The sequence below is a fragment of the Lissotriton helveticus genome, chromosome 11 (assembly GCF_964261635.1).
Source record: "Lissotriton helveticus chromosome 11, aLisHel1.1, whole genome shotgun sequence".
Taxonomy (NCBI): domain Eukaryota; kingdom Metazoa; phylum Chordata; class Amphibia; order Caudata; family Salamandridae; genus Lissotriton; species Lissotriton helveticus.
Genome location: NC_136072.1, coordinates 416,284,035 through 416,860,750, shown reverse-complemented (window position 1 = coordinate 416,860,750; position 576,716 = coordinate 416,284,035). Strand labels below are relative to the sequence as shown.

The following is a 576,716-nucleotide window of genomic DNA, read 5'->3' as shown; positions in this document are numbered from 1 at the left end:
ACGTGGGCCTAAATTAAGCCGAAGGAGAAGGGCTCGGAGGTATGACCAACTCAGGGAGTCGAAGGCCCGATCCATGTCCGCCAGCAGTAGGGCCGCGGGGAAGCCCGCCGCTCGTGCCGCCTCCACCACTAGGTGAGCGCGTCGTATATTGTGTCTTGTCGCCCTGTGAGGCATGAAGCCCGCCTGGTCGGCATGGATCAGGTCCGTGATGTAAGGGAGAAGACGGTTCACCAACGCCTTAGCCAGTATTTTCGCTTCAAAGTTCAGTAAAGAGATTGGACGATAAGATTCCGGGCTGTCTTGGGGCCTTCCCGGTTTGCAGAAGACTACAATCTCGGCGTGTCGCCAGTCCGCCGGTAGCCTGCCGAGCTCCCGAGCCGCCTCCAGGGCCTTCTTGTAGCGCATCCCCAGTTGGAGATGAAACATCTTCATAAATTCGCAGGGGAACCCATTGGGCCCGGGGGCCTTGCCCGAGTTCAGTCCACCCAGAGCTTCTCCAAGCTCCTCTGCTGACAGCGGGAGGTCCAGTCGAGCTCGCGCCTCATCCGAGAGCGCCCGGGGTGGTAGATCCACGAGAAATCTGTCAATCTCTTCCGCTGGGAGGGAGTCTCGGGGGGCATACTGAGTCTCATAATATTGGGCAAACATCTGGGCCAGGACCTCAGGGGCCGAAATAGGGCCGCCCGCGGTATCCCGGAGACCCGGCAGGGGCTGGGCTTGATAGGTGTTTTGACACAACCTATATAGCATTGTGCTAGATTTGTCCCCCCATTGATAGATTCTGCTCTGCGTAGCGAGCCAAGTCTGCCTGGCCTCGTCCAACAATAGCGAGGTGTACGACCGCTGAAGGTGCAGGAGCTGGTCCACGGCCACTCCATTCTCCCCCATCAGGCATCTGGCCTCCTGGTTACGCACCCGATCAGCCGCCTCCTCCACTCCTAGCTTGCGTGCCCTACGATTCGCAGGGCACCACGCAATATCCACGCCCCGAAGGACAGGCTTGAGGGCCTCCCACATGGTCATGGCATCAATACTCGGGTCCTCGTTCTCTGACCAGTAATGCGATATAGCCTCCCTATGCGTGATTGATAATCGTCGCGCTGCAAGTGCCACACAGAAAGGCGCCAGCGAAACGGTTGCCGCTTCACACCGAGGCTCAACGTCAGTGCGATCGGGGAGTGGTCCGACAGGCCCCTCGGAAGTATGGAGGTGGAGGTAATTCTGCCTAGCCAGGGTTGCGGGACGAACAGGTAGTCCAAGCGTGAAAAGGATTTATGGACCGCAGAGACAAATGTATATGCACGGTCGCAGGCATGTTGATGGCGCCAAGTGTCGACCCATCCCATCCCCCGCACCATCCTACTCAACCTCGTGGTGGCATCCGACAATTGGCCGCCCCCAGGCTTACAGCGGTCCAGTCTCCCATCCATCACATCGTTCCAATCACCACCCACTACTGTCAGTACGTGCGGAACATTCGTCCATACATCGAACAGCCGTTCAATCAGGGCATCTTGGAGTGGGGGTGGAGCATACACACTACCGAAAACCACTGGCTCACTCCCCAGACTTCCTTTAACGAAGACATATCGACCATGCACATCCAGCCATTGTGTTTCATATGTGTATGAGACCCTACGATGTATAAGAATTGCAACTCCCCTGGACCCTCTTGTAAAGCCAGCATGGAACACCTGATCTTACCCGTATCTGCGTAGACTAAGAACCTTGGTACCTAAGAGGTGTGTCTCCTGAAGGAGCAATACATCCGCCCTTTCAGTCTTCCCCAGACGTAGAACTGCACTGCGTTTAATTTTGTCGAGCATCCCTCGCACATTCCAGCTCAATATTCGCATCGAGGCTAGCGGGGGGCTCGATCCCAGTTCTTCAGCCGCCATCAATCGTCCAGATTCCAAAATCATCAGACCACTGAGGCCAGACACACATGCTCAATCGCCTCCAGGTCCCCATGTACACCGTGCTAAAGCCCTCCCCAACTGCCCTCCCCACCATCCCCGGAACCCCCAAACCCCCGCTCCCTCCCCTGCAACCCTTCCCCAACCGCAAACCACACCAACAACCCCCCCTCCAGCCCCCCACCCCATACCTCAGCAACATTGAAGTACCTGTCGCGGTGCAGGCAATCTCAGCCCTCCAACGGGAGGCCCAAGACCCACCGCACCAATGGATCCCACCCAACTACCCACAAAGTGTCCAACTACTTCCCACCCAACTCGCGGGAATGAACTCCGGGAGTAGGCCCGCTCTCGCACGAGCGTCTCCCGACCAACCGTCCACCCCTGAATCAGGAATCAAGGAGTCAAACAGTACGTGGCATGTCCAAGAGGAGCAGCCCGCTCTCACCAGCAAGGCGTTTCATCAACCCAGCAATACCATAGCTAGCACCAGTGTAAACGTGGGGGTCTCAGGATTTCGAGGGAGAAGGTTCTGTTTCCTCCGGGGTTTCCGCTGTGTCATCACTTGGAGGTGGGCGCTTCTGGGAGCGCGACCTCCAGTTGCTCTTGCTGCGAGATCGTCTGGGCGGTCTCGGGGGTCTTTCGGCGGTCGACGAGTCCGAGCCCCTCCGAGGGGGGGTGTTCACCTTGACTCGTACTGACTCGTCCGTCCACTCGAACACTTCTTCCGGGGAGTTGAAAAACTGAGTGCGAGATTGGAAGACCACACGCAGGCGAGCCGGGAATAGTAGAGCATAAGGAATCTTGAGCTCACGCAGCCGTGCTTTTGCTGCGGTGAAGGACTGCCTCTGCTGCTGAACCAATTTTGTGTAATCCGGAAACACAAGGATCTTATGATTCTCAAACATCAACGGGTCCTGGGCGCGGGCCTGCCGTAAGATAACATCCCTATCATGATAGTTGAGCAGTTTGGCTATCACCGAGCGTGGGCGAGCCCCAGTGGGCGGTTTGGGGAGAAGCGCCCGATGTGCCCTCTCTACCACAAAACAGCGCGACAGGGAGTCCGGGGGGAGCCATCCCTCCAGCCATTGGGTCAGGAAGGCCTCCATATTTCCTTTCTCGCAGTCCTCCGGGAAGCCTACGAAGCGTAGGTTGTTCCTTCTGGCCCTCCCTTCCGCATCCTCCACCCGCAACGCCAGTCCCTTCTGAATCCCTTCCATGGCAGCAACCCTCCTTTTAAGATTCACCACGTCGTCCTCGACTTCAGTGATTCGGGATTCCGTTTCCGTGATACGCGCCACCGCATTGCGCAGATCCTGTCTGAGCAAGGTCACATCGGCTCCGACCGCTCCGATCTTCACGTCGAGCATGTCCCTCGATTGTGTGATCGCCGCCATCAATGCTGCATTGTCCGGCCCGGCGCCTTGGGGGCCTCCAGATGCCCCAGCACCCCCATTGGGCCCCGCAAACTTGTCCATCGGGCCCTGTTTAGGGGCATTTCCACTATTGCCCCCTCTCGTCATGACGCTGGTGTAGTGGTGACCCCAATCGTGGGGGATCGATGATCTAGGGGCACCCCGACTGGATGGGTGATCACGGGCGGTGAGTGTCACTGAGGCCGCCCAAGGATATTGTGGCCCCGTCGGCGTCCGAGCGCGGCGCGCCCCCGAAGGAACTGCTGGCCACCACCCCGCTAGGTGACGGGGAGGTGCTGCACCACGCTAGTAGACCACGCGGTCAATGAGGGGGCCCGCGCCGCGCTCTCCGGCGTCAGAGTTGAGCTGTCCCAAGGGGTCGCCGGCCGGTCCGGTGATCTATTATAGTCTGGGGGGGGGGGCGGCGTTCCTCGCCGCCCTCGCCCCTCACCGCGGTCCGAAGCGACCGCCGAGAGCACTCCACGTGGCAGGTGCCGGCAGAGTCTGGTGCCGGTGCCCGGTAAGGGCGCACTTCAAATGAGGGGAGGGGGGGGGGAACAGGCAGGAGAGCCGGCAGAGCGGCCGCCCTCCCACCAATTTGGCAGTACTGTGCCCCGCGGCTCGAGTCTGCCGCCGGAAGGGCCAGACACGTTCCCTCCCCCGTTAGGCTGCTCCTTACCCCCACCTCGACCTCCGTCCAGGCTCCGAACGCTCTCCACTCCAGCCGTCGTGTCTATCTCTGCCCCGGATGTCCGAGTGCCCGCAGGGTCGGTCCAGTCTTCTCCGCCGCTCCGCAGCACTTCCGGCCGGCGCCTCCCGGCTCTCCGCTACTTCCGGTCGGACCACACCGCAATGGAGGTCCCGGCTGCGGCGTCTGATGCAGGCCTCGCCTCCGGCCAGGCTTCCAGCTGCCGTATGTCACCGATTCCGGGCCGCCAGAATGCCAAAATCGCTGTCGAGGGGTCCCCTCAGGAGCCGCCCTATGCCACTCGAGTCTGGGTGCAGGTTGGTCAGGGCGACGCAGGATTTAGCAAGGATAATGAATCGGCGGGACGGAGCTCACTCAAGCTGCGTCCGCCATGATCGCCGGCTTAGCCACGCCCCTATATTTTTTATTTTTATTTTAATTCTGGTGGGTCATTTTCCCCCCTCCCCCCATAGGCCTGAGTTAAGGGTAGATTTATTCTGCTCACTTATGCTCTTTTTCTTTTTGATTTTTACAACAAGGTGCTCAATGCACTTTGGTGGGTAATGGGGGCTGCAACAATAAATGTTTCTGTGGCTGCCATCCAATAAGAGAACAGCAGTTTCCAATATCTGGTGCTGAATTTGTGCAATCAACAAAGGGACAAAAAGTTCTCTAATCCAATGAAGTGGTTTTATTTTTCAAAATGCAGTCGCAAATCTTTGGTGGATCTAAAAATCCGCAAAGGGTTCGCAAATTACTTGTCCAAATATCTCTAAAATGTAACCTCTTCATGCCCAACCTGAGCACTTTTTAAAACAAACATTTCTTGAAAATTACTAAAATGATTTAAACCAATCTAACAAAGACATCTGGTGTGTCACTTTTTGTGACGTTCCGTGGCGCAGGAGACTGTTTCATATTTACGAGGCAGCACTAAGCCATTTTTTTTGGCTTAATGCTGTCTTGTAAAGATTGTTCCCTTTATCGCAGTCTTCTGCATTAAAGGGGCATGCAATGAGTGTTGCTGGGTGCGTTCTTAGCAACATCCATGGCTTTTTGACACTGCCCCATATTTGAAAAAAATCGTAAATCTGAGGCAGTACCAAAACAATTATGATTCCCCAGGGGAGAAATAAGTGAGACACAACAATGAGAAATATCTTTATTTCTCTCGTTTTTCCTTTTTCTATGCATGCTGCATTCTGCAGCACACATAGAAAGAAGAAAAAGCCTCTTGTGATTGTTTATCTGCAGGAAGTTTCCCTTCCTCCACAAAAGCAATCTTCCCCGCAGCGCAGGCACCCTTGCACCATGGTGCAAAGGTGCCTGCATTGGTGCACAGCAGCCCATGGTGCAGCGGTGCAGAGAAAAAGGACAGGAATGCGCCGTATCGGATAGATACGGTGCATTCCCGCCCTTTTCTTTTGCCATAGGGCAGTGCAGCAGGAAGGCCTGCGGCGTTGCCCAATGGCAGCCGCGGCCCGTGGAGGGTGTTTCGGTGGGGCGGAGAGGCGGGGTGGGGGAGGGGCACGGTGGGGGGTGCTAAAAACCAGAGTATGGATAATTGAAGGTAAGTAAACAATTTAATTAATAAAACGAATTTCGTAGCGCGCCCTGCATCACATTTTGGTGCGCTACGAAATTTGTTTTATTTATTAAATTGTTTACTTACCTTCAATTATCCATACTCCGGTTTTTAGCAAGCCCCCGCCCTGCCCCTCCCCCATCCCGCCTCTCCGCCCCACCGAAACTCCCTCCGTGGCTGCCCAATGGTAAAGCCTCATAAATGAGGCCCACCATCCTTGAGTACAGTTCTTCCTTTGTGCCAATTTCTGTGTAATTCATTTCAGCCATTTTTTCTGTGTTGAAGAGCAAAGAACCCTAATGAAAATACAATGAAAAATGGCACTTTTGGAGACCCATCTGTTTCTTGGCCTACACTTGACGGATCTGCAAGAAACTTGCCATAAAGAAGCCTTAGTGGGTGTACGTTCTGTTGAAAAAGGTATGTGCAGATCTGGCAAATGGGTCCAAAGTTAGGAAGAAAACAAAAAATGCATTTTCTGTTAGATGTTTGGGGGCTTTTATCCCGAAAATGTGATGAGGTAAAAAAACACATCTCACATTGAATGACAACCCTCAAACCATTATGCAGTGCTTTCCCATTATCAAGGCTGCTAGTATTATTCAACATGGAGTACCAAATTATGTGGCATGGGTTTCTAAATTATGCTGAGAAATGCAAATTATACAGCACTTTCTCTGGAAATATTATTTTTGTCCATTTTAGCTAGAAACAAGAAGGTTTTTCTAAAGTTATGCGGCATAATATGGGTCAATTGAAGTAAAACTAGAATTGTGTGGTAAAAATTACATATATTTCATTGCATAAATCATCTGACCTTCACTGTTGTTCATTATTTTATCCACAAGTGCAAGGGAGTATGTCCTGACTCTACGGAGTGCTCTCATCGCACTGCGGGCTGACCGACTTGTCCCCGCAGGGGACCCTCTGAGAGGGCGGCCCCCTTAGTGCCCCAAGATGGCACGCAGGACAGCCCAGGGTCCAGGGTCACCCCTCCGGAAGGCGCGTCACGTCCGGCCGGGTGGGGCGGAAGTATATAAGGCTCCCCACCCCTTACTGGCAGTGGGCACAAAGTTATTGAGCTGCCAGTACAAGGCCCCCGGTCTGGCAGCGGAGTGTTGTGTTATGTATTCATTTGCAGTGTGGTGTGATTTATGTTTAATAAAACAAGTTTGCTACATCACATCTCTTTATTTGCCAGGAACAAAAGTCTGGGTGATGGGCCACGCGGGTGTCTCCAGATTGGCACAGTGGGCTGAAAGCAGGAAGTGGAAACATGGGTTTTGCAACACTGAGATCAGTTGGCTGGGATTCCCGGGCATGCGCTGGAATGGGTTGTTGGGCACGTTGCAGCGAGAACTGGAGAGGAGCTTCCCTCCGCCAGACGTGCTAGTCTTACACCTTGGCGGGGACGACCTACCGGCATTGGGCAAAAGGTTTCTGCTGAGGGACATGAAGGCGAACAGGTGCAAGATAAGCAGCATGTTAGGGACATGTGAACTGTGGTGGTCAGAGATCACGCCATGTCTGGTGTGGCATGGTGCACGATCGGGGAAAACTTTGGAGGTGACGCGCAGGAGAGTTAACTGCGCAATTCGTAAATTCACCAATCAGTTGGGTTTTGGCTTTATCAGACATGGGGAACTGCACGCCAAATCCACCAGATGCTTTGAGGATGAAGGAGTTCACCTTTCTAATGTGGGCATGGACTTGTTCCTCTTAGACCTTGAAGAAGCGTTAGGAGTAGCATGATGCAAATAAGAAAGTGTGCTCACGTGGGGGGCCCTGGTTGCGACGGTCGCCACACTCAGGGCTGTGGCGGAGTTACAGGATGATCCAGATGTGGAAAGGTACTCAGGAGTACCCTATTCAGGAGCACAAAGCGTGCTTAGGCCTAATATCCCCGGGAGATCTGTGCGGTGGACCCTGGGGTGCGATAGCTCCCCGTTATCCTACGGGCGGTTGGAAACCTGTACAACCGGGGGTCGCTTGAATGCTCCCGCCCCTCATAGGGGGGGTGTGAGCAAGAGGGTGGACCAATGGTTCACTGGATATGGGAGGGGCTATCCTCTCACCACGACTGCTAAGCACCGTCTGGCCAAGGCCGCGGTGCTACTTGGCCCATCAGGTGGTAAGCTGCGAGGGGCGGCTTGCCTTTGGATCATCTGTAAGAAAACCCTCCTTATTGGCATTGTGTATGCTAATAAACCTGCAGCAACGTTTTCCCATCAACAATTGTCTGGTCTGTTTATTTATGGGATATGCATGTTGCTGGGGGGCTGGTGTGTGGGCCGATATGGGCACTATGCGGGCTGACCGACTTGTCCCCGCAGGGGACCCTCATAAGTACGACTTTATATAAATAACTACGCAAAAGTCAGATGGGGACCCAGTGGCGAACTCACCAGAGCCATTCCAATAAAAAGGGGAGTAAGGCAGGGTTGTGTATTGGCACACACCCTCTTTTCGTTATATGTCAACGATGTTGTGCAATATCTCCAGGGATGTAAGCATGACTCATCTAAGTTCGGAGGGGTGCCAGTACTTGCCTTACTCTTCACAGCTATTTATTATCACAAACACCCAATGGTCTACAAAATCTTTTGGATTGTTTTGGTGCTTTCTGCCTGGGAAAAGGTCTATAAATGAACACAAACAAAACAAAATATATGGCCCTAAACCTGCATAAATCATTAAAAGAAAATATAGTCGGAAAGCAAAATCTGGAGTATGTGTTGAGCTTCAACTATCTGGGTATTACCCTTGATACCAAATGGTCATGGAAGCCACACAAGCTTTTTTTTATAGAATAAACTTTATTGGGTTTTGCAATGTTCAATACACTCCAATATTATTCACCGGTTAAACATTTAGTATCTGTCACGTGGTTTCTGCATGCTTAGAATTGTATCCCCCACGTTGGCCAATCAAAGACAATGCTCCACAGTATAGTGCGCATCCTTGCAAATCGTTGTGTTGACAATATGTATTTACAATAATTGAACTATAACCCATCAACTCCCCCCCCAACCTCACCCCTGGGCTCTGGCTACATATTTCCCAAAGAAACCATGTTCTCGTCCCTTTCCGAAATCATTATCAGGTCAGTATCTTAATTTGTGCAAAGGTCCCTTCCACATCCACTGTAGGACATCCATATATATCCTGAGCATGTCACTGATTACTGCGTGTGTGGACCATCGGGAATGTCATCCGGGTTATTACTTTTAAGGGCTTCTAGCATTACGTCCCTTTCTAGTGAAATTGGGTTCTTACAGAGTCCTCTAGCCTCCTCTCAATGCAAGGCTGCACTTTCGACCCCCGCCCATCTGATCAGTTCACTGTTTGTAGTGCCGGATATTTAGCTGATTTCCAGCGCATGGTAATATACCTTTTAGCCACCAACCACCCAAAAATCCAATAAGCGCAACTGAACTTTGTGTGTTTTCCTGCGTCTATGAAGGCCCAACAAGCACTCCAGCGCTGCGCCCCCTATGGAGAGATGTGTAGCTTCCTCAACTATACGTTTGACTCCACCCCAAAACTCCACAAGACGCGGGCACGCCCATAGCATATGGAGCAGGTCAGCCTCTGGCAATTTGCATCTGGGGCATTGGTGGGCAGCAGTTGGGTACATCTTCTGTAATCTACGTGGGGTCAGATAAGTTCTATGTATAATCATGCATTGTATGAACTTGAATTTTGCATTTCGAGGGATCCTCCTCGGGCGCTCCAAAATATCCGCCCATTCCTTGTCTGTGAAATTCCGGCCGATATCCACCACCCACTGCTACCGGAGAGTGTCAAGGGGGAGCCTCATATTTACCCGGATGCTTAAGTTTAACCACTTAATGAGGTGGCTCCCCTGTCCCATATAATATAGAGACTTAACTAGTTAATGCGTCTGGGGATCCTCCCGATTGGGGGACCATTGCATTTTAACATTATGTAGTAGGGCTGCACGTGTCACATATAGTTTGTTGGAAGCCCCGGTTTCCTGCTTAAAATTATCCTGGTCCATGAGCATCTCCCCACCGAAGAGTGCCCCAATCGTGTCCAACCCGGCCTTCAGCCATGGGCCGAGTGCTTGTTTTGTCAGCCCGGCGCTCGCCAATGGTATCCCCACTAGCAGGATATTGCCTGCATAAGGACCACAGCTGGATGTTTATTTTAGAGCTCTCTTCTAGCACTCTAGATCAGTTTGCAACAATGGTGGTAATGTCTGGGAAATTTTACTATGAGGCAACAGTAGAGTATGCAGCAGACCCTGCTCGAAGTGGCGCATAGGGTAGCCAATCTCCTGCAAGTTACGTCCCGCCGTCCTGTAGGACAGTCACTGCAACTGGCATGAGTAGTAATAAGCTCTAAAATCTGGTGCTCCCAGTCCACCCCCTCTGGTGTCTATTTGCAGTTTTTAAGGCTGATTTTGCGGCGGCCTGATCCCCAGATAAGATCCAGTAGGATAGTATACAGTGTACTAAAAATAGTCAGAGGTACCATCATCTGTAGATTTGTGAAATAATATAAAAGACGCAGGAGTACTACCTTTTTAGATATCGCTACTCGGCCCATGGAGGAGAGAGGCAGTGTGGTCCAGAAGGTCACCTGAGACCGTGTACCCCTAATAGCCTTGCTTAAGTTACCTTCCAACATGTCCACTTGGGAACGATATATGTTGATGCCCAGATATTTGGAGGTGTGTGAGGCTATCAATAGCTTTAGTCTCCCGAAGGTAACAGTATCCGGGTGTGGCTGATCATAAAAAAAGAAGGCGTTTGACTTAGATTCATTGATTGCTAAGCCGGAGATTCTTTCGAAATCGGCAAATATTCTCGTAATTGGGTCCAGCCCCCCCCAGTAGATCTGTCACATAAGTAATTAAATCATCTGCATATGCCGATACCAGATGAGTGGAGGTGCCTATGGGTATACCACACTGGGTGGCCTCCAGCCATAGCCAAAGTGCCAGTGGCGCCAGTGCTGGGGACAGGGAGCAGCCATGGCACGTGTCTCTGTGGACATGATTTTCTGGTGAGATATGTTTACCAGATCTGACCCTAGCCATTGGGGCATCGTATAATAAACGCACCCATTTTAGATATTCGGGGGGCAGGCCAAAACGTGCTATTGCTTTATACATATACTCACACAATAGCGTGTCGAACACTTGCCTTCTGTCTAGTGCAATGCAGCCCACTTGCTGGTGGCGAGTTAGGTCCGTTGACATTATATGGTGTAACCTACGTATGTATAGTGACATGTTCGTGCCGGTATAAATTCACATTGGTCAATGTGAATTAACCTGTTTAAGTATGGTTGGATTCGATTTCCCAGAATTTTACTTAAGATTTTGTATTCTGTGGATAATAGTGACAGGGGATGGTAGCCTGACATGTAAGTCGAGTCCCTTCCCGGTTTTGGCAACGATACCACCAGTGCCTGAACAGTGGTGTGGGGGAGGCGTCCCAACTCAAGTGACTTGTTATATACCTCCTCCAACTGAGGTACTAATATCTCAGAGTAAGCCTCATAAAACTCCACCGGTAGGCCATCTAGCCCCGGCACCTTATTGCGTGAAAGCCTCCGTATGTCAGCCTTAATTTCTATTCTAGTGATGGGTCCTGCCAATGTGTCCTGCATTTCCTCAGGGACCTGCGGGCATGGTAAATCTGTAAGAAAGTCATCAAAATAGGATCCATCTAGTGGCGGTGGTCTACTATATAATGTCTCATAATATGTGCTAAAGGCTTTGTTGATGTCATACTGCGTGTATACTACATTACCACCAGGTAGATTAATGTGGTTGATGATAGTAGTGGGGGGGGGGGGGAGGGAATTTCTTAATCATTTTACTAATAGAGTGCCCGATTTATCCATGTCTGAGTGTTTGATTTGAGTGTAGGAGCTGTAGTCGATCAGTCTGAGTGTTTCTAACGATTCTGCATGTTGAATGTTTGCCTCCTATAATAGAGGCTGCTTAGTGGGGTCATGCAACGCCTCTCGTTCAAGCTCTGTCATCTTGTCCTCAACTGCTTTCAGGTTTGGGAAGCCAGGATTCAAACCGCAACTCGTTTTTTCCCGGCACCTGAAAAGCTTCTAACAGACGTGCTATGAAGAGCCATTTAAAAAAGGTGAGCAAATTTAAATTTGCACCATTTTTGATACTTATGTAACAAGAAATCGAACACACATTCTCCCACATGTCCAGTGTCACCTTTCACACCCAAAAGGGTGAACAAAAGTTACTGTGTAAATAACGTCAGAAACTGTTCAAATTCGTTTACTTCGTATTTAGTCCTGGTGAAAAACTTTAGCCACTTTGCTCCATGTGATCATGCAAGCAGCAAAAATGAAGTCAAATGTATATGCTCTATTTACATGGCAGGTAATCCTCATGGAAGGTATGTCAATATGAACTTGTCTCTGAGAGAAACAGGACCATTCAGGAGACGAAGAATGCTGAAAACCCCCCACTGCTGAGTGTAAATGACTGCACCGTAAAACTTTACCTTAAGACAATGCTGGCTAATCGCAACAACCTTTTCTGCTAGGGGTCTGACATCCTTGGCATGGTATTCCCCTACATTTTTTCCTTCACTCTCCTGTTATAGCTGAACCTGTTTTTGTTGGCATTAGGACTCAGTACTTTACCCCTGCTAACCAGAGGAAAAGTGCTACCGCTCTGTCCCTTAAACATGGTAAAATTGGCCTACACCTGATTCAGTGGCATAGTTGGGGGGGGCACTCTTTTTGTGGGCAGCAGAGATGAGCAAGTCGGGTCTATCGAATACCACCATCCCCTCCGAGAACAAGTCTTCCATCGGATGCCAGCCCCCTCACTTACCTGCACTGGGCGGCAAAGTTAGGTGCCACCGCAGGTGGCAGTAGGTCTAGCTACGCCACTGACCTGATTGGTACATTTAATTTACTTATGCAGCCATAGTAAAGGGTACTGCATGTACCCAGGGCCTGTAAATTTAATGCTTCTAGTGGGCTGCAGCACTCCTTGTTCCACCCACTAAAGTAGCACTGTAAAACATGTCTTAGGGCTGCCACTGCAGCCTATAGGTGTAAAATCCGGTTTCTATAAAATCCAGAAATAAATTAGGTTGTAAAGAAGTTGGGTTTAATAAGAAGATAGAAAATCCCATCCATCAGGTCTGAGGAGTCAGGTGCAACTTACTCCAGCCTTCTTCAACATTCTATCTCCATGGTGAAGCTCCATGTAGTTACTCATAAGATAACAACTGAACTAGAGAGCATAAAACATATATCTAAGTACACTGAAGATTAAAGTATAGTTAACATTGTTACACATCTTCCTCCTATACAACAGAAAACATTAAAACAGATACAAAATATTGTTAAATAAATAACGTCATTACCTAATCATTAAGCTTTGCAGGCATCTAGATAATACTTAAGAAAATCACTTCATTACATAGTCATTAAACTTTGTAGGGATTTTGATGGTGCTGCTGGGTTTAATCTTCAAAGGAATACCACCAGTAGCACTAGAATGAGATATGACAGTATCTTTATCAACAAAAGAATTCATTATGACCACCACTCTATTCAGGTTCCAAATTCTTCCATCTTTTGTCTTTATGGCATTAGTGAAGACTTTAACAACCTTATGAATTTCTTTAAACATATCAGAAGATTTTCGTCCTATAGGTACTCTGATCATAACTAGATCACCTACACTTACTTGAGTTTTCTTAACCTTTTTAATATAATCAAATCTAGTCTTACGTTCATTGATCTTGTTTTCTTCTCTACGTCTCCATTTTTTAAAATACTTTACTATCTTGCTTTTTGCACAAGTTATTAACCCAGAACGGTGTGATGTATGTATTAGGTCGTCTACTTTTAAGTAAAACAAACGGTGTACAACCTGTTGTGCTATGAGGAGTAATTCTATACATTTCAACAATTGTCTTAACCCCTGCCTTCCAATCAACATTATTCTGTTTAGATAGAGAAATAGATTACTTGAGAACTCAAACAAAGCGTTCAACCATTCCGTTACTCTCTGGGTGGTATAAAGAACAGCATTTATGCCTGATGTAACATTTATCTAAGAAATCCTCCATTTCTCTAGATACAAATTGAACCCCGTTATCAGTGAGTAAATAACCGAGAAGTCCCTCTCTTGTGAACACTTCCTTTAAGAATTGTTTAACATTTTTAGAATCTATACCTCTGGTTATCTATATTTCTGGGCACCTACAAAATAAATCTATCAAGACAAAGATATATAAATCACCTTCATTGCATTTTACTGGACCTAAAATATCAAGAGCCAGCTCTTCCCAAGGCCCTTTAGGTCTTTCTCTTATGACCATGGGTTGTACTCTTGGTTTTAAACATTTCTCGCTCAAAGTGCAAGGAATGCACTCTCTAACTAGACGCTCAACCTTCATGTCATGCCTGCCCACCAATAATTTTGTCTTATGCTTTCCTTCGTTTTTGAAATCCCTTGATGAACCTGATGAGCCAAATCAATAAGTTCTTTACGAAAACACTTTGGTGGAATTAACCTCGTGCCTCTAAATATCAACCCATCTGACTTGGAAATATCATGCTTAACAATCCAATATTTTTGAGAAATACCTTGTTTCGTTTTCTGCCAACCATTTTGAACAAAAGAAGCTAACTCCAAAAGTTCCTGATCATTTTCACACTCTTCCCGCCAATTTTTCCTCTTTAATGCCTTCGTTCTCAACAACACACACCCACTCCAACTCTTCTATTTCATGCTGATCAGCTCCCTCTTCATGAGTTTTAACTAACCTGGATAGCGCATCAGCGGTGCAATTGCGTACACCTGGCAAGTACTACACTTTAAAATTGTATCCTTGAAGATCAATCACCCATCTAGAAATCCTGCTGGAGATTGCATCGATACCTTTTCTATTGAAGACCTCAACTAGCGGCTTATGATCCGTACGAATAGTAAACCTAGTGTTCCAAAGCAGGTTTTTTAATTTTTTCGTGGCCCAATGTACCACCAAAGCCTCCCTTTCAATTACCGAATATCGAACCTCAGCTCCTCTCAGACTTCTTGAAAGAGAATTACATTGGTTTCTCCTTTGCACTTTTGCTGTAACACTGCTCCTAACCCTTTCAGACTAGCATCTGTTATGAGAAAAGTTTTCCCTTCAGGATCGAAACTTCTAAGCTTGGGAGTATCATTAAGTAGACAAATTCATTCTCGCATTCTGAACTCCAAACAAAATCCACACCTTTACCAATGAGAGTTCGCATGTTAACACATTTTCCTGCAAACCCTTTAACAAACTTGCTGTAATACTCAGCCATTCCTAAAAATTTCATAAGATCTTCTTTACTTTTGGGTGAGGTCAACCTTTCAATAGATTCAATTAAATCACGTTTGGGCTCAACTCCTTTCCCTGAGATGGAGTGTCCAAGATAGTCAATCAAAGATCTTCTGAATTTGCACTTATCTATCCTAACAGTAAGGTTGTGAAGGTTAAATTTCTCCAAAACTTCTTTAAGCCTCTGATCATGTTCTTCATGATCCTTACCAAATATTAATACATCATCTTTGTAGATCTTAACAGTGGCGTCACTAGGGGGGTGCAGGGGGTGCGGACCGCACCGGGTGACACCAACACATGGGGTGACACCAATCTGCACTGCAGCCTCGAGTCTTCTCTCACCTTTACTGTCGCATAACACAGGCCCCCGCAGCCCACGAGTTGCGGGGGGGGCCCCAGCGCTCCAGGGCCCCCCTCCGCAGCCAGAACACACAATACATCAGTCTTGCTTGGATGTGACGGGTTACGTCACTTACGTGGTTACGCTCGCCATCGTTGCACCTCACACAGTCTCTTTTTAAATTAAATGGTGCCCGGCGCGCAGTTGTCTCCACGTCTGTGCCAGCTCTTCATCCTTAAGGTGGTACTGGGGGAGCTCTGGCCAACGCTAATTAATCATCCAGCCAGGGAGAGCAGCAGGGTAAGTGGGGCAGTCTATCGGATTTAAATTCATAATTTAATTGAGGTCAAAGTCACGGGCGGGGAGAACAAAAGTCCTGCGCTGGGACCAAGACAGATTCATAGCAATATCTGGCAGGGAATGAGATACGAGTATATTTATTGTGACAGATTGTTTTACGGCTGTGGCATAGGGCTCAGGACAGGGGGCCGCTAGCGCTCCTGGCTTGTTAGGGGCTTCTCGAAGAGCTCCACTGCACTTTTATTTGGCAGTCTGTCTGGGCAACTGTCTCGACTGAGAAATGGTGGGTAGACGGGGGTCACAGACTTGAATTGTGCGTCATGCCCCTGGCTGCTCTTTATAATGGGGAGAATAGGGTCGTTGGGGGTTACTTCAACAGGGGGAAGTAGGCCTCAGCACTGTGTGCTGGATGTCAGGGCGCCAGTGGAAGGAGCTACATGTGTTCGGTGGGAGGGCATGATTGTCTTGCTGGAGTAAATCTCAGAGCCGTCCACCCATTGTCCTTTTCTGTTAGGAAGTTAAGAAGTTCTCCGATGTATTTGCAGATGCTGTGTTTAGTGTGGGCGGTGTCCAACGAGTTGATTGCCACACATGAGGAAAATCTGCCCTATCCCCAGACCTGGGTTTAGGATTCTGTGTCTCTCTCTGTGTGCACTCCCTTCTCCACCAGCATTACCGCTACTTGTCTTGTCTAGCCTCACCTTCTGTATTCCGGATGTACCCCTGTCCAATTTTAATTATGCATGGACATGAAGAAAAAGAAACTAACTAAAAAGCCTCATGTTTTAAACTTTGCTTTGCCAGAGACTCGACCCCCACGAAGTTAAAGGCAAGGCCCCTTAATGAAGATTAAAAGTTACATTTATGTAAAGACAATTCAAAGGCAACATATTTTGTAGAATATTGTTTAATCAAACAGACCGTTCAGGTGGATTCCGTACATCACTTGTACAGTCCACATTCTATACGACTACTTTTCCTAAAACGCCCATGCTTGGAATGGAAGGCAGCCCTCTGCGTTTTTGTGGGGAGTCTGCCCGGGCAGGCGGGTTATTATGTAGTGGTGTTTAGCGCCAGGTATGTGCAGAAAAATGTAATTCCAGTTATTATGATAGGTAAAATGTCAACACTTTGTTAATTTCAATAGAAACATTCACTTAATGTCAATAACCATGGCCAGGCCTCCCTCTCCAGATTGTATTACTACCTCGGATGTAAATGCAGCGTTGTGTGCTTTTCAGATGCCTACGTTTCAAACATTGTAACTTTGAAGGTGCAGGGATTTTAATGTAATGTTGTTTTTTGTGTGTGATAGAATCACGAAAAGATGAAATCTTTAAATCGACCCAGACAAACATGTATGTTGGGTAGACAGGGCTTTACTAAAATGAAAGCAGAGCTGAGGAGATCTTGATTGATATGGAATGTATTTCTATATCCGAAGTGCATGGATCGATCAACACAGGCTGTTTTTTTCCTCTCCACTTCTTTACTTTCAGTATGATGGTGCCCTAGTTGCGGATGTGCAGGGAGTTTCCAGAGACGGAGCTCTTGTTATCGAGATATGCATAGGTGCTTGTTATGATGCAGCTGGTTTTGAAGATAGTGCTGACCTAAAAGTGGAGCCAGTGGGTTTCCTTCAGAATGTAGGCCACGCTTTGTTACCCATGGCCAGTGTCATCCAGGATCTTAAATGTGACCACAAGTATAAAGGAATGCCCAACGGTAATCCAAGAAACAAGAGAGACAAATGTTCATTATAAAATCACCCCTGATTGATCCAGCCAGGTGTTGATGGTCCACAGCATTCGTGCCCACTATAAAGGTAATATACCTGGGAGAAAGTTGGCTAGCCTGCAGTCCAGAACTGGTTATTGCCCCACATTTTCGCCTTACTACAGCTGTCAGAGAAAAATTGCATAATACTCTCTACCATCTATCCACTCACCTCCCAACCCACCAGTCTTCACCCAGCAGTGTCAGAGTTCAAGGAAGAGAAAACTTTCAAAATACTAGCACAGATACAAAATTCCAAGGCCACTGTAGAAGGACAATTGTCAAGGAATTCAGTAACTATGATAAAGTATGTAGAAATTAGGGGTTGGCGTAACTCACATTATTCTGTGTAGCGTAATCTTTCCGAATTACCTAAAAATTCAGCGAGATTACACAGAATCACATAAGTGTAATTTAGAATTTAGCACCATTTTCTTTAGGAACAAATACCCACTCACCTTCAAAATGCACGTGAGGATGCATTTTTCTCTAAAAATAGAACTAACTGCAACAGAACATTAATTACAATGTGAGCTACCATTTGAAAATGTGAAAGTGGAGAAAGATTTTCCCCCCAAAGGACTCAAGGCATTTAGCGCCAGTTTCTTAGCACAAAATGCACCATCACTTACAAAATGGATGCAAGGGGGTATTTTTCGCTACGAAAATAGCAATAAAAGCAACAGAACAAACTGCGGTGTAAGCAGCTGCTCACATTCTCTAAATGTGCTGTCACCTAAGGATCCCCCTAAATTACTCTTAATTCCGTAAATGGCGTAATCTAGTTATTTTTTTGTAATTTCTCCTTAAAAAGTGTTGCAGAATTTAAATTAGTCTGATTACTCCAGCATGATTGATAATATTCCCAGGCCTCGCAGAAATACCCAGTGTAAGTAATTCCCTATTTGATGCTTTTGAACTGTGTTTGGGTAGAGTTAATTGGTGCCAAGAAAACATTTGCACAGTAAAAACTCCACAATATGTGGCATTCATTTAAACACCATAGAAGCACTTAAAACATTGTCTTAACAAAGTACACCACTTTGAAATGTGCTTGCATGGTGCTGGTAGGTGGGCAGCTACACAGTAGGTGGCGAAAATCTCAGGGTGAACATGCAGCTGGTCTTTGGCCATTAGTAGCCATTGCAGTTGTCAATGGAAATAATTTCAGCTTGCTCTTCACTACAGTGCCACCTGTTGCTCGCACTCTTGTTTATAAAAACGCAGGGAAGACAGATGGAGTAAGAGAGAGAGGGAGACAGAGGGCGCTAGAGGGAGTAATACCGAGAGAGGGAGCTAGAGAGAGCAAGACAGAGAGAGAGGGAGATAAAGGGAGTAAGAGAGAGAGAGGGAGCTAGAGAGAGTAAGACAGAGAGAGAGAGGGAGCTAGAGGGAGTAAGACAGAGAGAGAGGGAGCTAGAGAGAGCAAGACAGAGAGAGAGGGAGCAGGAGGGAGTAAGACAGAGAGAGGGAGCTAGAGAGAGTAAGACAGAGAGAGAGAGGGAGCTAGAGGGAGTAAGACAGAGAGAGAGGGAGCTAGAGGGAGTAAAACAGAGAGAGAGAGGGAGCTAGACAGAGAGGGGGGGCTAGAGGGATTAAGATAGAGAGAGAGGGAGCTAGAGGGAGCAAGACAGAGGGAGAGGGAGCTAGAGGGAGTAAGAGAGAGAGAGAGGGAGCTAGACAGAGAGAGGGAGCTAGAGGGAGTAAAACAGAGAGAGAGAGGGAGCTAGAGGGAGTAAGACAGAGAGAGAGGGAGCTAGAGGGAGTAAGACAGAGAGAGGGAGACAGAGGGAGCAAGACAGAGAGAGAGGGAGCTAGACAGAGAGAGGGAGCTAGAGGGAGTAAGACAGAGAGAGTGAGCTAGAGGGCGCTAGACAGAGAGAGGGAGCTAGTGGGAGTAAGAGAGAGAGAGAGGGAGCTAGAGGGAGCAAGACAGAGTGAGAGGGAGCTATAGGGAGTGTTATATGTTAGCAGTCTAGTAGCTGGGTGGGAGGAGTTAGGTGGTCAGGGAAAGGAAGAGGCGGAGCAGGCACAGGATGAGGGCAGATAGAGTAGGGACAGGGAAGAAGCTGGAAGCATAGAATAAAGCTCTATACACTTAATGAGCCTGTGTCTGTGTAGTACTTGTAGCACGATGCTACAACTGGCGACGAGGGTGGGATAGCCAAGCCCACTGTGTGCAGAGCCCCACAAGAGCGCCCTGTCCCAGGCAGCCTCGGGAAGAAGAGAGTGCTGCCCAAGGAAGACGGAGTTGCTGCCTGGAAAAGAAACCAGCAGCAGGTGACCCTAGCTCTCCCCGCAGTTGAGAGGGACCCAAGAGGGAGCCGAAACACCGAGCGCTGACTCGCTCGAGGAAGAGACGCTGTTCGCGCCGAAGCGCGACTCACGCGTGAAGCGTGCAAAAGGGTGAGCGCTGTACGAGCAGAAGTCGGGAGCCCACCCAGACTCTGCCAAGCCCCAAAGGTGAAGGAAAAGTGCCTCAGGGTGGAGGACGTCGCCCCCACGAAGGTCTGCTGCCCCACGAAGGTCTGCTGCCGAGCGCTGTCGAGCGCGGTGAAATTTGAGCCCGAGTGAGGCCCGACGTCGGAAACCCTCACGCCCCATGCGTGAGGTTTGGCACGCTGTCGCTGAAAAAAAAAAGCGGGACCCTGCAAAGTAAGGCGGGAGCCCACCCCAACCTCACCTGATGGTCGCAGTGGCCGAAGAAGAGTGCATCCTGGCCTGGACTGCCCTAGAAGTTGACCACCCGTGAGTACTGAGTGAATAGGAGGTGACTGAATCTGGAGAAAGCCTCGTGTGTGCCTGCAGTGACGGCGGCCATCTTGAAGTCAGGCGATTTTCAGGACAAGACCCTTGGTTGTTGTCGGGCGGCCATCTTGAAGTCAGGCACCCGGCAAAAGAAACAAGCATTGTAAGAAAAAAACAAAAAAAACAAGCAAACAAGCATTGGCGCATGGAAACAAACAAGCATTGGCAAGAAGAAACATACGAACATTGAGAAGGACAAGCAAACAAACATTGGTGTACGCAAAAGAAACAAGCATTGTCAAGAGTAAATATACAAGCCTTGGCAAAAAGGAACAAACAAACATTGACAAGTAACCAACACAACACCACGCGGTCCCACGATGTCCACTTCACCGCGATGAAATGAGGTCGAGCCCCTCTTCGCAGGAGGATCACATTTGAGGGCCCCTGAGCCAATCGCCCTAACGACAGGTGGAAGCATGGGCCCCAAGTGGCAGGAATGGCTTGAAGACTTCGAGGACTACCTTGAAGGGTCCAAAGTGACCGTTGACAACGACAAGTTAATTGCTCTCCGGAATCTGGCTGGGCGTGAAATAAGCAAACTCATCAAGGATCTCCCTGATGCGGACTCCGGAACGTATGACAAAGTGCGTGACGCACTAAACAAGAGATTCCTCCACAAAAGGAACGTGGACTATGAGCGCCATGCCTTTCATCAGGCACGTCAAGGGAAAGACGAGACCATGAGCACGTTTATCACTCGGCTGCGGCGACTGTCGTGGCACTGCGACTTCGATAATTTTTCCACCGATGCTGCCATCAAGTCTCAGATCATAGAAGGGTGCCACTCTGAATCCCTCAGAAGACGACTGCTGAGGAAGCCGCAAGAACTGGACGACATTGAGGAGCTCACTCGCGTATACGATCAAGCTGAGGAGCATGCTGCCACCATTGAATCTGGGCGCAAAGTGAGCAATGAGCAAGCCTACCGAGTTCAAGACCGTGGTGGCGGGCGTAGACGCTCGAGGGACAATCGTTGGATATCACGACCGTCCTCTCGCTCGAGGCGATCAGACCACCGGAGGCGAGAAACCGGCCGGAGAGAGAAGAGGCCAGAGAGAACGAGGAGGTGCTACAGGTGTGGGTATGACTATCCTCACGTGGACGTCAGTCCTGCCATGGGCCAGCGGTGCAGGAAATGTGGTCGGACGAACCATTTCGAGGCCATGTGCGGCGAGTATAACAAGGAGAGGCGAAGCGGCACTGGGAGGTCATCTCGATCGAGCACCAGAAAGCACCACATCAGAGCCGTCCATGACAAAGACACGGGGTCCTCCAGCTCGACACACTCCAGCAGGGAGTCACACAAATCGCGATGGGAGCGCAGATCTCCGTCCCGAGACTCCAGGTCTTCGTCTCGAGACTCCGAGTACACGACCCACCGTGCCTACATGATCGCTGACCCAGATCAGCTGAAGAAGTATCCTCGGTTACACATCAAAGTGGGCAATCACGACACTAAATTTGTTATGGACAGCGGGGCTTCGCTGAACTACATCCCCGTTACGGAGTATGAGAGAATGCGCCCCAAGCCGGCCCTCACTCACGCACCTGTACGGGTCTTCACCTGGATGTCAAGGAAGCCGCTGCACTGTCTTGGCAAATTCCCGACTACACTTGCACATGACAATGTCACGATTGATCCCGTCATTCATGTCATCAAGGGCCCCGAAGCTGACTGTCTGCTGAGCCTGCCGACTGCGGAACGTCTCCGTCTGGTGGAGATCCTCTTCAAAGTCTGTGATGACCAGAACATCGTCGACCGTTTTCCTCGCCTTTTCATCGGGCTGGGGAAGCTGAAGAATCGTCAGATACACCTGCATATCAACAAACAGATCAGGCGTGTTGCTCAGCACCCCCGGCGTGTTCCTTTCCACCTCCAAAAGGCTGTCGAAGAAGAGATCAATAACCTCCTGTCTGCCGACATCATTGAACGCACAGACGGCCCGACCCCATGGGTTTCGCCAGTGGTCGTCGTACCGAAAAAGGGCACCACCAGCAAAGTAAGACTCTGTGTCGACATGCGAGTTCCCAACACCGCGATAGAACGTGAACGCCATCCAGGGCCACTTCTATGTGACATGATCTCGGCTCTGAACGGGGCCACGGTATTCTCTAAACTGGACCTCAACAAGGGCTACCACCAGCTGGAGCTGGATGCCCAATCACGCCCCATCACAACTTTTGCCACACACCTAGGACTTTTCAGGTATAAGAGGCTAAGCTTTGGTGTGTCTTCAGCTGCCGAAATTTTCCAAGAGGCTATTCGACAGATCATCCAAAATATCCCCAATACGCTCAATTACAGCGACGACATCCTCGTGTATGGCTCCGACACCCGTGAGCATGACATAGCACTCAACCGTGTCTGTCATGCCCTGATTGATGCGAACTTGACCTTGAACAAGGATGAATGCTAATTTCATCAATCAACGTTAAAGTTCTTTGGGCACATCTTCTCAGGAGCGGGAATGAAACCTGACCCGGAAAAAGTGGCATCCCTGAACAACGCCAAGTGTCCCCAGGACGTCAGCGATCTACGATCATTCCTGGGAATGGCCAGCTACTGCGCCCGGTACATCCGGGATTACGCGACCATCAGCCACCCGCTCTGCACCTTGACAAAGCAAGGGCAACCCTTTGAATGGACTCCTCAGTGTGAGCAAGCATTCACTGAAATCAAGCGGGCTGTGGAGTCCGGCGATAACCTTTCCTATTTCAACCCCAGACGCATGACTGAAGTCGCAGTCGATGCCAGCCCTGTAGGGTTGGGGGCCATTCTGGCGCAATATGACCATGACTCTGACTAGAGACGGATAGTTGCCTATGCCAGCCGCAGCCTGTCTGATCCCGAGAAGGCGTACTCTCAGCCCGAGAAGGAGAGCCTTGCAGTGGTCTGGGCATGTGAACACTTTCATGTCTTCCTCTACGGCAAGCACTTTACCCTGATCACTGATCACCAGGCGCTAGTCACCATCTACGGTACCCTCAATCTAAAATGCCCCCCAGAATTGAGAGGTGGGGCTTGAGGCTTCAGGAGTATACTTTCACGATCGTACACAAGCCGGGAAAGTCTGAAAACCCGGCAGACTACATGTCTCGGCATCCGCCTGCATCATCCAACTCCCATCCTTCAATTGCAGAGGAATATATCCACTTCGTGGCTGACCAGGCGCTACCTCCTGCCATTCCAATGGATGCAATCCGGGACGCCACCGTGCAGGATGCCGTCCTACAAAAGGTACTCCGCAAGATTCGAACCAACAGGTGGAGGCATGACCCTCAGGATGAGGACAGTGAGCGGGACACCAAGCAGGAGCTACAAGCCTTCCGGCACGTCCATGACGAACTGTCAGTGACCTCAGACGGAATCATACTGCGAGGACAGCGAATTGTGATCCCCAGCAATCTACAGCAAGGTGTCATCGATCTTGCCCATGAAGGCCACCGGGGAGTTGTGTCCACTAAGCGAGCACTCAGGGAACGTGTGTGGTTTCCCCTGCTTGACCAAATGGTGGAGTCCACCCTGAAAGACTGCCACCCGTGCCAACTGACAAGCAGAGGTGATCCCCCAGCCCCATTGCAAATGACCCCATTACCGGCTGGAGTTTGGCAAGAAATTGCCGTGGACTTCTATGGACCATTATCTTCCGGCAAGTATGTGATCGTCATAGTTGACGAGTACTCACGTTTCCCATTTGCACAGTTCGTGCCCTCCACGGGTGCCACCAGTACTCTCAAGGTGCTGGATGAACTATTTGCAACCTGGGGAGTTCCTAGAGAAGTGAAGACGGACAATGGTCCCCCCTTCAATGGACATGAGTTTGATGCATATGCCCGACACTTGGATTTCCACCATAGGAAAGTCACACCCCTCTGGCCACAAGCAAACGGCACTGTTGAACGCTTCATGGCCACGATCAAGAAAACATTTCAGCAGGCCTGTGCCGAAAAGAAGGACCTACAGATCGCCCTGAACGAGGTCCTCAGAGCCTACAGGACAACTCCCCACTCGACCACCGGCAAGTGTCCTGCCACGCTGATGTTAGGTCGCCCCATGAGGAACCGAATTCCAACCTGGGATGGAGCCCTACGTGCTATATCACCCACCCCCAACCATTGAGAGATGGCGGACACGGATAAGCGTAACAAGGACAAGATGAAGTTGTATGCAGACGCCAAGCGAAGAGCAAGATCTCCCTCTGTACACGAAGGAGACTACGTACTAGTGAAACAAGACCAACAGAAGAAAACGGACTGTCGGTTCCGCGATGAACCACTACTGGTCACTCGGCAGAAGGGCACTATGCTGACAGCGGAGTCTGACCGCTGCAAAGTTACGAGGAACGTGTCCCACTTTAAGAAGTGCTCCCGAGACACGACCGGATTGTTGTTTGATCACACTGCATCACTAGATCCTGAGACCTCTGAACGGGACGCTTTAGAGGATCCGGGCCAATTGGATGCACCTCAGACTGAAGAGTACTCTGACGAGGCGAACGCACGGCCACGTCGCAATGTCCAGCGACCAAAGAGACTCATTGAAGAGATATGATTGAACATGTCGTTAATTTTGTTAAGAAAGGGGGAGATGTTATATGTTAGCAGTCTAGTAGCTGGGTGGGAGGAGTTAGGTGGTCAGGGAAAGGAAGAGGCGGAGCAGGCACAGGATGAGGGCAGATAGAGTAGGGACAGGGAAGAAGCTGGAAGCATAGAATAAAGCTCTATACACTTAATGAGCCTGTGTCTGTGTAGTACTTGTAGCACGATGCTACAGGGAGTAAGACAGAGAGAGAGAGCTAGAGGGAGCAAGGCAGAGAGAGAGGGGGCTAGAGGGAGTAAGAGAGAGAGAGGGAGCTAGAGGGAGTAAGAGAGAGGGGGCTAGAGGGAGTAAGACAGAGAGAGAGGAAGCTAGAGGGAGTAAGACAGAGAGAGGGAGCTAGAGGGAGCAAGACAGAGAGAGAGAGGGAGATAGAGGGAGTAAAACAGAGAGAGGGAGCTAGAGGGAGTAAGAGAGAGAGAGGGAGCTAGAGGGAGTAAGAGAGAGAGTGGGAGCTAGAGGGAGTAAGAGAGAGAGAGTGGGAGCTAGAGGGAGTAAGACAGAGAAAGGGAGTTAGAGGGAGTAAGACAGAGAGAGAGGGAGCTAGAGGGAGTAAGACAGAGAGATGGAGCTAGAAGGAGTAAGAGAGGGCGCTAGAGGGAGCAAGACAGAGAGAGGGAGCTAGAGGGAGTAAGACAGAGGGAGAGGGAGCTAGAGGGAGTAAGACAGAGTGAGAGGGAGCTAGAGGGAGTAAGACAGAGAGAGAGGGAACCAGAGGGAGCTAGAGGGAGTAAGACAGAGAGAGGGAGCTAGAGTGAACTAGACAGAGAGAGGGAGCTAGAGGGAGTAAGTCAGTACCTAGCGCCGTACATTTCCGACAGAGGTGGTCCATGCGGTAAGTCGTGAGGGGGTGACACCATGAGTTACCCGCACCGGGTGACACCAACCCCAGTGACGCCACTGGATCTTAACCCCTTTTTGATTTTTTAAAACCTTCTCTAAGGCTCTCTGAAAAACAGAGGCCGCTGAGACCAAACCGAAAGGTAACAGTTTAAATCTGAATGTACCAAAAGGCATTATAAAAGATGTATATTCTCTTGACTCTTCCTCAAGCTTAATTTGATGGTACGCCAACTTTAAATCGACCGTCGAGAATACATTAGCCCCTTCCAAAAACATCAACATCTCCGAAATCTTAGGAAGAGGATATTTATCCACAACAACCTGTTTATTTAACTCCCTGAGGTCAATGCAGAGATGGGGAGATCCGGCAGATTTCATTGAGTTCCCTCGACTTCTTCAATTATCTCATCTAGCTTTTCTAATTGTTGTTTCATTTTTTCCCTTACAGAAAGTGGAACCCCTCTCACCTCACTTGTATATGGTATAGCACTAGAAATCAACTTGAACTTATGGGTGTAGCTCCTTAAGCATCCTAACTCTTCACTAAATACTTAGGGAAATTATTTCTTAAGATCTAAAGTAAACTTATCACTATAACTGTGAGAATCAACTTCATAGACAGTAAAGTTCTCCTTCAAATAATAGGTGGATCACTATTGAGATCCAACATTACCCTCAATTCTCCTTGATGTATCCAACTCAATATACTGTCTCCTTTATGAAAAACATATATTTTTCCAGAGAGATATCTTCCTTTATATTCAATCAGACCAATGAAGTACCCCATGAGTCTTATTGGTTCCCCACCATAGGCGTAAGGATTGATATCAGCCTTCAAGAGTTTGACTCTGTCTTTCATGAAATGTAAGATTTTTTTTAGATATGATAGTAATCTTAGCCCTTGAATCAAACAGAACTCTGGTACCACAATGTTCTCCAAGTATTTCATCAAAGGGGCCTTTCTTTTTATCACTCGAAATTTGTGAAACGATTTGCCCACAGTCACAATCAGAGTCTGATGTACCCTCATTAACTTCACTTTTACATACCATGTTAACCTTTTTTTTTAAAAACTCTTTGCCTTGCAAGAGGAAGTAAAGTGACCTACTCTTTTACAAATGCTACACTTTGCCTTCAAAGCAGGACACTTTTTGTCATTTACAAAATGATTAGGGTTACCGCATCTAAAACATTTAAAATGTGACTCTGATTTCTTAATCAAACCTTTCCCTACATCAACTTTATTATCTTTTTTTCACTTTTCGCCTTCACATTCACTCTTCCTTTCGTATGTAATTTTACCTCTTGTATACTCTCATTTTTACTTTCATGTTTGGAGATGACTTCGACACACTTAAGTTAAGTGTTCAATTTGTTTAGCAATGTTTACAACTTCATCAAGTGAAGGTTCATCCTTTTGCCAAATGTCATCTCGCACTTTCTGTATGTTGCAACCCAACATAAATTGGTCTCTTATTCTTTCCTCTATGAGTGAACCAAATTTGCAAGAAGACCCTAACTTCCTGAGTGTCGTAATGTAATTTTCTACTGACTCACCATCATTTTGACTGCGCCTCCCAAAATGGTAGCGTTCAAGAATAGTGGCAGTGCTAACTTTTGGGAGATAGTGTCTATCCAATTTCAAAATACAGATCTCACATTCATTTAAAGATGAGTCTTCTATATCAGGTAAGTGGTCAAAGACCTCTTAACCTTCTGACCCTAGACAGTGCAATAAAAGTGCAGTCCTTCACTCAGCACTCAAATTCGTCCCACACACTTTAGCGTACCGCTCGAATACCTTCTTCCATTTCTGCCACTTGATAGGCGGATCTCCAGGATCAGAAAGAAAGAAAGGCGGGGTAGCTACATTCTGCATAATGAGGGAAAAGTCTTGGTAATACAAATGATATAAATACCTCCTTACCACTTGTGCTTATTATGACTTATACCACATAAACCTACTGAGAGCTAGGTTCATATTATATGGGCTACATGAAAAGCAGACTTTTAACTTTCAAAAGATGTCCAAGGATAATTCCTCAATTAAAAATACATATAAAGTAATAGGAAATAAATATTTAACGCTTAAAAGATGTTCAAGTATTATTCCTAAGAGCAGACTAGTTGATGTAATAAAAATACTGTAGATATATCAATCATTCAACCTTCGGTGCAGATTGAAATAAACACTCACCAGATGATGGTTCATATGGTTCGAGAATGTGTAAGAAAAGAGTACTAACTTAAACATTAAACAAAATGATATAATTAAAATTTCATAAAACTCGTTATTTGAATATAAAAGTAACGAAGTTGACACTCCGATGTTGAACTGGTGCTCCGATGTGAAAATCAAAATGGCCGGCACATTACGAGATGTAGCGTAACGTGATGAAGTCTTAAAAGTATGGTGCCTTGGAGGTTCAGCATATCGCCATTGTCTAACCCAGGGTGGTGTGGAGTGGAAAAACGATGGATTTGGGCCCAGATCTTTGGACTGGGGTGAATGTGTGACATTGATCCACATTCTGTCCATCATTGTTGTGTTTGCAGTTACCGCTCTAAGTGTACTGGGGATGCTCAGACGTGAGTCCCAGGCACTGCACACCACTGGAATCAAGCTAGCCGGGCTGAAGAGAGGTGTTACCTCGAAACCGGGCCGGTCCTCTGATTCTTGTTTCCGTTCTGGGAAGGACATGGCTTTTGTAGTTCGGACTGGACTGTTCCCATGGGACACAGGGTCAGCGCTGATTTGCATATCGCCATTGTCTAACCCAGGGTGGTGTGGAGTGGAAAAACGATGGATTTGGGCCCAGATCTTTGGACTGGGGTGAATGTGTGACATTGATCCACATTCTGTCCATCATTGTTGTGTTTGCAGTTGGAGGTTCAAACTTCACCTCTCCTCACGTCGAAGCTTGCGTTCTCTTCCGGCAGAGGAATCCGTGATGACGTGAGCACACATCCTCCAACACGAGATGCTGGGTGATCGGTTCTGCAGGGAGTTCAGAAGCCTCGCGGTAAGTTTACTTTCAAATTACAAGCACGAGGGAGCTTCGAGGGAGTTTCTCGTATGTTGGAAATAACAACAAAGTTTACCTTGAAAATAAAGATGAGGTCTACCAACCACCAAAATGACGATGAAGTCCCACTATACGAATGAACAAATTACTGCAGGTTTTTTTGCTTCACAGAGACCATTTTCTATCTGTGATTAAACTTTTAAAGTCTCTCTTTAAAAAAAAAACAGTTTCCTCAAAGTCCAATAACCGTGAGGTTACAACATAGAAGAGAAAGTCTAAAAAATGTCACGTTAGAGACTTACTTTATGGTAGACTCCTAGGAAGATATAAAGTCATAACCGCAAATAACCGCCATTTGTCTTTAAAGGAATCAGTTACCCCTCACTTTGTGAGCACTTTACTGATAAGCGACGCTCCCAACAAAATGTTCAGGGTGACAATAGTTCACATCGAGATCTCCCAGCCTCAAAATATAATGGAAGGTGGAGGGCGAGATATGTGGCGAAAACTATTAATTCCTTATGGATATTAAGACAATTATATAGACAATCATATGTCAGTAACACTCACAGATTTCGGGAATTCACAGGATCCTGCTTGTGAATAGAAAAGGTCAATAAAAATATCATCTGCAGCAAATCTTGAAAATGATGTTGAGAGTTTCTTCTCTTGTAATTTTCTTTTTTTGAAATAGATCCAACTTGTTAAAATATGGTGTATTCCATCCTCGTTGCCAGGGTAAAATCCGGTTTCAATAAAATCCAGAAATCAATTAGGTTGTAAAGAAGTAGGGTTTAATGAGAAGATAGAAAATCCCATCCATCAGGTCTGAGCAGTCATGTGTAACTGACTCCAGCCTTCTTCAACATTCTATCTCCATGGTTAAGCTCCATGGAGTTACTCATAAGATAACAACTGAACTAGAGAGCATAAAACATATATCTAAGTGTACAGGGTCACATGACTGTGAATGGCTCTCCTATGGTGTGTTGTGTATTCCATCCAGACAAAAGGGCACTGGAGCAGAATGGTTTCTCTACTGAGTAGGATGTCCTGTGTGTTTGTACTCAGCCCTCCCTGATCTTCAAAGGGTAGCCTCTGGGTTATGCCCACCCTGTCCTGACTTCTAAGGGCTGCTTGCCCTGCCACTGACAAATACGGCTCACGTCCAGGGGTGCCTGTCTGCCGTCTGTTACCCTAGACAGTTAGGAGCTAAACCCAGGAAAGGGAGAAGGTTAGACAAAGGGGTCATTCCTACCCACAGGCTGGTACTGGATATACCAATAGCACCGAATTAATCAAAAGAAAAAAGGACACTCTTTTCTTTTGATTAATTGAATACTTATTTTGGGAAATAAATTGGACACAATCATTTCCTTTTCCCCCCAGTTGATTAATTACTATACCAATAGCACCTTCAGAACCTCCCATTAGAACACTCCTGGACCTGTGGAAGATTCAGAAGATGGACTGGACCCGTTTGCCTTGAACGCAGACTCCCCAGAACTAGTTGATGGACCTCCTGTTTGAGCTACAGGTACACACTAGACTCTTCCAGAGACAACCCTGCAACTGCCCAACCGACCAGCACCAACTGGATCTGCCTGAGCCCCCCTACTGCAGTAATACACCGCAAGAGGAGCACTCCTCCCCCCAAGGTCTTGGACGTTTGGCTCGCATCTGAGTGTACTCCTCCTGAATTAAAGCTGAAAATCAAGCGGTTTGGACTTCTTGTGACTGCAAAGCAGAATCTTCGCATCAAACAATAAATTGTGCACTATGTTTGCCAACGTGAATCTCAAGCGACCACTGCTCTTTGCGCTAGCCATGACAGTCCACATCAGCATCAACAGTCTACGTCAACTGCCAACGCAAACTCTAACGATAACTGGCTATTCACACCACAACAGTGATCGCCCGTGTCGCCCGTTCTGCTCCTCGCGGTCTCGCTAATGCGAAACCACCTGCAGCTCTCCACTTGTACTCAAGAAGGTAAACTCTTCAGTATGATGAACATTGTCCCTGTATCCGACCTGATTTCCATCGCTGTTGGTCTGAATATGTGGCTTGACCCCAGTAAAGTGTGACCAGATAGTTGCGAGTGGCGCCCTTTTGTGCTATTTTCACCTACAACTTTAAAAATTCATTTTTCTGGTTCTACGGATTGGATTTTTGTCACTTTGGGGTTATTTTATTTATTAAAATGTACTCTATTTTGTAAATTAGTTTGAGATTTTTCTTGTGTTGTGTTTTCACTTTTTTAATGTTTGAGTCTTGCATAAATACTTTATACATTGCTTCTATGTTAAGCCTGACTGCTTTAATGCCTGGCTACCAGAGGGTTGAGCGCAGGTTTATTTAGTGACTTTTGTGGTTAACCTTGAAAAGGATTGGGTTTATGTGAGTAGGGCTTCCACCCCTCTTACTAATAGTCCAATTTTGACTGAATCATTTGTATATATTGCATTGATTTTTTATGCGACTCAAAATATTTCTTAAAAATACTAATCAACTATATTAAAATGTCTAAAAAGACAAAGCTGTTAAATGCATGTTCCAAAGTGTACCGTCTCCTGAAGCTTTTTGGCGCTAAGCAACTTAACCTTAATTTTCCCTAGCAACCAAGAGGACCGCTGAATTAAAGAGTCAGGTTTTTAAATGGCGTCTGAAAGAGGCCAGATTATGGTCAGAATGCAGTGCTAGAGGAAGCTTGTTTCACTGTCTAGCATCCACAACAGAAAATGAACAATCACCAAAAGAAACAGTACATGCTGTAGAAACATCAAGACCTAACAAGTTAGAAGATCTAGGTTTTGAGAGGCTTGCTTTGGAAGAACAAGTTACTTACCTTCGGTAACAATGTATCTGGAAGAGATATATGTTAGTTGCACATTCCTTATCTTAGAATTTCTCCCAGGAGTCAATCTGGATCCGGAGATTTTTTCTTCAGCAGTTAGGTGACTTTGGTTGGATCCGTGTCCGTCGCCGGCATCATAGGCGCCGGCATGACGTTGTAGGACATACATAGATGCCGCCCATGCAAGCTGATGTCAGTTCCTAACACTACTTGCCATACCAGAAGCACAGAGCCATGACCACTGACCACTGGTTCGTCAAAACTAGGGCCCTTTAAGGAAGTCCCTATCCCTAGAAATCAGTTTGCAGAGTGGGGAGGATGGGTGGGGCAGTAAGGAATCTATATCTACAATGTGTCTCTTCCAGATACATTGTTACAGAAGGTAAGTAACTTATTTATCTAACAGTTAGTTGTTGATTCCTTACCTTAGAATAGAAACCCCAGCAATACTATCCCTGTAGGAGGGTCTGCAAACCAAAATCATACCAAAACATCCTAGAGGACGGAACGGGCAAAGTACCCATCACTATGTACTTGCCTGTCCAGGCAGTAGTGTCTGGTAAATGTGTGCGGTGATGCCCATGTTGCTGCCTGACAGATGTCAAGGACAGGAACTCCACATGCTAATGTCGTGGTTGCCACTGTTGCTCTGGTGGAAAGAGCACGCAACCCAACAGGAGGGTCCTTCTTCGTCAAAGCATAGCATATTTTGATGCAATGGATAACCCATCGGGAGATGGTCCTTTTTTGAACAGCCCGACCTTTCTTGGCACCCCCATAGCGAATGAAGAGTTGATCATCCACCTGACGTCTTTTGTGCAATCAAGATAAAAAGACAATGCATGTTTTGAGTCCAGACGGTGGAGTCTCTCCTCCTCCTTGGAGGGATGCAGGGGTGGATAAAAGGTGAGCAGAGTGATAGATTGTTCCGCATGAAAGGACGTGATGACCGTAGCAAGGAATAAAGGCTTGGTCCGAAGCACTACTTTATCCGAAAAGACAGGCAGATAGGAAAGGAGGCTTAGAAGATAAAGCCCGCAGCTAACCTACCCTGTGAGCAGAGGTGATGGCAACAAGAAAGGCAGTTTTGAGAGTCAGCAACTTGAAGCAACAGTTATGAAGAGGCTCGAAGAAAGCACATATAAGAAAGGTTAGAACCAGATTTAAGTCCCACTGGAGACTTAGAAAAAGAGATGGAGGGAATAGATGAGTAAGGCCCTTAAGGAATCTGTTATGGATAGGCGATTTGAATAAAAATGACTGATCTGGCAGCCTAAGAAAAGCAGAGATGGCTGCAAGATATCCTTTAAGAGTGCCCAAGGCAGAACCTTATCGGGCCAAATAAAGTACATAGAAGAGAACTTCTGAAAGAGGAGCAGAAAGAGGATCAACAGCCTTTGCTGTGCACCATGTCACAAATTTGTTCCATCTACACGCGCATACCAATTTCGTGGAGGGATGCCTGGCTGCCAAGATAGCATCACAGACTTTGGGCAGAAGGTCGAAAGCTGTCAACTGCTGCTGCTCAATCTCCACGCAAGGAGGTGGAAACTGGAAAGCTTCAGGTGAAGAACCCTCCCCTGTTGCTGCAGAACAAGTTACTTACCTTCGGTAACGCTTTTTCTGGTAGATACAGTATCTGCCTGTGGATTCCTCACCTTGTGAATATCCCCCTGCGTCAGCAACATTCGGAAAACTCTTTTGTAGCATGCCGGCATGGACGACGTCACTGGAGCACGGCATCGCGCCCGACTCCGGCGGACGTCACCGACTCCTTATAAGGCCTACGTCGGCGTGATGACTTCAGTTCCGCCCTTTTTTCCGTGCCTTCGAGGCACCCAGACGGACCAATGACAGTAGATATACATACATACAGTGTACATAGTACATACAACTCAAAACTGCACACATAGTGCGTAGCAAAGGTATGAAAAACCCAATATATATATACAAATATAAATATATATATATACATAAAAATACATAAACTCAGGTATAGCAGAGTGGACAACGGGGAGGTGGGTGGTTCAGTGAGGAATCCCCAGGCAGATACTGTATCTACCAGAAAAAGCGTTACCAAAGGTAAGTTACTTGTTCTTTTGATAGATACATCTGCCAGTGGATTCCTCACCTTGTGAATAGAGTCCCACAGCAGTCCCCACTCCCGGAGGAGGGTGTCCACTCTCCTATACCAGAAAATCCTGGAGGACAGAGCGCGCAAAGTGGCCGTCCCTCCTCACCTCAGTATCCAAGCAGTAATGCTTTGCGAACGTGTGGAGGGAGGCCCAAGTCGCGGCCCTGCAAATATCCCCAACAGGTACACCCCTAGACAAAGCAGAAGTAGCAGACTTTGCTCTAGTAGAGTGAGCTCTTATACCCTCAGGAGGGTCCTTACCCGCCAGGGAGTAGCAGATCTTGATGCATAATATTATCCATCTTGAAAGAGTGCGCTTGTGCACGGATATTCCTTTCCTGCAACCAGCAAATCCAACGAACAGCTGGTCATCCAACCTGAACTCCTTTGTTCTGTCCAGGTAGAAGCTCACTGCCCTCTTAGGGTCCAAGCGGTGAAGTCTCTCCTCCTCCTTGGAAGGGAGAGGGGAAGGATAGAAGGTAGGGAGGGTAACGGACTGCCCCAGATGGAAAGGAGTTACCACCTTAGGCAGAAAAGCAGCCCTGGTCCTGAGAACCATTCTATCAGCATGAATGGTCAAGAACAGGGGCTTGGAGCTAAGAGCTTGAAGCTCGCTTACCCTCCTTGCCGAGGTAATTGCAACCAGGAAGACCGTTTTGAAAGACAAAAGTCTCAAAGGACATGAGTGTAGAGGTTCAAAAGGAGAACCCATGAAGAATGTAAGAACAAGTTTCAAGCCCCAGTGAGGCACAATAAAAGGCGTAGGAGGAAATTTATTGGTAAGGCCCTTAATGAAACGTAATACAATCGGAGATTTAAACAAAGAGGGCTGTTCTGGCAAACAAAGGAAAGCAGATATGGCCGACAAATAACCTTTGATAGTTGCCACCGCAAAACCCTGCTGGGCCAAGGAAAGAGCAAATTGAAGAATATTGGACAAACGAGCCCTTAAAGGGTCAATGGACTTCTCCCCACACCAAGCAACAAATTTAGACCACCTATAAGAATAGATGGACTTGGTGGAATGACGCCTGGCTGATAAGATGACATCCACCACATCGTGAGGGAGAGAAAAAGAACTCAGGTTGCCCCGTTCAATCTCCTGGCATGAAGGTGTAAGGAGGTGGGGGTGTAGAACCTGCCCCTCCATCTGGGAAAGGAGGTCTGCCCTGTGAGGGAGACGGAGCGGCGAGCACAAGGAGAGGTGGAGAAGATCTGTGTACCATACACTTCTTGGCCAATCCGGGGCGATCAATATAACTTGGGCCCGGTCTTGGCGAATCTTCCTCAGAACCCGAGGAATCAAGGATATGGGAGGAAACACGTAAAGGAGTTGTGAGTCCCAACTCAACTGAAACGCGTCTCCCAGAGCTCCTTGCATCGGACACTGGAGACTGCAGAACGACGGGCAGTGAGCATTCTCGCGACTGGCAAACAGGTCCACCTGAGGAGTTCCCCACGTCCGAAAGACGTGACGAACCACCTCCGGGTGAAGCCTCCACTCGTGGTCGGCTGAGAACTGCCGACTGAGACTGTCTGCACATACGTTCAGAACCCCGGCCAGATGATTTGCCATTAGACAAAACTGATGGTCCTGAACCCAGGACCAGAGACGCAGAGCCTCTCTGCAGAGACACCGCGACCCCACTCCTCCCTGCTTGTTGACATACCACATCGCGGTTGTGTTGTCCGTCAGGACCTGAACCGACCGACCGCGAAGGGAAGGGAGGAAGGCCTTGAGTGCCAAACGTATGGCCCGCAATTCCAGAAGATTGATGTGAAGCAACCTTTCCTCTGGAGACCAAAGACCCTTGATCTCCAGGTCCCCCAGATGAGCACCCCACCCCAGAGTGGATGCATCCGTTATCACTGTGGCCACCGATGGAGGCAGTTGGAAAGGCTTTCATTGAGACAGATTGCCTTCCACGCCCCACCAAGACAGATCCGCTGCAGTTTCTCTGGAGATCCTCACTGACTCCCTGAGATCTTGGTTGTGCTGATACCACTGCCTGCGGAGGCACCACTGGAGTGCCCTCATGTGCCAGCATGCATGGTCGACAAACAGAATGCAAGAAACCATCAGACCGAGCAGAAGTAGGACCTTCAGGACTGAAACAACCGCTCCATTGTGAAATAAAGGTATCATTTCCAGTATGTCGCGAATCCTTTGAAGAGGAGGGAATGCACGACACACAGTAGTGTCCAGTACCGCACCTATGAACAGGTTGCGCTGGGAGGGCACCAGGTGAGATTTGGGTACATTTATTGAAAAACCCAACCTGTGCAACAACTGAGTTGTCTCTTGCAAATGATGGAGCACCTTCTCCGGCGACTCTGCTTTGATCAGCCAGTCGTCCAGATAGGGGAACAGCGGTATCCCCAATCTTCTGAGATGTGCTGCCACCACAGCCATCACCTTGGTGAAGACTCGAGGCGCAGTAGTAAGTCCAAATGGAAGTACCGCAAACTGGTAGTGTTGCGAACCCACCGTAAAACTGAGATACTTCCTGTGAGACTTCAGGATCGGAATGTGAAAATATGCATCCTGCAAGTCGATTGATACCATCCAGTCCTCTTCCAGCAGCGCTTGAAGGACTTGCGCAAGGGTGAGCATCTTGAACCTCTCCTGTTTGAGATAGAGGTTCAAAACCCTGAGGTCCAGGATTGGACGAAGTCTGCCATCCTTCTTGGGAATCAGGAAATACCGGGAGTAGCACCCCTGACCCCTCTCCGGCTCCGGAACCACCTCTATTGCACCCTTTCTGAAAGAGCCAGGACTTCTTCCTGCAAGAGAAGCAGGTGGTCCTCCGAACAATAACCTTGGCAAGGAGGGTAATTGGGGGGAAATTCCCGAAAGAGAAGAGCATACCCATTCTCTACGAGATTGAGAACCCAAAGATCTGATGTAACCGATTCCCTATCTCGTAGAAAATAGGTAAGCCGGCCCCCTACAGGACCCGCATGATCCAGAATGGTGGATCTAGGGCTGCTCTGCTGTTGTAGGTGGGGGGTGGGTATTAGAGGGGGAAGTTGCGGAGGAGGAGGCTTGACGACCTCGGGCACAACCCCTTTGTTTACCTCTGTAGGACTTGTACAAAGGATTCTGCTGTTGTTGCTGCTGTTGGTTCTGCCTATAAGCACGAAAAGTAGACCTTCCAAAACCCCTGAATTACCTGACAGAAGAGCCTCTTGCCTGTAAGCCCAAAGACCTTGCAGTCGCCCTGCTATCTTTAAACCTTTCTAGGGCAGCATTAGCCTTCTTCCCAAAAAGGCCAGTGCCATCAAAAGGCAAATCCATCAGAGCAGCCTGGACATCAGATGAAAATTCAGACGATTTTAACCATGCGGCCCTTCTAGGGGCGACTGATGATCCCATTATTCTAGCCACAGAGTCCGCCGTGTCCATGCCACTCTGAATCACCTGGCGAGCTGCAGCCTGCGTGTCAGAGACAACCTCATTGAAATTTTTCCTATCCTCCTCCGGAAGCTTAGATGATAACTGCTTTACCGAGTCCATCAAAGCATGCACTTATCTGCCCAGCAGACAAGTAGCATTCGTCGATTTCAAAACCATGCTACTTGACGAGAACACTTTATTGGCATTCTGATCCAATTTTTTCGAGTCCTTATCCCATGGAACTTGGGGAAAAACACCAGCCGACCTCTTTGAACAAGCCGCCTGAACAACCAGACTTTCCGGCGAAGGATGGGAGGTTAAGAACTCAGGATCACCAGGCGCCACCCTATAGCGTCTCGCCACAGTCCTAGACACCACAGGAGCAGTCAGAGGCTTTTTTCCAGACTTCCATTATCGGTTCAGTAAGTGCCTCAGTGAACGGGAGAGTCGGCTCAACAACAGAAGAAGGTGAATGAAGAACCTCAGTAAGGATGTTAGACTTAAACTCCACAGAAGGCAAAGTCACGTTCAGCAGTTCTGCAGCCTTTTTAATCACAACGTAGTATGGAGCCACATCCTTAGAGGGTGCAACAGAAACTGCAGGCAACCCCCACTCTGGAGAAAATTCCAAACCACTTGCACTATGCAGATCCTCAAAATAATCCTCCTGATCCGGAAGTTCTCCTTCCTCCACTTCTGGATCCTCATACTCCTTCTCTTCCAAGAGACGCTGTGCCTTACGCCTCGACCACTCCAAACGGACCGAAGTCGTCAGATCCGGTAACGACTCCGACGGAGCCGGGGCCGGCGTCGAGAGAGGAGCTGAAACAGCCTGAGGACGGGAAGCTGGAACAGGTGTCGAATCCCGATTCCGATCCCGAGGTCGCTCCGGAGCCGGCGAAGCCGTGCGCAGAGTCGATGACCTCGGCGGCGCCGAACCAACCCATGGTGGATATGGCGTCGGTAAAAATGGCAGAAAAGGCACCGGGGCGTATGCTTGAGGGATGCCCAAATTGTAAGATAATGGACCCATGGGACCAGCCGGTGCACCAGTGGGGTACATTTCCCTGGCATACACGCCATACATTGCATTTAGGAAATGCGAGGGGTCCTGTCCAGGACCAGGAAACGGAGGGTATGAACCCACTGGCTGCCCCAGAGGAGGCTGCTTCTGAACCGTTCCTTCTTGACCCTCCTGATCTTCTGGGTGATGCACCGGAGTCGCCGGAGCCCGAGGATCTTCAACGTCATCCTCCTCATGCGCAGAAGTCTGACACGGATCCAGAGTCGGATCCGGTCCCGGATCCGGCCCTCGGGAATGAAAAGGCGAGGCCTCACCTTCAGGTTCACGAGACGGTGATGGAGACATGAAGTCCTTATGATGTCTACGAGATGAAGACCTCTTCTTCGAATCCGACTCCCTGCCGTAATGATGCCTCAAGCTATGCTTCTTCCTCTTATGTTTTTTCTTCGAGGATCCCGAAGCATGCCCAGAAGCTGACTTCGACGCCGACTCCGACCGGGACCTCGACCTCGATCTCGATCTCGTCTTTGAGCTCGATTTCGACTTCAGCTTCGACCTCGAGCGTCTGGATCTTGACCTCGAAGACCTCTTGGCATCCTTTCCTTGTACCTTGGCTAGGAGTTTAGCCTCTTGTTCCCGCAGAGCCTTCGGGTTCATTTTAGAACAGGAACGACAGCCTCCGACATTGTGGTCCGAGCCCAGACACCACAAGCAATCAGCATGCGGATCGGTTATGGACATCATCCTGGCACACGATCCGCACTGCTTAAACCCTGTCTTCTTCGACGACATCTTTGGCGAAAGACAGTGGCTCGAGAAAGATACAATAACAGAGAAATAGCAACAAAGTTACTATCCACAACACTAGAGATCCCAAAAAACCGTTAGCGTCGACGACGCAGAAAAGAGGGAACTGATGTCATCACGCCGACGTAGGCCTAATAAGGAGTCGGTGACGTCAGCCGGAGTCGCGCGCGATGCCGTGCTCCTGTGACGTCATCCACGCCGGCGTGCTACAAAAGAGTTTTCCGAATGTTGCTGACGCAGGGGGATATTCACAAGGTGTGGAATCCACTGGCAGATGTATCTATCAGAAACAGAAGATCCTCCCGTAGGGGCAGTCTGATCGGAGGATCGATGGCCATATTCAGAAGGTCCGGGTACCAGACTCTTCGTGCCCAGTCCAGAGCTACAAGAATGGCTTGAGCCCAGTTGCGCTTGATCTTATTGAGCACTCTGGGGAGAAATTGTACAGGTGGAAAGGTGTACAGGAGGCCGAAACTCGAAAAGCGTCACCGAGCGAGTGCCGTTTTGGAAACTCCAACTCACAAATACACTCTCTTCAGAAGCCAACAGATCTAACCAAGGCTTTAACCACTGCTGAAAGATACCTTGCACCACCTACGGATGGAGATGCCATTCATAATCGACTAGGCACCGACGGCTGAGGTGATCTGTCATGGCATTCAGGGAGCCATGTCTAGAGGTGGAGCGCCTCCTGACAAAGAGTCCACAACCCAAACCTTGTTTGGTGCAGTACCACATGGCAGTGGTATTGTTGGTGAACACATGCACCACTTTCCCTCTGAGAGAGGGAAGGAATGCTTTCAGTGCCAGTTTGATCACCCAGGGCTCCAAAAGGTTGATATGGAGGTCGGACTCCGCCATAAACCAGACGCCTCTGATCTCTGCCTCTCCCAAGTGGCCGACCCATCCGTCATCACTGTTAGATCTGCTTGTGAGAGTGATCTGCCTAGGACCCGATCTTGGTTCGTGAGCCACCACTGCAGTTGGTGCGCAGTTCTCTCTGAGATCTGGTTGTGGTCGGAATGATTCTCCTAATGCTGCACCCTCTGGAACTTCAGGTCCCATTGTAGAGCCCGCAAACGCCACCTGGCATGATCCACTAGCTGGATGCAGGAGGTCATGAGGCCGTGCAGCCTCAGAGTAATTCCCACCGAAATCCGGGCTAGAGAAAGAAATATCGGTATCATAGCCCAAATATCCCAGGCTCACCGCTCAGGAGGATAGACCCGAAACTGCACTGTGTCCAGAACCGCCCCAGTGAAAGGGAGCATCTGAGAGGGAGTGAGGTGTGACTTCAGCACGTTGATAGTGAACCCAAGCGAATGCAGGAGGTCCGTTGTAATCTGGAGGTGGGAGATGACAGCCTGGGGTGAGCCCGCCTTCAACAGCCAGTCGTCGAGATAGGGGAAGACTGGAACCCCTGATCTGCGCACATGAGCTGCGACCACCACCATCACCTTTATGAACACTTGAGGGACATTGGTAAGGCTAAAGAAGAGCATGGTGAACTCAAAGTGCTCATGGCCCACCGTGAACCGCAGGACGGAGATATGAAAATAAGCATCCTGTAAGTCTAAAGCCTCCATCCAGTCTCCTGGGTCCAGTGCAGATGGAAGTTGGGCTAGGGTGAGCACTTAGAACTTTTCCTTCCAGAGGAAGAAGTTGAGGGCCCGGAGGTCTAAGATAGGATGCCGGCCGGCCTTCTTGGGTACCAGAAAGTAGCAGGAATAACAACCATAACCTACTTCTGGCACAGGGACCCTCTCTATAGCTCCCTTGGTCAAGAGAGCTGATACTTACTGAAGGAGACGTGCTAAATACTCCTCTGTCATGCGAGTGTAAGAAGGTGGCATGGAGGGAGGAGTAGTCTTGAAGGGGAGCAGTAGCCCTTTTGGACTATTTGCAGAATCTACCTGCTTGACATGATGGACTGCCAGTGGAGGAGATGATGGCTGATCCTGTCTCCAACTGGCCATAGATGGACCTGAATCGTCTGACTATGAAAGTTTAGAGGCTGCGGAAAGGGGGGAAAGGGTGGCCTGGCCCGCCCACTGGCTCCCTGACCTGCGAGGACGCTGTGTACCACATCTACGGCCACACAGAGGCTAGATAGTTTGCGTGACTCTGTGGCTGGGCTGGACAGGGCATAGATGGGCACTGCGTCCGTAGCCACAAAAGGGACAAAAGGCAGACCGAGATGGACGTGAGGAATATGCGAGGACCAATGATCTGGCTGTAGCTTGAGATTTCTTGAAGGGCTCAAGAACTGAGTCTGCCTCGTCACCGAAAAGGAGAGTGCCATCAAAGGGCATGTCCGTCAAAGAAGACTGGACTTCTCCTGAGAAGCCAGAAGTCCTCATCCAGGCATAGCGTTTAACAGCTACTGACGTAGCAATTGTACTGCCCAGTGAGTCGGTGGTATCTAGTCCACATCGTATGGTGAATTTGGCTGCATCCCTGCCCGTCTGCCACTGCTTGAGAGAGAATGGCCCGGGCCTCCTCCGGGCACTGAAGCAGCACCTGCAGGACCGTATCCCAGACAGTATGGGTGTAGCGGACCAAGAGGCATGCTGTATTCACCTGTAGGAAGGTGGAATCTGACTATATGGTTACCCCCACTTTTTGCCTGGTGTTTTGCTGGTTTTCGACTTAGTTGGACTGGGATCCTGCTATTCAGGGCACCAGTCTATCTGCTTTCTCTATAAAAATGGATTCCATGTACTTTAGGTACATACCAGATTGGCTGCTGGGTCACCTTTGTGAGTCCCTGTATATGGTACCTTAGGTACCCAGGGCATAGGTACCCCAGGGGCCTACCAGGGGCTAAAGCATGTATTATGCCACCCTGGGAAGCCTTCCAAAATGGCACCACAGGTCTGCGCTTGCAGCCTAGGCAAGGTGGTGTAAGCACCCCTTCCCTAGGTATAGTATTCCTATATCTACCCTTACATATAGACACATATTAACCTATACTTCACCTCTATGGCAGGCCTTGACAATCCTGAAGGCAGAGTGCTTGGTTTTGTGTGAGAGGGTGCCCTAGCATGAGCTGCAGCTTTCGGAAATATCTGCTTATAGCTGTTCTATGATATAGCCATACCATATACTCTTAAGTGCTTTATAATCTTCGCGGTTAATGCTTTGATTTGGCTTTATCAAAACATGTCGTGTTTGGTGTCAAATACTTTGGAATACTACCCCCCCCCCCCCCGCCAGTTCTGGCGGCGGGGGTAGCATTCCACCCTTCTAGAGGGAAAATACATGTACACACTGGTATACACGGTTAAAGTTAAACAGAGCCCCAGCATCACAAAATGGATGCTGCTGCAGCAGACACGAGTCTGCTCTCCTGCTGCTGGATGAAACTCCGGCAGGGGAGGCTTGGACAATAGGTTTCCTGTCCAGGGAGGTGCTGGCACCTCCCCAGACAGGCTTTAGTGTATTGGGACAGGGTGGGTTGCATTCAGTGAATGCTTTTCAGACACTGCCTGGGGCACACAAGGTGCTCCATGCATTTCCTAGTTCAAACCGGTTGCTGGAGCACTCTGCCCCAGCTCTGGCGCGAAACTGGACAAAGGGGAAGGGGTGTAACCACCCCCTCCCCAGGTCATCCTATAGGTGGGACCCTAGTGTTAGTCCAACCCCTAAACTTACTATAAGAATAGGAACCCAGTCCCTAGGATTTTAGATTACCCTGGACGAAACTCTGCAACATATATCTTGGACCTTCGACATTCCATATTGACTGAAAGACTGAATAAATCTCCCTTGTGGTCAAGGAGTGACCACCCTGACCAAACAGGCACCAAAAGCATCATTGCCGGCTGCATTTTTGAAGCTCCCGCCGGATTCCGAAGAATCTGTGACACAGGACATGGACTTCCAGACATCTCTGAAGGTATCCCGAGATCCCAGCAAAGCTGAGACCCGTAGCTGACAAGAGAGACGTGGGACCGGAACTCCTGGATATCCTGCATTTTTGCAACTGCACTTACTTCCCGAGGTATCCCGAAGCTGTGCATTGGGGTATTTGAAGCCCCTGCCCGAGCACCTTTTGCACTAAAGTACAGAGGCCAGCACTCCACGAGTGACCCGTGAGTCCCCTTCTTCACCGCAGCTCAAGGCTCCTTCATGGCTCCTAGTCCGGTGGCTAGTGAGCCCCCACGAAGGCCAATCCTTTGTTTCTTTGAGCTTTCCTGGTTGCTCCAAACGTGCTCTGACTCTCCTCGAAAGGAGGAGTCCTTCAGACCTTGCTGGTCTGAACCGAAGCCAATATTGTCATCTTGTGTGGGTTGCTGTTGCCAAGGCTTGTTGGGTGCAATCCGGATTCCGACGCTGCAGCACTCGACATCCTTTGTGGGACAACTCTAATCCAGCTCCTGGTCATTGTTGACGCCTCCTGGTCCTCGTGGCTGAAAAGTCAAGCTTCACCTCTTTCACCTGAAAACACCCGACATCGGTTGGCATCTTCCTGTCGCCATCCTGGTCACTGGCTAGTGACCCAGACTCTGTCCCCTCTGCTTTCAGGTTCTCCACATCTCCGATCCACCCGGACAATTTTCTTCTGGACGCCTGCAGCATTTCTTCGCATCTCTCCATTAGAGTCGACGACGAAACCCGACACCAAAAGACACCTATGCACCCGGATTCCCTGGGTGAGGTAACACGAGTACTCCGGTGCTCCCGTCGGGCTTGACTCTCGAAGTGTTCTAGTCTAAAAGGGTACCATCGTAGTTCACCTCTAAGCGCCCTTATTCTTTAAAATTGTAACTTGTTCATTCTCCATAGAAAGCCAATGGTGATTCGCGGTTGTGTTTAGACACTGCAAGCGTCCCCCGTGGGTCTCCTGCGTCCCTACCTTGGGTGGTTCCTGGTTGCTCCAGCGGTTTTATAGGGCCCTAGGCCTGGTTTCTAACCCTCCCTTGGTTCTTATACCACTATTATATGGTTTGTGAGGTCCCTAGGGCATAACGTATACTGTGCAACTTATCGTATGCTAATTAAGTTCCTTGTATTGTACTTTTACCTCTGCCCTCATAAAGAGTCCAGAGGGGTTGTGTTTAGAATAAATACATATATATTTGATATATACCTTGTGTGGTGTACTTTCATTTGATCATTCAAGAGATTATATACTGGTAAAACAACTTGCTTAACTCGCCTCTAAGTCTTAGCCTGAAGGCTGCTCTCCACAGCTACCACTAGGATAGCTTTCTATAAGGTTGACTTTAAACCTACCATCAATAAGGGTCGTTTGGACTGGTGCAGTGTGCCCACTAGAATAGTGGACATCATATGCCAGGCCAACTTCTTACATCACCGACCACAATGCTCAGCTGGAGGAAGAGAACATTTTCTTCCCAAAATGGTCCAGCTTCTTGGATTCGCTATTTGGGGGAGCAATAGGGAATGTGCCATTTGAAGAAGAGGCATGGACTACCCAGCTTTCAGGGGAGGGGTGTTTGGTGAGGAACGCTGGGTCACCCGGAGCGCAGCAGTGGGCAATTGTCCTATCCACAGGAGCCCCTGTGCTGGGCTTGGACCAAGTGCCCGGAAAGACGTCCATGAGGGCTTCGCTGAACGGCAAAAGGGGTTCAGAAGAGGAAGCCGCAGGCTGAAGCACCTCTGTCAGGAGGTTAGACCTAGGGAGCTCGAGGTGGAGGACCTCGGCTGCCCTACTTACCACCACAGCATAGGAAGCTCCCTTCGCTGGGACATCCTCGATGCACCAGGAGCCTACCACTGGAAAGAGACGCCAGCAAAAAGTCAAAAAAAGTTAGCCAAAAAGTGGATCGGGATAGCTCTCTCCAGATCTGCGCTAGGCTGGTGCAGAAAAAGAAAGAACTGACAGTGCGCATGAGGTCCTGCAATGTCATTCCAGCACCCAAGAAGCCAATGGACGTAGAGCCAACAGACGGTATCTAACGACGCGCAGGGGTACTGCTGAAGAAAAAAGCTCTGGATCCCGACTGACACCTTGGGTACATTCTAAAGTAAGGAATCTATAACTAATTAACTATCAGATTGAATTTTATTGCGACAAAAGTGCTTTGTGAATGATGGCCAGTGATATTAAGATGGTCAAGGATTTGACAATCAGCCAATGGAAGAATCTTAAAACCGGAGGTAACATGAGAGTATCTGAACATGTTCATTAAGAGGCGGGCAGTGGTCTTCTTAATACGTTGAAAGCACTGTAGAAGATTTCGAGAAGCTTCAAGAAAAATAGTACTGTTTTAGACCATATCTAGATTAGATCAGCAGATTTACCACCGGAATATTAAAATTAGGAGGAATATAGGGGCAAGATCTTTTATAAGCTTTACAGATGGAAGCAACCGCATTGAGCAACTTTGGCTACAAGAGGTTCTAATACCAAAATAGTTTGACCTTTTGTTTATTTTTTATGGACAAAGCATTCACAAAAACCACTAAATGTAGAATTATTTTGACCAGAGTGGGAGGCCAAAATTTCAGGCAACCTGGAAGTTTGCTAACTAGAGGGATTTGGAGAAACCATTAAAACCTCAGCCTTTGCAGGGTTGAGCTACAAGAAATTAGAGGGCAGTCACTAACATAGTGTGGACAGTGCAGAGCTCACCTAAAGAAAATTTGGCCCAGTTGAGTATAGTCTACCTCAACATGAGATGGTCAAAATTAACTTGGTGTTATTAGCATAAAAGTAAAATCTAGCACCACACTGCTGCAGAAGTGAGGCAGGTGGGCTTTAAATTAAGACTAACAGAGACAGTGTAGAACACTGAGAAATATGACAGCCAAGAGGCTTTAAACAGAGACAAGGAACATCAAAGGTAAGAGGTTTTGAGCCTGAAAAGAACAGATACATGACTACTAGTTGAGATCTATTGGTAACAGAAAACAGGAGCATATTTAGAGTTTAGGGCGCAGGATACTATGTTAATATGACAGATATCCCATCCACTGTATTTCTTATGCCATTAGATATAATGCACTTGTAATACAGTGGAAGGACACTGAAAGACAGTTCCTCTGAATCCAGCTACTGCAAGTGTAGACAATTGACATTGTAGACTATAGTGTTAAATGGTGCAGAAATATCTAAACCAGAACCTAGTGCTAACCTGATCGATCGACAGAAGTATCTGGGGTAAGAATTTTAAATAATATAAAGATATCAAAAACTACCCATAGATAAATTTAGCTATAAAAACGCCTGAGACTAACCTGATATGGTTACAGAAACCCTAATAGTCATCTCAAAGTAATATCTCACTGGTTATATAATCAGTTATCTATCGTGATAATGAAGTTTAGAGATTTAAATGAATATACATGGGATAGAAATTGAAATATGATCCACAACAGCCAACGACCTTAGCGAAATGCCTTAGAAAATTTCAGAAATGTAGCCGATAGATTGTAAATGTAGTGCACAAATAACTGTAAACATAAATTTGTAACAGAGTTATCCATACATTTTGTTCTTTTTTAGAAAAGTCGAGTGGTTCTCCAGAAGAAGGCGTGAATACGCCGAAACGCGCGTAGAGACTGATCGTTAACACCACTTGTTTGAATTGTTGTATTGTTAAATATCTTTTTTTTTTTAAAAACTGTGTATATAAACCGACAAGATTGCCATTTTGAAATATGATCGTTTGGATAAATAATTTCTAATACAATCTTTTTTATTATGTTTGAACCTTGATTGAATAAATTTTATATTTTTAATAAATGAATTATAAATATCAATTTGTTGTCTATTGTCAGTACATGTATTTGAAGTGCACTACATGAGGGTTATTTGTGGAAGGCTACAAGTATTTGTGTCACTATAGCAATTATTATCCATATAGGACCTATTAGTTGCCTAGGATATGTTATTTTTACAAAAAAGCAGAAATATCTAAAAGCATCAGCAACCCAGCATCCCCTCAATCAACAAGTTTCCTCAAATCATCAAAGAAGGAGCACGTTATTGCGAGAGAGGTGCAGGAACCACAAGCTCCAGCGCTACCTGCACTGTAACACGCCATGCCTGAGCACCCGGTGGCGCGTTTTTTCAGCCGTTTCGTGCCCCCGTTGAGCGTGATGCTCGCGGGTCACGCCCAGGCGGGCCCGTCTTAGCCCGGAAGAGGCTGGGCTGGGCCACCCCTCTTGCATCTGGGCAACTGATTTATGGAGATAGTATATTGTTGCCTGCTTATAACAGTCTGATATGTGCAGGGACACTGTAGGAAGGGGGGACGAGCATTCCAGATACTTCTGAAAACGTATTCAGCTTTCTTAGCTTGTATTCGCAGAGGAAGAAGGTTGTACCAGATATTGGTCTGTATTACCAAATGAGGAATAGACACTTGAAAAGTACTGTGTATAACATCCTATTGCCGGACATTTATTTCATCTTTGACTCTATACTGACTGCCCTAAGAACATTGCACATTATATATTGTTCCTAGACTGTTCTCAGATTGCAGAGTTGGTTCCAGCTTGCATTGGTCATAGTAATTGTGTACCCGATCTATTACTGTATAATATTTCATACTACAACTGATATGTTCTCTTCTGATCTAGTCGGATATAGTACTTTTGAGAGGTAAAAATGGCTAAACGTAAGGCACCAGTTCAACCCTCAGTAATCCATATCCCATGCACAACTATTGACTCATACCTAGTACGAGCAGTTAGCGCAATTACTGAAGAAATAGACAGGACAGAACGTCGCCTTTCATTGGGACCAGGCGCAGTGGTGGGAGGGCCAGTTAGCGATGGTAATGGGTCAGTACCATTAGGGAATGTGTAATTGGAGGGAGTACATCACCTTGGGGTCCCTCAAAATACTTCAGAATTAGAGCCCAATGTACAATCTGACCTCCCATTTACACATACATCCGATGGACCCCCGATGCCAAAAAGGAAGAGAGGGTGTAAGAAGACCAAAGTAATGGTTGGAGGTATAAAAGGTAAGAAGGGTCCCAATCAGAGGCCCATAGAAATAGCCAGTAAGAGTATAACTTATTCAGACACCTCCCTGAATATGTAATCAGCTGAAATAATACCGATCCGCGCATAACTTGACAAAGTGTCCTTTGAAATGGATAAGATTAATTTTTATATAGGAACACCAATAGCAATAATGGGAAGGCGGGGGGGGGGGGGAGGGGGGTGCAACCGGAGACTATATATACTTTCTTGGGTACCTTTATACAGCAGACCCCGAGAAACCCCCCTTGTGACCGGGTCAAAAAGAAACCCATGACACCTTAAGGAATAGAGTGGTACATTGGCTTCATAAGAACTGTGGATACCCGGTGGCAGGAGCTGACCAGATAATATTTACGCGAAGAGTGAGCTGGATCGCCCTTTACGGAAGAATCTTAAAGGAGATTGTATAACTATTAACGTTAGAAATCCTAGCTGGGCAAGAAATACCATAGTTAGGGCAATTCCACCGATTCAGTTGGAACAGAATGTGTCATTACAGCCCCTTGGCTTCTTTTATAGGCATCTAAGGCCGACCCAATACATGGATGGCGGGACTGGTAGCTTACGTATAACCCCAGACTTAGAAACCCAACCTTGTTACGTTTTGCCCGTCTCAAATAAATACCAAGCTCTGAGCACCCTGCAGGAAACTGATTGACGTGAACTTGACCATTCCTTTAGAGTTAAGATCATAATCCCTAAGGATGGGAAAGTCAATCATGTTGGGGCGAATTTAGATGTTACAACCTTACCCTACAAAGATCTGGGTAGTGACCCACCATATGCCGAGAGCACCATCTTAGCCTCTATTAATCAATGTGAGGATCGTGAGAGTGAGTTTATTACTGGTAACCCAGGGCTTGAAATAGATACTGGATATAAAATTGCAACTTGGAATATTGCTGGTTTTATTAGTAAACAGGACTCCCTAGGATGGTATGACTTTATTAATGAACTTGACATGATTGGTTTACAAGAAACATGGTGTACCAACCCTTTTTATATTGAAGAGTTCTCTTCATATTGGTTACAGCCAATACCATCTCATGCTGGAAGAGTGATAGGGGGGCGGCTGATCCTTGTTTCAAATAAGTTACTGGTAACTGTAAAGAGAGTTGTCACAGTTGGAGTGCATATTAAAATAATGTGGTTGCTTTCTAAAGGAAGCAGGGATGTGGTTGTGGTCAAATATTATAATAATGTGTTTGATTCAACCAGTAATAAGATTATTCTAGAGCTGACTAAGGGGCTAGATACCCTATTAAGTTTCAATAATAACAACATTGCACTTATTTGGGTCGAGATTTTAACATTCAAATATAGCCGAACCCAGTTGTTAACTAAAATTATTAAAATTAACACTATAATTGATGGGATATTGACCGTTCCCTAACAGGAAAAAAACATAGGTAATGTAGAGGGTGGCTTGATCATATATACACACAAGCCCTAATCAATTAAAACAGGCCTTACACTGCCAACCAAGAGACAATGCCCTGATTAAAAACCTATGGTTTAATTACAAAACTGCCCTTGGGGCTAGGAAAAAGGAACTACAGGAGTCAGCATTGAGGTACTGGGTTTTTAGGAACCGGTACCGAACCGGTAACCCAGCGGTGCCAGGGGATCAACACACCAAAGACCTCGGGTTCTCCTGAGTCAGACCCACAGAAACTTCAGAGTCTTCCAGGTGAAGTCAAAGATTAGTTTATTGGCTGCACCCAAGGTGACAGGGTCCTAGAAGTACAATACCAGTATATTCAGGAGACTGCACACTTTCACAAAGTTAGGCTTCTCTTCTTATACCCAACATTTACCCTTTGGCGAAACATTCCTTGAGTGCGCGGCATTTCATTTATGGTTACTGATTACAAAAAGAAAAGCAGAGTCATGATGACATGTACATATTTCACGTCGTGCTGCCCATAACAAATCATCCGGCAAGGCCCAACATTTCATCAGATATCGCTGGACCCCTAATAAAAATGGTCACCTCCCCACCATAAAATAAGTGAGGAGAAAGGAGTGAAGAAAGATGTGAGCGAGATATGGCAGGTGTGCGTGCTGAAATGGCTTTATGGCCGGTTGGGCCTAGATACTATCTTGCTTGGCCACTGGGAGGGAACTGACCTAACGAGCTCGGCCTGGGGCAATGGTTCTAACTTGTACTGGGGTCAGGAAGAAGTCGATTAAGGAGTACGTGTCCTTGTGGAATCAAATTCGACTGGATTAAGGCCTATGTAGAGGGCAACGTGCAACTAAGGGTTCAGAAGGTAAACGACGATTTCGAGGTGAAATTGTCACTCGAATATACTGAAAATACATGTGCTTGATGTACTCGTCATTTCCGGTCTTTTGATACCAAATTCGTCCTATTTCGACGAAGTTTTTATTCTCGAGTCCGGTACTATTACGGATCCATATTTTTCAGAACCACAGACCCTCCTTTTGCCCTTACATAGGCAATTAATCTATCCTCATGTTAATCTGAGTCCAGATCTATATTCCTAAAGTCATTGAGGTGTTGCTGCAACATCATTCTAGTGCTGAGTTCGTGTCTTGACACAGGCTTCCTTACACATGATGTAGCACAGAGGCCACATATTGCAGGAGCACACTGTATGCATAGACAGAACAGGAAAAGAATGGCTAAGACCATCCCAATGACCATCAGAATTTTCCATCCCCAGGCAGATATCAGCCCCCAGAACCATCCCATTAATGACCAATCTCCTTTATCCACATGAATAGATTCGGAAATCTTATGTAGTTTGGAGATGGCCCTGTATACTGTTGGAGCATTATCTGGAATAAAAATGCAACAACTGGACTGGATCAATTTGCATCCAAAGCGACCCGGTTCTGAAGGGTCATCAGTCGATCCGACTGGAGCTCAGCAGTCAGGTTACTAAGGGCACCGGCAGTCTCAATCACGGTGGATTCAACTACCCTCGTCAATTGCCTTATGTTTCTGCTGTTAACCATGGCTCCCCAGAACGGCAGAATACCCATTGCGAAGTCACCAAATTCTTGACCCGCAGTGTCTTCTTTACTCAAAACACCTCTAACTACCCTTGTCCGATAGTAATCCGCCGCTGCTGTGTAGGTGGGGGGTAACAGGAATGAAACAAAACATGAGCCCGAGAAGTCAGGGGGCAACCATGTATAGGCTCTATCGTGGCAGATGAAATAAGTACCCTTTGCGGCTAAAAAGGCAGGGGAAGTCTGAGATCCAAAAACATACGTTTCTGTGCAGACACTCTTCCCTAGCTGAGCCCTGGGATTCCTACCAATACCTTGCTGACACAGGTGACCTTGATGGGGTACGATCCAGATAGGGGACGATCTCTTGGCTTGCTGTTTCTCACTTAATGTAGTGCCATATCCGGTCACATTCCAACCTACATATGCAAGTATCTCATCGTCCGGGGTATCTTCGTAAGAAGTCACTTCCTTGATCATGTCAACTATACCCTTCACTAGGGCGCTAGTCTTGAGGTTGTCTTTTACAGAACGTAGGGGTTGGATTTCTCGTGCATATATGAACATTGTCCTATATGCCCATACTGACCCATTGTGACTAAATGGCAGGACCAAATAGGGGATACCTCTATCCGTGGTGTGGGGCATGAGACCACACACCCAACAGTTGGTTGTGTTCATTACAAGTTGGTGTTGGTGTAATAGCTGAACGAAGGAGTTATTAATGAACTCTAATCTCCTATTTGATTCGTGGTCAGGCAAAGAGTGGAAAGAATGAGAGGAAACAGTAGGGGGAGGTATGGGCGATGTAGTAGGCGTGAATGTCATATGAGAAGAGAATAAAACATAGCTTATCAAAAACACCATTACGCTAAATATCATAAAAATACACATCATTATAAAAACTTTCTTTCTTATTGTTTTCAAAAGTCTCTGCTTAAAGTTCATTTGTTTGGCAGTTCTCTCCACATCAGGAAACTCCATCCTCTCTAAGGTGCTGCCCGCGGCGGTAGGTTGTTTCTGCTAAAGGATGCTTCCGTCAGTCTAGGGTGGCTCCCTTCGACCAACTGGAACCAGCAACCTATTGTTGTCAGCTGCACCCAAAAGTCTTTAGTCAACCGCGACCCTAGCAGCGGAACCCGGATGGCGGTTCGAAAAAAACAAAAATAAGCAAGTTACCTAGATGGGAGAATCTGCATTTTCAAAATAGCATTTTGGAAGGAAAAAAACTTATTATTTTATTAGTCCACAGGTTTTTCTCTCGGATCAAAAAATAGATCACTTTTACTTTAGTCTGCTTTTCTCGGTCGCAGATTATAGCGTCTTTTCCCGGGTGCTGTCTGGTCCGGAAATAGTAGCTCAGGTTCCACAGAGTTCAATTGTTCTGATGGCGGCGTAGTTTCTTGAAAAATGTTCTTACTGTCACAATCGCGTTTAGCTTCTTTTACGCGTTCATCAGTTGTGCGCTTTGAGTCAGTGCCTCCTGTCCGGACCCACTGGTCATGTGGCAGAGGGAAAGGTATTTTCTTACAGTGGATCCCGTGGACCCAATTGGCCTTCCCCTCCACTTTAACAGTCGACCTTGTAGACAGGAGGACGAGGTGAGGTCCGGTCCATCTGGGCTGGTCGTTTCTTGTCCTCTGGAAATTCTTGACCAGAACCCAGGAGCCAGGGTCAATGGAGTGACCCGGTGTCTCGGAAACCGGAGGCAAGGTGTTGTGGACCTGTTGATATAAAACACGCAATTTAGCCGTCAATTCATACAGATAGTCGAGCAAAATGGGGTGTTGCAGCTCGCTAAACTTCGTGGGCCTAGGCACTCCCCATATGTTGGCTGGCCGACCAAAGACTATTTCATAGGGGCTGAGTTTCATTCGCGAATGCACAGTCATTCTGGTGGATAGGAGTGCTAAGGGTAGAGCGTCGGGCCATTTAAGACCCGTGCTCGCTTGGATTTTGGCCAATTTAAGTTTAAGCGTGCCATTGTAACATTCCACTAATCCAGCTGATTGGGGGTGATTTGCAGCGTGGAACTTCTGACTAATGCCTAGCCCTTCACACACTCGTTTCATCACACAACCCACAAATTCACTTCCGTTGTCCGACCAGACCATTCTAGGCATTCCGAACCTGGGGAAGAACTCTTTCACAAGGGCTTTCGCTGTGGACAAGGCAGTATTGTCCCTTAGGGGATAGGCTTTTACCCACCTTGAGAAGGCGCAAACAACCACGAGCACATATTTTAAGTTGTTGCACCTCTCCATGTGTATGAAATCTAGCTGCAAAACCTCGAACGGATACGTAGGAGGTGCAAAGTGACCAGCTGGAGTTGGGGTTCCCCTACCAGGATTGTGTTTCAGACATACCATGCAATTCTTGACAACATTCTCTGCACACTTGGGAATCCCTGAATTCTTCCACACTGGGGCCAACAACTCGCAAATCCCTTTTGCGCTGATATGGGCCATCCCATGAGCCATTGTAACCACTGCAGGCACATATGCATCGGGTAACAACCATCTTTGTTGCTCTGTCGATTCAATCCAACAACCATTTACATCCATTCTCCCTGTACTTTCTTTCCACATGCTTAACTCTTTCTCCGTGGCCTCAGCTTGGATGGACTTCACACTTTCTATTGTGTCTTCACATATTCCAACATCACCAGTCCATCTTTCTGGGCTCGCAACATACATTCTGCTCATCACATTCTTTGCCGTTTCTTTAGCAGTTTCGTCAGCAAATGCATTTCCACGACCAACATCATCGATCACTTTCTTGTGTGCACTACATTTTACAACTGCTACTTTCCGGGGCAACGTCAGTGATTCAAGAAGCTCATTCCCCAACTGACCGTGCTGAATCTTAGCTCCATGCGAAGTCAGGAACCCACGTTCTCTCCACAATCGACCAAAACTGTGAGCCACTCCAAAAGCATACTGACTGTCGGTATAGACAGTCACTTTCATTCCTTTTGATAACACACATGCTCTCGTTAACGCCACGAGTTCGGCGGCTTGAGCCGAACCATGTGGTATTCGCGCAGTTTCAACGATTGTGTGCAGAGTTGTGACAGCATATGCTGTAGTCACATTACCATTTGGGAGTTTAAAGCATGAACCATCCACCCATAATGTACCATCACATTCGGCGAGAGGAGTATCGGATAGATCAACTCTCCCTTTGGTCTCCTCCTCCGTTCTGAGGAAACAATCGTGCTGTTCTGAAGCATCCGATTCCTCAGCAATAGGTAACAATGTGGCTATGTTCAGAGTACTGCATCTTTTGATGTGCACATGGCTCGCTAGTAGCGTCAATTCATAACTGGACAGTCGAGCACTAGTCAAGTGCTGTGTCTTAGTCCTATTTAACAATGTATCTACTGCATGCGGGACCATCACAATTAGTGTATTATTCATTACTAGACCTGCAGACTGTCGAATAGAAACAGCTGCTGCTGCTGTGGCCCTTAGACAACTTGGCAATGCTCGTGCTACCGGATCCAAAGTTGACGAAAAATAGGCGCATGGCCGTTGTCTATCTCCGTATAACTGAGTCAGCACAGACAATGCACAACCCTCCTTCTCGTGGACATATAATGTGAAAGGTTTACTGTAGTTGGGGTTACCTAACACAGGGGCCGAACATAATGCTGTGCGTAATTCGAGAAAGCTTTTCTGACACTCATCGGACCAAGGAATGGGATTGGGTGTATTTGTACACGTTAGTGCCAATAAAGGTTTGGCTAATAACGAAAAATTTGGAATCCACTGTCTACAGTACGATGTAATGCCCAAGAAAGCGCGTACTTCTCTCTGCGTTCTTGGCACATTTAATTTTGCTATTGCCTGAATTCTTTCTGGGGTCAGTTTCCTTCCCTCCTTCGATAAGAGATGACCTAAGTAGGTCACTTCTTGTCGACAATATTGAAGCTTGGAAAGTGACACCTTGTGATGTAGATCACATAGATGACGCAGTAGTGCCAACGTGGCCATTTTACATATTTTCTCAGTATCCGCGGCTATGAGCAAATCGTCCACGTACTGTACTAGAGTGGAACCTTCGGGCAAAACCATTGCGTCAAGCTGACTTTTCAGAGCTTGACTGTATATTGAGGGGCTTTCACAGTAGCCTTGAGGAGCGCGTTTAAAACGGAAACTGCGACCACCTAAACTAAAGGAAAAAATATCCCTGCTTTCCTCAGCAATCGGGATACTGAAGAAAGCATTCTTCAGGTCAATCACCGAAAACCAGGATGCGGATGCTGGAATCATAGTCAATAATGTTGTAATGTCGGGGACAACTGGGAATTGTGGCACCACTATCTTATTTACTTCCCTAAGATCAATCACAAATCTATACACAGGTGGCTGAGAAGGGTCAGATCGTTTTAAAACAGGCAGAACAGGACTATTGCAAACATTGCCTCGTGTTTCCTCGATTACGTCTTTCTCAATCAACTCGTAAACAATCGCTAGCAAAGCTTTTTCACCCTCATTGGATATTCTGTATTGGGGAATTCGTGGCATTTTGACATTCGACTTCAATGTTACAACATATGGTGGAATTTCTAGAAGACCTACATCATTCGGACCAGTAGCCCAAACAATATCTGGTAGAAGTGCCAATTCTGCTGGAAGCGTATTTCTCGACAAATACATGGGAGAAACCACTTTCTTACCTAAAGTCAGTTGTACTCCTGAGGGAGAGCAGTACAAAGTCGCATACAATCTTTTTAGCAAATCTAATCCTAGCAAATTTTCACCACAACCTGTTGTCAAAATAAGGGGTGCTTCGAATTCACAAGGACCAACAGAAAGAGATAAAGGGTCAGAAATCGGATTTCTAACCGGGGCGCCAGAAAAACCTACGGAAACGTTCATTTCGCCAGACAAAGGTGCGCCAGGGAGTTTGGAGTGCATAATAGAACTCTTTGTAGCACCAGTATCCAACAGAAAAGGTTCTGACACACCCGATGTAATCACCTCAACGTAAGGTCCACTCTGATCTACTGGAACTGAAACAACTCCCTCTCTTCGTCTAAGGCTGTCCTAGCAATCGTTATTCTCCCACTGCTCATTTTCTGTGTAATACTCATCGACGTAGTATTGAGCTGTCCTGTCAGATACGTTATTTTGCTGGTCAAACCTGTTCATAGAGTTTTGTGGTGGAAGGGGACGTGTGTCTTGAGGGGTGTTTCCACGCCCTCTACCTCTAGGCGCTTGCTGACTACCGCGACCTCGTACACCAGAAAACTCATTTGTACGTTGCGGCAGGGCAGGACAGTCATATTTGTAATGACCTTCTTGTTTGCAGTATAAACACTGGTTGGGACCTACGCGGTTTTGATGGTAATCGAATCTCTGCAAATTTCTTTGCGGCTGCTGAAAAGTGTTCCGGTAGTGATTCGGACCATTATTATTTTTGTTACCACCACCACGTGGAGGATATGCTTGCTGTAGCAAAACCTTTGTTTTGAGTTCTCTAGTTTTCTTCTCTACTTTATCTTTCTCATCCTTGTCTCTATTCTCGTAGTACTGTGCGGTAGCTAATATCTGGGCTGAAGATGATACTGCCCAAGAGCTTTCTGAATCTTTTAATTTTCTACACAAGTCTGGAAGCAGATTGTGCACAAATTTATCGACGAACAATCTCTGACCACCTTCTGTGGTCATATCTTGACCGCTGTGATCAATGAATGTTTCTTCAAATCTGGTGAAGAAACCTGACACAGTTTCTTCTTTCTTTTGCTTGCATGCAGATAACTTATCCCAATTTACACGTATCGCAGGCATTATTGTCTTCATGTAATCTACTATCCTACCAGGTAGTTCCGCTATCAGGGGCTCAGGTTTCGCACCACCAACTTGTCGTGCATCTGCAACAGTAATATTAGCCCACGTGTCACCTAATTCCTGGTCATGATCTTCATGACGAATTTTTCCCCATAAAGGCTGTGGAACGACGTTCCCGAATAACATATCGATATCGGCTAAATTCATAATACATGACCCAGCAGTTTGCGACAATTCTTTATAGTACCCTGCAGGATTTTTACGCGGATCTGGTAGTGTTTGTTTGAGTGCTAAAACTTCTGCTCGCTTCCATGGAACATGTACCCATACTCGGTGAAAGTGGGGCAGGACAGGTGGGACAGCTGTCGCGTCACCCTCTCTCCACTGTGGGGGAACTTCTCTCATAGGGTATTGTCGTGCCTTTTTCCTACTAGATGCACTAGATTCCGATGGTGACCCAGAACTACTTCCCTTACTTCGATGTGATAATAGCATTTCAACTGCTTCTTCCACATCGGGACCTACAATCATACCCAGACTAAACTTAAACCTTATACGACACATCTCTTGTGGGAGGCAATCCTGGTCATTGTCTTCTAAATCTTCGCAAAGAAAAACACACATCTGTTCGAACACATATCTCTGTGTCGCTGTTTCCCATTGATGGAAAACTTCCATGACAGACTGTTAATCATATTTTGCAGTGTCCATGACCCATTTCCGAGCTAAATTATTCAGGGAATCTCTCTCTTGATAATCGGGCAGTTGACTTCGCAACTGTCTTCTTCCTATGTTAGGGGTCGTAGCAGGCGACCCGAAAAGTGGTAAAAGAAGATTAGTAACAGTACTGGCCATTTTCTGCCGAAGGGAAGGTGAAACGGAAGAACAAACAGATGAAAGAACGGGGTGAGGTAAAGCGGATGCAGAGATGGCAGAAGAGGTATGAGGAAGAATAGATGTGGTACTAGGCAAAATCATAGAAGGGGCATTTGTAGAAAGTACAGTAGGCAAGATCGTAGAAAACACAGGAGAAACAGAAGTGGTCGGTGGGCCTGGAGGAGGCTGCACCGAAGAAGTAGGAGCCAGCTGAAGAACAGCTGGTGGGTGCTGTGGAAAAGCCAGAGGCGCAGCTTGTGCAACTAAAGGTTGCGGGGGTGCTGTAGCATTCTGCGCATAGGGCGGTGGCGAAGTTAACAATTGCGACATTAACTGGTCTTTTTCACGCTCTTTTGCTTTCCCTTGCTGAAGAGACGGCAAAACTGGATAGCACTTATCTATTGCCATTTTACGTTGCCTGTGCAGTTGTTCATTTATCTGCTCTTCCTCATTATCTTTAAACTGCACGGCAGCTTGCATTACTGAAAGTCCTTCTTCTCTCTTATTTTTCTTAGCTAATTTAATTTCTTTTTGTTTGGCTTCTTTGCGCCATATGCGGAAAGAGTCAAACATCGCCGGCCGGGCTTTCTTTTTAAATAGTTTAACTTCAAGGTTGTCTAAGATTTCAGAATCAAAGCTACCATATTGGGGCCATTTTAGAACACCATCTTTCCTAGTATATTTAATCCATACCTCGTTGTAAACGATGGGGCCTACCCCATGTTTAGCGTACAGCTCGTAAGTCGGAGTTCCAACTGGAGGAACCGGACATGAGTCCTCCAATCGGGAGTCCCTATTATTATTACCGAGACAAAACCAAGTCCCGAGTTTAAGACTAGGCATCCTTTCTCTCTAGTCTAGTTCCAAAAACTTCAAAGGAGTTATCGATTACGATATTGCTCGTGAAAACACGAGTCCTTCGGTTATGGTACTTGCAAGAACCAATAAAAACCTTTATGTATCTCTAAGATATCACAAAGTAAGTCCAACTAAGGACTAGGAGACGCTCCACTTATACTTAACTGAAAATTATCGATGGCTTCACCAGAAGACTCGTCTCAGCGTTTCGCTCTACCGAAAATGTCAAGGGTCCAACATCAGGGCGATAGCCAGGGCAGCAGTCCTTGTAGCCGTCGGGAAGCGGGGAACCTCGTAGTAAAGACCTTCGGACCACGTCGACATGCAGGGGTCGATGAGGTGGTGGGCCCTCCTCCGGAATTTTCACACGAAGCTCCTCACGATCTTCAGGCTTGATTGGTACCACTGGAATCGCTCCAACGCTGGGCGCCAAATGAGGTACTGGGTTTTTAGGAACCGGTACCGAACCGGTAACCCAGCGGTGCCAGGGGATCAACACACCAAAGACCTCGGGTTCTCCTGAGTCAGACCCACAGAAACTTCAGAGTCTTCCAGGTGAAGTCAAAGATTAGTTTATTGGCTGCAACCAAGTTGCCTATGTAGAGGGCAACGTGCAACTAAGGGTTCAGAAGGTAAACGACGATTTCGAGGTGAAATTGTCACTCGAATATACTGAAAATACATGTGCTTGATGTACTCGTCATTTCCGGTCTTTTGATACCAAATTCGTCCTATTTCGACGAAGTTTTTATTCTCGAGTCCGGTACTATTACGGATCCATATTTTTCAGAACCACAGCATGGGACAAGTTATCCATAGTAGCAGATACTGCTAATGACAAACTGTTTTGGGAAATACCATTTTTAAAGTGCGATTCATTCCCCGAGTTGCTATCCCACGTTACATGTGAAGCTTGGGTATCTCATTCTAATCCACCAGATTACAAATTATGTAGGACATTAAGTATTACACAGAGTAACCGGCCCATCCTACCATTAAATATTACAACTGAAGAGGTACAGAGGGGATTGAAGGGATGTAAGGGGGGTGAAACCCCGTGACCAGATGGGGTCCCAGTAGATGCTTATAAAGCTGCAATAGACTTACTCACTAGGGTATTCAATACAGCTGTGACAGAGCATATCCCTCCTTCGTGGGTCCAATCCGTTATCATTTCTATTTTTAAAAAAAGCAAAAAACTACTGCCCCGTATCGCTCTTCGATTCCTCAGTTAAGGTGATGAGCAAAGTCCTTCTAGTGAGATTAGAAGAGTGTGCAAATGAAAAGGAGATATTCTCCCCTGCAAAATATGGTTTTAGGAAAGGGGTAGGGACCATAGAGCAATGTATTATTTTGGAATTATTAATAGGCAAATATACATACGCCAAAGAAGGGAGATTGTACTTATGCTTTTCAGACCTTAGCAGTGCATTCGATTTTGTTGACCACTCAATTATTTAGGCAACTTTGCTTAATCTTGGCACACCTAAACCAATTATTTGTTTCCTTGCGAGGTGGGGCGAATGCACACCAATTTTTTATGTGAAACGAGGCATTCGCCATGGCTGTGTTCTCGCCCCACTCCTTTTTTCACTGTTTATTAATGAGGTGGACAAAGATTGCAACTGGTTCAAGCTGATGCCCCACAAATCTCTGGTAGATCTATACCACTGCTACTATATGCAGATGATGCTGTATTGATTTCTAGGACCCCGGTACGATTACAGCGATTGACAATTTCAGGGATTTTATTGACACAAGGAAACTGTTAATCAACATAACAAAAACATATACTATGGTATGCAGACCTAAATTAAAGAAATGCTAAACCTTTTATATTGATAATACCCCTGTAGATACTGTTAACACTTTTTGCTACCTGGGAGTAACTTTTTCAGGTAGTGGGAATAGGTCACATGAATTAATCAATGTCTGATCTAAGATCAATAAGAGTGCATAAGGGGTTTTTCAGATTTGCGTAAAAAATTAGGCAACTGCCCAATTAAGGAATTGCTAGCAATATACAAGGCCAGATCTATTGCCATTGCCCTATATGGTGCAGGGGTGTGGGGCCATAATTGTAGCCAGGTATTGCAGCTAGAAGAAAATTCCTTTTTGAAACGTCTTTTAAGTTTACCCTCCTTGGCGTCTACTGAAGTAATACACCAGGAAGTAAGATTACAGTACCTAGCAGATTTGGTTGCCCTGCGACCGTTGTTGTTATGGAGGTTCATTTGTGCTAAAGATTAAACTAATTTTACCCTATCTATTATTAAGGACTGTCTACTTCTGGATTAAAAAAATTGTATTCCCTGGTTAAGAAATATCAGTAATACATATAGTAAACTGTTTAATTTAATAATCCAATTGAACCCTGTGCAGGTGATTAGCTTAACTAAACAGGTAATTGAGGATGCCTTTACGAATTATAAAACAGAAACTCGTATGAGCATGGTAGGCAAACAATCAACTTTTATATTCTACCAATCAATGTAATCTAGGATGGGATTTCAAAATTATTTGAATCGGGAGTCAAAGCCAACACATCGCTTTGTATTGATCAGACTGAGACTAGGAATAGTACACCATCAAGTCGCTTGCCCTTTAATGAAATCGTGCCCCCCCAGACTTTATCCCCTGCCCTTGTGATGGGCAGTCTAAGCAAAAGCACAGTTCATTTTATGCTTTTTTTGTGATATTTTTGGCATTACTATTTAAAACCACTATTTTTAAAACATAATGTGAGAACGCAGAAAGCTGCAATGGAATGACTTGCTGACCTTAATGATCATGGGGTATGTCTTAACGTTGCACCATTTATACTAAAAGCTATAAATGTAAGAAAAAGCATTGTTCGCTGATAAATAATTAATATGTACTTGATATGGAATGTCCTTTGAAATGGCTGTTAAAACCTCTTTTAAACAATTGTTTTTTAACCTTGTAATTGCTTTTATGGTTGTACACGCCCAATAAATCTCATATTGAATTGAATTGATTACTTGTTGAGATCTGTTGGTAACAGAAGACAGGAGCATATTTAAATTTTAGCGCACAGGATACGTCAAAATATGACAATTATCACATCCACTATATTTCCTGCTAGAATGCACTTGTGATACAGTGGAAGGACACTGAAAGACAGTTTCTCTGAATCCAGCTACTGCAGGTGTAGTCAATAAGACATTGTAGACTATAGTGTTAAATGGTGCAGTCTAAAAGCATCTGCAACCCAGAATCTCCTCAATCAACAAGTTTCCTCAAATCATCTGGGAAGGATAAAATGATCCGTTAAGTATTTTGCCCAGTTTAGTCATAAATCTGATTTATTAACCTATGTATGATTATGATTAAAATGGAATATTGAGCATTCAAATAGTAGTCTTACTCCCTCTAGTGCTCCTTAAACAACACACAGCTTGCAGGATTCTTTATCATAGGGTCTCTGCTGCATAACGGAGCAATGCTACCACATATTCATGTGGTCACTGGGATACCAAAGCAGGCAAGGGCAGGCCTAATCTTAGTCATATATCATGTCCAGGAGGGTAACCTTGGCCTGTTAGATGCCCTTTCCCAGGCCAGTGTTGCCACAGACGCTAACGAGAGCCCTACCAAATAAACCCCTATTCAAGAGGTGAAGATTGTTTATGTGTCACCAGAAAGACATATTAAAGTTGTAGGAGGATAGGCTGAAAGAATGTTAATGAGACCACCTTTCTACATTAGTTTCAGAAGATGATCTACCCTTCATGCATTTTACATCAACATGGTTCTGTGCAAAATTAAGGTCTCAAAGTTAAAGCACATTCGTAAGGACAAGTAGTTAGTGTAACCTAGAAGTTTTATTGTAAGCTGTTTATGGTGTACTGTGTTATGGTGATGTTTTTAAAAGATACAGGAAAGGCCAAGATGCCCAAGGGAACAGTCCGGTGTGGGTCTCTGTGAAATTACCTCAGAATGTATAATATTTTACCACTGGTTTGTTCTCTTGGATCTGGAGATGCAATTTAATAGCCATGTCTCTCCGATCCTGGGTCTGCTACCTACAAGCTCGAGTTATTTAAACGTGTGCCCTATGTTAAACTCCTAATAAAAGTGGGAGTAATGAAATACTATACTACATATCTTGGTGGAAAAAACATATCCGCCTAAATTAAACTTGGAAACATACTTGGTAAGAGAGAAAAGGAAATGGAGAGGGTTGTGATCCAGGGAAGAACACATCATTCCATAAAAATCTGTTAACGTAGTGCAGTAATTCAACAGAATGTTAAAGAAACTTTTCATTTTGGCTGGTTTATTGGGGGTAGATGTATCAACATACCCCTTTGCGATTTCTAAATAGCGATTTTTAAGGAATCTCTATTTAGAAATCGCAAAAGGGGATGTATGTAAGAAATCGCTATTTTTTAGCGATTTCTTAATCTTCCTTATTTGCGAATTCGCAATTTGCGAATTCGCAATTAAGGAATAATTTCCCATTCGGCCCATAGGAATAATTGTGAAATTAATCTCAATTTGCGATTCGCAATTTGCTAATCGCAAATTGAGAATCATTTCAAGGGTGCAGGGGTGTCTCAGGGACACCCTGCTTCACCCCTGAAATGTACATGTGTGTGCATATGGCGCACATACATGCCCTATGGGCATATGTGTGCGTCACATGCCACCTTCAAAAATGCCAAATTGTGCATTTTTTAAAGAATTCGCAAATTACCATCAACTACAAGTTCGTGGTACCTTGCGATTTCTTAACCAAAATTCGCAATTCAAAAATGCTACATACATAGCATTTAAGGAATCGCAAAATTGCGATTCCTTAAATGCTATGGCAAAATAAGGAATCGCAAATTTTTGCAATTCCTTAATTTGCGAATTTTTGATGCATGCCAAAACATGCAAATAGACCGTTTGCGATTCGCAAAGGCCGGAATTCTGCGAATTTCGGCCTTTGTGATTCGCAAAAGGCTTGAGTCATCTAGGCCTTGGTTTCCGCGTCAATTATGAGATTGGGATAAGGGACGAGCATTCTTCGTGACTTCCAAGTCTTCAGTATAATTGACGATAACACTAACCTAAGGCCTTGTAGGACAGTGTTATTTTCTGAGAACTTCTGTATCATGCATCATTTATTTAGTGACGTCTCCATTTAAAAAAAAATCTATAGCGGATACATTTGGTCTGGTGGTTTCACAGAATGATTTTCCCATAATACCACCTCTTGTACCATCCATTGCTATGCCTAATTCAAGTTCATCCGTGTCCACCTGTTAAAGGGCTCTTTTTTGTACGTCTTATTTTCTCAGTGGGGTCTTTGTCAAAAGGCTCATCAATAAATGCTTCGTGTTCATCTACCATCTTACTCTGCTAGTCCTCATTACACTTACCAACAGCTTGTTAGTGGTCTGAGTAACCTGAGAGGGTACAAGTCCCTCTCCCTCGATAGGCTTCAGACGGGTAACAGAAAAGTAGACAACTTGAGAAAATAAGCAACATACTGGCCTGAAGTAAGCATAAGCATAATTGTTCCAGGCCAATAACAAAGACACCCACAAACGAGTAGTGCCATTGTAATTCGTAAAATACATTTCTAAATTTACTGCATCCGTATTAAAATCAACCAGTGGACATGCACTCGCACAGAAAACAATGGAGGGCGCAAAATAAAGTAATACCTCATAGGAGTCAATGTTAAATTATATATGACACACCATCCAAAACAAATGTTTAAACAATTTTTTAAATGTAAAAGTATTTACATCTTTTTTTTTGGGGCTGGGGGCGGGTGTTATTTAGCGCAAATCAGACCCAAAGGTATCATAGAGTTTTACATGAGCACACATGTGTTACAGAGGGACAAGTTCATTTTTTTTGTTAGGCACTGGGTTATTACGAGACTTGCCCAGAATTAAAGGATGTGGAGCGTCCCTGCCGAGACTGAAACCTGGTTCCACAGCTTCGAGGTCGGGTGCTCTAGCTGTTAGACCACATCCTCACCCAATTAAATATATAATTTTCACTGGGTTTACCTCAAGTGAAAAAACTAGGATGGGTAATTTTGTTTTTATTACTGCTTAAAATATAATATTTATATAGTAAATGAATAAACGTACAATATTTTAGAATTTAAAACAAATTAAATTTGAGAGGTTAATGTGTTGTAACTTTATCTTATCAGTTCTAGGTTAATAATTATTTTACATTTATACTCATTATCTTCATTATGTTTCCCTATACTTTTCTATCGGGAGATTTTCGTCCCAGTGGTGGGGATCTCTATCAGCAGAAGGAAAGTTATTAATACTAACTTGACATGTGTATATTGTTTGGTGAGGGTGCAGTGGAGATATCCACGTTTACACCCTGGTGTAAATCTTCACTTGTAAATGGTGAATATCAAAAAGAAGTGGAGCCTTACAACTAGGGGCCACATTACGATGTCGGAAGGAATACGATGTCGATCGGAATGCTTTCCGACCGACATCGTAATGAGGCCCCTAGTTGGAGAATAGGCTCCCATCGAAGTCAACGGGAGTCCGACCGAACAGTGTTCGGAAACATCATAATCGGTCTGACTCCCCGAACACGAGTCGGTCGTAAACATAGGTTCTGACACGGTTTAGGAAATTCCGAATGCCGCTCGGAGCCTTTCCGTCTGACATCGTAATCAGCCCCTAGGTGTAGGAGTAGATCTACATGTTGTAGGAGCAAATTACACAGTAATGAAAAAAACTGTTTTTTTTCCTTCCTGTGTCATTCTTATATTTGGATCCCCCATCGAGTCCGTCCACGTTGTTGTTTATTTATTTATTAAATCTAGGGAGAAGGACGTTCCCCTTATCCTGTCTCTCTCTTTGATGTCACTTGTAGGAGTAAGTTAACATTTGTGAATCAAGCCCAAATTGGTTACTTATTCATCCACCCAGAAAGTACTTTGGGCCTCACAGGGGGTAACAAAGTGCTATATATACGTTAAAACTATGAAATTCAGTAGAATGGAAACACAGAGATAAGCAGGTGACAGTACCGTACGTTGAATGAGGAGCATCAGCAAAACTTTGAATAGAGGTGCCACCAGGAAAGCACCAGCAACGTGAAAGTAAGATAAAATATTACTATGTATTTTACAGGATACTCAGGGCATGCGGTATGCTTTGCATATTAGTAAATATTATCATGACACCTCTGTTCAGTGAAGATTCAAGCTGATGTAGGAGTTTAGAGGTTACCTATTATGGATAAAAAAAAAAAATCAAATGTAGAATAGAAACGAGTTGGAGAAGCAAATCCCAATGAGCTTAATTGACATTTCAAGTATGGTAACAAATGCAGCAACCAGCACTACACGCGGAAATACAGTTAAAGTGATTACTCCTGCTCATGTAATTAAGAATAATTGTGTGGGGGAAATACTACTGCAAGAGCACATTTAGTGAGTGCAGCCGCTTGTGCATCGATGTTCGTGTTCTGTTGTAATTTAGCTCTATTTCTTAGCTCCCAATGCCTCCTCACGTCCATTTTTGACACAAGTGTGCATTTTGCACCAAGGAAATAGCAGTAATACCAGGAGTTAGTTGGGGGGAAATCCCAACCCAAGAGCATATTCTGCGAGAAAAAGTGGCTTCATGTTCTGTTGCATTTATCACGATTTCTTAGCACAGAATTCATCTTTGCGTTTATTTTGGACCCAAGGGGGCATTTTTGCACTAAGCAATCATGCTAAACGCAGTTACTCTTCTCACGTAATTCAGCATAATTTTACATACTTCTGGGGTAATTCTGCGTAATTACACTATACAGAATTATGCAAATTACACCCCCCCTCCCTAGTCTCATAAACCAACACACTCATGCCCAAAAACAATATATACCAGAGGCCTGGTGCACTTGAAGGGAAGAACCATAGCTCCACTCCCATTCTACCACCGCAATTCTCAAATGTGGTCCTTGAAATTGAAGGCGAAGACGGTCAATTGCACAGAAACATGTTAGATATAGTGGAGTCCTCCCGTAGGTTCTATAAGACCCTATATAAGACTCATAGAACCCAGCCGACAGATTTTACCCCCTTCTTTGAGGATACCGCGATTGCCTGGCTGGGAGGCAGGCAGCTGGAGTTTCTCCTCGAACATCACGAGGATGAAGAAATTATATCAGCCATCATGCAATTACAATCTGGTAAAGTGCCGGGAAATTCTGTAAAACATTTTGTCACTTACTTATCCCAGTGCTGAGGCATGTCTACGAGGAGGCCCGTGAAACAGGCATACTCCCCCCAACTATGCAGGAGGCACGTATTGTTTCCCTGCCTAAGCCTGGTAAGTCACCCATGCACTGCGACTCCTACCAACCCCTTTCCTTAATCAACGTTGATACCAAAATGTTGGCTAAATTAATCGCTAACCGCATAATCCCCCTTATGACCTCCCTAGTACTTCCCCACCAATCAGGTTTTGTACCCACCACAGGCACGTCTCACAACCTACGCACCTTATTCGCGATAACCCTTGACATTGACCCGGACATGAATGCCGCAGCAATTTTCTTAGACACAACCAAGTTGTTCGATTCCTTAGAATGGGATTATCTCGCCTTTGTTTTGCAGCGCATGGGGTTCCACGCTCCCTTCCTAGCCTGAATCAGTTTATTGTACACTGGGTTACAAACTAGAGTCATGTTTAATGGAGTCCAGTCGTCTCCCTTTACGATAGCTCGGGGCACCCAGCAGGGGTGCCCCCTCTCCTCTCGCCTCACCTTTTCGCCGTAGCGGTCAAACCCCTTGCGGCCAAGGTTAGACAACACTTTCGGGACTATGCATTGATCTACCCGGAGAGGCAGATACTCATCTCCCTGTATGCGGATGATCTCACACTATACCTGCGGGCAATGTTCCCTCTAATTTTGTTCCTCTGTGTGCGGCAGTGTAGGGTCTCTGTGCGCTGCAGCCATGGCTATGTGTGACAAGAACAAGACCGCGCATGTGTGCAGCGCCAAATATCACTCCAACTTTTGCTTAAAAATCTGAAAAGATGGTGCATTTCCACACATACAGTGCCACGTTAAGGGTCTTAAGGCAGATTTGCAATTTAGATACACCAGCCATGACATTAATTGATTACACAGGTGTGATAGTTTGTCACCTTTCCCTTGTAGGGTTAAACCGGAATTATCAGTCAGTTAATTGAAGTATCACAATGTATGCGTCTTTATTCACGTTTAGCAGTCTTAAACAGTTTGAGTGTCTCACAATAGTACTTGGGAAAAGAACTACATAGGCTAGGTACACAGTCCTTTAGTGGAAGGTTGTCTTCGACTTCTCCAGTTTTCCTCCTCCCATACTGCAGCCAGGACCGGTGCTTCCCAAAAAGCAAACAGAAACAAAGGGACACTGCTGTTACTCACAGTCTGCTCCACTTATGGCTCTATTATGTGCTCCCCGTCACCAACAAACCTGGGGTCACCGAGGTTAGTGTAATATAGTCAAAAGTTGGAGGAAGGGTAAGGGAAGTGAGGGTTTTGGGTATGTATCAACACTCACTCATAATATAGTGCTCTATTTGCGCCACAGGCCCCACAATCCCTTTCCCGCCAACCTCCTCCTCCACCCTTCTCTCCACGTCACTTGCCTGGGGCTACAGTCCCCTTGGACCGTAGCAGTGGGTATCTCGGCGCCCTGTTGCTTTGAGGGACTGCCGGATACGAGCGCAGTGGTTGTTGGGGAATCCTCCCTTGGGTCCGTTGCGCCGCTCCCTCCGCTCCTACCGCCGGTGTCTCCCGGGTCTTGGGCCCGCTCACTTGTCCTGCGTTCTCCGTCCTCTTCCTCTTTCCGCTTCCCTCCTTCTCTTCTCTCAATCACCCGAGTCCGTCCACCTGTTCCAACCGTCATCTCCCTCGTCCTCCTTTGGTGAGGTTGTCTCCTCCTCCTCTCGGGCAACTAGACTGCTCAACTTCCCCTGATAGGGTGTCCAGCCGGGCGCCATCTTGGAAACCACGGCTTCCTTGGTCGTAGACCATTCTCTATCACAACAGGCAAGTACATTTCAGGTTTACAAAAGCACAAGACTCCAAAGGTGGTGCCATCATAAGATTTTACTAAAGATTCTTAACTGGAGCACTGTTCATTGGGTGGGTAAATGTTGAGAGCCTATACAATATCACATATACAGAATAAGTTGTGGAATGGAATCTTTTTGCTGTAGCCTGCAGCGTTCATCTTCATTTGGCAATTTCAACTATTGCCAAATACTGCAGGAAACAGAGCTTAATTTGTAAAACAATAAGTGCCACTGCTCAAAGCTTAGCTCAGAAGATGTGCATTGTTTTCTGTCTGTGGCCCTGGATGATAGTTTGTTGACGAAAAATATGTAATGGTCCTCAGGGTGCAGTAATGATGGAATCCGCAATGGTTCAATGAACTCTGGTGCCCCAGAGTTGTCTCTTAGAAGGTCTGGAAGGAGAGCTATCCCACCTGCTTACGTAGGGGAGTATTTAAGATAGATATACTCTTTACATATTAAAAAACATGCAACACAAAACCTTTTTCGCATTTATCTTTTCCCACATGCGTGTGTGTGTGTGTATATATTTATATATATATATATATACGGCTTGATTATTTTTTCCATTTTGGAATATGTATATTATATATACCGCAATCAGAATAGGGTAACTGCCCATCTGTGGGCTCTATGTCATTCACATATATGGTGATGATTTTGTCTTAACAACCGCAGTTAACACTGTAAGATGGCCGCCCCTATTTTGTCTGTGGTATGAGTCCCTTTTCTTTGTTGATGTCCCGAATGTGGGTTTGGCAAAATGATGTTTAAAAACATGTCGACACTAAACGCAGTGTAACACACACTGATGAAGGCAGTACGCCGAAACGCGTCTGTGTGTGCCTCTCCGCTGAATAAAATCTAGCGTGTTGGCAACATTTCGCCCTCCGAGTGCTGTTTTATCCTTTCCTTGGAGTTTTGGGAGGATTTGGAGCGTCATATGTGGTGGCGTCCACGAGCCGCCGACAGCACCCGTCACTGAGTGAGCGGCCGCTTTTCGTGGGAAAGGAGCGTTGTGAAAGTTGTAAGGCTGCGCACCGCCGTATCCGAAAATGGGGACTGAAACTGACCGGAGTACGGAGTACGGAGGAATACACTAGGCGGACGCCGAGGGTTTCCCGAGGAAGACGTCTCCGGGTGAGAAAAACTTTTGAAACTTTTGAGATAACTTATCCCCATTCCTGTATGACAGAGACGTTCGGAATATTTCGGCAAGACGACAGAAGGGCGGAAGTTGAACACGCTAACAATTGCGGAGGGGCCACACGAGTTGCATGAGTCCGCGATAGACACAGTAAGAGCTCAATATTGTGCAGGACAAGTGCTAATCAGACATGTTTTCGGATGCAGAACGGCAGGCGGCAGCCAAGGGCATGTTTAAGCGGCAAGAGAAAATGCCTACGACAACAACAATGCCGATAGCGGAAACGCCCAACAATCCACTTCTAATCACTCTGACTAAACTAGAGAGACTCCATGAAAGGGAGATCCGTAAATGGTGGGAGGCGACTAGCCTCACCAACTACATTGAGGAAGAGAGGGTACAGCGTGGTTTGAGGGTCCATACAGTGCCCTCATACGAGAACCCGGACCACAGCTACTGACAGACTGGTTTGAACATACCGCACAATACTGCGAGGGGACATTAAAAATACTGATCAAGTATGCTTGGAGCGATAGAGAACGAGCATTGGCAGAGATCGCTTCAATTATTACCGAACTGGATAGCGAAACGGAACCTAGCCTGATAACTACAATTGGGCAGATGAAAGAACAAATGAAAGCCCGGCTAGTGAAATATGAAGCCAAAATCAGACTTCGCAAACAGGAGAAATATGAGAGGGACGCAAATGATTACCACACTGGACGCGTACTCACATATGCAAAGAAATTTGACGCTCCACGCAAAGCCCTGCAGAAAACTAGAAGTGACGGTGCTGGAGTAACGAATGCAACTGGGGAAGTGACATCTGAATCGGACATCACTGAGAATGAATCCGAGGAGAACCAATCAGACCCGGATGAACGAAGGGGTAACAAAGGATCGAAGGGAATGGAGAGGAATAAAAGAATCCCTTTTCAAGAGGAATTCGAAGTGATAAAGAAATCCTGGCTCCGGGGGGGAAAGAACAAACCACCGGATACAGCCACTCCAGGAACAAGAAAAGAAGGAGAACAAGAAGGGCAGGTGGGGGCGGGAAGAGGCAGAGGCGGCACGGGGCCATCCCGCTGGTCGAAACGGAACCGTACCAACAAGAAATAATGCCACCCGCCAGCGATAACGCCAACACCCCCGACACCCCCAACATCAGAAAGGATCAAACCAATCTAACAGTGGTTAACTTAACATGCAGAGAGCTTACGACTGATGAAGAACAAGTCCTAAGCCTTGGACTAACATTTTGTCCTACCAATGAGTTGGAATATACCCAAACCAAAATAGACTTGTTCCGCTTCACACGTAAGTTAAAATTACATAAATATTTTAAATCACGACCGCATCTACAAGATAAGGGGAATAAAGGCTCCAGGATCACTGCTACTGATGCTTTAAGCATCAGAGATCTACATGCAATAGAGACACTGGATAACCTAGAATTAGAACAGACACAGGACCTTGCCCAATTGGATATGGCGCAAAGAGCCGAAATGCAAGGGATAGAACAAGAGAGGGACGCTAGGGGATTCAAGCCAGTGTCAATCTTTGTTCCTCAATCCCCTTGGAATGCAGTTGATGCATTTTCGGAAGCTATGAGCAATGATCTATTAAAATATCGGAAAGCGGACCACCATGATCTCGACTACAATATCACGGAACAACAAAAGTATGCACTGAAGACCCTAATGGCAGACACGAATATTATTGTGAAACCCTCAGATAAGGGCGGGAATGTGGTTTTAATGACACAGGACTATTATAAGCAGGAAGCTCTGAGGCAACTCTCAGATGAGAAGTTTTATAATAAATGTACCAATGAGACCTACCAACAAAGTATCCGAGACTACGATACATTGATCACAAAATGGTACGACCTCCAGATGCTCAATAAGGACGAACATTTGTTCTTACAAACCAACTGCCCCATGACTCCTACATTCTACCACCTCGCGAAACTACATAAGCATCGTAACTGCCCACCCGGTCGTCCAATTATTTCCTCTATTGGGAGCCTAACAGAGAATATGTCTCGCTTTGTTGACAACACCTTGTTTCCTCTGGTAGCAACTATGGAATCCTATGTGCGAGACACAAAAGACTTCTTGATGAAGATACAGAACCTTGTGTGGGAACCAGGATACCTGTTGATGGTACTAGATATCACTAGTTTATATACTAGAATAGAACATCAACATGGACTGGAAGCTGTTAAGCATGCACTGGGACAACGTCAGTTGCGTTTTGCAAGACATAATATTATGATTCTTGAATTCGTATACTTTTGTTTAACCCACAATATTTTCCTATTCGAGGATCAACTGTATATTCAGAGGTCTGGGACGGCGATGGGCACCTGCTTTGCCCCCAGCTATGCGAACTTGTTCGTAGGTTGGTGGGAGGAGCAGGTGCCCAGGAGCCGTGCAGTTGGAGGAAAAGAGGGCAAGGTCATATGCTGGCATCGTTATATCGATGACCTGTTCCTTGTATGGAGTGGCGATTGGGATACAGCACACGAATATATTAATGTGCTAAATAGAAATAAGGTTAATCTACATTTTTCGGGAACAGTGAGTCCGGTGGCAGCGGACTACCTGGACCTGAAGGGATTTGTAGAAGAGGGACACCTGCACACACGCCTATTCAGAAAAGAAACTGCTGGCAATTCTACACTCTTTGCCAGCAGTAGCCACCCTCCCCAACTGATCAAAAGTATCCCCTATGGGGAACTACTTAGGCTTCGCAGAAACTGCTCTAGAGAGGCTGACTTCGAAGCGGCTGCTTCGGAGTGCGTATCCCGGTTTAAGATCAGGGGATACGGGGAAAAATTACTAAGTAACACCCTCAATAGAGTAAGGAAAATTGAAAGACACACCCTTTTGACTACTAATCCTGAACGGGGTAGATACAGAGGGGATACGGGTAACAACACAGGAAAATTCAGAGTAATAACTCCCTATTCATCAGGGGCCGAAAATCTAAGAAAGATGCTAAAAAAGAATTGGCACATTCTCCTAACGGACAATGTACTTAAAGAAGACCTACCGACCCATCCTCTCCTAACTTTCAGTAAAGCTAGATCAATAGGCGACATGCTAGTGACCAGCCACTTTGAGAAATTGCCTCAGAGAATTAACACCTTGAGGGACCAAAAAGGTTTTTACCCTTGCGGCCGCTGCAAAGCTTGCGCTGGTAGCAAACGGGTCCTTTCGTACATCATAGCTGACACAGGTAGAAAAATGAACATCAACAAATTCATCACCTGCAGCACGCAGTATGCCGTCTATTGTCTACAGTGCCCATGTGGCTTACGCTACATTGGGAGCACGATCAAGGAGCTCAAGCTGAGAATACTTGAGCACCTAAGAGCCATTGACAAAGTGGACCAGGCTTATCCTGTGGCTCGCCACTTTGCGGAGACCCATAAGCAGGACCGCAGTAAACTCCAATACTTCGGTCTGGACATTGTGCCTCCCAATATACGTGGTGGTGATCGTCTACGTAGGTTAAGGAGATTAGAATCAAGATACATCGTAGATCTTTCAACAAAATTTCCGAAAGGTCTAAATAGTGGGGAGGAGATGGCCTTTCACCTGGGTAAATAAATTAACCCTAATACCCAATAATAACAAGAAGATCCAAGATGTCATATCAGTCTGATAAAGTTGTGATAAGACCTATCTGATTGACACTGGATCTGCAATAAAGAGGCCTTACATTAGCATATGAGATAGTAAAAGTCTGTCAGATGAAGAATAGTGCTACGTGTGTATATATATTGTTGAGTTCTCAGTGAGAGAGATGTTGTCCATGTTTTATTATATGATGACACCTTGAGATCAAAAATCTGCAACGGGATTATATGATATATAAAAGTCCCTTTACTAACAATGTGTCTTTGAAGATATGGCAATTCGATGTAGATAACTGTGATTTGTGTGTATCTATATCATCTGAAAGAAAGCCACTAGAAATTGGAATTATCAAACCTCATTGATATGAACTGAAATATGATGCATTATTTTTAAGTGATTTGTTCAAGTGATTGTTGGATGACTACTTTTTCACAGAGATGAACTATGATATCTATAACTATAGATAATTTTTTCTGTATTTTGTCAAATTGTACTACCTGCAGCCACGCATATAGCATCCAGCCTTATGAACCCTCTAATTTTATTTATAAGTAACTTCTAATAGAATGTTATCGAACTTGAAGTCTTATAATTTGATGGACTGTATCGATTTATTTGATAAGGGACATTAGCCGATCCACGGCTTGATTATTTTTTCCATTTTGGAATATGTATATTATATATACCGCAATCAGAATAGGGTAACTGCCCATCTGTGGGCTCTATGTCATTCACATATATGGTGATGATTTTGTCTTAACAACCGCAGTTAACACTGTAAGATGGCCGCCCCTATTTTGTCTGTGGTATGAGTCCCTTTTCTTTGTTGATGTCCCGAATGTGGGTTTGGCAAAATGATGTTTAAAAACATGTCGACACTAAACGCAGTGTAACACACACTGACGAAGGCAGTACGCCGAAACGCGTCTGTGTGTGCCTCTCCGCTGAATAAAATCTAGCATGTTGGCAACATTTCGCCCTCCGAGTGCTGTTTTATCCTTTCCTTGGAGTTTTGGGAGGATTTGGAGCGTCATATATATATATATATATATATATATATATATATATATATATATATATATATCCCGAGCACTCGAACCACATCCAACTGCCGCACACGGCGGCTTTGGTGAGGAAAGAGACGCAGACCTCGTAGTTTTCTGGGCAATGTTCTTTCTTTATTCAAAAAGACCCCACACACAACGCGTTTCGAGCTCTGAAGCCCTTGATCACGTGTATCCTAGTGAAAACGCCATTTACCATTTTAAAGTGCAAGCAACCACACCCATTGCAGGACATCACAAATCACATGATGGTATGTATAACATTCCACATAGCATTAGGGGGTAAGAAAATAGCACCGTTTGATAACATCTATGTATCATAAGACAAGTCAGTGCTAGATATTATATGTTATAAATTACAATCTATACAAAAATATATCGTATTTTTTTAAAACACTTTTTTTTTACCATTTCATAAAAAAAGGTATTTCTTTAAATATATTACATTTTGTACATTGATTGGATTTTTTGTAAAAATCACATCTTATTGGACAAATCCAATTGCCCCCTGCAATTTCTAGATCAGGCAGTCTATAATGAAAAAATAACTGGATAAATCCATGTTGCCAACATGTGCTGAACGAGACATCCTATATACCTGATTTTTGTGCAAAAACCTATTTTTACATATATTTTTCTGTTTTTTATAAAAAAGTGCAAACTAAGGGACCGATTAGGATGGCGGACGGACTTGCGTCCGTCCGCCATCCCAGAGGTGGAGGGACCGTCCGCATGGGCTGCGGCGGTCCCTCCGTGCAAATTAGGATGTGACCGCCACCCTGGCGGTCACATCCTGTATTTTTATCATTGCGGCGGGTGCTGCTTGAAGCAGCACCCGCCGCAATGATAAAAAAGTAAGTTGTGCATTTGCATGCACAAAGCAGCAGGCACCTCGCGGTGCCTGCCGCTTTGTGCAGGCAAATGCAGGGGGGTACCATAGGTACCCCCGATGTGCACCCCCCACCCCCCCCTTCACCGCTGGGGGCCCGCAACGGGCCCCCAAACACAATTCCGTATGCCTTTACACGGCGGAAATGCCACCGTGTAAAGGCATCTTTCCGCTGTCATCCTAATATGGCTGGCGGTGTCTGATAGACACCGCCAGCCATGTTAATGCTTTTCCGCCGCGGGCGGAATCCGCCCGCGGCGGATTAGCGGCGGACAGATAGTAAGACCCACCAGCCATCCTAATATGGCGGTGGGTCTTGCAAGGCTCCCCGGCGGATTTCCCGCATCCTCCGGGCCGGCGGTGGCTTCCGCCGGCCCGGTGGATGCGGGAAATCCACAATCGTAATGAGGCCCTAAGTGCGCACTGTGCCATATGGTGCATATATAAATATAAAGTGCCAAAGATAGATGATATATAAAAAGATTGAGATCTGTCATTGTAATTCTCAAAGTATTGGTGTCCCCTTCTCATTCTGAAGGTCCAAAACGGACTCCCTAATTATTCGGACTACCAGTATCAAAAAGAGGAAATTCATGACTCTACTAAAAACCACAAAAACCAATTAAAATCAGATCAAAAGAGGAAAAAGAGAACTGCCTAAATTTCTGCTAGGCAGAAATCATACAAATAATCCGAGCCAATCCACATCTCTACATAAATATGTCATAATACAGAATACATGAAAAGAATACATGAAAAATCACAGGAACCCTACGCCAACTCATCCTACTTGTTCTTATAAAAAATGGCGCATGTCTTCAGTCGTATTTGAACCATTGGGCCATTTGCAATCAAACTCCAAGATATATTTCGTTTCTAACTGCCGGAGTAGACGTTCTCTGTTGCCACCCCTTCTTTGTTTGGCCACAGAGTCCACAACATAGTATGAAAGGCAGTTAATATCGTTAGTATGAGTTTTTGTTTTAAATGTCTGGCCACAGAATATGTCACATCACTGTGGAGAATGGCCCTTATGTGCTGCAAGATCCTGACGTGCACCTGTAGCTTTGTACTACCAACGTAGTTAAGTCCACAGGTGCACGTCAGGACATATACAGCACATTCAGTCTTACAATTAAACGTTCCTGTGATTTTTTATGAGTGGTGCTGAATGGAGTAGAATATGTGGACATATTTCGTCCAAATTTACAAGCTCGACAGGTGGAACACTTTTTGAACCCATTCATAGGTTGTAGCCAGGTGGTGACCTTCTTTATTTCTGGCGAAACCCTATCTAAAACCGAGCCCATAGTGCTGCTTCTCCTAAAGGTAATGATAGGTTTGTTCGCTACCCTATCTTGGAGAACATTATCTGAAAGCACCATTGGCCAATGTTTGTTAATTATGGCCCTCACTTGCCGCTCCTCCCTATTATAGGTCGTAATAAGTCTGGGAGTATTAATGACTTTGTAGGCAGCAATGGTGTCAGGGACCCTTGGTATATCAATTTCGGTTTCAAAAAGACTCACTCTAGATCTGGTCGCAGCTTTGTCCATTGCCTCTTTCAGAATCCAATCTGTATACCCCCTAGCTTTTAGTCTGTCCATTAGTTCATCTTGACAAGCCTTAAATTCATCTTCATTGCTGCATATACGTTTCAACCTAAGAATTTCTCCGTAGGGAATGCTAGCGATGAGATGCTTAGGATGGGAGCTGGTGGTGTGTAGGGTGATATTGCCAGAAGTAGGTTTTCTATACAGAGTGCTTTCAATTTTGTTGTTATTGACATACTGCCGTACATCTAAAAACTCTATTTTGCTCTTATGGATATGGGAAGTGAACTTTAAATTAAAGATGTTGTGATTAATCTTACTTACGAAGCTCAATGCCTCCTCTTCACTCCCTCTACACACGATGAACACATCATCAATGTATCTCAGATATGTTGTAATATGTGCCTTAAACTCTGCCTGATATGTGGTTTTGAGGACCCGCTCCTCCCACCAGCCCACATGCAAGCATGCGTAACTGGGGGAGAAGCAGCCCCCCATCGCCACCCCTCTCACCTGTCTGTACATGTCTTTATCGAACAGGAAGTAATTATTATATAGGCACCAATGAATGAGTTCCAAGACCACTTTTTTGTGTTCATACAATGTACTGGGTCTGGTTTCCAAAAAATGTTTGACCGAATTAATGCCTTGCTGGTGATCTATACTCGTATATAAAGCTTCTATATCGAGGGTGATTAAGATACGTTCATTAGACCATTCAAGCTTTTCTACTTTTTGTAGGAAATCGCCAGTGTCCTTAACATAGCTTGGCAACTCCCTTACCAAGCTCTGTAGGAAAAAGTCTATATACTGCCCTACTTGTTCTCCTAGACTATTAATGGCCGAAATAATCGGTCTTCCCGGTATGGGGGAAACATTTTTATGGATTTTAGGTATAAGGTACAAAATCGGTAGTACCGGGAACTCATTACACATGAATTTGTGTTCCTTCATAGAGATAAGACCCTTTCTTTTCCAAGATGTCAGCTGTTTATACAATACATTTATCGCTTTTTCATACTCTTTAACATTAGATTTTACATAACAATTCACATCACCTAACTGCCTTTGGGCTTCTGCTATGTAATCCTTTCTAGGCCACAAAACAAGATTTCCTCCCTTATCGGATTTCTTGATAACCACATCCTGATTTTTCTCAAGTTTCGCCACCAAATCACAGTATGCCCGATTTAAAAAAAAAAGATTTCTATCCTTTCTGTTTTTATGCACATTATGTTTTAATCTTTTTAAATCATTAATTACCATGTCATGAAACACGTCTATACTGTCCTTGGGCATGAGAGGAGATTTGGACTTAAAGGGGCTGATCCCAGCCGATTATTGGATGTGATTAATTTTCCTTAATCTTTCCTGTGTCGCCACATCGACATTTGTGTCTAGACTAGAAAATTAGTCGCCTTCATCAGTTAAGTCATGAACCAACAGTAAATTTGGAATGTCAAAAGCAGCAAGACCTGGTATATTTCCTTCATCCTGAGCGTCATTAGCATCACCCGAGTCTTTGAATGATTTAAGCGCAAAGTAGTTTTTAAGTTTAAATTCCTTTTATAACAATACACGTCTATCCTAGTTCGTGCATTATTGAAACTATCACCTGGGCAGTGGTTGAGACCCAAGGCAAGCAGTTGTTCTACTGCCTTAGTGAGTGTGATGGTTGATAGATTCACCACACTATTGTCCCTTATCACCGCTTTCTCTGTTGCCAAGGAGTTTTCTTTTTCGTATTTTTGTTTGCCTCTTTTGCGCTGTTCACATTGCCTTTTTGTTTGCCGACACTTGTTGCTTGACTCTGCCGAGGCCGAAGGGTTTGCAGTCTGGCCTCTACTAAAAAATCCAATTCTTGTCCTACATTGATGGAATCCGCAATGGTTCAGTGGACTCTGGTGCCCTAGAGTTGTCTCTTAGAAGGTCTGGAAGGAAAGCTATCCCACCTGCTTACGTAAGGGAGTATTTAAGATAGATATACTCTTTACATATTAAGAAACATGCAACCCAAAACCTTTTTCACATTTATCTTTTCCCACGTGTGTGTGTGTGTGTGTGTATATATATATATATATATATATATATATATATATAGATATATATATATTTGTATTATAAGTTCTGTTGTGGTTAGAGTTAATAAGGAAGGTGGGTGGTTGGCATTTTATATGCTTATGTTTGTTTAAATCTGCTGAGTGAAGGTAACCATGAATATGGAATGAGGCTATGTCATCTAGAATGCCTAGGGGGTTGTGACACAACCAAGGGATACTGAGCATATTATAACAATTTTGAACCCATCAGGTTCCACATGCATGTCTTCCTTGCAGAACTGATCAAGAATAAAAGTGCCCAAAGATATTACCCATCTGATTAAAGTATTTTTACTATTTGGATCCTATGCTCTGATCTCTTCCCCATACTATTCAATGTTTATAGGATTCCTCTTGCCCCCTGTCAAAGTCCATAGCTCTTAATAGGTCAAGTAACTTTATACATCTGCAGTAATGCCTGGATACACAGAAAGTAGGTATTGCATAACCATGAACCATCTGTCTTAATACCAGTAAGACCTAAACCTTATTTCCAGTCATGAAGCAAAGCAGTTTGAATGTTGTCCAGTTGAATTCAATGATACACCTCCGCCTACTCAAACACTTAAACCGCTGGAAGTTTTAGGTGATGCATCCTTGTTAATTGACAAGAATATCTCCACCCTTTTTCAAAAGTAGTCTCCTCAGTGAGGACATCTCATTTACTCTTGTTAATGTGTGTGGACCGTTTCTGACCCCCTTCCTTAATTTTTGCTCTTGCCTTCAAATTAAACCTAGCATGGCGAAGCAAGGCTTTAGTTAGCGGCTTAGACCATAGCGGCAGGTTTTAAGACTATATCTTATCTGCTGTGAGCTTAGCCATGTTGCGGTAAAGAATGCTGCTGTGATGTCCTTCTGTGCCATTGGGACAAATTGGCATAGAGTTATAAAAAGTTTTGTCTTGATATGTAATGAAAGAAGAAGTTGGAAATAGTGTTTGTAGGTGTCACAAAGTTGTTGCAGAAAATTCCTGATCTGAACAGGACGGGAACGGACAGAGTAGCGTTTGTGGAACAGCTAACTGCTATAAATGGATGCTCCTTTCTTCATTTGAGGAAGGGCTGGAAGATGGAAACAAACACTGAACGTTTCCGTTCCTATTCTGATGAATATTAGGCTCAAAACTGTCCCGACAAGTATTGATTCCCCAGTGAACAAAATCCTCTGTACAGGAAACATACCATATTTTGGATTCTTCGATAGTGCAGAGATACCTAAAGGTTTGCCAGGGGAATAAAGATTAAAAATCAATGTCAGATCCCAGTTTCCCTTCATTCTTGGATCTGGCAATGAAAGTAAAAACAAAGAGTTAAGGGTATGTAGGGAAATTATGGCCCTAAGACCCTATTGCCAACATGTTTCTGTCCCTTGCTGCCCCATAAAGGGTGCTTGGACTTTCATCAGAGAATTTCCCTATACTATTCCACGATAAGGGCAAGTAGCTGCTCCTTATATGAACGAGACCTTTGTCGTCAGTATTCACTCCGTCTGTAAAGGGAAAAAAAGACAAAGGAAAACAAAACAAAATACAACCTTTGTTGTATCTGGATGTACAACTGCATAAAAATAGTACGCATTTGTGCTCATACCACCATGTTCCAACAATTATTGTAGGTGAAACCAAAGGGAATATGCACATGACTATAGCATATTCTCGCAGACATACACCACATACTCTGTAGCGTGTAAATTCAATGGTGGCAGTCATGTACCGCATCCTAATCTCATGTACTCATTGGTGCGTGGTTTGTTTAGATCGGTCATGATTGTAAAGAGATTGCAATACATATGGTCTGTGGTCCAACATTTAAAAATGTAAAGGTAGCTGGTTGCGACTCCTTTTGTTTCCATGCTTGCAATCTTGCCTGGTCGCGTCTCCTGCACTAGCAATCAGCATGACTCTTTCAGCAGATTGACAGTTCATAATCTGGACCAAATATTCTGATTGAAAACAGTCTTCCTGCACAGTCTTGTGGAACCTGCAGTTTTGTGACAAGTTTTCCCAATTTTCCCTCGTGTAAAGCACTGCAATAATCAAAATTAGTGCAAATAACACTTTGCCTCTGAACATGTAAATCGCTTTCAGGTAGGAAGTGGAACATCTCGCAAAGATATTTTGGATGAAACTTCTAGAAAAATCCCTGTCTTGGCTCGAGCATCAAAATCAAGGCAGTGAACAAGAACAGTTCCTATACCTCCTACACTTTTGGCATAGTATGATGTGAAACCAGAGCGCGGGTGCGGCTTTGCTTCAACAGAGTAAGTGCTCTGGTGATTCTGTCTGATCTGTAGTAAAACACAGTCCGACTATGCATTGCCATCTTGAAACGGTAATAGTGCTCATTTAGTGCAATGCAGAAAACTGTGGAAGTAACGCTAGATTGTCTTTGGTGTAAGTTTACCAACTGGTTCTCTTAATTTTTCAATAACAGGCTTGCCAAGTATCACGCATCAGGCGTGATGCTAATGCATTTCAGGGTGGTGTTACCACATCACCGCACTGAAATGCGTTGTCACGCATCTTTGCCACTGGCCGCATGGCCGCCCACTTAACGCCAGGTGCTAGCGCGCGCCGGCGCTGACAGCTGTGTGTGCACCTCGGGCCATAGCAGACTTCACTCCCTGGCGGCAGCAGCAGCTCAACATTTAAAGATTCTCTCTGCCTCTCACAGAGTCACAGACTCAGTGCTTACTACAGTGTTCCTAACAATCTGCTCTGCTGCCTGAAATTCCGGCCTCATGTCCTCCTGGAACAGGAAGTGAGGTCGGTGACCATCAGAAACGCACCGGCCGGGAACTTGTCAGTGAATTTTGAAATAATACAGCCTGCAGCTGGGCTGGCTGTGGGTATTTGCTTCAGTCAGCCTTCTCTGACTCGATCCCACATAAACAGTGCTATCTCTGTATATCTGGAAACTAGCGGTGAATAGGGGGTCTTAGAAATCATCCCTTTTTCTAATGCTGTAAAATCAGATTGTGTTCCTATGCAGATTTTGTCTCTATATTGTCTCATGTGTAGGTTTTACATCTACTTTGTGTTCTTACACTGTGTTACTTCCTTCTTTGTTTCCTGGTCTCATTCTAAAATTCTCGTGCTCCCTGTTGCTTTTTTATGGCCATTATATTTCCTCATTGGGTTCCCTGACATAATTTGGTTCTACGTTGGCCTCCATAGCTTTTTAACTTTCATGTTGTGTTCCCCGACACCTTGCACTCTCATTCTATATTGTATTGCCTGACACCATTTTACCTATGTAGCACTAGCACTAATCAATGCCATTTTGCTAGTGCTCCCTGGTGCCAGTCTTCCTGTGGTTCTGAAAATTCTGGACTCGTGTAATCATTCTGAACTCGAGAATTAAACTTCATCGAAACATGACGAATTTGGTATCAAAAGACCGAGAATGACGAGCACACCATGTATAAATATTTTCAGCATATTCGAGTAACGATTTCACCTCGAAATCGTCATTTGTGTTCTGAACCCTTGGCTTCCATTTATGTGTTGCCCTTTACATAGGCCTTAATCCAGCTGAATTCAATTCCACAAGGACACATACTCCTTAATCGACTTTCCTATGACCTGTGCAAGTTGGAACCATTGCCCCAGGCCGAACTTGTTAGGTCAGTTCCCCTCCCAGTGGCCGAACAAGATAGCATCAAGGCTCAACAAGCCATAAAACCATTTCAGCGCGCACACCTGCCGTATCTTGCTCCCATCTGTCTCTACTCTTTTTGCTTCACTTACTTTATGGTGGGGAGGTGCCTGTTTTATTGGGGGTCCACCGATATTTGATGAAATGTTGGGCCTTGCCGGGTGATTTGTTGTGGGCAGCACGACGTGAAAAATGTACATGTCATCATGACTCTGCTTTTCCTTTGCAACGAAGAACTGTAAATGATATACTGCAAATTCGAAGAATGTTTGCCTGAAGCTGAATATTCTGTATAAAGAGAGAAGCCTGACTTTGTAAATTCGAGCAGTCTCCTGAGAATATACTTCCCCGTGTGTTGTACTTCTAGGACGCTTGTTACCTTGGTTGCAGCCAATAAAATCGATCCTTGACTTCACCTAGAAGACTCTGAGTTTCTGTGGTCTGAATCAGGAAGAACCCGAGGTCTCTGGGTGTACCCTGACACCGCTGGGTTGCAGGTTCTGTGCCGGTTCTTAAAAACCCAGTACCTCAGCTGGCGCCCAACGTTTGGGGCGATTCCAGTGGTACCAGCCCAGCCAGAGGTTTGTGAGGAGCTTCGTGTGAAAATTCCGGAGGATGGCCAACCATCTCATCGACCCCTGCATGTCGACGTGGTCCGAAGGTCTATGCTGCAAGGTTCCCCGCTTCCCAACGGCTACGAAGGACTGCTGCCCTGGCTATCGCCCTGATTTGGACCCTTGAAGTTTGGTAGAGCGAAACACTAAGACGAGTCTTCTGGTGACGTCATCGATATCTCAGTTAAGTATAAGTGGAGCGTCTCCCAGTCCTTAGTTGGTCTTAGTCTTGGGTATCCTTTGGGATAATTGTTGGTACTTGCAAGCACCAAAACCGAAGGACTCGTGTATTCACGAGAAATATCGTAATCGATAATCCTTTGAAGTTTGGAACTAGACTAGAGAGCGAAGATGCCTAGTCTTAGACTTGGAAATTTGTTTTGTCTTGGTTGTAATAATAGGGACTCCCGATTGGAGGACTCATGTCCGGTTCCTCCGGTTGGAACTCCAACTTACGAGTTATACGTGAAACATGGGGTAGGCCCCATCACATACAATGAAGTGTGGATCAAATACACCAGAAAAGATGGTGTTTTAAAATGGCCCCAATATGGTAGCTTTGATACCGAAATCTTAGATAACCTTGAAGTTAAACTGTTCAAAAAGAAAGCCCGGCCGGCGATGTTCGACTCTTTCCGCCTATGGCGTAAAGAAGCCAAACAAAAGGAAATCAAATTAGCTAAGAAAAATAAGAGAGAAGGGGGACTTTCAGTAATGCAAGCTGCTATGCAGTTTAAAGACAATGAAGAAGAGCAGATGAGTGAGCAGTTGCACAGGCAACGTAAAATGGCAGCAGATAAATGCTATCCAGTTTTGCCGTCTCTTCAGCAAGAGGCAGCAAAAGAGCGTGAAAAAGAACCATTAATGTCGCATTTATTAAGTTTGCCACCCCCCTATGCGCAAAATGCCACGGCACCCCCGCAATCTTTAGTTGTACAACCTGTGCCGCCTGTTCCTCCGCAGCACCTACCAGCTGTTCTCCAGCTGACTCCTGTCTCTATGGTGCAGCCTCCTCCAGGCACACCGACTACATCCGCTTCACCTGTACTTTCTACTTCTACTAATGCTCCCTCTACGATTTTGCCTAGTGCTCCTTCTATTTCTCCTGATGCCTCCTCTGCTATTGTCTCTGCCCCTGCCCTGTCTCACCCCGTTTTTCCACCCGTTCTTCCTTCAGTTTCACCTTCCATTCGGCAGAAAATGGCCAGCACTGTCACTAACCTTTTCTCACCTCTTTTCGGGTCGCCTACTACGACCCCTAACATGGGACGCAGACAGTTGCGAAGTCGACTGCCTAACTATCAAGAGAGAGACTCGCTGAATCGTTTAGCACGGAAATGGGTTATGGACACTGTAAAATATGATGTAGAGTCGGTCATGGAAGTCTTCCATCAATGGGAAGCACCGACGCAGAGATATGTTTTCGAACAGACGTGTGTTTTCCTTTGTGAGGATTTGGAAGACAATGATCTGGAATGCAACCCGCAAGAGTTGTGTCGTGTACGGTTTAAATTTGGCGAAGGCATGATTGTAGGTACTGATGTGGAGAAGGCGGTTGAAATATTGTTATCATATCGGAGTAAGGGGAGCAGTTCTGGGTCACAATCTGAGCCTGGTGCATCTAGTAGGAAAAAGGCGCGACAATACCCGATGAGAGAAGTTCCCCCACAATGGAGAGAGGGTGACACAACTGCTAACCCACCTATTCTGCCACACTTTCAGCGTGTATGGGTACATGTCCCATGGAAGCGAGCTGAAGTTTTAGCACTCAAACAGACATTACCTGATCCGCGTAAAAATCCTGCAGGGTATTACATAGAATTGTCACAGACTGCTGGGTCATGTATAATGAATTTAGCCGATATCGATATGCTATTTGGGAATGTTGTTCCACAGCCTTTATGGGGTAAAATTCGTCATACAGACCATGATCAGGAGTTAGGTGACTCATGGGCTAATATTGCTGCTGCAGATGCCCGACAAGTTGGTGGTGCTAAGCCTGAGCCTTTGATAGCAGAACTCCCTGGTAAAATAGTTGATTATATGAAAACGATAATGCCTGCAATACGTGTAAATTGGGATAAGTTGTCTGCATGCAAGCAGAAGAAAGAAGAAACTGTCTCAGATTTCTTCACCAGGTTTGAAGAAACATTTGTCGACCACAGCGGTCAAGATATGACCACAGAAGGTGGTCAGAGATTGTTTGTCGATAAATTCGTGCACAATCTGCTTCCAGAATTGTGTAAAAAGTTAAAGGATTCAGAAAGTTCTTGGGCAGTCTCATCTTCAGCCCAGATATTGGCTACTGCACAATATTACGAAAATAGGGACAAGGACTAGAAAGATAGAGCAGAAAAGAAAACTAAGGAGCTGAAAACGAAGGTTTTGCTACAGCAAGCATATCCGCCACGTGGTGGCGGTAATCAAAATAATAATGGTCAGAATAACTATCAGAACAATTTCCAGCAGCCTCAACAGTATCAGAGGAACTCGCAAAGAATCGAGTACACTCAGCCACGTGTCCCTGTAGGTCCCAACCAGTGTTCATATTGCAAAGAAGAGGGTCATTTCAAGTATAGTTGTCCTATTTTGTTATAACGTGCAAATGGTGCTTCTGGTGTAAGAGGTCGTGGTGTTCCGCAAGCGCCTAGAGGTAGAGGACGTGGAAACGTCCCCCAGAACACACGTCCCCTACCACCACAAAATTCTATGAATAGGTTTGATCAGCAGAACAACACATCTGACAGAACAGCTCAATACTATGTTGATGATTACTATACAGAAGATGACTATTTGGAGGGTAATGACTGCTAGGACAGCCATAGACAAAGAGAGGGAGTTGTTTCAGTTCCAGTAGATCAGAGTGGACCATACGTTGAGGTGATTACATCAGGTGTGTCAGAACCTTTTCTGTTGGATACTGGTGCTACAAAGAGTTCTATTATGCACTCCAAACTCCCTGGCGCACCTTTGTCTGGCGAAACGAACGTTTCTGTAGGTTTTTCTGGCGCCCCAGTTAGAAATCCAATTTCTGACCCTTTGTCTCTTTCTGTTGGTCCTTGTGAATTCGAAGCACCCCTTATTCTGACAACAGGTTGTGGCGAAAACTTGCTAGGATTGGATTTGCTAAAACGATTGTATGCAACTTTGTACTGTTCTCCTTCAGGAGTACAACTTACTTTAGGTAAGAAAGTGGTTTCTCCCATGTATTTGTCAAGGGACAAACTTCCAGCAGAATTGTCGTTTCTTCCAGATATCCTTTGGGCCGCTGGTCCTAATGATGTGGGTCTTTTAAAAATACCACCATATGTTGTAACATTGAAAGCCAATGTTCAAATGCCACGAATTCCCCAATATAGAATATCTAGTGAGGGTGAAAAAGCGTTGCTAGCGATCGTTTACGAATTGATTGAAAAGGATGTGATTGAAGAAACACGAGCCAACGTTTGCAATAGTCCTGTTCTGCCTGTTTTAAAACGATCTGACCCTTCTCAGCCACCTGTGTACAGGTTCGTGATTGACCTTAGAGAGGTAAATAAAATAGTTGTGCCACAATTCCCAGTTGTCCCCGACATTACCACATTATTGACTATGATCCCAGCATCTGCCTCTTGGTTTTCGGTGATTGACCTGAAGAATGCTTTCTTCAGCATCCCGATTGCTGAGGAGAGCAGAGATATTTTTTCCTTCAGTTTAGGAGGTCGCAGCTTCCGCTTTAAACGCCCTACTCAGGGCTACTGTGAAAGTCCATCAATATACAGTCAAGCTCTAAAAACACAGCTTGATACGATTGTTTTACCTAAAGGTGCTACCCTTGTGCAGTATGTGGATGATTTGCTCATTGCTGCAGGTACTGAGGAAATCTGTAAAAAGGCCACGCTGTCATTATTGCGCCATCTGTGTGATTTGCATCATAAGGTGTCACTTTCCAAACTGCAATATTGCCGACAAGAAGTGACCTACCTAGGTCACCTCTTATCGAAGGAGGGAAGGAAACTGACCCCAGAAAGAATTCAGGCAATAGCGAAATTGAATGTGCCATGAACACAGAGAGAAGTGTGTGCTTTCTTGGGCATTACATCGTACTGTAGACAGTGGATTCCAAACTTTTCGTTATTGGCCAAACCCTTGGTGGCATTAACGTGTAAAAATACACCCAATCCCATTCCTTGGTCTGAAGAGTGTCAGAAAAGTTTTCTCGAATTGCGCACAGCATTATGTTCGGCTCCTGTGTCAGGTACCCCCAACTACAGTAAGCCTTTCACATTGTATGTCCACGAGAAAGAGGACTGTGCATTGTCTGTATTGACTCAGTTGTTTGGAGGTAGACAGCGTCCATGTGCCTATTTTTCGTCGACTTTGGATCTGGTAGCTAAAGCATTGCCAAGTTTTTTAAGAGCCACAGCAGCAGCAGCTGTTTCTATTCGACATTCTGCTGGTCTAGTAATGAATAATACACTAGTCGTGATGGTCCCACATGCAGTAGACACGTTGTTAAATAGAACCAAGACACAGCACTTAACTAGTGCTCGATTGTCCAGTTACGAATTAACACTATTAGCGAGTCATGTGCACATAAAAAGGTGCAGTACCTTAAACCTAGCTAGGCTGTTGCCAATTGTAGAGGAATTAGATGCTTCAGAACAGCACGATTGTTTTCTTAGAACAGAGGAAGAGACGAAAGGGAGAGTAGATCTATCCGATACTCCTCTTGCTGAATGTGATGGTACATTATGGGTGGATGGTTTATGCTTCAAGTTCCCGAGTGGTGACACGACTGCAGCATATGCTGTCACGACTTTGCATACAATTGTTGAGGCTGCACGTGTACCACATAATTCAGCTCAGGCAGCAGAATTAGTTGCACTCACGAGAGCATGTGTGTTGTCTAGAGGAATGAAAGTGACTATCTACACTGATAGTCAGTATGCATTTGGAGTGGCTCACAGTTTTGGGCGATTGTGGAGAGAACGTGGGTTCCTGACTTCGCATGGAGCTAAGATTCAGCATGGTCAGTTGGTGAATGAGCTTCTTGAATCACTGACCTTGCCTCTGCAAATGGCGATTGTGAAATGTAGTGCTCACAAGAAGGTGACTGATGATGTTGGTCGTGGAAATGCATTTGCTGATGAGATCGCGAAAGAAACGGCAAAGAATGTAATGAGCCGAATGTATGTTGCAGGCCCTGCAGGATGGACTGGTGATGTTGGAATGTGTGAAGACACGATAGAGAGTGTGAAGTCCATCCAAGCTGAGGCCACAGAGAAAGAGTTGAGCACGTGGAGAGAAAGTACGGGTAGAATGGATGCAAATGGTGGTTGGATTGAGTTGACAGAGCATCAGAGATGGTTGTTACCCGATGCATACGTGCTTGCAGTGGTTACGATGGCTCATGGAATGGCTCATATCGGCGTGAAAGGGATTTGCGAGTTGTTGGCTCCGGTATGGCAAAATTCAGGGATTCCCAAGTGTGCAGAGAATGTAGTTAAGAATTGCATGGTATATTTGAAACACAATCCTGGTAGGGGAACCCCAACTCCAGCTGGTCATTTTGCACCTCCTACGTATCCGTTCGAGGTTTTGCAGCTAGATTTCATCCACATGGAGAGGTGCAACAACTTAAAATACGTACTCGTTGTTGTTTGTGCTTTCTCAAGATGGGTAGAAGCCTATCCCCTAAAAGACAATACTGCCTTGCCCACAGCAAAAGCCCTTGTGAAAGAGTACTTCCCCAGGTTTGGAATGCCTAGAATGGTCTGGTCTGATAATGGAAGTGAATTTGTGGGTCGTGTGATGAAGAGAGTGTGTGAAGGGCTAGGTATCGGGCAGAAGTTCCATGCTGCAAATCACCCCCAATCAGCTGGATTAGTAGAATGCTACAACGGCACTTTAAAACTTAAACTGGCCAAAATCCAAGCGAGCACAGGTCTTAAATGGCCTGACGCTCTACCCTTAGCACTCCTGTCCGCCAGAATGACTGTGCATTCACGAGTGAAACTCAGCCCTTACGAGATCGTTTTTGGCCGGCCAGCCAACATATGGGGAGTGCCTAGACCCACTAAGTTCAGCGAGCTTGAACACCCTATTTTGCTTGATTATCTGTATGAATTGACGGCTAAATTGCGTGTTTTGCATCAACAGGTTCACGACACCCTGCCTCCGGTCTCTGAGACTCCAGGACATCGGATTGACCCTGGATCCTGGGTCTTGGTCAGGAATTTTCAGAGAACGAAAAACGACCAGCCCAGGTGGACCGGACCGCACCTCGTCCTTCTTTCCACAAGATCGGCCGTTCGGGTGGATGGGAAGGCCAACTGGGTCCACGGGATCCATTGTAAGAAAGTCCCTTTTCCTCTACCTTATGACCAGTGGGTCCAGAAGGGTGTCGCTGACCCAGAACCTGATACCGTGCCACATGTCATACCTTTCAGTGGTGCACGGGTAAAAAGAACTGACTCTGAACGAGAAAATGAGAACATTTCACACGAAGCCGTGCCACCATCTAAGCGATTGAACACTACAGAGCCTGACCTTTTGTTCCAGGATCAAACAATACCTGGAAGACAGCGATATAATTTGAGACCGAGAAAAACGAACTAATAAAAGCGATTTTTTTTTGCAATTCGAGACCAAGATCCATGGACTAATAAACAGATATTTCTTTTTCCTCCCAAGTACTATTTTTGAAAGTTCAGCTCTCCCATCTAAGAAACTTGCTCATTTTTGTTTTTCGAACCGCCATCCGGGTTCCGCTGCTAGGGCCGCGGTTGATTAAAGTCTTTGGGGTGCAGCTGACGACGTTAGGTCGGTAGTTCTGGTTGGTCGAAGGGAGTTGCCCTAGACTGACAGAAGCATCCCTTAGCAGAGGCAACCTCCCACCGCGGGCAGCACTTTAGAGAGGATGGAGTTTCCCGATGTGGAGAGACCTGCTAAACGAACGAACTTTAAGCACAAATTATGTAACGTGATGACAAATAATTTTTTTATAATATTGTGTATTTGTATGTTATTCAGCATGATGATATTCTTAATAAGTTATGTTTTATTCTCTTTTCGTGTCACATTTGCACCCACTGCATCACCCATACCTCCTCCTACTGTTTCCTCTCATTCTTTCCACCCTCTTCCGGACCATGAATCCAATAGGAGATTGGAGTTCATTAATAACTCCTTTGTTCAGCTCTTGCATCAACACCAACTTGTAATGAACACAACCAACTGTTGGGTGTGCGGTCTTATGCCTCACACAACGGATAAAGGTATCCCTTATCTAGTCCTGCCATTTAGTCACAATGGTTCTGTATGGGCATATAGGACAATGTTCATATATGCCCACGAAATCTACCCCCTACGTTCTGTAACAGACAATCCTAGGAAAAGTGCTCTAGTCAAGGGTATAGTAGACATGATTAAGGAAGGTATTTCTTATGAGACTATCCCGAGAGATGAGACACTAGTCTACATAGGATGGAACATGACTGGATATGGAGCTACTCTAAGTGAGAAACAGCAAGCTAAGGGATCTTCCCCGATTTGGATTGTACCCCATCAGGGTCATCTGTGTCTGCAAGGTAATGGCACGAATCCCAGGGCTCAGTTAGGGAAGAGTGTCTGCACTGAAACGTATGTTTTTGGATCTCAGACTTCCCCTGCGTTTTTAGCAGCTAAGGGTACCTATTTCATCTGCCACGATATAGCCTATACATGGTTGCCCCCTGACTTTTAGTGCTCATGTTTTGTTTCCTTCCTGTTGCCTCCCACCTACACAGCAGCGGCAGACTACCACAGGACAAGGATAGTTAGAGGTGTTTTGAGTGAAGAAGACACTGCAGGCCAAGAATTTGGGTACTTTGCAAAGGGTTTTCTGCCGTTATGGGGATCCATGGCTAACAGCAGGAACATAAGGCAATTGACAAGGGTAGTTGAGTCCACCGTGACAGAAACTACTGGTGCCCTTAGTAACTTGACTGCTGAGCTTCAGTCGGACCGACTTATGACCCTTCAGAACAGGGTCGCTTTAGATGTCATACTTGCAGACCGAGGTGGGGTATGCAGATTGATCCAATCTAGTTGCTGTATCTTCATCCCTGATAACGCTCCAACGGTGTACCAGGCCATCTCCAAACTACATAAGATTTCCGAATCTATTCATGTGGATAAAGGAGATTGGTCGTTAATGGGATGGTTCTGGGAACTGATATCCGCCTGGGGATGGAAAATTCTAATGGTCATTGGAATGGTCTTAGCCATTCTTTTCCTGTTCTGTCTGTGCATACAGTGTGCTCCTGCAATATGTGGCCTCTGTGTTACATCATGTGTAAGGAAGCCTGTATCAAGAGATGAACTGAGTACTAGAATGATGTTACAGCAACATCTCAATGACTTTAGGAATATAGATCTGGACACAGATTAACAGGAGGATAGATTAATTGCCTATGTAAGGGCAAAAGGAGGGTTTGTGGTTCTGAAAATTCTGGACTCGTGTAATCATTCTGAACTCAAGAATTAAACTTCATCGAAACATGACGAATTGGGTATCAAAAGACCGAGAATGACGAGCACACCATGTATAAATATTTTCAGCATATTCGAGTAACGATTTCACCTCGAAATCGTCATTTGTGTTCTGAACCCTTGGCTTCCATTTATGTGTTGCCCTTTACATAGGCCTTAATCCAGCTGAATTCAATTCCAAAAGGACACATACTCCTTAATCGACTTTCCTATGACCTGTGCAAGTTGGAACCATTGCCCCAGGCCGAACTCGTTAGGTCAGTTCCCCTCCCAGTGGCCGAACAAGATAGCATCAAGGCTCAACAAGCCATAAAACCATTTCAGCGTGCACACCTGCCGTATCTTGCTCCCATCTGTCTCTACTCTTTTTGCTTCACTTACTTTATGGTGGGGAGGTGCCTGTTTTATTGGGGGTCCACCGATATCTGATGAAATGTTGGGCCTTGCCGGGTGATTTGTTGTGGGCAGCACAACGTGAAAAATGTACATGTCATCATGACTCTGCTTTTCCTTTGTAACGAAGAACTGTAAATGATATACTGCAAATTCGAAGAATGTTTGCCTGAAGCTGAATATTCTGTATAAAGAGAGAAGCCTGACTTTGTAAATTCGAGCAGTCTCCTGAGAATATACTTCCCCGTGTGTTGTACTTCTAGGACACTTGTTACCTTGGTTGCAGCCAATAAAATCGATCCTTGACTTCACCTAGAAGACTCTGAGTTTCTGTGCTCTGAATCAGGAAGAGTCCGAGGTCTCTGGGTGTACCCTGACACCGCTGGGTTGCCGGTTCTGTGCCGGTTCTTAAAAACCCAGTACCTCATTCCTCCACTGTGTTCCCTGAAGCCATTGTCTTGGATGTTATGAGACATCTTGCTCAACCCTTGTGTCCCTGACCCCACTGGGCTTAATAATGGTGCTTCCTCTTTTGCTTTCACGCTCCATTTTCTGACAGGGAGCCTGGAGGCCCTGATACATAAAGGGCCTCCCACTCGTGGTGGTGGCCTCGCAGTCGTGGGGGAGTTTATGCAGTCAGGGCAGAATCTTCGCATTTGCAACTCCCCCACAACAGCGGGGTACCACTCCGAGTTCAGAGGCCCTTTGTGAATGAGGCCTCATGTGTTCTACCTCTAGCTACAATGTAGTCCCTGACACAATTAGTGTAATTTCTGATATTTATATGTTTCCCTCGTCTAAATTGCTTGATTTTGCTTGCGAGAAAAAGTCACTCATAGTCGTTGAGATGTCACTCATAATTTCACTGAAATTATAAAATGTCACATTTAGCAATTTGAAACCTTGGCCGCTATTCAATAAGTAAACATGTGTTTGATGCTGGGAGCCAAGGCACGAAACAAAACTATGGCTGCGCTCTGTTTACCTGTTTGAACTTTAACTTTCACACTTTAGTCCTCTGTATGTTTCGGGAGCGGAGAACGGTGTATCAGGAAAAGGCAGGCTGAATGTGATTCGTTGCTGATTTCGATTATGCAGATTTTTAAAGCAGTGAGTCACCTAGGATCTACTGAGAATGCCTTATTCCGAAGAATGGGTCTGTCTGTGCATCTTTAGATTTTTATTTAGTGGTGTTATACAACCATATGTTTTTGTTGGAGTTGATGATGCTGAACCTTTTCTTACTGTACATAAGAAGGGTTTTTACTTTTTCTGTCCGTGTCTTAACTGATGAAGTGTGATCGTGGTCTTCGTCAACCACGAGTAAGTGTTGACATGTTCCCTTCCAAGGGGGAAGCGAGAGTACAGTGTTGCTTTAATGCAGCTGTTGTTAACTATTGATGACAGTTCGTCTCTCCCTTACAGGAGAGCTGTAGAAAGGGAACACAAAGAATCACAAGCAGTTCCACAGTTGGGCACAATAAAAAAAAGCAAAGTGTTAAACACGACGTGTTTAGCACTCTGCATTCCTCATCTTAAAGTGCACACCTGCGTGGCTGATTGTGACCCTTTAAATTATAATTCATGTTAATTGCAGCGCCCATGTGCGCTGCAATTAACACGAATACTAACTCAAAGGACCACAATCAGTCCCGCAGCTGATGAGGAAACTGCAGTTTTTCGCGCCGCTCACATTTTAATGGTGATGGATTAAACCCAGATCTTTTGACTGGGTGTGAGTGTTTGATTGGTTCAGATGCTCCGTCCATCACCACCCCCTTTTGTACCACATTTTAAAAGCGGCGGTGCGAACTGTGTCGCGGGAGTGTGCGTTAAATACAGCACAGTGCGCACTTAGGGTGACTTCTCTGCGCGCGTACTCATGCGCACAGGTTATTGGGAACAGTGCCTGCGGGACCCCGCCATCAGCCTCAATCTCAATCTCATTCTCCGTCTCCTCATCTTCTTCGGCCACCTCTCTGGGGTTACTATAAATTGGGGGAAATCGCAGATATACCCTTTGACAGATTCCACTCCGCGATTCGGCACTGACTACCCACTGACGTGGACTGCAGACACAATCACATACCTTGGCATTATCATATCCCGCAGCAGAGATGAGATGATAAGCTCCAACTATGGCCGGGCACTAACAGACAAAGGGGCAGATTTACAAGCCCCTTGCCCCTCTTTTACACCGCCGTTACATCACGTTTGTGACGCAGCGGCGGCGCAAAAGATGCGCCATGCTGCGGGGTATTTACAACGTGACGCATCTGGGAGATACGTCATGTTGTAAAGCCCTGCGCCAGAAGGAGGCGTTCCTGCGCAGGAACACCTCCTACAAGTGGCTGAGTGAAATCTACAAGATTTCACTCAGTCACTTTGAGCCATGCAGAGCCCATGCTGAGTCAAAACCCTGCGCCTGCTTGAAGCAGGCGTAAGGATTGATGCAGCATTGTAAGATAGGGCCCCCCAGAGCATTGCTGGACGCAACTCCAGCAATGCGCCGCCTTTACGGCACAGATGCGTCACGCGGAAGCGTGGCACACAATAACTGGCGCATCCCTGCTGATATGCAGGGATGCACCAGTTATTGTAAATCTGCCCCTCAGTCTCCAAATGGGTTGCGATGCCCATTTCCATGGCTGCCAGGTTATCCCTGCTACCCAAACTGCTTTACCTTTTCATCAACATCCCACAAGCCCCCAGCCGCCATTTTTTAAAAAGCATTAAAACTCAGTTGATTCGTCTGGCATGGCATGGGGTGGCAAACAACCCAGACTAACCTGGGACGTCCTCACGCGACCTTTCGCTGCCGGAGGATTTGAACTCCCTGACTTGGAGCTCTATTTCGCATGTGCCGAGGCGCACTTCGCAGCTTATTGGATGCACCCTCCCTTACATGCCTCACCTAGCTATAGAACATGGGTACATGGCCCCCATGACGGCGTACCTCAGCACCCCGGCAGTCCCCAGACACCTAGCCATCATCACAGTACAATGTACCACCAGCGCCTGGCGAGAACTGGCACGCAGAATCCAATGCCCCCTGCTCTACTCGGCCTTGGCACCTTTACAGGGGCGCCATGATCTCCCAGTCACACAGGAGGGAGGCTGCCACCTGATGTTGCGTATACTTGCCTACCTCACCTGGAGTCAGCTGTACACACGTGGGAAGTTTCTCACAAGCGAGGAATTTTCGGCAACACCTCCCCCACCTCCCTGGAAAGATTCTATTATGAGCGGCTTAGGCAGGATAAGTGGTCTCTTACCCCCAGCTTCTCACTTGAACCTCCCATTATGCTCCCTTTACACGTTCTCTTGCAACAGACTGGTCCCGCGCATGTAGTGTCCCTGCTCTATCGCACCACCCAGAAGGACCAGGAGACTTTCCCCACCCCAACCAAGGGCAGATGGGAACAATGGTCTTTCTGCTGCCGCTAGACTGGCAAAATCTCACCCAAAAGCAGATTACGCCTCATACATTACAAATATATTCACTGATTATACTATACACCGGCTCGCCTTCACAGGTTACACTTGCGCGACAACTACAGGTGCGATAGATGCGGAGCAGCGGGCGTGAACTTCGCCCATTAGGCCTGGTGCTGTCCCCCTGTCCAGGACTATTGGAGGGAGGTCCTCCAGGCTCTTGAGGAAATGATAGGTACACACATGCCCACCGACCCCCTCACCGCTCTTCTGGGTTATACAGAACCATTGCCTGCCAAGATACGGAAATACAGCTCCTTGGCCCTCCTCCTAGCTAAACGGCGGATCGCCTGCAGGTGGGGTAGAGGTCGTGCCCCCAAGTTCAAGGACTGGCTGTCTGATCTCATATTGTCAGGAGCAACTAAGCACCTACGCCAAACTCTTACCACCCTCCTCCTGTCCGCAAGACATTTGGGACCCTCCAGGCATACCTCCTGGAACATACCTCCAATGCGGACGTTGACCCCGACCCTCGCCAGGAGGGGGAGGCCACACGGGACGTAAGTGGAATTGAATGTTGGGGACCTTCTAACAGACTTGGGCTTGATTGCTAGAGTTCTGTCAGGGGATTTAGACTGTACTTGGTATGCGGATGCAATTGAGTAGCGAGGCTTTTATATTGTGGAACATGAGACTTGGGATGTAGCAGACATACAGTGAAGATGTCATTGTGTTCGACTGGTTTAATTGTTGGATGGCAAATGTTCAAGACCTGTATTTGATGCCAACCATAACATCCGCCCACTTGACGCGGCCGGCCCAATGCGGTTGTAGGCGGCTTGCTGTGCTCCTTCTCCCAACTGAAACAACTATAACATATGTCATTCCACAGTGCCGGCTCGCTGAGTTGTAGGCACTACGCTGTGTCAGAACTGAGTAGTGTCAATAAAAGTCTTTAAAAAAAATAGCTGCACTCCCATTCTGATGATGTTAAGTAATAGACCTGTTCTGCAGACTGTGGCAACCAGCCTCCTATGCAGCCTAGAATTCCATTATGAGCAACAACAGGAATCCTGATTTTAGATATGAACGAGGTCATCAAGGAAGGCAAGCGCCTGTCACTGTAGGTTCATGATTGAAGAAAGAGGTGCTGCGCGCACCTTGATAAGGCAGTTGGTTCGCTTATAAAGTGCAACGGTGGTGAATATGTCACATGTGAACTCACCAGTGGGTCAATCATCAAAAGTAATAGAGCTCTCAAGTATCCCAGGTCCATGCATGAGTAACTCATCCTGTCCAGTTCTTTCGTTTGCATCCTAGTACTTCTTGTCCTGACTTTAGAATGTGTTAAGCAGGATAACATATTTCAGTATCCAAAGCAAAAACATAGGCAGGATGAGCAACTCATGCATGGACCTGGTATAAGGGGGTCACGAGCAGTACCAATAAGGCAACGGCCCTTCTCAGGTCACAGCGCTGCACATGGTGATGGCCCTGCTCTCGTCACAGTGTGACACAGAGGAGGGTTACTCTTCTGCGTGGCACCCACCTGGCACACGGGGTCGCAACAGTGAATATGGGTAGACAGCCCAATCGGTGCCGCGTCCCCGAAGAACCTGAATCCACACTTCACTCACAGTATTCCCACTGAAGTTTGCACGGTCTGCTGGTCTTGGATCAGGCAGAAGCTGGTCCTTTGTGCTCCAGGAGAACATTCATGATTCTCTTGGCATGGGAGACTGACAAACCCTTAGTCCCCAGTCCTGGACACAAAAGGCAGAACTCATGCTGAGCTTCTCCACTCTGATGTACAACTTCAGATGTACAATTTGGATGTCTCATGCTTGCATTTTTATAATTTATTTACAAACAGAAATGTGATTTAGAGTCAAATCAAAATCAAATCAAATCCTGCTCCGTATAGAGCTACTGAGGAGCATTTGGCATGATAGATCTGGAGCAGTTCACGTGCCGGACGCTGGCCTAAATTCCGGGCAAACGTTGTCAGGGCCGTTACTGTTCTCAGGAAGGATAGTTTTCTACTTTCAATAGCTGGTCGCCAGTTTTGGTTATTGTCAATCAAAATTCCCAGATAGGGGTATGTTTTTGTGCAATCTAACTTGGTGTTGTTTATATATATACACTTTGTATGACTGGTAGCTTTCCCAACATGCATAATAAAGGTTTTCTTATTATTAACCTTTAGGTCTAGGCTATCCATAAATTGGCAGTATCTGTTGACCAGCAGTTGTAGTTGACATGGGGTCCGCGCCATTATGACTGCATCGTCTGCATAAAGCAAAGCTGGAATAGGACGGCGGCCAATCATGGGGAGGTCCTGACTGCCCTCTAGCATTGCCACCTCCAAACCATTTGTGTACAGGTTAAAGAGGAAGGGAGCCAGCACACAACCCTGTCTGACTCCCCTCACCACGTCAAAAGACCTGGTTAACTCCCCCCCATGCCATAGCGGACTTTAGCTGATGCTCCTGAGTAAAGGTCTTGCAGGAAGCGGATTAGAGGGGGGTCTACGCCTATTTTAATGAGGATGTTCCACAGCTTACAGTGAGACACGCAGTTGAACGCTGCAGACAAATCAACGTATGCCAGATGGAGTTTACCCTTTTTCGCCCCCACGTATTTGCCCGCTAGTAGGGACAGGTTTAATGCTTGTTCTACCGTCCCCATACCCTCACGAAATCTATACTGTAGGTCTGACAGTATTTGATTTTCAGCTGCCCAGCTCTGAAGTTTTTGGAGGACTATCCGCCCTGCTACCTTGCCCGTTGCATCTAATAAAGAAATGGGACGATAACAGGCTGGGTCGTTTCGATCCCCTTTCTTGAAAATAGGAAGAAGGATTGAGGATTTCCATGTAGTGATTGGGCCTGTTACGTTAACTGCTTCAAAGACCCTAGTCAGGATAGGGGACCATAAATCCAAATTGTGTCTGAATATATCAAGAGGAACCCCGTCAGGGCCAGGGGCTTTCCCACATTTTGATAGTTTTAGTGCGGTCACTACCTCCTCGTGGGAGAAACTGAGGTTGCTTCCATCTCGGGGTACCGCTGGCACCTGTGTGGGTGCGGCTGTTCCCCAAAAATAGCTGAAAAATGGGTGACCCACGCGCCCTCATCTACTGCCACCTTGATTCTCGGGTTCAAATTAGGATTTGTTAGAAAGGGAGTTTTAACTGTACGCCAGAATATGGTTGAGTCTTTTGCAAGGCAGCTTTTGTGCAGTGTCTCCCATAAGGTTTTCTTAATCTCCAGCTTGCAACACTTTAGGGACTGATTATACTCCCTTCTAAGACGGACTATTTCTGGTTTGTTTCTAATGGTGCAATGGAGGGCCTTCTTTAAACACGAATAGGCTCTCCTGGTAGCAGCATTGAACCACCCCTTTTTTGATTTCTTGGTTCCCTTAGATTTACTTAGTAGTTCATCATTAATTGTTTTAGTAATGAGCAGAAAACTATCTATGATTTTATCGGGGGAGGGATCGGCATTGAGGCATGATTCTATTTGAGGTAGAGTGCGACTAAGAGTTCTGCCTGTGATTGCAACGGGGTCCACGGTTTCCCACTTTATGGTAAAACCATTTAATTTGCCCATGCTCAGTGCATCTTGGGTTAGTAGGGAGGGTGAGTCAGCCAGTTTACGGGAGTCAGGGACTATGATAGTCATGGAGTTTGGAAAATGGTCACTGATTGGGTTTGTGCCCGTCAGAAAGCTTTCTATTTGGGCTGTCAAAACTTGAGAGACTAGGATGAAGTCAATCAGGGAAGAAAGACCTCTTCCACTGAACGTTGGAGAGAATGGTACTGGGGGAACAACAAGCTCATTTGCAAACCCGAGTTCCAAAGTTACTAGGATTTCCATTAAACGGAGGCCTTACCTTGAATGCGGAAAGTGAGTTAGATTTAGACCCCCCTCATCCACCCAGCCACATTTTATGGAGCCACTGTCCTTGCAGAGACTAACATTAAAATCCCCACCCCAGATAAGGTTAAATTGTTTGTTCCCTGTTTTTACCCGTTCTGACAAAGGGAAACGGAATATTTCTTCCAGGACAGGGAGTATGTCTACAATCCGAAGGTTGTTATAGAAATTAACTACATAGTAGACCGCTTTTAAATTTAGTGTAAGTTTTAATATTTGAAAATTTGGCGCACTCACTGCGGCTTGTATGCTAATGATAGCGAGGTCGTTAGCAATATAAGTTGCTAAACCGCCTTTTGATCTACCAGAGATGGAGGGTTGGGCAGGACAATTAAATGTTTTATACCCTTGGAGGTGGATTTGGGTAGTGGACCATGTTTCCTGAAAGCACAGGATATTATGTTTGCGGATTTCAGATAACCAAGAGGGTAAATCTACCTTAGATCTGAGGCCTGCCAAATTCCAAAATATCATAGAGAGATGCGTAGACTTCTGGTTTACGCGACCCACAGCCTCACCAGAGCTAGCCAAACCTGCTGCTTCGACGGCTGGAGCGATACCTAAGGATTTTTCCATTATTTCACACTGCAGGGGTAGTAAAGAAGCCTCTATAGTGGACGTGGGGGATAAGTTAGAGCTGACATTTACGTTTGGTGGTAATTTATGACAGACCGGTGCCCTAAAGGTGGACGTAGATTTTACGGAGACCAACTTTGCATTTAGAGGCTTGGATTTAGTAAACCCCTCCAGAGGGCGGATAAAGGTTAGGTCAGATGGAGGCAGTCATTCGTTTTCATCAAGACCGGACAAGCAGTCAAAAGGATTGTGCGTGGGAACGGTCCAACCACCCGATGAACTATGTTGCTGGAACCAGTCCGGAGGCGGTACCTGCGACCAGCTGGGACGTTGGGGGTAGATAGGGAAGGCGGAGTTTACCAGACAGGGTCTCGATACGGGGACGTACGGTTGAGGAATTGAGGTATCCGTGTTGGGATACCATTTGGAGATCCCTAATGGTTCCCCCACCAAGGCCTTCGGGTAAAAGTAGCTGAGTTCTCTAACCCTAATACTACCCTCATTTCCACCCGTGTACCAATCCTTAATGAAGCTAGCTGTCCTATGGTCTCTGAAATTTATAATAACTATGTCACCAGAGATTGTTTTGGGTCTCTTCCACAACCATCCTGCTCGTCGAACGTGGAGAATTACTCCATTTAGATTAGGAGGTAAGGGCCTATGGGTACGCAACCAGTACATAGTCTTGTTCTTTAAAGTTTGATAATTTGTAGAAGTGCCGTCAGATATTTCGGGGACCCCGGTTAGCACTATAAGGTAGGGGTCCGCCTCTGGAGGAAGATTAATTTGCCTGCGCCTATCAGTGTTATGTCTTATCGCTGATGATGGGGGAATAGGATGGTCAACGGGTGATTTGGTGTTATGTTCAACCCTTTTGACGCATTTACTCACACTAGATTTTGAATTTCCGCCAGCAAGGGACTCTCTCGCTATTGTTTTGGAGTGTTCCCCTGTTGGTTTTGAGATTAGGGGTCTAGCAGGGTTAAGCTTTTGCTGAGTAATGGGTTTTAAAGCTGTCTGGGAAGTGGCTGTAGAAGATGGTACAGGCTTTATTGCCGGGATTAATTGATCTTTAAGTACAAGTTTATTCTCTACCAGTATTTGCTCTATAGAACCCAGTTGTGTAGCTATTTGCTTAAGTCTCTCGACTACGGGAAGTAACAGTGACTTAAATAGAGCTTCCAGTGGGCCCATATTATCGGCGCTAACTAAGTTGAATGGTTTAGGAGTGGGGGACATTGCAGTGACGGGAATTGAAGGTATGTGTGTGGCAGTACTAATTTTCTTTCCAAAGCTAAGATGGGTGTTCCTGCTCTTGTTGGTCTGAGGAGGCTGATTACTTAAACCCTTTCTCCTTCGCTTTTTTGGTGGCTGACCTTGAATTTGAGGGGCATTGAAGGTTGGTTTTGGAATTTGAATAGGCTCTGCCAGAGGTGGAGATATTTCAAGTAAAGAGTCAGATACAATGTTTTGAGTGGTACCTGGTTGCGGAGATGAGATGTTGGGCAGGATCTGTACATCGGAGTTAGCATTAGAGATTACGGGGAGTTATTGGGGCGCTTATGGATCTATCATTGGAGTCTGGCAAGGGGGAAGTTATGTCCCGGAAAAGAAGTGGAATACTCTCATTTAGGGGTACCTCATGCTCCTCACGTTCATGTATCATGACTGGTGAGGGTGGGGGCGAAACAGCGAGTTGTATACTTTCAAGGGAAGATCGCCTTGGTCTTGTATAGTTCCACAGAGCGGAGTCTCGCAGAGCGTCGCTCAGAGAGAGCAAGTTCTCTATCAACTGCTGATGACGAGCGGATGACAAAATTATCAAGCGTACCTCGTTTTTCACCACCTGAGGTTGATGGTTTGTCTTTTGTGGTTGACATCCTCAGTAGCTATCCGTGGGAATGAAAGGGGGGGGTGGCCCAGCCCAGACTCCTCAGGCCACGGAGGGCCGCAGAGGGCCCGCCCTTTGCCCGGGCTTCGCCCTGCGCTCCCGCGAGCGTCCCGCGGGCCGGAGATGACAAGCTGCTAATATCCGGTAGGTGGGGGCGGGGCTGTGCGCGCTGCTGACTTTCGGGACTACGAGTCCCACGCGCAGATGTCCACACGCCGCTCTCTCCTACTCAGGGCTCCCCAGGTCCGTTCGCCCGCTGCTCCAAAGTGACAGGGTCAGAGTTCACCAATGGCGCTGCGTCTCCCGCGGAGCGGGAGGCGCGAGGTTGTTTTCAAGTACCCGGTAGGTAGGGGCGGGGCTGTGCGCGCTGCTGACTTTCGGGACTAAGAGTCCCACGCGCAGATGTCCACACACCGCTCTCTCCTACTCAGGGCTCCCCAGGTCTGTTCGCCCGCTGCTCCAAAGTGACAGGGTCAGAGTTCACCAATGGCGCTGCGTCTCCCGCGGAGCGGGAGGCGCAAGGTTGTTTTCAAGTACCCGGTAGGTGGGGGCGGGGCTGTGCGCGCTGCTGACTTTCGGGACTACGAGTCCCACGCGCAGATCTCCACACGCCGCTCTCTCCTACTCAGGGCTCCCCAGGTCCGTTCGCCCGCTGCTCCAAAGTGACAGGGTCAGAGTTCACCAATGGCGCTGCGTCTCCCGCGTAGCGGGAGAACGAGGTTGTTTTCAAGTACCCGGTAGGTGGGGGCGGGGCTGTGCGCGCTGCTGACTTTCGGGACTACGAGTCCCACGCGCAGATGTCCACACGCCACTCTCTCCTACTCAGGGCTCCCCAGGTCCGTTCGCCCGCTGCTCCAAAGTGACAGGGTCAGAGTTCACCAATGGCGCTGCGTCTCCCCTGATTTAGAGTCTGTTTTTGAAGTTTTTGTTCCAAGAGTCGACTTCTTTGAAGTTCCCAATCTTCGGATGTGCTCAACCACCAGAACCACAGCCCCATGCCCTATTCTCATGCTATTGGAGCATGGTTTAAAAAGACTTTCTTTCATGGACAGTGACTGTATCTAAAATACTGAAAAGTTTGGATTGGGACTTATTTTCAATCTGAATTATTTTCTTTGCATTGTTCTATCATTATCTTATTTTGGGTCTGTTTTCATAAAATACTGGCAACAATTGACAACGCTAAACACAGGCTTCTGGTGCATTAATGCCAACACTAAGGGTTCAATTCACAAAGGTAAACTTAGAGAACTACACATCAGAATAACAAGTAACTACATATATTTGCGAAAAATGAATTGCACCACAAACTTTAATTCAAACCACATAATAGCTGCCCACATGCAAGACTGTTTCTTCCAACCTCATTCGACAATGTAGACTGCTCCCTGTGTCACCTGAATACTCCTTGCCCTACCAGCTTGCTCCTTGGAAAAATGCTGCCCATCTTGAGGAGGAAGGAAATGTTGCTTACCTGTAATCCTAGTCCTCTTTCAGGGATAGCCTCATTAAAGTCATAAGAACTGAATAGTCCCTCCAACACGTGGGGACCACAGAGCACTTATAAAATACATGTATGTGAACATACATCAATCTAAAAAAATTACTGTCATAACAACTGCCTATAAACAGGATAAGAAGTCCACATTTTATTTTTATTTAAAAAAGAAATACAAAATGTTATATAGGTCACTATAAAGTATAAGTGAACATAGCAAATCTTACACAAACCTTTCTTTTAAAGGAAAAATAAATGAAGGATAGTATTTGCCAATAGCCTGCAAGACATACATGCAGCTAATAGAGCTGGTACTGTGCCTTTATGAACCTCACAGTACCCTCAGTATCCCATCATGTCCCACAGTTGACAGTTAGGTAAGGTCATTGTTAAGGGACAATGGAGGCACCTGTGTTACAACCTAACAAGGACTGTAGTATTGTCCAGGGAGAAGGGAGATTTGCTTATGACTGATTAGGATACCCATAAAAGAACTAGAATTACAGATAAGTAACTTTTCCTTCTCTTCCAGGGGTTCCTCATCAATAGTCATGAGCAATGAATAGAATAGCAAGCCCATCCCTCAGAGAGCAGACAAGAACCAAAGACAATCTAATCTGAACATACTATAATGTCTAGCTAATGTATGGATAGACCTCCAGGTTGCAGCTTTAGAAATCTCTGCAGCTTGTACATTTCTAAGAAGGGCTATAGTAGCCACTTTACCTAGAGTAGAATTAACTTTTGGCCTACCAGTTAAGGTTTTTTTCGCTAACTGATATACTAAAATACTACCTTGATATGAATTGTTTTGCAGGAGGTAACCCAGTTCTGATCCATAATTTATGAAAAGCCTATCTGAATTTCTTATGTCTCTAATTTTGATAGAATTTCAACATCAAGAGAGTGGAGAGATCTCGCCGTCAAAGTTGAAGGATTTGGAAAAAAAGTAGGCAAAGAAATATTGTGATTAATGTGGAAATCAGAGACTACTTTAGGGAGAAAACCAGGATGAGCTCTGTTACTGTGAAATACTGTATGTGGTTTGTTTGAACATTTGGCTTGGATTTCCCATTTCCCCTTTGCTACAGGAGCCCGGTGGGGGGATAATAAAAGTGTTAATGTTCATATGAGAATGTTACATAGTGAGTTCTGGGACAGAGGGATTGATTTCCATTGTTGGGTGCTCTCCTTAGTCCTGCCATGGGTCATGTGATACTTGGAATGTCTGGGGTCTTCGCACGCCTTCCCGTAGATATGCAGCATACTCTTATTTAAAAAGCTACAATGTGCATATAGCCCTACTGCAAGACACCCTGAAATGCACTAGGGGTTACCGGATTACAGCGTAAGTGGAGAGGTAAAATATATGCCACAGATTACTCTCTGTTCGCCAGAGGAACCCTTATCTGGATGTGCTCTGGGGCCCCCTTTATGTAGACGAGGTCCTCAAAGATAAGAAGGGCAGATATGTGTTGGTGTGGGGAAAACTGGATGGTTGTCATGTACTGTTGGGAAATGTGTATGATTCGAATGTGGATCAGGGCCAGTTTCTTGGTCAGCTGTCTCTTGCTTTGGGAGATGGTGTGAGATTCGTTGGTTGTTGGGTAGGGATTTTAAACGTGTCTTAGATGGGGGGGTTGACAGATCTTTTTCTCCACTCAGGTCCACGGCCGCCACAACCAATTCTGTGGCATTGAATGACTGGGCATGGGGATGGGGTCTTGTCGACGTTTGGAGACATCTCCTCCCAGGGGAGAGGGAATATTCCTTTTTCTCGGTGCCTCACAACTTCCACGTTAGGTTGGATAGATTTTTTGGGTCCACCTTCCTCTTCCCTTATATCTCAAACTCGGAGTATTGGAGGGGCACACACTCCGACCATAATCCTTACTGTGCTGTGTTAGCCTTGGAAGTTGGGATTCAGAGTGTCCCCATGTGGAGGCTGCAGTCAACCATGCTTGAAAATTCGGTATTTCGGGAGGCGCGTAGGTGAGGTGATAGAGGACTATTTTGAACTTAATGAGGGGACTGTCTCCTCTGCGCTGGCGGCTATGAAGGTTACCCTGAGAGGGAAATGCTGGGGACGGGGCTGTGGGTTGCAACAAAGAGTAGCCTTGGATCTGCTTGAGGTGGAAAAAAGCTTGTTGTCATTGGAATCTAGGGCTGCGGTGGATGCTACGGGACTGGTCGACTTAACGGAAGCGTGGAAGAAACACGCAGAGCTCCTTAAAAGGCAGCGCTGCCTTAATTTTGAAGCACACTCCGCATCATTCAATGCCAAAGCTGATCGCTCTGGGCCCTCTCTTGCTTGGCTGATTCAACAGGAGCAACCTGGTAGGCGGATTACGGCTCTTCATTCCTTAGATGGAAAGCTTCGGTTCACGCAGTTAGAAATTTATGGTGAGTGGTCAACACATTTCACGAACCTGTATAAAGCGGGTTCACAGACCTCGGAAGGGGCGATTCAGCAATTCCTGGGGAGACTCCAATTTCCGGTCCTGTCACCGGAGCAGCAAATGGACCTGGATGCCCACTAACGCTTGATAAAGTGCGAGGTAAGATGAGGGCCTTGCCCTCTAGAAAAGTTTCTGGCCCCGACAGCCTTCCCCACAAATTTTATAAAACCTATGCGGACCCCCTGAGCCCCAAGTTACTCCGGGTATATACGGAGGCGCTCGTATCCTTTGCTCTCCCTGCCTCGATGATGGAGGCTATGCTGATACACTTCCCAATCCAGGCAGAGACCCTACTTCCGTGGGGGTGTATCGCCCTTTGAAATGGAGACTATAAGATACTGGCGGGTATCCTGGCTACTAGATTGGCACTGTTAGTTCCACAACTGGTCCACCAAGACCAGAATTGATTTGTGCTGGCTCGTAATACATCGCTTAATATACGACGATTGTTCAGGGTGATGAGTTGTGCTACCATGGATTGGCCGGCGGCCGGCTGTGTCGTGTTGGACCTGGAAAAGGCCTTCGACACAGTCGAGTGGTCCTTCATGTTTGCTGTGCTTCACCGATATGGATTTAGACCCTATATTTTAAGGTTTATTAGGCTGTTGTACGGGGCTCCTGCGGTTCGGTTGCAGTCTCTTTTCTCTGAGCCCCTTTTGATAGCACGAGGGACTCGCCAGGGGTGTCCCCTCTCTCCCTTGATCTTCGCTCTGGTGATTGAGCCATTAGATATGGCTCTATGCGCCTCTGCGCCAGGCTGGGGGATACGCCTTGGAGATGGCATACATGCCATTTCGCTTTATGCAGATGACATCTTGCTGTATGTACAGGATATCAAAGCGATTTAACAAGTCATTCTGGCTATGGTAAAATCCTTTGCATCACTGTCTGGGTTGGGGGTGCACTGGGGCAAATCTTGTCTATACTATTTTAATACTATTATGGAGGACCCGGGATGGACAGTGAACGAGACAGTGGTGCACTGGCAACGGGTGGTGTTCAGATATCTGGGTGCCCATATCTACCACAACACACAACACCTTATGGATGGCAATATCACGAGGGCGGTCACAGCACGTAAGTCTCAAATTGTATTAAGATGCTGAACCTTTCAGTAAAAGGTAGGGCTGGTGGAATTACACTTATCAGACTTGGCAGAGCACGACCCTTTTTATTCTCTAGATAGGATCCTCTATCTCTTCCACCCTTGAAACAAAATGGATGAGCCTCTCCCTTTACTGATATTGATAGCGCAGAAGTGTTTCCGTAGGGCACTTTGTCTCACCAGACGTGTCATACCGTATGCACCTGGTGTGCCCATATTAGGTATGCCAATTGTGCCGGATGAGATCGGAGTACAGATCTCGTATTTTGGATAGAAGCTGGTGTAACCACTCTAGGAGACTTATATAGAGAGGGATCATTGCGGCTGTTTCTTGATATCACGAACAAAGATGGTGTGTCCTTGGGCCAATTTCTGAGCCATGCCTCCTGGACAGCTGCGATGAGATGTTGGTGGGGAGATGTAACGCAAGAACCTCCGACACATGTCCTTGTGCAATACGTGCATGTTATGGGCACAGGCCACCATATGGTGAAGTGGTTTGCGGAAACGATAAGGAAGCGTACGCTGGTAGAGGCAACGCCTCTGAGAGACAGGTAGGACGCAGATCGGGGAGGCCAAATTCGAAGAAGGAATGGTCCACGGTCCTGGAAAGCCCCAAACAAGTTTCCAGAAACGCTGATTTCCGGTTAATGCAATTTTATATTGTTCATATGGCTTATCTCTCCCCGGACAAGATAAATCATTACTTTCATAGACAGGATGTGTGCTGCTCGTGTTGTAAGATGGTGAATGCAGATATTTTACATATGCTCTGGTCTTGCCCTGCAGATTTATTGGGAAAAGGTGCTGGAAGCATTAGCCACCTGTACAGATTGGGAGGTGCAGAGAACATGGGAGACGTGTGCCACTGGCTTGTTTCTAAGAAACAAAAAATACAAAGCATCCACCAGGTTTCTTGATCTGGGCTTTATTGTGGCCAAGCGATTGATTACTCATAGGTGGAGGAACCCCCTCAGACGAAAGCCTGGTTTCTCTCCATGCTCAATTGGGTGAAAGCTGAAGCGTTCTCTCTGATACGGGAGGATATGCTGGGTTTGCGCTAATTCCTCATCTCCACTGAATGGAATACTATGCTGTGTGCGTTGCAGGGGTTGTTAATGCTGGATGATCCATTGGATGTTTCCTTTCTTGATAGGTTGCGGGGTAGGACTGAGGGGACCCATAACCCTGCATTGTACATTACTGTGTAGACTGGGAACTCTGTCCCTCCCATTTGATGATCATTTCTTCCAGCAGTCTGATTGTGTACCCATAGGGTAGTCGATAGGATCGTGTTTTATGATGCCGGAGAATATAGTTTCCCTCCCTCCCTTACTGTGGCTATTACTTCCCTTCCCTGAGGGAGGAAAACGCTCGCATTTGTCTTTAATAAAGGAAATTCCTCACTGTTTTTACTTGTTTCTTAACTGCACTGTCAATTCACTTTGGGCACTTCCCCTCTCAGAAATCCTCACCTAAACCCCGCGCTGCGGATTTTAGCGCTGCCGTGGGCAGAGGAAATCTTCGGCGCCATTTCGCGCCAAACTATTCGCCACGCCCACTCTAGAGAGGCCACGCCCACTCCGTCCCAAACCCTATAAAGCCGCGCTGATCTAATAGCCGCGCACTAGGACTCTGCTACTCCTGAGGCACTGCCGGGAGGAAAACGCTCGCATTTGTCTTTAAAAAAGGAAATTACTCACTGTTTTTACTTGTTTCTTAACTGCACTGTCAATTCACTCTGGGCACTTCCCCTCTCAGAAATCCTCACCTAAACCCCGCGCTGCCGTGGGCAGAGGAAATCTTCGGTGCCATTTCGCGCCAAACTATTGGCCACGCCCACTCTAGAGAGGCCACGCCCACTCCGTCCCAAACCCTATAAAGCCGCGCTGATCTAATAGCCGCGCACTAGGACTCTGCTACTCCTGAGGCACAGCCGGGAGGAAAACGCTCGCATTTGTCTTTAAAAAAGGAAATTACTCACTGTTTTTACTTGTTTCTTAACTGCACTGTCAATTCACTTTGGGCACTTCCCCTCTCAGAGATCCTCACCTAAACCCCGCGCTGCGGATTTTAGCGCTGCCGTGGGCAGAGGAAATCTTCGGCGCCATTTCGCGCCAAACTACTGGCCACGCCCACTCTAGAGAAGCCACGCCCCCCATACCCCTCATCAAATGTGCATCCCCCGGACGCGCAGCGGGCGCGCCGAATGTGCGCGAAGGCGCGCCAAAGATAAGCCCGTCTGCGCCCGTCCGCGACCGACCGGGGCACGGGGCACGTCACACTGCCCACATTACCCAATACTCATCTGCTGACCTGCTTGACCTGCATGCCCCCTGGCCCTTAGCCCCGATTGCTCGCCTGCAGCTCGAGCATCTGGGCCTGGGACATGCCCGTAATAACTTTCCTGAGCTTGAGGCCTGCATGGCATCTACCCCTCTTCAATCCATTCCGCACTCCCTTTCCCGTCCATCACCCCCCAGTCTCGAGCTTAAAGTGAGCTACCTCAACACACGCTCACTTGCAAAACATCAGACGGAAATTTACCACCTTCTAGAGACCGACAGTCCCGAAATACTGTTTTTAACTGAAACCTGGCTGCACGACGGATCCTCCCCCGACATCTTGGCTGCCATCCCGCCTGGCTTCTATATTCTCCAAGCCAATAGGGCTTACGGCAAACCCGGAGGGGGAGTGGCAGCCATCATCAAGCTTCCTATTAGATTTTCCATCCTCTCCGTACCGTGTATTCCTCAGGTCGACTGCCTAGCACTTAGATTGGAATCCTCAGTGTCACCCCTTACTTGTCTCTTAGTCTACTGCCCTCCTCAGCCCATGCCCGACTTTCCGTCTACGTTTGGAGATCTTTTATCCCAGGTAGTTATTAACAACTCAAAAATTCTGGTCCTTGGAGATTTTAACTACTGGCCCCAGGATGAGAAGGAAAGCGCCTGTTCTGCGGCCTTCTCCGACCTGCTAAGCAGTCTGAACTGCTGCCAACATGTTAACACAGCCACGCACTCGAAAGGCCACACATTGGACCAGGTCTGGACCTCCAACTTAGAAATCTCGTCCCCCCTCATACTGCCCTGTGTCTGGTCTGACCACTTCCTTATTTCCTTCTCACTCAAAACCCTTACCTGCCCCAGCAGGCCTCTGGAAACCAATTTCTTGGCCCGAAACTGGAACAAAGCCGACATTTCCCAATTCATCGACCTACTCAGTACCTCTCTTCCCCCGGAATCCGACTCAATAGACACTCAAGCCTCTAACTTGAGCCTGTCAGCAACGTGGTTGCCCCCCTCAAACGGGTTAAAACCAGACGCCCCCATGACGCTCAGATATGGTTCACCGAGGACCTTAAAGTCTCTAAACTCGGACTCAGACAAGCCGAGCGCCGCTGGCGCAAAAACTATGCCCCCGAAGCTAGGCTAGAGTTCTTAACCCTTAACCCTACTCAAAGGGTACAAGTCCTCCATTGCCCTAGCCAAAACCATGTACTTCTCAAACAAAATTGTGGAGTCAGCTAACAAAACTAAAAACATCTTCTCGATTGTGGAGGAGCTATCTCACCCCGACAGGGTCTCCATCAAACCCCTCCCTTCCCAGGGACTCTGTGACTCTCTCAATCACTTTTTCGTGGAGAAGATCGCAAAAATCAAAAACAGCATCTCGGCGCTGCCTCTATTGACTCCTCTGGGTCCCCCACTAATCTCCACGCTGACCCTCTTAGCCCCCACTTTCTCACGCAGATTCCCCTAATTTTGGAGGCGGATTTTCCCGCTCTCCTAAGCAAAGTTACCACAGGATCTCCTACCGACTGCTGTCCCCCCAAGATCCTACGCGAGGCTTTTACTGCCTGTCCTGCTCCCCCGTTGGCACTTCTAAACAACTCCCTCACTTTCGGCCTAGTCCCTAGTACTTTTAAGACAGCAGAGGTAGTACCCATCTTAAAAAAAACAACAGCGGATCCCACGGTCATGAGCAACTTTCGCCCCATCTCCCTCCTCCCCTACCTCGGTAAGGTGCTCGAGACCCATGTCACTAACATCCTGAGCTCGTTTGTTGAGCAGTCCCATTTTTTTGACTCCCAACAGGCCGGGTTCAGACCCGCCCACTCCACAGAGATGGTCATACTCTCTGTTATGGAAGAACTGCGGAGGGGAGCCGACTCTAACACCAGCCAGGCTCTGGTGCTCCTGGATCTGTCGGCCGCCTTTGACACGGTCGACCACACCATCTTGGTCGACCGTGTCAGGCAGGCTGGGATAGGGGGTACTGCCCTTGACTGGGTCCGTTCGTTCCTTACCGGCCGCCAACAAGCGGTTCGGCTATCCCAGTTTTCCGCGGACAGGGTAGGGCTGACCTGCGGCGTGCCACAAGGCTCCTCCCTGTCCCCACTCCTCTTCAACCTATACCTCACCCCTCTGATCAGTTCCCTCCGAGATAAGAATGTCACCGCGTTTAATTACGCGGACGACATCCAGCTAGTCTTTAACATCGACTCCTCGGACCAGTCAGACTTCCAAGCCACCCTTTGCCACATCAGCAACTGGATGGGGCAAATCACTTGAAACTTAACCCCGACAAGACCGAACTGGTTCTTGTCGGAGGGCCCTCCAATCCTTGGAACTCCAACTTCTGGCCCGCTAGCTTGGGCCTTCCCCCTCGGCCAAAAGTCTGGGGGTTATCATCAGTAAAGATCTTTCGATGAAACCCCAGATAAAGGCCACTGTCTCCTCCTGTTTCTTCCAACTTCGCAAAATCCGAAAAATCGCACGTTTTCTCACCACCGAAGCCCTCACCTTGGCCCTTTTGGCATTAGTCGTCTCCAGAATTGACTACGCCAACTCCCTGTACGTAGGCATTCCTGACTACCAACTCAAACGTTTGCAGCTTGTGCAGAACCAGGCAGCCCGCCTCATTTTCCATCAACCAAGGCACCACCATATCCGCCCTCTGCTAAAATCCCTGCACTGGCTCCCGGCTGCTGAACGCTGCAAATTCAAGTTAGGCTGCCTTGTTTTTAAATCTCTGGCTGGCCTAGGCCCCACGTTCATCTCCTCTCCCATTCATCCTTATGTCCCCTCCCGTAATCTGCGCTCGGCTCACCTGGCTCTTCGCAAAGTCCCCAGAGTCAAGCGTAAGAAATGGGGCGGCTTAAGATTCTCGTTTCTAGCTCCATCTCTCTGGAACGCCTTCCCCTTGGACATAAGGTCGGCTTCGCTCTACACCCTCTTCAGATCCTTCTTCAAGACCCACTTATTTCGTTCTGCGTACAATTAAACTAAAAAATATCCTTCTCTCTTCAGATCTCTTTCTCTGCCGCTTCGTCCTGCCCCTTGCCTCTGCCTTCTTCTCCCTCACACCGCCCAGGCAGCTGTTTCCTGTCCTTTTGCCTCAGCGCCAAGAAACTGTATAGTGTATGTTGCGCTTTATAAATGCCTTTCACATCACATCACATCACATCACACCTGATAGTTATTTCCATGTTTGGTGTTTCCATAAAAATGTTTGACACTATATATAACTATGTGACATGGCGGAGTGAAGCCATACGAAAAGTGATTATGTAATTTGTTGTATGTTGCATAGTTGCAGTAACGACGCACAATAATGTGATTCTAGTTTTTCAGTTGGAGGGTGGTGGTGATATGGCCGACGAGATATGCTAAAAGTTATTACCAATTTTGTGTTTGCTCATTGATGCAACCACGCTGCTACGTTGTTGACTTAATACCAGGACTTTATGAGTATCTGTTGTCTCTGTATGGTGCTGGCACAGATGTTGTACTGTTCCAAAACCATGTATACAAAATTAACATTTTTTAATACACAGATCAAACAAAAAAATATGTACGTGATACTTCTAAGGCCCTGACATCTGATACCCTTCTAAAAGACACTAAACATAAAAGAGTGGCCAACTTCCACGTCAATTCCCTCACCTCCAAATATTTATTGCCTGACCAATTCCTAAACAACCGTAACACTAAACGTACATCTCATAGTGTTTAATACTTTGCATAAGGTGATCTCTTCAAACAAATCCTCTTCAATTCCCTGCAAACCAGTGGACTTTCTCCTACCAAAACAATGCACCAACAAATGCCATGCTGCTATCGCTGACCTGTAGCAATTGACCGTCCTGTCAGACATTCCCTTCTCAAGCAGGTCAATGAAAAAATGTGTTACCTCTATGTCATTTTCTTCCACAGGATCCAAATCCCTTTCCACGCACCAACAAAGCCACACTTTCCATGCTCGCCTATATATTTCTTCTTGGTCCCAGGAGCCCATGACTCATTGAGTAATTTTTAAGCTGATTCCGAAAGCCATGAGCTTCTCCCGGTAGGCTGATAGCCTACACACTAGTAGGTTGTGAAAACCAGACTCCACCAAAGGATGTTCCTCCCTCTCTACGCCTAATAACATTCTTTTGAGGGACCTTATCAAATATGGCCATTTTACTGCCAGTCTATCAATGATTGGAACCAAGGTTGAGTCTTCCAAAATGGAGTTATCAGGACCAACTGACATCTCAGTATCCTTACATGAAGCAACACTCTCTGAATCATCAAAAAGGTGTGGGGGGGGGGCGGAGCATAACCCCTCCCGCCCCTTCAATCCTGAAAAAAAGCATTTATCGCCTCTTCCCCCTGGAATTGGTCTCCAACTCACATATTTTGACAACTGAAAAGTCGGTCTGGAAGCATACAGATCCACTTCCAATGGACCCATCAACATGTTCTGAAAAACATCATCTCTCGACTTCCAGTTGCTGAAATCCCCCACATTCCTGGAGTTCCAATCCGCTACCATAGTCTCCTTTCCAGGTAAATATTTGGCCTTTAGATCCATCATGTGTTCCAAACAAAACCTCCACATTTCCTTCGCCAGTCTCTTTGAACTGCTTCCTCCTAACCTGTTTATGTAAGTAACTGCAGTCACATTGTCCATCTTTAAAAGCAGTGAGTTGGCCCTCAAACTCCTCCTGAAACACTGAATGGCCAACAAACCTGCCTACAACTCCAGGCAATTTATATGTTTCTCTATTTCCTTCATTGACCATAATCCTCCTGTCTCCTGTGCCAAACATGAGGCTCTCCAGCCATAACTGCTTGCATCGGTCTCCAATACAAACACTGGTTTTGTGCCAATTATCGCGCTTCCATTCCAAGCCTCCAAATTCTCCTTCCCCGCAGTAACTCTTCCTTCGTATCCACGTTTAGACGAACCATGTCTCCATACCATTAACCCTTTGCCAGCCCAGAAGTCTTTAACGGCTGAAGGGCCCTGTATTGCAAAGGACCCAGAAACATTTTTTGAATCGATGAAGACTAGAGACCTATTACACGTGCTAACTCCTTCAACTATACTGAATCCTTTCTTGACATAGATCAGACTTCTTGTCCTAGCTTCCTTACCTTTGTTTCTGGTAATCGTAATTGACTTGACACAGTGTCCACAAAAAACCTAGACACTCCATCGACTGAGACGATACCATTACTGTCTTGTCCATGTTTATGACAAACCATAGACCTGAAGTCCATTTAACGCTATCTCCAATTCCTTCTGCAGTTCCTGCAAATCCAGAATCATCATCAGTATATCGTCCAGATAAACTATCATTCTTTCTCTCAAAAAACGTACACTGAACGCATCACTTTCTTGAAGCACCATGGAGCCGCTGACAGTCCGAAAGGAAGAGCTTCGAATAGATACAACTGATTTTCCACCTTAATTGCAAATAAAGCTGACTTGCCTGTGCTATCGGCACAGCGAAATAAGCACCCTTCAGATCTATTTTCACCAACCAATCTAAATTCCTTAACAAATCCCTTAAGATATGTACTCCTTCCATCTTGAAGTGTCGATACATTATGTACCGATTCAAACACCGCAAAATTATCACAGGCCTCTAGCCCTTGCCTTAATTACAAAACCACTTTCGTCCTCCGTTACTTTTCGATTGCGTTCTTCTCTAACATTTTACTCATCTCTAACTGAACTACAATTTCGAAATTGGCTCCACCAGTTCCTATGGTTCCGAATCGAACTCTACTCGATAACCCTCTATTGTCTGCAACAGACATGTATCTTTTGTTATTGTCTTCCACTGATCCTTAAAAAGCCTCAACCTTCCTCCTATTCTTCAAGGAATAAAATCAGAATTGATCCTCGTACTCACCTCGTCTTTAACTCTGATTGGGTAGATGACCCCTTCCTCGATTGCCTCTTCTTGCTTGGTTTCTGCTACTCTGCGGGTAAAACTGTCCACCATTAGGGTTTCACCTATATGCGCCCATAGCCTTGGTAAGAAGCATTTTGGAACGGCCCTGAAACCTGCCAGGTCAGTGTGGTGCCCTCTCCTATCATAAAAACGACAGTTTGAGCTGGGGGGCGCCGGATCCCCCAGTCCTGGAGGAATGGAGGAGAGGGCTTGATCTCTACATGGCAGCCGAAAGGGTAACTTATAAGGCCAGGGGATGTCCCAAAAAATTCCGCAGAGTTTGGTCAAAGTGGAGGCACTACCATGGGCTGGATGGGGGGCTGTGAGGGTGGGCTTCCCTTGATGGGCGTGGGATGGGCTACCAGGATGAATGGGACACTGACACTGAGAGGGTGTCAATCACTACTGTACTAATGGACTGTCATAGGATACCTGAGATTTGTGACCCAGAACTATGAAGTGCGTCTCTGGCGGGGGGGGGAGTGGGTGGGAAAGTGTGGCTGCTGCAGTGTTTTTGTATGTAATCTGATGGAAGAAAAGAACCTGTGTTTTACTGTTCATGGGGGGAGGGGTTCAGCAAAAGAGAAAAATGCAGAGGCTCGGAATGCCCCTTGAATGCTCAGAACTGTATATTGGATACGCCAACTGCACTCTACCAAAACTTGCCGCCTAACCTCCGGGGTGTGGGCTAAATGGCCGTGTATCCATCTGCTGATAGTGAGATGCGCTATTAGTGGCTCTTGTTTGAAGTATCTGAGTGTTTGTCACTGAATCACTGTGAATCTGCAATACATTTTTTTTTTTTTTTATTAAAACGATTTTGAAAAATCCAGTTGCATGGAAAACTGCGCTTTATCTAGACTGGAAAAGGTCTTCACATACTTAGTCAGAGATTAAACCAGGCCATCACTGAATAAAAGACCCTTAGCATCCTCAGAGGACTCTCCTTCCCAACTCACTTAATTTAGGATTAATTTTCATCCACAAGGTTTTTCGCCTTTCAGCCAACAAACTCACATTTGTGTTACTCAGAAAACATATTGCCCTCTGGCACCATCCTCGTAAGTGCCTTTCAGGTAGGCTTCTTCCACTGAATCAAAAATCTCTGCTAAAGGGCCTAGGACATCCAAAATCTTGTCCTGACAAATTTCAAAAGATTTCTCTAATCCCTTTCTGGGACCCTTTCCCATCTTAAACATGAATGTGATTAAATCAGGATCCAGAATAGGTGTTAGTTACCTTCTCTTCAATGATGGGCCTAGAACATTCTGCTCTGATTATATTCCGCTGTTTTTCTAAGGATCTGCACAACTTTGCCTCTATATACTCCGCAACATGATCTATGGGCCACCAGTCTTTGCCCCTGAGATGTCTTATCTCTGAAGGGTCAAACAATTTGCCTGCAAAAGGTCCATCACAGTTAATGTATCTTTATTTTTAGTCTTACTGCCCACCTCACTCTCTTCATTCAAACCGTCTTTGTACTCTAAATCTAGTACATATTTTCTAAATCCTCGCTAGAAACATCTCTCCTCAATTCTGATTCATCTCCAAATTCTTCTCCTCTTTCAGTGTTATACGGACCCCCTTGCGTGTCGCTTCGGACACTTACTCTATTTTTGGATGAAATATCCAAGGTCCTCGTCTTCCTGAGACACTTTCCCCAAGGACCTTTGTTCGTGTCTTCATCATACGACACTGAGAAAAATACCTCATCGACTACTGAACGTAATCTTTTCCCAAAAACTTGCTTTAATGTCTCCTGTATTGCCTCACACACCATCTTAACATTTCTTCTCTCTTCTTTTGCTCATCCTTATTCACTGCCAGTATAAATATGTCTATATATTTTTTTTAATCTTTTCCAAAGTCCTAAAAGATAATGTAACGCTATGTGTCAACCCACAAGTTTTAAACTTCTCTCCTCCAAAAATCAAGTTTTTACATCAAAATGTTAATCTCCACAGGAAAACGGTACTCGTGAGATCGCACCAGACAACTGACTGCGCACTGAAGTGCTTTGTTGCAGTGGATAGTCCCACACCTATCACTCATAAAAATAAATCCAACCGTATGCCAACTCCTTAGTGGAAGGCCTCGCTATGTAATAATGATGGGCCTCTAAACACTTCAAACGTTAATGGGCAAATTCCTATAGAAAACAGCCCCAAACTACACAACACTGATTGAATACATACACAACACAGTCAATGTCTAAGATGTCTTTCAACCCCACCACACTGCTGCGCGCGAAGCGGCCCAGCGCCCGCACTGGAGCGATACCAACGATTTTCTATGCTCAAGCCCGGAAGCCCATTCCCCGCACTCTCGAAAAGAGTAAGGAAACAGAAATTTAAAACATTACTTACTGCTTCCCCTTTACATAGATAATCTCCATAATAAGATTTACATGAAACTTTCTACTATGAAAAATGAAACATAATATATAAAATCAAACTAAACCATTATAAACATTCTTCTATCCACTCAAAACCAAAACATTCCCATAAAGTGGGCAAAATCACTCATATAAAGCCATAACCTCAGTCACATCCTAATCAAACTCCCTTTATCATCTATATACGAATCTGCTCAGAAGCTGCAAACAAAAGAGGAAGAAGATGGAGGACAAACAGTTTATGTTGGGATTGAACATTCTCTTCACTTTGTGATGTTATAAGGTTCTTTTTTAGAAGCTTTCAATGGTTTGCTGATCAGCAGAAGTTAATAAAAGTTCATGCATAATGCTAGCCTCCTGTCTTGATATAAAATCCCCACCTTCAGATTTTTCGACTAGGTCCACCATGAAAGAGACTGGAGTGCAGAATACAATAGAGTTCATTTCTGTTAACGGTTCGAAGACTGCTTCCACTGATCCTCCAGACACTGTTGCAGTGGTCTCAAGTGTAGTCTGGCACGGGGAACTATGAAAATGCAAGATGCCATTGACCCCAGCAGGGATGACATCTGTCAAGCTGAAGGATGAGGAGTTTGCAACAGAGTGAGACACTTCAGATGATAGATGACAGTCTCTCCTCTGAAGGCTACACTTTTGCAGATTGGGTATCCAGAATAGTTCCCTGACAGTATATCTTTTGGACTGGATTTACTACAGATTTGTTTATGTTGACCTGAAGACCTAGTCATGAGAACATGTCCCGACATATTTGGAAAAGCTTTAGAGTGGTTTCTGAGGATGAACCCTTTATTGGCCAGCGGTCTAGATAGGGGTAGACTAATATATTTTGCTTTCTTAGAAAAAGGTCCTGGAATCAGACTTTTGCGCAAATGGTAGAACTGTGAACTGAATATGCTTGGAGCCTACTAAGAATCAGGAATTTACGATGTTTCTGAATGATCGGTATGTGGAAGTAGGCCTCTTGAAGATATATAGCACACATCCAGTCTCCTTTTTGTAGCTGGGGATATATTTGGTGTAGGGCAAGCAGCCTGAACTTTTCTTTTTGTATAGATTTTTTGAGATTTCTTAAGTCTAATATGGGTCTGAATTCTTGTTTTGGGTCCTTTCTTCTGAATCAGACAATATGGGGGTAAACTCCCAAACCTATCTGATAGTGTGGAATCTCCTCCACGGCGTTCTTCTGCAGCAATGTGTTGACTTCCTTTTGCAACCGATCTATCTGATAGACTGATGGTTTGGTTGGTGGTATTGAAGGAGGAGGAGGGAATCTGAAGCGTAGTGAATATCCATCCTGCACAATATTCAAGACCTATTTGTCTTTGGTAATTAGGAGACATAGTTGGACTTGGACATAGTTGCTTACACTTCTACTGGAGTAGATGACAGAACAGGAGGAAATCATTGGCTTTCTGGAGGTTTTCCTGTAGACGCAGTTTGTAGATGCTGGATACCTCCTCTCGCTCTGGAAGATTTCCTGTGGTGGATTGGAAGTCCTGATGCTGTGTTGGTGCAAACAATGAGGGGTTTGAACTGTCTGTAGGAAGTAACACCTGTCATAAGGCCTGTATCACCTTCTGAACTCCTTCCTCTTTTCCAATCCAACTGATTTAAAAGTGTCCATTTCAAACATAATTCTTTTTTTTTTAAACAAAATTCAATCCCTTTTTACAAGTATTCAACCAGAGATTTTCTATACAGCTTTCGGTATAAGGAATACTGTGATACACATAATTGAAAGGGGACATTGACATCAGACATGACACATCTTACAATTGATTCATCATCTATCCCGCGCGTTCATATCCTTCCCCTGCCCCCTGTTAGGGCCTATACTTCTCCCACGGGCTCCAGATATTTTCCCACTTCTTTGGGCATCCCCAGCTCTCGTATACCACTTTTTCTGCCAGTCCATGTCTACTTTCCAATCCGAGAGCTTCAGTAGGTTCTGTGCCCCCCACAACGATGCAACATTTTGTTTAGCCACCCCGAGGCCAGCATGAGGCTGGTTTTGGTGTGCATGTGCCACCTGTCTTCCCCCATGACCCCCAGGAAGTGCCAGCATGCATCTGGTAGAATTTGGAAGCCCAGCCCTTTCGACATCACCTCGTCACCCCAAATAATGTGGAAATATTTACCCAGCTCCCCATATCCCCTAGCACATTGGTTTGTTTCAGCTATACCTATTTTGTGTTGGATCGTTCGGGGAGAGCATGATCGATGCAAAATTCTGAATTGGATAAGTCGGAATCTTGCCTGTATAGCGATCCCTCTGGGGCTTTGGATTGCTTCCTGCCAGTCATCGTCTTCCAGAAATCCCAAATCAGCCTCCCACGCTGACCTTAACGGCCCATAGAGTCGGGGAGATTGTTCATTATTTTTCTATATGTGTGGGAGATCGCTTTTTCAGGGATTGGGTCTAACAGCAGTCAGTTTCCAGCGGGGAGTGTTCAGGTAGTGACTCCCCTTCCCGGATGTGGCATCTTAGAGCATGCTTTAGCTGCAGGTATCGGAACTGCTCTCTGTCTGTCAGTTGATATTCTGTTTGTGGAGTTCCTTAAAGGTGATCACATTGCTGTTTCGCCACACATCTCTGAGAGTATCTATGTCAATACGGCTCCATCTACAAAAACCCTGCAGCCGACCCACCTTGCCAAGCATCGCCGCTATCCCATAGTGGGGTATGCCGGGTCAATCTGTCCTCCCAACCCAGTGATTTGGTGGCAGCATGCCATGCTCGTACCACAGCATGTGTGTGGGCCGGGAGCGACTTCCCCCTGCCTCCACAATACAGCGCCATCAAATGCCCACCGGCTCCTGTTACCTGGTGATCTACCCGGTAGGCCGGTTCAGGGAGGGGTGCAAAGACCCAGCCACTAATATTAATGAGTTGGGCCGCTAAGTAGTAATTCCGGATGTCTGGGATCACAAATCCACCCTCATATACCCCCACTGCTGTTTGCGGAGCGCTATGCGTGTTCTACCTCCCTCCCATAGTAGGTTGCGCTGTTCCCCTCCAATAGCCCGAAAAAAGGTGTCTGGGATCCTATATGGAGTATTTTTCAAAGAATAGAGTAGGTGTGGGAGGGCCATAATTTTGAATAACACTGCCCTATTCAGACTTCATTCTTGACATATCATCCCCATGTGAGTCGAATAATGTTGAGCCTCAGAATGGCAAATTAGCAATCCTCCGTTGCACTTCTGGTTTTTGGCCAGTCAACCTCAACCAAGAGTTGCTTTTAGTGGAGATGCCATGACAGTACACGTGTTGCCAAGTCTAACTTATCTGTCGCTGCCACCAAAGATTTGATTCAAAAATAGCACTAATTTATTAAGGACTTCTTGGAAGTCTCTTCTATCTTTCTTGGGGAGTTTGTCAGAGTGATTTTGAAATAAGTGCCACGGGGAACGATCATATCTACCCAAGAGAGCTATTGCACTTGCTGCCTTCATGATTGTTGCAGATTTTCTGCACATTTTTCTACCCAAGGAGTCTATTCTTTTGCTCTCTAACTAGTGGTGGTGGTAGAAGCAACCATGTGTGAAATTTTTAACTGCAGCTACAATCACCAAAGCCAGTGTAGGATCTTGCATTAAAAAAAGACGACCTTGAGCCGGTACTTTGTACTTTTTTTAAAGTCTGGAAGGAATGGACTTAATTGATGAAGGCATCAGGTATAGCCGCACTGCTGGCTCTACAAAACCTGGGTCCAAAGGCAGTAGAGGTCTAGAAGAAGTTCTTTGGCGTAAAGTCTCAAAGATGACTGAAGTCGAAGCAGTCATGGAGGGCATTTTGAGGTTACATTTTGTAGCCGCTCTTACTAACACATCATTAAAAGTGGAGAGATTGTCTGTCTGGAGACACTCTAGCTGGCGGAGTATCTGTTGGGGTTAAAGAGTAATTTCCTTATAGAAGACTGTGAGGTAGTTGAAGGCAAATATCTCCAATGGTGAGATTGAGTCCTTGCCAATCTTCTACCCGATTGTCTTGAGTGAAAAAGGCAGATCTTGCAAGAGATGGTATTCTAAGATTAATTCTAGATCTAGTAGAGCGAGAATGTTTTCTCCTTGGTGATCTCGGTTTTCTTAGGGGGATGGACTGACTGACTGGTGACGTAGCAGATGCGGCCAATCCTAACAGCCTTGGAGATGAGACGGCCCCAGGAGACTGCAAGATAGAACCGACTAACTCCAGCGTGTTCCTAGAACGCAAAAATGTTCGCGAAAAAACCAAATCAGGAGTACCCTTTTCCACTTAAGTCTTGCAACCGTCTTGGTGCAAAGTGGGCTGATGGAGATCTAGATTTCACAAAGGTTGGTCTTGACAGTGACTGAGATTGATGTGACGTTGACAATGGATGCTTCAACATCGACCTTGGTGATGTTTTCGATGTCGACGGAGGGGAGACTATTACAACAGTAGTGGTCTTGCAGTCGACAGAAGGGTTTTGGATTTAGATACTTGCCTTGACGTGGACCGACTGTGGTCCCTTCACATCAAAATGGGCCTCGACGTCTACTTCAAAGGAGTACCTGTTGATGGCAGCAGATTATTCAATGTTACAGTCTTCAATGTCATACTCCTCAACATCAATCAGTAATGACATCTTTCCTCTCGACGCCTTCTCTCCTTGGATCTACCTCTAGGGGAGTCCTTGGAGTGGGAGGAAAGCGCTCTGGTGGAAGACTGACCTTCACCACGGCTGAATGTGGAACCAGCATTCTTCTCCTGCTGTTTCTCATATAGCCCATGCAGTGTGATTTTTTTCTCTGTCTCTCAATATTCTTCGGAAGAGGTTTATTTACAGTGTCTTCATGAACTAGGATGGTGATCTTCAGTTGATACAGACCCTATGTGGATCTTTTTGAGTCATCTTTCCACAGGTATGGCACAACCAAAGACATTCTGACAGAAAAAAACACCTCTTTCAGTCGTAAAAAGGTTGTTAAATTACTCTAATCCTAAATGGACGTTGAGAAAAAAAAGTTTAAATAAAGCTTATCTTTGGATATTTGCCAAAAAGGCAGAGCTCAGTGTCCCAGGATCCTGTTTCAAAGAGCCGGAAAAATCAACTGGTTTTGCCGTAACCAAGGGGGCATGATGGGATACTGGGAGTACTGTGAGGCTCTTAAAGGCATAGTACGAGTTGTATTAGCTGAATGTATTTCTTTCAGCCTATTGGCTAATTCTGTCAATTTATTTTTCCTTTTAGAGCATGGTTTGTGAGAGATTTACCATGAACACTTTATAGTGACCTATTTACAGTAAAATGCTTCTTTTTTTAAATTAAATTAAAATTTGGACTTCTTAGCAAGTTTATAATAAGCAATTGTCGAGTGTAAATATATCTTTAGATTGATGTATGCATACATTCATGTATTTTATAATTGGGTGGTTCTATTCTGTGCTTACGACTATTGACGAGGATCCCCTGGAAGAGAAGTGTACTTTCACAGGGGAGGAGACTAAAACCATTGTTGTACTTGTAGTCCACAACTACAAAAAAATACATGGGCTACCCGCTTGTTTAACAAGTGCAACTCAGAAAGCAGCCTCATGGCAGCAGTTGGCAAATGGAGTCACCGGATTAGGGGTAAGACATCCAGACTGCAACATTAAGAAAAGGTGGCGGGATAGGTGAAGGAGACATTCACTAGGATAAGGGTGCCAAGAGCTCTTCCTGGTGGACAAACTGGAACTCATCTCACCCAACTCGAGAGGACTTCCTCTCTACTATGCACCCCCCACCTGCTACATGGGGTGTCTGTGACCAATGACTGTATTGTGAAGCCAGCTAATAAATTAAGCCTAAAGTTCCATTCAGTATGCAAATATGTGTATGTTCTCATTAGCAATTGTAACTATGGAAGGCACTCCATGTTTGTGCTATGACTCGAAGTCGTTTTAACTCTTAGGTATTTCTTTTTCTCAAACACACTACAAGTACGGGAACTCTATGTAAATCTAACTCAAAGTACTATACATTTTTAGTAAAGGTTGAAAATCCACTACATGTGATTTGAGATATGAATTATAAATGGCTTATGGGTTTTATCTTGTTTGTGTTTCCACATCATCTTCATCATATGTTGTACTTATGTTCATATACAGAAGCATCAATTGCTGTGTTTGTCTGCAATCTGCTATATCTAATTTCTATATACAGCCAGAGTTAATCCATATGTTGGGGCAGAAGCCCTTGTACCTGTAGGAGGTTGCAGTCATGGGCGAGGTTAACCACAACCACCTGCAAGAACTGGTACATAAATATGCTCACAGGAAGTGTGTGCAATGTGGTACTGTAATTTATACAGTCATTACATACTTTTTGTCACATCCATTCCTTGGTTTTCTATATAAAAATGTAAGTAGTATTTTTGGATTTGACATTGTAAATGTTGAATTTCATCAGAAATGCACCCATATGCTTAAAGGCCCTGTGATGTTGGCCAAGGCCATATTTGCAGGCAAGAGTGACTTTTCCCCTCGTACTGATGTCACAACTGGTCAGGCACCACACAGCAGGCAGATGGTAGAAACTCGTCAGCTCATTTACATATATCTTCAAAAAAGACTAATTGTCAGATTTAAAGGAGGACATGTTAACTGTACATGGCTTTGCAAACATCACTGTTGTCACTCATCTCAATATGCCCAAATATGGTTTATAAGATTAAAAGCCTTCATAACCGGTTATTTAATGTGAGTGTATGACTCAACATTTCCAATCAATGCAAAACCAATGAACACAATAATTCATAATGTTTCCTCTAAGGAAGAGTGGTTCCAACTATTTAGAAAGTGGTTTTGATCAACATACATTTTGTTTTAACACATAAGCAATTTCTTCACAAGTATGTATTTGTCTGCTTCATTACAACTGCTGCCAGGACCAAGTCAGTCCTCAACAGCACCAACATGAACACATCTCGGCTATCAGGAGATGTACTGGCAGCAGCAATTAGACCTACTACAATCTGTTCATTACGTAAATGTGCCAATATGTGTAGGTAACTATTATATTGCACAGCGTTCACAAAAACGAACTCTTAGAGAAATTAGCTTGACAGATGATGCAACTTGTTCTAAGCATGTAATGGTGGTGTGTGATTTTCCCAATATTTACAGTGATGTCCAAGCTTTGTTCTTCATGTTCATTTATTATTAATATGGACAATTAATAAAAGTGAAACTTCGTTTTGAAACTGCTGGGTCAAGGGACTCCTCATCCATCCAAGACTTGAGGAGCCAGGTTCAGCAGCTGACCTCACGAGGGATATCTAAACCACGAAGATCTTCGGCTGGAGTTGGTGAGTGAGTTTGCATTTCACGTTTGTTTATCACATCACTGCTAAACTCAGAGCTATTATATGCTGGGTTTCACAATCCACGTATATTGGGTAGGGTTCCCCTCCCTTGGTGGACTGAGCCACCAGTATTTAAACAGTGAAAACGTCAGTTTCGCTTAGATACTACACTAATCGCCTGAGGCTTGAGCCGGGCGGTCGTCTTTTTTACTGCTAACAGCATTTTAAAAACTTTTGTCATTTGCCCTGTGTGTCCTTTCCTCCCCTGTACCAGCGCGGTGATTTTCGCTTCGCGTGGCGCCTCACCGATTTGAGGGTGAAGGCATTGTTTAAAACTGTGATTTTACAACAATCTGCACAAATACTTTGGGCACCTACTTTATTCTGTACTACCTCCCCCTAGAGTGTCGGGCTGACACTAGGGCTGGTCCAGTTGGGTCCCGGGCAGAGTGACGGCGGCGGCCATCTTGGGTAGGGTTCCCCTCCCTTGGTGGACTGAGCCACCAGTATTTAAACAGTGAAAACGTCAGTTTTTTTTTTTTTTGGGTGTAAGAAGTTTATTGCACATTTCATAGTACTTATAGACATGTTATCGCCTACAACCTCATCAGGCCGGCCATGTTGTTGTATCAGTATCAAAGTAATTGTTCATGTACACAGCCCATCAGCCGACATCCATGGGCTCGGCGGCGTTATATCAAATGTTGACTCAGTACTTAGAGTAGTGCTTATGCATACAGTTATTACGCTTGTCATTTTACTCTTCTCCTTTTTCGTTTTTTGTTCACTCTTTAAACAGTCGAACCAAACACATAAAACTTTAAAGAAAACCTATACCCCTGTGTCACAGCATCCTTCCCCCCCCTTCAATACGATATTTCTACATTACATTTCACTGATCTTGTTGTATACCATGCTATAAGTTATCAACAGTTTCTACCGACTCGTGTTCTAATAAATAGGTGCGTAAATACATCCAATAATCTCTAGGACGTGATCTGGCTGGCAACTCTTCCTCATAAGTGACTAGCATATCTCGACAATATGTTAAATCTTCCAGCCAGTGTTTAGCCTTCGGTCCCATTTTGTTATTCCAATGCATTGATACCCTGCGCCTGGCCATCAACAGTGCTACCACGCAGAATTTACGCCTTTGCGCTCTCAGCTGTGGAATAATGCCTAACAAGCACATCTTGGCCTCGCATTGCAGTGACGCCCCAAGCATTCCACTAAGGGCTTGCATCACTTCCTCCCAAAAGTCTGCCACCCGGCGACAATTCCACGCCAGATGTAGGAAGTCAGCATTCTCCCGCCCACACCTTACGCAGCGTGCGTCATCCCGTAGGCCATATCTGAATAACCTCAGCGGGGTATAGTACATTTGGTGTAGATACTTGTAGTGAATGATCCTCAGATTCCCATTGGGCGTCAGCATACCCGTAAGTAGGCATGCCGTTAACCATTCGTCATCTGTTAGTTGTGTGTCTAGTGCAGTATTCCATTTATCCCTCGCTTTCTCGATGGTCCCTCCCACCTCTCACTGTAAGCTGGTGTACAATTTCGATACCATATGGGAAGCCGAGGGAGTGGTGAGTACTAACTGCAGAGGCGCCAGAGTCTCAGGTTCATTCGGATAGTTCGGGAAATGTTCTTTCATCGCCCTCTGCACCCTGTAGTAGGTGAAGCTAAACAATAGTGTCGGGTTAGTGACATAGTCCAGTTTATCTAGTGTCTGAAAGATCCCATCTTTGTATAAGTCGCCTAATTTATCTATCCCAGCGCATTTTAGCAGATACATGCCAACCTTCTCCTGCGTGACTGAGAGTGCTGGATGGTGCGCTAGTGGAAGCGCAGGTGCATAAAGCGGCAAGCAGTTTGCAGCCTTTCCCATCAGTCTCCACGCTTCTGTGGTAGTGTTTACCGGGTTAATATCATGTTCGTGTAGCCTAGGCCTTTTGTGTGTTAATATACTTGTTAGTGGAATCGGGTCTGCATCACCCGCTTCTACCGCTACATGCGTCAGGAATGGTATTTCGTGGTACCAGTAATGCGCGAATTGCGCTTGAGCGCACAGGTAATAAAGATAAAAATCTGGGACCTTGAAACCTCCCTGAGCAAACGGCAGTGTCATAGTGTGCAAATCAAGCCTGGCCTGTTTTCCCGCCCAGAGTAGGTTAAGCACCAATTTTGTGATGTTGCGGAAGACCTCTGCAGATGATTTTATTGGGATATTATTAAATAAATATAGGAACTTGGGTAGCAGTACCATTTTGACTATTGCTACTCTATCCGCCAGAGATAGCGGCAGTTTATTCCATCTGGCAACTTTTTCTTCTAAGGACAATTGTTTTACCATAATTAGTACGTATGACCAGTTCCGGGTCTCTATGGAACCACACCCCTAGATACTTGGTCGGTTCGTCAGACCACTCCAGTGGGTAGTCCAGTGTCGTGGGGTGCGTGCTGTCTGTCAACGCTAATACTAGGGATTTAGACCAATTTATCTGCAACCCCGAGTGCTGGCCGAATTTGATATATTCTCTTAACAAGGGATTTAGGTGTTGTTCCGGATTTTTAACATACAACACCATATCATCCGCATAAAGGGAGATGTGTATGGGCCGTGTTGGTAGTTGTATTGCCGAATAATGATGGTGTTGACGTATTTTGCATGCCAGCGGTTCCAGCACCAACGCAAATAATAATGGCGAAAGTGGGCACCCCTGTCTGGTACCCCTACAGATTTGAATGGGTTCTGAGACATATTTGTTAATTCTTATTCGCGCTGTTAGGTTCGTGTATAACATTGTAATCCACCCCAGAAAAATGCCTGGGAAACCCATTCGTATCAGCACCGCGTGTAGAAATGGCCAATCTATGGTGTCGAACGCTTTGGCTGCGTCCAGCAGCACCGCCACAGCTTTAATTTCTGGCGCCAAATAGTGGGCTAGCGCGAATAGCGTTCGTGTGTTGTGCATGGTGGATCTATCCGGTATGAACCCGGATTGGTCCGGTCGTATTAACATGGGCATCAGTGGTTTAAGTCTATCTGCCAATAAGCTTGCTATTATTTTCGTGTCAACATTGATGAGTGAGAGAGGGCGATAAGAATCACATTTATCCTCCTCTTTCCCAGGTTTCAACAACGCAATAAGCATTGCCTCCCGCATTGATGCCGGTAGTGTCTGCGCCTCATGTGCCGCTCCATACAATCACACTAAATGTGGGGCTAGCAAGTCCGCAAATTGTTTATAAAATTCCGCCACGAACCCATCTGGCCCTGGTGCCTTGCCATTTGGTAGTCTTTTAATAGTGTCTGTGACTTCTTCAACAGTGATAGGGCGAGCTAGGTATTCTCAGTGTCCATCTGCCAGCCACGCAATTTCTACGTCTGCCATATATGACAATAAGTCCTCTCGTGGTATCGAGGGGCGTGCCTCATACAGTGCACCATATGTGTCCATAAATTCCTTCTTTATTCCCGCAATGTCCCTGGTGACATTTCCCTCCCGGGTTCGTATAGCCGTGATATTTTGGGGTGTGCGACCTGAGCAAATCTTATCCGCTAGTGCTTTACCTGGTCTGCCTCCCTCCCCATACATTCTAGCGTTTTTTACGTTTGGATACATATTTAAGCTCGTCTGCTGCAAACTGGCGGTGTTCCACTAGTAATGCTTGTATGTCTCCCAATAATTTAGTGTCTCCTGTTTGTGTGTATCTCTGTTCTAATTTGTGCATCTCGGTCTCACGTGTTTGCAGTTGTCGTCGAATGTCTTTCAATATGCCTGTGGAGGTACTTATGCTTACCCCGCGTATCGTGGCTTTAAATGCCTCCCACAACAGACAAGGATCGTCCGTCGTGGGGCCATTCAGCTCGAAGTATTCTACCATTGCTGTGTGTATGGTTTCTACATATAGGGTGTCTTGCAACGCCGCAGCATTAAATCTCCAAGTGAATGGTGGCGGCTCATAGTGCGGGATAGTCATCTCAACCAACACCGGGCTATGATCCGATAATGTTCTAGGCAGGTGTTTTATAGTAGTGGCCCATGTTGTCACTTCATGCGTTCCCAGCCAATAGTCCAGTCTGGACCAGCTGTTGTGCACAGCGTTTATATGTGTCGCCACTTTCGGCTCCGGATGCCGAACCCTCCACATATCTGCCATGTTCAGGTCGTCTATGGCATCCTGTATCATCGCTCTTGCTCTGACATGTGGTTCTAGTGTGCCTGGGGTCCTATCTAGTCCGTCCCGTAGTGCTACATTAAAATCCCCCCCCACAGCACGTGTTCTACCTGAAGGTCTGTAATGGTGTCCCATATTTTCCTAAAGAAACCCGGATCATCTATATTTGGGCCATATGTGTTTACTAAAGCCATCCGCCGCTGCCGCACGGTACCCACCACTACAACATATCTGCCTTCTCGATCAGTGTGTGCGTCGTCTATCTTGAAGTGTATCCCTTTACGAACTAGGATGCTAACCCCTCTGGAGTATGATGAGTAATTCGAGTTGGTAACAGATTCTGCCCATCTTGCCCCCAGATTAGATGCATTGTTGGTTGCTATGTGCGTTTCTTGCAGAAAGGCTACGTCAATATGTAATCTGTCGAAGTACGCAAACATTTGTCAGATTTTTTTGGGGTTACCCAGGCCCCTTACATTCCACGTGATGAACGTTAAATCGTGTGATCTAGTCATGTTGGTGTTATCGGTTGACGCCCTGATATGCCGGTGGCCACCCTCATGCGCCGAGTGTCAGTATCTTGTCTCATCGCTAGATGCAAAAGGTTGAGGTCGAAATGCAGTATAATAGTCAGTACTATGTGTTTCAGAAATGAGGAGGTCGCCATGCTTCTCAGACACAGTGGTTGGATTCTAACTACTCCCAGTCCCCCCGTCCACCCCCCTCCCACTTCAGCTCCCAAACTATGCCAAAGCCTTCCCTTGATAACAGTCAAAACAATTGCAGAACTGGTATTGGGGCGCACCCTCTCGGGTGTGGCACCAGGTACACACATCTCCATCCACATAGTGGATGGGGACAGGAGGTAGCGGTCTAGTCAATACATCGCATATGTGTCCTTTTTACCTCATCTCACCCATCTCTCAAATGACCTTTACCCTATAATTCAACACCTTCATACCATTATTGTGATTGTCTTGCTTCAGCAGTCCAATTCGCTTACTGATAGGTGTGCTAGACTGTCTTTATCAGTGCGACCAGTGGGACCTTGCAGCATTTGTCAACTGTACATCTCTGTTCGTTAAGTCCGAGCCCATTTAGCCCTTACTCCACTAATTTCAGAATACTTTACCTAGGTTGGTGTCACCCAGTACATCGCAATCTGGATCCTTCCTCCCTCCACCCAGATATCTCATGCATGCTCAATGTACTCACTGCGAGTTGCACCACCTCCAGCTCAGATAGTGGGCGCGGTCATAAATGTACTGCAAGGGGGTTCCCCCTTACCGTGCGGTGTCTGGACTCAAGTACTGACCATTGTCCCCTTATGTCCAAAATGTGTGTCCGCACAAGCGCCAATCTGCAGCATCCAATTGCGAAGCTGTACTTCGTCCTGTCTCACATATCAGTACTTAGTGCGTTCTCTCGAAGCTTCATTCGACATCGCTAGTCTGCTCATCCCGGTCTTGTGATTTCCTCCGTTTCCCCATTCTCTTGATGTATTCCTGCGCCACCTGTACCGTTGGGAGCACAACCGGTTTACCCGCATTCGTGATTTTGAGCTTTGCCGGGTGTAGCATTGCGTACTCCAATCCTAGATCTCGCAATTTTTTCTTAACCGGGGCGTATTCCTTACGTGCCATCTGCACTGCCATAGTGTGGTCTGGGTAAAATTCCAGTGTATTTCCGTGATGAGTGATTTTGCCCATTTCTCTGGCTAATCTGAGGACAGTGTCTCGGTCCCTGTAATTTAGTAAGCGGGCTATAATCATGCGCGGGGCCGCCCCTGGCTTAGGTGTCGGCGCCAATGAACGGTGGGCCCTTTCGACTAGGAACACACTTGACAGTTTTTCGGCGCCAAAGATCTCCTTCAGCAACGTCTTGATGTAGGTCTCCATTTTGCCCGTGTTGGTGGATTCCGGCAGGCCAGAAATTCGTACATTATTGCGCCTAGATCTCGCTTCCTGGTCCTCCACCTTGGCTCGAAGGGTCTCAAACGTTTTATCAAATCCGCCGCATGTTTTCAGCGCGTTCCTGGAGTCGTCTTCCACTTTAGCGATTCTCTGCTCCGCTTCCACTAATCGTCCATCATGTTTTTCTATCTTGGCCGCCATACTGTCTACACGTTGCACCACATTATCAAGCTTACCATTCATCTCCTGGAGACTTTGCTGGATAGCTCTCAGGACTGCCTCCATGCCTGGACTTTCAGTCGTGTCCTGTCCTTCTTCTAGATCCGGGGTAGTCGCAGTGTTCTTGGTCTGCTTCTTAGTTTCAAACGGTAACTTGGACTGCTGTTTATCCGGTTTACCCATATCACCTGAGCCAACTGAAGGACTATGCCTTAACGGGCTCACTGCTGTCTGGGCGCCCGTAGTGGATTGGTTGCGGCGGGCTGGTGGCCTTGACCCCGTTTGTGCAGCAGATCTACTAATCAGGTGGAGACTTGTTTCGCGTGCCCCTTCGTGCTGAGTCTTCTGGCAAAGAATAATGGCAGCTTCAGTCCAGGCAATTATTTCTGGTGTTTCTGTAGGGCAGTAGCGCCTGCTTGCAGATGCGTGTTCAGCGTAGTGCTGTTTTGTCCCCGCTTTGTCTTATTGTCAGGGTGCCTTAATTGCCGCTTAGGTGTAGGGCCTTCTGATCATGAAGAATGCAGCTGGTTTGTAGTGTGGCAGCGTTCGTTCTGTGAATCGTCGTCTTCCCGGCGCTGCTGATGTGCTCCGTGGTGTAGTGCGTTTGCAGTAGAAGTCTCGACGTTCTAGTTGTCTCCAGGGACACATCACGCACTCTCAGCTACATCTCCGGCCGATCCTCCGTCTAGCGCTGCTACTCAAGCGTATGTTCATGCCATGTGAGCTATTTACCTCCCACAATTTGCTGCACTCCTCTTTCCCCTGTTCTCCGGTCCTCCGGTGTTTAGTTCTCTCCTGTGTTGTGCGGGCCTACATGCGCTGCGTACGCCTCACCCGCTGTGTCCGCTGTGCGTTCCAGCGCTTCCGCCATTTTGCGTCCACTGGAACGCAAGTCTGTTTTCGGCGTTCTCCCTGCTCCCCCGAGTCCACAAGCAGCGGGCTTACTTGTATGCCAGGGGGGCGCCTCGGCAGTTCGCACAACAGGGCAGGATGTTGCAGTTGAAGGCTGTCAGTCACCAGATTCCGTGGCAGCTACGAACGTCGGGTGTGGCCATTTTGTAGCTCCGCTCGCCTTCGCCGCGATTTTCGCCGATATCTTCGTCTGGCAACAGAAATTCGTCCCTCCACCACGCAGTTAACACGTGTGATGCATTCCGACGGTCATTTCGATCATTTTTTCGAAGTTTACTTTGCTCAATGGGGGTCATAGGCCGCTATTTAACTCCCGTCCGGCGGAGCTGACTCTCTCAGCCAGCCATTCCGCAGTGCGCCCTCTAGCGCCCCCCGTGAAATCGTCAGTTTCGCTTAGATACTACACTAATCGCCTGAGGCTTGAGCCGGGCGGTCGTCTTTTTTACTGCTAACAGCATTTTAAAAACTTTTGTCATTTGCCCTGTGTGTCCTTTCCTCCCCTGTACCAGCGCGCTGATTTTCGCGTCGCGTGGCGCCTCACCGATTTGAGGGTGAAGGCATTGTTTAAAACTGTGATTTTACAACAATCTGCACAAATACTTTGGGCACCTACTTTATTCTGTACTACCTCCCCCTAGAGTGTCGGGCTGACACTAGGGCTGGTCCAGTTGGGTCCCGGGCAGAGTGACGGCGGCGGCCATCTTGGGTAGGGTTCCCCTCCCTTGGTGGACTGAGCCACCAGTATTTAAACAGTGAAAACGTCAGTTTCGCTTAGATACTACACTAATCGCCTGAGGCTTGAGCCGGGCGGTCGTCTTTTTTACTGCTAACAGCATTTTAAAAACTTTTGTCATTTGCCCTGTGTGTCCTTTCCTCCCCTGTACCAGCGCGCTGATTTTCGCGTCGCGTGGCGCCTCACCGATTTGAGGGTGAAGGCATTGTTTAAAACTGTGATTTTACAACAATCTGCACAAATACTTCGGGCACCTACTTTATTCTGTACTACCTCCCCCTAGAGTGTCGGGCTGACACTAGGGCTGGTCCAGTTGGGTCCCGGGCAGAGTGACGGCGGCGGCCATCTTGGGTAGGGTTCCCCTCCCTTGATGAACTGAGCCACCAGTATTTAAACAATCGGCCATGACTCCGCGCAGCGGACGCGTTCAGCGGGCGCGCCGGATTCGCGCCAGAGTCAAGCCAGAGTCCAGCCCGTCTGCGCCCGTCCGCGACAGACCGGTGCAGGGGGCGGGCTCCCCTGATAGGTTGGTACCATCTAGGCTGTCTCTATCCTATACCCAGGTAGAGTTACTACGACTACGTCCACGTATGTCCACTACATGTGCCCACGCACTTCAAGCAGATATTTTGCCGCCGAAGTGCGGAACATGTCAGCAGGCTCTCCCATCCCTTAGGAGAACCATAAAAGACATTCCTAAAGTGAACATGGCCTTAGTAAACTGTAGGTCGTTAAGAAAGCATAGGGTCGAAATACACGATCTATTAATTGCAGAGAACCTTGACGTCCTTTACCTCACTGAAACATGGATGGACGAGGAATCGTCTCCAGAGGCACTTGAGTCCACTCCTCCTGGGTACTGTCTACTTCGCCTTGACAGACACAAACGAAGAGGGGGGGGGGGGGGCTCGCCCTCATGTACAAAGCTGAGCTTGAATGCACTCTAGTGAAGGCTATTTTACCTAATAGTGAAAGTGGCCTATTCACTATCACTATAGGACCGAGAGATGTTATTCACGGGCTGCTGGTGTACAGGCCGCCGGGGGCGGCAGGACAGTTTGGCAACCAGCTTCTAGAGTGTGTCACGCAAGCGGCTCTCCGCTACAAACAATTCATTATTCTAGGAGACCTTAATCTCCATTTTAATGACATGACGTGCAGGGAAGTACAGGATGTGACTGCCGCTTTAACATCTTTAGGCCTCAATCTCAAATCTACTGCCCCTTCTCATCAACAGGGTAACCTTCTTGACCCCATTTTCGCTAACTGGGAGGGTATTAATGTATCCACTCCGGTGAGAATAATCTGGTCAGACCATTTTATCATCCCGTTTACAATAGATAAAACTCTTTCAGTTGATTTACCTTCAAAACCTCCATCTGAGAAACGTAGAAAATGGAATAAATTTAATCCAGAAGGTTTTAGATGTGCTCTTCTAAAAAATCCCCCTTCCCAAAGTAACTCCCTGGAGGAAGCCTGGAACAAATACGAAGCATGGGTGACTGCTGCACTTGATGAGATAGCCCCTTGGACCACTCAGCCACCTGCTAGGCACTCGAAAACTGCCCCGTGGTTCTCAGTTACACTCAAATTGGTCAGGTCGAGATGTAAAAACCTAGAACGCAAATGGAGAGCACAGTATAACTCTGAAGACAAACTGCATTATAAAAGGGAACTCAACACTTATAAAAAATTGTTGAGAACAGAAAAAAGCAGCTATCTTAAAAACAGAATCGATTCAGCCAAGAACCAAACTAGAGAGCTATTCACCATCTATAGAGGGCTTACAGTTCCTACCAGGCTGAATGCGCAAGACACCTATTCAGAAGAGCTGTGCGACTCTATAGCAGACTTCTTCATACATAAATTGACAAAATTCATGCCACCTTTCCAAAGAATGTAACCCAACCGACGAACCAGGCAGAAGGCAGTAACACCTCTACAGAAATCCCCTGTCTCTCTTCTTTTGTCACACCTGAAAAACATGATCTAGTAAGCATTGCCAATAGCATTCAATCTGGCTCACCTAGCGATGTCTGTCCTCCTGCTCGCTTTAAAGGACTACTGGAGACTACAATAATAGATCAGATTAGTCTCATGATGTCACTCTCCTTCCATGAATGCAAGGTACTAGACGTGTGGAAGACTGCCCAGGTTATCCCTCTAAAAAAAAAAACCCAACATTCACATTACACAGTTTCAAAATCTCCGCCCCATCTCGCTTCTCCCTTTCTGTGCTAAAATCGTGGAGAAGGTGGTGAATAAACAGCTCATGAGCTACTTGGAACAACATTCTCTCCTGCACTCATCTCAATCAGGTTTTAGAGCGGGTCACTCCACAGAATCAGCCCTTCTTTTTTCCACTGAAGGCTTGAGGAGAATAGTGGATGAGGGAGAGACAGCAGCGTTGGTTTTATTAGACCTTAGTGCAGCTTTTGACACCGTGCTGCACCCAACGCTGCTGTCTCGGCTGGCGGACATTGGAGTGAAGGGACGTGCCCTGGCTTGGGTGGAGTCTTTCCTGACTAACAGGAGTTTTCAAATACACTGCCCCCCCTTTAAATCCTCGTGCAGAAATGTAGGCCATGGGGTTCCTCAGGGCTCGAGTTTGAGCCCTACTTTATTTAACATTTATATGGCACCCCTGGCCCCCATAGTCGAGAGTTTTGGAGTAGGCATTGTTAGCTACGCCGACGACACCCAACTGCTGCTTAAACTTACTCCAGAGTGCAGAGAAGAGGCCAGTAATTTCTCGAGTTGCCTTACATCGGTAGCAGCATGGATGGACCATAACTGCCTTCGCCTTAATGGCGACAAAACTGAGCTGCTGGTAGTAGGGAAATCAGTTTCTGCATGGTCACACTTGTGGTGGCCCAAAGAACTGGGTAGTCCCCCCAGTCCGGGGGAATCGGTGCGCAATCTGGGCATCACTATGGACTCTAATCTCTCCTACAAAACCCACGTGAATAAAGTTACTACCAAGTGCTTCGGCATATTGAAGGTCCTTCGTAAAATTCTGGACCTCCTACCCATAAACTCGAGAAAGACCATTGTCCACTCCTTGGTAACCCCCCACCTTGACTTTGGAAATGTTCTGTTGCTAGGTTTGAGCCAAAAAGGACTACATCAACTTCAATGTGCACAGAATGCCGCAGCTCGCCTAGTACTCAAACTTCCCCGCAAAGCATCGGGTAAATCTGCCTTATTCAAACTTCACTGGCTCCCGATAAGAGAGCGTATCAAATTTAAGTCCCTTTGCTACGCTCATCGCATAGCGCAAGGCAAAGGCCCTGCCTATCTTCAAAATCTACTGACGATACACCGCCCTACTAGAGAGCTTAGATCTGCTGGCAGAATGATTTTTAAACTTCCAAAAATTACTAAAGCCAGTATGGGCGGACGCTCATTTAGATTTTTAGCGGCTAAATACTGGAACGAGCTCCCGCTTGGTCTCCAGATGGAGCCTTCCGAGAGTATGTTTCGAAGAAAGCTCAAAACTCTTCTCTTCCCTCAGGCCTAATCTATGTGCCTCTTCTGTTTTCTTATTGCCCTCCCCAGTTCTGTCCTCTTAGCTTTCTGTGTAGTGTCTAGCGCGGGGACACTCTGTTTTTGAGTAACCAGGCGCTTAATAAATGGTTTTAATAATAATAATAATGTGTAACTGAAAACAGAGCTGAAGATGTATTGAAATAATCTATAGTGTTGTATATGTAAACTAATATGTTATATACTTCATCTGTTGCAATCTCCGTCTTACAGGTACTGGGGACAATGAGTCGCTGACGAATATGAACCATCTACCAGTGGAGGGCCGCGGGAAATCCGAGGAGAGAATCCGATCCTCCTCCAAACAGCAATATCTGCAGCCAGCACTGCACAACAAGAGGAGGAGGACAGTGAGCAGGAGGAAATGGATGAAACGGAAGGCATCGTTGGCCCACGGCTCAAAAGACGGAAGACTGCTTCATATCCAATCAGCATTGTACCTCATAATTCCCTTCTGTAGATTGCCAGTCCCTAGCAGTCAGACAACCAGCCACAGAGTCCACCAACTTCCACACAACCATCAACTTTTCACATCCAAGGTCGATGTGTAGGTTCTCCAACACACTCTTCCCATGAACGTGTATCCCAGGCCTACTCTCAAACATCTGGAGAGAACTCCAAAAGAGTGAGAAATAGGTATCCCCCTAAGCAAGAATCTTCTCCACACAGCTTCCCACGTGCCACCCTTCCCCATGCTGGTCGACCGTGATGATGGTCATATCGAAGGGGGACAGCAGATGCTCATGTTGGCCATTGGGAGGAGGAATTCTTTCAATAGCAGACCAATACGCGGCAGGCTATTTGGAACTAGGGACTACTTTGGCTGACATTTCAGACTCACTACCAGGACTCCATACGATGTCTGACAGGCAGAACCATGCCTTGGACAATGCTGTGAAATGTTACCAAGATATGTTGAGGATGTACTAAGACCAAGCAAATTATTTAGGGAAGAGGGTGCAAGACACCATGCCTTGGCTATTAAGATGATGGAGGGCATGTTGAAAATGTTCCTAAGTCTACCTTTATGGCCAACACATGGAAAAGAACATGCACAGCCACCTGCTGGATCTGGTGGCTTACGGGAAGAATCCACCCATAGTAGGGGCCTGTGCTCAACCTCATGGTCACAAGTTCACATCTCAGAGGGTCCACTCAGCCTTTCATCCTTCTTCGGTAAAAAAAAAAAAAGAGTAACATTGAGATGGGTTACAATAAACATCTGTTATTCAGCTCCAAGATACGCTTCTGGGTGAACGTGTGCTTTACAAAAACACATTATGTTATGCACCCAAACCTGTACAGCCACTTGCACCCAAACCTGTACAGCCACCTCCCCAATCTGTACATCCACCACCTCCCCAATCTGTACATGCACCACCACCACCCCAACCAGTACAGCTTCCCCCAGCCACATCAGGACAGCTACCTGCCCTATCACAGGAGCAAACTGATCCACCTGCACAGGCAGCTGCCACACATGCATGCACGCAGCACCACCCAGAATACTCATTCACAAAAAACCCCACCCCCACTTTACAAAATCATAAGAGATATCTCCATGAGTAGTGCAAATATGTTTTTTCACTCAACATATGTATATCAATAAATATATGTGCACCTATCACAACTTCTGCCCTGAGTTGACTTTGATGTCTTTTTAAACAATGACTCGGGTTGCAGAACATATTTCTCTATATAATTGTTTTTTAGTACAACATGTCAACCTCTAGGACCATCTGCGTTACAAGGCAGCGATTTGAAAGCATAAGCTGAACACCTACAGATTTACAATTAACCACATCTTACGTAGCACACATTATTGCTAATTAATGACCGGGAGGTTTGGTGAAAATATAATTTATGTAAGTATTAAAAAAAAAACAAATAACTGGAATATCAACTAAAGCTGCAAGAACACTATCAGGTGGAATGGGAGAAAGTAAGACAAATGAAGTCTTCAGGCAGAATGGGCAAAGGAAATAATATGTGGTTGGGCAACATAATGAAAACATGTCAGGAAGCGTCAGTGGAACCGGTCTATATACAACGGGTAAAACAAAATAGTCCACATTCAAAATGTTGTCCAAGCAAAAGTGTCCACAGTCAACTTAAAGAACAATGTCCGCCCCAAGCCACATGTTGGTTGCAAGCAGTGTCCAGGCTTGGGGAACACAGTCACTGGCCATCCTGAATCTCGCCTGTCTCAATTATGTGAAAATCCTCCTCACGTGAGGACACACTTTGGCTGGCCAGTGCAGGACCAGGTACCCATGGAGCGAGACAACACAAGGTGTAGCAGGGGTAACCGGGATGGCTGACGAACTGTGAGACACAACAACAGTAGTGTTGCTGAACTCAAGTTGATGATGGAGGCATTGATTGAATCAAGCTGCCTAGACTGTCTCAGAGCATCCGTAACTAGGCCCTTATGTTCTGGAAGCCCTGAGAGAACAGAGTCTTGGCATCCTCAATAGCCACCATCACCCGCTGGAGTGCAGTCACAGACATACATAGAAGAGATTTTGGCTCACAGGAGGGATGTAGGTGTTGGGGGCAGATGTCTCCATCGACTTTTGATTTTCTTGGCGGCCACTTGGATGGGAAGTAGTGGCCAGGGTGCAATTGAAAGCCCTGATGGAATGGGGCCTCAGGAGTTAGGGAGGGGAAGGTGGCAGGCCCTGATGTTGTTGGGACCTGCTCTGCAGACATCATTGCAAATGGTTCATCTTGTGGGCCAGAAGGAAAACCAACGTCTTCCTCTCCCTAGCTGATGGGGTCTCTTTCAATTTCCCCCCCCTCCAGCCTCCTCATCTTATATCCGGATTCTTTTTTCTAATCGTCTTGTCAGTCTCTGAGTGGGTGAACTACCCTTGCTGGGAGATTATTTTTCCTCCTCCTCGCTGGTGGTGTCGAGAGGATATGCCCGGCTACAAGCCGAGGATGTACTGATCTGCCCCTGGTGATGTCCTTTGGCCAGCCTGGACCACCGAAAAATGCAAATGAACAATTATGTAGGTGTTGAACACTTAAGGCACAAAGTTAAAAATGTGATAAAGCAATTACTGATATTGTTGCACCTTAACCAAAGTAAGCAAATAGGCGATTTGGCTTTCGCATGAATAACTATTTCACATATTGCAGAGTTTGACAGACATGTTCAGTATTGCCTGCAGTATTTTCAAAGATAAACTTTCATTTTGATGTAAGTTGAGTTTTTCATCATTATTCCCAAAATTCTATTCAATAGTGAATTAATCTCCGCACGGACTATACAGTCGGGCGGAGATCACCACACACAAAGGTGTATCCAGTCCAGGTCTATCAATTTGCGTGAGGACTTCTCTGCCCCGACAGCACAGTCTCTGCAGTCAAATTTGCTATCAGCTCTCCTCTTTTGAATAGCAAAGAAAAACACTCCTTAAACTAAAGTGTAATTTAACCTATGTGAATCAGGCCCTCAGAGATAATTCTACAAAAGTCTGGTATTAAAATATATTCTGCCCATTGGAAAGTCAGAATCTGCACATGGGTAAAGCCACTGTTCCCATTAGAAGAATGCTATGTTTGTGCAGCGCATTGCAACTCATATGTGCTTATAAAGCACTGCTCGATAGTTCTCTGGTATTCTTACAGTTTAAGGTGCTTCCCTTAGATGATGAGGTCTTACCTATGATAAGGCCTAGAATAACATGTCCCTAACAAATATATGGCTGTGTTAATGATACATCCCCTCACAGGACGATCGGACTATGGAATAGCTCTTGATCCCCAGTTCTCTCCTTATATACTCCCCCGGAATTGGGAATACTGTTACACTGATTGTGGTCTGGGAGGGTAAGGTGCATTGTTTTTCTCCAATTTGCCATACTTTGTAAGGGAGGGATTGATACTATTTTACACAGTCCGGCCTACGCTTCTTATGGGTTGATTTTCTTCTGATGTTTTGATGTGCAGCTTGGACTGTGATATTATTTTGCTGCTTCTCTTACTGAGACATATGCCATCAATTTGTTTGACCTTTGTTTCTGCTTTACGTTCAATAAACAGACTTTGCAATAAAGTACTGCTACATATGTTTTTGACAATGACATACACGACACATTAGATATGTAAGTAACACATGGAGGTAGAAAATGTACACAAGGTCAGCCTTGACTATTTCAAGCAACAAATAGTAGTTATGAGAACCACCACAAACATAAAGCAGGCGTGATACAACATAGTAACATTACAATATGTCATATTAGCAATGAACAGTGACAAGTCACATAATCACCATAGAATTAACTTTTTATAAGGTTGTTGGTTCAGTAGTCATGAGACTCCACGTGCAGTGTATCTCAGACATGTATTTGTGATGCACATCTAGCCATTTGTGTTCTGAAAACTACAAGTCCCAGGATTTCTTGAAAAAACTGTTAGTAATGATCTACTGATGCACAGACCGTATACATTTTGCAGCCATCACTCCGGTTAAGGTAAGGTGACAAACACCACATGACAGGACATCTCATTCACATCAAACTTCATAACAAATACAGTTCATGCACTTACCATCTCTCTGCTGCTCAAACTCCTCCAGCTGAACATGGAGGGTTGGTCAGTTTTCTGGAAGACCCTCCTGCACAGAGGGGTCATGCGGGGCTGCTGTAAATGGGGTCCGCCCAGCGTTTTCTGCACATTTTTCCCTGCCGGTTGTACACCCCGCTGCAGTGCATGGCAATGTCCTGCCAGAAATGGGCATGTAGTACATTGCTCAACTGCGTTTCAGGGCCCTATAAAGCGGATGGTACTTAGCAAGCACCCTCTTACTAATGATCTTTAATTCGCTCTCGGGGAAGCGGGCGGGGAGAGGTGCCTTCTCATATAGACCCTCAGCCATGTTGGGAGCCTGACAGATGAACAGAGCAGCAGAATGGAGGAACAGGCTTCTCTGAGGTGAGGATGGGATAGAATGATCTAAAAACTGCTGACTTCAGCTTCCTGTAAATCATTTCCTGTTTGTCATTTCTGCCCAAGTCCGTAAAAGGGGAGGAGACTCCATGCAAGGGGCGGGTCATGTATTAGGTTTGAGTATGGCTCATTTGGTATGGCTCTGGACTTGTAACTAACATGTATGCTATGCATATTGGAGCTGTATGGTGAGTGAGTACTTACCCAGAAACCACATGTTCCCACATTTGGCCGCTAACAATCAGTGTGCAATAGGTGATCTGCAGAAATTTTACAGAAATACTGACAGACAACAATCTATTTCCTGTCTGCATTAATTTTTTTAAGTGGAAATATAGAGAAAATTGTGCTTCTTGTGAGTGACTCACCTTGTCGCCCTTCATGATTTTCCACACCAACTGATAAGAAGATAGACCTCATGTGGATTTAAAAACAGGATGAGATTCCCTTAAATACAGGCATATGTTAGCAAAATGGGGCGATAATCAATATCAGTATACACGTTTTTCCGTGGAGGCGAGGCATCATCTTCCCTGAGAAACTTTCCTTTAGAACTGAATGAGCACTTTGGATAGGTTTTTATTTTCCACTTATCAAAGTAGCAATGAGAAACAATCCTCTCAAGAGCGTTATTGTAGCTTTGATGGGTTGTGGGCTTAATCAGATGGACAATGACAGTAACAAGCTCTTAATGTGGTTTCATCTGATAAAATAAATGCATTATTTGGATCCATGACTGGCACTGAAGTTGTGTTTCCCCCCCAAAAAAAACTTTGATTTTTACGACTAACTGTATAAAGAACCAAGATAAAGTCTCCTACCCAGAACAAAATAACAGGGCCCCAATACCCCAGATTATGCAACAGATTAGTGACATACGAGTCTTGATTCGGATTAGTGGCTTCGACATTTAAGAAATTATAGGGCCATCCCTGTTAGTTTCCCTCCAGATATACCTACTCTTGTCTCTATCCTTAATCATGCGTACTACTTAATCTGAGAAGTCTTTGTGCAAAGCAATCATAACCCCCGTCCATACTATTTAAAAAGACAAAGAACTGTGTGAGGTAGAGTCTATGCCTCATCCATAGTGTGTCTGTGATTCTCAAATGGGCAAACTACGTCCGGGCAAGCTTCAAGTACTACTCACCATACCCGGTGTCATTTACTTGGGAGTTCAGACCATTTACATTCCAGGTTATCAATTTTGCCATCTTGCTAGGGAAGTGTGTTTGCATGGGAGTGCAGTTCATACTGAGCATCTACAGGCTTGCCAGCTTAAGACAACTGAACACAATGAAATCCCCTGCGAAAGGTCAAACATATCAAACGTCCTTTCAACTCCCTCCCAAACACACCACCTCCCTTCCCCTCAAATCCTTGTCGAGCTTCAACCATTCGCTCACCCAAATAGGAGAGCAGAAACATCTCCTGCACGAAGAGTCGCGCTGCAGCCTACTAATCTCCCCTTGCCCTCCCATGCCCCAGAGAAGTTCAACAAGTCAAATTATCAAGAGTAATTTGTAGCCCACATACGTGGGGGCCTCCCTTTGAGCAGATGGATCGAACGTCTCACGTCATTTCAAAACAACTTAAGTACAACCTACTTAAATATATACCATCTGGATCTCCTTACAGAGGGTACAGAAACGGCAAGAAGTAGCTAAACAGTCATGATGTGTCTGCAGGCCTCTACCTCAATCTTGCAGGAAGGATCTCTCATCCCATGGGGGTCATATTACTTGTGGGCTGCTAGGCATGATGTTGCAGGTTTCTCCCACCTGTCCTTAGGTCTAACTGGTCATTCCTTTCTCTCCATCGGTGACTCTGGGCTCTCTCGCGAGGGCCCCAAGGTCTCCTGGGCCTTCTCCGGACTGCGTATTACATGAGCTAAGAATTCAATTGAAACCATAGAGCAAATGGGAAGTATTGAATCTGTCGCCGTTACTGGTGCTAAGGTACATCTCTTATTCAGTATGACTCGAGAGAGATCATGGTATCTCTCGATGTGTTCTTGGAAAACAAGTTGGTCAACGTTTTTAGACTCTCTTGTACTTCAGCTCCAAACAGCCCAATTTAGCAATGATATCCCTGTGAGAAGTTGGCCTGGTATATGATGTCCACTATTCTAGTGGGCACCCTGCACCAGTCCAAATAACCCTTATGGTGATGGTTGTAAAGTCAACCTTATAGACCAGCTATCCTAGTGGTAGCATGGACAAAGCAGTCTTAGGCTAAAACTTCAGAGAGCATGTGAAGCCAGCTGTTTTACCATATATAATCCCTTGAATACCAAATTAAAGGACACTACACAAGGTATATATCAGATATATATGTATTTATTACTAACACAACACCTCTGCACTCTTTATGAGGTCAGAGTTCGAGATACAGCACAAATCACTCAATAAGCATACTATAAGTTGCACAAATACAATTCTGCCCTAGGGGCCTCACGAACCATATACTAAGTAAGTGGTCTAAGAACCACTTCAGGAAAAGTGAGTAGGTCTAGGGCCTAGGAAATCGCTGGGGCTACACGGAACAACCAAGGGATTGGAAGTAGGAGGTCCACGGGAAGCTTGTGCAGTGTCTAAACACACACGCTGGTTGCCATAGAGTTTCAATGGGAACGTAAAGGTTACAAAGTAGTAGATTTTGGACACTTCCGGATGGACTACGGGAAAACCCTGTTAAACTAGGACACTTGGATAGTTAATACTCACGGGAGCACCGGAGTACTCGAGTTACCTCACCCAGGGAGGCCGGGTGCATAGGTGTTCTTTCGTGTCGGGTTTCGTCACGGTTTCCTATGGAGAGCTGCAAGAAAGTGCTGCAGGCGACCAGGAGAAAAGTGTCCAGGTGGATCGGAGTCGAGAAGAACCTGAAAGCAGAGGGGACAGAGTCTGGGTCACTAGCCAGTGACCAGGAAGGAACCAGGCGATTTTGAGATGCAATCAGATGAAGAGGTGAAGCTGGTCTCTGCAGCTACGAGGACCAGGAGGCGTCGACGGCGACCAGGAGCTGGAGTCGAGCTGTCCCACGACGGATCTAGCTGTTGGCGATGTCGGTATCCGGATTGGACCCAACAACCCTTGGCAAATGCAATCCACACAGGATGGGAAGATTGGCTTCAGTTCAGACCAGCAAGGTCTGGGGAGCTTCTCCTTCGCAGGGAAGCTGGAGCAAGCCCGGAGCAACCAGGCAAGCAGTGTAGTTTCACAAAGATGTTTTCAGAGGGCTTACTAGCCAACAGGCTAGCAACCGCGAAGACGCGTCAAGCTGAAATGCAGGCGCAGGCCCCACGCGGCACTCGTGGAGTGTAGAGGGCTGAACTTCGGTACAAATGCTGCTCAGGTCTGGGGCTTCTCAAACCCCAATGCACAATTTCGAGGGTACCTCAGAAGCTGCACAGGCAGCAAAAAGCAGGTAGTCCAGGATGTCCGGTCCCACGTCTCTCATGTCCGCCACGGGTCTCAGCTTTGCTGTGGATGTGGGACAGAGTCAGAGAAGTCTGGAAGTTCAGTTCCTGCGTCGCTAAGTCTTCGGGTTCCGGCGGGAGCGTCGACAAAGCAAACCGGCAAGTTACTGATGGTGCCTGTTTGCACAGGGTGGTCACTACTTGATCACAAGGGAGATGTCTTCAGTCTTCCAGTCGATATGGAACGTCGAAGTCCAAGAGTTTCGTTTCAGAGTTTCTTTCCAGGATAATCTAATGTCTCTAGACACAGCTGCTAACTTTATACCAAACTAAGGGGCTGGATTACCTGCTAGGTCCCTCCTATGGGTGGAACCTGGGAAGGGGGTGGTTACACCCCTTTCCCTTTGTCCAGTTTCGCGCCAGAGTTGGGGCTGGAGTGCCCCAGCACCTGGTTTGAACCGGGCTATGCATGGAGCACCTTGTGTGCCCCAGGCAGTGTCTCATTTTGCAGCCCTCCCTGCCCCAATACACTAAAAGCCTGTCTGGGCAGGTGCTAGCACCTCCCAAGGCAGGAAACCTATTGTCCAGGCCTCCCCTGCCGGAGTCTCGTCCAGCAGCAGGAGGTCAGCTCTGTTTAACGTTAACCGGGTAAGCAGTAACCAACATGTCTTCTCCCTCTAGAAGGGTGGAATGCTACTCCCGCCGCCAGAATTGGCGGGGGGGGGGTAGTATTCCAAAGCGTATGAAACCTTACACGACATGTTTTGATAAAGCCAAACCAAAGTTAGCATTAACCGCGAGGATTATAATGCACTCAAGAGTATATGGTATGGCTATATCATAGAACAGCTATAAGGACATGGTTCCGAAAGCTGCAAAGGGGCTCAGCTCATGCCAGAGACCCTCTCACATAAAACCAAGCACTCTGCCTTCAGGATTGTCAGCCATTGCGCTACCCTTGATGGAACTCATCACGTCCTGCTCGGAGACCCCAGTGCGGACCCGAAGGCATTGCACTGCATAATTCTTGTAGCTGCCCCCCCTCCACCAAGCTTCCCTAGTGGAATCTCCGTCCCGCCACTGTGCGCAGGTCGCTGAACATTTGCGTATTACGACTAACGGAAGACTTGTCTCACCGCTAACCACCCTAAGACAGCCACCATATGGTACTCCTAACTACCCAAAGGCTTTTTAAATTCGCTCAGGCAAAAGCATCAATAGTAGTCCTGAAGATGATCCCAGTTTATTGTTGGAGATAGGGATCGAAACGTTGCGTCGACTGTTTTAATAGTACTGCACTTGTCAATTCTATAACATGTGTTGCAGTTACTGTTGGTTTGAGCTTACGCAAGATTACATTGTACTGTAAGCCACCCCTTGCTCCAATTTTTGTTTGCCTGTTAATTGCTTCCCCTTGTATTGTCTTTTTTGTTGACTTGGTACAGGCTTGTGCCTTGTTATTTGTGTTTTCACGTATCTGTAAATTCCTGATATCTCTTGGCAATAAATATTCCCCTGTCCGGCTGGACTTGGGACAAAAAGAGACATAGTCCTTATTTAAGCCTATGTTTATCAATCATAACTATATTGAAAAAGTTTAGGACCTGTGTTCTTTACAAATTCAGTCAATACCCGAGGTCCTTAACTACCTAGACGGGTCCCCTTGTTATTTTACACTTCTTCAGGATTGTCAAGGCCTGCCATAGGAGTGATATATAGGTATATATGTGTCTATATATAAGGGTAGATATAGGAATACTATATCTAAGCAAGGGGTGATTACACGACCATGCCCAAGCTGAGTGATCAACCTGTGGTGTCAGTTTGGATGGCCAGCAAGGGCTGGCATAATACATGCTGCAGCCCCTGGTAGGCCTTGGATGCACCTATGCCCTGGGTACGTATGGTACACTATACAGGGGCTCACAAAGGTGAACCAATCCCAATTAGGTATGTACCTAAAGTACATGGAGTACATTTTACAGAGAGGAGATAGCCTGGGGCCCTGAATAGGAGGATGCCAGGCCAACTAAGTCAAAAACCAGCTAAACACTAGGCAAAAAGTTGGGGTAACCATATAGTCAGATATCCACCTTCCTACAATCCCTCAGTCTGGAGTTTGGGCAGGCCTTGGCACCCCAACTCTTTGTGCAAGGACCATCGGGATCTCTCTAAGGGAATATTGAATCATGCCATCAGTCTCCTCATTTTCCACTACAAGTCGTCCTCCTTGCTACTAATTTCTTGCAGTTTCTCGAGCACTTCGCTTTTCGTCACAATGTCCTCCTCGTTGGTCGCCACTCTCACCCGGCAACAGGATCTCTTTTGTACCTCTGAAAGGCCGGAGGCAAAGTCAGCCTTTAATGCTTGAATTTGCGTAGCAGGCTATTTTATCGTGGAGGTCCACTAAACCAGCCTGGAAGTCCTCTTACATGATTGGAGGTCCGCACTCCCCCTTTTTGGGAGCCATCATAGGGTCATAACACTACTGACTTGCAGGGTGGAATGAAACTGCGTTCTTACAAACAATATGCCCCCAGCAATCGAAGAGTGCTGTTTTAGCTGCTTGGACATGGGCGGACACAATAGAGGAAATTGTCCAGAGGGCCAGGCGAGAGGCACGGAAATGGTGTTTTAACTATTCACTGCCATCACTGGGAAAGGCGTGTGCAACCCTTCTAGTGCCATAGAGAGAAGGGCTCACAGAGGGAAATCGGGCCCTGTGTCATGTCCACATACAATTCCCCATAGATTAGAATTGGGATCCAGGGGCCCAATTTGCTCTGTTGTGTGGCTCTAAGGGCTCGGACTTCATGCCAGGTGGTAACTGTGCATAATATCAGGCCCGAGAGTGCGGATTGCCTGACAAGCAACCAGGGAGCAGGCAAAAGTGGGTTTCAAGCTGCTTGTCTGACGCTACGAAGACAGCACTGTTTTCTTCGGCTGGGCGCATTACCCTAGTGCCGGCCTTATTTCCATCTCACCTTGTGCAGAGAAGGCACAAAGTGGCGGCTGCAACTCTGCATCACTGTGGAGCCGATTCCAGGAACTTTGCGGTGCCTCAGTGATCTGGAGTGCTCACTCTGGGGGCTCCAGGGATCAGATCATTTCAGCCTCACTGTACCAAATCGGATGTGAATTAGAGCGGCAGCGGGGGAGTGGTCACTGAGGTCCCGGCCAGGAGCTCATCAGCTAGAAGCCATACTCGTCCGGCTGCAGGTCACACCTTAGCCACTGAAGTTTTGCTGTAGGTTGGGGCAATCTGAAATTCAACACTGTAAAAGTTACATTTTGAGGAAGCTTTCACATCAGAGGTCTTTCTCATCCAGGCTAAAGAATGGTTTCAGCAAGCCACTGTTAAATTTAAGAAACGTTTATTTTAAAGTGATTCAAAGAAACTCCAACCATACTGGAAGAGAGTTCAATCTTAAATAAAAACTATTAAATTCAATACTTTTTGTATGAAACTTCGCTGCAAAATCTCTATTTTAATTAATCATAACTGATGAATAGATCTTTGATCCCAGGAGGAAAATAGCTTCAATATGCTACAAAGAAAGCAAGCACAGGAACAGTCCACGTAAATATGCATTTGCAGAAGGAGCTTTTTTTTAAGTGCTAATGTAATATTTTTGGGCCAGTCATGTTCGTTACCAATTCTGTCTATTTCAAATATGCATTCACGTTAATTGTCCCATTTTATAACTTTTCTTCTAGAAAATAGAACTGGGACAACACGGTTGTTGCAGTCACTGCAGAGATGTCACTCCGCTTTCGTAGTGCTCAGTATTTCTGTTAATTTCACTTCCATCGTTTCTACAAAGGGATGTTGGCATGCTTCTTCCAAGGATTTGATTGCTGTTTACTGGCAAGCACCTCCAGGTCACGGCAAATGCGTATTCGAGTTGTAGACGGTTGGATTATGTCATCAACAAATCCTGCGAAGATAACAGCATAAACGGATTTAGTTTTAAAGACACCTCCAAGGATTTCAACTACTTGATCTATGAATTAGTTATGCTAAACCATAACTATACCTGGGAGAAGATTCTAATGGTTAAGAAGGACAGTGGCTTAAACTTACCATGCCACTTATATTGCGTTTCAAACCAAACAATAAGTTTCTTTAGGGAAAGAGTACAGGATTAATAAAAAGAAAAAAACAATGGAACCATATACAGTATGCCAACAAAACACTGTGAACCTAGATTAATTAAAATAATACAAGGATGTATCCAATACTATAGCTGAAGAGTAAAAATACAAACTTTGTGGGCTATTCAGCTTGTACAAAACAAACCAAAATCTACAACCTTAAAACGGGTCAAAATAATATAAAAAAGTAAGACAGCATATAGGGTAGATTAAAAAAGGGTACAGTACAATATTCTCTCAAACAAACTATGGTGACCAGCATAAACTTTTAGCTGAAACACATTGTGAATGTTTTCTTTTTGGTGGATTCATTTGCATTAGCACTAATTCTCAGGAGCTAACTCATTGCAAAAATTAGTGACTTGCCCTCCTGATGAAGGCAGTCTCAGGATGCAAGTTAATCAGCTACACAGTGGTGGTTTTCCCAGCAAACAGTCTACATTTACACTTAATTTGAACACGTCAGCTATCATAGAACTTTGTAGCGAGGGCCCTGAATGAAGTTCTTGCCGCAAGGGGCTGAAGACCGCCACACGATAAGACTAACTAGCTTAACAAATGTTACTTCACACAAACTCAGGAATGAAGTGACACCTAGAAGTAGCCCACTCTTGAAGCGTCGAAACTGGATTCCGTGGCGGAGCAATTCCACAGGTATTCACCATTGGTACTTACAAAACTTGGGAAAAACATTTAAATTAATATGTGACACAGCCTTCATTTGTCGTGCCTAGACTAACAAACCTCAGGGTACAAATCTGATCTATCCAGGTTAACTGTTTCAGGATTTCTCAGAGAAATATCGCAAGTTATAAGTAACCTAAAATATCCTTATATAGGAGTGCTCATTGCAAAACAAATGCTGCTTCAAGCAAATGTATCGAACAAGGGAGGCCCGGAGGCTTTCCTGCATTTATCCAGCAGCTTCTCTCAATTAGCAAACACAGGGCTAAATTAACGATGAAGGAAATATCGCCACCAATGATCCACAACTTTGTTCTTTTTTGAAGCACAGAGGATCAAAGCTATTTTCCAAATTTCTAGGATTTTTCAGGCAATGAAAACCTAGAATTCAAGACCAAATTCTGTTCAAAACAGAATGACTCGTGCCAAGGAACAAAACAAATATTTTCCTGTACCAGAGTGGGCACACATATAAGGCACAACAGGGCCTCTATTACATATACTGTGGCGACTGAGGTGTGTTAATTTCTGCACTACAGGTAGCGGTAATCCCAGGACATGGAATTACCATAGGATTACAAGTCATACTATATGAAGCTGTTATGGAATGATAAACATTGCAAATCTGTGTTTTCTCATCAATTTCTGTGCGTCATTCCTGATTTCCAGGCTATTTTCTGGGGACAACTTCATCCAGGTAGGACCTGTATAATTTGTCCTCTGAAACACCAGTGGTAATACTGCATGTGATAGTGCTTTAGAAGCCAATTTGGGCGGAAACTCCGTTTTCATGTGACATCATTACTCTGGGGTTACTTTTAATGTGGGCCCATATGTGCTAAGTCTCTCTAGGGACAGTACCAAAACACTCATTTCCCGGGTTAATTTCCATAGGAAATTTTGAGAAGCAAAGTCAAAACGGAATTTGCCAGGCTTTGTTCGAAAGCATGCGTTTCATTATTTCGCGTAAATCCGTACAACCAAGAAGGGGTTAAGAAGATGGTAATATCTGGAATGTTAGTGTCCATGATGTAGCACAGCAGCTAGAGTGGCCGACTCAGGAGTTGGGGATACAGGTTCGAGTCTCAGCTCAACATCCTGTGATTCTGAGCAAATCACGTAATCTCCCTGTGCCCGTGGACAGTGACTGGATACCCTCACTGGTGATAAGACGCGCTATATAAATCTACGAATTAGACATGCTTTTAGCGATTTAAAAGGGGCTAGTCAGTCCTGATTGACTGGCCACAAATTAAACAAAACTTTGTTGCAGCCATTACAGGACTCAGAGACATGGTCCATGCATTCTGAAAAGGACTTAATCCATACCCAGACATATTAAAAACATAATAGCTAACCAATTCATGGTTTGAGATGTACATCAATGTGTCCAGCAATTAACTTAGAATGATTAAATTGCCCAACTAAGCAGAACAATAAATATCTGTATTACCATAGGCATACTTGTTTATGAAACATTAATGCTTTTATAGATTCAACATTTTCTCTTTAAGTATAGGCCCTGGTTTTAAATCCAGGTTGGAGTTTGCGCCGATGCACGTTTCGGTGAAGCTCCGATGTGGGTCACCTTCTTCAGGGCGCTAGATGGTGGGCAGGAAAGATGGTAGCACCCTTACAGGTCAATAATGGATACCTGGCTTCCTTGGAGAGTTTTACTGGCCACTTCCTCCTGCGTCTTTTCATTCCGGTTGGCGTCTCAACAGTGACTGGAGCCCCATAACAGAGATTCTTATTTTCCAGCCCTGGCAGCCGTACGACCCTAGTGCCTGTCCCACATTCTTAACAGTAAAGAAATCTCTGAAGGAACCTAACCTAAAAACTCCAGAAAAGAAGGGCTTCCAGCACCCCCTTCTCATTAAAACCAAAATTAATAATCCATTCATTGCAAAGTCTGGAATAGCAAATCAAGTATCATGGTAGATAAACATCATAGTCTATCCTTGAAACAAATATATTTTAGCCAAAATGACCATCCAAAGGTTCACAATGTATATTGCCCGTTGAAACGGAAGATAACAATTAGCAGAAATGAAGCTGCCAACATAACTGAACAATTATGTCCAGATCTACACCACTGTGTTCCACGCATACATATATAAATCCGAATTCAAACTTACAGAGAAGAGAGATGCAATTACATCTCACAATCATTTTTTTTTTAAATAGCAGAATCATAACTCAGCACGTGCAATCACATATGCAACACACTTATGTATCCTTTGTATATACACATACACATGGATAAAAAGAACTGAAAAACCAGCCCCAAAGTATCTTACAATTAGGGCTCCCGGTTTTCCATTTAAACAGCTATCTACATATCATTACAGATGAAAAACAATTTTTCCTTTGTCTGTATTTATATTTAGAAGCTGTAAAATACTAGCAAACTTTGCGCGCTGCCATGCTACAGCCGAGTTAACTTGCCACGCCCCTCAGCTGCAGGGCCTTAGGGTTTGTGATTTGCTGGAGATTTCTTCCAATTAGGCTCTTTTTTGACCTGCTGCCGTACCCCTGAGCCAATCGTTGGATCCAGGCGTCACTGTGTGGATGTGTCAACAGTTATACGGCTCGCCTTCACACCTTTTGCCCTTTATTTTTGGGGGTCACCCCATACTTCCTCCTATTCTTTTACCTTCACAGTGTCAACCCCGATTGCAGAAAGAGCCTCCCTGTCGCCATTTTTGTTGCTGCCCCAGCCCTTCTCTAGCCATCTCCGGGACGTTGCCACTCGAGTGAGCTCTGCCCCAGCCCGCCGCCATTTCAAGGCAAAGGTAAGTGTATTTTCCCGACCTATGTACTAGTTGGGGACAGATGAATGATTGCTTTACAGTCTACTCTTACTCGCAGGGGCTGGAGTGTTTGCATGTTTATGGCCGGGTTGCTCTTGCAGTGCAGTGTAGTGCACTGTGATGTAATCTTATGTAATTGGTGCGGAAAGGTAAAGCGCTCAAATACCTCTGTGCCGAGTTTGCGCTTTATAAATCTGCAACAACATGTGGCTGAAAGAACAATCCGTCCACAAACTCGGCAAACACTCCAGCCACTGCATCTTCAAAGTCGAGCAAAGATTGATGGCAAGTTCACAGTCTACTCGCAGGGGCTGTAGTGTTTGCCGAGTATATCTTGAAGTGCAGTACACCGTGTACTGTCACTTAATCTCCCTGTAACAACTAAAAATGAATATGTCCTTGTGTTACCTAATTGGTGCACATGCTTTTTAGGTCTTGCGACCTATCAATGCGCGCAAGCGCATTGAGCGGAGCGAGAATTCAAGTGCTCAAAAAGCTCGTCAAACCAAGGGCTTTTTGCTGCGGTTTTCTTTGAGTTCACGTGAATCACGCGAACAAACAAGCACGCGCATCAGCCTCCCTCCCTCTCCCAGCACACAGCCTTACTTGTATTTCTCCTCCCCCTACAGGCTTCCCCTGCCAGCAGCATTTGCCATCACGGCCGCAGGCCGTGACTTCAAAGGGTTCCATTTGCTCCTGCCTCCCCGCCCACTGGTTCACACTTCACTGGTCTCACATCAAAGGCATCAGACTCCCACAGGCTTCCCTCCCTGCCCCCCCCCCACATCTAAACTGTGCAAGTTTTTTGGCAGCATGGATGATACAAATAAAGGTAGTGTCTCACACAGTCAAAATGAGAGAATCATGAGTGGACCCCATCTAGAAATTTAGTGAAAATAATGGCATTAACAGTACAGTTGGTTTGTGTGCTTGCTGCACTAAACTCAACAGAGGGAGAGACTAGTACCACAGATTACATTTTATAACATGACACAACGTAACAAAGCATGGCACTGCATACCAAAGTATAGCACTGTACAGCGACATATTATTACATTACACGGCATAACAAAGCATAGCTTAAAATAACACACTATAGTACTAGGTACCCACCACACTATTGCTCTAGCCTTAAAAAAATCTCTGTACGTCACCCCTCTCTTTCAATAAACCTCAGTGCACCACAGCACTTACCTCTCATAAACTCAACTTACAACCTCACTGCGAACCTAACTCTAGATCTCCAACTCTCAATCAGCTCTCTGCCCCTATCTTACCCTCAAATCTCCCTCTCCCTCTTACTCTGCATCAATCTCTCCCTCTTTCCCTCTCCTCTTTTCTCTCTACTTCTCATAACTTTCGAATTTTAATCCCACCGGCTCTATCTGCCTCGCTACTTTGGTTAAAAACAGCTGTCATTCTGTGCTTCACCTTTCTATTTATGCTATCTCATTATAACTCGCCTCTCTTACTAACTTATTTCTATATAGCCCTTGCCCCTCTGCTGGGCACCTTTCTTACTAGCCTACATTTAAAAATGCATGCCAGCCCTCTAAAAACAAGCATTAGCATAGCCAATAGGTCTCACATTTGGGACCTTATACGCTTTTAGCCATGCAACAGTAACGTTATTGCACCAAGGATATTGTGATGCACAACTAAATACTTATAAGGTCCCAAAAGCGAGACCTATTGGCTATGCCAATGCTTGTTTATTTACTTGTCTAGTGAAGAAGAGTGGAAAGAGAGCTGAGAAACTTCACAATTGTCATGAGGTTAGGGATGGACGGTAATAGAGGTTTGAAGGGCTGAGCCTCCTATCACTCATGCCCTTTTTAATACTTTGTGAAAAATTCTTTAGGAGGATTACGAAATCTACATCGGCACATTTAGCATAGTTAGGCTGAATTATACTGCTATTAAGACTTTTTTTCCCCACCCGGAGGGTGAGGGCAAAAATGGAGAGCCCTATAGGGACCAGTCTCAGCACCTGCTATTTAGAACTGCTGATGCTGAGCACCGGCAGGACCCAGCTCACTTAAAGCCCTGGAGGTAGGTGGATCCCCTCCTCTTGTGATACATTAAATGGGGCAGTAGTTGGTTGGGGGTGGGGGGGCGAGGTGCCTCAAAGGTACCCTTTTCGGCTGCTGCTCAAACAAATTGAATGTATTTAGTCTCCGACTCTTTTTTATTTTGCTTGTTGAGCCTATATTCCTCGTGCAGGCCAGGCCGGGCCACCTTATACAGGGGTCTCGTCGCTGCTAGAACCCTGGTTCCAAGCGCACCCCCAGTGGAAGTGTTGAGCCAGGAAGACAGCTTTCTGATTCCATGAACCAAGCCTAAAGCACAAGCACAAACAGGCCTCAAAGGAAGCAGCAGCAGAGCTAACCTGAGTGCACAACAGCAGCAGCTTATTTATATTACTGCAAATAATCACTGTGAACACCCTCCCTTTTTTACACTGGTGAGGTCTGTTTTGATCTAAAAGAAATATCTGTAATAGATTCTCACATCACCCATATTAAACAGAAATGAAAGCGGTGTGCATTGCCTATTTATGGTTTAATTCTTTTTATTCAACAATACAGGAAATAAGCATGCATCAAAATGGGCCAAACAGCGCCCACCGTAGATACTAATTGGTGCATTGATAGGACAAGAAACAACAAATAACTGATAAAAGAAAAAGGAAGAAAACACAGAGAGACCCCCCCGTCCATTTCTTCTACACAGCGCTGCACAGAGCGGAGTGTCATTCATAAAACTAGGCCAGCCTATGTGGAGGGGTCCGGTGCAGTTAGGCATAAGAGGCGCAAGTATCTAGGGCAAGATAGCTCCCGGAAATCTTGTGTAAGCAGAGCAAGGAACGGCTGCCAAAGATCGCTGAATGAGGAGCCTTTCCCGGCCAGGGTAAGAGAAATCTTTTCCATGCCCAACACATGCCACAATCGCTGATGCCACTATGTATGTGCAGGAATTTGAGGGGATTTCCAATGAATTAATATGTTCTGAATGGCTGTGCCTGGTGCTATGGCTATCTGCTTCCCTCGCCTAGATTTCAAAGGGTAGGTGAGCGGATTTGGTACCCCCAACAGGACAAATGTAAGAAGCCTAGGGAGTTCTGTGTCAAGGTACTTGTCAAAATCGTCAAGTATTTGCGTCCAGTAAGTCTGGAGATGTTCACATTCCCATAAAAGGTGAACCAGTGTGCCCCACCCTCTCCAACAGTCAGGACTCTGTGTAGCGTCAGCTTGGTGGAGTCTCTCTGGGGTATAGTACCAGTAATAAACAAGCTTGGTGAATGTTTCAGTAAGGCCTACATGTGTTGCTGTGTGTTGTGCCCTGTAGCATGCACCCTCCCACTCCTTGGGACTAAGACTATGTCTAAGATTCCTCTCCCATCGCGCGCGTCCCGCATGATAAGTGAGGGTATATCGGGACAAGAGCATCTTATACAGATCCGAGATCAGCTTCTTGTCCGAAGACCGTGTGATGAGTCACCGTTCATAGGGCGTGAGAAGCCTAGTCACCTGCGTTCAGTTACCAGACTGCATAGCCCAATGTCGCACCTGTAAGTAGTGCAGTCGTTCAGATTCTGGGAGGCCGTAATCAGCACTGAGTTGCGAGAAGGGGATAATGTCACCTTTATCAAATAAGAGGCCTAAGGCTCGGCATCCGGCCTCTCTCCACAACAGAAAGGACTGCGGGCCCATCCTGGGGCTAAAGTCAGGATTATCAAAAAGAGATGTGAGCGGGGAAGGGAAGGTCGTTAGGTCATGGCGCGTATTGGTCCGATCCCAAACTTTAAGGGTTGCACGTGTCACCTGTGAAGCGTATAAATTGGGTGGATGTTGGGATTTCCGGAGAAAGGAAATTTCCTTGAGACGTACCAGCGACTGCACAATCCTGAAAAAGCCAGTGTTTCTTGGATTAAGCTCGGCTCCATTCGACCAAGTGTCGAAATTGCGCAGCATTATAATAGAGCGTGAGATCCGGAATCCCAAGGCCCCCTTTGTGAGATGGGAAGAAGCTGACTAACCGTTTCGTTCTCTGCTTGCACCCTTGCCAAATAAAAAGAGAGTTCAGATTGCACCCTATGCAGTCAGCCTGTAGGGGGCTACAAGAGGAGTGTCTGAAAAAGGTACAACATTTTGGGGAGGATCGTCATCTTAATAGCTGCGATACGCCCCAGCCACAAGATCGGACAGTGTTTCCATCTCCGCAGCTTAGTGCAGATGTGTGTGTGGAGTTGGGAGTAATTAGCTGTCCTCATGGCCTGCAAGGTCGGGGCCAATTGTATACCTAAATAAGGGACAACAGACCACTGCAGGGGGTGCCCAGCCTGAAGATCCGCCCGCGCTTGAGGCGACAAGGAGAGATTCAGCGCTGTAGATTGTCAGGTTAACCTTAAACCCGGAGGCCCTCGCAAAGGTATCCAATTCCTCCAAAAAGGTCCCCAAAGAAATCTCAGGGTTCGCTAGGGTGACCAATACTTCATCCGCATATAGACTTATAGTGTGCGTGTGCCCTCCGAAGAGAATGCCAGTGACCAGAGGGTGGTCCCTGACTCTCTGCGCCATGGGTTCCATGTAGAGGGCAAAGAGCAAGGGCGACAAGGGGCGCCCCTGCCTCGTGCCTCTACTAATAGGGAATGGGGTGGACGTGTGACCGTTGGTCCGTATTGAAGCTGTGGGAAAACGGTAGCAGGTAAAAATGTGCGTCCGCATCTTGTGCCCCATGCCAAGGCGGACCATTGTCTGCTCGAGATAGGGCCAGTGGACCCGATCAAAGGCCTTCTCCGCATCTATGGTTAGGAGCATGTAATATCCAGGGATGCAGGAGGCCTTTTCTATGAGGTGTGTAACACGTTTAGTGTTGTCACTAGTCTGCCTCTGTGGAATGAATCCAGCCTGAAAGGGGTCCACAAGCCCCGGCATATAGGGGACAAGCCGGGTGGCCAATATTCTAGTATAGAGCTTCAGATCAATGTTCAAGCACGAGATAGGCCGATATGACCCACAGTTCGTTTTGTCCTTCCCCAGCTTAGGGATGACTGCTATCGCTCTCTCCAGAATGGAGGAGGGGATCGCTCCGGGTGTCGCAAAGGAATTGAAGAGCCGGGTAAGCGTTGAGCAAAACTGCTTATAAAAAACCGGGGTGTAGCTGTCGGGGCCAGGCTATTAGAAAACAAGTTACTTACCTGTAACTTTGGTTCCCCAGTATTGGTAACTTTCATTCCCCGTCGTCGGAATGGGAGCCTCGGTAGTATAAAAACCATAGAAACAAAAGAGAAAAATAGGCCTAGGCCTCATCTCATTTTGTATCCTATCACCCTCTTTTTGTAAAAGAGACCAAACTTCTGCCAGGACCAATCAGAAAAGCCTCACCCCATAGAACTTTCCTGAGAGAGCTCAGAGCCTCAGATTTTCGTAGCCGTTGTGCCAACCGCCACTATCTCTGTCAAAAGACTGAGCTTTCCCCGGGAAGGAGGGTGGGTGCATGGGAATCTATGAAAGTTACCAATACTGGGGAACCAAAGTTACAGGTAAGTAACTTGTTTTCTTGCCCCAGTATTGGAACTTTCATAGATTCCCATGCTTTGTATCAGAGTAGCTAGCAGTAAACCACCAAGAACACATTTTGTAGATACATGGCATCACATAACCATATCAGCAATACATATAGCATAGCAAAACAATAAACAAAATGTGCTTACCAGGATGGAGGGATCGTAGGGAAAGCTCACCTCTCAATGAAAAAGATTCCGCAGAACTGCTTGACCAACAGCCGCGTCGTCTCGTCCTGCAGACTCCAGGCAGTAGTGCTTCGTGAAGGTATGAGTACTGCTCCACGTTGCTGCCCTGCATATGTCCTTAATGGCGACGCCAGAGAAAAGAGCCACCGACGATGCCACAGACCTTGTGGAATGAGCACGGACTTTTCTGTCCAATGGCTTGCCCGCCTCCTGATGGCAGAATTGAATCGCACTGGAGATCCAGCGGGAAATGCCACTCTTTGTCAAAGGAAACCCCTTCCGTGGGGCGCTGAAGGACACAAACAACTGGGATGATTTCCGAAAGGTACGTGTGCGCTCTAAGTAGAATTTCAAGCATCTCTGAACGTCCAAAGAATGTAATGTGCGTTCCGCAGGGGTAGAAGGGCGCGGAAAGAAAGACTTCAAAATTAAGGGTTCATTCAAGTGGAACTCAGACGGCACCTTAGGAATAAACTTCGGATTGGTGCGAAGAATAAGAACATCCTTTTTGAATTGCAGGAATGGATGCATTATGGATAGGGCTTGAAGCTCACTAACTCTTCTCGCTGATGTTAGAGCTAAGAGGAGGGCAAGTTTCCAAGACAGGAACTTCAAGTCCGTCTTGTGCACAGGCTCAAATGGAGGTTTCATGAGTTGAGCCAGGACAAGATTGAGCTGCCAAACTGGTGGAGGAGGACGAACTGGAGGATACATCCGGAACAAGCCCTTTAAGAATTGTTTAACAATTCTAGAGGACCATAAGGAAGGACCTGAAGAACTGCGCCGAAACCTTGATATGGCTGCAAGATGTACCTTCACAGACGAATGCGCCAAGCCAGATTTAGCCAATGATAGTATATATGGCAACAGTTGATGAGGTAGAGATTTGTAAGGATGGAGACCTTGTTGTTGACACCATAGGCAGAACCTCTTCCATTTTGCTTTGTAAGTCTTATTGGTGCTCGGTGCTCGAGCCTGTGACAAAACTGCTCTACATTCCTGGGAGAGTTTTAGATGACGGAATTCTCTGTGTTCAGGAGCCACGCTGTCAAGTGTAGCGATTTCGGATCCGGATGGTAAACCTGTCCCTGACTCCTGGACAACAGGGACGGAATGGGTTGTAAGCGAATTGGAGGAGCTTGGGAGAGCCTCAGAAGTTCTTTGTACCAGAATTGTCTGGGCCATGCTGGAGCAATGAGAATCATTTTGCAGGGCTCTGCCTTCATTTTCCTGAGAACTCGAGGAATGAGGGGAATTGGAGGAAAAGCGTAAAAGAATGCGCTGTACCAGGCCATCGAAAGAGCATTCCCCAGGGATCCCTGATGGTGAACTTTGCTTGCGTAAAACCGGCATTTGGCGTTCACCGGAGAAGCAAACAGGTCGATGGATGGTGTCCCCCAAACCGAGAACACCCTCTCCAGAATGGACTGATTCAACTCCCACTCGTGAGTCACTTCTGTCTGTCGACTCAGGGCGTCCGCCTTGACATTGAGCGAGCCTGCCAGGTGTTCGGCTCTCAGAGTGATGCTGTGCAGAATCGCATAATCCCAGATCCTCTGAGCTTCTGTAGACAGAGTTTGCGACCTCGTACCCCCTTGCTTGTTGACGTAGTGCATGGCCGTCATGTTGTCCGTCCGGACCAGCACTGTATGGTTGCGAACTCTGGGGAGGAAAGCCTGCAACGCCAACCGAATGGCCGTCAGCTCCAGAAAATTGATATGGCACTGGCGCTGTTCTGGACTCCAGTGTCCACTGACTTGAAGCTCTCGGAGCACCGCTCCCCAGCCTCCCAAAGAGGCATCCGTGGTCATGATCAGGGGGGAAGGTGAAATCCTGAACGTCAGACCTTGCGCGACATTCTCCTGAAGTAGCCACCATTCGCCCGCCTTTCTCATTGCAGATGTCACCAATACCTTGTCGTTGAATGACCCCTCTGCCAGGCGCCACTGTTTGTCTAGTTCTTCTTGCAGAGGACGCATTCGCAGCCTGCAATGTGGTATCAATGGTATGCAGGATGACATCGACCCGAGAAGGGACTTGTATTGACGGACTGAAAGGCATTTCCTGTGGAACAGTTGCCGAGCTGATACCATCAACTTCTGTTGTCGCTCCTCCGAAGGACGAGCTGTACATTGCGTGGTGTCCAAAATGGCCCCCAGGAATTTTGCGGACCTGGAGGGTAGCAGAACTGACTTGTGTTCGTTCAGCTGAAGACCCAGGTGACGGAACAATTGGATGCAAGTTGAAACGGCTTGAGAAGTTTCCTTGAAAGATGGAGCCTTGACGAGCCAGTCGTCCAAGTAAGGAAAAACTTCCAGGGATTGTTTTCGAAGAAAAGCCGCTACTGGTGCTAACACTTTGGTGAACACCCTTGGTACCGACCGAAGGCCAAACGGAAGCACCTTGAATTGGAAATGGCTCTTGCCCACTGTGAAGCGCAGATATTGTCTGTGAGCTGGGTGTATAGGAATATGGAAATACGCATCTTCTAAATCCAGAGACGCCAAATAGTCGCCTGGATTCAAGAGAGGAAGAATTTCCTGGAGAGTGACCATCCTGAAGGAGAGCTTGATGAGATAAGTGTTGAGCTCCCAGAGGTCTAAAATGGGGCGCCAAGTCTCTGCCGTCTTCCGCACGAGGAAGAACCTGGAATAAAAACCTCTGCCCCTCTGAGAGAGAGGTACCGGTTCTTTCGCTCATTTGAGGAACAATTGATGGGCTTCGAGATGGAGTAGTCCCAGATGTCCTGTGCGGATGGTGCCCGGAGCTCTTGTTGGAGGAAGATCTTGGAATTCCAACGTATGGCCACCCTCTACAATATTCAGGACCCACTGGTCCGATGTTATAGATTTCCAGCTGTTCAGACAAAAGGATATCCTGCCCCCCACTGATGTGACTGGGAGGGGAGGAACAGTAGGTAAAGCCAGGAGGCCGCTATTGGCGCTTGGCGTTGACACGCCCTTGACGGTTCTGACGGCCTCGCGGAGGTTGGCGAGAGTAAGAAGCCGATTGTCCCTGCCGCTGATTTGAGTACTGGGTCTTAGAAGACTGCGAAGGTTGGGAGGAATATCTCTGTTGGGCGTTTCCTCTATACGAAGAGAATCCTCTGCCACGAGCGCCTTTAAAGGGGACCTTACGGTAGTTGAGTGATCCCAAGGACTTCGCCGTGTCCGTATCCTTTTTTATATTCTGCAGGGCATCATCCACATGCTTACCAAAAAGCATTTCCCCATCGAATGGAAGATCCAGGATTTTATTTTGGACCTCCTGACGAAACTAGGTGGCCCTTAACCAGCCCTGGAGACGTAGCACTGCTGACCCTGCTAAGGCTCGAAACACCGTGGAAGCAATGTCCATAGCACAGTCGATCACTTCTGCGGACGACTTCTCTCCCTCCATCAGCACTCTCTTGGCCTCATCCCTTGTGGAGTCTGCTAGTTGGTCCACGAAGGGTTCCATGTCGCACCACATCTGGTGGTCATATCTGCCTAGAATGGCGAGAGCATTTGCCGCTCTAACAAGCAAGCTGGCCATGGATGAAAATCTCTTCCCCAACGTTATCCAGACGTCTACCGTCCTTGTCCGGAGGAGTAGTCAAAGGTGTGGACGGGTTCTTGGACTTGCTTTGGGCGGCCTGTGAGATCACCGAATCAGGCTTCGGCTGGCCAAGAAGACCAGCAGGACTGCCTTCTGGAGCCTTATACTTCTTTTCCAGCCTGGGGAGAACCGGAATAACCGTGGCCGGGTTTTGCATAATTTTCATACCTTCCTCCCACACATGCTCAATGATGGGAATGGACTTGACAGATCTCCTGTATTGTTCCTTGAAGTCATAAAGGAAACATTCAGATTCTTCCCTGGTAATCGGCAGTCCAAACCTCTTCGCTGCCCTTTCCATCAGGTTATGAAAATCTCCTATATCAAAAGGAGGGGAGATAGAAGTATCTCGACCAGTGGCGCCGGATCCTGTAGCCCACTGTCACCTTGATCCAAGTCTGGGTCTTGCAATGGATCAATCAAGGGATCCACCTGTACCGCCTCGTCATCCGAAGAGGTATCCTGCTGAACAGCTTGAGCCGGTTCGTGATCCGGTGTCCGGGCACGGACCTTAGGCATCACTGGTGGTGGTGAGAGGGATAGACCCATAACTGGCTGCACTTGCGTCTGCACCTGAGGTGGAGGTTGCGCAGACTGCACTGAAGGTTCCGAAGGAAACCTGTTCCGATAGTCCTGCAGCATCATTTGTAGATCAGATATGAGAGAGGAGGGCATGGCCACCATATCCTGTCCTAAAGCAGGAGGGCGTCGCTCTTCCGGAACATAATGAGGCAACTGTTGGCCACCTGTATGTTCATAATACTCCTCAGTGTCCGTCTCCTGCAACTTTACATTTAAGTCTGAGGGACTATAGGCATCACCATAATTGCCACTCTCATACTCATCCTCCTCAGACTCATCATCCAGAAGCATTGTTGGTGGATGTGAAGAAACTCGTCGCGGAGACGTCATCTCCGGCGTAATTTTCATCTTCTGTAGTGGAAAATGCATTTTTTGACCCGTCGACGGTCTTGTCGACGGCGCCGTCGTCGATGGTGCAGCAGTCGTAGACGGTTTCGCCGATGGAGTCGTCGACGGCACAGTTGTCTTCGTCGACACAATTCTTACCGTCGACGGAATAATCGTCGACGTCTTCGTAGACGAACTCGTCGTCATCATCATCATCAGCGTTGACGTCGTCGTCGACGAGGCCGTCGACACCACTTTGCTCGTCGTCGTCAACGTGGAAGATGTCAGCGTCGACGGACCCGGAACCTAGAATGACGACGAAGTAGTCGACGTGGAGACCGCTACCGCCGACGAGCCCGTCGACGGAGCCAAGGAAACAGCGGGAAGTTTCACAGAAGCAATCGTCGTCGACGTACCTGGTGTTTTCGTCGTCGACGGACGCTGTTTTTTCTCCGGCCCGGATCCTGGAGTGACAGAAGAGTATTTGTCACTGGACTTCTCTTTTTTGGACAGAGGAGAAGAGATAGCAACCTCCTTCTTGTCCTTTAAGGCTGTAACCACTCCAGCAGCCTGTCCCTGCCTCTCCTTTTCACTTCCGTGAGGAGATTGAAGGGGACCAGCCCTCTCAGACCTTTCAGAGATCTTATGAGGGGCCTTAAGAGGGGGCTCAGATGTAGAAGAACCAGGGGGAGACCTACCCCTCTTCCTGGACCTGTGGGAGGATGCAAAAGATGTGGAATCCTCCTCATCCGATGAGAGCACCTCCTTCCGAGTCTTCATCTTTTGAAGCTGCTGTTAACTGTCGCCATATACGTGAGGCCCCGTGCGCTAATGCATCTGCTCCAGCTCTCGCATCTTCTGTGTCAGTTCCACCCTTTTCTTCTTACGGTCCGCATTGTCTGCGGAAGAGATGGCGGTGATTTCTCCCCTAATAACTGCCTTAAGGGCCTCCCATCGGGTAGAAAGAGCTTTGTCAGGACTATCATTGTGTAATAAATAGTCATCGAATGCACTCTGTATCTGGGCAACTGTGTTCAGGTGATGCAATAGAATGTCACGGAAGCGCCAATGTCTGGTCGGTCCCCGAATCTGTGGAAGGGCTAGTGTAATCGCCACTAGGGCGTGATCGGACAGGGCCACCAACAATAGGTCAGCCGAGAGAGTGACATCACGGAGAGCCTTCGAACCCAGAAAGTAGTCTAGTCTGGCATATGTTTTGTGTGCGTTAGAATAAAGTGAGAATTCTCGTGACCGAGGGTGATGCTGTCTCCACAGGTCTGTAAGAGCCTGGTCGTGTAGTCTGGTGAGCCCTGTAGGTGAGAGGGCGGCAACGTGGCTTGTGCGCTATGCCAATCTGTCTAAGTCATTGTCGAACACTAAGTTAAGATCTCTCACCTATCAGTATGTGACGCTCCTGGGTTGCCGTCGCTTCAGTGAGGGCCCATGTAAGAATAGTTCCTGACCCTCATTAGGTGCGTAGATAGACCCCACAATCAGAGTGTGTCCCCCTATGGTAAATTGGTAAGTGAGAAGTCTGCCCTTTATCTCAACCCTTTTCTACACCACCTTCCCCTGAAAAGTCCTTGAGACCAAAATAGCCACCCCTGCGGTCTTAGAGGGTTTGGAGGAAAAGAGTTGTGTCAGGTAGGCACGGGACCCAAGCCGGTGGCAATCCTTAGGGAGCAAGTGTGTCTCCGGATGGAGGCAAATATCCGCCCCTGTACTCTCCAGATAGGAAAGAAGTGCCCTGCGTTTAATGGGGTTATTGAGCCCTCTCACATTTAGAGTGAGAATCTTAACTGAGGATGGTGGCATCTAGATCCTAGAGATGGGGGTGTCGCCAATCATGAGCACCGGAGGAGCAGAAACCCGGGCAACGCCTACAAGGGACGACCCTCAACGCCAGCGCAACAAATTCCTGTCTGCAGGTAAGTGAACTCAACACACATTAATGCTGGCATTACACCTCACCAGGAAACAACCTAAACTTCATCCAGACCAAAAACAGTAAACTCTGTATACAAAGTCTCACAATTGGCGCAAGTAATATGTCTCTGTAAGAAATACTGCAAGTCATAGTAATGCACACTAGCTTCACCAAACTGCTTTGAATACATGTAAAAAGGTAATCTTCCTAATCAAAAGACATATCACTTGTAATGACCTCTTGAGCCTGCAGCCAATTGTTCACAGGAAAAGAGGAAAAAGAAAAAAACATACCTCAGGTATCCTTATACCACTTAAACTGTTAAAGACAGTATTATAAAAATAACATCAGCACCCTGCAGAAACACCAACTAGGCGTAGTCAAAAAAGGGAGATATCGAAGATGGCGGCGTGAGCAGACGTGTTGCTCTGTCACTCCCCCCGGCGGCCAGTTAATAGCACTGATTTCGGGTCTGTCGACCCCAGCTTTGAAGAGGTCCTGGCTAGTGGAGTGTTTGTTCGGCCCAGGTGAACATACAGTGGTGCCAGCGAGTTCGGTGCGGAGAGCGAGCTGGAAGCTGGGAGCTTGCCCCTCCCCCCCTGAAGCAGAGCGCGACGATCAGTCGTCTCCTGTCGGGCACAGGAGCCACCTGGGTGGTGAGCTGGTAGCCCGGGGACTGCAGCCTGGTGTGGAGGGTTCCTGCGGAGGTCCGGTGGTTCCCCTGAGACGCAGGTGGTCGGCTGCCACCCGGACTTAGGGGATCGGAGTATAGCCAGCCACAGCGAGGGAAGGCCGGTCCGCCATCTTGTGGAGCACAGACACGGCCTGCGGCGCTGTGCGCACGTTCGAGAGCCCGGCAGCGGTGCCTTGGCCCTCCCGTGTCCGTGCAGCGGGTGATTCGAGGCGGGCCCGCCGAGGTGCCTGGCGGGGGAGGAAACAGAGTTGGAGACCGAGGTACTGTGGCGCCAGGCGAACACCCGCCGCCCCCGCGGAAAGACTCCATCCAGAAAGGAAAATAAAAAAATCTTACCCTTACCGCTACAGAAGAGGCAGCTAATAAGGGAATCATCTGCAGCCAAGAGTTTGAATCAGGCCCACAACCGGCTACTCCTCATCTATGGTGTCCCAAGACACAAAGATACCCTAGACCCCGTCCCCCCACTGTGTCCCATTTTATCTACCATTGGGTCAGCAACACAATCCCTATCAATACATTTCTCAAGCCATTGGCATGTGCCTTACAGGCCTACGTCAAGGATACGACCATATGATGTTGAAGTTGGAAGGGATTCCATTTGACCCTCATAATGTGATACACGTCACCATGGATATCAAGGCCCTTTATACGAACATGCCAAAACAATAGGCGATGGAAGCATTAAGGACTATACTTGACAGACTATGTGTAAATGAACATCATGATTTTATCCTGCAATGCCTTGCCATTGTTCTTAGGGGAAAATGTATTTGAATTCGATGGGACACTACGAACAAACCAAAGTGGGAGTTGCCTGTATCCCCAGTGTGCCGAACCTCTATATGGGCATTTTAGAGGAGAACTATATATAATGAAGTAGCCCCATTTTATGAGAGCATACAACGATGGATCCAGATATATTGACGATCTATTCTTTCCCTGGAAAGGGGAGGAGGAAATAATTTAGGAATTTCTATCATGAATCAATCTCTGTGACCCCACATGAGATTCACTCCCAAGAAAGGCAAAGAGAAGGTAGAGTTTCTGGATATTTGGATATCACATCAGAATCAGCGAATTCCAGATTCCCTTTTCTTGAAGCATATTGTGGTACGATGAATCTTTGTTAAATTATAAAAATAAACGATATATGCAAAAATTAAGAACATCTTCACAATACAAGATTTTTGAGAATGTTTTATGACTAGTTGGAGTTATACCAAAGCAATTTGTGTGGAGTTGGCATTTTAGTTTTCTTGATATTGTTCTTTCCCCTGGTATTGCCTTTTCCGTATTCCGTGGTATCGGGGCCCTCTTCTGTTAAGTCCTAGTAGTGACTCAATACGGGTACACTGTGCCAGTACAGCGTATTGTGCCCAAGGTCAGTTGCTTCATTACCAAATTGTATACTTGCACCCGGACTTTTACTCAATGAAGACTTGGGTTCATCACGATCCATTGGTAAAGACCAGTTAGACGCATTATAACTGTCTGCCCAAGGTACTACAGTTTATCAACATTTAAAGAGTGGGGTTTAAGAGATCACCACCTGAGCCATTGTCATAATATCTGCCCTCAATATGCTCTGACAAATGTTGGATTGAAAGACAATGTTTAGGTAATTTGCTTCTGAGGTACCTTTTTTGAAGAGTCTTCTCATATGGTGCCGTTTCTACATGGTAACTAATAAAAATATCGAAGTAGTGGTAGAAGCTAGTCCTGAGCAGAGTCTTGGTGTCCTGGCGGTACTGGGTTTGCTAGTAAAAGAGAAAATTATCTTGGAGAAATCACCAGTCAAATTAATCACACTCCTCTGTATCATCTAGCAGAAGCTGCTCACTCTCAGTCTTTAAAGGACCCAAAAGACAATTGAATAAAATCAGTTTAATGAAGCATGGATAAAAAAAATTCAAAAAACACAGAACAGATCAAAATTCCTAGTTAAAACATTCTCATACAAAACATTGTAAACTAATTATAAAACATCACAAATAAGAGACAATATTCTGGAGAAACATTTGTCATTAAAAAACTGTTAATTTGAAGAAATCAGTAAGATAAAGTGCAAAATGTCACAAATTATTAATTGTTCCTCAAATTTAACAAAATCAAGGGGGCGTTGACGCGTTTCGGTAGGAAAACAATATAAGACCATCTTCTTTAGGACAATAGAATACATATCTCTCTAATTGATTATGCAGTGTTCACCAAAGTTCTATGGTTGTTGCTATAGGGGTAAATGACCCCTTCGACCTGGTCTGGTCATAAACATATAAAACTCCTATTCAATTGGTTGCTCCCAAAGATTTTTTGACAACGCCCCCTTGATTTTGTTAAATTTGAGGAACAATTAATGTGATATTTTGCACTTTCTCTTACCGATTTCTTTAAATTAACAGTTTTTTAATGACAAATGTTTATGTCTGCAATGTTGTCTCTCTTATTTGTGAGGTTTTATAATTAGTTTACAATATGTTTTCTATGAGAATGTTTTTAACTATATGAATTGTATCTATTGTTCTATTTTTTTTAATCTATGCTTCATTAAACAGATTTTATTCAATTGTTTTTTGGGTACTTTTAAGATTGAGAGTGAGAGGCTTCTGATAGATGATACAGTGGAGTGTGATTGATTTGACTGGTGATTTCTTGAAGAGAATTTTCTCTTTTACTATATTATTGCTTCAAGGAACCCTGCATTTCGGAGTAGTGAGGCCACTCTCCTTTTTATAGACAACAGGTACTGGGTTTTCCCAAAGTTGCTTCCTGCAGAAGTGGTGCAAGGCTGCCTGACGCGACCCCGCCCGAGCCCCAGAGGGAGAGGAGCACTGCTGTGGTGGGCTTAGCTAGGCTCCGCTCCGCCAGACCAGGTGTGAGACTGAGTGTTGGAGCGTTCCTGCCCCCGTCCCCTAAGACTCTTCAACCCAGCTCCCGAGACGGGCTTTTGCTTTGCAGTCGTTTTCGACCAGGCACCAAGCTCCTCGCCAAGCTTGCCTCTTTTTTCAATCTCCTTCCTCTCAGTGGAACGTGACATAACGTCCATGACTGGTTTATGCAGTCTCTTCAAAACATTAGTGGGAACAAATGCAGAAGGTATGATTCTAAGTACTGTATCTAAAAGAGTAATCAATTTGGATGGGACCTCAGCAATATGCCACCAGATTGCTCCTCTTTTACATGGAGTAAGAAGAATGTTAGTTAGGGATGTGTTGGGGTGGATACTATTGCAGATCTTTTGTTACTGAGTGCCAGAGAAGACAGTCTAACTAGGAATATTACTTAGTTGTGCTCTAATGTTGAGTTTTTATGTTTCTCTCACTAAGATTGAGTTGTTGGCATAGTCCAGAATGATGAACTACTGACGGTCTATGGTATTATCCTGAAGTTGGACAGAGATTACTGCACTCTTTAATAATGGTGGAAAGTATGCACCCCTCAAATGGACAATTACACTACTGATCATGTTCGCCACCGTTAGATTTTAATGAAAGATGCACACTGATTACTGACAATATCTGATATCTAAAACAATAAAAATAAGTTTTCAGAAAAAAGTGTAGAATGACAGTGAGATTGTAACTGACACCTAGTGTGCAAAATGCCTGAAAGTGAACCTATTAATTACATTCAGGTAGCAGGTCTACATGATGCCTTACGTTCTGGCTATTAAGTCAAATCCAGTTTTGGGGCATGTAATCTTAGAATGGTTTCTGATAGTTTGCTACCTGTTGACATCTTTGGATTTCTTTTCCAGTTGAACGCACATCAGTTTGTCATCTGCATACATGAGGTAGTCTTTTGCATGAGTACCCAGGTACGTGCACCAGTGGGACTGAGTATGTGATCAGCCAAAGAGTGGCTGTTGCTGAAATCATGGAATTGTTGCAGTAAGCATGCAGTATCACCAAGCAAGGTTTGACAAGATCGCTCTTTTAAATCCATAAAAATACCCCATCAAACAATTTAATTACAAATGTTGTTCAGTTGAATTCTGATTCACATACCACTATACCCACAGGCCTCAATAGAGGACACAGTTGGCAAAGGTAGAAAAGCTTTCAAATGGACTGGAAGACTTTACCTCTTACAGCAGCAGGAAAGGGGTTAGCAAACTTCTCCACATATTCTGCCTCTGCTTGAGCCTGGTTCTGCTTCCCTCTGAAAATTATTTGAACTGCTCCCTAAAATTCAAGACACAAATGGTGAATTAGCAATGGAAGATGGTCCAACATTATACAGCTGAAGAGGTTATCTGTCCAATAAACAAGTAACTCTTTATCCACAACCACATTTTGAGAATCCATTTGTGAAAATCATGTATGCTAACTTCATTATTAGATGATCAACCATTGAACATGCACCCACTGCAAATTTTCGTAAAGTGGTTTTCCCATTGAGGGGTAACTTGTCTATATATATTTTCCAGTGCAGAACTGATTTCAGAGCAAATGCATACTGGTTTATTTGTAGCAAACTAGAAGTTGCTACAAGAAGGTGTCTCCAATTTTGCAAGATAATTTTTGGGGAATGTTGAAAACAAAATCAGGATGCTATCTGTTTTAGGTAAACAGCACATACAAACAATTCTATACAATTTAGGAGGCACCTTTCAACTAAAAATAATGAGCATGTATCATAAGTAACGTTTTTTTCGTATCTTTTTCCTCCTTCTCTCAACTCCTCATATAATAAACAGAATGATCTGAGGATATCTTCTGAAATTCATTCATTCTTTATTTATTGATTGTAAAAAAAAAAATCAAACGTCTCAAGAATCCAGATGACCACAGTCCAAGAGACAACGTTTTCTCACATCTCAGATAAAACATGCCTAGCGGAAGACCACCTTTTGTACTTCACCAACACATTAACACATCATTTGTTTTCAGTCACTACCTATTTACAAACAGGAAATGTGATTCTGATAAACACTGTGCTAGCATGTATAAACGCCTGTCTGGACTGTGAGAGAGCTGTATCATTGGCCAGCCCAAATTTCAAGATAAAAAGTTAACCGAGAAAACAAGTAAATATCAGGAGATTATACATGCTGTGCCAGTATACACAAACCTCAATGGTGTACGCTAAAATAAACAGCTGTAGTACAGCCATTTTTCTAAAGGTAAAATTAAGCCAGATAATAAAACAATCCTAGAGGTAAAATATGTAAACTTCTCATCAATGTATTATCCTTACATCCGATGTACTCATATATTCTTAGTACTTCTCTTTTAAAACAAACTATGGGCCAGATGTATCAAGGCTTTTTGCATTCACAAACGGGCCGAATCACAGAATCAGCCCGTTTGCAAACGCAAAAAGGCCTTTTGCAATGTATGTAACTTTTTGCATTCGCAATATAGGTAATCGAATATTTTTGCAATTCCCTAAATTGCAAATGCATTTAGGGAATCGCAATTTGTGATTCCCTAAATGCAATGTATGTACCATTTGCTAAATGCCAATTTGCATTTAGGAATCGCAAATTACCATTAATTGCAAGTTGATGGTATTTTGCAAGTTGATGGTATTTTGCAAATCCCTCGAAAAATGCACAAAAGTGCATTTTTCAAAGTGCCATGTGGCGCTCACACGTACCCTTAGGGCATGTGTATGCGGCATATGTGCTCACTTACCTTTTTTGGGGCTACATCAGGGGGTCTTAGGCCCCCTAGCATCCTTGGATTTGCATTTGCAAATTGTGATTACCAATTTGGTAGTCAAAAATTGAGAATGCATTCCCATTCATTCCTATAGGCCCATAGGAATGAATGGGAATGCATTCCCTAATAGCGAATCACAATTTACTATTAGGGAATGTTAAGGAATCGCAAAATATTTTGCGATTCCTACATGCATTGCATTTTGCGATTACAAAATGGCGAATCAGTAAAATTCGCTATTTTAGCATCGCAAAAGCATTGCTCGATACATCTGGCCCTCACATGTCAAAGGGTAATAGACTTCAAAATGGATGTTCTCTACTGTGCTGATGTTGAAATGAAGAGCACATATTCAGAGTTATCAACAATGCCAAATGTTCTGAGAAATAGGAGGCCCTCATGATTTTTAGGTGCATAAATGCGAAGAATAAAATATTTAAGCTCACTTGTGAGTGATCCCTTTGCTCAAAGTTTTTATTTAGCTTTCAACCTTAGGTCTCTGTCTGGATAGCTGTGCTACTCCTTACTTGCGTTTGCGATGTTTCAACAACTTGACTTGGAGCAGTCTACTTGGAAAGCTTCATGTAATAACCAGCTAGGTGTAATGGGTTGTATGGAGCTACATCGTATGCTTTTACCATGCACGCCTTTACCATACATTTCTTTACAATGCATGCATTTACCACGCATCTGCCATTACCACACATGACTTTACCACGCAGGTAGGTATAAATAAGGTAAGTCAAATATACATTAAAAAAATAAAACATGCATCTATATTTTTTAATTGTTGTTTTGGGAGGGCACAAACTTTGCATTTATTTAAAAAAATGAATTTTAATTACTGTACTAATCAACCGTACCACTCTATGCCCCTACCCACCGCAAAACCCTAAATACTCTTACTCACCCCTAAACCCTTAAAATACCCTGTCCACCCAATACCCTTACCCACCCCATTACTCTAAATACCCTTTTCACCAAATTCCTTACTCATCCCTAAACCCTAAAAATACCCTTACAACCCAATACCCTTATCTACCCCTAAACCCTAAAAAACACCCTTACAACCCAATACTCATGCCCACCACTAAACCCTAAAAATACACTTACCGCCCACCCTAAAAATACCATGTACACCTAATACCCACCTCCAAACCCTAAAAATACCCTTATAAACCAATACCCTTACATTGCAATAAAACCTAAATATACCCTTACTACCCAATACCCTTACCCACACCATAAACCCTAAAAACACTTACAACCCAATACCAATACCCACCCCTAAACCCAATACCCGTATCCACCCCTAAACCCTAAAAATACCCTTCGCAATCAATACCCGTATCCACCCCTAAACCAAAGAAATACCCGTACCAATCAATACCCTTATCCACCCCTGTACTCCTACCCACCCAATATAAATCACTAAGTGTGTATACATACACACATATTTACATGAACTAGATTTACCAAGTGGGGTAAACTGATGTGGTGTAAAAAAACACCAACAAAAAGCATGCACAGTAAATGCAAGTGTGGTAAAAGCTGAGTGGTAAAGGCTGAGTGGTAAAGGCACTGTGTGGTTAATAGCGCATCGTAAAGGATGTTTCCCACTTCAATGGTCGTTTTGAATTCTGCAACGTGTTTTAGTCATTTGGGTTAAATTCCACACAAATTACATTTTGTTATGGATTAAGGTGATGAGATTGAAGATGTGCTGATTTGTGCTAATTGTACACATTTTCCTCGGCTTATTGTTGTAGCCTTGTAGACTGAATACAGATAACCGAAAATATGTAAGGGAAGAGCAAGTTCTCGAGAGTAGCATTTTCTGATGTTACCAGCGTTCTTTCTTTTTGTGAACACTAATGTTAATCCTTTGCCTCAGGAGAAGTCCCTGAAAATAGGGGCCAGCAAGATGGCCTTTCCAAGAGAATAAAAGAACAATGGCAAAAGGATGGATTAGGCATTTAATACACTTAAAGGAATGTTCATTCACGCTTTAATTTTATGCCATTCTTACACCTTTGAACAGTTTGTTGTACAGACTGATGTCGCGTAAGGGAGTGAGTGTCTGTGGAAACCTTCGAAATTCGGACTGCTCATAAGAAGTTACAATGTTTATGAAATATTCAATACAGAAATAGTTGTTTAGGCAGATGGGATTTTTTTGTTGTTGCAAAGTACCATTTAATCTCAACCTAAATTCCGAAGGAGTGAGTATAACAACTTGGTTCAGCACAGAAACAGACAGAGCAAAGTAATTGTGAAACAGGAGACATATTATATGCCTAAGGAGTGTGTGTATATACAAATGTTATTTACAAGACAGGACAAGAGGACAACTACAGGCGCAAGTGCAGGTGTAAGAGGATCTAGAAGGGGATTAGAAAGGTGGCTCGGAAATAAGAAAAGTTGCAATGAGCTGTAGAATTGCGAGTATCAATGTGTGTGGGTTAAATGAGGCCAACAAGAGAAACAAAGTGGCAGCATTGTTGGGTGTGCTGCACTTGGACTTAGTATGTTTACAAGAGACTCATGTGGAGGCGGCACAAGGATACCTTTTAGGGCAATTAGGGTTCGCTGTTTTAGCTAACTCGAAACAAGGCTCAAGGAATAGAGGGGTGGCGATCCTAGGGAAAACTAGGGATATGGTAGTAAACAAAAAACAGGAAGATGAGTGGGGGCGTTGGGTTATGTTGGATTTGACATTTAGGGGGGAGAAATTCACCTTGGTAACAGTGTATGGGTCAACACAAGATGATCCTGAGATATTTCAGTATTTAGATACGGAGTTGGCGAACTGGCCTGAGCCGATAGTGTTGTGGAGATCTGAACATACATGACTTTAGAAATCCTCTGTTGCAGTCAGGGACCCCCTTTTCAGGGAGAAAAAAAAGAACCTATAGGGTATTATGCGATCTGGTTAGTAATAACTCCTTGTTTGATCCTTGGTTAGAGCTATATCCAGCCATAGACGGTAGCACATTCTATTCTGCCCCACACAAAGTGATGGTTAGGTTGGATTATTTTTTAATTTCTGGGTCCCTCATAAATAAGATTGCGATAGAAAAACATCCCCGCTTAATCTCAGATCATAGCCCGTTGGTTTTAACTATCAAAATAGGTCAAGATAGGAGGGAAATTAGGGAGTGGACATTTGAAAGGGCTTTACTACAGGAGGAGGGGTATAAAGAGCGTATGGGATCCTGGATTAGAAACTACTGGGATATTAATAGGGGTACAGCTAGCTTGGGGATTGTTTGGGACGCCTTTAAGGCTGGGATAAGAGGGGAGACGCTGAGTTACGTGCTAGCTACAAGGGCAAAGGAAAAAAATATGATGACGGATTTGAATAGGAAACTGCTAGAGGCGGAGAGGGGACTGGGAGAAGCGATTCAACAACGGCAGCCTCTTGAGCCATGTTTATTGAGAATTGTGTCACTCAAGGCAGAAGCTACAGAGTATTGGTCAAGGAAGGTGGTGGGGAAATATCTGGCTAAAAAAGAGGGGATATATGAATTCAGTGAAAAAGTTGGGCATTTGTTGGCGGCACGTACTAGGCAGCGAGCGGCTGCAGCTGACATTTTGGAGAAGACAGATCAGCATGGAAATCGAATAGTAGGGGCTGACGGGATTCGGAAAATGTTTAGGCAGTTCTACGCATCCCTATATAAAGAAGACACGGAGGGGGATTCTCAGGAAGTAGAGAGTTATTTGAGGGGTGTGGGTGCAGTTGGTATCTCACCAGAAAGTAAGGAAGAGCTGGAGGAGCCATTTAAGAAAGAGGAGTTTATAGAGGCACTAAAACTTCTCCCTTCTGGTAAAGCCGCGGGTCCTGACCAGCTACCTGTGGAGTTTTATAAAGTATTTCATGACGTGTTGGGTATGGATATGTTTGAGGTCATGAGTAAGGCACAACTGGGGGAAGCAGTTCCCGATTCATGGGGGGGGGGGGGGGCGGACGTAGTGGTGATCCTCAAAAAAGGGAAAACCGCAAATCAACCAGGATCATACAGACCAATTACGCTAATGAACGCGGACGTGAAAATTTACTCTAAAATCTTAGCTAGAAGGTTGGCAGGAGTTATTGAAAAGCTAGTTGTTAACTCCCAACATGGGTTTATACCAGGCAAGGGGACTACTCAACATACGAGACAGGTAATAACATTTTTCGATGCAGCTGGTATCCCAGGAGACTCTATGGCAGCAATTTTTTTAGACGCTGAAAAAGCTTTTGATAGAGTCTCCTGGGATTACCTATGGGGGGTACTGAGGTGGAATGGCATTGGTAAGAAATACATTAAAGCAATGCAGACGCTCTATAAAAATCATACAGCTAGAATTAGGGTGTGTAGGGGGCACCCAGCAGGAATCAGTATTGAAAGAGGAACAAGGCAGGGTTGTCCATCGTCACCCCTTTTATTTGCTCTATACTTGGATCCCTTTCTGCGTCGCCTGGAATTGAATTATGGGATTCCTAGGATGAGCCTGAATGGATGTGAAGCCAAAACATTGGCATACGCGGACGACGTGGCTATTTTAACCCCCTATCCGGAGGAGGCGATGGTGAAAATAGAGAGGGAGGCAGAACTTTTGGGACGAGTCTCCGGCTATAGCTTAAACAAAGCTAAGACCCAAATAGTCTGCAATCGATATGTACAATATGGTGCAGATACAAGGATGGTAAAATCTGCAGTTTATCTGGGGGTGGAAATATCTGCGGATTTAGAAGTAGTAGTGCAGAATAATGTTGCTCCCTTATTGGTGAAGGTAAAATCGGATTTGGAACAGCTTAACAATTTACATTTGTCCTTGGTTGGGTGTACAAATGTAATAAAAATGCTTATACTCCCAAAATTTTTGTATTATTTTAGGCCAATTCCGCTATTTTTTGAGGCAAAATGGTTTTTGGCATTGGAAGGAATCCTCAATAAATTTATTTGGGCCCATGGCAAAACGCGGAGGGCATATCGATACATGACACTCCCCAGAGAAAGAGGTGGTTGGGGGGCACCCGATTTTAAATTGTACTATTGGTCTGCGGCTATTCAATGTATGCAAGGCTTACTAGGGGGGGAGAAGATCCAAGGGTAAGGGATTGGTCTTCTAGAATTTATAAGGCTGTACTTGGTGAAGAGGTGGAAAATTGCTTTATAGCTTGTGTAGAATATGGGCATCTTAAAAGGACTAGATACAAGACGGTGGAGGCAGGAGTTAAAATATGGACGGCATTTATGAAAAGAGTTGGATTAGGAAGGTTTAATCGATACACTAGGTTGTTTAAAAACAGGTCATTCCCAGATGAGGTGTTTGGGGACATAACAATGGAGAGATGGATGCAAAAGGGGGTAGTAAGTATTGGAGATCTTCGGGGGCTGGAGGGTTTAGTTACTTTTGTTGAATTGAGTACTAAGTTTGGGTTGAATAATAAGGACTTCTTTAAGTATCTGCAAATTAGAAGCTTTCTGGGGAATACGCAAGGTGGGTCGGTTGGGTACAATAAAGTCGAGATTATGGAAAAGATAAGAGTAGGGGGGATTGTTCAATAAGAAGCTTATACGCTAGTTTTGTGTGCGGTATGCAGGATGATATGGATAAATATAGCAAGAAGTGGGTAGAAAAACTAGAAGGGGATTTAGGATGGTTTCAGGACTCATTGGACTTAGGGCGCACAGTTCTTTGCTCAGCGTCTCTACAGTCGCAACACTACAAAACTATATATTCCCTATATTACACTCCAGCAAGGATAGCAAAGTGGGGAGGGACAGAAGGTACAACATGCCCGCGTTGTAATTCAGGAGATGCGGACATAATACATATGTTCGCGTTATGTCCACAGCTACACACATTATTACGAAACCTGGAACACTTCTTAGAGTTCTCATTAAAGATTAAGCTGGAACTTAAGCCAGTACATATACTTTTAGGAATTGTACCAGAAAAAGGGGAAGGGCATTACAAGTTTGTTTTCCTACCTATGGCAGTATATAGATTATGCATCGCTAGGGCATGGTTAGACCTCAATCCTCCTACACTACAAGTATGGTTGGGTAGTTTGTTGTCCTCATATAATCTGGAAAAGGCAATATATGCAAGGAAAGGCAGGAGGGGAAGGGAAAGAGGGTTGCGTATTTGGAAGCCAATAGCAGATTGGCGTAGTGGGATAGGATAGGATACATTTGAAGAACTAAAAACCTAGATGGGAATTCAGGGAACTGCTTTATGTTTACTGTTATCTGATGTTAAAATGTTTTCAAGTATGAATCACATAGGCTGTGTATGTACTACCTTTTTGTTTCTTCTTTACAAATGAATGGATTTAATATTACTTTGTACTTTGCTCCGTCAAATAATGTGCTGAGTTGTAAGAAAAAAAAAAATATATTAAAAAATAAATAAATAAAATAAACCTAAATTCCGGATTCAAATAAACTATTCGCAGATAGACTGCATTGTCGTTATCCAGAGTAATCGATTGCTTATGATCATTCTATACTTCCCTCTCACCACATTGCTGGAACTGTTCAGACTTTTTTTTAGAAAGAGTTAGTGACTCAAGAACAGATGGACCCTAAAGAGTTAGAGGACTTCATCTCAAGATTCCACTCATTGTATACAGATCTGTTTTTCAGTCAACAAGCTATTTTCATCACTAATTAAAGAATTACCGTTTCATGAATTGTACACGTGTCATGATTCTGCTATGTCTAGCCATTATAACAGAAGAATTCAATATTTTGTAAAACACTTTGCAAGGCAGAGGGAATTGCACAAGCTTTTTCGTCTGGTTCTCATGCTCCCATCAAATTGACAAACAGTATAAATTAATAAAAGTTTGAATCAGTATCTTTGCTGCTGTTGCAACAGCACTCAAGATGACTGGACTTCGTATTTACCAATTGCATAATTTGCTTATAGCAGTGAAACTAATAGTGCCACCAAGGTTTCACTATTTTTCCGCTTGCAAGGCTTTCCCAAGAGTTTTCCATTCTCCATCTTGGGTGGATCCTTTGGTTCCAAACAGCTACTCATTAGGTGAATCATTTACAGAAATAAAGAACATTGGTTTCATAAAACTTATGTCATTCTAAAATAAAAATGAAAGAACATGCTGACAAGTCAGGATAAAGTTCTTATCCATTTGCTCCTGGTGTTAAACTCTTAATATCTTTTCACTTTCTACCTAATTATAGATTGCCAGTCACGTTTTGACCATAATAATTTGGTCCATTTGTAAAAACTCATTAGATTAATACTGTTAGCTTTGTGTGTGAATTGAACCATACCTGAAAAATCGATGTTGTGTTCCTTACTTGAGAACTGAAACCATGTGTTTCTGATCCTTATCACTAGCTGCCTTCTGAACCACCACCAATTAAGGGGCACTTGGAACCAGAATGAGGTTCTAAAGAGATGTTCAGTTCATGCACCCTTGTGGGTAGGAGTTATTTTCCAGCAGCATCCCGATATGCTTAGAGCTTCAAGAAGGGGCATACTATAAGGTCTGCACAGGAGACTCATGAGAGGCAGCGGCCTGTTTGCAAGACTTCACATCTATGGAAGATGCGCTACGTTCCTAGTCTTCTCATTCAACACAAGGCATGGTGTCTTCTTTCATACTGCTCGGTCAGTGTTCGAATCTTCACAGCAGGTGCGAGGCCTGCTCCGCAGGTTGTGTCTGGGAAGATTACGTGCAAAGTATGGAAGATTGGAAAAGAGGTATTTGGCAATGACTTCTTCCATAGGCTTCCATGCTCCTGCCCTCCCACAGGCTAGTCGCAGGTGAGATGCCGACACATTAATAGGCCGACTCAGGACCTTCACTTTCTGCTGGGACCGTTGTAGCCAAAGTAGTGGCTGAAAAGGCAGAGGCAAGGGTATTGCACCGTGGGGGCTTGTTGCGGGGCTGCTCTTCGAGCACTGCAGGGCAATGCGTGGCTTTTGAATCGACTGGTCTCTCTTAACCCCCTATTGCCCAAGCTCGCTGGGCTGCTCTCCACCGTCAACGCGCTCAACTCACTCGGGGACCCCAGTGAGCAAGAGACATGAAGCGGGACGGTGGCCGGTGGGCTGGGACTGCAATTGGATTGACTGGGGCCCCAAGGTCTGGTTAGCATGGGTAAGGCTTTAAGGGCATCCATCCACCATTTCTTCCTCAGTCACTTTGAGCCCAGGGGCAGATCCAGAATCGGCACCGAGGACTAAATACTGCTAATTGTCGCACTGGGCGCTCTGGGGTACGTGCTGGAATATTGCAGTGTACTGGAGGATAGCATCAAGTATTGGCGTGCTCCTTCGCTTGGCTTACAGCTTGTGGGTGGTGGTCGCGGCTACCTGCTTAAGCCAGGGGATGAAGGTAAGTGTCTAGTTTACAGCTGTACATATAGCGATGCAGCAATACAGAACATATCCCGTAATCTGAAAGGTTGTTTGGAGTTACTACCCGGGTCCTCCTGTATTGCTTTGAACAGTTTCTTTTTATCTGCTTTTTTGAACTGTTGTGTGGCCAGGAGGTCGGTGCAGGGACTCGTAGTCCCAATGATCATTGCCTTGCTGTTAGCCCAGGAGGAGGGGCCTCATTAGCACTGGCGCGCCACCGCAGCGCATATAGCTCTACTACACCTCCTGCGACACCTGGAAGAGGCAAAGCTAACTCCCTTGGCTTGCCTTTGGATTGTCGCAGGTATTTGTAGCTCCAGTCTCAGTCTTATTGGCGTGGGGGTTCTTAACACTGCGCGTGCACTATGGGGAAAAGAAAGGCTGCCTCCGGCAATTCACTACCTGCCCCAGCACCTGCCGGAATTACAACCATCAATGGCATTCTGGCCCGGGTAGAAGGGATAGTATCTAACGAGATCAGGCTAGCTGAACGATGATTGTCAGTGATGGGGGAAGGGCCTCACTGCACAGAATAAGCCTTTGTCTGTTTATGATTCCCAGTTACACACACATGTAGAAGGGGGGCTTTACACTAGAAATCACTGTGATCTAAGGGTGAGAAAACACACCAGGATGTTAAAACTGCCCTCACACACAGATCTGTGTCATGCTTCATCACAGGGCTGCTAACAAACCCCCGTGCAGACCGACGCTGGAGGTGGAGCAATATGGGAGGGGAAGACAATACCACACATAGAGATTAAACAGTCTGGGATCACAAGTGAAACTGGTGCCGATTCAACAATTTAAAACAGACCACAGGAATTCCAGATGTAACTCAAATATTGGATTTCCTGACCAGAGTAACAGGTCATTAACAGACCAGTGGATGGTGGTAAGGTAGGCTATAATGAACCCCCTTACCCCCCCCCACTCTGCAAAACGTCGACATGTTTCAGCCGGCTACCGTAAATACTGCAGCTTTCATCAGGACTCACACGAGAAAGCTCCCATAGGTACTATACCTACCTCCTTATTCCATGGGTAGAGTGTAGACACACTCTACTTGCACGGCGGCGGGAGAGGCAATTAGTCCGACACAGCTCACCTTGACGAAAGTGGGACTATAGGGAGCTGTCCTCGCTCCCCCACCAGTTCAAGCTTTTATTTTAATAAACTCGGGTTCTCTCAGAGAGCAAGTTACTCTTCCATATTTTCTCTAAGCATTCTCTCAGACGTGTGTCTACACTCTACCCTAGGAATAAAGAGGTAGGGATAGTACCGGAGTCGAACGTTTGGGCGCCATATTTAAATAGAGTTTTCCACGCCATCTTGGCCGGCGCGCCAATTACCCCACTCATGGAGGGATCAGAAATAGTTGCCTTCCACAAGAAAGGCTTTAAATCCACCCAATTATCGGCCCATAAGGTTGATCGACACAGCCCCAAAAAATGTTAGTAAACAGATTCTAGCTAGCTTGAAATCTTGGATAGAAGACCTTAATATCTTACCCCAATTTCAAGCAGGCTTTTGCCCAAAAACGAGCACTGTAGGCCAAGTTTTCAGATTCCTAATGCTCAGATGGAATACTGTGGAGATTAATGGAGGCAGTCTTTATGTAGCCTTTGTGGACCTCAAGGCTGCATTTTATTTTATCCCCAGAAATAGACATTGGGTAGTCTTGAGGGACCTGGGCCTTTTAGTCACGATTACTTGAAATTACAGTGTGACTCCACACTAGGATCTATGCCCAAAATAGGGGGTCAAAATGGAGAAACAACGGACCGCATACCTATCAACAAGGGAGTTACACAGGGATACATTTTATCTCCAACTCTTTTGCTGCTCTTTATAAATAACTGTGTTGAGTTTCTGGTGGACTAAGAAAATGATGGTCTTGGGTGGCATAAAGATCCCTGCACTGCTGTTAGTACGTAAAATGGTCCCTATACGCATTGGGATTGCCTGACCTCTGGCTACGCCCAGTCAATTACCTCTTTTTCCGCAAAAAAAAGTAAAACTAGTCTTCTGGGATAGTGAATGGTCAAAACTTCTGCTATCCACAAGTCATTGCAAAGTGGCCGAGTACCTCATAAACCACAAGTATGAACCAAAGTTTGGAAAAGTTCTTGATGAGATTGACCCTCCATTTACTAGGTCATCTATATATATATATAAAAACGAATGTCTGTCGGTCTGTCTGTCTGTCCTTTATGCATTACACCACCATTCATCCAATCGCCATGAAACTTTGGGAAGTTGTTGAGTACACTTCCGCGAAGGTTTCTGGCATAAAAATGTTTTAAATATCGGGCCCCCAGGGCACTCAATCTTTCGAATACATATAAACCTTTACAGTTTGCGGTGTGACACGCTTTTGCAATGACCATCAACAAAGCACAAGGACAATAACTGCAAGTGTGTGGACTAGATTTGGAGTATCCATGCTTCTCACATGGACAACTGTATGTGGCCAGCTCACGAGTCGGAAAACCTTTTGATTTATTAGTGTACGCACCAGACGGAAAAACAAAAAGTATTGTGTATCCACAAGCACTCGAATAAATAAAAAGAATTAAAATGACACTTTGAAATGTTTTCCATAATAAAATGAATAAGTTTCAATAAAAATGACACAATGTAAATTGAATGTTATCATAACAAGTTTCCTTGAATTTCCTTTCTTCTGAGATCGCAGCAACGCGCGACGGGTAAGCTAGTTGTATATAAGATTTAGGATGGGTTCACTACAGCCAGCGCCCTTTTCTAGTAATTGGAGGTGTCGCCAAGAGGGCAGTGCACTCTGACCTGCTTGTATGGAAGTTGATGAAATGGATGACCATCTTCTTCATTTCTGGCCTAGATTCAAAACAACGAAGGTGCTGGATTGTGCCCCTGTGCAGATACTTGGGAACACACCACTAAAATCTGGCCTTGAGGATTTGTAGGTCCAGATACTGAGTCAGGCATTGTTTTTTCTGTTGCCAAATTCCTAGAATCGTCTTGGCCTATTCACTCTAAATTTGTACAACAGGTAGCAGCTGTTTCTGATGTGCATAAGAACTAATTAACTATCCGGATAAAGGTATTTGATAGTTTTGTCTTGTTAAATAGTTTATGCAATAGTGCTATTTAACAATGAACTGTTGCATGCCTATTGATTCATTACCAACAAAGAACCACTCTTGTTAGACAAATGGCTTAATCGCTTTTTAAAGCACATTTTTATGAACGTTTTTTAACTTTTTATGAAATTAATATTTTATATTTGATTACATTGCATTTTATATTCTTTTTTAAAAGTGGCACCAATTTTTGCATTAGGCTTGGAACCTGTAAAAACTCTGTGAATCGTGTTATCTGAAATTGCTGTTGCAAATTGGTATTTGAGCAATGTGTAGTATTTTTATATTTTCTACTACTTATATGGTGTTAGATCAAAATAAAGTATTCAAATTTGTATTGACATGAATATGTCATAACACAATAGTTCGAATATTTTTCATCACATTCAACACCCACTCTGAAGCCTTTTTGTCCCCTATTTTAGCTTAATTTTCCTGCTCTGGATTCCTTTTCTGGATTCTCAGATTTCGAAATTCTAATGCCTGGCTCTTAATCCACCCTGGTTCATGATTTGGTACCAAGCTTATCAACTTTTGGATCTTCCATCATTTCGATTACAAATCAACAAGATTGCCATGGAAGCTTTTTGCCCTTTTTGTTCTCACTGCTTAACTAGGATGCTCATCGGGAAGTCAAGAAGAATACTTGTGAGACCTCTGCAGCATCCAGTCCTTGATAGTAGACTGGAGCCCATCAAATGGTACAGGTTTTAAAAATAAAACATGTGGTAGGGGATAGTGGGCAGTGGGTTTGTAAATTTTTTAGGCTTTCCATTAACTCGATTCTCGCATCTGTATTTGCAGTGAGGATGTCGTCAATCTCTTCTTTTGTCACATGTTTTTTCAGTCCCACAGACATCTTTAGTAGGACGCTGGATCACAAGAATATTCCCCAATAGTGTGTAATCCATTCTTCTAGTGGTAGCTTGAATTCTGGAACCACTCCTGTGGATTTAGACTTTCTTGTATCATTTGCTAATGCACATGGGATCCTTTTTCATAGCCCCAATCTCCAATTAATATTCTCTAAAGTTCCACTATCCAGTTTTGTCTTGTCATTAAGGACCTTATAGTGCCCCATTATGTTTTGCACCACCTTTTTTGAGGTGAAAGATCGAGTGAGTTAGGTATTTTTTTTTATACTTGCACAATCCTCATCTAATCAGAATAGGTTTGGTTGTGTGTGCTTTTCCCAACAGTTTTCAAATTTCTCTCCCATGCCCTGTTCCCAACGGCCTTGTAGTTGTGCCACTAGCCCTTGGGTGTTATCATTAATGTCCTGTATATCATTGAGACTAGCTTCTTACGGATATGCCAGTCCAGCAGTTCTCTCTCATGGCGAGTCCTCCTGTGTTTCCTCTTCTCTGCCTAGACTCCCCTGAAGCGTGTGCCTCAGTTGCCCATACTTCAGGCACTGCATCGCTGACATCTGGCATTCCCTCCTTAAATCATCAAATGGGACTACACCGTTGGCGGCCCAGATGTTGGCGAGTGTTGAGAGGCCTATATTGTCCCAACCATGAAAGCCCCTCAGTGCCACCACTTCTCTCAATCTAGCACCTTCCCATAGTGGCTTTCGAGTCGCGAGACTCTTGTCCCACTAAATCTCTTTGCCGGTTTCGCCACACCGTCAGAACCATAGCTGTCGCCAGTCTCGCAAGGTGGCTCAACCTTCCACCAAACAATGCATGGACACAGCACTGAGTGCCTTACCCCATCTGTGGTATATAAATAAATAATACCGGATCTAGGTTTGACTAGGCATAGCAATAACAGATAGCTCAATAAATAAGAGTCAAGATTCGAGGTAGTAGGAGTTTGCAGGTTTATTACAGCATAAAGGACAGGAACAGGACAACCTGCATAGGAATAGGATGGCAGGGCCCGGCAGCTGCCGGGGCTGGATCTGGGATGAGCGCGCGCTAGCTTTTAATAACAATACACAAGCATATATAGTAAAACAGTTGCATTACAGTACATATGATAGGCGGAGCAGTGGGTGTGGTCAATAGCAGTCGCGAAAGATAAGGGTGAAAGTAGGTGTAACAAGAGGCGTATACATAGACATGTGATGTAAACGTAACAGAATATGTCATAAATGGGGCGGAAACATGGAGGGGGCTACCTAAGGAGCCGGGACCTCTAACCTAATGGTGCGCGCAAACTGGCAATGACGTGTTACTAGGAGAAGCTGGGGGCTACGAACTCTGTGCTAGGAGCAGAGACTGAAGTCTGGAGAGTCAGGGCGACATGTACCTAAGCAGTATCTAGTATCTGATGTTTAGAGAACATGTTGATAGAATCCAAAAGTTATCGGGGTAAAGGCTAACAGACTCTAAGACTGGAGCATGCATTATTCTACATGTAGTGCATGATGAAGAATATTAAATGACCATAAATACAGTATTTCTCTTACATGGAGACGTAGAGGCTAGACAATGACGGAAACTATTGATGCGGTTCAGTAGCTTTAGGAATGCAGAGAAGGAGGACTGGACTGATAACTAGAATCATAACATACTCTTGGCAGACTCAGAGGCAGAGCCAGGCTGAACCGGGCACTGTGAGGCAGGAAGTAAGTGAAGGGTCAGGAACACAGGTGGGGGCTGTATCGCTCCTCAGCGAGGCTCAGGAGACAGGAGCTGAATCTGGTGTCCGGGCCCTTTTGAGGCCTAGAAACGGGGACTTTACAATGAAATAGCGTGCACACTGAGAAACGTGGCAACGTAGCTTTACATAGGCCTGATATTCGTAGTATTCACGAGAACTGGAAACTGGCATACTAGAGAGAGACACAACTGTAATTGCGTCATTAATCGAACATGGGGAATATATATGCATATTAATCATGCACACATAACATATGATGGAGGACGCGTAGGGACACAGAACATGGCAGAATTTACTTTTCCACATTCCCTCCTTGTCACTACGTTTCCATCAGGAAACATCAATATTCATGATACCATCTATCATTTCATACAGTATCATTTGCTCGTCTCGAAATTTCTTGGAACGGGATTTAGAACGAGGCTTGGGACTAGGAATACAAGAGGTAGCACAAATGCCGCAAATCGCAGGGCCACATTGTATACAGAGGCAGCAGCTGAATATGATCGCAACTGCAATACCTAGGAAGGACAATACTTTCCATCCCCAGGCGGAAATTATATTCCAGAACCAACCGGACCATGTCCAGGTGCCTGGATCTTGGTGTAACAGATGGGCAATTTTATGGAGTCTGGTTATAGCTGAATAAACAGACGGCGCGTTATTAGGAATGAAAATGCAGCAACCAGATCCGATGACTCTACAGGCCCCGCCCCTATCGGCCAGTATGACGTCAAGGACGAGACGATTCTGCAAAACGACAAATCTCATAGCAGATTGCTCTTCGGTTAAGTTACCTAGAGCAGAGGCAGTCTCATTTACTACAGCTTCAAGGGTTCTGGTTAACCTACGGATTAGCTTACTGTTCTGAACAGGTCCTATAAAGAAGAAGAAACCTTTATTAAAATCTGTATACTGTTCTAGAGCAGTTTCAGTATAATCAACAATGGGGGACTCGATCTCCCTTCTATGTCTAATGTGTACTAGATGTGTGTTTCTATGATAATCAGATGGGGCTAGGAAAACTGGTGGCAGTAGGAAGGCAATGTAACAGGTTCCCTCCCAATCGAGGGGCAGACGAACATATGCGGTCTGACCACAAACAAAATAAGAATGACGTGAAGCTTTGAAAATAGATTTCCCACTGTCACTATACTTGACAATAGTAGTACAATCGCTGTGTCCTACATGTACGGAACCATAATTTCGGACACATAATTCGCCTTTGACTGGTAGTACTGAAATAGCAGGTAAGTCTGGAGTAGTATCAGACTGAACATTCAGGACCATAACATTCGAAGAATAATTACCTAAGTTGTAAACTTCATTCTCTAGATCTAACCCTGTTCTGTGGGGAAGACCTTGCTTGTCTGGGAAACATGTACTGTTAAGGAAAGACATATCTGTTGAGGATGACGTTAACGTGGACCATGCTCCACACGAACCATTATGTGAAAATGGATAAGGAAACAGTGGCAGAACTCCCTTCGGTGTCTGGAAAGGGGGGAGTCGACCACACACCCAACAATTAGTGGCATTGCTGGTCTGGTGTGAATAATGTAACATGCGGATAAAAGAATTGTTACGCATAGCGAGGCGGTAAGAGAGTTCATGAGGAGGCAGATCACTAAACGTGTGCTCTACTGTAACATTAGAAGACTTATTTACATGAGAAACTGGAAAATACAGATAAAATGCATAACTGGTGCAGGAAATCATAATGCTGAGAAACAAAACGAAACTTAGAAAAACGATACATCGGATTGAGTTTTGACTAACTCTCTCACTATGGGGGTCTATTTTATACATGTCAGAAACCGGTCTAACCGTTTCACCTAGGGGAGGACTTAGACAATCAAACTGGCTGACTTATTTTACTAGACCTTAACTTTTCTTATACTCCTGTTGCGGAGTTGTCTCTAACAGGGAGGGTGCAATATCATTGTCTTTTGCGGGACAGTCCTTAAGAATAGTACTTTGGCAGTCCTTTAAATCCTCGGAAATGTTCTTTGAAACTGGTTTCAATCCATAAAACTTTTTGATATGCGAAAGATGCACCCAGCCTTTGCGTCCCTCCAACTTCACGGCTGTACGGGTGGCCAGGAGGACCTGTCGGGGCTCCTTCCAGCGAGGCTCCAGCGGACTTGAACGATCAAAATTTCGCACTAGGACCATGGATCCGGAAACGATTTCATGCGGTGCCACCTCGGTATTGTCTGGAAATGCGGCGGCAACCTGTGAACGACAAGAGTTGAGGGCAGACATCAAGGAAGCTAGGTAATCTGTCAGCATATTACTTGAAACATCAGTAATACTTCGAGGTCTAGGTGTACCCCACATGTTAGGGGGGCGGCCGAATACGACCTCGTACGGGGACAGACCTGATCTGGAATGTGCGACCATGCGCATGTAGAACAGGGCAACTGGCAGAGCTATTAGCCAGTCCACACCTTTCTCTTGACAAACCTTTGCAATTCGAATTTTCAGGGTCTGATTATGTCTCTCTACAAGACCAGCTGCTTCAGGATGGCGTACACAATGGAACTTCCACTGGTACCCTAACAAAAGGGACACGTGTTTCATTAGCTCAGATGAGAATGGCTGGCCGTTATCAGAATATACGACTCTAGGGAGTCCATAACGGGGAAGAACTCACGAACCAACTGCTTGGCAGTAGTCGTGGCTGTGTAATCTGGGACTGGATATGCTTCTGTCCACCTGGACAAAGCGCATACAACTACAAGGACATACTTGAAACCTCGACATCGCTCCATCTGAATGTAATCCATCTGGAGGACTTCAAAAGGGTGGTCAGGAGGCTGGAATCCACCTTGTTCCACCGGGACACTTTTACCTGGATTAAACTGACAACATATCATACAGGTACGGACTTTCTGCTTGGCTGCAGCTCGTAAATGCTTGTTGAACCAAATGTTCTGGATACTGTCTAACATTGCTTTTTCCCCTAAATGTGCTGGACTATGTGTGGTATTGATAATGACTTGAACCATAGAGTCGGGGAGAAACCATGTGGCTTTACCCTTCGTTACCCATCCCTGATCTGTCTGGACCCCTCCTTGTTCGGACCATTTCTTGATTTCTTCAGGAGTAGCATGTAACTGTATATCTATGACATCTTGAGTAGGGTCCTTAACTGTCATACATGTAGTCGGATCTGGAGTATGTGTCTGTGTCGGATTAACTGGAATGTCTGGAGTCTGAGCTGTAAGCTTGGCTGTGCGATCCGCTAGATCGTTACCCTGGGAAATAATGTCAGTAACTTTCGTATGTGCTTTGCATTTCATGATAGCAATAGATGTCGGTAAGTGTATGGCATCTAACAGAGCTTGAATAAGGAGACCATGCTGAATCTTGGTTCCATGAGAAGTCATGAAACCTCTCTCCTGCCAGAGCACTCCAAAGTCGTGTACGACTCCAAATGCGTAACGTGAATCTGTGTAAATATTAACTTTCAGGTTCTTGGCGTGTATGCAGGCTTGAGTCAGAGCAACTAGCTCGGCTGCTTGAGCAGACAGGGTGTCAATACGGTGTGTTTCAATAACTTCAGTGTCGGTAGTCACTGCATACGCGGCTACTAGTTCTCCTGTACTTGTTCTCATGCATGAACCATCCACATAAAGTGTCAGGTCGGGATCTGGTAATGGAATATCTGTCAGATCTTGTCTTGGCTTAGTCATGATGTTAACTACTTCCACACAATCGTGTGTGGCAGGATTTGGATTAGCTGATGGTAACAGTGTAGCAGGATTTAGGACGTTGCAGCGTCTGATTTCTATGTGTGGCTGGAACAGTGTCAATTCATAACCTGTTAAACGTGCAATTGTCAAGTGCTGAGTTTGTGTTCGGTTTAAAAGAACTTCCACGGAGTGTGGAACTTGTACTGTCAGAGGGTGTCCTAAGACTATGGAATCACTTTGTCTGATAGCTAGTGCTGTGGCTGCAACTGACTTGAGGCACGCAGGCAGAGCCTGGGCTACAGGATCTAATGTGCTCGAAAAATAAGCACAAGGCTTGTATTGTCCTGCTTGATCTTGTGTGAGGACAGATAATGCTGTACCTTCACGTTCAGTGACGAAAAGTGTAAATGACTTACTGTAGTTCGGTGTTGCTAGAACTGGAGCTTGACATAAAGCTTTCTTTAACTCATTGAAACTAAGTGTATGTTCAGATGTCCAAGGGAGGACAGTCGATACGGCTGCCTCCTGTGTCGTTAACTGTATCAGTGGTTTAGCTAGAAATGCATACTAAGGAATCCATTGTCTGCAATAAGAAGTAAGGCCGATAAAAGCACGTACCTCCTTCTGGGTCTTGGGCTGAGGAAGACTCGCTATTAACTGGATACGGTCTGGTGTCAACTGCCTACCCCACTTGGACAGTAAGTGGCCTAAATAGATCACTTGCTGGACACAGAATTGAAGCTTAGAAGGGGACACCTTGTGCCCCATCTCGGCAAGAAAATACAAGACTGTAAGTGAGGCTTGCTCGCAGGCACGTTCAGAACGGGCTGTGATCAGTAGATCATCGACATACTGGAGCAGGGCAGTGTCAGTTGGCATGTGAATGTTGTCTAGTTGTCTCTTGAGTGCTTGACTGTAAATACTAGGACTTTCTGTGAAACCTTGAGGAGCGCGTGTGAACATATAGCTCCTTCCATTTAAACAAAATCCGAAAAGAAACTGGCTGTCTGGATGAATGGGGACACTGAAAAACGCGTTCTTGAGGTCTATGACCGTAAAAAATGTGGCTTCGGAATCAATGGCTGTCAATAGGGAAGAGATATCTGGGACAACTGGGTACTGGGGAATAATACATTTATTAAGTTCTCGAAGGTCAATCACTAATCGATATACTGGAGGTGCATTTGGGTCAGTACGTTTCATGACTGGAATGATCGGAGAATTACATACATTGGAGTCAGTTTCTACCACTACTCCTTGAGCCATAAGCTCGTCAATAATTTTGGATAAGGCTGCTACAGCCTCAGGTGGCAATCTGTACTGTCTGATTCGTGGTAACACTACACCTGGCTTAAGAGTCACACGATGGGGTGTTATTTGCATAAAGCCAACATCAGTTGGACCTTGCGCCCATAGATGCTGCGGAACATTAGACAATCTTGGATCAAAATCTCGTAATACATAGTGACCCTTGAAGTCACGTAGGAACAATCGTATTCCCTCTGGGGAACAGCATATAACTGCACCTAACTCTTTCAGTGTTTTAATGCCTAATAGATTTTCTGGACATGACTTAGTAACAGATCAGTAGTGCGGGACAATGGACCTACTTCTAGAGTAACTGGCTTTGATATTTCATTTACAATAGGCTTTCCTGAAAATCCAAGGGAAACATTTCTAGAGCCTGAGAGTGGAGCCCCTGGAACTTCGGCATGACTTATAGTGGTCCTACTTGCCCCTGTATCAATCAGAAACTTTCTGTCTTTCCCTAGTACTTGACTGTGAACATAGGGACCCTCTTGATCTACAGGTATCTCGATGAGAGGCAAGCCTACCTCCCTCTCTAGGCTGTTTCATGAATATGGCTGATACTCTGGATACTCGGACTGTGCATACTGGTACATCTGCTGTGTAACATGCTGTGTTGCAGCGATGGGCTGCGGTACAGTAACTGTCTGTTGTGCATTCTGTGGCTGAGGAGTCTGTGAAACTTGCTCTTGTCTGGGCGGACGTGGTCTTTCTTTAGTTTTACCGGTAGCTATGTTGTGTTTCAGAACTGCACACTCGTTTATAAAATGACCTGGCTGTTTACAATAATTGCAGTTCCCTTTAACGGGAGCTGCAGGATGACTGGCTTGATTCGGACCCCTCTTCTGACTGTCTTGTGGAACAGATTTTGCAACTAGTACTTTCATTTTCGTGTCTTTCATACGCTTTCTCTCGTGTTCTTGCTCTTCTCTGATTCTATTCTGGTGGTATTGAAGCATCTGTAACATCTGGGACGGGGTACTAGCTTGCCAGGTACTTTCGACTTTCAAAACTCGGTTCTTAACTTGTGGACTCGAATTCTCGACTAATTTAGTAACAAAAAGATGAGGGTATGACTCGCTGCTTGTCTTGAGGCCACTGTTTATGGTAAAACATTTTTCAAATCTAGAATAATAATCACTAGTATCTTCATCTTGTTTCTGTTTACAGGCTGAGATTGCATCCCAGTCTTCTTTTCTAGTAGCTAATAATCTGGGCAAAACTTGTATTAACAATTCTGGTAATTCTTTACATTTATCTCCAAGACCGGTACCTGGTACTCGTGCCTTGTCTTCAGCTTCTAGAACTGCCCAATCGATCTTTTTCTCTCCCACCTCCCATTCTTTTTCTTTGAGTTTCTCATATACCCCTGCGGGCAACAGGACTTTTAACATTTTAATAATATCTGGATACGTGTATTCTCCCATACGGAGCATGTCTTTTAATTCTCGGTGGAACCCTGCTGGATCTTTATCATGACAGGGAATTAATTTTTTCATCTCTAAGAGTTCCATCTTTGTGATCGGGGTGTAAACAAACACTCGTTGCATTTCACCACCCTCTGTCTTAACTGGATGCACTTCTCGTAACGGATTCTGTCTGTCTATGTAAAAGGGTTTACTTTCTGGGGGTGAGACATGAACAAAATGCGGGTTCAAAAACGTTTTATATTTGTGGCGCTGTTCTAGAATGACACTAATTAAATCGGTACCTAAACCTTTCCATTTATACTGGAGTAACTCGTTCAGGACATCGTGTAACGGACCTGGATCAGAATGTTGACCCTCATACAAAGTGATGAGGTGTTGGATCATATACATACCCACCAGTCGCTGCTCGGCTGGGGGCAATTTCAGAAACATTTGTGCCACTATTTTGTCTGGAAAAGTGGTAGAATCAGTAATCCATCGGACTGCTGATCGGACTAGTTCTTGTTCATGCATAGTACTTAACTCGCTATAACCGATTCGTGATTTCAGAATGTGATCGGTAGCTTGAAATACTTGTTCTAGAGAACCTTGTTCTGGTGCCGGATGATGGAAAGTTGACTTGTGTTCTAGGCGTAAATGGCGATCTGGAAATCTAGATTTTCCTACATACGCTATTCTGGCGGGATTCTCGTCCTCTACCTCTTCAGTAGAGTCATTTTCTTTCTCGCTTACTTGTGCTGCCTTACGTTGATCATGTAACCTTATTATTTCCTTACGAATTTTCTTGTACATACTCTCTATACTACCGATAGTTCTATGCTTACCGTCGGCTATATTATCACTCCACCTTGTCAGGGTTCTCATTTCGGCTTGATCTTTGGTCGGATAATCTTGTTCTCTTATTAGACAATTAATCAGAAACTTTAATATCATGAGCTGAATTTCAGCTTTCCTTTGAGACATGGCGTCACTAATACTTTCTGGATCATTCCCTGTACGGATGAAACGATATATTCTGTCTAGATCTTCTTTCATATCTGGTAGGGTGTCTAAAAACCCGAGCACCCGTCTCACACGTATGGAATATAAAATCATACTATCATCACCTGTGACTGGGTCATAGCGACATTCTGTAAGGACTCGTCGGATATCTGCAGCGGACTGATATTTGGGCGTACGCTGTGACGCACATTCATGTAACTCGGCCAACGTTTTACGTTGGTGCGGTGGCGGGGTACCAGGAGGACCTCCTCCTGCGGCCCCTAAACTGGAATCATCGACTGATGCTCTTCGTACTAGCGCGGCGGGAAATTGAAATGCGGGCTGAACTTGTATGGCGGGCTGAACCTGGGGGACCGTAGCAGGTACTGCAAGGGGTGCCCCGGTGTCTGGAGGAGCAGGAAGTGCCTGATTTACAGGGACTGGCGGAGCGGGATTTGCATATTCTGGGACCGTGTCGTCCAAATAGGACGAAATGAAAATATCAGCTGCGGTCGGTTTGTGACGTAGCTTGAGCGGAACTAATGGCGGCGGGAAATTACTGGATGCCTCCGGGGTCGCTTTTGGCAAGCCCTCGGCAAGAAGAGGATACATACCCTTAATGAGGGCGTTCCTCTGTCTGTCTGATTGTTCAGTTTTAACTCGTTCACCTATCTCGATTAATTCTTTTTCTTGGGCTCGTTCTAAGGATTCTCGACTTATTTCTGACTTTCTGATTTCTTTTTCGGTTCTTTTATGAGATTCTTTGCGCCATAACTCGATGGCATCTTTCTGTGAATGTCTGGCTTTCTTTTTCCATAATGCCTCTTCTACTCTCATGATGCACTCGGCATCCCACGTACCTGATACGGGCCATCTATACTTTTCCTCTAACTCTTTGGTATACTCTACCCATAAATCTAGATACAATATGGCGCTAATGCCATGCTTCTGATACATGAAATGACCTGGACTGTCCCTAGGCGGAACAGGAACTGCTGCTTCTAGCAGACCTTTTCTGGTTTTTAACTGACGCAGTTTTGAAAAGAGCGGCATGACTGAACTATAATCTGGACACAATACAATACACAATAAACACGATAATTACTTCACACTCATACCACGACATTAAAATACATGAAGAACATTGTGAATACTAGTTCGAACAGAATACCACCTGGAATACGGAAAACAGAATACATGAATTTTCTCGAGAACAGAACTGACTAGAACAGGAACTAGATGCACTGCTAAAACAGTACTAAACTTACCGGTCTCATAAAGAGACACGTCAGGACCCGCATCCACCGAAGTGGACACTTCGTTTGGGATCCGTGTACCACCAAACCCCACTGACAAGAGTCAATTAGATTGACCCTGTCTAGATACTCCCCAGCAACGGTACTCACCGGGCAGCAAGAACGGAAGGCCTCGGACTGGACTGGACTGCTTCGACGCCGGACGGACGAACTTCGGACTTCTGTTACGGGTGGGCCTCCGGATACCTCGGACCTTGGACTCTCGGCTTGGGCTCTGGTCGGGACTCGCCGCGTTCCTCCACCGCCTCGTCTGGATGCTGGACCGCCACCTCCGTCTCCTCCGTGGGCCTGAGGGATACTTGAAGCAGAAATATCTGCACGTGCACGGTATGGTTCCGTCACGGCTGCAGAGGGTCAGGGGGGGGGCACGCGTGGCTTCACCGGCGCGTGGGGAAAGGGCAAGACCTAATGGTGCGCGCAAACTGGCAATGACGTGTTACTAGGAGAAGCTGGGGGCTACGAACTCTGTGCTAGGAGCAGAGACTGAAGTCTGGAGAGTCAGGGCGACATGTACCTAAGCAGTATCTAGTATCTGATGTTTAGAGAACATGTTGATAGAATCCAAAAGTTATCGGGGTAAAGGCTAACAGACTCTAAGACTGGAGCATGCATTATTCTACATGTAGTGCATGATGAAGAATATTAAATGACCATAAATACAGTATTTCTCTTACATGGAGACGTAGAGGCTAGACAATGACGGAAACTATTGATGCGGTTCAGTAGCTTTAGGAATGCAGAGAAGGAGGACTGGACTGATAACTAGAATCATAACATACTCTTGGCAGACTCAGAGGCAGAGCCAGGCTGAACCGGGCACTGTGAGGCAGGAAGTAAGTGAAGGGTCAGGAACACAGGTGGGGGCTGTATCGCTCCTCAGCGAGGCTCAGGAGACAGGAGCCAGGAGCTGAATCTGGTGTCCGGGCCCTTTTGAGGCCTAGAAACGGGGACTTTACAATGAAATAGCGTGCACACTGAGAAACGTGGCAACGTAGCTTTACATAGGCCTGATATTCGTAGTATTCACGAGAACTGGAAACTGGCATACTAGAGAGAGACACAACTGTAATTGCGTCATTAATCGAACATGGGGAATATATATGCATATTAATCATGCACACATAACATATGATGGAGGACGCGTAGGGACACAGAACATGGCAGAATTTACTTTTCCACACATCTACCCATCGGGAAGGCCGGGTCCTCCCAGTTTGCATATGCCCAGTACTTTACCACACTGACCTGTGGGGCCTCGGAGTATCTTTTAACGTTCAGAAGTACTATGCCTCCCTCAAACTTGGAGCACTGTAGGGCCCCCTTTGCTATTAGGGTTTGGCCTCCTGCCCAGACTTGTGTACTCACTATGGAATCCACCTGGGGAAAGAAGGACTTAGGGATTCTATATGGGCTATTGTAGGAGATAAAGCAGCAGAGGGATAGACATCATCTTAAACATTGTTGCTTTGCTCAGTAGGAACAGTTGCAATGTGCTCCAATGTTTCACATCCCATTCAAGAGCCTGAATCAACGGCCCAAGGTTTTACTCACTTTTTTTTTTATTTACAATTCACAACCCTTTACTCCGATTCTTTTGCAAACAAAAAAACCTCTTAATACAAGTGTCACTACAAGCCAAGAAATTGATTTCCAAAACTTTTCTAGCATGGATATCTTCCTTAGAGTCACACACCTTGTCCAGCATCAATAGCAACTGCACCTATGCACTAATTATCATGTACTGTTGTTCGCAAACCACAGACAATCATTATCCTCAAACAGCACCATCCTACTCCCATTTCAAGCATTATAATGGAACTACTGTTCAAGACAAGTAACTTACTTCTCAAGCAAGGTTTTGAGGATTAAATAGCTTTTAGAGTTAAGTACCAAGCAGTAAACATACAAGGGATGGGAAATATGAAGAGTGTGCTTTTTATCCAAGTAGTTGTTTAAAGCAGGCTTTCCATGAACAAGCACGTCAAAAAGCAACATCCTACTGACTAGCGGCTTTACTGACTTCAGTAAGCGTAAAACGTTCCCTTTGGTACAGTGAAACCTCAAATGCCTGGAAGAAGCTCACTTTCTAGATGGGGTATTTATTTATTGCGAGCACTTACTTGAAGAGGCGCATTTGACAAGTTTTTGTGTAAGCCATAGATCAATGAGAAATGAAAACCAGACTAGTCATTCTGAATTTCTTTGACCGTATTACTGGATGGAACCTTGGATTTTTTTTTTAGAATGATGCATTTGCAAAGACAATTATTAAATCTCACCCATAAGGAAAGAACACTAGGGAAGAGATGGACCGGTTCAGGTGAAAGAATGAGTTTGGAAGATTAGAAAAGTCAACATCTCATCAACGGACAGAGCAGGTATCTCAGAAAAATCATTAACTTTTGGCAGGCATAAATGTAGCTCTCCATGGTAAAAATCTAAAGGAGCCATACTTGACCACAGTTAAGAAGCAGGCATCCATAAATTGAACAAAAGTCACATTAATTTCCTAAATCAGAGTTCTCTAACTGGGTCACACTTGAGTTTTGTTCCTTCCAAGAAATCACTAACACCATGAAGAAAAGGTATTTGTTTTTTATTTGACGATAAGACCTAATGGTTGACAAATGTACTGTGATGAGAGTAATGGAAAGATGAGCTTATCAGAGGGAGATGGCAGGTAGCATCAGTTTTGAGACACTATGTAATAGGGCTTTACAGCTCACTATTCATCAGATATAAATATATTTGACTCCTTGAAGAGCGACATATATTTATGGAAGTCGTTCTTCGTGAGATTTACTTGCTCATACTCTACAATTCCATCTACCAATAACCTGTTTCAGTAGTGCAGTTTGTGATTATGCAGCCCCCCCCCCTTATGAACTAGGAAGTGAAAAGTCCTGACTAGTAAGCTTTGCGTTAGGAAACTCAAAGAACAAAGAAGGCCTGAAAGTGTGAACATAAGAACAGGCTGGCAAATTTCTAAACGAGGTGAAATAGCCCTGCACTCAACATCCTAAATTAATATACTGTTTTGGGGAGCAGAGGTTTTGGAAGTAGAGTACAGACATTAATTGTATCTACTGTAAAAGCACTCATCCAGGAAACACTACTAACTTGGAGGTGAATCTTTGACATCTTGCATTTTTCACAGATTCAAGATGTCTCCAAGTTATTCCTTAAAACCCAAAATAATTGTTGAGTAACTTCCTGTTTAAGCTCCCAATAGGCGAAGTGCTAAAAGTGTCTGATGGGTGTTTCCCCAGTCACCTTCTCCTGGAAGATGTTGAGTCACCCAATCACCCTGCCAGGCACAACCTAAGCCATGTATTGGCCTTTGCTGAAGGAGTGCGAGTGTGTCGCATCTTCGTTTCAAAAGCAATACTGTGGATGTGTTGCCCATTTCTTTGCATAATTTTAAAAGACAGTTAGGAAATAATACTGAATAAATCCAATGAATGAGTTCAATGGGTTGCATCTTCCTTTGAGAGCACACATATAAATAAGGCTCAGACCCAAGAAATATCTTCCCTATACCTTTGGGCTAACTTGCAACTAGGGTAGAGTTCTACTAGTAAGTTCAGATTGGATGTTCCAGAGCCCAGTTAGGCAGGTGCTGGAGACCACTGAGCTCACTATTCTTATGCCTGTGTCACACAGTCATCCAGAAATTCCCCCTTAATCCTCCTCTTGGAGATAGTAAATCGCCTTAAGACAACATCATTCAAAGGCTAATCTTAATTATTCCAACTACCGTATGTCCTTCAGAAAACCCCAAATCATTTAGTCTCCTGATTGGATCAATTCCTCTCAATTAGATGCTGTTCTGATGTATGAACCAGGCCAGTTTGGGGGGGGGGGGGGGGGGGGGCGTGGCTTGGAGGCCGATGAGGAAAGCTGCGTGAGCGACGAGCTCCGCCAGCAAACCCGACATAATCCTGATTAAACAATGCATTGGACCCCCTGATGCCACCAAAAGATCGGAAAGCGGAGCATGCCTGTACTGGCACAGTTCTGCTGCAGTATTGAGCAAAATTAAAGAGCTTTTGGCGGTCTCCCGGCTTGGGATGACGGCGGGAGGCATCTACAAAATGGCGGCGATACGGAGACGAGAGGCCCAGAGCCTGCATTAAAAGGAGGCTGCCGCTTGCCGGAAGGGGAGACGATTGCTCGGTAAACCGGAAGATTGGGACGGCTGGGGCCCCACTGGTCACGAAATAGGAGCTGCGGCGGTGAGCTGAGCGGGCAGACTCGGCCCACGCTGGATGAGCCCAGAATAGAAACAGCCTGCAGCGACGGAGCACGGCAGCCGGCGCCGAGGGAGCGGAGATCACTACATCCCCTGGGACCGAACAGGAAAAGCGTGTCTTCGGTGCGCCTGCAATATACGACCTCGTACGGGGACAGACCTGATCTGGAATGTGCGACCATGCGCATGTAGAACAGGGCAACTGGCAGAGCTATTAGCCAGTCCACACCTTTCTCTTGACAAACCTTTGCAATTCGAATTTTCAGGGTCTGATTATGTCTCTCTACAAGACCAGCTGCTTCAGGATGGCGTACACAATGGAACTTCCACTGGTACCCTAACAAAAGGGACACGTGTTTCATTAGCTCAGATGAGAATGGCTGGCCGTTATCAGAATATACGACTCTAGGGAGTCCATAACGGGGAAGAACTCACGAACCAACTGCTTGGCAGTAGTCGTGGCTGTGTAATCTGGGACTGGATATGCTTCTGTCCACCTGGACAAAGCGCATACAACTACAAGGACATACTTGAAACCTCGACATCGCTCCATCTGAATGTAATCCATCTGGAGGACTTCAAAAGGGTGGTCAGGAGGCTGGAATCCACCTTGTTCCACCGGGACACTTTTACCTGGATTAAACTGACAACATATCATACAGGTACGGACTTTCTGCTTGGCTGCAGCTCGTAAATGCTTGTTGAACCAAATGTTCTGGATACTGTCTAACATTGCTTTTTCCCCTAAATGTGCTGGACTATGTGCGGTATTGATAATGACTTGAACCATAGAGTCGGGGAGAAACCATGTGGCTTTACCCTTCGTTACCCATCCCTGATCTGTCTGGACCCCTCCTTGTTCGGACCATTTCTTGATTTCTTCAGGAGTAGCATGTAACTGTATATCTATGACATCTTGAGTAGGGTCCTTAACTGTCATACATGTAGTCGGATCTGGAGTATGTGTCTGTGTCGGATTAACTGGAATGTCTGGAGTCTGAGCTGTAAGCTTGGCTGTGCGATCCGCTAGATCGTTACCCTGGGAAATAATGTCAGTAACTTTCGTATGTGCTTTGCATTTCATGATAGCAATAGATGTCGGTAAGTGTATGGCATCTAACAGAGCTTGAATAAGGAGACCATGCTGAATCTTGGTTCCATGAGAAGTCATGAAACCTCTCTCCTGCCAGAGCACTCCAAAGTCGTGTACGACTCCAAATGCGTAACGTGAATCTGTGTAAATATTAACTTTCAGGTTCTTGGCGTGTATGCAGGCTTGAGTCAGAGCAACTAGCTCGGCTGCTTGAGCAGACAGGGTGTCAATACGGTGTGTTTCAATAACTTCAGTGTCGGTAGTCACTGCATACGCGGCTACTAGTTCTCCTGTACTTGTTCTCATGCATGAACCATCCACATAAAGTGTCAGGTCGGGATCTGGTAATGGAATATCTGTCAGATCTTGTCTTGGCTTAGTCATGATGTTTATAGAAAGAAAGAGTTCTCCCAAATACTTAGAGGTCCAGAGGGGGGAGAGATAAACCAGGCACAGATAAACAAAACCTCAATAAGGACCTATATTTCTTTTTAGCATTGAGTCAATCTTATCATTTTTTTAAAACGATGCCAAAAGAGAGAACATGTAAATGATTATTTGAACAAGTTTATTAATATTTTTTCTTTTTTATAGACAAAAATTATTTTGACACATTTTCACAACTGAATTGATCATTATCATAACAAACATTAGAATTACTCAATTTACATGTGAGCTTTCTTAAGAGACATTAAGAGTGCCCTCTAATAGCAACTAATCTAATCTATCATACATACATCCTGATATGGCAATCATACTTTAATCTAGACCTAAAATGACATATATTTCTTCATATACATAAAAGATAAATGGATACTAAACAAGAAAGACAAATACATTTGGCAGTTGTGAGGTGTACTAAATGGAATACACAGAGAGTCCAAGATGGTATAGGTCATCTAGTTATGGTGGCATAAACTAGCTGTGGTCCAAGACAGTTGTTGTTAGGCCGACGTACGTTTCGGTAAGAAACCTTCCTCAGGGCCAAGGACAATATGGAGCAAACAATTTAACTACACAATATATTAAAAGAGTTTGAGGGCATCAAACTGATTTCTGAAAAATGAAAAAGTACAGCAAAAAACATTATTATTACTTTTACATATTCTGTTTCTTTTACATGACATATTCAAACTGTGGCATCATAAACCTAAAGTTTACTCCTAATGAATAGTTTACATCTGATAAAGCATAAGAATGGTGCATATTATATAAAGGGAAGATTCAGGACTTGATCTCTATTTCTGTTCACTGCTAAAAATTCATTCTTATGCTTTATCAGATGTAAACTATTCATTAGGAGTAATCACCAGCAAGGAGTAACAACTAGCTATGAGTAAATATTTGTTATTATTTAATGTAAAAACTTTAGGTTTATGATGCCACAGTTTGAATATGTCATGTAAAAGAAACAGAATATGTAAAAGTAATAATAATGTTTTTTGCTGTACTTTTTCATTTTTCAGAAATCAGTTTGATGCCCTCAAACTCTTTTAATATATTGTGTAGTTAAATTGTTTGCTCCATATTGTCCTTGGCCCTGAGGAAGGTTTCTTACCGAAACGTACGTCGGCCTAACAACAACTGTCTTGGACCACAGCTAGTTTATGCCACCATAACTAGATGACCTATACCATCTTGGACTCTCTGTGTATTCCATTTAGTACACCTCACAACTGCCAAATGTATTTGTCTTTCTTGTTTAGTATCCATTTATCTTTTATGTATATGAAGAAATATATGTCATTTTAGGTCTAGATTAAAGTATGATTGCCATATCAGGATGTATGTATGATAGATTAGATTAGTTGCTATTAGAGGGCACTCTTAATGTCTCTTAAGAAAGCTCACATGTAAATTGAGTAATTCTAATGTTTGTTATGATAATGATCAATTCAGTTGTGAAAATGTGTCAAAATAATTTTTGTCTATAAAAAAGAAAAAATATTAATAAACTTGTTCAAATAATCATTTACATGTTCTCTCTTTTGGCATCGTTTTAAAAAAATGATAAGATTGACTCAATGCTAAAAAGAAATATAGGTCCTTATTGAGGTTTTGGTTTATCTGTGCTTAGTCATGATGTTAACTACTTCCACACAATCGTGTGTGGCAGGATTTGGATTAGCTGATGGTAACAGTGTAGCAGGATTTAGGACGTTGCAGCGTCTGATTTCTATGTGTGGCTGGAACAGTGTCAATTCATAACCTGTTAAACGTGCAATTGTCAAGTGCTGAGTTTGTGTTCGGTTTAAAAGAACTTCCACGGAGTGTGGAACTTGTACTGTCAGAGAGTGTCCTAAGACTATGGAATCACTTTGTCTGATAGCTAGTGCTGTGGCTGCAACTGACTTGAGGCACGCAGGCAGAGCCTGGGCTACAGGATCTAATGTGCTCGAAAAATAAGCACAAGGCTTGTATTGTCCTGCTTGATCTTGTGTGAGGACAGATAATGCTGTACCTTCACGTTCAGTGACGAAAAGTGTAAATGACTTACTGTAGTTCGGTGTTGCTAGAACTGGAGCTTGACATAAAGCTTTCTTTAACTCATTGAAACTAAGTGTATGTTCAGATGTCCAAGGGAGGACAGTCGATACGGCTGCCTCCTGTGTCGTTAACTGTATCAGTGGTTTAGCTAGAAATGCATACTGAGGAATCCATTGTCTGCAATAAGAAGTAAGGCCGATAAAAGCACGTACCTCCTTCTGGGTCTTGGGCTGAGGAAGACTCGCTATTAACTGGATACGGTCTGGTGTCAACTGCCTACCCCACTTGGACAGTAAGTGGCCTAAATAGATCACTTGCTGGACACAGAATTGAAGCTTAGAAGGGGACACCTTGTGCCCCATCTCGGCAAGAAAATACAAGACTGTAAGTGAGGCTTGCTCGCAGGCACGTTCAGAACGGGCTGTGATCAGTAGATCATCGACATACTGGAGCAGGGCAGTGTCAGTTGGCATGTGAATGTTGTCTAGTTGTCTCTTGAGTGCTTGACTGTAAATACTAGGACTTTCTGTGAACCCTTGAGGAGCGCGTGTGAACATATAGCTCCTTCCATTTAAACAAAATCCGAAAAGAAACTGGCTGTCTGGATGAATGGGGACACTGAAAAACGCGTTCTTGAGGTCTATGACCGTAAAAAATGTGGCTTCGGAATCAATGGCTGTCAATAGGGAAGAGATATCTGGGACAACTGGGTACTGGGGAATAATACATTTATTAAGTTCTCGAAGGTCAATCACTAATCGATATACTGGAGGTGCATTTGGGTCAGTACGTTTCATGACTGGAATGATCGGAGAATTACATACATTGGAGTCAGTTTCTACCACTACTCCTTGAGCCATAAGCTCGTCAATAATTTTGGATAAGGCTGCTACAGCCTCAGGTGGCAATCTGTACTGTCTGATTCGTGGTAACACTACACCTGGCTTAAGAGTCACACGATGGGGTGTTATTTGCATAAAGCCAACATCAGTTGGACCTTGCGCCCATAGATGCTGCGGAACATTAGACAATCTTGGATCAAAATCTCGTAATACATAGTGACCCTTGAAGTCACGTAGGAACAATCGTATTCCCTCTGGGGAACAGCATATAACTGCACCTAACTCTTTCAGTGTTTTAATGCCTAATAGATTTTCTGGACATGACTTAGTAAGTAACAGATCAGTAGTGCGGGACAATGGACCTACTTCTAGAGTAACTGGCTTTGGTATTTCATTTACAATAGGCTTTCCTGAAAATCCAAGGGAAACATTTCTAGAGCCTGAGAGTGGAGCCCCTGGAACTTCGGCATGACTTATAGTGGTCCTACTTGCCCCTGTATCAATCAGAAACTTTCTGTCTTTCCCTAGTACTTGACTGTGAACATAGGGACCCTCTTGATCTACAGGTATCTCGATGAGAGGCAAGCCTACCTCCCTCTCTAGGCTGTTTCATGAATATGGCTGATACTCTGGATACTCGGACTGTGCATACTGGTACATCTGCTGTGTAACATGCTGTGTTGCAGCGATGGGCTGCGGTACAGTAACTGTCTGTTGTGCATTCTGTGGCTGAGGAGTCTGTGAAACTTGCTCTTGTCTAGGCGGACGTGGTCTTTCTTTAGTTTTACCGGTAGCTATGTTGTGTTTCAGAACTGCACACTCGTTTATAAAATGACCTGGCTGTTTACAATAATTGCAGTTCCCTTTAACGGGAGCTGCAGGATGACTGGCTTGATTCGGACCCCTCTTCTGACTGTCTTGTGGAACAGATTGTGCAACTAGTACTTTCATTTTCGTGTCTTTCATACGCTTTCTCTCGTGTTCTTGCTCTTCTCTGATTCTATTCTGGTGGTATTGAAGCATCTGTAACATCTGGGACGGGGTACTAGCTTGCCAGGTACTTTCGACTTTCAAAACTCGGTTCTTAACTTGTGGACTCGAATTCTCGACTAATTTAGTAACAAAAAGATGAGGGTATGACTCGCTGCTTGTCTTGAGGCCACTGTTTATGGTAAAACATTTTTCAAATCTAGAATAATAATCACTAGTATCTTCATCTTGTTTCTGTTTACAGGCTGAGATTGCATCCCAGTCTTCTTTTCTAGTAGCTAATAATCTGGGCAAAACTTGTATTAACAATTCTGGTAATTCTTTACATTTATCTCCAAGACCGGTACCTGGTACTCGTGCCTTGTCTTCAGCTTCTAGAACTGCCCAATCGATCTTTTTCTCTCCCACCTCCCATTCTTTTTCTTTGAGTTTCTCATATACCCCTGCGGGCAACAGGACTTTTAACATTTTAATAATATCTGGATACGTGTATTCTCCCATACGGAGCATGTCTTTTAATTCTCGGTGGAACCCTGCTGGATCTTTATCATGACAGGGAATTAATTTTTTCATCTCTAAGAGTTCCATCTTTGTGATCGGGGTGTAAACAAACACTCGTTGCATTTCACCACCCTCTGTCTTAACTGGATGCACTTCTCGTAACGGATTCTGTCTGTCTATGTAAAAGGGTTTACTTTCTGGGGGTGAGACATGAACAAAATGCGGGTTCAAAAACGTTTTATATTTGTGGCGCTGTTCTAGAATGACACTAATTAAATCGGTACCTAAACCTTTCCATTTATACTGGAGTAACTCGTTCAGGACATCGTGTAACGGACCTGGATCAGAATGTTGACCCTCATACAAAGTGATGAGGTGTTGGATCATATACATACCCACCAGTCGCTGCTCGGCTGGGGGCAATTTCAGAAACATTTGTGCCACTATTTTGTCTGGAAAAGTGGTAGAATCAGTAATCCATCGGACTGCTGATCGGACTAGTTCTTGTTCATGCATAGTACTTAACTCGCTATAACCGATTCGTGATTTCAGAATGTGATCGGTAGCTTGAAATACTTGTTCTAGAGAACCTTGTTCTGGTGCCGGATGATGGAAAGTTGACTTGTGTTCTAGGCGTAAATGGCGATCTGGAAATCTAGATTTTCCTACATACGCTATTCTGGCGGGATTCTCGTCCTCTACCTCTTCAGTAGAGTCATTTTCTTTCTCGCTTACTTGTGCTGCCTTACGTTGATCATGTAACCTTATTATTTCCTTACGAATTTTCTTGTACATACTCTCTATACTACCGATAGTTCTATGCTTACCGTCGGCTATATTATCACTCCACCTTGTCAGGGTTCTCATTTCGGCTTGATCTTTGGTCGGATAATCTTGTTCTCTTATTAGACAATTAATCAGAAACTTTAATATCATGAGCTGAATTTCAGCTTTCCTTTGAGACATGGCGTCACTAATACTTTCTGGATCATTCCCTGTACGGATGAAACGATATATTCTGTCTAGATCTTCTTTCATATCTGGTAGGGTGTCTAAAAACCCGAGCACCCGTCTCACACGTATGGAATATAAAATCATACTATCATCACCTGTGACTGGGTCATAGCGACATTCTGTAAGGACTCGTCGGATATCTGCAGCGGACTGATATTTGGGCGTACGCTGTGACGCACATTCATGTAACTCGGCCAACGTTTTACGTTGGTGCGGTGGCGGGGTACCAGGAGGACCTCCTCCTGCGGCCCCTAAACTGGAATCATCGACTGATGCTCTTCGTACTAGCGCGGCGGGAAATTGAAATGCGGGCTGAACTTGTATGGCGGGCTGAACCTGGGGGACCGTAGCAGGTACTGCAAGGGGTGCCCCGGTGTCTGGAGGAGCAGGAAGTGCCTGATTTACAGGGACTGGCGGAGCGGGATTTGCATATTCTGGGACCGTGTCGTCCAAATAGGACGAAATGAAAATATCAGCTGCGGTCGGTTTGTGACGTAGCTTGAGCGGAACTAATGGCGGCGGGAAATTACTGGATGCCTCCGGGGTCGCTTTTGGCAAGCCCTCGGCAAGAAGAGGATACATACCCTTAATGAGGGCGTTCCTCTGTCTGTCTGATTGTTCAGTTTTAACTCGTTCACCTATCTCGATTAATTCTTTTTCTTGGGCTCGTTCTAAGGATTCTCGACTTATTTCTGACTTTCTGATTTCTTTTTCGGTTCTTTTATGAGATTCTTTGCGCCATAACTCGATGGCATCTTTCTGTGAATGTCTGGCTTTCTTTTTCCATAATGCCTCTTCTACTCTCATGATGCACTCGGCATCCCACGTACCTGATACGGGCCATCTATACTTTTCCTCTAACTCTTTGGTATACTCTACCCATAAATCTAGATACAATATGGCGCTAATGCCATGCTTCTGATACATGAAATGACCTGGACTGTCCCTAGGCGGAACAGGAACTGCTGCTTCTAGCAGACCTTTTCTGGTTTTTAACTGACGCAGTTTTGAAAAGAGCGGCATGACTGAACTATAATCTGGACACAATACAATACACAATAAACACGATAATTACTTCACACTCATACCACGACATTAAAATACATGAAGAACATTGTGAATACTAGTTCGAACAGAATACCACCTGGAATACGGAAAACAGAATACATGAATTTTCTCGAGAACATAACTGACTAGAACAGGAACTAGATGCACTGCTAAAACAGTACTAAACTTACCGGTCTCATAAAGAGACACGTCAGGACCCGCATCCACCGAAGTGGACACTTCGTTTGGGATCCGTGTACCACCAAACCCCACTGACCAGAGTCAATTAGATTGACCCTGTCTAGATACTCCCCAGCAACGGTACTCACCGGGCAGCAAGAACGGAAGGCCTCGGACTGGACTGGACTGCTTCGACGCCGGACGGACGAACTTCGGACTTCTGTTACGGGTGGGCCTCCGGATACCTCGGACCTTGGACTCTCGGCTTGGGCTCTGGTCGGGACTCGCCGCGTTCCTCCACCGCCTCGTCTGGATGCTGGACCGCCACCTCCGTCTCCTCCGTGGGCCTGAGGGATACTTGAAGCAGAAATATCTGCACGTGCACGGTATGGTTCCGTCACGGCTGCAGAGGGTCAGGGGGGGGGCACGCGTGGCTTCACCGGCGCGTGGGGAAAGGGCAAGACCTAATGGTGCGCGCAAACTGGCAATGACGTGTTACTAGGAGAAGCTGGGGGCTACGAACTCTGTGCTAGGAGCAGAGACTGAAGTCTGGAGAGTCAGGGCGACATGTACCTAAGCAGTATCTAGTATCTGATGTTTAGAGAACATGTTGATAGAATCCAAAAGTTATCGGGGTAAAGGCTAACAGACTCTAAGACTGGAGCATGCATTATTCTACATGTAGTGCATGATGAAGAATATTAAATGACCATAAATACAGTATTTCTCTTACATGGAGACGTAGAGGCTAGACAATGACGGAAACTATTGATGCGGTTCAGTAGCTTTAGGAATGCAGAGAAGGAGGACTGGACTGATAACTAGAATCATAACATACTCTTGGCAGACTCAGAGGCAGAGCCAGGCTGAACCGGGCACTGTGAGGCAGGAAGTAAGTGAAGGGTCAGGAACACAGGTGGGGGCTGTATCGCTCCTCAGCGAGGCTCAGGAGACAGGAGCCAGGAGCTGAATCTGGTGTCCGGGCCCTTTTGAGGCCTAGAAACGGGGACTTTACAATGAAATAGCGTGCACACTGAGAAACGTGGCAACGTAGCTTTACATAGGCCTGATATTCGTAGTATTCACGAGAACTGGAAACTGGCATACTAGAGAGAGACACAACTGTAATTGCGTCATTAATCGAACATGGGGAATATATATGCATATTAATCATGCACACATAACATATGATGGAGGACGCGTAGGGACACAGAACATGGCAGAATTTACTTTTCCACACATCTACCCATCGGGAAGGCCGGGTCCTCCCAGTTTGCATATGCCCAGTACTTTACCACACTGACCTGTGGGGCCTCGGAGTATCTTTTAACGTTCAGAAGTACTATGCCTCCCTCAAACTTGGAGCACTGTAGGGCCCCCTTTGCTATTAGGGTTTGGCCTCCTGCCCAGACTTGTGTACTCACTATGGAATCCACCTGGGGAAAGAAGGACTTAGGGATTCTATATGGGCTATTGTAGGAGATAAAGCAGCAGAGGGATAGACATCATCTTAAACATTGTTGCTTTGCTCAGTAGGAACAGTTGCAATGTGCTCCAATGTTTCACATCCCATTCAAGAGCCTGAATCAACGGCCCAAGGTTTTACTCACTTTTTTTTTTATTTACAATTCACAACCCTTTACTCCGATTCTTTTGCAAACAAAAAAACCTCTTAATACAAGTGTCACTACAAGCCAAGAAATTGATTTCCAAAACTTTTCTAGCATGGATATCTTCCTTAGAGTCACACACCTTGTCCAGCATCAATAGCAACTGCACCTATGCACTAATTATCATGTACTGTTGTTCGCAAACCACAGACAATCATTATCCTCAAACAGCACCATCCTACTCCCATTTCAAGCATTATAATGGAACTACTGTTCAAGACAAGTAACTTACTTCTCAAGCAAGGTTTTGAGGATTAAATAGCTTTTAGAGTTAAGTACCAAGCAGTAAACATACAAGGGATGGGAAATATGAAGAGTGTGCTTTTTATCCAAGTAGTTGTTTAAAGCAGGCTTTCCATGAACAAGCACGTCAAAAAGCAACATCCTACTGACTAGCGGCTTTACTGACTTCAGTAAGCGTAAAACGTTCCCTTTGGTACAGTGAAACCTCAAATGCCTGGAAGAAGCTCACTTTCTAGATGGGGTATTTATTTATTGCGAGCACTTACTTGAAGAGGCGCATTTGACAAGTTTTTGTGTAAGCCATAGATCAATGAGAAATGAAAACCAGACTAGTCATTCTGAATTTCTTTGACCGTATTACTGGATGGAACCTTGGATTTTTTTTTTAGAATGATGCATTTGCAAAGACAATTATTAAATCTCACCCATAAGGAAAGAACACTAGGGAAGAGATGGACCGGTTCAGGTGAAAGAATGAGTTTGGAAGATTAGAAAAGTCAACATCTCATCAACGGACAGAGCAGGTATCTCAGAAAAATCATTAACTTTTGGCAGGCATAAATGTAGCTCTCCATGGTAAAAATCTAAAGGAGCCATACTTGACCACAGTTAAGAAGCAGGCATCCATAAATTGAACAAAAGTCACATTAATTTCCTAAATCAGAGTTCTCTAACTGGGTCACACTTGAGTTTTGTTCCTTCCAAGAAATCACTAACACCATGAAGAAAAGGTATTTGTTTTTTATTTGACGATAAGACCTAATGGTTGACAAATGTACTGTGATGAGAGTAATGGAAAGATGAGCTTATCAGAGGGAGATGGCAGGTAGCATCAGTTTTGAGACACTATGTAATAGGGCTTTACAGCTCACTATTCATCAGATATAAATATATTTGACTCCTTGAAGAGCGACATATATTTATGGAAGTCGTTCTTCGTGAGATTTACTTGCTCATACTCTACAATTCCATCTACCAATAACCTGTTTCAGTAGTGCAGTTTGTGATTATGCAGCCCCCCCCCCTTATGAACTAGGAAGTGAAAAGTCCTGACTAGTAAGCTTTGCGTTAGGAAACTCAAAGAACAAAGAAGGCCTGAAAGTGTGAACATAAGAACAGGCTGGCAAATTTCTAAACGAGGTGAAATAGCCCTGCACTCAACATCCTAAATTAATATACTGTTTTGGGGAGCAGAGGTTTTGGAAGTAGAGTACAGACATTAATTGTATCTACTGTAAAAGCACTCATCCAGGAAACACTACTAACTTGGAGGTGAATCTTTGACATCTTGCATTTTTCACAGATTCAAGATGTCTCCAAGTTATTCCTTAAAACCCAAAATAATTGTTGAGTAACTTCCTGTTTAAGCTCCCAATAGGCGAAGTGCTAAAAGTGTCTGATGGGTGTTTCCCCAGTCACCTTCTCCTGGAAGATGTTGAGTCACCCAATCACCCTGCCAGGCACAACCTAAGCCATGTATTGGCCTTTGCTGAAGGAGTGCGAGTGTGTCGCATCTTCGTTTCAAAAGCAATACTGTGGATGTGTTGCCCATTTCTTTGCATAATTTTAAAAGACAGTTAGGAAATAATACTGAATAAATCCAATGAATGAGTTCAATGGGTTGCATCTTCCTTTGAGAGCACACATATAAATAAGGCTCAGACCCAAGAAATATCTTCCCTATACCTTTGGGCTAACTTGCAACTAGGGTAGAGTTCTACTAGTAAGTTCAGATTGGATGTTCCAGAGCCCAGTTAGGCAGGTGCTGGAGACCACTGAGCTCACTATTCTTATGCCTGTGTCACACAGTCATCCAGAAATTCCCCCTTAATCCTCCTCTTGGAGATAGTAAATCGCCTTAAGACAACATCATTCAAAGGCTAATCTTAATTATTCCAACTACCGTATGTCCTTCAGAAAACCCCAAATCATTTAGTCTCCTGATTGGATCAATTCCTCTCAATTAGATGCTGTTCTGATGTATGAACCAGGCCAGTTTGGGGGGGGGGGGGGGGGGGGCGTGGCTTGGAGGCCGATGAGGAAAGCTGCGTGAGCGACGAGCTCCGCCAGCAAACCCGACATAATCCTGATTAAACAATGCATTGGACCCCCTGATGCCACCAAAAGATCGGAAAGCGGAGCATGCCTGTACTGGCACAGTTCTGCTGCAGTATTGAGCAAAATTAAAGAGCTTTTGGCGGTCTCCCGGCTTGGGATGACGGCGGGAGGCATCTACAAAATGGCGGCGATACGGAGACGAGAGGCCCAGAGCCTGCATTAAAAGGAGGCTGCCGCTTGCCGGAAGGGGAGACGATTGCTCGGTAAACCGGAAGATTGGGACGGCTGGGGCCCCACTGGTCACGAAATAGGAGCTGCGGCGGTGAGCTGAGCGGGCAGACTCGGCCCACGCTGGATGAGCCCAGAATAGAAACAGCCTGCAGCAACGGAGCACGGCAGCCGGCGCCGAGGGAGCGGAGATCACTACATCCCCTGGGACCGAACAGGAAAAGCGTGTCTTCGGTGCGCCTGCAATAGACGGACCGGAGGCACGGGAGGAATCCGACCTCACACTGGTGAGTGGGGCATGGCGAGACTTGGGGCCGCGGACTGCGGAGGTGGGCGCGGGACCCCGGGGACGCTACGTCGTGCAAGCCGCGGCATGGGAGTGAGCGCTTGCCCAGAAAAGTCTGTTGGCCCCCAGCGGGAGCCCTGAGCAGGGAAGGAGCCCGACAGCGGAGAGCCGGCGCCCAGTGAAACAGCGGCAGGAGGGCAGGACTGATAGGGACAAGTCCATGGAGGTGCGGTGCGATACGGCAGGCCCGGGGGGGGGAACGGCACTGAATGACTTGCCTCCCGCAAAGTGAAGCACTGCTACGGGCCGGAGCGGTTGGGGATTAACTAAGCTCATAGAGCTGACCGGGTGCCACTATTATCAGCGCCAAAGATACTGATCAGGACAGATGGAGCTTGGCCCAAGCTCAGAACAACGATGAGAGCTAGTCCCACTTGGGTTCCCAGGTAATGGTGCCTTATCATTTGTGCCTCTGCTGAGGGCTACGATACTGAGCCATTGAAGTTGGTACTGCACACAGAAACAACAGCAAGCAGGTGTGCGCTAAGATGGGTGGAGATGTTAGCTGCCCTCAGGTTGGGAAGATGACATGAATACAGCTGAGATATAGTGGTTCCCTAGACTAGACTTCTGCAACAAATGTGAGGGGAAACAACTACACGGTCGGACCCCCGGAACCGCGCGCAATAGCTCTGAAGACTGATCATTGTTGGGTGCGTGCGACTTGACCAAACCCCTAAAAGCTGATAGGGTGGACGCCGACGGACCTCAATATGGGGAAATTGAAAGGGAAGAAAGAAGGAGCGCAGCCGCTCTCGGACAGCAAGCCCCCTGGCCAGGCTGAACCAGACGCGCAGGAGGCACCTCGGGACCCTATCATGCAGCAGCAATTCGATAAAATCCTGGCAGCGATTGCAGATTCCAGCACTGCTCTTCAGCAAGATATCGCACAGGTGGCAACGGGCCTTGGCCTCCTAAGAGCAGACCACTCCAAGCTAGCAGACAGTGTGAAACTGGTGGAGGGGGCAATTCAGGACGCAGAACCAGCACAGAATGCACTAAAAGTCACAGTGACAAACGCCTTGGACCGTGTTGCGGCGTTGGTGAGGCGCGCTGAGGATGCCGAAAGTAGAAATTGGCGGAATAACATTCGCGTAGTGGGTCTGCCCGAAAAAGCGTAAGGATCGGACATGGTGCAGTACCTAGAGAACTGGTTGAAATCGGTGGTGGCCCCAGAGAGATTGTCATCCTTTTATACCTTGGAACGAGCGCACAGAGTACCAGCTAGACCGCCGCAGCAGGAGCGACCCCCACGACTGGTGGTAGCCTGCCTGTTGCACTTCCGAGACAGGGATCTGCTACTCCAAAAGGCGCGCACTGATGGCCCTTTCCACGTCGGAAATAGCAAGGTCAACCTATTCCTGGACTGTACTTTTGAGAGCCAACGGCGCCGCTCATCCTTCTTGTCAGTTAAAAAAGAGCTGAGGGAAGAGGGTCTTCAGTATTCCTTGCTGTTCCCAGATAAATTGAGAATAATCATAGATGGCAAGACCTGCTTCCATGAAACCCAGGAAGAAGCATGGATGTGGCTGGAATCCTATAGAGCTGGAAAGGATGATCAGGGATGAAGGACCCTAGACACCCCAGAAGGGCTTCAACAGCGCAAATCACAGAGACTCCGACAAAGGCGGTGAGGTCTGCGGAGGCCCTCAACATCGCAAACTGAGGTAGAGCCGCGGGGGTGCTGGAGGCAGTATCTGCTTTCTCAGGAGATCGGATGATGCAATCCCCGGAAGGCACGGACTCAGAGAAGGACAAAGAGCACTCCGAATCTGAGACCTCAGAAGCGGACAGCATACGGATGCCGCCGATCACGCCAGCAACAGCGGATGGGCTACTAGACTAATAAAGGTTGAACTCTGTGAGGCTCTTATGAAACTGCTGGGGATGGTGAGAGGGATTGTGGACACTGCTGCAGGGGTGGGATAATGTTGTTGGATGCTACGGGGGAGGGGGGACCCCTCCGTCTCAAATGTGCAGTGATAAGCTCGAACTGTTAGTTGATGCTCAATGAGACTAAAACTGGTGATTGGGGGAAAATGTATGGTGTATTCTTATTTCGGGTTTTCGGGGCGGGTATGAGTCCAGATTGTAAGCGGCATCCGTTGGCACTGAGCTCCCCTCGTTGCCCATAAGGCATGCCCTCAGTAACTGCTGGTGGGCTTAGATGTGTGCTAATTGTTGCAGTGGTTTGGATGGGGACTAGCTGTTTGGTTCTAGGTCCTGTTCTTGGGGGGGGGGGGGGGGGGGGGGGGGATGTTGGGTAGTTGGGAGAAAGGTTGGGTCAGGGGGTTCACCGGTGTGGTTACAGGGGGTACAAATTGAAATGCGGATGTTGCACTATAGTGATGGGGGCGATACCTGATTTACGTTGTATTACCTGGAATGTGAGGGGACTTCACACAATGACAAGGCGCCACAAGATCCATGCATACTTAGTCAGAAGAGGAATACACATAGCATTGCTTCAAGAAACTCACCTCACCAAGGCAGAGGGTATGGCTTTGCAACGGAGATGGAGAAGACAGGTATTCAGCACCGCATACTCTGCGTTTGCACAGGAGACATTGATCTGGATTAGGGCCGGGGTTCCTTTCCAGGTAACGAAACAGACAATAGACCCTGAAGGCAGATTTGTAGCAGTAGAAGGGAGACTTCGCGGTAGAGATATAGCGCTCTGTAGCATTTACGCACCAAATATTGACCAAGCGTGCTTCCTAGAATGTTTAGCTGGCACGTTAGCACATTACTTTACAGGCTCTGTAGTGAGGGGAGGGGATTTTAATTCCATAGCGGACGTATCACGAGATAGATCGCACCCCCCACTGGCGGACTCCCCTGTGCATAGACTAGCTAAATGCAGGCTGGAGTGGCAAAACAGATGGAACTTAGTGGACATGTGGCGCACACACCATCCACATGACCGGGACTACTCATACTCCTCTGCGATGCATGACCTGCATGTACCTTTTATGCTCCACATTAATAGTGGCATCCATAGTGCACACTGAATATCTCACCAGGGCAATGTCTGCCATCCCCACTTGGCGACTACGACCTGAAACATTAGATGACCCGATTTTTCAGAGGGAAGTAGATGAAGGGATTACACATTACTTTACAGAGAATGCTGACACGGCGTCCACAAGAGCAATGGAATGGGATTCCTTTAAAGTGGTAATACAGGGGCACTGCAATGGTAAACATGTAGGGGTGAGGAAGGCACTACTACAGGACGTAGACCGAGCCGAGGGTAGATTAAGAAAGGCGGAACTAGCAAGGCCTGGACATCCTGAAGTGCAGGCAGAGGTAGTTGCAGCTAAAGAAGAGGTGGCAGCAGAGATAGAGAGACTACGTTGCTTTGATCATAAAAGTACACTCTGAGGGGGATAAGGCGGGGACATTACTAGCTTGGTTGGCCAATCCGACGAAGCGGGGCACACCAATATTAGCACTAGAAGATGGAGATGGGGAAGCGGTGTTTACCCAACGTGAGATTTTAAACAGATTCTTGCAGTACTGTGAGGCATTGTATAGGAGCTCGTTGGTGGCTGGGGACTCAGAAATCGACCCCTTTCTGGGTGGGATTTTACTTCCAGAGTTAGAAGAGGAACAAGCGAAATGCTTGGGCCGTGAAATAACGATGGAGGAAATTAGGAGTGCTATCAAGCACATGGCCCGTAATAAAACACCGGGAGTAGACGGATTGCCTGTAGAGTTCTACTGGCAATATGTGGACTTATTGGCTCCGAGGTTGTTGGAGGTATATAGAATGGCGAAAGAACTAGGTCAACTCCCTGGATCAATGCGGGAAGCACTCGTAATCCCGCTATTAAAGCCTGGCCGCGAAGGAACAGATACAGCCTTCTATCGCCCGTTATCAATGCTGACTACTGATTACAAGATTTTGAGCACGATATTGGCAACTCGCCTCTTGCAGCACCTGACTGCTCTGATCCATGAGGATCAGGCTGGGTTTATCCCGACAAGGGACACAGCCTCTAATGTGCGGAGATTGGTGAGGATATTAGAAGAGGATCAACCGGGTGCACTGAAACCTATGGTGCTTTCAGTGAACATAGAGAAAGTCTTTGATAGTTTGGAATGGCTGTATTTGTATAAGACGCTAGGACGCTTTGGAGTAGGAGACGACTTCGTGACCTGGACAATGGTGCTATACACATCCGCAGTGGCTAGAGTGAAGGTGGGAGCATTGATATCACCCCAATACCGAGTGGCCCGTGGGACGAGACAGGGGTGTTGGTTCTCCCCCTTATTGTTTGCCCTAGCCATAGAACCACTGGCGGCAAGAACTAGATTGGGAGAGAGCTATGACGCCTGTTGTACAGGGGAGATCAGCAGTATATTTCGCTGAATGCTGACGATTTGTTGATGTTTCTGGAGGATGCAGGGAGTGCACTGGAGGGGGCGGCGAGCTTGCGGTCAGAATTCAGAGATATTTCAGGCCTACGGGTGAATTGGACCAAGACATGTCTGTTTCCGGCGAGGCCCGGGGAGCTACCACCCATCACATCTAGGGAAGTGCGGTGGGAACCGACCTGCCTAGCATACCTGGGTGTACATATCTATCATAGGGCCAATGATATGCTGGAAGGGAATGTGGGGAGATGCGTGATAACATTGAAGGGTAGCATGGTCTTTTGGGCTACTCTCCCGCTATCTGTAACGGGTCGGATAGCTCTATTAAAAATGGTGGCACTGCCTAGGCTGTTATAGTTTTTAGAACGTTGCCTGTCTGGATACCGTGCTCGATATTTAAATCATTGAAATCCTTGATTGTGGGGTTCCTATGGGGGTCTGATAGACGGAGAGTGGCCCAAGCGACACTGATAAGACCAAAGGCAGAGGGTGGCCTGGCAGTCCCCGATTTCAAACTGTACTATTTGGCGGCCCAGCTACAGGTATTGACGCAGGCAGTGGCGAGGGAATTTAAAGGCCCTGAGTACCTGAGAGGCAGGGGGATACCACGCCATATCATAACCTTCATAGTCATGCAACAAAAGCTGGACCTTAGGGATCACTCCATGGAGGAAAAGACTTAGAGACTGTGCTGGAATCGTTCACAGCGTAGGGCGGGAGTCGTACATCCCTATGCGCCCGAACTCCCGTTGGGGATGGCTACAGCGTTACCCCACAGAGACGATTGGACGTCTTTACAGGACTGGGAACAGGCAGGGATCCAGGTAATTGGGGATCTATATGAGGAAGGGGAACTGTTACCTTACCAAGCATTGCAAGCGAGGTACGATCTGCCTAAAGGAGGATTTTTAATAGACGCCGCGCTGGTCTATGCACTATGGGCACAGTGGAGAGAAGGGCTCACAGAACCTAAAACAACAAAGGCATGCCAATTTATAATGATAGCGGCTGGGACTTTAAAGGCGGTCACATGTCTGTATTCTAGAATGCTGAATGAAGGGTTGGCACCACCGGACACATTAAGGGTAAAATGGGAAGCGGGGATCAGGAAGCCCATACCGGAGACAGCATGGGAACAGATAATGCGTAGGGCTTGGAAAAGCACGAGGAACGCAAGATTTCAGCTGGTGCCTTTTATATATACTACACAGGGCATAGTTAACACCGGGTAGGATTAGGAAGTATTTTAAAGTGGAGGAGGCAGCGTGCCCCCGGTGCGCGGGCGAAGGGGTAGAGCTGGAACATATGTTTGGGAGTGCCCTAAATTATTGGTCTACTGGGAGGAAGTAGGAGAAACACTGAATAGGACCATTGAGCGACAATTAACTTTTGACATAGAAACATGCATACTGCACTAGTTCCCTCACACACCCAAGACCAAGGCGACAAGCAAATTCGTAGATATGGGGCTACTGCTAGAAGAGCGAAATAACGAGGCATTGGAAATCGAAAGACGGCCCTAATAGCAAGAGATGGAAGGCTGAGTTTTTAAAATGGGCAAGCAGTGAGTATCCTTAGATATCAGCAGGCGCGACGTCTAAATAATGAAAAGGAACTAGATTCCGCAAACACATGGGAGACATTGATACAATCTTTATCAGGTGGAAGAGTAGGAGAAGCGAACTGGGTGCCATAAAGTCCTCTTGCAACTACAGGTACATTGTGGGATGCTTTTAGTAGTAGCTTCATCACGACATGAGTCTGGAAAGGATGCTCACAGCAACACACACCAGTGGGGAGGGAGGGCGACATATTAGGGTTTGGGGGTAGTCTAGTATGAGATTTAAGACTGCAAAATTGAGATCTATAGTATAATTACGTATAAATCATCAATGTACTATTGTATTGCATCAATATACTACTGGATGGTCCATGTGTGATAAGTTGGGGGAGGAATATTGGGATGCTTGACATAAGATGATGGTGAATGGTTACGAATAGTGTAATTTGGACATATGAAACCAATAAAAATATGTTTTCAACAAAAAAAAAATTAACCAGGCTAGTTTGCCTATAAAAGACATCTCTAACTTTTACAGTATTTGAACAATCAGTTCTGCCAGCTGGATATTTTCCGATTTAGATGTACTCTGAATTAGTAGTGAATACGAGATACTGCGTATTACATTTGGCGTGCAAACAACCATGTGGGCAGGGATTGGTGTCACTACAACGCATGCTTTTACATCGCATGCCTTTACAACGCGTTTTTTACATCGCATACCATTACAACGCATAATGCTTTTAGGCGCTGGATAGTGAATTATTTAATTTACTATTCCAACTCCAGTCCCCGTGGATAGCAGGGAAGGTGTTGGATAGTATATTAAATACATTCCCTATCCTAGAGCGCCCCCCAGCGCATTGCGTTGTAATGGTTTGCGTTGTAATGGTTGCGATGTAATGGTAGTGCGTTGTAAAAAATTCGTTGTAAGTGATGTTCCCCGTGGGCAGGTATGTATCATTCACTTCAACTGCAGCAACATGCTGCGGACGGATGTTCTTCCACAATTGCCCCATTTGGCTCTATCTAACACTTGGCGGTCTCTGGAGTTAAATATGTTTAGAAGCGGAGAGAAAAAAAGTAAATCAAGTGGTGGAAGTACATAGATAAACTTAAAAATCAAATAGAAATGAAGCAGATTTTTCAGATTACGTCAACAAAAATGGTATGAGACCGTAGGTTTGTGAGGACAATTTAAAGTCAAAAGTCGTATCTTTTTCGTAAAGGGAACTTCACTGATGTCACCAAAGTCACCGAAAAGGATCTTCGTAAAACATGAATGTGAATCTTTCAAAATTAGAGTCCTTGTCGGAAGCCAAATTAATTTCCCTAACATTGCAATACTTGGCCTTCCGTTGTTAATTTTCTCAATTTTCTTTTGTTATTGCTCATTAACAGACGATAACCAATTGACAATGACGATATACGAGGTAAAAGCATTTAGTTACAAGTGCAGTAGAAACGATTCATCCCTCACTGCAATTTACAAATAGCCCTTCATGGAGGGATTTCATCCCAGAATGAAAGTTCGGCAGATGGGTAAAAGCAGAAACTATAGATATATCAATTAGAAGAGAAATTGCACATTTCAGCTTCTTTGCCTTGGAACAAAAGTTCAGAATAGTACAAATGTAACAGAATTTCTTTAACAAGACATTTTTAACCAAGTCACGTCTCAATCAATTCAGAGGTGTTTTGCTCGCTTGGATATTTGTGCGTAACAATTAGTCTATTGCTTGGAAAGAAGAATCCTTGTCTTTCACAGGTAGGTTGTTGGCGCCACATGCTGTTATTTGCACATTGTTCTGACAACTTTTCATTTAATATAGGATTATCATTTGAGGAGCCACGAAGTGGAGAGTAGATCTTACAGGAGAGCACAGAACAGTGGTCACAGACAGGGTGAAATTCTGCAGGGAAAGGCTTACCTTGGCACCCATGACAGCAACTTCAGCAGTGGGCCAGGCATAATTTGCATCACCACGCAAGTGTTTGGAGCTCATGACATCATAGGCACCTCCGTAGGCCTAGACCGCAAATTAAGATACACGGACTGTGATTGCTGAGCCTATACATGGCAGATCACATTCACAGGTCAAACAGAGTGCAATACACGATGTCACAAGGAACAACAGTACTAATAAACAAAGTTGTAAGGGTGTAAAGGAGAACATATATAAAATTCCCATAGTGCAGTTTCTAGCATATATAAAATACAATTCTCTAATGCATAAGAGGATGTTAATGTTAAGATACATAGAGCTATATTCAGGGGAACATTCCCTAATACGAAAAGTATTGATGAAAAACAGCTCTTCTAATTCCTCTTGACAGTTCTCTTCCTCCTCTGCCTAATGAACAAGTATAACGATGTATCTGTAAGCGACATAGCTTAGTTGTAGATTCCTTACCTTTAGAATTTCGCCCTGGCGACAGTCTGGATCCGGAGTTTTTTCTTTAGCAGTACCCCTGTGCGCAGGTAGGTGGCGTCTTGGTCGCCGGGATGACGTTGCTGTGCCTACTTAGATGCCGCCCATGCGCGCTGTCAGTTCCGACATGACTTTCCAATGCAGAGCCATGCAAGACACTGACCACTCGTACACCACAACAAGTGCTCTGAATGGGAGTTCCTATCCCTAGAAATCAGTTCACAGAGCGAGAGGATGGGTGGGGCAGTAAGGCATCTACAACTAACCTATGTCACTTACAGATACATCGCTGCCGAAGGAAAATAACTTGTTCATTTGAAAAAGACAGTTAGTTGTAGATTCCTTACCTTTAGAATGGATACCCCAGCAATTCCATCCCCGGTGGATGGGATACGAACCAAGTTCAGACAAGAAAGTCCTGGAGGAACGAACAGGCAAAATAGCCGTCCCTCGGGACTTGGCTGTCCAGGCAGTAATGTCTTGTAAACGTGTGCAGAGATGCCCATGTTGCCGCCTGGCAGATATCAAGGAGTGGGACTCCACGTACCAATGCAGTGGTCGCTGCTGTAGCCCTAGAAGAATGAGCACGCAACCCCACCGGAAGATCCTTCTTAGCTGAATCATAGCAGATCTTTATGCAAAGGACTACCCAGCGAGAGATGGTACGTTTTAGAACAGCCCATACTTTCTTGGCACCTACATATCCAATAGAGAGTTGATCATCCACTCTGAAATCTTTGGTGCGGTAAAGGTAGAATGACAGCGCACGTTTAGGGTCCAGACGGTGGAGTCTCTCTTCCTCCTTGGAAGGGTGCGGAGGTGAGAAAACGTGGGCAAGGTGATAGATTGTCCTACTTGAAATAGTGTAACCACTTTAGGAAGAAATGAAGGCCTCGTTCCAAGTACCACTTTGTCCGGAAGCACAAAGAAGAAAGGAGACTTGGAAGACAGAGCTTGAAGGTCACACCCTGCAAACAGAGATGATGTCCACAAGGAAGGCAGTTTTGAAAGTGAGGACCCTGCGATGACAGTTATGAAGAGGCTGGAAGGGAGCACATATAAGGTATGTGAGAACAAGATTCAAGTCCCACTGGGGCATTAAAAAAAGGAAATGGAAAAAACAGAGGAGTAATACCCTTAAAGAACCTATTAACAATAGGAGACTTGAACAAGGATGGCTGATCTGGCAGCTGGAGAAAAGCAGAGATAGCTGCAAGATAACCTTTGCGAGTGCCCAGAGCAGAGCCCTGCTGTGCCAAAGAAAGTATATACAAAAGGACCTCTGAAAAAGAGGGGCAAAAAGAGGATCCACAGCCTTTGCTGTGCACCATGCCACAAACTTGTTCCATCTACAGGCGTATACTGATTAAGTGGAGGGATGCCTGGCTGCCAAGATGACATTACAAACTTCCGGCGGAAGGTCAAAAGCTGACAACTGTCGCCGCTCAATCTCCATGCAAGAAGGTAGCGACTGGACAGGTTCGGATGGAGAACTGTCCCCTGCTGCTGCGACAGAAGATCCTCCTGAAGGGGCAGTCAGATCGGAGGATCAATGGCCATGCTCAGAAGCTAAGAGTACCAGACTCTTTGTGCCAAGTCCGGAGCCACAAGGATAACCTTGGCCCGGTCGCACTTGATCTTCTTGAGCACTCGGGGCAGAAGTGGCGTACAGAAGGCTGCAGTTCCACTTGCGGTGAAAAGAGTCGCTGAGCGAGTGCCGCCTTGGAAACTCCATCGTGCAATACTGCCAAAATTGCAGGTTCCTTTCGGTGGCAAACCGATCTAACCAAGGCTTTACCCACCACTGAAAGGGACCTTGCATCACCTCTGAATGAAGATGCCCTTCGTGATCAACCACACACCGATGGCTGAGTTTGTCCGCCCTGGCATTCAAAGAACCTGCCATGTGTTCAACCAACAGGATCATGCCCTGATGTTCCTGCCATGTCCAGAGGCGAAGAGCCTCCTGGCAAAGGGTCCACGACCCCACCCCGCTCTATTTGTTGCAGTACATGGCAGAGGTGTTGTCTGTGAACACCTGCACCACTTTTACTTTGAGAGAGGGAGGGAATGCTTTCAGGTTGATAAGGACCCCGGATTCCGCCGGAGACCAAACGTCTCTGATCTTTGCCTCTCCCAGATGGCCGCCCCATCCCAGGACTGACGCATCTGTCACCACTGTTAGATCTAGTTGGGGAAGGGAGAGGGATATATCTTGGACCCAACTTGGTTTGTTAGCCACCCCACCACTGCAGTTGTTGTGCAGTTCCCTCTGGGTCCTAAATATAATCAGAAAAATCCCCCTGATGCTGCGCCCACTGGAACTTCAGGTCCCACTGCAGAGCCCGCATATGCCATCTAGCAAGATCCACTAGCAGAATGCAGGAGGCCATGAGGCCCAGCAGCCTCAGAGCAATTCTCACCAAAATCCGGGATAGAGGCTTAAACATCGGTATCATAGCCCGAATATCCCGGACTCAGTGCTCAGGAGGATAGCCCAAAACTGCACTGTGTCCAGAACAGCTCAGATGAAAGGGAGCATCTGAGGGGGAATCAGGTGGAATTTCGGCATGTTTGTAGTGAACCCCAGCAAGTGCAGGTGGTCTGCCGTAGTCTGGAGGTGGGAGACGACAGCCTGGAGCGATCCCGCCTTCAACAACTAGTCCTCGAGATGGGGAAGACTGGAACCCCGAATCTGCACAGATGAGCTGCGACCACCGCTATCACCTTCGTAAACACACAAAGGGGCACTGTAAGGCCAAAGGGGAGCACTGTGAACTGAAAGTGCTTGTGGCCCATCGTGAACCGTAGATAGCGTTTGTGGGCTGGCAAGCCTGGAATATGGAAATAAGCGTCCTGCAAGTCCAACGCCACCATCTAGTCTCCGGGGTCGAGGGCAGACATGACCTGAGCCAACGTGAGCATTTTGAACTTCTCCTTCCAGAGGAAGCAGTTGAAGGCCCCGAGGTCTAGAATAGGATTCAGGCATTTGCCCTTCTTGGGCACCAGAAAGTAACGGGAATAGCAACCACAACCTACTTCTGGTGCAGGGACCCTCTCTATGGCTCCCTTGGCCAAGAGAGCTGAGGCTTCCTGGCAAAGTGCCAAATGATGCTCCGATATGAGTTCATAAGACGGTGACATGGAGGGAGTATTCGTCTCGAAGAGGAGGGAGTAGCCCGTTCTGAGGATTTGCAAAACCCACCTGTCTGACGTGATGGATTGCCAGTGGAGGAAGTGATGGCTAATCCTGCCTCCAACTGGCCGGTGATGGGCCTGGGCACCCCGGGAAACTGCAGGAGCCGGCCCTGGGTGGTGGCAGTACCCAGCGCCATGAAAGGGCTCCAGGATGGGGGGCCGCGCTGCCCCCCTCCCAAAATTGTTAAAGCCCCGGGGAAGTGGTGGTCCCCAGGGGCTCCGTAACGGACTACCAAATTTACATATTAGTGCCCCTGGGAAGTGGCGGTCCCCGGGGCGTGTGGGGGGGCTCTAGCCCCCCCACAGGTATTTATTTATTTAAAAAGAAGCCCCAGGGTGGCGGTCCCCGGGGCTGGGGGGGGGGCTGTGTGCCCCCGCGAATATTTCTAAAAAGCCTCGGGTGTGGCGGACCCCGTGGCTACAGTGGTCCCCGTGGGCCCCCACAAACATTTTTGGAGATGCCCCCGGGACTTGGCCCACCCGGGGGCTAATTAATAACAAAGCTCCCGCGCTTCGTTTTTTTTATTTTTGCGGCAGGAACTGGGGATCCTCCGCGCATTCCGAGATTTATAAAAAGTTATATTTTTTGGGGTTCCTGTGGGACCCCCCTAAGCAGGCCTAGGGTGTCCGGGTGATTCTACCCTGCTCCCTTTTCTTGTTTTGCGCCTTAGTTTTTCTGTTTTCTTGTGCCTCGGTTCTACCGAGGCACAAGATGGCTACCAACACTTCCTGGTTTGGAGTGTGGACAGCCAATTAGCATGAAGCTTGTGATCGGGAGGGTGCGCGGATCCTGTGCACCTCTATATATCGATATTTTTTAAATTTTGATTCTCTCAGCAACTACTGAACGGATTTACACCATTTAATAAAAAGAGTTCTTTCTGAACTAAGGGCTACCTTTTTGCCAAATTTGGTGTAATTCCGTTCAGCAGTACGGGCTGTACCTGTGTCTAAAGTTTCCTATGGAAAATAACATGGATAAAACACGTTTTGGGACCCCCTTTTTTCTCGGACCCCGCTTGCCGAATCACCCCGAAACTTTCAAGATAGGAGCGGACCGGAGCGACCCACGAGTTTTGAAAATTTTGCGAAGATTCGTCAAACGGCGCCAAAGTTATTGGGAATAGGATGTGGCGATTTTCCTCTGGTAACTAGGTTCTAACTATAACTACCTACTGGCGACCACCAGTAGGAGATTATATATATATATATATATATATATATATATATATCCGGAAAAATCCCTTCACGAGGAAAAGATCAGAGGCCACAGGGGAAAGCAGTGCAGGAACCCTTTATTTCAAACACCCCAGCAACGGCAGATGCATTTCGGCACACTCGCCTTCTTCAGTGCCCTGTGCTGTTAAGTATACGACCCCATAGCGCTCATCCTGTGTAAAATACTTGCTGGTGCTGTGTCCCCTCCCCCTAATGATGTCGTCACACCAATAGGAGCACATGTCAAATTCAATGGACTCCAAGTCCCAGCAGGCACTGTCCTGGCGCTGGGAGGCTGGTGGCGTGGGGAAGTGGGGTAACTGTAGGTTGCAGCCAGCTCCAGGTGAGGTGGGTCGAACGTAGGTCCATGAAACAGCGGGAATCTCCCTGAGTCCCCATAACTGCAGCAGCCCGTCCCTTCAGGTGAGTTCGTGTGTGAGGACAGATATATGTCTGCAGCGATTCCATCTATCCACGTAATACCTTGCCTTCTCATTTACAGCTTTGGGGATAAAAGGGATATTCAGGCTCTGAGGTCCTGTGACCTCAGCTCCTGCAGGCTTGCCTTCCACATGATGGCATCCTCACCTTCGTTTTACTATCTCACTATATTCACCCCTCTCGCTGGACGAGGACTCTTTCTGTATTTTTATTGTAGCCAAAATAGTGATCGAGCAGAGATTACATCAAACGATTATATTGATAAAAGAAATAAGGACAACTTCTGTGTAAACCACAGAGAACGTATGCAAAGTTTCACATTTTTGCAAATTGACATCAATATGAATTTTAGTTACTGCAGCGTAAAAGCATGCAGATGAAAAGATAGATGAGGTATTCTATGCATTAAATTGAGATGACTAATAATCATGAAATACTACTTTCACTCATTTATGTGTGTTAAAATAATGTAGGAGAAAAATCTCACGTTATGGATTTTATTGCTAATTGATTTGATTTTCATATAAAGAATATGAAATTAATTAGACTAAAAGAAATGTAATATGATTTAGTTTGGTTTCCATGCGAAAATTAACTATAATGTAATTTCATGTAATAATGTTTACGCCGAAAATGACAAAAGAAAAGTAGGTGCTACACAACTATATTTAGATGTGCTCTCATAAACCTTCTTTAGCATGAACTTCACATATGTATTAGTCGAATAACACAAACATTTATATGCATTTTATTATATGACTAATGTTGACACAAAGAAATTTGTACATTTTATTGATATGTATTAATTATGATTAGAATGAAATGTTTACGAGTGTATTTCTGTCATAGTTTGAATTCACATACTAGTTTCCTATTAATGTAAAAATCACAATTTAACATGATCTTGTATATTAGCCCAAATTTCATGTAGGCCTCATTTCCCATTCCAGTGAAGTTATGGACTGAACATTTTCAAAGCGTATGAGAATTTCTTGCAATATTGCAAGCTGTATTGAAGTGATAACTGTTTCTTTTGACATCTCTCGGACTGAATCGTGCACTTGCTTCAATTTTTGTAACACTATGGAACAGCTGACTGGGAAAGAGTCCTTTTCAACCTTTATGCATTCCTTTAAACGCACTATTGTTCAATGAGTCTTAGGCATGATCTAAGGAACTGCATAATTGATTCACCTAACATTTCCGGATTTGTGTTTTCTTTTTGCCACATCACCATCACTCTATTGCGGATTCACCAATGAAATGAATGGTCTGTCAGATTGAGGTGATGTTAAGGGGTGTCACCCCGGAACTGTTCCAGTATAACAGCTTCTTTGTCCTATTGCGCTACTGGTTTCTGAGACTTTGGGAACATGGGCTCGTTACTGCTGACAGTATCCTGATTGCAGATTGGACCCAGATTGAACCTTTCGGATGAAGGGGGTCATGTTGCTGGACTCTTGCTGTTACAGCCGCAAACTGAGACAGATCACTGTCTTGATGAACTTGACTGGCTACTTGGAGCCTTGCTGAACTCTCCTGTGAGTCTTTACTCAGGCTCTTCCTGGCTACCCATCTCTATCGAGATGTACGCTGTATGTGATAAGAATCTGCCTCGGCTGAGGACGTTTTCCTCAACTTATTCTCACTGGATCTCAGAGGCTTGGTATATTTCATGAAATTCTTTACTAATTAATTATTAGTGGTCTATGCCACTTTATTGAATGCAAATGTTCTTTACCCTTTAGATTATATAACCAAACTTTAATATTTATTCTGATTCTGCTGTTCTGTCTCATCATTAATTTAGAGTGAACATTAATTGGGTTATCAATGTATTGGGAAAGATTTATCTAGGAGTTGTTGAAATTGGGTTTAGATAAAGTTATCCTATTCCTGGTCCTCATTGGGTAACTGTCCATTCTCTGAATGTACAACCCCTTTCAGCACAGAGCAAGATCCGTCGGAGGACCAATGGAATACATGAGTAGCGTAAGATGAAAGTAAATTCAGTAAGGGTCCAGTAACCGATACAGCATCAGAGAAGCCAGCGCGTGAGCAGCGTTCTGAATGGGCTCCGATATTGCCCCAGAGAGGCCAAAGAGTGAATGTGTGGCTCCATTTGCTCCAGTTATCGAGCTCCCGGTAAATAAGTGGGGGGACGCCATCCACCTGCATGGTAACCCGACTCGAGCCCTGCTCTTGAGGCACAGACTAGCACAGTGGCATCGGGGGTGGGTGAGGCTAGATTTAGTGGAGCATGTATTGGAGTCAGCAGAGTCCCAAAGCTTAGAATAGCAGAAGGCAGGACATGCCTTTGATGGTGAGGTGGGAGTAGGGGTGGTATTTGGCAGGATGTGAACAATGGGCTCCACCCACATTTTGTGAGGTCAGAGCAAGTTAATGTTGCAAGGGGATGAGAAGGATTCCAGTAGGGAGCGGACAAACAAATCTTTATTTACCGACTTCATGGAGTGTAACGCTCTTTTAATTGCTTGGTGCAGTGAGTTCTCCCATGTGCCCGATCCCGCTTTGTTTGTTTTACTTGTGACTTTAGGTGGGAGGAGGGTCGCCTACAGGCTGCGTGAAGGGTAGGAAGGTGGGTGTAAAGTACTGGAGTCTGTTTTAAATTAAGGCATTAATATTATAATTCCTAATTTACCAGGCTGGTGGAAGTTGCATTTGATCGCAAGCTATGTTGCACCTTTTCCACCGAAGATCTACCTGGCCTTCAATTGTCGGACACTAAAAGTACTCTCTTTTTTTGTTCACCTAATCTTTATTTTAACCCATGCCACCATTCCTTTATGCAGACAAGTCCGTACTACACAATTTGAAATGCTCTTTACCGAAAGGTGCTGCTCACATACTCCTCACCCCCTCTCCCTTCCTCACTGAGAGCACCATTTGTGTAATGATTTTATAAATTACATTGATGATATGCAGATGACTGATAAGTAATTGTATGCAGTAACAAGTACAATGATTGCACCTGTACATGGAATACATACAATTCATCTTTGAATACTGCATACTCCACCCTCATTGCGCCAAGCATATATATTGTGAAATATAATTGTGGTGTGTATAAATATATACTAGAACAAAATAATTGTAAAGTATATCTACTCAACTCGTTACCATGGATTGGGCATCATTGGGTGAGCGTATTGTACCCATTGACATTCCTGGCTATCCAGACATAAATGTTTTCTATTTATAGGAGAGCTAAATGTTTTTAGATGAGGTGCAAAAATACATGCAAATATTTCTGGTGTCGTACAAGAGCACAGGAGTGCCGGTAACAGCCATGAGAGCAAATGAGGAAGGTGGTTGTGAAAAATATGGAACTGAAAAGCTAGTGAGAAAAGCTGGTGAAAACAAAAGAGAGTTCCTGTGGAGGTACGTTAGATCAAAAGTGGAGTGGAAACGAGACTGGAAGGAAGAGATAGGCAGTTAGGTCAAAGGCAGAGGAAGAAAGTGAAAATGATGGAAAGAGCGAAGAAGAAGTAAGACATTGAAAGGCGAAGGACAAATTAAAAGCAGGAATGAACTGGAAAAAATAGTGAAAATGGGTAAAGTGGAGATTGAGGGCAAAAAGAGACGAAAGAACACAAGAGAATAAACAATATCAGATGGGCTGCGAACATGGTGAGGAGGGAGGAGAGCAGAAAGCTGCAGGATATCTGGAAGCATGTGACAGTTTATTTGGCGAAATGTGGTATAAAATGTAAAATTGTATCCTCTATTTTAACATAGAATTTTGCAGGGGGGAGAACGCCTCCAATTCCTTCTTACAGTACTTGCTTGGGCTCCCTTGCTTCACTCATTCGGTCTGAGTAAATTCAGGCAGGTTTTAAAGCCTCACAGTTTAAAATTGTACCTGCCACTACTGCTGAAGATGTTATGCATTACTTGAAGTACATTTGGTCTTATTCTGACAATAAACATTTCCCACGTACTCCCACAAACCTACAGCAGCTGCAATGTTCTGTATCCTCCAGTGAAGTTACCATCATCTTGCCAAAAATAGAATTCTATGGCATATCACAGATATTTTCTACGTCTACTGTTCTATTAGTCTCAAGCCCATGTCTCAGCCATATCTCCTAATGCCTACTATCAACTAAATTATGTCTGCTGAAGGGAGAAGCAGCAGCACCAAAGTTATTTTCTGTGAGGATTCAGCTAATCCCACAGAGTAAATAATATTTCTGAACAGGTATTTGCAAAAATAGAGGAATAAAAGACTGTGAAATATTGTTTTTAACAATATGGCAGAGAAGAACTCTTGAAAACCCAGTAACAAGACAGGGTAAAATCACTTGGTCTCCAGCAAAATAACATCTTAATCTACACTCACCAAATCTAGAGCGACACAAGTCCTCATCCATGGTCGTTGACCCAATTAGAGTAGCAGATGCTATTAGGACTAGTTTATACATTTGCGGGCGATTCCACAGCGCTTCATACATGTATCTAAAATATAATATATACAATATTTATTGAATTCAAAGGCCACAAAAGGCACCACCCCTTCCACTTGCATCACCTTTCGTGTGATGACTGTGATCTTTGGCACCGTAGCTTCTGCGAAGGCAAAGAGGAGTTTTGCTCCATGTCGTATGATGCCCCCATATTCCTGTGCTGTGCCTAGAAAGAACAAATTAAATTACAAGGATAACTTAGCATTGTGACATGGCGGGTGAACATATTGCAGCACATACATTTGAATGGTTTCTTCGTTTCACTTAACAATTCTTCCTATTTGGCTAGTGCAAGGAATAGATGACGTGGATTACTTCCTTCATTTTGCAACTCGCAAAATCACAGGGTTCGCAAGTGCGAAACAGTGTTGTACCATGTATTAAACCCATTCTACAAACTGGTAAAGCCTGTACTTGACGACTTATTCCGAATCGTAAATATGAAATGTATCAATGATGTTTGATGGCAATCGCTAACCATTGAAAAGTTACAGTCTCCCCAAAGGACGTGGTGTCCCATTTACAAAAGGGAAGCTGCTGCTGTTGGCCACCTTCCCCTTTGGGAATTCTGCCGGGCAGCCTAGGAGGGGCAGAAAGGTTTATTCTGTATTATTTCCTCACTGTTCTTTAAACTGTACAAAGATCTGAATGGGAAACAGGTTCACCCACAAGGTTGTAAATTTAAAAAAAGATGTGATACACTCTCGCACCTTCTACAGAGCAGCGATGTACTGCAGGAGTAAAAGCTATTCTCAAATTGAGTTACAAGCAGAGCATCTCCAGGACCTAACTTAGCCCAACCCTAGAGTCAAAACCAGAACTGCTGTGAGAAATGAACTTCTGGAACGACAACTGTCCCGATCCGCGGAACAGATCACCCTTACCAAGGACTTTGTAGCATACACCAGTTCTACGATATCAGCAGCCATAGTTGTGCAGTCTACTAAAATGATGTGTTTCCTTGTACTTTGGATGCAGAAACATGCATAATCTTTTTTTTATTGATTCTACTGCTGCCTCATAGATGGACCATATTCACCTTAACAAGGTAGGAGTGTGTTTGTTAGCTAAAACACTCAATTCTGCACAGTAGGACTCACTACAAATAATACACCTTCCAATCAAACATGCAACCTGAGATCTGCAATCCTTCAAATTAGGCCACAGGATCAGAAGACCACACCAGTGGCAGCAGGGCGCTACACACATCACAAGTTCCTAAAGTGCGACATAATATATTTTTGGGATGGCTTCAAAGGCAGAATTTGCATCATCACAGAGGCCAATCAGCTAGTAAAAATGCTCCCATTAAAAAAAGCAAAATGTTTTGTGCTGCGGTGCTTTAGCTACAGATAGGAGCACCATTACCGATTGTTAGAGCTTAATATTTGCTCAAATATAATCTTGAACATTTGGAAGGTTTCCAGAATTCAAAAAATAAGCTATTGAAATAAGCTTTTAATATGAGAATATATCATATAGAAACAAGAATCAGGAACATGAGCATAAGTCTATGTTTACATCATTCGTGGAGCTCTATTGCTCACTCATATTTTTCTGTATACAACTTTATTCCTCCAACTCTTACCTTCTCTTACACGTCTTTACATCATAATGCTGTACAGAATACGCACAAGCAAATATTTCTTTTTGGCACAGTTAACAGTATTAACTGATCTCATCATTTCTACTTTTTACAACGTTATTTGAAATATTTTTTTATTTAATTGTAATTAATTTATTCTATACTGTATAACAATCCAAATAATTATATATAACCGAAACAAATCACAAAAATGCAGAAATAAATTAACATAGCGAATAAAGAAGAATTTTAAAAAAGAGAGTCAACAGAAAAGATAAACCGAGGATAAAGTTGAAAAGCGCAATATTTTACAATTTAAAACAACAGAGGGCAAAAAGTAATGCCAAAGTCAGTGTTTCAAAGAATGGAAACCTTAATATAAAAAATTAACACATTTAGAGAGGGGGCATATCCAGCTAGGGCTGTAGATGGCTTTTTTTTAGCTCCCGGCACCAGATCCATTCTCATGACTACTGAAACATCAGTGGGAACCAAATATGCTTGAAAATGGGGGCTTATGAGTGGCACCCAACTACAAAGTAACCGTGACTAGGAGGAATCAACCCTTAACATTCCCTCGCATTCTTATAATTAAAGGCGCCCACCTAAAAGTGTTTTTCACCACTGTCCGAGGGATAGGAGACTGATAATGGAGCTAGTAAAGACACCACGGGTGGTTCCCCCAGATTAGGGCAGAAGTAAGGCAGCACCACAGAGGAGTTACAGCATGCTCACGAGTAAGAGTGAAAGAAGGGCAACAAAGGCACTATCTGAGCTGGAGAGGAAGTGGATTTGTTAGTGGGAGACATCGAGTGGTAAAGGCGCTGGCAGCAGGACCAGCACTGACACCAGTGAAAAATGAGCAGGGACGGGAACACTTCTCCACACAGGCTGTGGCTTTAGACATAAGGTTCGAGACAACATCTAGTCCCCCTGTGGTCTCCTTCCTCTGTTGTAGCTTTAATTGCAGATCACTTAAAGAAATCAGTACAAGAATATTCAATTTTCTCATCAGGTCGAGTGAGGCATTCCCTCAAGAGGGAATATTATCAGAAGAAGTGGGCATCTAGGCTAAACAACAGGCCAGCAGTGCAACAAAGAAAGGGAAGAGGGTCTAGCAAAGATCTTTTACATCAAGAGAGACAAAAGAGGCTATGTAATCAGGAAATCACCCAATCACTTTTTTCCAGACCCTTAGGCATAGTAAAGGCCAGTACGCAGAAATGGTCTCTTCATCTCACTCAAAGTCCTCCTGCGTACTTTGGTTGACCCGATTCTCGAGGCCGAATATGGAAACTGTAGCACTGAGGAGATAGTTAATGAAACTCATTCACACAAATAACTTCAACCGAGCCAGAGTCTAAGCACGAGGATCGCCTGCTCTCAGTGCTTCAGCAGCCACCATAAACTTTCCATCAGAAACCTAAAGTAAACTGGAAAACTGTGGCTCAGGGCTTGGAATCTACAGGACTCCAAGACAAAGGTCATCCTAATTTGAGTGTGTCATTAGGAATATCGAGTGATCCTGTCCACAGAGCCTGGACATTTAAGAGTGATGAACAGAGATTTACTGGAGGGTGCCCACTCTAGCTGTGGCCAGCATTCCAGCCCTGGTGCCATTTTACTGTTGAAATAAGCACAGGTTTCAAAAGGTCAGTTTAGTTTCAATTAGATGACGATGCTTGGGCTGCAAGTCCTACTACAGCTGTTTAGAAGATTAATGGAACATGACATGGGTTGGAAAAGTCTGACCTGCAAGTCAGAACCCCTTTCAAAGGACCACGGGTCAGGCTGGCGTTACTGGACCAAACTGTGGTGGTTGAGGCCTTTCATCTCTGATGTCCTGGAGCCTACATTACTATGGGCTCTGAGCAACTGGGCAAGTATCCCCTCAGCCCCTGACTCTTAGTAGCGCAGATTAAGTTCAAGGCATCTCAGGGAGGAGGCAGGGAGAATAGAAGCTCAACTTAGAAACCATCCAGCAACTCCACTAATTGATTGTCCTGTCAAACACTTACTTTTATGGAGAAAAAAAAAGAGTTTATCTAGTAACCGAGTACAATTCAGCACACCAGAAACAATAATGCAGCACACTAGCGTTACCTGGGTCAGCGCTCGAGTTCCACTTTCCCTTCTAAGGATTGTGGTCATTCCCTATTTACGTGTGCTTAACATCCTAGTTACTGGACCTTGCGCCCTCCAGGTGATCTCCTTCCCGCCACAGGCTCCCCTGGTCTTGGGTCAGACAGAAGCTGGTGCTCCAGACGATTGTTCTTAATTCACCTGGGTGATGCCCCTCACCCACATGGGAGACTGGCAGACCCTCAGTCCCAAGTCCTGGTCACAACAAACCGAAATCGTGCTGCGCTTCTCTATGCTGATGTGCCTTCAGTTTGCTAATTTGAGAGGCTATAACTCACATTTTTTAAATCTGTTTCCACACAAAAATGTGACTAATGTCTCTTTCTTTGAAGTTCACGTTTTGGGGGTTGCCTAATTTGAAGTGTCTATTCCTCCTAATTACAGTCCATCACAGCAGTAGTGTATCAAAATTGGATAACCCCAAACGTAGGCCAAGGGAGTAACTAGATGATCACACCTGGACGTCAACCTCAGTGATATGTGCGTCAAAAGATTACAGTAGCCCCAACCCTAATCTTTCTGATTATATTATGAACCTATCTCCTTCCTGAAATGTTTCCAGGTTGCTTTGACATGTGACCTCTTTCGAAATCAAGGAGACATTTTAAAGAGTACTGAAGAGCCTGGCTCCTCATTCCTCTAGTGAGTCTCTCACCCAGCTTTCAGAATGCAGCAATCCCCAAATCTGTATGGGGGCTCCTTCACCTCCACATGGTCCTCCAGCAAGCCCTAGTGTTCCTAATAAGGGATGCTCTGGCCTTCATCCACTTTACCACTCACGCACACATGCATCCTTAGCGCTTCAAGCAAAAACACGTGTAGCCCTTTACTTACTGTACCACACCCGGGCCCACCTGCATACCACTGCGATGCCTATAAACACTCATGCGCTGCCTTCATTTACCGTTACACTCACCGGATCACGTAAGCACCAGCGAGATGCACATAAACATGCCTGCACAACCTCTGTATAGCACAGCACACAGGATGAAGTACATGCTATTGTGTTGCACTCAAACATGCATGGGCTGCCTCCCTGTACTGTACAACACACTGGGTCATGTACTTGCCATAGTGATGCATTCGAACATACACACACTCTCTCCCCACATCTATCCTGATGTAGGCCAATTGTTGAGCTGAGCAAACAGAAGCAGAACTTTCTATGAGTTAGCCAGTAGGTCCTACTCCCATGACACATGCCCCTGGCCAGATTACTTGATTACTCACTATAAAAATAGCATGCTGCTACCAACGCACTGGTGGCAATCCGCTTCTGGCAAGATAATTAGCTTCCCCACTACTATGAGGGTAGCGTGTGGGGCACCTCTTCCCTGTCTAGGCGAACAAGTTATTAACCTTCGGTAATACATTATCTGGTAGAGACAATATCTAGCTGCAGATTCCCTACTTATTTTCTCAGGCATCATACTGGATCTGCACACTTTTGCGTGAGCAGTATTCCTGCGTGCCGTTAGTTGGCTCCGTACAGTTCCACGCGTCGTCAGTGCCAGATGTGGTGTTGTAGTCACCTATATAGACACCACCCAGGAGCAGGACTCCAGTTACATTTCACAACTTTTCACGCTAGAAGCACAGAGCCATGAAGTTAACTGACTAGTATGCGTTCAAACTAGGGGCCTGAAAAGGGAGCCACCCTAGCCCTATAAATGTGTCCGCAGAGCGGAGCGGCATGGGTGGGTCAGTAAGGAATCTGCAACTAGATATTTTCTCTGCCAGATAATGTGCAAGTAACTTGTTCATCTGGTAGAGACTTCTAGAAGCAGATTCCTTACCTTTGAGTAGATAGCTAAGCCATAGCATCAGGTGGTGGGCTGCGTACAAATTGACTAAACTAAGAAGTCCTGCAGGATTGAGCGGGCGAAATGCCCATCCCTGTGGACCAGACTGTCCACGCAGTAGTGCTTGGCAAATGTGTGCAGGGATGCTCACGGTGCTGCCTGGCAGATGTCCAAGACTAGAACACCACAAGCCAAAGCTGTGGTCACAGTTGTTCCTCTGGTGGAATGGTCATGCAAGCCCTCAGGAGGCTGCTTTTAAAGCAGGGCGTAGAAGATCTTGATACAGAGAACGTCCCAGATCAAAATGGTTTGTTTCTGAACTGCCCAACCTTTTTTAGCTTCTACATAGCCCACGAAGAGTTCGTCATCCACTCGTTCCTCACCTTTAGAGAGATGGGGAGGAGCATAAAAGGTGGGCAGGGTGACAGATTATCCTAAAAGGGATGGGGCCACAACTTTAGGCAGGAAAAAAAGCCTGGGTGTGAAGCACCACCTTATCCAGGAATACCATAAGATAGGGAGGCTTGGATGATGAAGCCTGCAACTCACTCCCCCTCCTGGCAGATGTTATTGCCACTAGAAAGGCTGTCCTGATAGGAAGTAGCCAGTAGGAACACTTGTGAAGCGGCTCAAAGGGAGCACACGAGTTAAGTGAGAACCAAGTTCAGATTTCATTGAGGCATTGTGAAGGGGGAAGCACATGTGCAAGCCCTTTCAGGAACCTATTTACAATAGGGGACTTAAATTAAGAGGATTGGTCAGGCAGCCGGAGGAAAGCGGACAGAGCAGAGATATAACCCTTAAGAGTGCCCAGAACAGAGCCCTGCTGGGCAAGGGTAAGAACGAAGAGAAGGATATCAGAAAGAGGCAGAAAGAGGGCCAACAGACTTTTCTGTACAATATTTTACACATTTTTGCCAATGGCAGGCATACACACTTTGGCGGAAGGCTGCCTGACCGCCAAGATTACTTGGTAAACTTTGGGAGGAAGGTCAAAAACTATCAACTGTTGTTTCTCAATCTCCATGCAAGGAGGGGGAGAGTTGACAGGTTCGGGTGGAGGACCCTCCCCTGCTGTTGCGACAGAAGATCCTCCGAAAGGGGCAGCCTGATTGGAGGATCCATGCTCATTTTCAGAAGTTCGGATACCAATCTCTCCATTCCCAGTCCGGAGCCACAACCATGACTTGGGCCAGTTGTTCCTGATCTTTTTGAGAACTCTGGGCAGAAGTGGTATAGGCGGAAAGGTGTGTAGGAGGCCCGAGCTCCACTTGCGACAAAAAGCGTTGCAGAGCGATAGGCACCTTGGAAACTCCAATGTGCAGAACTGCTGACATTGCGCGTCCTCTTCGGAGGCAAACAGATCTAACCAAGAGTCTCCCCATTACTAAAAGAGACCTTGCACCACCTCATAGCAGAGACATAATTTGTGATCCGCCAATCACGGTTTGTTAGCCACCACTGCAAGTCCTATGCAGTTCAATCCAAGATCTGGACCAGATCATAGAGATTTCCCTGATGCTGCGCCAAATGGAACTTCAGGTTCAACTGAAGAGCCCCAATATACCATCAGACATGATTTACCTAAAGGATGCAGGAGGCCATGAGGCCCAGCAGCCTCAGTCATTCTTATCGAAATCCAGGATAGAGGCTTAAACATCGGAATCCTAACCTGAATATCAGAACCTGAATATCCTCAATGCTCGGGAGGATAACCCGAAACTACACAACTCCAATGAAGGGGAGCGTCTGAGAAGGAGTCCGGTCTAATTTCGGCACATTCATAGTGAATCCCAGAGAATGCAGGAGGTCCGCCATAGTCTGGAGATGGGAGGTGACTGTCTGGGGCGAGGCTGCCTTCATTAGTCAGTCGTCGAGGGAGGGAAAGACTGAAACCCTTAAACTGCACAGAAGAGCTTCTACCACCGCCATCACCTTGGTGAACACCCAAGGGGAGCTGGTAAGGTCAAAGGGAAGCATGGTGAACTGAAAGTGCTTGTGGCCTACCTTCAACTGCAGGTAACTCCCTTGAGCAGGCAAGATGAGGATGTGAAAATATACATTCTGAAAGTCCAACGCTACCAGCCAGTCTCCTTGGCCTAGGGCAGACAAGACCTGAGCAAAAGGTGAACATCTTGAATTTCTCCTTTTTGAGGAAGAGATTGACGGTTCGGAGGTCTAGACTAGGACGAAGACTCTTGTTCTTTCTGGTTATTAGAAAGTAGCGGGAAGGGGGCGTAGCCAGGCGCCAGCGAAGATGGGCGCCTAAACCGAGAGCTCCGCCGGAGCCGAGCCCTAAACCCCTCTAAATCCGCCCAAAATCCGACATGCGGTGCACCCCCTAGAATTGGAAAACCTAACCTGACCCAGCGGCACTAGAAATATAGATTTGGGGGCTCCCATCTGACCCAGACGCTGGGCAGCGGCAACGGCCTCTGCGGCCCGACTGCCAATTGGAAGCGGTGAACCAGGAGTCCGTCCCGTGATTCACGCAGGGACCCGGCTTCGAGGCCTGTGCGAGAGGCGGGGTGCGGGAGCCTTGCTCAGAGGTGGGGCTCCTTCTGACCTCGCAGAGCCAGGAGGTGGAGAAGACGACGGAGACCAGCACCCGCAGGCCTGAGGCGGTGCCGACGTAACCTGTAGCGGTGATGGGACCCCGCGGACAGAAAGATTGGAAAATCCACCTCCTGCCATTGTGAGCGCCTGCGGCAGCAGTGAGTTGTGCCGCAGTGACCGCGGCGGTGAGAGACTTGGCCGATCATCCTTTGATCCGGGCGGGAGGGGCACAGGACAGTGTTTGCTGCCCCTGGGGTGCCCAGAGGAGAGACTGCAGATGCGGAAGCAGGCCCGGCCCCGCAAGAGCCTCTACGATCATCCAAAGTGGGCGCCCTGGGACTGCCGCCTGCAGAAAGAGGGAGTAATCCCCCCCCCTCCCAAGGGGACGCGTGGAGCACACAGACGCCTGGAGCCCTAGGCCTGAATGCTGGAGGGCGACGACGGAGACTACTGCGGGACGGGCAACACATTGCCAGTAAGTGCTCTCCATTTAGCGGCTGAGGTGACGTCACTGGAGTGGGGCCTACAGACTGTTCAGGTACAACGTGCACGGGTGCCTCGCCGCGCCCTGGGTGAATAATCTATATTACAGTGGTCTTTAGGAGTGCAACACACGCCTTAGAGTAGGTGTGGGGGCCTGATGGATGGTCAAGGAGGACGGAATGGAGCGAAGCTGCTGAACGGTGAGACTGAGGGAGTGCTGTGAGTGGCGGCTATCAGTGGCAGTGAGAGGCCTCAAAATTATCTCCTGACTGGCGCTTCACCGGGGTTAAACGAGGCAAGCGGGGTCTGCTAGTGGGAGCGTAGGCCGCCATTATGAAGCCGAAGGGCACGGCTGCTGCGCAAACCAACAAACTTGATAAATATGCAGTCCCAGTGGGGAAATCGACAAAATGTCCAACGAGGTCAATCTACTCCGCTCAGATCTCGGCAAAACCTCTGCCAAGGCCAACGAGACTGACATACGGGTACTCCAGGCCTCCTCGAAGAAGCTAGAACAATGTGTGAACGAACTAGTGCATCAACACCGTCAAGTGGCCCTAAAGCTGGAGGATCAAGAAGGGAGGGCACGCCGGAACAACATTCGGGTGGTGGGTGTGCCGGAGGATACGGAGGGGCCTAGTAAGGACCTTTTCCTTGAATATTTGATCCTTAATCACCTGAAGCCTAAACGCCTCTCTAACATTTTTACCATTGAGCGTGCACATCGGGCGCCCATTCCTAAGCCCAAACCTCGAGCACCACCCAGGACAATCATTGCAAAAATCCTGAACTATAGAGATAGAGACGCTATTCTCCAGGCTGCTAGACAGAAGGGCGACCTGTACTATGAGAACGCCACAATCAGATTCTTTCCGGACTTCACGCTCCAGGTACAAAGTGAAAGGCGATCCTTTGATGGAGTGAAGGCGGTGCTACGTGCCAAAGGAATGAAAACATGATGTTTTTTCCTGCCAAACTCAAAGTTATCGCAGGGGGCAAAGCTATTTTCTTTGCGGCACCATCAGAGGTTCAAGACTGGCTGGTTAGGGAGTCAACGAGACCATCGAACAGAGGGGTGGGTGGCGAATGGAGAGAAGCGCGGGCCGCCTCGCCTGGGTCCATGGACGACAGATCGGATGTGGATAGAACAAGTCAATGGTCCTGGCGGTCAAGATCAGCTAGCCCCAAATGGGGTACTCTCCGGGACGTTCCAGGTCACTGATGGCGGACGCATTATCCGACACGGACCCCTTGGGACTGTAATGTAATGTATACTCTTTATTTATGATGCTGGGGGGCTTTTATCCTCTTGGGTACTTTGATATGCGGGGAGCGGTTGCCTAACTATGATATAGGAAGCGGGGCCGAGCCAGGAAGAGACTATGAACATTTTCTCTCCCCACTATGGCCTGGCGGCTGGCGACAATCTGAATGGAGCCCGAGCAACACTTTGAAAGTGGGGACTGAACCTTGGGGGACATTGCTCTGTTCTGAGGAGTGTACGCATGTTTAACGGGGCATTACGTTATGTTGGGGGAGGGGTGCGCAGCGGTTGGAGCTGGTGCCGGCGCATTTTCCCCTTTAAGTAGGTTTTTCGGGAGGGGGGAGGTTTCCCCACTCCTGGGTTGGGTTGGGAGAAAGGCGCTCTGCTAATTGGGGATGTGGGTAGTTTGGAGCCTACGGAGCAGGGAGGGGGGGGGGTCTCTAGTTCCAGGGGGGAGTGGGTTTGGTTGGGGCTGGGGGGGGAGTTTGAAGTGGTCACATCGGGGTATGCAGTGGTTTGAGACAGAGAAACAGGAATCGCAGAAATGTGGAAGCATTTTACTGTGCTGATGGCTATGAAGTGGGATAAAAGTCTTAAGGTACTTAGCTGGAATGTCAACGGCTGGGAGACAAACAAGAGAAGTATTGTGTTACAGTTTGTCAAGCGTCACCTCCCTGATGCGGTTCTCCTTCAGGAGACCCATCTGCTGGGTAACACATGTCACGCGCTAAATAGATGGGGGATAGTGCTCCACGCTGGCTTTGCATCCGGGTCCCGGGGGTGGGGATCCTCTTGCGCTGTAGCTTTCCATTTGTCATTGATCATAAGGACACGGATCCATTGGAGCGTTTTGCTGCCATCTCAGGGAAGTGGGAGGGATGTAGGCTCAACTTGGTAACGATATACATTCCACCGGGCCTCCAAACCCAGTCTTATCATGACCTTGGGAAATTGCTCCTTTCCCTCCCAGAGGGGCGGCTTCTAATGGAAGGGGACTTCAACGCTGTGGTTTCGGGCGAATTAGACAGACATCCGGCGAGGGACATAGCGACGGGGCACATGTGGCTTCCTAATCTCCTTGAGGCGTTTGGACTTCTCGATCATTGGCGCCTCCGACACCCGACACAGAAACAATACACCTTCTTTTCAGGTCCGCACCGCACTTTCTCACGCATAGATTATCTCCTAATACCGATGCATCAGGACACTACCCTGCGTGAAGTCACTCACATGGCAAGGGACATCTCGTATCAGTCCCCACTGTGGGCCCACATCACCATCAGGGACCGTAGGGAGGGGTGTGTGGCACCGATTAACGCCTGGTACCTCCGCAGCCAGGAGACGAAAAAGAAACTTTACCCTTTCAATAGACAACTACTTTGGGGAGAACGTAGGGACCGTGGAGTCGTCAGTAGTACTGTGGAAGGCTTTCAAGACAGTACTGAGGGGAGAAGCCCTCTCGGCAATCGCTGGACGCCGCAAAGAACGGGAAGCACAGATGGTAACTCTAGAAAGCGATCTTCTTGCCCTATAGGGTAGCACACATAGGGATGAGGACCCAGACACTATCCACCAAATGTAAATTAAAGCGGCAGAATATAAAACCTTGGCCACAGACGCGGCTAAGACCCTAGCAAGAGACAGGGAGGGCAGACTATACGACCAAGGGGACAAAGCGGGCAAATTTATAGCCTGGTTAGGCAAAAAGCAGCAGGCGCAGAAAGTGGTGGCCGAGTTGAGGGTCGAATCGGGGGAGGTCCTCACAGAACCCCGGGAGATAGTTAGGGAATTCTCGGAGCACTTTAAAAAGGTCTATACCAGAGGGTCGGAAGAGGACTCCACTGCCTTACTGGCCGACTTTAAGCTGCCCACCCTCTCAGATGAAGAACAGGATACTCTGGAGGCATCACTCACTACTGAGGAACTGGTCAAAGCCATCTGTGACCTTCGTCCGGGAAAAGCCCTAGGGCCGAATGGCCTTCCGATCAAGCTCTACAAGCTCAAGCCGACAGCCTCAGCCTGCACTTGAAACGCATGTTTGAAGAAAGTAGGGAGCAGGGCATACTACCAAGGGACCCGCGGATAGCCACTATCGTGGCCACCCCGAAGGAAGGGAAAGCGAAGGAGATGTGCACCGCTTACAGGCCAATATCGCTGTTAAATGCCGAGCCGAAACTCCTGGCAAAAGTGCTCGTTAACAGACTCAAGCCGGTCCTCAACACACTGGTACACCCGGACCAGCCGGGATTTATGCCCCATTGCAACACGGCGCTTAACTTGCGCCGCCTTCATGGGGTGCTGGGATGCGATCAAAGAAGATGCAGTTGTGGTGTCGTTGGATGCAGCAATGGCGTTCGACACGCTGGAGTGGCCCTACATGAAGGCAGTGCTCGGGAAACTGGGATTTGGACCGACCTTTATTAGCTGGGTGCACCTTCTCTATACCGACCCTCTGGTCCAGGTGGTAGTCAACAACAAAATCTCAGAGGTCTTCACGTTAGGAATGGGAACGAGACAGGGATGCCCCCTCTCTCCTCTGCTTTTTGCCCTGTCTCTGAAACCATTGGCTGCTTGGATACGACAAGACACCTTCCTACAGGGACTCAGATGGGCTGACGGATGGGATGACAGGATTTCGCTATATGCGGATGACATCCTTCTCTATTTCACAAAACCTAGTGGGTCCCTCACAGTGGCATTGGAGATTTTTACCAGCTTTGGGGAAAGTTTAGGCTACAGCATTAATTGGGGAAAGTCACTCCTGTACGTTCTACATGGGGCCCCCCTCTAATCCCGAGCACCTGCCCAATTAGGTTGGCTGAGGATGGGTTCACGTACCTGGGAATATTCATTTCCAAAGATAGGGCTATCCGGTAGGAGAAGAACCTCCTGCCACCTTTGCATTGACTAAAGAGAGACACTGCCACCTGGAAATAACTCCCACTGTCCTTACTATGCCGCGTGGCACTTTTCAAAATGATGGTGCTGCCAAGGTTGCTCTATGCCCTGCAAAACTATCCGGACTTAGTTCAGCAGAGATACTTTTCCGCCATCGAGGCCACACAGAGAGACCTCCTTTGGACTGGGATGCCCCGCATATCCTTACAGAAACTTACATTGGGATGGCTTGATGGGGGGATAGCGCTCCCGGACATCAGGAAGTACTACTGGGCGGCACATCTCTCGGCCATTAACCAAGGTACTTACTACACTGGGAATGATCCAGGTTATGGGATGGACAGATGGATCCTCCCGTGAGGTAACTTCGAGGCCGCACTTTATTCCAGGCCAGGCAGGTACCGGCTCAAGGGACCTACGAAGCTTTCGGTATAGCTGTGGCACGTCGTTCAACGAAAACTGGGATGGGCTGGTAAACTAACAATGGCTACTCCGCTGTGGGCCTCGGAAACGCTGGGCACACTGAGTCGCACGAAAGGTCTCCGCAATTGGGATCTGATTGGGATTTCTCAAATTAAAGACCTGTGGGTCCCGGACGGGGTTGTCTCCTTCGCATCGCTTCAGCGTACCCATGATCTGGCCCCAACTGAGCACTTTCGCTACATGCAGGTCAGGCACTCCCTTCAGGCCAATATTCCTCCGGGGACCCAACTCCCAGAGTCCTCCCCTCTGGAGGACAGGCTGCTGGACGGCCACCTTCCGGAGCGGGCTATCTTCCTTACATACAAAAAACTCATTAACCACACTCCTGATCCATTACTAGCACTTAGGTGGAAATGGGAGGCAGACGGACTAGAAATTGATGATGAGGAGTGGAGAGAGGCGCTTGCATCCCCCAAAGAAATTGCAATATCAGCCAAACTCACACTGATTCAACTGAAAATCCTTCACCGGGTATATGTATCTGGCACGAGGTTGATGCTTATGGGCCGAAGCAAAGATGGACTCTGCCGGAGAGGGTGCGGGGAGGTCGGCACTTTCTTCCATATTTTGTGGGAATGTCCTGTGCTGCAGAAATATTGGAAACTAGTGATTGCCTGTATGTGTGAGGTGTGGGGGGTGGAGCTGCGTCCGGAGGTTAAGAGATGCCTTCTGAACATCTGGGAGCCCACAGACCTGCCATCAAGGGGCAGGACATGGGTAACGTTGGGATAGGCCATTGCAAAAAGGAACATAGCAAGGTTGCGGGGGGCAGAAACACCTCCTACGCTCAAGTCATGGAAGAAGGACATGGACTCGTGTATGATCCAAGAGAAAACAGTATATGTGGCCCGGGGCTGTCCCCGGAAGTGGTTGGCGGTGTGGTCCAACTGGAATGAATTCCGTGGCAATTTATGTGAACCCCCTCGAACAACCCCCGTTGATGAGCTGATTACAATGTGACTCGTAGCTGAATTTGGCACCTTTCAGACATATACTGTGCAAGACAGACCTGTGTTTGATGTGTTTCTCTGATGATGACTATGTAACAATTGTATTCCCTGTATGTGATGACCACCTAATTTTGTTACTTTTGCTATAAAAAGATATTTTTTTTAAGTAAGTAAAGGGAATAACCACCACTGCCTACTTCTGATATTGGCACCCTTTCTATAGCGCCCTTGGCCAGGAGAGCTGCAACTTCCTCCCGAAGCAAGATAAGAAGATCTTCCGCCAGTCGTTCTTGAGATGGCGGTAAAGGGGGAGGGAAAGTTTGGGAAGGAAGAAGGAAGAGAGTAACTCCTCCGAATGACCTACAAGACCCATTTGTCAGATGTTATGGACTGCCAGTGGAGGAGAAGATGTTGGATTCTCCCTCCAACGAGGCACCCATGGTCTTGCAGAACCAAACTAGGTAGGCTTTGAGGCTGCTACAGAGAAGTTGGTGGTGGATGACTTCTGGCTACCATTCCCAAGTGATCGGAATTTATGGAGTCCACGTCCTCGCACAACTTGGGAAGCTTGCACATGACAGTGGATGGGCAATACTGGCACGGTTGAAAGCCCCTTCCATCGTCAAGAAAGGTAGTTTGGAGCGAGAGGTGTCTCTTAGAGGCCCAAATACTTGCCCATAGCCCACGAGCCCCTGAAGTGCTCCTGCGCAGTGATTTTGGAAAAGGGGGTGGTGATGGACAGAGTTTCTGAATGATGCAGAATACTCTTACCAAGTCAAGAGATCATGGTTTTAATCCATCACCGTTTTTTTAGCTCAATGCACCATCCCAGCTCAGAACCTGGCTATATGCAAATTAGTCTGTTCCTGTCCCAGTGCATGATGGGAACAGGACAAACCAAACTACCAAGCCAATTCTTATACTGGGAAGGAAACAAGCTTCCGGGGACCGGTTTCTGGCATCACAGCCTTCGTCAGCCCGGCTTGCTTGAATCCCGATGGTGCAATGAGCAAGGGACTCACGTCTGAGCATACCCTCCCACATATAGTGTGGATAAAAGCGATTTTGGAAAAGGGGGTGGTGATGGACAGAGTTTCTGAATTATGCAGAATACTCTTACCAAGTCAAGAGATCATGGTTTTAATCCATCACCGTTTTTTAGCTCAATGCACCATCCCAGCTCAGAACCTGGCTATATGCAAATTAGTCTGTTCCTGTCCCAGTGCATGATGGGAACAGGACAAACCAAACTACCAAGCCAATTCTTATACTGGGAAGGAAACAAGCTTCCGGGGACCGGTTTCTGGCATCACAGCCTTCGTCGGCCCGGCTTGCTTGAATCCCGATGGTGCTCCTGCGCAGTGTCTGCCTTCTCTCCAAAGAGACAACTCTCATCAAAGGGCATGTCCAAACGGTTGGCCTGAACATCCCCTGAAAAAACAGATGCTCTCAGCCAGGCGTGGTGCAGGTAAGGTCACCGTTGTCGAAATCGCTCTACCCAGCGGTCAGTTGTATCCAGACCACGTCAAATGGTGAACTTTGCTGCATCTCACCCATCTTTCACTGCTTGGGAGAGGGTGGCCTGGGTCTCCTATGGGACCGGTGACAGCACTTGTGCAACCCTTTCCATATGGTGTAGGAGAAATGTCTCAAAAGGCATGCAGTGTTCACTGACCGCAATGCTTGGCTGGCCTAAGAAAACATCTTCCAAAATGTGTTAAGACTCTTGGAATCCCTGTTTGGGCAAGGAACGCGCCAAGGGAAGTCGAGGCTTGGACTACCAAGCTCTCGGGGGTGGGGTGCTGTCTGAAGAAACTAGAATCACCCGGGGCACAGCGATGGCGGCATGCAGTTGTCCTGTTCACAAGAGCCCCTGTGTTAGGCTTGGACCAAGTTCCTAGAAGGGCATCAGTCAGTGCTTCGGTAAAGGGTAATAGGGTTTGGATGATAACGATTACCCATACGTAAGTTATAAGCTATTTTTTATTGTATTTATTTTGATCTCATTTAAAGAGATTGCGCCGTACTCTTTGAAGTAGTGGAATTTGATTTATGCAAACAATGGTGTTGTAGACAAGTGTCAATGCAGAACTAAGATATGCCTCTAATTTTTGCCTCATTCTGGCATGGGTCAAAAACACCAAATGGTTAAACATGGTATGCTTTACATAGTACGAGAGCACTCAAATCTTGTTTTTTTTAAATATGCACTGTAATGACAGAATTCTTAAACCCTTCAAAATCACTGATCATTTTCTTTGTTACACTGAACAGTTGGTCACTGCCGAACTGAGGTAGAATGCCTCGACCTGCATATCTTGTGTTTTGAAGTACCACTATTTCTCTATTCCAAATCTTTAATCTTTTCTCTGACCTCGCTCAACTCCCACAACCAGCTTTTATAAAGGTCACTTTCAATCACCCAGTCATATTCACTTTACAATTCCCCATTCCCCATTCTTAAAAACGAAGCCCTACTCCTTTCTCGGTCTTCCTCACATTGCCCATCTTCACTCCTTCAAAATTCGACCCCTAATCCCACCCTTCTACTCATTTTACCTCTTGCTTAAAGACAGCTTTTAGCTGTCTGCAATCAGAGGCCTTTTGTATTCAAAACTAACACTTACAATGGGCTTTGGGACAGCCCACTGCTTACCATTGGTTGTCTTTCTTCTCAATCTTCCTATCCACTGGGCTCTTCCTTTTACATCCCAGGCCTAGTCTGGCTTTTTTTCCCAATATATATTTTTTCCTCTCAAATGACCACTCACACGGCTCTTCCATCCAAGACATGCATGTATTTCCATTTATTTACTGTATTCAAATACTTTAAGACAAAATTCCTTAAAATAAATCGGTTTTGATAAAACTGCACCCAACAGCTCATCTTTTGCAAGAGTATTGCCAATTCCAAGAACCTAGAGCTGGTATTGCTGTATGTATGGATCTTCTATTCTACTAGGAAAAATAAACATTGGCACAGCCAATAGGCCTCGCCTACTCAAGATCTACTGGTTTTGGCAATGTTTTAGCCATGTTGTACATCAGCACAGTTCTTGTGCAGCATGGCTATAAGTGTTAAAAAAAGTGCAATATGCGGTCAACGTTGGCCGCTTTTATTTTTTTTACACTTTCAACCATGCTGCACAGCAGCCACACAGTAGTATAGCATGCCAAAAGAACACTGGCAAAGCCAAATAGCTCCATTTGGTGTTCTGTACAATCTGGCTAAACAACATTGACAAACTCAATGGGTCTTGCGTAGGTGGGACCCATTGGCTTTGCCAGTGCTTGTTCCATTACCTGACGCAACTAATACTAAGACTCAAAATGGAGAAGGAGTGGGTTGGAGGGGTAAGAAGGATGTGGCACTATGGCCAGAGTTGCGGACTTCAGAACTGGGGAACCATGTTTGAGTCTCGGCGTCAGATCAACATCCTGTGATTCTGGGCAAATCACTTCATTTCCCCAGCCTAAAAATAATAAATTATATGAACTTGTGTAATGTAACTGGTTCTCATGTTAAGTGCTCCAATACCTTCAGGTGGACTTCGGGCCGTATAAAAATGCACCAAAAAAAAGAAGAGATAGTACCTCAAGCACAGGTCGGGTAGCGGACAGACTCTAATTAAAGATAAATCAATCTGTTTTTGGTCCATGCTCCATACAAACAAAAGGAAGTGAAGCAAGAAGTGAGGTCTCACACGCGCTGCAAAATAGAAGTCAGCAAGGAAGAGTGATAATGAATGGGATGTAATGTGCGGACTAAAAGCTGCTTTTTAGTTTTTTTTAAAGACACAATAGATCTTCACCAAGCGGCAGTGTATGCTCGCTGGCTGCAGGTGGCACCTAACAAATTGCATTTCAAGAGATCCTCCTGCACTTTCTTTATCAACACTGGTTGTGGTAATGACTGAAGTATGCCGTGCCATGAGGTCATGTATCATTTCCCAACACAAAATGTACACTGCAGAAACGGGGCCCACTCTGGAGGTGACATTTCAGTTATTTGACAAACTATTTCATGTACTTTTAAGATAATCTCGGAGATTCAGATGGTTCTTTTTTGTTTTTTATAGAAAAGTGCACTATACACAGGGAAAAAAAGAAGTCTATCCGAAACCTACAAATTGGTCCAATATTTGAAAGACATTGGGTCTAAGTTATTTTGTGGTCACAATGGCTCGGATTCTCAAAATAGCTTTTGAATAAGTTAAAAAAGCAAATTACGGTTCGGTAACTCGTTACAAAAACGCAAAATAGGTTTGCGAATACAAACAGACTCGCAAATTGAAAGGGACATGTTTATGGAGTCCCTTCTAACTTGCTATTTCCTATAGTATGTATCAATTATCAATGGTTTGCGACAGCAATCGCGGTTGTAAATCCTTAATGGGTTACTAATACCTCAACATAATTGGTAACCCACTCGCAAACAGAAAGGGGTCCCTTAGGAACCTTTCCCTTTGTCAATGTAAAAACATATATATATATTTTATAAATGTTTTGAAAGCTTTTCCTTTTGTTTATGTAAACACAACCTACTTTACTTTAAGGAAAACAGGCTGTTTAAAAAACAAAAATTATTTATTTAAAAGCAATCAAAGACATGGTGGTCTTCTAACCCCAACATGCATATTAATGAGGTAGGTCAAACTACAACTCTCTAATGTTTGAACATATGTTGGTTACAAAAAAACAACGCCTTCGGTAAGTCGGTGCGCAACTTTCAACCACTTTTACCAAATCCATTGCACAAACATAAGACCCTTAAATTCCTCGACAGGTTCACACAGAGGCTGAGCTTCAGCCAGCTGCAGGTACTTAGCTGTAGATTCCTTGCTTTAGCAATGATACTTTTGTCAATAGTTTGAATCTGTTAGTGCTATTGGCACTACATAGCACATGCCACGGACATCTGTTGTATGCATTTGAAAGCGTACACACACTATATTTTATATATATATATATATATATATATATATATATATATATATATATATATATATATATATATATGCAAAATAGCAAGCAAAGAACTCAGAGTAGTTCCCAAATTTAGGTGGCGAGCAGCTCCTATATAGAGCACCCTTCAACACCAGCGGCACTCTGAATCTGCTCACCTCAAATGTCTGTTTTTCTAGCAAAGTTTTTAAGCATGGGTTTAGCACAGTGCCATCCACGCCGAGCTAGAAAGGGACAAATCCCTTTGCCATTTATACAGCAAAATCTTTAAGCATAGGATTAGCTAAGTGCTATCCATGCAGAGCTGTAAAATCACAAAAGCCTTTGACCACACCAGGCACAATATTACAGCTTTGGATTAGTAAAATACCATCCATGCCAACCTGGAATGCATATCGCAACTCCTGACGTGTTTCGCTCTCATTAGAGCTCTTCCGAGAGGTATAGCTTTCTCCAGACACAAGAGAGCACCCAATATAAGTCAAAACAATACCCTTTCAGGAACAGCCAAACAAACAGCTATTTACAAAGTTGCCTTTCATAGTATGCTTACATTTACAGCCAAATGTTTCTTTTTTAGCCTGCCTGGATTCCACAAAGGGGTTCCTGGCAGGTGCAAACTAATCAACAACCAACACATCCTAATCATCAGCATCTTGGGGTCTCTCTAGTTCTGGTATACAATCAGAACCAAAGAGATAGTGGAGTATTTGCTGGTGGGTGAAAAGTGGGTTATAGTCAAGTTGCATGATGATCGTTTGTGCTTTGTAGTAGCGCAAAATCAGTCAGGTTAGCACCAAAGTCATTTCAGGGTCTGGCATTGACACTGGGTCATCCTCCAGCACCTATGGTCTTGTCACCAGCGTCAGTGTACGAGGACCAGGGTAGGTTTTGAGGCCAGAGCAGAAGTATGTACTTGCATTAGTACAGGACCGGTAATAAGGTCCTAAAGGTGCAGGCCGCTCCAGAATGGAGTTGGCAGTGGTAACCAGACTGCAGGCTCCCCCGTAGTTCCATGGGGCTCGAAAGCATGCCAGAGGGAGTCGAAAGCACATCGAGAATTTGCAACATGGCCTCGTTGAAAGCCTTGTTTTGCTGCAGGCTGATGATGGCTCAGGAAGTCAAGGAACATCAGGACCAGCTGAGGAATCTGTGAGATGACCACCAAGGAGGACTACTGACAGCGACGCCCTCATATCCTTTCTTTGGAAAGTGGCTGGATGCGGTTGAGTCTTGCTCTGCTCTGCTCTGCTTTCTTATGCTTGCACTTGGACCATGTCTTACCGGAGAACATCAAGTGTGAAGTTGAGCGGTTGCAGGAACAGCCTAGGGACCAGAGCCCAGTCCGCAATAGAGACTTGGAGGGTGAGTGGGTCCTACTCAAAGGCCATGGTTTGTTCTGCATTTTCAGCTTTGCCTCCTGACCTTAAATTGCCTCCGGGTGCATTTCCCAAGCCTGGACACCAAAGAAATTCTTCATGCAGGTCTGCGGCAGAGATCTGCTTCATGCCGTCGCAATATAGCTTGAAACCTGTTTTGGCAGGGAACATTGTTTACTAGCACAGTGGTGAAACAATTTTCTAAGTCACTGGAAAACCAAAAAAGTTGGGAGTCGAGCTCCGGGTCTGCATCAGAAGGCATGGAATGCAAGGAACCAATGTCAGCACCCAGATGTAGGGCATATATGCTTTTCCGTCATTTTTAGGGAGGTGTGGAGTCAGCATAGAGCCACATAATACCACCTCACAAAATGCTAGACAACTGCTATGGAAAAGTTTGAGGTATCCAGTCTGGTCCCTGGGGAGTTCTTTACGGTGAGGAATCAGCATTTAGAAGAATCCATCAGAAGGTACTGCTAAACTAAACATCAGGGAAGTACAGACTAAGCACACCCAAACCTGGAGAAAACCTAGGTAGAATTGTCAGTTGTGGCATAAGAAATAGAATGAACAATTGGCAGAAAGATAAAAACGAAAAAAAAAATGAGATCCTTATGATAGGCAAAAAAACAGCTAGTCCTGGATTCAAGAAGCAGCGGGAAAGAGCCACATTGAAGGAGTTAGGCAAAGAATAATAAAATGAACCAGTGACAGCTGAAATGTAGAATGAATGCCAATTTCAGTGGCACACATTACAAATGAGAAAGAAAATCAGGCAAATATTAGGCATTTCACTGTTTCAGACATTACTGACCGGGCATTCTGCTCTGTTGCCTGATTGAGGGGATTGTGGACCAACAAGAGAGAAAAAGAAAAATTAATAATGAAAGACAGTATGAGCGCAAACTCAACTGTACAATATACATAAGACTCCAAAGTCCTGAACTATTGTTATAAAAAAAGAAAAACACGTTGATGATTCTCTCCAACCCCACCTACTCTGATCTCATACAAACGATCTCCTTTTCTAATGATGAGGCACAGCCATTTCTATCCATCAGCAATAATCTTTAGTCCTCTGTTAATGCATCACCCTTTCCACTCCTCATTAGCCAAAGTTAATGCCCCAAACTGTATGCTGTGGTAGGCCTATGCAAATTGTGAATGACGCCTAATAGCATAATGGATGTAGAGGGCTCACCAAAAGCACTCCTCTGTATGTATATATGCATGAATTTTAATTATGAAAGTTTATTATTACATGAGGCAGGGAAGACATTGAAGTGGGCTCCAAAGCAGACTTAACAATAGACTCAAAGGACACGGGTTTCATTCTACATACGTTCTACTACTGATCTAAGGAAGGGGGCACCAGTCCAGGAAGGATGCTACTTTTAACATACAGTGCCTTTCCTGGTCTTGTCTCTTTAGCCTCAGGCCGAGCTGAGGAGCAACAGCAGGGGGTCTTTTTGGCATTCATTCCCCAGAATCTTTCAAGGTCAAGCAAAGTGGGTGACCGAACCATTCTATGAATGGCAGATCTCAACATTAAGAGCAAAATATGTAAGATAAAAAAGAAACACTTCAATTAAGATCAAGCCAAGTATGTAAGGGCACTAGGATACTTGCCAGGGCTGTTTTCAACAACATTATCCGTCTTATGTGTTTGATGCTTTTTTGCACGCGAAAATCACTAACGAGTAAGATAATGCATTTAAATACATCAAGATCATGCTTCAAGTAAGCGTTTGCTTATCAAGATTCAAGTGGACAAATCTTGTTATCAAAATGGCTTATGCATTCACTAAAGAGTCCCTCTCAGATGTCAAGAACAAGTCACTGCAATGAAAAGTGCTTCCTAGGAAACTGAATAATACGCCTAACTGTCATTAGCCAGACAGTGGGAGGGAGATAATCCTGTGACCTCATCCAAGATGCCACTGCCTCTCTCGCAAAACGGCTGAATCTGGCTAGCCAAAAGCACCCAATCCCTCATGATGGCCGATTCAAAACCCACTCCCTTTGTATCTTTCATTCTCAACACGTTTTCTCGTTGAGCCAGACCTACACGTGAATGGAATGGTGCATGGGATTGCAGATATTATCAAGATTAGCAGCTGATCTAGTGGTGCCAAGGTTTAGTGGGAGAGGGCATTGGCTTGATACTGCCATGATTATACTTTAAGTTGGCCCAACAGGGTGCTAGTCAATGTCTGATTATTGAGAAAAACAGTGTGTGTAAGGCTTGCAAAGCCAGTGAAGATGGTACATATACTTTCTCAGAGTGAGGGTTATAAAGGTGACAAGATGCCCCATCACAATTGTTTTCCACAAGAAGCATCCTTGAATGATGCTAAACCTAGCCACATGATGGAGCTGGCTAACATATGTTCTCTATATGCTGAAAACTGATCCATGACTTATCTTGCTCAGTGAAGTTGCAGCATTTAATGCAACAACATTTCTGATCTTTGCAATGTTGTTGGTGGGTACCCTAAAGATATGCACAGGCTTCACAAAATAACACAAAAGTTGCCATTAATACAGTAATACATTTACTTGGTTTGGGGGGGAAATGTTATTACTATGTTGTACTATACAATTACCAAATTGTGCTGGAGTAAAAAGGGAAATAAAGCTAAGCCATTAGAGACATTCTTAGAGAAAGACTATATAATTCAGGTGCCCTACTACCCATAAGAAAGTGAAATCTAAACTCAAGTGCGTACATCAACGTATGTGTATATTTTGACGAAGCTACCACATTCTGCACCTTTTGGTCAACAGAGAACAACTAAGAATTCAGAGAAAGGATCTCATACTTGCAGACAGTTATGACACTCAAGTCCTGATGAACAAAGATTACAGTAGCAAAGAGAGGCCGCAAACTGCACACCAACTTTTTCGCAAATGCAATCTGATTTTTCGAACCGACCTAGGTAAAAATGGGTCAGTTCAAAAATACTGAATCGCAGGTGTGTTGCAGACTAATTAATGTTCACTAGGCAGATCACCATTTGTAACCTCCTGCAATTGGCTACATTCACAGGAATAATGGCCTGCGAGGGATAGCAGACCACCACGCATTTTTTTTTTATTTTTGTATTTTCTTTTTTTAAGTAGCCCGTATTCATTAAAGGGCTTGCACCCTACACCCTCCCTGAAGCTGCCACACTGATTCTCAAAGGGGAAGTGGTACACAGTGGACATCTTCTTCGCTGCGAATCAGTTGCCACCAGTGTGGGAGTAGATAATCGTAATGAGTTGTAACCAGGACTACAGTCGCACACCATTGGTACATAACTCACAATTTGAAAGGAATACCCTTAAAACACCCTTTCCAAATTATGATTTGGAATGGGTTTTTAAACCCATTTCGCAATTTGGAAAAAGATTTCTGAATCACAAAATAGAGTTAGATCATGAAAAAGTGAATTAGCGGTCGCAAACCCTGAAATTCAGGGTTTGCACCCACTTTGTACATCAGACCCCTCAGTTCCTGTAGATTGGGTAAAACAAGAAACCAAAAAAATACAGCTTTTGTGATTAAATACTAAATCTGTAGTAAGGATTTAAAGTCACAGGCATATGATGAAAGCAATCCACATTTTCCCCATTTAAAGGCCACTTGCCTCTGATTAGCTAAATACCTTGCTGTGAATATATTAAAATGCACCCAGAGAACCCGAAGCCCATCAAAATACAACAATAGATTTTGTAGCTCAACTAAAGTGGCATGAGACATTAATTAGCATATAATGGAAATATTGTCCTACCTGGCAAAAATCCTGGAACATCCACAAAGGTGATCAATGGAATGTTGAAAGCATCGCAGAACCTGACAAAACGGGCCCCTTTCACAGAAGAGTTAATATCCAGGCATCCTAGTGAACAAAACAATTTCCAAAACTTAACATTACAAACACAAGGTACAATCGCAACAAAGAACAGCTACCCATTTGAAATATGCACAGTTCGACCAGGATGAGAAAAGGAACCAGCCTTATGATTATGCGGCCCAAAGAGAATAGAAAGTATCTCAAAAAGATACCAAGTGCTGCCCATTGAAAACATGAACTGATTACACATAGTAAGGCACAGCACTTCAACAAGTAATAAAACAACTTTAAGGATCAGAAATCACCCACTGGCACAGGAAGTAGCACTTGAATCAAGCAATCTGCAATGATGCAAACATCTCCACTTCATGATGAATAGGTTCTATCGTGAACATATATTTATTTTGTTTATAAAACTGGGCTGCTTTCTTAAATAGATCAACAAATCCAAATGACATATACCTTGTTTTGTTCCCAATAATCACAGACCTATAATATAGGAAACCTAGTCATATTTTACTATTTACTGGAACGTGGATATGATTTCTATTGCTCATGAATTGGATAATGTGTATTAAGGCATGAAAGGATACGAAATACTGAGGAAGAAAATCATGAAGAAAGATATTTTGTCTGACCCCATTACGGGGCCATGCGGCAGGAGTCACTGGATCACAAGACGGAGTTGGGGATTTTTAACAAAGATGACCAGGGGTCTGATCGACTGTGGCACTGCAAACTACGCACTTTCCGCACTTGACTCAAAGATAAATGAGCAATCAAGCGCTTTTCAGGCAGGTAGTACGGGGCAGAGGCTCAGTACTCAAACAGTCGAACACCAGATAAACGGTACTGTCCAGCCCAGTGCGTTTCTTCATAATAAATTAAGTTTTAATTGCACACAAAACATAATACCACCATGGGAAATGTTAATCTGCTACATAGTTTTAAGACGGATGCTACTAGGTTCTAAACACAAATATTCTGGCGTAAATCTAGAAGAATGATGTAAGTAGCTTTCCAGATTCTGTGACCCATACATAGGCCAGTCGCACAAGTTACTACTTGTGTAACGATATATCTGTAAGAGACATTAGTTCGTGATAGATTCCTTACCTTAGAATATCCCCAGGCGTCAGACTGGATCCGGAAAGTTTGTCAGCAGTACCCCTGCGCGTCGGAAGGTGGCGTCGTGCGGCTCCGCGTCAGTCGCTGGCGAAGGCGCTGAGATGACTTCACGGAGACTACTTTAGGCGCCACCCATGTGCACGGACGTCCGTTCTGTGCACAACTTTCCGTACCAGGAACGCAGAGCCATGCAAGAAACTGACCACTGGTGCCATGAAACTAGGGCCCTGAAAGGGATGACCTGAACCCTAGAAATCAGTTCGCAGAACGGAGAGGACGCGTGGGGCGGTAAGGAATCTATCACTAACTAATGTCATCTGAAAGAGACACATTAGTGATAGATTCCTTACCTTAGAATAGATACCCCAGCAATACCAACCCCGGTGGAGGGTCTGCAAACAAGATTACACCAGAAAGTCACGGAGAACAGAACAGCCAAAGAAGCAGTCTCTCTGGACCGGACTGTCAAGGCAATAATGCTTTGTAAACGTGTGCAGCGAGGCCCACGTAGCTGCCCGACAAATGTCCTGCAAGGGAACGCCGCTTCCCAAGGCAGTAGTGGCTGCTGTTGCCCTGGTAGAATGGGCACGCAGCCCCACAGGAGACTTCTTAGCCAACGAGTAATATGCTTTGATGCACAGAACGACCCACCGAGAGATGGTTCGTTTGTGCATGGCCGGACCTTTTTTGGTGCCCACGACCCCAACAAAAAGTTGGTCCTCCGCCCTGAACTGTTGTGTGCGCTTCAGATAGAACGAGAGCGCACATTATGGGTCAAGACCGTGGAGCCTCTCTTCCTCTTTTGAAGGATGCGGAGGTGGAAAGAAGGTGGGCAAGGTGATGGTCTGCCAGATGTGGAAAGGCGTGACAACCTTTCGCAAGAAAGAAGGACGAGTCCTTAAAACCACCTTGTCCGGATGAACAGAAAGAAAAGGAGGTTTAGAAGAAAGAGCCTGAAGCTCACTCACTCTAGTGGCATATGCAATAGCTACCAGGAAAGCGGTCTAGAGAGTGAGAAGACGTAAGGGAGAGTTATGAAGGGCTCAAAGGGAGAGCACATCAGATAGGTCAAGATAAGATTTAATTCCCATTGAGGCATTATGAAAGGCACGGGAGGAAACGTGTGTGGTGCCTTTGAGGAAGCATTTAACAACCTGGGACTTAAAAAGAGAAGGCTGATCTGGAAGTCGTAGAAAGGGGGAGATGGCCGAAAGATAACCTTTTATAGTGCCCAGAGCAAAGCCCTGCTGGGCCAAAGAGAAAAGGAACAGAAGGACCTCTGAAAGAGGGGCAGAAAGGAGATCCACAGCCTTTGCTGTGCACCATGCCACAAATATGTTCCACCTGCAGGCGTATACCGTTTTAGTGGAGGGACGCATGGCTGCCAGAATGACATCACAGACTTCGGGAGGATGGTCGAAAGCTGCCAGCTGTCGCCGCTCAATCTCCACGCATGGAGGTGGAGGCTGGACAGGTTTGGGTGGAGGACCGTCCCCTGCTGCTGCGACAGAAGATCCTCCCGAAGAGGCAGTCGGATCGGGGGATCGGTCGTCATGCGGAGTAGCTCAGGATACCAGTATCTTCGTGCTCAATCTGGAGCCACAAGGATGACTTTGGCCCGACCAAATCTTCTTCACCACTCTGCGCAGAAGTGGTATAGGCAGAAAGGCCTACAAAAGACCGCAGCTCCACTTGCGACAGAAAGCGCCGTTGAGCGAGTACCGCCTTGGTAATTTCCAACACACAGAACTGATGACATTGCGCGTTCTCTAACCAAGGCTCTCCCCACTGCAGAAAGAGACCGTGCGCCACGTCAGAGTTCAGACGCCATTCGTGATCCATCATGCACCGACGGCTGAGTTTGTCCGCCCTGGGGTTCAGAGAACCTGCCAGGTGTTGAACCACCAAGGTGATGCCTTGATGTTCCAGCCATGTCCAGAGGCGTAGAGCCTCCTGACATAGGGTCCAAGACCCCACCCCGCCCTGTTTATTGCAGTACCACAAGGCGGTGGTGTTGTCCGTGAACACCTGCACTACACTTCCCCGGACAGAGGGAAGGAATGCTCTCAGTGCAAGTCGGATCGCCCAAAGCTCCAAAAGGTTGATAAGGAGCCGGGACACCGCTGGAGACCAGAAGCCTCTGATCTCTGCCTCTCCCAAGTGGCCTCCCCATCCCAGTAGGGACACATCCGTCACCACCGTGTGCTCCGGTTGTGGAAGGGAGAGGGATCTGCCATTGACACAATCGCGTGAGCCACCACTGCAATTGTCGTGCAGTGCCCTCCGAGATCTGGACGTGCTTGTTTCCGGTCTAGGGAAAACATGGCTTTGGCAGTTCGGGCTGGACTGTTCCCATGAGGCACAGGGTCAGACTGATTTGCATATGGCCATGTCTGAACTGGGGTGGCGGCGTGAGCTAAATAATGGTAATGGATTAAACCCAGATCAGTTGACTGGGGGTGAGTGTTTGATTTGCTCAAACGCTCCGTCCATCATCCCCTTTTGTATCGCTTTGTTCGCCCTAAGTTGGCAGGGTATGCTCAGACGTGAGTCCCTTGCTCACTTTGCCACTGGATTCAAGCTAGCCTGGTTGATGACGGCTGTAATGCCAGAAACCGGTCCCAGAATGCTTGTTTCCGGTCCAGGGAAGACATGGCTTTGGCAGTTCGGGCTGGACTGTTCCCATGAGGCACAGGGTTAGACTGATTTGTATATGGCCATGTCTGAACTGGGGTGGCGGAGTGAGCTAAAGAATGGTGATGGATTAACCCCAGATCAGTTGACTGGGGGTGAGTGTTTGATTTGCTCAAACGCTCCGTCCATCATACCTTTTGTATCGCTATCTGCCCATTACCAGGTAGAGCGAGCGCTCAGGGTTCCGGCACACAAGACACCTCCGGGGGCACCTCCCAGACCGGTGGAGATCCGCCTTATGAATTTCAGGGACTAGGAAACCATCATGAAAGCAGTCTGAGCTGCAGCACCACTACAATATGACAATACATATATTTTCCTAATCCCAGATTATACTGTGATGGTGCCGTGCCAGAGGGCATCCTCCTTGGTTGTCAAGACGCCTCTGACACAGGTGGGCCTCACCTACTCCCTTCTATTTACAGCAAAGCTCAAGGTGATAGCTAATCGGATCACTTATTCTTTTAAAGAACCTGCAGATGCACAAGACTGGGCGGAACAGTGCAGCCATGAGTCCTCCACCCCGGCCACCCCAACACACTGACCTGGCACTGAAAGGGAGAAGCAACAACAGAACCAAGAGGACACCAAACCGCGTGTGGAGGAGGCTCCCTCCCCGGGACAGGCACATGAACAGCAGCATCAGACACAGATGGTCATGACACACCTAGCCTCGGAGCGTCGCTCCCTCCTCATCCACTGCAGCTTACAGATGAATTGCAGTCAGAAACTAGTTCTGTGGTCTCGCGGAGTATAAATCCTTCAACAGCCCTACCAAATCTTACGCCACAAACTGCAGACCTGCTTGTTTGAACCCGCTATATTGAAGAAACATGAATATAGTGTCACATGAGATGTTCCAATCCACCTCTGTCTTCTGCGTGTCACCTAAATTTTCAAGGACACTGGCATATATTGAATCCTTAACTCCATGTCTTAGAAAAGTGTCGGACAGGCCTTGGGTCTCCTGGTCCCCTACTTGCTTTGTGTTTAGGGACTGAATCACGTCACTGGTCACCCGCCCCTCCCCTAATAGGCAACTTTCTTTTTCGCTGGCGGCCTCAATGAGACTCCGCTATTAAAGTTCCCAAATTATGGGTCTACTAATTCACTGTTTCGGTAACCGCCGTTCTTGTGCTTACCCTAGGAGGGGAGTTGGAGAATTAAGTTTTATTGTTTAGCAGGTCATACGCCATGCTATATATCTGCACTGGGGTGTGTACATACCCACACCGCTAGATAACCATGACGAAGCTACAGATAATCACATGGAACGTTCGAGTGATGAGGACAGCGTCTAAGCGACACCTGGTCCAACAGTACATACGGCGGTGAAATACATAGCATTCCTCCAGGGAACGCATGTAGTGGGTGGTGAAGATGTTCAACTCAATAAGCGGTGGCAGTGTTATAGCACCACCTAGTCTAGGTTTGCCAGAGGAGCACTCATTTGGATATGTCCCGCAGTTCCCTTCAAGTGCCTTGCCAAAGAAATAGACCCAGAGAGACAATACGTACTTGTGAAGGACAATCCTGATGGCCGCCTGATCCTGTTGAGTAGCATATATGTGCCGAATATGGCACAACAAGCCTTCTTAGCCTTTCTCACTGTTACCCTCATGAAATGGGAACATATCCCTTGGATCATCGGTGGAGACTTTAATAGCGTCCTTGACCCTGTTCTTGAAAGCTCCCACCCCCCATTACTTAATTTTTCTGTTGTGACAACTGTAGTGGGCCCTACTCCTATCACTCCCCGCCCCATGATCTACATGTTCTGCTGGACCATATTTTTTGTCATCCAACCACTCACTCACAGGTTACGCATGGGGAGTACCTTGGTCAAACTTTCTCTGACCATATCCCACTACAGCTACACCTCGACTGGCGCCTTCAACCAGCCGTGTTGGAGGACATTGTGTCCGGGACACGATCTGGTAGATGTTGTCTCGATACATAGCAAAGAACTGGACAATGCCACGTCTATACCTATAGAATGGGAGGCACTCTAAGTGGTGCTCCGTGGGCACTATAGCAACTCTGGGGTGGGGTTATAGGCGGATCTTCACAGGGAATTGACTGCACTTGAACTGTCCCTGGGCGCCCTGGAAGCAAAGTCCTGTGGAGCCCCTAAAAAACTAGCAGGCACTTGTGGATGCCAGAGAATGACATGCCTAACCAGTAGACCATCTGCGATGTTTAGATTTTAGGGCCTATCAGATGAAATGCGTTACTTACCTGTAACTGCAGTTATCCAGTATTGGTGTCTTTCATAGATTCACATGCCTGAATCATTCCCAGTCGTCGATACGGGAGTCTCCTGTACATAGAAAAGTAATGACCTATAGACATACATAGAGAATAGTAGGCCTAAAGGCCTCACCTTAGTAACATATCCATGTCCTCTTGTAAAAAGGACCGAACTCTAAACAAGAGCCAATCAGCTATCACCTCCCTCTAGAACCTTCCTGGCAGGAGCCTCAGTCCCTCAGATTTTCGTACGCACTAAGCTAAGTAGGCGTGACACTGCGAGAGTTAGGTGAGTCCTTCCAGGGAAGGCGGGAGGGTTGCATGTGAATCTATGAAAGACACAAATACTGGATAACTGCAGTTACAGGTAAGTAACGCATTTCTTATCCAGCATTATGGGTGTCTTTCATAGATCCACATGCCTGAATCAGAGTAGCAAGCAATGCAGAGTGCACATTTCTGATGGAACAGCATATACAAGTCCTTAGATAATACATATCATGCGAGCATGAACCATCATTAGACATCCACAATAAGTATTAGTAAAGAAATGTGCATACCAGAGTAGGGTGGAGGGACGGAGGAAGGCTCACCTTACTGAAATAGATGGCGTAACACTGCTTGTCCCACTGCTGCATCATTCATCAGCTCCGTATCCAGGCAGTAGTGCCTAGTGAAGGTATGCGGCGACTTCCATGTTGCCGCCCTGCAAATGCCAATGACTGGCGCCCCTGCAAAGAGAGCCATAGAAGTGGACATAGCTCTCGTGGAGTGCGCTCTCACTTTGGAATGCAATGGCTGTCCAGCTTGGTCATGACAGAAAGCAATGGCTGCAGAAATCCATCTGGAGATGCTCTACTTGGTAAGTGGTAGACCTTTCCTAGGTCTGCTGTAAGCTACGAATAGCTGGTTAGATTTCCTGAATGTTTTCGTTTTGTCAATGTAAAACTTCAAGCATTGTTTGAGATCCAAAGAATGCAGCGATCTTTCAGCTGCCGTGCTTGGGTTTGGAAAGAAGGAACGCAGAACCACAGGTTCATTTAGGTGGAAGTCCGACGGGACTTTTGGGATAAACCTAGGATTGGTTCTCAGGATTACTCTGTCGTTTTTAAAACTGTAGAAAAGGTTCCTGGATTGAAAACGCCTGTAGCTCACTGACCCTCCTTGCAGATGTGAGCGCCAGGAGGAGTGCTGTTTTCCACGAGACATACTTAAGGTCAGCTCTGTGTACTGGTTCGAACGGATGTTTCATGAGCTGGTTAAGAACCACATTGAGATGCCAGGTAGGTGGCAACACACTTACTGGCGGGAAAGATCTGTATAATCCTTTTAGAAATTGCTTAATCAACCGGCTTGACCAGAGAGATTGACTCGTTGAAGTTCTTTTATAACGAGATATTGCTGCTAAGTGTACTTTAATGGAGGAGTGGGCTAGGCCAGACTGTGCCAGATGTAATAGATAAGGTAAGATTTGCTCTGGTGAGGAGGAGAAAGGCCGAATGCTTTGATCTGCACATCCAAACACAAAAGCGCTTCTATTTCATGGAATACGTTTTGGTCGTGCTATCCGCCCTTGCTCTGGCAAGAATGACTCTACAGTCTTATGGAATATTCAGATTGTGGAACTCTCTGAACTCAGGAGCCCGGTAGCTAACCTGAGAGACTTCAGACCTGGAAGTTGAACTTGATTGTTGTTCATTGTGAGCAGAGATGGATACTGCCGCAGGTGGATCGGCGGCTCCAGGGATAGACGGTGGAGCTCTGTGAACTAATGTTGCCTCGGCCAAGTTGGGGCTATTAAAATTAGAGTACAAGGCTCCACCTAAATTTTCCTGAGGGCTCTGGGAAGCCTAGGGAATGGCGGAAAGGCGTACGCAAAGACGTTGCACCATGCGATGGAAAATGCATTCCCTAGAGACCCTGACTGGGGATGCCAACTTGCGAAGCGTGGGCATTTGGCGTTCATTCTCGTCGCAAATAGATCGATTTGCGGCGCGCCCCATCTGGAGAAGATCTGGTCGATAATTTGTTGATCTAGTTCCCACTCGTGTGACGATGTTTTCTGCCTGCTCAATGCGTCAGCGAGCACATTGTCCGCGCCTGGGACATATTCCGCCCTTAGGGTTACATTGTGGAGTATGAGACAATTCTAGACTTTTTTGCGACTCGCGAGAGAGTGTCAGCGAGCGTGTCCCTCCCTGTTTGTTGAGGTAGTGCATAGTCGTGGTGTTGTCTGTCCGGACGAGCACCAGGGAATGTTTGATTCTTGGCAGGAAAGCTTGAAGGGCCAGGAAGACCGCCCGCAATTCGAGCAGATTGATATGTAGTTTCTTCTCCATAGGAGACCACTACCCGCTTATCTGTAGCTCTTGCTGAAAAGCTCCCCAACCTTCCAAGGAGGCGCCTGTTGTGACAACATGAGGAGCAGCCGGAAGCAGGAATGACAAGCCTTGAGACAGGTTTTGAGATGACATCCACCATTGCAGGGCTCCGACCATCTGAGGATTCACTTTTATGTGGTCGTCGAATGACCCTATGCATTGGACCCACTGCTTCGGGAGCGCCTCCTGTAGATTCCTCATTCGTAGTCGACAGTGAGGAATCAGGAGGATACACGCTGACATCATCCCCAGGAGGGATTTGAAGAGGCGGACTGTCAAGACTTTCTTCGAGGCTACTATAGCAGCTAGTGCAAGGGGCTTGTTCATCCTCTCTCTGGATGGGAAAGCTTTTGCTGACCGTGTGTCCAGGGTTGCACCTAGGAAACTGATGCACTGAGAAGGTTGTAGGACCGATTTTTCCTGATTGAGGGTGAGACCCAAGCAATCGAAAAGCTTTAAACAGGCGTTGGAAGACCTGGACGCGTCTTCTAAGGATGGAGCCTTGACCAGCCAGTCATTCAGATACGGAAAGACTTGGTGATGGCACGGTCTGAGATATGCCGCCACCGGGGTACGACATTTCGCGGTGATTAACTACCATGCGGAAGTGTGGAATGGTGTTGCAGCGATAGCCTGTGCCTGGAACAGCTTGCTGGAACATTGGCAGCCTGAGGTTGGTATAATTCATAAAGAATACATCCCGAAATAGAAGTGTGTGCCAGAGACGACAGGGAAAGAATATGCGAAGTCCCAGCAAGTGGTACATTGTGGCACAATTTTAAGACGGAATCTTTCTCTAACGGCTACGCCCTACTGCATTTGGGTAGCCTTCCCACCCGGCAATAATTGAAAAACACGTACAAAGAAATAGGTATAGCATACTTGTTATGCTTTGACAAAAGCCCTAGTCCTGATGAGGTTCGCAAGTTAAGGGGCTGAAACGCGTCGACAATCTTGGATATGGACACCCTATGAATTAATATTCAAGGACAAGCAATAATCAGCAGTAGTTCAAAAGAATATGGATCAAATAAGGATCGCGCATAATTCTGCTGTGATGAGGTGTACCTGTTGAATTAGGAATGCTCCTTAGATAATAGACGATAGAGCATCCATTTAAGTAGTTTGGGCTATTAGAAATAATGAACAAATGTTCAACCTATTTTTCCAATGTTGTGTAGAAATTTGTATATGTGATTCTTTGTTTGTAAATAGTGTAATATAGATGTTTATACTATACAAAAGAAAGTAAAAAATGAAACACAAGATACTGTGAAAATACATTAAAGCTTCAAAAAAAGAAGACATATCCGGTGAATATAATTCATTTATTGAGGGAGCGGCGGGTAACAGACATATTTGAATTGTAGAGATTGCTTCTAAAATAAGAAATAGGATCGGATAGGTAATTTATAAACCTATTTGAGCGTTGTTTGAGATACAATTGGTCCCATAGCATCATATTTTTGTTTGTGCATGTCTTTCCCAGATGCTTGTTTGGGTTATATAGGGAAAACCCTTTCCTTTTTTAAGACTTGAGCCCGAAGGGCAGAACGCGAAACTGCAAGTGTCTGCCCGCTACTGCAAATCGCAAGTACCTTTTTGTGATTCCTGTGAATTGGGATATGGAAGTAAGCGTCCTGTATGTCTAGGGACGCCCTAAAATCCTGCTCTTACAGTAGTTGCAAGACCTCCTGGATCATTACCATGCGAAACGACTGCTTCTTAGGAATTTGTTGAGGGCCCGGAGGTCCAAGATTGGTCTCCACTTCTTGTCTTTTTTCTGGATCAAAAGAAGCAGGAATAAAACCCTTTTCCCTTCTGAGATGAAGGTACTCTCTCTATTGCTCCTTTCTGCAGCATAATCGAGATCTCTCATAGAAGCAGCCGTAGATTTTTGTTATTTCCGCTGTCCTTTACCTTGAAAGGACGACCTCCCAAAAGAGGATTGCTTGTTTTGCCGCTGTTGGTATTGCGGTCTACTCTGGCCTGAAGAGCAGGAAGACTTGTATTGATAATTTCCTCTGTAGGAAGACTGTCCTCTTCCTCGATTTCTACTAAAGGACTGGTTCTTATACTGAAGAGTGCCCAAAGCTCTCGCAGTGTCTGCTTCGTCAATTTTTTGTGCCAAATAGTAACTGGCTATCATATGGCATGTCCAAAATCTTTGCTTGCACCTCAGGACGGAAAGAGGTTGTCTTTAGCCATCCTTGGAGCCGCAAGACTGCTGCTCCAGCCAACTGGCGGAACCCTGTCATAGCGATATCCATCGCGCAGTCTATAGTTTCTGACGCCGATGCTTCACCATCTAGCAGAATCCTCTTTACTTCCTCTTTGGATGAATCTGGCAATTCCGACAGGTATGGGGCTATGTGTGCCCACAATTGCCTACTATAGCGTCCCAAGAGCGCTAGGGCGTTCGCGGCCTTTACAGTCATTGCCGACATTGAGGAAAACCTGTTTCCAATGTTGTCCACTCTTCTTACCTCCTTATCAGGAGGAAGCGACAAAGGGGCCGAAGGATTCCTGGAGGTCTTCTGGGCCGCCTGCGTCACCACGGAGTCCGGCTTAGAATGTCCTGTTAAACACGCCGGTGCTGTATCTGGCGCCCTATACTTCTTATCCAACGGAGGGATCACTGGTGATACAGAGGAGGGGTTCTGCATGACCTTTACCCCTTCTGACTATAGGTAATCGATAATTGGTATTGACCTTACTGCCTTTTTGAGAGGTTCTGTGAAGTCATACAAGAAGCAGACCTGTTCTTGAGAGACCATTGAGATCTTAAAACGTTAAGCAGCGCCCTCTCTACCACATTATAAGAGATTCCAGAATTGTCGGAATTTCCCTCGTCGACGAGCCCGTCGACGAGATCGGCGTCATAGACTATGCCGTCGTAGACGAGCAGTCATAGACGAGGCCGTCATAGGCGACGCCATAGACGATCCGTCGTAGACGAGGCCGTCGTAGAGGAGCAATCGTAGATGAGGCCATGGTAGACAAGGCCATGGTAGGCAAGGCCATGGTAGACAAGGCCATGGTAGACAAGGCCATGGTAGACAAGGCCATGGTAGACGAGGCCATGGTAGACGAGGCCATGGTAGACGAGGCCATGGTAGACGAGGCCATCGAAGACAAGGCCATGGTAGACGAGGCCATCGAAGACGAGGCCATCGAAGACGAGGCCATCGAAGACGAGGCCATCGAAGACGAGGCCATCGAAGACGAGGCCATCGAAGACTAGGCCATCGAAGACGAGGCCATTGTAGACTAGGCCATTGTAGACTAGGCCATCGTAGACTAGGCCATCGTAGACAGGCCGTCGTAGACGAGCAGTCAGACGAGGCAGTCGATGACGATGCCGTCGTAGATGAGCCATCGAAGACGAGCCCTCGTAGATGAGGCCATCGTAGACGAGGCCATCGTCGACACCATAGACAGGCCGTCGTAGACGAGCAGTCATAGACGAGGCCGTCGTCGACGACGCAGTCGTAGACGAGCCATCGTAGACAAGCCATCGTAGATGAGGCCATCGTAGACGAGGCCATCGTCGACGCCGTAAACAGGCCGTCATAGACGAGCAGTCAGACTAGGCCGTCGTCGTCGACGCGGTCGTCGACGAGCCGTCGTAGACGAGTCCATCGTGGACGAGCCATCGCGGACGAGCCGTCGTAGACGAGGCCATCGTAGACGAGGCCATCGTAGACGAGGCCATCGTAGACGAGGCCATCGTAGACGGGCCATCGTAGACGAGGCCATCGTAGACGAGGCCATCGTAGACGAAGAGGCTGTAATAGGCAATGACGATGGTTTCTTTGTCGACGATCCGGTTGACGATGTTGGCTTCTTAGTCTTTACCTCAGGAGGTATAGAAGACGCCTTCCTGAAGGGTCCTATGACCAGAGGAGGTGATTTTGACGGCTCAGAAGTCGTCTTTTTTACATGATTTTTCTCCAAAAGCAAGTCCTTTACTCTCCTTTTCCACAGAGTGAGGAGATTTTTAAGAACTGCGCCCAGAAGACCCATGAGTGGTCTTTTTGAGGACCTTCTCAGGACGTTCCCCTGAGGAATGAGTTTGAGGAGATTTTCTTCTCTTTTGAGATCTCCTAGATATTGAGGTCAACGCCTCATCACTGTCACTGGAGAAAATAAAAAACCTCCTTTCTGTTCCATAGTGCTCCTTACCAGACCTCTTTAAAGAATGTATTTGAAGATAATCCATAGTAGAAAGAATCCTTAACGACCAAGTTATTTAATCAAGTGAAGAAAACACAGAATCTGAGCAGAGCTCAGAGGAGACTCCCTTAGCACAACGTGCAGTAGAAAATCTGAGGGACTGAGGCTCCTGCCAGGAAGGTTCTAGAGGGAGGTGATAGCTGACTGGCTCTTGTTTAGAGTTCGGTCCTTTTTACAAAAGGACATGGATATGTTACTAAGGTGAGGCCTTTAGCCCTACTATTCTCTATGTATGTCTATAGGACATTACTTTTCTATGTACCGAAGACTCCTGTCTCGATGACGGGGAATTATTCAGGTATGTGAATCTATGAAAGACACCCATAATACTGGATAACAAGATGTATGCCGAGGGAGATAAATCTGGCCGGCTATTGGCTTGGCTTTTCCGCAGTTCAAGTCCATCCGTGCCAATTACCGTGATTTGCCAATTCCCCGACTTGCACCGTCACAAGTCGGTCAGATGTACATACTGCCTTTACAACTTATTATAGGTCACTATATGACCCCCGCCATTGATCGTGCTGTTAACATACAAGCCTTTTTTTTTTAAAGCCTCTTGTTGCCCACTGTCAATACATTATCCCCTCATTCAGAGTTTCGGATTTTCTCTTACTTCCTACGCTGACGACACCCAAATTGTTGTGTCCCTACTACCAGAAAACATGCATGAAATCACAACAAGGTTGCGGGAGTGTATCAAAGCGGTGGGAGATTGGATGTTTCAGAACTGCCTGAAGCTTAATTCTGGTAAAAAGAAGGTGGTTCTCTTTGGAAATGGCCCCACCTTTTTGACCCCTAGCTGTTGGCCAGATAAGATGGGACCCTTGCCGGTGCCAGTCAAAAAAGTCAAGAATCTGGGAATTGTGACTGATGATAAACTGAGTTTTAGGGACCGAATCAACCATGTTGTCTCCACTACCTCGTACATGCTTAAATCCTGCAGAAAAATCTTGCTCCTGCTGCCAAAGGAAGCACAACAAATAGTGGTCTTAGCCCTCATAATGTCTAAATTAGACTTTTGTAATAGTCTATATCCAACGGTCCATAAAGGGTTGATGAATAAGCTACAGATGTTGCAAAATGCGGCAGCTAGACTTATAACAGCTACACCAAAACATAAATCCATCTCAGCCAAAATAAAAGAACTGCACTGGCTTACTGTTAGTAAACGTACCCAATGTAAGTCCTTATGCCTAGTTTTTAAGGCTCTTCATGGCACTGGACCGGAATTTTTGCAACAACGCATTACCTGGTACTGGCCCAAGAGAGTACTACGATCCGCTGACCAAAAATTCGCCATGATCCCTCGAATAAAAAAGGCCAATTGGGGCGGAAGGAGTTTTACGTTTAATGCAGCAAAAACGTGGAACTCTCTACCGCTGAACATCAGAAACATTCCTAACCTCCTGCCTTTTAGAAAGGCCTTAAAACGTGGCTTTTCTCTGGTTAAATGGAGGTTTCCATGCTCAGGTCACTGTAGGTCTTCTCATAGCGCCAGGACACCTTCGGGTATCAGTATGCGCTTTATAAATACAAATGACATTAACATTAACCTGAGAGGATCTGCAGCTGCCCATAACAGAACTGGAGCTTAGAACAGCCATTCAGGGATCAGCTACATGTAAAAATCCTGGATTGGAAGGCCTTTCAGTTGAGTTCTATAAGGCATATGAAGACCTCATTGTCCCTAAATTACTGGACTTGCATTAAGGGGCTCTAGAGGAGGGAAGTCTCCCTTCAATTCTTCTTGAATCCCTTATAGTTTTGTTGCGAAAACCTTACAACGACCCGTTAAAAGTGACGTCTTACTGCCCTTTGTCCTTGCTGAGGACGGATTCTAAGATACTTACTAAGGTTATCGTAGGCCATCTTCTAGAACATATGCCCCAGCTAGTACATGCAGACCAGAGTGGTTTCATCACCAATCCCTCAGCCACCCTCAACATCCGTAGGTGCCATAGAGTGTGGAAGCTGGCGCCCGCCCACTGGTCGTATGCAGCTTGCCTAGTGATTGATTTGGAAAACGTTCCACACACTTCACTGGACCTAAGTGTTTGCAGCACTGTATAGGTTTGGCATCCCTGGAGGCTTACTGCGCCTCATCTTCCTCTCTTATACAGACCCCACAGCCTGTGTTAAAATAGGCCATCTGATATGTAGCCTTCTCCCGGTAGGTGTAGAGTGATCGGGGGTGAAAGGGAGTCATGCTTGGTGGAATCAGCTCCCTTAGCTGAGCCTCCTTTGGTACTGCCTTTGGAATTTCCCCTGTAACCACCCCTTGAGTAACCCAGTGTAGATTACGGTTGGTATTGCTGCTGCCTTTAGTGGGATGCGGGAGATTCAGCTGATGTGGTTTTACTACTGCCCTTTTACTGGGACCTATGAAAAGACCTTTGTGGTACAGGCGCCTTAAGACCCCCATCACCTTGGCTGTGTCAGTGTCCTTTTTTAGTTTCTCGAGTATCTGATTCACCTGTGGATTGAACAGATGTTCGCCATTCACAGGACGTCCAACAGATGCTGTTGGACTTCTGGCATAAAGCCAGAGACATGGAACCAAGTATGACCTGGATCAGGAAGCGGGTGTTAAAACATCTGGCTGCGTCATGAGTGCAGTGGATAGTTCTGTTGGAGGTAGTTTTGCTTTCAGCCACAAGCTCTTGACCAGACCGTTTGTTTTGTTCGGGGAGGTGTTGGAGAAGTTCCTCCTTTTTATGCAAGTGTGCCATACTGTAACTCACAAGCAACCAGACAGATTGCCAATTCACCAGTGTGTGGCAGATTGCACTGTCACTCTTTTGCCCATTGTTCGAACTTTTTGCCCTCCTTATCCAGAGGTTGAGTCCTGTGAATCTTGGCCACTGGCTTGCTTCAATGTGGGCTCAGGAGGAATGGACCACTACACAGTCCCCCCCCCCCCACCCCAGGGTTCCTGCCCTTGGCTACCAGCTTACTCTATGGGCTCTGATTATTGTAGAGTCCGCTAGCCCTCTACTGCAAGGCAGATGGGCACTAAACTAGTGCACCACCTCATTCTGTAGTTCTTGATATGAATCACTGCTGGGGGTGGGGGGAGCAGGGAGGGAACTTCCCTAAAACAACTACGTAAAGGGTTGCCTCTGGGGCAGATTAAGCACTTTCTCTGGCTTAATCGGATGCCCGGGAGGCTGACCACCCAGTCCGTAACCAAAAGAGGGGAGTAAGAAGCAGCACCATGAGACTCCATCCTGTTCCTTGGCTTAGGAGCAACCAGGACAGGATCTGTGTTTGCAACAACATGGTTTGATACAGGTCCCCCCCCCCCTGGCAAGAAGGTTCAAGTGGGCCCTGCTCCCAACTAGACCCACAACCCACCCTACCCTTATTCATTAGGGAAAGTATCTCTGCAACCCTCTCTTCAAATTGGGAAAGTCACACCAAAATTGGATCCAATTTTTTTTTTAACATGGACTCTAAATCTTTGAGTGATATATTCCTACTGGACGATCCACCACCTCCTTAGCTGTTAAGATAGTAGTAGACCAAATACCCAGCTTGGATTCAACAAGAGGCTAGGCAGTTTTCCATTTTCTCTTGCCCCTCGGGCTGACAACCGGTGTGGTGGGAGTTACCTTCACCCTTCCAAAATCGAGAGGAAGCCCCTCAAACCAGAATTTGTCGGTGACCTGTTGGGAGTACAAGGGACCTGTCCCTATCCAAAGAGAGTCTCCTTTCGACCAGCTTTATTTCCTTGGCTACAATCCCCACTGCCCGGTGGACAAAACCTTCTAAGGTATTGACATGAGGGGATGTTGAAGGGGGCGGAGTTTTAATAGGAGGACCTTTTTTCTGACCCATTTTTTTTTTTAGTGGCAATTCAAATACGATACAAGTTGACAAGCACATTGTTTACACCTATTGGAAAAAACAAGTGGAGCAGGTTACAGAGGAATATTGATCGCAATTAAGTACAGAAAAACCTTGAGTAGCGCATAACGTACACACAAGTACATAGCAAATGGCGTCTTATGTAAGACTCTCACTAAACAAAAAATTGTTTGGTTTACTGGTGCGGTTCCCGATTTGCTGAAGGTCAATCCAGGCTGCAGCCTACTCTTCTCCAGGTTATGATATATTCTGGTCCGCAGCTCTCAACCAGTTCAGAAATGGACCCCAAATGTCTCTTGGTCGAGAAGCCGCTGGCATTAACTCCCAAAAAGCAGTAAGGTGTTCCTGACAGAACATAGCCAACAGTCTGGGAACCCCTACAGGCAAATATTTTACGTATCCCAATAAGCCCATTGTTGCCCCGGGTGCTATTTGTATCATGAGCATCTCACTAATAGTATGGATAATCGCCTTCCAGTACGCTGCTATCGGGGGTCAGCTCCAGTCCAGATGCAAGAACGTGGCCTGGTCTGCATGACATCTCCCCCAGCACAGACAGTCTCAGCTACATTCTATTATGTTGTCAAGCTGGACGCTACAATCATTCCATTCCGGTTATGTGCCTTGGTGATTTATTAACAGTACGTCCTTGTTCTCTGCATACAATCTAACTAAAAAACAGATAGCTACGGCACAAAGGGGAGCAAAATATACAATGCTGCGTACTGAAAAACTGGACCAATTACCTTTCACTGTTGGCAGAGTCACCATCCACAGAATGGTTAATCTATGGCCATGTAACATTACCGGCCAAAACTTTTCAGTTTCAGTATTGCCTTGAAAAACAACAGGCAAGCAGATATGAAGCGATGGGGAAGGAATTCATCAAGGAATCTTGGGACTTTGCATACACATTTCGATGCAGAACTGGGGACATGGAAATGTTTCTAAACAGTACAAACTGCAAGAACTCTAAGTGGATCTCTCATATGCCAGGACATCATGCTTCATGGAGCCTGTAACGGTTCAGTAGCAAACTCATCCTGTCATTTGAAAGGGTCCCCAGCTGCTGTGATTAATCCGGTGTTCAAGTTGCTTTCAAATGGGAGTTACATGATGCTGAATGATCAAGGCTGTTGTGGGATGCTTCCGGCATCGCATATGTTGTCACTGTAACCTCCAGGGTTACTTGTTATAAGCAAGTATTGTTTCCACTGGCCCATACAGTCAGGGAGGCGCCGGTATGGCCTTCGTTGAATTTTTCCTTTATACGGTTTGATACTCTGATCCGAATGAAAGCCATGTTTTTACAGAAAACCGTGCCGTTATTCTCCGCCAAAAGACTTTTGACCTTCAGGTCGCGAGGTCCTCAGGTGACATACATACACTTTCACTAACAAACTGCCCTTTCCATTTCACAGAAATGGTACAACGTATCTTTAACATGTCTGATACAATGGGTATAGTACACCTATTTAAGACCATGGGTTCTGGACTGTTAAGCACCTTTCAGACAGTCATCGGAGTGATTCCAAACTTCATACTCTCCGTATTCGGAAGCATTTTTGGAGAACTTCCTCTGATCCTGTTCCTAATAGCAGGAATCCTGATTGTAATTTTTCTGCTACACAATGGACGTCCCAGTCACCAAGGCGATGGAAAAAACGCTCCTGGAGGGAGATACCGTGATCGAATGAATGAATGAATGGGCACTTATAAAGCGCGTGGCTACCCGGAGGTGTCCCAGCGCTGTGGACCAACATGGACGGAGACAGACTAGGGGAAACAACGGGGTCTTAAGTTGTTTTCTGAAGGTCTGGTGATTAGGGATCAGGCGTAAATAGAGTGGCAAGGAATTCCAGAGTTTGGAGGCATTATAGGAGAACAGTCGTCCGCCACTTCAGGCTCTTTTTATTCTGGGTACCTCGGCCAGACGCAAATTATCTGACCAAAGTTTTCTGTTAGCTTTATAAGGAAGGCTCAGGGCTGAGTTAATGGCGGGGCCTGTTCCTGACAGAGTTTTATGGGCAATGCACAGCGATTTAAATTTAATGCGCTCATGCATGGGGAGCCAGTGGAGGGAACGTATTGCCGGTTTGGCTGATTGTCTGTTGGAAGTGCTCGTCAGTAATCTGGCTGCGCTATTCTTGACCAAGTGGAGTTTAGCCATTACTGAGGAGGGGGAGCCAAGGTATAGTGCATTCCCGTAGTCCAGCCTGGAGAGTATTAGGGATTGTATCAATACCTTTTTTGCTGGTGGGGGAAGAAGAGGGAGGACTTTTCCGGCCATTCGGAGCAGGCCGAAACAAATTGCTGTTGTCTTCCTGGCCTGTGAGGGAAAATTCAACTCCTGGTCCAACCAAATACCCAGACTCTTGATTTCTGTCTTGGGGGTAGGGGGAGAACCCATGCTTGAAGGCCACATTGACTTGGGGTGGAAGCTGCTGTGCTTACCCAAGACCATAATCTCTTTTCCCATCGGTGAGCATGAGCTGTGAACTATCCATTAATTTTGAACTGTCTTATAAGGCAGGCATGGAGACTGTTGGTGTTATGTTCTGCCTGATTGAGTGCCACCACCAGTTGCGTGTCGTCCGTATAAGTCACTAGGCGGATTCCAAAGGGGGCTACTATGCCTGCCAAGGGGGCCATATAAACGTTAAAAAGGGTCGGGCTGAGCGAGGAGCCCTGCGGAACCCCACTTGTTAAGTTGATCGGTTCAGATATAACTTTCTCCTCAAACACCTGAAAGGTTCTTCCTTCTAAGAAGGAGCGCAGCCATTGAAGCACAGTGCCTGTGACTCCTATGTTGCTTAAACGGTTAATTAGGGTCACATGGTTCACTGTGTCGAACGCTGCGCTTAGGTCGAGGAGAATGATGCAGTGGAACCTCCTGAGTTGAGGATTTTTCTGCTTTTCCTTTACTACTGCCAACAGGGCAGTGTCCGTACTCTGACGAGGGCGGAACCCTGTCTGGGAGGAGTGACGCAGATTGTGTGTTTCAAGAAAACCTGAAAGGGTCTGGTTGTCAAACTTTTCTGTCACTTTACTTATCCCTGGAAGAAGAGATATTGGGCGGTAGTTTCCCAGTTCAGCTGGATCTAAGTTAGGTTTCTTAAGTAAAGCCTTGACCATGGCCTTTTTCTAGCGGGGGGGGACCAATCCTGTATTTAATGAAGTGTTAATCAGGTTCAGTATGTTAGGGGCTAGGGTGGCTACTGATTTTTTCAAGATATTGAGTGGAGCTGGGTTCCTTGGTGATCCGCTCTTGACGGAGTACAGCAAAGTGAGCAGACTTTCCAAGGGCATAGGGGGGAAAAGTCTTAAGAGTGGGTTTAGTGGTGCATGGATCTGAATTGATCTGCGTTTCCAGAGCTTCATCCTTCTGTGGTAGGGATTCAAGGATGGCTTGTACCTTGTGGTTAAAGAGTTTGCAAATTTTTTGCACCGTTGGCCAGAGGGATCTGGGGCAGTAGGAGGACGGTTGGTTTGAGTAATTTTTTAATAATGGTGAAAGTTTCTCGAGGCGAGTTCTGGGCTGATAGGATCTTTTCTTCATAGTAGGATGCTTGGGCTTTTTTTATGTCTGCTTTATATGTTTGGATAGCAGCACTGTATTCAGATTTTTTTGAGGGGAGGAATTCTTTTCTCCATTGCCTTTCCTTTATTTTGCACTGCTGTTTAAATGCATGCAACTCAGGGGAGAACCATTGGAGCGTTGGGAGGCCTTTCAGACTTTTGTATTCGGATTTTAGGGAGGACAGAGTCCAGCGATTGCTCTATCCAGTTTGAAAAATCTTCGTTTGCTATTGTTGGGCAGGGTTTAGCATTGGGTTTGGTTCTTTCTAGGGCTTGAATCCAATTCTCTAAGGGAAGTTTAGACCAGGGACGGTCAAAGGTCCAGGTAGGTTGGGGGGGAATGATTTGTGTGTTCATGACGTACAATGGAAAACAACACTCCCAGGCAATATACAACAAATTTACAATGTAGAAAAAGAGTTCAGAGACAAAACATTTAAAAAATCATAAGTTTTAATCATCTCAACGAATATATTTATACTTGAAAAACAGCAGTCAATTACTTTCATTAATACATATAAAATCATTACTAAAATCAACAATTTAATATTAGTGGCAATGGTTTCTTCTTGTGTGTTGATGACACCAGGAGAGGTTGATGGTCGGGGAACTTTTCCAGCAGAATGGAATGTGCACAGGAGCTTCCTAAAATTCTATTAAGCTGTTTGAGCTCTGCAAAGGAGTAATGATGTTGAAAAAAAGCAGGGTTTCTGGCCCCTGGGCCCGGTCTGGCGCAGACGGGCTTGCCTTTGGCACGCGCTGGCGCACCTGCAGAGCGTTACTCCAGATATGTGGCTTTTAATGGGCAGGTATCAGCTGCTAGAATGCCGACCTGCGGAGGTAGCGTAGGCTTCCTCACTTCCTGTGTTGCGGTACCTTCCCTCCACACAATCTGAACTTTCCGTGGTGGACCAGGGAAACGCAGTACACAGCGTGAAGGTAAGCAAGTGTTTAAAATAAGAGAGTCAAAAGACAGAATTTTAAAAAACTGTGTTGTTTTAAAAACAATGCAGGCGCAGTTCTCAGAGCCCTTTGTCAGGCGCTCCAGAGCATAAACCTTACGTTGAGGCTGTAGTCTTTTTCTCGCGTCCGCTGCGTGCTACTCCAGACTGGTGGCTTTTAAAGGGCTAGTATCAGCTGCTAGAATGCTGACCTGTGGAAGTAGTGTAGGCTTCCTCACTTCCTGTGTTGCGGTACCTTCACTCCACACAATCTGAACTTTCAGTGGTGGACCAGGGAAACGCAGTGCACAGCGTGAAGGTAAGCAAGTGTTTAAAATAAGAGAGTCAAAAGAGACAGAATTTAAAAAAACTGTGTTGTTTTAAAAACAATGCAGGCGCAGTTCTCAGAGCCCTTTGCCAGGCGCTCCAGAGCATAAACCTTACGCTGAGGTTGTAGTCTTTCTCGCGTCTGGGCACACCGTGCGTTCACGTACTGAGTGGGTCTTAGTTCCTGTAATTTAGACCAGTCTGGATCGACTGTATTCTGCCTGTCCTACGATGCCTGTTCTGCGGACAAGAATGCATGTTGGATCTTAGTCTAACATTTTCATCGGTTGCGCCTCTAGATGTGGATGCTTTACTGGACCCGATAACGGCCCATGTATGCTGTGTCCTCAGCATATTCCCACATTGATGTCTGCATTTTTAGAGCCACCACAGGAGGCTTCAGCTCCTGTTGGAACAGATACCGGCTCCTCTACAAACACTCAGGCCTTGGATGTCACACAAGCTTCCCCAGCATCGGCTGGGGTAATACAGAAGATCATCTCTGCTCGATTGACCTGATCTGAGAGGTGTTGCAGGGACCGTCGTCTGCGATGGCAAGCAACAGTGATATTTATTTATTTTTTTATTGTTATTGTGTCACTGTGTATTGTTGCCAGCATGACAGCATCAAATCTCCAAACTGAAGCGTTAATTGCCAGTTTCTTTCAATGACCATAATTTAGAACCGTCCCCCACTGATCACAATCAAGCTACCGGATTATATTTTTTCCATTTCAGAAATTACCAAGAAGTATGGATGGGGTCAGTCAAAAATTCCTTTGTTATTAATAAAAATGACTGTGAGCTTGTGGATAGTCAGCACATGGGGTTCACCAATGGTAAGCATAAGGGCATAGAAAGAGTTCTACCAGGATTGGATCAATAGACTCAAAGCCATTCAGAAACGTTTGGATTTCCTTATGGTTTAGTGTGAGTTGGGGGGGCTGTGCTATGCACTTTTACTCCTATGTTAGGGCTGAACCTGATGTGGTGGTTTTGCACAACTTTTTTTTTTGTTAACTGTATTTTTTTTAATTTTAAGGCAAACCCAGTCTATTATGAGAATAGTACAGGCACGCAGCTACTCATTTAGCATCCCAATTCCCTGGTTGCACCCAGGTACATTTGGTAGAACCATAAACTACAGTGGCCATGTATCATTCTACAGTAAAATAGTTGAAACTGTCAACAAGAATACTGAAAGCAAACATAGCAATATTGGTCAGTCAGTCAAAATACTTTATTCGATTTTAAGTAAAATCATAAAAAGACATACATTCCATACATATTAAAATACATTTTACAAAAGCTTTGTAAACAATACATAGAATACAAATGTTGAATTACATTAGATGTGCAGTAGATAAAAATTCAACACATAAGATAAAAAGTTTGGACTACGTAGGGTGTGCAGTCATTAGGTTATACTCGGTGGTGCGTTGCGTAATTTAATTCGAGATGCACTACTAAATAATTTGCCATCCAAAATATACTACGGATGTTACTCAATGACTGGAGATAAAGTAGTGCCGGTCTCACTTGTAGGAAATCCGCCTCCCTTAAAATTGGTAACAGGTAATATTGGTCAATTATCTATGAATCATGCAGGAGATGCCTGCGCCGCACTTAAGAATACAACACAAATTAACGCCCCCTCTTATCCCTTCATGGCGTATCACACATAGTAAACTGTATAGTAAAAGCTAGGTGTAGCCCTAAGAAGGCACATTACAGGTACACTGCAGTCAATATCAGGGAGTTCTGCTGCGTCAGAGGGCAAGAAAATCAGGAATTGCCCTGGTAGAGGTAGTCAATTAACGAAGACACCTGGGTCAGGGTGAAACAATCTAATCCCCTGCCGTGGGGGCCACCTCTTGATCAGTCTCCGGATTCTTCAGCAATATTACTAACGCTTCCCTAGCCCTTGCTGCCTCTAGAGCTTTCTCGCTATTTGCGCCGCGAGCCAGTTGTACTCTAACGGTGCCTTCTCTTTCTGCCCATTTAAGGGAGTCAGCCTTCCATCTTTGGAAACTTGGGCCCTTCTTGGATTTCTAATGCGCCGTAATGTCCCTTTTAGCCAAGAGAAGACCCAAGTTCCAGAACTTACTTGTGATCTTGTTCCTATAGGTATGGGGGAACCAGTGAAGTAAACAAAGGCCCATTGTGGGCTCCATGTCCCTCTCAGTGACGTCGCATAGCAGGGCAACCACCTCCTCCCAATATGTCCCAATCCGTGGGCAGGACCACAGCATGTGACGGAAATACGCACCCTCCACATTACATCGCGGGCACACTGCTGTAGCCGCGCAGAAGTATGTGTTAATTTTAGCCGGGTGAGGTACGCCCTGTAAAGAATAAAAAAAAATGCACCAGCTGAAAACAAGCATTTCTAGTGCTTTTCCAAGCCCGTTCAACTAGCTCAGCCCACGCCTTCTCAGGAATTTCTTCGCCTAGATCCTCTTCCCAATTTTGCCGCAGCTCTAACGGAGTTAGGGCTTCGCGTGTCTTGCGCCTGTAAAGGCAAGTAACAACCTTAAAGGTACCCGCCGCTAATACTACATACTGGCAGGCCATTTAAGGTTGTGGTTCAGACAACACTTCTTTCCAATTCTTTTCGATGGCCGTGACGAGAGCAGAATGGAACAAAACGTCCCCACGAGCTAGGTCATACCGGTCTCGGAGTATGCCGAAGGGAAGCAAGCAAGGTGTTATCCTCTAAGAGGTCCCCCATTACATCCAGCCCCTTCTCTTTCAAGCCAATCAATGCAGGCCAAGTGCACCCATGCATCAAAGCAGTGCACATGGCAATGAGGATCTCAGGGGCATACGGACGCTTGATCCGCGCTCTCCTCTGGCTCCTGTCCCAACAAAGCCGGAACGTACTCAATTCACTAAGGAGCACTTTAAGCCGCAACAGCAATTGAAAAATGATTCGAGAGAGCAGCTGTCCAGAGTCCAGCACCCCTCCCCGATCCTATAACCCTCTAAATTCCAGCGCTACTGCTTGGGTGAGCCACTGCAGTTGAGCCTCCAAGTAAGTCTCAAAGTCAGGGACCGCCAGCCCACCTTCAGACTTTGGCATCATTAGCGGTTTTAGCACCACCCTGCGTCTACCATCTGACCAGAGAAATCCGGAGATCATTGATTGGAGCGGTTTAAAGATAAACGCCAGTATCCAGACTGGGACAGTACGGAAATAGTACAGTAGTCTGGAGAGTGTCACCATCTTGAGGAGAGCCACTCGACCAGCCACCGAGAGGGGCAGGGTCCCCCAAAAGTCAATGATACTCTTAAAGCCGCCAATGGCGCGGCCCACATTACCCTCCAATAAGTCGGAATGCGTATGATAGATTTGGGTCCCCAAATAAGGCAAGATGGTACTCCAACTGCACTCCTTCAGTAACTGGCAGGCCATTTGCCAATGGGGCAGTTGGGAACAAGCAAGACTTTTCCCAATTCACCTTTTGTCCAGCAACAGTCCCAAGATCATGAAGCAATCGCTTTGCTCCAACGAGGGCGTTGGCTGTATTGGCTAAGAACATGAGTAGATCATCGGCGTAAAGGGCAATATAATAGATTTGACCATGTACACAGAGTCCCATGTAGCGTTGCCCAGTCCTGACCTGAGCCGCTAAAGGCTCCATAGCCAGGGCAAACGCAAGCAACAGTGATGTTGCGTCTCCCAGCCAGGACACAAACATTTGGCTCATTGTGTACTCGGAAAAATGTGGCCTTCTTCAAAACAACCAAAATTTTGAATGTTAAACAACTAACACTATTCTTCTTACTGAACAGCATGGCTTTCGGACACTCTTAGTAGTTTGAAGTGCATATGCAAAAAAAATTAGTAAGACTTATACCGTTTAAAATACAATTTTAGCATTTTAAAAAAACAAATAAATAACGCACTATTTTATGGACTAATTAGTTGTTTGCCTAGAATTACATTAAAATGTTAGTATGCCGTCCAGTCAGATGAGGAGTGGGTGTTATGTTTCATATACGTACCCCAATATAGGCTCAGGTAGTAACTAAAGCTTTCACCTGTATTTCCCCTGCCATTACACTACATAACAGTTCCTGTGACTGACCTTTTACCTAGTTACGGTACTGCTTACAGGACGTGGGCTTTTCCCTGAAAACTAGCCTCTTTCATTATGCATGAGGATTCTTGGAAACTTAGCAGGACTCCAGTCTCCTGCATAATAACTATGTATAAGGGTCATTCCTTCAGCCATCCTAAGTCAGACATGACACAGCAATTGTAGATCCCCTGAGGGTACCACTTTGGGTATATAAACACCATATCTTTGCTGAGGCAGGGAGAAAAAGGACTTCCATGCTGACACACTGACGCAAGATGTTGAGGTTCCTGCACACAGACACTCGAGCTCGCAGTGGTCTGACATCCCTCGCAGGGTGTTCATCTCGAGACCAAGACGGGGTCCCACAGTCTTTCACTTCAGGTAACGAGGTTGACTTTATCCTACAGGGATTCTTGGCTCTACACCTACATAAATGCTAGGTACACTTAGGTACATCTAGTTAGGGTCGCATCATAGGAGTACGCATTATTATTGTCATGTATTTTTATACCTGCCTGTATTCATTAATTTAGCACTATGGAAGAGATCGACCATCCTTTTACTCAGTTGGTGTTTATAATCATTTATATCTGTTTCTGTCTAATGGTTGTTTCAGCACACCTATTTTCCACTTGAATGATGCTGGTCAATAAATGCTTATTGAAAACGTCCCCACTGTGTATTCTGTGTATTTCTCTGAGACAAAGTGAGCACGAGTGACTGAGCGACAAGTACTGTGCTGTTTCCACAACCCGTGATGAGACAGTGGTCATGTTCGATAGTTGCCAAGAACTATTCTCTCCTTGGTAAGAGGAGTTTACAGTGGCACGGTGAGCTAGCTGGTATACAGGCGAACATACTCTGTGGGATTGTCTGGAATTAGTCTGGACACCAATCCCACAGTCTATGTTGTCTAAACGTGCAGATACTATATAGGTTTATAGGAACTACAAGACACCCTGAAGTGCTATTATCATGTTAGGGGACGCAGCACTTGGTGTGAAAGATGAAGGATTGTGAGAGACAGGCACACAGTGTACGGTTTACAGTAAAGTGGCAGCTTTGAGCAGCTCTACCAGTACCTGTACTGTTTTTCTTATGTTCATAGTCCCCTCCGCTTGATACCGCGCTGCCTGGGTTGTCAATTTCGAGACCTTTTGCTTATAGTTTATGGTCAGGACGAGGCATAGGTTAAAGTGAAACACGGAGCGATCAGCTGAGATGGACTTTATTAATATAATCCCTTATCGAATAGTCATTGTTGTGAATGTGAAATGGCCATGGAAATCTGCTTCACTGCAGACTTCATTGGTGAATTCACCCGATTACCAGATTATCTACGGGCTCAAATTTCACCAGGTTTGGTTTGGTGAACGGTGTCCTCAGAATGCCCCGATTGAGACAAAACGAAATTAACAGATTAATTACAATTCATAAGGAATATCAGGGCTAAATCGGCAATAGAGAAAAATCAGATTAAGGATATAAATAGGAGATTTTAGCAACTGGGTAAGCAATATTGATTTTAAAAAAATGTTGAAATAAATGTAAAAGTATGAACAATCAGCCTTCATGATAACCGAAGTAACCTATCAACCAAATAAAATACATATATATGTACATGCGTTTCTACGTAGATCAATCGTTACCTTGCTCGGGCTGCTGAACTAAACAACCAGTATAAAATCTATATACTTCCATAGGTTTCTAGTAAATGGCGGCATACCTATTCAACTGAATAGTTCTCGGACTAAACTCTTTAATCAGGAAAATGGCAATGTATACCACTGACGTCTGAAGCTGCACATACCGTCAGTCACTAAACCAGCCAAGACCCCGGAATGTCTTCAGTGAAAAGATACGAGATACCACTTATAAACTAAACAAACTACACACAGAGAAAGACACACGATTTGCGTGATAATAAATGCAAGAACACGCTTGTCCTGGGATACTTTTGGGCAACTCCATGGCAGGCCTCTCATTGGGTGCAAAGCCGCACACTTGATGAATTTGGTCTCTGACAAATTTGATGTATTTATTTTTAAGATGCGTGGCCGCTAAGAAGTGTTACATGCCATCGCAATTTACACTTGTGGAACGCTATGCCACATATGTGGTTAACACAGCGGTTTTATATATTGAATATATATTTTTTTAAACGTACATTCTATCATTTGAGGCAAATCTAAACTGCTGCTCATTTTCTTCCCTGCTCGAGCTCGACTGAAATGAGTAGCATCTCTGATTGGGGAAAACATTTGTATATCTGTAACTGAAAAAAAGGCATTACACTTTTGTTTCCTCGTAGAATATCTGTTTTTACTTCATTCAGGTCCCAATCGCGCATTCTCTGCACCACATCAGAATATCTTTTGCCTCTCATTAAGGCTTCAACAGGCCTATCCAAAGTTCATGGCGAGTAGGTTTCTGTGCAGACAATTTGATTTCAGAAGATCCCGCACTCCTGGGCCATTCTAATGCATGGAGTCCTGGCAGGCAGGAGAGTAACAAAGCACCCCGCGAGCCAAGGTCAATTTGCACGTGAGAGCACCGAGGAGCAGCGCGGAAGGGGTCTTAATTGCTTCGATCAAATGAAATGGGGATGCAATCTCTCCCCTCCTGCCAGGCCTCAGGCTTAAGAGAACAACCCCGCCTCCGACAGGAGACCCCTAAACAACGTTTCCTCTCTCAAATGCTGCCCTGTGTCGGAAGTGAACAAATCACATTATTATTTGAACCTTTTCATGTCCGGTTAGATCACTGCCGAATTATAGGGTGGTTCAATCACGCTGTGCCACGGCAAAAACAACTCAAGTTCATTCGTCTCTTTAGAACAACTGTGAAGCTTTCGGGCCAACCCTAGGCTGGGGTGGATTATGAATATCTTTATTTAAACCAGGGAGAGGATGTGGTGTTAATCCCCGATCTACTGACACTGAACTGGGGAACCAGGTTCCACTCTTGGCATCAGCTCAACAGTCTGTGATTCTGGGCAAATCACTTAATCTATCTATTCCTAAAAGAAAGAACTGTGAACTTGTGCTATTCTGGCTTTACTATTGCCACACTGCCTTTCTGGGGAGTAACTTGACACGTTCTCCTCCTTGTGCCCCTGCAGAAGTTTCACTCGATCGCCATTGTTATTGGTACCTTAAAGGCTTTGAATAGTCTCCATTGTGGCATAGCCCTTCACTGACCGCGCCGAACGGCCGCCCTGTGCCAGCTCTGGTTGCTTTGTCAGGCAGATCAGAAGAGCATTATGCAGAATTGTCACTTCTCATCTCCCTGGTCACTCAGGCTCCAGAGTCTGGTATCTCTGGGTCTCGCCCTGGTAGCGCGAACTAGACCGAACCGAATCAGGTATCAGAGCGCTTTACATATTTTTCCAGTTACGTTACATGAGGACACACTTTCATTTTTTTTTTTTTTTTTTTTAGGCACGGGGAGATTAAGTGATTTGCCCAGAACCACAGGAGGTTTTGGCGTCGTTACCGAGACTCGAACCCAGATCCCCAGGTCCGAGGTCGAGCGCCCTAGCCGTTAGGCCTCTCCCCTCTTTGAACGTTTAGTGAGTGGGCTGGGTGGGTAAACAGTATTTATTGGACTGTTTTCTAAAATGTGAGCGAGGCAACAAAGGCATCAGTGCTGCAAAGCAGAAGCATCTGCGGTGGAGAGAAAATATATACAGTCGGAACACACTTAAAGTAAGGCATGTAGCACACCCTGCCACTGGTGCTACTAAGTGCCAGAACTTTATCTGATCCCACAAAGGAGAGAAACTGGCTGGTGTTGTTTACTTATTCAGTGCAATTCATGATGGATACTTGAGTCCCACCACTTAAAAATGTCACCAGATGCTACTGCTGTGGAGGGTTTTCGTGCCAAAGTGATGTCGCTGAGCAAAGGAGTTTGACAGGGTTTGCCATCTTTAATCTGTGGACTGGGAGTGTGGGGTCTGCTCCCTTGCTGTTGCTTCATGTAGGGGCCTCGATTTTAGTGCTCTGCAGGTCTTTTTGCAGTATTCTACTCCCATGCACCACTGTTTTAATCGTGGTTCAGGCACAAGGAGAGGGCTGCGGTCTTCTGTCTCTTAGGCTCCCCGTGCAAATCAATGGGTAGGGACAGGTTCAATTTCACATCCTTGCTTTGAGACATAAGACCAAGCAGAACCACCACACAGGCTCTGGAAGCGAGCATCGTTCCCTCACTTACTGTCTCAGCTGGCTGAGCCATAACCAACTTCAGTCTCTGGACATTACCTCCAGAATATTGGTCCGGGAGTTCCAAAGTAGCACTGTGCCATTGCTGACGGACACCAATGTCTCTCCTCGTTTTCCCGATCTTTTCACTGGACAGCTATCCACTGGTTGGTTCTCCTTCTTTTCCACTTTTCTTGTGGCTATTTGTGTGCTAGTCTTTCCCTGGTTCCACAGGATTCTGACGGATTTATGCCCAGGTAGCCAGTGTGTAGAATCGGTGATGAATGACGGACACAATCAGATGAAGTCATATACGTGTTTATTCAAGCTCGTGAGTTGAAAGGGATGCAGCGACCTCAGCCGCAGCGACCTCAGCCACAGCGACAGCCACAACGGGTGACAGTTTCACTTGCCTCTGCGGCGCTCGCCTTGAAATCTTGGTCGTGGTGACATTCGAAGTGATGTCACCACGAGCAGTTCCATTACACGCGGTGCTGCCAGGGAGGGGGGGAGCAGGCGGGTGGGAGATACCACACATCCCCCTTCCCTACAGAATGAGACATCAGAATTAAAGCATCAAAAAACAAGGTATACAACAGGAAGTTACATTGTCACATATTGCTCCAAATGTCTGGGCGGTCTGGTCACTCTCCAGCTTGTCCTGCCAACCGGGTGAGGGACCGTCCCCTGTTCCCTGGGAGAGGGTCCCTTGCTCCCCACTGAATTGTTTTCACACCCTCCTTCCCTACAGGAATCCTGCCTAGGGGGGTGATACCTCACAACTCTACCCAGGTTCCAGATCTTTCCTTCCTGGGTCTTCACGGCATTCCTAAACAATTTTGTAATCTTAGTGGGCCTGCTGTATTCTGACCAACTTGCCCTGCCAGTGGGTGTTCTGATCTTAATGTCATCTCCTACTTTGAACCCAGCCTCTTGTGTAGAGTGGAGTCTATCAAACCTTTCTTTCCTCTCAACCATGGCTTCACTCTGTCCCTCTAGCCCCTTCGATTCTTTGGAGTGGTCTGACCATCCCTTGTGCCACCCCATCCAGCCTGGCGATAGTTTAGTGTTGGGTATTCTTGCTCGGAGCAACTCAAAAGGGGTGACGCCCGTTGTCTGGTGCGGGGTAAACCTGTACGCTTCTATCTGTTTCCATACTTCTTCCTTCCAGTTCAGGCCGCTGGTCTTTGCCAACTGAATGCTCTCCTTGAGAGTCTTGTTGAAACGCTCAACCATTCCATTGGTCTCAGGGTGGTACAAGGCACAACGTTTGTGTGTGATTCCCCTCTCTTCAAGGAAGTCTTTCATCTCTTTCGAACACAGTTGCACCCCATTGTCTGTGAGTAGACTGCTGGGTAGCCCCTCTCTAATGAACAATTCTTGAAGGAACTCAATGACGGTCTTCGTTGTGATTTCGCTTACTATCTTCACTTCCGGCCATCTAGAGTACAGATCCAGGAGCACCAGAATGTACGGTGTGCGCACTTCTCCCATCAGAGGGCCAACGATGTCTAACGCCAACTCCTCCCAAGGTCCTGATGGGGGGTGTCCAACACACCATGGGCGGTGTTAGTTGTTTCAACACTTAGTCGCTGACACTGCACGGGATGCAGTCTCTTACTTTCCTTTCAATGGCAAGGTCCACGCGCGGCCACCAGTAGTCTTCTCTCAATCTCTGTTTAGTCTTAGTGATGCCCAGGTGGCCATCATGAGCCATATCCACCAGATTTTCCCTCACCGCTGTAGGTGGTACCAACCTCGTCCCTCTGAACAAGCATTCGTCGACCACAGAAGTTCATCTTTGACGATCCAGAACGGCGGTAGAGCATCGTCCCGCTTATCTTCAAGTCTCCATCTGCTTTGTACCCTTCCGCACACAGTATCCGTGAGCTCGTCTGACTTTAGTGCTTCTTTCCATGTTTCTTCTCCTATGGCTCCCTGAATTATTGCACATACATTTTCTTTTTGGTAGTCTTCCACCTCTTCTTCCACTTTGTCTTTCGCTTCATTTCCATCATTTTCCATCACGAGTCGTGACAAACAGTCTGCAGCAAAATTTCGTGTTCCTGGGACATATTCAACACTGAATGTGTACTCTTGGAGGCTTACAACCCAACGTCCGATCCTGCTAGAGATCGCATCAAGACCCTTCTTGCCGAAAACCTCTACCAACGGCTTGTGGTCCGTCGGAAGAATGAACTTTGTTCCCCATAGGAAGTCCCTGAATTTGCTCATGGCCCAGAATACCGCCATGGCCTCCTTTTCGATCACAGAGTAGTTGCGCTCTGACTTCTGCAGTGATCTCGACGTGAAAGCTATCGTTTCCTCCCCGCCTGCTCCTAATTGGGTGAGGACCGCCCCTAGCCCTTTGGTACTTGTGTCGGTGGTGACTACAGTCACACGATTGGGTATGAAAGACTTGAGGCTGGGTGCTTCTGCGAGTGCATTCTTCACGTCTTCAAACTCTCTTTGGCACTCCTCACTCCAGCTGAACGCTGCATCCTTTTTCAGCAACTGTCGTATTGCAAATGTCCTTCCTGCAAAGTTCCGTACGAATTTGCTGTAAAATTCCAGCATTCCCATGAAGGACTTGATTTCGTCTTTGCTCTTCGGGGGCACCAAGTTCGTAATGGTGGTTTGGAGCTCTGCTTTCGGACGGATTCCCCCTGCTGTTACCTTATGTCCCCAAAAATCCAGTTCCTTGCAGCCAAACTTGCACTTTTCTCTTCTCACCGTTAGTCCTTGCGACCTAAACCTGGCCAGCACTTATCTCAACTTCCTGTTGTGTTCTTCGTTGTCTTTTGCGAATACCAGCACATCATCCTGGTAGCATAGGACGCTAGGGATCTCTCTCAAGATGTTGCCCATGAGTCTCTGGAACACGGCTGCAGCCGATACTAAGCCGAAAGGCATCCTCTTGAACTTGAATGCACCCATGGGCGTCACAAACGCCGTGAGTTCTTGAGACTCTTCATGTAGCTTGATCTGGAAATAAGCTGAGGTGAGATCAAGTGTTGAAAACACTTTTGCGCCCTCTAGCATGCTCATCATCTGAGTGATGTTGGGCGGTGGGAACCTGTCGACCACAACCTCTTTGTTCAAAGCTCGATGGTCAATGCACAAACGAACCGACCCATCCTTTTTCTGGGCTGCTACAATTGGCGCCAACCATTCCGTTGCCTCCACAGGTTCGATGACTCCAGCTTTGCACAGTTTCTCTAGTTCAATCTTCACAACTTCCTGGATAGCAATGGGTAGCTTCCTCACTTTGGCTACTACCGGCTTTGCGCTTTCTTTGTTTGATTTTGTGGCAGTAATTCTTCAAACATCCGAGTTCCTCTCTAAATACCTCTTTGAACTCGGTCACCAAGTTCTCCCTTGATTCTTGCACTTCTTGTATAAGGATTTGAGGATTCTTGTTGGGATTTAGATAGACCCCCAACTCTTTCTGTGCCTGCCAGCCCAGGATGTTTTCACCAACCGTAGACACAGACTTTGGACACTGCTGTTCTGTTCTTGTATTCTACTGTGTCCCAGAAGTAACCCTTCATGGAGATGGGGCGACCAGCATACCCCCCAGGCCTTACGTCCATCCTCATCAATCTAATCTTCCCCTTGGACACCCGCGAAAATTCCTTTGCGCTGATGATCGTTATTCTTGAACAAGAATCAAACAATGCCTCTACCTCAGTGCCTTTTACTTTAATGGTGTCTTTGGGACTGAAGACCTGACCTCCACCTACTTGCAAGACTATTTCGTCACACACTGTGTTTGTCCTGTCCTTACTCTGTTTGCTAAACCCCTGTCCACTCCTGCAGTACTGCCTGAAATGGCCTTTCCTACCACACTTGTTGCATGTGAATTTGAGAGCAGGGCACTCCTTGTCGTTGGCCATGTGTCCTTGCTTTCCGCATCTATAGCAGGTACCCTTGAATGACCATCCTGTCTTGCTCTCTTTCTGCTCTTTATATACCATCTTCTGACCTTTGACCACTGACACACCTTCACATTCCGTCACGACTTCGCTTACTTTGGGTTTGTCTACGCTTTCTTTTCCACCACTGTCCTGTTTGATTTCACTGACGCACTGTAGCATATGTTCCACCTGCTTAGCAACTATAAGGACTTCCCTCAGTGGGGGGGGGGGGGGGGGGTCATCTTTCAACCACAACTCCTCACGTACACGCTCCGTCCTACACGCCAACACAAACTGGTCCCTGATCCTCTCTTCACTTGCGCCCCCAAACTTACATGTCGCGGCTAGTTTGCGTAGATCAGACACAAAATCTTCTACAGATTCCCCTTCCTTCTGTACCCTCTTCCCAAAATGGTATCTCTCCATTATGGTGCTTGTCTTTGGAAGGAAGTGTAAATCTAATTTCTTTAGACTGATTTCCAACTCATTCAGACCTCTCGCCTCCTGCGCTCCTAGTTCTGGGAGGTGATCCAACACCTCTTCCCCCTCTGCCCCTAGGTAATATGACAACAGGGCTACTTTAATTTCTAACCCTAGATTGGGGCCACACACAGTAGCATAGTTCAAAAACACTTTTTTCCATTTTTTCCATTGTAGTGCAGGCTCCCCAGGGTTAGTCAGAAAGAAAGGTGGAGGTGTCACACTCTGCATAGTAATGCTATCCTCAGGGGTCCACCCAGAATCAGTGGAACGTAAATCCCTAGAAATACAACAGGGTAGGATTGCGAGCCAAATTATAATTCCATATAAAGCGCAAGAAGATTTACATGTAATATTCACAACAAAATGCCCTTTATCAAACAACCAACATTTTCACATTTACTGGTGGTTATGGACATTAAACTTTTGGTCCACTGGGTGGCACTGTGGCGCCAGTGTCAGCTCCTAATGAGGGGAAAGTGTACTTGAAGGATATACTGTTGTTTTCTCTTGTACAGGAACACCACACAGTCTCTCAGTCGTCCAATACGAATTAATTCCCCTCTGTCTTCAAGTCAGCTGAGGTGCGTCACGTAAGTCCCTTTCACAACCGATCAAAAGGCAAACAACTTCAAGGATTGGTCCACTCGTCGCGGGGAAGGTGCGATTAATTCTCAAGTCGCACTGTGATTCCGCTTCTTCCTGCCCTTTATTCCTCCGTACCAAAGATATTCTAAACGTATACTCTCACACGCGCCGCTCCCACGCCGTTCACTTCCATGACCACATTGCTCCTTCCACACTTTTAGGACTCGGCGAGAGTCCGTCTTTCCTCCCAAAGATGCGGGCAGCTTAAAACAGTCAACAGCCAAATGATTACGCCGCGACTCACCGTTGGTCTACTCCCTCCTCTGCGACCCACTACTGCCAACGACGCTCTGCCAAATCATCCACTTGCCGCTCTCCTTGGGTCACTACTATTCACTCCATTAATACTTCACGAAGTATGCACCACCTCTAGGCTGTTTTGCGAGTCACGGCTGATCTCCTCTTCGATCCGCGACCTCCTGCCGCCCAGTGACACGCCGCTGGTCCTCCTCTAAGATCGTGATTCTTTCTTCTGCCAATACTTTGTGATAAGACCTTATATTTACGCTTCGCTCCCTCTAGCGTCACGGCAATCTTCTTTCCTTCACATTACAAGCGTGTTGAGGTCGCTGTCCCTGGTTGACCCTCGTCGCCAGTGTAGAATCGGTGATGAATGACGGACACAATCAGATGAAGTCATATACGTGTTTATTCAAGCTCGTGAGTTGAAAGGGATTCAGCGACCTCAGCCAAAGCGACACCCACAACGGTGACAGCTTCACTTGCCTCCGCGGCGCTCGCCTTGGAATCTTGGTCGTGATGACATTCGAAGTGATGTCACAACGAGCAGTTCCATTACACGCGGTGGTGCCAGGGAGGGGGGGAGCAGGCGGGTGGGGGATACCACACAGTGCTTCCCTTTTAAGCTGCCATCTTGTGCGTGGCTCTGCCACTTCTCTCCATTTTTGCACACCGCTTGCTAGATCCTCAATGCATAAGGATGTAGACAAGGGAGATGAATGCTGAAGTGATGCATAGCTTACTTGCATGTAATCAGTATTTATATTTCTAGTGCTCGTCTCTGTCCACACGTGACCACTATGATGAGCATGCAAGCTTCTGTGTATGACCATCCTGTGCCATACAGAAACATGGGAATGGACCTTTCCAAGGGTTCCCAAACAAGAGTCCTTATTAACAAGAGTTGCTATCAAGAATGGGGTATTGGCTGCTACAATGTACATGCACGCAGAAATCACACAGTCATGTATGAAAAGGTGACGAGTATAGGAGTGGCGAGGGTAAACAAACGTGGCATAATATTCAACAAAAAGCAGCACAGATCTCAGAGAGATTACACAGTAAGTCACTGAATAAATCTGACAAATCCCTCTTGAATATATTACTGTGAAATGGTCCATAAAGTTTAAAAGTAAAAATATTTGTCTGCCTCTTAGATTTCTTCTACTGCTGCTGTTAAACAAAGAAAACTAAAAAAGGAAGCCAAATGAATCAATGATAAAAACAGCTAATTGAAATGGGAGGAATCAAGCCAATGCTCGCTTGCAGCTATAAAACACAATAAGTTTACTTAGTGACAACATGCACCAATGTTCCGCTTTAGAAAAACCCCATAAAAGTCCATTTCTAGTTATCCGAATAGTCTAAACAAATAAGGATTGAGAGAATTTGAAAACTGCTTTCATTAAGCAGAGAAGAATTCGAACTGAATTTTGTACTGGCGGATCTAACAACATAAAAGCACAACTGTTTTACAAATGACCAACGTCTAACTTCAAACCATGCAGAATTCTCAAAATGGGAGAAAGCACCTAAAACATAAAATTGTCTGAATAATCCAGAGATCAGTCAAATTCAGGATCTCTATAAAAAAATCAACCCTTTCAGATTACGCAGAGCTGAAGTACAAGCATTGTAAGTATGGCAAAATCAAATAAATAATTAATTTCTTTAAATTACAGCTGCAAAACATTATCAGTTTTATTTTATCTCAAAACAAAATACTATCTCAGTTTTGTTTTATCTCAGTACCTTGTTTTACTGAATATTCCAAGCTTGTTTAGGGTGAAAAAATGAGTACCATTTTGAGTGCTTAACCTCGGAGCTGAAATGTGGCAAAACAGTCATGTTGGTTGGGGCCAGAAAGAAAGTGGAGCTGTCCCAATAGAAAAGTTAATTTGAGATGGGCTTCAGGTTTGGAAGAAAATTGCTAGCAATTGTACCCTTCATCCAGGAGATGTGATCTACTGGCTAAGCTGCCAACTTTGAACCCAGGACTCTGGAAATGAATCAGTCCTTTGATACTGGATTGAAAATTAGGTGAGCTGGACAAATCATTTAAACTCTCTTGTGACAATTTACAGCTTCCCAGCTAAAATTAAGTTATAACACATAAGAAATATACCAATAGATTTCTTTAACTATTTAACTCTTCAAGCGTTGAAATAGGTGAAGCTGTTCCTACCTGATGCAACCTTGGGCTGGTTCCCAACAATGCCGACTGTTCTTCCATTCATCCTGGCAAAGCCAACAACTATGTTTTTTGCATAATTGGGCATGATTTCGAAGAAATCGCGATCATCGACAATCTAAATAGAAGGTGAACAATCAAAAATGATTGCATGATATCAGGCACATAACTTTCTTCCGGCCTTACAAAGACCCGAAAGACACATCTCTGTGTTTTTCCTCATGCCGCTCAAACCCATGAAAAATCTGGGCTTCATCATTGACCAGGACCTCACCAAGCAAGTCAACACTTTTGTTTACTAATGCTTCTTCAAACTCATGATGCTGGGTTTTCTTCATACCTTACAGAATACCAGCCTTGTACATAATCATTTACTCCGATCTCAACTATGATGAAGGTTTCTAATGGAGGCGTACAATTGGCAAACTCCAGTGTCTCCTACTGTCGCCACAGGAACAACTCCCCACCCTATATGGTCTCCACCTACTGCCTTTCACCAAATTTGTAAAATTCCAGTCAGCATGCACTGATCACTAAGTCCTTATTAAGGAGGCCTGGAATGCTGCATCTCAAAACAATCTTCCTAAAACCTTTATCTGATTTTCTCAGTCAACAACACTGCTGTGCACTCCCAAAAACAGAGAGAGGACCAAATGTAGCCAAGCAATCTTCATAGTTTATTCTAATCTGTGGAAGATTTTTCCTTTGTCGTTAGACAAAATGCTCAAATTCAAAACATCTCTACCAGATCGTGCTCCATTTCTAAGTCTCCGGAAGCCCTCAATCGTGTCCATTTCAAGATATACAACCATGTTTTAACATGGAATGTGCAAGGTGGAAAAATGTAAAGAAGTGGGAAAGCAGAAAGGAAGGTAGGCAACTGATAGATACAATTTTAAAAATGATGGGTAATGTCAAAATGCTTCCCCTCATAAACTACCTGCAAAACCCAAGCCCTTTTCAACCTTTCTTTTTGTCAATTACGCTAAAACTCATTGGTGTCCACTTTTTGTCAGAGTATTCTCTCCTCTGTGTAACAAGAGGGGTGGTGGGCAGTCTAAACACCCCTAAGGAAGATCAGACAAGCTTGGCACACCATGAAAGTACTAGAATTGTTAATGGATGTACCTTCATAACCGACTGTAAACCCTACACATTTTAAAGCAATTTATTTGGGAAATATGCTACAAAGTGTATAATGGCTCTCATTTTTAAAATGTAATCTTATTTTTAAAATGTTCTTGAGGGAATGCTCTCTGAGGGAAGCAGGACTTGCTTGCTTCGCCCACTCTGGGATAATCGGGTCAGACATCAAGGCACCATTTTCAAACGTCACCAGCCTCCACAGCAGAGTCTATTGGTTGGAGAAGATTGACAGAATTTCTGGAAATAGATTGCTCAGTTAGATCAAAAAGGCATTTGCCCGTCAGTGTAAGTTGAATAATCAGAGTACATGCAGACAGTTAATGTAAGCGCCCTTCCATATTCGAGACATAAATTCAACTTCCAGATGTTCAATTAGGGTTATTCAAATACGAACAACTTTTGTGAAAATGTTACTGAACAGACACCTTCCAAAAGGAAAATGCTACTTACCAGTATGCATCTGTTCTTGCCATGTAGAGCTGCAGAGTTACACACTGGGCATAGATCGCCACCTAGTGTTGGGTCCGGATGTTTGCAGTTTGTTGTCCTGAAAAGTTCTTTCGAAGTCACAAGATAGGTGACTCTTCCTTTGGACCACATTGCGCATGGGCATCGGCTCCATCCTCAGATTGTTTTGCGCCATTAGGGAAATGATGAGCTTTGCAAGAAAAGGAAGGATGTCCATGTAAGCTGTATCTAATTAAGATAATACTGGAACAGACAAGGGTAGCCGGGGAGGCGGGTGAGCGTGTGTAACTCTGCAGCTCTACATGCCAAGAACAAATGCATAATGGTAAGTAGCATTTCCGTTCGAGGCATATGAGCTGCAGATTACACACTGTGCATAGATATAGCAGTACCCACTCTTAGCGGCGACCACCCCTATCTGTTGCAGTAGTTTGAAATAATGTTTTGAGAACAGCCTGGCCCACATTAGCTTGTTGTTTGGTTTGCACATCTACACAATAGTGTTTTGTGAATGCGTTTGGTGTAGACCATGTAGCTGCTCTGCAGATGTCATCTAGGGGAACGTTCCCTAAAAATGCCATGAAGCCCCTATTTTCCTTGTAGAGTGGGCTTTAGGGGGAACAGATAACGTACGTTTAGCTTTGTGGTAACAAATCTGTATGAATTTGACAATCCATCTAGCTATCCCAGATTTTGAAATGGGATTACCCTTATGTGGTGGTGAGAAAGACACAAAAAGTTGTTTGGTCTTACATAAGGGTTGTGTTCTCTCGATGTAGTATAGCAATGCTCTTTTGACATCTAGGGTATGAAGAGCTCTTTTTGCTACCGTCTGTGGCTACGAGAAGAAAATGGGCAGATCCACAGATTGATTGAGGTGGCAGGGAGAAATGACTTTGGGCAGGAATTTTGGATTAGTACGGATAACGACCTTATTATGATGCATTTGCAAGAAGGGTTCTTGAATGGTTAGTGCTTGTGGTTCACTAACTCTCCGCAGAGAAGTAAAAGCTACTAGGAACGCAACCTTCCATGTTAAAAATTGTAGTTCACATTTATATAAGGGTTCGAAGGGAGGTCCTATTAGCTGTGTGAGAACAATGTTTAAATTCCACACAGGTGAAGGTGGTACTCTGGGAGGAATTATTCTCTTAAGGCCTTCCATAAAGGCTTTAATAGCAGGCCCTCTGAACAGAGATAAATGCTGTCTGTTTTGCAGATATGCTGCTATTTCAGCAAGATGCAGTCTAATAGACTTGTAGGCTAAGTTACATCTTTGGAGGTGCAGTAAGTATCCTATGATGTGTTGAATAGACATGTCTAGGGGATTAATATTGTTGTTGTGACAATATATTACAAAGCGTTTCCACTTAGCTGCATAACATGCTCTAGTGGTTGGACGTCTAGCTTCTTTTATGACATTCATGCAGTCTGGAGGAGGGTTAAGATATCCAAATTCTAGGATTTCAGGAGCCAGATCGCAAGGTTGAGCTGAGCTGGGTCCGGGTGCCTGATCTCTCCATGGTTTTGTGTTAAAAGGCGTGGAGACCGGTATAGTTTTTGGTGTGGTACTACAGACAGTTGTAGCAGTGTGGTGTACCACGGTTGTCTGGCCCACGTTGGAGCAACTAGGATGGGGGTCAGAGAATACTGCTGTAGTTTGCGTACTACTAGTGGCATGAGTGGTAGAGGTGGAAAAGCGTACGCACATTTTTTTGACCAGTTCATCCATATCGCATTGCCTTTGGACAGTGGGTGTGGATATCTGGCGGCGAAGCTTGTGCATTTGGCGTTTTCGTGGGTGGCAAAGAGGTCTATCTGAGGTTGTCCCCACTTCTGAAAGAATGGCTGAATAGCTTGCGGATGAAGTTCCCACTCGTGGATCTGTTGTGTCTGCCGACTTAACAAAACTGCTATGGTATTTTGTACCCCTGGGACATGCTGGGCTAAGAGGAATATGTTTTGAGGTATAGCCCAGCGCCATATGTTTTGTGCTAGATGAGAGCTGCAGGGAATGTGTTCTGCCCTGTTTCTGTATGTAATACATAGCTGTCATGTTGTCCGTGCAGACTAACACAGCTTTGTTTGATACTTGCTGTTGGAAAGCTTTCAGTGCTAGGAGTATAGCTAGTAACTCCAGATGATTGATGTGGAGTAACTTTTGTTGCGATGTCCACCTGCCTTGCATGGTGTGTTGCAGTAGGTGGGCCCCCAGCCGGAGAGCGATGCGTCCGTTGTCAAGATTATCTGAGGAACTGGCTCTAGGAACGGTCGCCCCTTGGAAAGGTTTTTGGTGTTCCACCACTGCAGAGAGCGATGAGTCCGACCGTGTACCAACACTAGGTCTGTTAATTGACCTTGAGCCTGGTTCCATTGACGTTATAGGCACTCTTGTAGAGGACGCATTTGAAGTCTTGCATGGGGGACTATGAAAATGCAATAGGCCATCATCCCTATGAGCTGCATGAACACTCGTGAAGGAAGGGAGTGTTGTGGCTGAAACTTTGTGAGAAGAGTTTGCATGCTGGCTATCCTTGCTGGAGTGGGATAAGCTAGCGCTGTTGAGGTGTTCATTGTGGCACCGAGGTACTGTTGTACTTTGGATGGTTGCAGATGAGACTTGGTGTGGTTTATTATGAACCCCAAGTTGTGGAGCAGTTGGATCGTGGTATGAGTGTGTTCCACACACTGGTTGTACGAGCTGGCTTTTATGAGCCAGTCGTCGAGGTACGGGAAGACGTGGATGTGCTGTCTTCATAAATGTGCTGCCACTACTGCTAGGCACTTGGAGAATACTCTTGGTGCTGTTGTGACTCCGAATGGGAGTACTTTGAATTGATAGTGCTGCCCGTCTATTACAAATCTGAGATACTTCCTGTGAACTTTGTGAATGGGAATGTGGAAGTATGCGTCCTTCAGATCTAGAGTAGCAAGGAAGTCGTTTTGTAACAGGAGAGGAATGACTTGTTGGAGTGTATGTATATGTTTAGCGGTCTGAGGTCTAGAATAGGCCTTAGAGAGCCATCCTAATTCGGGATGAGAAAGTATAGGGAGTAAACCCCCTTGTTTTGTTGGTGCAGAGGAACTGGTTCTATTGCACTTTTTTCTAGCAAAGATATTACTTCTTGATTCAACAGTGATAGATATTCTTGTGACATTGGACGCTGTTTGGGTGGTATGTTTGGGGGGGGGGGGGTAGATGTTTGTTCTAGACAGTAACCTGACTGAATAATTTGTCGCACCCACCTGTCTGATGTGATGTTGGTCCAGGCAGGAAGGAATTGTTGCAGTCTTCCCCCCACAGGAGTGGAATGTTGGGGGGAGGGTAGGAAAGTAATTTAGGGGTGGAGGCAGAGCGGGAGTTGTTGGTTTTGCCTCCGCCTTTGTTGTGGTTTCCCCTGTAACCCCCTCTCTGGTAGCCCCTAGTGAATGTGGATTGGCTAGGGATCTTGTAGGAAGTGGAGGGGCTTTCGGAGGAGTAGCCTCTTGCATTACCTCTATATGATGAGCGACAAAAAGAAAGTCTGGGAGCTTGCAGCTGCAAGGCTCCCATAGATTTTGCTGTGTCGGTGTCTTTTTTCATTTTCACTAAAGACACATCGACAATAGGGCCAAATAAATGTGTTTCATCAAATGGCTGATTGAGGATGGAATTTTGTACCTCAGGTTTAAAACCTGAAATACGTAGCCATGCATGTCTACGCAAAAGGGTACTGGTATTGATTGCCCTTAAGGCAGTATCTGCAGCATCTAGGGCACAACGAATGGAAGTATTAGTAATATTTTTACCTTCTTGTATGAGTTTATTGGCCCTATTTTTATACTTGTCTGGTAGATGCTGCATTATGGACTCCAGTTCATCATAATGTGCCCTGTCATATCTTGCCAACAACACTTGACTATTGGCAATGTGCCCTTTGTTGGCTGCCTGTGATGCCGTGCGCTTACCAGAGGCGTCAAGGAGTTTAGATTCCTTATCTGGTGGTGAGGCCTCACCTGATGTCTGAATTAGCACGTTTACGTGCATTGGATACTTTTAAGGAATCTAATGGTGCTGGACCTCTAATATAAACGGGATCTGTAGGGGCAGCTTTGTATTTTTTCTCAATGCGAGGGTTGAGGACCCGAGCCCTGTCAGGATCTTTAAATACCTCTGTTGCATGCTTAATGACCCCTTTAAGCATTGGCAAAATGGCAGTGGACCTTTTTGTATTATCAAAAGTGTCCAATAGGAAATCTTCCTCCACAGCATCGGTGTGCAAGTCAACCCCATGGTACTGGGCAGCCCTCTGGACTAGTAGGTTAAAACCTATAGTGTCCTCTGAGGGGGAAGGCCTGGAAGGATATACATCGTCTTGGTGGATGTAAGGCACATGAGGGGTGTTATAATCATCCCATGGATTAGGTGACTGAGGGGGACTATTGGTCCCTGCTGGGTCATGTGCACCCCCACCTGTTTCATCAGAGTCTATATCTACATCATCATCTGGATTAGTGGATGGTGTAGGCGAATGATGTGGTGGAGGAGGAACAGTATGGGGAGGTGGTGGAGAAGGGACCCTTAATGGAGAGGTTGCAATGTCTCTCTTCTTTGGAGGAGGAGGAGGAGGTGCAGGCGCCTCTAGGGGTCTCTTCGTGGAGCTAAGAGTTAGTTGGCCAGTCTTAGGATCCTTTACAAGAGTATTTTGAGCAGGATCTGGTGTAAAAAGCTCTTCTGTGTAGGGCAGGTGCTTCGGCGTCGAAGTTTTCGGTTCCGGAGGTTTTTTCGGCACCGACTCGGTAGCTGGTCTAGAGTCTTTTGGCTTAGAAGTATGACCTTTCGAAATGTCCTTTACTGGAACGTGTTTTTGCGGTTCCGGGTGTTTTTTAGGCTCCGAAGCATGCGAGTCGGGACCTTTAGGCGTTTTTTTACTCGGCTCCGAATGCGGTTTTGGCATCGATGAGCCGGTGCCAGTCTTCAGCGCCGAGTGCTTAAGTGTTGGAGCAGCGGTCGGCGTGGTTGAGGAAGATGGCTTCTTTTTCGGTGTCGGTATGGGATCGGCACCGGGAATAGGCGGACTCGAGCCCCAGCCGCCTGAAGGCTTAATAGGCTTCTTTGCCGAGCCCGAAGGCAGGGCGTGGGAAGCAGTCTCTCAGTGTGCACCCGGGCCCGAGGGGGAGGGTGTGACCGAAGCCTTTTTTGAAGGTGTCGAGGAAGGGTTGGGGTCGGTCTTACTTACGACCTGTTGAGCTGGAGTGATGTCCTCGACGACTGAGTCTTCGACATCAGAGGAGCTGGCACTTTCTTCGGCCCTTTGCTGTTCTGACACGTCGACGCCCTCTTCAAAGATGTCGTCGGGAATCGACGTTTTGAGCTAACCATTGTTCTGCGAGCTCGTCGGTCCCGAAATGTCTTTTTGGAGCGGAAAGAGGCACAAGCGGAACAGTCTTTGGCCTTGTGCTCCGGTGAGAGGCAAAAGTTGCACACCTCATGTAGATCGGTGTGTGGAAAGTTCGAACCACATTGAGGACACTTCTTGAATGGCGTCCTTTCCATGAGCCAGAGAGTAAGGCCTAGGTAGGCCCGGAGGCCTTCGTCGACTACCGGAATCGACGACTTCAAAGTGGTGAAGAATCGCGTCGATGTGGAGCGCGATCGAAACAATACAGTTGAACTGGGTGAGGATTGCGCGCCAAAGGAAATTCGGTTCCAAACCAGAGCGCAGGAAACACATCAGAGCCCGATGGCGGAAAAAAACAATCTGAGGATGGAGCCGATGCCCATGCGCAATGTGGTCCAAAGGAGGAGTCACCTAGCTCGTGACTTCCAAAGAACTTTCCAGGACAACAACAAATACACTGCTCTGTTCCTTCACACCCTGAAGAAGCCTGCAAGTGGAATCTTGCAACCACCATTACATTATTGTGGTTGAAGGTCATTTGACCAAGTTCTACTCTATGCAGTCAGCCTCTGGTGAGAACTTCAGGAGGGAGTATGTGTGGCATGAGTAGAGAGCGAGAAACACCTGAGAGGATGATTTAGGATTTCTCATCATGGAGTATTTTTCCATGAGCAGATTAAAGAATCAAACAAAGATACAGATTAACAGTGCTTTGAGGAGAGTGGGTACTCATTAGCCCCCACCCCATTCCAGCTTTCCAAATGCCTCTGCAATGCAGCTCTGCCACACCATGTGCCTTGCTACATGATGCCCTCAAATTTCCCCCAATGAATAACAACTTTACCGGATATTCAAGTTTTCGGCTGAAATATATTTGAAAATAGCCATAATGTAGGCCTTTGCCACCTTTGTCTACCTGCAGGCAATTTACACTCTTAATAGTGATGATATAAAGCTGAATGTGGGCGTACCAAGCAGCAGAGGAGATAGATGGATCGAAGGCCAAGCTTCTAGGCTTTCCGATAAACAAAACAAGGATCTAAAGTTTGAGGCCACATTAATATTCAAGGTCTCCTTTCATTTCTGGGTAGGCTGATTTCAAAAGAAGGAGAGTATTCTTAAAGGTTTTTTAAACAGTCTGACAAGAAGGTGAGACAATTGTGCAGTGGGGCCACCGGCCTGCATGGTCTTCCTGAACAATACAAAGACATCTGCAGGACTTTAAACAGAGACAGGAGTTGCACTGAGGGAGAGAGATGAAGCACTGAGCACAACAATGAGAGGCATGGCATAGGGAGGGTGAGATGGGAAACAATGCAATGCATTTGTATTTTATTCCTGAATGTAGCCAGACACTGTGGAGGATCATTGTAACTCGCTGGACGTTCCAGCACGAGGCATGATGGGACTAACCAGTTAATACGTGGTACTACTGGTGGTAGGGCATGGGAAGAGTGTGAAAGGGAGCCCAATGGGTATGCAGTGAAAAAAAAGACTGGTGGAAAAATTGTTCTATTGCTCAGGGATATTACACAGCTGCACATTATATACATTAGGACACACATTAACCACACATTTGCTTGTGTCTTGTTATTGAAATACTCTATGTACCTCGAGCCATTACATGCATAACCTCATATTTTGGTTTAGTGACTTTAGATGATTCACATGCTGGTCATTTAGGGAAAATCTTGAAAATATCTTTGAAAATGTGTCCTGTGATATGGTAGATACACACAATACCTCGTGTAATTTTACAAAAACAAATATTGGATAGATAGCCTTTCCTTGGCCAAGTAGAACTTTCCTGTACTCTATCCTCGTCATTAAGGAAGCTCAGACCTTTCTAGTAAATTCATAAAGTAAAGTCATACATGGCTTCAATATACACTGTCCAAATGTATTCAACACACTACTAAGATCAGTTATTTAGCAATTGCGCACGCCCAAGCAATTCAGTGTAAAATTATTCAGCAAGAAACATATGTACACACATATTCACACAAACACACACAGAAAGACAATCGAAATTCTAGTTCCAAACCAAACACACTTCACTGCTACCTGCAGTGACATTTTGTGGTAGCAAGAGTCTAGTGGCTGCCCAACGAGTGAAAGTTAGACTTACAGAATGAATGATGTCCAACATGTCGTAGGCTTTAGTAGACTCCATTGGAACAATTGTGTCCAGACCAGGGACAAGGCGATCACTAAGTGGAAAGATAAAATTAAAATTACACTCAACAGATCTGTGTTCAGCGTTAAAGACACAAAACATAAAAGATATTATCTGCCATTCCACAAGTTACAGATGGTAGAACACGACATGTCCGCACAGCGCTCCTCGAGGGCTATCTAAGCAACTACCGCATAAGGGGGTGGGTAATTCCCTCTAACAGGCAGTGGGTGGGTTGGGTCAGCGGGGTATCAGGGTGTATGTGGGGAGTCTAAGGTAAACAGTTTGTGTATTTCACAGTAAAGGGAAGGGGGTTTGTCATAGGAGTCAGAATAATTTGAAACGGTATACAGCATGAAACGTAGAGAGTAAGGTGGTTGTTAGTCAGAGATGGGGGCTAGGCTGTAATGTCGGATAGCTCAGCCTTTTAATGGCTAGTTTAAAATGAATGTGTTGGAGTGTGGCAGGTCTAAACCAGGCAAGGAAGCAACAACTAATTCGCGAGGAACTAGCAGCATACAAGCCACAAATTGTTGGGTTAACTGAAACACATTTGGCAATTAAAGATTGACATGTATTGAAGCAGTTGGAGTATGAGCCACTCGTATGCACTTCTCAAACAGTGTCTATACGGGGGGTTGCCATAATTAAAACTAGGAAATTAGTTGCTAGGACATTGCATACTGCTTCTGACAGCAGGGGCAGATGGGCTACAGCACAGCTCGTCATCAATGGGCAGACCTATACCATTTGTGTAATCTATGGCCCTAATTTGGACGACCCAGTGGTTTTTGATTATTTAAACTTGGAATTGTTGGATTGGGGGGAGACTTGACCCTAATGGGGGATTTTAAATGTAAATGTAAATGTGGGATTCTTGTAAAGCGCACTGTTACTCTACCCGAGTGTCCTGGCGCTGTAGACCGCTGGGGAACCAGTCCGGGTTTTCCCTGTGAGATGGTCCCTTTCTGGGTATCTCCAGGGTGAAACCAGGCATCCCCGGCGTCTGTGGGGGGCCGTTGTAGAGATGAGGCAAGCTTAATGCCCAGAGTTGCCGAGTGTGTTCCCTGGTTAGAGTAGGCACTGAGGCGAGAATTATCGAGTCCGTTGACCCTGGTCCAAGACCCTGCCTCGTCGGGAATTGAACCCTGGTCCCGGGCCGTTCTCTGCTTACAGGTCTGCCGCCTCTAACCAGTGAGCCACACCACTCCACTCCACTCCACTCCACTGCGATTGATTATTGTATAGACACTACTAATCTGGAAGCTAGTGTTCGGATGCCCAAAACACGTGCATCTGTTGTCGTGGAAATGATGAGACTGAACGGTCTTGTCGATGTATGGAGAGCTCTGTACCCCCGGCTACATGGTCATAGTTACTATTCTGCACCACATAGACAATATTCTTGTATCGATCTAATATTAGTACAAGGGCAGTTGCTTGAAGGGGCATCTATTGAGATCTGTCCTAAGGTAACCTTAGATCATAACCCTATCATATTTAATTAGCAGTCTAGGTCAGTGGAGGGAAGGGACGGTCGAAAACCATTTACATTTCCTCAAAAATTGGTTGCCAGCATGGAATGTCAGGCCTATATGAAGCAAAATAGGAGCTAACAGCTGTAGCAAGTTCAAATTCGGCAGGAGTGCTTTGATTTGGAAATAGATCATGCACTGGCAATTCTCTTAAGAGACCGGCAGCAGCAGTCACTATTCCTGAAACTAATTGAGAGACGACAAATGCTTAGCAGGGGGCTGAAGGAAAGGGTGGCTGCCATTTATCAGAAACACACGGCCTGCCAATACAGGTATGGAGAAATAGTGAGGCGCTTGCAGGCTTATCAGATTTCTGATAAAAAAACAAATACATTAGTCGGATTATAGGTGAAAGTGGTGTAGTTTACATGAATCCTCCAATCAAGCAACTATTTGCTATATTTTATCAAAAATTGTACCAGGGTTCTGACAGTAACAACTATCATGCTGCAGATAAGTACCTGCAGGAATGTGGTATGTCCCGACTCAATCTCCAGCAGCAACAGGTCGTGGACGGGGATATTAGTTTTGGTGAAGTTGAGCCAGCCATAAATGTATTACCTTCAGGGAAAGCAGCTGGTGAAGATTCAGTACCGCTGAAATTCTATACAAAACGTATAGATATTTTAGCACCAGAGTTGTATGACTTGGTAACTGCTATCAGTGATGGAGAGGCTGCTCCGCTACCATGGGGACGTACTAATATTGTTGTTGTTCTCAAAAAAGATAAGCCTCCTAAAGAACGGAGTTCTTATTGACCCATCTCCATGATAAATGTGGACGCAAAGGTTTTTTCTAAAATTCTTCTTTACGTCTCGCTCCAGTTATGCATAATGTGGTCTGAAAACAACAACACAGGTTCATCCCTGGCAGGGATACCACGGTACATATTAACACCATGATTGTGGCGTTTGATGTGGCCGGTAAAACTAAGGATAATATAGGTATGGTCATGCTGGATGCGGAGAAGGCCTTTGATCAGGTCATTTGGGGAGCACTTGGCAGATTATGGTTAAATGTGGAATAGGCAGTCGGTATATCACACTCGTACACAGGCTCTACAAGAACCTGGTCGCTAAGGTAACGATTGGCAGCCATTCGTCTTCCTCCTTTACAACAGGACGGACACATGGCAGGGTTGGCCACTCTCTCCCCTGCGGTTTGTCCTGTATATCGAACTTTATATAAGACACTTGATTCAGAGTAAGGGCATACAACCTGCTCGGTTGAATGGTATCGATTTGAAAATAATGCTTACGCTGATGATGTTGCTGTCTTTGCTAGCAACCCAAAGGATGCTGTGAATATAATATCTAAGGAGGCCAAACAATTTGGCTCCTTCTCCGGCTACAAGTTGAACCTTTCAAAGACACAGGTTATTTAAAATTTTAAGTCACACACCCCTGTGATAGGGGTGGTGGATACTGCTACGTATCTTGGCATTCGTCTGTGTAGCTGCGTCGAGAAGATTATCCCACTAAACTATTAATCTCTTCTGAAAAGAGTTGTAGTGTTCCGCTGAGCATCTTGGGTCAATGTAATATTGTGAAAATGAATATACTTCCGAAGTTTCTGTATTTGTTTCGCTCAATACCACTCAGAGTCCCAGACTCTTTATTCAAAATGACTGAACGGGGCAATTAGTAGTTCTATATAGGGCTATAGGAGACCTAGGCGTGCTATCCACTTCCTGCAGCTACCCGATACACAGGGTGGACTTAGACTACGAGATTTTAAATTATGTTTTGGGGCATCATTTACTGGCCGTACTTTAAGTTTATTGGTTGGAAACAAGGCTGGGCCAACTACATATGGGTATCAACTAGCACTGGGTAACAACTCTATGCACAAATTGATGGATCCCAACTACTTTAAGCGGGTAAGGTTCAAAGCAGTGAGGGATATAGTGCGAATCTGGCGAGAAATTTGTACAAGATTCTCTTTACCAACTGTACATTCGCTGATCTCGCTCTGGGGCAACCCTCTATTTCCCAATATATTTCACAACAACGTAGGGCAACTTTGGGGTAAGGCGGGCATAGTTAATTTGGAACAGCTGTTTGATAGACAAGGTTTTCGGGCATTTACTTCTCTACAGGTTACATTTGGGTTCTCGCAGTACCATTTTTTTCAAATATCCGCAGGTGAGGGACTATATTGTTAATGATCTTAAGTATAGGAATGACACAGCAACGACTGACCGTCTTTCTTGTTATTTTTCAGGACAAGAAGCAAAAATGGTCAGTATTAGTATAATATATCAGAAGTACTTGCTCTGTGTTCCTGACAATAGTACTCAACTTGCTTTAAAATGGAGCCAGTGCTTGATGACTGTAGTCACGCCTGCAGAATTAAAGGATGCATTAGCTATCCTAGATCAGTCAATTAGCTCGACCAGCCTCAAATTACAGCAACTTGACACAAAATCTGTATGTTATATTATACACCTAATCGCATTTCGAAATGGGGTGTGGCAGGGACTTCACAGCGCTCATACTGTCCCAAATGCAAGCTATATACAGCAGACGTAGTAAACATGTTTATTAACTGCCCTAAGCTTAAAGGTTATTTGGACAGCTTATGGACAGCTTATTCAAATTGATTATGATGCATATTGGGATTAAATCAACGCGATAAGGAAATCATGTTAGGTAATAAAGATGGATTGGCTCCCAGTCAGAGAATTAATTATGGTTATAATGGTTAGTGCCCGCCTCTGTGTCGCTAGGGCATGGATTGATCCTATACCTCCTAATGTGTCTGAATTTTGGACTACGCTTCGTCAAATCTATGAATATGAAGAACAAGTTACTTACCTTCGGTAACGATATATCTGTAAGAAACAGTAGTTAGTATTAGATTCCTTACCTTAGAATATCCCCAGGCGTCAGTCTGGATCCGGAAACTTTTGCGTAGCAGTACCCCTGCGCGTCGGTAGGCGTCGTCTGCAGGCGTCCCCTGCGGCTCCGCGTCGTCGGCGTCGTGCGCCGTGATGACGTCGCTGGAGTATATAGACGCCGCCTCCGCGCGCTGACGTCAGTTCTTTGCACACAGCTTTTCCGCGCCAGAACACGCAGAGCCATGTGAGAACCAACACTGGTGCCATTTGAAACTAGGGCCCTGAAAGGGATGTCCCTAACCCTAGGTATCAGTTCGCAGAACGGGGAGGATGGGCGGGGCGGTAAGGAATCTAATACTAACTACTGTTTCTTACAGATATATCGTTACCGAAGGTAAGTAACTTGTTCATCTGAAAGAAACAGGTTAGTATTAGATTCCTTACCTTAGAATAGATACCCCAGCAATACCAACCCCGGTGGTGGGTCTGCGAACCAATACAACCTACACCAGAAAGTCCTGGAGGACCGAACGGCCAAAGAAGCCATCCCTCCGGACTTGACTGTCCAGGCAGTAGTGCCTCGCAAAGGTGTGCAGCGAGGCCCACGTGGCCGCCTGGCAAATGTCCTGCAAAGGGACTCCCCGGCCCAGGGCAGTAGTAGCCGCCGTGGCCCGAGTGGAATGGGCCCTCAGCCCAACAGGAGGCTCCTTCCGAGCCAAAGAGTAGCATGCTTTGATGCACAGGACGACCCACCGAGAGATGGTCCGTTTCTGTACCGCCCTTCCCTTCTTCTCACCCACGTAGCCAACAAACAGTTGGTCATCCACCCGGAACTGGCGTGTGCGATCCATATAGAATGAAAGCGCACGTTTTGGGTCCAGACGATGGAGCCGCTCTTCATCCTTTGAAGGATGCGGAGGCGGGAAGAAGGAGGGCAAGGTGATGGACTGCCCAATGTGAAAAGCAGAGACTACCTTGGGCAGGAAAGAAGGTCTGGTCCGAAGAACCACCTTATCAGGATGAACAGACAAGAAAGGAGGTTGAACAGAAAGAGCCTGGAGCTCACTCACTCTCCTGGCAGAGGTGATGGCTACCAGGAAGGCCGTCTTTAAGGTGAGAAGACGGAGAGGACAGGAATGAAGGGGCTCAAAGGGAGCGCACATCAGGAAAGTCAAAACCAGGTTCAAGTCCCACTGAGGCATCACGAACGGAGCTGGAGGATACATGTGCGTGATGCCCTTTAAGAATCTTAACACAATAGGGGACTTGAACAAAGATGGCTGATCAGGTAGCCTCAAGAAGGCGGAAAGGGCAGAAAGATAGCCCTTGATAGTGCCCAGAGCAGAGCCCTGCTGGGCAAGGGAAAGGAGGAAGAGGAGAACCTCAGATAGAGGGGCAGAAAGGGGATCCACAGCCTTTGCTGTGCACCATGCCACAAATCTGTTCCACCGGCAGGCGTATACCGACTTTGTGGAGGGACGCCTGGCTGCCAGAATGACATCACAGACTTCAGGAGGCAAGTCAAATGGCCTCAACTGTCGCCGCTCAATCTCCACGCATGGAGGTGGAGACTGGACAGGTTCGGGTGGAGGACCGTCCCCTGCTGCTGCGACAGAAGGTCCTCCTGAAGGGGCAGGCGGATCGAGGGACCGACTGTCATGCTGAGTAGCTCGGGATACCAGTACCTTCGAGCCCAGTCCGGAGCCACAAGGATAACTTGGGCCCGGTCGCGCCTGATCTTCTTCAGCACTCTGGGCAGAAGTGGTATAGGCGGAAAGGCGTACAACAGACCGCAACTCCACTCGCGCCGAAAGGCGTCGCCGAGCGAGTGCCGTCTTGGAAACTCCAACGCGCAGAACTGATGACATTGCGCGTTCTCTTCTGTGGCGAATAGATCTAACCAAGGCTCTCCCCATTGCTGAAAGAGGCCTCTCGCCACATCCGAGTTCAGACGCCATTCGTGATCCACCGAGCACCGACGGCTGAGTTCGTCCGCCCTGGCGTTCAGAGAACCTGCCAGGTGTTGAACCGTCAGAGTCACGCCCTGACGTTCCAGCCATTGCCAGAGGCGCAGAGCCTCTTGGCAAAGGGTCCACGACCCCACACCGCCCTGTTTGTTGCAGTACCACATGGCGGTGGTGTTGTCCGTGAACACCTGCACTACACTCCCGTTGACAAAGGGGAGGAATGCCTTCAGTGCCAGGCGAATCGCCCGCAGCTCCAACATGTTGATATGGAGCCGGGACTCCGCCGGAGACCAGAGGCCTCTGATCTCCGCCTCTCCCAAGTGGCCACCCCAGCCTTGGAGGGACGCGTCCGTCACAACCACGTGCTCCGGCTGGGGAAGGGAGAGGGATCTGCCCCTGACCCAATCGCGGTCTGTAAGCCACCACTGCAACTGTCTCGCAGTGCCCTCCGAGATCAGGACATGGTCGGATAGGTTGCCCTGATGCTGGGCCCACTGAAACTTCAGGTCCCACTGCAGAGCCCGCATCCGCCATCTGGCGTGATGCACCAGAAGGATGCAGGAGGCCATCAGCCCCAGAAGCCGCAGCGTCAACCTGACCGAAACCCGGGATAACGGCTGAAAGATGGGAATCAGAGCCTGAATATCCCGGACCCGCCGTTCCGGGGGATAAACCCGAAACTGCGCCGAGTCGAGAACCGCTCCGATGAAAAGGAGCTTTTGAGAGGGACACAGGTGTGATTTCGGCACATTGATGGAAAACCCCAACTCGTGCAGGAGGTCTGCCGTCATCTGAAGGTGGTGGACGACTGTCTGGGGCGAGCCCGCCTTCAACAGCCAGTCGTCGAGGTAGGGGAAGACTGAAACCCCTAACCGGCGCAGATGAGCTGCGACCACCGCCATCACTTTCGTGAACACCCGTGGGGCGCTGGTAAGGCCGAATGGGAGCACGATAAACTGAAAATGCTCGTGGCCTACCGTGAACCGCAGGTAACGCCGGTGGGCCGGCAGGACGGGGATGTGAAAGTACGCATCCTGCAAGTCCAACGCTACCATCCAGTCTTGTGGGTCTAGAGCAGCCAAGACCTGAGCCAAAGTCAACATCTTGAACTTCTCCTTCCGGAGGAAGCCGTTGACGTTCCGTAGATCCAAGATAGGACGCAGGCCTCCCTTGTCCTTCTTGGGTACCAGAAAGTAGTGGGAGTAGCAACCACACCCTACTTCTGGCCCAGGAACGCGCTCGATGGCCCCCTTGGCCAAGAGGGCCGTAACTTCCTCCTGCAGAAGTGTCAAGTGGTCCCCCGACACACGGTGGTTCTGCGGTGGCATGGCTGGAGGAGTGGACTCGAAGGGGAGGGCATAGCCCCTTCGGACAAGCTGCAGCACCCACCTGTCCGATGTTATCGCGCGCCAGCGGGAGTGGTGATGGCGAACCCTGCCACCCACTGGCGTCACGTGAGCCCGAAAGCTCGGACTAGGAAGGCTTGGATGCCGCAGCGGAGGGAGGCGTGGACTGACCACGACGCTGGCCTCTACCGCCACCACGGCGGAAACCACGGGCGCCACCGCGCTGGGGAGCGCTCTGCGCCGCGTGGCTGGCAGCACGTGTGGGACCTCCTCTCCCTTGGCCACGAAAGGGCCGAAACGAACCCGTCTGCTGGCGCTGGGTCTGGGTCGAGAGACCCAAGGACTTGGCCGTGACCCTGGAGTCCTTGAAGCGCTCCAGCGCGTGGTCCGCTTTGTCACCAAATAGGCGACTGCCATCAAATGGCATGTCCATAAGCGTATTTTGGACGTCTGGTGAGAAGTTGGCAGATCTCAGCCAGGCATGGCGACGAATCGCCACCGTAGTGGACATGGCCCGTCCCAGTGAGTCCGTGGTGTCCAGACCACAACGGATCGAGTACCGCGCCGCATCCCGGCCTTCAACAAAGGCCCGGGTGAGCTTGTCCCGCACTTCCTGGGGGCATTGCGGCAAACACTCCTCGACCGTATCCCACAGGGAGTGGGTGTAGCGGCCCAAGAGGCACGCGGTGTTACAAGACCGCAGCCCAGCACTCAAAGAGGAAAACACTTTCTTTCCGAATTGGTCGTACCTCTTTGATTCCCGGTCGGGCGGAGCCGACGGAAATGCGGACTGCGAAGTGGAGGCCTGGATCACCAGACTCTCCGGGGAGGGATGGGTGGACAGGAAGGCAGGGTCGTCCGCGCAGGGACGGTGACGCCTGGCAACGTTCCGGTCAACCGGCGCACCAGAGGCGGGCCTGGACCAGGTGCCCAGAAGGACATCCGTCAGGGCCTCATTAAACGGCAGCAGAGGCTCCTGGGGGCATGACTGCGGTTTAAAAACTTCCGTCAGGATATTCGGTTTGACCTTCGCGACGGGGAGCTCAAGGTGTAAGGCCTTGGCAGCCCTCATCAGGACCACCGAATAGGCAGCACCCGCCTCGGACGCCACAGGGGACGGAGAGACAAACCCAGGGTTGGGCGACTCGTCCAGGCCACTGGCATCACCCAGATCACCTACCCAGTCCACATCGTACTGGCAGGCACGGGATAGAGGGTCCTCAGACCCCTCCCAACCCTCTCCATACTCCTCCTCGTCATACCCATATTCTGGGTCGACGATATAGACATCGGGGTCAACGGGCCCCATCGGCGTCGGGTCCGGCGTCGGCCGACGCCGGTCCGGCTCCGAGTCCGGAGTCGGGGAGGAAAGGGGGGTGGCGCCGCGCGGCGTCGGTGCCGGGGACCCGACGCCGGCCGGAGCCGACGGCGGAGTCGCTGCACCACGCGGGGGCGGTACCATGGGCTGGCCCACAGGAACCGACGCCGGAGAGGCCGGGAGACCAGCCGGCGACGAACCAGAGGGAACCAGCGGCGCCGGGGCCGGAGCCACCGGCGGCGCCGGGGCAGGAGCACCCGAACCGCTCGGGCCCCCAGACGGGACCGACGGGCCCGCAGGCGCCGAAGGCCCCGCCGGAGAAGACCTCGCCCTCATAGCAATGAGGAAGGCCTCGATCTCCTCACGCGACGCGCCTTCCCCAGGGACCGACAGGTGTGGGGTAGACTGCGTCGGCGACCCATGCGGGACCGCGGGGGTGGGGTCACCCGAGCCCCCGGCCGCAGCACGCGGGCGTCGGGGGGAGTCGGGGGTGCGATGGCGACGCCCCGACTTCTTGTGCTTACCTGACGAGCCGGAGGAATGGTGGCGACTCCCGGAGCGCCCATGGCGGCTCCGCGACCGCTCCCTCGACCGCTCCCTCGACCTCCGACCGGACCGGGACCGCTCTCGACGCGGGGCCGACAACCGGAGTTCGAGAAGCTTGCGGGACCGCTCCCGCCTAGCTTTTCCAGTCAAGGCCCGACAGTCGACGCAGGACTCCACGTCGTGGTCCGCGCCCAGACACCGGAGGCAGAGTCGATGGTGGTCGGTGACCGACATCATGCGGTCGCACTCGTCACAACTCTTGAAACCGGGCATCCTACCGGCACCGTAAAGATCAATCAGTTAACAAAAAACTTGGTCAAAAGACCGGAGTACTGCTCTTCGGATCTGCGCTAACTGGCGCGGAAAAAAGAAGAACTGACGTCAGCGCGCGGAGGCGGCGTCTATATACTCCAGCGACGTCATCACGGCGCACGACGCCGACGACGCGGAGCCGCAGGGGACGCCTGCAGACGACGCCTACCGACGCGCAGGGGTACTGCTACGCAAAAGTTTCCGGATCCAGACTGACGCCTGGGGATATTCTAAGGTAAGGAATCTAATACTAACCTGTTTCTTTCAGATATTGGTATTGCTAAAGCTCTGGGTCCACGCGCAGTTAAAAAAGTTGGAAAAATATGGTCTCATTGGCATTGGTCATAGCCGATTGATTGTTTTTATTCATTTTGGCCATCTCGGATTAATTTATAAATCAACCTTCAATTTTCTTGTGTATTATTATATGTCATCTTTTATATTAACTGGAGATATTCTGTGTATGTAAGTGCCAAACAGCAAACAGTCTTTCAACCATAAACTTCAATTGACCAACTTTTAGCAACATTCTTAAATGCTTCCTATTCCAGTGGGACCCACTTTTGCGTGGTCACCCCCAGTATTTTTTGTTTGGGACTAACCAGCTGGAAACCTTGAAACCTAACAGTGGGGGCACTGCTGCCAATTGCCCAGTGTATGTGCTCTGACCCCTGAAACATGTCTAAATTGCCTTAAAGCGGATTGGCACATTTAGCGTTCCTATGAGCCAGAGTACATGGTGCAGAAATACACCTATGGCCTGGAAAGTTAAATGCCACTCGTGGACTGCACCACCTGTGACATCCACTACAGTGGCAGTAAAAACATGGATAGCAGCAGCTCGAACCATGAAGCCCAGACTTGTCAAAACCACCCATTCAGGAAGGAAAACATGATGGCAGGAAGACCAGTTTGGTTGGACCTAGAAACCCAATTAACGTCAAAGGGGCCTGTCTTGTCACAAGCAAATGTCAAAGGACACATGGAAACCCCCAACTTTTGTCCCCACAGCCAGGCAAGCATCAAACCCAGTAGGAGGAGAACAAGCATGCCTCCCCCAACTGAAATGGTTTGAGTGACTGCAGAGGAGGGGGCTGCTCATTAATCTGGCCACACCTAGGAGTGGGCACAAGAAAAGTAGGGTTTCCCTATATTGGATTTTGAGAGTGAGGGGCAATGTGGGATTTATTGCAGTAGGGTAAACAGGAACTGCAGAAAAAGTGGGTAGGGGTGAACCTGACCCCTTTTATTCCATAGGTTAGGGAGTGCCCTGGAGTCACCCCACCCACTCGGGGGAGGGGGTGGGTGGGGGTTGCCCCGAGTGGGTGGGGGTTGGAGGTTCCGCCGAGCTCTTTGCCGGGGCCGGTTTAAGGCCGATTTTGGTACAGGGCCGATTTTGCACAAAACAGCCCTGTAACAAAAACGACTCCCCAGCAAAACCGGCCACCACCCGTGCGGCACCCGCTATGACCTGGGTGCCAGGCATTAAAGTAGCACCCGAAGACACTGCCGTAGAACTGCGGAAGATCAGAAGATGTTTGGATCTGCTGTCTGTGACCTGAGAGGTGCCTCAAAGGACTGGACCTACTCCCTCTTTTATCTAGGACAAAGAAGTGGGCTCCAAGGGTCAGTTGGCCGACTTCCAATGTGGCTAAAGGGACACAACAAGCTTCAAAAGTCATTTTTTCCAGAGTATTCAGCTGGCCAGTGGCAATTGGACCTTGCCTGGATATTGCTGGTGGACTCTGCCTGACACCAAGATTTTCTAAGTGCCCTCCTCTGAGGTCCTAAAGGCTTTAGAAGTGTACTACTGTGGTCGTCTGGGCACCAGAAAAAAGTCTGGAAACTGCGTCGGATTAAATTACAGCTTCTTCAAGGTCAAGGCTCCCATCATCTCGAAACATGATTAATCTCATTTTGGATTACCTAGCTTGTGATAAGGGTCCCCGTATTCGTTGGCTTAGGTATGCAACGTATTTGTGAGAGAAACTTGGCTGACCTAATATTTTCTCTTTGTCTGGTGATATTACCACGAGGGACAATAGCTGGTTAAAATCTAACTTTAGTGATCTCATAAAAAGGGAAGGGACCGAGCTGAGGAAGCCTGCTAACAGAGAGTACCTGTTGGCTCAAACCACCCTTGGTTTGGAGCCCTACCTGAATATGGTCCTGAAAGGCAGGAATAGGGTCCCCCTTACCAGGTTTAGGCGGGGCCAGATTAGATGTCACTTCTCATTCCCCCTAGGCCAGTTAGCACCAAAAGAAATGTTGGTCTGCCCTTGCGATGAGCGCTCATTGCAAACCTTTGTGCATTTTTTGTTTCTCTGTAGGTTTTATTGCAGCTTTAGCAGAACGTTTTTAATTCCACTTTTGAGGGGCGCCTCACATACTAGCCATATTCCAGCTCTTCCCTACTCCTGAGGTCTATTTTGGCGTGGCCACTTTTCTAAAACATTAATTACAGTACAAGCATTCTTTATTGTTTTCATTGGTAGCATTTGTTTTGCTAATCGTGTTGTAGCTTGGTACAGACACGGCTCATTCGCGAAGGGTTGCACTAGTCTACCTTTGTATTTTATATTTTTTAATGTCTTCATGTTGGTCAAGATGAGCTGCTGGACGGGGCAGACTTTGAATCTGGTTGTAGGTTTCCTTTCCCGGCTCAACACCTAGTACTTACACTGGTATTAAAACTATTGCATTGAGCTAACTTTTGATTTCCATGAATTTTATGGTCGTATTTTAATTATGTACTTAATGTTTTTATGTGTTTGTGCTTTTATGGTTTTTTAAATGAACCGAAATTTGATGATGACAAAGTCCATTCTGCAAAGGAAAATTTTCAGCGACAAATAGAACTTTAATGGGACCAACCTGATTCAAGTATCCAACCTTCGGTTCCACAGCAGCGGATACATTTCAGGAGAGGCCTGCTCAGGGAGAATGTTTCTTTCCAAAAAGTGTCAACGTTTTTTCCGAGTTAGGACGTGGTAACTTTTTAGAAACTTTTTTTAGGTTTCAATAACGAATAGCTTTAAAACCTACTACTAGCTTATTAGGTTTCAGGAATGGCTAGCATTAAGAGACTGTAAAAGGTTTTTAGAGCTCAGGAAGGGTAGCATAAAGAGGTAAGGGCATGCTGGCCACTAACAATGATGGCCGCCTGAGATTGAGCTTCGTTGTGATGGGGGTCCTGGGGAGAAAAACAAAGATAACCGGGATTCTGTGCTTCCCGCAACTGCTTGGTGTACATCCGCCCGAGCAAGGAATAAGCAGGGCTGCATAGAAATATTTAACACGCTCTGTTGAGTCTTCCGGCCTCATCGCAAGAGGTCTGACTTATGTCTTGAGGTAACGGACATTAACTGTCAGATGTAAGGAGCAAGTACATCAGCTGCCCGCTCTCCGCCCCTGGAACCTTTATCAGGCAAATCGGAAAAGATGGGAGAGCCTGACAATTATAATGACGGAAATGATGCCTCTTTCACGATCCAGACCATTTGCTCGAGGAGCAGCGTTCTTTGTTAGGCCTCACGGACGATTTCAGCACCGTGGACAGCTTTGTAAATATTTTAATTAACCACTAGGGGGAGCCAAAAGATAAACTAGTGTTCTCCTTCATTAAGAAACTTCAATTGGACAACAGTGGTTGCAAAAAAAAATCTATATTTTATTGACTTATGTGGTTGTTGAATTTAAAAAAAATTCTGACACTGCTGCACTTGAAACTTCACCCCACAATTGCTAGGACAGAATCCAGTGGTAGAAGCAAATTGTCTACCCCAAGGGCTAGAAAGAGATTCAACCATTAATTAAACCGCCATATGCATAACAGCCTCGCCACAATGACCAAGAATCTCCAACAGCTGAGTTGGTTTGCACACAAAAAAATAAAAAAATGATTGTCACACGGATCACCCTCATGGTGTGTAACTGATCCCCTGAAGGAGTGAGAGTTCAAGATCGGAGTACAGACTGCCCCTTTCATCACACAAGAGACCCGACACCACCTTTCTTGATATCCTCCTTACAGGATATAGGCTGCCTGGCACAATTAGTCCAACACCGCAACAGGACCCTGAAAGGTCTAGCAGGATCACTAGCAGTTGATACCGGAGGGGACGTTTTGGAATTCAGTGCTCACAGATTCTTTGCTCCTAGGCAACTGCTGGCTCGTGGTATTCATCAGCACATGATCAGCTCCTTTCCAGAAGGCCTGAGGTATTTCAGATAAGCCCTGGTATCCTAGTCCATCGCTAATCTGCGCCCTTTCAGACACGAGTGGGCTCAGCTGAAGAGACCTGCACTAAACTGACATCCCCTGAAGTCCCCCTACAAGGAGAGGGATACAGGCTGTCCACATTTGGTTATATCCATTGCCAGGTATGAACTTCTCGCCAGGCAAAGATGGTGTCTGGGAAATCAACAAGACAGCTGCTCATCACAGAGGTGGTCTTCCAAACTAAACCGCTGTCGCTTCCGCAAGGATCTTCAGAGACCAAAATGGACCTGATCCTCAAGGAGATAACTTTGGTGGGTCATAGACTGGAGACAATGGACGTGAAAATTACTGACTTCACTACTGAGACAAAGTCAATTCGTGCTGAGATCTCTGGTTTCCGTGACAAGGTGGAGAGTTTGGATTACCGCTTGCCCTCTCTTGAATCCAGGGTCGAGCTCCTGCCAGATAGAGGCCTGGAAATCCGTGCATTGTGCGCCAAAGTAATAGACCCTGAAGACCGAAGCAATAGGGATAATGTACACCTCTTTGGGATCCCTGAAAAAGCAGAAGGCACAGATGTTAGAGGCTTTCTTGGAGATGTTTTCCCACCCCTCCCAGGGACTGACTTTTCACCACAGCCTGAGAAACAAAGAGCGCATAGAATAAATCCGCAGCGAGCCTCAGTCTCATCTGGGCCAATACTTATTATTGCCTGCTTCCTCTGGCATGAGCAGGCCCACCAGATCCTGACTGTGGTTAGAGCCCATGGATCCTATGATTTTGATGGCCAAAAGATACAGGTGGCAGTAGACTTTTCAAATAAAACAAGTGATCAGAGAAGGATTTTTCTCTCCTTGTGATCACTTTCACAAGTGGGACATCAAATCTGGCCTCTTTGAACCGATACGCATGTGGATTACAATGGATGGAAAATCAAGGAACTACTTTGATCCAGGGGAGTTGCAGGACTTTTTAGATGGACTACATGGTGAGGCCAGGGACACTTCAAAATAACCACCTGATCTCCCTGCTGTGGAGGGGGACTCTATTGCCCAGATGAACCTTGAAACACATGGAAGGGAGCCCAACATCAAGAAAATAAATCATCGAATACAGTGCGTTAAGGAGAAGATACTAAAGGCAGTGGCGGAACACACACAGGACAGAGGGCAAGACAAGTCCCGATCACTACTTAAGCTGAATCAGTCTGATGGTTGATGCATTGAATGGAATACTGGTCTTGCAGAATGTTCCCAACCTGCAGACTGAGTATAGCAGACTGCATATTTGTCACTGGTGGGATCACCTTTCTCATTGTCTGTCTTAGATTCATTGTTTATTGTAGTTCATTATTAAATGTTTGATATCAGGGTATACCCATTGTTGGTCGGGCAAAAACAAACATTCATCTCCTTTTTATCCGCCCTTACCAAAGAATAACAAGCAAAGCCATGCTCCACTTGATTGCACTTTTCACGGATTAGAATACGAAGAACATCGCAAACGTAGCCCCCATCTTTTGTCCCTTTTTACTCCCTTTATCCCTCAAATGTACACTCCAAGAAATAATATCTCACATGGAACATTCTATCGCCTAGTGCTGAGGCACTGTATGTCCTATTTACCACCAATTGCCATTCGACTAAGCTCATAGACATTAGAACTAGTTTTGCTTCGTTTCTGCTCCATATCATTACTCACCCACTATGTGATCTTTTTAATTACCAACTTCCTGAACACTTTGTAGGTCTATCCTCCCATCACACTCGTTTATTTTGTTCTATATAACTTCCTGATAAAACGGCCTTTCAGGTGTAGACCCGCCGACTAAAGTTAATAGGATCCAGCAATATTACTGATTATATAATTGATTTCTGGTTAACAAAGTATTGTGTTTATTTGTGTATTGTTCTTTTCTTACACCACCCGAATTCTTCCTTTCCTCCTTTTGTTTTCATCTCTTCAGTTTTCAGTTAAACCACCTTTTCGGATCCTTTCTCTTGCACATTTTCTTTAATGCTTAACCCCTCTTCCTCCTTACTCTTATCAGCTCTACCTTTTCTAGACTTCTTACAGGATCTGTCTAACATTCCTGCACACTTAAAGCCCTCTGACTCCCCCTTTGAATCCTGTGATCTGCCAAAGCATGAAAACACACTTGCGCATTCTTTCCTGGAATTTCAATGGTCTTACACATTACATAAAGCGTAAAAAAGTGCTCTCCTATATCAACTCCAAACACGCCGACTTAGCTCTTCTCCAGGAGACACAAAATCAAATTTCAAAAGCTTTATTCGAATTGTGTAAACAAATTCATAAAAGCATACATAATAAAATCACAATTTAAAAAATCATATCATTTACACTCGTGATTAAAACACTAATTATGCTGTACAATTGAGAGTTATTAAAACATTTAAAAATACAGAGAGTACATTCAAACTATTTAAAAGGTTAAAACGAATACATTGGTACAAACTAGAGCTAATCAATTATAATGGACCTTCTCAGTCTAAGTATTGCTCTCAGGTACAGGGTTACAGTACTTATAGTATAGTGATCATCCAATGTCCTTAACTTGTTATATGCTTCTCTTGATTTTCTTAGACCCCAAGATAAGAAAAGAGGTCTCAGAATTTGCCGCCTCAGATGACTGTAGAGGGTGCAGAAAAGGGTACAGTGAATATTCGATTGAAATGACAGGTCATCACAGGGACAAATTCTTTTTTCTCTTGACCAATCATTACATCGAGGCAGAGTTACTAATCTATAAAAAGTTTCCAGACGGAAACATGTTAAAAGCCTACGGTAATAAAAAGGTTGGTCTAATACGAGATACAACTGAATGCCCCTGTGCAATGTGACGTCATCGTGGCTTATGACAGTTATCTTGGTCCTTTCTTCATTCCATCTTTTCATTTCCAGATGTTCTAATAGAGATTTTTTTATAAGACAGATCGTGAAACAAGCTCCATAGTAGTTGGGTTTGAAAAGTATTCAGGATGGCCTATTTCACATGCAAAATTTTTGATGTAGGTGAACCATTTAATATTTTTAGCCCCATCACAGGCCAAGCAGTCCTCTATAATAGTTCTATTAAAAGCTGTAGCAGGATTAGTCCAGACATTATGCCAGAGTAGAATCGGTGCCAGTTTTATAATGTCCGAGATGTAGTGCAGGGCAACTTCAGCATGCAGCACATATGTAGATGTGCTCATTGGGACGGCCAGTATGTATCGTAAGAATCTGTTCTTGATACATTGAATGGCCTCCACAGGCTGTGATCCCCATAAACCCGCCCCGTAGGTACCAGTTGAGACACATTTGGCTTTGAATATTTGCAGAAGCTCCCTTGCTGGCCTAGACCCTAGCCTTTTAGCAAAATTTGAGAGTGCACCCGTTGCTCTATTAAAAGCTAAAGCCCTCGCATTTACCGCGGGCTTCCATGTACCCGGTCTATCAAAGTGCACTCCCAGGTAGCAAAATATATCAGCTAGCTCCACACGCCTATCATCCAAGGTAATCGGACAAGGTGCTCTACATTTATTCGGTCCACATGACATGGTAAATGTCTTAGAAACATTTACATGTAGCCCCTACCCCTCATATAATGTGAAAAAGTCTGTACTGCCTTTTGGAGTCCCATCCTTGTCTGTGAGAGAATAGCCGCATCATCGGCATAGAGGAGAATTGGGATGTGTTTTCCTTTTACTACTGGGTAATCATAATATTGTTCTGTGAGAAAGGAACCCACATCGTTGATATATAAATTAAAAAGCAGGGGAGCGAGAATGCACCCCTGCCTTACTCCTCTATGAATAGGAAAAAAGTCTGAGCATTCCCCTCTTCTGCCATATCTTACGCGTGCACCAGCCCCGGAGTAAAGTTCTCTAATAAAGGTAAGTATCCTATTATCCAGCCCAATGTCCATTAGAGTTTGCCACAAAGTATCATGCCTTACGCAATCGAACGCAGAACTAAGGTCTACGAATGTTACATATAAATTATTTTTTTTGGCATGAATATATTTAGAAGTTATTAAAGAAAGATTTAAGCCTTGCTCTATTGTCCCTCTCCCTCTCCTGAACCCGTATTGTAGGGTGGATAAAACATCATGCTACTCTAACCAATCCTGTATACTGGCAAGAATGATCCTGCCCGCTATCTTCATGAGCCCATCTAAAAGCGAGATGGGCCGATAGCAGACAGGAGCATTCCTGTCCCCCTTTTTATATACAGGAACCAGGACTGCCTCCTGCCAGGTCCTAATAAAGCCAATTTTATTTGAGCAATTTAGTACTGTAGTAAGTATTGGCGCCCAGAGATCCGGGAGATTTCTAAAAACATCAATGGGAACACAATCTGGTCCAGGGGCTTTAGCCGCAGGACTTTCCCTTAGTGCTTTACAGACCTCCTCAATCTCAAATTGTATGTCTAATGGAAAGGGAGTACATGCTTTTTCTGATGCAATTCTTGAGTGAGTGGAGTCCTCTAGGGGGGCTGAAATGCTATAGAGGGCCTGGAAGTGATTCACCCATTCCTGTGCCGATATGGCATTATCTATCCGAGGGCCCTGACAATCTCGATAGAACGGTGCATTTACAGCCTTCCAGAAGGCAACATTATCCTTTAGCTCAGACGCTGCATGGAGAGCAGACCAAGCTTGGGATTTCAGCTCTTTCTTTCTGTTAGCCAAGGCAGTACGATACCTGCGCCTTGCCGATTGAATCTGTAGTCTGGTTGATGGAATAGAATGCAGGGCTTTTTTGAGAGCAGAGAGTGCCCTAGTGCAATTTGCATCAAACCACCCAGGGGAGCCCTTAAACACATTACGAGGGGTTGTCACCAGAACCTGTTTAATTCATGAACAGATTTTATTAAAAGATTTAAGCACAGAAGTTGAATCTTCTTCTGGTGACAAACAAGTATTAATTTCCTGTTTGGAGCTAGTAATCAAACTTTTTATAAAATTTTCTGGGATTACCCTCTCCCATTTAATGCAAAACCCGTTTTGTTGCCCAAGGATTGGATTCAAATCGTACTTTGATGAGTTATTTTGAGGTGGCTTATCCAGATCAAAGTTAAAAGTTACCGAAATAGGGTAATGGTCACTCACACCAGTAAGGACTGTCTCCCAGTTAGTAACCAAGGCAGCATAACTGGAAGAAAGGAGTGTAAAATCAATAATTGATTTTGCCCCTCTGCCATTGAAAGCGGGACTACATTTTTTCGGAGGGGTACAAACTTCATTAATGAAAGCTAAGGAGTAATCTCCCAGTATATTATTCAATAGGTCCCCTAATTTAGTATGAGAAAAATGGTTCAGCGCCCCTTGATTTTCATCCTCCAGACCACACACCCTGTAGGCTCCTTGGACATAGGGAGCAATTAAAATCTCCTACCCACATGAGGGCCATGTCTCCTGATAAGCTTTCTTCGATGTTACGAAGGGTAGCTGAACATTTTTTAATAACATTCTCTACTTGTGTTGTGGGAATATTGTTATAGAAGTTTACTATAACCAAATTTTTTTGAGAGCCCCAAGTTGAGATTAGAATTTGATAATAACTATTATCTGTAAAGCTTTTAAGAACGGTTGGGCCAGTGGTAATTGATAAATACAGGGACAAACCTCCCTTGTGTCTTCCTCTTCTGCTAGGTACAGCTGGGGTAAAAATTGTTTTATATCCCAGTAAATGGGATTCTTCAGTTGCCCATGTTTCCTGGAGGGCTATAATAGAATGGGTCATTGTTATCGATTGCCAACTGATATCATTAATTTTTGCAGCAAGACCCGCTACATTCCAGGTGATTATGCTACCAGGATTTTCAGTAATGGATGGTGATGATGGATCACTTAGCGGCACTGACATAAATTCAGTGCTACTTCTTTGAGGAGAGACGCCATTAGTATCCCTCATATTACTAGTAAGTTGGGTAGCAACTATTGATTGTTCACCTGTCAAGTGTGTTTGAGGCAAAGAATTTGCCTCACGGGGGTCACCCTGGGTGCGTCAATCTAAACCATCTAGTCCTGAAAGAGCGTGGTATCTGTTTACAACTGGAATTGGGTAGTTATAAGCCTCTTGTTGTCCCTCATATTGAAGTTTAACTTGATGTTGGGGTAATATCAGTGACCTGGGAAAAAAATAATTTTATTGCCGAATCTGTATGCCCAGATTTCCATTTTCCTGGTACCAATCATTTAGGCAGTTCATAACCCAGTGATCTTTAAAGTTAATTATTATTACGTCTCCACTAATGTCCTTCGGTCTCACACCCAGCCATTTTGTCCTTCTCACGTATAGTATCTCTCCGTTAATGTTTGGTGGAAGGGGTCTATTTGTTTTTAACCAATAGATGGCCTTATTTTTAAGGCTCCTGTAGTCCTCATATTGGCCTGGCAACAGTTCAGGAACCCCCCTCAGCACAGCAACGTAGGGAGCTGATTTAGGGGGAAGAATAATTGGGACGTTTGGGCGAGTTCTGTTTTCTACCCCCGTTTGGGAACTTAATTTGCTATTTCTGGGTATGGGAGTTTCCTTATTATTAAGCAGAATACCCTCTGTCCTATTATTATTTCTGCTATTAGGTAGACTATTAACAGGAACAGCCCTCGTGCTTTTAGCCCCATTATTTTGTTTTGGGCCCGATTGAGTTTGAAATGAAGATGGCAAATTATCGGTGACCACCTTGAGCTGTGATTGTTGCGGGGTATTTTTATTTTCGGAAGTACTATTAGGATTTGTTTGTCCTTTGGTTATTTTTATGTCGATCTTATGATTGTTTTCCTGGGGGGGGATGGTATAGTTACTTTCTTACATACTGAATTTTTGTTGGCCTGTTTTGTGAGTTCCCTGGTCCGTTCTACATTGATTTGTGTTGTGGATTCCAAGTCTCCTAGCTTATCTGTAATGATTTTTAATCTGTGTACCACGGGTAGTATTAGTGATTTAATTAGTTGCTCAAAGTTCCCAACCAATTCTTTAATTAAGGGGAATTGTAGTATTTCATTATTCAGCCCATTTGTCGCATTTGATGTGCGATCTTTCCCTAAGCTTTTGCCATTTGCTGCTATGGTATACGTTCTTTTCCTGGTCTTAGCACTTCTACCGTGGAAGATATCCACCCCGCGTTTCCTCTTTCTATGTGCACCCTGACTTTTTTGAGTTGTGGATGGGGATCTAGGTATTTGAGGATCCACCAAGGAAGTCTCCTCCGAGGAGATTTCTAGTGGTGTTTCCCTTTGCAGTGAATCTTTTGTAGATTCAAGCAAGATATCATGATCCCGCAGTTGAGGGGGGATACTAATGTCACCTTCATTATCTCGTCCATCCGCCCGTTCTAGAAAAGACCCATCCTCACTGATTATCCCCAGGGATGCACAATTATCATTGACCAGGGGGGGGGAGAAGCTGCGAAAATAGGCAGGAAAGATGGTTCCTTAGTAGTAACGTCCAAATGGGGTTGACTATGATGTACATGTGTTGCAGACGGCATGCCTGGGAGGGATATAAACGACAGAAGTAAGTACGAATCCTGAGTGCTGTTGGTTGTCCCAGATATATTAATTGGAAGGAGAGGGGGCAGTAACCCCGCAGGTAAGGAGAGGCGTCTCTCAGATGCTCAATAGCAATCGCCACTGCTCCAATAGTCTTTTGGAGCATACGGTCGATTGCTGTTAAGGAATGTGAGGTGGGCTTGGCTTGTTTTTTAGCTTTTAAAGTGGACATTGTAGTAGCTAATAGAATGCAAACAAGCAGTAAGTCCCAATGTTCACAAATATGAAGTTCTTACTATATACTGCAGAGTAGTCCCATGGTGGCCTTTAGTGCAGTCAAGGGCCTAGGGGGGTGGCCCAGCCCGGCCTCCTTTGGCCTCCGAACGGCCACAAAACGGCCCGCCCTTTTGAAGAAAATTGAATTTTGCCTTGTCATGTGTCCCTACGTATTCCCCATCATATGTTATATGTGCATGATTAATATGCATATTTACCCCCTTGACCGAATAAGGACGCAATTACAGTTGTGTCCAACGTTAGTATGTCAGTTATCTAGTCCCCCGTGAAAGCAACGTGAATTAGGCTTCTAGGCCTATGTTGCCAACGTCTTTACATTGTGCACGTTAAATCATCGAGTTGCACCCGTTTCTAGGCCTCACAGGGCCCGGACACCAGTTTCAAGCCTCAAGTCTCCTGAACCACTCCGAGGAGAGATGCAGCCCCGCCCGCATCCCTGACCCTTCACTTACTTCCTGCCAAGCAGCGCGGTGCCCGGCCTGGCCTGCCTGCCTGTCTGCCAAGAATATGTTATGCTTACAGTTATCAGTTCAGCTCCCCGGTTTCACATTCCTAGCTAACGAACCGCATAAACATCTTCATCTATAGTCTAGTCTTTCTGTCTCCATGCAAGAGAATTACTGAATTAATATCCATAGAAGATTCATAGCACCCGCAATACATGATGACATATATGCATGCACTAGCCTTAGTGACAAGTAGCCTTTGCCCTGATGACTTTTAGATTCAAGCAACATGTACTCCAAACACGAGATATCAGATATGCTATAGGTACAGGTCGTTCTGACATCCCAGACTTTAGTCTCCTCTTCTAGTGCTAGAAGTCAGAGCCACCAGCTCTCCTCAGTTACACGTCATGACCCGTTTGCGCGCACCAGTAGGTTAAAGGTTCCAGCTGCCCAGGTAGCCCCCTCCATGTATCCACCCACTTATGACACTTCTGTGACGTTTACATCACATGTCTCTGTGCACGCCCTGTGCACGCCTTCTTTTTACGCCCATATGTTCTTATCTTCCGTTTGTCACTTGTTACGCCTACTGTATTCAATGCAATTGTACTGTTTTACTATATATACTGTATGATGTTAATGTGATATTAGCTGTCCCTTTTTAGCGCGACTGTCATTCTTGTCCCTTCCTGAACCTTAGCAGGTGATGGAACCCGATGGTCCATTGGCTCGAGCCATCTGATTAAAGCCCGTATGACTCAGATACCACGGATTCTGCCTCTTATTTATTGAGCTATCCTTTTCAGTTAATGCATAGAAAAATAGTACCGGTAATTATTTATTTATTTACCACATAAATGGCGCCCGAACAGGGACGAGCCCCTTCCCCACGCGCCGGCGATGTAACGCAGGCCCCCTGACCCTTCTACAGCCGTGACGGACCCCTACTGTGCATGTGCAGATATTTCTGCTTCAAGTCTCCCTCAGGCCCACGGAGGAGACGGAGACTGCGGTCCGGCATCCAGACGAGGCGGTGAGGAAGGCGGATCGTTCCGACCAGAGCCCAAGCCGAGAGAGCAAGGTCCGAGGTATCCGGAGGCCCACCTGTTTCCGAAGCCCGATGCGCATGCGTAGTGCGTAGCAGTAACCAGACGTCGTAGCAGTCCAGTCCGAGGCCTTCAGTTTTGCTTCCCGGTGAGTACCGTTGCTGGGAACGTATCTAGACGGGTTCATTAAATTGTGCCCGGTCCGACGGGTTTGGGTACACAGATCCGGTCCGACGTGTTCACCTAGGTGGATACGGTATGACGTGTCTCTTTAGGAGACCGGTATGTTCTGTACTGTTTTAGCAGTGCATCCAGTAATTCTAGTAAGTCTGTTCTCTGGTATAGTTCCTCGAGAAGTTCCAGTATTATGTTTTCGATGTGTCGTGTTTTCAATGTATTAGGTAGCACCTGTTCGAACTGTTATTGTGTTCTTGATGTCGTGGTATGAGTGATTGTTTTGCTATTCATTACTGTGTTCATTGTGTATTGTGTTCAAGTTCAAGTACGTTCAAAGATGCCTCTGTTTTCTAAGTTACGTCAGATAAAAACCAGAAAAGCGTTACTCGAAGAATCAGTTCCTGTCCCTCCTAGGGACAGTCCTGGACATTTCATGTATCATAAGCATGGCTTAGATGCCATACTGTATCTAGACTTATGGGTGGACTACACCAAGGATCTCGAAGAGAAATATAGATGGCCTGTTTCAGGAACATGGGATGCCGAGTGCAGCATGAGAGTAGAGGAAGCATTATGGAAAAAGAAAGCCAGACAATCCCAGAAAGATGCCATAGAATTGTGGCGTAAAGAATCACATAAAAGAACAGAGAAGGAATTCAGAAAAGCAGAACTAAGTAGGGAATCCTCAGAAAAAGCCCAAGAAAGGGAATTACTAGAAGAAGGTGAACGAGTTAGAGCAGAACAGTCAGACAGACAAAGAAATGCCCTTATTAAAGGTATGTATCCTCTTCTCGCCGAGGGTTTGCCTAGGGCAACCCCGGAAACACCCCGTAATTTACCGCCACCATTAGTTCCGACTAAGCTACGTCATAAACCGACTGCAACCGAAATCTTTCTTTCTTCCTATTTAGACGGCACTGTCCCAGAATATGCTAATACGAATCCTACCCCGCCAGTTCAACCTCAGCACCCTGTTAATAATGTAATTACTGTACCTCCAGCCGTTGGTCCCGGGAATCCTGTTAATGTGCCAGTACCCCAGGACCAACCCACATTACGTACTCCTACTTTACCAGTCACATTACCAGCAGCCGCACATTCAGTATTAATTGACGATTCTAGTTCCGGAGGAGCAGGGGGAGGTATTCCTATCACCCCGCCTCAAACAAAACGACTGACGCTGAGAGATGCAGCGTTACAGCGCACGCCAAAGGTGACTACGTACGAAGCCCTCAAAAGGTTTCTTAATGAGTGCGGAACTGATTGTAGATATGATCCAGTGCCAGGCGAAGATCACATGATAGTATATTCCATACGTTTACGACGTGTTGCAAATTTTTTAGTTACCATACCAGGTATGGAAAAACATCTAGACAGAATATATCATTTTATCCGCACAGGGGAGAAACCAGAAAGTATTCACGAAGCTATGGCACACAGGAAAGTCGAGATTCAAGGCATGATTTTGCAATTTTTAATAAATTGTTTAATAAGAGAACAGGATCATCCTGCTAAAGATAAAGAAGAGATGAAAGTCCTGACCAGATGGAGTGACAATATAGCAGAAGGAAAACACAAGACACAAAATTGTATAGAAACCATGTACAGAAAGATTCGTAAAGAAATTATAGGCGTACACGAAAAAGAGGAAGCAATGAGAGTAGCCGAGAAAGAGAATGATTCTTCAGACGAAGATCTAGATAACGAGAACCCCACCAGAATAGCGTATGTAGGTAGGACGAGACCTTCTGATAGACACACACGCCTAGACTACAAGAAAGTTTTTTCTCCTCCCGTACCAGAACAGTGTTCTCTTGAACAATTATTCCAGGCTACAGATAAAGTTCTGAAATTACGAATAGGTTACAGTAAGCTCAGTACCATGCATGAACAAGACATAGCCCGATCAGCAGTTCGATGGATTAGTGATTCTACCACGTTTTCAGACGAAATAGTGGCTCAAATGTTTCTGAAACTGCCCCCAGACGAACAGCGACTATGTACATGATCCAGCACCTCATTACACTGTACGAGAGTCAGCATTCTGATCAAGGTCCTTTATATAATGTATTGAACGAGTTACTACTAAACAGATGGAAAGGTCTAGGTACCGATTTGATTAGTGTCATTTTAGAACAACGCCACAAACACAGAACGTTCCTGACTACACATTTTGTTCCTGTTCCACCCCCATTCTACATAGATAGACAGAATCCGTTGCGAGAAGTGCATCCTGTTAAAGGAACGGGGGGTGAGCTCGAACGAGTATTTGTTTACACCCCTATAACGAAAATAGAACTACTAGAAATGAAAAAGTTAGTGCCCTGTCACGATAAAGATCCAGCAGGGTTCCACCGTGAATTAAAAGATATGCTCCGTATGGGAGAATACACGTATCCTGATATCATTAAAATGTTAAAGGTCCTGTTGCCTGCGGGCATATATGAAAAACTCAAAGAAAAAGAATGGGAGGTGGGAGAGAAAAAGATTGATTGGACAGCGTTAGAGAACGAAGATAACACACGAGTTCCAGGTACTGGACTCGGGGATAAAGCCAAAGAGTTGCCAGAGTTGCTAATACAAGTCTTGCCAAGATTACTAGCCACGAAAAAGGAAGACTGGGATGCCATCTCAGCCTGTAAACAGAAACAAGACGAAGACACTAGTGATTTTTATTCCAGATTTGAGAAATGTTTCATTATCAATAGCGGTTTGAAAACAAGTAGTGAATCGTATCCACATCTCTTTGTTACCAAACTAGTTGAGAATTCTTTACCATAAGTTAAAAATCGAGTATTAAAGGTCGAGAGTACCTGGCAAGCTAATTATTTATTTATTTAAAATATTTATAAAGCGCAGCTGTCACCTGGCAGGTATCCTGGCGCTGGTAGCTACTCCTGGGAGTTTATTGCCGGGGGGGAATTGACTGTGGCAGGTCTATCTAAAGGGGTGAAGGAAAGAGCCATGTTTTGATTCGTTTCCTGAATGGGAGGAGGTGGGGGATTTGACGGATATCGACAGGCAGACTGTTCCACAACTTGGCTGCAGCTACTCTGAACGATCTTCCCCCCGTCCTGGCCTTCTTATATCTGGGCACTTTCACGAGGCAGGCAGTTGTGGACCTGAGTGTTCTGGTAGGGGTGTACCAAGAGAACAGACGTTGAAGAGGTCTAGGTCCTGTACCATGTAGTGCCTTAAAGACCAGGCAGAGGGCCTTGAAGGCAACACGTTGCTTCAAGGGCAGCCAATGCAACTCGGCCAGTGCAGCGGTGGCCGAGGATCTCCTGGTCCACCCAAGAGCCAGTTTGGCTGCTGCCGACTGAACTCGTTGGAGTCTGTCCAGTAGTGTCACAGGGGATTCAAGCAGCAGGGCATTACAGTAGTCGAGGCGACTAAGGATAGTACACCTGACTACTAGTGCTCTGGCGGAGGCAGGTAGCAAAGGCAAGACCTTGCGCAATGAGCGCATAAGGCCAGAGCAGGTAGAGACTGTCCTTGAAACCTGCGTTTCCATGCTCAGTTGGTGGTTAAGCATGACGCCCAGGTTACGAACAGTGGTGACGGGTGATGGGTTATTGGAGTTTTCCGGGGGCCAGAACTCAGCGGGCAGAGGGCGGGGTATACGACTCGCAGGACAAAACAGCACCTCGGTTTTCGAGGCGTTGAACTGAAGGGAGTTCTGATGCAACCAGCTCGCAGTGTCTCTTAGGCATTCATGGAAGGCTTGCAAGGAGATGGAATCTTCGCCTTCCCAAGAGAAGAGGAGCTGGGTATCGTCCGCATAGTTTACTGTGGTCATGTTATATGATTTAATTAACGTGACCAGTGGTTTCAAGTAAACATTGAAAAGAATCGGACTGATAGAGGAGCCCTGGGGAACACCGTGAGGGACAGGAAGAAAGACCGATTGAAAAGGGGGGAGGGATACGGCCTGTTTTCTTTCGCTGAGGTAGGAATGAAACCAGAGCAGGGCCGTGAAGTCGATCCCTGCCTCTCTCAAGCGCTCGAGCAGAATCCCGTGATTAACAGTATCGAATGCGGCAGACAGGTCTAATAAAATCAGGGCCACGGCTTGGCCCCTGTCTGCGCGCATTCGAAGCTCCTCCATGGCCGTGAGCACAGCAGTTTCAGTGCCATGGGCTGGGCGAAACCCAAATTGGAATTCGTCCAGAATGTGGTGCTGTTCGAGATGAGCTGAGAGGCATTTACTGACCCAACGTTCGAGCACTTTCACCGGGAAAGGTAGGAGTGATATGGGGCGGAAGTTGGATAAGCATTCTGGGTTTAACGTGGGTTTCTTTAGTAGTGGGGTGATAAGCGCTTGCTTCCAGAGGCGGGGAACGAAGCCGCAGCTGAGGGATTGATTACAAATCATCCGGAGAGTGTCAAATAGTTCGTGCCCACATGCTTTCCAGACTTTCGGAGGCAAAGGATCAAGGGGGGATCCCGAGGTGATGCCCTGTGCAATTTTTTCAAACTCGGTTTGAGAAATAAGGGGGAAGGCCAGTAGCCTATTCGTAGGAGGGCAGACTAGCCTCAAAGAGTCAGATTTGTTGGGGCTGCCTTTGGGAAGGGTAGGATAGGTGAGTGACGGGGACGTTACCAGATTGTTGATAATCGTCTCAATTTTGTCAGTGAAAAACTGGGCAATGTTATCACAGAGGGATTGAGATGGGGGAATGGGGTTTTTAACGCAGTCGGGATGTAGGATGTTGTCCAGGATCTGGAATATACTTTTTGGACTGTTGGCCGCGTTAGCTATTGTGGAGCAGTAGTAATTAGCTTTACTCTCTGCAATGGCAGATTTGTATTCACGGAGTGACTTTTTCCAGAGGATTTTATTGTTATTGCAGTATCCGTGTCTCCACTTTCTCTCAGCCTGTTTACAGGTTGATTTGAGGGTTTTCAGAGAGTCATTGTACCAGGGAGCGGGTGCTCTACCTTTAGGTTTACAGAGTTTGAGAGGGGCACCAGAGTCTGTGATGGAGGTGATTCTCGAGCTAAGGGATCTGTAGTTATCTTCCACCGAGCTGGTGGAGGAAATGCTTTCCTCCACCTCGAAGACTTTGGTGGAAATGCTAAGTTTTTCTAAAGCTTTCCAGTTCCGATAAGAAAATTGTGGTGGCGGGTAATTTTTAAGTTTACTTGTTGTGGCGTTATTGATGTACAGTTTGATGAGCGAGTGGTCTGTCCAGCTCATGGGTAGAATGTCGCCTACTTGGGTTAGACCCGGGGTCGAGAAGATAAGGTCGAGCCGGTTGCCTGCAGAGTGAGTGGGGTCCTTTATCAGTTGGTAAAGCCCCACACTATCACAGGACAGCACAAGGTTATCTAGACCTGTGTCTAGGTTGCCGTTTGGCCAAAGATTGAAGTCTCCTAGGAGTATAAGATTATTATGCGAGGTGGCCATGTTGGTGATAGTCGTGAGGAGAGCTTGCTGTTGCGAAAGAGAAAAGGCCCCAGGTGGACGATAGCAGATAATTACCGTGAAGGTGACTCCATGGTGGCAGTTTATAGTCAACCCAAAGAGCTCGATTCCGGGTACTGGATCTATGTCTAAGGTGTTCATTTGCCACGAGGCTCGGAAGATGACGCCAACTCCGCCACCGCGGCCTTTGGGTCTGGGGAGATGAAGAATATTAAAGTTTAGCGGGCAAGCAGCTGCTAAGTCGGTCTCACAGTTTGCATGTGTCCAAGTCTCGGTTAGGAAGAGTACATCCAGATGGTGTGAGTCTATAAGGAGATTGATTTCAGTGGCATGCTTTGGTAAAGATCTGACGTTCAAGAGGCCTCCTATAATTAGGTCTTTGTGGGTAAAGTCGGTTACAGGGGAAGCAGTTTCTTCAAAGATGAGCTTACCTTCGTGCGCATGCCCTCGGAGATTGAGCAGTGCATCCCGAGTATAGCAGGGGGAGAGTGGGCTGTGTAGGGCAGGAGTTGTGGCGCTAGGCGCGTCCTCGTCGCGGATGAGCGCAGACGAGCTTGCCTTAAGCGCGCCTTCGGCGCGCAATCGGCGAGCCCGCTGCGCTCGTCCGCTGCGCTTCCGGTGTTGACACATGGTTTATAATGGTCGCCAGTGACGTAGGAGGGGGCGTGTCCTGCAAGAGGTGGGCGTGGCTATCGTTCTCCCTCGGCGGTCAATGGCGCCAAGAACGAGTGTTTTTCCTTTCCCTGACAGCTAACAATCAGCTGCTGCGGAATAGGACAATGTGCAAATCAGGTATTATAAAATCAATACACAGGTACAAGTTTTAAAAACACAGTAAAAACGTCTCCCGGCTTTTCGCCTCAGGAGATAGCAGTCTAGTGGAGCAGCGCAAGTCAGCGCGCCCTATTTAACACAGCGGAGGGGGCGTGTCCAGCAAGAGGTGGGCGTGGCTATCGTTCTCCCTCGGCGGTCAATGGCGCCAAGAACGAGTGTTTTTCCTTTCCCTGACAGCTAACAATCAGCTGCTGCGGAATAGGACAATGTGCAAATCAGGTATTATAAAATCAATACACAGGTACAAGTTTTAAAAACACAGTAAAAACGTCTCCCGGCTTTTCGCCTCAGGAGATAGCAGTCTAGTGGAGCAGCGCGAGTCAGCGCGCCCTATTTAACACAGCGGAGGGGGCGTGTCCAGCAAGAGGTGGGCGTGGCTATCGTTCTCCCTCGGCGGTCAATGGCGCCAAGAACGAGTGTTTTCCTTTCCCTGACAGCTAACAATCAGCTGCTGCGGAATAGGACAATGTGCAAATCAGGTATTATAAAATCAATACACAGGTACAAGTTTTAAAAACACAGTAAAAACGTCTCCCGGCTTTTCGCCTCAGGAGATAGCAGTCTAGACCCCGTCCCAAATGCTACAGATGTTACAGTATCACCAGAATCGAATCAGAGAAGAGCAAGAACACGAAAGGAGACGTATGAAAGACACGAAAATGAAAGTTCTAGTTGCACAGTCTGTTCCAGCAGATGGTCAGAAGAGGGGTACGAATCAGACTAGTCATTCTGCAGCTCCCGTTAAAGGGACATGCAATTACTGTAAACAGCCAGGTCATTATATAAACGAATGTGCAGTTCTGAAACACAACATAGCTACAGGTAAGACGAAAGAGAGACCGCGTCCTCCTAGACAGGAACATGTTCCGCAAAATTCGCAGCCACCGCAGAACGCACAACAGACAGTTACAGTACCGCAGCCTATAGCTGCCACACAACACGTTACACAGCAGATGTACCAGTACGCACAGTCAGATTATCCAGAATATCAGCAGTATTCATGAAACAGCCTAGAGAGGGAGGTTGGCTTGCCTCTCATCGAAGTTCCTGTAGATCAAGAGGGTCCCTATGTACACAGTCAAGTATTAGGGAAAGACAGAAAATTTCTGATTGATACAGGGGCAAGTAGGACTACCATCAGTCATGACGAGGTTCCAGGGGCTCCACTCTCAGGCTCAAGAAATGTTTCCCTGGGATTTTCAGGAAAGCCAATTGTTAATGAAATATCGAAACCAGTTTCCCTAGAAGTTGGTCCATTGTCCCGAACCACAGACTTGTTACTTACGAAATCATGTCCTGAAAATGTACTTGGTATTAAAACATTGAAAGAGTTAGGTGCTGTTATATGCTGCTCTCCGGAAGGAGTGAGATTGTTTTTACGTGATTTTAAAGGTCATTATGTGTTACGAGATTTTGATCCTAGATTACTGAATGTACCACAGCATTTATGGGCGCACGGTCCAACTGATGTAGGTTGTATGCATATTACACCATATCGTGTCACTCTGAAGCAAGGTGTTGTATTACCAAGAATTCGACAGTACAAATTGCCACCTGAGGCTGTAGCAGCGTTATCGAAAATCATTGACGAGCTCATTGCTCAAGGAGTAGTTGTAGAAACTGACTCCAATGTATGTAATTCTCCTATCATTCCGATTCTTAAACGTACTGACCCAAGTGCACCTCCAGTTTATCGATTAGTGATTGACCTTCGAGAACTTAATAAATGTATCATACCCCAGTACCCAGTGGTTCCAGATATCTCTTCCCTATTGACTGCCATTGATTCTGAAGCTACGTTCTTTACGGTTATTGATCTCAAGAACGCTTTCTTTAGTGTCCCCATTCATCCAGACAGCCAGTTCCTTTTCGGATTCTGTTTAAATGGAAGAAGCTATAAATTCACACGTGCACCTGAAGGTTTTACAGAAAGTCCTAGTATTTACAGTCAAGCACTTAAAAGACAACTAGACAGTATTCACATGCCAACTGACACTGCCCTGCTCCAGTATGTCGATGATCTATTGATCACAGCCCGTACAGAACGTGACTGCGAACGTGCGTCACTGACAGTCTTGTATTTTCTGGCAGACATGGGGCACAAGGTGTCCCCTTCGAAACTGCAATTCTGTGTCCAGCAAGTGGTATACCTTGGACACTTGCTGTCCAAGAGGGGTAGACAGTTGACACCTGACCGTATCCAGTTAATTGCACATCTTCCACAGCCCAAGACACAGAAGGAGGTACGAGCTTTTATCGGCCTCACTTCTTACTGCAGACAATGGATCCCTCAGTATGCATATCTAGCCAAGCCACTGATACAATTGACAACACAGGAGGCAGCGACATCGACTGTCCTCCCTTGGACCCAGGAACATACACTTGTTTTCAATGAGTTAAAGAAAGCTTTATGTAATGCACCTGTGTTAGCGACACCAAACTACAGTAAGCCTTTTACACTTTTTGTCACTGAACGTGATGGTACAGCATTATCTGTTCTCACGCAAGATCAAGCAGGACAACACAAGCCTTGTGCTTATTTTTCTAGCACATTAGATCCAGTAGCCCAGGCTCTGCCTGCGTGCCTCAAGTCAGTTGCCGCCACAGCTCTAGCTATCAGACAAAGTGATTCCATAGTATTAGGACACTCCCTGACAGTACAAGTTCAACACTCTGTGGAAGTTCTTTTAAATCGAACACAGACTCAGCATTTGACAATTGGACGTTTAACAGGATATGAACTGACACTGTTTCAGCCACACATAGAAATCAGACGCTGCAACATTTTAAATCCTGCTACACTGTTACCCTCGATTACATCAAACCCTGCCACACATGACTGTGTGGAAGTTATTAACACCATGACGAAGCCAAGACAAGACTTGACGGACATTGCATTACCTGATCCAGACCTGACACTTTACGTGGATGGTTCATGTATGAGAACAAGTACAGGAGAATTAGTAGCCGCGTATGCAGTGACTACTGAAACTGAAGTTATAGAAACACATCGTATTGACACCCTGTCTGCTCAAGCAGCAGAGCTCATTGCTCTGACCCAAGCCTGCATACGAGCTAAGAACCTGAAAGTAAACATATATACAGATTCACGTTATGCATTCGGAGTCGTACACGACTTTTGAGTCCTCTGGCAAGAAAGAGGTTTCCTGACCTCTCATGGAGCCAAGATTCAGCATGGTCCCCTCATTCAAGCCCTTTTAGAAGCAATACATTTACCGACAGCCATAGCCATTATGAAGTGCAAAGCACACACGAAAGCCACTGACACCATTTCCCAAGGTAACGATCTAGCAGATCGAACAGCCAAGCTTACAGCTCAGACTCCAGACATTCCGGTTAACACGACAAAGACAGATGTTCCAGATCAGACGACTTGTATGACAGTTAAGGACCCTACACAAGATGTACTAGACATACAGACACATGCTACCGCAGACGAAATCAAGAAATGGTCTGAACAAGGAGGGGTCCAGACAGATCAGGGATGGTTGACGAAGGGAAAAGCCACATGGTTTCTCCCCGACTCCATGGTTCAAGTCATTATTAACACCGCACATAGTCCAGCACATTTAGGAGAAAAAGCTATGTTAGACAGCATCCAGAACCTCTGGTTTAACAAGCATTTACGAGCAGCAGCGAAGCAGAAAGTACGTACCTGCATGATCTGTTGTCAGTTCAATCCAGGAAAAGGTGTTCCGGTGGAACAAGGTGGATTCCATCCTCCTGACCACCCTTTTGAAGTCCTCCAGATGGATTATATTCAGATGGATCGATGCCGAGGTTTCAAGTATGTTCTCGTAGTTGTATGCGCTTTGTCCAGATGGACAGAAGCATATCCAGTCCCAGATTACACTGCCGCGACCACTGCCAGGCAGTTGGTTCGTGAGTTTTTCCCACGCTATGGTTTGCCCAGGGTCGTGTATTCAGACAACGGACAGCCATTCTCATCCGAACTCATGAAACAAGTATCACTTCTGTTAGGGTACCAGTGGAAGTTCCACTGTGTGCGACACCCCGAGGCAGCTGGCCTCGTCGAGAGACACAATCAGACTCTGAAAATACGTATTGCGAAGGTCTGTGCAGAGAAAGGTGTAGATTGGATGGTAGCCCTGCCGGTTGCCCTATTCTACATGAGAATGGTCGCCCACTCCCGATCAGGTCTGTCACCTTTTGAAGTAGTGTTTGGTCGTCCCCCAAACATGTGGGGTACACCTATGCCACGTAAAATCACCGATGTTGACAGTAATATGCTGACAGATTACCTAGCTTCCTTGATGTCTGCACTACTCTCTTGTCGTTCACAGATCGCGGCTGCCTTTCCAGACAACACCCAGGTGAAACCGCACGAGGTCGTTCCAGGCGACATAGTCCTCGTTAGGAATTTTGATCGTTCAAGCCCCCTGGAGCCCCGCTGGAAGGAGCCGAAACTTGTTCTGATGACCACAAGGACTGCCGTGAAGCTGGAAGGCAGAAAGGGCTGGCTACACTCCAGCCACATCAAGCGTTTCCATGGACTGCGTCCAAAGACTTTTTTCAAGGACTGCCCCGATACTGACTCTAAACTTCCCCTGTTAGAGAAAACTCTGCAGCAGGAGTATAAACTCAAGTTAAGGTCTAGCAAGTCAGACAGTTTAATTGTTTAAGTCCCTCTCGGGTGAAGCGGTTAGACAGGTTCCTGACATGTATGAGATAGACCCACATAGTGAGAGAGATAGACGAAACTCCAAGAAAATACGTTACTGTAAGAATCTGCGCAGCAGATGTGTTGTTACACTATTGTTTATGTTATTTCTGAGTCTTACAATCACATGCATAAGTTACGTTTTACATGTATTTTTTCCTCCTCTTGGTTCGCATGTACATCTTTCTTCTAAAGATACAGTAGAGCACACTTTTAGTGAACTACCCCCTCACGAGTTTTCCTATCGACTTGCAATGCGCAACAATACTTTTATTCGGATGTTACACTATTCACACCAGACCAGCAATGCCACTAATTGTTGGGTGTGTGGTCGACTCCCCCCTTACCAGACACCGAAGGGAGTTCTGCCACTCTTTCCCTATCCGTTTTCACACAATGGTTCGTGTGGAGCATGGTTTACGTTAACATCATCTATAGACGATAAGTCCCTTCTTAATAGAACATGTTTCCCAGACAAGGAAGGTCTTTCCCATAGGACAGGGTTAGATCTAGAAAATGAAGTATATGATCTAGGTAATTTTTCCTCCAACTTCATGGTTTTGAATGTTCAGTCCGAGACTACTCCAGATTTGCCTTCTATAACAGTTCTACCAGTGAAAGGCGAATTATGTGTTAGAAAGAATGGTTCAGTACATCTAGGACATAGTGATTGTACTACTATGGTCGAGTATAGTGACAGTGGGAAATCTACTTTCAAAGCCTCACGTCATTCATATTTTGTATGTGGTCAGACCGCATATGTACGTCTGCCCCTAGATTGGGATGGAACATGTTACATTGCCTTCCTACTGCCACCAGTTTTTCTAGCCCCATCCGATTATCATCGAAATACACATCTAGTACACGTCAGACGCGGGGGGACAACAGCAAAGGAGTTGTCGACCGGGGTTGTTGGCAAAAACCGCTACAGGGGGCAGAGTCGTGGCGGTTCCAAGGCGTTCCAGGTACGGGGACACAAAGAAAATGAGTCTCCAGGAGACACACCTTACCAAGCAAGACGCAGAGAAGTTTTGGTGGGATTGAGTGGGCAAAGAGATACATAGTTGTCCTCAGTGGCAGATGACTTACCAACCCTATGGAAATGTGGTGTATCCATCCTGATTCGGAAAACGTTATCCCACGTAATGCTTAAGAATTGGGTCGATACAGAGGGTTGCTATGTGATCGCCAAAATAAAGATTCAGAGTAAGGTTTTATGCATAGGTTCAGTGTAAACGCCCACGAGTCCGAAGTGTGCCTTCCTTAAACTCACACGAGTATTGATTTAAAAAATGTTTTATTGGTTGTTTCCAAATAAAGCAATACATACAATACTTCAAATGAAAGGACATAAGGAGTAGACATTTGAAGATAAATAAAATAGAGACAGTAAAAAAACAAATGCATTGAGTAATCAGGTGGGTGTGGCAGTATATCACCTTTTCATACACAAGTAGTGCTTGGCTTAGTGTCACGAAAGCCACTGAGGAGATTAACAATGTCGTGAAGTGTTTCTATATAATCAGCAAGGAGTACCATAGCTCAGGGTCCAGAACAACTTAGATATCGGTATGTATCTAATGATCTATAGTGTACTGCCATTAGCCTGGTGGAGCAAACACTAGTGAGAGTATTCCGTGGGGAGGATGGTTATTGTAATTGTAAAAACATTTATATAGCGCATGGCTACCCGGAGGCATCCCAGCGCTTACAGTGGCAACGAGAAGATGTTACTCAATTCAGATTGGAAAGAGAAACGTTTTTAGGGATCTATGGAAGGAAAGGTGGTTGGATTCTGTGCGGAGGTGAAGAGGGAGGGAGTCTAGCAGCGTTAAGTCAGAAGGATCGACCTCCGCTTCTTGCCTCTCTGATTCTGGGAATAGTGGCCAAGTTCTTAGTTTTGGAGCGGAGGGATCTATTAGGCTCATAAGGCTGAATGATGTCCTGAAGGATGATGGGCCCGGTTTTAAACATAGACTTATGAGCGATACACAAGGCCTTAAACTTAACTCTCTCCCGGACTGGCAGCCAGTGGAGTGATTTGAGGGCAGGTTTGGCCAAGTGATGGTTGGGAATGCCCACAAAAAGTCTTGCTGCCCAGTTTTGAATTGTCTGTAATTTAGAGATAGTGGCAGCAGGGGAGCCCAGGTAAAGGGCATTAGCATAGTCCAATCTGGATAACACCAGAGCTTGGACCATTATTTTTCTGGCCTGGAAAGGGAGGAGGAGAAGAACTTTCTGGATCATTTTAAGGATCCAGTAACATGAGGCAGATATCTTCTGGGCCTGGGATTTAAATGTAAGGTCATGGTCCAACCACACACCCAGACTCTTCAACTGAGTTTTAGGGGTGGGGAGTAGGACCATGGAAATAGGCCAGATTACGGTCAAGTCAAGGGGGGAGTGATTACCCCAAATCATGATTTCACTCTTTCCCCCATTCAATTTTAGGAAGGAATCGATCATCCATCTTGCAATTTCTTCCATGCATAGACAAAGGCAGGAGGAGGAGCTATCAGCTTTGTTGAGCCCAATCACCAATTGCGTGTAATCCGCAGAGGTGACTATGTGGACTTCCGAGGGTAAAACAGCCACCGCCAGAGTACCGGTATAAACATTAAACAAAGTGGGACTTAAAGAAGATCCCTGCGGCACTCCACAACGGAGGGGTGTCCTTTTGGACGTGATTTCCTTGTCAAAAACTTGGAAGGCTCTATTGTTCAAAAAGGACTTTAGCCAAGCCAGGGCACTTCCAGTGATACCTAGTTTCCAGAGCCTATGGATCAGAATCTGATCGGATTAGTTTATCAGGTCTGCTGTGGTTCATGGTGGTTTGTGTGTCCCACATGTGCCTGATGGGGATTTCCACTGTGAATTCTGGAGAGCTACGTTGTCAGCCCCCTTTAGGTTGGTGACCCAGTTCAACCAACATTTAAAGGATGCTTTGCGCGTGTCCTTCCAATTGTCGAGTATGATCTTAACCGCCGCTGTTAGGAGTAGGTCCAGAAGCGCCCTATCCCTTTCATTCAGTGACTCTGCTCGGAGGTAGCTGAATGCCAGCGTCCATAGATCCCTACTAGGGGAATATGAGAAGAGTTTAGATATGAACTCGAAGACCTTATCCCAAAAGGGAACCACGCATTCGTACAGAATTTGTAAGTGTTCCAGGTCATCTATTTTATCATTACAATTCCAGCAGACGGGATCTTCACGGATTTTGTGTACCTGAGTATTGACGGAGATCGATACTGTCAACATCCTGATAGGCGGAGACTATAATCTGGCCCGGGATGCAGTCTTAGACCGCACCGGTCAGACTGATTTATCTAATAATGCAGACAGAGCCCTTCTAGGCAATCTTGTGCCTGACCATGGCCTCCGCGATGTATGGCGACTGTTGCATCCAACAGACCGGGAATACACATATTTGACCCCAGTCCATGGTATATAATCACAGTTGGATTTTACTTGATGCTTCAGGGCCAGATCACTGAGGAGATAGAGCAGGCCATCTCAGATTTACCCTATAACAAGGCCCCAGGTGAGGATGGTTTACTGGCACAGTTCTATAAATGGACCAAATCCGAGGTATTGGATCTTCTCTATGAGACCTTCCCTGAGGCTCATCGAATGGGCTATTTTGGTAGATTGTCCAACAGGGCTCTGATTTCAGTCCTACCCAAACCAGAAAAAGACAATCTCCAGAGTGTGTTGGCGCTACGATTCCCCCTTGGCACAGAACAATTGTAGGGGCTTTCTTTCTGACCCGGTCCGTAGGGGTACCCGCCAAAGTGACTTAATCTCCCCCGTTATTTCTTCTTGCAATGAAAACTTTAGCAGCGTTCATGCGCCAATTAGATAGGATAATAGGTATATCAACGCATGGTACCTCGACACTATCTATAAGCAGATGACATTTTACTTACATTGTCGGGCTTTACCCTCCTCCATCCCTGCAGTATTGCAGACTATTGATGCCTTCACTGCAGCATCCTGCTACAAGGTGTACTTGGGAAAGAGCGTGGTCTTGCCATGGTTACAGAGCACCACCTGGCCTGCCATAGCTGATTACCCATTTCAGTGGAAGAGTTCCCACCATAGGTATCTGCGTATTATAGTAATTAGGGCCCTGGAATGCATGGTGGCATGTACGCTGCCTGGATGCGGGCCCACAAGCTTTTTTTGGTGGACGCGCATCTTCATGACAAAGCTCCCATCTAATAAAATGCACGTATTCGTATAGGAGGGACCATGCCTGACTGGGGCTCTTGGCACAGAGCTGGGATTATGACTCTTACGCACTTGATCTCTGGAGGTGAACTCCAGTCCTTTAAGATGATACGGGATGAATTTGGCTCATCACATACCCAAAAATGGCGATATATACAATTACATCATTGTCTGCTGAGCAAATTGGGTCCCTCCAACCCTGGACTATTCCATGTTCCCCGGTGCTCTCTTACCTCAACACTTGGGGGTCAGTTTAAAGGTGTGATATTGGGATCATATAACCTTGTGATTTGTCATCTCTATTCTCAGCCACAATTGGCTAACCTCAGGACGAACTGGCAGGCTCGTCTGAAGGTTGAATACGAGGAAGACTGGACAGAACTTTTAGAGGCCCTGGAACAAGTCATCCGTGAGACATGAATGAAACTCAGTCTTTTTAGGATCCTTAAGGACTGGCGTTGGACCCCGGAACGTCTCCAGTCTGAAGGGTTGCTCTCTCATTCTGCCTGTTAGCAATGTGAGCATGCGTCCTGTCATAGTGTCCATATTTTGCTGGACTGTCCCACCATACACAACTTCTGGGCATCAGTAGAGTCTACGTTCTGGAAATCTATGGATTTGCCCTCACCAATTCCAGACTCCCTAGTTCTCATCCATGACATATCTGTCATTCCCGAATTGACCAGCCATGCTCGTCGATTGCTCATCACTGTCCTTACAGCAACCAAAATCTGTATTTCACGTCACTTGCGCTCTCCACAATTGCCGTCACATGGCTTGTGGAGATGTACAACACCGCATCATATGAAAAGATTATTTACAATTTAATGGACAAAACAGATACTTTTCTTCTTAATGGCGACCGTTTTTGCAAGATGCCCCTCCTTCCCTCATAGTTCGCTTAGACTCTTGCCTCTTCCTCATTACCTTCATTGTACTCACTACCCCTGCCTCCCCTTACTCTCCCTTCTTTCTTCCCTGTTTTGTAGTTAGTCCTTCTTCCCTTCCTCTTTACTGTCTTCCTTCTATAGCTTATTCTCTCACCCCTCTCATCTCTTTCCTATCTCAGTTCAATATTATATACAAGTATTGTTTGCTATTGGTGCATGTATCAATCAACGTATACCTCTATATGGGTATACACTGGACCTGCAGGTCAATGTATTTGCTGTTATTGCTCAATTCTTCATTTTATCAATAAAATAATTGATACACACAAAAAAAAAGAGGTATGGGGTTTTTAGAATTAAGGGAAGGGTAATTTAAAGTCACAATATATTAAAGAAGTACATTAATGATAATTTAATTAATACAATTAAATTGAATATTAATATTTTTTAAATAAAAAAAATTCAAATTAACATTTAAATAAGCTTGTGGGAGTTGGTGAGCTTAGAAAATGTCACTTCAGACTATAAATCTTAAAATAAGGAATAAGAAAGATCTTCAAGCGGCTCCCCACAGGTCCGGACGAACTATCACACAAGCCCTCATCACGAGCAGACTGGACTATGGTAACGCCCTCTCCTACAGGTTCACTACACGCCTCCTCCAGAGATTACAGGGCATCCAGAACCCCCCAGCCAGAGTCATCCATGACCTCCCCAGACGGACCCACTTCTCCCCTCACCTCAAGGAACTTCACTGGCTCCCACTACAGAAGAGATGTGAATTCAAGCTACTGACCCACACATACAGAGCCTTTCACAACCTAGGAACAGCCCACATCAACTACTACCTGAACTTCCACTATCTATGCTCCCTACCACTCTCGCACACACTCCCTGCATAAACAGAAGCTTGAGTGGAGGACGTTCCTTCTCCTACTTACAAGCAAAAGCCTGGAACGACCTCCCCCTGCAGCTCTGTACCTTCCTATCTCTACTGGAATTCAAGAAATCTTTCAAGACCTGGCTCTTCGACTGAGCCCATCACATTCTGCAAGCGCCTCAACACCCTCTCGGGTGATCAGCCGTGCTGTACAAATCTACTGATAGAGGAGAAAAAAGAAACAATTTCTTTCAACAAGTGCAATGTTAATGTATCTTTAAAGTTGATGATAGAAAAGGTAGTCAAGAGGTCGCTGGGGCTGCAACACAGGAACACATCCTACTGACTGACTTCTCATCTGTGCTGCTGACAGAGAAGAAAGCACCTTAATTATTTAATTACCTAGTAGACACATAGAATTGTGTAGCATGTGTTTGACTCAAAGTTCAACTCTGTTGTAACAATCGCTAGACTTGATAACGAGACCTGGCTCATGCAATTTGCTAAAGATATGATTATAGCTCTTGAAGGTAAGCATTTGTTCTGTGGAAGCGCCCAACTTCTGCCCAATCAAAACAGGTACTCCTGTCCACCAACATATGGGCGAAGGCGAAGCTCTACTTTGTGGTACTCCTGAAAGCTCTTTTTAGGTTGATCACAAAGTCTGGCGACAGCTGCACCGTCAAGCCCAGAGCTAAACATAATCAGGGGAGTTAGAAGAAATAGGTCAATTCACATGTCTTCTGTTCAGCTCAAGAGCGGTTTACGAAATGCACACCAACTGGTTTTCTCAAAGGGATCGGTGTTCAAATATTACCATACTTAAAAGTTAGAAGATTGTCTAGTAATTCCAGCACAGTACCGAAAAGGATGGTTATGGGTTTTCGGATGACTCTAGACTTACGTTTTTTAGGTTAGGCCTTTGAGATCGCTTTAGCTGTTGTGCCACACTATTGTTTACCTGAAAACACATCATCCGTAATGTACATATAGAACTTGGCATTTGGGCAGTGGGCTTCACCTATTGGTACGTTTTTAAAAAAAACAATTCTTTAAAGATTTTTTAAAATGTAAACATTGTACATTTTTGTTTCATTCAACATATATACATGTTCAAGAGTGACACGAACAATATGCTGCTGCAGTATGCACTTTAATGGTTACCCCAACTTTTTGCCTTGTGTTTTGCTGGTTTTCGTTGGCCTGGGATCCTGCTATTCAGGGCCCCAGGCTATCTGCTCTCTCTATAAAAAGGACTCCACGTACTTTAGGTACATACCAAATTGGATATTGGGTCACCTCTGTGAGCCCCTGTATAGTGTACTATAGGTACCCGGGGCATAGGCGCATCCAAGGCCTACCAGGGGCTGAAGCATGTATTATGCCACCCCTGGCTGGCCATCCAAACTGACACCACAGGCTGATCACTCAGCTTGGATAAGGTGGTGTAATCACCCCTTACTTGGATATAGTATATCTATATCTACCTTATATATAGACACAAAATAACCTATAAGTCACTCCTATGGTAGGCCTCGACAATCCTGGAGACAGAGTGCTTGGTTTTATGTGAGAGGGTGCCCTAGCATGAGCTGAGCCCCTCTGCAGCTTTCAGAACCATGTCCTTAAAGCTGTTCTATGATATAGCCATACCATATACTCTTAAGTGCATTATATTCCTCGCGGTTAAATGCTAACTTTTATTTGGCTTTATCAAAACATGTCGTGTAAGGTGTCAAACACTTTGGAATACTACCCCCCGCCAATGCTGGCGGGGGTAGCATTCCACCCTTCTAGAGGGAAAAGACATGTAAGTTACTGCTTTACCCGGTTAAAGTTAAACAGAGCCTCAGCATCACAAAACGGATGCTGCTGCCACAGACACGAGTCTGACCTCCTGCAGCTGGACGAAACTCCAGCAAGGGAGGCTTGGACAATAAGTTTCCTGTCAAGGGAGGTGCCAGCACCTCCCCAGACAGCCTGTAGTGTATTGGGGCAGGGTGGGTTGAATGGAAAGGTGCTTTTCCAGACACTGCCTGGGGCACACAAGGTGCTCCATGCATAGCCTGGTTCAAACCAGTTGCTGGGGCACTCCAGCCCCGCTCTGGCGCGAAACTGGACAAAGAGAAAGGGGTGTAACCACCCCCTTCTCAGGGTCCACCCATAGGAGGGACCTTGCAGGTAATCCAGCCCCTAGAATCAGTATAAAGATAGGAGCTGTGTCTAGAGACATTAGATTATCCTGGACTGAAACTCTGAAACGAAACTCTTGGACCTTCGACGTTCTATATCGACTCGAAGACTGAAGACATCTCCCTTGTGGTCAAGGAGTGACCACCCTGTGCAAACAGGCACCACCAGTAACTTGCCGTTTTGCTTTGTCGACGCTCCTTCCGGAACCCGAAGACTCAGCGACTCAGGAACTGGACTTCCAGACTTCTCCGACTCTGATCCACATCCACACCAAAGCTGAGACCCGTGGCGGACACGAGAGACGTGGGACGTGGGACCGGACATCCTGGACTACATGCACTTTGCTAACAGTGCAACTACCGAGGCACCTTCGCAGTTGTGCATTGGGGTATGATAAGCCCCACACCCGAGCGCCATTTGCACCGCAGCTCAGCCCTCCACACTCCGAGTGCCGCGTGGGGCCTGCCTTTGCATTTCACCACGACGCGTCTTCCCGGTTGCTAGCCCGTTGGCTAGTTAGCCCTCCGAAGACTTTCTTTTGAAACTACACCACTTGCCTGGTTGCTCCGGGCTTGCTCCAGCTTCCCTGCAAAGGAGAAGCTGCCCAGACCTTGCTGGTCTGAACTGAAACCCATCTTCCCTTCCTGCGTGGATTGCGTTTGCCAAGGCTTGTTGGCTCCAATCCGGATACAGACACTGTAGTCAACTAGATCCTTCGTGGGACACCTCGTAACCAGCTCCTGGTCGTCGTCGACGCCTCCTGGTCCTCGTGGCGGCAGAGACAAGCTTCACCTCTTCACCTGATTGCATCTCGACATCGCCTGGTTCCTTCCTGGTCACTGGCTAGTGACCCAGACTCTGTCCCCTCTGCTTTCAGGTTCTTCACATCTTCGATCCACCCTTGGATCCACCCGGACACTTTTCTCCTGGTCGCCTGCAGCACTTCTTTGCAGCTCTCCATAGGAAACAGCGACGAAACCCGACACGAAAAGACACCTATGTACCCGGCTTCCCTGGGTGAGGTAACTAGAGTTCTCCGGTGCTCCCGTGGGTGTTGACTCTCGAGTGTCCTAGTTTAAAAGGGTTTTACCGTAGTCCACCCGGAAGTGTCCTTAATCTACTACTTTGTAACTTTTACGTTCCCATTATAACTCTATGGTAATTCGTGACTGTGTCCCCACACTGCACATGTCTCCCGTGGGTCTCCTACTTCCTAACCTTTGGTCTGTAGTGTAGCCCCAGCGATTCCCTAGCCCCTAGGCCAATTCACTATTCCTGAAGTGGTCCTTATACCACTTACTTAGTATATGGTTTGTGAGGCCCCTAGGGCAGAATTGTATTTGTGCAACTTATAGCATGCTTAATGAGTAACTTGTAACGTATCTCAAACTCTGACCTCATAAAGAGTGCAGAGGGGTTGTGTTAGTAATAAATACATATATATTTGATATATACCTTGTGTGGTGTCCTTTCATTTGGTATTCAAGGGATTATATATGGTAAAACAGCTGGCTTCACATGCTCTCTGAAGTTTTAGCCTAAGACTGCTGGTCCATGCTACCACTAGGATAGCTTGTCTATAAGGTTGACTTTACAACCACCATCAATAAGGGTTGTTTAGACTGGTGCAAGGTGCCCACTAGAATAGTAGACATCATATGCCAGGCTAACTTCTCACACACACCAACTGGTTATCTCAAAGGAATCGGTGTTCAAATATTACCATACTTAAAAGTTAGAAGACTGTCTAGTAATTCCAGCACAGGACCGGAAAGGATGGTTCTGGGTTTTCGGATGACTCTAGACTTACGTTTTTTAGGTTAGGCCTTTGAGATCGCTTTAGCTGGGATCACTGACATAATATCGACGGACAGAATATCGATGCCAAAATATAGACAGACAGACTATCGAGTTTGTATCTACAAACAGGTAAGTACAAAATAAGAGTCCAAAATATTGTTTACAAAAATATAGTTTATTAAAATATCGACTTTATTAAAAACAGTGTTAAATTAAATTAATAGTTAAAATTAGTTACTAAAATATACTTAAAAATAATTAATGTAACTTATAATAATTAAATAATTAATGAAAGTTATAAAAAAATAATTTCAATCATATTTGTTAAAACATATATATATAGTAACATAATATACTTAAATAATATCCAATATTATTACCGTACGATAGCAGAAGTGTAAAAAATACTATTCCCACTCCAGAGAGTGCAACAGTAGGGAAAGCGTTGGATAGCGTAGGGTTAAAAACGACTATTCCCACTCCAGTGAGTGCAACAGTAGGGAAAGCGTTGGATAGCGTAGAGGTAAAAATTACTATTCCCACTCCAGTGGGTGCAACAGTGGGGAAAGCATTGGATAGCGTAGGGGTAAAAATTACTATTCCCACTCCAAATAGTGCAACAGTAGGGAAAGCGTTGGATAGCGTAGGGGTTAAAATTACTATTCCCACTCCAGTGGGTGCAACAGTAGAGAAAGCGTTGGATAGCGTAGGGGTAAAAATTACTATTCCCACTCCAGTGGGTGCAACAGTAGAGAAAACGTTGGATAGCGTAGGGGTAAAAGTTACTATTCCCACTCCAGTGGGTGCAACAGTAGGGAAAGCGTTGGATAGCGTAGGGCTAAAAATTACTATTCCCACTCCAGTGGGTGCAACAGTAGGGAAAGCGTTGGATAGCGTAGGGGTAAAAATCACTATTCCCACTCCAGTGAGTGCAACAGTAGGGAAAGCGTTGGATAGCATAGTGGTAAAATTCCTATTCCCACTCCAGAGAGTGCAATAGTAGGGAAATTAAATACTTCATATATTATTTCAATAAATATAAATTAATATCTATAAAAATTAATTAAAAGTAATTACCAATTTAATATAATAATTAATCAATTAAAATTACAAATTACAAATAATTATTACAATTATTTACCTATTAATACAAATTAATTACAAATTAACATTTAATAATTTAACATTTAAAAATTAATTAACAATTAATTCAAATTAAATAAATTGATTTATTTAATTAATTATAAATAAATAACTTCCCACCCTATTCCCCTATAAACCCACAACCCGCTACAGAAAATATATTAGTAAAATTAACATAATTAGCAATTAACCAATTAATTAAAATTGATTGCCAATTAACATTTAATTAATTAACTAATATTAATTAACAATTAATTAAAATGAATACCAATACATAATTTTACATATTTAATTAATTATAATTAAATTACTTCCCACCCTATTCCCCTATACACCCGCTACAGAAAATAAATTAGTAAAATTAACATAATTAACAATTAATCAATTAATTAAATTTAATAGCCAATTAAAATTTATTTAATTACCAAATATAAATTAATAAATTAAAAATGAATACCAATAAATAAATGTACATATTTAATTAATTATAATTAAATTACTTCCCACCCTATTCCCCTATAAACCCACAACCCGCTACAGAATGAAATTACGCAAAAATTAAGAAAAAAAATTTCATTAACTAAAATAAATTATAACAAATACACACTTTTCACACATATAATAACATAAAAAAACACTATAAAAAATTAGATATTAAAAATTCGATTATTTTAATAACCTATATTACATACTTCGATATTTTAACTGTCTATATTTTTAACATTCGATATTACATTACTTACCTTAAAAACGATATTTTTGATGTCTATATTCTGTCCAGTCGATATTTTGTCCAATCTATATTTAAAACTCGATATTATGTCCATTCGATATTTTGTAGTCGATATTTTGACTGTTTACCCTTTAGCTGTTGTGCCACACTATTGTTTACCTAAAAACACATCATCCGTAATGTACATATAGAGCTTGGCATTTGGGCAGTGGGCTTCACCTATTGGTACGTTTTTAAAAAGAAATTCTTTAAAGATTGTTTTAAATGTAAACATTGTAAATTTTTGTTTCATTCAACATATATACATGTTCAAGAGTGACACGAGCAATATGCTGCTGCAGTATGCACTTTAACAATATATACTATATTAAAACAACAGAGGGTGCTATCCTTTATGTCACATGTACATTGGCACTATTTTCAATCATCAAGCCACATCATTTAACCTCTTGCATGCTAATGACAAGGTCGGCTCGTCATGAGGCACACTGGAGCTGTGCTCATGACAAGGTGAACTCGTCATGTATAATGGGATTATCAATCTGTCAGCACAGGAGGGGAAAAGCCTTAGCAGCCAAGTGGTTAATAACAAAGATTTATTAGTTTCCCATCTGGGACAGAAATTAACCTTTTCAGCACGACCGCGATTCCCCCTCCAGTGCTGGGCCCTAATAAAAACGGGCGTGGTCATGACGGAACGGTTCCGTCATGAGCACAGCTCAACCGTAGCTCATGACGGCACCGTTCCGTCATGAGCATCGAAGGGGTTAATATCTTAGCAAGTACTAGTATTTATTTTTGTGTAGTCTCAAAGCTAACTGCCTCTAGCTTGTAAGCAGGAGAGACTTGTTGAAGTTGTGACTTGATGAGCACTAGTCTGAACAATAAAACTAGTCTGTGAAATAGGAGTTCTTATTATTAATCATCATCTTTTAAGCACTATATAGCCAAGGTGACCTGTTATTACCATATTTAAACTCTAACATGGTATACCAACTAGTCACTATCATTGATTCATTTTGTTGTTTACGTAGTTTGGCAACTATCTGCATTACTATTACTGCCTATTTCATCTATTACTTTTTTTGAGTGTTTTATCAGCGGAGGGTAATTTAATTTCTAATTGTAGACATTCGGTCAGTTAAGATAAATGCCAAGTCGTGGAATTTGGTTTCATGTTTGCTTTTCTATGTTCATGGGATTATTACTTGTAAGCATGATTTTGGATTCATTTCCATTCTAAAGTTAACTATTCTTTCAACTTATTTGTGAGACCTCCTCGCAGAACAGTCGATTCGGACCCATCTTCAGAGCATATGTATTGCATCAGGTTGATCTGCCGAATACTTATCACTTATGGCATGATACATTTTAGCAGAGTATGTTAGGAGTCAAAGATATGCAATGTAATATGTTATGTTGAACAAGCTTAAATCTGGCATTTCTAAATATTATTTTTCGATATGTAACGCTTTATTTTCATTCTCGTTAAGCTGTATTGCTAAACATCTGTCTTCATTTTGCTTCTAGGGCGGCCGGCCCTGCGGTGCCTCGAAGGCAGGTTCTGCCTGACTGTCCGAGGCCCTCCGACGGAGACCGGCAAATAGAGGATTCACTGAGGTGAAATCTAGAGGCCGCACTCTGGGGACATATCAATGGCTGGAACACCCCCCGGTGAGGAGGTGAGGGCAGGAGAAGGGCTGAGCCGGGGCCCGCTGCTACAAGGGAGAGTGGGCCCTAAGAGATACTGACAACCCTGGGCTCTGGCCCCAGTGGGTGGCGCTGGAGCTGTGGCAGCATCGCTGAGGTGATCATCTGGGAAACAGGGAGGCTGGAGTGAAGCTCCCCGCCCTCTGGACTCCGCCGGCCCCTTTGGCTCTAGATCTAGATAACGCTGACTGGGGGATGAAATTAGAAGGGGGCCTGGTGGAGGGAGCTAAGTCCCAGGATCCTGTAAAAGGATGCAGGCCCATGGCCAGGTCCGAAGAAGAGGAATGCCTCCCAGGTGGCTCCCCATGCAGATGACCCTGGGGGTGTGATGGATGCAGCGGTGACCCACCGACTCACCGGACGTGGTGCAGACCCCCCCCCCCCCCCCCCCGACGCCAGGACTGCATGCGCTGAATACCATTGCAAGTCAAGAAGGGGCAGCCTCACCAACCTTTATAACTGCAAAGGGTTCAACCCTCAAACCATGCAGGTGCCACCGTCCAGTCCCCGACCTGGGGTTCGAGCCTGCTGAAGCGACACAGCTGGTGTAAGTGGAGCAACTTAAATGGCGGGACGGTCCTGTGAAACTGGGGCTGGAACCCCACCCTCGCTTGTCTGGGTTCTTCCCCCCGTTGGTCCTGTCCTAGGGAGAGGATCTTGAAAATCGTTCCGGTCGGAACAATCTTTGTTTTGTGGGCATCCTGGAAGGAAAAGGAGCCAGCCCAGGCCGCAGCCTTCATGGAGTCCTGGATCAAGACATGGTCACACATCGACTGCCTCTCACCATGGTTTGTTGTGGAGAGGGCCCATAGAACCCTCGAGCCTAAACCACCGCCGGGAGCCCCGCACAGGCTAATCATAGCATGCATCCTCAGCTTTAAGGACAAAGATGCCATTCTACAGGAGGCCCAATCTCATCCTAACCTCTCTTGTCAGGGAAGTAAGGTGATGATCTTCCCTGATTACACAAGAGCGGTACAGATGCAGCGACGATCCTACAACGTGGTCAAGCAAAAAGTGCAGGCTTTCAACCTCCCATTATCAGCTCCTGTTCACGGCCAGACTCCGTGATCGTCAACAATAAAAGCTACTTTTTTGACTCCCCTAAGGCGGTATGGACCTGGGCCACGGAGAAGCGTCCTCTCACCCTACGGAGCACTGGTTCCTCGTCCCCCACACAGGCACATCCTGGTATTGCAATGTACAGGTCTGCTAATCCTCAGAGGAGACGCTCCGGCTCCCGTCGAGGACAACGCCAGAAGAAAGGCTTCTTCTTCACCCAGAGCGGCCGCAAGGAGCATGTCTGGAACTCCTGTAGATGCGGGCCGTGTGGTCTCTTGCGGGAATTGCAGCCAGACAAGGGGACACCTTGGGGATGATCTCTGACCCTCCCCTCCCCCCACCACTGCAGATAGAACGGGTCTTTCCCAAAGTCTGGCAATCTGAGGGGAGGCTCCTGAAGACGAGACCTCACGCCAGCGTCGACAACCATAGACATTCCAGGCCTCCTGAAACTCTTCAAATCCTACAACATGGAGGGGTCCCCCACTCTGTTCACAAATCACTCTGGTTACTTTTGTTTTCACTGTTAGGGCGACAGATGCTTCGGGGCAAGGAGTATGGGGAGGGGTTGGTTGGGGGTGGGGGGGGTGTTTGGAAATTTATTTTCATGTTATTATAGTTCTTCCAGTTGTCCACAGCACTTGACACAACACTTCTGCACCATCCGCTCAAAGACTGCATAGACGGAGTTACCACTGTCAGGGATTTGACATCCAAGGGCCCATAGATGCCCCAGATAAGCAATCACATTTTCTCCATTAATAGCAACTATGCCGCCATCCCACTTTGACCTGGAACCCCTCCACATCCTTTCATGGAATGTCAAAGGGCTATTAGACCGGGTGAAGCGGACTGCAGTCCTGAAATATTCACAGAGATCCCTACTTAGTGCTCTAATGCTGCAGGAAACTGATCTCCTAGGTAATCACTGCCCATTCCTAGCACGCAAAGGGTATTCCATGCTGGATTCACACAAGGCTCAAGGTTTGGCAATCCTTCTACGCCTCTCCTTTCCTTTTGTGGTAACCCAGGAGATTAAAGATCCACAGGGACATTTTCTGGCTCTCACAGGTAAGGGGGGGGCATACTCTCAATCTGGTCTTGGTTTATGTAACCCCAGTAGTCCTCGAGCCCTCTGAGACCACACAGTTTTGCGGTCATCCCTCCCGCAGGAACTGACGTGATAGTGGGCGACTTTAATGCAGTCATGAACCCTGCATGTGATGCTTCTGGGACCCCCTCCCCTCACCGACGTGCAGGCACCAAGCAGCACTCGGAATGGGCCTTTAAATTTGGCTTATGCGATGTGTAGAGAACATGGAATCCCCGCCTAGGCCAGTACACTCACACCTCCGCTGCACATCATACCCACTCACGCAATGATTTGATTTTTATACCTGCCCCTGAATGTCGCACAATTGCAAGTATTCAAATGGTCACCCGAGGAATCTTTGATCACTCGCCCCTACACGGCCCATATGGCTACACAACACCTGGTTCCTTCAGGATAGGAAGTATAGAAAGGCACTAGACATAGAGGTTAGGCAATACTTCCAGCACAATGAGGGCACAGTCAGTTCACCTGGCACGCTGTGGGCGGCCGGTAAGGCCACTCTCAGATGCTTCACTAAAGGAGATCTCAAAAAGAAATACCTGGCCCAAGAAGAGCACCTTTCCCAACTGGAGGCCCGTGCCATTCGGCTAGAGCAGGCCACAGGAGTGACGGATGGGGACACAGAGTCCCGCCAGCTTGTGTTCCAGCGTGAAGAGATTCGTCATGTCTCCCTAGAATCAGCTAAGCTAATGTGGAGGTCTTCTACAGCCAGACTCTACAGTTTGGGAGACAAAAATGGCAAGCCCCTCTACTGGCTGGCATCTCGTCCTCTCACCAATTGGATAGTTGCCGAAATTGTGGACATGTAGGGCTGCACTCAGAATGATTCCACTGCCACTGCTCAGACCATTGCTATATATTATAGGCGCCTTTATTCAACAGCCTCGACCCTAGACTGAGGGCCCAATTCTAACTTCTTACGAAACATACAGCTGCGCAGCGGCCGGGAACTGACATCCGACTGCTCAATAAACCCATGTTGTGTGAAGAGGTAGACCTAGTCATCTTGGAGATGGCGTCAGGAAAGACGCCAGTTCCCAACGGCTATCCAGTGGAGTATTACTTGCGTTCAAGGAGGTCTGGATACCATGGCTTCATGCTCTATATGCAGAAGCGGCGGAGAGAGGAGCCCTTCTGACGGACATCGTTGTGACCATGATCGCGGTCATCTTTAAGGCACACCCTCCCTCATCCTCCTGCTCAGATTAATGTTCGATCTCACTCATTAACACAGAGGTTAAAATCTACGCCGCGATCCGCGCCACCAGTCTTAAACAAGTACTCACCACCTTAATACATCCCGATCAATGTGGGTTCATGCCCCACTGTAGTGCAAGGAATTGCCTGCAGCACATGCACGTGGCACTGGCCCATCGTCACCTCCTCCCACCTTACCTGGCCTTGCTACTGACAGACTTCGAGAAAGCCTTCGATACAGTGGATGGGCAATACTTGGAAGCTGTGCTGGTCAGGGCAGACTTTGGGCCATACTTTCGAGGGCTCATGCAGGTGTTATACTCCAACCAGTCGGCTCGAGTCTTGATCAATGGGGTCCTCTCTGAGAACTTCCCATCCAACGAGGAACGAGACCGGGCTGCCCCCTTTCCCACCTTCTTTTTGCCCTAGCGATAAAACCACTAGCCCGACTGATCAGATGTGATGTCAAAGTCCAGGGATGGCAGTGAAATTCCTCCCATGAAGATCGTATTGTTCTTTATGCAGACGATGTTAGTTTGTTCATGGCAGACCCAGCTCGTATGGGTCTTCGTATCTTGCAACTCTTTGGGGAGGCATCAGGTCTAATACTCAACCCGGTAAAATCGATTCTGGTGCCCTTACACGTCTCTCGCTAATGTGTGACATAGCAATCTGACAGCCCGATTAGACGCCTCAGTTTTCGCTACCTGGAGATCTGGGTGGCACTTCATCCGGAACTCACCTACTCCCTCAAACTTACCCCACTACTAACGAAAATCACGGAGGACTTCTGTAAATGGCAGGCCCTCCCCTTGAATCCGCTGGGGAAAATTGCCTTGTACTGCAAAATCTGCCCCTCCAACTCCCAAGCCACTGGTTTTATGCCCAAGACAAAATGGCCATAAAGTTCCTCTGGAGTAACTCGAGCCACAGATGGCTCTGACCCATTGTCAAAGAGCCCCATATGATGGTGGGATGGGTTAACAAACCTTGTCCTTTAATAAACGCACCTCCTAGTGATCAATGTTTGGTTCTCCGGGGGATGGTCGGACAGTGCCTACGAGCTAGAATTGAGGAACCTTGGGTTCTCACAGATCCAAGCAATGCTCTACGGTTTGCCATTCCCCACACTATTCCAGCAGTGACTAAAGCGATCCTCCTTGCCTGGTGCTGCGTTACACCCATTGGGACCCATTGGGATGCTAAACTCACAGTTCAGACACCTTTGTGGCATGGCACATAGATGAGGAAAGTGGCTGCGCTAGAAGAGTTCCAGAGGTGGGATCTTTTTGGCATCACACAGATCGGTGATGTTTGGTCAAGGGGTCACCCGCGCACCTTTCAGGACTTGCATGGCCTATACTCTCTTAATTCCACACAGCTTTATAAATACCTACAGCTCCAGCACACCATTAAACTACACATCCCTGTGGGAACTACAATTCCTGAATTCAGCCAATTGGAATCCAAACTCCCGATGGGAGAGCTAGGGAGGGGTCTCTTGTCAACAATTCCCCTACCAAACCAGATCCCCTGCGGGCTCAATGTTTGGGTCCTTGGAGGACGAAGACTGGCAGGACGCCATTATGGCCCCCCGCATGATCACGATCTCAGCCAGGCTGAAGCTGATCCAACTTTACTATCTCCACTGCACATATCTCACCTCGACCATGCTACAGAGCGGGATACATCCAGACTCTAAGATGCCCACGGTGTGCGGAGACGCCAGAAGACTTTTATCACATGACTTGGTCCTGCACTGCATTACCGAAATACTGGGGAAATGTAGTGAGTGAACTAAGTGGGGTCCTGGGATGAGAGGTCACACTCACTCTGGTCCTTCTTCTGAGGGTTCTGGAAGGCATAGGCGGCTTCCCAGCCGAAAAAGAATTTTGATTAAGGCCACCATTGTGGCCAAACGAGACAGCGGCCAGGTGGAAGGACCCTGCCCCCTCACTGTCACGTTGCCGCAGAGGACTACATTGGTGCGTTGCGCAGGAGAAACTAGTATACGAGGCACAGTGGTGTCCGACCAAATACGAGTGAGTATGGGGCAAAAGGATGGGCCTATTGTGCTTAACACAATATGGTTGTGTAGCGGTCTCCTCCATTTCAGAGACTTTGATATACTGTCAGTCAGAATGTAATGCAAAAGCGGATCCCTCCGCCTAATTATGAAATGCAGTGTGTGTTCTTATGCTATGATTTGTCGTGTCCTTGTATTATTACTTTGAAACCCAATAAAGTTGATTATAAAAAAAAAGCCAGATGTAAACAGACATTCTTCACCTTCGTCTTCCTTACTAATTACAAGATGGAGATTCAAGCATGGTTCTAATTTTAACAGCCCTGGTCTGAACCCATGCTGAACATTGCCAAATATACCATTTCAGTTGCCCATGCCTCTTGCCAGTCTAACAAAACTCTCAGAATCTTAGCTGTGGAATTAATCAGAACTGGGGTGGTAGCAGTTTACCCTTTTTTAAAAATGGGGACAATAGTGGAGTAGCACGATGACCTTGGTGGCCCTACCATCATGGCACTACTAAGTATATTTACTACGAAGGGTGATCACATATGGGCCGGCAGCTTTATTACTTGGGCTTTGTTCTATAGCAGTAATTACCTCATTCCGAATAATCACTGGAAACTCAGTGCGGTTTGTACCTACAGCACATTTCCCCCCCAGTTCTCTTTTGGGATTTTCATAAAGCTTAGAAATATGTTCCACCCAATGATGGGGAGGTATAAAAAAGTGTCCACAACAGTGCTATGGTCATCATCAAAAAGGCTAATTTACAGTTTTCCAGGAAAGGGATCACATAACTGTGTGCAGGGAACCTGCCTAATCGTTTCCTCTCTCTCCTTAATCACCTGTTTATATCTAGCTCTACATAAATCTACTTCCTCTGCCACCCGAGGCGTTTTCTAAAGTGCCCACGTTAAATTCTGATGAGCCAATGAACAACTCACATCGAACCATTTTTTACCATTCATAGTGCTACGGTTCCCATTGGCAGTTAACAGTTCAGTAATTGTATCACCGATAGTATTGCAAGACCGTAAAAGATCAGCAGAGTTGACCTCATTCCCTAAACAAACTAACTGTTCATCCCTAATTTTATCCACCAATTTATGCAGCAAAAGCTGTGAGCGAATACTAGCCCATTTTCTCAAAAAGGCACTGTTGGATGAGTTACTTACCTTCGGTAACGATGTATCTTGTAGAGACATAACTTAGAATATCCCCAGGCGTCAGACTGGATCCGGAAAACTTTCCGCAGCAGTACCTCTGCGTGCCGGGAGGCGGCGCCGCCCGGCTTCGCCCTGACGTTGTCCATGGATATGACGTCCGCAGAGCCATATATGCCCCTACCAGGTACGCTGATGTCAGTTTTCGTCGGAGAAACCTTTCCACATCAGAAGGCGGAGCCACCACCAAAAAACGGTGAGAATATGGGAACAGTGTGCAAAAATGATAAAAAAATTAGAAAGAAATTGACAGTGGAGACAGAGCAGCGCTCTGAAAAGCAACCCCGCAAGAGCAAAGGCTAAGTCAACGTTAAGGGAGACAAGGATGTGGAAAAACTGCCTGGCAGAGGACAGAAAGTCCGCATCCAGAAAGTAAAACCATGAAGGAGAACAAGTCCGGAACACATTATTTAAGGATAGCTCACCACAAGACGTCACCAGAAAGAGACGTCGCAACCCCAATAAAAGATCTATAAATGTACAGAGCCAATAGATCGGAAGTAAAAGGCCGCAGGGGTGGCAAAAAACACAAGGCAATGGAGAAGGGGGGAAGTGGGACACTAGGAAAAAAACGTGAATAGATTTCACACTGTACCCTCCAGGCGGAGGACTAGAAAGAACACATGATCTATTAACATACCGCCTAATCTTGAGAATGGGCGGAATGGAGCAGAGAAACAGAACAAAGCAGTCTGTGTTGGAGTGAAGAAAGAATGTAACCCCGCAAAAGGGCAAGCCACCCTAAGGGAGGAGAGTATAAAAAGCCCCAACCTGAAAAGGTCCTCACAGAACAGGGAGGACAGGCGGGCGTTAAGGAATCTGCGGGTAGACTATGTCTCTACCAGATATATCATTACCGAAGGTAAGTAACTCGTCCATCTGATGGAGACGTCTAGCCGCAGATTCTTTAACATAGAATAGATACCAAAGCCATACCCATGGAAGAGGCGGGTCAGCGATGGAATCCCACCAAGTCCCCGAGAGAACTTAGTTGTCCTGAGGGTGATTAAAACAGCACGGTGAACCAGGTGACGAACCATAGTGAGGACAGTAATGTTAGCACAGTTAACCACCAGGCAATAAAACTCTAAAGAGCGCAAAAAAGTGGGAGGCAAAGGCACCAGAAAAAAACCCTTAGTGTATACAGGGTTTGTAAAAGTAAAACACCGAGCCAGAATGCCCGTGGCGAATTGAAAGTCCATAACTTGGAAAAAAGAAGATGAACCAGCCAGATCCAAGGTGGCAACAGAAAGCAAAAGCAATCACCGGTTGACCAAACAGAACTGTGGAAAAAAGCACTTTGGTACCTGTGCCTGCGAGGCAGGTGGAGCAGCAGTGACAAGAGGCTGACCCTCACCCAACAAACGTCAGCATCGAGAAGAAACCATACACTAGATATGCTGTAGTAAAAAGGGAGGATACGAGTTTGCAAGAGCAGAGCTGAAATGAGGGTCTGAGAGATCCGCCGAATGCAGCGTGCCGACTGCAGCACAGCCTCGAGAGATGGCAACTGGTATGACTGTGACATCACATACCGGCCCAATATGTACAACAGCGAAAAGGAACCCTGTTGAAACCTGGACCAGCAAGACACAAGAGACCGTATCGGCAGGATGCCAATCTACGGCCAGAAGGCGTTAGTAGTACGAACGCAAAAGACACGCCAGGACTTAAACGGCCTGTCACAACATGTGAAAGAGCCGATGGTAAGTAATTAAGCGCCAAAAAACATTCGCATGCACCAAGTTCCATCCCATGATGAATGGACAAGGGTGGAACGCAGACGTAGACACAAGGTCTATGCACAACGCCCAAATTTCCAACCGCCGGACACACCCTATTTCCATTTTAATCGCTTCAGCTGCTTGAATGGCTTGGACGGGGTTGATTGACTTACTGTCCACAAGCCAGTGACCTGGGATAATGGCTCCTGCGGACTTTTTGAACCTCCTATTGTGGCTCCTGGCATAACCCCTGGCCCATTGAATGACCTAGTGGCTCTCGACTACGACATCAGAGAATCTTCCCATCCATCCGCTGATAATGCAGCCATAGCTGATGGGATAGCCAAGGACCTTTTTCTGGTGGATAATGGTGCGCTCAGACTCTCGGAGTCACTTACACCCCCTGCTGCCCTTGCCCCAGGCCTTGCAACAGAAGTGGGGGCCGGAATTATCCCCTAACCCCTATGGCATGGCAACCGACACCCCCGAACATTTGAAGCTAATTTGCTGGAACATTGTGGGATTGGCCAACAAACTGGATGAGCCGGACTGGGCAAACTACATCGAGACTGGCGACATATGTATGTTCCAGGAAACCTGGGCCAGAGAGGATTACGGACACCAAGGTTATATATCATTCTCCATCCCAGCAAGGTGGGAAGGCAAGGGCCGCCCATCAGGGGGGCTCACGACGTGGGTTGCATCTCATTTGGGCTGCGTGGCCACACGGTGGCCGTTTAATTCTGATGATATCCTTGTGGTCTCACTACTATGGCCAAACAAAGTTAAACTTTTGCTGGTTAACATCTATTCCAGGCCGATGGGAATGGCAAAGGAATCACCAACCATTGATGAACTTTCGAATTTTTTTATCTGAACTGCCGACTGATTCATACTATGTGGTGGGTGGGGACTTTAATTCTCATTTCGAGCCACTCCCCGGCCTCCTGGAAGGGTTTTTATCGGAAGAAGAGGCTAGGTGGGCAGTACCCTTGGTGGAAGCTCCACTCCCGAAAGCCTGGACCCCACTAGCACTGCAAATTACTGCCCTTACTCTAAGGTTCGGACTTAGAGCCGGTAATGGGCGAACAAAATCCGACATACCCAGTAAAAATACTTACAATAGACGGAGGAGAGAGTCCCACCTGGACTATGTCCTGGTCCAGCTAGTGAGGTGGCCGACAATACAGGATTTCAGGGTGACGGAAAGGACCGACAGTGATCACAACGCCCTTGAGCTTGACCTTGTCCATCCAGGCCCCCAAGCTTCAGTGGCTAAAGTGGGAGGGAACAACCTAGTGCTTCTCCTGGATAACAGCAGGAGAAGAATCAGGTGGGAGCACATGGTTACAAACAAGGATAAACTCCCTCTGCTTTACGCGGAGATTACTCCCATCTTGGAAATCGTGGGGAGCCTTGACACCGAGGCAAATAATAGAGACTCACAGAGCAAACTGCATGAAGCCCATGAGGAACTTATAAAAGCTGCGGCACCGCATTTTACTTGCAGTTCACGAAAGCCAAGGGAGAGGCGCCAAGGCAAAACACAGTGGTACAATGTAGCATGCAGACGGGCCAAAACAGAACTTCTTGGAGTAATTAAGGAGGGTATAGGAGGGGATCGCCTTAAACAAAGTAGGCGAGACTATAAAAAGCTTCTTGTCCAGGCTAAAGTAGAATGGGAGGAAAATCAGTGGGAAGAACTCACTAAGGCCCTAGCGATTCAAGATCAACGCCTGTTCTGGAGGACCGTGAACGGGGGATCAGGGAGTCTACATTCGGCACTAGAGCCCAATATAGCACCTGGAGTGTGGCAGGCCCATTTTCAGTCCCTATACAGCTCTGAGCCGGGAGAACTCCCCGCTTCCATTGAGGTGGATTGGCCGGGCTGCCATGGGGATCCAATAACATTAGGTGAGGTTACTGCTGCTATCTCAGGTCTGGCTTCGGGGAAGGCGCCGGGATTGGACGGGCTACCGGGGGACCTGTTTAAACAGGAGCCCACCGTTTGGGCGCCCTACCTTGCTGCCCTCTTTAATAGTGTTCTCGGCGGGATGGAAATCCCTAGTACTTGGCTGGGGCTGAGGTGGTCCCCATCTTTAAAAAGGGCTCGCCCCTCCTCCCTGTCAACTACAGACCGATTAGTCTGATAGATGTATCACAGAAGCTGTTCGGCAGGGTTCTGTTGAACAGGCTTCAGGATTGGATGGAGGAGGTGGGCGCCCTTAGTCCCTACCAGGCGGGATTTAGGAAGGGGGTATCCACAGTGGACCAGGTTTTTAGATTGAATCTGATCTACTGGAGGACAGCAAAGTTCGAGGGCGGCAGTTTGTACACAATTTTTGTGGACCTACGGGCCGCCTTCGACTTGGTTCCCAGGGGGAAACTTTGGAGCGTCCTGGCAGAGATGGGTGTACCCCCAGACATCCTACTGATCTTGCAGAGGCTACACCACAACAACTACGCCCGTGTGAGGTGTGGGAGATCGGGGGAACTGACTGACAGATTCCCTGTTGGCAGAGGGGTAAGACAGGGCTGCGTGCTGGCGCCGACCCTGTTTTGCCTCTTCGTCAACGGGGTAATCGCCCATCTCAATGCCACCGATTATACTGACGCCCCAAAACTAAATGGCAGCAGGGTGTCCGCAATTATGTTTGCGGATGATACACTGTTGCTATCTAAAACCCCCATGGGCATACAAAGGATACTTGATTCCTTTGTGGCTTTCTGCCTTGATAGAGGGCTAGAAATCAATGCTAAAAAAACCAAATTCATGGTTTTGAACCCGAGCCAGAAACAGCGCCCGAATCCACAACTGGGAGCCGTCCGGCTGGAAAGAGTAGCCACCTTTGAATATCTTGGGGTGACCCTCAACGAAACCATGACCTGGGGACCCCACCAGAGTAGGGCAAACCTTAAACTAATACAAACTACTGGGGGTATTTCCCGGATGATGACTGGCTCGTCCTACCGCCCATTGGGGGCTTTAATCCAGATATATAGGGCCCAGGCTAGGGGGGCGATTATGTACGGGGCTGAATTGTGGGGCCACATGCCATGCCGGAACCTGTCTCTAACAGAAAATAAGTTTATAAGACAGATAGCCGCACTTCCCCCCAGTACTCCGCTCCTCCCCTTGAGGCTTGATCTAGGGCTACGACCACTTGCTGACGAGATAAGCTTGAGACCCATTGCCTTCTGGCGCAGGCTTTGGAGCAGCAATAATCTCGCCGACTATAGGGCGGAACTGGTCGAACTACTGAATCACCCCAAGGCGCTTACCATTCCCTGGGTCAAAAACATTCAAGCTACCTGTGTGGAATTGGGGCTCCCTGATTTGTGGACTAAGCCGGCGAATGTTGCACCAAACATCTCCAAGAGGTCCCTGGCGAATTTGTATCACGAACACAAAAGGGTAAGGGCCCAAACTACCCAGCCAGAGGGGTCCCTATCAACTGTATTCCTGCAAAGCAAGGATCTCTATAGATTTGAGAAGGCACTGGACCCTATATATCCCACACTTGCTAGGAAGTTGTTCCTCCAATGGAGATATGGCACATTGCCCTTTCGGGCCTTTACAAGTTCTTGGTCATTGGCTCCCTCCACAAAGCACTGTCCTGTCTGTGCTGACAAAGAGGAAAACGACTTGCACGTGGTGTTCTTCTGCCCAGCATACAAGGCAGCTAGGAAACACTGGCTCCTCCCCTTGATAAAGAATTTGGGTGGCAGGGAATACGCACCAATGTACAGGATTTTAAAATCCGATGTTTCCGGCCCAACTGTTTTTGCACTTTCCAAATTCTTTACTAATGTTTGGTATACGCGTAATCGCTTTTTAAAAAATGCTGGGTAGTACCTAGAAATGTTTCTCCTTTTTAAGATGTTCTCATGTCTGTATAGATTATTTTTAACATATGTACTCAATGTTTTATCTGTTTATGACAGAGTTACACGTGATTTTATTTGTATTGTGTATCTTTTATGACCGAACGGTCGAAATAAAGATTGAAAACAAACAACAGCGAAAAGGAACCCTGTTGAAACCTGGACCAGCAAGACACAAGAGACCGTATCGGCAGGATGCCAATCTACGGCCAGAAGGCGTTAGTAGTACGAACGCAAAAGACACGCCAGGACTTAAACGGCCTGTCACAACATGTGAAAGAGCCGATGGTAAGTAATTAAGCGCCAAAAAACAAGAGCGTAGACTGGAAGGCACGTAAGCATACCGGAAGGTACCTAAGCATACCGTGTGGACACTGGAACCAAGTAAGCACATACCTCATGTAGACCAGAATGAACAGTTCAGGTGTGCACAACAGCAAGAAGGCCACGGCCCAAAAAGGGCACCTATAAAGCCAGGCAGCACATAAGAGGCGGCGGCACAAGCAGACCGGGCCGGAGACCACCGACACCGCATGAAGGAAAAGCCTGCTCGGATCCGCTGGGCAAGAACACAGAGCAGACACCGAGCAGGAAGAAAAACGCTGCAAAAGGAAGTGGAACACAACAAGAGTCTAGGTTATGAAATGAATGCAAATTTATAACACGCGTACTCAGCCCAATGGGCATCAAGGCGCCTAACAAAAATTTTTTACATGACCAGAGAGCTAACTACTAGTAGGCTTTCCTGAAACACCATGTTTTGAGGGCCTTTTTGAAAAGGGGCAGTGAGGATAGGGACTTAAGCTCCAAAGGGAGTGCATTCCAAAGACGAGAGGCAACTGTAGAGAAAGCTCTTCCTCCCCATCTAGTCTTCTTAGTCCGAGGGATCACCAAGAGATTCAGTTGTGATGAACGTAAACATCTGCTGGGGACATAACCAGAGAGAAGTGATCCCAACCCATCAGATGTTCCACCTCTCAGAGCCCTATGCACTAGACAAATGATTTTAAAAGAGATACGTTGCTCTATCGGAAGCCAATGAAGGCTCTTTCTGGCTAGTGTCGCCGAGGAAGAGTAGGGAATGTCTAGTACAAATCTTGCTGCCGCATTCTGTACTGTTTGGAGGCGTTGAATGAGTCCCTTATTGATCTCTGCATACAGTGCGTTGCAATAGTCCAATCTTGAACCGACCAACGCAACCACTGTCTGTTTCCTAGCTTGCAGGGAAAGATAATGCACTATTCGTCTGAGAATTTTGATAACTCCCCAACAGGTGGCCACCGTTCTATTGACCTGAAGGGTCATTGCCAGCGAGGTATCAAAAATGACCCCAAGGTTTCTAGCTGAATGAGAGGGGACCGGGCAGGTTCCCAAGGATGGAGGCCACCATTCATTTGACCACACATCCTGGTCCCTTCCAAAGATCAGCACCTCGGTCTTATCGCCATTCAGCCTCAAGGAGTTGAGTATCATCCAGTCAGAGACTGATTGCATACAACTCCTGAAGCTGAACGCGGAGGCGCTAACCGATTGGGTCAGCGACACCATTATCTGAGTGTCGTCTGCGTACGACACCACCTCCATTCCCTGCGCTTTTACTAATCTCGCTAGAGGGGCCACATAAATGTTAAATAGGGTCGGGCTTAAAGCCGACCCCTGTGGTACCCCACATTGCAGAGATTTAGCAGGGGAGAGGTATTCTCCCAGTTTGACCCTCTGTTCTCCAAGGTCTAAAAAAGAGGACAGAAGGCTCAAAGCTGGCCCCTCCACTCCTATCTCCCTCAAACGAGATGTTAAGATCGAGGGAGATAGGGTGTCGAATGCTGCGGTCAGATCGAGTAAGACCAGCAGAGTTGTCTTTCCCTGGTCCACTTTCATTCTGATGTTGTTTGTCACCATGGTGAGCGCAGACTCCGTGCTATGGAATTTCCTGAACCCATGCTGGGTCTGATCTAAAAACCCAGAGGAGTCCAGGAAGGCAGACAAGTGCAAGTTCAGGTGGGCCTCAAGCATTTTGGCGGGGGCAGGAAGTAGGGAGATGGGTCTGAAATTCTTTAAGATTGCGGGGTCAAGGGAGGGCTTTTTAAGTAGCGGTTTGACGATCGCTTTTTTCCAGACTGAAGGAAAAAACGCCTGCGACAGGGCACTATTCATTACCTCCAATAGGGGAGGGAGTAATGTGTCCCTACATTCCTTCATCACTTTGAGAGGACAGGGGTCCAAAGGAGAGGAAGATTTGGTCCTATTCAACAGTGAGTTAAGGTCATCAAGGGTGATCGGTGGGAAGTTACAGAGGGTCTTGGCAGGATCTTTAGACCAGACTTCTAAGTATGTGAGAGCCTGGATAATGTGGTTCCCAAGTGACTTTTTCTGCATTTCCAGATTAACGGAGATCTCATCGATTTTAACAAAGAAAAAGGTTGAGATCTTGTCACAGAGCTCCTGCGATCCTATCACTGGATCGGGAACTTGTAGTGAGCAGAGGGAATCCACTACCTTAAACAGCTCCTTCGATGAGGTGAGGGAAGTTGTGAGGTCAGAGAAGAATTCTTGCTTTGTCTTGATGACCGTGGACTTATATTCACCTAACAGTCGTTTATGAGTCACTCTGTCCATAGTGTCCCATGTTTTCCTCCATTTTCTCTCCTGCCTCCTGCAACCCTGTCTCATCAGCCTAAGTGGCTCAGTGAACCAGGGGGCGGAGGGCCTGCGCCTCGCTGAATATCGGCGTATAGCTGGAGCTAGAATATCTATTGCTCCAACGATGGAATTGGCAAGTTTTTGTGCTGCCTTCTCTGGGTCTGACGGCAGGGAGACAGAACTAATGAGAGGGGCTAGGGAATCATTAGTGATGTTTTTATAGTTCCTTTTACCCTCTCCCTGAGCCTGTCCCTTCTTGGATGGGTCTGAGTGAGAAAGGGTCAGTTCTATAGGTACTGCCAGGTGGTCTGGCCAGACGAGAGGTTCAGGCGTACCAGTCTTAACCCTGGGGTCGTTGGAGAAAACCCCATCCAGCGTGTGGCCTGCCCGGTGAGTTGGACCTTTTACCAGTTGAAAAAAGCCACAAGCTTCTAGGGGATCAAACAAGGAAGAGGTGTCTTTAGAGGTGAGGTCGTCTAGGTGAAAGTTTAAGCCCCCTAAAATAGTAAAGTGGGGCTTGCCAACATATGGTTCCAGGATTCTGAACAGGTCACTGCTAAAATTTGATCTAGGGCCTGGGGGCCTATACATAAGAAGGCCTACCAAGGATGCTGATGGAGATGAGGAAATAAAGAAATGCAGTACCTGGAAGGGGTCAGATGGTTCAGACAGAGCATTAATACGACAGGTAAGGTGTGACTGGTAGAGAATCGCCAATCCTCCACCCCATCGCTTAGCTCTGTCAAATCTGTGCAATGCATAGCCCTCCGGGATTGCCATTATAAGGTCGTGTCCCGAGGTTTCAGTGGCCCAGGTTTTCGTAATAAAAACCCATACAGGCCTTCTAGACATCACAAAGCCATGGAAGGCTACGTTGTTTTTAATTATGGAGCGAGCATTAATAAGGTATCCTTTCTCCGAGTGAGTGCATTTAGACGAGGAGCAAATAGTTTGAGGTGGATCGGTAAGCAGGGGGCGAAGTATCTGGGCCCCGAGTACAGGCGTTGTGTGAGGCAATGAGAAGTAATTCCTCAGGGGTGTAAGTATGATGGCATAGGAGATCACTCGGTTTCAAGACTGACATTTCCTCCGAAGTATAAGAATATAATACCTGAGGAGGTGGCTCGGGGTAACCGGAGCGCAGCCCGTCCTCCGCGCGGACGGGCGCAGACGGGCTGAACTCTGGCGTAACTCCGGCGTTTACCCGGTGTTCCCGCTGCGCGTGACCGCTGCGCGTCAGCATGGCCTCCATTAAATAGACGACTAGCGCCCTTGTGACGCCTAGACCGTCCAACTGCCTCCTAGCACCTTCGGGCGTGCCTCTACTACTCCAATATGGCTGTCGAAGTGCTTCAATGCCAGTAAGAAGTGTGCTCGTGACGCGGGACCCGCCCAACAGCGGTGCTTTAGTAGCTTTTATAGTGCAAGAATGTGGCCAAAGATATTAAGAACAGGGTAAAACGAAAATAAAACACAAATGAAATCCAAAACAGGAATTTTTTGAAAAAGCCTCGAGTCAGGCGATGCAGAGGTATCAAATGCAGCGTATTCTAGGTCAGCGTATCCCAATTACCAACAGACACTTGGAACTGGATAGGACAACACCTAGGGCAGCAAGTAACAATTGCCCCTTGCCTGGGAGGAACAATGATCCCCTGCAAGCTTGACGAACTAGACACGATAGTGAAAATAGTAAGGACAAATGGAAATGTCCCGTACCCCAAGAAGCGAGTATTGTAAAGACAACACACCCCTTGAGAATACACTGTGTGAATGTAAGGCAAAGCGTGTAAACACCCGTACAGAAACTGCAGGAAATATGGAAACTGTGGTAGGATAAACGCCCAGAAGAAGGCCACGACCACACACAGCAGAAAACACCTGCTAAACCACTGCCTTGGAGGTCAACCCAGAAAGGGCAGCATGTCCAAATCTGTATCAATAAAAAAACAATAATAAGCAGGCCGCACAGCGACAAGTAGGGTGTCAGTTGTGAAAAAACGTGCAATAAAGTGTTTTGCCAGGCATGCTGGATAGACAAGGCACAACACGGAACCCATGCTAGGCTCCGATGCAGTGCAGATAGACCAACCCAGACAGGCAATAGAGCAACGCTACACAAGGAGCATTGTAGAAACAGACAAGTGCAAGGATGTCCGCAGAAAAACTCCATAGGAGCGTACCAAGGCAAAGGCAGAACCCAATACCAGCAAATACCCCACATAGGCAAATCCCCTGTAGGGGTGTCCTCTTGGGCTAATCACACAGTCAGAGGACTGAAAAACAAGAGAATCAGCCAAACGGCTGTACTGAACGAACATAGAGAGGACCAACCAGCCATAATCACTAACCGGGCACAATAACCAACCCAAGCCGAGGTTGGTGCCGTAAAATAAGGCACCAACATTCACTGCAGCCCGGACAAGAGACGGGAGACCGCCGAATCCACATGGCAGTCAAAAAGATCCACCCCATTGAACTACAGATCTCTGGCTGTGGTACATAAACCTAAAGGAAAATTAAATAGTATTTAAATATACACCAAGATTAAGCGCCTCAATAAAGACTTTAATTGTTATTTTTTGATTGGACTTGCTGTATAAGTGGTGCTGTGCCAAATTTGGGATCAATCTTAATTTACCCTGCTTTAAGGGTGGTGCCCTTGGACAGGGGGCACTTTTGGAACTGGCACAGGGAATTTATAATTTCGGATTTAAAACATGGACTGGTTTGTATAAACACTAGGGTTGGTGCTGTTGTTGGTTCTTTTCGGTCCACTGTCCAGTGAAGGTGTAAAATACAGATCTCTCAGGGCATCCCGAACATGATCTGGGAAGCGACTGTCGCACTGCCAAGCATGGCGGCATAAAGCGGCAGCGCGAGCAAGAACCCATCCCATAGAGTCAATTGCATCAAGGTAAGACCTAAGGGAGAATTGTGCCATTCCCCTGCTATGCAGCAGAAGACAAAGCAATTCTGCCGTGGCCCTTCTGGAACAGAAGGTTCTCAACTTAGTCCCAAAGAGCTGAGAATGCACGTGCAAACACACAGGCGGTATTTAATGCCCAGATGCCCACGCTGGCAGAGGTGCAAAACCGGCGACCACAATCGTCCAGCCACCTAGACTCCCTGGTGGGAGGTAACAACGGCAACGTGGGTGAAGACTATAAATTAAAAGCCGCCTGAACAACTAGGCCATGAGCTGTTGGGTGAAGAGATAGGCAAAGAGGATAACCCAGAGCAAGGCGGTGCCTACGAGCAATAGCCCGATCAACAGGGTCACCATAAGAGGGTCTTGACCATGTGCCACGCAGGATGTCACATAAAGAGCCCCGAAAGGACAGCAAAGGCTCCACCTCGATAGGCTCCAAGTGGAGCAGATCCATTAAAGAATTGGAAAGTAGAGGCACTACAGGAGGCTGAAAGCAGAGTACAGCAGCCGCCCCATGAATAGTGCGCGCGAAGGCAGCACTAGATTCAGTTGCCATCCGTGTAGGTGAAAACAAACCGTCGGTAGGAGACGGTTGAAGACTAATCCGGCCACTAGACATTAGGAGTGGAGGAGCCGGAGACTGACCCGAAGGCCAGGCAACACTGGGTACTTGCACCATGGGCCCTTGATCTGGGGAGTCCAGGGAAGCATCAAGTTGTAAAGGAGGAGGCGTAATCACTGTGAGAAGTTAGCCTAGCATATGATGTCCACTAGTTCTAGTGGGCACCTTGCATCAGTCTAATCGACCCTTATTGATGGTAATTATAAAGTCAACCTTATAGAAAGCTATCCTAGGGGTAGCAGTGGCGAGCAGTCTTCAGGCTAAGACTTCAGAGAGTGAATTAAGAGAGTTGTTTTACCAATTATAATCCCTTGATTACCAAATGAAAGCACACCACACAAGGTATATATCAAATATATATGTATTTATTCTAAACACAACCTCTCTGCACTCTTTATGAGGACAGAGGTGAAAGTACAATACAAGGAACTTAATTAGCACACGATAAGTTACACAGTATACATTTTTCCCTAGGGGGCTCACAAACCATATACTAAAATAGTGGTATAAGAACCACGTGAGAATTAAAAAGCAGGCCTGGGGCCTGTGGAATCACTGGGGCCACTCTAAACAACCAAAGATTAGGATGTAGGAGGCCCACGGGAGACGCGTGCAGTGACTAAACACAGCCGCGGGTTACCATTGACTTTCTATGGGAAACAAACAAGTTACAAATTTACAATTTAAGGACACAACTAAATGAACTACGATGGAACCTTTTTAGGCTTAAACACTAGGAGGGCCAATACCCTCGAGACTACCAGAGTACTCGTGTTACCTCACCCACGGAAGCCGGGTGGATAGGTCTCTTTTGGTGTCGGATTTCCTCGTCTATTTCAATGGAGATCTGCAAAGAAGTGCTGCAGGCGACCAGAGGAAAAGTGTCTGGGTGGATCCAAGGGTGGATCGAAGATCTGTAGAACCTGAAAGCAGAAGGGACAGAGTCTGGGCAACTTGCCAGTGACCAGGGCAGCGATAGGAAGATGCCACCAGATGTCGGGTGATTTCAGGTGAAAAGGTGAAGCTTGTCTCTTCAGCCAAGCGGACCAGGAGGCGTCGACGACGACCAGGAGCTGGATTCGAGCTGTCCCACGAAGGATCTAGTTGACTGCAGTGTCAGTATTCGGATTGGACCCAACAAGCCTTGGCAAACGCAACCCACGCAGGATGTCGAGATGGGCTTCGGTGCAGACCAGCAAGGTCTGTGGAACTTCTCCTTTGCAGGCAAGTTGGAGCAAGCCTGGAGCAACCAGGAAAGTAAGTTAAAGTAAAAGTTTGTCTTCTTGGGGGCTCACTAGCCAACGGACTAGGAACCGCGAAGACGCGCGAGCGGAAATGCACAAAGCGAGCCCACCGGCCACTCGTGGAGTGTGGAGCTCTGTGCTTCGTTGCAAAAGGTGCTCGGGTCTGGGGCTTCAAGCACCCCAATGCACAACTACGGGATACCACGGGAAGTTGGTGCAGATCGCAAAATGCAGTATGTCCAGGAGTTCCGGTCCCACGTCTCTCGTGTCCGCCACAGGTCTCAGGTTTGCTGTGTGAGAAGGTTGGGTTCAGAGATGTCAAAGTCCATGTCCTGTGTTACAGATTCTTCGGGATCCGGCGGGAGCCTCGAATATGCAGACCGGCAAAGATGCTTTTGGTGCCTGTTTGAACAGGGTGGTCACTCCTTGACCACAAGGGAGATATCTTCCGTCTTCCAGTCGAAATGGAATGTCGAAGGTTCAGGATATATGTTTCAGAGTTTCGTCCAGGGTAATCTAAATTCCTAGGGACTGGGATCCTAGACTTATACTAAGTTTAGGGGTTGGACTAACTTTAAGGTCCCTCCTATGGGTGGACCTGGGGTGGGGGGTGGTTACAACCCTTCCCCTTTGTCCAGTTTCGCGCCAGAGCTGGGGCTGAGTGCCCCAGCAACTGGTTTGAACTGGGACATGCATGGAGCACTTAGTGTGCCCTAGGCAGTGTCTGGAAAGCATTCACTGAATGCAGCCCTCCCTGCCCCAATACATTAAAGCCTGTCTGGGGAGGTGCCAGCACCTCCCTGGACAGGAAAGCTATTGTCCAAGCCTGCCCTACCAGAGTTTCGTCCAGCAGCAGGAGGGCAGACTCGTGTCTGTGGCAGCAGCATCCATTTTGTGATGCTGAGGCTCTGTTTAACTTTAACCGGGTAAACCAGTAACTACATGTCTTCTCCCTCTAGAAGGGTGGAATGCTACCCCCGCCGCCAGAACTGGCGGGGGGTAGTATTCCAAAGTGTTTGACACCTTACACGACATGTTTTGATAAAGCCAAACCAAAGTTAGCATCAACAGCGACAATTATAATGCACTTAAGAGTATATGGTATGGCTATATCATAGAACATCTATAAGGAGATGGTTCCGAAAGCTGCAGAGGGGCTCAGCTCATGCTAGGGCACCCTCTCACATAAAACCAAGCACTCTGCCTCCAGGATTGTTAAGGCCTGCCATAGGAGTGGCTTATAGGTGTATATGTGTCTATATGTATATATAGATATAGGTATACTATATCTAAGTAAGGGGGGATTACACCACCTTACCCAGGCTGTGTGAACAGACCTGTGGTGTCAGTTTGGAAGGCAAACCAGGGGTAGCACAATACATGCTGCAGCCCCTGGTAGGCCTAGGGTGCACCTATGCCCTGGGTACCCATGGTACACTAAACAGGGGCTCACAAGGGTGACCCAGTAACCAATCTGGTATGTACCTGAAGTACATGGTATCAATTTAGCGAGAGAACAGCTGGGCTGTGGGCCTGATTAGCAGGTCGAAAAATCTGAGAATCACAGCAAAAAGCGGGGATAACCATAGGAAGCAGACCCTACTCCCCTACAATCTGTAGTACCAGCGTCAACTGACGCCGCGTTGGAGACCTACCGCTGCCCGAGGAGTCGGGAGGAGCAACAACCTCAACCAAGGGAAGAGGAATCGACGTCGGTACTGGCGTCGCCTGGATGTCAGCGACCTCCACAGGGGACTCGACCGGGACGCCTACCGACTTCGATCCCGCTGTAAACTGCCTGGAGGAAGCACGAGCTGCTAGGCCCGGCGTTGAGCCTGGAGTAGTACCTGGTGTCGAACCGGGCGTTGCCGACGCCGCCTCAGACGTCAGCGGAGGAAGCAGCTCAGGGCTATGCGCTGTCTGATGGGGTGCGCTGGGCCCTGGCTTGTTGGTGTCGTGTCGGTGCACACAGCCGGTGCCGGGGAAACGTCCGCATACGAGGACACGGCATGAGTACCTGCTACCTCTGTGGGACCCGAAGGCACACCAGGGAGAGGGGGGCGACTCAAAGCAAGCCTGGAGTACCTTAGAATAAGCATCCATTTGGGCACGCGTTGCTCCAACTCCCGGAAAGGGAGGGTACGGAGGATGGGGCTGCCGTGCGCATTTACCTGGCACAGTGCGAGAGAAATGGGCAGCAGTGGCACTGACATTGGAGGAAGATCTCCGCAAATGCCGCCTGTGCTTGCGCTCACCTGTTTTCGCATGGCGGTCGGGTGAGCGACCTCGGGAACGAGCCCCACCCAGAGAGGAAGTGCAGCGACGGAAGGGTGCTTGACCAGACATCCGTGCGGCCAGCAGTTTTATACGATGCTCCCTCAAGGACTTTGGTTTCATCGCACTCTTTGAAGTCATGGTGCACGCGGAGGCACCACATACAGATGAGGTGCAGGTCAGTGCCAGACATCTGACGCGCACAGGCTTCACAAGCTTTAAAGCCGGAAGGCATTGCACACTGTTCCCACGACACAGAGGGTGTCGAGAAGGCCCAACAACCAGGCCAAGGAACTGCTGGTTTTCCAGGATCTGCGCTCGGACACGTAAAAGAAAACTGAGGTCAGCGTGCCGAGAGAGGCATATATGGCTCCGCTGACGTCATATCCATGGACAACGTCAAGGCGGAGCCAGGCGGCGCCGCCTCCGGGCGCGCAGAGGTGCTGCTGCGGAAAGTTTTCTGGATCTAGTCTGACACTTGGGGATATTCTAAGTTAAGAAATCTGTGGCTAGACATCTCTATCAGATAGTATGCATCCCCAGTGGTGGTATAATCTGCGCATGTTGTAAAAGTGCACCACCTAGAGAAAGTGTCAGTATGAGAGGATTATGATCACTTAAACTATACAAAATGGAAATCCATAATTTGAGTATTCCATAAAATTTGAGATAACAATATAACCAATCATACTTCCCATACCATTTGGGGTAAAAGTAACTTGATTTAGATCCCTGGCTGGGGCTAAGTCCATCGGGAGTACCAACTCAAACCTAGTCATATTCTCATTAAAGATTTAACCACATGGGGTAAAAATAGCAAATAATCCACATTATCAACATACCCCACAATGCATCATGTGAAATGGGACATAATCTACTATTAAAATCACTGGTCCAAATTACTACTGGGCCCCCTCTAAATTACAAAGTGCGTTACTGAGCACATAGTCTAATTACTTAGAAACGTCAGTGTTTTGGTGGTTGAAGTTATTGTGATACAAGTTAACAACAACAATTGCCTGCCTGGCAGAAAGAACTGCTGATAAACAAAATCTGGAAATAAGGGGGGGTTGCAGGTAATTTTAGTGATCCTGCCTGGTAAAGCAACAGAAATCAGAGTTGTCAAGTCACCCATATGCTGACCACTAACTGAGGGGATAGCCGTGGTGGCAAAAGAAAAAAAACATTTATATATGTAGGTTCAAGCACCCAGGTCGTCTGCAGACATACAATATCTCATTCATTTATCATGGCGAACCAAGAAGGGTCACTCAACTTGCTAGCAAGGCCAGCCATTTTCCAGGACATTAGCTTACAGTTTTAGGGAATAGCTGCAAGAGAATTTAAGTAAGAGAGCTTGCTAGAATTTGGGGAAATACTAACTATTTTAACAACATGCCCTAATGAATAAGACTTTAGTAAGCCCGAGCGCAAGGTCGGCAGAATAAAAGTATCCTCATTACACTAATATGGCAATACCTCAAAGTGTAGTTTTGTTTTCACAAGAGAATAACACTTTTACTATAAATGCTGGTCCATTATTTTCGCCTTAAGAAGGTTGCTAAATGCAGGGGTTAGTAGCAAAAAAGAAAAGTAATAACTATGCCTATTTAAAATATGGCATGCACAGGTCATTAACCCCTTTACTGCGGCAGCTATTCCGCCGCAGTGCTAAGGGGGCGGGGCGGAAGAGCGGCGGGCGCATGCTGGTGACGGAACCGCTCCGTCACCGGCGTCGGTTGCGCTGTGCTCATGACGGAGCGGTTCCGTCACGGCCCCGCCCGCTCAATAGAACGCTCAGCGCAGGCGCGGAATTCGCACCGTGCATGAGCGGGCCGTGACGGAACCGCTCCGTCATCAGCACAGCGCGACCGTGGCTGATGACGGAGCGGTTCCGTCATCAGCAGGGGAGGGGTTAAATGTATGTACCGTATTGCCTATAACAAAATAGCCCACTGTAACTATACCCACTTGTGACCATCTATTTGTACTTTGCTCCATTATCTGTTATACCCGAAAAATGGTGTTTACATTGTAATATGGATGTTTTTGCATGTATTTTTGGAATTTCTAATTAATTAAAAAGAAATCTTCCTCATAAACCAAATGTAATACAGCCGCCCAGATCTCAACTGTTTTGGATCTTTAACACTACAGGGTATGTGACTAATATATCTCCTTGCATAATAGCAAATTGGGAGGAGGGCATGGAAAAATGGTAAATCAGAATTGATAAATGTTAAAATGGTAGCTTCTTTCTTCTTTAGGTAATTGTAAGATTTTAATTTTAACTTTGGTGTTTATTATTCCAAATAAATGAAGATATTGCTTTTTCAATTTTGGCAAAAAATTGCTTTCAAATTGCATGATATTGCTGTAAAAAAAATTAGAAATAAAGGGAGAGTAAACATTTGAATCAACGTGATTGGCAAATAATTGATCATGGGAGAGGATTCCAGGCTTGAAATATTTTGAGCATTTTTTTCCATTAAAGGTGCATAGTTATTGGAGAACATATGTTCTTGTTTTTCTGCTCCTAAACTCCACTTTGGATTTTTGTCATAATTATGCCTTAGGAGATATATATATATATATATATATATTACCTACTGGCGGTCGCCAGTAGGTAGTTATAGTTAGGACCTAGTTTCCATAGGAAATCCACAACATTCTATTGGGAATAACTTTGGCCCTGGTGGACGAATGTTTGCGAATTTCTCAAAGAAGATGGCTAGGTCTGCTGCGCTCATTCTGTGAAAGTTTTGGGGGGATTGGTGAAGTGGGGGCTGAGATAAAAGGGGGGTCCCAAAACGTGTTTTTCCCATGTTATTTTCCATAGGACGTTTAGACACGGCTACAGCTCGAACGGCTGAATGGATTTATAAGAAATTTGGTAGAAAGGTAGAGTGTGGGTCGCAGATCACGCTTTTGTTTAAATGGTGTAAATCCGTTCAGTAGTTGCTGAGAAAATTAAAGTTGAAATCAGTTATATATCTATAAGCGAGCACGGGTGCGCGCACCTATGCGGGTGTGTGCGAGCGGCATTGTGATTTGCTGTTTAACGTCTGTCAACATTCGATTCGGAGGAAATCAGGAAGTGTTGTCCGCCATTTTGTTAGTGCGAGTGAATATATAATATAGAACAAAGGGTTAGTACATGGAAAGGGGAGAAGGTAGAGATTGTCTGGCTGGGTAGGTTTTCTAAGGGGGTACAGTATGGACCCTGAACGCGAAAAGACCATTTTTTTGGGGGAGAATACATTTGCGGGGTGCATGCATTCGGTCGCGCACCCCTATTTACAAGACTGTGAAAAACTATAGTGGTGAGAATGGAAAGGGAGCAGGGTGGAGAGTGTTTCATTTCGTAGGTTTCTTGAGGGGTTTATTAAGGATGACGAAAGTCTAAAAGTAGCTTTTTTTCGCAAATAAGTTACGAGGTGCGCGCACTCGGTCGCGCACGAAGATCAAAAAACAAACAAAGATGGAGATAGATTACAAGTTTGAGTGTTTAGATCTAAGGTGGCTCTTAAAAGAGCCCTTGTGTTAATTGAGTTTTTGCTGAACTTATAAGTAAGCTCCGATGCAGAGTCTCATGTTACAGAGGAAAATTCTATTTCCCTCATCCATGAAATGAACACATCTCTCCGATAGATGCCTTCCATGTTGAAACGTAGGTTGTTGTTGTATATAGAACCCATGTTATATTCTCTGAGGAAAGCAGAAACAGATTTATTTACATGTTTCCTTGCTTTCTCAATCTGTGGACAACGTTCATTGGACCAATTCCATTTTTGTCTTTGGCATATATTTGAATACACCAAGACAGTTCGAGGAAAAAGTGACATCAATTGACGAAAGGTGTCTTTTAGAAGCATTTCTAGACCTACACCTGTTAATGTGCCTAGATCATCCCCACCACAGTGCACAATTATCAGGTTAGGTTCAGGGAGATGCGTAAAAGTTTTCACCAATGGTATCAATTGGTGACATCTTAATCCTCTTTGGCCAATCCACGTAATCTGCACATTTGGTAAGTCAAGGTTAGAAATGTGTCTGTTTGCAGCATATTTTTCACTCCAGTGAATATAACTGTGTCCTACAAGCCAAACCTTCATTTTCAAGGTAGATACAGTAGTACTCCGATGGGTTCTGGAAGTGGAATGGCAAGTAGATGGTGAAAGTCACGATAAAAAAAAGTGTGTGAGGTTTGGTGTTAATTAAAAACTGAACATGATTGGTTAATTGATATACTTCAAGATTGAAGAGTACGTTGTATGTTATAGTTTTATTATAACCAAATCTTCTATTGGTCGTGGAAAAAAAAGAAATGTAAAACAAGAGTGGATAGGCAGGTGTGTTTGGAGGGAAATTATCCTTTTTGCTTGGATTTAGAACGTTGAGACATGAACTTTTGACCTGTGCCTTCAGCCAGGTGCAGATTGAGCTGTTACCATGGTAACAGCCAGAGAAGGCAGAGGGTGAAGGGTGACCGTTATGTGACTTTGAAAATATTGAAATGATAACCAACTGAAATGTTAATTTGAATATGAAATTGTGCGGGAACAAATAGGATTGGTTGAAGAGACATATATGAGTGTGTATTGACAGAAAATCTATGCCATTATTCTTTGGTTGCAGTGATAGAAGTATTATTGAGAGCTGCGTCAAACGGCTATCGTTTTACAACTATCATTGTTCTACATCTAATAAAGCATTGGTAAAGGTGAGTGTATAACGGTTTGTTTTATGATGTAACGTTAAATGTGGTTTGATCACTATATTTGATTATTTGAGTTACTGTGTCTAAGGAAGCACATTTTTGGCTTTGATACAGTTTGATATGTTTTCAACTAATGTTCAATTTTATTACATCAATGTTTTGGAACATTGTTTGTAATTATTAGTTTAAAATTACGATTAATTAATTTGATTAAGGATAGTGGAGTTCAGTCATGTTTTTAAGTTATGAGCTACTGTTAGGTCTATGAATTACATGTTACTTAGAGACAGATCTGCAACGAAATTGGGGGGGGGGGACGAAAAAAAATGATTTTTTTGTAGGGGGACATGAACGTGTAATCAGTAGGTAGAGTAAAGCTGGAGGGGCTCTTACAATGGGTACAACAAGTGCAAGGCCTAATTAATATTGAAATGGTTCTTTATAGAGATGTGAAACGTTCAGGTGCGGCTCTGTGTGTATCTGGGATGTGTGTTATCTTGGGCTTCCACAGCAGACGTGAGAGGGGAGGGGAGGGACTGAAGTTCTGTTAAGTTAATGGGGGTTGTGCGCCGTTTCTTCACTTTCTTTCAAGTCTGAATTATAGTTTTGAATGTATTTGTGGTAAACTGAATAAATAGAATATAAAATGTAATGAAATAGAGAGAAATTAATAAACATTTGGGAGCGTTTGCACATAATTTGTAAAATTGGTTACAGATCAAAAAAAAAGGAATTGGTAGAGTACAGATAATGCAGGTAGAGAGAAAAGTAGTTTATTAAATGTGATATTGTCGAAAAAAGTGGTAATGCTTTAGGTATTTTAAAGTTTAAGTTTGAGGAAAAAATTACAATGTGGTTTGCAGCCGAGGGATACAGTGGTGGGGGTGGGGTGAGAAGGAGAGGTGTCCCAGTACAATCAAATGAAAAATTGTGACCATGAGGTTGTACTGAGAAAACAACTATTATAGGAGGGTCAAGGGGACAATCTTTACCGACCTGTCAAGTACACCCCCCCAATTGAACCATTTATAATAACAACAAAAGAGCTTGAAGGTCTGTTAGGGTGAAGGAGAAGTGACCACGAGAAGATGACACACACCACTGTCACGACTAACGATGAGGGACCATCAGTAATGAAGAAGTCCTATCAGCCCACCCATCTGGCGGAACATCGTCATCTAGGACCTTATCAACAGGTTCTCATGTGGCCAAGCTCACAAGTACTTGCTTGGTACCAATTGATCCTGTACTGAAGGAAGATCAAGAGACCACTGCACCCTATCAGTACCACTCTCAGTGAGGACCCATCTTCCTTCAGTACATGATCAATTGGTACCAAGCAAGTACTTGTGAGCTTGGCCACATGAGAACCTGTTGAGAAGGTCCTAGATGACGATGTTCCGCCAGATGGGTGGGCTGATAGGACTTCATTACTGATGGTCCCTCACCGTTAGTCGTGACAGTGGTGTGTGTCATCTTCTCGTGGTCACTTCTCCTTCACCCTAACAGACCTTCAAGCTCTTTTGTTGTTACCATGAGGTTGTAGACAGGTTCGTGGAGTATATGCCTTTTATAAATTGATGTAGAAGAGCAAATATATATATAGAGGTTTTTGTGTATCACAGTGTGATTCCATTTTTATCTCACTCCTGCTTTCCATATTAGTTGCTTTGTGTTATCTTAGTGTGTGTATGTGTGTGTGTGTGCGTTCAGTCTGAGCTGAGGAAGTTTGTTCTGTAGGCAGACACAGTTGTTATAGTGGAGATGAAAGGGTGATAAGTACTGAAATAGGATATAGCGTGTGCTCCGTGGAAGCGGGGGAGCAGTGATTAACACTCTGAGTGAACCACAACTGCGGCGGAGTTTTGTTACAGTAATAAATAATTTTTTAACCAGAGGTACGATTGATGCTATGGTTCACAACTCGTAAAGAAAGGGTTGACTGACCGTCGCAGGCCAGGGGGTTGAAGTATGAAAAATTCAGGTTGACATAAGAAAACATGAATTGAGTGCAGTTGAGATTACGTGAAACACATGAATACAGTTTTAGTATACATTATTTCAGTTGTGAATATGGGTTAAAAGAGGGAACGTATATATTTCAAATTTTTATTCAATGAAGCAGTGTTTTGAGACGAAGTTTTTTATTTAATACAAGTAAACATAATATAAAGAAAATAGTGGGTATAGTTACTAGTTCATAGAACACAAATGAAGGAAAAGTAGTATGAAGCAAAATGAATAACGTTTAAAAAACATATTGTACAGTCTCACAATGAAATACATTTAATTAAATTGGATGCAAGAAGGTGTGTTTTGATTTTAAGTTCAGTAATCATATGAAAATAGTAATGGTTAAACATCACTTCATTAACAGTTAGTTTTCAGCATACGAAGCAGTAACAAGCTTGTTGTATGGTATTGTGAAAGGAAATGAAAAACGCGCCAAAAGGGAGAATTTGGCTCGAGGTGCATGTATGTTATCTGCAGGGACGTTCGAAAATTAGTACTCAGAACAACTATTGTATTGATATAATTTTTTGAAAGGTTTCACTACACAATGTCTCATACAGGTTGATAAGCAAGGGTAATAGGGTAATCATAAACTTTTTAGTTATGAATCAAAAATCTTTCAATAGGCATAAATTAAAAGCAGCACATGTGTGTGAGGCGGAAATAATGAGTAGAAAGGGAGAATGGTGATAAACCATATAAAATCATATAAAAAGTCATTGTAACTATACACATTTATCAGGGCACATTTAACCATATTTTACGCAGCCTTGGTTCGAGAATATTTTAAATCAGATAAGATAACATAAGGTAGTGATTTGTTGAAATTAGAGCATCATGAAATGTTTTGAACAAAATCGAGGAGGTGTGGAAAAAAAATTAACTCCACATAATTTAAAAAATTCACACCAGCAGGAAATTACAATGTCCAATGTCAGTAAAGCCAATAGGTCAGTTTATATCAAATATAATAATAAAAAAATAATAAGAAAAATTAGGAAGGGAAAAAACAGTCAAGATGTCAATGGTTTGCAGAACAGCTATGCTTCCATTGAATAGGCAAAGTAAGTGGCAACTGCTTCTAAAAGAAAGTCATTGTTATCATCCGAAAACAAGTCAGTCATCCAATTGAAAAGAGGAAATGAACATACATGGTCATTAATTAGCGGAGCCTCTAGTAGCATCAGAGGAGAACTCGGTGAATTTTCAATGTAGCTGTGTGCCAAGAAATCTTGCGCCGCTGCGAATATATTCCAATGACCCAGAATTCCATGTATCGCTGCAAAGGCCATAATCCCTCAGTCGGAACAAAGTTGTTCATGATCAAGTAACGGATTCATGAGATGATTGTAATTCACTTCAGGAGGTACTGAGTTGCAGAGACATAAGTCCAGGGCCCACATGAAATCACAGCTCAGGCAATGAAATACAGGCTGCACACAGGTGAAATAGGTAAATCGAAACGATAATCCATATGATGCACTCAAAGTCGCGAGTGGCAGAATGCCATACTGGTCAAGCATCCTGTGGCGAAATAGTTCTAAGTGTTCCATCTCGTTTCCGAAGGCGGGACGGACCTCCATTTTGTAATAACGAAAATAAGAATAGAAAGGTTGCAGCTGCTGGTAATAGATGAGGATGTCCAGAAACATAGATCAGAGAGTATGGAGTGAGAGTAGCAGAATGCCTTTAAATGATTTGGTGCAAAAAAAGCACCAAACCATTGGTTAGTAGTTGTAAAAAAAATAGTGCAGCTGGGAAGTGGAGGAGCGTTAAAGATTATGAGAGTCACCTTAGAAAATTGTAAAGGAAGGTCACTATTTAATAAGATATGCAGTTTTCTGCGAGTGTTAGCTAAGTGAATGAGATATGTTTGTGAACAGATGCTCGGGTAGCTTGATTTTGGGACAATAAGGCTGTTGTTCAAGTCTTGGGATGGAACTTTGAGTTCAAGGCCGTATTTCGCGGCCAGATGCAAACATCAAGGTTCCCATGCGTGGGTGTGTGAAGTTCATTTTTACAGAGAGGCATATGCAGAGTGACTATTACAGACTAAAGCTTGTCGTTTAAAAAGTCATAGTAATTAACATTGCTTGAAAATAAATAATTACTACTGAGTGTTATGGTAAAATTCGGCATTATAGGAGATACCGGTGTACCTTTGAAAACACATGCAACATTACAGTGCTTCCTGTTAAATAAGTCATGCAATTGGTAGTGCCTGGATGTGAACGATTATGTGCGGCATTGATATTTTTGACACTGTGGGCCTCATTTATGAAAATTTTGCACCATAGATGCGTTACTTTTTCCCATGTTAAAAGTGACACACCGGCGGCGCAAGGGCTTCATAAATAAGGTTCTGTGTACTTATGACTAGTGGAGAAGTGACGCAATGAAATGATGTTAGGTGAGTGTAGTGTAGTTACGGAACGGAAAACCTTTAAAGAGAGCTACATTTAGTATGGAATAGTTTTTATTTTTTTCACAAACTAAGGTATGAGAATATTGTTACAGTGTTAGGGGAAATGTAAGTTGAAGTTTGATAAAGATTAGTGAAATAAGTAAATTATGGTGCGTTTAATATGTGCAGCTAATAATCTGTGAGAAAAGGTAATAGTCCACAGTCTTGTAAATAGGGGTGCGCGATCCAATGCGCGCACCACGTAACTTTTTACGGAGAAAAAAAAAAGTTTCATTCACGTTCAGGGTCTATACTGGACTTCCAGAGAAAACGTACTCGGTTACATAATCTGTACCTTTTGTCCTTTTCATGTTTTAACCCTTTGATCAGTATAATATATTCACTCGCAGTTACAAAATGGCGGCCAACACTTTTTTGATTTCCACTGATTCTAATGTTAACAGATGTTTAACAGCAAATGAGAATTCTATAAACTGTATATTTTGTAATTTTAAACAATAGGCAAAAAAAGTAAACTTAAAGATCTGAAACGATTTTCAAGTGTCGTCTGCATTTGCACCATTAAATTTTACTTATATAGCATGTCAATCACAGTCTTGTAAATAGGGATGCGCGATCGAGTGCGCGCACCCCGTAACTTTTTTCTGGAAAAAAAAATGTTGTTCTGGCGTTCAGGGTCTATAGTGCACTCCCTAAGAAAACGTACTCGCTTCGATAATGTGTACCTTTTTCTCTTTCCATGTTCTCACCGTTTATTCGGTAGAATATATGCAGTCGTATTAACAAAATGGCGGCAACACTTCCTTATTTCCTCCGAATGGAATGTTGACAGAGGTTGAGCAGCTAATTATAATAAATGCTATAGATAACGGCTGCAATGTATGTATATTGTTAAAAAGTCAGCGATATTCATGGAATCCCGAGGTAATGCTCTTAGCCATGTTATGTAGGTCCCATTGGATAACATGACTAAAAACTGCTCAGGGCAGATGTTAGCTTTTGGAGATATTCACGGTTAGCGCGAATATTTTCAAAATTGGTAATAGGCGATAGTGATGTTAGTGACGGTTTCCAGTTGCTATGATCTTGCCACGCCCACTTTAGGATATCATTAGTGATAATTATTACTGACATGCAAAGTGGCGCAGTAGATGGTTGCTTTCTGCTACTAGCTGTCGCTAACTAGTGTTAGCGACAGCTACGTAATAGGGAGATAATTTTATCTTCGCTTTGTTGGCTCTAGAAGGCAAAAAAGTGGAGATAAACTCCCTTGATAATATGCCCAATTTGGGGGAATTCAGAAAGTGTTGAGCGCCATTATGTTAAAAAATAATTTAGCTTATGAATAGAGCTCTTTTTGGTACAATGAGTTAGTTCTGAACTGTTTTTTTTTTGGAAAAAGTTTTTCATTCTTTAAAATTTGTGAAACAGGAACCAAATTTTTGAACTGTAAAACCGGAACATTTAAAGTTGTTAAAAAATTAGAAGCATTCGAACATTTTATGCTGATTAAATCTTCTTTCAATAAGAATGAGGCTTTGCTCCCCGTACACAATTAATCCTTTGCACTTGTTGCATTTTATATGCACTTTCTTTAAAAATGGTTTCAACTCCATCTGTTCAGTCGATGGAGATGTAGGTCGTCTGGTCGATGAAGTACTGGCCTGAGATGGTGGCAGTTCTGTGGCCTGAGCTCTTGTCGCTGCCTGTGCATATTGAACAGGGTGGACTTGGCTCATATGCCTCTTCATAGTATGAATTGAAAAAGAATATTTTTTGGTTGGATTTCCTCTGGACAGTACGGAGCCACAAATTGTGCACGTTACTTTCGGAGCATTTACTTTTTTTTGACCTTCTGGAAAGGTAAAAAATTGCCAAATAAACGATTCCTTTTTTTTTTTTTAAAGGAAGATAACCATTTCCTTTAGATTCCGAAGAAGAATTGCCTGCGGCCGCCATTTCAGCAAAGTGTCCGGAAATATGAAAAAGGTTGTTCTCCCTTCACCACCAAATAGATAGTGAGGGAAGTAAGTGGTTTCTGGAAAATTGCAGAATAGAAAGTACTATGAACCAATAGGAAGTGTTCTTTTCAAGTCACATGATTTGACATGCACGTATTAGGACGTATACGCGGTGACGGAATCCGGACACGTACGTGAATTAGAAGTATCGGTATAATTTAATGAAGTTTTAAAATGTGAAAAGGAGGAAAGGTATACATTCTCAAATACTAAATACCTTCATATGGGGTCACAAGAACAATGCCGATAAAGTATCAAACTTTTTTTATTGTTTCAAAACACCGGGGTGCGCGCACTCTGTCGCGCACCTCGGAACGTTTTTTAACATCTGACAAGTCTGTAAACGGTGAAATGAACGTAAGGTAAAGACTTTGTAAAGCTTTTGAGACTTGCAAGGAGTTCATAAGCAATTCTGACAGTGAAGAAAACTTTGTAATACTATGAAAGCATTTCTCGAAAATCTATAATAAAACTATAGAATACATTAAAAAAAATGTATACTTCGCAATTAATAAAAGCTAAGAAATATAATGAAAAAATATAACTTATAAACAGTTTATAGTTAAGGAGTAGCCTTTAAAAAACCTATGAAATTCACTGAAAAAAACATAGGTTTTACACACGTTATAGTTAGGAAGTAGTATTTAAAAAACCTATGAAATTCACCGAAAAAACCATAGGTTTTACACCAGTTATAGTTAGCTGGAAGTTTTACTCGCATAAAACCATTGAAATTCCCACGTTATAGTTAGTTGGACTCACTAGAACTTGCGCGTGCAATGCACCGCTGATGACGTCACATATTACATCACTCATGACATGGTCAGTGACATCACTCATGACACCATCCTTGTGACAGAGTGACAGACCTCCTTTCACAGTAATGTAACCCTTGAAACACATATTCAAAAATAGAAACTAAAATTTTCAAAAAAATGGAGATAACCATATCAATTACAACAACCAATTCAGTAATTCCACCATGTATATACACATCCACGCATTCACCAACAGTTCTATATAGTCACTCATACATATACTCACTCATCATATGTAGTGATACACCTATACATCCTGTTACACACCGACAGGCATCCAAAAGTTACTCACACACATACTCACACATGCAAATAAACTATTGAACATCCATTTATTTGCATATACAGCTATACACACACTACCACTTTACTTCTAAGGAAACTTACACATACTTAATCACTTATAGAAACACATACTAATTTAAACAGGAACTATTACAATCCCTCACTCTCACATATACTCACTTATATACATCAATATTCACATATGCTAGATTAAAACATATGTAGTTACTGATAAAGACACTAATAAGACAGTCATTCACTCACTAACACAGACATATACACACTCATCCACCCATACAGTCCTGCACATATGCGGTCTTCAAAACACATACAAAGAGAGAGTCAGTCATTCATGCATCTATGTGCTAAGAAATACCCCCACTAAACAATACAGACACTCATACGGATACTAAAAAAACATCTAATAACCCATATACATACACATGTAGCTACGCACCAACCCATGCAGCCACTTATACACAAAGTGAAACACTAATACATATATTTAAATATTACTCACTAATATTTATTTTTCAGAAAGACACACATTCACAGGATGGTGTCATCCGTGATGTCATGAGTGATGTCACTGACCATGTAATGAGTGATGTAATATGTGACGTCATCAGCAGTGCATTGCACGCGCAAGTTATAGTGAGTCCAACTAACTATACCGTGGGAATTTCAATGGTTTTATGCGAGTAAAACTTCCAGCTAACTATAACTGGTGTAAAACCTATGTTTTTTTCGGTGAATTTCATAGGTTTTTTAAATACTACTTCCTAACTATAACGTGTGTAAAACCTATGGTTTTTTCAGTGAATTTCATAGGTTTTTTAAATGCTACTTCCTAACTATAACGTGTGTAAAACCTATGGTTTTTTCAGTGAATATATATATATATATATATATATATATATATAAATATATATATATATATATATATATATATATATATACACACAACAAAAACCTACAATCGAGCCTTCGCCGGTTCTGCACCACGAATCTGGAACTCCCTCCCTCCGGACATCAGAACAATCGCCTCCTTTGCACGCTTCAAAAAAGAGGCAAAATCCTTCCTCATGGGTAAATTCCTTGGCTAAACCTGCTCCTCAGCTACCTAAGAGACTATTGCCTCATCCTGCGACCCTGCACAGTACTCTTATGATTTCCTGCCTATTGTACGAATCGTGTCCCTGTAATTTCCCTGATGTATAGCTTCTCTTATCCCAAATGTGCAGTATTTGTTGTAATCTCCTGCCCACCCTATGACCCCGCAATTTCTGTAAGCTCTATGATGTACAGGTTCCTGGGATTTTACTGCGCTCTATACTACCCTTTGAATATGTAAAGCGCTCTGATACCCTCACGGGTCAAGTTCGCGCTCTATAAAACCTTAAAATAAAAATAAGTAAATATATATATATATATATATATATATATATATATATATATATATATATATATTCACTGAAAAAACCATAGGTTATAGACCATATATAGTTAGGAATTAGCATTTACAAAACCTTGACAATTCACTGCAAAAACCATAGGTTAGAGACCATATATAGTTAGCTGGACATTTTATTGACATAAAACCAATGAAATTCCATATTTGTTAGTTGCACTAACTATATATCGCGCACCCGCAATCCACTGCTGATGATGTCACATATTACATCATTCATGACATGGTCAGTGACATCACTGATGACATCTCAAATGACATCACTGATGACATCACTGATGACATCTCAAATGACATCACTGATGACTACATCCAGTGACTGTATAATTCTGTAAAGTTAAAATATGTCTTACATATTGAAGAATGAGTGGATGTATAAGTGTCTGGACGAAGGATTTAGTAGGTGCATGACTGAATGTATGAGTGAGTGATTAAATGTGTCTCACTGAGTGCATGGGTTAGTGACTAAACTGTCTTAATTTGTGCATCATTATGTCTGTTGTTCTGTAAACTGCTGCATGTGTTGATCAGTAGCTATATGAGTAACTATATGGGTTATTGATTGATTGCCCAAGTATTTGTATGGGAGACTGAGTGTGTGTGTGGCTAGCTGGGAGGTGTGTGACTCTGTGCAGATCAATCTGTACTTGTATCAATGATTGTATAAGAAAGTAAGTATGTGTTAGTACATGTTTGAAAATGTAAGGTGCTCTATGTTTAACTGTATAGACAAGAAAATGGAAGTCTCATTGATTCTTTACAGGACTGACTAGGTGTGTAAGTAACTCCATGGATGAGTGGCAGACTGTGAGTGTCTGTATAGGTGTATGAGTGCATATGATAGTGTTGTAAAGATGAGTGATTGTATGTATGAATGATTGTATGGGTGAATGAGTGAAGGTGTGTGTAGACGTAGCAATCAGTGAGTGCGTATGTAGTAACTAGTATTGGTGTGTCAATGGTTTCAAAAATTATACTCTTTTTAACACTGGGTGAAACAGAGGTTATATTAAAATGTGAGGAGATGCATTGTATTGTCACATGAATGATATCATCAGTGATGTGGTCATTGATGTCAAATGAGATGTCATCAGTGATGTCATCAGTGATGTCATTTGAGATGTCATCAGTGATGTCATCAGTGATGTCACTGACCATGTCATGAATGATGTAATATGTGACATCATCAGCAGTGGATTGCGGGTGCGCGATATATAGTTAGTGCAACTAACTATATATGGAATTTCATTGGTTTTATGTCAATAAAATGTCCAGCTAACTATATATGGTCTCTAACCTATGGTTTTTGCAGTGAATTTTCAAGGTTTTGTAAATGCTAATTCCTAACTATATATGGTCTATAACCTATGGTTTTTTCAGTGAATTTTCAAGGTTTTGTAAATGCTAATTCCTAACTATATATGGTCTATAACCTATGGTTTTGTCAGTGAATTTCAATGGTTTTTTAATAGCAAATATCATAAGCTGTCGAATGTCAAGTACGTGGTAAGTAAAAACATTTTCGTGTTTATGCACACTGATCTGCTTTGAATGCTGCCCCCCACCCCTCATTTCTATTAGGAGTACTCTCTCTTTGCAGATAGTGAAGGGTAGTTCACGCAGCCCTTTGCCCCCTTTGTAATCCGTCGTGCCTGCTTCTCTCTCCATTTGATTGATTGTTCTCTTTGGTTCATTCTCTATTTACAAACAAGCACAGAGTCAAAATACTCTGTTTAGTCTTTGCAGATAGCGAAAAACCGTGTAAAAAACCAAAAGGAATCGAGCAAAATCAGTAGGCCACTAATGGGATCTCTTTTTGACCTCGCTAAAATAGAAACATTAGGAACAACCTGTTGAAAATAGCAATGCGTATGTACATAAGCGGCGTTCATTTGTGTTCACAGTACCCCTTGTTGATTGTTTGAATCGAGCATTGAATTGTTCGAAGTTGGTTCTCTTAAGGATCTTCTCTGCCTGCAAACGAGGAAGAATAGGAATATTCTCTCTCCCTTTGCAGATAGTGAAGGGTAGGTAACGCAAGCCTTTAACACGTCGTACCTATTTCATTCCTCATTGATTGATTGATTGTCCGAACATTGACTGTTTGGGAATTAGTTCTTTTTGGAGGTATTCCCTGTTTGCAAATAAACGTAGGAAAATCTTTGCAAGTAGTGAAAGGGTACGTAATGCGGACCTTTCTCCCCCGTTGTAATCTGTCATGCCTATCTACTCCCCACTGATTGATGCACCTGTTTCACCCGGACCATTTACTAGACATACGTCATCTGGCCCGACCAGAGAGCACCCCTAGTGAAAAGGACATATGCAATAATAACGAAGTGATCACTGTATCCTGTTAACAGAAACTTTAGCATGAAACAACCTGGAAAGAAAAGAATAGGAAAACGAAAATCAGTAGGCCACTGATGAACATGAACTTTTATTAAACAACGAACAAAGAAACGATAACATAACGTAATGATAAAACCTATTAATGTCCTAGAAACAAGAAAACGTTAAAATATGCCAGTGGTGAGCGACCAGAAAAACAGTAAGAGAAACCAAATCACCCCTCGCTGTCCCACCGCCTGCCACGCCAAAAAAATCGATAGACTAGGGAAAATGCAAGTCAGTAGAACATCCGCCCCCACTCTGGAAACTTCCAAGGTGGGGCAGGGTTCCGGCTACGCCCAGCCGGAGGCAGCCCATATAAGGCAGGTCCTGCTGCCACGCCTCGGCCAGGAGATCCTAACGTAGGGTGTAGCCGGAGGAGAGGCCGAGACCAGCGGGACCCGGCCAGGGGATTGCCTTTACAACGCTGAACAGTTGCAGGGGGGGGGGAATGTCTCCTCGACCCTCCCCTCTCTCTCCCAGTCCGGCCGCGGTGGCCCTTGAGAGTTGCAGGTAGTCCCGCCACATGCTCTTCCGGTCCGGCCACCAACGGTCAGGGGGCCGAGGCCGACGGGATCCGGCTGCAGCCGATAAACCAAGAAACCCGTTCATGGGGCCAGAGCCAGGGGCGTCCGGCCGACATCTACCGGAAGCCCGGCCCGAAGACGGACGGGACACTTCTTCTTTCTTGTATAATTGCTGCAACAACCCTGGGGGGGGATGTCTTGCACATGCCTCCGACCCCCCCCCCCCCCTCGTCCTCATCGCCTGGTCCGGCCATAACAAATCTCAAGCGAGACGCCGTGGGGTGCACTGGGAGGGAGAGACGGTGCGAACAGGCCTCTCCCGCCTCCCCAGTGGAGGCTTCCCAGCTGCACCCTCAGCGCTCCAGGCGCCCGGAAAAGAGTTCTTCCACTGTGGCCATGCTGCAACGTCTCGCCCGGCAGGGTGGAGCCCGTCCGCTCATTTGACCCCGCGATCGCCAGTAGCTACCGAACTCTCAAAATGGCGGTCGACCTGGCAAGAGCGGGCCCAGCATAAAGAAATGGCCCGGTCACTGGTTGACTCCACCACCGTAGTCCTCCACGACCTTGAAGATTCTAGAGGAGCCGCGGGAGTCTCCGACCCCCGATGGGGAATGACTGCCATGATCACCCGTGGAGTGACGAAACTGTATCCGCGGGACGTCGGCGCCAGCCTCACTTTGAATTACTAGAATCCTGCAGACCTCACTTCCGGTGAAAGCACAGTGTGACCCGGTAGGAAAAATTGTTGCACCCCCTCCCCTTTTTGACTGATAGTTCAAACCACCGATCCTTTCCTTTGCCCTTTTAACGGAACTTTGGACTGCCTCCCCCTCTTTTACATTTTCTAGAGAAAACAAAACATTAACCACTACATTAGCATAGCAGTTGACACCAGAACTGTTTTCAAATTGAAAACCAACAACATCTTCAACAGAATCCTTTTTGTTTCTGCTGTGACCCTGCTACAGCACAGGCATTGTCCCCAGCAGTAATTCTGCAATGCCGGTAAGAATAGCTGTGGTGCCTACTGGACTCACTCACCCCCGCGGCGCCCCACGCCGTTATTTGCTGGGCGGCAACTTGCTAGACATCACTTTCGTGCCATCTAGATTTCAGCGCGTTCTGCTGCCTTGGAACTATTCGCACAACAGACGCTACTGACAAGAATATTTCATTATTGGTGCTGTCAATTTCAATAAATCTATTGGATAATTCAAAAGAAATTGCCACGGTCTCTTCGTTGTTTAAATGTTTTTACTGTTTTTGTTTTGTTGTATATATTTATATGTTATTAAAGTTTTATATTCCTACTACTTTGTTGGAGTGCTATATATTTTTAATGTGACATATAATTGTAAAAACTTTGATGTACAAAGAGTCATTCCTGGAATCTTCCGCTTCAGGCTCGGTCCCCTCCCCAATCACAATACAGGATAGTTTTCAGATAGTAGGAACACGTGTGGTGTGACGGATCTCATCGGGTGTGGGCCTTGATCTACTATAACTCCTTTGAAGAGGGGTGATTCTTTACAGCTGGGGCCATAAACTACATCTGCAGGGCTAGCTGATAGCCTGGACAATCGGACACAGAGGAAGAGGAGTGTCAGAGGGTGCGGTAGTGAATAGGGCGAAAGGGAGGTGTCGGGCGGGCACAGTGTGATTCTCAGGGAAGAGCAGCGCAGATGGGGGGAGGTTTATTGCCCATGCATAAGACAGAGAGCGGGGGTGACCAGTGCCTGGGGAAGATGCTTGCGAGGGTGAGGAGCCATGCTACGAATCGACAGCGTGCAGAGAGTGGGTCTGGTCAAGACATCTAAAATGGCTGCCGTGCACGACAAAAGTGTGGCATTTCAAAAAAGGCAAGATGGCGCAGACAATGTTTTTCAACACTTCCTCATTTCCTTCGAATCGAACTTTAATAGACGTTGGGGCATATTACCAAAGTTAAGCGATATTTATCGCTAACGATGCTTACCAACGAATTTTTTACCGCTAAGCATCGTCAGAAATTATCGAAGATAAACCTTGCTATTATCAAGGTTTATCACAAATGCGATAATAAACGGCCGCAATGCATGAATATCGCTAAAAACTCAGCGATATTCATACATTACCGAGCTAATGCTCTTAGCCATGTTATCCACCTCCCATTGGATAACATGGCTAAGAACTGCTCAGGGCAGGTGTTACTTTTTGGAGATATTCGCGCTTAGCGCGAATATCTCCAAAAGTTGGTAATAGGAGATAGATATCTTGCATGTTGTAATGCAAGTTATTGTGGTATATGGAACTCATACCATAATCTCTCAGGAAAGCAGAAACTGATCCTTTTGGGACCGCCTAAAAAGGCCTAGGGGGTGAGGAGTACTCTACTTTGCCCCCTTTTCACGTTCCGAACTATTTTATTTTACTCTCTTCTGTAATTACACAAAATAGCAGCGATAAGATGCATCGGAGACACACAGTGAGAGAAAGGAGGCCGGAGATGAAGAAGAGATGTCAAATACACATTGGAGATAATATAGTGGCAGAAGGGAAGTAAATATGAGTAAACTTACCATGTAACATAAAAATGTTGCACTCTATACTATAAGTCTCATTTTATACTACAATCACTTCGCTACAACCTCATAAATTAAAAATAAAAATGAATAATGTCTCAAACAATTTTTGATTTCTAAATATAAATTTATTCTTCAGAATTTTCTAAATTTGAAAGAACTAGTAACATGTCCTCATCAGCAATGTCCTCATGAAAAGTCTGCAATAATGATTCTTGTAACTCTATGGTCTCCAAACACTCGATAAATTCGCCATCAAGAGATTGATCAAAAAAATCATTCAAGTCATCTCCTCCTTCTGACAATATTTCATTATTGGTGCTGTCAATTTCAATCAATGTAGTGGAATCATTCAAGTCATCTCCTCGTGACAATATTTCATTATTGGTGCTCTCAATTTCAATCAATGTAGTGGAATCATTCAAGTCATCTCCTCCTTGTGACAATATTTCATTATTGGTGCTGTCCATTTCAATCAATCTAATGGAATCATACAAGTCATCTCCTCCTTGTGACAATATTTCATTATTGCTGCTCTCAATTTCAATCAACGTAGTGGAATCATTCAAGTCATCTCCTTGTGACAATATTTCATTCTTGGTGCTGTCCATTTCAATCAATCTAATGGAATCATACAAGTCATGTCCTCCTTGTGACAATATTTCATTATTGGTGCTCTCAATTTCAATCAATGTAGTGGACAATTCAAAAGAAATTGCCACGGCCTCTTCATTGTGAGCCATTTTATTTTGAAACTGCTTGCTGTAAATTGCAGAAAAAAATAATCACTTTCATTTATCGTTTTTAGTAATACATAATATAAAACTAACTTTATCAAGTATTTAGTATAACAGAAGGACTGCAAATAAATAACAGAAAACATTTTTCAAATTATCTTCAAGTGTACAACATAGTTCCCCTTACAAATTAACAACTCACCTTTTTAAAAGTAGGAAAAGTGTTAGTACTGTGTAAATCAAACACCAGAAATTCACCACCAAAAATTCCTCACAAATGTACCTCAGACAGTAGTATCACAAAATGGCTGTGGTTTCCTCTCATTTGACATATATACATAACCAATTAACTTTCATCACACACAAATACAAAACCAAAGTAACATTTTAATTGGTTCTAAATTTCAACACTTTCAAATGTGTTTTCCCCATGCAATTTTCCATAGGACATTTACATACGTCTACAGCCTGAATGGCTGAACGGAATTACACCAAACTTGGCAAAATGGTACATCAAACCTAAGAGGTCAGGAAGGATCTACTATGCCCCCTTATGGTCATTTCCCCCTTCGCTTTGGCCTCCTCTTGTCTCTCAATCCTACCGAGAGACAAGATGGCGGCCGCTACGGACTGTTTGGAATGTTGACAGACGCCGGAGAACCAATCAGCTTCGCAAAGCTCCGTAACGCGAAAAGTACGCGAAGCGGAGCGCTGTTACAGATATATATCTTTTTTTGAACGTTAATTTCTCAAAATCCACTGGAGCACATATATTGAGACCTAGCAAAGGCACATCGGGCTACCAGTCCCTAATATTTTACCAAGTTTCGTGCAAATCCATTCAGCCGTTCGATTATTATTATTATTTTTCTTTTTTGCCCCGCGGGGCCCTTTTAAAACCTCCACATCAAACCTAGGGGGTCAGCGAGGATCTACTATTCCCCCTTATGGTCATTTGCCCCTTCGCTTTCGCCTCCTCTTGTCTCTCGATCCTACCGAGAGACAAGATGGCGGCCGCTACGGACTGTTTGGAATGTTGACAGACGCCGGAGAACCAATCAGCTTCGCTTCACAAAGCTCCGTTGCGCGAAAAGTACGCGTCCTGGGACGCTGCCCGGTCCGCTGTTACAGATATATATCTTTTTTTAAACGTTAATTTCTCAAAATCCACTGGAGCACATATATTGAGACCTACAAAAGGCACATCGGGCTACCAGTCCCTACAATTTTGCCAAGTTTCGTGCAAATCCATTCAGCCGTTCGGGCTAAAAGTGAGGCCAACCGCCCTGTGGAAATTAACATGGGAAAAACGCGTTTTGGGACCCCCCTTTTTTCTCGGCCCCCCCTTGACGAACCCCCCCAAAATTTTCAGGGGCTGCTCAGAAACAAAATGTGCCATTTTCCTGAAAATTTCAGCCAATTCCGTCCACAAACGCCAAAGTTATTAGACATAGAATTTTCAAAAATCCCATAGAGAAAAAATCCTAACTATATATACCTACTGGCGACCGCCAGTAGGTAATATATATATATATATATATATATATATATATATATATATATATATATATATATATATATATATATATACACATCCTCAAACATGCAGAGAGAACATCAGCTCAGCATCAACGGAGCGAATTTCCAGATGAGCATACTAAGAAAAATAAAACCCTTCCTCCCCCCATGATTACTTCAAGTCCACTGTGCAAACTTAAGTCATTTCCAGGTTGGAGTATGGTAGTGCAACCCTTTGCGGTCTACCTAGCTACAAGTTGGCACTGCTAAGGGCCTCTCTGAACTCAGCTAAAAGGCTCATCACAGGATCCTAAAGAAATAACCACATCACACCAGATTTGAAATCCCATGACTGGCTTCCATATGAGGCTAGGATACATCTAAAAATTGTTTGCATGACCCACAAAGCCCTTCACCTTAACACCCCTCTATACCTCGACCGAAAACTGATACTATTTGTCGGTAGCAGATCTTCTAGGAGTACCAGCACCAGGCTGCTGAAACCACAAAAATGTAAAAGAAAGAAAACATAACTGTGCCTTCTCGGATATTGCCCCGAGAATTTGGAACTCCCTGCCTCCTGAAAACAGACTGAATCCCTCAACGGCGTCTTTCAAAAAAGAAGTGAAAGCACAACTGATGAATACTTTCTGAACCAGAAATTCACCAACTCCACACTTTGGTCCATGTGAGGATGCTTCCTCTTCATACATGTTTTTTCTCTGTGACGGACTTCCATCTCCCAGCTTGGTGCTACTACATCTGGTTTCGTTCCTCAACATATTGTTTTATTCAAATTCTAATTTGTTATTGCTTATATATGCTTTTGTATAAAGACTTTGCAGCTTGTCGATACATCGGTCCTCCTGTGAACACCTGTATCTCTCATGATCATGTTGCCGTTTTGCCCTACTTGTCACTTACTATTTGTAAGGCACCCCGATACCCCCTTGGGTCTTGTGCGCAAGATATATAGTGATAGCCAAGTTTCTTGTATTTGAGAAACTAAGGGAGTGGAATGCCTGCTCCAATTACTCACGTTTAAACATGTATCCTTTAGATCTTTTGGATCTACTTTGGGTTTTTCTGAGGCGGACGTGCTTGTTTTAACACTGCTATGCAGGCTGGTTTCCACCAGTCTAACCAAACCTTCCCCCAATGATGTATGGTTGGTCACACCCTTCATGGGGGTATATTAGTTCTCATTTCATACCTCTTCTCCAATTATTGCATCTGTAAAGTCTCTGACAACCTCTGGTTTAAGTTTCATGGTTCTGTTGACTTGCCTTTTGTGGGGACTTGTTCTCATATCAGTTTCTCCTTATGCATCACTTTCTATTTTTTTTCTGTCTGTGACCAACTTTGGTGCTCTCGATGCAGCGCAATACTTTCTCTAACACATCTTATCTCTCAGACACACACACACACACACACGTTCTTCTTCACAAGTTTTTAGGGTCTTCCACTATGGTCTTCCCTTACTCCCGTCTGCCACCACCTGCTGCTGCAACCCACCATTTTATTTTTTCTCAGGAAGGTTAAATTATTATGCACAGGCTTGGTCTTCAGCAAGTTGTGTCTCACTGTACTCTCCAATTTGTCTCGCCCCTCGTTGCTTACCTCTCCTCAAACGTCTTCTCTGACTACGAGGAGGTGTGCAAAAAGTGTAGAGGGAGTGCCATCGCCGCCGTTCTCCTCTCAAAACTAGGAACAGTGGATGTCAACGGCAGGCGCACGAGCACAGCAGCGGTACTGAGAAATATTTGCAACCACTGTGTGTAGCAATCTTTTAGGAGGTGCCTGGAAGTTAATTCAGTCGATAGCGCCATTCTGAATGCAACACTTGCAACTCTGTTGCCCCCGGCTGCATCTCGCTCCTCCTCGTCTAAAGCAGCTGCAGTCCCTGAGTTGTTCTAATAGTATTTAACAATTTAATGATTCACGGTGGCAGAGTACTTTCACTTCTTTGACTCACACCTTGCTAAGAGTGTGTTACCACTTTGTCTCCCACGCTGCTGATTTAGCAATATGGAACATGTTTCACAGACATGGAGAGTAGACAACAGCGCTGAGCTTCCCAAGTGTGAGGGACAATCAGGTGCACTGCATGCTGGAACTTCTGTCATCCCCCACCCAGCAAGTTAAGAATTATAAGTAGACAATTTTTTGCGTATCCATAGCCCAAGTAGATTCGGTTTATAAGCTTTATAGAAGAAACAGAGGAGTAATCTACAGGAAATCTCGATTAGGTAGGCAGGGTCTGAGATTATGTTTGAAATAGTCAAACGAATGTAAGTCACCAATCAAGGAGACTATGGCTAATGCCCATTTCCTGTAAGTCACACTTAGTTTTTTTTTCTTGGTTTTTTTTTTTTTATAAAAATTTTATTGAAATTAACAACAAATAACTAAACATAGTTCACAAGGCAAAATGACAGCAATGGTGATCCTGAGTCCACGTGGGAGCAGCTCCGAACAGTACAGTAAGCGTAGTATGGTTAAAAGCAGTATCGAGGAGGGGGGGGGGCAGCGAGGAAACAATGCAATATACACAGTCGATACAAAACACTGGGAATGCCAATTAGGGGGACAAGGGAACATCAGGAGTAAAATCATGTGGGGGAGTACATATATTTCCACGATAAGCATTCCACTGTGACCAAATTCTGTTCCATCTTCTGGGCCTGCCCCGAGACAAGTACACAGTCTTTTCCCTAAACATGCACCAGTCCATGTTCTACTTCCACGCCAATACAGTGGGCGGCCTGTGGGAGCCCCATAGCTGCGCAATATCCCTCTTAGAAATCATGTTGCCGAGGGTCGCCCAGCAAATCTGAGCAGCATTATAATCATTCGGTTCCCACACATTCAAGAGACAACGCCGGGCCTCTGGTAGAAGCGGAACCCCCGTGACCCTCTCCATAATCGCATGCACTCGGGACCAGAAATCAGCCACCTCGGGACATTCCCACAAAATGTGAAGGAAGGTACCAATCACGCCGCAGCCACGCTTACACAGCCCATCCAAAGAATAGCCCATTCGAACCAGACTCGGACCAGTGACATACACACGATGAAGGATCTTAAGTTGAACGAACCAAAGGCGGGCAGGTATGGCAACCTCTTTAGGCGAGGACAATGCAGATTGCCAGTCCTCATCGTCCAATTCCAATCCGTCGGCAATCCACAAAGCCCTGAGGTGCACAAGCAGGTCAATTCTAGTGTTGATCAGTTTTTTATAGATCAATGAAATTGTACTATCAGGTACATAGCCGTCCAGGATACGGTCCTCGAGAGGCGAGGATTCGGGAATAGTAGTCCCCACAGCTAAGACTGACAGCAGGGCATGACGTACCTGAGCGTATCTAAAGAATTCCCTGTCTCCAAGCTCATATTCCGTCTTGAGTACCTCAAAGGTCTTCACATTTCCTTTAGACCAGAGGTCACCCACCTTGCTTAGACCAATCATATCCCATTTATCAAAGCCTTTCGTCCGCCACAAATTGCCCACACCTTCGGAAGCATACAATGGAGTCGCGCGCGTCAACCTATCACACCATCCCAAGGCCGCATTTGCATCATGCCACACTCTTACAGCGATTTTTGTGGGCCCGGTTAATGTCCTATGGAGCCCCTTAGAGTATAGCGCTCTATTGAAATTCCCACCGGGCAAGAGGTGTTTGTCCATTTCAAAGGCCGGGGTAGGACCGGGAGCGTAAGTTGTGTGGTTGACCGCACTTAATTGAGAAGCCCAATAGTAGCGCTTGATATCTGGGAGGGCAATGCCCCCATCATACCACGGAAGCGTGAGCTTAGACAGAGCAATTCGCGCACGCCCGTCCCAGATCAGCAGCCTCTGCAGGTGCTTCACTTCACGAAAATAACCGGACGGAATGGGGTCCAAAAAATTTTGGAGTGCATATAAAAATCTGGGCAGCGACATCATTTTGAAAAGAGCCGCGTGACCCAGTGGCGACAAAGGCAACTGACGCCATAGTGCAACGTCAAGCTTGAGTCGGTGAAGGGGGGTAGCAAATTGCGTTCATAGCGAACTGCGGGGTCCAGAGAAATATAAATCCCCAAGTATTTAAAGCCAGTGTCAGCAACTTGAATTGGGAATCTACGAGGCAGTGGAGGAAGATCACCGGACAAAACGTAGACGCATGATTTAGTCCAATTAATAATGAGACCCCAGTTCTTCCTGAAGGAGGTCAGAACATCAAAAAGCACATTAAGGGATTTCTGAGGGGATGTAAGGTATAGGAGGATGTCATCCGCGTATAGCGGGATTCATCCTCAAAGTCGGGAGTCCACCGAATGCCTTTCATTGAAGGCTCCCAACGGAGCCACTCCGCCAATGGCTCCAAAGCAAGGGCAAAAAGCAACGGGGACAGCGGACAACCTTGCCGTGTGCCTCGCCCGAGTGTAAAAATACCGGAGACCTTCCCGTTAACAACCACCTGGGCGAGGGGCTTTTCATAAAGAAGCTTCACCCAGGCGATGAATGTCGGACCAAACCCATATTTGGAAAGGGCCGACCACAAATAAGCACATTCTATAGTGTCAAAAGCCAAAGTGGCGTCCAAAGAGGCCAAAATGGCCGGCTCAGTAAGAGTCTCAGCTCTCGCGAGAACTCCGTGAAGTCCCCGAAGATTAAGGGCGGTATTCCGGTGTGGAATAAAGCCGAATTGATCCGGATGGATCAATTCGCTAATCACCGTAATCAACCGATTAGCTAGCAATTTGGCCAGTATTTTGGGTTCGGCATTGAGTAATGAAATGGGCCTATACGAGGAGCAGCGATCACGCGGCTTACCCTCCTTGTGGATTACAACGATGGTAGCCAGTCGCTGATCAACGGGGAGGGAACCAGAATAGAAAGCCTCAAGAAACATACTCCTCAAGTAGGGTGCCATTTTGTCGGGTCCCAGCTTACATAGTTCAATGGGCAAACCATTGGGACTCATTGCCTTGCCAGAACGAAGGGAACGTATGGCAACAGCAACTTCATCTATCGTAAAAGGCGCATCCAGTAGGTCTCTATCATCATCAGAAAGGCGAGGCAGTGCAATATCTCGCAACAACAATTGGGAATCCTCCTCGTCCCTATCACTGACCGAGGCATACACAGTTCGGAAATGGTCAACAAAGCACTCTACAATACCAGCTGGGTCAGTAACACACTCACCATCCGGCCTTATAATCACAGAGAAGACACGATTCACTCTCTCTTTCTTGTCCAGCCACGCAATCAGTTTACCAGCCTTGTCGCCCAAATCATACATCTTGCCCTGTTGCTCTCTATTCATCGCTTTTGCCACATCGGTCACAAGGGCTCTATAATCAGCTTGCTTCAGACTGAGGGAATGCAATTTAGAACGAGTAACATTACCTGCAAGATCACTCTCAAGCACAGTTATGTCGGTTTCGAGGCGTACAAGTTTCTCACATTTAGCCTTCTTAGAAGCAGCAATCAAAGACAAAGAATGTCCACGGATGACCGTCTGGAAGGCCTCCCACAGTGAAATAGAAGAAGAAACAGACCCCTCACTTTCATCGAAGTAATGGTCAAAACATTTCAGCAGTTCAGAGCGGGTTTTAGGATTGCGGAGATACCAGGGATTTATAGGAGCCACTCTACCCTCGCCACCCACTCCAGCCTCAACACAAAGCCACAGGGGGGAGTGATCAGAAATGCCCCTGGGAAGATGAAGAATCTCACTGATGGAGGATGATTGCGCTGCTGGCATTAGGAAATAATCTAACCTGGAGAGACTACCATGGGCCCCCGAATGAAAGGTGTATTGTAGCTGCGTAGTGTGCATCAACCTCCAACTATCTAGAAGGCTAAAGGTTTTCAGCAGGTCAGCCAGCCACAGTTGAGACCTAGCTAAATCCCTAGGAGGGTAGCGATCCAAAGTGCCAGAGACCACAGAGTTAAAGTCCCCACCCAGGATCAGAAGACCCTTAGGAAGCCCCAGTAAGAGCCGCCCCAGGTCAGCAAAGGTCGACGCCTGCAGGCCCGGAGGGACGTACATTGTGAGTATGGAAAGTGTCTTACCCTCCCATCTACCAGTGAGCGCAGCATAGCACCCCCTGTCGTCGAGTATTACCTCATCAATTTCAAGGGGGAGAGAGGACCGGATTAGAATACCCACCCCTCTGGAGCCCGAAGTGAATCCAGAGTGAGCGACCAGTCGGTAGCCACGTCTATTCATAGCCTGGCACGCGTTACCAATTAAATGCGTTTCTTGCAAAAGAACAATATCGGGGGAATGACGTCTAAGGAACTGCAGCACAACCCCTCGTTTTATCCTGTCTCCCAAACCATTGACATTCCAGGACAGCAGTCTCAACTCACCACCCCCCATCCCCGGGAAGGAAACAGAGCACACCCCTCATAGGACCCAATGATCGACATACACGAGAAAACAATACGATGCCTTGTGAACAAAAACAAACACACGCGAACACCCCCCCACCTCCCCCCAACTTAAGCCCGTTACAACACCCCCCATCCTGCACCCCTGCGTACGACTCAAAAGCCACCCCAACTTGCAGTGTGCTTGTCGCCCAATCAGAAAACTAATCTACACAAATAACCCAGGAGGAGGAAGAGTCCCCTTACAACCCCGCCACCCTCGGGCCAACCTAAAATAGAAAGAAAGAACAATTATCCAAACTCAGCTGACAAACAGGTGGAAAGCTCAGACGTCGGGAACCACAATGTCACTCTTGCTCCGGCGAGCCACCGTCGGCACCAGCGGGGTGCTCAGTTCGATCATCTCTTTTTGGCAAGGAATCAAGCCAGTCACTGACATTGTCCGGACGGTCAAAGAAAAACGTTCGTTCCTCATATTCGATCCGAAGTCTGGCTGGAAACAACATAGCATACTTAAGGTCCAAATCGCGCAGCCGTCGCTTCACTCCCTGAAACCCCATTCTCTGCCGCTGAACCAGTGGAGTTAAGTCGGGGTAGAAGTTCACAGTGGTGTTTTCAAATTTCACAGTGCCGCTCTCCCGAGAAGCTTGAAGGCTAGCATCCCTATCCCGAAAGTGGAAGAGTTTGGCAATAATGGGTCTCGGGGGGGGGGCACCCGGCTTCAGCTTCCCGCCAGGAGATCGATGGGCCCGTTCAACCGCGAAGAATTTACTGAGTCCGGCGGGGGCAAGGTGATTCAGGACCAGGTCTTACACCAAGAGGTCGGTGGCAGCATCCTCGGGATTTTCCGGAACACCTATGATGCGTACATTATTGCGCCGGGCCCTATTTTCAGAATCCTCAAGACGACGAGCCATCAAGTCCTGTGAAGAACGCAAGTTGCCGATCTCAGTCTGTATGTCCGTGACATCAGTAGTCAGGCTGGAGGTCTGCAAATCCAACGCCTTGACCCTCTCATTGGTCTTCGCCAGGTCCGCTCTAATCAACGTGACATCGACAGCCACCGTATCAATCTTGGAGGCGGGGGGCCTCATACTGTTGTCCCATGGAGGCCTTCATACTGGCGATGGCGCTCATGACGTCCTGAAGCGATACCTCCGTAGGCGCAGCAGGATCCACCATGGGGTCTTCAGGAGTACGGCCAGTGCCACAGGGGGATCCCTTAGGATGGGTGTAGCGATCCATCACATTGGTTTGAGTTTGTCCCCCTTGGAGAGGCGTTTTTGTTTTGCGCTTCTCGGTGTCCGGTCGGGTGGCCATATTGGAAATGGTGCCCCGGAGGGGCCCTCGAGACCTGGTGAAAATGGCCGATCTCAATGAAGCCAAAAGTATACGAAAGTGGGCCAAATTAACGAAAATTCCAACAGGGCTGGAGGCCAAACGCTCACGAAAGAAGGCACTCAGCAGTAGAGCGAAAGCAAGCCAGATCCGGGGTAGATCGAAGAGAATGCCAGTCAATCAGGACCCGGAGTAGGAAAGTGAAACTGAAAGTTGAAGTGAGGCCGCCTGGGGGGGGGGGGAAGACCCCTCTGGCCGTTGTTGTTCAACTACTCCTCGGCCTGAAGATCAGCAGAGCCCCCAGCCCCGTCCCGGGGCAGGCCGTAAAAGTTCGAGTCGATATAAAAGCGGTTCCCGACGTCCGATTTAAATTGCGAAAAGAATATTAAGGTCAGCCAAAGGTCACCTTCAAAAGACCATCTTCAGAATCAGGATATAGTCAGGATATTTGCGAAGGGCGGCGCGGGTCCCGGGAGCTCTGTGCTCACGCGACCATCTTGGATGCCCGCGAAGCTCCTCCCACACTTAGTTCTTAATCATCTGCAATTAAAATCGTCATACAGATTTCAGTATTTGATTGCTGGGTAATTGCTTTACAGAGTCTACCCATGCATAAAAGAGGAACAGCACTGGATAAAGGAGTCTAAGGTAAGTGCCCTCTAGACTCCAGCGAGAAACAGTGGGCACCCCAAGGGGCATGCACTTTATACCGGGAGCCACGGTAAATGCTAGATGGTATATCCCCTCTAGAGATCTCCCAAAAGTAACAAATGAGCAATTCAGAGGGTATCAATCGATAAACACAGACATGGTCGGTTCTCAGAGTATTCATTATGGGAGAGACCCAGTGATAGTAACATAGGGGATATTTGTTGCTTTTAAGAGTAATGGAGTTCACATAGGGTAAATTGGAGTTAGGAATATAACAAAAAGGAACAAAGGTATTGGAGTGTTCTGGCTGTTCTGAAATTACATTTCATTCAACAGTCAAGTTTCGATGATCAAAGACATTCTCCATCTCCTTGACACTTTTCTGATTTTCTCTCCAATAGTTCACTTAAAAAGCGTCCTGCCAACTTGTGTTTCATTATAGTAGAATTAATCTGCAGAACTATGTCAGGGTTGTTATGACTTATAACATGATCATGAAATACCACAATTTCCAACAATATCCCTACACACAGCGGCAAGTCTCACACAGGGTTTTTTGTCCACAGATAGAGTATTACGTATTACGAGTGAGATAAACAGCTGCTCTGCTACCAACACCCTTCCCATGGGCCCCATATTAACTATACAAACATAGGCTCTGGGAGTATGAGTTCAGAGGGTGAATGAGCAATAAATATGCCTTCAAATGTTTTTATTGTGTCACATTTGTAAAGACAGAGGTCTAATGTTAGGTTATGTCTTCCGACAAATTGCTGCTTATTCTTTTAACAAGGAGATTGATGTTTACTTTTTCTGACTGAGAAGAGAGGATTTTGCAAAGTAAACTCTGCGATAATCTTGCTGGGGTGCAGGGTGTGTGAAAGTAAAGTCTGGAGGATGTATTTCAAAGCATATTTAACGCCCATCTTGATGGCAATTGCTGTCTGTAATAGACAGGCCATGCTTTAGTAATATATTTGTGATGATGTGACCCCATAATGCACCGCAATCTACATACTAGACCCTTACCACTTCATAATTGAATGCATTTGGTACACTTGTCCTTTGTGTGAAGCTTCGATCTTTCACAATTCCAATGACTTCAGTGATGTAATATTGTTGGCAGCAACCCCACTCTGAAAAGTGTTGCAGCACCTCTGAATACAATGCTCCTAATCAAGTTGAAAATATTAGAAATTTAATGCAAAGTCCTACGTTCAGTGAAAGGTTAAAAACAAATATAAAGGCTGTATTACTTACAACCAATCTGCAGCTAGTGATGTTTGCTGTGTGTTTATGCACCCTAAGCTCAATTTAATACACATCTCCAGTGAAAACATGTCCTGTGAAGCAGGAAAACCACAGCGCTGATTGTGGTAGGTTCTACACACTCATCTTCTATTTTACACACCATTTTCTGCAGGTTTGTAGGACGATCCCCCAACTCAAGATCCCACCCATCATCTTTCAGTGGCAGTATCAGTCTCCTCCAACGCAATGCAATTAAATAGCAGTGCATAACATGGAATGAAGAGGGAAAAAAAGAACTAAGTAATGATCAGAGGCATAGCTACCACAGAAATCCTATTACGAAGGATTATCAATCATAGCTTGACATGAAGGGGGAAGAGCACAAGGAGGGCAGAATAGATAGTGACCTCAGACCCAGGCATTGGCTACAAGAGACGTGGTCGATGACCAGAGGAGAGAAACAAGTGACAATAAAATTATGCAACATACTGGTTAAGTATAAAGCAGTTAGGTTCTTTGCCTAAATATTTGATAAATTAAGAGAAATAAGGCAAACTATGGGGTAAGTGCTGCATTATTTCTTTTTCATAGTAAATGCAGCAAAACTCCCTGTTTTTAATGCTAATTTTTCATAACCTGCTGACACATTCTGGGCTTTCTGCATAGGATATGGTGTTTTGGGTTAGATCTAAAGCCACACTAGGAGTTCTGAGTTTTAGGTCTTATTAAGGAAAAGCAGTCATTTGAAGGTAACAGTAATGTTCAAAATAGGCAATAAAGGACGTATTCAGTAAATTAACATACAAATAAGGATTTCAAAGTATGCTAAATTGTCCAATATTTAAAATACCTTTCCAGAAATATTTTCAACGTTATCTACCCATATATATCTATCTATACGTTGGTTTCTAAAGCATAACACACCCTAAAACTAGAGCAAAAAAACTCTGACAAATCCCTCATTAGGTAACTCCATCTATGAGCAACCAATGGACTAACAAAAAACGTTGTCAAATTCTTCGCCTTATTGTGGATACTTTATATTCAGAATTTGTGCAAATACATCTGAATTGACCCTGTCTTTGTGCAGTATTACAGGCTGTATTCTACTCTCTATTTTTACACAAAAACAAGGGAACCCAGAAGGTATACTATAGGGACCTTGGGCAGTAACATATTTTATAAAACAGTGGTCCCTATTATTGGAAAGAATGGTCTGTAAGAACAGACAAAACAATTATCATACACTTGATGGGTGAAATGACTTTTGTCCAGCCGGACAAGAATTTTATTTCAAATAGATTTAGAACAATAGTTTTGAAAATGGGAGAACCATTTAGTATCAAGCGGGCACAGCCGTGACCCTTACAAGACAAGACAACAAAAAACTGGTGGCCAAGAGGGCAAAGCAGAAGTTGCATCTGTATACTTTTAGTCAGTTGTTACAGATTTTAAATTGCATTACAACACTCCACTGCAATTAATAATATTTCAGTCATATATTGCATTTGGGGGTTCAAAGGTCGACGACGTTTCGATGCCGTATTAAAATCTAGGGCATCATCATCAGGACAGGAAATGACAGTTGTTGTCTTAACCATTAATTACACTAAGCCTTTAGTCACAATAGTTGAGGCTTTCTTTAGTCGTATTATGTAGCAGCAGCAGTGGCGGCGGATGGGTCACTGCTGCTACGGTCTGAAAGGTGAACAAACACAGCCATTGAGCAGACCCTTATCCGAGCCGTTGCGCTCTCTCCCCTTTCCCTGCAGGGACAAGTGTGTGCCCTGCGATCTGATATCCTCGCAGTCCACCGAGACGTTTTGTTCTACATAATACGACTAAAGAAAGCCTCAACTATTGTGACTAAAGGCTTGGTGTAATTAATGGTTAAGACAACAACTGTCATTTCCTGTCCTGATGATGATGCCCTAGATTTTAATACGGCATCGAAACGTCGTCGACCTTTGAACCCCCAAATGCAATATATGACTGAAATATTATTAATTGCAGTGGAGTGTTGTAATGCAATTCAAAATCTGTAACAACTGACTAAAAGTATACAGATGCAACTTTTGCTTTGTCCTCTTGGCCACCAGTTTTTTGTTGTCTTGTCTTGTATTGTAAGGGTCACGGCTGTGCCCGCTTGATACTAAATGGTTCTCCCATTTTCAAAACTATTGTTCTAAATCTATTTGAAATAAAATTCTTGTCCGGCTGAACAAAAGTCATTTCACCTATCAAGTGTATGATAATTGTTTTGTCTGTTCTTACAGACCATTCTTTCCAATAATAGGGACCACTGTTTTATAAAATATGTATTCTACTCTCTAGGCCATTTAAACGTACCTGGGATCATGGCATTCCCGGAGTGGGGATGGATCCTTGTTACTCAGCGGCAGGTAGTTGAAGAACTCCCGGAGGTTTAGCAAAGCATCAATGTCGTTCTCGAAAGCTCGATGAGCCACGCCTACACAGTGTACAAAATAGAGGGACAGGAGCATTATGCTGAAGCCTTCATTAAAAGAAATGGGTCAGATGACCCAAAATACACCACTGTCATCAACATATTAATTTTACTCTTGCCCTTTAAGGGCTGCTGGGCCACCATTTCCAGCACGATACATTTAATGTACTGCATGATACTTAAAAGAACGAGAACCTCCAAACTTCAGATGCTCAACAGTAATTTAGTCTTCGATCATTGGAGTTAAGGGAGTGTTGTTACTCCTAAAGTAGTGGACTGTAAACATATGTCTCAAATTGAACTGAGTGTAACAGCTGAGCATGGCTATCTCGAGAGGCTGGGAATTGCTAAAAATAAAATCTGAAAATGGTGCTATATTATGAGGTTTACCGAACATGTTTGACACAGTTAACAGCCAAAGGTTCTGAACGGGCCTTTATTTGGGCCTTGATTCAATATTCTAGTAAATTAATCATGTACAAAGAATGCCTTCATCTCAATAGACAATGGGAGTTTTACCCTTACTAATAAAGCTTTGAAAACATAGTGACAAAATAATGCATATTTCTGCATTTTCCCCATACAATTGGATAACTAATCATAGCTATTACAACACTTATGGATAGCCGATTTTTCCAAGATCTGTTATTTTTCAAAGAATGCATAGCATATTTGTTAATACATTTCACTTGCTTTCATTTTCCACACTGAACCAGTCAAGTAGATTCCTGAAATAAAACATAATTTATACAGTGCACAAATACCCTAAGACTTCAAGGCGCTAAGGCCCAGAAGATATACCAATTTAAGAGACGTGCAAAACAGAAGACCAGAGTGACAAAACCCCATCTAACGGGGGAGGAGCCATGTTTAAAAAAAATGTCCTAAACAGAAGAGGATTGTCTAATTCTCAAATATGTTGAGAAAGTGAGTTCCACAGTTTAGCTGTAGCAATGACACAAGATCTGCCTCCCCATCTTGTACTAAGGAACGTAGGTACTATCAACAATTTGCTCTGTGCCAAGAGCAAGGTCTTCTTTGGTAGATAACACTGAAACTTACACCTAAAATTTAAGGACCCCGATTGTGTAAAGCTTGGTGCTCTACGCACAGGTCCTTAAACAAAATGTTCTTCCTCACTGGGAGCAGTGCAATTTTTTTAAGCTCCTCAGGGACAGACCAAGGAAAAGGAATATCAAGAATAAGCTGAACGGCTGCATTTGATGCCATCTCAAGTTTGGTTAATGAGCCTAAACTGATGTAATGCATTACAATAATCCAACCTCGAGGAGATCAGTGCAAGAATGATTGTATTCTGAGCCTCCTCCGGAATAAAATGAAAACTTTTCTTCATAGATCAAATTATGTTAAATCAAGAGCTGACAGACCGATTAATTTGGGTATCAAAAGCAAGCTCGTCATCGTAAATCATTCCTCAGGTTTTTTGCAGACTTGACTAGGACACAAGGAGAACCCAGAAAAGACAGCCAACAACTGTTGGACCAAATAGAATGTGGACGGCCAAAAATAAGGACCTCAGTGCTATTAGTATTTAGCTTTAAATAATTTTCCTTCAACCAATAACTGATTGCCAACGTGCAGTACGTAAAATTCTGGGCAACGAGGTATAAATCATCTATCACGTTGCATTGATCAAAGTATCATGAGTGTAGGATAGTACGTTAAGCCAAAAGATTGAATAAGCTTGGTCAAGGATGAGAAATACAAAATGAACAAGGTAGGACCAAGGGACAAACTCTGTGGCACTGCACAAGGTAAAGAAAAGGGTTTAGAAATAAACTATCCACACCTACCGGACTGGGTCCTTCCATATAGAAAATGACTAAATAGACTAAGGGCTTTGCTTTTAATCCCAAACAGAGGGGTGAGATATCAAAAGCGGCGTAGTGAGAAAGGTTAAAAACATTTCACAATCTTAAGTCATTGACAGAAGGGATAGACCAGCTGACATCTGATCCGTTTAGCTCAGAGCGAAACAAGTCACATTCCTACAAGCGGTTTGGTTCAGGAGAACCGAAATTTTAAACTTACTCGCTTGAAGACGTTTTAATACTGGGCTCACTAAATATGCTTGCATCTTTTTTTATTTGATTGTTCTTTGCAAATTAGTACTTCTGCGCTATGCACGGTTACTAAGGTTCTTTCAATTTATTTTAACATTCTTTATATGGATGTTGCCCCATGGGAGTATTTAGGCAGATAATAGCTGCCATATCTTTTAGAACGCAGCTCAGATCAAGGAAATATATTTTAGCATTTATTAATTATATATTGCTCTTAGACAGGTTTTATTATCCTTACGAATTATGGATCTTAAATCATCTAGTTTTATGCATGTGATCTATTGCTCTGTTGTATTCCACTCCTGGAGGTATACTCTATGATATTTTATGAGGTTTATGCTGCTATCTTGTTCTAAAGGAATGATGACGAATTAGACTTATTTCAATGTAGATATGTTAAAAGATACTCGTAACTTTTAGAACTACTTTAATATGTGAATGTTTGTTTTATAAGTTGTGTGTTGTACTGTTGCATTTGTTATTGTGTCCACTTTGATGGTTATTCATATCCGAATAAAGTATTTCTACTGCTAAGTCACATGACTCTTAAGGATTCCTGCCATTGACAAAGTAGTGATACCACACAAAGACTTATCCATATAGATGAGGAAAAGCCTCAACACAAGCCATAAAATAACATACATAGTGCCATATGCCCTCTAGCACCCAGGCAATATCAGCAATACGTCTCTTAATCAGCTATGGAAATCTTTAGGAAATGCAATAATTTCACCTCCAAATATAAGCTTGTCAATTTCTCAAAGATACAGTCTTCCATAAAGACTGGTTTCAAAATTGTTGGTGTTGCACACATAATTGGCTTATTTTATCAACGTAGCAAAGTGCATCTCAGAGTGGCTACAGATTCAGAGACAAACCTAAAAACTACGTACTACTAACCATTTACAAGAAATGCCTGGAGATCTATAAATCCGTGGCGGATTAGAAAGGCTGTTTCACCAGACAACAGTCACGAAACTGAAGGGTGGGTCTACATCTTCACCAAAGATCATATACCCTTACATTATGGATTATTCCCAAATTAGAATAAGAATACAATTAAACTACTGCCACTCCAGAACTGACAATTCAGCTCAGATGATTGAAGTAGTGTTAATCCGCACCAGAACAGTCTTCCAGTACATCAGTTTCCTGTTTTACCCTGAGAAGTCTCCTACACAACCTTACCTTTACTGGTCTCCAAAGGATTGAACAACCTTTTCTATGACCAGGTTGTGGGAAATAGAACAACCACAAGTACACTGGGCACCATACACTCCATCTACGACTCCTGCCCGGTGAAAAGAGCAGCAAGCAAGTACTTCCCAGGAATGGTCCTAGTTGTGAACTTGAGTAACAAGAGATTGACACCTTTACAAAAGCAGGTCCTCAACAAAGACTTTAGCTTTGACTTATCAAGTGTATTATTTAACTATGACGAGAGCTACCACATTCCTGCATGAAGATTTGCCGACATTTTACTTTGACTCTTTGGAAGTAACAAGGGAATAGCAGAACAACACATGCTAGAAGAAGGAATCCATGTTTTACCCACCTCCATACACCATTTCTCCAGAGGCAGACACCTTTAAGAAATCAGTACTAAAATGACTCCACAATAGCAGTAATGATGAGGCTCAACTTTTTAACAATCTATCCAAAGAAGAAATAAGTCATACATGGTTTGTCTGCTGAATACTATCATCTTCACACCAGCAGATAAAGAAAGGGGTATAGTAATACAGTCTTATGAAGTCTACTGCATGGAATGCATATGCCTACTTGGAGATGAGAGTTATATGAAATAACTTTGTTACAACACAAAGACTACAAACTCACATCTGGAGATCTGAATGAAGCACTACTGTTAGCCTCGATCATTAAAAAAAGCAGAATTCTTGAAAACGGAAAACCCTAGAATTCCTTGTTTCAACCTTTGTCCAAAATACACAAAGCCAGACAACCACCTATGGGCTGTACCACAGTGTCAGGTATTGGGTCTATTCTGGAACACCTCAAACAATTTAGTGTTTTTGTTCTTGGGACTTCTAGTCTCTCAAATGCCATCTTAAACACAAAGGGAGCATTACTCTTGCAGGAAACTTTGAATTAACTCCACAACTTACATCTTGTTGAAGTTGGATGTGGAGTCTTTATACACTAGCATCCCTTAGTAAGAGGATCATATAGACAACTGGAAGAACTACTACAAACAATAAACTGGGCTTATATGACCTCAATTTCATTCGTAATGGAATGTGCAACTATTTTAATGAAAAATATTATTTTTTTAGGTTTGAGGAAAAGCTATAGATTTATAAGGAAGGTACTTCAATGGGCAGTACAAGCGCAACAAGCTTGGCACATCTTTACATACAAAAATCCAAGACAACACATATACAGTACCAACGATGTTTTTTGGTCATGGATGGGCAGGGTGAACGGAATGGCTGAGTTCAGTAAAATGATAAAAGCTCTCAATCCTCATTTGCAGTTCATTAGCACTTCAAGAATCTCTAACCCGGAATTTCTTAATCTGTTGATCAAGGTAAAGAATGGCCATGTTACCACAGACGTATACAGAACATCCACAGATAGAAACTCCCTAATGCACTTTCCAAGGTATTAAAAGAAAACCTACCAATGGGGCAGTTCCTGCGATTACATAGAAATTGTTAATCTCTGAAGAAGTTTGAGGAAAAGATTTACGAATCAACAGCTAAAATACAGGATATGGCATATTCCTCCAAAATAACTTAACAGGCAAGAAATAGAGGCAGAAACAAGAACAGGTCTGCCTTGTTAGAAAAACATGTTAAAGAACCCACAAGGAGACCCCCAGTGTGTCACTACCTATTTAGGTACAGCAAACAAATTAAAAAAATACCATTAACACAAATCAATTCAATAAATCTTTACTAAGATTTACCAAAAATCCATAAAAGAATAAAATCACATAGAAAAATACAGTATATTTTTCTTATTTTCAGTGCAAGTTATCTTACTTGCAAGCAGACAGTGGAAGTTAAATCCACATCATAATTTAGAGAATATATACAATCTTATATGGTAAGCTATCTAATGTGCAAGCAATCATAGGCCGGTTGGAATAAGAAAGAAGACATTATAAAAGAGGATATTTGGAAACATTATACTGTTCTGAGTTAATCATGAAATACTTTCAGAAACCTTTATTCCGTCTCATAGGTATAGACTCCAGCGGAGTGGGGAGCCACCACACGTTTCATCGACCTTGCCTTGCTGATAGCACAACAGGCAATCACAATGCATTGGAAGGCCTCAGCATTGCCGAGCATGGTGCACTGGAGAATCAAGTTCCTGCGCTGGGCCTTGGCAGAATCTGTTGCCCTCCACCGTGAGGACTGAGGAAACACCCGATCGCAGCAGGGTGGGACAAATTGTCCATTATATTTCATGGAGATCCAGAAGGTGATGCTGAGTCCACATGATCGAGACGCAATTTGCACGCCCCAGATCCCCGCCATATATTACGGCTACGTTACCCAACCCTTAGTCATGAGGCCACCCTGGCACCATTAGGTAATTTAATGCAGATACACAGAGTGCAATGCTATACCGCCGCCTTTTTTATTGTGGACGCTCAGATATGGTTGCATCATTAACATTTGTCCAAAACCACTACATAGGCTCAGGTTCACAGTTTAGCAAAGTTTTCTTCTTGTTCCATTTTCTCCTTCGTGACTTTCCTGCTGGGCCAGCGAGTCCACATGTCCCCTTGTACTGGTAGGCGAGGTAAAAAATACAATGTACTGCTCACCATGTGCCCATTGTGTATGAAACAGTATAAAAACCATATACATTTTGTTAAAAACAAAAAGCACGGGGGAGTGGCCAAGATGGCGACGGAGTGAGACGTACTTTACAGTCCCTCCGGCGCCATAGGCCTTCTTAGCGTTGTATAGCTGGTCCTGGGGACTCCTACTTGTCACCCATCGTGATACAGGGGCTCCGGGGACGACTGGCGGTGTCTGGGGCTTTGTACTGCCTGCGGCGGTGTCCTGCGACGGAGCCTACAGCCGCGGGTGGCCGCGCGCGGGAACCCCCAGCTGCTAGGGACGGAGTGGCTCGGAGAACGGACCTAAGCGGGACCGAGGGGACCGGCACCTGCACAGGAGGGCCTGTCCACCGCATACTGGGGCCGAACCGGCAGGAGTGACACCGGTGACATACTGACCCCCGGTGGGGGTCTGAAGCGAAAGCGGACCCCCGGTCCGGGTAAGGACGGCCCAGCCATGAGAACAGAGGAAGTCCGGAGTGCGGCGCCCGAGGGGCCCTGTTTCGCGTCTCCTCAATCGGAGGACGACGAGCCAGTGGAGGAGCCGTCCCCGCACCCGGTGAGCCTAGGACCCGCTTACTGGCGGTTTGGGGTCGGCGGCTGGGAGAGTGCGAGGCTTCGGGACTCCGGGACCTGAGAGGGCCGTGACTTGCCTCCGCGCTGGGGGGCTGCCTACCGGCGGAAGGATGACGGCGCTCTGCGGCCAGCATCGAGGGGGGCCCGGGGCTCCGAGGCCCAGGTAGGCCGCATCTTGAGCGCACACAGCCGGGGGCAGACCACAGGGGGAGAAGCGGAGGGTCTCCTTGCGGAACAAAGAAAGCGCACTTAAAGCGGGCTGCGGCGGTGATCTGTGGCACCCCAACTGGCCATTGACAGAGGCCGGCTACGGGGGTGGTAAGGGGCAATACCCTTTGGAACAGAGCCCAGTGGGGCCTGCTCAGGAGAGGCCTGGCATTTGGCTGTTGAGCGCAGGCCCCCCCCCCCTCCCCCCGCTGCGGAACTGCACTTTCCTTGCGTAGTGGCCCACAAGCGGTTAGAGAAGGGCAGTGCCGGCCCACCGGAGCCCGCGGGGCCCCTCACGCACGACACACCGCCGCCTTGGAGTGGGGCTGCAGGGGGAGGCGCCCTGAGAACTGGAGGAATAACGCTGGGTTCGACGGGATCCATAGTTCTACCTGCCCGTCCACCACGTTGCGGGGTCCCCCGGCACCGGTGAACACGACTGTGATCAGCTGAAGGGGTCCGGTGGTGACTCCCCCTTGCTCTCGGCTGAGGCTTCCGCCTGCCGCCACGCGCTGGGCCCTGGAGGTGCCCCTCTAGCGCGGACTGCGGACCTAGGGGTGTGGAGACTAGGAGAGGTGTCGTGAAGCTCGAGCCGCGAGACCCCCCCCCCCCCCCTGCCTGACGGCCTCAGTGTGGTGGCCCAGAGTCGAGTTGAGCGCACTCGATGGGGGCCAGAAAGGAAGACCGTCTCCCGACCTGCGGGCCCCGGATCCAGGGAGTAATGGCGGGCAGAACCCGTAAAGACAAACCCAGCAAGGATGGCCTACCCAAGGGAACAACGGCCACTACGCCACCGGGACCGAGCAGGACGCCCCCCCCCGGGGAGACGACGAAGTGCCGGCGACGAAGGCTTTCATGAGGGAACTGTTCTCTGCAATCAAAGAGGACATTTCAGAATTACGCACGCAACTGGCGTCGGATCTCCGGGAGGTGCGGAGAGATGTAGACGAAGTGGGCGAACGGGTGGCGACCCTGGAGGAACACGACCTAGGGATGGCGGAGGACGTACACCAACTCCAACAAGATGTGCTTCGGCTCACAGAGCAAAACGTAGACATCCAGGTGCATGCCGAAGACTTGGAGAACCGTTCCCGCCGGAACAACATTCGTATCCGGGCGGTGCACTGGTCGGGAGAGGGAACGGATCTTCGGGAGTATGTGGAAAGCCTTTTTAAACATGTCCTGGATGAAGACGATCTTCAGACCATACGCATGGACAGAGTCCACCGGGTGGGCCTACCTAGAGGTACGAAGTCACCGCCCCCGACATTCTAGTCTGTGTCCACGACTTTCAACTCAAGGACCGCATACTCCGGAAGGCCCGAGAAAGTGGACCCCTATCGTTCCGTGGCCATCATCCCCAACTCTTTCAGGATCTAGTGGCGTCAACATTGCAGAAGCGTAGAGAGTTCCGCCCAGTCACCACCTTCTTGCGAGACCAGAAGGTGGCCTACTCGTGGGGCCACCCCTTTCGCCTTATCTTTTGCTGGAAAAACAAGCTTGTCCAGGTCAGATCCCTTGCAGCAGCCATGGAACTCTTGGGTATTGAGGACTCGACCACAACCACCAGGGGTGACGGCACACCTACAAAACGACGCCAACGGTCCCCGGCCTGGCAGAGAGTGGGCCAGGCAGTGCCCGGGGGGAAGCCAGATCCAGCGATCAGCCGCCAAGAAAGAGGAGCGGCAATCGCCTCTGTGGCGTTGGTGACGGAGGCCTCCCCGCAGGATGACCCCTCAGCTGACCGAGGCCCTAGGAGTAAGTGAGTGGGACGCCAAAAAACCACCTGACTTTGCCGTTTTCCGTGTTTCGTTTGAGGAGGAGGAAGGAAGGACCGCTACCACTCGCGGAACCCGCTCCGCGGGTCCCGCTTCGCTGCTGCCACCACCGGACACACAGGTAGCTGCTGGGTGTGTGAGCGTGAGACAGGGCTGCGAGCGTAGGACCCGGGACTCGCTTTCCCAGGAGTCCCGGTAATCCTAAGGCCGAGTCACCTGGCCCGCTCTCCCTGACCGCCCCGCCCAGCTGCAGTACCTTAAAAGACTCTGCCTCCCATAGCGTGTGGGGACGCCAAAAAACCACCTGACTTTGCCGTTTTCCGTGTTTCGTTTGAGGAGGAGGAAGGAAGGACCGCTACCACTCGCGGAACCCGCTCCGCGGGTCCCGCTTCGCTGCTGCCACCACCGGACACACAGGTAGCTGCTGGGTGTGTGAGCGTGAGACAGGGCTGCGAGCGTAGGACCCGGGACTCGCTTTCCCAGGAGTCCCGGTAATCCTCAGGCCGAGTCACCTGGCCCGCTCTCCCTGACCGCCCCGCCCAGCTGCAGTACCTTAAAAGACTCTGCCTCCCATAGCGTGTGGGGACGCCAAAAAACCACCTGACTTTGCCGTTTTCCGTGTTTCGTTTGAGGAGGAGGAAGGAAGGACCGCTACCACTCGCGGAACCCGCTCCGCGGGTCCCGCTTCGCTGCTGCCACCACCGGACACACAGGTAGCTGCTGGGTGTGTGAGCGTGAGACAGGGCTGCGAGCGTAGGACCCGGGACTCGCTTTCCCAGGAGTCCCGGTAATCCTAAGGCCGAGTCACCTGGCCCGCTCTCCCTGACCGCCCCGCCCAGCTGCAGTACCTTAAAAGACTCTGCCTCCCATAGCGTGTGGGGACGCCAAAAAACCACCTGACTTTGCCGTTTTCCGTGTTTCGTTTGAGGAGGAGGAAGGAAGGACCGCTACCACTCGCGGAACCCGCTCCGCGGGTCCCGCTTCGCTGCTGCCACCACCGGACACACAGGTAGCTGCTGGGTGTGTGAGCGTGAGACAGGGCTGCGAGCGTAGGACCCGGGACTCGCTTTCCCAGGAGTCCCGGTAATCCTCAGGCCGAGTCACCTGGCCCGCTCTCCCTGACCGCCCCGCCCAGCTGCAGTACCTTAAAAGACTCTGCCTCCCATAGCGTGTGGGGACGCCAAAAAACCACCTGACTTTGCCGTTTTCCGTGTTTCGTTTGAGGAGGAGGAAGGAAGGACCGCTACCACTCGCGGAACCCGCTCCGCGGGTCCCGCTTCGCTGCTGCCACCACCGGACACACAGGTAGCTGCTGGGTGTGTGAGCGTGAGACAGGGCTGCGAGCGTAGGACCCGGGACTCGCTTTCCCAGGAGTCCCGGTAATCCTCAGGCCGAGTCACCTGGCCCGCTCTCCCTGACCGCCCCGCCCAGCTGCAGTACCTTAAAAGACTCTGCCTCCCATAGCGTGTGGGGACGCCAAAAAACCACCTGACTTTGCCATTTTCCGTGTTTCGTTTGAGGAGGAGGAAGGAAGGACCGCTACCACTCGCGGAACCCGCTCCGCGGGTCCCGCTTCGCTGCTGCCACCACCGGACACACAGGTAGCTGCTGGGTGTGTGAGCGTGAGACAGGGCTGCGAGCGTAGGACCCGGGACTCGCTTTCCCAGGAGTCCCGGTAATCCTCAGGCCGAGTCACCTGGCCCGCTCTCCCTGACCGCCCCGCCCAGCTGCAGTACCTTAAAAGACTCTGCCTCCCATAGCGTGTGGGGACGCCAAAAAACCACCTGACTTTGCCGTTTTCCGTGTTTCGTTTGAGGAGGAGGAAGGAAGGACCGCTACCACTCGCGGAACCCGCTCCGCGGGTCCCGCTTCGCTGCTGCCACCACCGGACACACAGGTAGCTGCTGGGTGTGTGAGCGTGAGACAGGGCTGCGAGCGTAGGACCCGGGACTCGCTTTCCCAGGAGTCCCGGTAATCCTCAGGCCGAGTCACCTGGCCCGCTCTCCCTGACCGCCCCGCCAGCTGCAGTACCTTAAAAGACTCTGCCTCCCATAGCGTGTGGGGACGCCAAAAAACCACCTGACTTTGCCGTTTTCCGTGTTTCGTTTGAGGAGGAGGAAGGAAGGACCGCTACCACTCGCGGAACCCGCTCCGCGGGTCCCGCTTCGCTGCTGCCACCACCGGACACACAGGTAGCTGCTGGGTGTGTGAGCGTGAGACAGGGCTGCGAGCGTAGGACCCGGGACTCGCTTTCCCAGGAGTCCCGGTAATCCTCAGGCCGAGTCACCTGGCCCGCTCTCCCTGACCGCCCCGCCCACCCATCACCTGGTGACAACATATATAGCTGTGAATAACGCTGCGCGGGAGCGCGCGGGAGCGCCCGGGGCTAAGCCCGGGCAAAGGGCGGGCCCTCTGAGGCCCGAGGAGACTGGGCTGGGCCACAGATCTTGGCTAGGCGTTCTGAGCTTCCCCTCGCATTTCATTTGGTATTTCCGTGTTATGTCCTGCCGGGAGACAAGAAGTATGGCTGCCGCAGGAGCTAAAAAACTTACTGGGACACTGGATGATTTTATTACCCGCACACATGCACTCATTGACGAGGGGATAATTCTCATGGATAGGAGAGTCTCCCAAGACTTGGCTATAGCCAAGCGTTCCTCCCTTGGCCATATTGCTGAGGCTCGGACTCCGAAAATGGATTCCCGGCGAGAAGCACAGGTTCTAGTACATCATTCTGGACCTAACACGGATTTGGATGCCCCTAATCTTGCCCAGGATTTGGAGGCTTCACCTAATCTACTCATATTGACCGAGGGTGGATCACAAAGCAGCGGAATATATGTTAGTAACCCTACAGACACTTCAACAGAAAGAGCGCGGATAGAAGGGGCAATCCCTAAACAAAAATACAAAACTAACACTCTAATAGCTGTGAAAGGGAAGAAGGCCATTACTCTACCTAATCTGCGCATTCCTGAAAAACCCTCAGGCAGTCTACCAATCTCTATAGAAGGCCCACCACCTAATAAACCTGGCCTATTGCTGAGCCTTCCAGATGATACTGTAATTGATCAAAGTCTGGAAGAAATTTTGGAACTCAGCGGCTCTCCGGGTAATTCATTAACAACATCCCCAGTGGAGGAGCCGGGTTCTACTCTAAATAATACAGTAATTTGGAATATGTTAAAAACTTTACTAGAACCTATAGAGGTAAGACTTCGCTGTCTTGAAACGGTTTTAAAAAATATACATAAGGACATAAGCGCTCCCAGCTTTAACCTAAATAACAAGTCTATTCAGCCTACTAACTTATCTAAACCCACAATGGCTCCTAATAAAGCGTCGGAGATAAACAACACGACGACTAAGAAACCAAGCAGTGCGTCAAACCAAGTAGGACTTATAACTAAACCCCCTGTTGTCGAGCAGATACAAAAAACAGATAGTAACTCCACTTCATCTAAAAACAATACGACCTCCCAGTCCATACCCAGCGTCAGTTTATCCCAGGCGCCAAAACTCGATACAGAGGATAAGGGTAAGGATAGGAATCGTAGAAATATTCATCTTCCCCCAGATGCCGCACCTTATGTGGTCGTTCTTACCGGAGTTACAGAACTCCGGTCGCCAGATGAAGAATCATACCAGGCACTCAAAAATAAAGTCTGCCACTGGCTAGCGAACAATTATCCTCTCCCACCAAACATATCAGCAGATATCTTAATGATAGAGAGGGCTCCCTGGGTAGGACGAAACAAGAAAAATTTGCAGGGGGATTGTGTGGTGGTAACTTTTGAAAAACCAGAGGCAGTAGATTTTATTTGTAATCATAGGGCCCCAAGATATCAGGCGAGTAGGGTTACTGCCAGACCCCTCTCGTATTTTTATCTCCCCCACAATCAAGTGGATAATCGCTGGAGTTGGTTTAAAGGCTCTCACGACAGGTTTCCAAGACAAAGGTCTAATTTCCCTTGGGATATTCAACCGTCAATGAGGGAGGAGGGCTGGGATGGGGGGTGGAATTTGGTGGGGACTAGGGGAGGCAGACCACGACAAGGTGGTCCCCCGCATGGCCCTCAACTCATCCATCCCGTTTTCTATCAACAACCCCAAAATGGCCCTTCTAATCCCTTGTACTTTCCTATTGCAAACCGCTTTGAATGCCTCTCAAATACAGACTGGGTGGATTGACATACTCAGGGTTTGCCAGGGGAATATGGTGCTTGTCGAAACCAAACAAGTCCTTGTAAGGTTGTTTCCACATTGGCTCCCATAGCAGCTATTTCATGCCCCATACCCGAAACTAGCCTGACGACCAAAGAGAGCCGGGGTGCAGGTACAACGACCGCTCCTAACACAGTCCCAGTACTCTGTAATGTCCTTACTTGGAATGTGGCAGGCTTAAATGCAAAGGCCTTGGACCCAGTATGGCAAAGTTGTATTGAACAATATCATATCATAGGGCTTCAAGAAACGTGGGTTACAACACAATCTTTTTCCCTGGATGGTTTTTGCAGCTTTTCCACCCCGGCAGTTCCAGGTATAAGAGGAAAGGCAAAGGGCGGTTTACTTATTTTGTGTTCCTTGGATTTAGTGGGGGTTTTCAAAAAAGTGGATACCGCTTTAACAAATGTTCTTGCGGTAGAATGGACTCTCCCCAATTTAAAGACGGTTCTCCTGATTAATTTTTATAACTCAAAGGAGTCCGTCATTGCAAATGAACATTTAATTTCCTTATCGAATTTTTTGTCAGTCTATAGGAGTGATTGCACCTCCCATTCGGAATTGGTTATTCTGGGGGATTTTAACATACACCCCTGTGAGGGGGGTTGTTTTAATGATAGATATGGGGGGATATCACCCGAAGCTATTCCCCATTTTGAACACACCTCAGAGGGTGAGTATCTAGAGTTTTTTCTAGCGAATTTAAATCTTTTTGAATTCGACCAAGGTATTAGTGAGCCGAGAGCCCCAACTTTTGTTGGAAGAGACGCCAATACAGTTATAGACTATATATTCGTTTCAAATGGGGTCTTGGCAAAGGTATACGAGTACAGTGTAGTTGACCATATTTCATCGGATCACCATCCTGTTCTCTTGTCCTTGGATTTAGACTGCTTCCGCACTGTCAGTCCGCCAAGTATGGCAGCCATAAAGGATCTGAAATCTACAGAGCAGGGAAGGCGCCTGAAATGGGAGATGATTGTCCCAGAAGATTTCTTTCATGCAATTGCCCAAGAGTCCGAGGACAGCATGGCAGTATGTTTGGACTCAACTGCAGAGGGCCCTAAGGTCCTGATAGCCTTCGAAGACATCTGTTCGAGGATTAGTAAGAACTTGGAACGAAGGTCGGTTAGGCAAGGGAATATAAATACCCATAAATGGTTTAATAAGGAATGTTCGAGGGCCCACAGTGCTCTGATGAAAGCCATCAAGCAGAGACCTAGAGATAAATCCTTAGTGGCCAAACTAAGAAAAGAATATAAAACTATAACCCAAAAACGTAAAAATGAAATCAAGGAGGAAGCATGGAATAGCTTACTCTCAAAGGAAGCCCTGAAAGACAGCAAAAAGTTTTGGGCCATCGTAAATCGGCCCTTTTTCTCCGACAATGGGCAAACGGATTTAGACTGTGTCATTGAAGATAACAGATGGCTAGCCCATTTTGGCAAAATCTACGAGTCTACATCCCCTGCCTTAACTGACAAAATCCATGACCATACTAATCTGGTCATGGACTTTAACATCACGGAAGTTGAAAGGGCGATTAGAGAGACTAACAAACATAAGGCCCCGGGCCCTGATGGGGTACCAGCAGATCTCTATATACAGTACCCACAATTTTGGTCCAAAATTTTATCTAACGTTTTTAATGCTATCCCTACAGCTGGCTTCCCATCCTCCTGGTCCACCTCCATAATTGTGCCTATATTTAAGAAAGGAAATAGGGCGGACCCGGCCTGCTACAGACCAATCTCCTTGCTGGACTCTGCCGTTAAAATCTTAGGCAGAGTCATTTTACACAGAATGGAGGATTGGCTGGAGGAGAGCGGGATCCTTTCAGACTTGCAGTACGGGTTCAGGGCACATAGAGGGACAATCGACCAATGCCTGAACCTCCATTTAATTATTAGCAAATACACTGTGGTGAAGGGGGGGCTTCTTTACTTGGGATTTATGGACCTATCTTCAGCGTTTGACTTGGTGAATCGTCAAAAATTATGGACCATCTTACACAACTCTGGATTGGACACTACTTTGGTTAATTTTTTACATGACCTCCACTCTAATTTGTTTGCAACGGTTAGGGCATCAAGGGACGGTAGGTGTACAGCAAAGTTTAGATCAGGGCCCCTCACGCACGACACACCGCCGCCTTGGAGTGGGGCTGCAGGGGGAGGCGCCCTGAGAACTGGAGGAATAACGCTGGGTTCGACGGGATCCATAGTTCTACCTGCCCGTCCACCACGTTGCGGGGTCCCCCGGCACCGGTGAACACGACTGTGATCAGCTGAAGGGGTCCGGTGGTGACTCCCCCTTGCTCTCGGCTGAGGCTTCCGCCTGCCGCCACGCGCTGGGCCCTGGAGGTGCCCCTCTAGCGCGGACTGCGGACCTAGGGGTGTGGAGACTAGGAGAGGTGTCGTGAAGCTCGAGCCGCGAGACCCCCCCCCCCCCCTGCCTGACGGCCTCAGTGTGGTGGCCCAGAGTCGAGTTGAGCGCACTCGATGGGGGCCAGAAAGGAAGACCGTCTCCCGACCTGCGGGCCCCGGATCCAGGGAGTAATGGCGGGCAGAACCCGTAAAGACAAACCCAGCAAGGATGGCCTACCCAAGGGAACAACGGCCACTACGCCACCGGGACCGAGCAGGACGCCCCCCCCCGGGGAGACGACGAAGTGCCGGCGACGAAGGCTTTCATGAGGGAACTGTTCTCTGCAATCAAAGAGGACATTTCAGAATTACGCACGCAACTGGCGTCGGATCTCCGGGAGGTGCGGAGAGATGTAGACGAAGTGGGCGAACGGGTGGCGACCCTGGAGGAACACGACCTAGGGATGGCGGAGGACGTACACCAACTCCAACAAGATGTGCTTCGGCTCACAGAGCAAAACGTAGACATCCAGGTGCATGCCGAAGACTTGGAGAACCGTTCCCGCCGGAACAACATTCGTATCCGGGCGGTGCACTGGTCGGGAGAGGGAACGGATCTTCGGGAGTATGTGGAAAGCCTTTTTAAACATGTCCTGGATGAAGACGATCTTCAGACCATACGCATGGACAGAGTCCACCGGGTGGGCCTACCTAGAGGTACGAAGTCACCGCCCCCGACATTCTAGTCTGTGTCCACGACTTTCAACTCAAGGACCGCATACTCCGGAAGGCCCGAGAAAGTGGACCCCTATCGTTCCGTGGCCATCATCCCCAACTCTTTCAGGATCTAGTGGCGTCAACATTGCAGAAGCGTAGAGAGTTCCGCCCAGTCACCACCTTCTTGCGAGACCAGAAGGTGGCCTACTCGTGGGGCCACCCCTTTCGCCTTATCTTTTGCTGGAAAAACAAGCTTGTCCAGGTCAGATCCCTTGCAGCAGCCATGGAACTCTTGGGTATTGAGGACTCGACCACAACCACCAGGGGTGACGGCACACCTACAAAACGACGCCAACGGTCCCCGGCCTGGCAGAGAGTGGGCCAGGCAGTGCCCGGGGGGAAGCCAGATCCAGCGATCAGCCGCCAAGAAAGAGGAGCGGCAATCGCCTCTGTGGCGTTGGTGACGGAGGCCTCCCCGCAGGATGACCCCTCAGCTGACCGAGGCCCTAGGAGTAAGTGAGTGGGACGCCAAAAAACCACCTGACTTTGCCGTTTTCCGTGTTTCGTTTGAGGAGGAGGAAGGAAGGACCGCTACCACTCGCGGAACCCGCTCCGCGGGTCCCGCTTCGCTGCTGCCACCACCGGACACACAGGTAGCTGCTGGGTGTGTGAGCGTGAGACAGGGCTGCGAGCGTAGGACCCGGGACTCGCTTTCCCAGGAGTCCCGGTAATCCTAAGGCCGAGTCACCTGGCCCGCTCTCCCTGACCGCCCCGCCCAGCTGCAGTACCTTAAAAGACTCTGCCTCCCATAGCGTGTGGGGACGCCAAAAAACCACCTGACTTTGCCGTTTTCCGTGTTTCGTTTGAGGAGGAGGAAGGAAGGACCGCTACCACTCGCGGAACCCGCTCCGCGGGTCCCGCTTCGCTGCTGCCACCACCGGACACACAGGTAGCTGCTGGGTGTGTGAGCGTGAGACAGGGCTGCGAGCGTAGGACCCGGGACTCGCTTTCCCAGGAGTCCCGGTAATCCTCAGGCCGAGTCACCTGGCCCGCTCTCCCTGACCGCCCCGCCCAGCTGCAGTACCTTAAAAGACTCTGCCTCCCATAGCGTGTGGGGACGCCAAAAAACCACCTGACTTTGCCGTTTTCCGTGTTTCGTTTGAGGAGGAGGAAGGAAGGACCGCTACCACTCGCGGAACCCGCTCCGCGGGTCCCGCTTCGCTGCTGCCACCACCGGACACACAGGTAGCTGCTGGGTGTGTGAGCGTGAGACAGGGCTGCGAGCGTAGGACCCGGGACTCGCTTTCCCAGGAGTCCCGGTAATCCTCAGGCCGAGTCACCTGGCCCGCTCTCCCTGACCGCCCCGCCCAGCTGCAGTACCTTAAAAGACTCTGCCTCCCATAGCGTGTGGGGACGCCAAAAAACCACCTGACTTTGCCATTTTCCGTGTTTCGTTTGAGGAGGAGGAAGGAAGGACCGCTACCACTCGCGGAACCCGCTCCGCGGGTCCCGCTTCGCTGCTGCCACCACCGGACACACAGGTAGCTGCTGGGTGTGTGAGCGTGAGACAGGGCTGCGAGCGTAGGACCCGGGACTCGCTTTCCCAGGAGTCCCGGTAATCCTCAGGCCGAGTCACCTGGCCCGCTCTCCCTGACCGCCCCGCCCAGCTGCAGTACCTTAAAAGACTCTGCCTCCCATAGCGTGTGGGGACGCCAAAAAACCACCTGACTTTGCCGTTTTCCGTGTTTCGTTTGAGGAGGAGGAAGGAAGGACCGCTACCACTCGCGGAACCCGCTCCGCGGGTCCCGCTTCGCTGCTGCCACCACCGGACACACAGGTAGCTGCTGGGTGTGTGAGCGTGAGACAGGGCTGCGAGCGTAGGACCCGGGACTCGCTTTCCCAGGAGTCCCGGTAATCCTCAGGCCGAGTCACCTGGCCCGCTCTCCCTGACCGCCCCGCCAGCTGCAGTACCTTAAAAGACTCTGCCTCCCATAGCGTGTGGGGACGCCAAAAAACCACCTGACTTTGCCGTTTTCCGTGTTTCGTTTGAGGAGGAGGAAGGAAGGACCGCTACCACTCGCGGAACCCGCTCCGCGGGTCCCGCTTCGCTGCTGCCACCACCGGACACACAGGTAGCTGCTGGGTGTGTGAGCGTGAGACAGGGCTGCGAGCGTAGGACCCGGGACTCGCTTTCCCAGGAGTCCCGGTAATCCTCAGGCCGAGTCACCTGGCCCGCTCTCCCTGACCGCCCCGCCCACCCATCACCTGGTGACAACATATATAGCTGTGAATAACGCTGCGCGGGAGCGCGCGGGAGCGCCCGGGGCTAAGCCCGGGCAAAGGGCGGGCCCTCTGAGGCCCGAGGAGACTGGGCTGGGCCACAGATCTTGGCTAGGCGTTCTGAGCTTCCCCTCGCATTTCATTTGGTATTTCCGTGTTATGTCCTGCCGGGAGACAAGAAGTATGGCTGCCGCAGGAGCTAAAAAACTTACTGGGACACTGGATGATTTTATTACCCGCACACATGCACTCATTGACGAGGGGATAATTCTCATGGATAGGAGAGTCTCCCAAGACTTGGCTATAGCCAAGCGTTCCTCCCTTGGCCATATTGCTGAGGCTCGGACTCCGAAAATGGATTCCCGGCGAGAAGCACAGGTTCTAGTACATCATTCTGGACCTAACACGGATTTGGATGCCCCTAATCTTGCCCAGGATTTGGAGGCTTCACCTAATCTACTCATATTGACCGAGGGTGGATCACAAAGCAGCGGAATAAATGTTAGTAACCCTACAGACACTTCAACAGAAAGAGCGCGGATAGAAGGGGCAATCCCTAAACAAAAATACAAAACTAACACTCTAATAGCTGTGAAAGGGAAGAAGGCCATTACTCTACCTAATCTGCGCATTCCTGAAAAACCCTCAGGCAGTCTACCAATCTCTATAGAAGGCCCACCACCTAATAAACCTGGCCTATTGCTGAGCCTTCCAGATGATACTGTAATTGATCAAAGTCTGGAAGAAATTTTGGAACTCAGCGGCTCTCCGGGTAATTCATTAACAACATCCCCAGTGGAGGAGCCGGGTTCTACTCTAAATAATACAGTAATTTGGAATATGTTAAAAACTTTACTAGAACCTATAGAGGTAAGACTTCGCTGTCTTGAAACGGTTTTAAAAAATATACATAAGGACATAAGCGCTCCCAGCTTTAACCTAAATAACAAGTCTATTCAGCCTACTAACTTATCTAAACCCACAATGGCTCCTAATAAAGCGTCGGAGATAAACAACACGACGACTAAGAAACCAAGCAGTGCGTCAAACCAAGTAGGACTTATAACTAAACCCCCTGTTGTCGAGCAGATACAAAAAACAGATAGTAACTCCACTTCATCTAAAAACAATACGACCTCCCAGTCCATACCCAGCGTCAGTTTATCCCAGGCGCCAAAACTCGATACAGAGGATAAGGGTAAGGATAGGAATCGTAGAAATATTCATCTTCCCCCAGATGCCGCACCTTATGTGGTCGTTCTTACCGGAGTTACAGAACTCCGGTCGCCAGATGAAGAATCATACCAGGCACTCAAAAATAAAGTCTGCCACTGGCTAGCGAACAATTATCCTCTCCCACCAAACATATCAGCAGATATCTTAATGATAGAGAGGGCTCCCTGGGTAGGACGAAACAAGAAAAATTTGCAGGGGGATTGTGTGGTGGTAACTTTTGAAAAACCAGAGGCAGTAGATTTTATTTGTAATCATAGGGCCCCAAGATATCAGGCGAGTAGGGTTACTGCCAGACCCCTCTCGTATTTTTATCTCCCCCACAATCAAGTGGATAATCGCTGGAGTTGGTTTAAAGGCTCTCACGACAGGTTTCCAAGACAAAGGTCTAATTTCCCTTGGGATATTCAACCGTCAATGAGGGAGGAGGGCTGGGATGGGGGGTGGAATTTGGTGGGGACTAGGGGAGGCAGACCACGACAAGGTGGTCCCCCGCATGGCCCTCAACTCATCCATCCCGTTTTCTATCAACAACCCCAAAATGGCCCTTCTAATCCCTTGTACTTTCCTATTGCAAACCGCTTTGAATGCCTCTCAAATACAGACTGGGTGGATTGACATACTCAGGGTTTGCCAGGGGAATATGGTGCTTGTCGAAACCAAACAAGTCCTTGTAAGGTTGTTTCCACATTGGCTCCCATAGCAGCTATTTCATGCCCCATACCCGAAACTAGCCTGACGACCAAAGAGAGCCGGGGTGCAGGTACAACGACCGCTCCTAACACAGTCCCAGTACTCTGTAATGTCCTTACTTGGAATGTGGCAGGCTTAAATGCAAAGGCCTTGGACCCAGTATGGCAAAGTTGTATTGAACAATATCATATCATAGGGCTTCAAGAAACGTGGGTTACAACACAATCTTTTTCCCTGGATGGTTTTTGCAGCTTTTCCACCCCGGCAGTTCCAGGTATAAGAGGAAAGGCAAAGGGCGGTTTACTTATTTTGTGTTCCTTGGATTTAGTGGGGGTTTTCAAAAAAGTGGATACCGCTTTAACAAATGTTCTTGCGGTAGAATGGACTCTCCCCAATTTAAAGACGGTTCTCCTGATTAATTTTTATAACTCAAAGGAGTCCGTCATTGCAAATGAACATTTAATTTCCTTATCGAATTTTTTGTCAGTCTATAGGAGTGATTGCACCTCCCATTCGGAATTGGTTATTCTGGGGGATTTTAACATACACCCCTGTGAGGGGGGTTGTTTTAATGATAGATATGGGGGGATATCACCCGAAGCTATTCCCCATTTTGAACACACCTCAGAGGGTGAGTATCTAGAGTTTTTTCTAGCGAATTTAAATCTTTTTGAATTCGACCAAGGTATTAGTGAGCCGAGAGCCCCAACTTTTGTTGGAAGAGACGCCAATACAGTTATAGACTATATATTCGTTTCAAATGGGGTCTTGGCAAAGGTATACGAGTACAGTGTAGTTGACCATATTTCATCGGATCACCATCCTGTTCTCTTGTCCTTGGATTTAGACTGCTTCCGCACTGTCAGTCCGCCAAGTATGGCAGCCATAAAGGATCTGAAATCTACAGAGCAGGGAAGGCGCCTGAAATGGGAGATGATTGTCCCAGAAGATTTCTTTCATGCAATTGCCCAAGAGTCCGAGGACAGCATGGCAGTATGTTTGGACTCAACTGCAGAGGGCCCTAAGGTCCTGATAGCCTTCGAAGACATCTGTTCGAGGATTAGTAAGAACTTGGAACGAAGGTCGGTTAGGCAAGGGAATATAAATACCCATAAATGGTTTAATAAGGAATGTTCGAGGGCCCACAGTGCTCTGATGAAAGCCATCAAGCAGAGACCTAGAGATAAATCCTTAGTGGCCAAACTAAGAAAAGAATATAAAACTATAACCCAAAAACGTAAAAATGAAATCAAGGAGGAAGCATGGAATAGCTTACTCTCAAAGGAAGCCCTGAAAGACAGCAAAAAGTTTTGGGCCATCGTAAATCGGCCCTTTTTCTCCGACAATGGGCAAACGGATTTAGACTGTGTCATTGAAGATAACAGATGGCTAGCCCATTTTGGCAAAATCTACGAGTCTACATCCCCTGCCTTAACTGACAAAATCCATGACCATACTAATCTGGTCATGGACTTTAACATCACGGAAGTTGAAAGGGCGATTAGAGAGACTAACAAACATAAGGCCCCGGGCCCTGATGGGGTACCAGCAGATCTCTATATACAGTACCCACAATTTTGGTCCAAAATTTTATCTAACGTTTTTAATGCTATCCCTACAGCTGGCTTCCCATCCTCCTGGTCCACCTCCATAATTGTGCCTATATTTAAGAAAGGAAATAGGGCGGACCCGGCCTGCTACAGACCAATCTCCTTGCTGGACTCTGCCGTTAAAATCTTAGGCAGAGTCATTTTACACAGAATGGAGGATTGGCTGGAGGAGAGCGGGATCCTTTCAGACTTGCAGTACGGGTTCAGGGCACATAGAGGGACAATCGACCAATGCCTGAACCTCCATTTAATTATTAGCAAATACACTGTGGTGAAGGGGGGGCTTCTTTACTTGGGATTTATGGACCTATCTTCAGCGTTTGACTTGGTGAATCGTCAAAAATTATGGACCATCTTACACAACTCTGGATTGGACACTACTTTGGTTAATTTTTTACATGACCTCCACTCTAATTTGTTTGCAACGGTTAGGGCATCAAGGGACGGTAGGTGTACAGCAAAGTTTAGATCAGGGAGAGGGGTCAGACAAGGGTGCATCCTGGCCCCTCTACTCTTTACACTGTACATCAACGCCTTGGGGAAATTCCTGAACACAGCCACCTTGGATACTCCGCGCATGGGGGGCCTACCTATTCCGGTCCTCCTATACGCGGACGACGCTGTTCTTATAGCGCAGACTGGTATAGGGCTCCAAAAACTTTTGGACCATTTTGGCCAGTTCATGGAAGCCCTTGATTTAAAAATTAACACCGTCAAGTCCCATGTTATGGTTGTTGGTTCGCGAAAGAAAAACATGAAGATCAGATCTTTCAGTTCCAATAATTCACCAATTTCAAGGGTGCCCTCCTTTTGTTATCTGGGCGTCACCTTTGACGAGAGAGGAACCTGGAAGCCACAAATGAAACTCAAGGAAAATGGAGTAATTAGGTCAACAGCAGCACTTTTGAGCTTTTCGAAAAAATTGGGCTCGAAACCTATGGAAGCGATGACCAGGATTTATAGAGCCAAATGCTTGGCAATTGCTTCCTACGGGGCAGATATTTGGGGCTATGTCTCGGTCCCAGGCATACAAATTGCTGAAAATAATTTTTTACGGGCCTTGTTGACTCTCCCGAAATCTTCCCCCATACATTCATTGCATAATGAACTAGGTATGGGGTACGTTACCGATTTTCTAAAAATGTCCCCAGTACTTTGCTGGATCAAAACCTGGACCAATGAAGAAATCGGTTTGAATCACTCCATCCTTAAGGATTGTACATCTCTAGATAAAGCTCTTACCATTCCATGGCTAGCATATGTTAGAGCGGCATGTGCTAGCCTAGGGCGTCCGGAAATGTACTCTCTTCCGCAACATCTTAAAAAAGAGGATGCAAAGTGGGTGAAGCAACATTTTCGATCTCTGTTGGAAGGCGAAAGAGAATCGGCCGAAATCAGTAAACCCACAGTGAGATTACTTTTTCAACTTTCCACTACTACAGAGATGGAACCCTATTTAAAATATGTCACAAAGCCCTACCATCGATTTCTGCTCATTAGGTTTAGATTTAATTTGATCCATTTTATCCTTGGTACGTATACAGATTGGGGTACTCCAGAAAATTCTCCTCCTTGCACATGCGACTGTTTTTCAACACAGGACACTTTGCATCTGGTTATGCTGTGTGAGCACTATTTGGTCCTGCGGAAAAAATTTCTTGTGCCCATTTTAAAACCTTTAAACTTCGTTCAGGTACGGCCAGCATTACTATATTTACAGATGTTGAACTCAGTGCCAGTCGCTTATGGCGTAGCCTGTTTTTTAGTAGCTGCCGCCAGACAGAAAAGAGTAAGAAATGCTGTACTATTAACCCATGAAAACTGATCGTTAATATATACTATGGTGAAATTCATATACTGTTATCTTTAGGTGTTCCCTGTATCTATCAAATCGTTTTTATTAACACTCCCTACCCTTTGTTTTTAAGTAGGAATGCAATCAACCCTTACTACTGATTTAATTGTTTTTTATATAAAAAATAATAATTTTTCGTATTATGTATTGCTTTTATGGTTTTAATTAACCGAATAAAGTTTTTTGACTGACTGACTGAGTAAGTGAGGCCGGCGTCGGAGGGACGCGGACCGTCTGTCCCAACAGGTACTTTATGTTTTTCCCTGGGACACGACCCTGCAGAGACCTTGAGACTTTGGCCGCCATGGTCCAAGTGACTCGACCCCTATGGTCACCTTCATGTCCCCCTTGTAAAGGGGTTACCTGGCTAGGCCGGGTGGTCTTTGGGGATGAGGAGAGGGAAGGGGGGGTTGTTGAGGGTAGGGGGGAGGGGGTGGGTAGTGAGGGGGGCAGTGGTGGTAGCTGGGGGGGCTTGTTGTTTTTTTCTTTACTTTTGACAGGCGGCATGGGTGGTGGCCCGGAGCGGGTGAGGGAGGCAGAATTGTGGGCTGTTGGGTTCTTGACTAAGGGATGGGGGGCTGGACGAGCCCATAGGCCCCAGGCAGTGCACGCAGATTCCCCGCCTCTACGATGCCACTCACCTTAGGGACTTGGAACGTAAAGGGGCTTAACTCCACCCAAAAGCGCCAGAAAGTTTGGAAGTACATTATGGACCATCACTTGGATGTGGTGGGACTGCAGGAAACCCATCTGTCCAGGACAGACGACTCCCGCCTCAAACATAAACAGTTCCCCCTCATCTATAGGTCCTCCGCCATCACGAAACACAGAGGAGTGGCCTAATGTTCAGGGCGAGCCTGCACTTTCAGCCCACGGGGGTGATCACTGACAAAGAGGGGCGCTGGCTGGGGGTCATGGGGATGCTTCGGGGTAGGCTTTGCACATTCCTGGTCCTCTATGCCCCTAATGTAGGCCAGAATGGGTTCATTCAGGGCCTGCTGAAGACGGTCCTGGATTTTGTGGAGGGTCCCCTAATTGTAATGGGAGATTTTAACCTAGTTTGGCAGAGGGATATGGATAGTACCCATCACCAGAGATCGGATACAGGCATATTCTCCCCCGACACCCAGCAAATGATCTCACATATGGGATTAGTGGACGGGAGGCGAACTTTGAACCCACACACTAAGGATTTTACCTTCTTCTTGCATGTTCACCGTTCATACTCACGCTTAGACCACTTCTTCCTTAGCCAAACTCTAAGAGGGGAATTGCGCGACGCTAAGATCTTCCCCTTATCCGTCTCGGATCACAGCTTGCTCGCTATCTGTCTTCACTGGGAGGCAGTGGATGCCACCTACCGCAGATGGTATTTCCCTGCCTCTCTGACTCGCGATGCTACCTCCTGCCTGGAATTGAGAAAAGCCATACACAGTTTTTTCGAACTTAATGTTATAGGAGACACGTCGATATACACCACATGGGACGCTTTTAAAGCTTCTATCCGCGGCAGCTGCATAGCCCTCAACGCTGCCCTTAACAAACTCAGAAAAAAAGAGCGGGACCAGTTGGAGGATGAACTTTCCTCACTGGAATTCGCGCACAAGCAGAACCCCTCCCGGAGAGCGGAGCGGCAGCTAGCGGCGGTCAGGGGGAACTCAGAGCGCACTATAACAACAGAGCTGAGCTCACGCTGCTGAAACTGCGGCGGCTATCATGCTCTTAGGGTAATAAAGTGGGGAGACACCTGGCACGCCAACTCCGCGACAAACGGGAGAAGGACTATATAGGGGGCATACGGGATGCGAGGGGATCCATCATCCACCACGATAGCACCAAGGCGGGGCTCTTCGGAGACTTCTATAAAGCTCTCTATACCGGGGACTCCCCCAACGTCCGGGCGCAGGAGAACTACTTGAAGACGCTCCCACTCCCTCAGGTGTCGGCGGAATGGAACGACCAGCTAGTCGCCCTTTTTACCAGAGACGAGGTCCTAACGGCCATCAAAGCCCTGAAACCTCACAAGTCCCCGGGGTCTGACGGATTTACCACGACCTTTTATAAAACCTTTGCCTCGGAACGGAGCGACTTTCTGGTCCAATTATTCAACTGCATGGCTGCCGAAGGGGTATCCCCTGGGTCCATGGCTGAAGCATTAATCTCAGTCATTCCTAAACCTGGGAAGGATCTGTCGTCATGCTCATCGTACAGACCAAATGCCTTGCTCAATCTAGAAGCCAAACGTTACTCATCCATACTGGTGGGGCGGTTGCAGGACTTGATGCCAGCACTTGTCCATCCGGACCAGTCCGGCTTCATCAAGGGCCGTCAAGCCCACGAGAACACCAGAAGAGTGGTCCACCTCATTGAAAAAGCTAACAAGTTCAAGATCCCTGCTGTCCTGGCGGGCCTGGACGCTGAGAAAGCATTTGACAGGGTGGATTGGAGCTTCCTGTTTCTAACCCTGACATCCTTTGGCTTTTCTCCTAAATTTATAACGATGCTTCGAGTCAATTTTAACGGCCCCCGCTCCAGAGTAGTTATCAATGGCCACGTCTCCGCGCCCTTCCTGCACTCCAGAGATACACGCCAGGGCTGCCCCCTCTTCCCTCTGCTCTTTGCCCTGAGTATAGAGCCACTGGCGGTAGCAGGCAGAGAGGACCCCGATATCCGTGGCATTCCCTTCTCGGGTGAACTGCACAAAATCACTCTGTTTGCGGATGACGTCCTGCTCTCCCTCTCGGACCCCGCCCATTCCTTGCCCCAAGTTCAAGATGCTCTGCTCCGCTTTGAAGAGGTGGCGGGCTTTAAAATCAATTATGGGAAATCCTTGGTCCTTAACCTCACTTTACCTCAGACGGAGGTAACGCGTCTCCAATCCTCCACGGCCCCATCGTGGTCTCACACCTCTATATAGTACCTGGGGATCCAACTGACCCCCACGGTCGAGAAACTGTACTCCGCTAATTTCCCACCGCTGCTTGCCTCCATCCAGAAGACCCTGGCTCGATGGAAACCGAGGTTTATCTCTTGGCTTGGGCGCATACATGCAATTAAGATGACCCTTCTCCCTAAATTCCTGTACCTCTTTCAAGTCTTGCCCATCACCCCCGACGGGGACTTCTTCCGCCGCGTCAAAACACAGCTGCTCCGCTATATCTGGCAGGGGGGACGAGCTCGATTTTCTTACACTACACTTTGCCGCCCACGGAAGGAGGGGGGAATAGGCCTTCCTGACATGCACCTGTACTTTAAGGCAACGCAGCTTTGCGTTTTGGTGGAATGGTCCCAGCAGGAGTCGGAAAAGCATTGGCTGCATATGGACAGGAGCATAGCGGGGAGGTCCATATGGGACTTGGTATGGAAGCCCAAAGGCGACAGGCCCAGGAATGCTTACATTAGCACCCCCACTAGAACTACCCTTAAGGTATGGAACTCGATCTCTGGTGATGACCGATGGACGACATTCCCTTCCCCTTTTACCCCTATACACTTTAACCCGGCCTTTCCCCCGGCGGCCGTTGAGGGGCCCTTTGACAAGTGGAAGGAGGGAGGGTGTCGTGCCCTGACACACCTGTTCCACGGCTTTGCACCTCTCACATTCGATAATTGCATGCGGGACTAGGGTGTCCAATGATCCGAGCAGTACCACCACACCCAGCTACTGCACTGGGCCCTATCCCCAGCGGTGAGGGAGGCAGCCACATGACGACCGACCCCACTTGAGTCCTTTCTCTTGAGGACATCCACGATGCGAGGGATGATTTCCTTCCTCTATAACCTTCTATTGTCCACTGCCATGTCCCCCAGACCTCGATACATGTCTATGTGGGAGGGAGTGATTGGCCGCGACATCTCAGTGGTGGAGTGGTCGGATATCTCAAAACACAACCATTCGATAGAGCTACGAGAGGCCCATCTCAAAACGTTAATGGATTGGTACCTCTACCCTGCCAAGCTGAGACGGATCTTCCCGAACTCCTCAGACAGGTGCTGGAGAGGCTGTGGACTGCTGGGGGACTTCCGCCATATTTGGTGGGACTGCCCCATCATCCGGCCTTACTGGGCGGAGATCTTATGCCACATTAAAGAGATACTGGGCTACCCCATTGAGGACACTATAGCCCATATACTGCTAGGCCTTCGAGACCCGGAGCTAAAACATCAAACAAAAGCTGATAAGAGGATTCTATGGTTATGTGTGGGGGCGGCTAAACTCACCCTTGCGGTGGCCTGGAAGCAGAAAGAGGCCCCCGCGATCTCGCTTTGGCACGCAACGTTATGGAAGTTGCTGAGTGTGGAGAGAATGGCTGATATTTTCCGTGACGACTTCAAAAACTTCATATTTCGTTGGGGCCCCCTGGTTCAGTTCCTTTCCAAGGGTCTTCCCACCGCGGTCTGTCCACCTAGTGTACGAGCTCTTCACTTGTTCCAAATGTGATTTCCATTATGCTTCTCTTTTCTCCCTTTTTTATCTCACTAACTGCTACCACCACTGGGGGGGGGCTTTCTGTTTATATGTTCATGCAGTCCCAGTTTAAAGGGCCTTGCGGAGCTTTTCCAACAAGCGGTAGCCGCACCAAGATAATTGCTTAATCAATCGTTATGGTTACCCAACCCGTTACATAGCTTATCTCATTCCTTCCTTAGCAGGCGGCCTGGACGTGCCACTACTGCTACTAGCTTGAGGTAGTTTTGCTGAGTATGACACTAGCAGCTCCGCTCCGATGCAGGGGTCCTCCTGTTAACTTGCTTTCAGTTCAGCCCCCTGTGCGGGAAGTTGTGCGGGACTGCTGCATGTATTGCTTTTTCTTTTGCTTTAATTTCTCAATAAAAATTACTTTGACAAAAAAAAAAAAGCACACCGAAAAAGTCCTCTTGTGAAATAATTAGGAAGTCTCATCCCTCTGGAAACCCTGGAACTCTTAAACAGTACCCCACTGGGAAAATTTACTATCACAAATTTCAAACAAGACAAAGATATGATATAGGAGTGCGCAAACACTACAATGACACTAGACTTTGAGGAAGACCATAGTCATAAAATATTTCCATCACTGAAGGCAAGGGGAAAGTTACTTGTTGCACAACTGTTTTAAAAATATAATAAAAGTACAGAATCGCAGCTGAGGCTCTGAAACTGATCAAAGATAACAATAAGAATTTATTTTCTCTCAACATGGCAATGAGAGGGCACCTCTACAGTGCAGTGCTTTAAGAAGAGCATTGGCTGACACTGCAGGCAGTGAGGAGAGGCTGAACTCTCAAACAGCAGAGCCCGTCTGCAGAAAATGTGAAAAAAATCAAGGCAAAAATGAGGAAGCAAACATGGAAGCAAATAAAACTAAAAATCATTCAGATACATGAAAGGCCGGTCTGCCTTTTTTGGTCGTTTACGCAGTTTTATTAATCCTGAGAAAAGTACCTATTTTCATAAATGTATGTTGGGTGAAGAGAGCAGTCAGTTTTTGTTCAGAATTATTGACCTGAATTCCTCAAAAGGGTAAAATTTAAGACAGTCCGAGATGGTATAGCTATATGGCATGCTATTTCACTTAAATATGAGGTGTCACTACTGCATGACAAATGTCATCCCTGGTATAATTCAAGGCTGCCAGAGATATTCCATGATCCTTTAGGTAAATGCTGGATCACACACGGGGTAACTTGTTTAGGTGATCTTTATGACCACAATGGTTTTCTCACTTTTGGGAAAATTAAGCCTTTGTATAATTTAGCAGATAACATGCAATTTAAATATATGCAGATCTGTGATTATTTTATTAAGCAACTAAATCTCACGAACATATCCGATTCAGATATATGGGATTGCTTGCACGACACTAACGAAAAATCTTCAATTTTCTAAAGCATATAAAAGCTTCTGTGCTCACAGACTGGGTGACTGCTCAAGAATAGCGCAACGCTGGACTTGATTTATGGGGGCGCCAGTCTCGGCTTAAAATATATCATATGCACTAAGCACAATAGTTAGAGCAGTACATTCAACTAACCTACGAACGCAACAATTTCGTAAAATCTGCTTATTATATTACACGCCGGATCGAATAGCAAAATGGTCATCTATCAACCAGGATAATGAATGGACAAAATGCCCAAGGTGTGGTCTGCATGCGGCGGACATAAAACACATGTTCGTCACATGTTCAGAACTCTTTATTTTGGCAGAAAGTGACACAAATTTTATCACAAAAATTAGAAATCAAAACACCTTTAACGACCTCTTACAAATCTCCTTCTCAATTAACTTCCAATAAGGAGGGGCCTGAGAAACCAAATTTCTCAATTCTACATCTCAAAAGCCACAAGGAAATTAAGAACCGAGAGGAATCAAGCACTCCGTCAATCAAGAAAGATCCCCAGCAACAAAACCTAATTCAATAACTACAAGCAAGCTCAAGCAGCCTTCAGAATCGCCACACAAAAGGAAAAACTAGCGGCCTCGGATAAATTCTGGCTGAAGCTTATCCATGAAAGTAAAAATCCTAACCCGAAGCAATTCTGGTCTCTCGTAAATAGGAGTAAACAAAGTGCAAGTGGATATGGTAGCGCAAACATTAGCGAAGCAGTCTGGTGTAAGTTCTTATCTCTTCACTTCAAAGACACCAACATAAACGAAGCTTGCACCGATTCTGCCACCCCTGTCAACCCCATGAGATTTCTTCCGGGACTGGAGAGCTCGAGGCGGGCTCGGCCTGTAATCACTCCATCTGAAGATCTGACACACAAGGAACCAATGAAATGGAGTGATACTTCACCAGAGCCCACGGTGTCGCCGGATGCCTTAAAAAACAAGATCTCAAGCTTCATAAGGAAAGCCAGAGCCGAACGAGCCCCAGGCCCGAACGGCCTCCCTCAAGCTATGTTCAAATCTGACATTAGCCTATGGTCAGAATATTTGACTCCTTTATTTCTCTACTGCAGTCTAAACAACACGGTCCCAGAATCTTGGCGAGGTGCAGTCATTCACCCAATCTACAAAGGCGGGAAGAGAAAGGAGCCAAAAAATTACCGAATGGTAGCGCTTCTTGATGTGGAGTCTAAGTACTTTGCAAATATTCTACTGGAGGAGCTACAGGCTTGGACCGAATCAACCGCACGCCTTCCTTTCAACCAGACTGGTTTTGTGCCTAACACCGGTACCACAACCAATTTGCTAACGCTAACCGTCTTGATGGACAAAGCGACCTGCCAAAATATCCAGCTGCACTGCGGCTTTGTAGACTTCAAAGCAGCCTTCGATCGTGTGCCCAGGGGCCTGTTATGGCAGAAACTAAGATCGTGGGGCATACCACAGCCTCTTCTTCAGGCAATATTTCAACTCCACACGGAAACGTGGATAAAAATCAAGCTAGGCGAAGGCTGCCATGTCTCCAGGAAGATCTGAACTGAAACCGGCGTCAAACAAGGGTGTGTATTGGCCCCACTTCTTTTCAATTTGTTTATATCCGACCTCTCTCCAGCTCTCGACAGTGTAAACTGCCACCCTCCTCAACTCGACGGGACTCGCATCACCAACTTGCTTTACGCCAATGATTTGGTGCTTTTAAGCCACACAAAAGTGGGTCTCCAGAGACTACTGGAATTACTACCCTATACGACAAGAAACCATCTAGAGCTTAACTTGTCAAAAACCAAAACCATCTCTTTTGGGAAGCAAAAAAGGTCAACAGAAAGGTGGTACTTCAACAAAACAAAGTTAGATTCAACCCCCAGTTACAAATACCTGGGCATCTTTCTGGATATAAGAGGCTCCTTTATCAAGCACAAAGAAGCATTAAAAATCAAAGCTCTGTCGTTAGAGGTGGCTGCTGCAAAGTTGGCAAAACAGCTACTAGGTCCTAGCTAACACCCATGCTGAAAGTAATGAAAGCCAAAGTAATCAACTCCCTGACGTACGGCCACGAGATCACCAAGGGCACAACTAGTATACTAATAAACAAGTTAACAACAAAAATCTTTTAAAGAGCCTTTGGGTTGCCAAAATCTGCCTCGCCAGCTCAAATGAGACTTGAATTGGGACTCAAAGATCACCATGGAGTGGAGGCAGGTGCATTCATCATACTGTGTCATAGCCTGCGCCGCGCCCGGGAGGGTTCCTTGGAGGCCCGACTCTGGCAGGAAATACAGCAAAATCAGACCAGCCACAAGCATCAGCAACTCCTGGATTAAAGCCTACAATTACTAGGCGCAAAAGATCTCTGGGATATAAACCCATCTCTCCCGGTGCTAAAGTCCGCCATAAAAAAAAACGTTAGATTGTGGTCCTTTCACTCTGACAGTGCGATACTCTCAAAGAGGAGACACGCCTGGGTTGTAATCGGCAATTTTAAAGTGGGTGTTCAGCCGCTCTACTTGTCAAGCACATATGCACTTCATTGGAAATGCAAGTTTATAGCCTTGAGGATGGGCGAATGGTTCTTTCTGAAGAACCTCACGGAATGGCGGCGGCCGGGTAGCAGCACGGAATGCAGATTGTGTGGCTACCATTCAGAATCAATGGAACATATCATCTGTGCATGCCCTGCACTGCTCACAGCCAGACGGTCACTGTTGCGAGGCCAATGTATTATGTTGGGAGTTCGATCTTGCCGCCAAGCAATAATGGCCGCTCTCAACCCTGACAACACCAAGCTAAACATTGGACTTTCAAAATGTGTCCATAAAGCGTTAAAACTCCTTGAAGCCACTCTCCAATACAAAGTCTCCCCATCATAGCAGAGTGGTCGAGTTAACAGATACAACATCCAAATCAGAGACTACAAGAAACCCAGATTTATGTACTGTATCATAACATTATCAGATCTTATTGGCCCCCCGAATCTTAAGTTATTTTAAACCAATTGTTTCAAAACTTTTATCACATTTATATTAATTTTTGTCATGTCGTAAATTGAGAATGTTTTTTTTAACCAATCAATAAAGATTATTATATATATTACCTTTAACGACTATGGAAATAATGATTGTAAAATGAAATACGAGGTCTGATATTCAAGATCTCAACTATTTTGCTTGTATGTGCAAGAATGACAATAGCTCGGGTCTGGATCTCACTAAAACCTCCTACTGTAATGGATTGGTGGATTTTAGTCAGACAAATATATGATATGGAGGAAGCACTAGCAAAGCTGAAGTGTGCTCAATCTATGCGTACATTTAATATGATTTGGGGCTCATTGTTCTAAATATTTACTCATGATACATGAAATGTATATGGCTTTGTTATTTATTTTACTTTTTTTATGAGTAGATAATTTACTTATTTAATGGATTGCTTTTCGTTTTTCAGAATGTATAGGTATCAATTATTATGATTTAGCTTTTATATATAATGCCTGTTTTTCTTATATTGCTTTTTTGATGTCCTACTTCTGTTGACAATAAAAAAAAATAAAAAAAAAAAAAAAAATAAAAGATCCATGAAAGGCCAATACTTCCCCAAGGATGAGCATCAAACCCCAAGACAAATAAGGATAGAGTGGATAGCGAGAAAACAATCGCTACAGATTCACCATCCCAATTTGATAGCATCCCTAGCCACATGCAAACTGATTTATGCGTTGCAAGAAAAAAACCAAGCCAAAGATAAATAGAAGGTTCCAATTATAAAATCTAGCGAAGAAGCCTAATTAAGACCTGTGACTACTGACGACAGCCTCAAACAAATAGACAAATGTCCCAAAATTAAGACTGACAGATTAGCACCAGCGGGCAACACGACCAAGCCGTAAATGGATTTCAACACCGACATGAGTACATATAGCAGGCGGTGCTGGGGAGGTCAAAAGGCTTGTCCATGTATGGAGCTGGCAGAACAAGTTCCACCCACAGCTACTATGAAATAGGACTCAAACACCTGTATGTGGAAAACTGCACTGACTAGCACTTGGCCACGAAAAGTCCAAGGGCACCAACCTTGGCTGGGGGAAAATAAGATCTACTCTCCGTTTTTAGAGTGTAGCTTGGATAGCTCTAAAATAGGTTACATTGATTGAATGAACTATCTGAATGAATATGAAATTTGGGTCAACAAAAGACATGGCAGCAACCCATGGACTACCAGAGTTACATAAAGCACACTAAATGTACTACCTTGAAGACCGGCTCAAGAAAACCTGGGACAGTATTCATGAAAACATCTTGATATGCAGCATCACCCTACTCAAGGATTCTCAGATAATAATAATAAATATCTATATTCAACGAAAGAACCTAGAAGGGCTTCTCAACCCAGAGTGGCATTTTAACAGCTATGAACAAACCTGAGAAAGTAAAACCGGTCATAGTGCTATGCGGAGATTTCAGCTGCAAAATTGGTGAGTGGGCAACAACTCAGAGAAAACTATTGAATTGAAAACTGCATTAGGTTGCCCCTCAATCCTAAACCAGTTTCCGAAAGGCTTACAAATCCAACATTTTTGCTCCAAAAGTTTTGATTTCAGCTCAAAATCTGTACGAAAATGAAGCAGCTTTAATAACAAACAATGCCCTGGAATGTAAAGTCCTTAATTTCATCCATCTCATGACAAAGTCTTGTGCAAGATTTGAACATTTGAGGGTGCGATGGAAGCTACAAACAAGAACTGGACGACTCTTGGGAATTTGGCAGCCAAGAGACGTTCGGCTGGAACCAAGATCTAGGAACCAAACTAAATGAATGGCTATATCACACTGAGATTGTAAAAACTGCCACAAAGTTAAGAAACAATTTCAACAAACGAGCTCACTGACTGTGCCATTACCAAAATCTCCCAATATAGTTACTTTCACTTGTCTCAAGATCTTGAGCCAAAAACAATAAATTACATTTAAAGACTACCAAAAGCACAGGTTGGTTTGAAGATGAGTGCAAACTTTAAAAAAAGGATTGGAAGGGGCGTGGCCTAGGAGGGAATGGAGTAGGACATGTATAACCTGCTCTCCGACTCCTTGAGGCCCATCCAACCCCATTGATCGCACCAGGACAGCTTAACGGGTGTGCTATACCAACCTTACCATGAAGGGGCTGTTTCCACGACGCAGGCCGCTGTCCAGTGGAGTTTCCATGTGTCTGCTGGGTGCTCCCTCTGCCATTTTGCCTGGCGGCCCGCTTTGCCCAGCCAGCAGCATTTGATGACGGCCTTGTCTAGCAGCCTGGCCAGCGGCCTGCCCCTAAACTGCAGTCATATAGTACTGATAACTACTCCCGCACCACACAAATATTGTAGAGGTGCTTTCACTGCTATGCGCCCAAAATCATAAAAAAACACATTTCCTTGACAGAAACAATGAACACCCAGTCGTATGACCCAACTAGGTCTATCACAACACTCCACCTTCAAAGTGTGGAATCACATTCTCCTCAGAAAAAATGTGTGAAGGCCAAGTGACACCTCACGGAAACACCACCAACGGGGTAACTGGTATGTAATTTCCAGACAAGCCCCTGTCTCATCATCGGTAGTCACTTGGTCCTCATACTATGCTTAGTTGGTAGATTGGTATGGAGTGACATTCTTGCCATCCCCTCAACGAGTCGTCAATGTGTATGGAAAGCTACTAGGCATCCTCTGCCACCTTGGGAGCCTTTTAATCATAGCTTTGAGTGAGAGTCACTGTGTGACTAGCTTAAGATGGCCGCCACTGGCGATGAGGTGTGTATGGGCTCATTTGGTCCGCCCACGGTTTGTTGAAGGACCGTGTATAGCAAATGCAGGTTTACCCAAACTTACGGGTCTGTACACCGAGACTGGCATCTTGTTGAGCTGGGGGTTTAATACATATAGATGCATTTTTTGACACTCCAAAATGGCCGCCCCGTTTTGCCGTGTCTGTCATGTGACTACCGGCTTTGGGCAGGGTCCACCGCCGGAGGTTATCAGTCGAGCGGGGACCCGGGTACGGAATGGATGAGATAACGCGCTCCGATTGAGCGTTTACAGTGAGAAGTATCAGTGCGTATGTGGAATGAGTGCGAGTTGAAGCAATGTCTATACCGTGCGTAAATGCCCACACAGAACGACCGGATAGCCTGGCTGAAATTGTAACTCGTCGGGTGTCAGGTTCCGGTATATGTGCTGCAGGAGTCGAACTGCCCGTCACGGGGGCTGTTTGGTCTGGCACGACAGAGTGCCGGTTGCCGCACTGTTTTTAGTAGTTTTGCCTACGCTTATTCTAGCGACTTAAAGACTTTCATTACATGGCATGAGTGCACATGTAATTGGGATGCACTTTCTTTTGTGATCCTGTAGACTGGAACCGAGTACAGAGCATTTCACTGCAGCTTCGGGTGTTGCTCTAAAGGGTGCTTGAAATGGTGGCTCTTAACACTGAGTATTACAGGATATGTCCAGACCTACCATCCCACAAGTGGACCCTGATGCTTGGTCCTGGGCTTACGATTTGTGTCCTTCTTTGTCCCAGTAGATAGCTATTGGCTAAAGTGAATGTAGGACCTCACGTCTGGAGTTCCACAGATCTCGTCCATCCCTTAGGCGACCGGTATGATCAACCAGGTGGTCTTTGGGTAAATATGTTCACACACTAAACTCGGTCATTACATCTATTTGCTCTATGGTTTTACATGTTTTTAATTATTTTCTTGACCTGTTTTTCCTTGGCAGTAAACAGAGAACAAGTGTCCAAAGTGGAGTGGCAGCATATTGTGCAGCCCTGACGAAACTGCCCTAAAGTATTTGGCAGTGAAACATGTCGGCACTGGCACTAGGTAATGGTGTGCATGACTAGCTACCAGCCTTTTTACTGATACAGCATCTAAACTTTTTCCCTATGAATAAAGTTGGTTAAGGGAACTAGGTGCTGTGTGTTTTATGCACTCTTTTATGTTATATGTTTGTCACTAGCAGACGGTCTCTGCTTCTCACATTTTGTCACATATTTGTGTTGTTTGTGTTTGGACACTTTTTCCCTCTTTCTTTGAGGACCAAGTGACTACCGATGATGAGACAGGGGCTTGTCTGGAAATTACATACCAGTTACCCCGTTGGTGGTGTTTCCGTGAGGTGTCACTTGGCCTTCACACATTTTTTCTGAGGAGAATGTGATTCCACACTTTGAAGGTGGAGTGTTGCGATAGACGTAGTTGGGTCATACGACTGGGTGTTCATTGTTTCTGTCAAGGAAATGTGTTTTTTTATGATTTTGGGCGCATAGCAGTGAAAGCACCTCTACAATATTTGTGTGGTGTGGGAGTAGTTATCAGTACTATATGACTGTTCTTCTTCCCTACTGACGTCCGTTGACGCCCCTGGACAGGGTCTTGTTTATTGTTCTATAACTTTTGAGTGGAGGGCGACCCTGCCTGTTTTCCCTCTGGGCTCCAATTGTGGTTTTGACTGCCCCTAAACTGCGCCTGGAGGAGGGGACTGTCTCTCTATCACCATCGGTGAGGGTCACATAACTGTCTGGAGGTGCCACGCGGCAGGCTCGGGCCATGGGAGTGGGCCGCTGCGCTCCCTATGTAATGCTGCGGCTCATCGGCTCTGAGAGTCTCCGAGGAAAACCCAGGCTGCGGCTACTCTCCGAGGAGGACCCAGACACCGACCCTTCTGGCCTACGGCTGTCATGAGGTGGACATGCACATTTCTTCCGGACTTGTGTTGCGGCCTGTCACAACCCCTGGCCTAAGTATCGGGGTGACATGTTCACTGGTGCTAGGTGAGCTGCCCTAAGGCCTGCCACTCCGCATACACTCTGCTGGAGGAATCAGATGGCGTCCAGACGCTCAGGGTGGGGGCTGCGGTGCTCTCCCTGAGGAGCAGTGGCCGGTTAGCCCATCGGGTGCCTGGAGGTGCTTTGGATGACTGCTTGCAGAGGGGAAACCAGATGCTGGGTCTCCTGGTTTTGGAGGCTGCCACGGAGCGGGCACACCTGGCCGCACCTGCTCGTCCCAGGCCCGAGGAAGCGCCCTTGCTCCTGGGGAAGGACACAGATTTGAGGAGCGAGTGAGTGCAGGGGCCGAGCGAGTCGCCTGCGGTGCACAAGGCCCCTGGGGCCATTCAATCCTTGCAACTTTCCCCGTAGGGTGTGCCCCGAAACGGCCTGCCTTCGACCAGTGGCTTGCAGCCCAGGCCCCTAGGGCTCTTCAATCCTTGCTGGCGAGGTCTGTTCTAAGCATGGCAGTTGGTGGTGTAAGAGCCCGGAACCTGCTGACAAGCCAGGCTTGGAGCTTGAACTTTTGCAAACCAGGGGTGACTGGTCTTGCGGCTACCCACCTGGGATCATCTTACTGGCAGTCCTCCTTCCCTGTGGCTTTGCCTGTGGGACGGGCCCCAACCTGCCTGTGACCAGCAGTCCGCGGCCCTGTCCCCTGTGTGGGTGCCAGGGCGTTAAGGGCCACTAGTAACACTCAATCTGCAAGAGGCCTTGTAACTGTGCCCTCCTAACTGCCTGCTACCTGCCATGGTCCAGACTTAAAGGCCCCAAAACTGTAAGCCTGCAGGGTTTCCAGGGAAGAGAGGATCAGAGCTTCCTTGGTGCAGCCTGCGCAGGGGCTGTGTAGGTGCCCCGGGGGGCACCCTCTCACACGGTCGTGGCCTGAGCTGTTGAGGGTCTCTGAAGGGAACACGTACCTGTGCTCTGGCTACCCCATTGTGCTCCCCCTCTGCCATGTGGGGTGAGACCCCATACCCGGACTCTGTGTCCGGCGGTTCTGAAGGCAGGCTGTCCTCACTTGGCCTGGAAACCTCCTGCTCTGCCGACTGAGCCATCTGCCTATGTGCTGTCTCCTGCTCTGCCTGTGCCTGACCATTGTGCCCCAGTGAGGTGGGCTGCACCGGCGGACGGATACCCTTGCCCTACCTGGTGGAGGGGGGGGGGGGGGGGGGGGGGGGGGATGTCCAGCTGGTCTCCTGTTGCTCGAGGTCCCAAAAAAGATTTCCTTGGCCGCGCCTGGAGCTTGTATCTTGAAAGAGAACTTTCTACCACTTCCGACAGAAACAGCCCTTCCGCGACCATAATCACTTGTCTGCTCGTATCTCTCCCCCCCCCTATTTTTACCTGGGCCTGGCGCACAGAGTGCTGCCATGCCACGCTCCAAAAGTGTGAAGGAAAATACGGTGATGTCTCTCAGAACCGAGGTCTCGACTGCGGACGCGAAGTTTACCACCCCCCTTTGACCTCCAAGACAGGGCCTCTGTCCTCAGCTCCTGTCAGGCAGGGTTACATGGATTGCTTCCTGCAGGTGATTCGCTCCAACATTAGCTCTCTCAAGAATGAGTTCAAATCCTGCCTTCGGGACCTCTATAAAGAAGTCTCCGACATAGGGAGAGATTGGACAATCTTCAACATACCATAGATGCCCGGTCAGAAGACCAAGAAATGTTATGGTGGCGGGTAACGGCGCTAAAAGAGAAAAACGTTGACCTACCAGCCAAAAAGGAGGATTTGGAGAATAGAAGCCACTGCAACAATATTCCTATCCGGAGGGAGCCTAGGGTCGTGGAGGGCAATGATATCATGTCCTTTACGGCAGACATCCAGACGATTTGAGGAAACAACGATACTTCCTCGCAGACTCTTGACAGGGCACAACGGGTAGCCTCGCTCTACGGACACAAGGATGTGGTTCCGGACAACCTGACCAGAGTACACTTCTTTACTGAGAAAGAAACAATACTGCAAGCCCCTGGAGGCAAAGCTGAACTAGTGTTCCGGGGGACATGGTGTTCAACTCTACCAAGATCTTTCTCCCACCAAACTGCGGAAACTGCAAGAATTTAAGCTGGTCACTGACAAACTTTGTGACCTGGGGGTTCACTACCAGTGGGGCCACCCTTTTGTCCTCTTGTTCACGTGGGAGTGCAGATGGAGCTCACTGAGGTCGCTCATGAGGCAAGTCACCTTCTGGGACTTGCTGTTGATTCCCAGGAACGCAACGATTCGCCTGCTCGGGACACACCTGGAAAGGATCTCCACTGCAACGCCCGACAAGCGACACAGAGGCATCCACGCAGGAAACTAAACGGGACATCATTCATCACCTCCGTAGCCTATTTGGGGGGGACCTCTCCCACACGCTCCACTACAGGCTCCCTCTGAACATAAGCGCTCCACTCTTGTTTGTCACCATGCATATTTTGACGCTGTCCAGTGAACTCTTCTGCATAATACTGGCAAGGCCTAGAAGAGACCCTCTACTCACACTTTGTAATTGACTCTGTTCCTCCTCCGATGACTATCCCCGAAGACTTATTCCCCAGGAGGGTGACTCTTCTAGCGGGTCCAGAGCATTAGGTACCGGCCTCTGCAAAATAAGTCCCACTGTGTTGGTCCACTATTTCTATTGGTTGTATTTTGTTTCTCTTTTCAGGTCAACTCACTAGGTTTGCGGGGGTCTGACGCGAATGGCAATGTTCTCGCCCAACATCAGGAGTGGCGGGGAGGTGCAGGTACACGCTGTATTGCTTCCTCTTGCATTGCGCCCTCAAATGGATTCCCAATGTTGGGGAGTTTAGGTTGGGTTTTCTGTGGGCTTCTTCCTTCCGGGAGCGAGTTGGGTGGCAAATGATTCTCCTTATATGTCTGGTCCAGCAGCAGTGATATAAGTGTTCCGCATTCTAATTCTTTTTTCCACAATATTGAGCACTACGGGGTTTTACAGCTCGCAACCGCTCTTAGTGAGTGATTGTTGACCTAATTATCATAGCGGGAGCCTTCGCTCCTACGCGGCTCTGTTAGTATTGCTAAATTGCTTCTACTGTATACTGTATTCTACTTACTCGTTTCATGCTGTGCTTGTGGTAATTACCACCGCGGGAGCCCTACCTCCTACGAGGTTCCTTCTGATCGGCTTGTGTCACGTGGTGCGTTCTCTCGACCGGCAAGGGGCCCCCGTTGTGCCTTGTGTGAACGGCGCACTCTCTGTTCCTCCCGTCAACCGGAACACGTCCGTTTCTGGCTTTGAAACGGATGCACTGTTCCGGCGGCCCTTAACTAACGCGGGGGATGATCGAGGAGCGCGCACGCCCAGAGACCTGCAAGTGACAGAAATTCCTACACTAGCTACAAAGAAAGAAAAGGAAATAGTTAGCAAAACGGTTTTCTGCGCTTGTCTAGTGAATTTCAATCTAACAAACGAGCCATTGCCTGAAGGGAGAACACCCTACGGGGTAAGACTCTTGTTTTTTTTCACTAACAAAGGGACACCCCAGGCACTTTACCCCTCATAAATATAGGGGGCAGTCCCTACATTTCTGGTCTATAAGACTTGCAGTATGTATTGGTCTTTCAGACACTAAATCCCTCATCCTACGTGGGAAACCTCCCCTTGATTACTATTAACCCTCATGGAGTACGAGGAAATTGGGGACTATATGGAGGAAGGCGAAGTTACCTACCTCCATACTGACTAATAAGTAAGCGAGGTCATGGATGTCTCCATACTTAAGGCGGTGACAAAGGTGATGGTCCCACTGGAGAAGAGAATAGCGGCACTCCAGGCACAGTTTCAGCAACCCCTCAAAACGAGGAAAGACCCTACTGGGCCCCTGGCCCCCCACCTCCTGGACAGGCAGCTACTCCACCTTGCGTCCCTCCCTAAAGTGTGGACAAACGTAAGCACAATGATGACCCTGGGGTTCATTTGGACGCAAACGCACACCTTAAGGCCTTTCTGGATACCCAACCCATCCTAGACTCTCAGACACCGGGTCCTTCAGGTGGCTTCACTCTCCCCGCCGCAGACAAATTTAGGAGATGGGGATGACTCCCCTAATAACTCTGATGGAGAGGGAGATGGTTCTAGACCATGGCGCCCGACGGCCACGTCCCTGGAAGGGTCAGACCTCCCTGCGGACTCCGTCTTAGTCAATCAAGGGGATTTGCTAAATCAAGATGACCTCCTTCACCCTAGATCAGCAGAGTGGTGTTCAGCTCCTAAAGTGGCGGCCTATTTGGTCAGTCGGCTTAGGAAGCCGCTGCATAAGGAAGTGAGGGGCTGCCTCAAGGCAGAGTGCTCCCATCCGGTCCTCGAAGGAAAGGTGGCCACGACGCCGGAGATAGATCCCAAGAGGTCCACTTTCCTTGTTAAATTTGTACGCGATCCCAAAAAAGGGATCGATTGTTCTTGGCGATCATGTCAGGATAAACTACTGATGTCGCCGGACCCCTGGCAAAAATCATAGACATGACGAAGGATGCCAAGGCCTCCGGCTCCCTCATATACCCAGAAATAATGTCCAATTGGGCCATAATATTTCAGGGGAATGCAAACTGTGCGATATCCACATAAAGGAAGAGGTTACTACTCATTAAGATCGACCTTAAGCTAAGGGGAACTCTCCACATCGGAGGCAGGACGGTAGCCCAGGGACAATTATTTGCTGATCCATTTATCAAAGAATTGAGCAAATTCGTTAACACCTTCAATTCTTTGGACAAGGCGCAATCCTCCATCAAAAGAATTTTACCCTGTGTTTTTGTCTTAGCCGGACGAGGCAGGGGGGCGCTCGTTCCAACAGCCTCCAATGGCAGAGACTCCAGACGTGGCCAATGGCAGGATGTGGGGAGATTCAGAAATTTCTACCAAACGAAATCCTACCCCCGTCGTCAGGGAGGCAGAGGCGGCCAAAGAGGCAACTTCAACGCCAATCAAGGTGATAGTTCAAGATTCGATAGGGATCTCCATCGGGGGTGGTTGGCCCATTTTCAATTGAATTGGAGGAAGTTATCCTCAGACGCATGGGTGTTACAGACGATAGAGGGTTTGCACATTGAGTTTTACAGGACCCCGACCCAACCCCATCAGCCCACTCCCCTGATTTTTCCTACCGAACAGAGAGCGATGGTGAGTCAGGAGGTGGACCACCTTCTACGGAAAGGGGCAATAGCTCGTTCTGTGATTCATCCTCTGGGTTTTGTCAGCAATATTTTCCTAGTGGAAATGTGAAACGGGGGTCAACGCACAGTCATCAACCTCAAAGAGCTCAACTCTTGGCTTCTCAATCGGCATTTCAGAATGGAGGGTATTCACCTCTTGCGAGACCTGCTCCAAGTTTCCGATTGGATGGTCTGCCTAGATTTGGAGGACACCTATCTGGCGGTACCCATTTTCCCCCCCACACCGGCAGTTTCTACAATTTTGCGCGGAGAACCACATTTTCGAGTTCACCGCCTTTCCGTTCGGCCTTTCCTTGGCTCCTTGGTGTTTCACCACACTGATAAAACCAGTTATCGAACATTTGCGGGCTTAGGGGATGAGACTTATCGTCTATCTCGACGACCACCTGTTTACGGACCAATGCCCGATTCAACTTTCCAAACATGTACAGAGAGCAGTAGATCTGCTGGAGTCTTTGGGTTTAGTGATCAATGAGAGTAAGTCAGCTCTGATCAATTCCCAAAAGATGGAGTTTTTTGCGTTTCGTGGTGAATGCAACAGAAGCAACGCTCAGTCTACCACTGAGGAAACTATCCAAAATTCTGCACTAATTGCGGAGGATAACCTCAAGGACTCACGTGTCGCTTTGACAGTTTGCACGGATAGTGGGACTTCTGTCATCCTCTATCCAGGCAATTTTTACGGACCCCCTTCACTACAGGGTCCTGCAGCGATTGAAAATAGAGCGCCTTTGAAATGGTCTGTCGTACTCCCAGATGATACCTCTATCAACCGAGGCAAACAAGGAGATGGGTTGGTGGCTAGGCCACATGGAAGCCTGGAATGGCAGAGCGATCTTCGAATCTCAACTCAACCTCATTATCGAATCACACGCCAGAGGCTCCGGATGGGGCGCGCGTTGTGGGGATTTCTCCACAGGCGGAAAATGGTCCGCCGTCTAACAGTCTTTGCACATCAACTGCTTGGAGTTGATGGTGGGTTCCTTCACGATCCGTTGTTGGACCAAGGAACAGGTGAAGTGCTCTGTTCTGCTAAAAATGAACAATTTAGCAGCAGTACGCTACGTCAATCACCTAGGAGGGACAAGATCGAAGACCTTCTTGGATCTAGCTCGAACCCTTTGGGAATATTGCCCAACGAATCAGATTTCCTTGTCAGCAGAACACCTTCCTCGGAGTTCTAATCAGGTAGCAGACTGGCACTCTCGCCATTGGAGGGATGTCAGCCTGTGGAAATTGGATCCACAAATATTTAGATAAATCCAGGAAAAGTGGGGTACCTTCTCCATAGATCTATTTGCATCCCGATTGGATTTCCAACTCAACAAGTTTTGCAGCTGGAGGCCCGATCCACATGCGACAGCCTTGGATGCCTTCCTACAGGACTGGAGCAATGAACAACCGTGTGAGTTTCCCCCCTCTTCACCATGATTACCAAACTGACAGGGCAGATACGCAGGCAGAACATGGAGGTGGTGGTGATAACCCCAGTTTGGAGATCTCAAGTCTGGTTTCAGTGATGATGGAACTTTCTTGTGATTTTCCAATCCTTCAACTCCAGTATTGGACTCTTCTGCGAGATCCTCAAGACAACCCTCACCCGCTGGTCCTAGCCGGGTCTCCTGGTCTCATGGCCTGGAGGGTTACCGGCGATGTTGGCAAGGTGCAGGCCTTTTGGCAGAAGCTTCCTCCTTGCTTGCTAAGGCCTGGGCAGACGCTACAAACAGACGATACAATTTCGCCTGGTCGAGATGGTTATGTTGGTGTCAAACGCCTGACTGATCCCTTGGGGGCAGATGTTGTCCAAGTGGTGAATTTCTTGGCAAGTCTGGCTTCCAAAGGTTTCACTTATCGATCTAACAATGCGAAGAGGTCAGCGATCTCAGCAGGTCATTTGCATGTGGATGGTCACCCGGAGAACATCCGTTGGTCAGGAAACTGTTGAGGGGGGGGGGATTAGATTTTCGGTCCTTCCTGAACCCAAGTATACATCCTTGTGAGATGTTAATAAAGTTTTGGAATTATTTCAGTCTTGGACCCACAATAAGTATCTGTCCAGGAAGCAATTGTCGGCAAAATTGGCAATGCTCCTATGTCTGCTATCCTTTCGCAGGGTTTCGGATGTCTGAGCCATGGATATAACAGGTAGAGTATTTACTACGGAAAGGGTTTTGTTTCACATTTCTCGTAGAACGAAGTCTAATTCTACATCTGTTTCTTACCCAGCTCTACGAGGCAGTCCTAAATTATGTATGGTCCGCACTATTAAGGCCTATGAGGTTATGACAGAGAAACTCCGTCCTCATGGAGAGAAACAACCCCTCATAGCACTTACCAAACCTCACAAAGCAGTTTCGTCCCCTACGATTGCCAGATGGGTCATGCAGGAGGCAGGGATTGATACTTCCCGCTTTGGAGCCCACTCAATGGGGCCATGTCCTCAAAGGCATAGACTGGTCGAATAACTCCACCTTCAAGACATTTTATTTCAGACCAGTTCCCTCTCTGGCAAGCGGGGTGATGGATATGCTTTAAACTAGCCTTATCCTCGCCTCTGCGTCCTGACAGAATGAAAAATGTCCTAACTAACGTAAAGGAAAGTATCAATTCTATTAAGGACACGGAGGCAAGGATTAGCACACCCTGGAAATTCTTGGGAAGAAATTCTCCCGTTCCCTGGTCTAAGGATGTGTTGTTATCATTACGACATGTTTAGGATATGAAGTCTGCGTCCTTCTGAATTAAGATGTGAACTGTATTTTGCTTTATAATCATGCTGTGCTAATTCGGAACCTTGTTGTTTTATGATTTAGGTTTTCGTTACCGTAGCAAGAAATTTGTTTCCCTTCTGTTACAGTGGGCAGAGTCTAACAAACAAAAACAAAAAAATAATGATTGGCCACTGTCACCGGAAAAAAAGAGGAATATGGAGGGCCCTCACCAGACGTTATGTTGGATTGTAATGCTACTGGATGGACCATGTTGATGTCACTCCCTCGTGTTCATTGGAGACGTAGTTTTTGTGTTTATTCTTCTGTAAACTTAAAATGGCTGCTGGAGTAAACCTATGTTATTAAAGTGAAGAGAGCTAAAGCCTAATTATCACCTCTGTGTCCTTAATAGAAGTGAAACTTTCCTTTAAGTTAGTTAGGAAACTTTTCATTCTCGACCGCAGCGGAGCAACATTTCAGCATGCGGGGCCATGTCATCTCACCACAAACGTTATATTGAGAATCTGGGCTTAGTTGACGTGTGGCATTACAATCACCCCGACACGTGGGATTATGCTTTTTACGGACACATCATATCTCTTACTCCCGCATAGACTACGCCTTCTCCACTCCCTCCCTAGCTTTCGGACAGCTCTATTTGTAACCATGCATATTTAGAGCAGACATGGGCGGGTAATAGCCTCTCCATAAGAAGCCTGCCTCCCTGGCGCCTGCCCCAGCACCTCCTACTTGACCCCGTGGATGTGGCTGAAATACAAAAGGGTATTACTGAATAATTCTCCCTTAAAGCCCTTTCTGAAAACTCTCTGCACTCTGGGACGACTCTAAAGCCACCATCCAGGGTACGATCACATTTATCGCAATTGCTCGGTGGCAAGAGTCCAGACTTGTGTAAACCAACCTCACAGTGGATATTAAACAATTGGAGCAACTGAACAAGGCTAACTCCTCGCGCAGCACTAAGTGGTAGCTTGCAGTGCTGCGGGTCCAACTGGGCACTCAACGGACATGAAGGGCTCAGCGTGCACTCTTGGCATTGAAACAGCGATCCTACGAAGGGGGCAACTAGGCGGGCAGACTCCTGGCTCGCAGGCTTCGTCAAGCGTGTGCTAAGACTCATATTGGTAAGCTGCTGTTAGATGACAGGGGATGGGCGATTCCAGAACGAGAAACTCCAGGTCTTTCATGAGTATTGTCAATTGTGTGTGTAATGTGTGTATACTTGTAAAGCGCACTATCACCTGAAAGGTATCTTGGCGCTGTATACCGCTGTGGAACCCTTCCTGGCTTTCCCTGTGAGATGCCCCCTTACTGGGCACCTCCAAGGTGAGGCCAGGCATCCTAGCGCTTTCGGGGCCGTTGTGGAGATTAAGCAAGCTATTGCCCAGAGTTGCAGAGTGGGACCCATGATTAGAGTAGGCACCTAGGCGAGAATTATCGAGTCCGTGGACATTGAGCCCAAGACCCTGCCGCGTCGGGAATTGAACCCTGGTCCCGGGACAGACCTCTGCCTCAGGGTCTGCCGCTCTAATTGGTGAGCCACACTTTGTTATATTTGCGGGAAGAACCACCCCCAAAGATGATAAAAGCATACCTAGACAATTACGAATGGGAGCCTCTGCATCCATGACATGCGGATCTCCTTGATGAACTGATTACTCTTGAGAGACTACAAGTGGCAGTCAGGCCTCTTCCCCTGGGTAAATCACCAGTGCCTGATGGTCATCCAGGTGCTTTTATCAACTCTGTCTACCCAACTTACAAGATCACCTAGTGCAGCTATTTAACGCCTCCTCACACGAAACATGACTTATACCAACATGGCTTCTGCCTTAATCTCGCTCATACCCAAGACAGGCAAAGAAAGTATCGGGCTTTTAGATCAATATGGCCAAGCCATCTGTGCTTAACTTGACTATCCCCAATCAAGAATTTCCAGCCCTGCAATGCCTTGCACCTTTTCAATGGTTCCAGGCTGTCATTAGATACCTGGGTCTCAACATCACCCCCAAGCTCTCCTCTTGGTCTTGAGCCAACGAGCTACACCTTCGCCACTACATTGTTGCAGACTTTCAGAGATTCACATTTCCTGGACGGGGCGTGTGAATGTTGTGAGAATTAATGTGGTCCTGCGGGTCTGTATCTCTTTCAGACCCTGCCTACGCCGATTCCGCAAGATGACATCCAGCGCTTGCCACGGGACATTCGGACCTTTATTTGAAACGGAAATCTACCCCGGATAGCTAATGCACTATTGAAGCTACCACAGGATGGGGGGGGGAGGGGGTTCCTAGCGAGCCCTAACCGTCTTGAGTAATACTGGGAGGCCCACTTGCATTATATCTCCGAGTGGGTGGTCCGAGAGAGTGAGAAGCAGTGGTTCCACATGACTTGAGCGGAAGCGTGTCAGCCACTGTGGAACCTGGCATGGCTGCCAGAACATGCCAGACTGTGTAGTGCGTACATTTCCATTCCGACCTGGACAGACTCGACATTTGGAACAAAGTGGCTCTTAAGAATGGTCCAACTACCTTTCCCTCCCCAAACACACCGATTGCATGAACTCAGACTTCCCTCCAGCGCTCTCACCTCTTTCATTCAGTCTCTGGAGAGATGGGGAATGTCGGACACTCCGTGACCTTTTCACAGGAGATGTCATGAAGTCATTTGACCGTTTCGCCGCTACACTCTGTGAAAAGTGTGTCCGAGCTTACGCTGGTTTGAGAGGCCTCATATCTAACACTAACCATACGTTTCAGCACTCTACAACAATGCACATCATACCCATCAGTCAACATGGCATAACATCAAGCAGGTAGATAGAACACCCAAGCAATGGGAGACCCTGTGGCGAGATATACCCAAAACCTACCGCAGTCTCTCTCTCAGGGAAACAGTATATAACTTGATGTTTCAGTGGTTTCACATACCGACTCGACTCGCCGCTATCTATCCAGGTACCTCCCCTCTCTGTTGGCACTGTAAGGAGGAGGCTGGGGACTTCCAACATATTTGATGGTTGTGTAAATTAATTACCACGTATTGGAAGGAGGTACTGGGTCATTTTAAAGATGTTGTAGTCTATCCGCTCCCTTCTTTGTATCTCTCAGTCATTTTGTGCAACAGGGCCCGCCTCTAGACGCAATGGCGCATGCAGAATGGAAACTTACCAGCTACCAGATCTTAGTGGCGCAGCAGCTTATAGCATTTATGTGGAAGCAGACAGCCCCTCCCTCAATAGTGCAGTTGTTCACCCGCGTTGGGCATATTTTAGCAATGGAACTAATATCATACAATTTGGAAAAAACAGAGAAAAAAAGTTTCAACATTTGTGGCGGCCTCTAAATCAATATCTTATGCGCATAGAGTTCACTTGCTTTAGCCCTGTGAGACTCCAGATGCTGCCGCTTTTTGATTAAGATCATCCTTTATACCCCACTTTAGTGTGATGGCTGAGACCAGGGAAGGAGGGGGGGGGAGTGGGGGGGGATATGCCACGCCGCTCTTTTCACGTGTGACACCATCATCCCTCCTTATGCCCTCCCTAACACAAACTTCGACCTATCCTGTTAGGTCTAGCTCCTGTAGCAGTGCATGCGAAGCACTGCATCCAGCAAAGCATCTTTTGTCATCCACTTCCTGGGAATGTGAGACAGGGGATGGGCACGCGCAGGGTATTCTCCCATGTGAGGGCGCACGTTCACCCAGACGCCGTGCACATCTCCTGTCCCACATTGCCAGGAAGCGGATAACACACACACGCACACACAAACGCGCACGCGCACACACACCCCCTCCCACCCCACTCACGTGCTCCCCCCCACCCCACTGACGAGTTCACGTGCGCACACACAGCACCCCCCACCCCACTCACGGGCTCACGCGCGCACACACACATCCCCTCACACCCTACTCACCGGGTCTATCGGACTCCTCGCGTCCCGCGGTGGTGGCGGCTGCACGGGCTTGTTACAAACGTCACGTTTTCTGCCCAGCAGGACCGTTTGTGCACTCTCAGAAGGGAGCCACCAGTCATACCGTAGCTGTAAAGGTGTGAGCCAATGAAAGGACGCTTGCAGTTCAAATCTCTTTTTCGAACCCAATCCGAACTGTCACAGTTGAGCTAATGCGCTGTCATCGAGGGTAGAAACTCACATTGTGAAAATAAAAACGCATGTTGGCTGGGGTCTTAGCGGCGTTTGGTCGAAAGAGTCATGACGTCTATTGGCGTAGGCGTTCCCTCATTGGTGGGTGGCCGGAGTCTGGTGGCAGCAGGCCCTGTGATTGGTGTGGCTGTTGCGGTTGAGTGGGAGGCCGGAGCTCATCGCCCGCGCCAGGGCCAGCGCTCGGAGCAGCAGCGGTGCGTTGCAGGGCTGGAGCGCAGGCCGCAGACATGCCGCGCAAGAAGCCGTTCACTGTCAAGCAGAAGAAGCAGCCGCAGGCCAGCACCCCTGGAGCACTGCCGAAGCTGACCAATGAGAGCCAAGCACCCCTATACACTCTGCCGATGCTGAGCAATGAGAGGCGAGCACCCCTACTCCATGCCCAGCCGAGTGCTTGTCCTTTTAGGAAAAGAAAAGTACTTTTAAGCCCCCAGTGGTACTAGATCCTACACAGTCCAATGGAGATGTAAAGTCTAATATCTCTGCTCACGATTCCCCTTTGGGCACCTTGCCCCTCCCCATTTGTTCGAGCTCAAACTCACCGGGGCGACTTTGTCTAATGTAGACACCCACAGCAGGGAGCAGACCATGAATAAAGCACAGGTGCAGACTTGCTTCCCCACAAGTTCTGATGTGCACCAGTTCTTACTTTGTTTTGACCCCAGTGTTGGAGCGAATACTGAACAGAATTTAGTCTGTGTGCCATGTTCCGCCTTGGTCCTGACTGCAGCTGGAAATGTTTGGTCTTGGTGTGCTACCTGGGATGCTCAGGGGATGCTGGTACTGGTTCCCCAGTTGTGGAACAGTTTGCCTGGAGGGCTGCGCGAGGAAGGAAACCTCCTAAGATTTCGAAAGAGCTTAAAAACGCTATTGTTTAGGAGAAGCCTGAGCATAGCATAACCTAAATGCTGCTCTTTGCTCTGACTTTGTTATGTTGTTGTCCTGTACCATCTTTTCCTGGCGCTTAGAGACCTGCAGGTGATTAGGCGCGGTATAAAATTAAAATAACAATAACAATAACAATAACAATGCTGGGTGCAGCCTCCATCTGCAGTGCACACGTCCTCTTCAGTAAGGAGCTGGGTGCTGCTCAGTGAATCTATTATTGCGCCCTGCTTCCAGACCACCGATGGATAGCAGAGTAGGTGTAGCCCAACTTGGCCGGCGCAGGATTCATGCAACATGAGACTTATAACCCATCACTGGCTGGTGCAGGTAGTTGCAGCTCAAGAAGGGCCGGTGTAGAAATGATGCATGCTAAGGATGAGACAGGCCAGTAACCTTCCGGGGCCCACAGACACAGGCTTGTAACAAAGCAGCACCCCTTTAGTCCAGCTAATCATCAGACAATAGCTCCTGGTGATGTCCGATAACACATCAATACCGCAGCATAGATCCTCGTGTGATGATGCCTTTTGTGAGTTTGTACATTTCTCCATAGTGAGAAGTGAGCAGTGTGAGCACGTGCACACTAGTAAGTGAGCAGCGCACATCGATGTGCCTGCTGTCACTGCAGCCGGGAAAAAACGGACCGCCTGTGCCTGGGCACAAAACAGAGCCTGATAGATACCCGTTTCAAGGCCTCTTTAAAACAAGCTTTTGCAATGCAATAGGTCTCACATTCACACGAGTTTAAGTTATGGCATTGTAAAAGGCAATGCCTTTTTTATTTGTGTTTTAAAAACCAAAACATAAATAAAAGGCACCGTCATTTACATAGCCAATAGCTCAAACTTGCGTAAATGCGAGACCTATTGCATTGCAAATGCTTGTTAGGTTTGTTATGTACTCTTTAAAGTTATAAGCGAATGCCTCTTTCTTGTCCTTGTTTTTGCTGTTGTACTCAGTCATGAGGGGTCATTAAACAAATTATTGTGCATTTATCAGCTGCTATCTCATTGCAGGCTGTTGTGTCTCCTGCATGTCTGATGTTATATTACTTCTGCGCAGCTGCTTGTGCAGATATAGCTCATGGCATTCTGATATTGTCAGGACTGCCTATTGTTCATATGCACCAATGTTGATACAGTACTGTGTAGGTTTCGCTTTTTTGATTTACAATAAACAGAACTTGAGTTTTTCCTTTTATCCTGATCACCTGGGAAGTGGAACAAAGGCTGTTTACAAGTACTGCACATATAATTCTACTTCTGTGTGGCATGTAGTCCCTCACCATGGCTGCCTTGGATTAGGGACTAATTTCCTCTCCTGGTAGGCAGTTGGGCAAAAAAGCAGTGTATAGCTGATGTTAGCTGGTAGTCTGTGGGAATCTACAGGAGAAGTTGTGTAACAGCCACGCCAGAGCTCCCTTAAAGCAGAGCATAATGAAGGTTAGATGATGGGTCATGACCCATGCCTGCAGAAAACGTGCCGAACAGGTGTGAGCAGGGCTTGTGAACATGTAGGAGAAAGGTTCAGTGAGAAGGATAGAATATGGCTGGACGCACCAAAATAAGAAAACCAGTGCTGACTAAATGGAACCCAGGCCTTGTATGACAAGGTGCTAAGAGTGGCAAAAGTGGATAGTGGAATAGCCTATCGAGAAGAGAGCGAAGAAAAACTTCCTGCAAGGAGGAGGACCAATGACCAGTGACAACTGCAGGCACTCAAGAACAAAAATTACTTCTGCTTAATTCTAATTTACTTCCAAATTATCGCTAATCCCAGCATTGCCCTTTGCACCCGTATTGTGGTTGTAAAGTGCAACTTGGTAATCTCACTGAGAAATATTGGCTATCATCAATGATTTACGAGCCAAATCAGAGATAGGTGAAGAAAATCAAGTAAAAGGAATGATTTCTTACATTCACTTGGAGGATCACGCCATCCTGTTTAATCATTACAATATTCTGAAGGCGTATGTTCAAATTGCACAAAAATCAGCAATGAGGTTTCAGAATGAATGGAGCACGAGTTGTAGTTCAAATGGTCATTCCACTGATTGACTCTGGATATACAAGCTATTTCTTGTGCATAAAATTATTTGCGGCACACCTTTTACCTAGCCCAGGAGCAAAATTAAAATCTACATTTCAGGAAAATCACAGACATCAAAAATCACTCCTGCCACTTTGAATCTGATAGAATCAATTTTGAAATACCCAAACATCACTTTACAATACTTAAACCCCCTCTTTTCACTTGGCTTCCCTGTCGATGAGCCCTTTTCATTTCCGCCATACCCAAAAAGAAGCTTAATCTTCAAAAAAGAGCACTAAATAAATGTGGTCTCTGTGAGTTACTTCCACTGCCATCAACCATAGACCAACGTTTAATTTCCCTTCAAACTATATGTAACACGGGTGCTCTCGAACATTGTGTCTTCTCAGCAGAAAACAATGCAGCATGTTGTGTAGGATCTTGATGCGCCCATCTCTTTCAGTTTCCAGCTTGGCGATTTTCTCTTTTGGACAGTGAACGGGTGCCAATGTCCCTATTTCTGGGCTATATGTTCTAATAGACACTTGTGGATATCTGGGTTTGTAAAGGTGCTGCTTTACATAGGACAGACTGACACTGTCCTACACTTTTGCATGGAGTGCCCCACTATGCCAACCTGAGATCAGAGGAGATATAAAGGGTCAGTTACCATACCGGTCTTCTGTCTTTCATGCCGAATACCACTAATCATTTAAGCACAGTGTGAATTCTGAGATGGTAGATTTGAAACATTTATAGCGTTTTCGCTGTCTGAAAATGTAATTTATTGAAAAGTTCTCCCCAACAACCATAGTCCCACCTTTTAACTGTTTCTTTGCTCTACAAAATTGTTGGTTTATCACTCAGCACTGTGCATGAACCTCAGTTTAAGTGGTTGGATAGTCAGTCACTGTTTTGGCTCAAGTATGACAATTACATTGGGTATGTTTCTGCGCATTCACAACACAATACCCAATTGTAAAAAGGATGCTTTAAACCACATTAAAGGTAAAATAAATGGTTATATATTTGTATTTTCTTAAGGCTACTCTAATTATTAATAGTCCTCCGACTATTTGACCCGATAATCGTGGATAAAGTCCTTTTCAATTCAGCGGCCATTTCTCTAATTTCACAGCATTTGTTCTGGGGCGATATGGAGTGTATATGCGCTTCTGCTGTATGAACTCTAGAAAACTAACTTTTCTTTCTCTCTACATCACTCATAGTAATGGCAATGTGCCTAATCCTTCTGTGTGTGGCAGAAACTCTTAACCAGTCACACGAAAAGCAACATGCTGTAGCATCCAATGCCATGTTCCTAGACCAAAGGCATTCTACCTTCCCTGTTTCTAGAGTTTACCTATTTAAACAACAAAGTGATGTTGTTCACATTCGTTGCTGCCTCACTCTGGAGTCTCTCACCAGGCTGTTGTGTTTAGAAGCTAGACAGTTCTTCTCTGCAGATTCTGCTGCAAGGTCTCCCACTTTGGCAACACAGCACAGCGGCAAGGTTCGATGAAAGGGAAACACCTTATTATGTTCCTCCTGGTAAAAAGCTCAATAAAAGATGAACGCATAAATAAGAAAATAGTATGTGTACCTAGATATTGGTGGTTTTGGAATGGTGATTGGAAACTGTTTCACCAACTTGCACAATCTATACAGAAGAATGACCTCCCATTTATAACCGTTTCACTCTTGAATCCGGTTTTCTTGTCTAGGACCCTTTACTAATGATTTACTTCTGGGAGTGAGGGGACAAATGGCATGGGATCTCTTCCAAATAGTTACCGCCTTCATTTATATAAGGTTTCCATTTGATCCATTCAGGATCCTATGGGGTTGGCGGATGCTTTGGTCTGTTGTAATAATTATTGCAATGGATTTTATAGGACTTTTTGCCTTCTACTTCACAGATTATCAGACTTAGCACTGAAACCACAGAAGGGTGCTTAAAAGTAACCGAAAGAAGAGAAAAATAACAACGTGCAATAAGACGACCAAAAACAAAACGATTAAGCAGATTTCAAAATGAGTGGTCAGAGATTAAAACAAAAAACACCTCATTTCATCCACGCACCCAATGCTAACGTTGTTTGGTTACCATTCATACCTTATCATTAACATTACAGCAGGGAAAACAAAAACATTCAGACTGAATACAAGGCAGTTTCTAATTAACAGTTAAATAACGAAATAAACTACTGCAGTCACTAAACTAGGAAAATGAAACAAGAGAACATTTTAGGAGGTATGTGTCATATACTCCAGTACTTTAATAACCGTGTATGATATTCTTAATTACCATCTACTTACCAGACAACGCAGTGTGTGTCTTTGCACCTCCAAGATCCTCTTGTGTCACATCCTCATTGGTGACAGACTTTACCACATCTGGACCAGTGATGAATAAGTAAGATGTGTCCTGAAATCAGAGAATACCTGAATCAACTAAAAGGGGAGGCAACATGTGCATCTACAAGTCTTGAAATGCAGATAGAGAGGGTCTACAGAGAATTCTTTAAGAACATACTGTTCAGGCGTCCATTTATATACCAATCAAGAGTATTTCAAGAGTAGTTTGGTTTAAAGAGAAATAGGTTAGCAACAAGAGAAGATCAAAACAAATGATGTGGGGTAAAGAATGACAACATCAAAAGAAAAATAGGTTTCTGAAACCATATCAATACTGTAGCGACTACTCAATTTATTAGTGTTAGACGGCGACCTCAGGGGCGAGCAGGAAGTGTACCTGACCACCCTGGGGCCCACCTTCTTAAGTACAAAGACGAGCACTGGCGGGAGACTTCTCAGGGGGAGAGTCTCGAATCTAGGATCGTACACACTCTACCAGCACCACACGACAAAGAGACACCACACCGTAGCTTCTTCTTAAGAACGTTTCTTTATCTCGTGATTCAAAAGGATCTTTATGATCGGCAAAGGCAGGTATTTACAAATAGGGCAAGGGCCCACAGAGTCTCGGTCGGGGTAGCGGGACAGTCTTATGGTGCAATGTCAATATCGGTGCGTATCCGGCACACCGCTCTCAATCCTCGAGCCGGGGGATACGATGTGATCTTGGGGGTCCAGCCGGACCAGGAGAGTCAGGGAGCCGCGAGTCACTCAGCCGGGCTCAAGCAAGACGTCGGAGGTCTTACGATCTTCAGGGGAGCCGCGAGTCACTCAGCAGGGCTCAGGTGTTCAAAAAGTTGCAAGGGAGCCGCGAGTTGAAGTACCGGGTTTTTTAGAACCCAGCGGTGCCAGGGGACACACCCAAAGACTTCGGATTCTCCTGTCTCAGACTACAAAAACGCAGAGACTTCTTGGTGACGTCAGAGATCAAATTTTATTGGCTGCAACCAGTAACATATCTTAGAAGTACAACACGGTGTATGTTCTCAGGAGACTGCTTAATCTTACAAAGTCAGTCAACCCTTTTTATACAGAATATTATGCTTCAGGCAAACATTCTTTATTTACAGTAAACCATTCCCATGTGTACAATAAAAGCATTGCGTGACAAGCCCACATTTCATCGTCCAGCCCACTATCAATTACCCGGCAAGACCCAACACTCTTCATCAGATAAATCGGCTGGACCCCTAATAGAAACGGGCACCTCCTCATCGTAAAACGGGTCATAAAGAACGGATCAGAGACAGGTGTGTGTAAGATTAGACATAGTTGTGTGCAATGAAGGGTTTATGGTATGCTGTGCCTTGATCCCTAATCTCGATCGACCACAGGGAAAGGAACTGGCCGAACAGGTTTGGCTTCGGGCAGTGGAGTCAGCTTGCCCAGGTCACATAGAAGTCAGCTGAAAGTGTACGTGTCCCTAATTTTATTTATTTATTTATTTATTTTATTTGTCATAAGTCTCGTTCGGCCTTAGTCATCGGCCTATATGAGGGCAACCATAAAATGGCTGCCGTGAACAAAATGGTACCCGAGTGTTCAGAACGGAATCTCTGATTTCATGGTGATCACGTCACTCGAACATGGCGAAAACACTCGTATATACTACACTCGCCATTTTCGGTCTGCTGATACAAAAATCGTCATGCTACGATGATGTTTATGACACGGGTCCAGAATTCACGGAACCTCAGAGTCACTCAGCTGGGCTCAGATGTTCCAAAGTTGCAAGGGAGCCGCGAGTCACTCAGCAGGGCTCAGGTGTTCCAAAGTTACAGGGGAGCCGCGAGTCACTCAGCAGGGCTCAGGTGGTTCCAGCAGAAGTCCTTCTCCACCAAGCGAGCCGCGACCACGTCAGCAGGGCTCTCGTCGTTCCAGAGTTGAATCTGTCGATAGTCCCGGAGCATCCCCAGTTATAGGACTGTTCCTCTTTGATCTCCGGAGTTCTGGTATGCGGGGGTCTTGACACCTGGGGGCCGCTTGTTGGGGTTTCCTGCCACGCGGCCCTTTGATCCATTCATGTCAGGTTCGGGAGGAGTCCCAGACACACAGCAAGCGTGGAGCCAGCCCTCAGGGTGGCCGGAGGGGCGATCGAAACCCATCTCTCGAGGGGAGGTCGGAGGTGTGAGAGAAACTGCTCCTCCCTCTCTCACTCAAGGGGAGCGCGCTGTCCTCCAGCCAGGGTGGCGCCTCTCGGCCTAGGCCGCGCTGGTTGGGGCGGCCATCTTAGATGCCGGAAAGTGGGCACACAGGGCCTACGGGCCGGGAAGATGGAGGCACGGACGGGGCAGTCCGGGGACGGTTGTGTATAACATGGAGGGAAGGGTTGGTTAGGCCGGGGGACTCAGGGGTCTGTTGTGGGGTACAGCTCGGAAGGGGGTGGCTAAGGGTCAGGGAGGACCACGCCACAAGGCCTGGTCTAACATGCGTGTCCCCCAGCTGAAAGTCGGGGAGAACTACCCATCCTCTTGGGGGTTCTCTTCACTGAGGCGGAAGAACCTGGAGAGGCCGTCAGCGTTGGCGTGGTTGGTACCAGGGCGATGCTCTACAGTGAAATCCATCCCCTGGAGGGAGATCGACCATCGCAGCAGTTTGGGGTTCTCGCCCCTCATCTGCATCAACCACCGCAATGGTCGATGATCCGTCTGGACTCGGAAATGGGTTCCGAACAAGTAGGGCCGTAACTTCTTTAGGGCCCAGACTACTGCGAACGCTTCTCGTTCGATGGTGCTCCACCTCTGCTCTCTGGGGAGTGGCCTCCGGCTAATGAAGGCTACAGGTTGGTCTAGACCTTCCTCATTCATTTGGGATAGTACGGCCCCAATGCCGTGTTCCGACGCATCGGTCTGTACCACAAACTCTTTGGAGTAGTCAGGGGTTCGTAGCACGGGGGCAGTACACATGGCTTTTTTGAGGGCGTCGAACGCCCCTTGGCAGGCTGGGGTCCACTGCACCTTCTTGGGCTGCTTTTTGGAAGTTAGTTCTGTGAGGGGACCTACGAGGCTGCCGTAACTCCTGATGAACCTCCGGTAGTAGCCGGTGAGGCCCAGGAAGGCTCGGACCTCTGTTTGGGTGGTTGGTGGTTCCCAGGCTAAGATGGCGTCGATCTTAGGCTGTAAAGGGGCGACTTGTCCGCTTCCGACCTGGTGTCCCAGGTAGACCACCGATCCTTGCCCAATCTGGCATTTGCTAGCTTTCACTGTGAGGCCTGCCTGGCGCAGGGCCATCAGCACCCTCCGGAGGTGCTGGAGGTGCTCACTCCATTCTGAACTGAAAACCGCGATATCATCCAGATATGCGGCACTGAACTCTTCCAACCCAGCCAGGACTCTGTTTACCAGTCTCTGAAAAGTGGCCGGGGCATTTTTCATCCCGAAGGGCATCACGCGAAAGCAATAGTGCCCATCCGGGGTGGAGAAGGCGGACCGCTCCTTAGCTCCCTCTGTGAGTGCAATTTGCCAATATCCGCAGGTCAGGTCAAAGGTGCTGAGGAAATGAGCAGACCCGAGACGGTCAATGAGCTCATCGGCGCGGGGGATAGGGTGAGCGTCGGCTCGGGTGATGGCATTGAGCCCCCGGTAGTCCACGCAGAACCTTAGTTCAGGGGCGACACCCGGGGCAGCGGCTTTCGGGACCAGCACCACTGGGCTGGCCCAGGGGCTGTCTGAGGGTTCGACCACCCCCAAGGACAACATCTTCGAGACCTCGGCCTGGATGCAGGACCGGACTCGATCGGGGACTCAGTAGGCTCGGTGTCGCACCGGCTGGCTGTCTCCGGTGTCCACGTCGTGGACACACCAGTCAGTGACTTTGGGGATGAGGGAAAACAGGTCCGAGAACTGCCCCAAGAGCTGGCGGTAGTCTTCGCGTTGCTGGAGGGTGAGGGAGGGAGAGAGAGAGAGAGAGAGAGAGAGAGAGGTTCACTCCGTCCACGGAGCCATCTTTCTCTTTGGTGCACAGTAGGTCAGGGAGAGGCTCAGTTTCTCTTCCGCCCCGTCATCTGTGGCCAACAGTAAACTCAGCTCCGTCCGCACGAAGTGAGGCTTGAGGCGGTCCACGTGTAGAACCCGCAGGTGGTTCCGGGGGGACTGGACGTCCACCATGTACGTGACTTGGCTTGGCTTTTCCGCTCGATCACCTTGAAGGGCCCCGTCCACTTATCTTGGAGGGCGCAAGGTTTTACTAGGGCCATGACCCATACCTGCTGGCCCGGCTGGAACTCGACCAGAGTGGCATTCTGGTCATACCAGCGCTTCATTTCCTCCTGGCTCGCTTCCAGGTTGGCCTCGGGCAGCTCCCGGAACTTCCCAGTCTGGTTTCGGAGGGTCAGAATGTACCGGAACACCTCCTGAGGGGGGTCTCGGGGTGCCGTCTCCCAACCATCTCTGACCAAGCTGAGGGGCCCCCAGACAGGGTGTCCGTACAGTAATTCAAACGGGCTGAACCCCAAGGATTTCTGGGGGACTTCCCGGTAGGCGAACAAGAGGCAGGGGAGTAGGACATCCCACTTACGCCGGAGGGGCTCCTCTAGGCCCATGATCATCCCCTTTAGAGTCCGGTTAAACCGCTCTACTAGGCCATTTCCTTGGGGGTGGTACGGAGTGGTGAACCGATAAGGACACTCCGCATTGCTGCCAAAGGGAGGTCATGTACCGGGAGATAAAGTTCGTCCCGCGGTCACTCACAACTTCTCGGGGAAATCCTACACGGGAAAAGATTCCCATCAGCGCCCGGCCCACCACGGGGGCCGTGACGTGCGTAGGGGGATAGCTTCAGGGTATCGAGTGGCATGGTGCACTAGGACGAGGATGAAGCGATGACCTTGAGAGGTCTTGGGGTCCAGTGGCCCCACAATGTCAATTCCAACCCGCTCAAATGGAGTACTGACGTCGGGGAATTGTTGGAGGGGAGCCTTGCGCTTTTCTCCGCTTTTTCCACTAGCCTGGCACGTGGGAGAGGACTTGCAGTGAGCCTCTACGTTCGCTTTCATCTTGGGCCAATAGAAGTGCTTGACCAGGCGGCTATAAGTCTTGTCTTGGCCCAAGTGGCCGGCTAGGGGTACATCGTGGGCCAAGCCCAGGAGGAAGTCTCGGAAGCGTAGGGGTACCACCAGCACTCGGGCTGACCCTAGCTACGCTGACTTCTGTTCGCTGTAAAGGAGGTCATTCTCCCAGTACAGCCAATGTGTTCCGGATTGGTCGCCCGCGGCCTGGGCTTGGGCCTGTTGCCGGGGTCCGACCAGGGAAGGACAGGTAGCTTGTTCCCGGCAGAACTCCCCTCAGGAGGGGCCCCCCTCGTGGCGCCACTGCGCCAATTCGGGCAGATCACCCAGCTTGGTGATCTGTGCGGGGTCAGGGTGTATGGGTTCGCTGTCAGCGACACCTTCTCCTCGTGGGGAGAGGTCGGAGGTCTCGGCTGGCTCGGCCCTGTCGTCATCCACAGGGGGAGGCTGGCAGTTTCGTCCTCGACTTCCCATCGGGGGGCAGTCGGGCTGCCATAGATCGGGTGGTGGCGCACACCCACTCGGGGAGACCCATCATCCCGAGGTGGGTTCGTCGCTCGACCTGCTTCCACGGAGAACTTTCCAGGTCGTTCCCCAGGAGGCAGTCGACCGGCTTAGAGGTCCGTACTGCTACTTTCAATTTACCTGCTACTCCTTCCCACTCGAATGGTATCAGGGCTACCTTACACAAGCTCTCAATGTTGTCTGCTGAAATTACAGGGGGCAGGACATTGGGGAGGATCTGTCCTTCTCGCACTAAATGACTAAGGACACCTGTGATGCTGGCTCCGGTGTCACGGAGGGCCTCCACTCGGTGGCCATTCAATGTTACTAACTGGCGGTACTTCTTGGTGTTGGTAGACAGGGCATTCCCGGGGACCATCTCCCTATCTCCCAGGGATACTAGGGTCATGGCAGTAGGTTCCCATCCCTCGGTGTCCTCAAATTCCTCCCCTAGGGCTACATTCGGTATCTGCCTAGCCGGGGGAGTTGCGGTCGGGATACGTGGGGTCATGGGGCACTGGGGATCGCTGGCGTAGTGCCCGGGCTTTTGACATCTCCAACATGTGATGGTCACTCGGTGCGGTCTACCTGGGGGACCGGAAGCAGCTGGTGGAGGTGTGGGGAAACTTGGCGGTGGGTTTCTCGGGGGGGCTACGCTGGGGACCGTACTGGGCGTCCCTGGGTCCTCCCGGGTTTCCCCCCCCTCTCTGGCGGGGTGGTCCTTGATTGTTGCGGGGGTAGTCACTTACGGGGCCCCGGGTGACCCGGGTGTTCACCCAGCGATCCGCCTCGACGGCCAGCTTCCTCGAATCTGTGAGTTTGCTGTCGAGCAGATGCTGGCGTAGCTCCACAAAACAATTCGTGGACAAATGTTCCCACAGCATAAGGTCGATGCGTGGAGGACCCACCACCCAACGGAAAGGGATTTCTCCTTTTACTCCCCCCCACACGATCTGCATGTTCGTCTAGACAGCATTCTGTGTTCACTGGACATCCAGAGCCTGGTCCGCCACAGTGAGTACTTGACTAGGACGGTGTCTGACCACAACCCTTGCCTGGTGACGATACAGTGGATGAGGCGACGCCAAGCTATCCCGACGTGGCGGTTGAATCCGCTGACGGTGGAGGACCCAGCATTTAAGGCCAGTGTACGTAGCGGGGTGGAGGGATACTTTGACACCAATGTGGGCACGGCCTCCAGCCGGGCACTGGAATGGGACGCCTTTAAAGCGGTAGTCCGGGGCATCTGTATTTCGGCTACTGCGGGTGTCCGTAAAACCCTGCTGCAGGATGTAGAGCGCAATGAGGACCGTTTGCGCGCTGAGGAGAGGCGCAGCCACGCGGACCCTGAAGCTCATGGAGCGGTCTCCGAGGCTCGAGAGGTAGTGGCGGCAGCGCTGGAAAACCTGCGCTGCTTTGATTATAAGGAGTTCCTGGTCCGGGCTCACGCCGAACGCGACAAAGTGGGCTCGCTACTGGCATGGTTGGCCAGCCCTGGAACCCGAGGCTCCCCTATAGTGGCGCTCGCCACTACGGAGGGGCGCATGGTCTACACGCAATTGGACATTAACGACCAATTCCATCGGTATTACGAACATCTTTATAGGAGTAGGATGCCGGACCCCCCGGCGGAGCTGGAGGAGTTCCTGGTGGCGGCGCAGCTGCCCAGGCTCGATCCGGAGCACGCGAAACAGTTGGGCGGCGATATCTCCGTGGGAGAAATCAGGGTGGCCATCAAACACATGGCCCGCCGCAAGACTCCGGGTACGGATGGGCTCCCGATCGAATTTTATGTGGCCTATGCGGATGTGCTGGTTCCGCGACTGCAGGAGGTTTATCGAGAGGCCTGGAACTCGGGGTGCTTGCCGGCGTCTACACGCGAAGCCTTAGTGATACCCTTACTGAAGCGAGAAGGTGATGCAAGCTGCCGTTCGACGTACCGCCCGCTCTCCATGCTCACCACGGATTACAAGATCCTGAGCCGGATCCTCGCAACACGGCTCCTCACCCACATGCGCTCCTTGGTGCATAGCGACCAGGCGGGCTTTATTCCTCAACGCACCACTGCCACTTGTGTGCGCCGGTTGCTACGGATCATGGGAGGGGAGGCCGCTGACTTTCCGAGTGCCGCGGTCCTCTCGATTGACATCGAGAAAGCATTTGATAGCGTCGAGTGGCCGTACCTGCTCCGTGTCCTAGAGGCCTTTGGACTGGGCGAACGCTTTGTGAAATGGACTGCCTTGCTCTATGCCGCGGCTACGGCCCGTGTCAAAACGGGGTCCACCATTTCAGCCTCTTACGCGGTGGGTAGGGGGACCCGACAGGGGTGCTCTCTATCCCCCTTGTTATTTGCACTGGCCATAGAGCCACTGGCTGCGCACGCCCGGCTGGGCCGAGCGTATGCAGGGCTCCCGCTAAGAGCCGACACCCACTACATCTCTCTCTATGCGGACGACTGTCTGTTGTTTCTAGCGAACACGGACGACTCCCTGCGCGGGGCCGAACGGCTCCTGGCGGATTTTGGTCATCTTTCAGGGCTGAGAGTCAACTGGGGGAAGTCTTGCCTCTTCCCGCTGACACCGGGGGCCGGTGACGCCCAACCGGAGGGTGCCTTGCGATGGGAACACCATTGCCTCCCCTATCTGGGCACTTTCATCTACCACTCACCTGCGGTCCTCCTAGACGGTAACGTCAACAGGGCAATTCGGAATCTACAGGGTTGCATGGGTTTCTGGCTGACGCTGCCGCTCTCAGTCGCGGGACGAGTCGCGTTGCTGAAGATGGTGGCACCCCCGACTGTTGTACCTGTTTCGCACCCTGCCGGTCTGGATTCCCGCATCTGTTTTCACCAGACTCCGCTCCCTAACGACGGGGTTCATCTGGGGTTCGGGTAGACGACGGGTTGCGCTGACCACGTTGATGCGCCCCAGAGCGGACGGGGGCCTTGCTGCCCCGGATTTTGAGTGGTACTACCTGGCGGCTCAACTGCAGTGGCTCACCCAGGCGGTGGCTTTGGAGTTCCGCGGCCCGGACGCTGTGTCGGGCAAATTGTTCCCGAGACACTTTCTCTCCTTTATAATCTTGGGCCAGAAACTGGACCTGACTCAGCTCACTTTGGAGGAACGGACGATTCGCAGCTGTTGGCTTCGGGCTCACAAGCGCTCTGGTGCCGTTCGCCCTTACGCCCCGGAAATTCCGCTCGGGATGTGCACAGCCTTCCCGCATGGCGGGGACTGGTCGGCACTGGCGATTTGGGAGGAGCTTGGCCTGCTGATGGTCGGCGATCTTTACAAGGATGGCTCGCTGATTCCGTTTCAGGAGCTGCGAGACTCTTACGATCTACCGAGGGGTGGGTATTTGCTACACGCTGCATTAGTGGCTGGTATTCGCCGCTACTGGAAGTGTGGGCTCACTGAGCCGCAGACGTCGGAGTGCTGTCAGTATGTGGTGACGGCCGCTGGCACCTACAAGGCTGTCACGTGCCTTTATCGTCGGCTGTCGGCTGCTGCCCTGCGACCCCTGGATGGGCTGCGAGCCAAGTGGGAGGGGGACATGGGGCGGTCTATTCCTGACACGGCGTGGCCACAGCTACTGCGCAGGGCATGGAAGGGCACGAGGAACTCCAGGTTCCAACTGGTCCAGTTTTTTACCCTGCACCGGGCGTACCTAACGCCGACGAAGATCTCGCAATACTTCGAGGGTGCTTCCTCGCTTTGTCCCCGATGTGGGACTGCGGATGCGGACTTCGCCCACATGTTTTGGACTTGCATCAAGCTGACGGGTTACTGGGAGGCGGTAATGTCCTGCCTGAATGCTGTCACGGACCGGCAGATCGCTCCTGACATGGGTACATGCCTCTTACTGTGGTTCCCTCACACCCCTCGCACTCGAGTTACCAGCAAATTCTGCGACCTGGGTTTAATATTAGCTAAACGTGAAATCTCCATGCACTGGAAATCTACTCAAGGCCCCAGCTACACGCGGTGGAAGACCACTCTGGAGCGCTGGGCGAAAGCGGAGAGCACATTGCAGCTGCGACAGGCTAGGAGCCTAGATAATGACAAGGCGCTGGAGGTGGCCAGGGCGTGGGAGGCCTTGGTGGTAGCGCTCCAACAGCCGGATGGAGACGAGAGTGAGGATGAGGGAGGGACTCCAGGGTGAGGGCACTGGGACCGGGCTTTCTCACACATACCAAGGCGCACACACTACTTACTATTACTGATGGCAACCATAGGGGTCTTGACACTCCGTTGATTGACACCACTTACCCTTTACTGAGGTCCCTGTCCAGGACGGGCGGGGATAACAAGTTGATGACTGGAAAGGAAGAAAGCGGCACACTGGCTACGGGGGGGGAATGTAGGGTGGGGTGGGCACGTTGGGGATGGTTCTATACAAAAGGTGTCTTGCTTGAGCTGAGCTGATTTACCGCATCGTTCACTGATGCCTGATTTGCTTTTATGCTGTATTGTATCCTCAGCACTTGATTGCCAATAAAAAATATTTTTACAAAAAAATTAATACATATGGTCCGAATGTTGATGCTCCTGAATTTTATCACGAACTATGGCAGCAACTGCATGATAGACTAGACAGTGTCCTGCTATGGGGTGGAGATCTAAACCTAGCGCTCGATGATCGAGTAGACAGATCGGGGACGACGACTGAACCACATAGAAAAGCGCGAACCAAAGTGCTAGACATGATGGCGGACTTACACTTACATGATATATGGAGGACAAGACATCCAGACGCTAGCGAAGCAACACACACCTCCATTGCCCACATCAGCTGGTCACGTATTGACTACTGGCTGGGCTCCAAGAACGCGTTGTTATGGACAACGGACATTAAGCACATGCCCAAATCCCTATCTGATCACAACCCAATAGTGCGGACCCTCAAAATACCAAATTACACACCACCTCCATATAGCTGGAGGTTCAACGCCACTGCACTCACTGACTCATTGTATGACAACACTATAGCCACATCGATCAAAGACTACTTTCAACTAAACGAAAGGTCGACAGAGGATCCAAGCCTACTGTGGAAGGCTTTTAAAGCCACGATACGAGGGGTGTGCATCAGCACCACGGTAGGGATACTACGCGACATTAGGGCACAATTAGAGCGTTGTGAGACGAAGCTAAAGTCACTCGAACACCAATACGAATTAACCCAAGACACAGCACTTTTGGGGGAAATAAGGACGGTACTCACTGAGTATCCAACATTTGCAGAAGAGGAGGTCAAATACATACACAAACGTCCCAGAGCCCGTGCGTTTGGGAAGGGGGGCAGGCCAGGCAGAGTACTGGCGGCCAAAATATGTGAAGGAAGGGGATCCCAAGCGATCTTACAAATACGTGGTGAAGGGGGAGCCATAAGCAAAGACCCCCAGGGTATCCTGAGAGAATTTGTTAAAACATACAGCGCACTTTATAAAACCCAGATTACTGCATCACCTTATCAAATATTCAAGTACCTTGAGGACGTTGCTATTGCCTGGCTCTCGGACACACAGAGGACATATCTATCACTCCCGATTACTGTGGAGGACGTTACTGACGTAATTAAGACCCTGCCGAATGGCAAAGCTCCAGGACCCGACGGGTTTGCGTGTGAATTTTACAAGCGCTATGCCGACCTATTAGCTCTGCATCTAGTTGCGATGTTTGGGGACACATTTGATAAAACCATACTCCCACCGACACTCAGGGAAGCGATGGTGATTGCACTGTTAAAACCATCCAAATATCCAGAGATATGCGACTCATATCGCCCCTTATCCCTTATAAATGTGGACTCAAAAATATTGGCTAAAACACTTGCAACGCGTCTACAACCTCTTATGACCAACTTGGTCCTCCCAGACCAATCTGGTTTTATACCATCAAGAGCAACCACATATAACACTCGCACCCTGTTCGCAATATCCCACTATATGAGACCACGTACTAAAGAGATGGCAGTAATGTTAGACGCTGCCAAAGCGTTTTACTTCATTGAATGGACTTACCTTGTAACAGTACTAAACAGGATGGGCTTCCCACCGATGTTCGTCCAGTGCGTCAAACTATTGTACACACAGCCAGTGGCTATGATACGAATCAATGGCTACACCTCCGACTCCATAGTGATAGAGCGCGGCACGCGACAGGGCTGTCCGCAGTCTCCCCTATTATTTGCCCTGGCTCAAGAGCCGCTAGCATGCAAAGTACGACAAAATCATCACCCATCTGCGCTACAATTCCCCGGCAGACCATTGCACATATCATTATACGCAGATGATATGTTGCTGTATGTTGGAGACCCCGAGCTTCATCTAGCACCCTTGTTACGGGAATATATTAAAATTGGAGGGCAGTCTGGACTCCAGATAAATTGGGACAAATCATCCATTATCCCACTCACGTACACCACATTGCCACACGCCACAGATTTCCCGTTGGAATGGCAAGAAGACCCCTTCAAATACTTAGGCATATGGTTTCATAGGGACCCAGACATTGTCATTCTAACTAACTATGGTAGAGCACTGCTTTCCATTGAAGATAAGGCAAATCGCTGGATACAGCTGACACTGTCACTGGCCGACCGTATAGCGATTGTCAAAATGGTAATTGTCCCCAAACTCCTTTACCTATTCAATAATATCCCCGATTCCCCCACCAAGGGAGTTTTTCCGGCGTATAACATCAGCAGTGACCAGGCTGATCTGGGCAGGCAAAGAAGCCCGAGTTGGAATCCGCACATTAACGCTACCATACTCCAAAGGAGGGCTATGTGTTCCAGACTTTCTGTTATATTACTTATGTGCACAAGCGCAGTATGCCACATACTGGTATCACCAAATCCCATACCTCACACATGCGGCTGTAGAGGAAGGAGACGCACTACCCATACCACTGACAGCAATCATCACGCACAAACGCCAGCCCTTACACGATAAAGATATTAACACTATTGAGGCTACAAATAACGCACGGTAGAGACTTGGAAAGCTGGCAAACAAACTACCACTATACGCACCTGCCCAACCACTTCACTTTCATCCTGAAATATCGGTAACCAACGAAAAGGTAGGCATGGAACTATTGCAGCAGATAGGACTGGACACACTAGGAGACCTATATAAAAACGGGAAGTTCATAACCATGCAAGATCTGTCGTTATGTGCAGAATCAAACTCCACTGTTTCGATTCACTCACTTTAGATTGCAGGAAGCGGTAAAAAAATTATATCCCACATACCCTGATGAACCGCCACAACTTGACGCATTGCAATTGATACTTGCGTCTAAGAATACCACACATTTAGAATCTCGTCTGAATACTGTAGAGCAAAATGAGATGAACGGGAACACACACGAAGCCAGGGACAGATGGAGCTCAGTACTAGACGCACCTCTAACAGAAGAAGATTGGCACATCTCTTGTAATTTAATTAGAACGTTAACGCCAAATGGAAATTTGAGACTAGTGCATTTCAAGTACCTGCACCAGACGTATCATACTCCTGTAAAACTGTAAGTATGGACTTCGTACGGAAGCGTGTTGTAAGAGATGTGGTCATGACAAGGCTGACTTCATACATTTGGCATGGGCTTGTATGAAGATACACGAATACTGGGAACAAGTCACAACGACGTTGACAGAGATGGTAGGTATGACCATTGAATGTAATGTTAGGATATGCCCATTGGGCTTGCTGAGTGGAGTCAAAGCTATGAAACGTAAATATTGTGCTGTGGCGTTACTCCTTGCCAAACGACGTATATCTATGTGCTGGGATAGTACAGTTACTCCAACTATTAGAGAATGGCTGGGTGATCTGTCCCATTGTCAGGACACTTTAAGGACTTATGAGGAAGAGCTTCCTGCTCGATTCAGACCGAAAGACTATTGGCAATATCTCACGCAGTACCTAAATGCTCACCAGAACGCAGAATGATGTAAAAGATTTGTGCAACTCTTAAACGTCTTTGTAACTGTTACATATCTGCAATGTACGTGTACCCGCATGTAGCTACAGAGCTCACTGGGTTGAAGAATGCTGTAGTGCAATGGCCTGAGTTGTTCTTAATTTGTTTTATTGCTCTGAGATGTACTACGCTTGAAAACAAACAGATTTTTCAAAAAAAATATTCTTTACATGTCTAAAACGGGTATTTGATGGGAAAAAAGTAAAAGGAACATTCTAAGCAAATTCCAGAACACACACAACCTATTTTTTCTGAAATCTTTCTCCATTACCTCGGCACCCCTCTGATAGACTGAATCTTGCTGAAAACGTTTTACCATCAAGGTTTTTTATTTTTATAGAAAATTATTTTTTTTAACAGTTTCTCAATTTAGGTTGAGTCATCTCTGGAACTGTTTCCCTAACATCTGTTTGCAGTTCTTTTACTTTTTCTTCAATAAATGTGTGATAAACTTCTGCATTTAAGTGGAACACACTGCACCCCCCCTCCTTCCCCCTCCGTCTTAAAACATTTATACATAAATATTCATTCCTGCTTTTACATGGTCTGCATCACAATGTAAATGTAAGTTAGATGAGATCGTACAATTCTAGGTGAATTGCAGTTTGGTTGGAACACAAAAAAGTGAGAGAAAAGCAAATGTATTGTTCTATTTGTTGGTTATAGTGTCAATAATATTTAATGGCATATACAACGTTACTTATGTTTCCTGGCATCAGCATACCACACTGCCTGGTACCCCACGAAGAGTCGATTTAACTAATGTCACTGGGATGCTTTGTGTAATAAAATTGTCGAAGTTTGTAACATGCACAACTTGTTAAAAACCAATAAAGACGATTACAAAAAAAAGTGCGAGATAAACTTGTATTTGTTTACTGATTTCTATATTCAAGTGCTACAGAATAAGCGGTCAGAAGACCTACGCTTAGGGAGTTAGCAAATTTCTGTTAGGTTCGAAAAAAGATGAAAGGCACTCGCATCACTCACTGTTGATACATTCATCTTTCTAACTGTTACTCTGACAAGTTGCCCTACCAAGAAAAATAAATTATCCACCATCATGGCATGGCCAATGTTTTCAATCCAGAGAACTCTCCGTTCCAAAAACTCAAACTCTCCATACCAGCATCATTGGTGTCGTAAATGTTAAACTTTCAGACCTTCTGAAGAGCATCCTGCCAGCTACATCAGCAAAATTGCAATGCTCTGTCATGGCATTGCCCTGCCACCCAAGTCCCCTCGCCTGAAACACAAATGCTAATCCATGGGCTAATGTGTCCCAACTTTGCTCTTTCAACCCCCATTTAGAATTTTGAACTTAATGTACTCCATTTGAGTAAAAGTTCCCAGGGTGCACCTTAACACTCTTGTTCACCTGTACTGTTATTGGGCTTTCAGCTACACGTTTGAAACCAGCTACAGCAACTCTCTGCCACCATTCTTCAAACAAGATATTACACCATTTTCTGTAAAAAAAATATTAAAAAACGCCCTCAAATTATGGGTTCAATGAACTGCTACCCCATAGCCAATAAAACCTTTCCTGCCAACTACTTGGCTTGGTAACTTTCTAGCTCCAATCTTGGTTTACACTCCTGGCAAGGTACCGAATCAGTTATTGTTCAACGTTGATGGTATGTGAACGCTTCCGGATTACAGCAGCTTTAGAACTCCGATTCTCCCAGATCTGTTTGTAGCATTTATTTGAGACAAGCATCACTTCCTAATGCCCTACCTTCTAAGGGCCAGGGATTGAAAAAAAATATTAATTGCCACTAGGCCTACAAGTAGTGTAACTTGGTCATTTTATATTGAGCACCTACTTCCACCAGGAATTGGGATATCTAAAAGTGACTTAAAAAGCATAGTGCTGAAGTTTAATTTGGGGCAAATGGAAAATTATGAATCAAATTTTGCTAAAGATTAAAAAGCTGCAATATATTTGTTAGCTCTGCAACACCGGACCAAATTAAGGATCTCGCATTATTCTTAGTATCACAAACTTTACACTTGCTAGCTTTCACATTCTATTAAATATACACTGTCACCTACCTTCACCATGAAAGTGAAGTCTGTCAGGGCAGGTGAGTAGACTGCACCACCTGCACAAGGACCCATGATAAGGGAGATTTGGGGAACCACACCAGAGGTGAGCACGTTCCGCTGCAAGAAAGAAAAAAGTGTAGTCAATGCTATGAAAATAGCTCTCCCCCAAAAACTGTACAAGAAAATATTCTGAAACAGTCAAAGGACCAGAAATGGATCTAAAAACCATAAGGCATGCATGCCAATCTTTTTGAACATGTGTTACCTTCAACATGTTCACACTCTGCACACCATGAACTAATTTGAAACCATGTACGAATGTAAGAAACATTGAGGCATAAGCTTGGGTAGTGGAGCTTTGACAATTAATGTTATCCTCGGTGACTCCACTGCAAGGTAGATTTTAGCCTTACCAAACAAATATTGCCTGGTTACACGCTAATGTTAGGATAAGTATTGGGAAAGCATTACACTTAAAAGCGAACATTCAAAAGATTCAAGTAGTGCGTTGTGCGATTGGTTTTATGCTCTTCCGAATATAGATATCAGGGGTAGTAGAATCCCCAATTTTAGTTTTCAGCATCATATATACTGAGAAAATAAGAACTCATCTTTGACATTCTTTTCTTTTATTTGAAGTTGTGTGCAGGAAAAGAAAGACAGTCGAAACGTGTTTCGCCCGAAGGCCAACAAGCCAGGGCTTCCTCAAGGCAGGAATTCTTATGCAGTTGTTGTGGAATATAAAAGAAAGCATTTGGACCGCAGCTGGACCGAGCGATTAACGCTTTCTATCGTGCACCGTTCTTTTATATTCCACAACAACCGCATAAGAATTCCTGCCTTGAGAAAACCCTGGCTTGTTGGCCTTCGGGGTAAAACACGTGTCGGCTGTCTTTCTTTTCCTGCAAGAAAATTAAAGAATGCCAAAGATGAGTTCTTATTTTCTCAGTATATATGACGCAGAAAACAAAAATTGGGATTCTACTACCCCTGAAATTTATATTCGGAAGAGCATAAAACCAATCACACAACGCACTACTTGGATCCAGGTGGTATCTGGGTGAAACCACCGTTTAGGTTTTTGCGGCAACCCATAATCTGGTCACGACCTTTTGTGTGTGAACCCTGGTAACACCCACAAACTAAACCATTTGCCTATTCAAAAGATTCACACTCACTCAACTGAAGAGTGACTAACTTGTCTTCGATGGAGAAGTAACATGGTCTTGCTTCAGAGCATCTACTGGGAGCAACAATCTGAATGCACTGAAACTTAAATATGAAAGTAGGTCAGCAGGCACTTACACAAACCATTGTCGTAACTCACCATAGAATGGTCAGAGCACTAAAAACTAAAATTTGATGGAGAAAGGAAATAAATGCAGGAACTGAAGGACTTTACGGAGAAAACCAAACACTAGGCACCACATTACTATAGGGAAACAAAACATATTTGTCATAGAGGGAAAGGAAAATGCTACTTACCAGTATGCATCTGTTCTTGGCATGTAGAGCTGCAGAGTTACACACTATGCATAGATGGCCCCCTAGTGTTGGGCCCGGATGTTTGCAGTTTGTTTTGTTGTGGAAAAGTCTTTGGTAGTCACGGGATAGGTGACTCCTCCTTTGGATGATACTGCGCATGGGTATCGCCTCCAACCCCAGATTGTTTTTTGCCATTAGGGAAGTGATGGAGCTGTACAAGAAGTAGTGATGTACATGTAGTTTGAATCGAATTAAGATAATACTGGAACAGATAAAGGTTGCCGGGGAGGCAGGTGGGCATGTGTAACTCTGCAGCTCTACATGCCAAGAACAGATGCATACTGGTAAGTAGCATTTTCCGTTCGAGGCATATGAGCTGCAGATTACACACTATGCATAGATTGTATAGCAGTACCCACCTTAGCGGCGACCAACCCTATCTGTTGCAGTTGTTTGAAATAGAGTTTTTAGTACAGCCTTGCCCACAGTGGCTTGTTGCTTAGTGTGCACATCTACACAATAGTGTTTTGTGAATGGGTGCGGTGTAGACCATGTAGCTGCTTTGCATATGTCATCTAAGGGAATGTTCCCTAAGAATGCCATAGAAGCCCCTAACTTTCTTGTAGAATGGGCTTCTGGGGGAATTGTTAACGTACGCTTGGCTTTTTGGTAACAGATTTGTATGCATTTGACAATCCACCTCACAATTCCAGATTTTGATATGGGATTTCCTTTATGTGGTGGTGAAAAGGACACAAAAAGCTGTTTTGTTTTGCGAAAACTTTGTGTTCTTTCGATGTAATAAAGAAGCGCTCTTTTAACATCTAAAGTGTGTAGAGCTCTTTCAGCTACTGTTTGTGGCTGCGAGAAGAATGCTCCACAGATTGATTTAGATGGAAAGGTGAAATGACTTTTGAAAGGAATTTAGGATTAGTACGAAGAACAACTTTATTATGATGCATTTTCAGGAAAGGTTCTTGAATGGTAAATGCTTGCAGTTCGCTTACTCTTCTAAGAGAAGTAATGGCTACTATGAAAGCTACTTTCCAAGTTAGGAATTGCAATTCACATTTGTGTAAAGGCTCAAAGGGCGGCCCCATGAGACGTGTGAGAACGACGTTTAAGTTCCACACTGGTAAAAGGTGCTGTTCTGGGAGGGATTATTCTTTTCAGCCCTTCCATGAAAGTTTTTATAGCTGGTACTCTAAAAAGAGATAGATGTTGTCTATTTTGTAAGTATGCTACTATAGCAACAAGGTGTAACCTGATAGATGTGTATGCTAAGTTACACTTTTGAAGGTGTAGGAGGTATCCTATGATGTGTTGAATATACACATCCAGGGGGTTTATGTGATTTTTTTGACAGTATATCACAAACCTTTTCCACTTAGCAGCATAACATGCTCTGGTAGTGGGACTTCTAGCTTCTTTGATGACGTTCATACATTCTTGAGGCAGGTTAAGGTAACCAAACTCTATGACTTCAGGAGCCAGATCGCTAGGTTGAGCTGAGCTGGGTCCGGGTTTCTGATCTCTCCATGGTTCTGCGTTAATAGGCGTGGAGATAGGCTTAGTTTTTGGTGTGGCACCACAGATAGTTGCAGCAGTGTGGTGTACCACGGTTGTCTGGCCCTAGTTGGAGCAACTAGAATGAGTGTTAGGGAATGTTGCTGTAGTTTGCGTAACACTAATGGGAGTAGTGGGAGAGGAGGAAAAGCGTACGCAAATCGTCCTGACCAGTTTATCCGTATCGCATTGCCTTTGGACAATGGGTGTGGGTATCTGGCGGCGAAGTTTGGGCATTTTGCATTTTCGTGGGTGGCGAAGAGGTCTATCTGAGGTTGTGCCCACGTTTGGAAAAACGGTTGAAGAACTTGCGGATGAAGTTCCCCCTCGTGGACTGCTGTGTCTGTCGACTTAGTAGATCTGCATGGTGTTTTGTACTCCTGGGACATGTTGGGCTAAGAGGAAGATCTTTAGAGGTATAGCCCATCTCCATATCTGCTGTGCTAACAGAGAGCTGCAGAGTGTGTTCCGCCTTGTTTGTTTATGTAGTACATCGCTGTCATATTGTCTGTGCGGACTAAGACAGCTTTGCCTGACACTTGAGTTTGAAATGCTTTTAGGGCTAGAAAGACAGCTAGCAACTCTAAGTGGTTGATGTGGAGTAGCTTTTGTTGCGGTGTCCACCTGCCTTGCATGGTGTGATGCAGTAGGTGAGCTCCCCAGAAGGAGAGCGACGCGTCCGCTGTCATAATTATTTGGGGAACTGGCATCTAGGAACGGTCGGCCCTTTGAAAGGTTTTTTGTGCTCCACCATTGCAGAGAGCGATGAGTCCGACTGCCTACAAACACCTGGTCTGTTAATTGACCATGAGCCTGGTTCCACTGTTGTGCTAGGCACTCTTGAAGTGGACGCATTTGCAGTCTTGCGTGAGGTACTATAAATATGCAAGATGCCATCATTCCTATGAGTTGCATGAACACTCGAGCTGGAAGCGAGTGTTGTGGTTTGAATTTTGTTAGTGAGCTGGAAGCGAGTGTTGTGGTTTGAATTTTGTTAGTAGCGTTTGTACACTTGTTATTCTGGCTGGAGAGGGATAAGCTAGTGTTAATTAGGTGTTTATTGTAGCACCGAGGTATTGTTATGTGGGCGAGGGTAGCAGATGTGACTTGGTGTGATTTACTCTGAATCCTAAGTTGTGGAGTAGTAGAATTGTGGCCTGAGTTTGTTGTACACACCTTGGTATGAACTTGCTTTATGAGCCAGTCGTACAGATATGGGAAGACATGAATCTGCTGTCATCTTAAGTGTGCTGCTACGACTGCTATGCATTTGGTAAACACTCTTGGTGCTGTTGTGACTCCGAATGGGAGCACTTTGAACTGGTAGCGCTGTCCCGTCAAGCACAAATCTGAGATATTTTCTGTGCGCTGTGTGGATGGGAATGTGGAAGTAGGCATCCTTGAGATCTAGAGTTACAAGGAAGTTGTTTTGTAACAGGAGCGGAAAGACTTGTTGAAGTGTGACCATTTGAAAATGGTCCTACTGTATGTAAATGTTTAGAGGTCTGAGGTCTAGAATAGGTCTCAGAGATCCGCCCTTCTTTGGAATTGAGAAATATAGGGAGTATACTCCCTTGTTGTGCTGATGCTTTGGAACTATTTCTATTGCATTTTTTTGCAGGAGAGATACCACTTCCTGTCTGAGCAGTGTCAAATGTTCTTGTGACATTGGACGCTGTCTGGGTGGTATGTTTGGGGGGGGGTGGATGTTAGTTCTAAACAGTAACCTGACTGGATTATTTGAAGCACCCACCTGTCTGATGTGATGTTCTCCCAGGCTGGTAGATATTGCTGTAGTCTTCCCCCGACCGGAGTGGAATGGGGCGGGGGGAGGGGAGTCATTGGGTAGGGGTGGAGGCAGAGCGGGAATTGTTGGTCTTGCCTCTGCCCTTGTTGTTGTTACCTCTGTAACCACCCCTTTGGTTGCCCTTACTATATGTAGATTGTGTGGGGGCTTTGTAGGAGGTGGAAGGTGTGTCTGAAGCATATCCTCTGTTGTTACCTCTATAGGACGAGCGTCGAAATGAACGTCTGGGAGCCTGCAACAGCAAGGCTCCCATAGATTTTGCTGTGTCTGTATCCTTCTTCATTATTTTGAGGGATACATCCACATTGGGTCCGAATAAGTGTTGCTCATCAAAGGGTTGATTGAGTATAGCACTCTGGACTTCAGGTTTAAAACCTGATATGCGTAGCCACGCATGCCTACGCAGCAAAACACTTGTGTTAACTGTCCTGGAGGCGGTGTCTGCTGCGTCAAGTGCACAACGAATCGAGGTGATAGTAATATTTTTCCCTTCTTGGATAAGCTCATTAGCTCTATCTTTGTACTTATCTGGGAGGTGCTGCATCAGTTCATCGTAGTGTGCTCTGTCTTAACATGCCAATAATGCTTGTGTATTGGCGATAAGCCACATGTTTGCTGATTGTGAGGCAGTTCTCTTTCCTGACGCATCAAGGAGTTTAGACTCTTTGTCAGGTGGGGGAGCCTCACCTGATGCTTGTGAGTTAGCCCTTTTGCGTGCGTTTGAAACTACAAGTGAGTCTAGAGGAACTGGGCCTTTAATGTAAGCTGGATCTGAGGGTGCAGCTTTATATTTTTTCTCTATTCTTGGGTTAATGACCCGAGTTCTAACTGGGTCTTTGAAAACCTCAGGGGCGTGTTTAATCACTCCTTTGAGCATGGGTAAAATGGATGAAGATCTTTGTGCATTGTCAAATGTATCTAGTAGGAAGTCTTCCTCTACGTGGTCTGTATGCATATCCACCCCATGATATTGCGCAGCTCTGTGTACCAGCTGATTAAAGGCCATAGTGTCTTCTGGCTGGAAGACCTAGAGGGGTATATGTCATCTTGAGGGACATTTGGAACGTCTGGTGTGTTATAATCGTTCCATGGTTCAGGTGAGCCTGGGTGAATAGATGGATCATCTGCGTTACCCCCCATGTCATCAGAGCTATCATCCCCATTATCATCATGTATGATAGTGTGTGTAGGGGAATGCTGTGGCAGGGGGACCGGTGGCGATGACCTAGGTGGAGGAGAAGGGGAAGGCACTCTTAGCGGGGAAGTAGCTAGGTTCTTCTTCTTTGGAGGAGGAGCCGGTGCTGGTGTTTCTAGTTGTCGTTTCTGTGAACTTAAAGTTAGTCGACCAGTAGTTGGATCTTTCACCAAACTCTTTTGTGCAGGGTCTGGGTGAAATAAGTCCTCTGCAGAACTGTGATCTTTTGGTGTGGAGGAAGGTTTGGCACCAAAGTTGCTTCATTTGGTTTTTTGGTAATGTCTTTTACAGGAGAAGCTGGGATCTTTTTCGTCTCCGAATGTTTTTTCGGCTCAGACGATTTTTCCGGTGCCAATGACGGTTTCGGATCGGGTTGTTTCTTCGGATCCGAAGCTTTGCCTGACTCCGACCTTGGTTTCGGGGCCGAGGTAGTAACTGCCTGTTTCGATGTGGGTGTGGCAACAGATGGTGTCTTTTTCGGTGCCGGTAGGTGTGCGTCGGCAGTGTGTGGAGGTCGACTCGAGCCCAAGTCGCCTGAAGGCTTTGTTAGCTTCTTAGCCGGGCCCGAAGGTGGGGCAGTAGAAGCTGTGTCTCGGTGTGTGCTCGAGCCCGAGGGTGTGACCGGAGCCTTTTTGGGGTGTGTCGAGGAAGGGTCGGGGTCGACGGTCTTACTTATGACCCGCTGCGCTGGAGTGATGTCCTCGACATCGGAATTTTCTGCCTCGGAGTTGCTGTCGACGCCATGTTGTCTGGGGCGTCGACGCCTTCCTCGAAGAGGTCATTTGGAATCGGAGCTGAAGATCTTTGAGTTATTGTTCTCCGAGCTCTTCGGTCCCGGATCGTCTTCTTGGAGCGGAAGGAGGCACAGGCAGAACAGTATCTGGTCTCGTGCTCCGGGGAGAGGCAAAGGTTACACACCTCATGAAGGTCGGTGTGGGGAAACTTCGACCCACATTGAGAACACTTTTTAAATGGCGTCCTTTCCATGAGCTGGAGTCGAGGCCTAGTTTGGCCCGAAGGCCTTCGACGGCGACCGGAATCGAAGTCCTGGATTTTGATGGAGTAGCGTCGATTGGAAACGCGTTCTAAACTGAATTCTCGAAGCTGGTGAGGATTGCGCGCCGACGGAAATCGGTTCCAACACGGAGCGCTGGGAACACATCCGAGCCCGGTGGCGGAAAAAAACAATCCGGGGATGGTGCCGATGCCCATGCGCAGTATCCTCCAAAGGAGGAGTCACCTATCCCGTGACTTCCAAAGGCTTTTCTACAACAAAACAAACTACAAACATCCGGGCCCAACACTAGGTGGCCATCTATGCATAGTGTGTAATCTACAGCTCATATGCCTCGAACAAAAAGGTTGGTCAGGCTCCCAGAGCTTGTGGCAAAGGTTCAGAGTACCAGAGAGGGTCTTGTTGACAAAAAACAATGATATCTAGTTTCAATAGATTTAAATGATGCCATTTGCTTTACATTTATTACTGGATTCTCATAAACTGTGTGTAAACTACAAAGTCTGTTTTTGAACTTGGTTGAAAGCCAATGAGCAAACATTATATAACCCAATTGATCTGATCAATGAAAACAAGAATAGTTATAGGAGAAAGAAGGAAATCCTGTGGTACACAGCAGGGATAAAGTTGAGAAAGACAATAGGAAGAGCCACAAGTTCATTGTTTCGTAGAAAGAATGCAATCCAGTCAAATGCCAGAACAATTTGGGGTGGTGGGTGTTAAAAATAGGCCACAAATTTAACAATACATCAGGATTTTTTCTGAGGTTTTGGATGAAGGGCACCTTTATCAACTTCGCCGACTTGAAAGCCATCAAGTAGATGAACAGTAGTCTAAGAACACTCTGAATAAGGATAATTAAGCTCAAGATTAAGGCTTTCATTCTTAAAGAATTACATTAGGTCTTTGAAAATAATTAGAAGCAATGCCAGAGAGCTGAAGGCAGTTGATAGTGCTTTGTGCATGGGCAGGGTGGGCATGGTGTTCATGTATGTTCAGCAAACTACAGAACATTTTGATAGAGCTAAGGGTCCTCTAGGGAGTAAGTATAAAGGATTCATTTTACATGTAAGTGAAACAAGAGAAAAAAGACGGACAAGTTGGACTCTAAAACTGTTAACGATGAAGAACAAGGTTCAAGCGCTAGGCTGCCTGAAACTGTAGGCTTGGGATTCTACAAGCGGTACAGAGAGAGGCACAGACAAGTATAGATTTAAAGAGTCATCTTGTCAAAATATTTGTTGGTCATGCTGTGGCAAGGTTTAGCCAGAGATGGTAGATACATATTGTATATAACAGTTGCAATACAACCTTCCATATTCATATCAGTGCCGTGTTTGATGAGCCAGCCAAAGTACAAGCTGGGTGTAGTAATGGCATATGAACTTGAAGCTGTACATCTTTCATTAGCAGAGTTTATCTTCAAGTGCAAAGCTTAAAAAAAATCTCCAATGAATACGTTTTTGAAAAAGTCACATACGCTGCCTCAGCTCTCACCAAATGCAGTCTAAACACTTTAAAGACTAACACAGTCTGTTAAAGACGGGTACTTAACAGCCAATTAAGTTAACGATACGTATTTGCTAGTGGTACATACACCCTCAGGTGTAATAAAATATTTAGTTTAAAATACAGACCTACAAAAATACGGACTCCAAGATATCGATGACCACTAGATCATCAAGGCATGGGTGTATGGGTAAGCATAGATTTACTTTTCTGAACTGCATATCGCCTTGAACATGATATATCAAAAATAAAGGCTACAACAATTGGCATCCACTCACTCATTTATGTGTGTAAATCCAAATGGATCATTAAACTTCATGTTGAGCAGTCTGAAAATGACATGTCCCTCATAAATACAATTGAATTCCCCAATAATTCTGAAACGATAGACTGTAGGAATGCCACAGACATGTCAATATTTAAGGACACATTAGCTTAGATTGAGGCAAAACAATCTTAAGGTTTTCCTGGCCTAACAGGAACAGTGATTGAGTGTGTGTGTGTAAAAAACAGGACCCAAATGGTATGTGACCAAAATGACAGACAGACATGCTTGAAGCAAGGGGATTGATACTATCGAGGATATCACTCATTATCTGGATTGGCATCACAGCAGTTGGACGTTATATAAATGGTTTTTCAGAGCACTGTAGCACAAACCTGTTTTCTGGGCACATTCCATATGAAACTATGAAATTATTAATTTATTTAACTAATAACTTTTTTTAATTATTTTTATTTGAGGAGTATGAAGCCTTGGGCAAGTCTTAATAAAAAGCAAATTAACCTCAGGGGTATAAGATAGTGAGGAGATACAGAATATCTCAGGATTTTTTTTTTTCTTTTTAAATCAACACACCTTTGGAATATAGACGTAACAAGTAATTTATAACACATAGGAGGTACCTCTCCAGGTTTAAAGTGTACTTTATGAAATGGGAGTTCCTCAACGCAGTTACAATATAAACGTTTGTTCTCTGATCCATTGACAAGTATAAATAAAACGGGCATTGTAAGAGGCATGTTCTTCCAAACATAAGTCTTCTACACTCGTAGCATTTGGCTTGCATTCTTCAAAAGAACATGGCACTCCTAAATGCAATTACATCTACTTACCAAAAAGATGTCAGCGTAGCCAGCTAAAGATTCCACACCCTCCTGGATACGGGCTCCCCCAGAATCATTTAGTCCAATCACAGGCGCCCCAACCAGGACAGCCTGGTCCATGACCTGAAAATAACACAAAAGCAGTATCCACTGAAAATGCTTAACTTTGATTTATTGCAATTGTAACACTGGTACATTATCAGCAACCTGCATCTAGGATATGGACTGGAGATAAAGCCTCCTACAGCATTTCACATGCCTGCTATACTAGCCAATACATACTATTGCACTGCTGCTCTCAAGCTTCTACACTGCCCTTGAAAGTTTTGAGCAAGGTACATCAGAAGGTATGTTATAATCAATCAATCAATCAATCAATCAATCAGCACATTTATATAGCGCACTACTCACCCGGAGGGTCTCAAGGCGCTTGGGGGGGGGGGGGGGGGTCCGCTACTGCTCGAACAGCCATGTCTTGAGCTGCTTCCTGAAGGCGAGGTGGTCTTGGGTCAGGCGGAGGTGGGTCGGGAGGGTGTTCAAGTCTTGGCGGCCAGGTAGGAGAAGGACCTTCCTCCTGTGGTGGCTCTTCGGATGCGAGGGACGGCGGCGAGGGCATTGCTGGTTGATCGGAGCGGACGAGTGGGAGTGTAGAAGTTGAGGCGGCTGTTGAGGTATCTTGGGCCTTGGTTGTGTAGCGCTTTGTGTGCGTGGGTGAGGAGGCGGAAGGTGATTCTCTTGTTGACCGGGAGCCAGTGCAGGTCTCTCAGGTGTCCGGAGATGTGGCCGTGTCGGGGACGTCGAGGATGAGTCTTGCGGAGGCGTTCTGGATCCGCTGGAGTCTCTTCTGGAGCTTGGCGGTGGTTCCGGCGTAGAGGGCGTTGCCGTAGTCCAGTCGGCTGGTGACGAGGGCCTGGGTGACCGTCTTCCTGGTCTCGGTGGGGATCCAGCGGAAGATCTTACGTAGCATGCGCAGGATGTTGAAGCATGACGAGGAGACGGCGTTGACTTGTCTGGCCATGGAGAGGGAGGAGTCCAAGATGAAGCCCAGGTTGCGTGCGTGGTCCGTTGGTTTGGGTGCGCTGCCCAGGGCGGGGGGCCACCAGGAGTCGCCCCAGGCGGAGGGCGAGGATCCCAGGATGAGAGCGTTCACACAGTTCTGATCTAGTAAAATCAGCTACTCCTGTACAAACAACCGTGGCAAATAGTCCTAAAGCTACTCAAACCAGACTTTTATTTCAATTTTGGTTAAAATAGCTGGTTAAAGAATGTAATTCATAATTTCTTTAACCCTAAACCACCCCAACAAATCTGCTACTAACCTTACTCTTGACCTCAATCAATATCTATATATTTGCAGCACACTCTGCAACTGTAATTATGAAGCAATGCTCTTAACCTACACCTTATTGAATTCTGGTTCACAAAAGTCAAACATTTACCAGGGAAGCTAAAAAGGCATTGAACCAAAATAAAACTATAGCATTTCGTATAACTGAAATGCTCATTAAAAATCAGCAGTGAAGATCCATGGTTATGGGTCACATCGGAGAGAGAAGAGTCAGTGGTCTTCCACCAAATAATGGTTAACATGTTAAGATTATTTAGGCAATGAGTAAATGTGAACTACTTCTATATAGTTGCAAGTCATTTGTTTGAGGCATGTCAAACGAATGGCAGAAAATAAAATGAAAAGGACTTTAGTAAATCAACTTAAGCATGACAACAGAAAAAAAAAGTTATTAACCCCGCCTTCAATAAAGGCTTACATGTGGCATACACTTACAATAAGGATTGCCAACCTAACAGATACCAGTCAGTATAAAATGAATTAATTAAGCAGTTGAGGCAGGAGTCCATTGGGAATAGTACCTTACTTTTATGAGTTGTATATCTGTATAAAAGAGCATAGTGTGTTGCATATTTGGACATACATAAGCCTTAAGGATATGTATAAGAACTAGGTAGTAAAGCTTTAGCCCTTCAGATCATGGAAGTGTATAGTAGCCAATAAACAACATGAGGAACATGACTGCGCTGTACTTCTAATAAAAAAGGGCTTCCTGTTTGACATTTTACACATTTCTTTTTTCAGAAGGGCACTTTAAAACACATTTCCATTCTCTCCTAACAAAAAGTGTTGAATATACCTTTTTGTCCCATCAACCATCATTGGTCTTCAGTAAACAACTTCTAGAAATGTATTTTAGTAATATTTAGTGTACGAATAAAGTCAGAGGGTTTGAAGATTTTCTTCAGCTAAAATATGAGACAAAACAGTCCAGCGGGAGATGTCTTTACAACACAGGGACTCCAAACATTCTGACGCTCGATCTGCAGCTCTTCTTCAGAGGAAGAAGATGAAAACCAATTAAGGCCTAACTCCCACCCCCTTAACTACAAATTCCAAGATTGTAGAACGGGGAAAAGGGCACAAAACATTTGTTGGTCAAGCAAAAAACGAATCTAACCTTTACAAGAACAACGCAACATGAACACGCAATATTCGGAACAAACACAAGAACATAAGATGTATAGCTGTTGATTTACCTTGCAGATCTTTTGTGCATGGGCGCCAGACAAACTGCCTCCAAACACTGTAAAATCCTTTTAAAAATAAACAGAAAGCCAGATTACAGTAAAGCAACTAAATGTTAATTTGCATATGATGTCCCTAAGAAATATATTCACTTGTGATTAGGTCTGTCAACTATATCTAATTAGTATGCTATCCATTACAAAATAAAACATGGCAGCTCCAGGTCGTCTTTAGAACATACAGAATGTTCTCTCAGGTGGGATGCAGCCAACATTCTACACAACATATATTTAACTTTATAAGAATAAAATACGTTCACATACCTGGCTAAAAACGTACACCAATCTTCCATTAATTCGGCCTTGACCAGTGATGACACTGTCCCCAGGAAACTGCAGGTAAAAAAATAAATAAAAAAAAAGAGGTGATGGGATGAGTGGCGTAAAAGTCCAATATATGGAATACAAAATGTACATCAATTGTGTTGCTGAAAAAATGTTTTGCTCAATAGGTAAACCAAACAGTAGTATGGTACTCGGAATAACCAGCAAGAAACACAGACAAATATTATACACACTGCCAACCATGACTATATGTAGCCTTGTACAAACATTCAACTGTAGAAAAACAATGGGCTTCATTTCCAACCATTCTTGTGGTGGGTGAATGGTGTCCTTTCAGAGTACTATTTGTTATTTACTGAAAGAAAACAACAAGTTATCTTGCGAGTAGGACCATTATTGTGCCAATCTATGTTTTTGGTGGTTTACATCACCGACCACGAGTCCCTTCTTTCAACCAGGTACAGGACAACAATAAAGCAGTCTAACCAAATGCTTTTTACACTGCATGACAGGACATGCAACTTCAGAAAAAACTGGGAGTAGAAGAAAGTGTTAATATCAGTGTTGCTTTCATGTTCATCCATAGCAATAACTTGCAAAAGAAAGAAAGACAAATAACTGTGACAAATAACTGTGACAAATAACCGTGAAAAAAAGACAAATAACTCTTACTGCAAAACCCTGCAGTAAGAAAGAAAGATTTACATAAGCACCCATTTCTTCCTAAGAATTGCGCTTCACTCAAGAAAAGTGTCCAACCACCCAATATTCTCTGCCATACGAGTTAAGTGCTCTGATGGCTGCAGTGTTTTTATATTATTGAAACCCCTTGCTTTTCAAATCACATCTCAGTATTGATTACTTATGTCAACAATAAGTCATGTCTTTCTTGTTGAGGTTGCCGACTTCAATATTTAAAGAGTTCAGTAATGCCCCCTAACCCTCCTTTCTTAAGACTAAACACCATGCACTCTTCCCTTATTCATTAACATCCAGTAATCCTGAACCCTGGTCTATTTTTTTCTACACTCTTGGCTTTCTCAAGAATGTTATGGTTGTTGAGGTCTGTTTGGATCTGTATGTCGGTGCCCACTCCACATATACTACTGGTGCGGATTGTGAATGTCTGTCTGGAACGGTGTCTCAGTGATCATGGGAATGTACTACAGGTGTTTATAAATCTCAGTTTTTAGTCGTATGTCAATGCACTACAAGCCTTATGCCTACAAAAAAGAGTATTTGTGATAGTTACTCCATTAGCCCAGTGTGGCTTTATTGCCAAAAACAGCCCTAGTATATATGGTTACTGTAGGAATGTTTTTATTCAAGGACTGCAAAACCACATGTTCACGCTGAAATGTGTCAAATGCAATTATTAGCAGACATTTCACTATTGTATAATCTCCGGTTACCAAATCTGGATTTGCCATTTAAGGAAGCGACTTCCTTCAATGGAACACCTTTCCCTATTGCTGATGTAACTTTGCTTAGAATTTATTTATTTATTTATTGCATTTGTAAAGCGCATCCATCACCTAAAAGGCATCCTGGCGCTTGCAGACTCAAGACAGCATAAGAAAGGAGGGCGGTAGCAGACTAGAGTTTAGGGAAGAGAAGTGTTTTCAATCTCCTCCTAAACAGGAGGAGATCGGAAATGTGTCTAAACTCAGCCAGGAGAGCATTCCACAGTTTCGCCGCGGCTACGCCAAACAATCTTCCTCCTGCTTTGATTTTCTTAAACCGAGGTATTGTCACCAACCTAGCAGAGGAGGAGCGTAGGCTGCGGGCTGAGGCATACCATCTAAATTTCCTTTGCAGGCCAGCAGGACCTAGATCATGCAGGGCCTTAAAGGTCAGACAGAGCGACTTGAATTGTACCCTCTGTCTCACCGGGAGCCAGTGTAGCTGGGCCAAGGCCGTAGAGGAGGAGGCTCTCGTCGGCCACTCCAGAGCTAGTTTAGCCGTCGCAGACTGGACTCTCTGAAGTCTATCCATAAGAAAGCTTGGAGAGTCCAGCAGCAAGGAGTTACAATAATCTAGCCTGCTGAGCACAGTGCAGCGTACCACCTCAACCCCGGCAGGGGGCGAAAGTAGGGGAAGAATTTTTCTTAGAAGTCGGATGACAGCTAGACAGCCAGCTACTAGTTTTGATACCTGCGCCTCCAGAGAAAGCTCCGTATTGAACATAACACCTAAGTTACGCACTACCTTCACTGGCTGTACCGCTGAGGAAAAGTCCCCAGGCCAGAAGTTACAGGGTAGAAGAGTTTGCACCCTAGGCCTAGGGCAGTATAGCACCTCCGTTTTCTCCGCATTGAATTGCAGTGAGTTGGCTTTCAACCACCCCGCCGCATCTCGCAGACAGTTATGAAGTTCTTCCAAGGAGGTCGAGTTATCTCCCTCCAGGGAAAGAATCAGCTGCGTATCATCAGCGTAGTTGACAATTTCGATGTAATGTTTCTTGATGATTGCAACTAAGGGCCTCATATAAATATTAAACAGCACCGGACTGACTGCTGAGCCTTGGGGAACGCCGTGCAAGATGGTAGAAAAGGTGGATTGGAAGGGAGGGAAGGTCACCGCTTGTTCTCGGTTCTTGTGGAAGGACTCAAACCACTCCAGGGCCCTGCCAGCAACCCCCACCTCTCTCAGCCTGTCCAGCAGGATGGCATGGTTCACCGTATCGAAGGCGGCAGACAGGTCAAGCAGTATCAACACACCTGCCTGATCCCGGTCTGCTCGCCAACGAAGCTCATCCAGCACGGTCATCAAGGCCGTCTCGGTACCATGGGCTGGCCGGAAGCCAAACTGCACTTCCTCCAAGAGCTTGTGTTGCTCGAGATGTCTGGAGAGAGTGCCTGCCCCCACCCGCTCTGCGATTTTAGCTGGAAAAGGTAGAAGCGAGATGGGTCTAAAGTTCTTCAAGCACTTAGGATCAAGGGTGGGTTTTTTCAGTAAAGGGGTCACCACTGCCCTCTTCCATTGCAAAGGAACCACTCCAGTGGAGAGTGACTTATTACAAACAAGCCGAAGCGGGGGAAAAAGCTCAGCCTCAAACTCCTTCCAGATTTTCAATGGGAGCGGATCAAGTGGAGACCCAGATGTAATAACAGAGGCCACTCCCCTAAACTCATCTGCAGTCAGCTGCGGAAATTCCACAAGGGACTGAACTCCTCCCTGTGAGGTTCCGTAAAAATTATTACGATGTTCTGGGCATTGCCGAATATGGACGAGTTTGGTATCTACGAACCGTAAATGGCGAGTTCGGCAAGTGTGTGTGTTTTCGCTACGCTACCTGCCAGGGTTCGTCTAATATTACGCGTTCTTCATCTGAACCCTCGGGTTCCATTTTAGATACGGCATCCATTTTGTTTCTTGCCCTCACGTAGTCAGCGAGCAGATAACTGTTCGCCCCCTGACCCTCTAGTTCCCAAGCCTTGCGGAAGACGCATATTCCTTTCATGCGTCTTTATGGCCGGAGGAATGACACAGCAAAGGCAAATGGCTCAGCTTGAGGGTAATCTGGTCGTGCCGGCTTATTATGACAGCCTTGCAGGTGATGGATCCAACTCTTTGATCCTACGATCATGCTTCCGATATTACCCCCACACTCTTTTCTCTACACGTGTCTGACTTCCTTGCAGCTGCTCTTGTCTCTTCTTCTTTGTCATTTACAACTCTAAATAGGTATGCCTAATGGTGGGAAGATGTACTTTTACAGTTGGGAACCGGCATTGCTATTGTAATTATATTCCGGGATTCTGAACACATGAAAGCGACCCCTTTGAAGTTTACTGTGAGAACCGGATTGTAATCTTTTGTCCACATGTTATGCAATGACAACATTCTGTATAAAAGAGAGCGACCTACAAACTCAATTTGAAGCAGACTCTCAGAACCTACACACTGTTGTACTTCTTGTGACTTTTGCCTCCCTGCAGTAATAAACGCTGATCTTTGACGCCGAAGGAAGTATCCCGTGTCTCTGTAATTTGTGCGCCGAAACAGGTATCCCATGAAGGTTATAGGTGTTGTTCCCTGGCACCGCTGGTACTGTTAAAAGTCCAGTCCTTCAGCTGGCGCCCAACGTGGGGCGACTTCAGCGGTACCGGTCCAAAGCCTGATGAGCGTGAGGAGCTTCGTGTGAAATCTCCGAGGGAAGGTGCACCCCGCTTCATCGATCCTGTTGTCGAAATAAGTGGCCCGAAGTTTTTCCCTGCGAAGATTCCCGCCTCCTGACGGCTGCGACGGACCGATGCCCTGACTGTCGACCTGTCTTCGACGCCCGGCGCAGACCTTACGTACAAGCGAGACGACAGACGGGCCTTCCTGGTGACGCCATTGAAGTTCCGAGTTAAGTATTTATGGGTCGCTCCCAGTCCTTAGTGGTTGTTCTAGCTTTTTGAAAGCTTTGTTGTAGCCTTTAAGGCTTTGTTGTAATAGCTCACCGAGCTTTGTAATAGCCTCCTCAGGCTTTGTTGTTAGCTCTCCGAGCTTTGTGATAGCCTTAAGGCTTTGTTGTATTGCATGGTTCCATTGCATTTGTGGTTCTTAGTATTGGTTCTTAGTATTATTTGACAGTTGCAATTGCCAAAAACCGGGGGTTTTGACTTACACGAGGTTTTATTGCTTCGGTAATCCTTGAAGTTTGATACTAGGTTAGTGTGCACGATGCCTAGCCATAGTGGTTTGTTTCGTATTTTCCAATGTTGCGCAATGGATTCCCGGTTGGAGGACTCGTGTCCGATACCTCCAGTTGGAACTCCGATACATGATCTTTATAGTCGACATGGGGTGGGTCCTATAATAAAAAATTATTACTGGGTCCGCTATACAAAGAAAGACGGTGACCTTAGATGGCCACCACATGGAACTTTTGAACTTTCGATTTTAGATAATCTTGAGGCTAAATTATTTTTAAAGAAAGCTAGGCCAGCTATGTTTGATTCCTTTCGGATATGGCGTAAAGAGGCCAAGCAGAAAGAAATCAAACAACTTAAAAAGGATCAAAAGCAAGGGTTCGTTCCGATAATGCAAACTATACGAGAATGTAAACAGGAAAAAGAAGAAAAGGAAATGGAAATCTCTACTAGATTGCATCACATGAAAATAGATAAATGTTATCCGGTTTTACCGAATAATCCAGAAAGGAAAGAAGAAGATTTGAAGGAGGATTCCTTGCTGTCATATTTGATGAAATCACCACCTCCTTATGTACAGGGTGCTACTGCTCCTGTAGCTGCTCCTGTTGTTCCTCCTGTAGCTCCCCTTGTTGCTCCAGCGGCTGCGGGTCAGCCCGTTGTTAACCCTATGTTTGTTCCGCCACCTGTCCTCGTTCCTACTGCTCCTGTACCTGTACCTTCGCAGACTGTTGTTTCTGCTACTCCAACTACCTTGTCCGTTCCTACTATGCCTTCCTTCACCTCCAGTGTTGTTGCCCCTGTTTTTCTTTCTCCTTCTGTTCGTAAGCGTGTTCCTAACTCTGTTGCTACCCTTTATTCACCTCTTTCTGGTCCATTATTTTCGTCTAATTTATCTGAAACTCCTCAAAGACGGAGTCAGATCCCTAGTGGTAGGGAGAAAGAGACGTTAGTAACCATGGCACATAGGTGGATAAGACATCCTGCCAACTACACTCCTCGTGTGGTCTTTGACACGTTTTCTCAGTTTAATGAGCCTACGCAGAGATTCGTGTTTGAGGAGATGTGTAACTTTTTGAGGGAAGAATGGTATAATGATGATGTAGATAATGTACCGTCCGACATAATTGAACTTCAGAATCACTTTTTGAACGGTATGATTATAGGAGCCGATGTACGACGTGCCGTGGAACGCTTATTAGCGTTCAGATCCACAGCACATTCTCGGGTGTCCTCAGATGATACCACTGAGAATTGGAAAGCGGCTCCTGGTCAGTATCCTATGAGAGAGGTTCCGCCACTGTGGGTGCCTGGTGATCCTAATGCAAACCCTGTGGTTCTACCGCATTTTCGAAGGGTATGGATACATCTTCCATGGAAACGATCGGAAGTTTTGCAAGTGAAACAATCCTTACCCGATCCGCGTAAAAATCCGGCTGGTTATTATAAGGAGTTATCACAACTGGTGGAAGCTTCTATTATGAACCTTGCCGACATCGACATGTTGTTTGGCAATGTTGTACCGCAACCAGTTTGGGCTAAAATTCGTCAAGCCGATCACGCAGTTGAATTAGGGGGTGATTGGGCTGCATTGATAACGGCTGATGGACTACAAGTTGGTGAGGCTAAGCCTGACCAGCTAATCTTAGATTTGCCTCAGAAAAAAATCATTACGCTCATGAAAACTCTCATGCCAGCGATGAAGGTGAACTGGGATAAGTTATCAGCTTGTAAGCAAAAGAAAGACGAGAGTGTCTCGGATTTCTTTACAAGGTTTGAGGAAGCGTTTGTCGACCACAGCGGTCAGGACATGGGCACCGAGGGAGGCCAGCGGTTATTTGTTGACAAATTTGTGTCGAATTTGTTGCCTGAATTAAGCAACAAATTGAAGAATTCAGAAAGTGCGTGGGCAGTTTCAACCCCTGCGCAAATACTAGCAACGGCCCAGTATTATGAGAATAGGGAAAAGGAAGAAAGTGATCGTGTAGAAAAGAAAACGAAAGAACTCAAAACGAAGGTTTTGTTGCAGCAAGCATACCCTCCACGATCAACCCAAAATGATTCACAACAGCAGTATCGACCACGAGCACAGCCCGATAGGATGCAGCCGCGCTCTGACAACTTTGATTATAGATCTTCACTTGGGTATAATCAGTGCGCATATTGTAGGAAAGAGGGACACCTAAAATATGATTGTCTTGCCTTACGGGACCGTCTGAATGGTGTGTCGACACGTGGAAACCGTGTTGGTGGTCCCCAACAGGCATCACGAGGTAGAGGTCGTGGTTCATCCCACAATCAGATTGATCGTCATCAAAATCAATCGGATGCGAATAATTGTTTTGACCAGCGAAACACGGGGTCAGTCCGATCTGCACAGTATAATGTGGACGATTATTACGTAGAGCATGAGACTGTTGTAAATGACCATTACTAGGACAGCCAACGACAAAGAGAGGGAGTAGTGTCAGTTCCGGTCGATCAGAGTGGGCCTTACGTTGCAGTGGCTACATCTGGTGTAGTTGAGCCTTTTCTGTTAGACACTGGTGCGACAAAAAGTTCCATCATGCATTCGAAACTCCCTGGCGCACCTTTGTCTGGCTTAACGAACGTTTCCGTTGGATTCTCTGGCGCCCCTGTTAGTAACCCAGTCTCTAGTCCTTTGCCTCTTATGATTGGACCTCGTGAGCTAACGGCTCCACTGATTCTATCTACAGGTTGTGGTGAGAATCTTTTGGGCCTGGATTTGTTGAAACGACTATATGCAACATTGTATTGTTCCCCCGAAGGAGTGGAGCTTACGTTGGGACGGAGAGTGATCTCTCCCATGTATTTGTCGGTCGATAAATTCCCACCGGAATTGAGTTCCCTCCCTGCGTCCTTATGGGCCACAGGTCCCAATGATGTGGGCCTGTTAGACATTCCACCCTATGTGATTCAATTGAAACCAAATGCGCGATTACCGCGTTTACCTCAATATCGTATTTCTCTTGAGGGCGAACGAGCGCTGTTAGCAATCGTTCATGATCTCATTGGAAAAGGTGTTGTTGAAGAAACTCGTGGAAACGTGTGTAATAGCCCTGTATTGCCAATTCTGAAACGAACTGACCCAACTAAACCTCCTGTGTATCGTTTCGTAATAGATTTAAGAGAGGTGAACAAAATAGTGGTTCCACAATTTCCTGTGGTTCCCGACATTACAGCCTTACTAACAATGATTCCGGCATCTGCCTCCTGGTTCACGGTGATCGATCTAAAGAATGCTTTCTTTAGCATTCCGATTGCAGAGGAAAGCAGAGACCTATTCGGATTCTCATTAGGTGGTCGCAGTTTTAGGCTAAAACGCGCTCCACAGGGCTACTGTGAGAGTCCGTCAATCTACAGCCAAGCACTTAAAGGTCAGCTTGATGCCTTTGTTTTACCGACGGGCGCGGCTTTGATACAATACGTTGACGATCTTTTAGTGGCAGCTGATACAGAAGCTATTTGCAAAACGGCTACAGTATCATTATTGCATTATCTACATGACTTACATCACAAGGTATCGCCTTCAAAGCTACAGTATTGTTGTCAAGAAGTAACCTATTTAGGTCACTTATTGTCAAGAGAAGGGAGAAGGTTGACCCCAGAGAGAATTGCAGCAATTTCCCGAATGACTGTGCCAAAAACCCAGAGAGATGTTCGCGCCTTTTTAGGTATTACGTCCTATTGTAGACAATGGATTCCAAATTTTTCATTGTTGGCGAAACCATTGATAGCCCTTACGTGCAAAGATGTTCCATCCCCATTGCCTTGGTCTGAAGAGTGTCGGAAAAGTTTTTCGGAATTGCGTGATGCGTTGTGTTCGGCTCCTGTGTTGGGCACTCCTGACTACAGTAAGCCGTTTACAATATACGTTCATGAGAGGGATGGTTGCGCGTTGAGTGTTCTGACACAACCTTTTGGTGGCAAACAACGCCCATGTGCCTATTTTTCTTCGACTTTAGACCCAGTAGCAAGAGCCTTGCCAAGTTGTTTAAGGGCAACGCCGGCAGCTGCGGCGTCTATTCAACAGTCCGCAGGTTTAGTCATGAATAATATGCTCACGGTAATGGTTCCGCATGCAGTTGACACTCTATTGAATCGAACGAAAACTCAACATCTGACGAGCGCAAGATTGTCTGGATATGAGTTAACGTTGCTGGCCAGTCACATACGGATAAAACGATGTAATGTGTTGAATCCAGCAACATTGCTGCCGATCGACACAGAATCAAGTGGTGAAGCAGTACATGACTGCTATCTCAGAACTGAGGAGGAAACTAAGGGTCGTATTGACCTAAAAGATACTCCATTGACAGATCCCGATGGTACTTTGTATGTGGATGGTTCCTGTTTTAAGTTGCCGAACGGTGATGTGACGACTGCGTATGCTGTAGTAACATTGAGAACGATTGTGGAAAGCAAAAGACTAAGTCAGAATTCGGCTCAGGCTGCCGAGTTAATCGCATTGACGAGAGCGTGTGTGTTGTCTAAAGATAAACGGGTGAATGTGTTTACAGATAGCCAGTATGCGTTTGGTGTGGCACATAGTTTTGGACGATTGTGGAGAGAGAGAGGATTCCTTACGTCGCATGGCACGAAGATTCAACATGGTCAGCTTGTAAATGATCTTTTAGATGCACTCACATTGCCTAAACAAGTGGCCATAGTCAAATGTAGCGCACATCAGAAAGTAACAGATGATGTGGGTCGTGGAAATGCGTTTGCGGATGAAACGGCTAAAGAGACGGCTAAAGATTTGACGAACAGAATGTATGTTACGAGCTCAGTGAGATGGCCAACAGAGACTGGTATGTGTGAAGACACATTTGAAAGTGTGAAAGGAATACAGAATGAAGCCACTGAGACAGAAAGGACTAAATGGAGAGAGAGCACGGGAAGATTGGATGAGAATGGATGTTGGGTTGATCTATCAGAGAAGCAGAGATGGATGTTACCGGATGCGTATGTGCTCGCTGTTGTTACAATGGCTCACGGTATGGCACACATCAACACGAAAGGCATATGCAAGTTGTTGTCTCATGTATGGAAGAATGATGGGATTACTAAGTGCGCCGAGAGAGTGGTTAAGAATTGTATGGTGTGTTTGATGCACATTCCTGGTAAGGGCACCCCCACTCCACCTGGCCATTTTGCCCCTCCTACGTACCCTTTCGAAGTTATCCAGTTGGACTTTATCCACATGGAGAGATGTAATAATTTGAAGTATGTGTTGGTTGTGGTGTGTGCATTTTCTAGGTGGATTGAGGCCTACCCCCTTAAGGATAATACGGCTTTATCCACGGCAAAAATTTTGCTCAAAGAATATTTTCCCCGCTACGGAATGCCTCGGGTCGTATGGTCGGACAACGGAAGTGAGTTTGTTGGGAGTGTGATGAAGAGTGTGTGTCGCGGTTTAGGGATCGTGCAAAAATTTCATAGTGCAAACCATCCACAATCAGCAGGCTTGGTGGAAGGATATAATGGCACTCTAAAACTGAAATTGGCTAAAATTCAGGCAACAACTGGTTTATCATGGCCCGACGCTTTGCCTCTGGCTCTCCTGTCGACCAGGGCAACTGTACACTCTCGAGTAGGGCTCAGCCCATATGAGATTGTGTTCGGCCGTCCTGCTAATGTATGGGGAGTCCCAAGACCTAAAGAATTTGACAGAATTGAATACCCTATGTTGATTGATTATCTCTATGATCTGACTGCTAAATTGAGTTTGATTCATCAACAGGTCTTTGAGTCTCTGCCATCACAAACAGAGGGTCCTGGTCATCGACTTCAACCAGGGGACTGGGTCCTCATACGGAACTACGGAAGAAAACGAAACCTTGAACCAAGATTTGTGGGCCCGTTTCAGGTACAGCTGGCTACGAGGACGGCGGTTCGACTACACGGACGCCGGAACTGGGTACATGCTACCCATACCAAAAAAGTCCCGCTTCCTTTGCCATCGGACACCTGGATAAGAAGAGGTCTTTCTTCATCTGAGACCGACACTCCACAACGTTTCGTTCCATTCAGCGAAGCTCGGTTTGTATCTGACACCGTTGTTGACTCCCCTCAAACAATTTCTTCCACGTCAACCTTGGAAAATTTGACTGCTGAACAATCGCCTGAACAATTGAACACTCCTTTGCCGTCCAATCCACTGTTTGAAGATCAGACTAACCCTGGAAGTAGCCGATATTTTCTTCGTCCACGAACAAGCCACAAATAAAAAGATTTTTTTCTAGGTTCTACATTGCTCTGAAAACAGTGGACATTATATATTGTGTATCTTTTTCTTTTTTCGTACAGCCAAGAACATTATTTAGCTAGAACCTACCATCCAGGTTGACCGTAAGGCCGTGCGGGTACTTCCTTCTGTTTAGCAGCTATCGACACAAGGTTGGTTTCTATTATCGATTTCTGGGAACTCCTGGAAATTGATAACCGCTACTCAGAACGAGGTGCGTCAAGAACGTCGCGGACGGTCGTTAGGGGATGGAATCATCATTGTCTGAGCTGTCGAAAAGAGGAAATTTTGGCGCAAAGATCTGCATTGCATAAAATATTTCATACGAAATGGTTTTCCTTACAGGTGGTCATGCTATTCCTAACTATATCTATGTTGCTGGTGGGAGGAGTATATTATGGGTCCCAATTCTTATTGTCTTCTGCTACATCTACTCTCCCATCTCGTGATCTATATTTTGTTTCTACTGTCTCTCCACATTCCTTTTATCTTCTGCCTCAACACGAACAAGTCAGACGTGCGGAATTCAGAAACAACTCTTTTATTCAACTCTTGCATCAGCATCAGTTAGTGGTAAACACTACCAACTGTTGGGTGTGTGGGTTAATGCCACATACCATGGATAAGGGTATTCCGTACTTAGTTCTGCCTTATAGTGCACAAGGGTCAGCTCGAGCATTACAAACTATGTTCCGTAGCGCACTAGATTCCTACCCCCATCGAGAACCACGCTCAGCAAACTCTGGTCCTGGTCCGTACCACAAGACTCTGGCGAGAGCTATTGCAGACTTAGATAGAGATATTTTTGACGCATCGCTCATCCCAGAGGAAGAGGTGCGAGCATATAAGGAACTAAGTGAGGCTGAGTACAGCTTATCAGTGGGTGAGAGGCAGCTTAAAAGCTCGCCACCGATATGGATTGTACCTCACCTTGGTAATTTCTGCTTGAAAGGTCTTGGTCGAAATCCGAGAGCTCAGTTTGGGGAGAGTGCTTGTACCGAGACGTATGTCTTACCGACGCTCTCCTCCCCTGTCTTCCTGCCTGCCAAGGGTACTTACTTTGTATGTTATGATCGAGCCTATACGTGGTTACCTCATGACTTCTCGGGTACCTGCTATATTGCGAATCTTTTGCCTCCGACTTTCACTGTGGCCTCTGATTACCACAGAACTAGAATTGCGAGAGGTGTGGTTAGCAAAGAAGATACTTCCGGACAAGAAGCGGGAGACTTCTTTAAGGGTTTCCTACCGTTCTGGGGACCGATGGTTAATAGCAGGAACTTGAGACAGTTAACTCGTGTAGTAGAATCAACTGCCAACATAACTGCAAATGCCCTTGGTAATTTGACAGCCGAGCTCCAGGCGGATAGACTGATGACGTTGCAGAACCGTATGGTTCTAGATATCGTTCTAGCAGATAGAGGTGGGGTTTGTAAAGTCATCCATTCGAGCTGCTGCGTATTCATACCTGATAACGCTCCAACGGTTTATCAAGCCATCTCTAAGTTGCACAAAATTTCGGAGTCCATACACGTGGACGAAGGAAATTGGACGCTTCTGGGATGGTTTTGGGGGCTGATATCGACTTGGGGTTGGAAGATTCTGATGATCATAGGGGTTGTTGTGACATTTCTGTTCTCATGTTGTCTTTGTGTGCAATGTGGTCCTGCCTTATGTGGCCTCTGTGCTACGACGTGTATAAGACAGCCCGTTGTCACCAAAGAGGCATTGAAGGATAGAATAATGTATCAACAACATCTGGATGATCTGATGAGTATCGAAATCGATTATGATTCTGACTAGTGCTTGCCTACATGAGGGCAAAAGGACCGTCTGAGGTTCCGTAAAAATTATTACGATGTTCTGGGCATTGCCGAATATGGACGAGTTTGGTATCTACGAACCGTAAATGGCGAGTTCGGCAAGTGTGTGTGTTTTCGCTACGCTACCTGCCAGGATTCGTCTAATATTACGCGTTCTTCATCTGAACCCTCGGGTTCCATTTTAGATACGGCATCCATTTTGTTTCTTGCCCTCACGTAGTCAGCGAGGAGATAACTGTTCGCCCCCTGACCCTCTAGTTCCCAAGCCTTGCGGAAGACGCATATTCCTTTCATGCGTCTTTATGGCCGGAGGAATGACACAGCAAAGGCAAATGGCTCAGCTTGAGGGTAATCTGGTCGTGCCGGCTTATTATGACAGCCTTGCAGGTGATGGATCCAACTCTTTGATCCTACGATCATGCTTCCGATATTACCCCCACACTCTTTTCTCTACACGTGTCTGACTTCCTTGCAGCTGCTCTTGTCTCTTCTTCTTTGTCATTTACAACTCTAAATAGGTATGCCTAATGGTGGGAAGATGTACTTTTACAGTTGGGAACCGGCATTGCTATTGTAATTATATTCCGGGATTCTGAACACATGAAAGCGACCCCTTTGAAGTTTACTGTGAGAACCGGATTGTAATCTTTTGTCCACATGTTATGCAATGACAACATTCTGTATAAAAGAGAGCGACCTACAAACTCAATTTGAAGCAGACTCTCAGAACCTACACACTGTTGTACTTCTTGTGACTTTTGCCTCCCTGCAGTAATAAACGCTGATCTTTGACGCCGAAGGAAGTATCCCGTGTCTCTGTAATTTGTGCGCCGAAACAGGTATCCCATGAAGGTTATAGGTGTTGTTCCCTGGCACCGCTGGTACTGTTAAAAGTCAAGTCAAGTCAAGTCATAACACTTATATAGCGCACTACATACCCAGAGGGTTTCAAGGCGCTTAGGAAGGGGAGGTGGATTATTTGTCAAATATCCACGTTTTAAGCTGCTTTCTGAACGCTAGGTGATTCTGGGTGAGGCGAAGGTAAGCGGGGAGTGAGTTCCATGTTTTGGCAGCCAGGTATGAGAAGGATCTGCCTCCCATGGTGGTTTTGTTGATGCGAGGTACAGTGGCGAAGGCTTGGCTGGAAGAGCGCAGTTGGCGGGAGGGGGTGTAGAAGGACAGTCGAAAGTTGAGGCAATCTGGTCCGATGTCGTAGAGTGATTTGTGTGCGTGGGTAAGCAGTCGGAAAGTAATCCTCTTATTGACGGGTAGCCAGTGGAGGTCTTTAAGGTGACCAGAGATGTGTTCGTTGCGTGGGATGTCTAATATGAGCCTGGCTGAGGCGTTTTGGATTCGTTGTAGTTTCTTCTGGAGTTTAGCGGTGGTACCTGCGTAGAGGGTGTTTCCGTAGTCCAGTCGGCTCGTGACTAGAGCGTGGGTGACTGTTTTCCTTGTTTCGGAGGGGATCCAGCGAAATGTTTTTCTGAGCATGCGAAGAATGTTAAAGCAGGAAGAGGATACGGCGCTGACTTGTCTGTTCATTGAGAGTGAGGAATCCAGGATGACGCCAAGGTTCCGTGCGTGGTCTGTCGGGATGGGTGCATTTCCGAGGGCTTCCGGCCACCAGGAGTCGTCCCATGCAGAGGGGGATTTACCTAAGATGAGGACTTCTGTTTTGTCTGAGTTCAGTTTCAGACGGCTTTGTTTCATCCATTCGGCGACTTCTTTCATTCCTTCGTGTAGGTTAGTTTTGGCGGTGCTGGGGTCCTTGGTGAGAGATAGGATCAGTTGAGTGTCATCCGCGTAAGAGATGATGTTGAGGTTGTGTTGGCGGGCGATGGCCGCGAGGGGGCTCATGTATACGTTGAAGAGGGTGGGACTGAGTGAGGATCCTTGTGGTACGCCGCAGATGATTTCAGAGGCCTCGGACTTGAATGGTGGGAGGCGGACTCTCTGGGTTCTTCCGGTGAGGAACGAGGTGATCCATTCCAGTGCCTTTCCTTGGATTCCGATGTTTCTGAGGCGTTGTAAAAGGGTGCTGTGGCAGACTGTGTCGAAGGCTGCAGAGAGGTCGAGGAGGATGAGGGCGACTGTGTCTCCATTGTCCAGTAGAGTTCGAATGTCGTCTGTTGCTGCGATGAGGGCGGTCTCAGTGCTGTGTTTGGCTCGGAAGCCAGATTGTGAGGGGTCGAGTGATTTGTTGTCTTCGAGGAAGGTGGAGAGCTGGTTGTTGACAGCTTTCTCGAAGACTTTGGCCGGGAATGGGAGAAGTGAGATGGGGCGGTAGTTTTTGAGTTCGGTGGGGTCTGCTGTTGGTTTTTTCAGAAGGGCGGTGAGTTCAGCGTGTTTCCAGTCTTCTGGGAAGGTAGCGGAGTTGAAGGAGCAGTTGATGACGTCTCGGAGGTGCGGAGCTATGACGGAGTCTGCTTTGTTGAAGATGTGGTGGGGGCATGGGTCTGTGGGGGATCCTGAGTGGATGGAATTCATCAGGCGGATGGTGTCCTCAGTGGAGATTGGGTTCCAGGCGTTAAGGGTGTTAACGGGGGGAGGATGGTCAGCTGATGGTAGGGTGGGTTGCCTTCCGGGTTGGTTGTCAAAGCTGTTGTGGATGTCAGCAATCTTGTTGTGGAAAAAAGAGGCTAGGGAATCGCAGAGGGTTTGAGAGGGGGTGATGTCGTTAGAGTTGGCCGAGGGGTTGGAAAATTCCTTGACGATGTTGAAAAGTTCCTTGCTGTTGTGGGCGTTGTTGTCAAGTCGATCTTTGAATGCTGTTTTCTTGGCTTTTCGGATCAGTTGGTGGTGAGTACGGATGGCGCTTTTGAAGGCGTCCTTGTTGCTGGTGGATGGGTCTTTTTTCCAGGCCTTTTCAAGGGAGCGGCACAGTTTCTTGGATTTCTTGAGGTCGTCGTTGAACCATGAGGCCTTCTTGAAGCCAAGTTTGTGTTGACGTTTTTTCAGTGGTGCTAAGGTGTCGGCGGTGTTGGATAACCAAACGGTGAGGTTGGAGGCGGCTTCGTTGGCGTTAGAAGAGAGGGCTGGGGAGGATTGAAGGAGTGATGTGGAGATCTGCTCTGTGGTGATTTTGTTCCAGTTTCTTTGCAGAGTTGGTTGGGAGTGGTTGATGGGTTTCGGCTTGTTGTAGATGAAGTGAACGCAGCTGTGGTCAGTCCAGAGGAGATCCGTAGTGTGGCTGAAGGAGACATGGTTGCTGGAGGTGAAGATGGGGTCGAGAGTGTGACCTGCGATGTGGGTGGGGGAAGTGACCAGTTGTTTAAGTCCGAGGTTGGCGAGGTTGTCCAAGAGGGTGGCGGTGTTGCGGTCGTTGATCTTTTCAAGGTGGAAGTTGAGGTCTCCCAGAAGGATGTAGTCTTTGGAGGGGAGCGCGTGTGGAGTGATGAAGTCCGTGATGTCTTCACTGAATTTTGCGCGGGGTCCAGGTGGTCTGTAGAGGAGGGTGCCTCTGAGTGTGGTCTTGGGGTCGATGTGGATCTGGAAGTGAAGGTGTTCAGAGTTGGCGAGGTTGACGTCAGAGCTGGTTGAGATGCGGATTGTTTTCTTATGGACGATAGCGATTCCACCTCCTGTATGGTCGGTGCGGTCCTTGCGTGTGATCTTATAGTCATCAGGGATAGCGATGGCGATGTCAGGGGCGGAGGAAGCGTTCATCCATGTTTCCGTTAGGAAGGCGACGTCAGGAGAGATGGTGTCAAGTAGGTTCCAAAGGTCAATGGCGTGCCTGTGGACTGATCGGGTGTTGAGAAGGATGCATTCTAGGTGGTTGGGGTCGGGAATCTGTGGTGTGGTCGTAGCGGAGATGTTGTCGGTGCCGCTAAATTTGCAGGAGAAGCAGGAGAATGGTCCATGGGTGCGTCCAGGAGCGGCTTGGACGCAGTTGGGGGCGCGACCGGGGTCAAGGGCTAGGAGGGTGGCGGCATCATAGGTAATGCGGGAGGGCTGTGGAGCGCGAGGGGCAGGGGGTCTGGCGCTGGGCGCGGTCCAGGCGCGGACGGGCGTAGACGGGCTTACCTTTGGCGCACCTTCGGCATGGCCGAAGCGCGTGGACGCTGCGCGTGGAGGCATTGGCCATAAATGGAGGGTGGAGGGGGCGGAGCGTGGGAGGGTCAGCAGCTGGGAGGCGGTAGCGGGGAGGAGGGGCAGGGAAAACAACAACAGCAAGCAAGATGGAGGTCAGAGGGGAGGCGAGGCAGGGGCAGTAGGAGCGAAGAAAATAAATCCAATAATGCACGTTGCTGCCAATACAGTGAAATGCAGTGCAGGGCGGGCGGCGCTACAGTCACAAGCGCTGAGGGCAATGAGATTAAACAAAAACACTGCGCAACTTTGAGAAAAGCAGGCGAGCCGATTTTAAACACGGCGCTGTTTAGTCTAATGCCACTGAAATAAATAATGCAGGCGATACCGTGAGGTTGGATTCAGCAGTGCGATCTCCAGCAAGATAGCCACAATACAGGGAGAGGAGCAAGGAAGGAGCAACCGGTCAGGAGCGAGTCCGGGCGGTCACAGGGGCTGAGAGGACGAGGTAGGCTCTGTTAACGTGGGTGGGAGGGTCAGCAGCTGGGAGGCGGTAGCGGGGAGGAGGGGCAGGGAAAACAACAACAGCAAGCAAGATGGAGGTCAGAGGGGAGGCGAGGCAGGGGCAGTAGGAGCGAAGAAAATAAATCCAATAATGCACGTTGCTGCCAATACAGTGAAATGCAGTGCAGGGCGGGCGGCGCTACAGTCACAAGCGCTGAGGGCAATGAGATTAAACAAAAACACTGCGCAACTTTGAGAAAAGCAGGCGAGCCGATTTTAAACACGGCGCTGTTTAGTCTAATGCCACTGAAATAAATAATGCAGGCGATACCGTGAGGTTGGATTCAGCAGTGCGATCTCCAGCAAGATAGCCACAATACAGGGAGAGGAGCAAGGAAGGAGCAACCGGTCAGGAGCGAGTCCGGGCGGTCTCGTCTCATCTGCAGGTCCGGGAGGGGAGAAAAGGACTTCGGTCGTTCTTTCAATAAATCGTGCTGTTTTTACTCATTTGGTCTTTACATTACATCATCAACCAATGTCCAACAGTGTCAGATTCCATTGTCAAAGAACATACTGGAGTGCAGCAGTTCTTAACTCAATATTCCACAAAATAATTCCTTATTGCAAGAGTTATTAAAACTACATGCACCAACTTACTAAACTACATCACAAAGCACTTTAATTAAATGAAATCCTTAGTATAAGTGATAAATTAAAACCCCCTATTTAAGAGCTCCATACAACTTCAGTAGTATGCCAACATAGAGATTACTCGCACAGTGATGGACCACAAAACTATTCCTTAATTTCTACAGCCAAACCTCACTCCAGAATGTAAGACAAATCTTTAATCGCAGCTTGTAAGGATTTCTAGTGTAAACCTAAAGAAGAATCACTAAACTCAATAGACACTCCACCAAGGGCATTTGGAATACTTTAATTAGGCAGCCATGTCGAACATACTCTTTCATTGTCACCACTTGTATCATAGGCTTTAGTACAACACGTCAATGATAGGGAGGTACGACTTGCTTGCAAACGTCGGACTGTCAGACCATTTGCTCGAATGGTACCATTTTATTGTAAACCAGCTCATAACGTGCCATCTTAATGAGGGTAATACATGAAATATATAAAATATTGTATACACCTGTAACAGTAATGCTGAATACAATAATTAAATAAATAAAAGGTATTTATTTGAAAACAAAATAATTACATATACATTAATATAAGGGTCCTGTAGCAAAAAATATATATATTTAAAGAATTAAAAAAAAATTGCATACATTTTTAAATGTAAGATGGTGCTAGTGTCAGGGACAAAATTAAATAGGAACTGTATCAAATTAATTTAAATAGTTTTTAGAGTCCTTGTTGAGCAAAATCAACCGTAGGGTTCCGAAGATACAGATTTTTAAAGGTTTTATCACTTTTTAATTCAATGGCAAACAAGCATTGGTCATTCAAATGTTTACAAACATTTTAAAAGTTTGCCAAAGTTAGGTTAGTTACTCCGGTCTGTGGGCCAATGGATAAGTTACTTCCCTACAATCTTCATCAGTGCAGGAAGTTCGTCACCTCCAAAGGGGTATTTCTGATCACTCACCATTGTGGCTAAGTGTTGCTGTTGGAGTGGGTAATGCGGGGAGAGTTGCTCCTATCAATCCCTGGCATTTGAGAAATCCCAAGACACGTTCCGAGCTGGTCAAGGCTATTGATTGCTACTTCGATGAGAATGTGGGGTCTGTTTCCTCTTCTGTCTCCTTGATGGAAGGTTTCAAGACTGTAATTCGGGGTTGTTCACCGTCATGGATTGCCGCTGCTAAAAAGGCCAGGAATGAAGAGCTGACGCGCCTTGAGGATGAGATAGTTGTGCTCGAGGGCGCTCTGGGTGGGAGCGATACCCCTGCTACTCTTCACTCCTTAGCTTTGAAACAGGCCGATTATAGGGCCCTGGTTACCGATGCTGCTAAAGTTATGTGCAGAGAGCAGCAGGGTAGACTCTATGATGTGGGTAAACTCATTGCTTGGCTGGACAAGAAAGAGAGAGCGAGTCGAGTGGTGCCGGTGATTGAGAGGTCGTCTGGGGATTGTGTGTCTGACCCTACTGGAATTGTTGATTGTTTCATGGCCCACTTCCAAACTGTCTATGCCTCGGTGAGCGACAGGGATGAGTGTGATTCACGCTTGCTGTTACGTGATATCGGGTTGCCCTGCCTCTCTGACGAGGATAGGTCCTCGATGGACGCTCCCATTACAGTGGATGAGATCGCCGGTGCCATCCGCGCGCTTCGTTCGGGCAAGGCCAAGGGGCCCAATGGATTACCCATTGAGCTGTACAAACTACGGCCTGACAAAATGGCGCCTTATTTGAGGGACATGTTTGTCGAGGCTCTGGATAATGGTGTCCTTCCTACTGATTAGCGTTTGGCTACCATCGTTGTCATTCACAAGGAAGGTAAGCCGCGCTATCGGTGTGCTTCGTACCGGCCCATTTCCCTGTTAAATGCTGAACCCAAGATTCTAGCGCAATTGCTTGCTAATCGACTGGTTAAGGTGGTTGGAGACCTGATCCATCCGGATCAATCCGGTTTTATCCCGCACCGGAACACCGCCCTTAATCTTAGGAGACTCCATGGAGTTCTCGCGAGAGCCGGGACTCTTTCGAAGTCTGCATTTTGGCTTCCCTCGATGCCACTATGGCCTTCGATACGATAGAATGGCCATATCTTTGGGCGGCTCTCGCTAAATTTGGGTTCGGCTCTCAAATTATTGCCTGGGTGCAGCTCCTTTATGAACGACCACTAGCCCAGGTGTTAGTGAATGGGAGGGTCTCTGGCACTTTCGCGCTTGGACGTGGCACCCGTCAGGGCTGTCCACTGTCGCCGTTACTATTTGCCCTCGCCTTAGAACCATTGGCTCAATGGCTTCGCTGGGAGCCCTCCATAAGGGGCATCCGGTGGTCCCCTGACTTTGAAGATTGTGTCTCGCTGTATGCCGACGATATTCTTCTCTACCTCACCTCCCCCCGTAAGTCTCTGAATGTGCTTTTTGATGTTCTCAACTCTTTCGGTAAGAACTCGGGGCTCGTCATTAACTGGTCCAAGTCATGCGTCTAAGTTTTGGCTGGGGAACTCCCCCTGCTGCCCAGTACATTTCCAATTCTCGTTGCGGAGTCTGGTTTTCGATACTTGGGGGTTTATGTCTCGCTAAACTCCGACGCCCGTTATGAACGTAACCTGCAGGCCCCTCTCCAGAGGCTTAAGCTTGACGTTTTACGGTGGCGACGACTTCCCCTTTCCCCGTTGGGACGGGCGGCTCTGTTTAAGATGATGTCGCTCCCCAGATTCCTTTATGCACTTCAGAATTTTTTTTGATCCAATACCTTCGGCGTATTTCCGTGAAGTTGAAGGCCTTCAGAGGCGGCTGCTTTGGGACGGGCGTGCTCGTATCTCCTTACCCAAACTCACCTTGCCGTGGTACGACGGTGGCATCGCCCTCCCTGATATCAGGCGCTATTACTGGGCCTCGCAGCTCAGCGCTGTCAACCATGTGACTTACGCCCCTGGCCATACTCCTGCCTTCGCAATGGATAAGCATCTCTTGCCGGGCGGGAATTTTAGCAGGGCGCTGTATTCCCAGAAGCCACTAGGTACCCTGACCGGCCCTACTAAAATTGCTGTGCGAGTGTGGCGTGCTGCTGATGCGGCTACGGGATGGAGTGGTAGGTTGACTCGTGTGACCCCGCTGTATGATTCTGATCGATTGGGCGATCTGTGGAGAACGAAAGGATTCGATAAATGGAATATGATCGGTATCAGTAGAGTGGGGGATCTCTGGTCCAAAGGAACAGTTAAGACTTTTGAGGCGCTTAAACTGGAATATGAGCTTGATGATAGGGAATACTTCCGATATATTCAAGTGCGACACGCATTGCTCTCAGTTTTCCCCCCGGGGACTGCAATTCCCGACTCCTCGCCTCTAGAGGACCGTATCCTTGATGGTTATGTGCCTGACAGTACCATCTCACTGCTCTATAAGAAGCTCATTAATAACAGGACTGACTTGCTTGGGCGCCTCAGAGCCTCTTGGACCGCAGATGGCCTTGAATTGGATGACGAGGACTGGCAAATGGCCGTCTCCTTCCCTAAGGAGGTGGCCATACCCGCTCGTCTCCGATTCGTCCAGCTGAAGATACTCCACCGTGTACATGTAACGGGTCCGCGTCTGGTGGGAATGGGTTACTCTCTTGATGGGCTATGTAAGCGCGGCTGTGGAATGAGTGGAACTTTTTTACATATTATTTGGGAGTGTCCGGCAGTGGCTGTTTTCTGGTCCAGAGTGCATGCGATCATGGAAAGAGTCACCGGGGTCTCCCATCTGCCCGAGGTCAGAAGATGTCTTCTTAATGTTTGGGAACCCACGGATTATAACACCGCCCAGACTATCTAGGCAACGCTTGGTAACATGGTGGCCAAGAGGGACATTGCGCAACTCTGGGATTCTAATACACCGCCTACCGTAGCGGCTCATCATTGTATGCTACCTAGAGCCTGCCACCCTTCCCTTGACTCCCAGTACTCGACTATTGCCATGTGATGATGTTTCATGTTGTTCGTCTTGTTCCATCAAAATTCAAAAACTAAACCTTCAATGCTAGTCTTCTTTATCCTCATCCAGTAAAAGCCGTAATGTCTAATGTTTATACTTGTAATACTACCGTGAGGACTGATAATGGTGTGATACATGCATCGTCGGATGTCATAGTGGCCGGCCCTCTGGGTTGTAGGCTGACAGCTGTGTATTGTTCATTGAATAAAGGTTTTTTTTTTTTTAAAAAGAACAAAAGCCACCTTCCACCTGCTGAACACTTTTCTAAACGGGTGCTACCTTAGGTGCAAGTGGCTGCACGTCAATAATACAAACACAAAGGTCCCGAAGAAACCAGGAGCACTCAGTGGGTTTACAGAAATACAGTTTAATCACCAGCAGACGCGTTTCGACAGCCATGTCTTTATCAATGCTGGTTTTACATAGATCGACTTGCTCCACAGATATTTATGCGTCTTTGCACACTTCCATTGGTTAGTTCGAATATGATCACCAATGGGGAATCTAGTCGTCCCCGTCATTCCTCACGCCAGCATGCAGACATAATTATATGGTTCGCAAACCTCATTGGTCACAATCCAGGCTAAATAATATGGCTAAAACGAAAATATACTCTGTTTTTAATTCTTTTATATACACTTATAGCGAGAAAGGAGAACAAAGACATTCTTACTCTCTTTATTGAACTGCAGAAGCTGCAATGTAATAGAGTAGGCATTGTTAGCCCAAAGGCTGAATTGGAAAAAACACATAACATAGAAAATGTAAGAAACTGGCACCGTGCCTTTAAAGCAGCCATCTCCCCAAGCTTCCTATCATTCCTCAAGGGTGACTGTTAGGTTAGTTGTTTTTTGCGGAGATCCGAAGATCAGGGCACAAAGTGATGTTTTATTGATTGACCATTTGTTCGGGAAGGTGGGTGGGTTGCTTATGACTTTGATGAATATACCCCTGGAAGAGAACTATGATTATAGGTAAGTAACTTATTCTCTTCAAGGGGATCCTCATCAATAGTTATAAGCAGTGAAGCGAATAGCAAGCCCATCTTCTACCTCTGTGGACAAAGAGGCCTGCCCTACTTGAGTGTCCACTCTCGTATCTGAATCGAGACAATGTCTAGTGAATGTATGTACCGACCTCCAAGTGGCTACTCTGCAAACCTCAGAGATGGGGACCTTGTGCAGCAGAGCCACAGTAGCTGCCTTTCCCCTTGTGGAGTGAGCCTTGGGTGTAGCCAAAAGGAGTTTATTAGATAACTGGTAAGCCAGTTTGATACAGGACACTAGCCAACTGGAGATGGAATGTTTTGAGGCTGGAAACCCAGTTCTGAAGGAACTGTAATTAACAAACACATGGTTGTATTTTCTAATGGCCTTAGACTGGTCTAGGTAGAATTTTGATTCTCTTTTTAGGTCTACCGAATGGAAAGACCTCTCAGCTGGTGTGGTGGATTAGGAAAGAAAGTGGGTAGTGAAATAATCTGGTTAAAGTGAAAGTCAGATACCACCTTAGGTAAAAAAGCAGGGTGGGCTCTCATTACTACCATGTTGTTGTGAAAAATTGTGTATGGCTCTTTAGAGCAGAGAGCTTGCATAAAAAAAAACCTACGAGCAGAAGTGATCGATACTAAGAAAGCAGCCTTCCATGTGAGGTGCTGCAGGGTCACTTTGTGAATCGGTTCAAAGGGGGGTCCCATGAGCTTAGAGAGGACCAAATTGAGCTCCAGGGAGGAGAAGGGGAGCAAATTGGAGGCAAGACTTTCTTTATCCCTTGCTAAAAATCCTTAACCACCAGAAGCTGGAAGAGAGGATGACTTTCTATATGCCGTAATGGCTGCAAGGTGTACTTTTATGAAGTAAACTGCAAACCTGAATTGACCGAGTGCAGGAGATATGGTAAGATTACCTCCTCTTGCCCTTGAATCAGATGGAACACTTGTACACACCACATATCAATTGTTTTCCATTTAAATGCATAAAAGCGGAGTGTGGAAGGTCTCTTTGATTCTTTTAAAATGTTCATGCACTCCTGAAGGACTTGAAGGCCATACTGAAGGAACTTAGGAGCCATGCAGCCAAGTCCAGTGAGGGAAGGTGGGGATGTTGGATTCTCTCGTTCAGTTTAGAGAGGAAATCCGGCCTGCATGGAAACCTCCTGTGTGGATGTTCTGAGAGGTATAGAAGATCCGGGTACTAGCACTGCCGTGGCTAGTCTGGCGCGATCAGGATTATCCTTGCTCTGCAGTGGTAGAGTTCGGTTATGACCTTTCAGGATGAGAGGGAGAGGTGGAAAAGCATGCAAAAAAATCCCCTGACTAATCGATCGAAAGGGCATTCCCTTATGTCCCTGGCCGGTAATATCTTGACGCAAAGTCTTGCTATTTTTTGTTCTCGTCATCAACTAAGATCAATACGAGGCTGACCACATTCTCTGAAGAGGTCTGCCACACCTTGTCACACAGAACCCAGTCTTGATGATATTCAAAGTGTCCACAGGGAGTCTGCTTGATTTTTTGTTCTCCTCGCAGATGAACTGCTGTATTGGGGTTGTCTGGCCAGGAGCAAATGCCAAATCGCTTGAGCCTCCAAGAATAGGGGGTGAGAGCAGGTCCCTCCCTGTTTGTTAAGATACTACATCGTGGGTTTGTTGTCTGTCTGAAGTAATATGGAGCTGACCTGGAGCGAGGGGTAGAAGGCCTTGAGGGCTAGATGCACGGCCCGCAGCTCCAGCATATTGATGTGGAATGCCAGTTCTTTGGTTGACCACAGACCTTATGTTTGAAGAGGACACATTAGGGCCCTCACCCCTGGAGGGACGCATAGGTGATCAGAGTTTGTGCTGGAGGGGTCTGATGGAATGGGACTCCCACCAGGAGATTTTTGCGACAAGTCCACCATGGGATGGAATATCTCACTGACTGGGTGAGATTGACCTCGTTATCCCATTGAGATATCCGATGGTACCATTTGTCATCCAGATCCTGCTGCAAGGGTTGCATCCTCAATCTGGCACTGGGAACTAGGAAGATGCAATATGCCATCGATCCCAGCAGAGAGGCAACCTGCCGGACTGAAGGTTGATGAGAGCGAAGAAGATGGTTACACTTCAGAGTGATAAATGATGGTCTCCTCTGAAGGATGCACTTTTCCTGCCTTGGAGTCCAATGTCGAGCCCAGGTGGTGTATCCTCTGGGTAGGCTGATGAATTGACTTTACAAAGTTAACATGGAGACCCAGTCGCTGCAGCAAACCGACATGTTTGATACTGGGTCTCTGCACACTAGTAAGAGGAATTTTTCAGGAGCCAGTCGCCAAATAAGGATAAACTAACAGACCGTGGCGACGTAGAGCCGCTGTTACCACAGCCATGCATTTGGTTAAAGCTTGTGGGGCTGATTTTAATCCAAAAGGAAGAACTTTGTATTGGTAATGCTTGGGTCCTACCATGAAGCATAGGAACATTTGGTGGTATGAGTTAGTTGGTACATGGAAATACGCATCCTGCAGGTCTATCGAGCACATCCAGTCGCCTTGATGGAGGTGAGAATACATTTAATGGAGAGCCAGCATGCAAAACATTTCTCTTCGGATGGACTTCTTCAGAATGTGTAGGTCTAATAGAGGTCTGTACTCTCCGCAGGGCCCTTTCTTTCACACCAGAAAGTACAATGAGTATACTCCTTTCCCTCTTTGAGGGGGAGGAACTTCCTCTATGGTGGAATTTTGTAGTAAAGTGGCTACTTCTTGCTGTTGTAGTTGTCGCTGGTGGCATACAGCTGTAACTGGAGGGATAGCTGGAGGTGGTTGGTGAAACCGTAAAAAGCACCCATTTTGCAGCATACTCAACACCCATTGATCTTTTGTGATGTTGCACCACTCTTGCAGGTGATTAAAGATACTCTTCCAACCCACTCCCACCTTGGAGTCGACAGGCGACAGGGGAAGCGACTGCTCATGGCTTTGTTAGAGCTTTTGTCGGGGATGAGGTCTGGCATAGTGTCCGCCTACCACGGGAAGAGCAGCGCCCTTGGTAGTATCCTCTGAACTGGTGCTGTTGCTGCCTTTGAGACCATTGAGGGCTTTGAACCCTCTGATGAAATGGCCTGCGATCGTACAGCCTGTACCTACAACTGGACTCCTTCCTTTTTTTCAAGGCCTAACACCTTCAGTGTCTTGAGTTCCGCTTTCATCCTGGCAATTTAATCATCCGTGTGGTATCCAAAGAGAACTTCCGTTAAAAAGCAGGCTTAAAATACGTTGCTGAGCTTCCGGCCTTAGCGCAGTAAGCCAGAATGATCGTCTAGCACATAAACATGCGCAAAAGCATTTGCAGCCAGGGTAGCACCATCCGCTGCCATGCTAATCATTTGGTTCTCCACAAGGCCCCCTTCTTGGAGAACTTCTTTGAAGTCTTGTTGATCCTCTTTGGGCAACTTGCCTTTGAATCTCTCCAAATAATCGCATAGGGACCTATCATAGCGTCTTAAACAGGCTGAAGCACTGGATACTTTCAAGAAGGAAGTCGAGGTGCCAGAGACTTACCTCCCAAAGAATCCTGGGCTCTGAGGAACCATAGGAGGATCCAACCCCAGAAACAGTGGATCTTGTTCTGGAGGATTGTACTTCAAGATTCTCACTGGGGCTCTCTTGTGTGACGACGGCGTGAGGAAAGTGCCCATGACTGGGTGAAGAAGCCCAGGTACGAAAGGTAGCAATGGTCTTCCAGCTGACCTCTGGTGCAGAGTCTCAAAAATAACAGAGGATAAAGTTTGAGGAGTGGGAATATCAATATTCAACTTATGCGCTCCTCTAGCCAGCACTTCATGGAAAGTATGGACATCATCCACCGGAGAGATTCTTGAAGGTGGGCTGCCCGTTAGAGTGGGAAAGTAGTCTCATTTTGACGAATGCATGGAGGAGGAGAACAACGAAGGCAATCTATGCCTTGGCAGCGTACGATGCCTATGTGCCGGAGTCCTCCTTCGTGGTGATGGACTCCTGTTCGAGCATGTCCCCGACCTGTGGGAGAAATTGTAGGAGAGAGGTCTACATTCTGTGCCAACCGAGCTAGAGGTGAACTGTGCAGAGGACTGGAGTAGTCCAAAGGTTGCTACACTTGCACAGTAGAAATCTTCTGCCAGTGGTGCACTGGTAACAACCATCTGGGGGACAGCTGCACAGAAGGGGATCTCTGGAGTTCTTGCTGTGAGGTAGGATTCGCCACCTGCGGTGTCCCCTTCCGTAGCTACCTATCATGAGATGGAGAACCGGAACTGCTAGTTGTCGACAGAGGCACCTGCAGTGAAGACTTTGAAGTGGATACTCTTCGACGGCGATGGAGTCAACGTCGAGCCCTTGGACCGTCCTCTAGACGTGGAGCGTCTCTTCGACATTAAACGTATAGATGTTGAGCGTCATGCCGGTAGAGGTCGGTGCGTCGAAACCGACCGGGATGAGTGCCTCAACGCCGAAAGATGCTGTACCTGAGGCACGTCTTGCGCCGGCATCGACTGCTGAGAAGACATTGAGGGGATTCGAATTCTAAACGTCAGGAGAGATTTTGCAGACGGAGACTTGCAACTCAAAGTCTTTGTGGAGAGCCACACCTCATCCCCTTGGCTACATCCAGGCTCTATGCGTCTGTGGATATCCACTCCCTCCTTATTGCTAGTCTTAGCTTCCTCTAGATTCACCTGTGCTGCCCTGTGTATGTTCTGTATCTCTTTTACGAAGTCTATGGCTGCAGGAGTAGAACTTAGAGAAGGAAGCAGAGATAACATGGTTTGTGGGTGAAATCCGTAAGTACAATAAAAAGGGGAATACGCAGTGGGAGAGTTATAACTTTTGTTGTATGAGTACTCAGCTATCCATACCATCTCATCCCAATCAGAAAGAGAGTGTAAGATTTGGCACCTGATATACTGTTCAAAACACTGGTTTACTCTCTGTTTGGCCATCTGTCTGAGGGTGGTGGCTTGAGGACAACCGAACGTCTATCTGCAATAAGGCTCCCAACCCTCTCCAAAATGTAGAAATAAATTGAGGCCCCTCTGTCAGACACCAATACGGAAGTAAGGCCATGTAGGCGTACAACATGTTGAACAAACACAGAGGCTAACACTCTGGACTTGTGGAGTGCCTTCAATGGAATAAAATGGGCCATCTTAGTTAATAAGTCTACGACAACTAGGAGAGTAGTGTTCCCTTAGGATGTTTTCGGTAGATCTACTGTGAAGTCTAAGGATACTGTATGCCAGGGACTAGGTGGAGTAGGTAATGGCTTTAACAGTCCCACGGGAGCTTGGAGAGAGGCTTTCCCTTGGGCACACACAACATGTCTGAATATAGTTTTTTGGGTCCCTCCCAATGCTAGGCCACCAAAAGTGTCTCTTAAGTGAATCTAGTGTTTTCTTGTACCCTGGATCTCCAGCAAGAGGATCAGCGTGGCACCACTCCAAAGCCTGTAACCTCGGATCGGATGAGTGAGAAGTACTAAACTCCCTTGGACGTAGAACAGATCTTGTGTTTTAGTGACTTCTTGGGTACCTACTGTCTCTTTCATAGCTGCGGATGCTTGTGCCTCCTTAAGTGTCTTTAAGAAATACAGAGCACCAATTATTCATTCTCTAGCTATTATAGGGGCAGGCTCACCTTGTGGTTCTATGGGTTCGTAACCTAAGCGGGATAAAGTATCAGCTTTCTCGTTCTTTTTCCCTGCTTGGAACTGTATAATGAAATCATGATCACTAAAAAAAAAAAACATAGTCCAACGTAGTTGTCTCATGGACAAAGCCCTTGCGATTTCAAGAATTGCAAATTACGGTGATCTGTGAGGACTGTTATCCTGTGATTAGCCCCTAGCAGATACTGCCACCATTCCTCAAAAATCCTCTTTATGGTCAATAGTTCTTTGTCTCCTGTAGAGTAGTTCATTTCAGCATGAGCCAATTTCCGGGAATAATAAACTACGGGATGAAGACGTCCTGTACTAGGATCTGCCTGAGAAAGGACCCCTGAAACTGCCACTTGAGATGGGTCAGCCTCAACCACAAAGGGTTGTGAAGGATCTGGATGCCTTAGTATGGGCGCTTGTGTGAAGGCTAACGTTAGTTTAATAAAGGACGCATCTGCCTCAGGAATCCATTGAAACAATCCCTTTTATCAGGAGCCTGGTTATTGGGGAGGCTAAGTCAGAAAAATTGCTATTAAAGTGACTACAGAAATTGGCAAAGCCAAGGAAACTCTGGATCTCTAACAGTTTGTGGTGCTTGCTAAAAAGTGATGGCTTCTACCTTCTGAGGGTCCATACTAGTTCCCTGTGGGGACACCATGAAATCAAGGAAGCTTAATAATTGCGTACGGAAATGGCACTTCTCTAACTTACAGTACAGATGGTTGTCTCATAAACGTTCAAGGACCCTCCAAACATGCACTTTGTGTTCTTGCATGGATGGAGAATAAATGAGGAGGTCATCAATGTAAGCAATGACAAACCGGTCCAACATGCCCTTTAAGACTTCATTGATAAAAAAAACTGGAAAGCCGAAGGGGCATTAATTACAGCCTGAATGGCATCACTGGATATTCATATAAACCATACTTGGTACAGAAAGCTGTTTTCCACTCATCTCCCTCCTTGATTCTCACAAGACGGTAGGTCCCTCGCAAACCTAACGCACAAGTTACTACTTGTGTAACGATATATCTGTAAGAGACATTAGTTAGCTTACCTTAGAATATCCCCAGGCGTCAGACTGGATCCGGAAATATTTGCGTAGCAGAACCCTTGCGCGTCGGTAGGCGTCGTCTGCGGCTCCGCATCCGTCGTCGGCGTCGTGGGCGCCGTGATGACGTCGTCGGAGTACTTAGACGCCTCCTCCGCGTGCTGACGTCAGTTTTTAGACACAGCTTTTCCGCGCCAGAAACGCAGAGCCATGTTAAAAACCAACACTGGTGCCATTGAAACTAGGGCCCTGATAGGGGGTAACCCTAACCCTAGATATCGGTTCGCAGAACGGGGAGGATGGGTGGGTCGGTAAAGAATCTAATACTAACTAATGTCTCTTACAGATATATCGTTACAAAAGTAGTAACTTGTGCATCTGAAAGAGACACGTTAGTATTAGATTCCTTACCTTAGAATAGATACCCCAGCAATACCAACCCCGGTGGTGGGTCTGCGAACCAATAATCACACCAGAAAGTCCTGGAGGACGGAACGGCCAAAGAAGCCATCCCTCCAGACTTGGCTGTCCAGGCAGTAGTGTTTTGCAAACGTGTGCAGCGATGCCCACGTAGCTGCCTGACAGATGTCTTGTAAGGGCACCCCCCGGCCCAGGGCAGTTGTAGTCGTCGTGGCTCGGGTGGAATGAGCCCGTAATCCAACAGGGGGCTCCTTTCTAGCCAAGGAGTAGCATGCCTGGATACACAAGATGATCCACCGGGAGATGGTCCTCTTGTGCACCGCTTTCCCCTTCTTAGCGCCCACGTAACCAACAAAGAGTTGGTCATCCACCCGGAACTGGCGTGTGCGGTCCAAGTAAAATGAGAGCGCACGTTTTGGGTCCAGACGGTGGAGCCGCTCTTCCTCTTTAGAGGGATGCGGTGGCGGGAAGAAGGTTGGCAAGGTGATAGACTGCCTGATGTGGAAGGCCGTGACAACCTTGGGCAGGAAAGATGGCTTGGTACGCAACACCACTTTGTACCGATGGACAGAAAGGAAAGGTGGAGTACAAGAAAGGGCCAGGAGCTCACTCACTCTCCTGGCAGAGGTGATGGCAACCAGGAAAGCAGTCTTCAAAGTAAGAAGGCGAAGAGGACAGTTGTGAAGTGGCTCAAAGGGAGCGCACATCAGAAACGTAAGAACCAGGTTCAAGTCCCACTGAGGCATCACAAACGGAACAGGAGGGAATGTGTGAGTGATGCCCTTTAGAAATCTATTTACAATAGGGGACTTGAACAAAGAAGGTTGATCAGGCAGCCTTAGAAAGGCTGAAAGGGCAGAAAGGTAGCCTTTGATAGTGCCCAGAGCAGAGCCCTGCTGGGCAAGAGAAAGAAGGAAGAGAAGAACCTCAGAAAGAGGGACAGCAAGAGGATCCACAGCCTTTGCTGTGCACCATGCCACAAATCTGTTCCACCTGCAGGCGTATACCGACTTTGTGGAGGGACGCCTGGCTGCCAGAATGACGTTACAGACTTCAGGAGGCAAGTCAAATGGCCTCAACTGTCGCCGCTCAATCTCCAAGCATGGAGGTGGAGACTGGACAGGTTCGGGTGGAGGACCGTCCCCTGCTGCTGCGACAGAAGGTTCTCCTGAAGAGGCAGACGAACCGGGGGATCGACTGACATACTGAGTAGCTCTGGATACCAGTACCTTCGAGCCCAGTCCGGAGCCACAAGGATGACTTGGGCCCGGTCGCGCTTGATCTTTTTCAGCACTCTGGGCAGAAGTGGTATAGGCGGAAAGGCGTACAGCAGACCGCAACTCCACTCGCGACGAAAAGCGTCTCCGAGCGAGTGCCGCCTTGGAAATTCCAATGCGCAGAACTGATGACATTGCGCGTTCTCTTCGGTGGCGAATAGATCTAACCAAGGCTCTCCCCATTGCTGAAATAGGCCTTGCGCCACGTCCGAGTTCAGACGCCATTCGTGATCGATCATGCACCGACGGCTGAGCTCGTACGCCCTGGCGTTCAGAGAACCCGCCAGGTGTTAAGCCACCAGGGTCACGCCCTGGCGTTCCAGCCATTGCCAGAGGTGCAGAGCCTCCTGGCAAAGGGTCCACGACCCCACCCCGCCCTGTTTGTTGCAGTACCACATGGCGGTGGTGTTGTCCGTGAACACCTGCACTACACTCCCCCGGACAGAGGGTAGGAACGCCTTCAGTGCTAGACGAATCGCCCGTAACTCCAACAGGTTGATGTGGAGCCGGGCCTCCGCCGGAGACCAGAGGCCTCTGATCTCCGCCTCTCCCATGTGGCCTCCCCAGCCCTGGACGGACGCGTCCGTCACAACTACGTGCTCCGGTTGGGGAAGGGAGAGGGATCTGCCGCTGACCCAATCGCGGTCCGTGAGCCACCACTGCAGCTGTCTCGCAGTGCCCTCCGAGATCAGGACATGGTCGGATAGGTTGCCCTGATGCTGGGCCCACTGAAACTTCAGGTCCCACTGCAGAGCCCGCATCCGCCACCTGGCGTGATGCACCAGCAGGATGCAGGAGGCCATCAGCCCCAGAATCCGCAGGGTCAACCTGACCGAGACCCGGGATAACGGCTGAAAGATGGGAATCAGAGCCTGAATATCCCGGACCCGCTGTTCGGGTGGATTAACCCGAAACCGCGCCGAGTCGAGAACCGCTCCGATGAAAAGGAGCTTCTGAGAGGGGCACAGGTGTGACTTCGGCACATTGATGGAAAACCCCAGTCGGTGCAGGAGGTCTGCCGTAGTCTGAAGGTGGCTGACGACTGTCTGGGGCGAGCCCGCCTTCAACAACCAGTCGTCGAGGTAGGGGAAGACTGAAACCCCGAACCTGCGCAGGTGAGCTGCGACCACCGCCATCACCTTTGTGAACACCAGTGGGGCGCTGGTAAGGCCGAAGGGGAGCACTGTATACTGAAAGTGCTCGTGGCCAACCGTGAACCGCAGGTAGCGCCGGAGGGCCGGCAGAACGGGGATGTGGAAATAAGCGTCCTGCAAGTCCAACGCTACCATCCAGTCTCCTGGGTCCAGGGCAGCTAGGACCTGAGCCAGTGTCAGCATCTTGAACTTCTCCTTCCGGAGGAAGCCGTTGACGTTCCGTAGGTCCAAGATAGGGCGTAGGCCTCCTTTGCCCTTCTTGGGTACCAGAAAGTAGTGGGAGTAGCAACCACACCCTACTTCTGGCCCAGGAACGCGCTCGATGGCCCCCTTGGCCAAGAGGGCCGTAACTCCCTCCTGCAGAAGTCGCAAATGATCCCCGATACACGGTGGTTCTGTGGTGGCATGGATGGAGGAGTCGCCTCGAAGGGGAGGGAGTAGCCCCTTCGGACGATCTGCAGCACCCACCTGTCCGAAGTGACGGTGCGCCAGTGGAGGTGGTGATGGCGAACCCTGCCTCCCACTGGCGTCACATGGGCCTGAAAGCACGGACTAGGAGGGTTTTGAGGCGGATGCTGCGGGGGAAGGTGTGGACTGACCTCGCCGCTGTCCCCAACCGCCAGGACGGCGGTTCCCACGGCCGCCACCGCGTTGGGTATTACCCTGCGGAGCGTGGCTGGCAGCACGTGTGGGTACACCCCTTCCGTGGCCACGAAAGGAATGAAACGCAGCCGATTGCTGGCGCGGGCCGAGAGGCCCAAGGACTTGGCCGTAGCCCTGGAGTCCTTAAAGCGCTTGAGCGCATGGTCTGCCTTGTCGCCAAAGAGGCGACGGCCATCGAACGGCATGTCCATCAAGGTGTTCTGGACATTGGCCGAAAAGTTGGCGGACCTCAACCAGGCGTGGCGTCTGACCGCCACCGTCGTTGCCATCGCTCTACCCAGTGAGTCGGTGGTATCCAGCCCACACCGTATGGAATATTTGGCTGCATCCCGGCCCTCTACAAGGGCTTGGCCGAGTTTGGCCCGTACCTCCAACGGGCACTCTGGCAGCACTTCCGCGACCGTATCCCACAGAGAGTGGGTGTAGCGGCCCAAGAGGCATGCGGTGTGGGAAGACCGCAGTCCCAGACTAAGGGATGAGAAGATCTTTTTGCCGTACTGCTCGTACCTCTTGGATTCCCTGTCCGGCGGTGCAGACGGGAAGGCGGTCTGGGAATTGGAGGCCTGGATGACCAGGCTCTCGGGGGTAGGGTGGGTGGACAGGAAACATGGGTCGCCCGGTGCCGGGCGGTGGCGTCTGGGCACGTTCCTATCTACGGGCGAACCCGTAGCGGGCTTGGACCAAGTGCCCAGGAGAACGTCGGTCAAGGCCTCATTAAAGGGCAGCAGAGGCTCGGCCGAGCTGGACTGCGGTTTAAGGACCTCAGTGAGGAGATTAGTCCTCACGGCCGCGACGGGGAGCTCAAGGCCCAAGGCCTTGGCAGCCCTCATCAACACCACACTGTAGGATGCCCCCTCCTCCGAAGCCACGGTAGGAGGGGAGACAAAACCAGTGTCTGGAGAGGTGTCCAGGCCACTGGCCTCCCCATGGTCTCCTGCCCAGTCCTCATGAGACTGACACTCTCGGGTCAGAGGGTTCTCAGACCCCTCCCAATCCTGTTCATCACCCATCTCCTGAAACTCAGGGTTCTCAACTAATGGGGCCTGCTCATAGAAGTGAAACTCCCCCAATGACGTCTGGAGTGGCGCCCATCGGGGCCGTCCCGACGTCGGAACAGGAATGAAGGGGGCATCGGGGACGGCGCCGCCCGAGGATGGCGCCGGAGGCGACACCTGATGGTCCGACGCCGGGGAGGTCGTAAGGTCCACCGGCGACGATCCAGATCCCGAAGAAGGTCTAGCGGCGTCCCGCAGCGCCGGGCCCGAAGGCGGCGGCGGGACAACTGGACCTCGCGGCGCCGGGCCCGAAGGCGCCGGCGGCGTCGGGATAGCTGGAACGTGCGGCGCTGTAACGACCGGATTTTTAGGATAAGCAGCCACCAGCCGTGGCTAACCCAGTCGTCTCGCAAACACACTCTTCTCAGGCCGCTATTTACAAGACAGTTAGAAGACTCACCTGAGAAGGTGAAAAGAGGCTTATTTACAAGCCTATACAATTAGAGTTTTAGCTAACATCTAAGGAATTCCATGTTTTATATCCTATGATTCTTACGTTATAGCCACGCGGCAAGCTGACCTGGACCAACCTACCCCCTCTTGCGTCGGAGGGCAGCCTATTTTGATTTAACGTCGCCAGACTTTTGATTTAACGTCGCCAGACTTTTGATTTAACGTCGCCAGACTTTTGATTTAACGTCGCCAGACTTTTGATTTAACGTCGCCAGACTTTTGATTTAACGTCGCCAGACTTTTGATTTAACGTCGCCAGACTTTCGATTTAACGTCGCCAGACTTTCGATTTAACGTCGCCAGACTTTTGATTTAACGTCGCCAGACGGTTCCCTAACCCTTGGGATCAATAGCATCTATACTTCCCACTGGTGAACCTGTTATTCCCCAATGGGGTGTTCTATAGGGGTCGGCGGTACGCCTAAGGTGCACCGACGATATTTACGAGTCTCAATTTAGAAGAGCTATCTCATTAGAACATTTGGGAGTTCCTTCCAGCCATAGGCTACACAATCTCTCATTTCTCAGTTACCTGCTAGAAGGGTCTACTCACCTGCTAACCTGCCAGTATCTGGTGAAAAAGAAAGGTTAGTCCTGTCATGGAAACAACACTCAAATATGGATCGGATATAACATCATTTATTTATACAATTAGACACATCATTAGCAAGATAATTATAGTTGCAATTAGCCATCATCTACAACCTAACAAAGGAGGAAAGATGGATTATTAATTATGGGTCATCTACACTAGCTTAGAACGCCTCACCTTAAACGTGCGTCTTTCCATCTCAGCAGCGGGGCTGGTCCCTCTCTCTCTGTCTTGGGTCTTCACTCGCTCGGGACTCTGCTCTCCCACTATGGCTCACGAATACACGTCTGCACCGCTACGCCTGGTCTACGCTGCCTTGGTTCCCAAACTCTAACCCTCTTCTGGACTCGCTCTGTTTCTACCACTCCTGCATGTTGGCATTATAGGATTCTCCTCTTCAGTAAAAGCTAGCAATTAATCACCAGCTCTCGGACCAACTTCATCGGTCTGCTCCGCACGTTGCTCTCTCTCTATCTACGCCTTGCTCTTTGCTAATATCTCTGTCATTCACCATGGAAATTTCCAACCGTAGGCCGACTCCCACCAAATTCCTGTACCAGTCTCGGGCTTCTCACGCCGTCGGCAGTGGCCACCTGCGTGTTGCGTCTTCCACCCGTGAACAAAATACATTCTTCTGATAAGGGCCGGTCTCGGCCAGTTTTCCCGCTAGCGAATAACAGGTTAGATCTAAATATTATTCTTACTCTAGAAGCGCCTCGCACAGACGAGGCAGCTATCTAAAATGGATGCGACAGCCATCCAAAATGGCTGCTCTCTGGTTTTGGGCCTACAGGCCTAACTAACGGTAAAAAGGCACTAAACCCTGTTAAAGCGCATAGCTAAGCCTTATTAATAAACGAAAAGGTATCTAAGACTGAAATATTAGTAGATTATAGTCACTTTTGATCTAGGTGAAGGCTAGAAATTACCCGGGCCTTACAGGCGCCGGGCCCGAAGGCGTCGGCGGCGGCGTCGGGGCCGAAGCACCAGACGGCGTCGGGCCGAAACCCCCGACCCGCTAGGGGCCCCAGACGGGTCCGCGTCGGAGGAGAGAGTTTCCTCATGGCCATGAGGCCTCGATCTCCTCCGGCGTCGCGTTTAGCCCAGGGACCGGAGGGTGTGGAGCTGTACGCGGTGCCCGCGACTCCGACGGAGCCGCGTGGGTGGTGTCATCCGAACCCCCGGCCGCATCGCGTGAGCCGTGGGGGGGGCGGGGGGGGGGGGGGTTTAAGGGGGGGAGTCCGCAGAGCGATGACGCCTCTTGGACTTCTTGTGCTTCTTACCTGACGACGACTTCGACCCGGAGGAGTGCAGCCTACTCTTGGAGCTGTGGAGGCTCTGAGCCCGCGACCTGTCCCTCGACCTCCCGTGGGACCGAGACCTCTCGCGGCGCGGGACCGACTGCCGGAGTTCAAGTCGCCTGCGGGACCGCTCCCGCCTGGCTTTCGAAGAGAGGGCTCGGCAGTCGGAGCAGGCCTTGTCGTCGTGATCGACGCCTAGACAAGTTAAACACAGGTGGTGAGGATCCGTGACCGACATCAGGCGGTCGCAATCCTCGCAGTGCTTAAAGCCGGGCATCCCTACGGCACCAATCGGAGTCGGAAGACTTCGAGAAATGATCAAAAAGTTAGTCAAAAAGTGACTAGGTTACTGCTTTTTCCAGATCTGCGCTTGCTGGCGCGGAAAAAAGAAGAACTGACGTCAGCACGCGGAGGCGTCGACTAAGTACTCCGACGACGTCATCACAGCGCCCACGACGCCGACGACGGACGCGGAGCCGCAGACGACTCCTACCGACGCGCAAGGGTACTGCTACGCAAAAATTTCCGGATCCAGTCTGACGCCTGGGGATATTCTAAGGTTGGTTGGATCAAGTCCTTCCTTTCGGAGAGGTGCTTCCAAGTCAGATTGGGTGATTGCTACTCTAGGGAGATTGAGTTGGGCCAGGGCGTACCGCAGGGTTCGTCCCTGAGCCCAACTCTATTCAACATCTATGTCTCCCCCCTGGCGACTATCGTGGAGGGGCATGGTCTCCGCTTGGTGTCCTACGCCGATGACACGCAGTTGGTCATCTCCCTATCGCGCGCGCCCGGACTTGCGGCAGACATCTTCAGGAACTGCATGAAAGATCTTGCTGCCTGGATGTCTGCAAACTGTTTAAAGTTGAACGGGAGCAAGACCGAGGTGCTCGTGGTGGGGGGTGCACCGTCTGCGTGGTCGTCGGCGTGGTGGCCACCTTGTCTGGGGGAAGTTCCTGCTCCCTGCCGTGAGGCAAGGAACCTTGGCGTGTGGCTGGACAAGGACCTTACTCTCGGTCCACAGGTCGGTCGGGTGGCAGGGATATGCTTCAGTGTTCTGAGAGCCCTTAGGAAAGTATTAGATCTGCTTCCCATTTCTGCTCGTCAGACACTGGTGCATGCCTTGGTCACCTCCCGACTTGATTATGGGAACCTGCTCTATTTGGGGGCCACAGGTAGGGTCATCGGCCGCCTGCAGGTTCTTCAAAATGCGGCAGCGCGGTTGGTCCTCAGACTCCCTAGGAGGTCATCCGCCAAACCAGCATTACGGGCCCTCCACTGGCTCCCCATAGAGAGGAGAGTGGAGTTTAAGGCCCTTGCCACTTGTCATCGTATCTTGAGCGGCAAAGCACCTTTTCCGCTCCAGAGTCTAGTATCCCATTATGAGCCTGCACGCAGTCTTCGCTCCTCGCAGACCGGGCTGTTGAAAGTTCCAAGAATATTTAAAGCTCGTATGGGAGGTAGATCCTTTAGATACCTTGCTCCTAAATGCTGGAATAATCTTCCGCTGGAACTTCGGCTTGAACCCTCCGAAGTCCAGTTTAGGAAAAAACTTAAAACGCACCTTTTCAGCAAATAGCTTGTTTGGGAGGAGGGGGGACAGTCACTTCACTTGTCATAGCGCGGGGACACGCCAGTGGCGTAACCAGGCGCTTAATAAATGCCCATTAATAATAATAATAATACTACCGTGTCTCTTTCAGATTTGGTGAACACTTGAGTGTCTTTTATCTGATCAAGGAGGGAGGATATGAGTGGTAGAGGATACCTATTCTTGATGGTGATGGTATTTAATGATCTATAGTCTATACAGCATCTAAGATCCCCCCTCTCTTTTCGGTATAAAAAAGAGAGGATGATGCCGGTGACCTGGAGGGATAGATAAACCCAATTCTCAACATTTCGTCCAGATATTCTCGCAAATACACATTCTCCTTTTCTGTTCAGTAAATACTACTAAGTATGTGAGCTCCAGGCAACAGATCTATCCGACAGTCATAAGTCCTGTGGGGTGGAAGGTTAGAGGCCTTTTCCACTTCAAAAACTTCCTTGAGCTCCTGATAAATGGAGGGTAACGCAGACTTGTCTGTAATGGTAAGAGCAATGACTTTCTCTGGATTGCTTGTGTCATGAACCATGTGTTTCATACAATAGTCATGGTTAAACGTTAACGTCATTTTCTTCCAATCAATAAATGGACTATGTGGACATAACCAATGCAGTCCTAAAATATATGGAAACTGAGGGGGATTGTAGGAGATCAAATGCAAAGAGTTCATGATGTCTCTCCTCAATGATTAAAGTTAAATAGATAGTAGCATGTGTAATGGGACCAGACTTCAAGTTGCTACTATCAATAGTTGTGACTTCCTCCCAAGAGGGTTTCGTCACCCAAGGAATTTTTTTTGCTCTGTGCCCACTGTAAATCCATGAAGTTACTCGAAGCACCAGAGTACACTATTTGCACGTCAGTAGCCTGGTGACCCATATCAAACACGAGGAGTAAAAGAAATGACGTGACAAAGATGTCGGTATCTCCGTCTGTGAGACAATCAATCCTGAATTACCCGAAGTCCTTGTCTCCTAGGACTCCCGGCTCACTAGTTTTCTGAACACCTTATCTGTTTAGGCTTTACGGGACAGTCTCTAAGGAAATGGCACTGCTTTCCACAGTACAAGCACAATTTCTTGTCTCGCCTTCTCTGCTTCTCTTATTCGCTAAGGGGCCCTCTTATTCTCCCTACTTGCTTTGATCCAGGTTCTTGAACTGTTCTCTCGGGGTCAGACTTTCTTTCCTTATAAGAAAAAACTAACCCGTCTGACCTGCCCCTTTCTCTCTTCCTCTCACTGATTCTATGGTCCAATTTGATCACCAGGTCAATAAGGGCAGTACAAGACTCAGGAGGGTCAACCACTTGTGCCAACATATCTTTTAAATCTTCTCTCAAACCCCTGTAAAACAAGGTGCTACGCTTCTCCACGGGTCACCCAGCCTCAGCTACCAATCTATTAAAAGTGGAAATGTATGTGGTTAAATCTTTAGCTCCCCGTTTTAAATTCAAAAGTTCAGTGTCTACCGACTGCTATGTCTGTCGAATAACATCCTGAGTTCTCCTTTGAAGGAGTTATATTCGTGTAGCAGGGGATCATTCCTTTCTATTAGAGGGATGGTCCAATTAGCAGCGGACCCCCTAGATAGGATATAACACATGCCACCTTAGCTTGGTCGGTTGGGAAGCAAGCAGCCTTACACATGAAGTGAAGCTGGCATTGACTGATGAAGGCTGCAAACTAAGTAGGATCTCCCAAAAGACCCTTGGGGGCCACGGGAATGGAAGGTGGTGCAGTGACTTGTATTACTGGGAAACTAGTACCAGGATTCTGAGTTCGCACCCGAGTCAGACCTCATACCCCTCTGCATTGAATCCACCCGTGCGGACAGGGCTTGGGTTTACTTCTGAAGGTTACTCAACATGTGGGCTAAATCTGCTTGAGACACCCAACTCATCTCCATGACATCCAGGCGGTAGAGAAAACTTTTCCCTTTTTGGCTTCGTGTTCTGTCAAGGTCTCACTTACTTTTCCGCAGGAACGTCATGGACATGAAGGTCTACAACTTCCCCAGATCACCTATTGCACCCAACAATGTCAAAGTGACAGTGGTAACATGGGGAAGAAGGGAAACAAAACCAGGAAGGAGAAGGTCACGCGTCGAACCCCAGGCTGCGATAGGACCAGTCAAAAACAAGGCACAACATCTTAAAGTTTCCCTTCATCCTAGTATATTAAATAGTTATGGTTGTCAAGCAAGTATCTGGTTCTTAGTCACCAAACTCTTGTAGGAAAATATTTTTCACAATAAATAAAGTGTCTAATGACCAAATTAAAATAGCCTTAATATCCAGGCAATAATCTTACATCTTTCTCTCTCTTTATACTCCGGTTACAAAATTCCAAGGCGAGAGAAGGAACGACTTTCCACAGCGCAAGAATCATCGATTCAGATAAGTATGCAAGAGCGACATGAATTGGGATAAATAGTAGCGTTAAGCACCGATACCGTTGTGTGGCAGTAATGCAGCTTTCCGTTTGTTTTTCTTTTTTTTCCCCAGGAGTGGGCAGGAATGAGGAGCATCGAGATCTGGAGCTAGAGGTGGCATGCTGCAATCAGGAACACTGGGGAGGAGAGAGCATCAGGAGGAAAAAATGCACCGCACAGAAGCAGGACGCAGAGGAGATTCCCGGCGCCCCGGAAGTGACGAAGATCAGGAAGGTAAGCTCCACTCCAAGGACTGCAACGCTAAGCGTTGCTGAGCAGGGATTGCTGCGCTATGCCCGGTCTGGTCAGCTGCTGCGCATGCGTCCCCTTGCGGCGGCCATCTCTGTAGTTCACGCGCTCTCAGTCCGGCAGTCGTGACAGAACCCCAACATACAAATTCATAGACTCAGACTCTAAATCACATTTGGTGTCTGGAAATGGACTATAAAAAGCGGAGTTCGAGACCTCAAAATTTGTCATCAGCCAAGCAGCCAGACAGGCTATGAGGGAAGGGGAAGCTCTGCAAGACGTCAGCCTGTGACCAGGACTGGGTGCCAAGGACTGCTAGTGTCCCTGCAGGGTGAGGGGACATTACCAAGAGAAAGCAAGACTATCTGCCCTGGAGCCTGGCGGACCAGCGCCTGCCCACCTGCCAAGACCGGCTTGCGACGTGAGGAAGAGGAGGTATTGGAGGGAGTGAGGTCCAGTGGGGAGCCCTACAAAGAGGACATCCTGTAAGAGGATTCGGCTGTGCACTGATCGGGTTGTTGTCCTCTGCAGGAGTGATTTGATGAATCCTATATGCCAGGAGAGGTCCGCAGTGGAAGGAGCTATTCCTCGGGCACTCTGTGGGGAGCGCCAAGCCTGTACTGTCTCATTGCGGTGACCGGTATGCCGGAGGAGGCCACCGATAATGTGATTGTGCCAGCAAGCACGCCAAGCCTCACCTGTGTCTAACCACCGACAGTCAGGGCACCTGATGAGACAGTGAATGCATCTGTGAGGCAGAAGCAGGTAAGACTTGAAAAAGGCCTGTTGGGCCCTAGGCGACTCACTGTTGAGGGTGCACCAGCACCATAGACACTTTTGCCTTTTTTTTTTCAAACCTCTTTTTGTTAAGTTTTGTTAGCATACAACAGTTGGAATTGGCAGTTATTGCATGACAATCAACGGGGAAAAAGGAATTCTATGTCGAAGTGCTACCCACAATCAGAACCAAATTATTTTGACCCATTAGTCTACCTAAATATTTTCATCCCTTGTGCATCCTTGCCAGCCAGGACCATTCCCATGTGTGGAGGTTGAGGTGCGAATATTTTCTCTGTGGGCATTCCATTTGCCCCATATTTTGTCCCACTTCCAGGGGCAACCACTGTGTTCAAAGACCGCTTTTTCAGCCAACATGCACCAGTCCATATCTCGTCTCCATTCCTCTGATGTTGTGAGATCTGGTGCTCCCCATCTGCGGACTATATTACGTTTTACAATTGTCATCCGCAAAGTCATCCGAACCTGCTTCATGCAGGTTAAGTCTGTCGCTTCCCACACATTGAGGAGGCACAGTCTAGGATGTAGAGAAAGGCCCTTCCCACATACTTGTCATTGCTCTGACACCACCTCTTCCCAATACTGGTGGATTACCAGGCATTCCCATATTATGTGATAGAACGTGCCCACCTGGATACATGAACGGTTACAGAAAGCATGTTCCCTTTTTCCCCATTTTAACCAGCGTGCCACATGAGTAAGCCTGCATCACTTTGTTATGCCATCCCAGTTTCTTTGTCACTCGATGCCACAGGAAGATTGTTTGTGCTGTTGGCCCGGTCAGGTGAACGGTTTGGATTTCTGTATAGGGTTGTTCTATAGCCTCCCCCCTTCCCGGATCCAAAAGCCATCTATCCATCCGACATGAAAGTTTGTCGTGGGGGATGGTGAACCCATTGATTTATATCCGCCAACTGGGCTGCCGAGTATTATGATCGGATATCAGGTAGCTCAATTACCCCATCTCACCTTCCCCTTGGCCAGTTTATGAACCGCTATCCAAGGAGGCCGCCCGTCCCATAGAAGTGTCCTTATTTACCCCTCTATCATGTTGAAGTAGGTTTCAGGAACTTTGGACTGCATATTTTGTAAGATGTAGAGGAATCTGGGTAGTACCATCATTTTGAAGAGGACAGCACGACCTAGTAGGGATAGTTGTAGTGACCTCCAGTGTCACACGTGGCTTTACTTTTGACTCATTTTTAAGAGTCAAAGAAGAACACTGGAGTATGGCCTACTGATGAGCATTCCCTGGATGCAGGCACCAGTTAATGGGGACTAACCCAACAACATTGCAAGAACGAGGGTGAAACAGGGATTTGCCAGAGCAACCCTGGAACCCTGAACTGAAATGGGTTGTGTTGTTCCTTATAAATGTTGTTACTGTTTTTAATGCATAGAGTTGGAAAAGAAAAAAATACTTATTTTTCATAAAAAAATAAGTATTTGACTCAACATTGATTTATTGACATTGCTGAGTGCACTCTGATAGGAGTCTGTGTTCACTAATCTGAATCTACACTTCATTTCCCCCACTCCAAAGAAGCCTTTGACTGCTCGTCCACATCTACCACTGAGAGTAAAGTGCAGAAGGAGTACTTGGCCCAGTTGCTCAGGATCCATAGTAGGCCGGGCCCGAGGACATCAGGAGTTAAAAAGGCCTCAACCACCACAGCTGGGTCCAGCAGCCACTGTGTTTATCGTGGCACTCTGAATGGGGATTTTACAGTGCACATCTGCAACAATTACCTGAACACAATATTGTTACACACAGAATCTGCAGCTTTGTCCCACACTTTAATTTGTACAGTCTTGCACTCACACCTACACAGATCTGCAGTCTGCCCCCTATATGTGGGCAGGTCTGTAGCCTTGTCTCCATTCATGTTCAGATATACACCTCTCGTCCATGGCTGGACTGATGTGCTTTTCAACTCCATATATTCACAGTTCTAACCTTGACTAGGCTTGACAAATCAACATGAAGGAAGTGCTCTGCAGGTGGGGGGGGGGAGGGGGGGCGGACTTTGTGAGCTACACATCACCTGTGAGCCACAGACCATCAGCAGCTGCCCCACATGCCCAACTTCTACCGCAGAGAAGGCGCCAAGAACTCATGGTCTCAACAGAGCCACCAGTGGAGGGGGCCCTTCAGACAGCAGGGAGACTACAGAAAGCCAGACATGAATAAAAATGGGAGCACGCGTTGACGACGGGGACCGCACAACTTTACAATAAAGACAGACTGTGAGGGCACTGTCCTCCCGCCTGGGCCACAGTAATGCTAAGAGGTCTTCGGCCCCGTGATGACTGTGGTGTCACTAGGGGAGGGCCAACCGATATCTGCACCGATGTAACATGATCGGGCGATTGACCCCCTGCTACCAAGATGCCCTGACCCACTGGGGTAGCGAGGGCTGCAAAGGCACTCTGACCAAATGAACGGGACACTGCTCAGGAGAGCCGTTCTCCCAAGTCCATATCTGGGAGTATTCTGCTGAGGTGGGCTATATATTGAGGAACTTAAAGCATAAGCCCCCGGGGAGCATTTTATAGACTGCTTATCCCCAATGACCGTGAAAGGCTACTGTCCTGGCCCCGGAGCCTTTCTCTGCAGCCTGGAGATACCGCAAGGGACACGCCCTGCTGCTCTGACCCTAACTGCCAAGGGGTGGCTGGAGTGATGGTAGAGGAATAAGATTTCTGAGAAACGCATGCCCCATCCCCCCATCCACCCCCTGCAAAAAAGAATACTGCTTTTAACCCGAGAGGCTTCAGGGAATATTACTATCAGCCCCGATGCTACAAAAGTTTTTATTGATGTGAACCTTGCATCTCCTTGTCATCTATCCGCTTGGATTGACTTTGATCTCCCTTTTACCAAGCCTTATAGGTACCTGAGAAAATGGGTGAGCAGACCGCTTGGAATGATCACCATATAATTTGAGACTCTCTTTCGCAGTCTATTGCCCCCTCCACTCCACGATGCGAGCTGGGTGGTGCTGGTGACAATTCTGCTACTGCCCTATGATGACTTGGGCTCTGGGCGCTACACAATGTATATCAACAGTAAATTCATGAAGCTCCTGCCCGCCATTGAGCCTCTGGGGAACATCTGGGGGGTAAGATCGACTCCATAGTGGCAGAACTTGGCCTTATCCGAAAGGACTCCCGCGAATTGGCTGGGCGGGTTAATACACTGTATGCCACTGTACAGTCCCTGAACCTGCTGTACAGATCACCGATCATGATATTACACTGTTGGAGGCCCAAACGTGGTGCTTCATCACCTGGGTTGACCATCAGGATGGGCAGGCCTGCCAGAACAATGTCCGAACTGTGGGTGTCCCTGAGAGCACTGAAGTGGATTATTTGTTGGTTTTCCTGGAAGACTGGTTGCAGGAGGTGTTAACTCTGGAGGATCTCTCCTATTGCAATGCCTTGGAATGGCTCATCGAGTGCCAGCACAGCCTCCTCACCCTGGGGCACCACCTCACCCAATAGTTGTCCACCTCCTCCACTTCCAGGACAAGGAACACCTGCTGCAGCAAGCCCTTGCCCATAGTCCCTGGTTGTACTATATGTCTTACTGTTACAGCTCGTTGAGAGTTCAAGCGGAGGGAAAGGTGCACTTCTTCACGGACCCGGTTGCACCATGGGGTTAGCTTGAGCAAAAGCGCTTGTGGCGTACGAGGGCATACCAGCCTACTCTATCGTAGGTGGCCCTGGAAAAAACCAGAGCAGATATGATAACGATAATGATATTGATATTTATAAAGCGCACAAATACCAAAATGGTGTCTTGGAGCTGGACAACAAGTAACCTGCAATGTGTCAATCACTGAAACAACAACGTTTTTATATTCTTTCTGAAACTCAAAAGGGAGCTGCCATTCCTAATCTCTAATGGAAGCGAGTTCCACAGTTTGGATGTACTGTACTGAAAGCTCAGCCCGCCCCAGTACAAGGTCCGAATTCTATTCACCACCAGAAGTTTTGCCCCCGTTGAACGGAGCCGTCTAACTGGCTGATACCACACAAAAAGATTCTGTAGAAAAGCTGGACCTTTCTGCATCAGAGCTTTATAGGCCACACAAAGAGCCTTAAATTTGACTCGATAAGACACTGGAAGGCAGTGCAACTTCCGAATCTCATCTGAGACAGATTTATACCGAGGCAGATTCAGCAATAGACGAGCCGCCAAATTTTGGACTACTTGGAGCTTCTTCAGACACTGCTTTTGGGCATTGAGGTAAAGCCCATTGCAGTAATCCAATTTTGACTGAATAAGGGAGGTAACTACAGTTTTCTGGGTATGAGCTGGAATATAGGGTAGTACCTTCCTAATTTTCTTTATGAGAAAGTGTGAGGCAGACACAGTAGCATTTGTTTGTTGACCAAACGCAAGTCTGTTGTCTATCAACACACCCACATTTTTTGTCTTAACCGTTGGGCTAGACGGCGCACCCATTTCTGCTGGCCACCATAGATTACTTCAGGTGGGCCGTGTATTACCGAATATCAATACTTCCGCCGTATCGGAATTCAATTTAAGGCAGTGCCTACTCATCCAATTGTTGATCGCAATCATGCAATTTTGAAACTGCAAAGCAGGAGAGATCTGATTTTTATATGCTGCTACCACAATCTGGGAGTCATCCGCGTATGATGTTAGCATAAAACCAAAGTCCCTGATCAGAGGGGCAAGTTCATAGACGTTAAATAACGAGGGACTCAATGAACTGCCCTGCAGCACTCTACTCGCCAACAAGTAGGGATCCGAGTTAAAGCCATTAAGAGACACTGTCGATCTCCTCCCCCTGCAGGAAGAATGCTAAAAGGGCCAAGGCCATTCCATCCACACCCAGATTTTTTAGTCGACATAGCAGAAGAGTATGATCAACAATGTCAAACGCGGAAGACAATTGAGGAGCACCAAAGCAGCTGTGCCTCCTCCATCCATAACTGCTCTGATCTCTTCAGTCGCCTTAATGAGCGCTGTTTCGGTACTATGTTCCTTGCGGAAACCAAACTGGGAGTGATCCAGTAGCCCATTGTCATTGATAAAGTGTGTCAATTGACTGTTCATAATTTTATCAACAATATTTGCCGGTAAAGGGAGACGAGCAATAGGACGATAATCGAGAGTGTTGGTAGCATCTAGAGTAGGCTTTTTTAATAATGGGAGAATAGATGTCTCCTTCCAGCTGACGGGAAAAATGCCCGATGAGAACATCCTATTGAAGATCTCTGAAAGAACAGGACTCACCATATCCGACACATCTTTTAAAAAGACAGGTGGACATGGGTCCAATGCAGAGCCTGCCTTAGAATCCGATATATATTGGCTCACTGTTGCAACCGACACCGGTGAGAAATTGAATAGTCTGCTCTTGCCAGAATCCAATTCCTGCTCTTTGGGTGCCATATGTGGGTCTGAACTATCCTTAAAAGCACTAAAAATGTCCAGGACTTTAGTTTTAAATGTGGCTGCCATGTAATTGGCAAATTGTGGTCTCCCCAACTTACCCAATACTTTGGGATTTGTGAGTTTGTTGATAACCGCAAATAGTTCTTAAGAAGAATATTTGGCAGACTCAATCTGAGCCTTAAAGTAATACTTTTTTCCGCAATCAGTACATTTTTATATGTCATAAGTGCCATCTTATACGCTTGTTTGTCAGAGTCAAGATAGTTCAGTCACCAATGGCGTTCCATACGGCGGCATTTCTGTTTCTCTTTATGGAGGATGTCAGAAAACCATGGTGGCGATGGAACAGACCTGTTGCAATAGATCTTTTTAGTGGGAACCGCTAAGCCGATTGCTTCGGATATCCAATTATTATAATTATTAACAGCAGTGTCCACATTATCCGAACATTTCGGGTATGAAGCCTCCAATAGAGTACGAAGAACTTTTTTGTCCGCTTTGCTCCATGCTTTGCAGGAGACGGCCGGTAGCATAGAATTGTCAACCTGACCGAAATTGCTGCTAGGAAGGTTAAATCTAGAGAGAGTGGTCCGACCATAAGAGAGGAATAAAATCTTTGATTTTCAGCCCATTGGCCGATGAGAAAACCCCATCCAATGTGTGACCAGCCACATGGGTGGGAAAGCGCACTAGTTGAACTAATCCTACGGCTCCTAGTGTGTCTAATAGAATAGCCGTCTCTTTGTTGTCTAGGTCCTCTAAGTAAAAGTTAAAATCTCCTAAAATAGTAAAATCTTTATTGGACAGAATAGGTTCTAGCATCCCATCGAGATTAGCTAGAAAACTAGTTTTAGTACCTGGAGGGCGATATACTAAAACGCCCTTGAAGGTTGATTTTGCACTAAGTCTACACGTAAATTGAAGTGCCTCGAAGAGAAGAGACAGGGTGGATAGTGACTGAAAAACATCGCTACTCCTCCGCCTCTTTTATTCGAAGGCCTGTTCAGTCTAACTGCTCTGTACCCCACCGGGGTAGCAGTAATGAAATCTGGGTCAGAAGCAGCATCTGCCCACGTTTCCGTTATGAAAAGCATGTCCAACCCCGAGTTTTCTATCAGTTGAGCTATTTCATACCTATGCTTCCCCAAGGATCTTACATTGGCGAGCCCGCCATGCAGCATAGTTCTCTCCCGAGAGTTAAGCACGTCGGGAGACTGATGACTCATAGAAGGATCTAATGAAAGGCGTGCAACCCCACAGCCTGCGCAGCTACTGTGGTCTCTCGGTCCAATCAAACAACAGCCCTCCCTCGTTTGTTTAATTGAACAAAGCTCTTCAGGTGAATATGTCACTAGTTTCCCCGGCAAACCGCCAGCATTTCGGGTGCTGGGTGCGGTCCAGGCTCAGACGGGCGCGGGCGCAGACAGGCTTGCCTTAGGCGCGCCCGCACCATGTGATACAAACCGCCAGCATTTCGGGTGCTGGGTGCGGTCCAGGCTCAGACGGGCGCGGGCGCAGACAGGCTTGCCTTAGGCGCGCCCGCACCATGTGATATTTTATAGCCTTCTTCCGGAGGACGACTAGACCGCGTCCTCCCGAAAGTGGAATTGAGGGAGAAGGAACCACCCTCCGCACAAACGGCACAGCAGCCGCGGCGGACCGGGGCCGGTCCAGACAAGACAGGACAAAGCAGTAAGTACAAATGAACAGCAGTTACAGGAGTGCAAGAAAGCCACAGTGCAAATTGGGTATGTTTAAAACCCCATCAAGTAAAATTACAAACAGCCAAAGTAACAATAAAGGTTATAAAAAGATAGCCTAATAAAAAACAATTTAAAAATGGTCAGCCACGGTGAGTGGCGCTAGCAGGGCTACTTGAGGAAACAGTACAGAGGAAACAGTTGTCTCTCTCTGGAGTAGTTTAGGCCCCCCCCAAAACTAACATCCCTGGTTCCTCACAGTTCTGCTTCCGCTTTAGAGGTCTCCATTGTGCTGGGGTGGAGAACATACTGCTGGGGGTCACCCCGGGCACGGCTGACAAGCTTGTCTGACGAATGACTGGAGAGCAACGGTCATGGACCCTGTTGTTGTCTTGACAGTGCATTGGTGTAGTGCCGGCTGCTTGCTCTATAATATTGCTTCTTTCTCCATTTTTCCCCTTTCTCTTGGATTAGGGTGTGCTGTGGAGGAGCTGGGCGGGGGGGGCTGTATAACGTGTCCCATTGTATAGGACTGCCCTTTTTGATTGCCCAGTCTTCTCCGTTGGCTGGCTTGACTATTCCTCCTGACTAAGTGTTTCTGTTACGGAACTGGTTAGTCTCTCTCTGGACGCAGTTGGTTCCTTAGTGGGTCTTGTGTTCTTTGGACAGGATGTTGTTAGGTCACAGTTCTGGGGGGACTTTTATTGGGAGGGGGTAAGATGAGGATGTCTATGATCCGAGTGGTGAGGCAGGACCGAATAAAGTCGGGTGGGCCAAGGGGTACATTGTGGGTTCTTAGCTGGCATGGTTTGAGTTACAGCCCAGCTTAAATTAATTACATGGATCGTTCGGGCCTCTCCACCTCTTCTAAACGTTACGAGCTGACTTTCATGAAGTGCATGTGGGTACAGATTTGCGTTCTTGCAGAAGAGTTGCCTTACGGAGCCTGAAGAATGGGCCATTTGTAGGTATTGGAAGAAACAACTATACGCCACTACTTACTCTGCTTTTTCCCCAGGAGTGCGTTACCTGGGTTAGGCCGTTCTAGTTACATAGCGCAGTAATGGACCCTGATGGTCGCTATGTGTTAGTGCTGGCCCACGTGGAAACAAGAGATATTGCACTACTACTACTGAATGTGTATCAGCCTTCCTTTGACTGGTCGGTCTCCTCTCCTCCCGCTGATGCTCCGCTATCGGAGGATCATGGAGGGACATGGGGGGTGATTTTAACTGTATATTGGACCCCAGACTTTGACCGATCACATCTACAATTACACGCGGCTCCTACATATAGGTTAACGGATGCTGTCCGCACCAGTGGGATCTAGCTGATTGCTGGAGGGTGCAGACTATAGAGGCGCAGGTGTATTCCTACAGCCCCGGATAGCACCAGGACATTGAAAAATAGGATGCTTGGTGCAGAATATCTGGTAAACCATCAAACACAGTGGCGTTAACCTGTGTCCTTCAGATCCTGGGTATACAAGGTTGGAAACTACAATGGATTCTGTGTGCGACAATTTCTCCGCGTGAAAAATAGTTGTTGGAAAGTCACATCTATAGGAGAAGATCCATGTTTGTGCTACAAGAAGTGGGGAGAGTGTGGGCCTATGCTAACCATTATTCAACACCTCAAACTACATCACCTAAATAAACAACCACAGTTATAATTATTTAGTATACTGGAAGTCATATCTAAATAATATGCAGCATTTTTCTTTTTCATATGAGACGGTCAGAGAACACAAAAATAAATCAAATGACGTGGCTTAGTGATAAAATGTCAGTGGAAAAAAAGTTTAACATTACACAATGTAGCCAGACTGATTTTAACATGACATACATAGAAAAATTAAAAAAAAATGTCTGTTCACTCATATCCTCAGTTCAATAACATCCTACATCATTACTCTGTCCCCTCTGCTTTCAGGTTCTTCTCAGCTTCAAGAAGAACCTGGACACTTTTCCTCTTCACAGCAGCAGCACTTTGCAGCATCAGGCCATTGGAAACGACCAAGATTCCCGACACCATTTAACACCTATGCACCCGGCTTCCCTGGGTTAGGTAACACAAGTACTCTGGTGCTCACATGGATGCTGGCCTTAGAACCTTCTATGTTTAAAAGGGTTTGCTCAAAGTCCTCTCCTAAGTGTCCTTAAACTTTAAAATGCTCACACTGCACGCGTCCCTCGTGGGTCCCCTGTGTCACTACCTTGGGTGGTTCCTTGGGGTCCCAGCGATTCTACGTGCTCTAGGCACTGTGTCTAGGTAAGCCGTGGTCGTTATACCACTTTCTTAGTATATGGTTTGGTCTTCCCCTGGAGCCCACTGTGTATTGTGCTATTTACTGTCGTTCTAGTGATTTAATATTGTGGACTTTGTGCTCTAATCTCATAAAGAGATTAGTAGAGAGTATTTAGTAATAAATACGTACTTTTATAATAACACGTGTGGTTCTCCTTTCATTTGGTCAATCAGAAGGTTACAATCTGGTAAACCAAGCTGCTTTACATTTCTTCAAGACTTAGCCTGAAGGCTGCTCTCCACAGCTACCATTAGGATAGCTTTCATTAAAGGTTGTCTTTAACCTAATCATCAATAAGGGTTGTTTGGACTGGTACAAGGTGCCCACTATAACTGGTTGTCAGCATATACCAGGCCAACTTCTCACATCGGTAATCATGTATCCAAAATTCAACAAGGGGAGACCTCACTGGGGTTCACTTTATAAATCCTAACATGAAGGCTGTATTAAATACAGCAGCAATTATGATGAATACTTTCTTCCTGGTCCCCGAGTGATTTAGTGTTCAATCTAAAATCAAAGTGAATGCCCCAAAAAACATCTTTCAATATCTGGCAAAGGCATATTCCGACCATTCCCATCTGTTTGTTCCTTCCAGTGGTCACAAATACGTTGTTTTCCCACATGGCGCTTGGACCCCCTCGATGCTCGAGGACCAGGCTTTCCAGGCTTTGTTGGGCGAACATGTTGCATAATATTAGCTGGATAATGCAGGCTCAGTCTCGTCTGCAGGGGTGGAGTGGGAAGCCTTGAAGGTGGTCCATGGACAATGCATATCCAGCAGGGTGGGTGTGTGTGCTTAGCTGCTCTCGGATATTCAGCAAGAAAAGTCGCAACTGGAGGATCTCTTATGTGACCTTGAGAGGAGGGTAGAGAGCGCACTCCAGACAAGAAAAAGAAACGTTTTGTCCTGGTTGACCATTTGAGGCAATTTGATTATCAAGCTTAAGTGACCAGGGTGCACATAGTGAAAAATAAATCGGGCAGAATCCTTGCTGCCCTACTGCTCCCACACTTACAGTCCCTGGTCCACTCGACCAAAAATATGTTATCAATGCATAGCACCATGCCCAACATTCTGCATTTATTATTGGCTTTAAATCAGCGGGAGCAAGTGCTGCCGAAGACAAACATCTCCGTGGATATTCGGGTGGCATGCGATTGGCACTAACCCTTTTGGCTAGGGTTCGCACCGGTCAGATGATATCTGAGACATGCATGGTGGAACCGGGCAGCAGATGGGGATGCTTGTTGTCTCCTCTACTATTTGCCCTAGGACGGTCCGATGAGGGATTAACTATCGGAGTTTGTAACTTTCCTCTGAATGGCTTCATATTTTGCTGAATATATCTATCTATCTATCTATCTATCTATCTATCTATCTATCTATCTATATATTCTTTTTATTTTTTTTTATCTCTGACCTAGGTGGACCAGTGTCTGCTCTGATGGATTTTAGCTATCACTTGGGTCTGGAGGTAAAATGGGACAAGGCCCTTGTGGATGTGGCTTGCCCTCCAAGGATCTATTGATGAAACTTGTGTCTTCCTCCTTGGCACGGAAAAGGAATGTACTGATTAGGACACGCACACTTGTGTGGACTAGGACACTGAAGAGGATGCAACCCAGACTTCCATATATGTGCGAGCTTCCGCTGCTGGTTGCCAGTTGGTGGGAACGACTGGGGAGAGGGTCGGCAGGGGGGTGTTGGGGCTCCGCAGGTGGACAACGGTGGGAATTACTGTGCTAGCGGATCGGTTTGTGGAGGGGGTGAGGTTGGCCCCTTCCCAGAGCTTCAGAAGGCACAAGCCTTCCCAGTGTATCACTTTTTGCTTCACAGGGCTCTTGAAAGTGGAATATGGGACTGGTGAGACCTTGGAGTTGAGGAGCCGCCACAGCATGACTGTCTTGGTCACCTCTTCCTCATCACAGGCCAAATGAAAGGGGTCACGTTGCTCTACAGGGCTCTGCTGAGGACACAGATAGCCCTAACGGATCTCCGTCGGCACTGGGAGGAGTACTTGAGGACACCTGTCTGATTACTCTTGAAGGAGTGGACTAGAGCACACCCCCATGGTGCTTATCAATGCTAGATTTAAACTTATTCAGTTCTACTACCTATACAGGGCTCTCCTCACCCGATGTATCCATGCCAAGTTCCTTGCCACGGCTTCGAGCTGTCCTAGATGCTGTACGGATGATGAGGAATTCTTCCACATGGTCTGTGTGACGGGGCAGGACGTTCCTCAGAGGAAGCGGACAATGTTCGGGACTGGTGGTCAGCCGTCCCCTTGTCACCTGTTTGTCTCTCCTCTCAGCAGCAGGACTCCCCTAACCTCCGGGAAGAGTGGAAAGCGAAAGAAGACTAACGCCTTTGGGATTACATGGAAGAAGGACGGGGCGCCTTTAATTGTAACTCCCAACAAGACGAGACTCCTCCCCTCTACCACGTCATCGAATCAGCCGGGCCAAAAGAAAGAGGAACCCGGAACAGAGCGAACAGCGTTTCCCTGGAGGACGGTGGTGTTGGCGAGCGGAGAAGCTGTATGCGGTCGGAAGAAGTAGGAGCGGAAGTCGAGACGAGCCCAGGCGATTACAACAAGCCAGGAGGCCAACGTCCCCTCGAGTCGCCCCGCCACGCTCCCGCGGGAGGAGTGTGGCTAATCCGAAACCGGTCCCAGGATGCTTGTTTCCGGTCCATGGAAGACATGGCTTGGCAGTTCGGGCTGGACTGTTCCCATGAGGCACAGGGTCAGACCGATTTGCATATAGCCATGTCTGAAATGGGGTGGCTGAGTGGGCTAAAGAATGGTGATGGATTAAACCCAGATCAGTTGACTGGGGGTGAGTGTTTAATTTGCTCAAACGCTCCGTCCATCATCCCCTTTTGTATCGCTTTGTAAGCCCTAAGTGTGGCAGAGTATGCTCAGACGTGAGTCCCTTGCTCACTTGGCCACTGGATTCAAGATAGCCTGGCTGATGAGGATTATGAATCCGAAACCGGTCCCAGGATGCTTGTTTCCGGTCCATTGAAGACATGGCTTGGCAGTTCGGGCTGGACTGTTCCCATGAGGCACAGGGTCAGACTGATTTGCATATAGCCATGTCTGAAATGGGGTGGCTGAGTGGGCTAAAGAATGGTGATGGATTAAACCCAGATCAGTTGACTGGGGGTGAGTGTTTGATTTGCTCAAACGCTCTGTCCATCACCCCCTTTTGTATCGCTTAACACAGGTACGGGGCAAGGTAGCGGGTTGGGTGGGCCGGTGGGTCCAACCTACCGAGTAGAAAGCCAGTTGTAAATACCTGTACAGTCTTCTGACCCCCTCCCAGCACGAGCACTTGAGCACGCCAGTGATATTGTAGAAACACAAGCGCACTTGGTTTCCCTCACTCCCGGTCCCGTAGTACGAGCCCCGGACGTACCATTAACCCCGCTCTTTCTTTTCCTGGTCTTTCCTTTCTCCCGGACCCGACCTGTCGGACTTCTTCAATCTGGAGTCCCTTGGCAATCGGAAGACGGACCCGGCAGAGTTCGCAAGAGAGAGACTAACAAGCCGGAGAAGGAGAGCATGTATGAAAATAAAGCCCTCTTTGAAATCCCTGATTAAAGTCTCCGACTCCACACTCCAGTAGTCCCATTACAGTCTGGTACTGCCTGATACTGCGCCCCTACTGGACAACGGTTATTCAAGTGGTTTGCAAAGCTACTGATCAGGTCCTTGAGCACATTCCTCCAGTATGTCTGTTGGGCCTGCATGAGTGTGAGGTGGCTCGGAAGGCGACGGACAGTTTTGTAGCCTTGTCGTTGGTTCTTGCCTGCAGGCAACCAACTAGGAGTTGGAAGTCGGCCTGCGGCCTTGATGTGTATAAATGGGGTTTGGAATTGGTAAATGAACCGAGTGCAAGGCGACTCGAAGGGAAGAAGCAAGGGGAGTACAGAGGGTGATGATACCTGCCCGGGATACTGTACTGCTTGCTTGCCCAGGTTGGAATCTGTCGAGTGAATATTGGAAGACGAGCCCACATGAGAAGTTCCCTGCTCACTCTCTGCAATGCAGGGAACAGTCCTGAACTTGGGGGTTCCTCCTTGAGTAGTTAAGAGACAAGAGAGAGTGTCTCCGTTGGACTTTTGAATGAGTATGAGTGCAATGCTGGGCAAGTGCGGCCCTGGACTAATGGAATGGTCAGAGGATAGAATGCACCTCATCCGTGCGCAGGGTCAGTTTGCTCAGGCCCCCTACACTGGATCTCCCCTTTGTACATATGTACTATTACTATGCTAGACCTTATGAAATTGATCTCACCACTGCAATGATAACGGTCATCGTTTTACATGCTGTGTGCCTGCAGACCCCACTGTGTTCTGCTCTTTTTGATCAAAATGAAAATAAAAAAAACTTACAAAAAAAGGCAGTGCTCTGCGGGTACAGGAGCCATTAAGAATAGGGCATAGCAAAATGCCCAACCCTATATATAATGCTATCAGAGAAAATCACATGCCCTGTAGGTACAGCGAGTACATGCACCGCGGGTAACCAGAATCCATTTCCTGTGGGTACCACGAGCAGAGGTCCTGTGCATGTGCTTTGGAGGAATATTGAAAACAGTATATACCTCGAGTCTAGGAGTTTGAACTGTAGATACAGCTACACTATATGGGTACAGAGGGAAGTAGTGAAAATATCACAAACATTTGTTTTGCTTTTTAAACCCTTTATGGTTCTCCATTAAGATATCCTACTAAAACTACGTAACAATGCAGATTACATATTCCCTGAAAACAATTCAGCGGAAAGAAAGATATGGCATTAATCCCAAAAAAAATGCTGAAATTCACTAGTCATGATTAACACTGCCATCTGACTGCCAATCTAACTCCCAATTCTCCCATAAAGTAACTATTCATGACCTCACAAGTAATTTTGCAAATGACACTGCTGAGGATACTGAAAAAGCCAGCATGCCCGGAGCCCCATGCTCCAATATGTTGCACACGTAGGGCGTGGCCTTAACTACAAGCAGACTTGCCAAGTGTGAAGAGGCCATGGTTGAAGGACCTGCTCTGTGAAAGCCAGAGGCCATCATATATATTTTCTATATTCAGCACAAGTGGCCCAAAAACCATGCCAGTGCACTGTAACGCTATATATGTCCATTTTTTTGCAGAACTTGAGAGAAGTCTGTGACTTAAGGAAGCGTTTTAGGCCACCCTGTGTGCATTAAGAGAATGTTATTGGTTTAGAAAAATGGACATTTTCCAACCCTGCAAACCCCTTGGTGGTGAGGTGTGTCAATCATGCCTCCACAATTATTTCAGAACAATGTCCACTACTCCTATAATGGTCATCAGAGCTACAATATTTAGCTCACTGAAGTCAATTTGATGGTAATCTGAGATTCATCTTTTTAAAACTTTTGTACTATACCTTATTTTTGTCCGCCTCCATACCAAAATCTGCACACCGGTGTTCCACAAACATGTCATACTCAACAAAGCTGCCAGGATCCAGCAGCAGAAGAACCCGTTCTCGTGCTGTCAATTTACCCTGAAAAACAGACGAGGACATGGTTAAAACACATCGAAGATTTTCATGACAGAGATTGAACTAGGAAGTTAAATAGGCTGATCAAAGAAAAGGTATGGGCAGTGGAAACCTGGACCTACAGGGCCAGGCTACAAGTAGCCCTCTATGGACTGTGGAAACTAAGGACTGGTAGGAAAGGTACTGGCAAGACATGTGGGGTACACAAAGTTATAGCAATGCATCAACACAATTTCCAGGATGTGAGTAGAGAAAGTCGTTTTGATTGTACATACTTTACCGCTTTGGTTTCGGGTGTAAAAGTTTCGGGTGATTAATAGAAACTGAAATTGGGGCTATGCAGAGAAGGGAATTAGAGAAATCAAGGTATTCAAAAAGTAATAAAAAAAAAAAAAAAGAGTTAAGCAAGGTGTTGTGTTTCTATCTAGGACCCTAATTCGATATTCCCGATGTATGCCCTTATATGGTTATAATAAATAATATCCTTATAGAGGCATAGGAATCATATCCATATTTAGTAATAGCCCATGCAGTCCAAATACGGCAAGGCTACTCCCCTAGACTCCTAGAAAGTACAACGCGTTCTTTAAAACAAACCAAGCCTCCAGCAGCCCGGGAAATACCCCTGCTCTTGTTTTGATTTGTACAAGAACTCCTAGAGTCCAGAAAGAACTGTTAGTTCTTAGTGACGTCTTATGTCCAACCTTACGTCAAACCCGGCATCTTTCAGGTATAAATATACCAACGTTGCCTTAAGCAAACACACGGTGGTTTGGAGCAGAGCGGCTATCTACTTGCCCAGAAGCCCAGGTGATGCGAGAGCCGAAGGAAGCCGCCCCTCCCTTTTGACGCACTGAGAAAGACGCTGTCTTTTTATCCAGCTCCGGTGTTTCCAGTCACCCTTGCGGGTTGCTGGGAGATCGAGTCCTGAGAGAGAGATACAAGACCTCCTACATTCTAGAATCAAGGTACGGAGCCGACTAAACTCTTAAGAGAATTCTTGATTCAGATTCTTGGCAAAAAAACCTAACTTAACTTAAACTGCAACTTACTTACTCCTTCCCACGTATTAGCCTTAGGTCAGGTACACCGGGGTAGGCGTAGATTAGAAGCACCAGTTGAGTACGTTAGTCAATGTTTTTATGTATGTATATATTTTATCCATTTTAAAGTATCATATGGCTAAGAAACCATATCAATGCTTTTACAGTATTATTTCATAATACTCCTTTTACTGTACATACTTTACTTCATGATAAGTATTGCAATTGTGGCAACTCATTTCTCTTGCATGAAAAAGAAGACTGCTCAATAAATAACACCTTTTATTGAAAACGCCCGTCTCTCTATTTCTCTGCACTCTGGTGAAACTAAGTATGCACGATTGACTGAGTGAAATAACCGTCTATTGTTTTCACACGACTCTAGAGATATACTCTTTATTATGAGGTAGCAAAGTTGTCATGTTTATGCGGTTGTCAGAAACTAATCCCTTCTTGTCTAAATCTGGAGAGTTAACTTTTTCCTGAACATTCGAGAAAGTTTCTAGTGACCTCTGAGCTAGCTGGCAAAACTAAGCAAGTCTAATATAGTCAGTAGAGACCTAGTCGACCTCAGTCCTACGTCTACACTACTGTTTATATTATTCCAATGCGCAGAGCCTATTGGGAATATTGGAACTACACTACATGGCGCCTAACGTTTGGTAAGGCGATAATCTAACGCAAGACATTAGAGTAACTCAGTCGTGCTTTTTCACACAGACCCCTTTTCCCGTAAAAACTCCAAAAGACGTCTGGAGTGGGTAAAAGTTTAAAATCCGCCTGAACTTAGTAGGAAGAGATTCCTATGTATAGTTTTTGGTTTAGTCAACGTTGAAGGATTCAGTGTTCCAAAATATTGTGCACCTAATCTTTGTTTCCTTGAAACTTGATCTACAACAAAAAGCTTTCTGTTAGTAAAAATGACAGAAAGTGAAGACGAAAGGGAGGAAGCTAAATTAGCAGCTCAACTCCTAGCGGATGACACGAGTCTCCAAGAAAATGATCCGAATGCTATAATCATTCCGGTAAATGTAAGAAAAACTATAACTAAATAAACTTATAGAAAATGGAGTATCATCACGAGGTGGTACAGTCATATTCGTGGTAGAGGCCCATGAATATCGGCAGACAGAGGTATTCTATTCATGGATACAATTTCCAGCAGCACACGCTGTGACACACAAATTCCACTATTACAAAATAAAGGAACCTCCGGATGAATATTCTCCTTTCGAGGACGTTGAAATCCCACTAACTTACCAAGAGCACCTGCTCTGGTTTAAAGGCGCCTTAAAACATCAAAATCACATCACCAGGCTCGGTCCATTAGGTAGACCAGGAGCAACGTGGACGGTTCTAGCCAGCTACACACCACATCCCCACATTGAAAAGATGTCAAACGGGGAACTTTTAGCTCAGCTAAAACTATTAATTAAAATACATAGCAATTGGTCCAATATGTCATGCGGACTTCAACAGTCCAACCAGCAATACAAATTCCACAGATCACCCCTCACCAGGGGAACACAAATAAAATCACACCACAGAATATACAATCAGCCATTGGCAAAATACCTGCAAAACGGGAACAAATTCCATTCTGGTAGCACAAAAAATCACTCAGATAGAGGCAGTATTTCCAGATACTACGCCTACTGAGAAACACAGAATTCTGACTATCTGTCTTCCAATGGGGATTGCACCACATGTGGAGGACTGTGACACTTGGGGCACAGTCTTTGCTTCAATATACACAAAAACACATGGTGTTCCGTCTATGGCGGTTATACCAGACGTACTAAATGTAAATGCACATATATTTATATAGCGCAAATCACCGACCCGGTATCTAAGCGCTTGCTTAGGGAACCCGTCCTGGTATTCCCCTGTGAGATACCCCGGCAGTGTATCCACAAGGTGAAAGCCAGGCATCCCGCCGCGAGGGGCCGTAGTACTAGATTCAAAATGAATACGGTCCAGAACCTGCTTTAACTCTAGGTATGAAATTACTGGACTTTAAGCAGGTCTCGGCTATATTATTAGCCAACATAAAAGGAGAAGCAGCATCTGTGGCGATCCGCCAGAAAGTGAAAGAAACAGATATAGCAGAACAACCTTTTGAACTTGCCAGAATCATAGAAAAATCCTATGAAGAACTAGGAAGAGATAGTTTGGGTGGGAACCAGTAAAACCCCAACTAACTGAAAATCCTGAAAAAACCTTTATTAAAAATAATCTGAACACTCCAAAAAAAGAGTTGGGAGGGTAATAAACAATCCACTCCCAGAAAAAAACGGTTTCAGTCCAGAGGAAGGTCTCCTCAACGGAGAGATAGATCTCCAGACCGAGGACACAAGTCTCCCCAGAGGGAGCCCTCTGAGAAAAGATACAACCTTAGAGATAGGGATAAATTGAGAAAACCTGATAGATATCAAGATATTGATACACGTCCCTCTCGATCTTTTCAGACTTCCTCACAGAAATCGGAAAGAAGAGGATGGTCAGAACCCAAGGAAGAGCACGTCAAGTCCAAAGACAAGGAACCTGCTCATCAAAGTAAAATATTACAATTTCCAAGAAAGAAGGTAGCCAGTATTAAAATAAAACATGCCGAGGATACTGAGGACACAACTGAAAAACGGAGAGTGGGCCCAGACAATGCTAGACAGCGCAGCAGAAGTGACCATAGCTCGCAAGATCCGGATGAATCTTCTGGAGACAGTGGACACAAATGAATACATTCAAGTGGAAACTGCAGACACCAGTTAGCAAACCCCATAAATTATACGAAATAACATTGCGTATAGAGGGGGACAAAACTAGGAAAGTAAGGGGTCTCTTTTGGGATAACCTTTCGAAAGGCTATGACATCCTGTTAGCTGAAAAAGACTGGCCACCAGAGTTTGCCAGGGAGTGCCCTCATGGCGAAGAAATGATTATGCCTGCCTTCTCAAATCATATTCCAATTCATAAAAAATACACATTTGCAAGAAAATGGGCAGTGGCCCAAGCTCCTGCATTATATAAAAATCATGTAGGATGGGATGAGGATTCTCCTCATCATAAAATCCAGTTAAAAAAATCAACCCACTGCACAAAGGCAGTACCCAGTTAAACAGGAAGCTAAAAAGCAAGATCTTAGATCAACTTGAATATCAGGGGGTGATTGAAACATGCACCTCACAAATGAACAATCCTTTGTTTCCGGTCTCCAAGCCAGACGATTCATATTGTCTAGTTTTGGACTACAGACACTTAAACTCCTGCTGCAAAACATTTGCAGTACAAAACTCACACAGTGCAGCACTAATGAATAAAATCGTGCGCAAAAAATATAAAACGTCATTAGACATCTCTAATGGATTCTTTTGTCAAAACATTGCACCTGAAAGCAGGTATTTGACCACTTTCTCAATAATGGGGTCGCAAAAACAATTCTGTCGACTCCCACAGGGATTCAAGAATAGCCCTGGATTATTCTCAGCAAGGGTAACAGAGTAACTACAAATATATGATGATGAGGCATTATCGTATGTCCATGACATCTATCTCACAGATGATGACCTGGAGACACACTTGAAAAGAGTGAACACCATAATACTTGGGTTCGCAGCTGAAGGGTACAAATTCAATTTTAAAAAGTCACGAATTGCTCATCTAACTGTCCTGTTTTTAGGATATGAATTATCAAGTGAAGGCAAAAGCCTAGCCGATAACTTCTTAGAGAAGTGTGCTGTAATCCAAGCACCTAAAACGCTGAAGAACTTACAATCAATACTAAGTTTCCTGAATTTCGGAAGAACATACATTCTAAATTATGCAGAGAGGGTTAAACCTCTCAATGAATTAATAAAACCTGATTTCAAACCAATAAATTGGACTCAGAAACACACAGAAATTTTAAGATCATTGCAAACAGACATGTTAGCTAAAACAAAATTGCAAACTCGCGAAAACGTACGCAAACTTGTAATCAGAGTCATCCCAGGAAGATGCGGATTCACGTACCTGACCTCTAATGAGGGAGAATCGGTACCAATAGCTTACAAATCACATTTGTACACAAAAGCTGAAATGAAATTCAGTTCTACTGAAAAAATTCTAAATAGCGGTTCAAACTGCTGTAGCAAAAGAAAGAGCCCAAGGCAGAAGGATATCGGTTTTAACAGCTGAATCAGCCCTTGAGGCATTAACAAGCCCACGCAATCTAAATGCAGTGGCATTAGATCCAAAATGGATACAATGGGAAAAGTCTCTTGCTGCAGAAGACGTGAAATACTATTTTGACTCGAAAATGAAAAAACTAGAAAATCTAGAATAGGAAGAAGAATATCCTCTGCCAATCGAAATTCTGCCTCTCGAACAGTACACATGTGTAATCTACATGGACAGATTTGCACAACACTACGATGTAGAGGAAAAATCCTACAACGCAGCGTGCGCGATTGTTAAAGGTCGCTGGCGCTTTGGTAAATTCAGACCAATAGTCACCAAAACTGAATCACTCAAACTGTACAGCTCAGCGAGCTGAAATAAGATCTTTAAAGATGGCGCTTGAAAATGCCGATCGAGAATTCCCCACACTAATAGTGGTAATTATTGCGTCAAGTCTTACAATATTAATATGCAGACATGGATCAAAAACGGTTACAAAGATGATACAGGTGCCACAATAAAGCATAAAAAGCTCTGGGAACAAGTAGTTCTTTTGCAGAAAGAACTACGAAAGACTCACGTGATACATACACTGAGTCATCGACGTGATTGCGTTCACGTTGCAGGGAATTCATTGGCTAACAGAGCCACACCGGAAGCGGTTCAACCGGCTTCCGTAGCTACAAAAAAGCGTTCTAAAAAATACATAGACGGAGAAACCATGCTGGCGGTAAAAGCCTCATTAAAATGCGACTATGCAGCATTACCTCTTGGCTATCCACTCAATAATACATACATAATTGATGCAAACTCCGTTCCTTTTGCTCAAATCCCTGGAGTGGGGGATAGAGTAATTCCAAACACGAACAGGAGAGTCTTATTAATAGCAGACGCACATATGGGAGAGGGTCTAAGGCACCAAGAGATCGTGAAATCTCTAAAAGAATTACAATCAGAATACTGGTGGCCGGGGAGGAGCTTGCAAAATTACAAATTTGCAAAAGATTGTCCAGACTGCAACCGAGATCGCAGTCGTGAACCGGACCAGGCTAGTGCCAGGACACCTCTATTAGAAAGCATAAGGCTATCTATACGCAAAAATCCAGCAGGAGAAAGGCGAACCCATAAATATTAAGACTAGATTCACTTAAAATGCAGACACCAGCGCTCGGCTGACGCCAGAACTGTTATACAAAGATTTGCGAGTCTTTATCGGTACATACGCGATTGGCATGCTACATTCTGACCAGGGTCCTGCGTTTAGCTCTAGGGCTTACAAGGAGGCCATGACCAGCATGGGCATTTAATTGCGGTACTCTTCTCCATTCCATCCTGAGGGAAATGCGGTAGTGGAAAGAAAAAACCGGGACATAAAGCAATCTCTAACGGCGAGGGTATTAGGTTCGGGTGATGGGTGGGTCAAACATTTAACAAGTGTTCAACGTAGTCTTAACAATCTGCCAAGAAATTCTCTAAAAGGTCTCACTCCCTATGAACTATTGTTCGGTACTAGAATGCATATCCAGGACTTAGATAGTCACACTTCAGTGGTAGAAGAAAAAGCCTTTGATATCAAAGACTGTTTGGCTGTTTTACAGGACTTAAATGAAACAAGAAGAAGTCTGAGTAATATAAAGTTAAAGCCAACAGCCACTGAAGACAAACCACCTGTCCCAGCAAGACCTGTCTGGATCCCAAAGATTGGGGATCTGGTCAGAGAAAAGATCGCGGTGAAGAAGGAATTTGGGCCTTCTTACAGAAAAGCAGTACCTTTCTTAGCTGTCAGCGGAACAAGATCAGTAGTACTACCGCCCCTTGCTGGTAAAAAGGAGAACCGAGTTGTATCCATCGACCTGGTAAAACCACAATCATGTGGCCGATAATAAGTAGTAGGCTCAGTGGACTCCCAAGAAATAGCAGAAGACCAAATCTTGCTACAATCCAAGAGGTTCAAACTGAGAGACTAATCACTTTTTATAAACCTGCAGTAAATAAAAAAAAGAAGGACTATGCAACAAAGCCATGGAACTTGTGCCTCTTGAAACCCAAATTGCAACAGTTCGTCAATAAACACCTGTCTACAATGATGTAGCATCGGACTATACTAATGTTTCAAAGAAAGATCAAAAGACTAATGAAAATCCGGAAGCAATTTCAACAATTGACAGAACTGCATCTGGCTACTTCATCAATTTCGATGACTTTTCTGATGATCCAAGTGAACATGAAGAAATGCCAGTAACAAAAACTTTCAAAGACAAAATAGCTGAACTCTTTCATCAACTCAAAGAAACATATCTGATTTCTCCATGGATTGAATTTTGGATTGTGTTAGGTGTACTTTTCCTCCTGCTTTGGCTCATCATGGTTCTATGTTTGGGAAAATTCATTGAAGGAAAATTTAGTACAATGGACACAGCAAGTCAGAACATCAACTTGGTCCTAAAGCCTCACAAGTCATCTCACATCGAGAAAAGAGAACGGTCATCAGTGAACATCACAGCCAATCCAATACCCGGTGGGGTAGCATGGGACAAAACGGATTATGAAATTTATGGCCCGATTGAGCTCTTGAAATATCCACACCAGTTCAAGGTTTCCTTAAGTGACTTTGTAAAACCAAGTACTTTCTCTGATGATTGGGACTTTGAAAATATTAATAATATGATGTCAGATTTAGTAATGTCAGCTAAATTCACAGAACATGATTATTTGCAGGGTTCATCAAATTATGAAGAAATGTACTGTTATAATCACTATGGTCATCACTATTTGCATAAAACTGCTCAACCTAGAAATGTTTTTAATTATAACCAATGGGAACATTGTGCAACACCACCAAAAGGCAGCTCAAAAACATTTTATGAGAAATTCCCATACTTCTTAAGGTTCAACACAAGTGATGTAGAAACGTTTTATTTTAGAATGTTAAATAATAAAGGGATGAAAACAATGTTGACAAATACTGAATTGATATATTCAGAAACATTTTATGAAAAAATGACTACATTTGATTTTGAATTTTGGAAAAACAACATTGAAACAAAAACCATCTGGGGTACAAAAGACTGGCAGGTCCAAGGTTTAGAAGCAATATTTAGGGCCTGCATGATCCCAGAACAGATAATATTCCTGAATGACACAATTCAGCAAACAACTTGTCTTGGTTTAGCCAAGATAAAAGACAACCGTCTATTCCAAAGCCCATACCTGATAGTAATAGCACTACAGATGTGGAGATAGACGTATCCCATATTTTACACTAAAACAGAAAAAATCCTGATATGAAAAAATGGTTGATCTGGCCCACAGACACAAATAACTGTCAAGATAGATTCCTGAACAAAACACAGGGGTTCAAACAGAACAGGCCAGATCCAAGATATTCCCAAAGACAACATCCAGGGATAGTTACAACATACAGTGTAGGAAAACTATGCCTCGAATGGCTACATAAATCCACACTGGCTGAAATTAAGCAACACTTGACTTTACTTAAAGACGGTGCTGACTTGCGAGATTTCATAATGGGACCTCGCAAACAGCGTCAAAAACGTTTCATAGCGGCTGGTATATACGCTGCATACGACGAAGCTTGGAAAGAAACACAAATTGAAACAGCAGAAAAAATACGAGAAATTGATCGTATTAATTTGGAAAAATCACTTTCTGTAGTGGACAATGGGTTAATGACTCTGTCCTCCAGAATATATTCACTGGACAGCATTGTATCATCTGCTATTGATATAATAGAGCAGGACTTGCTAATGTTACAACATGGTCAGTCCCAATTGCGTTCTATTGTACAGCTTGGCTGGACGTTGCAAAATCTGCGTTCAGGCTACGTGCCATGGCGTTTAATCAACACAACGTCATTATTCTCTATCTTTAACCTTACTGATAAACAAATCAGTTAGGCACAAAAAGGAGCAGACTATAAGATATTGAGCATTGAAAAACTTGAGAGATTACCATTGACAATGTCAGAGAGACCTGTCATTGAATGGATAATACATGGAACGATTACAATCCCAATAACAACTTTCCAGTTTATGTATTGCCAAAAATATATATCAGCAGGCCTGTATGAAAGGTTGGGTAAAGGATACATCAAGTCAACATGGAATTTACCTTATACACACAAATGTTATAGTGAAGGAAAAAAGGAGGTATTTCTTAGTGGTAACAATTGTAAAAACTCACTAATTGGTACACTTCTGTGTCAAGGTATTAACTTGCATGGAGCCTGCGAAGGGTCTTCAAATAACCTTTCATGTCACCTGCATGGCACTCCTGCAAAACAGATAGAGCCATTTTTCAGACAGCTTTCCAACGGCAGTTATGTTCTAATAAGTGACCACAGCTGTTGTGGCATGGTGCCAGGAAAAGCCTATCTCGTAACCGTCACTTCCAGGGTCATTTGCTGTATGCAAGTATTGTATCCACACAGCAATCCAGACATGGAGGTTGCGTTATGGCCTTCTTTGAATATCTCTTCTATTCGAATTGATACTTTAAGCAGAATGAAGTCAATTATTTTACAGACAACTGTGCCTTTCACCTCGTCCAAAGAGACGTATGATCTGCAAGTTGCAAGGACAGCCGCAGAGATACACTCCCTATTATCAACAAATTGCCCCGTCCATTTCGTAGAAATGCTAAGCCAAATCTTAAACATGTCTGATACCAGTGGCATCGCACATGTATTTAAGACAGTTTTTTCGGGACGGTTAGCACCCTTTGAAACAGTTCTGGGCATTTTCCCGAATTTTGTCCATTCGTTATTTGGCGGCCTGCCTCTACTTTTGGGACTCGTAGCAGGAATTTTATTTTTGATCCTTCTGCTCCGATATGGCAAGCCAAGCCACAGACAAGACTCCAGCAACGATGGGAGAAACGATCCTAGCAATACGCTACCGAGACCGCAGAACTAAAGTCCTCTGATTAGCCCGGCTAAGAGATCTAAGTGCAACCTGGTTTCTTTCATTCAGACCAATCTGGCAAGATTGCATCTTACCTGTGCTTCGATGTCTGCTATGCGGAGAAGAATGCGTGTTGGACGTTTGTCTTATACTACCATCAGCAGTACCAATGGATATAGATACCTTGCTAGGTCTGGTAACGACTCATGCATCGTGTTGTCCCCAGCGGCTACCTATTCTGATGACGGCATTCGTTGAGACTTCACCACTACGAGTAGGTGGCGGTGAAGTACGAGAGGAAAGCAGCACCAAACAGGTACAACCTTCTGTGAGCATTGCTGATCCCGACATCGATGATGGCAATCACTCTCACATATGCACTGTTTCCGCATTTTCGAACTTGGTCGAACTTTCACCTGATGTTGTAGACCAATTTTTTGCAAGCCTGTCTGATATGATGTTCTCCCCTGAACAACGAGAATAACTTTTTTTTTTTAAACGAACACACAGCGTTCCCTGAACTCTGAATTCGGCCTTCAGTTTTTGATAAACAAAACTACTGAAAACATTTGGAACAATTTTTTCCCCTGAAAGCGAAATTATTTTTTTTTCACTTCCAAATATTTACCCTTTTTCCTGGCACAAAGTACTCTTCTTAAAGTAGAACTATTCTTAGAGAACAGAGCTTCTATTTTAGGAACTCTAGAGACAATATTTTACCTCAGCCTCTAGCACATGTACAGCATTTGTATAAATATGTGATGGAATGGTCTTGACCTTCTTTTCTGTATACAGAGCCATTTCATGTGTAATTTTCGCAATTCGTTCAGCCGATATATATATGCACTTAACTGAATGATGACACTGCTTGAAAAGCGTACAGTACCAATACTCATTTTTCGTGTATTTTCCATATACCATTTCAGATGCGAATTATGTGTTTTGGGGTGGGGTGGAAAACACACATGCATCGTTATGTTTAATATTGCTTCGTTTTTAGTAATGATGGACATTAATACGTGGAGTGGGTGTTGTGTTTCTATCTAGGACCCTAATTCGATATTCCCGATTTATGCCCTTATATGGTTAAAATAAATATTATCCTTATAGAGGCATAAGAATCATATCTATATTTAGTAATCGCTCATGCAGTCCAAATACGGCAAGGCTACTCCCCTAGACTCCTAGAAAGTACAAAGCGTTCTTTAAAACAAACCAAGCCTCCAGCAGCCCGGGAAATCCCCCTGCTCTTGTTTTGATTTGCACAAGAACTCCTTGAGTCCAGAAAGAACTGTTAGTTCTTAGTGACGTCTTATGTCCAACCTTACGTCAAACCCGGCACCTTTCAGGTATAAATATACCAACGTTGCCTTAAGCAAACACACGGTAGTTTGGAGCAGAGCGGCTATCTACTTGCCCGGAAGCCCAGCTGTGCGAGAGACGAAGGAAGCCGCCCCTCCCTTTTGACGCACAGAGAACGACGCGGTCTTTTTCTCCAGCCGAGAAAATCCAGCTCCTGTGTTTCCAGTCACCCTTGCGGGTTGCTGGGAGATCGAGTCCTGAGTGAGAGATACAAGACCTCCTACATTCTAGAACCAAGGTACGGAGCTGACTAAACCCTTAAGAGAATTCTTGATTCAGATTCTTGGCAAAAAACCTAACTTAACTTAAACTGCAACTTACTTACTCCTTCCCACGTATTAGGCTTAGGCCAGGTACACCGGGGTAGGCGTAGATTAGAAGCACCAGTTGAGTACGTTAGTCAATGTTTTTATGTATGTATATATTTTAAACATTTTAATGTATCATAAGGCTAAGAAACCATATCAATGCTTTTACAATATTATTTCATAATACTCCTTTTACTGTACGTACTTTACTTCATGATAAGTATTGCAATTGTGGCAACTCATTTCTCTTGCATGAGAAAGAAGACTGCTCAATAAATAACACCTTTTATTAAAAACGCCGTCTCTCTATTTCTCTGCACTCTGGTGAAACTAAGTATGCACGATTGACTGAGTGAAATAACAGTCTATTGTTTTCACACGACTCTAGAGATATACTCTTTATTCTGAGGGAGCAAAGTTGTCATGTTTATGCGGTTGTCAGAAACTAATCCCTTCTTGTCTAAATCTGGAGAGTTAACTTTTTCCTGAACATTCGAGAAAGTTTCTAGTGACCTCTGAGCTAGCTGGCAAAACTAAGCAAGTCTAATATAGTCAGTAGAGACCTAGTCGACCTCAGTCCTACGTCTACACTACGGTTTATATTATTCCAATGCGCAGAGCCTATTGGGAATATTGGAACTACACTACATGGTGCCCAACGTTTGGTAAGGCGATAATCTAACGCAAGACATTAGAGTAACTCAGTCGTGCTCTTTCCTGAACATTCGAGAAAGTTTCTAGTGACCTCTGAGCTAGCTGGCAAAACGAATTAAGCCGTTCTCTGCCTGGACACTTTGGGAATGCTCATTTTGGGATTACTACTGCCTGCATTATAAGGAACCACCCGGACTCAGAAGCACGCCGATTTGGGGCTTACAAGGACGAACTGCAGGGTCGGGACTGCGAGACCCAGCGCTCACCGCGCCTAATCAATCTAAAGCAGCTGGAGTCTCTTCCCGCCCCCAACGCCCTTTACTTAACTACCCCCCTAACCGCGGATAGCGGGACGCGCGCGGGACGGAGCACGGGGCAAAGCCCGGGCAAAGGGCCGGCCGTCTAATGCCGTCCAAGGTCGTATAAGGTCGGGCCGGGCCCCGCCTCTTTATTTTTGTTGATGATATTGTGTATCATTCTATTCAAGCTCAGTATTTAAGTTAGATCTGTATTATTATCGCCCACGCCAAAGCCTATAGGAAGCAGTTACAATGTCCTTAAGATCTGGGGAAGACAGACATGGTACTCTTACCTCCTCTGGTGGGGCATTTACTGGCACCCTAGACCAATTTTTTACAAGGGCCACTACAATTATTGAAAAGGAGATTGCTTTTGCAGAGAAGAGCTTGTCCATAGATTTACTTACGGGGAAGCGCTCTTCTCTAGGTCGTATTGGGACTGTGGTCTCCCCTGTACCCTCAAACGCACTGGGTCGCGACCTGTGCCTCCATTCTGTTGTGTAAGTTGAGGCTGTAGATAGCCCCATTCTCAATGACACGCCCTCCAGTCCGGTCCCCAGTATCAATAGATCTGGAGTTTCACATTCTTGTATAGCTCACAGCTCCCCTCCCATCATTCATAACTTGGCCACAACACCTGTTAGTAAGCCAAATAGTAGGAAAAGAGGGGGTGGACCCTTGAAGGGTGCTCGGGCCAAAATCCAAAAGAATTCTAGTATCTCAGCACCTCCACCTGCTGTTATCCAGCCACCTAGTCAGCCTAGCGCTGTAATAGAAGATATCCACCTTTCCCCACCAGGTGTATTTGCTGATGATGGAGGTCTTTTGGGAAAAATCGAAATACTAGTGGAATTATTGATGCTACCTCTTTTAGAGAGGACAAGAATGATTAACTCTAAACTGGATCTGATTGAGAAACAGTTTATAGATAACACCCATATTTTGGATACCCTGGTAAGAAAGATGGATAGCACAAGGGCTTCAGACAACGCCAATATTGATCAGGGTCAAGGTAATAAACCTAGGATGGCTCCTCAGGCCTCAAGCACTAAATCCCTCAGTAAGGTGGAACGATCTTGCCCAAAGAAACAGCCAGTTGATAAAAACGCCCCAACCATAAATCGGGGCAAGGGGGAGTGCGATTGAGGCTGTGCCTAAGCCCCAACCTCCAAAGAATGACACTACTACAGGAAATAATAGTAACAGTAAACCCCTGCAGGTGAGGGAGGCCCGTAAAGATTGTCTCCCTTGCATTAATCTTCCCCCAGAGTCCGCACCCTATTCAATAATATTGGTGGGAGTACGTGCTCTAGGGGGTGAGAAAGTTGAGTCACATGGGGATTTAAAAAACAAGGTGACCCACTGGCTCAATCGAAATAGAACCCTCCCCCTTCCTCAAAAACAGAGATTTTGGGAGTAAGAAGGGTGAACTGGGTGGGTAACAATCCCAAGGACCTAGAGGGGGACTGTATGGTAGTGAACTTTAGGGACCCCTGGGTGGTAGATTACATTAAAAGAGAGCCTAGGTTTGGAAGAGAAGGAGATATTCAATCCCTGAGCCTTGACTATTTTTATCCAGGGACCAAACTTGGTCGCCAAACCCATTTTCCTAATTATCGTGAGGGGGGTCTGAAAGTACTCCAGCTGGTAATATAGCCACAGTCCAGTTGGCTAACTAGGAAGTCCCCCTTAAAATAGTATTGTGGAATATCGCAGGGCTAAAGAGTAGGGTAATAAATGGGGAATGGCTTGAATTTGTGGACACACACGATATTGTACTGTTTCAGGAGACCTGGGCTATTGAACCCATATATCGTATGGGTTATCTTAATTTCCATATACCCGCCATCAGGGTTGGTAAGGGTAGAGCATCAGGTGGTCTGACTATCTGGGTAAGACAGTCACTTAAATATAGGTCCATAGAGGTGACTGAGTCTAACCCAGATATTCTTGGAATAAAACTCATTAGTCTTGATCACCAAGAGATTAATATTGTTAATGTCTATGCTCGTGGCTTACCCGGTGGTCGGAGTCCGTTGACAATTATAAAGGAGCTTGATTGCCCACTTGGCTTAATAGGGAGGGATAAGTTTGTAATTGCAGCTGGGGATCTCAATTGTACCATCGAGCCCCAGGGAGAAAGTGGCGAGGACTTTACTGCTGAAGAGGATATGCTTTGGAATGTTCCCCCCCTTAGACTTAAAACCCATTAAAAAAGTGACAGAGGCTGCACTTCACTGGTTAGGTTTCTGTTTTGAATGGGGGTTGAGAGCAGTAAATGGTCGATCATCCTCAGATGTAATGGGTAGGGTCACATTTGATAATGGGGTTAGAACGAGCAGAATTGATTATTTCCTCCTAAAAATTGAGTATTGGTCGTCTTTATTGGATAGGATTGTGCTTCCTCGTCCGGAGAGTGATCATAACCCCTAGGTTCTTAGTTTGAAAATAGACCTACTGAAAGTTGCCCCACCGAGTGTAAAACTGCTGAAGTGTTGTTAACAAATGATAGAAGGAGGGTAAAATGGAACATGATAGTGGAAGAACCCGCAGTCTTAGATAAGATCTCTAACTTAGTTTTGAGAACTTTGAATACAATGCAGGCTTTGTCTGACTCTCTGGTTAACAATTTGGGGCAAATAAGTGCATTACATGTACATCTTTTTAGCTCTTTGAAGGTCCTCTTCTCTAAAAAAAACACAAAGTCCCTGGCCCCCTTGGCTGCGAAACCAGGACATAGATGGTATAACAAAAAGTGTCGGGGGCACAGAGTGCCTTGATCCTTGCCTTAAAGTCTCGTGTGAGCGTAGACATTAGGAAGGCTAGACAGGAGTATAAAAAGATCCAGAATGAGGCTAAAAGGGATTGGGAAGATTTGTACTGGTCGGACTTATATGATGCGAGTCTGTCTAATAACCAGACTAAGTTCTGGCAGATTGTAAAGTGGGGGAAAAGTAACAATTTGCAAACCCCATCCAACCATGTTGCCGAAGAGGATTGGGTAGTTTATTTTGAATCTCAGTTTAAAGGTCCTGAAAATGTGTGTAGTGATGTATCGGAATCAATTCCCGCACAGACAGGACCGTGGTGCCCCCCTGTAGCATTTGAATGCAAAGATACAGAGATTGCACTGGGTCTCACGAAAGCTGGAAATGCCCCAGGAATGGATTGTATCCCGGTTGATCTATTTAAACTTGCTCCTGGGTTGTGGGTGCCATACATTACAATACTTGCAAATGCCATCGCAAACGGTGCCCCGATTCTGGACTCGTGGCTGGGAGCTGAAATTCTCCCCATATTTAAAAAGGGGGATCGCTCAGTCCCCGGGAACTACCGACCAATTAGTCTGATAGACGCAATCCAAAAAATAATATCTAGGATGGTATTGGCTAAAATTCAGGTCTGGATGGATACTGAGAACATCTTATCCTCTATGCAGGCCGGTTTTAGACCCTGTGTCAGTACGATCGACCAGGTGTTCAGATTTATTCTCATCTATTGGAAGGTAGTGTTCCTGGGTGGTGGAACGATCTATGCAGCGTTTGTAGACCTAATGTCTGCATTCGACCTTGTCCCCAGAGCTAAGTTATGGGAGGCCTTGAGAATCATGGGCATGCCTAGTGACCTTTTAGATATGGTTATAAGATTGCATGAGGCAAACTTTGCACAAGTTAGATGGGGGAAGCAGGGACAGGTCACCCAGAGATTTCCGGTTACACGTGGAGTACGCATGGGGTGTGTCCTAGCTCAAACTCTGTTTTTATTATTCATTAACAGAGTAGTGCAGTTTTTTGCTGACACACCGACAGATGCTCCCTTTCTGGGTGGCACGAAGTTTCCACTCCTTATTTTTGCAGACGATACCCTTATTCTTTCCAAAACTCAAACAGGTCTGCAAATAGCACTGAATACATTTGAGGAATTCTGTAAGATCAATGACCTACAGGTCAATATGAGTAAAATCAAATTTATGATGCTATCAAAAAATAAGTCCCAGGCCGGCTATGTTACAATGAATGGTACTCGATTGGAGCAGGTGAAAACAATGACTTACCTGGGGGTCATTCTTGAGAATAGGGTTAGGTGGAAAGAACAGATCGATGGACTCTCCTTGAAGTTTGCCCATTTGTGGAGAAGTGTGGCTCACTGGTTAGAGGAGGCAGACCCTGATTCAGAGGTCAGACCCGGGACCAGGGTTCAATTCCCGACACGGCAGGGTCTTGAGCTCAAAATGTAAAAAATGTCCACGGACTCGATAATTCTCGCCTCGGTGCTTACTCGAATCATGGGTTCACACTCTGCAACTCAGGGCAATAGCTTGCTTAATCTCCACTACGGCCCCACTGCGTTGGGATGCCTGGTCTTCACCTTGGGGATGCCCAGTAGGGGTTATCTCGCAGGGAAAGCCAGGACGGGTTCCCAAAGCAAGCGCTAAGAGACCTGTCGGTGATTTGGCGCTATATAAATCGAAATTAACATAACATTTGACGGGGTGTCTCATTAAGGAACAGAGAACCTCAATAACTAAAAGAATTGGTCCTGCACTTAAAATATACAATGCTAAAATAAACTCTGCAATATTGTATGGTGCGGACCTTTGGGCCCATTCGGATATGTCCTCCCTGGTAAGAGTGCAAAATAAATTATTGCGTTCTCTGGTTGGTTTGCCCCAATCAACTCCCATGAAACCCCTATTATTGGATCTAGGATGTCAACCGATTGATGAAGCTGCACGCTTCAGGCCTATTGCCCTGTGGAGGAGGATTTGGTCAACCCCAGAACTCACATCTTTTGCAAATGAAATCCAAGATGTCAGATCAATAATAGGTTCTGGTAACCTCCCCTGGTTTAAGTCTGTTAAATCCATACTAGAGAAAATGGGCTTAAGTGAGTTATGGTTGAATCCTGGTGGTAATGTATTCCCGCCAAAAAAGGTATTTAAAGAACTTTACTGGGCGGCTCAAAGGAACCAATGTGTGGCTCAGTCGGATTTAATTTCTCTGACTGGTAGGTTCCTGACTCACAAGCTTGACCCTTTGTTTGAAACCTACTGGGATGTAATTACTAAGAGTACTGATAGAAAATTGTACCACCAGTTCAGGGCTGGAACGTTACCATTGAGATCATTTACAAAGAAATGGAGTACTTCGACAATGGCCACTTGTCCATGGTGCTGCGACCAAACGGAGACAGTTGATCATGTTTTCTTTGTATGTCCCGCCTATTTAGCCCCCCGGAGAAAATGGCTAAAACCAATTTGTAAAGACCTGAAAACTCGGCTGGAAAAAGAGGCTATCTGGCGGTTGAGGACAATAACTCCTGCTCCAGTTGCGATAACTAAATTTTTGGGGATGGAGTTGGGTAATCAGAGCAAGGCACCTTAAATCCACCTCTTGATAAAGTTTTGATGATATGTTTTTATATTCAACGTATTTTTAGGGACGTCTTTATATGCTTATTTAATCCTGTTTTATGTACATTACTCATTTGCTTGACTAGTATTACAGTGTAACTGTACTACTATGTATAGGATAGAGACGTGATTGGGTTTTACTAATAATTCATGATTTTAATATGTGCACTTTCTTATTCACTTATTTTAATATATTTGACAATGGCTGTAACTAGAAGATGAGTGTTTTAGCATGTCTTTTATGATGCACCTTATCAAAATAAAGACGTTTGAACTGAACTGAATTAATTAAGTCTAATATAGTCAGTAGAGACCTAGTCGACCTCAGTCCTACGTCTACACTACGGTTTATATTATTACAATGCACAGAGCCTATTGGGAATATAGGAACTACACTACAAAGGCATGGTTAATGTAAATTGAATCTTTAAATTAATTTCATAGCGTATAGCAAATGTTCTAAACAATTTGTCTCTTTACACTTGACCCTTATTTTACAAGTTCTGATACATTTTGATCAACCAAAACAGGAAGTACAAAGATGTAGGTACAAGGATGGTGAAGTGCATAAACTTCTTTGGCCACACACGTCCCTCCTTCAGATCTATGCCGGTATAAACAAGCAGCTGTTATTACATAACCCACAATCAGATGTTTTCAAAGAGAATATCATACATACATAATTGGATGAGTGCTCACATGATGAAGATGCCTGGTAATGCATAGAAATAGAGGCCAGAAGTCGGTCAAAGAAATAAGGAACTAAATAAAAAAATGATCTGGAAATCTCTAGAGGAAAACATCATAGCACAAGAAGAATTATTCCCTCAAACCCACCTTAAAAAAGTATTTTACTTGCCCTTCTTAATCTTACCATTTCATTTTTCTTATTGCTGATTTCCTAACGCCTTATCTTAGAAAAATACTGACTATAAAAAAATAAAAGTCTAGTTTAAAATGTTATTTTGCACTTCTACTGGTAGGTCACTATTATTCCCTAATTACATGTGTGAATACTTTTCTACATTTAAAAAATGTTTGGGTGCATAAAAGATCCAAACAAAGATCCCCCCCCCATCCCAGACTCCCCTATCAAGCTCAAACCTGACAACTCTGCAACACTAGACTTAATCATGCAGAAACTGTCAATTGTGCGAGCACATGCAGCACGTCCAAAGAGAACCACAGTATCTATGCAGGACGCACTCACATCCCTAAAACAGGAAATTCTTTTTCTGAGGGGCTAAGTCACTGAGGTGGAGCCACGGATAAACTTCCTGGAAGACCATTGAGCATAGCTACACTAAGACTATCAACCACCACTACAAGATTAGCCCACCTGGAAAGGAGCATCACGGAGCTGATGGACAGCAGTAGAAGGGTCATCCTGGCACACATAAAGAAGATTCAGAGAATCAAATGGCAGGCTCCTCCCCTGGGATCTCCCAAGACTATTCTAAAGACACCGTCAAAAAGAGGAAAGCGTTTCTATCCCAGCGTCAAATCTCAGACTTATCAGTGCAATTTTCCTTCATTGGACCTGCGCGACTGAAAACTACCCTCAATGGAAAAGTCTCCATCTTTGAAGATCCAAAAGACCTGGACTTCATCGCGGACATTCAAGACTTGAAAATGAGCTCTTAATGTCTCATTGGAATGTTCAATAACCAACCAACCAACCTGACTAATAATCACGAATCACACTAATCAGAGACCTCTATAAGGCTAGCTCCAACCTCGAGGCCCTCTCCCTAGTAGAGTTCCCTTAAAACCTGACCTTGTTGGCTGTTAATCCCTTTGGTTCCTTTTAGTTCAAATGACTGACTTGGTCGCACAAGTTTGTTGCTTACTACTAACGTCCTGAACTCCCATACTAGGATGTACACCTTCATCCATGCATGAACGCTAAACACAAGAAAATCTGCTACTACGGTTTACTAACCATCAACCTACTAACCTCTAATAATCCCAAACAGTTAACCTTAGGTCATATTACTGGATGTTGATGCAAACTGTTCTTTTTGGTCATAATAAGTGTACTCTCCTAACTTACACATTGCTGACAATTAGATAATTCTTGGACAACTCTCAGCTAGCAGTGATCTTTGTTCCTAGTCCTTAGGGCAGTCTCACATAAATATTATAATGGGTTTGGATACAAACTGTTCTTCATGGTCAGACGAAGTCTATGCTCCTAGTCTAAACGTGGACTATAACTTACAAAAATACTAAACAACTCTCAATTAACTCGCTTATTCACCGTGCCTACTCCTCAGTTCACCCAAAGTCACTTATTTGACTAACAAAACCCACTCTCACTACATTAGGATACCGGTCCTGCTTTATCCTTTCAAAGCCTTCACTCTGGATAAAACTTCTCCACAATACACACAGACCACACTTGGGCACAGCCGTATTTTTCTATAATTTATCCTAAAACTATTCTACCTATTATATGCCTCCACCGCCCACCCTCAGATAGGTTTCTCGCATGTGCCCCCTCTCCCCCCCCCCCTCCCGGGGTACTCCGCTACATGTTCGCAATCTCTATGCTAATTCTAGGTGTCTTACACTTCCCCCTCTGTGCACTCTCTATTTCTTCCTCATTCCTTTCCTACTTCCTATCCCATGTTCTATCATCGACTCTATGGCTTACCCACCTCCTCGATGCCCTTTCCTCGCCCTCCCCCACTATCTCCTCCTCCTCCCACCTTAACTCTCTCACCTAACACCATCTGGGACTATTCTCATAGTCCCCTCCTAAAGCTAATGCACAACATAAAGGTACTCTCCATTAACGTTAAGGGGTTAAATCACCCAACAAAACGCCAAAATATCCTAGACTATATGTGTAAGCTTGACAGAAACCTTGTACTCTTACAAGAGACCAAAGTTGATATGAAAGAGGCCATTCTTCTAAGGAAAGCTTGGATTTCCGACTTATCATGAGCTCCAGCCATCAACAGAAAAATGGTTAACCACTCTTCTCTCCAAATCTTGCAGCCTCACTATTACCTACTCAGAAACAGATCCTGAAGGCAGGTGGCTCTTCATAAAACTACAGAAAGATAGCACCAAAATCATAGCAGTGAATATTTACACCCCCTATAATGGCAATACGTCTTTTTGGGTGCACCTAAACAAAATATAGTCACTACTATCCCCTCAATGTAGAATCATCGCAGGTCGGGATTTTAACCTCCCATGGGATGGCATCCTTGATAGAAAGTCTGCATCCCACTTCAAAACCAACAGGTCTCACAAACAGATGCTCAATCTATGCAACTCTCTAAAACTAAAATATGTTTGGAGATTTTTCAACCCCGTGGGCAAGGATTATACGTTCCTCCCTTACCCCCACAACTCCTTTTGCCGTATAGCATATATCCTAGCTGACAAATCGCACATCCCAGCCACATCTCTCCCCACCACTGAAACAATCCTAGTTTCAGATCACGCCTGCATCTCCCTCCTAAACACCACATCCCATCAAAAAATAAATCTTGGAGAATGAATGAACAACCTTCACACTGAGGAGGGCATGAATGAGAGCAAGATGGCTGCATAGGACCAGCCTTTGAGGTGCTCATACTGAACGCAGACTAATCCTTCAGCATCCTGCGGTGCGATACTAGCAACGGCCCACAAAATCATCGGCCTGACCAGATGCAGGGCTCGAAAAATCCAAAAAACGGTACTAGTCCTGCAGGACTAGTACCTTAAAAAATGTCCTCGACCTAACTGCAACCTACTTGACCTCCGTCTCTGAAAGCGGAGCAAATGAGACAAGGTTAACAAGATTTAAAGGCATCTTTATTGCTCATTAACTTTGTGAGCAATAAAAATGCCTTATAATATTGTTATCTTGTCACATTTTTTCCGTTTTCACAGACAGAGGACAAAAGTTGGAGGGCTGTACATTTCTAGACACGTGTTTCTGGGTTGAGCCCCGCAGCAGTATTAGAGCAGCAGTATTAGAGAGCAAAGAAACATCATCTGTTGTGGCTGGAAATGCTGCCAAGTTCCTCTCAGGTAACAGTACTGCTGCTCTCTACTGCATTTACCAGGATGCAAAGGGGCGAACTGTGCTGGGACTGTGAGGCAGTGTGCGCCCAATCCCCATTCTGTTTAAAAGGCTCCCTAAAGCCAGCAAGCTGACTAGCTTTGGAGATGTGCCTGTTAGTGGTACTGTGACCTGAGAGGAACTTGGCAGAATTTCCAGCACCCCCAGATGATTTTTTCTTTGCTCTCGAATACTGCTGCTCTCTACTGATGAAGGGCTCAACCCAGAAACACAGGTCTAGAGATGTACAGCAATGTATGCACCAACATTGGTGAAAAACTTCAGCTAATTTTGAAGTAAGATTGAGCTGTGTACTGCATTTACCAGGATGCAAAGGGGCGAACTGTGCTGGGACTGTAAGGCAGTGTGGTCCCAAACCCCATTCTGTTTAAAACGCTCAGAAGGACAAGCTCCTAAAAGAATGTTACACTGAGAAACAAAAACACTTCTCAGAATGTCCAGTTTGTGCAAGATTCATCACTCAGCTTGTGCAATTACACAAGAAAAAGTGCTGACATTTTCATGTTATAAACTCAAAGTCCAGCAACTCTTTTTATTATGCTGATTATAGTAAAATCACAAGTGAAGCTATAAACTTCCAAAAGTAAACATAAGCAGAAGAGCTGAAAATGGGGAGAAGGTCATGGTGGTTCATGACTTTTGTGTTTTACAAAATTATAAATGCAATGGTGCACCTTACAGTAGGACAAAGCACTATAAATAAAAGAAGTGTACCATGGTGGGTGGTAGCTTTTAACTCATTCCGAACAGAATATTGCCCGTTTGGTTTAGGTTGTGGGGCCCAAGTATTTCCGTGTTTAAAAGTAAAGATGATGAATGCACACAATCTGCCAAATAAAAGGCAATATAATACACACCAGTCATAGTGTAAACTCGCATTCTTGTTCTGTACCCTCAAAAAGTAGGTACCCAACTAAGCTTTTGCAAAGGCCCCTTATAGAGAGGAAACCGAACTCGCTTAAGTCACACATTTATCAAGAAGAAATCTCAAATGTAGTCAGTCTTGTATGCCTGGACTCCTCATATGACTGTAAATGGTGTGAAGGTGAATGCATGGGAGCGAATGCCTGTGAGAAGATACACAACAAAACTGTAATTATCCTCAACTAACCCCATTGCGGTCGTTTTAAACTTGCCATAGGAGACCAAAACAAAGCTCTTTTTGATGAGCTATAGAGAATGTTTACTTGTTGTGAGTGGATTCCTGCACTAGCCTACAAAATGATCTCCATTCAAAAGCTCCAGGGACTACGAAGCCCATCCATAACACAAGTACTGGTGTCCTGGTGGAGAGGAGTAACTAAAGGATAAAAATGGTCATTTATGTTGGTAGTTGAGGGTTCGGATCCTTTTATAAAAACATACTCTGATAGTCTAACCCAGTGGAGGGAATATCTACTCATGGGACTTGGCTGTTTTCCCAAAATGTTAGATGAAGATTTTGACACTAACCATGATCAACCAAGTTTGATACTAAGTATAGTGCACTAAAATGCAATAAACTGTTAATTATCCATTAGTCATGCGATCTTTATGCTTATTATCATGCAGTTTATTGCTATCTTGTTAGTAATCGGAATTAGCGTGGAGTACGGACAGACATGGAGTCAGACACGTTCCACCAGAACACAGCAATGTACATTAGATGGCTAAAGCAGTAGTACTGTGGACATGTTAAACAAGTGTTATGATGGGCGTGGACTTCGATTCCTGAGTGAATCATTTACTTTATTTTGCAGTTTTATAAGGCACGAACTTAGCTCAAGTGCAAAACAGCGCTTTACATGACCACCAGATTACAGTAAATAAGCAACGTCAGTTTTTTTCCCCAACTTTAGACACGTAAAGCCGACGCAGGAGCTCGCACCTGCAACCCCCTGCACCCACCTACCTCCCCAATTCCCTATGGAGAATTCCCAACAAACACTGCCAGGGACCAAGGGATGTGTATCGTAAGGAGAAAGTGTGGCTGAACCTATTCAACGTCTCTTGTGAGGCGTCAGTGGAACACCTTCATTTTCATAGCTCTGCTCAAGCGGGAGATCTCAGGTGTGACCAAAGCTGTGGACTGATCTGTATCACGCGCATGATCTTCAGATACTCTCGGATTTTCAAACTACAGCAAATAGCAGTACCCATGACAAGGGTTGTAGCGCCTCTTTTTCATTCTCAGCAGATTTAAAAGAGGACTAAAAAGCCTCCCTCGCAACATCGAGTCAGCTAACAACTTAATTGACCTTGGGTCTACCCTGCTATTTACCTCAACAGTTCAATCCATTGAGAGCACTGCACTGGTCCTCACGCTGACAGCACGCTTTGACGGTCATGACGTCACGACGCTGGCCCGGACACGATGAACAGGAGGAGGTAAGTAGCTGTCAGAGGTCTGAGGAAAACTCACCCGTTTATGTTGTGCGTCAATCCTGGGTTGCCCTCCACCCAGGAGTGCCTCGTTTCGCTTCTTTTCTATTCTTTCAGGCACCGACATGGGGCCCAGCGAGTACAGGCGCCCGAGCCGGGGTGGCGGCGCGGCATAAAGCCGCCGGCTACAACCACCACCGGCGCCCACCAGCAACCTTAAAGCAGCTCGTCCTGCCGCCATAGTTAGCCGGGCTCCTACACGGACACGCGTTGATTGACTATGCAAGACGTGACGGCAGAAGAGGGTGTAACCAATCCAGGGAAGGCACACACGATAGTAGAGGGTTTGCTGGGAGTTGTAGTTTCGGTGCCCTTCGAGAGTTGTGGTTGCACTTCAGTTTGATTTGAATATTCCGTAGGTATTGGAAGTGCATTTTCATAGTGCTTACTACTACCCTTGATGAAGCATCCAAGCGCTTTTCGAGGAGCAACACGCTACTCCGGAGCCCAAACAAGGTTAGTGGTGAATTAGTATAGGGATATATGAAATTAATTTGAGCGTTGGATATGCCAATCTGTTAGTTGGATTCAAAAGGATAGTAGAGGGATAGAAGAGGGAATGGTCAAGAAAGTGTTTATTTGGAGATCCTAGCAGCAGGAGCACGTTTGGGATGAGTAGAGGGGAAGGGGCTAGAAAGGCTTTTTTGGGAGATCTGAATAGTAAAAGAGGTTTTAGATAATGCAAGGTAGAGGAGGGAAGAGTCTAGAAAGCTTTATTTTTGGGGGTCATTGTAGGAGGCTGGCTTAGTATATGGTGAGCACGTATTTAAGTGAAGCACCATGCACTAATCCAGACAACCCTTTTGGTGGTTTTTATTGGTCTTACACAACCTCTGAAAGTGCTCTAAGTGGTAGCAGTGGAGAGCAGGCTTAGTCCAGAAGAAGTGTAAAGCAGCTTGTTTTACCAGATCTTATCATGTGGTGTAGTTAAACAAAATAGAACCACAAAACGTTGTTATAAAATATGGCTCATTATTACACAACACTCACTAACACATTGGTATATCTCCCATCCAGAGATATCAACACAAATACACAAGAATACTTCAATTGCAAGAGGTAAGTAAGCACAATACACAGTGGTCTCCAGGGGAAGACTATACCATATACTAAGAAAGTGGAATGCAAACTGAAACCGAAGTCAGGCCTGGGTCCTGGAGACTCAGAAGAGCTGAGGTCACAAGGAACCACCCAAGGTAAGTTCCCAGGAACCCCATGGAGGCTGTGTGCAGAGTAAAAACACTGCGACATACTCAACAGAAGTCAACGGGAAAGTCGCAGTTGCAGTTTTGAAGAAGAACCCTTCCCAGTTGGCACTGAAGAAACTCTGTGGAAGATAGAAGGTTGGAGATGCACCCCACCCATGGATACCCCAGGAACCAGGATACCTACACCAGGGAAGCCGGGTGCATAGATGCGAAGTGACGTCGGAAACCGCCTGTGATAGTTTTTACTTTTATCAACAAGGGCGGTAGGGAAAGGTCGCTTGTACTGAATTAGAACTCTCTAGATGGAAACATACTTCTCCCACAACAGTCTCTATTTGGTTAATATTTATTTCTCACAGTCTAGACAGTTGGGGTGTATCACTGTACAAAACGAAGAAAGAACTTTGCAGTCCTGGAACACAGTCTTGGTGTATAGTCTCTCAGGATTGACTCTCCTCTTCTAGCTGCACTGCTTCCACACTGTGGTCCTGGCCGGTGCTTCCCAAAAGGCAAACAGAGAAAAGAAAGGACACTACAGTCACTGTCTTTCTGTTTTGTCACTAGACTATAGGGTGCTCCCCATCACCAACAGGTCACCACAAGTAGTGAGGTATAAAAGGTGCTGATTGGGAAAGGTCAAGATACAGGGTTCTTGGGTCAAGGATGTGCCAAACATTCACTAGCAAGTGCCCTCATTTACACCAAAACCCACAGAAACCCCTTCCCTCCACGTCACTTGCCTGGAGCTACGGTCCCCTTGGACCGTAGCGTTGGGTATCTCGGTGTCCTGTGGCCTCAAGGAACTACCGGATACGAGCACGTTGTATTTTGGAGGATTCTCCTCCTGTAGCGTCGCGTCGACCTCCTTGGACCTACCGTCTGTCTCTACTCGTTCCTCCGCTTCCACCGCCGCTCCGCTGTCTCGACTCCCGGGCCTCTCCTTGGCGTCCTGTCCTTTCCTCGTCTCCTCGCAATCCGCCTCTGATCTCCCACACCTGGGATAACGGTCCGTTGCCTCCTCCCGTCGTCCGTTTTCACTCTCTCCCCTCCGCGAGACTGGACCGCTGATTGTCGCATCGAAGGGCGCCCAGCCCGGCGCCATTTTGGAATTCTACATATAAGGAAGCTGGCTCTAAATATACTATACCAAAGTAATGTGTAGTGTGCACAGATTTCATGGAGTCCCAGAGGTATAGCAGAGGCTAAATTAGGTAAGTACAAACAGCTCTCTTTGTGGTAGTGTGGGTGAGCAGTTAGGCTTTTCCAGAGGGTGTATTAAGCATTTATTGTATTCACTCTATCAGGGACAAATACAAACACTCAGAGACCGAATCCAGACCAATTAGGTAAGAATGAAAAAGATCTACTTATGTTTTATTGTAGAACCAAGCAGGAGTTGGCCCAGGCGGGTAAAATATACTTTCAAACGCAAGACTGTTCAAGGAAAAGTAGTTGTGCTAAAAAACTAAATTTCTTATAGGTTTGTATCACTTTTAAATGCAGTTTATATCATACAGTAACTTACTTTAGGTTACTTTGGATTACTTTGAGTACTGGGGGTGCAGTGCTTTAAATGGGCCGGTATTCACCGGTACTGAGTACCGGCACTTCTTATTTTTTCCAAGCTGAGTACCGGCACTTCTCCTCTATCAAACAGAGTCCCGGTACTCAGGGCTAGACCGAGGAGTTGGGCACTAGACTGGTGCGTGCCCTTTTTTTGGCAGCATGTTGGCCGTTTGCCGTCTTTCTATTTTATTCAGCTGTGGCAAGCTGCCCAATAGGGTCTGAACGGCCAATTGGATGCCTGTCGCAGGGGGAAGAGGGTCTCTGCTCCGTTTCTACCCAAATGGAAGCTCTTATTGTCCTCACCCCTCCCGCCCCGGTCCGGCGTCGATGCTGGGTCATGTTGTTAATTGTGGGTCATTGACGAGGGCCTGTGCCTGCATGTGGCCGGACGAGCCCAGGTAAAAAGGGCCATTTTCACACCTTGGCCCCCCACTGAGTGTGACTGTCTTTCACCTGACTCACTTGGCCCTCCAAATCCACCCCGCCCGCCTGCTGGGACATTGATTCCATGATGGGCGGTGATGAAGATAGCCTAAACTGCCACCTTGGTGTCGAGATGAGGTGGGAGGAGGTCAACTTAACTTCCCATCGGAGGCCAGTATTGTTGTTTACCTGCCCTCTACCCTGCTGGAATTTGCACATGCTCAGGACCCAGCAGAGTTCACTGTCTGCCAATGCAAGCTCTGCGGCCCTGGGGCCTTCCGCCGAGGGGAGAGAAGGGAGCATGGGTGTGGGTGTGGGTGTGGGTGAAGGTGAAGAGTGAGGGGGAAGGAGCAAAGAGTTTAAAGTAGGAAAAGATAGAGAGGCAGAAGGGGTAAGCACAGATAGAGATAGGGAAGAGATACAGACAGCTATGGAAAGCAGAAGAGAGGTGCGGAGAGGGCAGATTAGAAATAGAGTGATGAGAGAGAGTGATAGCATACAATTGGGGTAACGAGAGTGGGACAGAATTAGCTACAAACGGGAGAGCAGTGAGTGTGGGAGGGATCTCATGCTTAGAGATGTGAAGACAGATAGAGAGTGTATGTTTGTCTGTGAGAGACAAACAACACCAGATAGGAAGAGAATCAGCAGGTATTGGAAAAGAAATGTGTGGAATGCTTTTTTGTGTGTGTGCACTCCTGAATATATAAGGATTGCACCAAATGCAAGAAAGTAGGAAGATTATAATGATTATGATATGAAGAAGCTGCAAATATTACAAAACAAACAAACATGAACATTTGTTGTTTGGCCTTCATTTTGTGTAACAAGCACATTTTGTTTATACGAATACATTTCTCACATGTTTTGTTCTGCCCTGCAATCAGTGTAAGTGCCAGAGTCTCTCCAATCCTAGAAATCGATTATTAGCTTGAAAGTGCTAATAGTGCTGTTGATGGCTTGACTCATTCAGGGTTTTAGCTGTTAACCTGGGCAAATGAAAAGTTTGAGACCACTATCCAGGGCAACGCAAGGTCAAAATGAAAACTCAATAGAAGTGTTTTGTGTCATCTTGTCTCACTCGTCTCTAGCCCCGCCCACTAGCCACGCCCCTACCTGAATTGAATGAGTACATGCACTTATTTTTTCCCATTTAAAACGCTGTGGGGTGGTATGCCTAGATACCACACCCTAAGAGTTCCACATACCAAGTATGTATGACTATTTGTGCTGTGCAATTGAATTCACTTTTCTCCATACATTAGCAGTTCCACACTTCGAACAATTTTAGGCCCAAAACCTCATGAAATGGGTTCCTATGGGAGAAAAATGGTCATCGGTTTTGGAGGTAAGTATTCGACTCATGAGGCTGGGCTTTGGGGGTTAGGACCATGGTTCCCCAAGGTCTAGGAGGGCGCTCAAGTTGCACCACCAGAGGCGACCGGGACCACCAGGAGCAAAGTGCAGGGGCCCAACGTTATGCCAAAAGGGAGTCATCGTTCCTAGGTAGAGAGAGAAAAAGAAGGGGAGTAAGACATACTCGCGTTGTGTGCTACTCTAATTGTGGGGGGCAGTGTGTCCTCATCTTGATGCCCTCACAGACCCCGAAGGATGTCATGCTTCATCATTGGGCTTTTGCTCTTCGACGGGCTGATGCTGCAATGCCCTACGGTTTCTTTTTCGGAGATCTTTTGATGAAGCTGAATGGGTGCGTGGGTGTAAGTGACAGTGAAGTCCTAGAAGGTGTATTAAGAAATAGCTGGAGGGAGAGTGATTCATTTTTATTAAGGTGATCCCTCTGTCATTATTGTTAGATTTGGGGGTCTCTAATTCGCACAGGTAGGTACTTGTGACAAATAGGGACCCTTGCCTCTAGTCAGGATAAGGGGATTACACTCCTAAAATAACCCCTGCTCACCCCCTTGTAGCTTGGCACGAGCAGACAGGAATATCGCAGAGGTGTTGTGTTAAGCATTTGTGACCACATACAGTAACCCAGTGACAAAACTACAGATGGACACCACATAAGGTTTTTATAAAAAATAAGTATACTTTATATAACGTTACCACAAGACCATAAACAACAAAAATAAACAATACTGGTACTTTAAGATGGTAGATTTAGCTTAGTTCAGTTCAGTACTTAAGATGCGACACTTTGTGTCAATGTACCTTACGATGTGTTGCGCTTCCACAACAAGCAATGTTGCAGCGATGGAAATGCGGTGAAGTTCGGGTGCGAAGAAATAAAGACAACGCTCTGTCCTTAATGCGACACGCTTCCCGGTGATGCAGCGGCATCTGCGGCGACGTTGATCCTCTTCTCCGGCGATGCGAGATACTTTACAAGATGCGAGCCGCGACTGGCCCTGCGACAAGCTTCCCAGCGATGCGGCGACGTCGATCCTCTTCTCCGGCGATGAGCCGTGACAGGCCCTGCGACATTCTTCTCAGAGATGTGGCGACGTCTGCGGCGATGTCGGTCCTTTTCTCTTGCGTCACGCTTCAAGGTGATGCGTCGGCATCTGCGTCGACGTCGATTCTCTTCTCCGGTGATGCGGGGCGCTTCGTGTTGTGAAGCGGCAGCGGCGGTTCTGGGACATGCTTCTCAATCTTGAGTCGCGCTTCCAGCTCCTTGCGACACGCAAATCCCCCACAAAGTCCAGCACAGCTGCAGGCACTTCAGGAAGACTTTTAGGAAGCTGGTGGGTGAAGTCTGTTGTCCCTGAGACTTCAGCAGGAGGCAAGCTCTTTTCCAAGCCCTTGGAGATCCTTCACAAGTTGAAAGTAAAGCACACAATGTTCTTTATCCTTTCTTTGGCAGTCAGACAACCACTGCAGGCCAATCCCCCAATCAGCACTTCAGCTTAGGGATAGTCTCTCCTCAGTTTCTTCAGGTTCCTCTCCTGCCCAAAATCCTTTGTTCTCTGAGGGGAGAAGGGCTTTTGCCCAGTCCAAACCAGCTCTGAAGCACTCTGTTTACCAGACTTCTCCTTTCCTTTCACAGTGCAGGGCAGGCACATCAGACGCCCCACAGGAGGTGGAGCCAGCATTGTGGAAGGCAAGTACAGTCCTGGAGCACTTTGTTTACAGGACTCCTTCTCTTCTTTCAGTGTGCAGGGCAGAGACATCAGCCGCTCCCCAGGGGGTGGAGCCAGCATTGTGGAAGGCAGGCACAGCCCTATTCAAGGACCAGGTGCAACTCCTCCCTCCCATCTAGATGCAGATCTCTCTATTCACCACTGGGCTGACTCATCCTGTCTCTTGGGATCCCCCAGCCATGTCACTCACAAAACCAGACAAAGGAATACACAAACTAGCAGAGGCAGGCTTGAAAGGTTAGGCGAGCAAATACCTACTTTCTAAAAGTGGTATTTGCAAACACAGAATGTTAAAACCAACTTCACTAAAAGATGCATTTTATCATTCTGAGTTCAGGCATACTAAACTCGAATTTCTACCATGTTCTCTGAGACAGTTATGATTATAAACATGTAATAATCTAACATCCCATTCTGGCCTATGGAGAACAGGTAGCCTTACAATAGTGAAAACGAATATGGCTGTAATTCACTATTAGGACATGCCACACACATCAGGGCTTGTCCTACCTTATACTTACAATGTACCCTGCCCTTGGGCCTACCATAGGGGTGACTGATATGAAGAAAAGGGAAGGTTTAGGGACTGGCAAGTGGGTGCACTTGCCCAGTCAGTATGACATTACCAGACTGCATGCAGGCTCTGCAATGGCAGACCTTAGACACATTTTACAAGGCTTCTTCTGTGGGTGGCACAACCAGTGCTGCAGGCCCACTGGCAGCATTTGGATTTACATGCCCTGGGCACACTCAATGCACTAGACTAGAGTCTGACAAGTAAACTAAATAGCCAAACATGGAACCACTGATTAATACATCAATTTACAATAGGGAGCACTTGCACTGTGGCACTGGATAGCAGTGGCACAGTGCCCAAAGCATCTAACACGAGCAACAATACATGAGGCAACAGCAAAAAATGGAAGGGAGACCCATACCAATGGTGCCAGGTCTAACAATTATTAAAACAAAGTGTATGGTGTTGCTTTAAGGGTATTATGTCCCATGGTTGCTGGGTAACTATATGTCCCTAGTGGGCATATGTTCTGGTCAACATGGTTTGTCTTTAACGGTTTCAGGGCGAGATCCAGCGCGCTTCGTCAGGACCGAGTGAGAAAGTTGTAACTACAGTGGCCCGAAAATTTCAGTGCCCCAGATAAATGAAGGGAGTAGAACTTCCCTTAGTAGGTAGGGTAAGATCCCATGAGATCAGTGGGGGTCACTTGAGAGGGTTCTCTCAGTGCATCTGGGCTGTGTCAGCTGTGTGTCTCTCGCTGTCCCCACCGCCAATAGGGCTAAGAAGGCCTTCGGTTAGGGTCTACTGACAAGCAGACCACTCGGTTGTGGGACCCAAGCTCCTGGAGTTAAGGTCAGCACTGCAGGGTCCAACGACCAGCACCACCAGCGGCACTCACGCGGCCAGGTGCAAGGTGCAAAACGAACATCGGTGCACCTGTGCTTTCCAATGGAGACCTTCGGTTTTGGAAAGATTCTGCAGGATCGGGCAGGGAGATTTTCCTGAAGGCACCGCTGGCTGGAAAGTTAAGTTGGGATCTTGGGGGATGCCTGGACACCGTCGGTTGGGCCACCTAAGGTCGTGGGGCATTGGGTGCAGGGGTGTCTTTTGCCATCAGGGTTTTCTTACCAGCTCCGGTCGCGGTCAGGGGAAACCTTCAAGTTGAGGCTGCAGGCATCAACGGGAGTCATGAGGGAGTTCAGGGATCACCAGGTCAGGATCACTGGAGAGATCTCCTTGGGGTGTTGGGCTACTCGAAGTTGGGCTGTGGGCATCGGGTGCAGAGTAGTGCAGAATCGCGAAGTCGATGGAATCCAGATGCTTGAGGTGAGCTTTTGGTTGAGCAAACCCGGTGCTCACGGAAGACAGAGTCTGTGGGAAGGTCACAGGGCAGGTCCTCCCGGCTCTGGGGGTTGCTGGCTGCTGGACTCACCAGGGTTATTGCTATAGGCAGGTCGTAAACGGGACAGGCTGGTAGGGCTGGGGCCAAGCAAGATAGCTGGTGTCCTAATCTTCTTCCTGGGTCTTACGGCTCTTCGGTCCTTCCTTTCATTCCTTCCTTTCTTCTTCAAATCTGAGGAGGCAAGGTTCAGGGTCGCCCCTAAATACTAGAGTTAGGGGTGTTAAACAGGTGTGCAGCCCGGGACCAATGTGTACCTTCCTTGGGGTGGGTCCACCCCCTATTATGCCCTCCACAGTGAGAGGGGGCATGAGCCTCTTCCTAGTTGGCTGATTCCCCTCATCTTCAAGATGGAGGGGACTGAGATGTGTGCCTCACCTCGCGCCCCCCCCCCCCCACCTGAGGGTGGGGTTGGGAAAGGTGGGTACACCTCTCTTCCTATCTCCGGTTTCACTCAGATTCTCCCGCCCAAAGTGGGGGCCAGTTGCTGGGGACAGCAAAAGGCAGGGACAGCGTACAAAGTCGGCAGGCCTTTGAGGTTTCCCCTTTCATGGACCCAGCCCATCCTGGGGGAGGAGGCATGACACCTATGCCCCGGATGGGCTTTGTTTCTGGACCCATAGAGCAGAGGCTGTCTACCCTGGGATCCAGAAACCTGTCTTGTGGTGGCAAATGGCAGTCAGACACTCAGGAACCACACCAGGACTGGTCGATTTACAGGGAGCATCTCTAAGATGCCCTCTGAGTGCTTTTTACATTAAATCCTACACAGTGAGGGTTTAATGTGCTGAGAAGTTTGCTACCAAACTTCCCAGTTTTTAGTAAAGCCATTATGAATAACCCTGGGAGTAGTTTGCGTAGTAGCGCTACGCGAAGTGCACTCCGCACGCTACGCGTAGCTACGGGAACTGCGTAGTGCCGTAGGGAAATGCTGTTTGCACTGATTGCACAGTGTCGGATGCTTGTCGTTTTCTGCCGCTCGAGTAGATTTGTACTCGAGCAGAAGCTTTCTCAACGCAGACTGGTAGTTTCTCATCGCGAGCAGTCGCGAGCATACACGCCCACTCGCAATGAGAAACCTGACCTCCCCACGTTGAGAATCTCGGCGGGAGGTTTGTTTTCCATGCTTGCGATCGGCATCTTGATGTTGCTGATCGCGAACGAGGAAAAAGTCTCGCCGGGATGTTGATTTTGTTCACTCGCGGTCGCCAACTTGACGTTGAGGACCGCAAGCAAGCAAAAAATGCCCGCTACGCTACATGTTTTTGCACTGTGCTACGTGCAATTCGCATAGTGCGTAGTACCGCAAACTACGCACGCTCCTCGAGCGTAGCGTAGTACTACGCCCAGGGTTTATTATGGAGCTGGGGATTTCGTAATGACCTACTCCCAGACCATATACTCTTTATGGCTTTACTACACTTACAATATCTAAGTTGTCTGTAGATCTTATGTTTGGGGGTAAAAAGTTCCACAGTTTTGCTACTTGAACAGAGAAGGATGTGTGCCACCTATGCTTTATCTGGCTTTAGTAAACCATTGTGCTTTGATCTGTAGAAATTTTTACATAGCTATATTATTTCGAAGAGCTTGCCTACATTTTAAATAAAAAAAAAAACTTTGCATGCTTCCCAGCTTTGGATTGGACCTTTACAGTGGTGCTTGATCAATTTTCTTAGTGGCATTTGGATCCAGCTCTGCCAAGTCAAGTGCAACGCATATCCGGTCATTATAACTAATTTCACTGACTAATTTCTATGCATCCCTGCACTAACAGAAATCCGTCACACAAATCAGCTGAGTTCAGCCTATAGTTGTTTTTTTAGGCTTACATTTGTCTACACTCGAACATTACTTAT

At 46.3% G+C, this 576,716-nt stretch overlaps 1 protein-coding gene across 2 annotated transcripts; it reads right to left on the bottom strand.

Annotated features, from left to right (window-relative positions):
• Positions 1–148,079: 148,079 nt before the first annotated feature.
• PCCB (propionyl-CoA carboxylase subunit beta) lies at positions 148,080–566,875 on the bottom strand. Of its 2 annotated transcripts, none has more exons than XM_078665880.1 (15): positions 566,624–566,875; positions 541,866–541,985; positions 485,375–485,443; positions 485,063–485,119; positions 482,525–482,638; positions 472,838–472,948; positions 457,187–457,295; positions 402,635–402,755; positions 299,085–299,166; positions 289,956–290,079; positions 252,730–252,837; positions 228,512–228,612; positions 218,602–218,700; positions 169,341–169,440; positions 148,080–148,660 (listed from the first exon to the last, which is right to left on the bottom strand). In XM_078665880.1, the coding sequence occupies exons 1-15, from the start codon at positions 566,822–566,824 to the stop codon at positions 148,539–148,541; spliced, it is 1,638 nt and encodes a 545-aa protein (XP_078522006.1). In that variant the 5' UTR covers positions 566,825–566,875; the 3' UTR covers positions 148,080–148,538. The 2 variants fall into 2 exon arrangements, with proteins under 2 accessions (XP_078522006.1, XP_078522007.1); XM_078665881.1 differs by having other exon boundaries at positions 566,483–566,833.
• Between the last annotated feature and the right edge of the window lie 9,841 nt (positions 566,876–576,716).

Bases quoted from the DNA above. Each gene is read 5' to 3' on its own strand.
- PCCB (XM_078665880.1), bottom strand. From the start codon at position 566,824: ATGGCGGCAGGACGAGCTGCTTTAAGGTTGCTGGTGGGCGCCGGTGGT. The intron at 485,444-541,865 runs GTATAGTACAAA...TTTTACCTGCAG, and splicing joins TGGAGGCGGACAAAAATAAG to TTTCCTGGGGACAGTGTCAT. The intron at 472,949-482,524 runs GTAAGTAGATGT...TCTTTCTTGCAG, and splicing joins GCTACGCTGACATCTTTTTG to CGGAACGTGCTCACCTCTGG.